The 487,587-nt window shown below is 48.0% G+C and overlaps 12 protein-coding genes, 2 long non-coding RNA genes and 1 pseudogene across 37 annotated transcripts; 7 read left to right on the plus strand and 8 right to left on the minus strand.

Annotated features, from left to right (window-relative positions):
* Positions 1-8,047: 8,047 nt before the first annotated feature.
* Positions 8,048-9,290, plus strand: LOC127045993 (zinc finger protein 551-like). The gene is made up of 3 exons (XM_050942888.1): positions 8,048-8,056; positions 8,436-8,729; positions 8,802-9,290. Exons 1-3 carry the CDS (start codon positions 8,048-8,050, stop codon positions 9,288-9,290), a joined length of 792 nt encoding a protein of 263 aa, XP_050798845.1.
* Positions 9,291-16,568: 7,278 nt separating this feature from the next.
* On the plus strand, positions 16,569-38,493 carry LOC127045906 (gastrula zinc finger protein XlCGF7.1-like). Of its 7 annotated transcripts, none has more exons than XR_007772843.1 (4): positions 32,495-33,121; positions 33,946-34,132; positions 34,724-35,888; positions 36,981-38,493. XR_007772843.1 is itself a non-coding variant. In XM_050942759.1 (3 exons), exons 2-3 carry the CDS (start codon positions 34,057-34,059, stop codon positions 35,635-35,637), a joined length of 990 nt encoding a protein of 329 aa, XP_050798716.1. In that variant the 5' UTR covers positions 32,495-33,121; positions 33,946-34,056; the 3' UTR covers positions 35,638-38,493. The 7 variants fall into 7 exon arrangements, 5 of the variants coding, with proteins under 5 accessions (XP_050798717.1, XP_050798716.1, XP_050798719.1 ...); XR_007772844.1 differs by having other exon boundaries at positions 34,724-35,840; XM_050942759.1 differs by having other exon boundaries at positions 34,724-38,493.
* LOC127045823 (oocyte zinc finger protein XlCOF6-like) lies at positions 17,493-30,171 on the minus strand. The gene is made up of 4 exons (XM_050942487.1): positions 29,828-30,171; positions 27,827-27,953; positions 23,367-23,486; positions 17,493-21,456 (listed from the first exon to the last, which is right to left on the minus strand). Exons 1-4 carry the CDS (start codon positions 29,849-29,851, stop codon positions 19,094-19,096), a joined length of 2,634 nt encoding a protein of 877 aa, XP_050798444.1. The 5' UTR covers positions 29,852-30,171; the 3' UTR covers positions 17,493-19,093.
* Positions 31,860-33,112, minus strand: LOC127045966 (uncharacterized). Its single transcript, XR_007772883.1, has 2 exons — positions 33,056-33,112; positions 31,860-32,105 (listed from the first exon to the last, which is right to left on the minus strand). It is a non-coding gene; the product is annotated as an uncharacterized LOC127045966 (long non-coding RNA).
* A 7,642-nt stretch (positions 38,494-46,135) lies between the features above and the next one.
* Positions 46,136-47,233, minus strand: LOC127045994 (zinc finger protein OZF-like). Its single transcript, XM_050942890.1, has one exon. It carries the CDS (start codon positions 47,231-47,233, stop codon positions 46,244-46,246), a length of 990 nt encoding a protein of 329 aa, XP_050798847.1. The 3' UTR covers positions 46,136-46,243.
* A 7,633-nt stretch (positions 47,234-54,866) lies between these two features.
* On the minus strand, positions 54,867-60,812 carry LOC127045924 (gastrula zinc finger protein XlCGF8.2DB-like). Its single transcript, XM_050942812.1, has 2 exons — positions 60,393-60,812; positions 54,867-58,913 (listed from the first exon to the last, which is right to left on the minus strand). The coding sequence occupies exon 2, from the start codon at positions 58,357-58,359 to the stop codon at positions 57,622-57,624; it is 738 nt and encodes a 245-aa protein (XP_050798769.1). The 5' UTR covers positions 58,360-58,913; positions 60,393-60,812; the 3' UTR covers positions 54,867-57,621.
* An 8,115-nt stretch (positions 60,813-68,927) lies between these two features.
* LOC127045995 (stonustoxin subunit alpha-like) lies at positions 68,928-90,740 on the plus strand. Its single transcript, XM_050942891.1, is given in 5 exon segments — positions 68,928-69,202; positions 70,293-70,423; positions 88,911-90,326; positions 90,328-90,661; positions 90,723-90,740. Coding segments are annotated over 5 exon segments (1,962 nt in total). The 5' UTR covers positions 68,928-69,139.
* A 28-nt stretch (positions 90,741-90,768) lies between these two features.
* On the plus strand, positions 90,769-98,673 carry LOC127045910 (interferon-inducible GTPase 5-like). Its single transcript, XM_050942772.1, has 2 exons — positions 90,769-90,956; positions 95,129-98,673. The coding sequence occupies exons 1-2, from the start codon at positions 90,779-90,781 to the stop codon at positions 95,881-95,883; spliced, it is 933 nt and encodes a 310-aa protein (XP_050798729.1). The 5' UTR covers positions 90,769-90,778; the 3' UTR covers positions 95,884-98,673.
* A 57,398-nt stretch (positions 98,674-156,071) lies between these two features.
* Positions 156,072-163,228, minus strand: LOC127045996 (stonustoxin subunit alpha-like; annotated as a pseudogene).
* A 19,025-nt stretch (positions 163,229-182,253) lies between these two features.
* LOC127045957 (uncharacterized) lies at positions 182,254-191,812 on the minus strand. Of its 2 annotated transcripts, none has more exons than XR_007772872.1 (4): positions 190,604-191,812; positions 188,344-188,432; positions 182,659-185,737; positions 182,254-182,527 (listed from the first exon to the last, which is right to left on the minus strand). It is a non-coding gene; the product is annotated as an uncharacterized LOC127045957 (long non-coding RNA). The 2 variants fall into 2 exon arrangements; XR_007772873.1 differs by having other exon boundaries at positions 186,815-188,432.
* A 10,501-nt stretch (positions 191,813-202,313) lies between these two features.
* On the plus strand, positions 202,314-445,693 carry LOC127045874 (uncharacterized). Its single transcript, XM_050942644.1, has 2 exons — positions 202,314-204,113; positions 445,576-445,693. Exon 1 carries the CDS (start codon positions 202,434-202,436, stop codon positions 203,970-203,972), a length of 1,539 nt encoding a protein of 512 aa, XP_050798601.1. The 5' UTR covers positions 202,314-202,433; the 3' UTR covers positions 203,973-204,113; positions 445,576-445,693.
* On the minus strand, positions 206,138-246,457 carry LOC127045860 (GTPase IMAP family member 8-like). 6 transcript variants are annotated; one of them, XM_050942612.1, is made up of 5 exons: positions 246,340-246,428; positions 240,053-240,154; positions 226,318-226,405; positions 220,113-220,865; positions 206,138-208,213 (listed from the first exon to the last, which is right to left on the minus strand). In XM_050942612.1, exons 3-5 carry the CDS (start codon positions 226,349-226,351, stop codon positions 207,363-207,365), a joined length of 1,638 nt encoding a protein of 545 aa, XP_050798569.1. In that variant the 5' UTR covers positions 226,352-226,405; positions 240,053-240,154; positions 246,340-246,428; the 3' UTR covers positions 206,138-207,362. The 6 variants fall into 6 exon arrangements, with proteins under 6 accessions (XP_050798569.1, XP_050798566.1, XP_050798565.1 ...); XM_050942609.1 differs by lacking the exon at positions 240,053-240,154 and adding an exon at positions 242,079-242,161; XM_050942608.1 differs by lacking the exon at positions 240,053-240,154 and adding an exon at positions 242,079-242,164.
* Positions 246,642-274,595, plus strand: LOC127045922 (GTPase IMAP family member 4-like). Of its 4 annotated transcripts, XM_050942808.1 has the most exons (4): positions 246,753-246,849; positions 254,156-254,274; positions 257,153-257,252; positions 273,749-274,595. In XM_050942808.1, the coding sequence occupies exons 3-4, from the start codon at positions 257,207-257,209 to the stop codon at positions 274,393-274,395; spliced, it is 693 nt and encodes a 230-aa protein (XP_050798765.1). In that variant the 5' UTR covers positions 246,753-246,849; positions 254,156-254,274; positions 257,153-257,206; the 3' UTR covers positions 274,396-274,595. The 4 variants fall into 4 exon arrangements, 3 of the variants coding, with proteins under 3 accessions (XP_050798764.1, XP_050798765.1, XP_050798766.1); XR_007772847.1 differs by lacking the exons at positions 257,153-257,252; positions 273,749-274,595 and adding an exon at positions 256,992-257,146; XM_050942809.1 differs by lacking the exon at positions 254,156-254,274 and having other exon boundaries at positions 246,759-246,849.
* LOC127045810 (uncharacterized) lies at positions 408,930-433,613 on the plus strand. Its single transcript, XM_050942441.1, has 3 exons — positions 408,930-409,237; positions 409,951-410,022; positions 429,195-433,613. Exons 2-3 carry the CDS (start codon positions 410,013-410,015, stop codon positions 432,932-432,934), a joined length of 3,750 nt encoding a protein of 1,249 aa, XP_050798398.1. The 5' UTR covers positions 408,930-409,237; positions 409,951-410,012; the 3' UTR covers positions 432,935-433,613.
* Positions 445,694-452,566: 6,873 nt separating the features above from the next.
* Positions 452,567-487,373, minus strand: LOC127045881 (translation initiation factor IF-2-like). Of its 9 annotated transcripts, none has more exons than XM_050942668.1 (12): positions 487,158-487,373; positions 481,160-481,246; positions 480,329-480,445; positions 479,282-479,368; positions 478,826-478,942; positions 477,792-477,878; positions 475,318-475,440; positions 465,201-465,347; positions 462,658-462,867; positions 458,840-458,947; positions 456,301-456,384; positions 452,567-455,485 (listed from the first exon to the last, which is right to left on the minus strand). In XM_050942668.1, the coding sequence occupies exons 1-12, from the start codon at positions 487,266-487,268 to the stop codon at positions 455,294-455,296; spliced, it is 1,470 nt and encodes a 489-aa protein (XP_050798625.1). In that variant the 5' UTR covers positions 487,269-487,373; the 3' UTR covers positions 452,567-455,293. The 9 variants fall into 9 exon arrangements, with proteins under 9 accessions (XP_050798625.1, XP_050798624.1, XP_050798626.1 ...); XM_050942667.1 differs by having other exon boundaries at positions 452,567-455,488; XM_050942669.1 differs by lacking the exon at positions 481,160-481,246 and having other exon boundaries at positions 452,567-455,488.
* Between the last annotated feature and the right edge of the window lie 214 nt (positions 487,374-487,587).

Consider the following 487,587-nt stretch of genomic DNA (forward strand, 5'->3'; position numbering starts at 1 on the left):
TGCCACCACCCAAAAAATTAGAGTGTTTTGGGGCACTCTGGTCCCTCTGAAAAACCTTCCCTGGGGACCCCAAGACCCAAATCCCTTGAGTCTCACAACAAAGGGAAATAATCCTTTTTCCCTTCCCCCCTCCAGATGCTCCTGGAGAGATACACAGACACAAGCTCTGTGAAACTACACAGAGAGACTCCCCCTCTCTGTTCCCAATCCTGGAAACAAAAAGTACTTTCCTATTCCCCCAGAGGGAATGCAAAATCAGGCTAGCGATCCAACACACAAATCTCCCCTTGATTTCTTCCTCCCACCAATTCCCTGGTGAGTACAGACTCAATTTCCTGAAGTAAAGAAAAACTCCAACAGGTCTTAAAAGAAAGCTTTATATAAAAAGAAAGAAAAATAAGTACAAATGTTCTCTCTGTATTAGATGATACAACACAGGGTCAATTGCTTAAAAGAATATTGAATAAACAGCCTTATTCAAAAAGAATACAAATCAAAGCACTCCAGCACTTATATTCATGCAAATACCAAAGAAAAGAAACCATATAACTTACTATTTGATCTCTTTGTCCTTACACTTGGAAACAGAAGACTAGAAAGTAGAACTACTTCTCCAAAGCTCAGAGAAAGCAGGCAGGCAGAAAACAAAAGACAAAGACACTCAATTCCCTCCACCCAAAGTTGAAAAAAATCCGGTTTCCTGATTGGTCCTCTGGTCAGGTGCTTCAGGTGAAAGAGACATTAATCCTTAGCTATCTGTTTATGACGCCCCCCAAATTGCAGACAGTGGGGAAGCTCACTGGCGGCGATTTCCTTCTAGAACTTGAAAATAAACAGATTAATACAACACATACACCTTTACATATACTCCTAAGTATATAACTAACAGACTTCTACATTTTAAGAAAACTTTTTAACTACTGAATTCTGGGAAACTCTCACGGGAGAGTGCATCAGCTACTTTGTTAGAAGCTCCTGTGATGTGTTGAATTTCAAAATCAAAATTTTGGAGAGCTAAACTCCAACGAAGAAGTTTCTTGTTGTTCCCCTTGGCAGTATGAAGCCACTTTAGTGCAGCATGGTCAGTTTGTAGTTGGAACCGCCGTCCCCAAACATATGGGCGTAGCTTTTCCAGGGCGTACACAATGGCATAGCATTCCTTTTCACTGACTGACCAGTGACTTTTCCTTTCAGACAGTTTTTTGCTGAGAAACACGACAGGATGGAAGTTGTGATCTGTTGCTTCCTGCATGAGCACTGCTCCTATACCACGCTCAGATGCATCGGTGGTTACTAGGAATGGCTTGTCAAAATTCGGGGCCCTGAGCACAGGGTCAGACATGAGCGTTGCCTTAAGTTGGGTAAAGGCCTTTTGACACTCATCAGTCCACTTAACTGCATTTGGCTGGGTCTTTTTGGTCAGGTCGGTCAGTGGGGCAGCGATTTGGCTGTAATGGGGTACAAATCGCCTGTAGTATCCGGCCAAGCCTAAGAAGGATTGGACCTGCTTCTTGGACCGTGGGACAGGCCACTTTTGGATAGCATCCACCTTGGCCTGTAGGGGGTTTATGGTTCCTCGACCCACCTGGTGCCCCAGGTAAGTTACTCTGTTTTGGCCTATTTGACACTTTTTGGCCTTAACAGTTAGTCCTGCCTGCCTGCTTTCTCTGAGCTTTGGAGAAGTAGTTCTACTTTCTAGTCTTCTGTTTCCAAGTGTAAGGACAAAGAGATCAAATAGTAAGTTATATGGTTTCTTTTTGTTGTTTTTCCATTTCTTTTTGGTGCTTTTCCATTTCTCGGCGGTGGGCCACCTCTTCTTCTTCTAGTTTTCTTTTGTGTGCTGCCTCTTGGGCCGCCTGTTCTCTTTGGAAGGCTGCCAGTTTGATGCTTTCTTCCTTTTCTTTCATCTCCATCTGTCGCCTGTGTTCAGCTTCTTTGATTTGTTCTTCGGCGTCAATTTTTGCCTTAGAAGTCATGGTTCCTGTTTTCTTGTGTTGGGGTGCCCTCCGGTGTTTATCTTCTGAACTGCAGGTTCTCTGTTGCCTCCTGAAGTCTGCCTAGCAACAGTGCTTTTTCCCTTTCTCTCTCTAGCTAATGTTCAATGAAGGGAAACCAGAAAAACCACTTTATTTGCATGCATATAAGTGCCGGTACTTGCCTCCTAATGGGAGGGCTATTGCATGACAAAAGACCCTTAACATGCAAGCCACAAACTGCGAGAGAGAGCAGATACCAAAGAAAAGAAACCATATAACTTACTATCTGATCTCTTTGTCCTTACACTTGGAAACAGAAGACTAGAAAGTAGAACTACTTCTCCAAAGCTCAGAGAAAGCAGGCAGGCAGAAAACAAAAGACAAAGACACTCAATTCCCTCCACCCAAAGTTGAAAAAATCCGGTTTCCTGATTGGTCCTCTGGTCAGGTGCTTCAGGTGAAAGAGACATTAACCCTTAGCTATCTGTTTATGACAGGCTCCCTACCTGCCCTCGCTCTGCATGGCTCCTGGAAGTGGCTGGAATGTCCCTGCGGCTGCTAAGTTCAGGGGTGGCCAGGGAGGCTCTGTGTGTTGCTCCCGCCCTGAGCGCCGGCTCCACAGCTCCCACTGGCTACTTCCCCTGCAGCTCTCTTCTGCTGCCAGCTTCCTGGCTTTATACCAGCCCTGTCTGCTCCTTCTCAGTGGGGCTCCCTCATCAATCAGCCTATCAGGTTAATTGGTCTAATTCAGTGATACTCAGACCTCAGTGGTTCAGGAGCCAAATTAGCCATCAGCATTATCCAAAAGAGCCCCAGTCATGTGAATTCATGGTTTCATATAATTCTATACAGTCCCATTTAAACAGTATGACAGAAATAATTATATTATTCCCACAGCAAAATGACTGACCAAGTTCTTTATCAACAATTGGTTAATAACACAGTAGAAGTCTCCTGACTGGTTAATAATTTAGTCACACGGTGTTTTAATATCATGTATTGCTTAGAGGAGACACGTTTAAGAGTCACTTGCAGCTCAGGACCCTCAATCTGAGCATCACTGGTCTAATTCAACCTGCTCTGCCTTGTGTGGGCGATTCCTCCATCCCACTTCCGGAAGCGGGTGGGAGCGAGACCTGGACAGCCTATAGCAGGCATGAGAGAAAGCTGAGTATCTTCCACCCCTGCTGGCTTCCCCGTCTTCTAAATGGCAAGTGGGAACCAAAATTACAGACACTGAAGTACAGGAGAAAGCAAAAGTGTCAAGTTTAATTATTATTTTCCACCACAGGCGTCTCTGTTGGCTAGGACATCTGCCCGCATGGATGCTTTCCAGGGGGTCTCCTGCAAGGAGACCATGCTGATGGTCCAAGGCCACAGGGTCAACCTAGCCTCAGGTTTAAGGACGTTTCCAAGTGGGACTGGAAAACTTTCAACATCAACACGGCAAGCTGGGAAGACCTGGCAAGACACAGGCTGCGCTGCACCTGCGAGCCAAAAGGGGCATCTACCCAGCAAGTTCCCAAGCCCAGAGCTCCGGCTATGGTGCTAAAAATAGCCCCATAGCCTTGGGGCTTGGGCTGGAGCGTGGGCTCTGCACCCACCACGTCTCCCTGGTGTTCAGAGCTCCAAGTCTACAGGACATTTTTAGTGCCACCGTGCGAGCCCTGCAAGCCTTGGACTGCAGCCCAGGCTCTGACACCCCATGGCAGGGGGTGCTGCTTGCTGTATAGATGCCCCCAAGGAGGCTGAAGAGAGAGGAAGTGCTCTGGGTGTGCCAGCTTCATCTTCCATCCCTGAGCTTTACTCCTGCATTACGGGCGCTGTCACGCGAGACCTGTTGTCTGCGGTGAAGTTGGAGCCATGTTGGCCCCAGGATCTGAGAGAGGCCCGGCGGGGGAGGTCACGTCTTACTGCACCAACGCTCTCACCATCGAAGTCGGCACACTAAACGATATGACCTCTCCCACCTTGTCGCTCGAGAACTGGACTTTTTAGCTACTCACGATGCTGCCGCACGACACACAGTCACCTAGCTGCAGATGTGCACGGTGTTGTACAATGGGTACAATGACTAGTGCCCCAGCCGTGTCTCAGTGCCGGAGCTGGTATCCTGAGCCAACACTAGCAGGGCTGGGTGCTCCTCTCCACGCCCAGCTGAGGCCTGTTTGCTCCTGGAGACGCTGGGGTTAATTCGATCACTTCCCAGTGCTGTGGCTGGCCAGGGAGCTGGGGAACCCACTGGCTATTGGGCCCTGAGATCAAAGCCCTTCCTCAGAGCTGTCAGCCACCCCCTCACCTCCCCACCACCCCCTGCAATAGGAGGGTTTGGGTCATCTGAGAAAAGGAGCCAATGGCAGCTGCCTTCCCGCTACCCTCAACTCTGCCTGCCTTTATTTCCTCCCCAGAGCAAACCTTTGATTGCTCTGGCCCTCTGGATTGTCAGGGCCCCAAGCCAACCCTTGGCCGGAGTCCAGACTTGGCACAGGCAGGACTCAATTGTAAGCCAGGAAAACAGTAACTGGGCCCAGGCCCTGAGTGTTTCCCCCTTTAGCTCCAAAGGTATTTTCTCTCTCTCTTCTGGGATGCTCTTTGGAGCCCGTCTCCAGCAATGCTAGTGGGGATGTGTGTGTATGTAGATCTGGGGGGGGGGTCTGCATCTCTCTGTAATCTCCGCCACCCGACGGGATCCCTGCACCTGCTGTTGCATGAATTCTGTATTGCACAGGGAGGACCAGAGCTTTGCCCCCATCGAGCAGGCTCCCCACATGGCCTGGCTTGCGGAGCTCAGTGATTGATGTCCTTGTGGGGTTGCCAAACCTTCCCACGAGCTCCCCTCCACTTGGAAACGTTTGTTGTAGTCTGTGCAAATAGGGGGTGGCGGGCGGGGTCGGTCCCACTCCCCTAGGAAGGGGGCGGAGGCCAGGCTGCCTCCTGAGCAACCAGATTAAACTTGAGGCAGGAGAAGAGGAAACCAGCTGCTCGGCTCCAGGGCCAAAAGGGCAGGTGACATGCTCCGGGGGCTCTCCCAGGTAGGGCCACGGTGCCGGCTGCATTTGGGTGTGGGTGGCCAGTACACTGGTGTCTGTGCATCTCTGCATGGGCAGAGCAGGATTTGGATTGAAGCAGAAGTGGAGGGAAACAGGTGTGAACAATGGAGACTATTGAAACTTTACTTCCCTTGGTAACTGTTGGCGAGCAGAGGAAGCCCCCCGCTGTGGGGGTTGGAGTAAATCATCTGCTCTGGAACCTGAGTTGAGCTGTGAAATAGATGGCCGCTCTATTATGCTGCAGACCCTTTCCCCCAGGGTCTTGCCCACTGCGTGATGAAAAGGAGCCTTTACACACACAGGGTAAGAAAAGCCACCAGGCAGGGGACAGGTTTGCTTAGATACAGAATGTGAGGAAAGCGTCATGGGCAGGAGATGGGTGTTGCATTTGCTTTTACTGTTGGTGACCGGTCAGCTTAGGGGAGTCCATGGGGAGCTGATTCCAGATGGGGGGACTGTAAGGCAGAGGGGGAATCCAGGAGAGGGAGAAAGGTTCGGGCTGGTGGGAGCCCCAGGTTTCATTGCAAAGGGGCACTGACCTCAGGATTTGAGTGATGAGAATAAATATCAAGGAGGAGAAAAAGGGGGTCATCAGAGGTGACAGAAAACATAGGGGGGTTAAGTGAGATAGCAAAAAAGAGCTGAAGCAGCTGGACTCCAAAGATGGGCAGTGAAAATGGCTAGAGGGATTGGTACGATTAGACCTGTTTCCAGGGGAGTCACATGAGAGGGAATGCGCAAAATAACAACTAGTCCAAAGAAAGTGAATCCCATTCACACTTTCGTGTGACAGGAGAACGAGGGGACCCCCCAATGAAACTGAAAGGGAATAAAAGGACATTTTTATACAGTGCACAATTAACCTGTGGAACTCACTGCCACATGATATGCTAGAGGCAGAGAGGAAGTTTGGTCTTGTGGCAGTTGAAGGTACAGGACCCCACCAGATGCACCCTCCCAATCTGGCAGCAAACCATTGATAACTCCACTTTGAGTCCGATCTTTCAACCAGTTGTGCACCCACCTTGTAGTGATTTCATCTAGATCACTTTTCCCTTTGCTTTCTGAGCAGCCAGATCCTCCACAAAGTGCCTGGAGAATTCCCCACCGGGGCCATGGGAGAGTCGTGTCAGAACAGGGGCCAGAACTCAGGACTCCCTGTCTACTATCCTGCTGGCCAATCCGGTGCTGCGGTCTCCCCTGTCACCCCCCCAGGATCCCAGCTTGGTGCCACAGGGCGAGTCATTTAGCAGAAAGCTCTCCAGGACAGGGAACCTGCTTCGACTTTTGGCTGCTACTGTAATATACAAATTGAACAGTAGTAAAGGCCGGTAGATATAAGCTGCCTCTAAAATACTTCAGCTTGGCTTTAGTTTTGGAAACAGCACTTTGCAAACAACCTCTTTCCTGCATTTAACTGTCCAGCTTGTAAAGAGCCCCACATACAGCACGTGCTCCCGGGATGCTGTCCCGCCCCAGCCGCTGGGCCAGAAGGGAGCCCCCAGACGCATGGAAAGCTCCATGGCCTATTCTACTGAGCGGTGCTGGGAGGAGGACACAGACCATTCCCAGGCCTCTGTTCTCTGTATCTCCAGAGCTGGGGACTGCCCTCTGGCTCCACGGGGATGGTTACCGACCTAAACTCAGCGAGGGGTAATTACTGCAGAGCGATACTGCCATGGCCTCAGCCATGTCTACGTTACAGAATGATGTCTCCCTAACTTACGTGGCACACAGGCCCTGCAGTTATTACATCGCTTGTGCCTGTGCACACATTGCTCCTTGTGTCGGCGGGTGTGTCCCCAGCGGGAGCGCACGTATCAATTGTATTCTCAGTGTGGGGCGTTGTGGGCTTCTCCCGGAGGCCAGCGACAGTCGGTGTAAGCAATGCCGTGTCTACATGGACACTGAATCCACATACTTATATCGAGCGTGTCTCTACGCTGCTTGGGGTGTGTGTGTGTGTGTGACTGAATCGCGTCTTCACGCCGCTCAGGGGGGTGGGGCAGGACTGAATCGTGTCTCTACACCGCTCGGGGGATGTGTGTGACTGAATCGTGTCTCTACACCCCTCGGGGGGGGAGGGAGGGGCGTGTGACTGAATCGCGACTGAATGTGGAAACCTGTCCAACCCTCAGCTCCTTTCACACAAGCTGTCAAACTGCTTCCACATAACAGCTTGCTCCAGGACCTCCTTGGGCTGCAGAGAACCAGAGACCAAGAGCTAAAATGCTCTAGATTGCCTTAAAAATCCCTCCCATCCATCCAGAAAAGTGTCTGCATTCCCCTTACCCTGGACGCCACAGTGCCCTGCGCTAGTGACGAGACAGTGTGAATAAAAGACGGGGATTTGGGACAGTTTGGGCCATTTCTCTGCCTCAGTGAATATTCAGAAGAGTAAGTGCTTCGAAGCCAGCTGACCTGGAATGATAACTCACGGGTGTGTTAAGTATATTTTTGCTGCTGGAACAAGTTATTCTGGTGGCTTGGTTGTGAATCGAATGTTTCCTAACAGTGGAGTTTTCCTTTGTTACCAGCATCTGAAGTAACGTCTGGCTCTCGCTCTCTCTCTCTCGTTAATATCGCAGAAGTTCTGCCTGTGAACAACATCAAGAAAGAGAAGAAACGTGAGGACCATGTGGAGAAGGCAGAAGCCCAGGAGATGCTCCCAGAAAAGGAGACTATTTTCCAGTGTCCTGGCAGAAGAAGGAATTGCACAAACCAGTGTAAAGTGACGGGGAAACAGAAGACGCCTGTGGGAGCCAGGCTGGTGGAGGAGGGCACTGGGGACTGAGGTGTCTGTAAGGTCACAGAGGGCACCGGGAAGGGGACAAGAGAATGGATGTTCAGTGCCCCCGCCGGGCCAGGGGAGAGCTGCCAGGATGAGGTCGCTCAGAGGTCCAGGGGCAGGATGCACCCAGCTGAGGGACACTTCGTAAGCAGTGAGTGTGGCAAGTGGTTTAGCTGGTGGTCGTCCCTCAACATCCACAAATGGACCCACACCAGTGAGAAGCCGTACAAATGCGGCAGGTGAGGGAAGAGCTTCAGCCGGAAGCCCAGCCTGGCACGGCACCAGCGGAACCACACTGGGGAGCGGCCCCACCGGTGTGCCGAGGGCGGGAAGCGCTTCCACCAGAAGCAACACCTCCTCCTGTACCAGTGCAGGCACTGGGGGACGGGGCCTGCTGGGGTCCCTGGGCGGGCAGAGCTCAAAAGCCAGGGCGCGCTGCGGCTGCACCGGCGCAGGCATGTGGGGGAAGGGCTGCCGGTGGGCGTGCGAACACAGCCAGAGCCTGGCTCGCACACCGCGTCTCCTTGTCCCTCCGCAGTGTGTGCCGGGACACAGGCCCTTCCCCCGCAGTGACGTGGGCTGGCTGTGGGCTGGCAGCCGGCTCTCCCGGCCCAACAGCGCTCGCTGGGGCAGATCGGCCTGAACGGGCCCCAGCTGGCCCAGGCTGGGGAGTGGCGCTTCGCCGTGGGCCAGTGCCCGCAGAACGTCCAGTGGGAGCCACATCCCCTGGCCTTCCAGAAGCCTCCCGCGGGGCACAGACCCTTCCCCGGGGAGCGGCAGTTCATCTGCAGCGAGTGTGGGAAGAGCTTCAGCTGGTGGTCGGCCCTCACCATCCACCAGCGCATTCACACCGGGGAGCGGCCCCACCCGTGCCCTGAGTGCGGGCAGGGCTTCAGCCAGAATCCCAACCTGGTCCGGCACCAGCAGAACCACAAGGGGGAGCGGCCCCACCGGTGTGGGGAGTGCGGGAAGGGCTTCCCCCAGAAACCCAGCCTGGTCCGGCACCAGCAGAACCACACGGGGGAGCGGCCCCACCGGTGTGGGGAGTGCGGGAAGGGCTTCGCCCAGAAACCCAACCTGGTCCGGCACCAGCAGAACCACACGGGGGAGCGGCCTCACCCGTGCCCTGAGTGCGGGAAGCGCTTCCGCCAGAATCCCAGCCTGGTCCGGCACCAACAGAACCACACAGGGGAGCGGCCCCACTGGTGTGGGGAGTGCGGGAAGGGCTTCGCCAAGAAACCCAACCTGACACAGCACCAGCAGAACCACATGGGGGAGCGGCCCCACCGGTGTGGGGAGTGCAGGAAGGGCTTCGCCCAGAAACCCAGCCTGGTCCGGCACCAGCAGAACCACACCGGGGAGCGGCCCCACCGGTGTGGGGAGTGCGGGAAAGGCTTTGCCCAAAAGCAGCACCTCCTGAAACACCAGAGTATCCACGAAGGGGACAGAGGCCCCAGAGCGTGCAGGTTGTGAAACTGAGCCCCTGTAGGCTGGAGGGGAGCTAAGCAAGGGCGTGGGAGAGAGATTGCAATGGGAGCACATCTGTCTAACACCAGTGAGCTGAACTCTGCCTCCTGCCACACCTGGGCACCCCCCGTGAATCAGTCTGTGACCCCTGAGACTTCACACGTAGGACACCATAGACTGGGGGCTGCGTTTCTGGTGTACCAGGGGGAGTTTGGGCGTGCAAGTATTGCCAGGCTGGCCATTCCACAGGCCGTACCGCACGGGGGGGAGGCACTGCTGTCAGGCCTTCCCTTGGTCACTACTTGGTAGGGACAGACAATAGACGCTACACTGTATGGGACATGGTGTACGAGACGCTCTGGAGCCGCAGGCCACAGTGCTTAGATCTCCTCCCTCATCATGTGAGCTGGGGCTCTTGCATACGCTTTGCACAAAAGGACCAAGCGGTGACACGGCAGTCGTATTTCTAAGTTCTGCCACCTCGCCCTCACCTGCCCCTCCAAAACCATGTCACTCCGAAGGCTTGAAAATATCCAGCAGACGGGATTGTGCCTTACATTCCACCACATCCTGAGCCTCTGCCCTTGGCTTCCAGGCACGACCCAGCCAAGTGACTCCCCCAGTAAATAAGTATGTGGTTGTTCTTTATACTCCCTAGTACGGACGCTGCATCAAGACACTGTTGAGGGGGCCAAAGGTTTGAGAGTAACAGTAGCCAAAACCCTGTGGGACTGTAGTGTTCCCTGTCTGACTGTCTGACCATCTTCCCTCGCACCCGCTGGCTTTAGGACAGAGCCGTGCCCACAGTCAGAGCATTAAAGTGAAACTGAACTACCGTTAGCAGCCCCACGCGCTGAGCCAGCATTAAGGCTGAAGGGTCGGCCTTACCCCGCCCCTGGACGTGGCTGCTTCTGGGGCTTGGTCTTGAGCTGTTAGACCATAAACTGGAGTCACTGACACTTTGTGTGCCTGTCTCACGCCTAATTTGTTCATCATTTGTACTATGATAGTACCTGGAGACAGGGCCTCCTTGTGCTGGGCAAACCAGTGGGTCCTGCCCTGAAGAGCTTAAATCTAAGGCCTGGTCTGCACGAGGGAATGAGGCCAGTGTAACCGCATCGCTCAGGGGGGTGAAAATCCCCCCACCCTGTACAGTGCAATTAAACAGAGCTAACGCCCAGTGCATGGCTCCTGTCACCTACTGTGGGACCCCCCAGACTGGTGTGCTATGGTGCGAGTGCATGCTGGGGGGGCAGGGGGGCTCACTGACCCATCGGCAGGGCAAATGGCATCGGACTGAGCAGGGAGTTACACTGCCTGTTTTTTGCCATCAGAATTAACCATCCCGTCTGGCCCTTCCCAGTCAATAAGGCAGCATGGTAGGATACTGCTTGCTGAGATAGTTACACTGGTGCGGAGTGGGGGGTCTCCAATCATGGGAACTGACTGCCTGGGGCAGTGGTAAATTCATCCTCCCTTGAAGTATTTAACTAGAACCTGGATGCTGGTCTACAAGAGAAATGCTTCATGCAGTCACAGCAGTGTCACTTACCTGGGAACACAGGACTTGCCAGAGTGGGTCAGACCCCAGATCCTTCCAGGCTAGTGCCTGTCTGTGGCACTGGCCAGCTCCGAACATTTCAGGGGAAGGCGTAAGAGCCCATCAGCAGTAGATGTGGAATAATCTTCCCCTCCAAACACGTCCCATCCAGATCCCTAAGAGTTGGCGATTGGCTGAAGCCCTGAAGCACGAGGGTTAATATCCACCTCCATGGCAAGGTGCTCAGGGGGACAGCCCGTGACCTGTGTGATGCCCACAGCTGGGCTAGAGACTCACAAGGATCCCTTCTGGCCTCAACATCTATGAGGTTATCAATTGGTTGCACAAGGGTTCAATCAGTAGAAAACTCTCCAGACAAGAATCCCAAACTGCCGCCCCTCGAAGCCGCCAGTCTCTGATCTCCACCATAGCATCTCCTGCTCGCAAACAGGCAGTTCACACACAGTACGAATATTTAGCAATTGTACACGATGGGCCCAGCCTGTTCTCTCAAGGGGCTCTCAGCTCCCAGTGATGTCGATGGGCAAAGGCTCTATTCCTCCAAGAGCTATTGGACTTGAAAAGGTTCAGAAAAGGGCAATAAAAATGATTCGGGCTATAGAACGGGTGCTGTATGAGGAGATATTAATAAGACTGGGACTATTCAGCTTGGAAAAGAGATGACTAAGGGAGGATATGAGAAAGTCTATAATATCATGACTGGTGTGGAGAAAGAAGCGTTGTTTACTCCTCCTCATAACACAAGTACTAGGGGTCACCAAATGAAATTAATAGGCAGCAGGTTTAAAACTTCTGCACACAACGTACAGTCAACCTGTGGAACTCTTTGCTGGGGGATGTTGTGAAGGCCAAGATTGTAACAGGGCATAAAAAAGAACCAGATAAGTTCATGGAGGACAGGTCCATCAATGGCTATTAGCCAGGATGGGCAGGGATGGTGTCCCTGGCCTCTGTTTGCCAGAAGCTGGGAATGGGCCACAGGGGATGGATCACTTGATGATTCCCTGTTCTGTTCAGTCCCTCTGGGGCACCTGGTATTGGCCACTGTCAGAAGACAGGACACTGCGCTAGATGGACCTTTGGTCTGACCCAGTGTGGCTGTTCTTCTGAATTTATGAAATTGTTACATGGTGAAACAGAAATGCAGCTTTACACCCCTCCCCTGAGAAGTCCAAAGCTTACTACAAAAGCATCATATTAATATTCTTTGCTGCACCTGGCTTTATAATGAGACAATTCTGTTTTGAGGATGAGATGTGACTCTGGGGGGGGGGGGGGGCCTTGTGTCAGCTTGGTGGTGGTGGTTTATTTTAAGTGTGTATGTTTTTGTTATTATCAATATTTTAACCTCTTGGAGCAAGTAGAAGGAAAGGAGAAAGAAACTTCAGAAAAATCCAAACCCTTACCGGAATCTGACAAGATGTGCTAGTATTTAAAGACCTGGGGGGTTTTGTTTTCTTAATGGCTGGAAGCCAGGTTGTCATAAACAGATAGTAAGAGTTAATAGAACAGGAGTACTTCATCTCTCTTTTGCCTGTAAAGGGTTAACAAGTTCCGTGAGCCTGGCTGTCACCTGACCAGAGGACCAATCAGAGGACAGGATACTTTCAAATCTCGAGGGAGGGAAGTTTGTGTCTGTGCTGTTAGTGTTTGGTTGTTGTTCTCTCCGGGGGCTCAGAGTGATCAGACGTGCAATCAGGTTTCTCTCCAATCTCTCCGATACAGGCTCTTATAGATCCAGAATAGTGAGTACTAGGTAGATAAAGCGAGTTAGGCTTATGGTTGTTTTCTTTATTTGCAAATGTGTATTTGGCTGGAAGGATTTTACTTTGTACTTGTATCCTTAGGCTGGGAGGGTATTCCCAGTGTCTATCGCTGGAAGACCCTGTACCTATTCCATCTTAAATTTACAAAGATAATTTTGACTGTTTTTTCTTTCTTTAATTAAAAGCTTTTCATGTTTAAGAACCTGATTGTTTTTTATTCTGGTGAGACCCCAGGGGACGGGGTCTGGATCCACCAGGGAATTGATGGGGAGAAAGGAGGGAAGGGGGAGAGAAAGGTTAATTTCTCTCGGTTTTAGGATTACTGTCTCTCTCAGGGAGAGTCTGGAAGGGGGAGAGAGAAGGAGGGGGGGAAGGTGCATTTTCCTCTCTGTTTTAAGATTCAAGGAGTTTGAATCACAGTGATCTTCCAGGGTAACCCAGGGAGGGGAAGCCTGGGAGAGGCAACGGTGAGGGAAAAGAGTTTACTTTCCTTGTGTAAGATCCAGGGGGTCTGGGTCTTGGGGTCCTCTGGGAAGGTTTTGGGGGGACCAGAGTGTACCAGGCACTGCAAGTCCTGGTTGGTGGCAGCACTACAAGATCTAAGCTGGTAATTAAGCTTAGAGGAATTCATGCTGGTACCCCATCTTTTGGACGCTAAGGTTCAGAGTCGGGAATTATACCATGACACAGATACAATAGTGAGAATTATGCATGTGGATGGTGGGAGAGAGACATTTTGTCTCTACGGCAATTAACATTTTCATATACTTTTACACTCTTGAGACGCTAAAGTGATCATGGTAATGACGGCTTTGCTGGTTGTCGCGCAGTGTCTAATGTACTCTGTATCATGGGCGTTAACTGGTCATTATTCTTCTCTGAGGGGGAGGTCTCCATACGTGCTCCCGTATCACCCCCCGCCCAGGTTCAAGCAAATGGTTGGAATTCTGCCCCAGGTCTATGCAGGGGTGGCAGGTTTGTAGAAATTTTGCTGGTGCCCAGAACCCACCCCGCCGCCAAACTCCGTTCCCCACCTGCCTAAGGCTCTGGGAAGGAGTTTGGGTGGGGGAGGCGGTCTGGGGTGCAGGCTCTGGGATGGAGTTTGGGGATAGGAGGGGGTGCAGGGGTCAGTGCTGTGGGGCTGATGAGGGGTTTGGGGTGGGGGAGGGGCTCAGGGCTAGGGCAGAGGGTTGGGATGTGGGGTGGGGCTGGGGATAAGGGGTTCATGATGCAGGAGGGGGCTCAGGGCTGGAGCAGAGGATTAGGTGCAGTGCAAGGTGATGAGGGCTCTGGCTGGGGCTGAGAATTAGGGTGTGGGGGGATGAAGGCTCTGGCTGTGGATGAGGGGTTCATGATGCAGGAGGCAGCTCAGGGCTGGGGCAGAGGATTAGGGTGCGGGGGGGTGAGGGCTTTGGCTGGGGATGAGGGGTTCATGATGCAGGAGGGGGCTCAGGGCTGGGGCAGAGGATTAGGGTGTGGGGGTGAGGGCTTTGGCTGGGGATGAGGGGTTCATGATGCAGGAGGAGGCTCAGGGCTGGGGCAGAGGATTAGGGTGGGGGGATGAGGGGTTCATGATGCAGGAGGGGGCTCAGGGCTGGGGCAGAGGATTAGGGTGGGGGGGCTGAGGGTTCTGGCTGGGGTTGAGGGGTTTGGGATGTTGGAGAGGCTCAGGGCTGGGGCAGAAGGGCAGAATAAGGGCAGCCTGCCCTGCCATTATTGTTTGGGGGGCACTAGGACCCTGCAGCACCAGTTGATGCTGGGAGCTGGCAGAGCAGTCAGGGTGAGCTGCAGGCTCCAGGGCCAGGGCCGTGCACGGGGCCAGCAAGGGGTGTGGGGGGGATACTCGGGGGAGGTGCATGGGGGTGGCAGGTGGGGCCGGGGGAGAGACTCAGCCCCAAACATTGGTGGAGCTGGGCCCCCTGGCCCTGAATATTGCTGGAGCCCAGGCACCACGAGTGTATATAACTCGTCACCCCTGGGTCTATGCCCGTAAGGGGAGCTGAGCATCAAAGCCCAACTCCTGACACAAGAAGGGGTTCCGGGGGAGAATCTTGCCCTGAGTTTGCCCCTTCCAACGTTAGCACCTCCACGATCTGCCGTAGCTGCTCGTCGGGGAGCTGATCCAATGCCTACTGAAGCCAGTGGAAGTCGTGGTAGCAACGGTGGGAGTGCTAGTGTAGACAAGGCGCACGCGCTGGCATCACCACATTGTCTTACCTTGCTCAGAGCAGGTCATGATGGCAGAGTGGTTCAGATCTTGGTAGAAAACTCTCCAGATAAGAATCCCAAACTGCCACCCCTCGAAGCCACCTGTCTCTGATCTCCACCATAGCATCTCCTCTCGCAAACAGGCCGTTCACAGAGTACGAATATTTAGCAATCGTACATGATGTGTCCAGGGCCTGTTCTCTCAAGGGGCTCTCAGCTCCCAGTGACGTCACCAGGCGAAAGCTCTCAGCACCTTACGGTACTCGGCCCTCAGCGCTGTGCTGACGTGTGATTCATTGTGCGGTATTTTAATCTCAGCACAGAAACACATTGGTTTGTACAGGGACTTTTACTTATAAAATGAAAACACAGATGAGACTGTAGCTCTGTATGCTGCTAGGCAGGCAGGCAGGCCGGCCGGCCGGCAGCAATTCCAGGCCCCAGGGCAGACCAGTCAATGGGCCCCCATGCACACAAGCTGGGCCTGCACGGACGTGGTCCGCCTGACATTCGGGCAGTGCTGCCCCTCCGCTGGCTGGTGTCTAGCGAGCGGCCGGCTGTGATGCTGCGTGCGCTCTTCCGGCACGGCCAGGGCTGCCACATGCCCACCTGGTAGGGTCACCAATTTCTAATTGCACAAACCCAAATACACTTGCCCCGCCCCCTCCATGAGACCACACCGCATCCCACCCCTTCTGCGAGGCGCCGCCCCACTCACTCCATCCACCCTCTGCTCACTTCCACGAGGCTGGGGGAGAGTTTGGGTGTGGGAGGGGTTGAGGGGTCGGGCTCTGGGGGAGAGTTTGGGTGTGGGGGGGTTGAGGGGTTGGGCTCTAGGCTGGGGCAGAATGTTGGGGTGCAGGAGGGGGTTTGGGGTCTGGGACGGAGTTTGGGTGCAGGGTGTGGGCTGGGGCAGGGGTGTGGGGTGCAGGGCCTGAGAGGGAGTTTGGGTGTGGAGGGGGGAGGGGTCGGGCTCTGGGAGGGAGTTTGGGTGTGGAGGGGGGAGGGGTCGGGCTCTGGGAATTTGGGTGTGGGAGGGGGTGAGGGGTCGGGCTCTGGGAGGGAGTTTGGGTGTGGAGGGGGGAGGGGTCGGGCTCTGGGAGGGAATTTGGATGCGGGAGGGGGTGAGGGGTCGGGCTCTGGGAGGGAATTTGGATGCGGGAGGGGGTGAGGGGTCGGGCTCTGGGAGGGAGTTTGGGTGTGGAGGGGGGAGGGGTCGGGCTCTGGGAATTTGGATGCGGGAGGGGGGAGGGGTCGGGCTCTGGGAGGGAGTTTGGGTGTGGAAGGGGGAGGGGTCGGGCTCTGGGAATTTGGGTGCGGGAGGGGGTGAGGGGTCGGGCTCTGGGAGGGAGTTTGGGTGTGGGAGGGGGTGAGGGGTCGGGCTCTAGGCTGGGGCAGAATGTTGGGGTGAAGGAGGGGGTGCGGGCTCTGGGAGGAAGTTCAGGTGCAGGGTATGGGCTCTAGGCTGGGGTGTAGGAGGGGGTCAGCACTTACCTTTGGCAGTTCCTGAAAGCGACCGGTACACCCCTCTTGCAGCGGCTCCTAGGCAGGGGGCCCAGGGGGTCTCCGCACGCTGCTGCCCACAGGCACTGCCCCTGCAGCTCCCACTGGTCACCATTTCTGGCCAATGGGAGTTGCAGAGTCAGCGCTCAGGGTGGGGCAGTGCGCGGCGACCCCCCCAGGGGCCGTAGGGCCATTCCTTAACCCCACTGCGTTTTAAATTGCCCAGGCCCCTGGACAATTGCCCCCTTTGCCTCCCCCCTCGTCAGTGGGCCTGCTGCTATGGGACTTTACCAGAATCTGACTGTGGCCAGATAGTTGGGCCCTGTCGAAACAGAACTGGGGGTGGGGCATTTAACACTGATTTGTCCTCAGTGGGGTCCAGATCAAACTCGCTCCATTTACAATGAGCAGCATATTCCAGCCCCTGATGCTGCAGGTTCAGCGTGGTACATGAACCACTGAGTGAAGATCTTCGGTGACTGTTACAACAGGTAGGAACAGAAGGGGATTTCCTGCCTTTTCACTCGGTGCCGCCTTTACAAACCAAGGCAGGTATTTGCTGAGCTCACGGATGCGCTACAGAGTAGCAGCCGTGTTAGTCTGTAGCTGCAAAAAGAACAGGGGCACTTCACCTTCCCAGTAACTTTCCCCATGTCTATTCCATTGCACAAAGTTAAACTCGTATTCTTTATTTACTCCAGTGTGGGTGTCCGTGTGCCCACCATACCTGCTCCTTGCCAGCAGGGATGGAAGAAAGCAATAGAATCATAGGGCTGCGAGGGACCTCGAGAGGTGGCCTAGTCCAGCCCCCTGCACTCAAGGCAGGGCTAAGTATTACCCAGACCATCCCTGACAGGGGTTTGTACAAGCTGCTCCAATGGTGGCAATAGGGGGGTTGGTTTTACTTGGAGGGATTCAGACACTACAGCGATGGGGGGAGAGATACAAGCCCTGAGGCGCTGGACAGCTCAGACTCGGGCCCCTAGATCGCCCGGGAGAGGTAAGTGCAGTAACTTCAGTCATATCATCACTGTCACGACAACGGACCTGTACTTTATGCAGGACACTGAATGCGACTTCAGAGATTCTCTGCTTCTGTGGATGAACAAGTCGTTGTGTTGTATGTTAGGCACCAAATTTAAAACGCAGTGGGGTTAGATCTTAAATTCTCATAGATTATTTCCCGGAGCTCCTAACACCCTCCCCCATCATGCTATAAAAACTCCAGGGCCCAGCAGGGTGGAGGGGAGGCTCAGAGCTCCAGACACTGGACTGGTGGGGCGAGCTCAGGGCTTCTGCCCTGTGGCGAGGTGATGGGCTCTGGGATTCAGCCGCACCAGGGGTGCGGGATGGGGGTGCACAGAGGCTCAGGGCTTCAGTTCCACATAGTGGGCAGGGGCTGCACCCCACAGGGTAGTGCTGGGGCTCGGAAATATTTCCCAGAGCTTGGCTCCAGACGAATGTAAGCCCTGTTAGTGTGTCATGGCTAGACTGTGTGAGCGTGTCTGATATTCAGCATGCTCGGTTTGGCAGCTAGATCTAACCCAGGCAGTAACAGCCCTTGGTCCCTGTGGGGAAGCAGACGGTGCCTGGATTCTCATGGTACACCCAGTTCTGAATCCCCTCGAGCGGCTCTCCCCTGCAGATATGTGAGCCGAACGAGCAAAGATCTGCATAGACATTCCCCCTGTCTGAATGGAAAGCCCCTGGCCATTGAAATACACTCCAATGTTTCCAGGAGCAGTTCAGGAAGGAGAAATGATGGTTCTGTTCAAAACTCCTTACCACCACGGCTTCCTGCCAACTCACCTTCAATGTCCTCTGCCACCCTGCGGATATGGGGTGCAGGGGGAGCGGCAGACAAAGGAGATAACAGGGTATCATGGTTATTCCTTTACTCCTCTTCTTTTGAAACCATTCCACACGCTGTATACTGTCCCCCCCCATTTCTCACATGTTCATAGGTTACTGTACAATTGAGTGCAGTCTTTGTGGTTTGTTCATTCCTGCGATAATCCCATTTGAGATTTACATATAAACATCGACAGCAGCTTTTCACACATTCATTACAGGTCTGTCTTTGCTCTCCTGGTTCAGGTCTGCAGAGTAGACTGGAGCAGGACCTAGCAGTGAAGCTTCTATTCCTCTCCGCAGATTCCCGTGAACGTCTGTGAGGACTGTCTTGTGACCTTTAAAAAGTCCAGTTGTGATGGATGTTCTTTCATCCAGGATACAAAGGGACGTGTTTCCCGGGGGACTCATTAACTGTGCTTGCAAATATTGGGAGCACGTGGTGTTTATGTGCACTCCAAACATGCTTTTGTGCATGCAGTTGCTCATCTTGCATAGGCTGATGCACTTTTGGGGGCACAGACAGATGCACTCAACTTCTGCATGTGCAACTAAGGCAACTTGCTGCAATTTTGAGCCAAAGTATGTTCTTTGTGTGAGGCCACTAATTAACCTTAGAGAGGAGACGAACCATCGGCTGGTCCCTGGGGTGCTCTAATGTTTATCTGCAGATGTCAGCCTGATAAATAGACATGAATTCTGCTCTGTGCGTGTTTGCTGGCGGAAACAGGAGCTGGATGGTTAGACTGGACCTGCTCCTGCCTACTGTGTCCAGGCACGTGGCCCTGCTGTGGAGCAGTAGTGAAGCTTCTCTCACATGCAGAACTGTCTGGATTCTGAATGGTTATTTTACAAAAAGCTGCTTCTTTGCACCTTCCTCGCTCAGCTCTGTGGGGCAGGCGTCTAGCGTTGCTCTTCTTTCACAGCTGGTAAATGTATATGGTCTCCTCCTTCAGGGGATCCCCGAGTGAAATAGGACTTCCAACCGAGACCGAAATCTGGCTCCCCATGGAGATGGCCCCTATGTTGAGCCTGCGCATGTGCGGCTTTACCGCGGTGTGCACTCTCTGGTGCCTGATGAGGTGTGTTTTCTTGCTGAAGCGCTTCCCGCAGAGGTCGCAGGGGAAGGGCCTCTCCCCGGTGTGGATCCTGTAGTGCGTGATGAGGTGCGTCCTCTGGTTGAAGCTCTTGCCGCACGCGGTGCACACGTAAGGCCTCTCTCCTGTGTGGATCCTCAGGTGTCGCTTCAGGTCCTGCTTGTGGCTGAATCTCTTGTCGCATTCTGTGCAGGCATAGGGCCTGCTGCCCAGGTGGGTCTTCTGGTGGGTGATGAGGATGGACTTCTGGCTAAAGGCCTTGCCGCACTGAGCACAGGGGAAAGGCCGCTCTCCGGTGTGGATGCGCTGGTGGGTGTTCAGGTGGGTTTTCTGGCTGAAGGTCTTCCCACACTCGGTGCAGATGAACGGCTTCTTCCCCGCGTGGATCTTCTGATGGGTGATGAGGTTCTTCTTCCAGATGAAGCTCTTCTCGCATTCAGTGCAGGCGTAGAGGGTCACGTCCCCCGAGTGGATCAGCTGGTGGGTGAGGAGGTTCTTCTTGCAGCTGAAGCCTTTGTCGCACTGGGTGCAGCTGAAGGGCCGCTCCCCTGTGTGGATTTGCTGGTGCCTCATCAGGTGGGTTTTCTTGCTGAACCCTTTCCCGCATTCGCTGCACAGGAACGGCCTCTCGCCTGTGTGGATCCTGAAGTGGGTAACAAGGTGAGTCTTCTGGCTGAAGCTCTTCCCGCATTCGCTGCAGGCAAAGGGTCTCTCTCCGGTGTGGATCCGGTGGTGCCTTATGAGGTCCTGCTTGTGGCCGAAGCTCCTCTGGCATACGGTGCAGGTGTAGGATCGCCTCTCGAGGTGAGTCTTCTGGTGCAAGTTGAGCATGGACTTCTGGCAGAAGGTCCTGTCGCAGTGAGGGCAGTGGTACAGTCTCTTCTCCTCATGGGTCTTCTGGTGCGTAATGAGGTATTTCTTCCAGCTGAAGCTCTTCCCACATTTGGCGCAGCTGAAGGGCCGCTCCCCCGTGTGGATACGCTGGTGGGTGATAAGATTCTTCTTCCAACCAAAGTTTTTCCCACACTCGGTGCACGTGAATGGCCGTTCCCCTGTGTGGATCTGCTGGTGCCTGGCAAGATCTTGCTTGTGGCCGAAGTTCTTCTGGCACACAGAGCAGGGAAACGGCCGGGTTCCCAAGTGAGTCCTCTGGTGCCGCATCAGGTGGGTTTTCTTCCTGAAGTTTTTCCCGCACTCGGTGCATGGAAACGGCCTCTCGCCCGTGTGGATTCGGAAGTGCGTTATAAGGTGCGTTTTCTGGACGAAGCTTCTCCCGCATTCGGTGCACTGATAGGGTCTCTCTCCCGTGTGGATACGGTAGTGCCGTATCAGGTCTTGTTTGTGATTGAAGCCCTTCTTGCATTCCGTGCAGATGTACGGCCTCACTCCCATGTGGGTTTTCTCATGAGTCATGAGAAGGGACATCGGCCCAAAGCCGCTGCCACAACCAGTCCACTTAAATGGAGCCTCCAGTGGGAGCTTTCCCTGGTGTGGTTCCAGGCCAACCTGATCCGCAAAGTTGTCTTTGTATTCTATGCACACGTAAGGCATTTCTCTCTTCAGGTGTTCTTGGAAAAGTGCAAAATTCTTCATGTTGCCAAAGCTGGATTGTTCAGCCTCAGCCTCTAGAGTGCTCCTCAGCTGCCTTTCTGATTTGCATGGGATCCTGCAGACATTCCCCCAATCTGAATTCATGGTCACATTCTGTTGGCGAGTTTCTGATGATTGGTCCGGTACCTCCAGTTTTATAGCGGAGGTCTCATGGGTTGCTTCAGTGGGGCTCACCGGCTGCCTTCCTGATTTGCAAGGGATCCTGAAGATGCTGTCCCAATCTGAAGGCTCAAGAACAGTGTCTTTGGACTGTTCAGGTGAGTCTAATTTCACAGTAAGGTTCTCATTCTCTGCTCCGGTGGGGCTCATCTGCTGCCTTTCTGGTTTGCACTGGATCCCGTAGATGTCTGAAGATGTGGAAAGATCTTCCTCAGACTTTTTTGATGAGGACTCACTTGGCTCTAATTTTATAGTTACCTTCTCATGCCTGGCTCCTGCATGGTACATCTGTTGCCTTTGCGGTTTGCACTGGATCTCGTAGGCGTTTCTCCAGTCTGGAGTCAAGGAGAGATTCTCTACTGATCTCTCTGGTAAGGGGTCAGGTGGTTCTGATTTTATAGTAAAGTTCTCATCATCTACAATACAGAGACAAGAGTTAAGAACATTATTGCAAGGGAAGGTAAAACTTGTAATATCAACGCTTTCTGATTTCCAGTGTAATCCCATGAAGGTATGTCTCACAGCAGCACTGGTTATAGGCCCCTTGTACCACCTCCATGTCTACAGATACAAGGTTTGGAACTTTTGTAGGAAGTCATCATGCATACAAGATGTTGCCTCCATGTTAGGATCTCAAAGCATTTTACGGGCATTATCTAGTCCCCAAAACCCATGCTGTGAGATAGGTAGGTAAGCCGTACTGGTATTATACCCATTTTACAGAGTAGCTCACTGAGGCACAGTGAGATCAAGAGGTCACACAATAGGTTAGGGACAGAAAGCTGGAAACACAACTCAGGAGACCTTTCTCCCACTGTACATGCTGCTTCCATCCTTTCCATGATTTATGAGAATTTGCTGGTTACAGATAAAATTACTCACATGATCATCTTTATTATTTTAATCCTAGGTGGCATGTATGAAATATAGATTAAAAAAATGCTGTCAGGTCATATCAGTTTGCAATGAGCCCAAGGGTCATACCACTGTTTACTTATGAAGATTAAGATGAGCGTCACATACAGCAGAACGTCAGCGTTACGCACCCCTCGAGAATGCAGGTTGTTCATAACTGAAATGTTCCTAACTCTGAACAGAACGTTAGGGTGGTTCTTTCAAAAGTTTACAACTGAACATTGACTTAATGCAGCCTTGAAACTTTACTGTGCAGAAGAAAAACGCTGCTTTTAACCATCTTAATTTAAATAAAACAAGCACAGAAACAGTTTTCTTATCTTATCAAATCTGTTCTTTTAAACTTTCTCTTTATTTTTTTAGTAGTTTACGTTTAACACATGACTGTACTACCTTTGGTGGGGTTTTATTTATGTTTCTGCTGCTGCCTGATCGTGTACTTCCAATTCCAAATGCGGCGTGTGGTTGACCGGTCAGTTCGTAACTGGTGTTGGTACCTCTGAGATTCTATTGTATTGTAAAAATTATTCTAAATTCCAAAAATTTTCACAGAAAAGATTGAGTTGGAAAATCCATACCAGAAAGTGTGATCTTAATCATGTGCTATTCATGATTTTTTATTTGCTATTCTCCCAGTCAGGATGTACACACAATATCATGTGTCTTAATTTGCCCAACCACACGCAGGGCTGGCTCCAAGCACCTGCTCAGCAAGTAGGTGCTTGGGGGGGCCAAGGGGAAGAGGTGGCACGTCCGGCTCTTTGGCGGCGGGTCCCTCTCGGAGGGAAGGACCTGCCACCGAAGTGCCACTGAAGAAGAAAGCGGCGTGGTGGAGCTGCCGCCGATTGCGATCGTGGCTTTTTTTTTAAATTTTTTATATTTTTTGGCCACTTGGGGTGGCAAAAACCTGGAGCCGGCCCTGACCACACAGCACTATAAGAAGCACTAATAATGAATAGAAATCATCAAAACAGTTTGTAAAGAGCCAACAGCCTGAAAATGACAGGCCCCCACTGCCCAGAGAATAACGAACCATTTGAAGAAACGGAGGATGGATTTGAGAGCGAGATTAACCAACGAGGTGCTAAATTTGTAGCAAAAAAATTCAACAAGCTCTAGGTGAACAAAGTCTTTGAATGGCATTTGAGAGCCCAGCCCACCAAGATGTGACAACTAAGAGGTAAAAACCTGAAGCTTGGAAGAGAAACCCTGTAACCTGAAGAGCTTATGGAATGTTGGGTTCATTCCTTTTCTGCCCCATCTGCCTCTGCCAAGACAGAACCAGAGAAGCAGCCCTCAAAGCTACATGTTTAAATGCAGCTCCTCCCTAGGAAGCTGTGAGCCCATTTCCGCTGGCCAGGGCCGGCTGGGCCTACACCTGAGTGTTTCTGGAGTAGGTCTGATCCCTCACCTGTGAGGCAGCTTTGCCGAGTCCCCTTTTCCTCTGCGTCGCGCCATTCCCTGGGACGTGGCAGCTCCTCCTCTTGCTCAGTCTGCGGCGGGAGGTGATGTTTCGTAACAGAATGACCTGCTGAGAGCACAGGGCAGACCCAGTTAGTTTCCTTTAGCATCTCCCAGGCTTCAGAGTCTTCTGTGGACCCTTGACAAGGTCCCCTCCTCCTAGTGAATGTGCCCCCTGGCAAGGGGAAAACTCCTCTCCAAGGAAGGGTCTTGCTTCTGCAAACCCCACTCTTCCTACTCCCTCCCAAGGGTAGGTTTCCCTGCTCCACTGCCCTCAGGAGGGTCCCTGCTTTGGGTGTGTCCCCCCCATCCCACTGAGGGAGCAGCTCCCCACTTGGCCTGGTTCCCTTCTCCCCCAGGGATTCTCATCTTGGCAGGGGCCTCCCTCCAGCTGGGGCTACCCTCCTGGGACACAGAGACCGGGCCTACAGAGCCTCTCCAGCCCGCACAGCTCTCCCACCACAGAGAGCCGGCCTAGCGGGCTGCCCCCCACCCCACTTGGATTGGACACAGAGATACAGCCCTCTGCGTAGCATAGGGGTATCCATCACGCTGCCCCGCATCCTTCAGGGCTGGTACCCCAGACAGCCAGTGCAATGACAACCGCTTGGGAGACAGTGCCCTAAATCGGAGGAAAACCAGGAGTCTGGGTGGGCGCTGTCTGCTGCTCCCGGGCCTCCCCACCCCTCTCAGCAGGAAGAGAAGTGGGTGAGATGGTGCCATCTCCTTCCAGGCCTCACTTGGCAATGGGACTCAACCGGGAGGGGGCGTCTCACCTGGACTGCAGCAGCCCGGGGCCTACTTGCCATCAGCCAGGCCTAGCTGGCAACGTGGTCCATAGTGTGGGAATACAGTGGCCCCACAAAGGGGGACTGGCCGTCGCTGGGCAACATGCCTGCCAGGTGACTGGTGTGGATGTGGCCTGGGACAGCGGTGCACAGATGCCGCTGTGTGGGTGGGCTTCAGGGTCTCTTTCCCGTACCTAATGGCACCCCTATTGTAAAACCCACCATCGCAGTGAATGCTCGTCAGCAACCCTCACACATCTCATGAGAGAGGCCAAGGAATGAGCGGGCGAAGGAGACGCGACTCCCCTCTCACCTTTAGGGCCCAGACTGAGAAAAAAGGGGTGAATTTAAATTGTGCTAGTCCCTCTAGGGTTAGCCCCAGCCAGGGAACCTGGCTTTTAGAGTGAGAAACTGCATCTTTGTTAGGTCCTAAGTGGGGTGTCTAAGGGGCTCACCTAACAATGACCCGCTCTAAACTGGTGCAGACGGGTAGGGGTGGTGGTGGGGATCTGGCATTGCTGCAGTCCAGGCTGTACCTGCTCTGAGGATAAACAGGGGCTTTTAAGTCCCTCGTATTGTCCCCCTCATGGTACACTGCCCTGTAGGATCTCACATCCCCACCCACCCCTCTGCCCCACTGTTACGTAGAATGTTCTACTTCTGGATTCCACTGAGAATTGTCCCAGTCGCAGCGTGTCTGGACTAAGGGACAGTCACCCCTGACGTCAGTGATCATAACACCGCTGGTGTGACAGGTGCTGGGCACAGGGCTGGCTGGGCCTACACCCTCTGTCATGCCAGCTCCCATTCAGGGGAATACATTAGAGCTGGCTGGAGATAACCTGGCCTACCTGGGGAAGCAGAGAGAACTGCCGCCTGATTAACCTGGGGCTGTATAAAAGCCTCGGGGAAGGAAGGGAAAAGTCAGGGAACGGAAGCAGGGAGGTAGGTATTCCCTCCTGCCCGCAGATGGTGAAAGGCCAACTGTACACGGTGAAACGGCAGGGAACAAGCCTGCAAATAAACGGCACCGCTGGTTGCTAACCCCAGGGTCTTCGAGTGACTCTGTGGACCAGCAGAGGCAGGCGCCAAGGGGGCCCTGCCGCCCTCTGCTACACCTGGCGTCAGTGGAGCTGCGCCTGCCTACGCAGCTCTGAAGTTAAGCACTAGGTCTGCAAGGGTTTTATCTTGCAAACAACTTACTCCAGGGAGTAGTGCTCACTGCCATGAGTCAGCCCATTGCTTTCAAGGGAGTAAGCACCATGCCTGGTCCGAAACGTCTGAAAGCTCACAGCCCTGGGTTTGATATGTGGAAAAATAACACGCAGGAAGCCCCCAGCACTCGGGCTGGGAGGGGGAGTGCAGCCCCACCCCATCCAGGCAGCAGCCCGCTGCTCTCCTCTCCCTCTCGCTCCCGGACTGCTGAGGACTCCTTGCGCACTGTCCCCGCTGCTGTCCTGCCCTGGCCTACACGCCTGACCGGCCCCAGCACCATGTATTTCATACCCTCCGGAGCCTGCAGGAGCTAGAGGCTCTGAGCAGGGGGAGGAAGCATACGGTGCCTGGTCTACTCCTGCACTGTGCTGCCGTGGGCTTCTCCGGAGACTTAGCCAGCCAGGTCCTGCCCCGACCTCGGGGGAGCCGCCGGCTCTGCTTGGTGAGTTACCTTTGCCCCAGTTTGGCAGGAGTTTGGGGGTGGGCTGTTATGTAACTCCCGTGGAGAAGGGGGTGCAGCAAAAGGGAGGGTACCTCCGCTCTACAGCAATGCAGAGGAATATTTAAGAGAATATTTGTTCGGGTGGACGGTGGTGAGTCTCTTGGCTGCCCCAAGAGAGCGAGCACTGGAATGAATGAATGCACGGAATGACTAGGCATTTCTATTGCACGTGTCACCTAGAGCGATGATGATTTGCAGAAACAAAGTTGTGAAACAAACCAACTCGGAGGGCTTTTTTCAGAAACATGTATTGAGGAGGGATAGGCCACAAGCCAGCAGTTAAGAACATAAGAATGGCCATACTGGGTCAGACCAATGGTCCCTCTAGCCCAGTGTCCTGTCTTCTGACAATGGCTCCCCAGAACTTCAAAGGACTGTAAAGAACAGGACAGCTGGAGTGATCAACCCATCTTCTGGCAAACAGGCTAGGGACACTTCAGAGCATGGTTTTGCATCCAGGCCCAACCTGGCTAATAGCCATTGATGGACCTTGACAAAGCCCTGGCTGGGATGATTTAGTTGGGGCTCGGTCCTGCTTTGAGAAGGGGGTGGGACTAGATGACCTTCTGAGGTCCCTTCCAACTGTGATATTCTGTGATTCTATGACCTGTCCTCCATTAACTTATCTAGTTCTTTTTTTAACCTAGTTATACTTTTGGCTTCACAACATCCGCTGGCAATGAGTTCCACAGGTTAATTTTGAATCATGTGAAAAAGTACTTCTTGGTTGTATTAAATGTGCTGCCTATTAATGATTTTATAGACCTCTACCATATCCCCACGAGTCATCTCTTTTCTAAGATGACAGCCCTAATCTTCTTAGTCTCTCCTCATAGGAAAGCTGTTCCATTCCTCTGATCATCTTTGCTGCCCTTCCCTGAACTTTTTTCCAGTTCCCCTGTATCCCTTCTGAGATGGGGCAACCACAGTATAGCACAGTGGTCCCCAACCTTTTTCATCTGGCAGGTGCCGGACGACGAGCCACCGAGGACAGTGCTGGCAGACAAGCATCCGCCGAGAAGGAGTGGCATTTCGGCGGCGACGCCTCTGGATGACGCTGCTTCTCGGTGGCATTTCGGCGGATGCTCGTCCACCCGCCAGTACGCGGGCGCACCGCATTGGGGACCACTGGTATAGCGGGTGTGGGCGCACCAGGGACTTACATAATGGTATGTGAAATGTTCTGCTTTATTTTCTGTTCCTTCTCGAATAGTCCCTAACAATCTGCTAGCCTTTTAGACCATTGCGGCACATTAAGCTGAACTATCTATGGTGATTCTAAGATCTAAGTGGTAACAGCTAATTGAGAACCATAATTATAAATGTGTAGTCGGGATTATCTTTTCCCAGTGTGTATTACTTTGCACCTGTCAAGGTTGAATTTCATCTGCCATGTTGTTGCCCCGTCACCCAGCTTTGTGAGGCCCCTTTGTAGCTCTTCGCAGTCTGCTTTGAACGTCACTGTCTTGACTCATTTTGTATTATCTGCAAACTTTGCCATTTCACTGTTTACCCCCATTTCCAGATGAGTGGGTCAGAGCTGAGGCATGTTACTGCCTTGTTTCCATTCACGAAGCATGATTCTGCTCTCACTTAAACCACGTTTACAGTGGTGAATCTCCGTGGACCTCACTGGAGTTACTCCAGAATTACATTAGCGTAACTGAGCTCAGAATCAGGCTCACGCCTTCACCATGATGGAGAAAGGCCAGATGTTTAAAGGTATCCAGATGCCTAAAGATGCAGGTAGGTACCTAGTGGGATTTCACAATCACCCACGAGCTTAACTCCCATTGAAATCAAACCCTTAAAAATGTGGTACAACCTGATAAACTGAAGTCACCCCAGACATGCCCAGAATCAGGCTATCTGTAAAGCAAAGGCAAAATGATTGTTGATTTTTACCCATTGAGATCAGAAGCTCATAGTTCTCCCTCATGACGTCCCGGTAAAGCTCTCTCTGCCATTCTTCCAAAATCTCCCACTCCTCCGGAGAGAAATAGACACTGACATCCTCAAACGTTACCAGCCTCTGAAACGCAAACAGCAACCCGCTCAGTGCCCTCCTGGAACAGGAAGGGCTAATGGTATTGATGTGAGGTTACAAGCTGCTCTCTGTGTGTGCGTGTGGGTGCGTGGTTAACAGCGTGTTAAGTGGGAAGCAGGTGAACAAATTCCGGGAACCTGAGGGTTTGTAATGGGATTGTGAGACTGCTCGGTTCTGGAACCCTTGTTTGGCACTTACCTTCCTGAAAACTGCAGTTTGTCCTTCAACTAGCTACAGGCATATGCCTTGTCTTGTGGGTGCAAAGACAGCGCTGGTTATCTCCAATGCATGGCATTGCCTTGCAGAGGAATAGTTTGTCTGCAGGGATCGTTACTTTGAGCTCCTCCAAAGAACAGGCCCAGCCTTTGCAGAGCAGTAACACATTTAGGTGCCCATAACCATAGGTTATTTTTCTAATTCTCTTCCCAAGTACAATAGCTATTAATGCTGCAGAACCTACAAGCCAAACCCCTTTGAAAGTGGAGGGGCTGGATACGGATTCCCAGCTGCAAAGCCCACCCTATGATTTTGATTCTAGACTGGATTCTAAACCTGGCAGGGTCTTATTTTCCTTTTCTGGCTAAGATGAAGAGGAAACCCATTCTCATGTGATTTTGGCCTCATGTGGCATAAGCTTTGTGAGAGCAGCTGTTCTGGGGATGGAATCTCACAAGAACAGCTGGGCTCTGTGCTGCTGAATAGAAACCCCTAGTCCTGGTTCAGCCTCTAACCTGCGCTCCACTCTAAGGGCAGGTCTTTACTACCTGCTGGAACGGCGGTGATCCATCTATCGGGGGCTGATTTATTGCTTCTAGTGTAGATGCGATAAAATCAATCCCCGATCACGGTCATCTTTGACTTTGGAACTCCAGCTCGCAAGAGGCAGAGGTGGAGTCCATGGGGGAGCGACAGCGGTTGACTCGCCGCCGTTCTCACGGCCTGGTAAATCGTCCTAAGATGCGCCGACTTCAGCTACGCTATTTGTTATTCATGTAGCTGAAGTTATGTATCTTAGGTCGACCCCCGCACAAGTGTAGACCTGGGCTAAGACTAATCTAGATGATCCCCTTCCATGCCCCATCTCTAAAACGAGTGCCCCATCTCTTCAGCCCGAGTGCACTTCTCAACCATCCCAGGTCACATTTTCAAATGGCACATGCACCTACCGACAGCTACAAAACCTCCCAGGCTCTATAGAGAGAGGCGGGGCTGCAGGACAGACCCCTCAGATGTGACAGCTCGGCACCGCTTTACTGTGTAGGGCAGATAGGGGCAGCTTGAAAGTGTATATTCCCTGCTCCTAGGCAGCGCTTGTCTCAAAGCTCTGCTCCAGCAATTATTTGGGGGCCGTTCTCTGGCCTGTGTTGCACAGGAGGTCAGATGAAATGATTTCAATGAACGTCCCACCTGGCATTGGAATCTATGACGTTATAGTGGAGCCCCAGCACAGAGAGACTTTTTACCCTTTCGTTAGACACTGCTCCAGTAGAACAAACTCCAAGCTTCCACCCGTGTATTTAGAAACCTGCAGGCTGCAGCTTGGGTGACCAGATGTCCCAATTTTATAGGGACAGTCCCTATATTCAGGGCTTTCCCTTCTACACCCCCCATCCCTGGCCCAATTTTTCCACTTGCTGTCTGGTCACCCTAGCTGCAGCCTAACTGGTCGGCTCAGGCTGAGTATCAAGACACAGAGACACATTCTGCTCTCGGTGTAAATCTGGAGCCACTGCACTTAATTCAGTGGAGCTGCTCTGGATTTACACCAGTCTCACTGAGATCCCAGTCTGCTTCATGACAGATTCTTCGGTGTATTTATAATTGATCTGCAGACACGATGTTCAGGGTGCATGTCCTACCTGAGCGGAGATCGCCTGGGCCATCCCCCTCTGGTGCTGGAGCGCGCCGGGTGTAGACGGGCTTTCTTGGCTGGAACTCAGCGGATAATGAGGACTCCGATTCCCCCGCTGGGTTTTCTCTCTTAATGGCCGCAGTGCAGGGGGACTCTGGTCTGAGCTGAGCCGTCACAGGGCAGGCAGGGAGAGAGCAGAGAAGAGGAACGGGGGAGATCCGCAGCCAGGGCTCTTAGGTCGGTTTAAGCAAAGCCTGACACGCTAAGGATGCTGAGGAACAGGGCAGCTCCCCACGCAGGTCACCTGTGCTGCTGCGTTAGCCCCCAGAGCGAAGGTCCCCCCCCACCGAGCTGCAGGAGGCCCCTGGGAGCTGTAGTCCTTGCCCGGAAGGTACTGGAGCTGCCTGGGATCACAGCACAGATTGGTTTGAACCTTACCCGGGAGGGAGAACTACACTTCCCATCAGCCCACGGAGCCGGCCTGCGAACCCTTTGTTTGCTGCCGGGCTGCGGTGGCAAACCTGCCCAGGCTTGCAGGGCCAGCAAACCCCGCCTCTCTGCCTGCCAAACCAGTCTCTTCACATTCCCGGATAAGTAACCAGAGAACAGGGCTCTGACCTAGGGTGACCAGACAGCAGGTGTGAAAAATCGGGACGCGGTGGGGGGTAATAGGGCGCCTATCTAAGAAAATAGCCCCGAATATCAGGACTGTCCCTATAAAATTGGGACATCTGGTCACTCTAGTCTGAACCTCCAGCCCTCAATGGAACTGCTTGAATGAGTAGAGTCCTCTGATGTCTAGCATTAGTGCAGCGGTCCCCAACGCGGTGCCCGTGGGCACCATGGCACCCACGTGGGCATCTAAATGTGCTCTTGTCCTGGCCGGTGGTCGAGCATCCGCCAAAACGCCTCTCGATGCCGCCCCTTGCCACCTACAAGCGATGTCATCGAGAGGCGTCGCTGCTGAAATGCCCAAATTCTGCGGTATTTTGAGGGATGCTCGACTGCCACCACTGTCCTTCATCTGGTGCCCGCCAGACAGAAAAGTTGGGGACCGCTGCATTAGTGAAACGTGGGCACAGCTTTTCAGGGCCACCCTCCGAAATAGGTGGGCACCTTTTAACGGTGGGCATGTACTGTACTGTAGCATTTAGAGAGTGAAGTACGTGCACCCAGATTGAAGTGTGGTGCAAACATTCTGGCAATATTTACTGCAGGTGCAAACATACTTGGGGGGAAAAGGGGATTGGTACAGGCTTCTTTACAAATCGAGTGCATTGGTTTTGCTTAGGTACTACAGTGATGGGCATGTTATAAACACGTGGATATGATTCGATCATGTAAATTGCAGGATGATTCACCGCCATTTAGTCCTGTGGATTCTCTGTAACTGGTCATTTAAAACCAAGATTGGCTGTCTTTCTAAAGAGCTCTGCTCTAGGAATTATTCTGGGGGTAATTCCCTGGCCTGTGTTATACAGGGAGTCGGACCAAATGATCACAACGGTCCCTTCTAGCCTTGGAATCTATAAATACAACATCCAGGCTGTCCTCTAACCTTGTCTACATTTCATCCTCTCCCCTCCCTGTGTCAGCTGGCAGAACTCTAAGCACCACAGCAGAGGTGAGTTTTCAGAAGGGATTTACAGGCAGAGGGTGATAGTTCGACAGATTTTGCTGGGGAACTTCTACCTGGCAGCACTGAGGAAAGCACCCTCTTGTCTGAGGCTTGACACTGAGCGGTGGACAGCGAAGGCTGGGTTATTTGGCAGTGCAAAGGGGGGGTAAAATACCAGATCAGAGAGGGTGAGGCTACGTCACAAAGTGCCTTAGAGGGCAAGACAAGAAGCGTGTGTTGGCTGCACTGGAGAAGGAGGAGCCAGTGGTGGGACAGAGCGGGGTTGGATGAAGTCAGGATGACCCAAAGCAGGAAGATGTTGTTAGCATCTTAGAAGCTCATAGTCTTCTAAGTGTTCAGAGGGGGCCAATAGGGATTGTGACTTTCCCTAACCCTTAACAGAAGGGATCAAGGCTAGGTCTGAATTTTTAACAAAGACAACTTTCTTCCAAGTGTTTCTGGGCACCTGAGTTGTGTCAACAAAAGCAAACAAAAACCAAAGTGAATAACAGTTATCTCCCCACTCAGTGAATCAAGGATCACATGTATGGTCTCTCTAGTGCCATAAGACTAGTTCTGTTTGTCCGTCTGTCTTCTTATACCATCCTCATCTTCATAGTATTCGAACATCTCCAGCCATTCAGAGTTTTCTAGTCATCCACAGAGTCTTCCAGGAAAAAAACCCAGATCAAATATAAGACTTACATTTCTAACATAAAAAGCAAGGGGGGAGGAACTGCATCTTTTTATACATCATATATATATTTTTTTAAAAAGGCACAAGCTCATTTTACCCCTTTGTGGGTCGCTTTCTGGATACATCCGCACAGGGTGACCAGATTGTCTTTGAGCCGGGGAAGTGGGATGATCTGGAGGATCCTATAAAGTATTATGGAGGTACAGCAGACAGAAGAGTGTCTGTAGTGTTGTTGTAGCCAGTGGGTCCCAGTAGATGAGAGACATGAGGTGGGGGAGCTGATATCTTATATTGGACCAACTTCTGTTGCGGGGAGAGAGCAGCTTTGGCACTACACCGAGCTCCTCTAGCCGGCCTGATCCTGGGGGTCACTTTGTCTGGCCAGAGCCCCCTCTCCATGGCGGAGGCCTGTGAGCCCCTTCCCACCCCGTGATAAAACAGGAAATTGCAGCAACGCAGGCAGCCTCCTTCCCCTTGCAGGAAGTGCTCCAGCTGCTCCCAGGGATGCATTGCAAGGGTGTGAGTCTGCAAGCCCCGCACAATGGAGCAGGCTCGGCGTGACTCGCCAAGGGCGAGCTGATTTCCCAGCATCGCCTGTCCACTAGCCCGTGCGGTGTGAACCCAGCCTGTCCTGCTCCCCTTCCTGCCCTGGCCGGGACCGGGGGAGCCCTGCTGCCGTTAGCGGAGCGGGGCTGCGGGGAGAGAGAAAGCGAAGCGAGACACGGCGAGCTCCGCATTGCAGCGGAGCAGGCGCCCGGCGCACCTCACCGGCTCGGGGAATCCGCCCGGGGAAGGCCCCGCAAACTCCACTCCGGGCGGACGCTTCCAGCCAGTTCCCGTCCGTTCGCGCCAGGGGAGTCACCCGGGACCAAGCCCCTGTCCCCTGGGGAACAGCCCGGCCTGGGTAGTTGTACACAAACCTCCCGGCGGGTCACGGACCGGGGCAGTATCCGCGCGCGGCCACACCGGAGTGAAATCGGATCAGGGTAAGGGCGTTCGCGTGGGTGTTCCGCAGAACGAAACGCGCGTGGGAGGGGAGGGGCGGCACTAAGATCCGGCACCGCGACTTGCTGCTTTGCATGGCCGGGGCCCTGCGGGATGCCGAGATATGGGGGTGGGTGTCGGGGGGCAGCACACGCCGGTGCGTTCACACGGCTTTTCCCCAGGCAGAACCCACGCTGCAGCCGCACGGGCGCAGTCCCTGCTGTCCCAGAAGCTGCAGGTACAAGGGAGCGTGGGCCGCTGCCCTGCTCCCACTGAGCGCAGACTCTGCCACCGCCTGGCTGCGCGACCTTGGGCAAGTCACTTGCCGTTGGCTCGCTGCAGTGTGGAAGGAGGTTAACCCGCCTCGCCGGCGCGCTGTGGGGCTCCGCGGATGAACGTTTGTTCCTGGCTGTCGGGGATGTCACATGCTGCCTGCCTTGTCTAAATGCGGAGCACAGCGCCGAGCACTATGCGCTGCACAGGGCCCAGTGGGCAGTACTTTCTGATCCAGGGCTGAGCCTGATTCGTTGCATGCTGCGACTGTGGCCCGTTGCATGCTGGGACTTGTAGTCTCTGTGGGCTGCAATATGAAGGGGGAGTTTGGCTGATACCAGCCTCACTTTGTGGAGAGGACATTCATCACTTGGACTCCTGGGTCTCCATGCAATCGCTTGCTGGGGAAATTTTGGGCATCCCAATTCAGCTGCTTTAGAGTATGCTCAGGGTGACCGGACAGCAGATGTGAAAACTTGGGACAGGGGCGGGGAGTAATAGGAGCCTATATTAAGAAAAAGACCCTAAAGTCGGGACATCTGCTCACCCTAAGTATACAAAGGCTCCTCATGCAAAGGGACAACGTCCCTCTGGTTGCCGTGTATTCAAACGATGAGGAACCCCCACAGGCACCAGCCAGGGCACCTCGGGCTGTGATCCCATCATGCCTTCACACTGGAGCCATCAGGCTAGAAGAGTTGGAGACCTTCCAGGAGACACAGATGTGGTAGGACCAAGTGGTGAGATTGAACAGATGTCCCTCTTCCCTCTACTCCACTACTGAATAAATACCACAGTGTAGCCGTGCACGAGTTACTGTTGCTATGGGTACCATCCTTTGGGTGAGGTCTAAAAGACAGCCAGGCCCTGATCACTGATTGTCATTACAGAGGCCAGGGCATGCTTGGGAAGAGTCAGTACCCTGTTTGACTTGATTTTGGTTACACTCTCCTTATTTAAATTCCACCTACTGCTGAAACTGGATTCTTCATTTTGGGTGCCCAGCTGTTGTGTAGCGTTGTTGTGTGATGTTTTAGGGCTCCCGTATTCCCGTATACACCCTAGGGGAGGCTGCATTTCCGCGTGATCCTGTTAATCTCTGTATCAGTTTATATTTGTAAACCGCACTGGGGATATTCCGAGTAGAAGTGGAGAAATCAATGGAACGGGGACGTGGTTAATAATAATAAAACCCAGATGTTTTCAGGCAGAGTTAATGGCTGTTGATGCTGAGAGTGGCAGTGAGGAGTCTGTTTAGTGTTAAATGGTGTGTTCACGGCACTTTTCCACCGGGGCCTGGGTTAATCTCTGCAGTGTGTTTGTTTTCCCAGGAGATGACAGTCCCATGAGTGTGGATCAGAAGCAGGATCTCATGACTCACCTGACGTCCCCCCCTGGAGAAAGGCCGTTTGCGTTTCCGGCTTGTGACGAAAGCTTTAGCGATGAGAGAAACCTCATAATCCACAGCCAGGCGGAGGAGCGGGAGTACAAGTGCATTCTGTGCGGGAAATGCTTCAACCAGCAGCCCAGCCTGACCCGGCACCAGAAGAACCACACGGGGGAGAGGGCCTACATCTGCCCCGAGTGTGGTAAGAGCTTCAGCCTCAAACACAACCTGATCATCCACCAGCGCACCCACACGGGTGAGCGGCCCTACAAGTGCAGCGTCTGTGAGAAGAGCTTCAGCCTGAAGCAGAACCTGGTCACCCATCAGCGCATCCACACGGGGGAGCGGCCCTTCGCCTGCCCCGAGTGCGGGAAGAGCTTCCGGGAGCAGCGATTCCTCCTCAACCACCAGAGGACCCACACGGAGGAGCGGCCCTACGAATGCAGCGACTGCGGCAAGTCCTTCAAGGAGAAGCAGACGCTCGCCAGCCACCAGAGGACCCATAGCGGGGACAGGCCTTACCAGTGCACCGAGTGCGGGAAGAGCTTCAGCCAGCGCACGTTCCTGGTGACGCACGAGAAGACCCACCAAGGGGGGAGCCCATTCACCTGCGGCGAGTGTGGGAAGAGCTTCAGTTGCAAGAGCGGCCTTGTCACCCACCAGCGCATCCACACCGGGGAGCGGCCCTTCGCCTGCCCCGAGTGCGGGAAGCGCTTCAGCCAGAAAGGGTCTCTGAAAATCCACCAGAGAATCCACACCGGGGAAACCCCCTTCACATGCCCCCAGTGTGGGAAAACCTTCACGCAGAAGATAAACCTGACTACGCACCAGAGAACCCACCTGGGAGACAAACCCTGACGTGAGCCTGACATCACGCTAGAAGCTTTACAGAGCGGATAGCTCTGAACTCTGCTGGGAGCTCCCGGAGGGGCCCATGACTGCACTGGATGCGAGAGGCTGAACGGCGGAGACGCCATGTGAACGTTCTGAGTGTCTGGAAGGCCTCAGTCACTCCTTATACACCCTGGAGTCCCACAAGGGATGCTGATTGTCTTCATGCAGTGAGTCTGGGTCCCCCTGTACAGCTCCTCTGTCCATTGGCCGGTCAGGTTCGTGCTGTTCTGTGCCCACCCCACATAGAAGCCCCTGAAGGAATCTTAAGTCCCAGCCCCCCGGCTCCATGGTGATGGCCTCACCCTCCAGCAAGGCACTCTCCACCCACGTCCCTCCCCCAGCTCCCTGTCCCTGTCCCAGCTCGCTTGGCTCCCTGTGCTTGGGAGCAGATGAGATAACGACGAGGGAGACTCACTGCAAAGTCCTTTACTGCTGCTGTAGGACTGATCCTGTGAAGTGCTGAGTCCTGTCAGTACCCTTCAGCCTCCATTGGAGACGCCTGACATCTTGCAGGATCAAAGCTGTCTGGCCTGCTTTTCTGAGGTGCTGAGCACCCACGCCTCCTGCTGGCTCCCATGGGAGCTGTGAATGCCCAGCACCCCTGAAAACTAGGAACAGTTCTCTTCGCTTTCTCTCCATCTTGAAGCATTGCAGCCTTGAGGACCTTAAAGCCCGTAGTTCTGGCCTGGCCAAAATTCAGCCCTGGGATCACTGCAGGCCCAGTGTTCTACAGCGTGGGCCGCAAGGGCCCTGGTCTTCCATACAGTGTTGGCCTGGCTGCTCAGAGCAGGTTGAGGCCAGGCATGCTGGGACCCGGGTTCTCCATAAACCCCTCCTCCACATTAAGGATTAGACAGCTGCACTCACTTTTTGCCCGTTAGGCATGGCCTGTGAGTGTTGGTTAAATCCCCTCAGCTGGGCAGTTCAGGTGCTTCAGCTGCAGCCCCTTGTGGGATAGTGGAAGCACGAAGGTACCAGCAGCTCTGAGTTAGGGGAATGCAGTGAGGCTGGCTGGTGCCAGTGAACAGAGCAGAGGGGGATGCGCCCAGAGAAAGCAGATGTGGCAGCACCATCCCAGCCCTTGGCTGAATTAATAGCGCCTTGTGACCATTGCATAGCCGTGTAAATTACAGCAGCTTCAGTCATGTTTGCCCGGCATCCCCGCACCCAGCTCTCGGGGCTGTTTGGCCCTGGCACTGGCCCGTAAAGCACTATTTATATGTGCTCGGTATTGTTTGCATTATCCGGGTAGTTGGAAATTTTCCACTAGCGCATGAATTAATCTCTCAATGTGTTCATTTACCCAGGGAGCGAGAAGGATGAGTGTGAAAAAGAAGCAGGATCTCATGACTCATGTGAAATATTAATACATTGTATGTGGGAAAAGCTTCAGCCCACAGCCACCTCTCCTAGAAACCACACAGGAGAGAAGGTGGCACCTGAAGCAGGATCTCATCCCACCCCCTGGAATCCACCCAGAGAAACTGTTATCCTCATAATCGATTAAAAAAAACTTCAGAGACCACAGATTTCTTCTAAATCACCAGGGACCCTGCACAGAGAGACTAAGCGACTATAATCCTTGCTGCAAACCCTTCAGGGAGAAGCAGGCTCACAAAACCCCAGAGAACCTGCACTGGGGAGAGACCATCCCAATGAACTGAATGTGGGAAAGGCTTGGTCCGAGAATGTTCCTGGTGATAGCTGAAAAAATCCACAAAGACAGGGCCCCATTTATCTGCTCTGAGCATGGGACACGCCTCAGCTATCAGATGACCTCATTATGGTCCAGAGAATCCATACCAGAGGAGACCATTTAAATGTCCCGAGGTGGGGCATGCTCCTCACAAGATAAATCTTCCCGAGTGAATCTGCATGAGTGAGATCACTTACCCAGAACTGGAGATAAGCTAAGACTAATTCTCTCCTCTGCAGGAATCACTGGGTGTAGTTCTGTGACCGGCCAGTGCAGGAGGTCGACTAGAGAAGCACAGTGATTTCTTCTGGCTTTAAATTCCGTGAACCTGTAATTCTGAATATAAGCCTGAGACTTCCTGAAGATGGGAAAATAGTCCGTTAAAACACAAGGAGAGACATCACACAAATGTCATGTATGTTGGAGAAATCTTATTCTCTCCCCTTGCTGTACAGGACAGCAAGAAACTGCTACGCGGAAGCACTGGAGTGTTTGCTCCCTGGCTGCTGTTACAGGCCAGTTCAGGGAGCGTTGCTATGCCAGTGGCATCCCTGTTTTTCCCTTTGTGGTATTTCCCACCTCCTGTTCTAGTCTCTTCTGGTCCTTTCTGTTTGGGTTTGTGATGTTTCTTTTCTATGCCTGAAGATTGTGGGCAGAAGGGGACGGATTCAATAATGTTCCAAAAGGAGGCAAGTTTCTGCTGCATGTGAGGAGGGCAAGAATTCACTCTGTTTCCCCTGGGAGAGGCCATCAGTGCAGTCAGCTTAAAACTCAAGAGATGTCGAACACAAACGGTTCCTGCCTATGTCACTCACAGCTGTTCCGATGAGCGAAACAGGAATGGTTTGAAAAATGAATTTTCCTTTCATAATTTTCTGCTGTTTTGCTCAATGTTACATGTCACTCTGCCTGGACAATGAAACCAGATTGGTCAGTTTCAGTTTCTAGCCATTTTCACTTTCTGGGTCTCCCCATGGGCATATTGTTACTGGGTTCCCAATGCCACAGGGGAATGAATATTAAACATCTGGGAGAAGGGAGATCATTTCAGTGAAGCTGTACTGGGGTAGAATTAACCATTGATTTCAAGTCATAACAGCTGATACATCCAGAGATTAACATCAGAGATCAGACTTTAGGGCCCAGTCCAACTCCTAGTGAAATAAGTGGACAGGCTCTCATTGCTGTCAGTGGGAACAGGAGCAGGAAGGCTCTGTCCTGCAAGGTGCTGAATGCTCTGGCCCTGATCCAGCAAAGCAGAGCGCTTTAGCACATGCATTGTCGTCAGCATGATCACTCACCGCCTTAAGGTTAAGCAAGGGCATAAGGGCTTTGCTGGATCAGGATCAGCATGACAAGGATCTTGCAGGATTGAGGCCTTAATGACTGAGGAGCAAATACGATAACCCTCATCCTACCAGGGGATAGGGTACCCCCCCGGATGAGAGAGCACATGTAGCTCATCGTCAGAGATTCGTGCAAACACCACCATCGGTACGAGGTTTTTGAGATACTCACCGTCCCAACACCCTTTATTTAAAAAATAAATCTAAATGTTGTCTGTAACTCCAGAGAATTGGCTGGGTAAGTTTCAGGTACCATTTCTGTGACTGGAGAGTGCCGTATTCCTGAGTAAGAGGCATGTGTTGGCTCGTATTTCTATAGAGGATCCCTGTTTGAATTCTTGTAGTGATCCCTGCCTGGGCAGAAGGAGTGGTAGAGATGGGTTGATTAAAGGAAATGAAAATAAGACAGGAGCTGGTAGGGGAGGGGCGTGTCTGGTGAGGGTTAATCCTGAGGGGAAGCAGCAATTAAATTGGGGATGGAAATGATGGGGTGTCTCTCTGGTACTGTACCTGGAATGCTAGAGATCAATAAAGGAAGGTGTGTTTTAAAAGGAAATCTGTGCTGTGTGATCATTGATTTAGGTGAAAATCTGTCCTGATCGCGGCTCACCCATGATCTTCCAGCGTCAGCCCCCGGTTAGGTGTAACAAACTGGCTGCATAGACATGGCTATCCCCACTCTCACAGCCCAGGAACTTCAACGCTTAAATCACTGGCTTCTATCAGTTCAGCTAAACAACCACCCTCCATTAGCTTGGGGCAGTATCAGACTGTGGTGGTCACTGGGGCTTGGGAGACACAATCGCATGCACTTAGCCTGTGGGAAACCTTTAGCCCCAGAGCTGTGATGGCCCTCAGAAGCAGCGTCCCATCAGCACGCGGGAGGCCCTGTGGGCACAGGGAATGTACTCAATTTTCAGAACTCAAGGCCACATGCAGCAATTCACAGAGACTTTGATCCAGTTCCTCCCCTCTGCTTCCATGAGCGTAAGGGACGTGGGGCTGGCAGAAGAGGGATGCTGGGTGGGGGAAATGCCACCCTCACATCCTCCTCCCCGTGGAAGCTTCTCCAGCGAGAACTGTGAGCTCAAGACCCCATGGGGATGCCATCCACGGGTGTGCTGGTCACCTCCTCTTCCAGAGCATTCCCTGAGAGGTTAACCAAACCAGGCCCTCTCCCCAAGACGTGGGATACTCAGGACAGCTTAGGGTTGGAGCAGGAAACAAGCCCTTGTCGCCCTCCCAGCTTTCTCTTTCATCAGTTTCCTCCTACTGCCCAACACCTCTGCTTGGTAATGATTTGAAAGCTGTATTCTTGGGGCTTGTCCCTGCATGTTCAAAGGGCCCTGGCAGGCAGTGCCAGGAGGCAAACAGGATTTATTCAGATGAAAGGAAGAGATCCACACAATAAACTGGGTTTACTCAGAGATCACATGCCTTCAGTGTGGAGTTTCAGGAGATCAGAGACCTCCCTCGTAACATGCCAAAGACTGATCTGCCGGGTTTCCCAAACAGCACCACCAAGGGGTGCTAGGTGAATGTGCATTTCCTGTACCCTCGCTGAGCCAGTGGCACTGTTAATGCGATGAGAATGCCAGTCTCAGTGACTCATTGCAGGCTCTGAATTTGTCACCTAATCTCCCATTGGAGTAGTTCTTCCACACAATCCCGTTGGACCCAAGATGAAGGGCTCCTCCGTAGCTAATGAGAATAGCATCTCCATGTGCCCCAGCTCCTCGCACAGGTCTGGTTTCATCCTTGTGAGCCCCCTGGTGCCAGCTGGGGTCTTTGAGCTGATGCTCTGGCTGGTATTTCTCTGCACGTACTGAGCTGCAGGGCCTGCCCAGAGTATCAATCAGTGAAGTGCTGGCTTCTTTCCCGGGGGTGGGAGGAAGAGTTTTTTAACCGCACGGAACGGCCCAGTCCGTATGCCTATGGCCTGAGGGGGAGAGGACAATTCTCAGCTATCAGAGGGGTAGCAGTGTTAGTCTGGATCTGTAAAAGCAGCAAAGAATCCTGTGGCACCTTATAGACTAACAGACGTTTTGGAGCATGAGCTTTTGTGGGTGAATACCCACTGCGTCAGATGCATGTAGTGGAAATTTCCAGGGGCAGGTATATATATGCAAGCAAGCTAGAGATAATGAGGTTAGTTCAATCACGGAGGATGAGGCCCTGTTCTAGCAGTTGAGGTGTGAAAACCAAGGGAGGAGAAACTGGTTCTGTAGTTGGCAAGCCATTCACAGTCTTTGTTTAATCCTGAGCTGATGGTGTCAAATTTGCTGATGAACTGAAGCTTAGCAGTTTCTCTTTGAAGTCTGGTCCTGAAGTTTTTTTTGCTGCAGGATGGCCACTTTAAGATCTGCTATTGTGGGGCAAGGGAGGTTGAAGTGTTCTCCTACAGGTTTTTGTATATTGCCATTCCTAATATCTTATTTGTGTCCATTTATCCTTGGATGCATCATCCTCTCCAACGCATCATCAGGGATCTACAACCCATCCTGGACAATGACCCCACACTTTCACAGGCCTTGGGTGGCAGGCCAGTCCTCGCCCATAGACAACCTGCCAACCTGAAACATATTCTCACTAGTAACTGCACACCGCACCATAATAACTCTAGCTCAGGAACCAATCCATGCAACAAACTTCGATGCCAACTCTGCCCACATATCTACACCAGCGACACCATCACAGGACCTAACCAGATCAGCCACACCATCACTGGTTCATTCACCTGCACATCCACCAATGTAATATACGCCATCATGTGCCAGCAATGCCCCTCTGCTATGTACATCGGCCAAACTGGACAGTCGCTACGGAAAAGGATAAATGAACACAAATCAGATATTAGGAATGGCAATATACAAAAACCTGTAGGAGAACACTTCAACCTCCCTGGCCACACAATAGCAGACCTTAAGGTGGCCATCCTGCAGCAAAAAAACTTCAGGACCAGACTTCAAAGAGAAACTGCTGAGCTTCAGTTCATCTGCAAATTTGACACCACCAGCTCAGGATTAAACAAATACTGTGAATGGCTTGCCAATTACAAAACCAGTTTCTCCTCCCTTGGTTTTCACACCTCAACTGCTAGAACAGGGCCTCATCCTCCCTGATTGAACTACCTCATTATCTCTAGCTTGCCTGTATATATATACCTGCCCCTGCAAATTTCCACTACATGCATCTGACGCAGTGGGTATTCACCCACGAAAGCTCATGCTCCAAAACATCTGTTAGTCTATAAGGTGCCACAGGATTCTTTGCTGCTTTTACAATTCTCAGCTAGTCGCATACACCTAGCGTGTGGTCCTCCGAGCCCATCCTGCAGCTCATCTCTTTTACTCCCTCCGTGGACCCTTGGAAGGCCCCACTCTGGCCAGAGCTGCCTTCGGACAGGACTGCACATCTGGGGTCAAGAGGCAAGGAGTGCTCTACCAGTGCCGGTAAGTGAACTGCCACTGCATGCCACAACCCAGCCCCTGCCGCCGGCCTGGGGGCAGGGGACCAATCCAAGACCCCAGCATCTGGCATCCACATGGCTGCTAGAACAAGGAACTACCTTAAACAAAGCAAAAAACAAAAAGAACAACAAAAAAACCCAAAGAAAATTGAGAATTTTCTTCTAACCACTTAACTATCTAGAAAGAAATTCCCCAGCCTCAGCTCACAGGTGAGAACTGCAGTATAAGGCTACAGGTCTGTGCAGCACTGCCCTCTAGTGTGTGTCTGGAGCCAGGGAGGGGGAGAAGCCTCGCTGCTGTTGTGTTCTCAGGGCCATTCCTGTGTTCCTGGGTTTGAGAGCCCCACTGCTGCAGGAATGCGGCTGAGTTGGTCGTGGTGGCGTCTATGGACATGTGGCCATGGACCGTTATGCTGTATCCCAGAACTTCAAAGCCCATTTCAAAATTGTAACAGGAACTCTTCAAGGACCAATAGGAAATGCTTCGATAACTGATGTGCTGGTCACTTTTTTGGAATTTTCTTCTCATTTGATTTTTGAAAACCAGTGCTAACACTGCATGTGGGACAAAACTTTTTGCTGCCACATCATGCGTCTAATTTGCTGACCACTGTCAGACCTGGAATCATAGAATATCAGGGTTGGAAGGGACCTCAGGAGGTATCTAGTCCAACCCCCTGCTCAAAGCAGGACCAACCCCAACTAAATCATCCCAGCCAGGGCTTTGTCAAGCCTGACCTTAAAAACCTCTAAGGAAGGAGATTCCACCACCTCCCTAGGGAACCCATTCCAGTGTTTCACCACCCTCCTAGTGAAATAGTGTTTCCTAATATCCAACCTAAACCTTCCCCACTGCAACTTGAGACCATTGCTCCTTGTTCTGTCATCTGCCACCACTGAGAACAGCTGAGCTCCATCCTCACTGGAACACCACCTAGGTCCATTCCAGCCATTTCTGCTTCCCAAGTGTTTCCTTCCCCACTGTCTACATGAGATTCTGGTTACTTTCCCTGACATGTTCTAACTGCTTTTTTCCAAGTTGATCTTAATTTAGTTATTTTCTGCCCAGGTCTCTAATGCCACTAGGACCCTCGAGATTATTTCCAGGTCTTGTCTGATGTTTGCAACTCCTTCCAATTTAGTATCATGTGCAGATTTCATTTGTGTGCTGGTCACCTCCTCTTTCAGGTCATTGACTGAGATGTTAACTAAAACAGGACCTCTCACCAGTTACTGTAAAGCCTGTGAGACACCTCCCTATAACTGGTTACATGACCATTTCTGATTACTCTTTGTGAAAACACCCCAGTGATGGGAACCATATTAAGAACATAGATAGGTTAGATTGACTGGTCTTCCAGCCAGTTTTCAATCCAAACCAATATGAATTAACTTTTCAAAGAAAATTTTGTGAGTCACATAATCAAATATTTGACTAAAATCCAAATATATTTCACATTTCTGATTTATTGCAGTCACTTTACCCACTAATTCGCCATTCTGTTAAAATGCCAGTTGTGTTTGTGCAGCAAATTTTATTCTTTTCACAGAGAATCTCCTAATACATCTCAACTTTTCTACATTTGCCTTACAATCATCAGCACCTCAAGTTAGGGTTAATTGTAGACAACTGATTTCTGTCTTGTGCAATGCCAAACACATTCTCTGTGCCTAACATATTCCTCATAATAATTAACCCATGCTCATTATTGCTCATGGTTCTGTTCCTTGTGGCTGATGAATGATTTTTTTCCCCTTAATATGTTTTACTGTTTTTACTAGGGCTATGAGTTACAGACCTTAATTGCCAGGATCACTCTCCTTACCACATTTGAAAATCAGTACCACATTTAAAGAGAATTCTGTGTTATATATTTCTACAAAATAATAGGTTGAGTAGCTTCTAGCTCAACATAATTAAATGGTAAGGAACAGACATCAACAACTCTTAGTGCTGATTTTAATGTTTGTGCATTAAGGACCATATAGTAGACAGGAACTTTAAACTGTAAAATCAATGAAGCGAAGCCTTTCCTTTACCCCTGTCCGTAAACTGCTCAGCACCTGCTGACATTATGCAAATAATAAATAATAGTAATAAATTCTAAGAAAGCCTGCATTCACAGCCTGAGTGTTAGTCATCCAAATGGCACAGTTACAGCTCATTCATCTCCCGGATCACCTTTCAAACCCTCTTCTTCTCTGGCATTGCCTTGTGTGATGTTTCTCAGCACCCAATTTCATCACCCAACGTCCCAACAGGTAAAGGACTTGTTAAGAATTACCCATGCATTGGCAGGAAACAGAATGGAAACGCTTGTGGCCTCACCCACAGGACTTCTGCTTCACAGCGTGACATTCTTTGCTTCTATTTGCTGTGGTTGTACTTAAATCTGGAAGAATGAACATCTTAGCATGTGCTTTGAGCTAATCTTTCTGCTGCCCAATGGCTGCCAGAACTTGGTCCCTTCCCTCGTGTCCAGCAGCATCATTGATAAATGTCCCACCAAGACCTGCAACTCCAGCAAGTGATGCATACACGTGGTATTTCTCTACATGCAAAGGGTGAATTTTGGTAGCTAAATTCAGCAAGTCCCCTTCAAACTCTTCCATGAAATAGGTGGGACTGGGTGCTTCTTTCCCCACTGGAATACCAGCATCCACTCATGATGAGCGAGAATCTGGAGCCCAGGCTTTTCTCTAGGAGCCAATCATACATTAACAACTTTGTGTTATTGGAGGAATCTCTGTTAGTTGTGGCTGGTGGGTTTTTGTACAGTGTATTTTGCGCATTTGGGTTTGTTGCCCGTCTCAAACTGCCTGCCCCTTGAGGGCATTAGCTTTTTAAATTTAACTCTTCAAGTATACCCAGTAGGGAGGTTAGTGATGCCTGTCATGGGTCCATCCTTGCCAGGATCCCCAGAAGTTCTTTCACCAACTGTCGTTTTCTGAAGGTGCTGGTTTTATGTTTGCTGCCAGGGGATCCAGCCTTTCCCGCTCAGCTAAACCCAGTGAAAGTTGCAGCTTAAAGATCTTCTCTGCCCCAGCTCTAGCTTTGTTTACGCCATCAGCATCAGATGTCAAGACACAAATGTTTCTTGCATGAGGTAAGTGCCTTAGAAATGGAATCACTTCCCTTTAAAGTTTGCAGTTTCTACTCTAAATGCATTGTGCGCAGACAGCAAACATAAAGGCCTCGATTGCAAATTCTCCATGGACTTCAGTGGGAGCAGGATTGGCTCTGCGAAGCATTCTCTGTGTTTTGAGCCAGTTTCTTTGGTCCTGCTTGCCCGAGAGGGACAACATTTTAGACAGAGCTCTTCTGAAACAAAATCGTCCCAGGAAGGCGTGAACACAACTTCCAAATGGATCCCCAGCCCCCTACGGGCTGTGTTACAAACTGATTGACCTACACAGCATCCTAGACTAGGATTCTGCCTGATTTAATTAACTGATGTTTACAAGTACCTGCAAGCACTGTTCCCTCTAAGCTGTGCGCGTGTGTGCCCGCACACAGATCCTAAACTCCGCGCACATGGCACAAAAATTTGCACAGATTCACAAAAATTTGCACAGAAGAATTTTTTTGCGCACACGGCCTGTCAAAAATTAGAGGGAACATTGCTTGCAAGTCTAGAGACCACGTAAATGCTGCATGATGCTTATCACTGTTACCTAGTTGGCTTGTAAAATGGTTTATGGCAAGTTCTACCCAGTTTACACAACCAAGACCCAATCCAGACTGAAGTCAACAGAAAGGTTCCCGTTGACTGGATTGGGTCCTTAGAGAGACAGGGAAACACAAGTATCAGAGGGGTAGCCGTGTTAGTCTGGATCTGTAAAAGCAGCAAAGAATCCTTAGTCTATAAGGTGCCACAGGATTCTTTGCTGCTTTTAGGGAAACACAAGGAGGTCCAAACGTTCTGACGCCTGCCTGGGAAGCATTCTGGTTCAGAATGGCTCTGGCTAATGCCCTATACCTAGCCGGAGCCCTTAACTCATGTATGGATGTGGGCTCTCATCTGGATCCTTGGCATGCTCTGAGATACGTTGCCTCTGTTACCGATATTCAGTGCACGCTGGCTGGCTCTGCCTGGTGTGGATTCTCTCATGGGCGGTGAGATGCGCCCACTGGCTGTAGCTCTCCCCACACTCGGCACATATGTAGAGGCTCCCAGCTTTGTGGCTCCGCTGGTGGCTCACCAGGTGGTTCCTTTGCTTGAAGCTCTCCCCACACTCACTGCAGGTGTGGGAAGTCTCCTCGCTGTGGGTTCGCTGGTGTACCTTCAGGCTGTACTTCTGGGTGTAGCTGTTCCCGCACTCCCCGCAAGTGTAGGGGGTCTCCCCGCTGTGCGTCCGCTGGTGCTTGTTGAGGTTCTTCCTCTCGGTGAAGCTCCTCCCGCAGAGGGGGCACTGGAAGGGCCGCTCCCCGCTGTGCAGGCGCTGGTGGATGAGGAGCCCCTGCTTGGCACTGAAGCTCTTCTGGCACTGGGCGCACTGGTAGGGCCGCTCCTGGGTGTGGGTGCGCTGGTGGTTGGCCAGGAAGCGCTGCTCCCGGAAGCACTTCCTGCTCTCGGGGCATCGGTGCGGCTTCTCCTCCAGGTGGCTCCTCTCGTGTGACACCAGGTTGCCCTTCTGCCGGAAGCTCTTCCCGCACTCGCTGCAGGTGAAGGGCTTCTCCCCTGTGTGGATGCTCTCGTGCTTCTTCAGCGCCTGCTTCTCCACAAAGCTGCGGCCGCACTGGGCGCAGGTGTGCGGCTTTTCGCCGGTGTGCACCGACTGGTGCTGCAGGAGGCTGTGCCGCCTCCGGAAGCTCTTCTCGCATGCGGTGCAGGCATGCAGCTTGCTGCCCGTGTGGATCTGCTGGTGCTTGATCAGGCTGGTGCTCCAGGTGAAGCTTTTCCCGCAGTGAGCGCATTTGTGAGGCCTCTCGCCTGTGTGGATTCGCTGGTGCTCTCGGAGGATCTTCTCCTGCCCAAAGCCTTTTCCACACTCGGTGCATTTATAGGGTTTCTCATCTCCACAGAGAATCTGGGCAGCTTGGAACATGATGTGGCTGCTCGTGTTCCCACATACAGGGAATTATCTATTAGAGCTGGCTGAATGATGGGTCATTGCAAATGGGCTGTGCTGTGAGTTCAGCCCTTTCTCCTGTGCCGCAGCATCTTTGCAAAGTGCATGTATTCACCAGAGGGGTTGTGCAAATAAATCTCAATCTACGGGTTGTCCACAAGTTATTTGCTATTCATTATTCATGGGGGTTTGACTGATCACCTAGGTCATATGGGATTGTTTCTGCTCCCTGACTGGATGGTTGAAACACTTAAAATAAAAAAATAATGCATAATAAATAATGAAAAATATATTTCCCAGGATGAAGCTTTGGACAGATAATCACTGGAGTTAAAATTCATGAAACTTTGGCGATGTGCAGACATTTTCACAAATACCTGATGGCTGTTCAAATATTGGTGAATAGCAAATAATGTGACTGCAGGAATAATGTGGAACCAAATTAATAGCTTCCAGTCTCCAAAATATGTTTTGTATCATTTCGCCAGTTCTGTAATTTCTGTGAACCCTCCATGAGTTTTTTCCCAAAACTCATATGTTTTTTTCTGTGGTGTCTAATGTGTGTGATTATTGTATGTGTACCAGATATGTGTGTACGGGCACTGGGAATCTTAAAAATGCTGCTGAGTTTGTTGAAACTTCTTTCACCAGCAGTGAATATATTTTGGCTTGTTTTCTGCTGGCTTCCTCTTCTTTCTCAGTTTCCTCCAGCTCTTTCAGCTTCCTTCATTATCATTGCTTCAGAAACCATCTCTTTGTATCGTCCTCTCTCAAACTCCCATTCCTCCAGTTGCTTTATATTTTTAGGGTGTTTCTCTTCTCTAATTTCCACTCGTGGATCTTTTACCCACTGTAATGAAAATGGAAAAAGCAAATTATTCTGTTGCTAGCAATGGCAACATTGTCAAATGCAAAATAATCCAGAAAACTTTCATTCACAGTGGGGTCTCCAAAAATGTCTATTCTTCACTGTTATTGCTACGTTGACAGTGCTGCCTCTCGGGTATATTGTTGGAGAGTCTGTGGTAATTTGGACCAATGGGTATAGAGATTTCCCTTGTGTCATATTTCAGCCACCTCTCATTGTCACCTCTTCAATTAACCGACCAAACTTCTTAAAGCAAAAGCAGTGGCTTTCTACAGTGTACAAACGTGTTTATAGCTTGGAACATGCATGCTCATGGTAAGCTCACTTTTAGCCCCATTACATGCTGTGGCATTAAAAGCCACAGCAGAGCCCAAACAGCATCACGCTACGGTTAGGTTAAAAATTTCTTGTTTAGTATTTCCCAAGACCAGGAGACCCTGACATCCCTGATCTCTCCCTCAAACGCCTGCTGCATCTTGGAGAACACAAATCCCAGGCAGTGCTGGCACCAGCAGCTAGGGTTGCCAACCCTCCCGGATTGGCTTGGAGTCTCTCGGAATCAGCCTCAATCTCCCAGCGGCTATTGAAAGCCATCAGGGAGATTTTAATAGGCCAAAAGTCCGGTTGGCGGTGCAGCAGGGCTAAGGCAGGCTCCCTACCTACCCTGGCCCTGTGCAACTCCCGGAAGTGGCCTACATGTCCAGCTCCTAGGTGCAGGAATGGCCAGGGGTCTCTGCGCGGTGTCCCCGCCTCAAGTGCTGACTCCGCAGCTCCCATTGGCCAGGAACCGCGGCCAATGGGAGCTGCGGGGGCAGTGCCTGCAGGCAGGGACAGTGCGCAGAGTCACCTGGTTGCCTCTCAGCCTAGGAGCCAGATAGGCCGGCCACTTCTGGGAGCTGCCCAAGGTAAGTGCCACCCAGCTGGAGCCTGCACCCCTAACCCCCTCCCACTCCTCAATCCCTGGCGGCCCCAGCCCTGAATCTCCTCCCACACCCAAACTCCCTCCAGAGCCCACACCTCCTCCTGCACCCATACTCCAGCCCTGAGCCCCCTCTTGACCCAAACTCCCTCCTAGAGCCCGGACCCCCGCCCCAGCCCTGAGCTCCCTCCTGACCCAGACTCCCTTCCAGATCCCGCACCCCCGTCCGGCACCCCAACTTCCTGCCTCAGCCCTGAGCCCCTCCCACACTCCAAACCCCTCAGCCCCATCCCCCATCCCCCATCCCGCACCCCAACCCCCGCCCCAGCCTGGTTAAAGTGAGTGAGGGTGTGGGAGAGTGAGCAATGGGGGGGGGAATGGAGTGAGGGGGGTGGGGCCTCGGGAAAAGGGTGAGGCAGGGGCAGACAAGAGTGTTTAGGTTTGTGCGATTAGACAGTAGGTCTCTTGTGCTATACAGAAATATTTGTCAGTGATGTTTCCATTGCCCAGAGTAGCAAACAATCTATATTGGCAGCAAAATTCTGTGTGCCCAAGTGTGTGGGATAGAAGGCAGCTGCTTATATCCACTATTGCTTGTGAAAGGCGCCCGCCTGACATCTCCAGAGACTGAAACCTGGGTTTATCCAGTGATGGGTACAGCAGCAGACTCCGCTTCCCACAGGGGCCACCCCACGTGCCTGAACTATGAGCTGCAGGGAATCTGCCTGCTGCAGGGGACTCTCCATGATCGATTCCAGTGACTCTCAACCAGGGGGACGCGTACCCCTGGGGGGCGCAGAGGTCTTCCAGAGGGTACATCAGCTCATCTAGACATATGCCTGGTTTTACAGCAGGTTACACAAAAAGCACTAGTGAAGTCAGTACAAACTAAAACTTCATACAATGACTTGTTTATACTGCTCGGTATATTCTACACTGAAATGTAAGTACAATATTATATTGCAATTGATTTATTTTATAATTGTGTGGTAAAAATGAGAAAGTCAGCAATGTTACATCAACAGTGTGGCTGTGACACGTCTGTGTTTTTATGTCTGATTTTGTGAGCAAGTCATTTTCAAGTGAGGTGAAACTTGGGGGTGCGCTAGACAAATCAGACTCCTGCAAGGGGGACAGTAGTGTGGAAAGGTTGAGAGCCACTGTTCAGTCTATAACAGCTTGTTGCAATGGGCCAGTTGTCATGGTAGGCTTGGGAAGGAGGACCCCACCCCCATCCTTTGGGACCTGCACTGAGATCCCCAGAACCCATAATGGCAGCAACCTTCAGGCACCACCACCTTGGTCTGGATTTAACTAGCAACCTAGAGCTAAAATATGTCTACAGCCCATTCCCCATCCCTGCACCTCCCGGTGCCCTGCAGAAAGCTCTCCTGGAATGCAGCTGTTTCCTTAAAGGCAGGTTACAGGTGGAAGAGATTTTAGCTCAGTTCCCTAGACAGAGCCCGTCATTCAGTCCTCTGTGTCATTCTGGTTCGGGTGCAAACACAAGAAAGTCAGTGTCCTACCTGAGCTGAAATCCCACCAGGCATTTTCCTGGCCGGTTCCCTGATGAAGCTGGAATTGTAACAGCTGTGAGTTCCCAGCTCTCTCCTCTCTGTCAGGGTTAGGAGATCCTGTTTCCACTCCTGCCTCTGGCAGTGTCTGACTGGCCCAAGGGCTACCCTGAGCGCAAGGGGGACCAAAGGGACGGAGAGGGAGGGGAAGGCTGGGAGGTAAGGGCAGGGATGACCCCAGAGTGGGCACACTCAGCCCAGCCTTCGGGCAGCGCCAGGTGCTCTGGGCTCCATCCCTCGCTCCGCATCCGGGGCTTGCTCGCACGGTGCCGCCTCCTGGCAGGAATCGCTGTCGCACGCGATTGCTGCAGTTTCCTCTTCTCTCTCTCGATCGCTGATGTAAAAAACAAACTACATTTCCCAGCAGCCCTGCGCGTGGGGACTAGGTGCGGAGATCTTGGCTGGCCACTGCAGCCTAGGTCAGCGTCTGGTCCGTGCCAGGGGCCGCCCAGGGCTGAGCAGGATGCTCAGGGGACCAGGCTGTGGCTCAGCTCAGCACACCTCACGTGAGGGGGCACAATTAGAAAGGCCTTGCAGAGATCCGAGATCAGTTTCACATAAGAGCCGAGTATCAGGAATATTTCAGAGCCGGGGCTGCCGGCTTCAGATCCAGGCTTGTTTGGGAAATGTTGAAACAACCTTGTCAAAGCACTTTGTTCCCACTGTATTCAAATATCAGATCATGATGTAACATAACAAATAATATAGTTTATCTTATTGAAACAAAGTGCTTTGACCTAATCAAAACAAAACATTTGGATAAAGTTTAACTGAAATGTTTGATGAAATCAATATGTTCATTTAGTTGAATCAACATATTCCACCTGACAGTTGTCCAGCTCGAAAATTTCAGACCAGTTCCTAGTTGATATGTTGCTTTCCCCCATTATTCTGTACGTGTTTATGGCTTTTTTTTCCCTGCGTGACTTGCCCTGTGTGTTTTGATTTCATTTCAGGTTGAAGATTTTCCCACACTCAGAGCTCTTGAATGGTTTCTCTTCCATTTGGATAATCCACGGAGTGAGGAATGTGATTGTGTCTTTAGTTCTGCAGTATATTTATGTTGTTCTTCTCTGGTCTGGTCTCTCTGCCCAGAATTATGAAGCTTTTGGCTCTTTGTCCTGGATTCTTGTGTCATGTTAGAGTTTGCTAAAATAGATTTATCTGGTTTGATATTTGGTGTGATTCCTCTTATTTTTGACTTGACATAGGCTCTCCAACTACACAGCTCTGCAAACCTCTCTCTCATATCTATTTCAGACTGTATCATCTTTCAGCTGTTCTTTCAAGTTTTATGCTGATTTTTGTTTTGTTTTCCATTCAACACAGCATCATCTGCTGTACTCAAAAGAAAAGATCATTAGTAAGAAACAACCTGTCTCTCGCCGAACAAGTAATTGGATTAATAATAGGCCCCCGAGAGTCCAGTTTGCCTGAGTTCGTTAGTATCAGCCCATGCAGTATGGTGAATAGGTCATGACTCAGCATTAATACACAACAAGGTGGATTTTATTGGTTTTTTAATACAGTACTTGGCTCAGGTACATGGAGTTTGAATGCTTGTAACCAACTGTGTTGTGCATTAACAGGCCAATACAGCAACCTTCAGGGAGTGGCAGCTACTACAAACATTGTTAATTTAAAAAAAATCTGTTTACATATGACGCTTTCTCTCTATTGTTTTTGAGCTTGTGAACTCTGGCCCTGCTGTTTTTCCAGCTTTGTTGAAACAGGAGCTTTCTGTGCTCTTGATTTTACCTTTCTAACAGAGGAACTATTCTGAAAACAACTGTCTCGGAGATTCTGCTGAAGCACAGACTCTCAAGGGTTGGTCCAAGTAGCTTTTCCCACCCCAGCCCACCACAGTGGCTTTGTCTAACCTCATAAATAATCCCAATTCAGCCACCAATATTGCTGTAATGATGCTGGTCCCTAAGCATGTACAGAGAGATACAAGAATTTACATCGTTTGAACTAATGAGGATTTTACCCCTATTTTGAAACACAGTCCAATGGGCCCACTCCCATGATTAAAGTTTCTCTGGCCTGGAGCGAAAGGGACAAGGGTTGCCCTAGGTTCAGGGGCTGGGATTCAAACACATGCCCCCTGCCCAGCAAATGAGCCAAAACTCCACTCCCAGGCACATTGGTGTAAACCTGGAGTCACTCCAGTGCCGTGAGTGGGGTTACTCTGGATTTACACTGCTATCACAGAGAGCAGAGCTGGGCCCAGTGCTCTCAGTTCCCATAGCTGCAAAATCTGGTGCAGCCCCACGTGTGACACCGGTGACCAATTGTCACTGATTCCAAGTCAGGGAACCCCTGAGCAGGGGGAGCAGGTTTGGGATAGGCAGGAACGGGAGGGGAACCAGGGGTGCTTGGAGAGCCGATGGGGGTGGTACTGAGGAGAGCCTGGGGCTCTTGAGATGGGAGGAGCGTGGAAGAGGGATTTGTGGTGATTTTGCTGAGCAGTTGTGGGCCAGCAAGGGGCAGTGTGACTGTGAGGAGTTAGACAGGGCATCTGGGGACCTCGGCAGGAGAGTGGAGTGTTGGAGCTGGTTGGCACAGGGCTGTATCAGACCCCTCCGGCCATTTGAGTTATATGAGCTCACAGCACTGGCCTGATTAGAGGTGCCCCCGGGGCACTGCCAGGCAGCCGGGCTGTGTCAGAGCAATCCCAAGGGGTGATGGTTACAGATTGTGGGTGGTGGTGGGAGGAGAAATGAGCTTAGAGATTTTCAGGCCAATGGCAGAGCCTGGCAAGGGCAGTGTGTGTTGGGAGGGAGAGGCTGGGGGGTTTTAGGGGGCAGTGGGAACCAGGTGTTTGTTGAGGGAATGGGAGACCTGGGGCAGCCTCCCTCACTCTGCCCTGCCCCATTTTCTCCCTGTTCTCCAGCCATCTTCTCTTCCCTCCCTTGATCTCCAGTCCCCCTGCTTATCGTCTTCCACTACCATTGCTACACCTCCTCCTCAAGGGCCAGAGAGCGAGGCGGCAGAGCACGCTGAGAGGCAATGAGCCCACTTGGCTGCCTCAAATCCAGTGACAGGGAGCCCCAGGAGCAGGAACTGCAGCTGTTGCCCATGGCCCGGCTGAGTGTGCGAGGGCCCCGCCAGGCTGCGGCTGACGTGATACGGTGCCCAGTGCATGAGAGTCATAGAAAGTGCCTGGCTCTTGGTAGCCCCAGGTTCCAATCTCACTCCTACCAGTATTTTGGTGTCAGCCCGTCAGAGCAGTTAATCCAAAGCAAGAGCTAGGGGCCACCAAATGAAATTAATAGGCAGCAGGTTTAAAACAAATAAAAGGAAGTTCTTCTTCACCCAGCACACAGTCAACTTGTGGAACTCCTTACCTGAGGAGGTTGTGAAGGCTGGGACTATAACAGCGTTTAAAAGAGAACTGGATAAATTCATGGAGGTTAAGTCCATAAATGGCTATTAGCCAGGCTGGGTAAGGAATGGTGTCCCTAGCCTCTGTTTGTCAGAGGATGGAGATGGATGGCAGGAGAGAGATCACTTGATCATTGCCTGTTAGGTTCACTCCCTCTGGGGCACCTGGCATTGACCACTATCAGGAGAGAGGATGCTGGGCTGGATGGACCTTTACTCTGACCCGGTATGGCCATTCTTATATTCTTATGTTCGGGCCCATCTGAGTGAAAAACTCAGGGCGGCAGTTTCCCTCCAAAACAAAGAGACATTGCTGCAGTTAGACAGGATGGGAAACCCCAAGTCTTATATTTGTATTTGAAAATTAGATAGACAACAGAGGTGATTTTATATAAATACTTAATAATTAGAGAGAAGAGGCAAAGCATAAGTGGATTTTATAACAACATTTGAGAACTGGGGAGAAAATGGGAAAAATTTGAGGCTTTTAAAATCAGTATTTGATATTTAGTGGCAAGGGGCAATATCTGAGGGCTGTTTTAAATCATTCTTCGAAAACAGAGAGAGGGAACATTTAAGGGGTTTTTATGTCAATATTTGAAAATTGGATGAAAAGTGGCATAATCTGAGATTTTAATCACTGTTCAATAATCTGATGGAAACTGGTGCAGGGTGAGGAGATTCTATATCAATATTAAATAACTAGAAAGAGCAAATGGGAAATCTAAGAGTATTCAATAAAATTGTTAAGAGAAGTAGCAACATCTGAAGTGACTTTATAGTAGTATAGAATTAAAAGGGCCAAAATCTGAGGAAATTTTCTATCTGTATTTGAGAATTAGATAATGGCAAAAAATCTAAAATACCATTGATATTGATATTTGGTAATGACAGTGAAATAGATCAAAATCTGAGGGGATTTTATGTCCATATTTGATAAATTAAAACATTTGGGGTGATTTTGTAGCAGTGTTTGATTATCAAAGAAGAAAGGGTGGAAATTTGAAGGGATTTTATATCTATATTTGATTAATACATCTTTGGTAACTACACACGTGAGGTCATAGAGCCGGGAACAGGGAATGCAGGTGCGATGGGGTTTACATGCCCCATGCTGGCTGGAGAGCGTTAATGAGCTGCTGTGGGCCCACTCAGCCCTGCAATAGGTTTTGGACTAGCACGGGGAGATTACCAGGGGGAAAGCCCAGCTCAGCTATGAACTGGCTGGGAGGAAGAGCAGATCTCCAGCTCTCAGTCTGTGAGCCAGAGAAATCTGGCTAGAGCCAGGTATTGACTAGGGAGCGTGCCTGCCAGAGCCTCCCCCAGGAAAAGTAGGCCTGATGGGATGATTGTTTGGTTTGCTACCAGTGACTTGGCTGAGTGTTGCTGAGTAGCACTGTTGCTGGTGGTGCCCTGCTGGAAAGGGGTGACAGCTAACTAACCCCTTTTGTCTTTTACACCTGACTGGGGATGTAGCAGTAGGTGGTAGTGAGCCCAGGAATGACCTGGTCACAGCAAGCCATACCAACAGACGGCAGGCTGTACCCCGGAGAGCAGTGACACTGAAAAAAATAGGGGTCAGTTGGGCAAACAACTAACTATCAGCTCCCGGTGTGATGGTGTGGCAAACAAAAGGGTTGTGTGATCCTTGGATAAACAGGGGAGCAGTGAGTAGAAGTCGAGAGGTAATTTTTACCTCTGTTCACAGCATCGGTGAGACCTGTACTGGAATACTGTGTCCAATTTTGGTACTGACATTTTAAAAAGGATTGGAGATGGTGCAGAAACGAACCATAAAAATGGTTCTCAGGAGCTGGAGAAAATGCCTTCTCACAAGAGCGTTAAGGAGCTCAGTCTGTTTAATTTATCACAAAGAAGACGGACAGCTGACATGGTTACAGCCTGGAAGTACCTTACTGGGGAGAAAATACCGGGTACTAGTGGGCTCTTTAATCCAGCAGAGAAAGTCGTCACAAGAACTAATGGCTGGAAGCAGAGGCCAGACAAATTCAAATGAGAAATGAGACACGAATTTTTAACACTAGAACAAGTTACCCAGAGAAGTGGTGGTTTCACTATTCTTTGATACTTCAAATCAGGATGGTCTGCGATCCTTGAAAACATGTGTGGGCTCAGGACAAGGGTAACTGGGTGAAATTCTCTCAGCAACAGGGGATCAGACTGGATGGTTGAATGGTCCCTATTGCCCTTAAAATTGATTAATCTTTTCTGTGATGCTGGGATTGTTCTGCAATAGCTACAGCTCAATGAGCCCTTTAATAGCCCTTGAGTTTAAATGACTCACCTCCAACTATTGTTCACCCTGTTCTTTGCTAGGACAGTTAAAAATTCACCCCTTTGTTTCTGTTCCCCTTCCCAGGCTCAAATTTGGCTTCTAGTCTCAGAAAGGAAAAAATATATTTACACATTAGGGCCCTGATCCTTCAAACACTTACACAAGTGCTTGGCTTTAAGCCGGTGAATAGTCCCACTGACTTCAAAGGGGCAGCTCATGTGCTAAAGGTTAAACATGAGCATGTTCCCGGGATCAGGGCCTAGAATGACAGGAGAAGCCACGTCATATCACAGCTGTGTCCATCATAGACCATGTCTCACCAGAAGCCCAGACTTCTGGATAACAAGAATTCCCTGATTGGATCTCGACCTGTGCAGCACTGATCCATGTTCCAGTGGGGTGAACTAGGCACACAATACGTTGGTCTCTGCAGAATCTCATGTTTGCAATTTTCACTCATTCCCCTTGTTTTTCCATAAAACAGACACCACAAGGAATTGAATTCAATATCTTTGGGGGAAAAACAGAAGGCAGAACTTTATCCATGGGGAACAGACGCTGTGATTTTAAAAGGATGGGCTGGAAAGTCATGCAAATGGAAACATTCTGGGGCAAACCAAGAAACTCCTGAATAAACAAGAAAGGAAAACAGAGGCTGTTAATTGGAAAACCGATCAACAATTGTGTGTAAACCTGATGGTTATTCTGACAATAACAAAATGACCATCATGTAACTACATACAATGCCGCATGTAGCCATCTTGTTTCATGATGCACTGTGCAGAAATACTTAACAAAACAATACTCATTCTCTCTGCCAGCAATCCTGCAGGGGCACAGAGGACTCATTAGTGACACTCTATCCAACTCCATGGATGTAGTCTAACAGCACACTTCTTGCTACTCTGATTTCCACATAATGCACGTAGCATCTCTCCTCTGGAGAGTCATCTGTCCTACTAAGATTAGATTTATTGCTGAAATTGTCTAGTAATTATCACACCTATAGAGTCCCTCTCCTGCGTGGATGATTCTCTGCCATGCACCATCCTATTGGTTTCACAGTGAAGCTTTCCTATTCACCGCTGTGTATATTATGATTTATAATTTGTGTTACCGGAGTGCCTCTGACCCTAGCTATGGACCAGAGCTCACTGTGGTGGGCATTGTACGAACTCAGAACAAAAGCATCTCATCTAAATGGGTGAAGTGTTGATTTTCCGGGTCTTTTCTTAGTCATCTGCTCCACGAAGCTGTACCACGCTCAGTCCTACTGATGGCCTCTCCTCCGTGTGTTCTGAGACTGTGTGTGCGCAGCCCTCACCGGCACTCGCTGCAGGTCAGCCGGCCCTCCCCGGCGTGGGCCCGCTCGTGAGTGGTGAGATGCGCCCACTGGCTGTAGCTCTTCCCACACTCAGTGCATATGTAGAGGCTGCCTGCGGCGTGGGTCCTCTGGTGACTCACCAGGTGGTTGTTCTGCTTGAAGGTCTTCCCGCAGTCCTTGCAGTGGTAGGGCCTGTCCCCCGCGTGGCTCTCCTGGTGCTTCAGCAGGTTGGCCTTCTTCCTGAAGAACCTGTCACACTGGGTGCACCTGTGGAGCTTCTCCTCCCGGTGGGTGCGCAGGTGGCTGATGAGGTGGTTCTGCTGCTTGAAGCCTTTCTCGCACTCGGGGCACTTGTAGGGCGTCTCGCCGGTGTGCACCCGCTGGTGAGTTTTCAGGTTATGCTTGTGGCTGAAGCACGTGCCGCACTCGGCGCAGGCATACGGCATCTCCCCCGTGTGCGTCTTCTGGTGCTTCCGCAGGCGCTGCTTCTCGCTGAAGCGCTTCCCGCACTCGGTGCACTGGTGGGGTGTCTGGCCGGTGTGGATCCACTGGTGCTTCCGGAGGTTGTTCTTCTGCCGGAAGCTCTTTCCGCATTCGGCGCACGTGTGCGGTTTCTCTCCGGTGTGGATGCTCTGGTGCGCTTTGAGGATCTTCTTCTGCCGGAAGCACTTCTCGCACTCGGTGCACTTGTACGGCCTGTCGTCCGGGTCAGGGCTCTGCGGGGTTTTGAGCATCTTCCTTCCCCTCCAGCTTATGGCCCAGGAAAGGTATTTCTAGTATTAGTATTTAACACTGATACTGTGATAGCACCTAGGGGCCTTAACCTGGTCAGGGCCCCATTGTGCTAGGAGCTGTACAGACACATAGGGTTTCTGTCTAGCAGGGGCTGCATTAGGAAGATTCTGCTCTGGGAGTCTCTCCTCACATCATATAGTCTCCATAGTCTAATATCGGCGAGGGTGCTGGGTCTTCTTTCACCAGGAGTGGATTTATCTCCTAGGTTCTTCTTTGGTTTCAGATTTCACCAGGTCCTGCAGCCTGGCCCATTATCACAGCCCTAGAAACCATCCTCATCATCCGACGAAGTGGGTATTCACCCACGAAAGCTCATGCTCCAAAACGTCTTTAGTCTATAAGGTGCCACAGGACTCTTTGCTGCTTTTACAGATCCAGACTAACACAGCTCCCCCTCTGATACCATCCTCATCATGTCTTTCTGAGGCTGTTCCCTGCAGTTCAATGTATTTTGTATGATGCTGCTTCTGTTTGTTCATGGATTCTTCAGGTACTGGAGAAGAAAGAAATTCTGGAGGTTACTGTGATGGCAATACAATTGTCCCAACATGAAGTATATATATATATTGTCCCAACATGAAGAATATATATATATATATTCATAAGCCTGAAAACATGAGACCTTCCACTGCTGAAGTGAGTGAGAATGAAATCAGAATAATCTGAGCCTAGTTTTGCAATTGTTGCTTGCCCAGAATGAAAGTCAATTGGGGGATGGGGGAGCACTGGGAATGCAAGCTTGAGCTTCTTGCATCATATATTAGCAGTTTCAAATGTAGTTTTGCCTGTAGCACTACAGGATTGGTCCCATTAGGAAAGTGTCCAGCCACCTGTGCTGTTACACACCATCGACTGAGACCCAAATGCGGATCTGACAGCACCACAAAGTAGTCTCGCTGTCAGTGGAGTGTGGGGAGATGTAGCTGCTATTCGGGTTATTTTCTTTTATACAACAAAGGGGGGGAATTAAGGCCAGAGTTTTATTCTAAATCATTTCACCATAAAGTGAACTATACACTTAATTCTCCATCTGGGCTTTTTCTTGAATAACGGCTTCCATCTCCCTGGCGGCAACTGGGGCAGAAAGTGTTGTTCCTCTTACCAGAAGAATTGAAGCTGTCATTAAATTGGTGTGTTTGCAGCCCAAGCCCCTCAGCAATACAATAAAATAGAATAATTGTCAGACAGATACCAAAGGGCAGCACCGTTAGTGTCAGCCAGCTCCCTTTGCTGGGCAGAGATGTTCAGCAGGAATGTCTCTAGCCTTTGCAAAACTTCTCGGCCCAGCTTTTCCCGTCATTTAGACCCGTTTTACAGCAGTGAGGTCAGTGGCGCTGCTCCGTATTTGTACTGTGGGAAGTGAGAGGTGAATCAGACCCTCTGATTGCTAATCCTGGGCCAAGCTCACAGGGGTGCTCAGGACCTGCACTGAATTCAGTGGTTGTTGTGGGTGCACAGTGCCTCTTCAGAGCTGAAGCCATGATAAACTCGGCTCTGAATTCCACGCTTGTAAACCTAGAGTAACTCCATGAACATCAGTCGAGTTAGTCCTGATTTACATGGGCATAAACAAGAGCAGGATCTGACTCATCACTTTGTTTTACAGCTTCTAAATTCTCTAAAACTAGCATGGGCCACAGTGTGGTCTCAGTGCCGCTGGTGCGAATTGGGTTACTTCGCTGGTGTGAATTGGGCTATTTCTTTTGAAAGCAGAGCAGGGGACTTACTCCAAGTTTGCCCGAGATAACTGAGCCCACAGTCTGATCCCGACTAGTTATTAGTCATCACATGGGCAGCAAAAGCTTAACCAAATTTCTCTTTGCTGCACTGATTTGCAATGCAGAGATTTTACTACATTTGGATGTGGTTAAGCTAGCGATGCTCAGTCCTGCTCCTAACAACGGCCACAGCAAGACTCTCATTGATTTGAATGAAAGCTGGATTAGCCCCAAGATCACTGTAAGATTCCTACCTGAGCAGAAACCTCTCCAGGTGTTTCCTTGCTTCTTCCTCTGGCCAGACTGGGTTTCTCAGCAGAGAAATGGAAAATAACGAAGGCTCCAGACCACTCTCTGACAGGGTTCAGTTCTCTTAGCATTCCCCAGGCCTGCTTGCTCTCTGCTCTCACTGCGTCTCATCATGGCTGCACACTCAGCCTCAGACCCCAGCTTGTGCTCAGCTCAGTAAAGTAACAGGGGAAGCAGCACAGCAAACAGAAACACAGCTGAGCTGGGGGAGGGGGTGATTAATCCCTGCTTGGAGAGCAAATAGGTGCTAGATTTAGAGCATAATCTAGAGGCTTTGCTGGGGGGAAGGACGGGGTTCTGGTCTCCCTTGTTGCTGTGTTTAATTCGCTCAGCCTGCTCTGTTGTGAGAGCTGGGCTCTCGTGGGGTATTCCTGGGAGTTGTAGTCCTTCCTGGAAGGATTTACTGGTGCAGAGGGTGGTTGGGGTTTCTGGTTTGTTTCCTCGACTCAGGCCGATCGGAGTGTATCGCATTGGTAGAACACAGATGTATCGTGCTGGGGCCTCGGGGACAGATCCACAGCTGGTGTCGATGGAGTCTGAAATTCCCGGCCCAATGGCAGGTCACGGCACTGTGCACTGACGAGGCTTCTTAAAATAAGGGATTAAAAATTAAAACCCAGACAGTGCGGGTGCCTGTCTCACTGAAATGGGTTCCCGCTGGTCCAGGGCTGCAGCCTCCCTGCCTCCTATAATCAGACTTGGCTGTCGACACTCTGAAATGAACAGGTCAGCTAGAGAGAGAGTGGATGGGGGGCTTGTTATTAGGCTGGTCTGGTAAAAGTGAATGTAAAGTGTTTGGCCAAAACAGGCCGGTTCCTGCAATGTGGTGAACCAGTCACTGCTCCCGTGGCCCATCGGTAAGTGAAATGGAGAGGACACTGTGCTGCCTGCTGAGATCCCAGAAAGTACAAACCCCCATGTCACAAACCCTGAGTGTTCAAAACACATGAGCCAGGTCCTCCAAAGGATGCGATTGCCTTAAAAATCCTGGAAATTCACACCCACAAATGGCTGGTTCTTTTATTTGTCACCGGGTTTATAAGTCTCTAAGGGCGCATCTACAGCGTGAGGGGCAGCCCGCGGCAGTGAATTGCAGACCCCAGGTCGACAGCTCGGACTCACAGGACTGGCGCTACAGCAGCTCTGGAGCCTAGGGTAGGGGAAGGGCTTCAGAGCCCAAGCTCCAGCTCGAATGTCTCTGCAATTGATTTCAGGGCTGTAACACAAGCCTGAGTCTGCCCAGGCGCTGAGAGTTGCTGCTGCGGGCTGTGTACACGTAGCCTCAGAGGCAGATGGATGATGTGTCCAAGCTTTCCTGCAAAGCCATGAGCACTAGCTGAAATTCGTATGTTAACATGACTCCCGGAGCTGGGGAGCATCCAATACCAGGAGACTTGCAATAAAACCATGAGAACTGGCTACACTGAAACCCACAGAGTTTATTATACAGTCCCTCCAGTCCTCAGCACTGCCCAAATCCACTGGAGTACACAATCGGCCAGATCCTCAGCTGATGCATATGAGCAAAGTTCCATTGACTTGATAGATTTACACCAACTGAGGATCTGGCCCAATGTCTCCATAGTGCAGAATTAGTATTCGTTACTACTACTACTGTCTCTGAGCAGTACCTTAGAGACTCAGTAACAGACTTAAAGGTGGCAATCTTGCAACAGAAAAGCTTCAAAAACAGACTCCAAGGAGAAACAGCTGAATTTGAATTGATATGCAAACTAGATACTATAGTAAGATGAGGCCCTGAAATATAAACTCTTGTGTCAGAGGCCTAGTCTGAGGCCTGAAGCCTGAACCAAAATACTTGCAGACTCTGCTAAGCAAAAGCTGAGCTGTGAGCCAGAGGCAGACCTCACTCACAGAAGTTGGCAAGAAGAGGGTTGTTAGATGCAAGTGCATCCACACATAAGGGCTAATAAGAGGAACTTGTGCCTAGATGGTACCTGGACAGCCCGATACAAAGACACTCCATAGACCTAACAAGGAACAGGCAGGTGCATCTTAAAGACAGGACTGCATGATGGATAGAGCTGTATGTCTAGAACAACATGATCAGAGGGGAGACAGCACCCTAATGAGCCAAGGGGCTGTACCTCAATGAGTCAGTAGGGATGAGCAGTCTGTCCTGTAACTGTATAAAAGTAGGTCCCGGAGTGCGTGTCTTTGTCCAGCCTAGGGGGCAGTGGAGTGTCCCGCCACTGACTGAGCTGTGTCTATTGCTGTGTCTATTGCTGTGTATATCCTGTAGAGTCTATAGGAAACTATTACTGTGCTTCGTTTGACAATAAACCTGGCTCGGGTTCCTTCGTACCTTACTAGAATCTGTGGTTTTGGGGGTTCTCTCGGGGTCTGCTGTGTCAGCTATCTGTGCAGGGCCGGGGCAGCACACAGAGGGGACACGCACGCAGCTGACTGTTATCATCGAACAAGAGCAGAGCTATACACTGGTAGCTACTAACAACAGATACCATCAATCTAAGCTTGAATAAAGACTTACACACATTTAATCTATTTCCCCAGGTTAAGTATCATCACACCTTCTTGTTAAACTGTCTGAAATGGGTCATCTTGATTATCACTACAAAAGATTTTTTTCTCCTGCTGACAATAGCTCATCTTAATTAATTAGCCTCTTAGAGTTGGTAGGGCTACTCCCACCTTTTCAAGTTCTCTGTATGTGTATATATATCTCCTTACAATATGTTCCATTCCAATGAAGTGGGCCGTAGCCCATGAAAGCTTATGCTCAAATAAATGTGTTAGTCTCTAAGGTGCCACAAGTACTCCTGTTCTTAGAGACTAACACATTTATTTGGGCATAAGCTTTCGTGGGCTAAAACCCACTTCATCAGATTCATGGGGTGGAAAATACAGTAGGAAGATATATAGATATAGATATATACACAGAGTACATGAAAAGATGGGGGTTGTCTTACCAATTCTAATGAGACAATTCACTTAGAGTGGGCTATTATCAGCAGGAGGAAAAATCACTACAAGAAGGATGTGGAAAAATTGGAAAGAGTTCAGCAACAAAAATGATTAGGGGGCTGGAGCACATGACTTATGAGGAAAGACTGAGGGAACTGGGATTGTTTAGTCTGCAGAAGAGAAGAATGGGGGGGGGGGATTCGATAGCTGCTTTCAACTACCTGAAAGTGGGTTCCAAAGAGAATGGATCTAGACTGTTCTCAGTGGTGGCAGGTGACAGAACAAGGAGCAATGGTCTCAAGTTGCAGTGGGGGAGGTCTAGGTTGGATATTAGGACAAACTTTTTCACTAGGAGGGTGGTGAAGCACTGGAATGGGTTCCCTAGAGAGGTGGTGGAATCTCCTTCCTTAGAGGTTTTTAAGGTCAGGCTTGACAAAGCCCTGTCTGGGATGATTTAGTTGGGGATTGGTCCTGCTTTGATCAGGGATTGGACTAGATGACCTCCTGAGGTCCCTTCCAACCTTGATAGTCTATGATTCTGTGATTCAATGTGCTGGCAACTGAAGTCTCCCATTATCACCGTTTTATCCAACTTTGTAATCTCTTGATATCCCCCAGCACTGTGCAGTGACTCTCCTTTTCCTGATCAGGGCTTGGGAGTGTGACCCTTCTAGCTTATTGGTGATCTTGTGATTTGGGCCTCTTCAAACAGAATTTTTATCTCAGGAGCTTCTACATCCCAGTGCTCAGTGGGATGGGAGTGTCTATAGTTGAGTGTATTCTGAGAAACTCAGCAACTGGGGATGATGGTTTCACTTTCAGGTTTGCTCATTTCCTTCTCTGGGGAGATTCTATGTGAAGCCCTTGGAGAAAGCACTGAAGTTTTCTGAACTCTCCTGCCTATTAGAGCCAGGGAATCTGTCCACCAGGTAGGGCCGAGGCAAATATCTTGTCAGAACTGAATTATATTGGTTTGTACAAACGTCAGAATTCTTTGTTTCGGCCTTTTCTGTCTCCAGGAATCTGTCTGAGCCTGTCAGCCCTGGGACTGGCCTGTTTTATAGGCCTCAGGGGTGGGAGCCAGCTGCTGGGGTCTGAATTGTGAACAGAAACCTGTGGGATAAGTGTTGGGTGCTGCTAAGCTGCCTTTTCTCTCAACTGTCAAAATTATATTATTTAACTGAGCCGGAGAGTGTGTATTTAGTGTCGGATGGCTGGAAGCTTCTGGGTGTGGAAGAGCCTGGATTTCTGTGGCCAGCAGTATGATTAAAAAATCCATTTCACTTGCTGCTATTTCTGTGTCTGCTGAACATTCTCATGCCCTTCGGGGTTTGGACTGAGCCAGGTTCATTAGGACTTTGTGTCCTGATTAGAGAAGCGAGTTGTGCATCTGTGTCTTCTCCTCTGCATTGAGAATATTGTTTATTCCAGCCCATTGGCTTTGCTATGTCTTCAGTTAAATGTCTGTTCAGTTTTTCCCCTAGCTGGTTTCTTTTTATGAATGAGGATGGTGCCATTTTTGCTGAGTTTTAGCTCAGAGATTCTTTCTTTGTATAAAGTCTTTTTTATTTATCCTGAATTTCATGTTCCAAAGCTATTAAAATAAGCTGCCCTCCAGCTGCAGCCACAATCCTCTTCCACCTGATCAGGGCTCACTCCCCCATTACTAGTCTGGAATCAACTTCTGTCTCCAGACTGGAACCTCATCCCAAGTCTCCATTAGATTGGAAATGCCCCATCTCCTGCTGGAAAGAATCCTCACCACCTGCACCCACTGGATTAACCCCAAACACCTTCCCTGCTGGGCAAGAACTTGCCTCCCATTCCTAAGAGACCAGAAACTCCTGATCCCCTTCAGGGCTAGAATCCCACAGCCCTCTTCTGCCAGACTGGAGATTCTTCCCCGCTGAACAGGCAACTCCGCTGCCCCACTGATACCTTTAGACTCTTGTAACTGTTAAGTCCATGTTCTGATTGGCTAAATACTATTTGAATTCCCCTCATATGACTCTCCCACATAGAATTCATGGTCTGGCTGATCTCTTGCTCTTGTCACCATGTAAATTATACTCTTTTATACTTTGTTCAGTACGTTTTTTCTATGACATGTTACTCAGGTGTTCTTTAAATAGAAAAATAAATAAATAAATCACCTTCCCACGAGGGAGATATTGTGCAGCTGCCTCAGTAGAAGTACAATTATTTGCTGAATAGGGAATAAACCTTCTGTTTCCCAGCCAGGATGAACTTTTGATCCAAGTGGTTAGCCAGATTTGGGTTCTTGTGTGTTGTTCTAGCTAAGAAGAAAGATTGATGATAGAGCCTTTGACACTCTGTACCCTATGTGTCACCCTGTATCCCTTGTTCACCACTTTCATATGATATATTTTGTACAAAGTATGCCTTATGCGGTATCTTTTGAAATCCCATAATCTGCTGAACATCATTGTCCTGTTACTATGTGTGTAACAACACTGCACTTAAAACTATGAGATTTTACAGTATGGTTATAACTGAACTATGTTGTATTTCTAGGTACTGCCAAAAAGCCAGTTTCTCAGAGACAAAGGCACACTTGCATGCCAGATAGGTGCTACAGAGCCATTACCGATATAATCGGACATTCACCAGCAGGGGGGAAGGTATTTGCCATTCAGCTGAAGGACAGCTTGCCGTGGAACTACCTGACCCCTTTACTCAGCAAGGATTTTTCCAACACAAAGGGTTGGTGTATAGGAAGGGGGTTTGTGTCCCTAGGCACTACTCCTCCTCTCCACCTCTCCTCTTTCTGCTCATGACAACAATGAATATCTAAAGACACTGAACCAAGGAGTGGTTCCAGGCTGGAAGAAGATACAACCTATGAAATGTATTACAGCTAATGGTGAGACAGCCTATTTTGCTTTTAGAACTAGCCGCCTTGGTAAGGCTTAGGAATTAGTTTCTGGTTTTATCTTTTTATTTCTTTTGTAACCAATTCTGACCTTTATGCCTCATCACTTACAGTCACTTAAGATCTATCTTTTTCTAATGAATAAATTAATTTTATTGTTTTATCTAAACCAGTGGGTGTGTTTTAAGTGTTTAGGAAACTTCTACTTGAGTTAACAGAGACTGGTGCATAAACATTACCCATAGTTGGAATGTCAGACTGTCTATGCGCTTATACTGCTCAGGAGAATTCTGAGGACACAGGACACACATTTCTGGGGGGCGAGGGTGGGGCTGGTGGTATGCAGGTGTCGCCCTGTATATAAATCATGAATGGCTGGGCACAGCATTCATGAAGTCAGCTGGGAGTGATTTTGCAGGCTAGTGGCTGTGAGTGAGCAGAGGCCTGGGGGGTTGTTGCTCAGTTGAGCACCCCAGTTGTGGTGCTAAGGGGACACAGCAGCCTAGCAGTTCAGATTGCACCTAGGGAATGTCACAGAGCCAGGTATATTCTTTGTTGCCGTCTTATTTATTTACAAAGAATGGGCGATAGGGATGGATCACTTGGTGATTCCCTGTTCTGTTCATTCCCTCTGGGGCACCTGGCACTGGCCACTGTTGGGATACTGGGCTAGATGGACCTTTGGTCTGACCTAGTATGGCTGTTCTTATGTTCTTAAGTCCTGTTTCCCTGAACACAGTAGGAATCCAACACAGGAGACAGTTTCTTGCTGTTCCAATCCCCTTTTCAGTCAGCACTCTGTGCCCAAAAATCTCTCTCTCTTCGCTTTCTCTCAGGACCACATTACCAGCACTTCTGTTTGTTATATCCTTGGGGTCAGCCAGTTCCGATATTTGATTTCATATGTGTATGCTGAAAGTAACAATGCCCAACGTTGCATACGACTAGCAGCTAATGGGGGAATGCCTGTGTAGGGTCCAAAAATTGACGTCAGAGGTCAATGGTCTGTGAGAAGAGTAAACTTTCACCCAAACGGGTACTGATGAAACTTCCGAATTCCAAAAACAATTCCTAATGCCTCACGTTCGATTTGGGAGTAGTTAGTTTCTGCTTTGCTTAGAATGCGTGAAGCAAAAGCAATAGGTCTCTCTTCTCCCGAAGGCATAATGTGTGACACGACTGCTCCCACTCCATAAGGGGAGGCATCGCAGGCCAATTGTAGGGGTAAGGATGGATCAAAGTGCGTTAGAACTTCAGAAGTTAGCAATGCATCCTTAGCTTTGTTAAATACAACATCACAGGGTTCAATCCACTTCCAGGCCTTGTTCTGCCCCAGGAGCTCATGAAGTGGTTTTAGCAGTGTGGCTAACTGTGAGATGAACTTTCTGTAATAGTTCAGTAGTCCTAGAAACGAGCACAGCTGGCTTACATTTCGAGGTGGGGGAACCTCCACAATAGCTTTAACTTTTGCAGGGGCCTTATGAAGACCTGCAAAATCAATGATGTGTCCCAAATATTCAACAGAGGGCTTGAAGAATTCACACTTGTCTTTGCGAACTCGTAGGCCATACTCTTTCAGTCTTTGTAGGGTAGCCTCTAAATTCTTTAAGTGATCCTCTTCATTCCTTCCAGTGACCAGGATATCATCCAGATAGCACTGAACTCCTGACAAGCCACACAAGATCTGGTCCATAGCCCTCTGGAACAGGGCGGGAGCAGACGTTATTCCGAAGGGTAGGTGACAGTATCGATAAAGCCCCTTATGAGTCACATTAGTCAACAGCTCTTGGGACTTTTCATCGACGTGCGTCTGTAAATATACTTGACTCAGATCAATCTTACTGAACTTTTGTCCCCCAGCCAGGCCTGCGAAAAGGTCATCGATGCGGGGAAGCGGGTATTGCTCTGCACACAACACTGGGTTGACAGTGACTTTAAAATCACCGCAAATCTAGAGAGAGCCATCTTTCTTCACTATTGGAACGATAGGAGTGGCCCATGGGCTATGGGTAACTGGTATTAGGACTCCATTGGTGACCAGGTGCTCTAGGTCTGCTTCAACTTTTGGCCTGATGGAATATGGCACAGTTCGGGCTTTCAGATATTTTGGTGGACTGTCAGGTTTCATGTTCAATGTCACAGTGATTCCCTTCATACTTTCCAAATCCTCTCCAAAAACAGCAGCATGTTTCCTTAGTATAGTGGTCAGACCCGTTTCCTCTTCAGTCATCCAGTGCACTTCTGCCCAGTTCAGCTGAATCTTCCCAAGCCAAGACCTACCCATTAAGGCTGGGTAGTTACCTCTCACCACAAACAGTGGCAATTTAGCAGCCTGTCCATTGAGCTCCACCTTAACATCAATAGTGCCCAACATGAGCACAGCTTCTCCCGTATACGTCTTCAGAACAGTTTTTGTTGCCTTAAGCAGAAGATGCTGTAGCTTTTCCTTATACACAGTCTCGGAGACCAGCGAGACGGCTGCACCGGTGTCCAGTTCCATGCGTATAGGTTTGCCATCCAACAACGGGGTTTCCCAGTATTCATGTGAGCCCACCGCCAAAGACAAAACATGCAGTGGCACTTCCGCTTGCGATGAGGTGTCATCTTGATCATCCTGGGTCTGCTCTAGGGTATGCAGGGTTCCTCTTTTTGTCAGCCAGACCACAGGCTTCTTTTTCTTTTGTTTACAGGCATACTGTGTGTGTCCCTTTTTGCCAGTGTCGACACACCAGGTCCTTACACCAGCATTCTGATGCCTGGTGACCTGGCTTATCACAGCGGTAACATTCCTGACTCTGCACAGTTTTGTGGGTAGGTTCTTGTGACACTTTTTGCACCCTAGGGGATGCACCGATGTATTGCGCCTCCCTTGTAGCCAGTTCCATGGAGACAGCGATATCAACAGCCTTCTGTAGTGTAAGCTGAGCCTCTGTCAGCAGGCGCTTCTGTATAGCTTCACTGTAGAGGCCACACACTAACCTGTCACACAGGGCATCATTTAACATCTCCTTAAATTCACAGTGTTCTGCTAGCTTTTTTACAATTGCTACAAATTGTACAACTGTTTCGTCTTCTTTTTGGTCTCTTTTGTGGAACCGATATCTTTCAGCAATTACCAGTGGTTTTGGAGAAAAATGAGACCCCAGGATTTCCACAATGTCACTGTAAGATTTAGTCTCAGGCTTAACAGGGTGTAGTAAGCTGCGTAGCAGGGAATAGGTTTTAGCCCCTACAACACTTAAGGATATTGGCACCTTCTTCGCTTCTGTAATGTCATTTGCAATAACAAAAAGCTCAAAACACTCAGTATACACAGGCCACTGCTCTATATTCTCATCAAAAGGTTCCAGTGGCCCGGTCGGAGTAGCCATGATTTTTAGTTTCACTTTCACAGTCAGTGCAAACAAGCAGGTTTTTTGTTTGTTTGTTCTTTACCTTGACTTCTACTTCCTTTTGTTATTGGGGCAGCACCAGAATCCCACCCTTGTCGCCACTTGTTATATCCTTGGGGCAGCCGGTTTAGGACGAAATCACTTGAGGCCAGACAGCAGACAGCTAACAAAACTACCATTTATTTACAGATACAGAGCTCACCTAACTGGCCGAAGCTGGCTGGGCTGGGCTGTCCCCTAATAATCTAACTCAGTTGCCATGGGAACAAAAATCATGACAACCAGATACACAACACTGTTACTGTCTGCTTGGCTTTTGGGCTGCTTCTGTCTGTCTCTGTGGTTCAGCTTGGGCCACATGGGTCAGCTTCTGCTCAAGCTTTTCCATGTGCCTGTGTTTTGGGCGCTACTGCTGTTGTTTCAGCCACCGATTACATGGCTTTTTTACGTTTACCCTGAATGCAAAGCGGTGGTTACACCTGACCCACAACAACAAGGTAGAACCCAACACATAACAGTATCAAGCAGAAACTCATAGGGGATAAAAGCCAAATAGGGCGATCATGAATCGGAGATCACATTGTCTGTGTAACTGTGCTGATGGTGTTTTTTAGGGTTGGATTGGCCTCTTGCCTACTACCATGGCTTACTCTGGAGCTTCAACAATTGAGATGCCAGCCCTGGGCCGCCCTCTCCGACTGGGGATGCTGTACGACTGCCGCAGCGACACTCTCATACCAGGTATGCTTAGACCTGCACCAAACACACTTGTATTTGTTAGTTGTAGTTTATGGACCTCTTGTCAACTTACCTACCCTGCGGGACCCTTTCAACATAACACCTGGTTCACTCTTTTCCAAAATAGGGAAAGAACGGGATAAAAAATATTTCGATAAGGTAGATGTGTCACAGAGTCACGAGGCGATGCTCTGGAACTGCTCCCCACCAAGCCAGTCAGGACTTTGGGGAGGCTCCTCCCCCTTGGAGCAGACTTATTCAGGGCAAGATGCTCACACGTCTTCACCTCCTGGGTCTCTCCTTGGAGCATTCAGCATCCTCTGCCCCTCCGTGCGCTTCCCACAGTGAGCCCGCCCCAGTGGGGTCCTGGGGAAGCCACAGGGTCCTGCACCCCCACTTTGCAGTCAGACGTGACTCTCAGCCAGCCAGTAAAACAGAGGTTTATTCGATGACAGGAACAGGGTCTAAAACAGAGCTTGTAGGTACAGCGAACAGGACCTCGGCCAGGTCCATTCTGGGGGACAGTGAGCCAGACCCCCACGTCTGCACTTCACTCCTCGTCCCCAGCCAACTCCAGACTAACTACTCCCTCCAGCCCCTCCTCTCTGGCCTTTGTCTCTTTCCCCAGGCCAGGACGTCACCTGATCTCTTTGTCCCCAACACCTTCAGTTGGCACCTTTGCAGAGGAGGGGCCCAGGCCATCAGTTGCTAGGAGACAGAGTGCCAGGCATTTAGGTGCACTGGCCCTTTGCTCTGTAGCAATCACATGCCCTTATTCCACCACCTTGATACTTAAGAACTGCAGAGGGGACACTGAGGCACCAACGCAGAATTCAGAGCAAACATTAAGAACACTCCCAGTTCCTCACAAGATGCATTGAGGTCAGCAGGGCCTGATGACATTCATCCTAGGATACTTAAGGAACTAGCCGAAGCAATCTTGGGACTGTTAGCAATCAGCAGAGAACTCATGAAGAACGAGTGAGGTACCAGAGGGCTGGAGAAGGGCAAACACAGTACTATTTTTAAAAAGGGGAACAAGGAGGACCTGGGGAATTATGGACTAACTTTGATTTTCAAAAAAGGCGGCATAGCCATCTCTTTTGGATACTTTAGACACAGCAAATCCGATATCTTGGCAGGGGTTAGACTAGATGATCCTTAGTCTCTTCTAACCCTTTAGTGTGTGTGTTTGTCCTTGAGGTGAGCTTTTTGCTTGTGGTCTGTTTGTTTGGGGACCGTGTGCTGAGCCTGGTGGCCTACTAGGCAAGGCTCAGAGCTTCTTAACGAGGTTTTGATTCCCAAGCCTTTTAGCATCCATCAACCCTTAACCAGGAGGCAGGGCTACTCGGGGAGAACCGGGGTTAAGAAATCGACTCCTACGTGACCCGAGGAGCTGGCGACCAGGAGCAGCTAACAGGGGAGTTTTGCGAGGGGGTTGAGTGAGAGAGCGGGGGACTAGATATCCTTCATTAACATTTTTTAAATTAAAAGGCAATAAACATTCCCCGATAAAAACAAAACATCAGCAAAGGAACCAGCTGCAGCAGTAAAAAGACAATGCAGGCAGAAGCCCAGCAGCAGAGTGGGGGCTACTCAGTTTATTGCACCCAATGCAGCATGAATGATTACCTGCCCTATGGGGGGTGGTGTATGTGTGCATTTGGTGCAAGAGCTCCTGGCCCTCAGAGACTGTGTATGGGCTTTGGAGACCAGAAGAGGAGCTAAGGGAGACAGAGAGGTACAGAGATGAGACTTCCCAGTAAACAGTAGAACGGTCCCAGCCTCTGTGTTGTTGAGGATGAAAGCCTCGGGGAAGGACAAAAACCCACTTGAACAGAGGGAAACAATCCCATAGTTGGGACCCTCCTACCACATGATGTTGTGGTGTCCTCTCGCACTGAAGAAGATCTCTCTCTGGGGTAGGGAATTCCAGTTATTAGTAATAGTAATGGGGATTTGATCATTAGAAACATAGATACCCGGGTTTGCAGTGGCTGGGAGAACTGTATGGTAACTTGCCTGCCTGGTGCGAAGGTTGCGGATCTCTCGAGACATCTAGATAGACTTATGTGTAGTGCTGGGGAGGAGCCGGTGGTCGTGGTACATGTAGGTACCAATGACATAGGGAAGGACAGGAGAGAGGTCCTGAAGGCCAAATTTAGGCTGCTAGGTAAGAGACTGAAGTCCAGGACCTCCACAGTAGCACATACAGGCCCACTTAGACAGGCAGAGCTGCAGGGTCTCAATATGTAGATGAGACGATGGTGTGGGGAGGAGAGGTTTAGATTTATTAGGAACTGGGGAAACTGTTGGGAAAGAGGGAGCCTATACGGGAAGGATGGGCTCCACCTAAACCAAAATGGAACAGGACTGTTGGCACTAAACATTAAAACATTAAAAAGGTCACAGAGCAGTTTCTAAACTAAAGGGTGTGGGAAGCTGACACATGGTTTGACAAGAGTCATCCCTTAGGAGAAGATCTATTGATAGAGATTCTCTATGTCCTAGTAAGGAGGGGAGGATGGAAGATGATAAAACACAGGTAGGAGATGATGAGAAACAGTCAAATGGAAAAGAGTCCTATTCAATTACTTCACATAATGGCAGACAGCTAAAAAATGACTTTTTTTAACTTGATTACATACCAATGCTAGAAGTCTAAATAATAAGATGGGTGAACTAGCGCAGTGGTCTCCAAGGTGGGGTGGGCAAGAGGACCCTTCGGGATGCGCGGCAGGAGGAGCGCTGCCGGAGCAGCGCCACTTCGGCAGTTCAGGCGGCTTTTTTATTTTTTTTTTTTGGCTTGGGGCGGCAAAAACAGTAGAGCCACAGCGGCCCGACACTATAGCATTTAATTTCAGAAATGGGATGTCAAGGTGGATTCCCCACTCTGGCACTTCGAGTGCAGAAGGTGGGGGCCCTCAAGGATTCTAAAAATTAATACTGGCCACTGCAGGCTTGTATTAAACTCCCAAGGTTACAGCTTCTCTCTGACTGTGGATGGGGAAACGCTGCCACCACCCAAGTGCAAAACCCCTTTGAGGACCCAGGAAGGTACACTTGGGAATTCCTTCCTGTGGGGTATCCTCAAACCCTTTCACCTCACCCCCTACCCCCTGGGGAAGAGCTGAGAAAAAAACCACAAAGGAAATCAGCTGTTGCCACTAGCTAATTAAACAACATGTGCACAAACCTCTTAGGACACAAAAATCCAATTCTGCTTTTAAAAAGAGTAAATTTTATTTAAAAAAAAACCCAGAAAGAAAATACATCTGGGAACTCAGGCTATTGCTAGATTTTAAAAGAAACAACTACAAGGATTAAACCCCAAGAATATCTTTCTTGAGGTCCAGCATAAAGGTTAGAAGCAAAACAAAAGCACCTGGGGTTAGCACAGAGGAGTCTACAAGCCATAAAGAAACAAAAAGGATAAACCTAATTGTGTCTTCCTAGACATTTCCTGATCTACTTACATAGCTGGGGTTTTAAATGAGCAGCTTCTAGGTATGAGCCTGATGATTTTCTCATACCCTGGCTCCAAGCTTCTTACAGCAGAGTTCTGCCCTGTTCCCTCGCTCCCAGAGAACAACCACAGACAGACAAAAGGGGAGTCTTCTTTCAATTTTAAAAAGTTCTAGCCTCCCATTGGCTCTCCTGGCCTGGTTCCCACTCATGTCTTTTAACCCTTTACAGGTAAATCATAGAATCATAGAATCATAGAGTATCAGGGTTGGAAGGGACCTCAGGAGGTATCTAGTCCAACCCCCTGCTCAAAGCAAGACCAATCCCCAACTAAATCATCCCAGCCAGGGCTTTGTCAAGCCTGACCTTAAAAACCTCTAAGGAAGGAGATTCCACCTCCTCCCTAGGTAACCCAGTCCAGTGCTTCACCACCCTCCTAGTGAAATAGTGTTTCCTAATATCCAACCTAGACCTCCCCCACTGCAACTTGAGACCATTGCTCCTTGTTCTGTCATCTGCTACCACTGAGAACAGTCTAGATCCATCCTCTTTGGAACCCCCTTTCAGGTAGTTGAAAGCAGCTATCAAATCCCCCCTCATTCTTCTCTTCTGCAGACTAAACAATCCCAATTCCCTCAGCCTCTCCTCGTAGGTCATGTGCCCCAGCCCCCTAATCATTTTTGTTGCCCTCTGCTGGACTCTTTCCAATTTTTCCACATCCTTCTTGTAGTGTGGGGCCCAAAACTGGACACAGTACTCCAGATGAGGCCTAACCACTGTTGAATAGAGGGGAATGATCACGTCCCTCGATCTGCTGGCAATACCCCTACTTATGCAGCCTAAAATGCCGTTAGCCTTCTTGGCAACAAGGGCACACTGTTGACTCATATCCAGCTTCTCATCCACTGTAACCCCTAGGTCCTTTTCTGCAGAACTGTTGCCTACCCACTTGGTCCCTAGTCTGTAGTAGTGCCTGGGATTCTTCCATCCTAAGTGCAGGACTCTGCACTTGTCCTTGTTGAACCTCATCAGGTTTCTTTTAGCCCAGTCCTCTAATTTGTCTATGTCCCTTTGTATCCTATCCCTACCTTCCAGCGTATCTACCACTCCTCCCAGTTTAGTGTCATCTGCAAACTTGCGGAGGGTGCAGTCCACGCCATCCTCCAGATCATTAATGAAGATATTGAACAAAACTGGCCCCAGGACCGACCCTTGGGGCACTCCGCTTGAAACCGGCTGCCAACTAGACAGGGAGCCATTGATCACCAGCTGTTGAGCCCGACGATCTAGCCAGCTTTCTATCCACCTTATAGTCCATTCATCCAGCCCATACTTCTTTAACTTTCCAGCAAGAATACTGTGGGAGACTGTATCAAAAGCTTTGCTAAAGTCAAGGAATAACACATCCACTGCTTTCCCCTCATCCATAGACCCAGTTATCTCATCATAGAAGGCAATTAGGTTAGTCAGGCATGACTTGCCCTTGGTGAATCCATGCTGACTGTTCCTGATCACTTTCCTCTCCTCTAAGTGCTTCAGAATTGATTCCTTGAGGACCTGCTCCATGATTTTTCCAGGGACTGAGGTGAGGCTGACTGGCCTGTAGTTCCACAGATCCTCCTCCTTCCCCTTTTTTAAAGATGGACACTACATTAGCCTTTTTCCAGTCATCCGGGACCTCCCCCGATTGCCATGAGTTTTCAAAGATAATGGCCAATGGCTCTGCAATCACATCCGCCAACTCCTTTAGCCCCTTGGATGCAGCGCATCCGGCCCCCATGGACTTGTGCTCGTCCAGTTTTTCTAAATAGTCCTGAACTCAGGGCCGGTGCAACCATTTAGGTGGACTAGGCGGTTGCCTAGAGCGCCGAGATTTGAGGGCGCCAAAAAGCACCCTCAAATTGTTTTTTTAAATGGTTGAGCAGCCGCTGCTACTGGGACAGAGAGGGAATCTGAGCTGCCGGTGGCAGCCCACAGTTCAGGGGTTCCCCTGGGTCAGGGTGCTTCCATGGCAGCCGGCAGTCCAGGGGGTCCCCTGGATCAGGGCGCCTCTGCGGCAGCCGGCAGCCCAGGGGGTCCCCTGGGTCAGGGCGCCGCCGCGGCAGCCCGCAGCCCAGGGGGTCCCCTGGGTCAGAGCACCGCCGTGGCAGCCCGCAGTCCAGGGGGTCCCCTGGATCAGGGCGCCTCCGTGGCAGCCGGCAGCCCAGGGTGTTCGGAGGGGGCACAGGCAGCTCCCGTGGAGCTGCCGCAGTCGTGCCTGGGGACGATCGGCTGCTCGCGTGGCTCTGGTGGATCTACCAGAGACACCACTGCCTACCTGCACAATCAGGGCATAGTGAGGGGTGAGGGGAGGGTTGAAGTAAGGCTGATAAGAAACCTTATCACTGTTTGGAATGTTCAGTGTCCCCCTTAGAAATGCTAACAAGCTTATTCAGCGAAGTTTTGATGTACTTGATGCATGCTATTAGATCGTCAATTAGGCATCAACGAGATAATTTAAGAGTAAATGTCTTTTTGTTTGAAGTACCACTGAACACTAATCTGTCCATTGCCCCCTCCCTCCTGTGTTACTGCTTGAAGCAGAATCCTGGGTAACGGTAATGGGGATGCTGGTAAAACCTTTTAAAATATTTCCCCTTTATAATGCCACATTTTTAATACAATTTTAAAATTAGATCCCATAATTTCAAGGCATCGATTTCCCCATTTGGACAATTAAATTGCAATTGTTGGCATGAACATCATTTTAAAGCTGGGTTTTGAAAATCTAATTTAACTTCAAAAATTAATGACCAAAAGATGGGCACGTGAAGTAAAGTAAAAGTAATTAACCGAGGGTCTAGCATTCACTCCCAACACCGCAAAAGAACTGAGGGATTTCCAAAGAACTCCGACACCACTGCAGTGTATCATTCAAACGTGAGAACATAGTTACTACAGATAATAAATAATAAGTTACCTGGGTTGGAAATAGATCTTTGTGGAAGGGAAAGCAGGAAACTTGTCTTTTTGATTACAGAATTATTTTGCTTCTGGATCCATTAAAATCATAACCGATTTTTTGGGGGAGGGGATGTGGGGAAGAAACTCTTTTCTCTACTAGGTTTGTATCATAACCTAGTCCCAGATTTGGACCTTAGCGTCCAAAATATGAGGGTTAGCATGAAAACCTCCAAGCTTAGTTACCAGCTTGGACCTGGTAAAGCTGCCACCACCCAAAAATTAGAGTGTTTTGGGGCACTCTGGTCCCCACAAAAACCTTCCCTGGGGACCCCCAAGACCCAAATCCCTTGAGTCTCACAACAAAGGGAAATAAACCTTTTCCCTTCCCCCCTCCAGGTGTTCCTGGAGAGATACACAGAAGCAACCTCCGTGAATCTAAGCAGAGGGATTCCACCCTCCCCCGTTTCCAGCCTGGAAACACAAGCACTTCCCTCTTCACCCAGAGGGAATGCAAAGTCAGGCTAGTAAATCTAACACACACAGATTTCCCCCTGACTTCTTCCTCCCACCAATTCCCTGGTGAGCTGCAGACTCAATTCCCTGGAGTTCCTCACCAAAGAAAAACTCCAACAGGTCTTAAAAGAAAGCTTTATATAAAAAGAAAGAAAAATACATAAAAATGGTCTCTCTGTATTAAGGTGACAAATACAGGGTCATTTGCTTAAAAGAATATTGAATAAACAGCCTTATTCCAAAAGAATACAATTCAAAGCACTCCAGCAACTATAGACATGTAAATACAAAAAACATATAAATCACTAGCTGATCCTTTGTACTTACAAATGGGAAACAGAAGATTAGAAAGCAAGAAATAGAAATCCCCTCGTAGCCGAGAGAGCATACAGGCAGAAGACCAAGAACAAAGGACTCACACACAAACTTTCCTCCACACAGAGTTGAAAAAATCCTGTTTCCTGATTGGTCCTCTGGTCAGGTGCTTCAGATACTTATTTCCAGGTGAAAGAGACGTTAACCCTTAGCTATCTGTTTATGACACGCCCCCCAAATTGCAGACAGTGGGGAAGCTCACTGGCGGCGATTTCCTTCTAGAACTTTAAACTAAACAGATTAATACAACATATGCACCGTTACATATACCACTAAGTATATAACTAACAGACTTGTACATTTTAAGAACACTTTTTAACTACTGGATTCTGGGAAACTCTCACGGGAGAGTGCATCAGCTACTTTGTTAGAAACTCCTGAGATGTGGTGAATTTGAAAATCAAAATCTTGGAGAGCTAAACTCCAACGAAGAAGTTTCTTGTTGTTCCCCTTGGCAGTATGAAGCCACTTTAGTGCAGCATGGTCAGTTTGTAGCTGGAACCGCCGTCCCCAAACATATGGGCGTAGCTTTTCCAGGGCATACACAATGGCGTAGCATTCCTTTTCACTGACTGACCAGTGACTTTCCCTCTCAGACAGTTTCTTGCTGAGAAACACGACAGGATGGAAGTTGTGATCCGTTGCTTCCTGCATGAGTACTGCTCCTATACCACGCTCAGATGCATCCGTGGTTACTAGGAATGGCTTGTCAAAATCTGGGGCCCTGAGCACAGGGTCAGACATGAGCGTTGCCTTAAGTTGGATAAAGGCCTTTTGACAGTGATCCGTCCAGTTAACTGCATTTGGCTGGGTCTTTTTGGTCAGGTCGGTCAGTGGGGCAGCGATTTGGCTGTAGTGTGGTACAAATCGCCTGTTGTACCCGGCCAAGCCTAAGAAGGATTGGACCTGTTTCTTTGACCTTGGGACAGGCCACTTTTGGATAGCATCCACCTTGGCCTGTAGGGGGTTTATGGTTCCTCGACCCACCTGGTGCCCCAGGTAAGTCACTCTGTTTTGGCTTATTTGACACTTTTTGGCCTTAACAGTGAGTCCGGCCTGCCTGATGCGCTCAAAGACCTTTTCCAGGTGTAGTAGGTGTTCGGGCCAGGAGTCTGAAAAAATGGCCACATCATCGAGGTAGGCAACTGCAAATTCTCCCAGTCCTGCTAGTAGACCATCTACCAGCCTCTGGAAGGTGGCGGGTGCATTTCGAAGGCCGAAAGGAAGGACATTAAATTCATACACCCCCGCATGGGTGACGAATGCTGACCTCTCCTTGGCAGGTTCATCTAGCTGTACTTGCCAGTACCCCTTGGTTAAGTCTATTGTAGAGATGAACTGGGCACGTCCCAACTTCTCCAATAGCTCATCTGTGCGTGGCATTGGATAGTTGTCCGGACGAGTTACCGCATTTAGCTTACAGTAGTCCACACAAAAGCGTATTTCCCCATCTGGTTTGGGTACCAGAACCACTGGAGATGCCCATGCACTGGTAGATGAGCGGATTATACCCATCTGTAGCATGTTCTGGATCTCCCGTTCTATAGCAGCTTGGGCATGAGGAGACACCCGGTAGGGTGGGGTTCTAATGGGGTGAGCATTACCTGTGTCAATAGAGTGGTATGCCCGTTCAGTCCGTCCTGGGGTGGCTGAGAACAATGGGGCGAAGCTAGGGCACAGCTCCTTGATTTGTCACCGCTGCAGATGTTCCAGGGTGGTTGAGAGGTTTACCTCTTCCACACCACTGTCTTTTTTCCCTTCGTAGTAAACACCTTCAGGCCACTCAGCATCATCTCCCTGGACTGTAAACTGACAAACCTGTAAGTCTCTGGAATAGAAAGCCTTGAGAGAATTAACATGGTACACTCTGGGCTTTAGTGAGGAATTGGGAAATGCTATGAGGTAGTTCACAGTTCCCAGGCACTCTTGGACCGTGAATGGCCCTTCCCATGATGCTTCCATCTTATGGGCCTGTTGCGCCTTCAAGACCATAACCTGGTCTCCTACCTTGAAGGAACGTTCTCTGGCATGTCTGTCATACCAGGCCTTTTGCTCTTCCTGAGCATCCTTTAGGTTTTCTCTGGCAAGGGCTAAAGAGTGTCGGAGGGTGCTTTGTAGGTTGCTTACAAAGTCCAGAATGTTAATTCCTGGAGAAGGCGTAAACCCCTCCCATTGCTGCTTTACCAACTGTAATGGCCCCTTAACCTCATGACCATACACAAGTTCAAACGGTGAAAACCCTAAACTGGGATGTGGTACAGCCCTGTAGGCAAACAGCAACTGCTGCAACACTAGGTCCCAGTTATTGGAGTATTCGTTGACGAATTTACGTATTATGGCCCCCAAAGTTTCATTAAACCTTTCCACCAGGCCATTGGTTTGATGGTGGTATGGGGTGGCAACCAAGTGATTCACCCCATGAGTTTCCCACAGTTTTTCCATGGTCCCTGCCAGGAAATTAGATCCTGAATCTGTAAGGATGTCGGAGGGCCAACCTACCCTGGCAAAAATGTCTGTTAGGGCCAGGCACACAGTGTTAGCCCTGGTGTTGCCTAGAGCTCCTGCTTCCGGCCATCGGGTAGCAAAGTCCACTAAAGTCAGTACGTACCGCTTTCCTCTGGGCGTCTTTTTTGGGAAAGGACCCAGAATATCCACAGCTACTCGCTGAAATGGGACCTCAATTATGGGGAGTGGCTGGAGAGGGGCCTTGACCTGGTCTTGGGGTTTTCCCACTCTTTGGCATACCTCACAAGACCGGACATACTTGGCAACGTCCTTGCCCATCCCCTCCCAGTGGAAGGACTTCCCCAACCGGTCCTTGGTTCTGTTCACCCCAGCATGGCCACTGGGATGATCATGGGCTAAGCTTAAGAGCTTCCCCCGGTACTTAGTTGGAACCACCAACTGTTTTTGCGGCTGCCATTCTTCCCGGTGTCCACCAGAAAGAATCTCCTTGTATAAAAGTCCTTGGTCTATAACAAACCGGGATCGATTAGAAGAGCTGAGAGGCGGTGGGGTGCTCCGTGCCGCCGCCCACGCTTTCTGAAGGCTGTCATCTGCTTCCTGCTCAGTCTGGGACTGTTCCCTTGAGGCTGGGGTCACCAGTTCTTCCTCAGACTGTGGACTTGGGCTTGGTCCCTCTGGAAGCGATGTAGGTGATGGGGTTGTTTCCGTTGCTGTTGAACCGCTCTCCGCTGGTGCACCTGAGGGTATTTCAGGCTCAGGCTGAGCCTTTTGGGTATGGCTGTCTATTGCTTCTGCCAGTTTTGGCTCGCTCTGGCGTTGAGTTTGAAGATGTGGTTGCACTTGCTGGTGCTAGTTGCTGTTCCAGTTCCGGGCCTGGGACTGGAGGTGCGGTGGCTGTTCAGTGGTTGGCATGGAATCCGGGTCCACTACCTCTGTCTGGGTCTCTGGTAACACAGACGGGGCCTCTGTGGACGGTTCAGGAACAGGAATGGGTCTGGAAGCTTGCCTGGTTTGGCTGCGTGTAACCATTCCCACTCTCTTGGCCCGCTTCACCTGGTTGGCCAAGTCTTCCCCCAGTAGCATGGGGATAGGATAATTGTCATAGACTGCAAAAGTCCACATTCCTGACCAGCCTTTGTACTGGACAGGCAGTTGAGCTGTAGGCAAGTCTACAGCTTGTGACATGAAGGGGTAAATTGTAACTTTGGCCTTTGGGTTGATGAATTTGGGGTCAACGAAGGATTGGTGGATAGCTGACACTTGTGCCCCCATGTCTCTCCATGCAGTAACCTTCTTTCCGCCCACTCTCAAATTTTCCCTTCGCTCCAAGGGTATTTGAGAGGCATCCGGGCCTGGGGATCTTTGGTGTGATGGTGGTGTAATGAACTGCACTCGGATGGCGTTCTTTGGACAGTTGGCCTTGATATGTCCCAGTTCATTACACTTAAAGCATCTTCCATCTGATGGGTCACTGGGCCGAGGTGAGTTACTGGAGACTGGAGAGGTGGAAGAATAGGGCGTCTGTGGCTTTACTTGGGTGGTATGTGGGGTCTTTGGCTGTCCTCGGTTGTAGGGTTTATGGTCGGTGTGCCCTCTGGGGTATTCGTTCCCCTTGACCGTAGCTTTCTTGCTTTCTGCCACTTCCATCCATCTGGCTCCAATCTCCCCCGCCTCAGCGAGATTTTTGGGTTTTCCATCTTGTATGTACCGTGTGATGTCCTCAGGAACACCATCCAAGAACTGCTCCATTTGTATGAGGAGGTGCAGTTCTTCCAAGGTTTTAACATTGTGTCCTGATATCCAGGCCTCATAATTTTTCCCAACGTAGTAGGCGTGTTTGGGAAATGACACATCTGGTTTCCACTTTTGGGTTCTGAAACGCCGACGGGCATGATCTGGGGTTATCCCCATTCTGTATCTGGCCTTGGTTTGAAAAAGTTTATAGTTGTTCATTTGCTGCTTAGGCATTTCAGCTGCCACCTCTGCTAAAGGTCCACTGAGCTGTGGCCTCAATTCTACCATGTACTGGTCTTCAGGGATGCTGTACCCAAGACAGGCTCTTTCAAAATTGTCCAAGAAGGCCTCGGTGTCATCACCTGCCTTGTAGGTGGGAAATTTCCTGTGATGTGGAACCATAATTGGTGAAGGGTTGTTAGGATTGGCTGGCGCATGCAGCCCAGCTTGCGCTAAGTCCAGTTCATGTTTTCTCTGTTTTTCCTTCTCTTCACTTTCTTTTTGTTGTTTTTCCATGTCTCGGCGGTGGGCCAACTCTTCTTCTTCTAGTTTTCTGTGGTGGGCTGCATTTTTGGCGTCTTGTTCTCTTTTATGGGCTGCCTGTTTGATCTGTTCTTCTCTTTCTTGCAGCTCCACCTCTTTTTCTCTTTTTTCCAGTTGTCGCCTGTGTTCTGCTTCTTTCCTTTGTTCTTCGGCCTCCATTTTTGCCTTAGAAGTCATGTTTCCTGTTTTCTTGTGTTGGGGTGCCCTCTGGTGTTTATCTTCTGAACTGCAGGCTCTATTGCCTCCTGGAGTCTGCCTAGCAACAGTGCCTTTTTCCCTTTCTTTCTCTAGCTAATGTTTTCAATGTAAAGTAAACCAGAAAAAACACTTTATTTACATGTATATAGTACTGGTATTTGACTCCTAATGGGAGTGCTATTGTGTGACAAAAGACCCGTAACAGCTCCTTAATGGTTTCTTGCTTAATATGCAAGCCACATCTGCCAGAGAGAGCAGAAAAAAAATTCTCTCTGGTTCCCTTTTAAACCAAACTGTTTCTCTCTGCTAAAAAGCCCCTAGCAGAGAAAAGAAAAATATAATATTCCTACTGGCTTCTGGATTCTATCTTTCCCACTACGCTGCACACCATATCATAACCTAGTCCCAGATTTGGACCTTAGCGTCCAAAATATGGGGGTTAGCATGAAAACCTCCAAGCTTAGTTACCAGCTTGGACCTGGTAAAGCTGCCACCACCCAAAAAATTAGAGTGTTTTGGGGCACTCTGGTCCCCACAAAAACCTTCCCTGGGGACCCCAAGACCCAAATCCCTTGAGTCTCACAACAAAGGGAAATAAACCTTTTCCCTTCCCCCCTCCAGGTGTTCCTGGAGAGATACACAGAAGCAACCTCCGTGAATCTAAGCAGAGGGATTCCACCCTCCCCCGTTTCCAGCCTGGAAACACAAGCACTTCCCTCTTCACCCAGAGGGAATGCAAAGTCAGGCTAGTAAATCTAACACACACAGATTTCCCCCTGACTTCTTCCTCCCACCAATTCCCTGGTGAGCACAGACTCAATTCCCTGGAGTTCCCCACTAAAGAAAAACTCCAACAGGTCTTAAAAAGAAAGCTTTATATAAAAAGAAAGAAAAATACATAAAAATGGTCTCTCTGTATCAAGGTGACAAATACAGGGTCAATTTCATAAAAGAAATATGAATAAACAGCCTTATTCCAAAAGAATACAATTCAAAGCACTCCAGCAACTATAGATATGTAAATACAAAACAACAAACCAACTTTGTACTCACAACTAGGAAACAGAAGATTAGAAAGCAGGAAATAGAAAAATCCTTCTCATAGCTGAGAGAGAGTCAGGCAGAAGACAAGAACAAAGGACTCACACACAAACTTTCCTCCACACAGAGTTGAAAAAATCCTGTTTCCTGATTGGTCCTCTGGTCAGGTGCTTCAGATACTTATTTCCAGGTGAAAGAGACATTAACCCTTAGCTATCTGTTTATGACAGTTTGTTTATAGGCAGCTGAAAAGAAAAGTTAACCGGCTTTGCACAGAACTGAAACCTAAAGGTCTCTCCTCCCTCCTTCTCTACTCTGACCCCCCTGGGCTATTCCAAGTTAATTGTCATCTAATTGCCCAGCAAAGAAAGAGATAGTGGCAGCAATTAGACATAGCCCCCACCAGTTCAAGAGTCATTAACACAGTACAAAGATATGCTGCATGCTTTCCGTGCACCCAGGCCTAATGAGGGACTGGGGGCAAGAGGAGCAGGGCTGAGCCGCAGAGAGCCAGTGCCCAGGAGGCTGAGAGGGCAAGGGGCTGCAGGGGTGTCCCCACTGCTATTTAAAATGCAGAACCCACAGTGGTACCTCTCCATGGGACAGAGCTGGTTCCTCACAGAAGCTTCTGTCCAACAGCTCTTCCTTCTGCAGCTGCTCTCTATGCTCCAGCTCCATCCATGGCAGCTGAACCCCCTGTCCTGACTGCAGCCAACCCCTCATCCCCTGCCCTGCCTCCAGCCAGCCCAACACCCCTTCCCCTGCCTCCAGCCAGCCCCTTACCCCCTGCCCTGCCTCCAGTCAGCCCCTCACCCCTTCCCCTGCCTCCAGCCAGCCACTCACCCCCTGCCCTACCCGCAGCCACCCCTGCTGAACCCCCTGCCCTGCCCACAGCCAGCCTCACACCCCCTGCCCTGTCTCTAGCCAGCCCCATACCCTTGTATCCAGCCAGCCCCTCACCCCCTGCCCGCAGCCAGCCCCGCACCCCCTTCCCTGCCTCAACCAGCCCCGCACCCCCTGCCCTACCCACAGCCAGCCCCTGCTGCACCCCCTGCCCTGCCTGCAGCCAGCCCCACACCTCCTGCCCTGCCCACAGCCAGCCCCGCACCTCCTGTCTCCAGCCACCCCACACCCCCTGCCCTGCCCACAGCCAGCCCCTCACTCCCTGCCCTGCATGCAGCCAGCCCCTGCTGTGCTCCTTGCCCTGTCCATAGCCAGCCCCACACCACCTGTCTCCATCCAGCCCCTGCTGCAGCCCCTGCCCTGCCTGCAGCCAGCCCCACACCCCCTGCCCTGCACGCAGCCAGTCCCGCACCCCCTGTCTCCAGCCAACCCCACACTCCTTCTCCAACCAGCTTCGCATCCCCTGCCCTGCCCAGAGCCAGCCAACCCCACACCCTGTCAGGTTATTCAATTATTTTCATTAAATATGTAGGCTAAATAATGAAATTAATAAATTTTCAAGCCAAATATGTATTAATTCTAATGAACAATGCCACATTATGCAGTATTCATTTTTGAAAGTTTATAATAAGCAATGCTCTGGGGGGAGGGGTGGGGGCAGAGGGCGCAAGGTGGAAGTTTCACCTAGGGCGCAAAATATCCTTGCGCCGGCCCTGCCTGAACCACTTCTTTCTCCAGAGGGCTGGTCATCTCCTCCCCATGCTGTGATGCCCAGTGCAGCAGTCTGGGAGCTGACCTTGTTTGTGAAAACAGAGGCAAAAAAATCATTGGGAACATTAGCTTCTTCCACATCCTGTGTCACTAGGTTGCCTCCCTCATTCAGCAAGGGGCCCACACTTTCCCTGACCTTCTTCTTGTTGCTAATGTAGGGCTGATCTACACTAGGGGGGGTATTGATCTAAGATACGCAACTTCAGCTACATGAATAGCGTAGCTGAAGTTGAAGTATCTTAGATCGATTTACCTCAGGTCCTCACAGCTCGGGATCAACGTCTGTGGCTCCACCTGTCGACTCCGCTACCACCGCTGGCTCCGGTGGAGTTCTGGAGTCAACGAGAGTCTCATCTAGACGTGCTATATTGATCCCCGAAAAATCGATCGCTACCCGCCGATATGGTGGGTAGTCTGGACGCCCCATACCTGAAGAAACCCTTCTTGTTACTTTTAACATCTCTTGCTAGCTGCAACTCCAAGTGTGATTTGGCCTTCCTGATTTCACTCCTGCAGCCTGAGCAATATTTTTATACTCCTCCCTGGTCATTTGTCCAATCTTCCACTTCTTGGAAGCTCCTCTTTTGTGTTTAAGATCAGCAAGGATTTCACTGTTAAGCCAAGCTGGTTGCCTGCCATATTTACTGTTCTTTCTCCACATCGGGATGGTTTGTTCCTGCAACCTCAATAAGGATTCTTTAAAATAGAGCCAGCAAGTAAATACAGTAAAGCATGTAGAGAACAGCTACTAAGAGGGATTTTATAGCTACTGGCTGGCTGGGTCCATAAAAAGGAGCTTCCCCCCACCCCTTTCATTTATCACAGGGGAACTACACAAAAATGAGGTTAGTTAAACAGAAATTAAAAGGTACAGCATCAAAAGTGAAATCCCTGCAAGCTGCGTGGAAACTTTTTAAAACGCTGTAATAGAGGCTCAATTTAAATGTATACCCCAAATTAAAAAACATAGTAAGAGAACCAAAGAAGAGCCATTGTGGCTAAACAACAAAGAAAAGAAGCGGTTAGAGGCAAAAAGGCATCCTTTAAAAAGTGGAAGATAAATCCTAGTGAGGAAAACTGAAAGGAGCATAAACTCTGGCAAGTGAAGTATAAAAATATTATTAGAAAGGCCAAAAAATAATTTGAAGATCAGCTAGCCAAAGCCTCAAAAAGTAACAGCAACTTTATTTATATATATATATCAGAAGCAGGAAGCCTGCTAAACAAGCAGTGGGGCCACTGGACGATCGAGGTGCCAAGGGAGCACTCAAGGACGATAAGGCTATTACAGAGAAACTAAATGAATTTTTTGCATTAGTCTTCATGGCTGAGGATGTGAGGGAGATTCCCAAACCTGAGCCATTCTTTTTAGGTGACAGATCTAAGGAACTGTCCCAGATTGAGGTGTCATTAGAGGACGTTTTGGAACAAATTGATAAACTAAACAGCAGTAAGTCACCAGGACCAGATGGGATTCACCCAAGAGTTCTGAAGGAACTCAAATGTGAAATTGTAGAACTACTAACAGTGGTATGCAACCTATCATTTAAATCAGCTTCTGTACCAAATGACTGGAGGGTAGCTAATGTGATGCCATTTTTAAAAAAAGACTCCAGAGGTGACCCCAGCAAATACAGGCTTGGAAGCCTGACTTCAGTACTGGGCAAATTGATTGAAACTATAGTAAAGAACAGAATTATCAGACACATAGATGAACATGATTTGTTGGGGAAGAGTCAACATGGTTTTTTTAAAGGGAAATCATGCCTCACCAATCTACTAGAATTCTTTGAGCGGGTCACCAAGCATGTCATCTAAGTGATCCAGTGTTTATAGTGCGCTTAGATTTTCAAAAAGTCTTTGACAAGGTCCCTCACCAAAGGCTCTTAAGCAAAGTAAGCTGTCATGGGATAAGAGGGAAAGTTCTCTCATGGATTGGTAACTGATTAAAAGATAGGAAACAAAGGGTGGGAATAAATGGTCAGTTTTCAGAATGGAGCGAGGTAAATAGTGGTGTCCCGCAGGGACCAGTGCTGTTCAAAATATTCATAAATGATATGGAAAAAGCAGTAAATGGTGAGGTGGAAAAATTTGCAGATGATACAAAACTATTCAAGATAGTTAAGCCCAAATCAGACTGCGAGAGTTACAAAAGGATCTCACAAAACTGGGTGACTGGGCAACAAAATGGCAGATGAAATTCAGTACTGATAATTGTAAAGTAATGCACATTGGAAAACATAATCTCAACTATACGTATAAAATGATGGGGTCTAAATTAGCTGTTACCACTCAAGAAAAAGATCGTGAAGTCATTGTGGATAGTTCTCAGAAAATATCCACTCAATGTGCAGTGGCAGTCAAAAAAGTGAACAGAATGTTGGAAATTATTAAGAAAGGGATAGATAATAAGACAGAAAATTACATATTGCCTCTATATAAATCCATTGTACACCCACATCTTGAATACTGCATGCAGATGTGGTCACCCCATCTCAAAAAGATATATTGGACTTGAAAAAGGTTCAGAAAAGGGCAACAAAAATGATTAGGGGTATGGAATTGCTTTCATATGAGGAGAGATTAATAAGACTGGGACTTTTCAGCTTGGAAAAGAGACGGCTAAGAGCGGATATGATTGAAGTCTATAAAATCATGATTTGTGGGGAGAAAGTAAATAAGGAAGTGTTATTTTCACCTTCAAGACAAAGAAAAGGAAGTATTTTTTCACACAACACACAGTCAACCTGTGGAACTCCTTGCCAGAGGATGTTGTGAAGGCCAAGACTATAACAGAGTTCAAAAAAGAACTAGATAAGTTCATGGAGGATAGGTTCATCAATGGCTATTAGCCAGGCTGGGCAGGGATGGTGTCCCTAGCCTCTGTTTGCCAGAAGCTGGGAATGAGCAACAGGGAGTGGATCACTCAATGATTCCTTGTTCTGTTTATTCCTTCTGGGGCACCTGGCACTGGCCACTGTCGGAAGCCAGGATACTGGGTTAGATGGACCTTTGGTCTGACCCAATACAGCCGTTTTTATGTTCTTATTCTGCAAACTGGTGTGGTGGCGAACCTGGCACTGCAAATCTCTTGCTAATCCTGATATGATATTATACTTGCACATGGAGACCATAGTGATCAGTGCCTTAATTATTACTGTTTGTGTGGCAGTAACCTCCGTGGGCATCAATCCAGAATCATGGTCTCATTACTAGTCAGTGTCTGTATGCACAGTACAAAATGGCAACTTCTGCCCCAAAGAGCTTAAAGTCTAGCTTGTGATGAAGTGAGATAAACGGGAATGGAGGAGGAGACAATGAGGTAACAGTGAAGCTAGCACGTTATTATACAGAGAGCCATATGGATAGATGGAGATTGAAGTGGAGGATCAGATGACAGGGCACATTGATTTGAGCCCTCAGTGCTGTGTTCTTTTGCTCATGTCTCTCTTTAATAGGAGGCAACTTTATTAAATGAAATTGCAACAATTTCTTATCCTCTGCGTTGATGACTGACTATGTGCTTGTGTGGAATTTCCAAGTATCACTTTATGGGGCATTGATGCTCTTAAGAAAGATGTGGAGACAATGCCAAAGCACAATACTGAATTCCAGATCATTGTGTCTGATTCCACTGAAGATAAGGCCTCAGCCCTCAGTCTGTCTGGATCCCTGAAGGCCAGTCTCCTGGGGGGGATGGTGGCAGTAGGTGGATCTGCAGCATTTTTAAATGATACCAAGAAATCAAAAAATCAGGCTCGAGTTGCTCTCCACTACTCAGTGACAAGCAGGTTTGAGCACCTGACTATGAGCCAGTTGGGTACCGAGAACGTCTCTTATTCTGCTGTGTTTGACCAAGGCACGGCCACCCATGTGGTCACGGCTGTGCTGTACGGGGCACAGGCTTTCTTTGTGTTTGATTGGGAAGTTTCTTCATCAGAGAGTATGCGAGAGATAGAGGGGGAAATGAAACTGATGATAGAAAAGATCCCAAAGGTTTCTGGCGGAGCAGAGGTGTCTGGGGAAAAGGGGAACAAGGCAGAAGAAAAAGCTGAAAATTTCAGTTGCAAATTTTATGGAGATTTTGCTCTGGAGAACAATCCGGTTACTTACCAAGATGCCATGGGAGTTTACTCCACTCTCCCTAAGCGGCTTGGAGTCTCTGGTGAAAACGCTGTACCAGTGCGAGTCTGGCTGTACCCACTGAGCAAGCTGGATTCCAGAGCTGCTCAGCTAGTGCATGAGATCAGCTCGGTGCTGGTTTATGATGCTCAAAGTGCCATGGAGCACCTGACCGAGTGTGACGTCTGATGCAACGACATGGTGAAGGACAGAACGGCTACAACCTTCCCTGAGATCCAGAAGAAACTCCAGCAATTCAGAGATCTGTGTAAACAACACAGACAGACCTTCCAAAAAGAGCTAGCTAGAACCCTGCCCTCTATCCGTGGAGGCGGAGCAGAGGAGGGGGCCCTGGTGGAGATTTTAATCAACAAGGAGCAATCGCCATATAGTACCCAGAGACTCAATGAATTTCTAGATAAGAAACAGGAAGAAATGGATTTTGTCAATTCCTACCTGGCTGAGCTAGAGGAGGTCGAAGTCGTATCCTCCACGAGTGAGCTACAACGTATAGTTCTCAGCGACAGGCATAATTGTGTTGTCTGTCTGGCACTCACTTCATTGCACAATGAGGAATCCTATTTATCAGAATTGAACCTTTGGCTCCGGAGACAATTTATGAAGAACATTCATGTTCCAGCATTAGCCAGTTCTGCCTGTGAGACACCAAAATCCAAACAGTGGTTTGAGGACGAAGAGATAAGAAGAAAAGCACGACAAGCCGTAAAGTCCTTCTCTGACTTTGCTCGTGTCAATAAATCTAATGGGAAAACTCGGTTCATTGTGGCCTCTGTTCCAGACAAGGACAATCCAGGAGCTTCCATTTACCTGTATGAAGTTGGTCAGTACCAACTTTGAGTTTCCATCAAAACCTTTCCCTTTACTGTGTGATGGCATCAGACATGACTGTGTGCAGCTCACGTTTAACCCAGCAGCCTATGGCAGGGCTGCGATATCCGGCTATCGTGCAGAGTACAGAATTGTAGGGCAGGAGAACTGGACGGCTGTGACTGTAAATAACACACAAGAGACATTCGCAGTAACAGGGCTACGTGCAAACACCGAGTACCAGTTCCGATACGCTGCAGTGAGCAAACCAGGGCTCAGTGAGAGCAGCGACATGAGTGATCCTGTGAAGACTCCTCCCCCGACCAGCCCTCCTGAGAAGCCTGTAACAGATACTGTAGATTCATCTGCCATTTCCCTCAGCTGGGAGAGTCCAAGTGTCACAGGAGATGGAGTCAATATAAGGGAGTATAAGATGGAATATAAAGAGAAGGCAGGAGATATGAGTCAGGAGGGGAAAGGCAAATGGCTGGAACGAAGGACAGGAGACAGAACTGAATCTTGTACTATTGATGGGCTGAGGCCTGAGACACCCTACAGATTCCGAGTGTCGGCTGTGTGTGCGGATGGGGCTGTGAGTGACCCAAGTGAGGAGACTCTGATTTCAACACTAAAGGAAGGTAAACACTTAAATATGTTTCCATATTCTTCCTTCAGGTATAGGACCTGGAGGCAGCTGGTTCAGGTAAAACTACACTTCTCATTGGAAAGAGACTGAGAGCTCAGTTGCGGAGTGTAGAAGTAACTTCAGAATCAACCTGTTTTTATGGTGGTTTATTATTTGCATTGCAGTGGTGTCTTCATGACTCAGTCAGTCTTGGGGCTCCATGGTGCTAGGCACAGTACACGGACATAGCAACAGACAGTCCATGTTCTGAAGAGTTTACAACCTACATAAACAGGACAGACATAGGGTGGGAGAGAAGGAGTATTATTATCCCCATTTTACAGATGGAGAATTGAGCCCCAGAGAAATTAAGGTTCAGATCTACAAAGACACTTAGGTGCCTAAACCCCAGATTTAGGCACCACAGCAACCCACTAAACCTCTGCTTGGCTACTGCTGAAACCTGTAGGTGTCTAAATTATCAGGGTAAATCTTTCCTACACACCTGAGTTTCTGTTCCTGGACATGTGCCCTCACTCTGCCTATGCCCCAGCATGAGCCACAAACCAGTGTATAAACTCCTGCCTTTCCTTGAAGGGCCCAACCTGCGAGGCGTGCTCTGAGCAGGACAACCAGATTGGGTCCCATTCCAATTCCAGCTGAAGGAGGAGGTGGTGATGCTCACATGTGATTTTTAGCACAGTGGCTAGAGCACTCACTCGGATTCAATTCCCCCTTCTGCTTGAGGCTGGGAGCAGGGATTCGAACTGGGGTCTCCCACACTTTACTCAGGAGAGAGCGTGAACCACTGAGCTATGGGATGTTCTGATGGGTGTGTGGGTGGGTCTCTCAAACTCTCCTGCTGAAGGGTGTGACGGAGTCACAGGCCCAATGCTCTGGAACTGCTCTGTATGAAGCCAGCCAGGACTCCGGATAACTCCCCTCAGGGTTGTCCAGTGCAAGGAGTCTGCTCGGCTTTGGCCTTCCTGGTCTGACCTCGGAGCATTCAACTTCCCTGTTCACACCGCACACTGCTCCTTTTTGGGGAGCCAGAGAGCCCCGCACCCCAACTCCACAGTCAGCAGTGCCCCTCAGCCAGCATTGCAAAGCAGAAGGGTTTACTGGTCAGCAGGAACACAGCATAGAACAGAACTTGTTAGCACAGAAGTCAGTGACTTTCAGCAGAGTCCATCTTGGGGGGATCCCGGGCCAGATGGCCTGGACTCCCCCTCTTACAGCCCTCTCCAGCAGACTGCCCTGGATCCCCCTGCCTGGCCTCCAACACGCCCGTTGCTCCTTCTCTGGTCTTTGTCCTGCTCCTTGGGCAAAAGGTGTCACATGGGCGCATCCCCCTCCTGGATCTCAGGTTACGAAGGGGGTTGGCCCTCACCTACGTGCAGACAGCTGGGCAGCCTCACCTGCCCTGAGGGCCTTGTGAAGGGTTGGATCACAGAAACCTTCTGGGATCTGCCATCTGATGTGCCCAGACTACTTCTACTCCTGCCTTGCCTGCCAGCTCAGGACTCCAGCCTCCCGTCTTGCTGAGCCAGACAAGCCCATCTGCTCCAGCACTGACCCAGGGTCTGAATTATGTGCCCCAAAGCTGCAGACTTAACTGAAAGCAGCTCACAGAAGTGTTCCTGTTTTTAACACTCAGATGCCCAAATCCCAATGGGGTCTAAACCCAAATAAATCCGGTTTACCCTGTATAAAGCTTTTACAGGGTAAACTCATAAAATGTTTGCCCTCTATAACACTGAGAGAGAGAGATTTGCACGGCAGTTCGCTCCCCCAGGTATTAATACATCCTCTGAGTTAATTAATAAGTAAAAATTGATTTTATTAAATACAGAAAGTAGGATTTAATTGGTTCCAAGTAGTAACAGACAGAACAAAGTAAGTCACCAAGCAAAATAAAATGAAAATGCGCAAATCTATATCTAATCAAACTGAATACAGATAATCTCATCCTCAGAGATGCTTCAGTACTTTTTTTCCTCAGACTGGACACCTTCCAGGCCTGGGAGCAATTCTTTCCCCTACAGCTCTTGTTCCAGCTCAGGCGGTAGCTAGGGGATTCTTCATGATGGCTCCTCTCCCTTTGTTCTGTTCCACCCCTTTTATATATCTTTTGCGTAAGGCTGGAATCCTTTGTCCTTCTGGGTTCCCACCCCCCCTTCGCAATGGAAACGCACCAGGTTAAAGATGGATTCCAGTTCAGGTGACATGATCACATGCCACTGTAAGACCCCAAGCCTTCATTCCTCCCAGCCTGACTCACAGGAAGGCTGCCTGCAAATAGAGCCATCCACAGTCAATTGTCCTGGTTGATGGGAGCCATCAAGATTCCAAACCACCATTAATGGCCCACACTTTGCATAATTACAACAGGACCTCAGAGTTATATTTCATATTCCTAGTCCCATATACAAGAGTGGTATATTTAAACAAACAGGATGATCACACTCAGTAGATTATAAGCTTTGTAATGATACCTTACAAGAGACCTTTTGCATGAAGCATATTCCAGTTACATTATATTCACCCATTAGCATATTTTTATAAAATCATATAGACTGTAATGTCACAGGCCTCAGCAAAATTTACACACCCTTATCCCCACCACGTAGGCATTGGTGCAGTACCCAGGGAAAGTGAAGTACACACAATATTAGAACAGGATAGTAAGACTCACATGCAATGTGACAAGATGAATAAAACCCGACTTTGTCACAAAGGGATTCATCTTTGGATAAATAATTAAAGAGTCATTGGAGTAGGGGGACTGGACCCTGGTTCTCTCACTGCCTCGGTGAATTCAGACTCACAAGAAACTACGTAGGTGTCTAAGTGGACTGACTCCAGGAGAGCGGTTCCCAGCTGTGAATTGTTAGTAGATATAAGTGTCTCCCTGCAGCGTAGAGTGTGGTGCCCATCTCCATGAGAGGGGCGGGGCATAGCAAAAAACCTTTTTGTTGGGATCTCCCATTGGCTAGCTCAGGTGGCTCCCTGCCTAGCATACAGGTTTTTGTGGATCTCATTCTTAGGTGCCGTTCTCTCCCCCTGCATTGTACAGGGAATCTAGATGCCTAGCTCAGGCTTTGTGGATCCAAGTGATTTTCTAGGTGTCTAAACGTTAGGCACCGCAACATTTAGTGTCACAAGGTCTAAGTCCCTTTGTGGATTCGTGCCTAAGTGACTTGCCCAGTGTCACACAGGCCGTCTGTGGCAGAGCTTGGAATTGTACCCAGAACTCTGTCACAGCCCGGTGGGTTATTCTCAAGACAATCCTTTCTTTCAGAAGAGTGAGTGAGTGTGAGATAAAACCTGCCAGGGGACACACACCTGTGGGAGGACATTTCTTCATTCTGGAAAGATGAAAGTTTAAAGTGGGACTAAAATAAGTGGTAGTTTGTTCACTGGCCATCAGAGATTTTCACCAGCTCCGAACAAAATTCTCCCTCCCCTTTTATCTCCTCTAACTCCTTTCACCTTCTCCCTCTGCCCATTTTCCCCTGGCCTTTCAGGGAAATGCCATAAATCACTGGAAGAGAATTCTGAGTGGGAGGAGGGGACACAGGAAAAGGGTTGAAGGGGAGAGGCTGTCTGGACACACACATCCAGATTCTCCCCCCGCCCCCCTCTGAAGGGCTGATTAGCTGGTTATGCTGGTGATGAGAAATGCAACGCGTCTGTGAATGTTCTGAAAATACAATGCACTACGGGAGATCTTCCGAACTGAACTTTAGCTTTGAGTTTTTTTCTCACCCTTTTCATTAACTTTGTCCAATAACTAGTGTCAAAGACCGAGATTTTCAAAAGAGCGTTAAGTACCTTCCATTTTAGGTGCCAGCTTGAAGCGACCTGATTTTCATGAAGTGCTGAGCGCTCACCCTCTGATAAATGGCCCGCCTTACTGTCTGTGAAGTTGGGGACCCACAATGACTAGGGACTTTTGAGAATCTTGGCCAAAGACCTAGTGGCTTCTGTTAATAAGGAATCATAAGGAAACTGGGTGTTCATTTTTCTAGATGTTAACTTTTATTAAACTCCATTAAAACTTTGCTCAACTTAAAGTGATGATGTTGAAAGTACCCTTTCCCCCTCAATAAGCTGCAGATTCCCATGTGAACAGGTTGTTTTCGTGTTGCATAGTCATAGATATATTTCTTTTCCTTTTCTAAGGTTTGCATGTAAGACACACTGAGCCAGTTCCAAGAGCTACCAAGGCTGCTGAAAATGCAATTTCAAACAATAGAACATTTGCTGGACTCTCCAAAAAGGAGATTAAAGAATTGCAGGACACTATTGCAGCAGGAATTTTCACAGATGTGATAGTTAAACTTCAGAACATAAAATCATTAAAAATCACCATGCTTCATGTTGCCGTCATGGGTGAGCCGGGTTCAGGAAGATTGAGCTTTGTAAATGCCTTCCGGGGGCTCAATGATTATGATGAAGGTGCTGCTGAAACTGAGGTGTGTGAAGCAGGAAGGGAGCCAACACCTTATCAACATCCTAAACACCCAAATGTAACAATATGGGACCTACCATGGTTTGCTTGGCTTCCCTTACATACATATATGAAGTTGGTAAATTTCAGCCGCTATGACTTATTCATCATCATGCTCTCAAAACGCTTCAGATCCTGCCACCAAATCCTCGCCAATGAGATTCGGAGGATGGGAAAGAAGTATTACTATGTGCGCTCCAAAGTGGATGAGGATCTGTTTCTTGCTATGTGCCGCAAATCCTACAGTGAGCAGAGAATCCTACAGGAGATCAGGGATGACTGCATAAAACGGATGAAGGGAGAAGGGGAGACTTTCCCCCAGATTTTCCTTATCAGTCACTGGGACCCAGACAAATATGATTTCCCCCTCCTACAGGAAACACTGGAGAAGGAAATAGATAAATCTAGCCCCTGTGTCATGTGCTGATGCCCTTACTCCTGCCCAGATCTCGCCTCAGCTTCTGGTCCAGCCATCTCTGTGATACAATTGCAGTGTTAGAGCCAGGACTTTGGCTTGGACAATGGCTCACTTCACTGGCTAGGAAGGCTCATAGCTCTGTTGCTGAGCTGAAGTCTGTTGTAAAAAAGTTCCCAATGGCCAATGAAAAAGCAAGACTTCGTATTGTGTCTACATGGCACACTGACAGCTGTCAGTCTTCTGGATCGTCTACCGTGTTTGGTTCCACAGCAGCTGGATGAGAGTCTGGAACCGCATCCTACATGTTGAAGAGATTTTTGAATGACATAACAGGAGTTGCCCAATGCTGTGTCTCAATCCAAAAGCTGATTAGTTCAACTAACAATAACAAAGGTTCCAATGCACCTGCACAGAAAGCAAGAGACAGGTGTCTCAAAAGCTCTCAGAGGATGAAACAAATTCCTAATGTTTGTAGCTGAAATGTCTTTTAAACTATCAGATACATTAGCAAGTTCCCAGCTCTGGTGATTAACTATACAGGCATAGTTAAGGCAAATGGCTTCTCTTTCCTGTTTCTCTTTAACCAGTGTAAGGGGTCTAGTGTAATAGAGCCAGGACACCAATCTGGTGTCTACTTCCACTTTTCCTCTCTCTCTCTCTCCAGGTTTCCTTAGCTATTAGTAGTCTGGTTAGATGCATCTTTTTTGTCTACTGTGAGCCCGGAGTCATTTTGTGACCCACTTTCTTAAAAAAAAATGCCAAAAAGAAAAAGCATTCACTTGTCAGTACCTTGCCTGGGTCACTTTTATTTTTGAAGGGAATACAACATCCCTTCTCAACATCCCACAAGGTTTTCAGGAACTTCTGGAAATACATTCCAGTTTGGATTCCTTGCTGGGTCCACCTTCCCCTTTGAAACTTATTCCTAAAAATCAGACATATTTTATCACTCGATATTTTATCGATTGAACTGAGTGCAATTATCTTGATGATATTCTTCCCACTACAAAATCTGAGATGATTTTCAAAGTTGGATACATTCCTTATAAGCTTCTCCTTGTGTCGCTATTGTAACTAATGGCAGCGTCTCTTCCTGTTTTGAATTACAGAGAGGCACCCAACAACGCTCTGTGCTGATTGGTTCTTTGCTCCAACTCTCCCCTTAGGCACTACTGTAGTAAACAGCATTAACATTTAAGTAATTAAAGCTTTTCTCTTTCTCCACATTCAATTTTACTATTGATCATTTTCCCCAAACTATTTGCATAAATGCCAGCTTCAAAGCTATTTGGACTGGGAATGCTTCCCACCTACTGTCCCTATATGAAAGTGATGGATTAGTTCCCCTGTCTGATCACACAAATACTGTTCGATAAAGGAGTGCTACGACTGAAGAATATCATCTCAAGTCAGATTTAATGGGTGAAATCCAGGGCTCCATTGCCATCAATGGCAAAACTCTGACTTCACTGGAGCCAGGATTTCACCCAGCAAATCATACAACGTGATTTTTGCAAAACCAGGCAAGGAAAAGGAATGGAAAAAGAAAGCTGTCCTTTTCCAGTTGAAATCATAGGTCTGATATAGCTCAGACGAGCTCTTACTCTGGACATGAAAGATTTACCTAAACTTGACTGTTCCCCTTTTAAATAAAATGACAATAGACTTAACAATTTGGATCAATTTATAATCCACTGGATGAGTAAATCTAAACACTCAGCCATCATCCTTCCAGCTATTGGTTGTTTGTTTGAATTCCAAAGTGCTCATACCTACTAATGAACCCTAAATAGGTAATAAGAGACATTTCCTTATAAAAATGGCATAGCCACATGGTTACAATTTTATATGTAGTTGCATTTTGGAATAAATATTTTTAGGGAGGAGAGTGTGTAGGTTTTTTTGTCTTTGAAGGTTTTCATCCATATTGAAATGTGATTTATATATAAATAAGTGGGTGCTCTATGCTATTTCATATGATTTTTCCTATTGCTGAAATAGAACTTTTTATGAGTTAATGTAATTAAACTAATAAACTAATAAAGGTTAATAATTTATTCCAGTCAATTTAAACATTTTTTATAATCCCCTCCTTCTGTATCTGTTCAGAAAAATGAGTACTGCATTATAATCTCCAAATTTATCATCTGTAACCCAAGCCATCATTTAGCTATAGTTTCTTTTCTTAAATGATAGAAATGTTTGAAAGAAAAAATAAAAATGAAATGGCTACATGTTAGTGCCAGATCCTGAGTGCTGGAATGGGCAGCTGCTTGTGATACTCACTGACTCTGAGAACTGGTTTATTTCTATTCATCTGTGTGGGAATTCTTCACAATGAGATAAATCCAGACAAAAAGAGGAAAAGACGGAGCGAGAGAAAGGGAGAAAGGGCCACTTTCAGGGCAGGATCAAGGCTATCTGGGACCCTAGGCCCAAAAAAGAATGTTATGAGCAGGTGCAAGAAAACTAGAGACTGAATGGTCCAAACAAAAAGGACTGTTGTTATGGCTCACGGACTGTGTTGAGATGGACCAAAGGATTTTCTTTCCGAGAGGAAAGCCATCGAGCCTTGCACTTGTTTAAGGACAAGTTTAACACAGTTCTTCACCTGCGAGTCCTGAAAGTCATCATATCATCATGTCATCCAATCCTCAGCCCAGCAGCGGGGATGCCTGATTGTCAGCACCACAGTGGCTCCAGAGGCACATAAGATCCTGTTCTGTCTCCCTTCCCTTTTCATGTTATTTTCCACCTAACTAATCTTCCTCCTATCCTCCCTCTCACTCCTTTGGCTTTTCACCAGATACTGAAATGAACTGTACTGCACACATCCCACAGTGAGATGAGATGGCCCATCCAGCCCTGCCCCATCTGAGAAAGGAGCCAACCAGATGACGTTCCTGACCAGAAAGTGAACCAGGGTCCAGAGCAACAGGTGCTGTGGCCAACCTGCCGGCCTAAAGCATCCACTCTGACAGACCAGCTGCCATGTGCTCCAAGAATACCAGCCTCCTGTCTCTCCTCCAGCTTGTGTCTGTCTGTGTGTTAAAAACAGGATAAATGAATGTCCTTCAAGCACCAGGACTGAGAGTAAAATTAACCCTTGCCTTTTCATCGAAGAAAGGTTGTTGGTGAAAATAAGAGACACTGATATTTTTCCTTCAAAAAGGGAGAGACTGAAGTAGGTATTGTTTGTTTGTTTTGCATAATTACTGATACTCAATTTTAGTTTTGCTTGTTTTGATTTCTTGTTCTTTCTTGTGTTCTGTTCAATAAACTTTCAACTTTAGAATGAATATTTGGGTATTTGCCAAGATACAGAGTAAATCAGGGTCTCTGTAGAAAGAACCCTGATTTTTTGTAACACTGGTTTAATGTTGGACAGCGAGAGAGTTTATAACACCTTCAGCTCCTTTGGCTCTTGAAATCAATATAACCCACCTCTCTTCTGTAACACACTGATGCAGGAGAGTCAAACACTGGCTGATTCATAGGCACTGGGTTATAACCATCTTGTCTGGACAGTGCATCTGCCACTGGATTTTCTCTACTTTTAAGATATACAATTCCCATGTCATGTTCTTGGAGAGTGATGCTCCAGTGTGGTAGTTTGGAGTTGGTCCCTTTTTGTTCGATGTAGCCATACTGATGGAGAATGGTCTGTTGGGAGCCAACATTTTCTGTTAAATAGAGAAGTCTTTAAGTGTTTGACAGCCCTGGAAATTGCATCACTTTCTTTTTCTATAACAGATCAATTCTGTTCAGAGGGTGTCAGTTTTTTACTTAAGAAAGCAAGGGGATGCTTTTTGTTACTTTGCCTTTGAGATGGGGTATTGACCCTGCACTTGCCCTGAAGGGGTCAATGGAGGCCAGGTGGCCAATTAATCTATTAGGCTGAAGGCCTAAAGCTTTCCTAAAGCCTAGGCTTTAGGAAAACTCTAATTAGACGCTCACCTGTGCAAGGACAGGTGAGGCCTATAGAAGCCAGGAAGCTGGCAATAGAAGAGGCTGCTGAGAAGGGCTGCAGTCACTCCCTGGGAGGAGTGCTTGGAGACTGCAGAGATGTGCAGGCTACAGTTGCTCCCTGGGAGGAGGGAGCGGTGAAGCTGGCAGACCCAGAGAAGGAAGGGAGAGCCAGAAGGTTAGGAAAGGGCTCAGAGAAATGCAGGAAGGTACAGGGTGTAACAGCCATTGACTGCTAACTAGAGTGTCCCTGAGCCAGAACCCAGAATACAGGGTTGGCCTGGGTTCCCCAACCAGCCACTAGGGAAGTGGCACCATCAGGGCTGTGCATAGGAAGGCTTCCTGAACCTGCCTGGGAGAAGAGCCCCCCAACAGAAGGGGAAATCACGACAGTGACCTAGCCGGAGGGCTGAGTCATGAAGAGGCCACAGAAGCTCCTGGAGTAAGAAAGGGGCTGCAGACAAAGAAACAGAGGTGGAGGGATGGTGTGAGGGATTGGGAGGGGTGTTGACCTGCTGAGCTGTTCCCCAGAACAGCCAGGAGGAGGCGCCATACCTGCGGTAAGTAGACCACCAGGTCACACCCTTGTTTGCATCAGTACCATTCCTAGACTTGTTTGATGCATCAATACACAATTCAAACATTTTGTCTAGTTCCTGCCAGAACAGGCCCTGAGTTACCATGGGGCACCCTGGCTGAAGCGGGGCAGCTGATCTCCTTCCTGGGTGAGGGCTCCACTGCTGATTCTCCACCCATTGATTCTGTGGCTGCATCACCCACCAGAGAGCATGAGCCCGGCATCATCGAGGGCCCGCTCCCCCTACCTCTGAGCCTAGCCGAGAGATGCCACCCCCCAGTGGCTCATCTGCTGGGGCCCCTGATTCTGACTGCGCCTCTCCCTGACCCTACTCCTGATCCTTGTCCCGCCATCACCCCTGATGCCGATCTCATGTCCTTCCCTTTCACCTCCCATGCTGCCGCCACCCCTGGGGTTGTCTCATTCCCCTTCCCGGTGGACGACTCCCAGGGAGCGGCCTTCGTGTTCCCCTGTTCTGACCCCCTAGGGGCTGCTGTTTTCCCTCCACTGCCCCCTTCTGAGCCAGGGTCTGAGGTGGGCTGCACGGTGCTGGAACACTTAGTGTTGTGCCAGGGGTCTTCCCCCTGCCTGCCCATCTTGATAGGCCATGGGGCTTCAACAGGGGCCCCACCAGAGGACAGCCAAAGGCCATTGACCCCACCCCTCGATAAGCTGCGAGAGGAGCTGTGAGAGTTTCTCCAGGACGCCCCTGGTTTCCGGAACAAGGTGCAGTTTGCTCTCCAGCTCTGGGGGGACTTCTATCAAATCCTCCAGGCTCTGAGGGCTGTTTTGGAGGAGAGTAAAGGGACCAGGAGGCTGTCTGCTTTGGCCTACCAGCAGGCCTGCAATTTCAGTGACTTTTGCTCATCTACGGGGTGGGTCACGGTTTGCTGCATGGCCCAATGCGGGCCGCGAGCGTCCCTGCTGGTGAGGATCTCCCCCAGCCCTCCCCATGGCACCCATCATCTTTATAATACTAAACACCCAGGGCTGTAGGATTGGTCTCCACAGATGCCAGGTGCTCTTCTTCCTTCGGGAGGGCAGGTACTCTGTGGTTTTCGTGCAGGAGACCCATACGGATCCAGACATCAAAGAAAGGTAGTTGGTGGCTGGATTGAAGGGACAGGGTTTATTTTAACCACCTCACTACCAACTCAGCTGGAGTGGCCACCCTGTTCTCCCCTGACCTATGGCCCGAGGTGCTGGGGGTTGCCGAGGCTGTGCTGAGCCATCTGCTGTACCTCCGGGTCTGCATGGAGGGGCTGGTGGTCAATCTCGTCAATGTCTATGCCCTGACATCGGGCCCAGAGCGGTTGCACTTTTTTTCAACAGGCATCTGCCTCCCTCGGCTCCTTGGACCCTCACAAGTGCCTGGTCCTGGGCGGGGACTTTAACACCACTCTTGAGAAGTGGGAACACTCGGGGACTGAGCAGTGCATGGCTGCCGCAGAAGTCCTCCAGGAGATTGTCTACCATCACTCCCTGGTGGATGTCTGGCATCTTTTGCCTCCAGGCCCTTCAGAGGCTCCTTTATGGAGCAGGTAGCCCAGCTTGGAGCACACTGGTGCACATCTTCCTATGCCAATTCCGAGGGCTCCGATACAACCGGCAGCTCCTTTATCTCCATCCGAAAGGTTTTCTGCAAGACCTTTCTGGGCTGCTGGTCTTCTATCAGGACCTCCTCCAGACCTGGAATCTGGTTCCGGCGACCAGGTCCATGGTGGCCACTGAGGGGGCGGATCTTCTCATGGAGCCCCTGCTACACAACTCCCAGTTCTGTGCAGGTGGCGGAGTTCCCCTCGGTGCACCAGAGGTTAGTCCTGGCAGAAATCACCAGAGTTGGAGACCTCCTGGACTACGACCAGCGAGACTGGCTGGATCCCCTGACGCTCGCTCAGCACATGGGGCTCTCCGGCCCTCGTACTCTCCTGCACCTACTTCAGGAAGCAAGGGCCGCTCTCGCTCACTGCTCGGGCCTACCTTAACTGGGTCCTGCATAGGGCACGCCCCGCCCATCCTCCACCCCAGGCCCTCCAGACCTTTTCATTGAGCCCCTGCCCCGCGGACCCACTTGACGATCCCACCCCTTTACCATGAGCTGGCTGCATGACTTGCAGCTGGTTTGCTTCCAGACCACGGCAAGGAAACATCTATACACGCTCGTGCTCCACATCCTCACCCTTGCATCCCGCCCCACCACAAAGTGGTGGGACCTCCTACCACCTCTGGAGGGTGAGGAGTCCCGGTGGGCCAGCCTATACTCCACTCTGGTCCCGAGGCCTGCCGGGGATGTCAGATGGCAGCTCCTTCATGGGGCTGTGAGCATGGGTGTGCTCTTGGTGCTATTCATCCCTGTCCCAGACACCTGCCCTTTCTGTGGCATGAGTATCATAACCTTAGTCCCAGATTTGGACCTTAGCGTCCAAAATATGGGGGTTAGCATGAAAACCTCCAAGCTTAGTTACCAGCTTGGACCTGGTACCTGCTGCCACTACCCAAAAAATTAGAGTGTTTTGGGGCACTCTGGTCCCCCTGAAAAACCTTCCCTGGGGACCCCAAGACCCAAATCCCTTGAGTCTCAAAACAGGGAAATAATCCTTTTTCCCTTCCCCCCTCCAGGTGCTCCTGGAGAGATACACAGACACAAGCTCTGTGAATCCAAACAGAGTGATTCCCCCTCTCTGTTCCCAATCCTGGAAACAAAAAGTACTTTCCTATTTCCCCAGAGGGAATGCAAAATCAGGCTAGCAAATCCAACACACAGATCTCCCCGATTTCTTCCTCCCACCAATTCCCTGGTGAGTACAGACTCAATTTTCCTGAAGTAAAGAAAACTTCAACAGGTCTTAAAAGAAAGCTTTATATAAAAAGAAAGAAAAATACATATAAATGGTCTCTCTGTATTAAGATGATACAATACAGGGTCAATTGCTTAAAAGAATATTGAATAAACAGCCTTATTCAAAAGAATACAAATCAAAGCACTCCAGCACTTATATTCATGCAAATACCAAAGAAAAGAAACCATAGAACTTACTATCTGATCTCTTTGTCCTTACACTTAGAAACAGAAGACTAGAAAGTAGAAACTACTTCTCCAAAGCTCAGAGAAAGCAGGCAGACAGACAAAAGACTCAGACACTCAATTCCCTCCACCCAAAGTTGAAAAAATCCGGTTTCCTGATTGGTCCTCTGGTCAGGTGCTTCAGGTGAAAGAGACATTAACCCTTAGCTATCTGTTTATGACACGCCCCCCAAATTGCAGACAGTGGGGAAGCTCACTGGCAGCGATTTCCTTCTAGAACTTGAAAATAAACAGATTAATACAACACATACACCTTTACATATACTCCTAAGTATATAACTAACAGACTTCTACATTTTAAGAACACTTTTTAACTACTGAATTCTGGGAAACTCTCACGGGAGAGTGCATCAGCTACTTTGTTAGAAGCTCCTGTGATGTGTTGAATTTTAAAATCAAAATCTTGGAGAGCTAAACTCCAACGAAGAAGTTTCTTGTTGTTCCCCTTGGCAGTATGCAGCCACTTTAGTGCAGCATGGTCAGTTTGTAGTTGGAACCGCCGTCCCCAAACGTATGGGCGTAGCTTTTCCAGGGCGTACACAATGGCATAGCATTCCTTTTCACTGACTGACCAGTGACTTTCCCTCTCAGACAGTTTCTTGCTGAGAAACACGACAGGATGGAAGTTGTGATCTGTTGCTTCCTGCATGAGCACTGCTCCTATACCACGCTCAGATGCATCCGTGGTTACTAGGAATGGCTTGTCAAAGTCCGGGGCCCTGAGCACAGGGTCAGACATGAGCATCGCCTTAAGCTGGGTAAAGGCCTTTTGACACTCATCAGTCCACCTAACGGCATTTGGCTGGGTCTTTTTGGTCAGGTCGGTCAATGGGGCAGCGATTTGGCTGTAGTGTGGTACAAATTGCCTGTAGTATCCGGCCGAGCCTAAGAAGGATTGGACCTGCTTCTTGGACCGTGGGACAGGCCACTTTTGGATAGCATCCACCTTGGCCTGTAGGGGGTTTATGGTTCCTAGACCCACCTGGTGCCCCAGGTAAGTCACTCTGTTTTGGCCTATTGACACTTTTTGGCCTTAACAGTTAGTCCTGCCTGCCTGATGCGCTTAAAGACCTTTTCCAGGTGTAGTAGGTGTTCGGGCCAGGAGTCTGAAAAAATGGCCACATCATCGAGGTAGGCAACTGCAAATTCTCCCAGTCCAGCTAGTAGACCATCTACCAGCCTCTGGAAGGTGGCGGGTGCATTTCGAAGGCCGAAAGGAAGGACATTGAATTCATACACCCCCGCATGGGTGACGAATGCTGACCTCTTCTTGGCAGGTTCATCTAGCGGTACTTGCCAGTACCCCTTGGTTAAGTCTATTGTAGAGATGAACTGGGCACGTCCCAACTTTTCCAATAGCTCATCGGTACGTGGCATTGGATAGTTGTCCGGACGAGTTACAGCATTTAGCTTACGGTAGTCCACGCAAAAGCGTATTTCCCCATCTGGTTTGGGTACCAGAACCACTGGAGATGCCCATGCACTGGTAGATGGGCGGATTATACCCATCTGTAGCATGTTCTGGATCTCCCGTTCTATAGCAGCTTGGGCATGAGGAGACACTCGGTAGGGTGGGGTTCTGATTGGGTGAGCATTACCTGTATCAATGGAGTGGTATGCCCGTTCAGTCCGTCCTGGGGTGGCTGAGAACAATGGGGCGAAGCTAGTGCACAGCTCCTTGATTTGTTGCCGCTGCAGACGTTCCAGGGTGGTTGAGAGGTTCACCTCTTCCACGCCACCGTCTTTTTTTCCGTTGTAGTAGACACCGTCAGGCCACTCAGCATCATCTCCCTGGACTGTAAACTGACAAACCTGTAAGTCTCTGGAATAGAAAGGCTTGAGAGAATTAACATGGTACACTTTAGGCTTTAGTGAGGAATTGGGAAATGCTATGAGGTAGTTTACAGCTCCCAGGCGCTCTTGGACCGTGAAGGGCCCTTCCCATGATGCTTCCATCTTATGGGCCTGTTGTGCCTTCAAGACCATAACCTGGTCTTCTACCTTGAAGGAACGTTCTCTGGCATGTCTGTCATACCAGGCCTTTTGCTCTTCTTGAGCATCCTTTAGGTTTTCTCTAGCAAGGGCTAAAGAGTGTCGGAGGGTGCTTTGTAGGTTGCTTACAAAGTCCAGAATGTTAGTTCCTGGAGAAGGCGTAAACCCCTCCCATTGCTGCTTCACCAACTGTAATGGCCCCTTAACCTCGTGACCATACACAAGTTCAAATGGTGAAAACCCTAAACTGGGATGTGGTACAGCCCTGTAGGCAAACAGCAACTGCTGCAACACTAGGTTCCAATTATTGGAGAATTCGTTGATGAATTTTCGTATCATGGCCCCCAAAGTTCCATTGAACCTTTCCACCAGGCCATTGGTTTGATGGTGGTACGGGGTGGCAACCAAGTGATTCACCCCATGAGTTTCCCACAGTTTTTCCATGGTCCCTGCCAGGAAATTAGACCCTGAATCTGTAAGGATGTCGGAGGGCCAACCTACCCTGGCAAAGATGTCTGTTAAGGCCAGGCACACAGTGTTAGCCCGGGTGTTGCCTAGAGCTACTGCTTCCGGCCATCGGGTAGCAAAGTCCACTAAAGTCAGTACGTACCGCTTTCCTCTGGGCGTCTTTTTTGGGAAAGGGCCCAGAATATCCACAGCTACTCGCTGAAATGGGACCTCAATTATGGGGAGTGGCTGGAGAGGGGCCTTGACCTGGTCTTGAGGCTTTCCCACTCTTTGGCATACCTCACAAGACCGGACATACTTGGCAATGTCCTTGCCCATCCCCTCCCAGTGGAAGGACTTCCCCAACCGGTCCTTGGTTCTGTTCACCCCAGCATGGCCACTGGGATGATCATGGGCTAAGCTTAAGAGCTTCCCCCGGTACTTAGTTGGAACCACCAACTGTTTTTGCGGCTGCCATTCTTCCCGGTGTCCACCAGAAAGAATTTCCTTGTATAAAAGTCCTTGGTCTATAACAAACCGGGATCGATTAGAAGAGCTGAGAGGCGGTGGGGTGCTCCGTGCCGCCCCCCCACGCTTTCTGAAGGCTGTCATCTGCTTCCTGCTCAGTCTGGAACTGTTCCCTTGAGGCTGGGGTCACCAGTTCTTCCTCAGACTGTGGACTTGGGCTTGGTCCCTCTGGAAGCGATGTAGGTGATGGGGTTGTTTCCGTTGCTGGTGAACCGCTCTCCCCTGGTGCGCCTGAGGGTATTTCAGGCTCTGGCTGAGCCTTTTGGGTATGGCTGTCTGTTGCTTCTGCCAGTTGTGGCTCGCTGGCGCCCTCTGGCGTTGAGTTTGAAGATGTAGTTGCACTTGCTGGTGCTGGTTACTGTTCCAGTTCCGGGCCTGGGACTGGAGATGCTGTGGCTGTTTCAGTGGTAGGCATGGAATCCGGGTCCACTACCTCTGTCTGGGTCTCTGGTAACACAGACGGGGCCTCTGTGGACGGCTCAGGAACAGGAATGGGTCTGGAAGCTTGCCTGGTTTGGCTACGTGTAACCATTCCCACTCTCTTGGCCCGCCTCACCTGGTTGGCCAAGTCTTCCCCCAGTAGCATGGGGATAGGATAATTGTCATAGACTGCAAAAGTCCACATTCCTGACCAGCCTTTGTACTGGACAGGCAGTTGAGCTGTAGGCAAGTCTACAGCTTGTGACATGAAGGGGTAAATTGTAACTTTGGCCTTTGGGTTGATGAATTTGGGGTCAACGAAGGATCGGTGGATAGCTGACACTTGTGCCCCCGTGTCTCTCCACGCAGTAACCTTCTTTCCGCCCACTCTCAAATTTTCCCTTCGCTCCAAGGGTATTTGAGAGGCATCCGGGCCTGGGGATCTTTGGGGTGATGGTGGTGTAATGAATTGCACTCGCATGGTGTTCTTGGGACAGTTGGCCTTGATATGTCCCAGTTCATTACACTTAAAGCATCTTCCATCTGATGGGTCACTGGGCCGAGGTGAGTTACTGGAGACTGGTGAGGTTGAAGGGTAGGGTATCTGTGGCTTTACTTGGGGGGTATGTGGGGTCTTTGGCTGTCCTCGGTTGTAGGGTTTATGGTCTGTGTGCCCCCTGGGGTAATCGTTCCCCTTGACAGTAGCTTTCTTGCTTTCTGCCAGTTCCATCCATTTGGCTCCAATTTCCCCCGCCTCAGCGATATCTTTGGGATTTCCATCTTGTATGTACCGTGTGATGTCTTCAGGAACACCATCCAAGAACTGCTCCATTTGTATGAGGAGGTGCAGTTCTTTCAAGGTTTGAATGTTGTTTCCTGTTATCCAGGCCTCATAGTTTTTTGCAATGTAGTAGGCGTGTTTGGGAAATGACACCTCTGGTTTCCACTTTTGGGTTCTGAAGCGCCGACGGGCATGATCTGGGGTTATCCCCATTCTGTATCTGGCCTTGGTTTGAAAAAGTTTATAGTCATTCATTTGCTGCTTAGGCATTTCAGCTGCCACCTCTGCTAAAGGTCCACTGAGCTGTGACCTCAATTCTACCATGTACTGGTCTTCGGGAATGCTGTACCCAAGACAGGCTCTTTCAAAATTTTCCAAGAAGGCCTCGGTGTCATCACCTGCCTTGTAGGTGGGAAATTTCCTGTGCTGTGGAGCAATAATTGGCGCCGGGTTGTTAGGGTTGGCTGGCACATGCAGCCCAGCTTTGGCCAACTCCAGTTCATGTTTTCTCTGTTTTTCCTTCTCTTCATTCTCTTTTTGTTGTTTTTCCATTTCTTTTTGTTGTTTTTCCATTTCTTTTTGGTGTTTTTCCATTTCTTTTTGGTGTTTTTCCATGTCTCGGCGGTGGGCCGCCTCTTCTTCTGCTTGTTTCCTTCGGTAGGCCACCTCTTCTTTTTCTAGTTTTCTTTTGTGTGCTGCCTCTTGGGCTGCCTGTTCTCTTTGGAAGGCTGCCTGTTCTCTTTGGTAGGCTGCCTCTTTGATCTGTTCTTCTCTTTCTTTCATCTCCATCTCTTTTTGTTTTATTTCCAGTTGTCGCCTGTGTTCAGCTTCTCTGAATTGTTCTTCGGCCTCAATTTTTGCCTTAGAAGTCATGGTTCCTGTTTTCTTGTGTTGGGGTGCCCTCCGGTGTTTATCTTCTGCACTGCAGGCTCTGTTGCCTCCTGAAGTCTGCCTAGCAACTGTGCCTTTAGCTAATCTTCAATGTTAAGTAAACCTGAAAAACCACTTTATTTGCATGCATATAGTGCTGGAACTTGCCTCCTAATGGGAGGGCTATTGCATGACAAAAGACCCTTAACAGTCTGGTAATGGCTTCTTGCTTAACATGCAAGCCACAAACTGCCAGAGAGAGCAGAAAAAAAAATTCTCTCTAGTTCCCTTTTAAAACCAAACTGTTTCTCTCTGCTAAAAAGCCCTTAGCAGAGAAAAGAAAAATATAATATTCCTACTGGCTTCTGGATTCTGTCTAGATCCCACCCGCTGCTACACCATATCATAACCTTAGTCCCAGATTTGGACCTTAGCGTCCAAAATATGGGGGTTAGCATGAAAACCTCCAAGCTTAGTTACCAGCTTGGACCTGGTACCTGCTGCCACCACCCAAAAAATTAGAGTGTTTTGGGGCACTCTGGTCCCCCTGAAAAACCTTCCCTGGGGACCCCAAGACCCAAATCCCTTGAGTCTCAAAACAGAGGGAAATAATCCTTTTTCCCTTCCCCCCTCCAGGTGCTCCTGGAGAGATACACAGACACAAGCTCTGTGAATCCAAACAGAGTGATTCCCCCTCTCTGTTCCCAATCCTGGAAACAAAAAGTACTTTCCTATTCCCCCAGAGGGAATGCAAAATCAGGCTAGCAAATCCAACACACAGATCTCCCCGATTTCTTCCTCCCACCAATTCCCTGGTGAGTACAGACTCAATTTTCCTGAAGTAAAGAAAAACTTCAACAGGTCTTAAAAGAAAGCTTTATATAAAAAGAAAGAAAAATACATATAAATGGTCTCTCTGTATTAAGATGATACAATACAGGGTCAATTGCTTAAAAGAATATTGAATAAACAGCCTTATTCAAAAAGAATACAAATCAAAGCACTCCAGCACTTATATTCATGCAAATACCAAAGAAAAGAAACCATAGAACTTACTATCTGATCTCTTTGTCCTTACACTTAGAAACAGAAGACTAGAAAGTAGAAACTACTTCTCCAAAGCTCAGAGAAAGCAGGCAGACAGACAAAAGACTCAGACACTCAATTCCCTCCACCCAAAGTTGAAAAAATCCGGTTTCCTGATTGGTCCTCTGGTCAGGTGCTTCAGGTGAAAGAGACATTAACCCTTAGCTATCTGTTTATGACAGTGAGGGAGACCCTGGCGTATGTGTATCTGGAGTGCACTAGGTTGCAGCCCCTATTCCGGCTCCTCTTAGATATCCTGTTATGTTTTTGGCTGCACTTTTCCCCTTGTATGGGGAGACTTTGGCAAACCAGTAAAGTGCCTAAAACTACTATGGCTTATTGTTAAAGACAGCCTAGTCAGCAAGCTGTAAATTGGCCATTCAGCAGTCTCAGCTTGACCAAGGCAGGAGGGGAGGGGGGTTTGGGTGCCTCAGAAAGGGCAGCTTGACCCCGTGTCCTTCCTGATAAAAATTGTGTTACATGCATTTGAAAAGAGCAGGATGTACCCTCAGGAATGTCTATTGGGTCTCAAGGCTGCAGGCTCTGGAAAAACCCACACTTGGTTAATCAATAATCAGGAGGAACCTCTTGCTCGATCATTAAAACTGCTTACTTAACAAGGTTTCTTTAAGGGGCATGTCATTCTATTACTAATGTATAAATAAGGGGGGAAAGCTTGAGATAGTGGGACTCATTTGGGGGACACTTCAGGACTGGTCTCTCCCTTTGGATGCATCTTGTGTTCCCCACTGGCAGACGGGCTGCTGCTGTATCCCTCCAAAGCCACACTCAGCTTTGGTAATTATCAAGGGTTGGGGGTGTTTTACTAACCTGTTGCAGACGTGTGTAAGTGCTTGAGATTAAGTAAAGTTTAACTTTAAGTGAAAGCACTCTCATGTTGTCCTGTTTGTGCCAGCCGTCTATCGGTTGGACAGCCATGGCTTCCCTGATTTATTTCCTGACACCTCCTCATATAGAGTAAGTTATCAAGAGCTTTGGCTTGAAAGAACCCCGGGTAACACCCTCACCTCCTGATCTATGCACTCCCCATCTGTGGCCCCAGAAAGTCGCGGGACCTCCTTGTCAACCTCCTCCTAGCACTGGCCATCTACAAGACCAAAGAGAGGAGTTGGCTGATGGGGTTTCCTGCAACTGTGGGGCCTATTTCTGATCCTCCGCCTGTTCATGCATCTGGGCAGAGTTCCTCTGGGTGGTGTCCGCTGGCTCCGTTGACACTTTCAAGGAGCAGTGGGTGCTCTCCAGGGTCCCTGTCAAGTTCCCTTAATTTAGCCCTGTGACCTCACTCCTGTTCCTGTTATATCTTTAGTTGTCCCCCATAATTAATTGAGATCTCAGACCTTGTGGATCCTCCCCTTAGGCTGGGGGAAGTCCTTTAGCAGTAGGCAGGCTTCCACCCACCCACTTCCAGGATCCCAACAGGACCACTCTCCGATAGCCATCTAGCCTGACCCTGTCATAAGATGCTATGAATCCTTGTAAGTTGCTGCCCGCATTAGTCTCACGTGTAATGTTGGCATTCATGCTATAAGAAAATACACAAGTTTTGCTTTATAACTTTGAAAATGTTTGCTCTGAACTTGTTAACCCAGGCATGGAAATCGTCCCTGTCCCCTGCCCATCCAGAAGAACTATCAGATCAGATGGGCCCAGGAACATCGCAATACAAAGGATTGGTTAATGACCCTATCACCTTGGAAGTGCTTTGTGAACTGAATGAAGGAAATAAAACAAAACCACAGGAAATTTTTCCATATCTCTCTTCACTGTTTGAACTCTGAGGGCATGTCTACACTTGCATCACTGCAGCGAGGCTCTGTGCCAATGGGATAGCGCTCTCCTGTCAGCGGAAAACTCCCACCCCCACAAGTGGCATAAGCTATGTTGGTGGGAGAAGTTCTTCTGCCGACACAGCACTGTGCACATAAGTTACACTGACACAAGTGCTAATGTCGCTCAGGGGGGTGGAGTATTCATACCCCTGAGTGACATATGTTTTGCAACCATAGGCTGTAGTGTGGACATAGCCTTACAGGGCCAGAGAGTCTAAAAACCACAGGCCTGGAGTAATGTGGGTCAGAGAAAAGATGTGATGGCAGGTGAGGCTCCCAGTGGTGTGTGATGGGATGTTAGATGGGATGGGATCTGAGTTACTAAAGAGGATTCTTTCCTGGGTGCTGGCTGGTGAGTCTTGCCCACATGCTCAGGGTTTAACTGATCCCCATATTTGGGGTCGGGAAGGAATTTTCCTCCAGGGCAGATTGGCAGAGGCCCTGGAGGTTTTTCACCTTCCTCGGCAGCGTGGGGCACGGGTCACTTGCTGGAGGATTGTCTGCATATTGAGGTCTTTAAACCACAATTTGAGGACTTCAGTAACTCAGACATAGGTTAGGGGTTTGTTCCAGGAGTGGGTGGGTGAGATTCTGTGGCCTGCATTGTGCAGGAGGTCAGACTAGATCAGGGGTCGGCATCCTATGGCACGCATGCCAAAGACAGCACGCGAGCCAATTTTTAATGGCATGCCGGAGCCTGCCGGGACTCCAGCATGCCATTAAAAAATCCTGCCCAGCCCGGTCTGCAGGGGCAGGGAGCAGAAGCATAGCCGTGTGCACAGGGTGGGCAAATGGCCCCAGTCTCCGGGCACGGCAAGCCGCGGGGTCTGCGCTCCCGGGCCGAGCGCAGCAAGCTGCCGGCCCCTCTCCCGGAGCCCTGCCGCCATATACAGTGTCCTGGGGGTTGGGGCTGCACACTCCCGAGGGCAGCGTTTGGCTCCGCAGGGAGGAAGAAACACTCCCCCCTCCCCTGGAGCCATGCCGCCCTGCGTGCTCCCGCGGGGCAGCGTTTGGCTCCACGGGGAGGCAGACACGCTCCCCTCTCAACCGGAGTCCTGTTGCTGTGTGTGCAGTGCTCTGAGGGGCAGGGATGTGTGCTCTAGCAGAGCAGCGTGTCTAGCTCTGTGTGGGGCCTCATGGTAAGGGGTCCGGGGTTGGATAAGGGGTGGGGGCAGTCGGGGACAAGGTGGGTTGGATGGGGAGGGTGGGTGGTTAGGGGCGGGGGTCTCTGGAGGGGGAACTCAGGGAGCAGAGGGGTTGGATGAGGCATGAGAGTCCCAGGGTCTGTCAGGGGGCAGGGGGTGGATAGGGGTCAGGGCAGTCAGGGGACTGGGAGCAAGGAGGGTCCTGGAGGGGGCAGTTAGGATGAGGGGTCTCTGGAGGGGTGGTCAGGGGACAAGGAGCTGGGGGGGTTGTATGAGTTGGGAGTTCTGGGGGTCCTGTCAGGAGGCAGGGGTGTGGAGAGGGGTTGGGGCAGGCAGGGATCGGGAGGGGGTTGGATGAATTGGGAGTTCTGGGGGTCCTGTCAGGGGGCAGAGAGCAGTTAGATGGGGAATGGGAGTCCTGGGGGTCTGGCTGGGGATGGGGGTGTGGATAAGGGTCAGGGCAGGCCGGGGATAGGTAGGAAGTAGGGTCCAGTCCGGGGACAAGGAACAGGGAGGCTTAGATAGGGGGTGGGATTCTGGGGGACAGTTGGGGGCAGGGTTCCAGGAGGGGGTAGTCAGGAAACAAGGAGCAGAGGGGTTGGGAGTTCTTAGGGGGGCAGTCACCTAGCCCTCTCCCCTGAGCCCTGACCCCCCCACACACGCATACTGCCCTCTGCCCCACACACACCCCAGGCCCCTGCCCTGAGCCCTGTACTCCCTCATACATACCCAGCCTTCTGCTTGACTCCATCTCCCCCCACCCCCCAACAACTCTAGCTCTGACACCTGCACCCCCCCACATACCCAGCCCTCTGCCCCCCAGCCCTCTGGGTCCCAGCAGCCGGCCCCGCACGGCCTGCTGCTGGTCTGGGGTTCTGGCTGCCGGACCCTTTCCAGCTGGGGTCTCGGCCGCAGGCCTCGGTCAGCCCGCTGCCAACCTAGGTGAACAGAACCCCAGACCAGCAGCGGGCTGAGCGGGCCGGCGGAGTACGATCAACATTTTAATTTCATTTTAAATGAAACTTCCTAAACATGTTGAAAACCTTGTTTATTTTACAATACAACACTATTTAGTTATATAATATATAGACTTGTAGAGAGAGACCTTTTAAAAAACATTAAAATGTATTACCGACCTCAGCCAGACTGATGCAAATTCAGACAATCGCTGCTGATTTCAGTGAAGTTATTACTGGATTAAAACAGATCAGGATCTGACCCCAAACTTTTAAATTACTTTAGGCATAAAACAGTCCCTCTTTAGATGTGAACAGCAAACACCACACGGTGGCACCAGCCAGCTGCCTTTTCTATTCCTCAGCAATATCCTCAGCAATGCACAGCACAGGAACAAGCAAAGTCCATTTAATTAGTTCCCACTGCAGTGACAGGAAGTTAAATTAAAAGCCTCTTTGACAATTGTATAGAAGGCTAGTCTGGATTTATACCAAAGTGACGTCTTACTAAAAGATTCACATAAAAATTACTCACAGAGTCCAAGGGTTTAGCTCTTTCGCAATAGAAACCCAGATCTATTAAACAGGGGCTGACAGGTTTCTAAAATCTTCCTGCAATAAATGACACTGAATTCTGAGTTTAAGGTAAACATTTGACCTGTTGGAAGCTGTGTCTATCTCTGTGCCTGTCCAATACCAAGTGCAACAAGATTCTTTGTGCTACTGCAATATAAATGATGTGAATTAATGTTCTACCTGAGCAGAAAACCCTCTCAGCAGTTTACTGTCACTTTCCCCTTCCAGATAAGCAAAAAGAATATTTCCAGCAAAAACTGCAAAATGATGAAGAATCCAGGTCTGGCTTTTTCCATGTTTCTGGGTCAGGTTATTTGGTGTCTGTCACGGAGTCCCTGGGCAATGCTCTGGAACTGCTCCTCACAAAGTCAGGCAGGACAGCTGGTGGAGCAGAGCAGCTGGCAGAGTGCAGCAGCTGTGGATCGGTTGGAGTGGCCCATGGAGCGAGTGGAGCCGAGCAGTTTGTGGGGACGGCTGGAGCAGATCACGGGACAGCTGGTGGAGCAGAGCAGCTGGCAGAGTGGAGCAGCTGTGGATCGGTTGGAGCGGCCCACGGAGCGAGTGGAGCCGAGCAGTTTGTGGAGATGGCTGGAGGAGCAGAGTGGAGTGGCTGGTAGAGTGGAGCAGTTCGTGGAGAAGACGGAAGCAGAACCTCATGGAGAGGCAGGGCAGTTGACCCTGGACCACGTAAGGTGCCCCTTTCTACCCAGGCTGGGGGGGGCGGGGCAGGAACCTCTGCAGATAGACTCTCAAATTCTGGGGCTGCACTGACCCGGGACAGAGACTTTTGGATTGCGGGACGTTTGGGACTGTGGGTGATCTTTGGGTAGCTGGACTCTAGGGACATTTGGGCTATTGGACTTTGGAGCCTTGGGGTGATTTGGGGTTGCTGGACTCAAGAGCCCAGGGAAAAGGACACAGCCCAATTTCCTGGGGTGGGTCTTTGCTCACGGTTTGGTCTATGAACTCTAGTTGAGGTGTTTTCCCAATTTAATGCTTGTTGTTGATCTCATGTAATTAAACCTTTTCTGCTATACCGAGACTCTGTGCTTGCGAGAGGGGAAGTATTGCCTCTTCGAGGCACCCAGGGGTGTGTGTAAGATTTTCCCAGGTCACTGGGTGGGGGCTCAAGCTGGTTTTGCATTACGTTGTAGGGAAGGGACCCTTATTTATTGAACCTGGCCCTTGCTGCTATCAATTCGGGCTGGCAGAAGGGTTACATAAATAAAGCCACGGGTGCTGCAGAAGGAGAAGCCTCTCTGTGCTTTATTGGGGCAGCAAAGGGCCCCAGGAAGAGGGGTGGGTAGAGGACCTTGTTACACTGACACTACTTGACAAGGCTTGGGCACATTAATCACATCCCCCCGGAGGACTAAACTTCTGGCTTAGCAAAAATAGCAATTTTTTGAGTATATTCCTTTATAACAGGGGACAAATAGTAAATGCAGGCAAATGTTAAGGCCCCAGCAATAACTATGGTAAGACAGACTAACAATCTCAGAAGAATATGTGAGCCTAGGAATGTTAGGTCCGGGATCTTGACTGAGGAATGTAGTATTATGATTGAGCCTTAGAGGTATTTTTAAATAACACTGCTCTACAGCCAAAATGCTTCTGAAATAAATGTAGTCAAACTTTACTAATTCTGGGTCACTGAGAATGAAAATGATGCTTAAAATTGTTGATTGGCTCTAGTCTAGCTGTTGGGCTCCAGACTACAGCAGTGGAATCTCCTGGCAGGTGATGTTAGGGTTTCCTTGTTCCGTGACCGTCAAAAGGATCTTGTCCCATTCTTCTTCGTGGAAGGTGATCTTGTAGCCTGCAACAACATCGATGGTGTGATGGCAGCCCTCAACATCGTTCACGATCCAGATGAGTGGAGACTGTTCACTGATTCATTGAAGACGAGTCTTAAAGCTGTTTTGCTGCATAATGGCAATGTTTTGCCATCAATTCCAGTTGGTCATGCAGTCCATATGAAGGAAACCTATGACAACATGAAACAACTTTTGAGGTGCATAAACTATGACCAACATCAGTGGCAGCTTTGTGGTGATTTGAAGGTTGTTGCTCTCTTGCTTGTGTAACCCTTCTGCCCCTCTGAGTTGGCAGTAACAAGGGCCGGGTTCAGTATCCAAGGGTTCCATTTCAATAACCCAATGCCAAACCAGCTCGAGCCCCCACCCAGTGACCTGGGAAAATCTTACACACACCCCTAGGCGCCTCAAAGAGGCAATGCTTCCCCTCTCGCAAGCACAGAGTCTCAGTGTAGCAGAAAAGGTTTAATACATGAGATAAACAACAAACACTAAATTGGGAAAAACACCTCAACTAGAGTTCATAGACCAAACCGTGAGCAAAGACCCACCCCAGGAAATTGGGCTGTGTCCTCTTTCCTGGGCTCTTGAGTCCAGCAACGCCCAAATCACCCACAGTCCCAAAAGTCCCACAATCCCAAAAGTCTCTGTCCTGGGTCAGTGCAGCCCCAAAGTTCGAGTGTCTATCTGCAGAGGCCCCCCCCCCCAGCCTGGGTAGAAAGGGGCACCTTACGTGGTCCGGGGCCAACTGCCCTGCCTCTCCGTGGGTTCTGCTCCCACCTTCTCCACGAACTGCTCCGCTTTACCAGCCGCTCCACTCTGCTCCTCCAGCCATCCTCAGAAACTGCTCCGCTCCACCAGCTGTCCTGTGGGCTGCTCCAGTTGTCCCTGCAAACTGCTCGGCTCTGCTTGCTCTGTGGGCCGCTCCACCCATCTCACAGCTACTCCGCTTTGCCAGCCGCTCTGCTCCACCAGCTGTCCCGTGATCCACTCCAGCCATCCCCACAAACTGCTCCACTCCGCCAGCGGCTCTGTTCCACAGTATAGCTTTGGGCTCCCCACTAGTTAGCACAGTACTCAGTGCTCTCAGCTCAGTAATTTCAGCTCTTTAGTGATTTTTAGCTCTTAGTGATTCCAGCTCATAGTAGGGGAGCCCCAGTGCTAGTGCACCATTAGCCCAAAATGAGTTCAGCTCAGTCACCTGTATCTAGATTCTTGAGGGAATAAAAAAAAAATCAACTCTGACATTCCACAGTGGAGAGAGGAGGGGGTGGAACTGGTGCTTCTGGCTCCACAAGGAGACTGCACCACCCAGCACAGATACCTGTCCCCAGCCTCTCTCAATTCTCTGGGTTTTGGAACCCATGTCCCTTGTCTAGCAAGTACCACCCAACTGAGGGTGAGTCATTTGTCACCAAGCAGTCCCACAGCTCGGCAGTCTGGGATAGGGTAGGCGTGCCTATGCAAATACACTCTCTGAAATTCTTTCCACCAGATGTCAGTGTAGAGCTTATCCTGACACTGCTTACACTTGGTCTGCAGACTGGATACACAAAGTACTGCTGTTTTCTCTGCGAATGGGATAGTTGTGCAAGAGATTCCCACTACATCAAGAAAGATTGGCCACTCCGACAGTCATTGGAGCCTGGAGGGGAAAAGTGTTTAGCATCCACCACTTGTTGAATCAAGGAAGATTTTGTTACCACCCTTACACATCAAGCTGGGTCTGATGAAGAACTTTGTCAAGGCCATTGACAAAACACAAGCAGCTTTCAAGTACCTCCGTGGAAAATTTCCAAGGTTAAGTGAAGCTAAGATAAAGGAAGGTGTCTTTGTTGGTCCTCAGATTCGTGAACTTCTTCGAGATGATGCATTTGACCATGCACTGCGTGGCAAGGAAAAGACAGCATGGAAAGCCTTCCAGTTAGTGGCAATAAATTTTCTCGGAAACAAAAAGGCAGACAAGTCCAGGTTGTTGGTGGAAAACCTCCTCAAGGCATACAAAAGCCTTGGTTGCAACATGTCACTAAAGATACATTTTTTGCACTCTCATCTAGATTTTTTTCCACCGAACCGCGGCGCAGTGAGCAACGAGCACGGCGAGCGATTTCACCAGGACATTGCAACAATGGAGAAACGCTATCAGGGCAAATGGAGCCCATCAATGCTTGCAGACTATTGCTGGACAGTGACAAGAGATGCTCCATTTAATGAATACAAGAGACAAGCCAAGAAGCGCTGAGTAGACACTGAATAGGACTAAACTATGTACATAATAGTTTTTTGCCTTTTGTTTCATAATAAATTTTATTTATATAACCCTTTTGCTGATTTTTAAAGTGTGACATAAACAGGACAGGTGAAATATTATCATGTAAAGCAATCATAAACACATGAAAAGACCTAGGTTTACAATTTATGATTAAAACTCTACTATCTACACAATATACATAGACATAAAATGTAAAAACTTAAATATCTTAGAAACAGTAGCCAATCAGTTGTTTTAATTGTCATATTTGAATTCAGCACATCAAAATACATAATAAATATCACATTTTATCTCTGAAGCAGACGACTTCTCAAAAATGTAGACCAGTGTAATTAGTATATATGCATAGATATTTGTATGCAATGGTAATAACCCAAATTATGACTGGTACTAACAGGGAATGTGTTTATCTAATTTGTAGTTGCTGTGTAATTTAATTTTTTACTAATTTGTTTTTTTCTTGCCTTTATGTTTGCTGCCATTTATTTGTTGATTTTTACCTGTGTGTTAGCTGAACAGTTTAGCAAGGTTATGCACATTGTAAAGTTGTACAGCAGTAATACAGTAGTACAGCAATAATACAGTTTTTACAAAATAACCAAATTGAAATTAAATGACAGTTTATTCTGGTTCAGCTAGTAGTTTTTAGCTGATTGTTATCTTAATTGTTCATATATGGTAGATAGGTGTATTTGACCAGTTTTTTATTTATAAAGCGCTTCACTTTTCTTTTTTTGATGGTTGGGGGTTTCTTCACTGTATACTGATATTATTTGGTATTTTTGTGGTGTGATTTTTTTGATGTCTTTAGTCTGTGGGATGCAACTTAAACATTCAGTTAGTTAACATAATAAAGGTTTTTTGGTTTTTACAATTTTTTGTTTTTAGTAACCCAATTTTAATACACAGAATAGGGACCAAGTTTTTTATAACCCAAGCTATAATTTTGCAATTATTGTATAGACAATTATTTTTATTTGAGGTGCATTACTAATATTTTATATTAAATGTAATGCTTAACAGCTAAAATAAATGTTTACAATCTTTCATAAGAAGGTGTATTGCTTTTCCTTGCTGAACATTTTGTTTCAGAAAAAGAGTCAGTAACATAATTTTAACAGGTTTCAGAGTAGCAGCCGTGTTAGTCTGTATCCGCAAAAAGAAAAGAGTACTTGTGGCACCTTAGAGACTAACCCATTTATTTGAGCATGAGCTTTTGTGGGCTACAGCTCACTTCTTCGGATGCATAGAATGGAACACACAGACAGAAGATATTTATACATGCAGAGAACATGAAAAGGTGGAAGTACCCATACCAACTGTAAGAGTCCAATCAATTGAGATGAGCTATCACAAGCAGGAGAAAAAAAACTTTTGAAGTGATAAACGAGATGACCCATAGAAGGTGTGAGGAGAACTTAACATGGGGAAATAGATTCAATTAGTGTAATGACCCAACCATTCCGAGTCTCTGTTTAAACCTAAGTTAATTTTATTTAATTTACAGGCATAACAAAGAAAATAACAGGACGCCACTAGCCGTCACCTTCAGGCCCCAACTAAAACCTCTCCAGCGCATCGTCAAAGATCTACAACCTATCCTTAAAGATGATCCCTCACTCTCACAGATCTTGGGAGACAGGCCTGTCCTCGCTTACAGACAGCCTCCCATCCTGAAGCAAATACTCACCAGCAACCGCACACCATACAACATAAACACTAACCCAGGAACCTATCCTTGCAACACAGCCTGATGCCAGCTCTGTCCACATATCTACTCAAGTGACACCATAATAGGACCTAACCACATCAGCCACGCCATCAGGGGCTTGTTCACCTGCACGTCTACCAATGTGATGTATGCCATCATGTGCCAGCAATGCCCCTCTGCCATGTACATTGGCCAGACTGGACAGTCTCTATGCAAAAGAATAAATGGACACAAATCTGACATCAGGAATCATAACATTCAAAAACCAGTGGGAGAACACTTCAGCCTCTCTAACCACTCAGTGACAGACTTGAAGGTGGCAATTTTGCAAAAAAACAACTTCAAAAACAGACTCCAAAGAGAGACTTCTGAACTCTAATTAATATGCAAATTAGATAAAATTAACTTAGGTTTAAACAGAGACTGGGAATGGTTGGGGCATTACACTAATTGAATCTATTGCCACATGTTAAGTTCTCCTCACACCTTCTATGGGTCATCTCAATTATCACTTCAAAAGTTTTTTTTCTCCTGCTGATGATAGCTCATCTCAATTGATTGGACTCTTACAGTTGGTATGGGTACTTCCACCTTTTCATGTTCTCTCTATGTATAAATATCTCCTGTCTGTGTGTGTTCCATTCTGTGCATACGAAGAAGTGAGCTGTAGCCCACAAAAGCTCATGCTGAAATAAATGTGTTAGTCTCTAAGCCCACGTCCAGACTAACCCGCTGTATGGGCGGGTTAAAATCGATTGCTCGGGGATCGATATAGCGCGTCTAGTCTGGACGCGATGTATCGATCCCCGAGCGCGCTTACATCGATTCCGGAACTCCATCAACCCGAACGGAGTTCCGGAATCGACACGGAGAGCCGCGGATATCGATCCCGCGCCGTCTGGACGGGTGAGTAACTCGATCTTAGAAATTCGACTTATAACGTAGCTGAAGTTGCGTATCTAAGATCGATTTTCCTCCCCTAGTCTGGACGTGGCCTAAGGTGCCACAAGTACTCCTATAATTTTAACAAGCTTTTTGGAGTTAATTTCCTTGTGATACCAACTTCACTCTCGTTAACGGTTTAGAAGCACAAACTTTAACAACCATTGCTTCCCATTAACATAACATAACAATAGAAAAACATATAAAATTAAACCAAAATAAATTTTAAATACAGATCCATCAAAATACTTTGAGGGTATTAAACTTTTATGGTGCTTTGTTATGTTTGGGAGCCAAATGTGGAAACCTATTGAAATTATTTGGTTAGCTCTATGCATAAATTGTTGTTTTAAAATATTTTGCTATCACATTCTTATAACTATATTTAAAAGTGCAAACTGGTTTATAAAAAGCCCACACAAGAAATTGACATTTTGTTAATATTATCTTTACCTTAATATTGAGGTTGCCCCTTACATTTTTTCTTTGAATAACAAATAAAAAAACTTAAAAAACAAAACAAAACTGTGATTTGATAAAAGAGAATTATTTTTGTTTGCAATTGCATCATTTGTTTTGGCAGAAATATATGTACACATATTGTAACTGAAACCTTTTTGAACTTTGCACAAAAAAATGGTGCTAATAATGCTGTGATTATACCCCAACCATGATTTTAAAATAGTGTGGTACCACATATACATATATTTTTAAAAGGGTATAAAATTGACTTTTGTTGCAACAATAATAAAAAATAGTCATGTGAAACACAAAACATACAACAAACATGACATATAGGACAAACTTACAATTAAAAACAAATGGTACCAGAATTCTATTTATAACTAAACAAAATAAGGCAAACTAAAATATAAAATAAACCAAAGGTTTAAACATTTAAATAAACAAGTTATTACCTTGTTGTTTAAAACTTTTAATAAAAATTGATAAAATGTATATAATTGCTTGCAAAATGTATTGTATTAATTTAAGGCATTTTTTATTATTTCATATTTAACATGATTTTAAAACTTTGCTATATGGAAAAAAGAAAAGCTCATGTTTCTAATATTAGTTAGTGGTTAGGATTAAAAACAGAGTGTGCCTTTTTGTTGCTTGGCAACCATATTTTTAAGAAAGTTAGGAATAATTCCAGCTGTTGCATTCCTGAAGGGTTAAAATAATTAATTTACTGGATTTATGTAAAGTAACATTTTTACCTTGTTTTTTTGTTTGTTGTTTTGTTCTGTTTTCAATGCTTTATTCTTTGGAGTTTCTGTAAAAAGTAACTTTTTAAAAACAAAGTGAGAGAGCTAAAGTGTAGCAAGGCGGGGAAAATGGGGTGGGGGTGAAGCAGCAGCAGTGAGTTTTGCAAACAGAGCTGCAATGAGGAGAGGCAGAGGAAATGAGGGGGGTGGGTGAAGAGCAACCTAGGAAAGTGGCAAAATGAAAATACAGGCAGCAGCAGCAAGTATAGCAAACTGAGAAAGCATATAAAGGACAAAACTTAACCAATATGTAAAAATAGTTAAGAAAGAAGGGTACATTTTCAGATATGAGCGTGGAATGTGGTTCCGTGGGTTAAAGCAGTTGGGAACCTGCACAGTTGGGAACTGCGCTCCTGGTTTTTATTCTGTCTCTGAGAGTGGGGGTAGTTACCTGTTCTTGTTAAACCTGAATTTGTTCCCCCAGTGTTTGTCGACATTCTTTTTTATTCACTTCCCTGCGATTGAGTCACAGCTCCTGTTTTCTAATGTGCTCTGTGAACTGTTCCATTTTTTTCTTCATTTGATTTACCTGTTTAGTGGAAGTATTGTGTGCTACTTTTTTTACTTGTGCACTTACTTGTTTCGTTCTGACAGGCACCAGTCTAGGTCTCAGTTTAAGGGCTTGTCTACATCAGAAAGTTGCAGCGCTGGTGAGGGAGTTACAGCGCTGCAACTTTGAAGGTGTACACATCTGCAGGGCACCACCAGCGCTGCAACTCCCTGTTTGCAGCGCTGGCCGTACTCCCGTTTTGTCTCGGGTGTAGAGGATCCAGCGCTGGTGATCCAGCGCTGGTAATCCAATGTAGACACTTACCAGCGCTTTTCTTGACCTCCGTGGAAGGAGGAAGCCTCTGGTAATCAAGCTGGTCTCCTTTCCCGGTTTGCTCTCTCGTTCCCGGAGCCCAGAGCAAGCAGGTCTCCTTCCCTGCGGTTTGCTGGGTGGCTCCGGGAACGCGAGAGCAAACCGGGAAAGGAGACCCGCTTCGCCGCGGTTTGCTCTCTCGTTCCCGGAGCCACCCAGCAAACCGCAGGGAAGGAGTCCTGCTTGCTCTGGGCTCCGGGAACGAGAGAGCAAACCGGGAAAGGAGACCCGCTTCGCCGCGGTTTGCTCTCTCGTTCCCGGAGCCACCCAGCAAACCGCAGGGAAGGAGACCTGCTTGCTCGGGGCTCCGGGAACGAGAGAGCAAACCGCGGCGAAGCGGGTCTCCTTTCCCGGTTTGCTCTCTCGTTCCCGGAGCCCAGAGCAAGCAGGTCTCCTTCCCTGCGGTTTGCTGGGTGGCTCCGGGAACGCGAGAGCAAACCGGGAAAGGAGACCCGCTTCGCCGCGGTTTGCTCTCTCGTTCCCGGAGCCACCCAGCAAACCGCAGGGAAGGAGTCCTGCTTGCTCTGGGCTCCGGGAACGAGAGAGCAAACCGGGAAAGGAGACCCGCTTCGCCGCGGTTTGCTCTCTCGTTCCCGGAGCCACCCAGCAAACCGCAGGGAAGGAGACCTGCTTGCTCGGGGCTCCGGGAACGAGAGAGCAAACCGCGGCGAAGCGGGTCTCCTTTCCCGGTTTGCTCTCTCGTTCCCGGAGCCCAGAGCAAGCAGGACTCCTTCCCTGCGGTTTGCTGGGTGGCTCCGGGAACGAGAGAGCAAACCGCGGCGAAGCTGGTCTCCTTTCCCGGTTTGCTCTCGCGTTCCCGGAACCCCCCTTGAAGCCGCCCAACAGCGCTGCAGTGTGGCCACATCTAACACCACTTGCAGCGCTGGTTGCTGTAAGTGTGGCCACTCTGCAGCGCTGGCCCTATACAGCTGTACTAATACAGCTGTAACAACCAGCGCTGCAAAACTTTAGATGTAGACATGGCCTAAGTTTAACCTGAACCTGGCATTTATTATAAGGTAGTGGTTTCAATACAGTGGATCCAGTTTTATCTTTTAATTTTGCTAGGGCCACCTTTTTCCATTTCTGTCCCCATTTTTCAGGCACAGGGTAGCTACCTGAAGCCTTCTGTTTATCAAAATTATTTATAACAGGGGATGGCACATGTACTTTTTGTACGTTTCTTGCAGCTGCAGAGTGGGGGCTATCCAGTTTATTGCACTGAGTGTAGCATGCATGATTACCTGCCTTGTGGGTGGGTGGCGTATGTGTGCATTTGGTGCAAGGAGCTCCTGGCCCTCAGAGACCATGTACGGACTTTGGAGGCCAGGGTGGCGGAACTGGAGGCACTAAGAGAGGCAGAGAGGTATGTTGATGAGGCTTTCTGGGACACTGTAGAATTGTCCCACCTCCGGTCAGACAGCCCCTGCGCTGTTGAGGAGGATGAAAGGCCCAGGGAAGCAGAGCAGTCAATGGGAGCAGAGGGAAACCTTCCCGTAGTAGGGATCCTCCTTCCAGATCAGGCCTGCACATGCAGCGTGGGGGCCACATGTGGCCCACGTTGACTCACTGTGCGGCCCACAGGGGATGAGTAGGTGGGCTCACTGTGTGGCCCATGGGGGGTGAGTAGGCAAGTGGTGGGTGAGGGAGGGGGGCTGGAGAGGTGGGTGGGCAGTGGCAGGAGGTGAGGAGGCAAGCCAGGGGAGGTGGGGAGCTGAGGAGGCGAGTGGGGAGGCAGTGCCGGGGGGGCAGGTGAACCGGTGGCGGGGGAGGGAGGGCTGAGGAGGCAAGTGGGCACGCAGTGGCAGGGGCTGAGTAGGCGAGCTGGGGGACTGAGAAGGCAAGCGAGGAGTCAGTGGCTGACCTGTTCTACTGATCTGGTCTGGCTCCCAGCCCCTCTCCAAGGGCTGCAGCTGTCTGGAGGTTCCGCCTTCCATGCCTTCCTCAGTCACACCTCATTCATTCACCAGGGAAACTAATTACAAAGTGGGGGAAAGATCTTATTCTGCTTCTAGCAAAAAGACATTTTTATTTTACCTTAATTATACTACTTAGGGGCAGGGCCGTCCTTAGGCATAGGCACAATAGGCAGCCGCGTAGGGCCTCACTCTGCCTGGGGGCACCACTCTGCAGGCAGCCCAGACAGTGGAGAAGCAGGGCTGCTGGGTCCTAGAGAGAGCCAAATGCAGCACAGTCTGAGGAATGGGATTGGCTGCTGGGGTCTCTGGGAAGGGGAGGGGGTGGGGGTTGGGAAAGGAGCTCACCTGTGAGTGTGACTCTTTCCCCCCGGCTGAGGTCAGGTGAGGCAGGCTCTGCGGCTCTGGAACCAGTATCCTTTGTTGTCCCCCATAACATCCATTCTTCCCCCCCCCCCGCCCCATGGAGCACCCCCTCCTTTCTCCCTCCTCCCCAGGAGCACCCCTCTCTCTCTCCTCCCTCCCCTCCGTCAGGGCTGGGTTGGGTGAGGGGCTGGAGGTAGGTGGGGGGAAGGGAAGCTGGCTGCTTGCTGAGGAATGAAAGTGAAAGTAACTCACTTCCTGGGCAGGCAGCCAGAATTGGAATGTCACACAGGGTTTGGCTGGGGTTAGCCAGATGTGTGAAAAATCAGGATAGGGGATTGGGGTACAGTGAGCAGATATCCCTATTTTATAGGGACAGTCCCAATTTTGGGGTCTTTTTCTTATATAGGCTCCTTTTACCCCCCCACCCCCACCCATCCCTGTCCTGATTTTACACACTTTCTGTCTGGTCACTCTAAGTGGGGGTAATTGGTGCCTATATAAGACAAAGCCCCAAATATCAGGACTTGCCCTATAAAGTCAGGACATCTGGATCTGGCCACCCTAGCTGGGAAGCGCCTCTCCCCCGGGCTGGCAGCTGCCAGCAATCCATCTCATCCGGGGGGAACTGCACAGGGCAAGATGAGCTGCTGTGGCTCCATGGGTGACCTGTCGGAGATCAGATGCTGTGCTAACTTCGCCATGGTCCGTAAGGCTGGTGGTGGTGCCCATTGGCGTGTGATTGCACCTGAGGGTTTGCTGCTTCTGTTGCCACTCTGCACCCCAAGAGGTGGATTTTGGGGTCTAATGCAGCTGTTGGACCAGCAGGCTGGGGGGTGAGCCAAGCATGAAAGCAGTACTGTGTTGCCATTTAGATTGTCATTTAACAACTTTGTTTGCAAAAAATTCTTGCTAACAATCCTGAATCCAATTTCAATATTTTTTTTAAAAAAAAATCAATATCTTAGCCAAAAACAGAAAATTAAGTTGTTGACAATTATTAGTGACGGGTTTGCTTAAAGGCAGGGAGTGGGCCAGTTTTCATCAGAGAAACAAAAAATGTTGACTGACTTTCCTATAGCCTGTTGCTCCTGATAAGAGCCCTCCCACAACTGTAATATGCTCATCTCCTTACTAGTGTATAAAGCAGGGGTCGGCAACCTATGGCACACGTGTCAAAGGTGGCAGGTGAGCTGATTTTTGATGGTATGCAGCAGCAGGCTGAGCGGCTCAGCCCATCTCTGCTCTGGGGTTCCGGCTGCTGCCCTATTGCCAGCTGGAATACCAGCCATCGGCCCCACTCAGCACCTGCTGCTGGCCTGGGGACCCCCAAGGAACCCCAGGCTGGCAGTGGGCTGAGCAGGCCAGTTGAACCACTCAACCTGCTGTCAGCCTGGGGTTCCATTCACTCAGCCGGCAGTGGGCTGAGTGGGCTGGTGGCGGGCTGAGCAGGGCCGGTGGAGGGTTGAGTGGCTCAGTCTGCTGCCAGTCTGGGGTGCCAGCAGCACTCAGCTTACTGCTACTCCGGGGTTCCGGCTGCTGGCCCCTTGCCAGTCAGGAGCTCAGCCGCCAGCTCCACTCTGCCTCCTGCCAGCCTGGGTGAGCAGAATCCCAGGCTGGTAGCGGGCTGAGGGGGGGTTGGCGGCCGGGATCCTGGCTGGCAGGAGTTGGTGGTCAGAACCCCAGACCAGCAGCGGGCTGAGCAGGGCCTGGGATCCTTGTCTAGGGTTCCAGCCACCAGCCCGCTGCCAGTTTGGGGTTTCATTTACTCAGCTGGCAGTGGCCTGAGCAGGACCAGTGGCCAAGACCTCAGATAATAACAATAGTTTATTTATATAATATAGACATAGAGAGAAACCTTCTTGTGACGAACTGGGAATGTTCTTGATGTTTCCTCTGAATACTGTGTTGGTGCCTCAGTGTCCCCTATGCAGTTCTTAAGTATCTAGGTGGTGGGATAAGGGCATGTGATTGCTGAAGAGCAAAGGGCCAGTGCACCTAAATGCCTGACCCTCTGTCTCCTAGCAACTGATGGCCTAGGCCCCTTCTCTGCAAAGGTGCCAGCTGAAGGTGTTGGAGACAAAGGGATCAGGTGACCTCCTGGCCCGGGGAAAGGGGCTGAGGAGAGAGGAGGGGCTGGGAGGGGTTGTTAGTCTGGAGCTGGCTGGGGTCGAGGAGTGAAGTGCAGACGTGGGGGGTCTGATTCACTGCCCCCCAGAATGGACCCGGCCGAGGGGTCTGGTTCGCTGTATCTACAAGCTCTGTTTTAGACCCTGTTCCTGTCATCGAATAAACCTCTGTGTTACTGGCTGGCTAAGAGTCACATCTGACTGCAAAGTTGGGGTGCAGGACCCGGTGGCTTCCCCAGGACCCCATTGAGGCAGGCTCGCTGTGGGAAGCGCACGGAGGGGCAGAGGATGCTGAATGCTCCAAGGAGAGACCCAGGAGGTGAGCTTCTTGCCCTGAACAAGTCTGCTCCACGGGAGAGGAGGCTCCCCAAAGTCCTGACTGGCTTTGTGGGGAGCAGTTCCAGAGCATCGCCCGGTGACTCCGTGACACTTCTACAAACATTAAAACGTATTACTGGCACGAGAAACCTTAAATTACAGTGAACTTGGCACACCACTTCTGAAAGGTTGCCAACCCCTGGTATAAAGTGACCATATGTTGTACTAAGATTCTCCTGCTTTTTTTTTTCCCTGTGAGTCAGTATAACTTTTGCCAGCCCAGAAGTTGGGCAGCCAATGTTTTACGTTTTCACAATGTTTTCTCCAACTTTCATAAAGTAAATACATAGTTAATATGAGTTAAAAAGGCCAGGGACACTTCTTTGTGAAGAATCTGTACAGTAGATCATTCCCATAGACGATCCAGAAAAGAAATTTGAGGTTGAATTTTTTAATGTGATGGATAAAGCAGTATCTGCTGTTGATGAAAGGTTTAATACCTTGCAAGTACACCATGAACAGTTTGGATTTTTGTATGACATAACTAAATTCAACGAAATAGGAAAACAAGAGCAACTAATGACAAAGTGCAAGAACCTAGAGAGCCTCCTGAAGCACGGTGATAGTTTTGATTTAAATGGACTTGAACTGTACGAAGAATTGAGTACACTGTCATCAGTGTTGCCACATGCGAAATCGGTGATGGACATTGTACAGTTTATTCATACCCTCAAACTTGTTGACATATATCCTAATGTGTATATTGCCACTTGTATTCTACTGACAATTCCTGTAACAGTAGCATCAGGAGAACGGAGTTTCTCAAAACTAAAGCTCATTAAAAACTATCTCCGCTCTACCATGAGTCAGGAACGCTTAACTGGTCTTGCTAGTCTTGCAATCGAACAAGACACAACTTTGTCTTTGTCATACGATGACATTATTACTGATTTTGCAGCCAAAAAAGCCAGAAAGATTGCTTTTAATTAAAAGCAAATCTTTGTTTCAATACCTTTTCATATAAATTTCCAATAAAATTTTGATAAATTAAAAAAAAATATTATTTGCATCATTCTGTCATATCAGAATTTTTTCTATAGTGCTGCTTCTTTAGTGCTAGTCCATCAGCATTACAGCGTGCTTAATTAAGTTAAACTGGTTTTAATAACGTGAATGTGGCAAGTTTTCCAGTACTATAAGCTTATGTTTGTGTTGCTAAGAGCAGATCAGGCACAGGGGCACCAGTTTAATAATCTCGCCTAGGGCACCATAAATCCTAAGGCCGGCCCTGCTTAGGGGCCCGCTATAACATATTACCAAGGTTCAATACCGCTGTTGCAGTGGGGCAGCGCTGGGGAAGGAAGGTTTGTTTCCCTGAGGTGGGCGGTGCTGGGGGAGCGGGAAGTATTTCGGGGGGCTGGGCAGCGCTGGGGGTGGGGAGGTCAGCGGGGCCGGGTGGGTTCGGCCCTCAGCTGTTTTCTTTGGAGTAATATGGCCCTCACCGCTTTACGAGTTGTGCAGGCCTGTTCCAGATGGTGCTGGGATTGCCTTTCGCACTGAGGTTACCTCTCCGGGGGAGGGAACTCCAGTTGCTAGGAAAAGGCAGGTGTTAGTAATGGGAGATTCGATCATTAGAAACATAGCTGGGTTTGTGATGACCCGGAGAACCATATGGTGATTTGCCTGCCTGGTGCGAAGGTTGCGGATCTCTCGAGGCATCTAGACAGACTTATGTGCAGTGCTGGGGAGGAGCCGGTGGTCACGGTACATGTAGGTACCAATGACATAGGGAAGGGTAGGAGAGACATCCTGGAGGCCAAATTTAGGCTGCTAGGGAAGAGACTGAAATCCAGGACCTCTATGGTGGCATTCTCAGAAATGTTCCCAGTTCCATGCACAGGGCCAGGTAGGCAGGCAGAGTTTCACAGTCTCAATGTGTGGATGAGATGATGGTGTAGAGAGGAGGGGTTTACATTCATTAGGAACTGGGGAAACTTTTGGGATGGGGGGAGCCTATACAGGAGAGATGGGCTCCACCTAAACCAAAGTGGAACCAGACTGCTGGCATTAAACATTAAAAAGGTTGTAGAGCAGTTTTTAAACTAGGAGATGGGGGAAAGCTGACTGCTACAGAGGAGCATGTGGATCGGACACAGCCTTCTCTTAGAAGGGCAGGAGTTGTAGGCCAAACTGGATGAGCAAACAACTCAGAGAGGGGATTAGACAAAAGCAGAAAGCTTACAGGGAGTGGAAGGAAGGCAGGATCAGTAAGGAAAGCTACCTTGCTGAGGTCAGAACATGTAAGGATAGAGTGAGGAAGGCTAAAAGCCACATTGAACTGAAACTTGCAAAGGGAATCAAAACCAATAGTAAAAGGTTCTACAGCCACATAAATAAGAAGAAGACAAAGAAAGAAGAAGTGGGGCCGCTATACACTGAGGATGGAATGGAGGTTAAGGATAACCTAGGCATGGCCCAACATCTAAACAAGTACTATGCCTCAGTTTTTAATAAGACTAGTGAGGAACCTTGCGACGATGGAGGGATGATAAACGGGAATGTGGATATGGAAGTGGATATTACCGCAACTGAGGTAGAGGCCATACTCGAACAGCTCGATGGGACGAAGTCGGAGGGCCCGGACAATCTCCATCCGAGGATATTAAAGGAACTGGCGCGTGAAATTGCGAGCCCGTTAGCGATAATTTTTAAGCAATCGATAAACTCGGGGGTTGTGCCATATGACTGGAGGATTGCTAATGTAGTTCCTATTTTTAAGAAAGGGAATAAGAGCGATCCGGGTAATTATAGGCCTGTTAGCTTGACGTCTGTAGTATGTAAGGTCTTGGAAAAAATTTTAAGGGAGAAAGTAGTTAAGGACATAGAGGTCAATGGTAATTGTGACGAATTGCAACACGGATTTACTAAAGGTAGATCGTGCCAAACCAATCTGATCTCCTTCTTTGAGAAGGTGACGGATTACTTAGATAAAGGAAATGCGGTAGATATAATTTACCTAGATTTCAGTAAGGCGTTCGACACGGTTCCGCACAGGGAGCTGTTAGTTAAATTGGAAAAGATGGGAGTGAATATGAAAGTTGTAAGGTGGATAAGGAACTAGTTAAAGGGGAGACTCCAGAGGGTCGTATTGAAAGGTGAACTGTCGGGCTGGAAGGAGGTCACCAGTGGAGTCCCTCAAGGATCGGTTTTGGGACCGATCTTATTTAGCCTTTTTATTACTGACCTTGGCACAAAGAGCGGGAATGTGCTACTAAAGTTTGCGGATGACACGAAGCTGGGGGGTATTGCTAACACGGAGAAGGACAGGGATACTATTCAGGAAGATCTGAACCACCTTGTAAACTGGAGTAATAGAAATAGGATGAAATACAACAGTGAAAAGTGCAAGGTCATGCATTTAGGAATTAATAATAAGAATTTTGGATATACGTTGGGGGCGCATCAGTTGGAAGCGACGGAGGAGGAGAAGGACCTTGGGGTACTGGTTGATAGCAGGATGACTATGAGTCGCCAATGTGATACGGCTGTTAAAAAAGCAAATGCGATTTTGGGATGCATCAGGCGGGGTATTTCCTGCAAGGACAAGGAGGTGTTAGTACCGTTATATAAGGCGTTGGTGAGACCCCATCTGGAATACTGTGTGCAGTTCTGGTGTCCCATGTTCAAGAAGGATGAATTCAAACTGGAACAGGTTCAGAGACGGGCTACGAGGATGATCCGAGGAATGGAAAAACTGCCTTATGAAAGGAGACTCAAAGAGCTTGGCTTGTTTAGCCTGGCCAAAAGAAGGCTGAGGGGGGATATGCTCGCTCTATATAAATATATCAAGGGGGCTAACGTTAGGGAGGGAGAGGAATTATTTAAGTTTAGTACTAATGTAGACACGAGGACGAATGGGTATAAACTGGATATTAGGAAGTTTAGACTTGAAATTAGACGAAGGTTTCTGACCATTAGGGGAGTGAAGTTCTGGAATAGCCTTCCGAGGGAAGTAGTAGGGGCAAAAGACTTTCCTGGCTTTAAGACAAAGCTTGATAAGTATATGGAGGGGATGTTATGATAGGATCGTTAATTTGGGCAATTGATCTTGAATTACCACCAGATAGGTCTGCTCAATGGTCTGCGGGGAGATGTTGGATGCGATGGGTACTGAGTTGCTGCAGAGAATTCCTTCTTGGGTGCTGGCTGGTGACTCTTGCCCACATGCTCAGGGTTTAGCTGATCGCCATATTTGGGGTCGGGAAGGAATTTTCCTCCAGGGCGGATTGGCAGGTGCCCTGGAGGTTTTTCGCCTTCCCCTGCAGCGTGGGGCACGGGTCGCTTGCTGGTGGTTTCCCTGCAGCTTGAGGTCTTCAAACCATTTTTGAGGATTTCAATAACTCGGTCCTGGGATAGGGGTTGTATAAAATTGGATGGGTGGGGTTTTGTGGCCTGCCTTGTGCAGGAGGTCAGACTAGATGATCAGATTGGTCCCTTCTGACCTATGAGTCTATGAGTCTATGAGGAGAGTCTGATGATAGAGAATCTCCAGGTTATAATCAGGAACAGAGGATGGAAGAGGATGATAAACAGTCACATAAAAAAGAATCTGACACATCAGAAAAGGGCAGACAAATAAACAGTGACAACTTTTTAAAGTGATTGTACACAAATGCTAGAAGTCTAAATAATAAGATGCATGAACTAGAGGGCCTTGTGATAAATGAGGATATTGATATAATAGGCATCACAGAAACCTGGTGGACTGAGAGCGATCAATGGGACGCAATCATTCTGGGGTACAAAATATATCGGAAGGACAGAACAGGTCATGCAGGGGGTAGGTGGGGAGTGACACTATACGTGAAAGAAAATGTAGAATCAAATGAAGTAAAAATCATAAGTGAATCTACATGTTCCATAGAATCTCTATGAATAGAAATTTCATGCTCTAATAAGAATATAACATTACGGATCTATTATCGACCACCCGACCAGGACAGTGATAATGATGATGAAATGCTAAGGGAAATTAGAGAGGCTATCAAAATTAAGAACTCAATAATAGTGGGGGATTTCACTTCAGGACGAAATGCAGAGATAAAATTTCTCAATACTTTAAATGACTGCTTCATGGAGCAGCTGGTACGGGAACCCACAAGGGGAGAGGCAGCTCTAGATTTAATCCTGAGTGGAGCGCAGGAGCTGGTCCAAGAGGTAACTATAACAGGACCACTTGGAAATAGTGACTATAATACAATAGCATTCAACATCCCTGTGGTGGGAAGAACAACTCAACAGCCCAACACTGTGGCATTTAATTTCAAAAGGGGGAGCTATGCAAAAATGAGGGGGTTAGTTAAACAAAAGCTAAAAGGTACAGTGACTAAAGTGAAATCTCTGCAAGCTACATGGGTGCTTTTTAAAGACACCATAATAAAGGCCCAACTTCAATATATACCCCAAATTAACAAACACAGTAAAAGAAACAAAAAAGAGCCACCATGGCTTAACAACCATGTAAAAGAAGCAGTGCGATAAAGACTTCCTTTAGAAAGTGGAAGTCAAATCCTAGTGAGGCAAATAGAAAGGAGCATAAACACTGCCAACTTAAGTGCAAGAGTATAATAAGAAAAGCCAAAGAGGCGTTTGAAGAACGGCTTACCAAAAACTCCAAAGGTAATAACAAAATGTTTTTTAAGTACATCAGAAGCAGGAAGCCTGCTAAACAACCAGTGGGGCCCCTTGATGATCGAGATACAAAAGAAGCACTTAAAGACGATAAAGTCATTGCAGAGAAACTAAATGGATTCTTTGCTTCAGTCTTCACGGCTGAAGATGTTAGGGAGATTCCCAAACCTGAGCTGGCTTTTGTAGGTGACAAATCTGAGGAACTGTCACAGATTGAAGTGTCACTAGAGGAGGTTTTGGAATTAATTGATAAACTCAACATTAACAAGTCACCGGGACCAGATGGCATTCACCCAAGAGTTCTGAAAGAACTCAAATATGAAGTTGCGGAACTATTAACTAAGGTTTGTAACCTGTCCTTTAAATCGGCTTCGGTACCCAATGACTGGAAGTTAGTTAATGTAATGCCAATATTTAAAAAGGGCTCTAGAGGTGATCCCGGCAATTACAGACCGGTAAGTCTAACATCGGTACCGGGCAAATTAATCAAAACAATAGTTAAGAATAAAATTGTCAGACACATAAAAAAACATAAATTATTGAGCAATAGTCAACATGGTTTCTGTAAAGGGAAATCGTGTCTTACTAATCTATTAGAGTTCTCTGAAGGGATCAACAAACATGTGGACAAGGGGGATCCAGTGGACATAGTGTCCTTAGATTTCCATAAAGCCTTTGACAAGGTCCCTCACCAAAGGCTCTTACGTAAATTAAGCTGTCATGGGATAAAAAGGAAGGTCCTTTCATGGACTGAGAACTGGTTAAAAGACAGGGAACAAAGGGTAGGAATTAATGGTAAATTCTCAGAATGGAGAGGGGTAACTAGTGGTGTGCCCCAAGGATCAGTTCTCGGACCAATCCTATTCAACTTATTCATAAATGATCTGGAGAAAGGAGTGAACAGTGAGATGGCAAAGTTTGCAGATGATACTAAACTACTCAAGATAGTTAAGACCAAAGCAGATTGTGAAGAACTTCAAAAAGATCTCACAAAACTAAGTGATTGGGCAACAAAATGGCAAATGAAATTTAATGTGGATAAATGTAAATTAATGCACACTGGAAAAAATAATTCCAACTATACATACAATATGATGGGGGCTAATTTAGCTACAAAGAGTCAGGAAAAAGATCTTGGAGTCACTGTGGACAGTTCTCTGAAGATGTCCACGCAGTGTGCAGAGGCGGTCAAAAAAGCAAACAGGATGTTAGAAATCATTAAAAAAGGGATAGAGAATAAGACGGAGAATATCTTATTGCCCTTATATAAATCTATGGTATGCCCACATCTTGAATATTGCGTACAGATGTGGTCTCCTCACCTCAGAAAAGATATACTGGCATTAGAAAAGGTTCAGAGAAGGGCAACTGAAATGATTAGGGGTTTGGAGAGGGTCCCATACGAGGAAAGATTAAAGAGGCTAGGACTCTTCAGCTTGGAAAAGAGGAGACTAAGGGGGGATATGATAGAGGTCTATAAAATTATGAGTGATGTGGAGAAAGTGGATAAGGAAAAGTTATTTACTTATTCCCAAAATACAAGAACTAGGGGTCACCAAATGAAATTAATGGGCAGCAGGTTTAAAACAAATAAAAGGAACAGAGGGTAGCCGTGTTAGTCTGGATCTGTAAAAGCAGCAAAGAATCCTGTGGCACCTTATAGACTAACAGACGTTTTGGAGCATGAGCTTTTGTGGGTGAATACCCACTTCCTCAGATGCATGCATCTGAGGAAGTGGGTATTCACCCACGAAAGCTCATGCTCCAAAACGTCTGTTAGTCTATAAGGTGCCACAGGATTCTTTGCTGCAAATAAAAGGAAGTTCTTCTTCACACAGCGCACAGTCAACTTGTGGAACTCCTTACCTGAGGCGGTTGTGAAGGCTGGGACTATAACAGCTTTTAAAAGGGAACTGGATAAATTCGTGGTGGCTAAGTCCATAAATGGTGAACTATTAGCCAGGATGAGTAAGGAATGGTGTCCCTAGCCTCTGTTTGTCAGATGGTGGAGACGGCTGGCAGGAGGGAGATCACTTGATCATTGCCTGTTAGGTTCACTCCCTCTGGGGCACCTGGCACTGGCCACTGTCAGTAGACGGGATACTGGGGTAGATTGGACCTTTGGTCTGACTCGGTATGGCCGTTCTTATGTTATGTTCTTATGTAGCTGTTTCCAATGTTTTATTCTGTTCCTGTGCTGGCTGTCTCTGAGCTGCTTGCCACCCTGCAAGGGGAGTGGGAGCAGTCCAGGGCTATGTAGATTCTTTTGATTTTTCTAACTTCTTCCTTGTTACTGTTACTTGCCCCACCAATTTTGTGGCATGTTGTTTTAACCAGTTAGCAGCCATGGTTAGAGTCTGCAATATTTTAATTGGACCATAAACTTATTTAGCGAATTATTAAATACCAGAGGGGAATAAAATCTTACAATTGTGGACCAGCCACAGAACTTCACAATTTTTTTTACTTATTAACACTGAGGAAAATACAAACTCACAGTGGCAGATCAGCCCCAGCATAAAACAATCTTCTTAACTTATGCTGACGCTGACACTCTTACCGCAAATCAAAGGGACAACATGATGGCTTATGACACTAAGGAAATAGGATCCTTCATAAGATTATAGCAACAAGAAGGCAAAGACACAAAAGGTTCATTAACCATGACCTGAGAATCCAAAATCTGAAATGTGATGACAAAAAAGAACACTGGCAGGTGTAAGCACATGTTTGGCAGAGTTTTTTAAGTTATTCCAAATTTTTAGCTATTTTAACTGTAGGTATACCTTTGTATTAAGTAGTGTGTATCAGATGAGTCTTTTACTTCTTTTTAAAACTATAATGCAGAGGCTTTAGAGGCTTGTGGGTCTCAGGGCAGACGGTTTAAGTGTCTGACTGCATCCCCTCATCCCAAAACTACCCAAAAATTCTTGGAATTCCTGGAATATTCCGGAAATCCTGCCAACTATGCCATGTGGAGATTAATGGAAGGAGGAGGCACTCATCAAGGCTCTAGGAGGGCTCATGTTAGGGCCCTAGTGGGGCTCTGGGTGATTGCTACTTCCCACCACCCAACACAGATGTAATAAGGTTGAGTAGTGTTCGCAAAAGAGAAACTAAACAACTGATTATTCCTTAAGAAAGGTTTTTAATGACTTACAACATGAAGGCTACACAGACAGAATGTGCCTAGTGACGTCACATGTATTGTAATCATTCCCAACCAACACAAATTTATATGCAATACTGATACATTAATTAACTATAGTTTACTAATTTTAACCTTTCTATTAACTTAACTTATAAACTTTTACTGGCTTTTATAATAAACTGAATAACAACTTATACTGAAGACAGCCACAGCGACATGCAAAGTGTCGGAGAAAAACATAGTTCTTACTTTCTGGTTGGGTGCAGCAAAGTCAGACACTTTATTCTCAAGCAATTGCATAGAGGGAGAGAGTGCGCTAGGACGCAGGGTTTCTCCCTCTTAGGCAAGTCTCTCTACAGGTAAACAATTACAGCATTTATACCTTTTGTTACATACAATAATAAGCAACAGCTGCATTTTGTTTATACACAGGCTATTTTGATATTTTATTTTTTTTACTTTTATTTACACTACAGTCTACATTCCATATCTAACACAAGGTCGCAACAACTTTTTACACAGTTCTTTTTCATTCATCTTACACAATCCTTAGTTTTGCAAATCTTGTGTTAGGGTTACAGCTAGCCTGACTCTTGCTAACAGAGAATGTCATGCATTGAAATTCCCTTTAAATTCCTGTCAGTTTTTGCTCTACTTCCACAAAAGCTATTGTTTACAAACTACTAGCGTTACCAGTGCTGTACCCATCTTTAACAAGGTACAAAAACATATACAGTTTCTATATATTGATTAACTTTTGATTACTACTATCTTTAAGCAACTTAAACAATTTACTAATATAATTAAACTATAGTATTAATACAAACTTAAGATTAATTACTCGAGCACAACTAAACCTCTTCAGCCCAAAATCTTACCCTGCGTTCTTCCAAAGATATGTTGCCTTTAGTTGACCGTTTTCCGCATTGGCCAAATACAGATGGTTGGGGAAGCGCAAGTCCCTTTGGTTCAGGGGGTGTATGTAAGCCTAACAAAGAGTGATCTCTTTTAGGTCAACACACACACAAACACTTGCATCTTTACACCTTATTTATACGGTATTTGCTAGCCGTGTTTCAAAACAGGTCAACCAATGAAGATGGCCAAATGTTTCATTGTGGTATTTGTGATTGTCTTGATTTTATGAACTGTGCACCTATGCTCAGCTCATCTTTTTTTTATGCGGCTAATTGTGATCAATTTGCTAGACTCAAAAATGCTTAAGTTAGCTTAAAGAGGTATTTGATTGCAGAGCATAGTAACCACAAATCTGTATTTATTTCTACAGAGTTTTCTCTTTAGTCTACAAAGCTGTCTAGCTAAATTATGCTTATGCTTGCAGAATTTAACTGTACTCGCTTCTTACAACTTCTGGAAGTTTTAGGCCTAACACTGCTTAGCCTGACACTACTTGACAAGGCTTGTGCACATTAATCACAATATTCAGTGCTGCAGAAGTGGGCTTTTAGGAGTAATCTCTGATGTGAATGCTCCCCTGTTCAGTACCCACAATCCCTCTCTGCCATGTACTTCAGGCCAAGCTGATGATTGGAATGTAGGAGCAAATGGGGTGGATTAGGGTGTGTATGTGTAACATCTTGTTAAAATGTAATAAAGGTTTCCAAGGAAATGGTTTTCTTTTAGCATGCATTAAAAGATCTGTGTGTCAGAGGTGAGAGTGTCTCAGAGAGGAGATTTGACAGACTAAAAAAGTGTGCATGTACTTCCCCCAGGTTGGGGGCGGGGTTGTTTGGTTTGTTTTAGTTTTGAAAAGAAATGTTTTTAGATTAAGAAGGAAATTAGATTAAGAAGGAAAAAAAGGATGGGACTTTTTTTATTAGTATAATTATATAAGAATCAAAGATAAGTTTTAGCAGTATCTAGAGAGGGAGCAACTTTATCAGAGGTCTTGTTTGCACAAACTTGCACTGAAATAACTAAATCATTTTAATTTACACCTTTTGTTATTTCAGTGCAAGTCTATGTGGACATATTTCCATTTAGTTTAAGACAGTATTTAAATAGGACACTTTATTCTGAAATAACAGAGTCCACACAGAGTTGCTGTGAAATAAGAAGAGATTTTAATTGAATCCAATTTAGTTATTTCAGAGTGAGTTTGTGTGTGGACAAGCTCAGAGCCAGAGAATGAAATACTGCTCCATTGAAATCAGTGCGAGATTCCAACCAGATAATTCATCTCTACCTGCAGTTTTCTGGGGGATGGTTCTTAGCATTGTCTCCTAGCTATTTCTTCCAGGACATCCTTCAGTGTAAAATTCTCTGCTACTGATGGGAGTCTGAGGAAGATGAAAAATAGGGGGAAGAGAAAGAGAAGAAAAAGTGGCACAAGAATAAGAGGGTGTTTGTGAAGAAGGTAGCAGAAAATCAGAAGAGATAAACCCAACTCTCCCTCTAGTCCTGTGTGATCTCCCTCCACTAACATGAAAATCTCTCTCATGTCTAACTGGAATATGGTAGCCCTGCCCTGATGATTCATATTTTAATAAATGAATAAAGCAATTCCATAGGTGCATATTTCAATTTCTGCTAAAAGAGTGATGTTTCCTTTAATACCAAAGAGTTTAAAAGAGAACTGTATTACATAGGATAAAAAAAAATCCCTTCTCCTCTTTCAGTGCAGCCATGGTAGAAGTTGCTTGATTTAACTGGACATTGTTAGTGGTTAAGTATAAAATACCTAAGTGTTGCTGTATATTTATGATTACATGTTAATGATTTTAATGTTAAAACAATGATTTTGTGTATTTCAAAATGGAGTCGGTCACCTTTGACCTCTGGGCTTCATCTTGGGTTTTGCCCTCACTCTCTGGAACATTCAAAGGCTGTTGGAGAACCGGTCTGAGCCAGGTTTTCCTGCCTTTGGTGAGGGTCCATTTGCCTGAGCATTCCACCACTTCAGGACTCACCTCAGGTTTTCCTGTCACGGAATCTTTAAAAACAACGAGGAGTCCTTGTGGCACCTTAGAGACTAACACGTTTAGTTTAAACCAGCCAAAGTTGATCAGTTTGAGCAACACAGCTCTGTCTGCTGCATACTTAGAGTAGGTGTGTTCATGTAAATACAATTTGCTCCTGAAGTCTCTCCCCCTCCCAGTTAGCTGTCAGAGGAGCACTCATTCAGACCCTGCTTACATTGACATTCTGGAAGGGCTGGAGATATCACCAGACAACCTTAATTCTGCATCAACAAAGCTCTTTGTCACTGCACAGAAAGGCTGTAATGCCGGTAACTGCCCAGAGCATCTTCATGAGGTAGGGTGAGGCTGAGGCCCTGTGGCCCTGTGGCCACAGCTGAGGCGTGTGGAGCTATCAGGGTTTTGCAGGTTCCAGCTGCAGGGGCTGGGTTAAGCAGTTTGGAGTAAAGCTGACGGAGTCTCTGTGTGTCCTTGGAGAGAAGCAGCGATTAAAAGACAGCTCTTGCTGGGAACAAGCTGAGACACCTTTTTCTGAAACTTCTGCAAAAGAGGGGCTGCCTGGGCATAGTTTGTTCAGGGAAACAGGACTGCGACGCTTCCCAGGGGCACCCAGGGTTGTGAGGCATCTCGCTACCACTGCCCTTACTGCAAAGGGATCTCACAAAACTGAGTGACCGGGCAACAAAATGGCAGATGAAATTCAATGTCAAATGCAGAGGAATGCACATGGCAAAACAGAATCCCAACTATCCATACAAAACGATGGGGCCTAAATTAGCTGTTACCCTTGAAGAAAGAGATCTTGGAGTCATCTGCAAATTTATAAGAATCCTTCTCACCCTGCCTATATCATCCTGAACATATTCTCCAGCTTCTGAAGACTTAAAAATTATCTCCAGTCATCAATGGGACAGACCCAACTGACTAGTGTAGCTGTCTTTAACATGCATTAAAACAATACCAGAGAACAAGATGAAGATAAGATTGCTGACAGTTTCATCCAGAAACTACAGTGAGACATAATGCCTTTAAACTGGAATGTTAGTGAAAACAGCTTGTAGGCGATTGAAATGATTTTAATATGCTGTAGTTTATGATATTGTAATTATATAGTTAATAACAATTTAATCGTTATTAAAATAGTGAAGAGACCAATGACCAATAACTAGCATATGGACAAAGTGCAGAAATATGCTGAAAATAGCCTCCCCCAAATCTGGTACAGCCCTCCCAAAGGCCCCCCCCCACTTCACAAGCACCCACTGGTAAAAACAAAATGCAACTCCTATGGATCTGATCATCATTCTGTTTCCACTGCTTTCCACCCTCGCCTCTTGTTTCCTGGGTTTGTTGAAATTCAGCAGGGAAGCTGGCTGTCTGGGAAGCAGGGGGCCCCCACTGAGGGACCTGTACATGCTAGCACTTATGTCAATGTAACTGATGTCGCTCAGGGGTGTGGAAACCCCCCCATTGCGCACCGTAGGTTACACCGACCTGAGCACCGGTGTGGAGAGTGCTATGTCAGCAGGAGAGCGTCTGTCATTGACACAGAGTGCCTGCACTAGCGCAGACACAGCCACACGGCTGCAGCGGTACAGTCGTGCCACAAGAGTGATTTGGGGTGACTAGCCCTGCTTGTATTCAGTGCAGCCATTCGGCCTGGGGCCCAGGTTTAAAAGGAAGTAGCTACACAGTTCCAATATATATATATTTTTCTCAAGGCCCGCTGAATATCCCCTCTAGCCACCCCCACTAAATACCCCCATTAACCACTCCCACTAAACACCCCCGCTAAATACCCCACATTGTGGAGCCCTGTGAAGTTATGAGTGTAATATAATATATCATTGAAAGATGACAGGGCCAGAAAGAATTAATTAACTCACAGAGTGACATGACTCATGGCCCAAATTCAAAGACTTGCTAGAAAGATTTGTAAATGAATAGAACTTTGAAATGCAACCTGCATTGTTAGAGTTAGAGGCGTAGATATTTGTTTGCTCAGGTCTTTGTGACTTAAGCAAACAAGTCTTGTCTATTGTTATAGCTTCAATTCAAAGATCAAAAAAGGAATATTAACATTTATGATGACACTTGATGAAATAGTATTGTTGTCTAAATGTCTCTTTGAAGGTTGTGATAAAGTGTATATAAACTGTTTAATGGATAAATTACCCTGTGCTAATTGCCAGGATGTTTGGGAGACAGACGATTAAGCTTATTCTCTAGGCCAAGAGGCTGCTGGAAAATGAATAAAAGCCCTGGGACATGATCCTTCTTCATCTCAGATCTGCTCTGGGTTTCAAGAAGGGGAAACCCTGCGCCATAAGAATCGAGATCCCCAGTCATTGACTGGAGTCACCCTGAATACGGACATTGGACTCTACCTATGGACTATTTCTAAAAGGACTTTTGGCAACTACAAACTCACCTCTGCTCTGTATCTGAACCTCAAGAGTTGAATTCAAGTCTGTCTGTATATTGATCTTTTAACCAACGCTCTCTCTCTTTTCTTTTTAAATAAATTTTAGTTTAGTTAACAAGAATTGACTATAGCGTGTATTTTGGGTAAGATCTAAGTTATAATTGGAGCTGGGTATGTGGCTGACCCTTTGGGATTGGAAGAACCTTTTCTTTTATATGATGAGATAAGATTTTCAGTAATCATCATCATATCTGACAGGTGTGTCTGGACAAAGGCCTGAGGCTGAGTACTTTAAGGTAATTGCGTTGTTTGGACTTCTGAGTAACCAGTGAAGTACTACAGAAGCTGTTCTGTGCTGGCTTGGTAAACTTAAGTATTGGAATATCCACCAGCGTTTGGGGTTTGTCTGCCCTGTTCTGTTTGCAGTTCACCCTGACTGAGTGACCTCAGCTGGCTCCCACAGGCACCATCATCACAAGCCCACAACAATTTTACATTTCTGAAAATTTAGTTCAAGCTGGAGGAGTCACAAACTCACGTTTTCATGAGTGTAACTGCTAATTCACTGAACAATGGGGGCAGAGGGAGTTCTAAGATTTTTACACCAATAAAAGCCTTAACATTAAACAAGTGTTCCAAACCTCATTTTAAAATGGTAAAAACTACAATAAACCCCTGTCTCGGCTGATCGTAATCAATTACAGTATAGGACACAATCTTTAAGGACGACAGGTCACTTCTCCAAACATTTCTTCAGTATAACAGGGCTGTTCAGTTTCCACACACCATCTCATCAATCATTTTAAGCAATTGAGAAACCTGAGCAGACTTTTCTGTTCCTTTGGCTCTATTGTTGAAAGCGAGGCGTCGGTTTCCACAAGTCTGAATCGGACTTTGAAGATCTTCATCACCCTCTGATAAGAACTTGTCCAGTGTTTTGCTCCTTAAATCTTCTTTTCGGGTGAACAGGATGATCATGTATTCCTTTGCTTTAAAGCTGAAAACCTTTTGTATCTGCTTCACCACATCCTTTTCTGAAAATCTAAATGTGCTATATCCACTGAATCCCCCTGTTCCACATGCTTGTTGACCCCCTCAAAGAATTCTAGTAGATTGGCGAGGCATAATTTCCCTTTACAAAAAACCATGTTAACGATTTCCCAACAAATTATGTTCATCTATATCTCTGAGGCCACGTCCACACTGCAGAGTAAAATCGAAATTAATAAAATCGGTTTTATAAAACAGGTTTTATAAAATCGATTTTACGCGTCCACACTAGGGCACATTACTTTGGTGGTGCGCGTCCATGGTCCCAGGCTACCATCGATTTCCGGAGCAGTGCACTCTGGGTAGCTCAGTAAAAGAATGGGACCAATAACTTCGATTTCCGTCCACACTAACCCTAAATCGATATAGTAATATCGATTTTAGGGTTACTCCTCTCGTTGAGCAGGAGTACAGAAATCGATTTTAAGACCCCTTAAAATCGATTTTAAGTGCCTTGTAGTGTGGACGGGTACAACGTTAAATCGATTTAATGCTGTTTAAATCGATTTAACGCTGTAGTGTGGACCAGGCCTGACAATATTGTTCTTTATTTTAGCCCTCGTCCAGACTAACCCGCAGCATCGGCGGGTTAAAATCGATTGCTCGGGGATCGATATATCGCGTCTAGTCTGGACGCGGTGTATCGATCCCCGAGCGCGCTTACATCGATTCCGGAACTCCATCAATCCGAACGGAGTTCCGGAATCGACACGGAGAGCCGCGGACATCGATGCAGCGCCGTCCAGACTGGTGAGTACCTCGATTTTAGAAATTCGACTTCAGCTACGTTATTCACGTAGCTGAAGTTGCGTATCTAAAATCGATTTTAATGCCTAGTCTGGACGTGGCCATAGTTTCAACCAATTTGCCTGGTACTGAAGTGAGGCTTACTGGCCTGTAATTGCTGGGGTCACCTCTGGAGCCCTTTTTAAAAATTGGCATCACATTAGCTATCCTCCAGTCATTTGGTGCAGAAGCTGATTTAACTGATAGGTTAAAGACTACAGTTAGTAGTTCTGCAATTTCACATTCAGAACTCTTGGGTGAACACCATCAGGTCCTGGAGACTTATTACTGTTTAGTTCATCAATTTGTTCTAAAATCTCCTCTAAAGAATGGTTCAGGTTTGGGAATCTCCTCACATCCTCGACAGTGAAGACCGGTGCCGTAACAAGGGCGAGGCGAGTGAGGCACTTGCCTCAGGCACATAAAGCCAAGGGGCGCAGAAAGTGGTGGAGAAAAAGGGGGGAAAAAAAAAGCTGCTGGCTGGCACAGATATTTATAACCCAGGTGATCCTCCCCCGCCCCACCTGCTGCCCCTCTGTGCCTCCCTGAGTGTCCTCCGGCCCTGACTTGCTCCCCCTGGCCCGAAGTAGAGCAGCTCCATGCTTCCACTCCCTGCATCAACTGCTATCGCAGGGTCTAGTGCCCCCTTTCTCACTGCCAGGGCAGGCTGACTCTGAGCCTGCCCTTCCCCCTCAGACCCTTTCATTTTCCAATGGGACCCTCCAGCAGCACAGGGGGTCCCCCTGCCTGCAGTCACTGCTCCTGCCCCATGCTGGGCAAGGAGGCAGCCCCATCCCTCACCCCCCAGTGAGGCTACAGTCAGGGGCAACAGCAGGGGAGGAGGCTCACGCAGCGCCCCTGGCACCCACCACGGGGGAGGCGAGGGAGATTCCTGGACCTGAGAGGGGCCCTAGGAGCACATGCAGTGATAGTGGTGGGGGTGAGTGTGCTGCTGGGGGGGGGCAGGAAAGGGGGGGGCTCCTTCTCCAGAGCTTGCTGCTGCTGGTAGGGAAAGGGCTGCGGGGAGTCCTCCTCTGTAGCCCCTGTCCCTGAGCAGCCTGCTTGTACCCCAAACTCATCCCCAGCCCTGCCCCACCCCAGAGCCCGCACCCCTAGTCAGAGCTTTCACCTCCCCACCGCACCCTCCACCCTCTGCCCGAGACCTGAGCCCCTCCAGCACCCCAAACACCTTATCCCCAGTCACAGTCAGCGCACTCATCCCCCCACACTCCTACTCTTGCCCCCAGCCCTGAGCCCCTACAACACCCCAAACCTCCCATTCCCAGCCCCAGACAGAGCCCTCACCCCTACTCTCACCCCGAGTCCCTCTCACACTCCAAACCTCTCATCTGCAGCCACAACCCACAGCCCTCACCCCTGCACCCCATCCCTCTGCACCCCTCCCATCCCCAATCTCCCTCCCAGAACCTGTACCCCCTCCCTCCGCACCCCCTCCCATCCCAAAAGTCCCTCCCAGAGCTTGCATCCCAATCCCCTGCCCCAGCCTAAGGCCTGCACCCCAGACCTCCTTTCTCACCCAAACTCCCTCCCAGAGCCTTGGGTGGGTGGGGGCGGGTTCTGGGCACCACCAAAATTTCTACAAACCTGCCACCCCTGATCCTGCCCTGCAGACCTGAACTCCCAGCATTCTCAGGACACTTGCTAGTCCCTAGTGGCCACTGCTGATATCCAGCACCTCCCTTCTCTCTTAACCTGTGAGTCCCTCTCTGGATTGGAACTGGACTGGAACCAAAGACCATCTTGGAAGCAACATTACCAGCCCAAGCAGTCAAAAATCATGAGCTGACCCCCCCAAAATCACAGGCTTCCTCACCACTACCTTTATTCATTCTTCGGCGGCAATTTGGCAGCAGGCCCTTCCCTCCAAGAGGGACTGAGGGATCCGCTGCCGAATTGCTGCCAAAGAGCTGCCCCTGGGGGAGGGTGCAATTTTACATTCTTGCCTTCGGCACAAAAATACCTAGTTACAGCTCTGGTGAAGACCGATGCAAAGAATTAATTTAGTTTCTCTGCAATGACTTTATCATCTTTGAGTGCTCCTTTAGTATGTTGATCATCCAGTGGCCCCACTGGTTGTTTAGCAGGCTTTCTGCTTCTGATGTATTTAAAAAAACTTTTTCTATTACTTTTGGAGTCTTTGGCTAGCTGTTCTTCAAATTCTTTTTTACTCTTTTTAATTATATTTTTACACTTCATTTGCCAGAGTTTATGCTCTTTTCTATTTTCCTCATTGGGGTTTATCTTCCATTTTTTAAAGGATGCCTTTTTGCCTCTCACTGCTTCTTTTACTTTGTTGTTTAACCACGGTGGCTCTTTTTTTGGTTCTCTTACTATGTTTTTAAAATTGGATTATACATTTAAGCTGAGCCTGTATTATGGTGTCTTTAAAAAGTTTCCATGCAGCTTGCAGGGATTTGACTTTTGGCACTGTACCTTTTAATTTCTGTTTCACTAATCTCCTCATTTTTGTGTAGTTCCCCTTTCTGAAATTAAATGCTGCAGTGTTGGGCTGCTATGAAGTTTTCCCTGCCACAGGGATATTAAATTTAATTATATTATGGTCACTATTACCAAGCGGTCCAGCTATATTCGCCTCTTGGACCTGATCCCGTGCTCCACTTAGGACTGAATCAAGAATTGCCTCTCCTATGGTGGGTTCCAAGACCAGCTGCTCCAAGAAGCAGTCATTCAGCAACACAAATGATCAGGCCTTATGATTCTATGGACCAGCCAATTTTCCAAGTCTCCTTACACACAGTTAGCATGTCTCCTTATACAAACCTCATGCAACCAATTCAGGGTCTCTGTCTTGGTTCTTCAAAGACGTTCATGGAATAGGTCCTAGCTACCCATGAGAGAGTCTCTTTGACCCAGGCCCACAAAGGGACTTAGACACCTAGAAAAAAAATCACCAGAATCCACAAGGCCTCAGTTAGGCCCCTAGGCTCACTATGCAATGAATGGGGAGAGAGCTAGGCAGGGAGCTGCATAAGACAGCCCAGGGGCTATACCAATCACAGGGGTATGTCTTAAGTCCTGCTGTTGTCTGGGATTCAGGCTCCTACCTCTGCTTGGGGCTCCCAGCTGTGAAACCTGGAGTCTGACACCTCAGTTGTTTTTGGCAAGTAACACTGGAAGGGGAGCTGGTGGTGCCACCTCCCTTATACCTTTTAGTACTGAGGCTAGAGCACTTACCTGGGATGTGGGAGGCCCAGGTTCAAATCCTGCTTCTGCCTGCTGGAGAGAAAGGATTTGAACAGGGATCTCTCACTTCTCAGGGGAGTGTGCTAACCACATGGGATAGTCTGATGAGAGTCTCTCTCAGTCTCTGCTATTGAAGCTGTTACACTTTGGATAAATAATGGACTAGTCACTGGAGCAAGGGGACTGGACACAGGGTCTCCTACCTCCCAGGTGAGCACCCTGACCATTATACTACAAGTTGCAAGGGAGGCAGCACCACCACCGCCTCCGGGATTTCGTATGGGGCCAGTCCAGTAGGCTGCTCAGAGGATCCCAATGGTGGTTAGGTGTGAACTAGGCCTTGTGCACATGCCCAGAGGCAGAAACCTAGCCACCTAGGGAACTTTTATGGCAAAAATTCAAATGCCTACAGGCTTAGACAGTAGCTGAGCTGGGATTTTAAGGATCTCAGTAGTGCCTACATTTTGGCCTCAGGTGCCTCAGTCCTTTTGTGGCTCGGGGTCCCTCTTTCTCTCTCTCTGTCTGACCACAGCCTCCCAGGATGGCTACATTAGGCCAGAACAATGAATCTGTTGTCCAGCAGGGGAGACTCAGAACTACAGACCTGGACTGTGGCCGAACTACTCCCAGCCCAGACAAAATAACCATGACTGTGGGAGGACACACACAGAGGGGAAATAAAGGGGGACACCATATGGGGGACAAATGGGAAGACAAAATAATGTCAGGAAAGGCAGGTTGAGAAAATAGGGGAAATGCTGTGTGAAGAGGGTGAGTTGAAACACTGACCCCACACTGTGACATGAAAGGGCTTCTGCCAGGGATGGTCAGCTGTTCTGATATCACAGGGAAAGGGGGACAGGCAAGCAGCTCCAGTGGGGAAGAAGAGTCATCTGCAGCTACAAACCTGAGCAGGGCTGCAGCTGCTGCCTGGTGGTGCTGAGGGCCTGGCTGATGTTTGTGCATTTAGTTAATGAACGGCACAAGATAGAGATGCTGCTTACCGTGGGCAAGCATAACCCATGTGCTTTACACTGCGGCACCTTATTTATTTTTCTCCAAAGATGACAAGTGGCAGTGAGGAGGAATGGATTTTGTTTGGATCCTCAGGCTCTGGGATGGAGTTTGGGTGCTGGGTGCAGGCTCTGGGATGGGGCAGGGGGTGTGGCTGCAGGAGGAAGGGGTGGGGTTGCAGGCTCTGGGAGGGAATTGGGGGGTAAGAGGGGGGTGTGGGAAGGGGAGGGGGTGCAGGTTCTGGGAGGGAGTTTGGGAGTGGGAGGGGATGTATGGGAAGGGGGAGGGGGTGCAGGCTCTTGGAGGGGGTGGGGGTGTGTGGCACTTACCTGGGGCTCCAAGGCTTGGCTGGCAGCCACCGCATGCTGCTGCCCCCAGGCACCACACCCAGGCACCACCCACATAGCTTCCCATTGGCTGCAGGGGCACTCGGGGTGGGGGCAGCAGGCGGAGGCACAGACCTGGGAAATGAGCCCAGCACATCCACCGCTCTCCCTTATCCACAAGACTCGTTATCCTATCAAAGAAAGCTATCAGATTGGTTTGACACGATTTGTTCTTTACAAATTCATGCTAGCTATTCTCTATCACCTTACACCTTCCAAGTGTTTGCAGATGATTTCTTTAATTACTGGGTCCATTATCTTCCCTGGCACAGAAGTTAAACTAACTGGTCTGTAGTTTCCTAGATTGTTTTTATTTCCCTTTTTATAGATGGGCACTATATTTGCCCTTTTCCAGTCTTCTGGAATCTGTCCCGTCTCCCATGATTTTCCAAAGATAATAGCTAGAGGCTCAGATACCTCCTCTATTAACTCCTTGAGTATTCTAGGATGCATTTCATCAGGCCCTGGTGACTTGCAGGCATCTAACTTTTCTAAGTGATTTTTAACTTGTTCTTTTTTTATTTTCTCTTCCAAACCTTCCCCCATCCCATTAGCATTTACTATGGGTATGGCTACACTTGCAGCTGTACAGCACTGGGAGTTACAGCTGTCTTCGTACAGCTGTGTAGGGAAAGCGCTGCAGTGTGGCCACACTGACAGCTACCAGCACTGCAGTGTGGCCACATTTGCAGCGCTGTTGGGAGTGGCTGAACAGGCATTCTGGGATACCTCCGAATACCTCTGGAGGCCAATTACAGCACTTTTGGTGGCCACACTGGCGGAGCAGCGCTGCATCACCAGCGCTGCAATCCTTATACCCCAGGCAAAGCAGGAGTACAGCCAGCGCTGCAGCCAGGGAGATGCAGCACTGTATGTGCCTTGCAAATGTGGATGGTGAGTAAGTTGCAGCGCTGTAAACCCACCACCAGCGCTGCAACTCTCCAGTGTAGCCAAGCCCTATGTTAGGCATTCCTTCAGACTTCTCAGTGAAGACCGAAACAAAGAAGTCATTAAGCATCTCTGCCATTTCCAAGTTTCCTGTTACTGTTTCTCCCTCCTCACTGAGCAGTGGGCCTACCCTGTCCTTGGTCTTCCTCTTGCTTCTAATGTATTGATAAAAAGTCTTCTTGTTTCCCTTTATTCCCATAGCTAGTTTGAGCTCATTTTGTGCCTTTGCCTTTCTAATCTTGCCCCTGCATCCCTGTGTTGTTTGCCTATATTCAGCCTTTGTAATCTGTCCTAGTTTCCATTTTTTATATGACTCCTTTTTATATTTTAGATCATGCAAGATCTCGTGGTTAAGCCAAGGTGGTCTTTTGCCACATTTTCTATCTTTCCTACTCAGCGGAATAGCTTGCTTTTGGCCCTTAATAGTGTCCTTTTTAAAACCTGCCAACTCTCCTCAGCTGTTTTTCCCCTAGTCTTGATTCCCATGGGACCTTACCTATCAGCTCTCTGAGCTTACCAAAATCTGCCTTCCTGAAATCCATTGTCTCTATTTTGCTGTACTCCCTTCTACCCTTCCTTAGAATTGCAAACTCTATGATTTCATGATCACTTTCATCCAAGCTGCCTTCCACTTTCAAATTCTCAACGAGTTCCTCCCTATTTGTTAAAATCAAGTCTAGAACAGCTTTCCCCCAGTAGTTTTTTCAACCTTCTGAAATAAAAAGTTGTCTGCAATGCAGTCCAAGAACTTATTGGATAGTCTGTGCCCCGCTGTGTTATTTTCCCAACATATATCTAGGTAGTCGAAGTCCCCTATCACCTCCAAATCTTGGGCTTTGGATGATTTTGTTGGTTGTTTAAAAAAAGCCTCATCCATCTCTTCCACCTGGTTAGGTGGCCTGTAATAGATTCCTAGCATGACATCACCCTTGTTTTTCACCCCTTTTAGCCTAACCTAGAGTATGTCTTGTAAGATATTATTTAAAAACTCATAATTTTCTGGGCAATATCATCCTGATAAAATATGTGTGGCATCATTTTATGTAAAGTTATAAGATTTCCCTGTTTGTAGTTATTTACCCATGTTCCAAAGTCCACAGCCCTCCCAAACAAAGATGGGCAAACAGGTCTGGCCTGGTCCACACTACGCAGTTAAATCGATTTAAACAGCGTTAAATCGATTTAATGCTGTACCCATCCACACTACAACACACTTTAAATCGATTTCTGTACTCCTCCCCAACGAGAGGAGTAACACTAAAATCGATATTACTATATCGATTTAGGGTTAGTGTGGACGGAAATCGAAGTTATTGGCCTCATCATTTTACAGTAGCTACCCAGAGTGCACCGCTCCAGAAATCGACGTTAGCCTCGGACCATGGATGCACACCACCGAATTAATGTGCCCTAGTGTGGACGCATAAAATCGATTTTATAATATCGGTTTTATAAAACCGGTTTTAGTTATTTCGATTTTATGCTGTAGTGTAGACGTAGCCTCTGTCTTAAACAAAGGACCGTGTGCTCTGCCTCATTTTCGTTTAAGCATTAAGCAGAATCATTAAGCAGGAAGGGAAACAAAGAAACCTCAAGCAGGGGAGAAGGGGTAGCTGTTTGCTCAGGTCTTGTGATGTAAGCAAACAAGTCTTGTCTATTGCTACAGCTTTGACTGAAAGACCAAAAAAGGAATATTAACATTTATGATGACAATTGAGTGAAATAGTATTATTGTCTCTGTCTCTTTGAAGGTTGTGATAAACTGTATATGAACTGTTAAATGGATAAATTACACTATGCTAATTGCCAGGATGTTTGGGAGACAGATGATTAAGCTTATTCTCTCAGGCTAAGAGGCTCCTGGAAAATGTATAAAAAACCCTGGGACACCATGTTTTACCTCAGATCTGCTTTGGGTTTCAAGAGGGGGAAACCTTAAGCCACAAGGCTTGAGATCCCCAATCACTGATCGGAGTCACCTTGAATATGGACGTTGGACTATAACCTCTGAACTATTTCTAAAAGGATTTTTGGCAACTACAAACTCATCTCTACTATGTATCTGAACCTCAAAAATTGAATTCAAGTCTGTCTATAGAATGATCTTTTAACCAACTCTCTCTCTCTTTTCTTTTTTAATAAATGTTAGCTTAGTTAATAAGAGTTGGCTATAAGCGTGTATTTTGGGTAAGATCTAAGCTATAATTGGACCTGGGTATGTGACTGACCTTTTGGGGTTGGAAGAACCTTTTCTTTTATATACTGAGATAAGATTTTCAGTAATCATCATCATATCTAATATGTGTGTCTGGATGGGGGCCTGAGGCTGGGTACTTTAAGGGAACTGCATTATTTGCACTTCTGAGTAACCAGTGAGATAATACAGAAGCTGTTTTGTGCTTGTTAGTAAATCTAAGTATAGGAATATCCACCAGCTTTTGAGGTTTAGTGCCCTGTTCTGTTTGCAGCTCACTCTAATTGAGTAACCTCAGCTGGCTGCCATGGGCATCATTGTCACAACAGTGAAATCTTCAGTGAGCTTTGGCCCCAAAAAGGAAGCTTACAAGAAGTGGAAACTCAGACAGATGACCAGGGAGGAGTATAAAAATATTGCTTGAGTATGCAGGGGTGTAATCAGGAAGGCCAAAACACCATTGGAGTTGCAGCTAGCAAGAGATGTGAAGGGTAACAAGAAGGGTTTCTACAGGTATGTTAGCAACAAGAAGGAGGTCAGGGAAAGTGTGGGACCCTTACTGAATAGGGGAAAAAGCTGAAGTACTCAATCATTTTTTTGCCTCGGTCTTCACAGACAAGGTCAGCTCCCAGACTGCTGCCCTGTACAGTATGGGGAGGTGGTGAGCAGCCCTCAGTGATGAAAGAACAGGTTAAGGACAATTGAGAAAAGTTGGACATGCACAAGCCCATGGGTCCAGATCTAATGCATCTGAGGGTGCAGAGGGAGTTGGTTGATGTGATTGCAGAGCCATTGGCCAATACGGACCCTGGATTTCAGAAAAGCAGACATTGACTCCCTCAGGGAACTGAGGGGCAGGATCCCCTGGGAGAATAACATGAGGGGGAAAGGAGTCCAGGAGAGCTGGCTCTATTTTAAAGAATTCTTATTGAGGTTGCAAGAACAACCCACCCTGATGTGTAGAAAGAATAGTAAATAGGACAGGCGACCAGCTTGGCTTAACAGTGAAATCCTTGCTGATCTTAAACACAAAAAAGAAGCTTACAAGAAGTGGAAGACTGGACAAATGACCAGGGAGGAGTATAAAAATATTGTTCAGGCTGCAGGAGTGAAATCAGGAAGGCCAAATCACACTTGGAGTTGCAGCTAGCAAGAGATGTTAAGAGTAACAAGAAGGGTTTCTTCAGGTATGTTACCAACAAGAAGAAGGTCAGGGAAAGTGTGGGCTCCTTACTGAATGAGGGAGGCAACCTAGTGACAGAAGATGTGGAAAAAGCTAATGTACTCAATGATTTTTTTGCCTCTGTCTTCATGAACAAAGTCAGCTCCCAGACAGCTGCACTGGGCAGCACAGCATGGGCAGGAGATGACCAGCCCTCTGTGGAGAAAGAAGTGGTTCATGATAATTTAGAAAAGCTGGATGAGCACAAGTCCATGGGGCTGGATGTGCTGCATCCAAGGGTGGTAAAGGAGTTGGCGGATGTGATTTCAAAGATAATGGCCAATGGTTCTGCAAACTACTGGCGATCGGAGAAGGTCCTGGATGACTGGAAAAAGGGTAATGTAGTGCCCATCTTTAAAAAGGGGAAAGAGGAGAAGCCAGGGAACTACAGTCCAGTCAGCCTCACCTCAGTCCCTGGAAAAATCATGGAGCAGGTCCTCAAGGAATCAATTTTGAAGCACTTAGAGGAGAGAAAAATGATCAGGAACAGTCAGCATGGATTCACCAAGGGCAAGTCATGCCTGACTAACCTAATTGCCTTCTATGATGAGATAACTGGGTCTGTGCATGAGAGGAAAGCAGTGGATGTGTTATTCCTTGACTTTAGCAAAGTTTTTTATACGGTCTCCCACGGTATTCTTGCCAGCAAGTTAAAGAAGTATGGGCTAGATGATTGGACTATAAAATGGATAGAAAGCTGGGCTAGATCATTGGGCTCAACAGGCAGTGATCAACGGCTCCATGTCTAGTTGGAAGCCGGTTTCAAGCAGAGTGCCCCAAGGGTCGGTCCTGTTAAGATAAGTTCCTGTCTGCCTCCTAAAAACTTGCCCATACCGGTATTGCCCTGGCCTCTTCTTTTGTCATTCAGTGTTAAACGCATTCTAAACTATATGCATTTCCTTACCTTTCGGGGGCGAAGCCAGACTTTTAGGCACCTGCTCCCCTACTTGATGTGAACTTTGCTTGTACCAATCAGAAACGAACACACACAGTTTTTGGGCCCCATCCCCTATGACACTTCTATGATGTCATAGTGGGTACTTTAGGCTGGTCTGCCATGTGCAGGCAGAAGAGGAGAAAGAAAAAGAATCCTGTATACCTTGTGCACACCCGTAACCGAGCCTGATCACCTCGAAGCCCCTCTCAGTTCAAGTGTTTTAAGCAGAGTTTCTATGTTTGCCAGTCATTATGAGTTGGTTTGTATTCGTAAGTATTGGTTATTACTAAATGCTGCACCTGTGTTTATAAATATTGTTTACTGCATCTTTGTTTATAAATATTGTTTGATAGTAAATACTTTAGCCATTGTATGTTTTAAGTTCCATTAGCCCTATTAGCTAATCATACGCTGCTCCCCTACCCCTTGTAACTATCCCCAATAAAACTTTAAATTAATTAATTTTAGTTGTGTGCGTGCCTGCAGTTTGCATCGTGACCCATACTCTCCTTGCATCCCTTACCTACACAGTCTATTGCCACATGCAGCCTGGTAAATAACAGGTCTGCATTTTTCTTTCGCCCCTAAAAGTACGTGGCAATCTACAGGTCCTGGGGCCAGTTTTGTTCAATATCTTCATTAATGATCTGGAGGATGGCGTGGACTGCACCCTCAGCAAGTTTACAGATGACACTAAACTGGGAGGAGTGGTAGATACGCTGGAGGGTAGGGATAGGATACAGAGGGACCTAGACAAATCAGAGGATTGGGCAAAAAGAAACCTGATGAGGTTCAACAGGGACAAGTGCAGAGTCCTGCACTTAGGACAGAAGAATCCATTCACTGTTACAGACTAGGGACCGAATGGCTAGGAAACAGTTCTGCAGAAAAGGACCTGGGGATTACAGTGGACGAGAAGCTGGATGTGAATCAAGAGTGTGCCCTTGTTGCCAAGAAGGCTAACAGCATTTTGGGCTGTATAAGTGAGGGCATTGCCAGCAGATTGAGGGACGTGATCATTCTCCTCTGTTCGACACTGGTGAGGCCTCATCTGGAGTACTGTCTCCAGTTTTGAGCCCCATACTACAAGAAGTATGCGGAAAAATTGGAAAGAGTCCAGCGGAGGGCAACAAAAATGATTAGGGGTCTGGAGCACATGACTTATGAGGAGAGGCAGAGGGAACTGGGGTTGCTTAGTCTGCAGAAGAGAAGAATGAGGGGGGATTTGATAGCAGCTTTCAACTACCCGAAGGGGGTTCCAAAGAGGATGGAGCTCGGCTGTTCTCAGTGGTGGCAGATGACAGAACAAGGAGTAATGGTCCCAAGTTGCAGTGGGAGAGGTTTAGGTTGGATATTAGGAAAAACGTTTTCACCTACGTAGGGAGGTGGTGGAATCTCCTTCCTTAGAGGTTTTTAAGGTGAGGCTTGACAAAGCCCTGGGTGAGATGATTTAGCTGGGGATTGGTCCTGCATTGAGCAGGGGGTTGGAGTAGATACCTCCTGAGGTCCCTTCCAACCCTGATATTCTATGATTCTGTGAACGCCTGTGGTTACAGTAACTTTAAGCATAGGACAGAAAGCTGGTTTGTGTCTCTCACCTCCCTCTCCTATTAGTCCTCACAACAGATAGCTCCCCCCTCTCCATCATTTCCAACTCACCCCTCCATTCCTGTCCATTTATCCATTAGCATTTTAGATGCCACATGTGCACAAAGTAGTTGATTGAATCAGTGAACTTTAAGAACAGCTGTGTTTTCAGGGGACTGTATCTCAGGACTCTCCTGCTCAAAGGACACAAATTGAGTTTCAGTGATATTGCAGGAAATCGTCATATCTGTGGAGACCTGTCCAGCCACAGTGAAAGCTTTCCACCTACAGATCCTCTTGGCTCCTCTGTCCACATATGCTCAGTATGATCCACTTAGTTAACAAACAATATTATTTACCTGATAATGTTCAGAATTGTGCTCCCTCAAAGAGCATGGGGCGCCATTTACTCTCTGGGGGTTACCCTCAAGTGAGTGAGACCCTTGTGCCAGGGTCGGAGCCATGGCTTGATCCCCAGGTCTGGGCAAAACCACATGGATAAAACATTCAACCTCTAGAAAATTGGGGGGACAATGAGGGGGTGTTGCATCTTGCGAATCCTTTGGTCAAATGACTCCAAATTTGGATCACTGACCCTAGCCAGTGCCCCTTGAGGCACACCAAATTTCATGGCAATCAGAGTAACCATGATGATTTTAGAGCACTTAGAGGAATGAAACTTTTCGCAGAAACCAGGTTGGAACCTTAACTTGACCAGACCCGTCAGTCCAGTGTAATTTTTACACCCGCGTACACAGCCACCAGTCAGAATCCGTAGGGCATCTCAGGTCTCAGTCCATCAATGGTACAAGATTCAGTTCTCTCTCCTGTCCTTCGTTCCAGCCATTTCTCTTTCCCCTCATGACATATAGCTCCTGCTTCCTCCTTATATTCCACCTTATACTCCCTTATATTGACTCCATCTCCAATGACAGTTGGACTCTCCCAAATGAGGGTGATGGCAAATGAATCTACAGCAGTTGCTACAAGCTTCCCAGGAGGGCAGGTAGAGGGAAGAGTTTTCACAGGATCACTCCCGTCGCTGGTCTCGCTGAGCCCTGGTTTGCTCACTGCAGCATATCGGAACTGGTACTCAGTGTTTGCATGTAGTCCTGTTACTGTGAATGTCATTTGTGTGTTATTTACATCCACACCTGCCCAGTTCTCCTGCCCTACAATTCTGTACTCTGCCCGATAGCCGGATATCGCAGCCCTGCCATAGGCTGCTGGGTTAAACGTGAGCTGCACACGGTCATGTCTGATTCCATCAATCAGGGGAGGAAGAGGCTTTGATGCAGGCTCAAAGTTGGTGCTGACCAGCTCTCCATCCTCATACAGGTAAATGACAGTGCCTGGATTGTCCTTGTCTGGAACAGACACCACAATGAACCGAGTCATCCCATTAGATTTGTTGACACTGACAAAATGTGAAAGGGACTCTGCAGTTCTTCGAGCTTTTTTCTTTATTTCATTTTCCTCAAACCATGCTTTGGATTTTGGTTTATCAGCGACAGAAATGGCTGATGCAGGATCATGAGTTTCCTTTATAAACTGGGCCTGAAGCCATTCTTTTAAATCTGACAAATACGGCTCCTCTTCATGCAGTGAGGTGAATGTAAAAGAAACGACAAAGTGAAGCCCGGGGTCAAAAACTATTTTATCTCGTTCTCTCTGGGAGGGCACCACTCCTGCCTTGCTTAGGGCTCTAAGTTGTGTCACATAATCCATCTCTTCCTCCTTTGTACCTAGAAATTCACTGAGTTTCAGGGTATTGAATGGAGAGTGATCGTTGCCAGTTAAAATGTCCACCAGGATGTTTTCCTCTTTTCCACTTCCACAGATAGATGGTAAGAGTCCTGCTAGTTGTGTCTGAAAAGTCTGTCTGTGTTGCTTACACAGATCATTGAATTGCTGGATTGTCCTCTGGATTTCAGGGAATTTTGTGGCAATCTGTTTCTTCACCGCATCATTACATCACACGTCTAATCCTGTCAGTTGGTCCAGAGCAGTTTGTACATCAAAGATGAGTTTTGTGCTGATCTCACGCACCAGCTGAGCAGCTCTGGAATTCAGCTTGATCAGTGGATACAGCCAGACTGTCACTGGTACAGCCTTCTTCTCATTCTCACCCAGTAGTTTGGGGAGGATGGAGTATGTTTTCATGGCATCTTGGTAAGTAACTGGATTGTTCTCAAGAGCAAAATCACCATAAAACTTACAACTAAGTTTCTCAGCTTGTGCTTTCTCCATGTCATCCATTGTGAGATCTCCTTCCCCTTCAATAGAAACCTGGGGTATCTTTTTTATGATAATCTGGAGTTTTCCCTGTATGTCTTGTATGTTCTCAGATGAAGAAATGTCCTGATCAAAGACAAAAACAGCCTGCGCCCCATATAGCACAGCCATGACCACGTGGGTGGCCGTGTGTTCTTCAAACACATCAGGGTAGGAGATATTATGGTGCTCTAAATGGCTCATAGTCAGCTGCTTAAACTGTGTTGTAGCTGAGTACTGGAGAGAAACACGGGCTTGATGTTTTGATGTCTTGGTATCACTTAAATATTCTGCAGCTCCATTCACTTCTACCAGACCAGACAGGAAACTGGCCTACAGCGATGCTGTGACATTGAGGGCAGAGGCCTTGTCATCAGTGGTGTCAGATGCAATAATCTGAAATTCAGTCTTGGATTGTGGTTTTGTGTCTACATGATTTTGAAGTGTCTCCAGGTTCCATAAAGTGATGCCTAGAATAGTACAGACAGACACATGGTAAATGGCAGAGAGGGTAAGAAACCTTTCTGTTCTGTAACTGCAAGACATTTTCTAACATTGAAATACGAGCTGAATGTCCCTGAACAAAGTGTCTGATCTGGTAACATGCTTCACTCACTGTGTCTGTATGAGAATAAAAATAGATTAACATACATTTAAAAGTCTAACAAATACACAATGATTGCTCTGCATGATTAAAATGACATTTTTACTGTAGCCTGCTGCACTTAGGGCAGTTTCAGCAGCTGATAATGAGATTGTTACGTGTACATGCAGTTATTATCCAAGTGGATCCCAAAGCATGTAACAGACTGTACTAGCTCCTTCTCCAGTACAATATCTATACACTTACATTAAACAAATCTTTTACATTAAGAATGTGAAGGCTGCAAAGCCAAGCAGCCAAACGTTATGAAATAACTAAGATTAAAAATCTGTTTTGCGGTAGGTTTTTGAGACTCAGCCCTCTGGCTGAATCACACACCGTCTGTATGTGAAGCAAATAAACCTCTGCTGAGGTGACACAGCCCAACAAATGGTTGGTCCTCTCTGGCGGGGTCTTCAGTCCCATCTCAGGGTCTATTCAAGGACTAGCCCCTTCTAGGGCTCCAAAGAAAACTTGTCCCCTTCTCCACCTGACTTTATATATTAGGACACCATCTTTAATTACATGATCAAACATTATCTTTTCTACAGAACTCCTCGTTCAATGCACAGTTGGAGTGGTTCTCATCTGAATGGTTATGATCCAATATTTATTTTTATACTACTGTAACCCTTCTGCCAGGTGAAGTTAGCAGCAATAAGGGCCAGGTTCATTATCTAGGGGTTCCTTTCAACAATACAATACAGAACTAGATCAAGCCCCGACCCAGTAACAATTACACACCACCCCCCAGGCACCTCTAAGAGGCAATACTTCCCTTCTCGCAAGCACAGAGTCTGAGTGTAGCAAAACCCTTTTAATAAAAGGAGGGAATTAACTCAGCATTAATTTTGGAAAACACCACAACTATGGCTCATAAATACAAACCATGAGCAAAAGACCCACCCCCAAGTAAGTTGGGCAGTGTCCTTTTCCCCTCAGGGTCTTAAGTCCAGCAACCCAAAAGTCCCTTTAACGTGCCCGTCCATTCTCTGTACTCCAGTCACAGTTGCTGTCCTTGGCCAGTGCAGCCCCAAAGTTCAGAGATTCATCCGCAGAATTCACTTCCCATCTTGTGTGGAATGTGGGGGTGGTGGGTGCATAAGGAGCCACCTTGCATGCTATACTGCCAGGCACTTGCTTGTCACCCTAATGGCCAATTGCTATACCTCTCCACCAGCTACCTGCCCACCAAGATGTCTTCAGCCCCCATCCCACCGAACACATCTCTCAGTGATTTCAGCTGTTAGTGGGGGAGCCTCACTGCTAGAGCACATTGGGCAGTCTTTTCATAATAGAGACAATATCCCAAAGTACATCTAATACTTAGACTGAGGTATCAGTGATTTTAGCTCTGCAGTATGTAACAAGACTCAATTAAGTCTAAATTAGCTCTTTTGTAATACTATGAAGAAAGGGATCAAATGGTGTCTAGAACCCTTGAAAAGTCTCCCCCCCCCCCCTACTTGTCCCCACCTTCAGTCAACTCAGCAGGCATTGAAACCCATGTCCCCTGCCTAGTGAGTGCTGTTCAGTTAAGGGTGAGTCCCTCCATTGTGGTATGCCAGGTAGTCATGCCGCCCTCAGTTCACACAACAATGATAACAACCCTTTACTACTCCTGCCCCAATAACAAGGAGACTGGGGATTCAACACCAGCCACAAGGGATCATTTGGGCAAGCAGTTCCATCATGCTGAGCACCTAGGCAGGGTGGGTGTGTCCATGCAAATTAGATCAGCTTCTGAAGTCTTTTTCCACAGCTCACCACTAGATTTCAGGGGAGAGCTCATCCAGACTCTGTTTACATTACATATTCAATATGTGGCCCCAGGGCTTATGTACGTACACTATTCAAACCCTGAATTGAATCCAGAACTGTTAATTTCCTCCTGGCTGCCCATCACAATGTGGAAGTAGAGAAAGAACTGACAGGAATTTGAAGGGGATTCCAATGCAAACAGTCCTTCTGTTAGCAAGAGTCAGGCTAGCTGTAACCCTAATAATGCGAGATTTGTAGAACTGAGGATTGTGTGAGGTGAGTGGTAAAGAATTGTGTGAGAAGTTGTTGTGACCTTGTGTAGATAAATATGGAATGTAGAGTCTAAATAGATGTGAAAAATAAGTTATCAGGATGACCTAGGTATAAACAAAATGCAGCTGTTGCTCATTATTGTCTGTAACAAAGGTATAAATGCTTGCTGTAATTGTTTACCTGTAGAAAGACATGCTTAGGTCTCTCCCTCCAGGCAATTGCTAGAAATAATAAAGTATCTGATTTGCTGCACCCAAAAGAGAGTGAGAACTCTGTTTTTTGACAGCAGTAATATCTAAGTGCTTCAACAACATTAATACACTTTTCTTCACATCACTCCTGTGAAGTAGAAAAGTGTTAATATCCCTATTTTAGAGGAGGAACTGAGGCACAGAGTAAGGACAAAATTGTCAAAAACATCCACTAATTTAGGAGCCCAACTTAAGAAGCCCAGGGCCTGATTATTTTTCAGAGCTTTTAGCAGTTTTATAGAACTTTACATGTTTGAGTGCAGTTCCCATCGACTCCGGTTGCAGCTGTGAGTGCTCAATGCTTCTGAAAATCTGACCAGTCACTGGAGGGGAAGGCAAGACACGTCTTCCACTAGGTTTTGCAGCTATTTGCGATCAGCAAAGAAATGTAGGGCCAGCAAGTTAAAGAAGTATGGGCTGGATGAATGGACTATAAGGTGGATAGAAAGCTGGCTAGATCATCAAGCTCAACAGGTAGTGATCAACGGCTCCATGTCTAGTTGGCAGCTGGTATCAAGCGGAGTGGCCCCAAGGGTCGGTCTTGGGGCCAGTTTTGTTCAATATCTTTATTAACGATCTGGAGGATGGCATGGACTGCACCCTCAGCAAGTCTGCAGATGACACTAAACTGGGAGGAGTGGTAGATACGCTGGAGGGTAGGGATAGGATACAGAGGGACCTAGACAAATTAGAGGATTGGGCCAAAAGAAACCTGATGAGATTCAACAGGGACAAGTGCAGAGTCCTGCACTTAGGACAGAAGAATCCCATGCACTGCTACAGACTAGGGACTGAATGGCTAGGAAACAGTTCTGCAGAAAAGGACCTAGGGGTTACAGTGGATGAGAAGCTGGATATGAGTCAACAGTGTGCCCTTGTTGCCAAGAAGGCTAATAGCATTTTGGGCTGTATAAGTAGGAGCATTGCCAGCAGACTGAGGGACTTGATCATTCCCCTCTATTCGACATTGGTGAGGCCTCATCTGGAGTACTGTGTCCAGTTTTGGTCCCCCCACTACAGAAGGAATGTGGACAAATTGGAAAGAGTCCAGCCGAGGGCAATGAAAATGATTAGGGGGCTGGGGCACATAACTTATGAGGAGAGGCTGAGGGAACTGGGATTGTTTAGTCTGTAAAAGAGAAGAATGAGGGGGGATTTTGATAGCTGCTTTCAACTACCTGAAAGGGGGTTCCAAAGAGGATGGATCTAGGCTGTTCTCAGTGGTGGCAGATGACAGTACAAGGAACAATGGTCTCAAATTGCAGTGGGGGAAGTTTAGGTTGGATATCAGGAAACACTATTTCACTAGGAGAGTGGTGAAGCACTGGAAATGGTTACCTAAGGAGGTGGTGGAATCTCCATCCTCCATCCCAAAATCCACTAGTTAAAATTTGTCCTTGAAATGTAGAAAGTCTTCTAGTTTACATACTTAGTAGTATATGTAAAGGTGCATGGGTTGTATTAATCTGTTTATTCTAAAGTTCTAGGAAGAAATCAAAGCCAGTGAGGTTCCCCCACTGTCTGCGATTTGGGAGGTGTGTCATAAACAGGTAGTTAAGGGTTAATGTCTCTTTTACCTGTGGTTCCAACTAAGTATCCAACTAGTGTCCCCGTGTCTCTCCACGTGGTAGCCTTCTTTCCGCCGACTCTCAAAATTTCCCTTCGCTCCAAGGGTATTTGAGAGGCATCTGGGCCTGGGGATCTTTGGTGTGATGGTGGTGTAATGAACTGCACTCGGTTGGGGTTCTTGGGGCAGCTGGCCTTTATATGTCCCAGTTCATTACATTTAAAGCATCGTCCAGCTGACTGGTCACTGGGCCGAGATGGGTTACTGGAGACTGGTGAGGTGGGAGAATAAGGTGTCTGTGGATTTCCTTGGGTTGTAGGTGGGGTCTTGGGCTGCCCTCGGTTGTAGGGTTTATTGTCGGTGTGCCCCCTGGGGTATTCGCTCCCCTTGACAGTAGCTTTTTTCTTTTCTGCCACTTCCATCCATTTGGCTCCAATCTCCCCTGCCTCGGTTACCGTTTTGAGTTTCCCATCTAGCATGTACCTTTCTATTTCCTCAGGAACACCATCTAAGAACGGCTCCATTTGTATCAGGAGGTGCAGCTCGTCCATATTGTTAACCTTTGTTCCTGATATCCAGGCCTCATAATTCTTTCCAATGTGGTAGGCGTGTCGGTGAAATGACACATCTGGTTTCCACCTTAGGGCTCTGAACCACCGACGGGCATGCTCAGGTGTTATCCCCATTCTGTATCTGGCCTTGGTTTGAAAAAGTTTATAATCGTTCATGTTCTCCTTAGGCATTTCAGCCGCCACCTCTGCTAAGGGTCCACTGAGCAGCGGCCTCAGCTCTATCATGTACTGGGTTTCAGAGACGCTGTATCCATGGCAGGTTCTTTCAAAATTTTCTAAGAAGGCTTCAGTGTCATCACCTGTCTTGTAAGTATGAAATTTTTTGGGATGTGGAACAATAACTGGCGAAGGGTTAGTAGGATTGGCTGTGTCATTCTGTTTAGTTTTTGCTAATTCCATGGCCTGCTGGTGTGCCTCCCTTTGGAACTCTATTTTTCTTCTGTGGTTTGCGTCTTTGGCTGCTTGTTCTCTTTTGTAGGCTTCCTCTTTGATTTTTTCTTCTCTTTCTCTCAGCTCCACCTCTTTTTCTCTTATTTCTATTTCTTTTTGTTTTCTTTCCATGTCTCACTTGTGGTCGGCATCTCTGAGGTGTTTCAGGTCCAATTAAACACATACAATTTAAAACCAAAAACACAATTAGGGGTAGTAACATTAGTATGCCAGTAGTTGTGGGAGACCATCCAGAAAATATGTTATACCAATGGTAGGCTGTTATGTTTTTCTGTAGCGGCAATTCTTAACATGTCCCCATTTGTGTGTATAATATGAATGGTCCAGTTTTCCACATTTTTTTTTTTTTTAGGAACTATGTTACCTTTTTACTTTTTAACAGATGATTGGTAACTATTTGCCATTCAATGCCAAGATTGATAGAGAACTGAGCTAAATCAGTGCTTACAGTAAGCTGAGACTCTGTTGTTGTTGTTGTTGTGGCAAATAGTAAATGTGATTATTGGTAAACACAGTACTTACATTACATTTACAGTTGTCTTCTGGTGGGTTGCTAACACTTTTTAAACACTTTTCCCCAAGAATTAACACATACGCATGGCCCATTATACAGTACTTTGGATTATCTGAAAGACAAAAAGAACATTTTTCTACCCCTTTTGGGGTGGCATTGATTATTACTTAAAAGATTCCTTTCTTTTACAAATACCCTTGCTGATTGCAGGCAAAACAGAGGAATTACCCCCATATTTTCTTGTGTTTTGTTGTTGTTGTTGTTGTTTGTTTTATAGGCAGGCCAGGTTTTAATGGCTTCTACTTTTTAAGGGTTATGCGGAAATTATTCCACTGTTTAGCTATTAAATTCATGAGGTGGTGTACCTCAAGTTTTTCCTCTTATATAGCATACCAAGTTTGTAATGTTTTTCCTGCTGTGTTAAGCTTTAAGTTTATTCACAGGTAATAGCTGAGAAGCATCCTTACCATATTACTTTAAAGGATTTTTCCAAAAATCATACACACTATAAGTTGTTACAGGGGTACTTACTAACATTAAATTTATTTTAATGTTTAATATTAACAATAACATTAGCATCAAATCTATTAAAGGTATCTTGTTATACCATGCCTTTTATGTAGGCAGTTTGTTTGCTGACCAGGTACGTTCTTTATTTGCAGCTTCTTTTGTGCTGGCAGTTCTTACCTTTCTTTATCAGTTAGGTAATTTGCATCAACACAGGCTTGGCTTTTGGAATCAAAGCCATCAGCAGAGCTCAGAGACTCTTAACACACAGGGATCTGAAAAAGAAAACACAGCCTATTGCGGCTTTTTTTGGAGCCCTAATAGGATTTTAATTCAACAGCACGTTTCATTTGCATTTTTTTTTACCCGTTTCTACAATATACACTGCACACGTCCTAGGGAAAATGCACATTCTTTCTATACTATAACATTTTAAAAATATTAGCCATATTTATTTTTACATAAGGTGTAACTGTTTGTTTTGTTCTTACAGAGTTTTCATGTACTCTTATAAAAGTGATAGTCTGATTACACAGAGCCATTTTAAGGCTCAGTGTTTTTAACATTGCTTCTTTTTGTTTTGTGAACTTCACCTCTGCTGTTGCTTCAGAGGGTCACTGTTAATTTCTTATTCCTTCATTACAGCTTTTATCTGCTATTGTTACAAAAAAAACCCAAACAAACAAAAAGACTTCAGAATCTCTCCCTATTCTCCTGATTTTGACTGCCCTATTGCAGCCATGACTTGGTCTTTATTTAAAAAATTTTAATTTTTTTGTAAAGCATCAAGTTACCCCTTAAGGGTTAAATGCTAAATCCCAAAGCCAAACAGCACTAATTACCTGGGTCTTGCAAAAAGGTCTGTCAGTTTTGCAACTTCGAATTAAAGAGTCAAATGAATTTTTAGTGGCATTAAAAACAAAAACAAAACCAATTTATCTCACACCTAGAAAACAGGAGTTTTACAAACCAGAAGTGTTGGTTTAGATTCTTAGAACGTTACATATTTTCACAGACAAATAGATACATACACATATTCTTTTCCTTAACATTTCTTTACACTGCTTTGTTTTTACATAGCTGTATATATAGATATAGATATATGGATTATTTACAGGCATTCTTCTGGAAAAGGGCCCATTTTCCCTTCAGAATGGTTGCAAAGAAACCAAGAATTCTTTCTCTTTAACATGGTCCTTTTTAACATTTTCCACAAAGTTTAACAGCTTAATTCTCTTCAGCCTCTGCAGAGTTAACTTTTCACTCTCTTTTCTTAAATCACTTGTTTATGTCCCAAAATGACACCTTTATCACCTCAGATTTCACCATTTTAAGTATTGTTCCAGGGGTTCATGCCTGCACTTACTGCTTTTCTTACTCCTGACACTATTACCTTAGGGCTTTCAACCTGTTTTTCAGTTTGTTTATCTGTTACTTGCCTGCTTGTCTGGGCCCGATCCTGCTTTTTTTTTTTTTCCAATGAACCGTTTGTGAGTGATACTGTGGTCATTTCACAATTTTGAAAGAAATGTTCAAGAAAAGGGACCAGGAAGGGTGGGGGCTAGTTGAGGACCCCCCCGCCCCCCCCCCCCCCCCCCCCCCTTACTGAATTGGTAGTGGAACACTAAAGAATCAGTTTTTGAGGCAGACAACAAAGGGGAACAGAACAAGGGGCTTTTTGTCCTTTTTACAATGAGATGGGAGTATGAAGGGGGTTGGATCGATCCGGGGTTTGGAGAACTGGGTAAAGGGGAGCGCTCAGTCTGGTGGTGAGAGAGGAGGCTTTTAATAAAGCTTGTAACTTATTATTTGAATATTTGAGAGAGGCGAGTTTTGATTTTGTCCACCTATGATTTGCCTCTTGCCACCACTGCATGAAACAATTAACCTCTCCTTTAGCCAATTTAGTTTTAGGTTGGCTGAGTTTGTCCTTTAAGACGTCCACTCAGTCTTTGTTCCAAGATTTTAACAGTGGCCGCTGAGTTTTGGGATCCCCCTGAGTTAGCCTAAACCATTTTTCCAGAAATTTAAGGGAGTCTGGACCCTTTTTACAGGAGTCTGGACCCATCCTAAATACATAAAATGAGCCGGCATTCATTTAGGGAACTGTCCCGACTTAGACGTCTGGTTACCAATACAGGAGGACATCACACACCAATCACACAAGAAGGAAATTCGGGTTCGTCAGAGCGATGCCCAGTGCAACACACAAAAGGAGCCCACAGGCTACTGCCTCAATTGCCCTTGCTTTCACACCAGGGGTTTTACCCAAAGTGCGGTGCGGCTGCGATTGTGCAGATTCCACTCACTCAGACCGCGGGGACAGGAACCCCTTGGTTGGCCTATCCCCGGACGGAGACGGCACCCAGGCTCAAAACACTCCACAAGAGGACAGATAGACACAGAAACAGGACAGTCCTCAGTCCGGACAAAACACAGAAATAATTACCTGACCAGATTCCTGATGTCAGATCCTGGGATCCCTACCAGAACAGAGTGGGAACCAACAGGTTCGATGGCGTAGACCTCACTGTGGCTGTGCACCTTTCCACTCTAGTGGAGGACCGCTTGGGCCAAATGCCCAGGTGCCGGCTGCCACGGTCATCCTACAAAAATGGTCAGGAATCACACAGCCCTAGTGAAGATGGTTGCCATCTCGGTGGAACCTCCAAATTGTCAAAGTTAGAATCAGGACTCACAATTTCTCAGACCACTCTATTTTATGTTTCAGGTTGGCAGGTTGCCTGTGGGCGAGGACTGGCAACCTGCCCACTTGTTTATATGTTTCAGGTTGGCAGGTTGCCTGTGAGCGAGGACTGGCCTGCCAACCTGAAACATATTCTCACCAGTAACTGCACACCGCACCATAATAACTCTAGCTCAGGAACCAATCCATGCAACAAACCTCGATGCCAACTCTGCCCACATATCTACACCAGCGACACCATCACAGGACCTAACCAGATCAGCCACACCATCACCGGTTCATTCACCTGCATGTCCACCAATGTAATATACGCCATCATATGCCAGCAATGCCCCTCTGCTATCTACATCAGCCAAACTGGACAGTCGCTACGGAAAAGGATAAACGGACACAAATCAGATATTAGGAATAGCAATATACAAAAACCTGTAGGAGAACACTTCAACCTCCCTGGCCACACTATAGCAGACCTTAAGGTGACCATCCTGCAGCAAAAAAACTTCAGGACCAGACTTCAAAGAGAAACTGCTGAGCTTCAGTTCATCTGCAAATTTGACACCATCAGCTCAGGATTAAACAAAGACTGTGAATGGCTTGCCAACTACAAAACCAGTTTCTCCTCCCTTGGTTTTCATACCTCAACTGCTAGAACAGGGCCTTATCCTCCCTGATTGAACTAACCTCGTTATCTCTAGCTTGCCTGCATATATATACCTGCCCCTGGAAATTTCCACTACATGCATCTGACGAAGTGGGTATTCACACACGAAAGCTCATGCTCCAAAATGTCTGTTAGTCTATAAGGTGCCACAGGATTCTTTTGCTGCTTTTACAGATCCTGACTAACACAGCTACCCCTCTGATACTTGACACCCTTGGGAACAGTTAGGGTAAATAGCAGCAATTTGGAAATCAGTTAATGGAAGGGAGAACCTAATAGTTCCCAAAGTGGCATTTAACATAGTCCATTTAAATCCCGTCAAGGCTGATTTTCCTGTGGATTCATACCACAGCTGCTGATCATATACTTGAATGCCATCTTTAGATACGGAGATATTGGCAGTGTGAGCAGGGGTATACCGAATTAGGGTACAGGTTATATTGTTGGTTACTGGAATAGCCTCTGGCAAGTCCTGTGGGTATATATTTGGTTGTTTACTAGTGAGGCTACTAATTGGCTACAATTTAGAAAAAAAATTATTTTCCCATCCCCACCCCAAGTTCATTAAGGAGGAGAGGTTAAGGAACATTGAAAGTTTCATTTTCAGGTAGTTTTGACTAGCCTCCGCAAGCTATTCTTCGAGATTTCGTAGTCTTAATTTACTTAGCTGTTCAGCAGTGAGGCAGCAAGGGAGAGGTTACTAGCACCATCACCTTGCTTGGTTGGAGGCTTTATGATGTCCTCAGGTGGAGTTTTTTAGCAAGGCTCAAAGGCTCAGTGGGTAGTGACAAACTTCCTTTTAGAGCACTCGTCCGGCCGCTTGCAGATGAAATGTCTCTCTGCCCACGTCCACACTACAGGGTAAAATCGATGTTATTAAAATCGATTTTATAAAGCAGGCTTTATAAAATCGATTTTGCGCGTCCACACTAGGGCTACTTACATCGATGTTGAGCGTCCATGTTCCCTGGCGTCCATCTTTTCCCTGAGCGTTGCACTCTGGGTACCTATCCCACAGTTCCTGCACGGGTCCCTGCCCTTTGGAATTATGGGTTACTAGCCCAGTGCATGATGGGATCAAAGTCCCCGTCCTGGGTGGTTCTGGGTACAGCCCCCCCCCCCTCCTGTAAATGGCACACAGTCAGTTCGCGCTGTTTTTACTGGCTGCAGTGAGGGAAACGCCATTTTGCAGCAAGCATGGATCCAGGTCTGCTCTTGTCCTTGATCGCGAATGCTGTAAATAATTCACGCATTCTCGTTCTATCACTGCTGACCCATGATGCAGAAATGCAAGAGAGAATGCTTGAATGCGGGGACGACAGCGATGACGAACTGGAGAACGAGTTTTCTGACTCCCCGGGCCCCTGCACGTTGGAGCTCCTGACGGTTATGGGTGAGGTTCTACCCGTTCCGCGCCGCTTTTGGGCACGGGAAACAAGCACTGACTGGTGGGACCGCATAGTCCTGCAGGTGTGGGACGATTCGCAGTGGCTGCGGAACTTTCGCATGCGTAAGAGCACTTTCTTTGAACTTTGTGACTCGCTTTCTCCTGTCCTGAAGCGGCATAATACCAGGATGAGACCAGCCCTCACAGTGGAAAAGCGAGTGGCAATAGCCATATGGAAGCTTGCAACGCCAGACAGCTACCGGTCAGTCGGGAATCAATTTGGAGTGGGCAAATCTACTGTGGGGGCTGCTGTGCTGGAAGTATCCAAAGCAATCATTAAGCTGCTGCTTCGAAAGGTTGTGACTCTGGGAAACGTGCAGGCCATTGTGGATGGCTTTGCTGCAATGGGATTCCCTAACTGTGGGGGGGCCATAGATGGAACCCACATCCCTATTTTGGCACCGGAACACCAGGGTGCCCAGTACATTAACCGCAAGGGGTACTTTTCGATGGTTCTGCAAGCCCTGGTGGATCACAAGGGACGTTTCACCAACATCCACGTGGGATGGCCAGGAAGGGTTCACGACGCACGTGTCTTCAGGAGCACTACACTGTTTAAACGGCTGCAGCAAGGGACCTACTTCCCTGATCAGAGAATAACAGTTGGAGATGTCCAAATGCCTATAGTTATCCTTGGGGACCCAGCCTACACCTTGATGCCCTGGCTAATGAAGCCATACACAGGCAGCCTTGACAGTGCTCAGGAGTTGTTTAATTACAGGCTGAGCAAGTGCAGAATGGTGGTAGAATGTGCATTTGGCAGGCTTAAGGCGAGATGGCGAACGCTTCTTACTCGCTCAGATCTTAGCCAAACCAATATCCCCTTTGTCATTGCTGCTTGCTGTGTGCTCCACAATCTCTGTGAGAGCAAGGGGGAGGCCTTTATAGCGGGGTGGGAGACTGAGGTAAACCACCTGGCCGCTGATTATGCGCAGCCGGACACCAGGGCAATTAGAAGATCTCACCAGGATGCTGTGCGCATCAGAGAAGCACTGAAAAGTAGCTTCCTCATGGGCCAGGGTACAGTTTGAATGCTGATTTTCCTTTCAATTGATTGCTGCCCTCCCCGTCTATGCGGTGTTGCTGCTGCAAGATACTTTGCCTGCAGCATTCCTCAATTGCTTGCTTAGGTTACTTGCGAGAGCTGTCCATTGGAAACATATAATTCTGTATTTCCCAATTATTACCTACCTCCACCATTAGCTGCTTCCGTCTGCTGCTAGGCACAGTACCTGCAACCTTCCTTAACTGCTTTTTTATTGAAAATAAAGTTACTACTATTTGTTACAAGAATTGTGTTCTTTATTTAAAATCAGACCCTTTCATCAATCAAGCATCATGCTTGTTGTTACAATACTGTGCATGAAATTTCATAACTCAGCGTTCTATGGGGGACGGAGCGAGGGAGGTTTGGAGGAAGGGGGAGGGAGGTTTGAAAGAAGAAAGTGCATCAGAGAAGACAGAACAAGAATTCTCATGGACCAGGTTACAGTATGGCTGCTTTCTTTGTTTTCCCTTTATTACCCATATCCCCAATTGTCAAATCCTGATGCTGATAACTAGCTTCCGTGCAGCTTTCCAAAGCTGCTTGCTTTAGTTCATTACCAAACTACAGTCACACTGCCTTAATAGCATGACCTGAGAGTAAAAATAGGCAAAGGTGCCATGGGAGAAGTTTGGATCATTAGAGGAGGGAAAAAACAGGACACAAAGGGCTTTTCAATCTAATGAAAGCCTTCTGGTTGGAGTGTCCGCAGCAGTGGAGGGGGCTGGTGCAGAGAGCCTTCCCCCACGCGTTCTTACACGCCTGGTTCTGGAAGGTGTGGGACAGGGTGAGTACTGAGGGAGGTTATACACGGGCTGTAGGGGCATTCTGAAACCACAGAGCTCTTGCAGCATATCGCGGAGGATGTCAGTCTGATCACGAAGAAGATCCAGAGTTGCTGCTCGCCAGCGCTGATCTTCCTGCCACCTGACATCATTTTTTGGCGTCCCTCCTGTCTTCGCGTTGGTCCCTCCTGTCTTCGCGTTGACTGGCAGCCTCCCTGTACTTTGCGACCAATTGCTTCCAGTCTCCCTGCAGAGCTCTCTCTGTACGGGTTACTGCCATAATTTCGGTGAACATGTCCTCACGCGTCCTCCTTTTCCTTAGTCTTCTTATGATACCCCCCCCACGTAGATGAGAAGCGAGAGGGAGGCTGGAGAAATGTGCAGCTGTGTGTGGGGGGGTGGGGTTTGGAAAGAGTGATAAAAGAATCATAAGAGACACATTTCACACAACCATACATACAGTCTTTCTCCTCACTGACCTGTGCCTGTTACCGAACCTTGAACATTTTACTTTACCACAAGGTCACCTTAGGATTCCTTTAATACTTATTGCTTGTGGCTGAGGACAGAGAGTTCTGCTCAGACGCAGGTCAGGGGAGCACACAGACCGTGCCCGGAGAAAATGGTAAGTTAATAATGGCTAGTAATCCCTGTAGTAGATTGTACTGGTAATCAAGCTACTCTCCTTCCCTGCTTTGCTCTCGCGTTCCCCGAACAAGCAGGTCTCCTTGCCTGCGGTTTGCTCGGTGGTTCGGGGAACGCGAGAGCAAACCGCGGCGAAGCTGGTCTCCTTCCCTGCTTTGCTCTCGCGGTCCCCGAACAAGCAGGTCTCCTTGCCTGCGGTTTGCTGGGTGGTTCGGGGAACGGGAGAGCAAACCGCGGCGAAGCTACTCTCCTTCCCCGGTTTGCTCTCGCGTTCCCCCAACAAGCAGGATGAATCCGCCCTGTTACAATGGAGACTTTTCTAAAAACCACCTCATGGGTCACTGTTTTAGGAAAGGTTTTTAATCTACTTGGTCAGTGACTCTAAGTACAGGTAGTGATTTGAAGCACCCAGTAAAAAGGCTTACATTAAACCGAAGCTTTTAGTAAAAAAAATTACACTCACCAGAGGACGGTCCCTCAGCTTCATTTTCTGGAGTACTGCCTTGAGATGGCTGGCAGGGAACCTCAGTAAGGGTGAGGAAAAGATCCTGGCTGTTTGGGGGGATAAAATGCTCTGTGCTCTCTGCTGGAGCCTCCTCCTCTTGGTCCTCATCATACTGATCATCGCCATCAAATAAATCTTCCGTAGTTGCAGGAATCACGACACCCACCTCTGAATCAACAGACAAGGGGGGGTTCGTCGTTGCGCTGTTCCCCAATATTGCGTTAAGCTCGTCGTAGAACCGGCATGTTTTGGGGGCAGAGCCTGACCTGCCCTTTGCTGCTTTGGTCTTCTGATATGCCTGTCTGAGCTCTTTCACTTTCACTAGGCACTGTAACGAGTCCCTGGTATGTCCCCTCTCCCGCATGGCATTAGAAATTTTTTCAAAGGTTTTCTCATTTCGTCTGCTCGAGCGCAGTTCTGAAAGCACTGACTCTTCTCCCCATACAGCTATCAGATCGAGTAACTCCTGTGTGCTCCATGCTGGAGCTCTTTTCCTATTTTCAGGAGACTGCATTCTTCTCTCTGCTGCTGAGAGCTCCACGCTGTGCAAGCAGGAAATGGAATTTCAAACTTCCCGGGGCTTTTCCTGTTTACCTGGCCAGCAGAAGAGTACCTTTACCTGTGTAGAGCGGCCACTAGAGCACTATGGGATACGTCCCGGAGGCCATTAACTTCGATGGCCGTCCACACTATCATAAAATCGATTTTAAAAAATCGATTTTGGGGTTACTCCTCTCGTTTTGATGGAGTTCCAAAATCGATTTTAGGGACCCTTAAAATCGATTTTATGCACTCTGTAGTGTGGACGGTTACAGCTTTAAATCGATTTAGAGCTCTTAAAATCGATTTAAAGCTCTAGTCTGGACCTGGCCTCTGAGTAGCACCTGGAGCAGCTGACCCCATATTCATCCAGGTAGACGCGCTGCCCTTCTCCTCTGACCAGAAACAGGTTGTTGAATATGGTGCCGTTGGTCCACTTGCAGGGCTGGCCCTCGCCTTGTTTCCTTTGGAGGCCAATCCAGTGGTAAGGGACCCCTTTATAGCGCAGCATGAAATCCAGCTCCGGCAGGGAATCAATGGAAGGCAGAGAGGCGTTGAGGGAAGAGCAGTGGCTCTGGCTGTTGTTCCGGTTTCCTTCAGTCTCTGAGAAGTAGCAGCATTTTCCTTGGTATCCCACCCAGCCATCCAGGCACGCAACAGTGACGTAGGGTGGGCAGCCTGGGCAGGGGGGAGGCTTTCTGGCTGCCAGTGCAATTATGGTGATGATTAAAGTTGTGACGACAACAGTAACGATAATGGGGATTCGTTTATCTGTGATGCATTTTAGGCTGAAATCAACATTTCTTCCCCTTTCTTTCACTGGTCCGTGACCCGGCAACATTACGTCAGTCACCCCTTCACTGTAGACCCAGTTCTCTGGTTTCAGCGAGTGGCAGAGCTACTGTATATAAAAAGACCTAACACATTTCATTAGTGCCTGGCAATAATTAAGCATTGTGTCATCTATTAAATGTATGTCCCCCATCTGAGTCAAAGCCAGCAGGGCACTGTCGGTGGAAGTGGTCACTGTTGCTATTCACAGGTATGCCAAAGTTTTACAACAGGTTTGGCGTCTGCCTTTTCATAGGGAAATACATTACTAAAACTAACACATACTTATAAGAGCAGCATTTTGGCATATTTATAAAATCAATTTGAATATTTACAAAGGGTCCCCATAGAGTGAGGTGAGCTGCCAGTCTAGTCCGGACTGGCTTTTTACTGTTGTGTGCCAGACAAATAGGGCAAGAATTACAATATCGTTGAGCCATGATTGAAAATTTTGGGGCATCCCTTTGGCAACATGACCATTAATTACACAGAGCCACCTTAAGGCTTAGTGTGGAGTACTTACTACAGTTTTTATTTGCTATTTGTTACCAAAATAGATTTTAAATTTTTTACCATTTCTTTGGCCTTGACTGCCCTGTTGCAGCCACAACTTTGGATTATTTTCTTGTTTAGTTTTGTGTTCTGGTAAAAGTATATAACAACACCAATTATTATAAGACAAAAATTATATGCACCAAGAGTTTGTACTTAGTTTTACTACTTAATTTTCTTTAATAACCACAGAGTTAACTTTTTTTTTCTCAACTTCCTTAAACCACGATTGCCGTTTGTTTGGGACCGATCCTTTTTTTTTTTTTGCATTATTTTTTATGGGTACAAGCATTGTTTTACTACCAGTTTGGCAAGGAGAGTGGGCTTTTTGACTAAATCCCCTTTTATTTATTTATGCACAGCTATTTACAACACACATTACATTTAGATGCATTTTGTTTAATAATTAACATTTTTTTTATCTCTGGTTTTTGAGGCAATAACAACCCCTTAGCACTGGTACATTATAAAAGAGAATAATAACAGGGCTACAAACAACAAACAAAACAGGGAGAACAACAACATAAACAGCACAATAAAATTCCTTTCTCGGTATAGTTTGAGAGAGGGTTTCACTATATTTTGGGAAATGGTCTTGCTGGGTTCAGGCAAATTTTAGCCAGCTGAGCAGACCCAATGTGCCCAACCTGGTCAGCATGATCGGCTCACAATGCCCACAGGGAGGGAGAGACCTTAACCAGCAGTTCCTGTTGCAACGAGGAAGGGCTGGAGTCAGTGTCCCCCACAGGAGCTTGCTTCTCCTGCAATAGAGCTAAAACTTCGTTCTGCACAGGATCAGGCACCTCCAGAGACACCCCGTCAGCGGAGCAGAAAATGGTACGGTTCAATTTACACAGCAAATTCTTTTCCAACAGGTTGACAGGAGAACATGGACTAAGGAGAAGCGCAAGATGAGCCGAAAGGGGACCAACAGAGACAGAAAGTGGGGATGAGACAGGGTGGGGAATAGGAATATTACCCACTTCTATCGCGGCTGCAACCTTTGAAGAGGAGTATAGACAGAAATTCCTGAGCCCTTAGGGTGGAATGTGAGGCTCTAGTATCTATTAAGCATAGGGTAGCAATGCCATTTATTAAGCATGAGACTGTAGGGCTGGTTTGATCGACTGGCAGGAGTGGGGTGATGACGCTAGCAGTCTCCTGGCTCTCCTAGCAATTAGGCGGAGGCGGGGGTGGATTAGGGAAAGACTGACAACTAAGGACAGGAGCTTGGTTTGAGACTCCTCCAGGACGCGGAAAACGCTTAGGAGAACACGTGGGACAGTTCCTTATATGGTGGCCTTCCTGTTTACAGTAGTCGCAGCTTTTCTATGAGGGCGTTCGGTTTTCCAGTGCCCTTCTTGCCCACACGAAAAGCAGGCACAGGGTTTGGGTGGGGGCTTATCCCAGGCAGGGGCTTCCCCTCTGCCGTCCCCAGTACTGGGTTTTGTTTGGGTAAACTTTTACTAGTGTCCTGCATAGTTTGAATTTGCAGGGCCATAAGCTTAGACTCTGTCTCATCCTTTTTTTTCGTTTCCAACTGCCTATGAAAATGTTGTGCCGCAGCTAAGATACCTTCTAAGTCTTTTCCTTCCCAATTCACAAGAGTAACCTTTAGTTGCTCGCTAACCTTAGGCAGAAGGCCCTGCACAAAAGCAGCCACCACAGCTTCTTTGGCGGTACCCTCTGCATCATCTATCCCCGAATACCGTTCAAACACTTGTTTTAAACGTTCCATATAATCAGCAGGGTTTTTTTCCCTTAGCTTGCTTACAGGCATTTATCTTCGTCCAGTCAGTTTTCTTGGGGCAGACTGAAAGGACTTCCCTAACCAAATCATCCCTGTGCTGTTATAGCCCGCCAGGGTCAAGACTTTCCTCGGTATTTGGCCAATTTGCCTTTTGAAAAAGGCGATTAAGTGTTTCCTTGGGCAACACTGCCCTCAGGAGCTGATCCATATCAGCCCATGAAGGGTTATAACACCGAATAAGCACGCTTAACTGTTCTTGAAATTTAACGGGGTCCTCTCTAATTTTTTGGGGGGGAATTTATCAACTAAATTATATAAGTCTCCCGGTGACTAGGGGGCGTGTACAGTTACCAATCCCTGAGGACCTGGTAACTCCCGCAAGGGAAACAACCCACCCTCTGGTTGTGCTTGCCTTGCAAGGGACTGAAGCTGGGTATGGTGGGCAGGAGGCGAATTATTACAACCCTGCCCCTTAGGTGATGATGTTACAATGCCCTTTATAATAGATAGTCTGCGGGATAGGTGTCGCAACGCTGACTCTTCCCCCCCGGGCTTTGATTTATATCGCTTCCTGATCCCTTAATTTCACATATCAGTTTGTCCATTTCTAAGGATAGGTCAGCGATTTCTCTTATTTGCTTGGGTGTCAAGTCCGAGGTTTTGGACTACTCAGAGGCTGAGGATGAATCCAGGGAGGTTTCTAGTGAGGGGGAATGGGATTGTTCCTCTGGGGACTGGGACCTAACAGAAGTTCCTGCTTGTCATCCCGGGGAGGTGTCTCGGGATCCCGGCGGGTCACTCCCTGACGGGTTATATGGGAGAGGGGTAGGCCATTGTCTGCATTCCACAAACAAGTCAATTAGGTCACTAGATGGAGCTGAAGGCACAGGTTTTGGGGCCGGAGCCATTGGGCACGGCCTCAAGGTATAAAGGGGAGTTGGGCCAGTTTTAGGTTGGCCCAACATGTTTTGAGCTAGTACTAATTTTCCCTGTATCTCCTTTAATTGAACTTTTAGTTTCTCCTGGGTGTCCTTAAGACCCCTTACTTGCGATTCTTGACGTCGCTTTCCCATTTTATTATGCCATTCAAAATATGCCTCAAATTGATCTTGCTGTACGGCGTTGACAAGAAGTGTACCCTGTAGATACACAATCCTGTCAAGGTCGAAATTTCCTTTTAGGGGAAATTGCAATATTGGATTATTTCTGGTATACCAGTTCCATAAACCCTTAAAAAAACACAAAAAGTGCTTTATAAGAAGAGGGTCCTAGGAAAAGGTTTTAAAACCCTGCCCTACGGCTTTTGAAAAATGGATGTGAAGTGGAAACACCCCTTTTCTGCAATTCTTGCGGGGCCTAGCAACTGCAGAAAAAGTTACTTTATAAAAAATGTGTTGAATAATGCCAAACAAACACTGTCTGTTATGCCTGAGAATATCGTGTGGTGTTATAGTTGTTGGCAACCTCTGTATAAAGAATGCTCTGTAAATATCCCTTTATCAATTTTATGGAGGGGTTGCCTGATGCTTTGGATGATGACAGTTTGTTTCCTACTAATAAAGTAAATATGATTATCATAGACGATCTGATGAACTCTGCTTGTGAAAGCGATGAAATCGAGAAAGCTTTTACCAAGTACGTGCATCACAGAAACCTGAGCATTATGTATATAGTTCAGAACGTATTTTGTCAGGGAAAAAAGAGTCGCACAATTAACCTAAACACAAAGTACATGGTTCTGTTCAAAAACCCTCAGGGGTAAATTACAAATCACTACGCTCGCTCAGCAAATGTACCCCGGCAAAGCTCAATTCTTTCTAGAAGCTTTTGAGGATGCTACCAAAAGACCTTATGGCTACCTGGTGGTGGATTTAAATGCTTCCACACCGGAAGCTTATAGACTAAGAACCGGTCTTTTCCCTCCCGACTGGCCGGTGGTTTATACTTTAAAAAAAACAACAGCTGGGTATAAAAAGAGATGACTTATCGGCAGGTCCCTTTTTGACAGCTGGGGCTGTTGACTGAAAACATGTCTAGCTGCGTGAAGAGAAACCTGGGCCTTTTAAAATTACTTAGCAAATCGTCCCCGCAGCAAAGGAGGGCTATACTGTGTTCGGCCTCTGACGATCTAGTAGCGGCCATCTCAGAAATAGTGCTCAATATCTTAAAAGGAAATGTAACTTTAACACAAAATCAAGTGTGTATTGAAAAAGAAACGCACGCTTATAAAAACTTTGTGTAATAAGAACGTTTCACTTAAAAGAAAAAAGCATCTGGTAAAGCAGTTTGGGGGGTTTATCGGGCTTCTGTTAAGTTTTGCTATCCCTCTGATAACAGGGCTTTTAACTAATCGATAATGGAGTATGCAGAAAAAATGTACCTGGTGCCCAGCCACCAGTTGGAGCAGTTAAGGACTCCCCCTCCAGCAGAGGAAAATATCAGAACAACAGCAACTAGCTTACTGGACGCTGAAATGAAGTCTGTTCTTCAAAGAACTGACCTGGCCGAATACGAAAAGGCTAAACTTTACAGCGCCGTGCTTCAAAGGTACCTAACGTACATGAAGCAAAGCGATGCGGATAAAGGGAAAATAAATCTGTTTCTACCGGAACAGGAACAAAGCGTAACTGCCAAACCCCCAGAAACACCAAAGAACTCAGACTGTGTTGCTCAGGAGGTGTTGGATAACGTAAATAAGCGTTATAAAAAAAATGCAATAGTATTGCTAAATAAACTGGGCCACGATAAAAATCTCTCTTCATGGAATGATAAAGGGTCTTTTGTGTACAAAGGCTCTGTGGTTAATGGTTCTAACATGCTTGACTTAGTCAGGGCCGTCACCCAAACTTGTTCTGTACCTAGCAAATGTGTACCTAAAGGATGGGATGTGTTTATGAATGCCATGGTGGAACTGAACGTACCATCTTCCGTCATGGGCAATGCAGCCAACAGAGACCTTTTGGAACACCTCAAGGCCTCGACTGCTGACACAGGGGTGGATCAAGAATCCGTGACCTCTTTTTTGCCCTATTAAAAAAAATGTAGCTAAAAGAGCCCAATGGCTCAGTGTGTAATGTTTTTCACATTCTAAAAATTTTAAAACTTGTAATGTTTTGCTTTAAATAAAACATTTCTATATTTTTCTTTTTAAAAAAATCTGTGTTATTTTTCTCAGTTGGTCATTTAAAAAAACAAACAAACATCAATTTCTTTAAACCTCTAACCTGAGGTGCTTTATTGGATAACATGGCTATAAAAATCATTACAAGATACACATGTCTGGGCTTGTTGAAACATGTTTTGAACAAGGCTAGGCATGCCCAAAAAATTAAATTTATTTTTTACAAAATTTATCACCATCCAGTCATTTTGCACTAAGTCGTTAGAATACAATTTTAAAATCCGGTCAAAAGATAAACCCTTGCTACGATAACGTAAAAAAAAAATATGTAGTGATAGCCACAGGCAACGGAGCGGGGGTCCAGGGAGCCAATCACAAGGGAACACATCTAAGAAATTCTTTTTCGTGTAAGGATCCGTTGATAAGACACGTGAGAGCTGCACGGTGTCCATGTTCACATGTAGTCAAACAGAACGTTTCTTCTCTGATTTATTTCTATGACATTGTCAAAAACTCCATACACAATCATATTGACGGTAACCGTTAAAGCCTTTCCAAACCGTATTTCTGCTCTCAGGTTCCCGGTTTTAATCAGGGAATAGTGATCTGCGCATTCCTGGTCGGAGACAGGTCAAAGGCAAACAAGGTGTAACCCTGTGCAAACTCCTCATGGTCGATTAACAGAGAACGATCTTTCATGCGTTTACCAGCTGTCTGTACCAGATTCATGTATTCTCTCATGCAGCGTCCTGCCTCGAAGTCCAGTTGCAGAGGCTTGGTCGGTACCTGTTCACCATCCACATACAAGGCCACAAAATTAATATCGTAATGTTTAAAATGAAAGGGATTTTTACTGTAACTTCCACTAAAGGCATCTTTATCCACAAATCCTAGCACAAGCATTTTGGGTAACTGTCCCAAGAACAGGTTCTTCTGGTTACTGACCCTGCTGCCCACAAAGATGCTAAACACTTTCATTCCCATACGGTCCACGGGGTATTTAGCATTAGCGGCAAGCAGGGCCTCCACGTGCCCCAAACGGACACCCGGGGCCACCCGTACTTTCTTCACAAAAAGGGACGCTGATACAATGTGCAGTTTAAAGCCTTCAGCTGCACTGCCCATTAAACAGAAGGCGTCTTTACTGCGTGTCAGTTTAATTTTCACATCCACTCCGTTTAACAAAAGTTTTTCTTGAAAAAACAGGTCACTGTGTAGATGGCCCAGCAATTCTACCATTCTGCTCTTGGCCGTCAGCTTTGCATGCTCCACGAACCCTAGATTCCCTCCATTCAAGTCTGTTTCTTCATGTTGTCCAGCAGTGTCTTTGTAAAACAGACCGGCAGAAAATTGCGTGGTGAGGGTGTCATCGCTGTAATTGAGCATTGATTCTATAAAGGCCCTGTAAGGGGAACAGTTGTTGCTTTGGCTTACAAGGCGGTCTCCCAGCGTAACATCCAACTGACTGAAAATAGAGGCCACGGGGTAATTCACCAGGCCCACTTCGGCGTCCGCGGCAAGTTCAGTTCCGTCTCCTTTTACAATCTTGCAACATAGGTAAAGCAGCGTGTTGTTTAAATCCATATTATCTATGCCATTCCCTGCTATAAAAAAGTCAATGGGGGCAGACTCCGTAATGGCTGATAGAGGTGGCACCTCGATGTAAATGCTTTTCTCGATGCTGGTCTGCGTAGGGGCTATTTGAAACAAGTCTAGTTCGGATTTGGTGCACTCTTCAGACCCGCAGTGAACAAAAGCCATATTGATTAAAATATGTCTCTCTTACCAGGCAGCGCGCATCTCCTCTTTTGCCCAGGCTGCTTCTTGGACTTTCGTTTATGGCCGGCCCTTCGTGTCAAAGTCCTTCTTTTAAAAGGTTTCGGGGGACCTGTGCGTCGCAGGTATGACGTATTTCTCTTTCTCTTCCTCCTTTTAATGTACATCAGCCCCGATCCTTCCTGTGAAGCTGTATTCCCCACCTTCTCCAGAACAGCACGGGAGACATGACCTACCACGTCTTTAGCTATGTTTTGAGCAGCGGTTTTTACGTGGGACTTAATAATCTCTAGCCCCCTCCTCAAAAGCGGTACCACCTCAGGCGGGCCTTGGTGACGAGCCACGGTGTTGTTCATATGCTCCAGTAATTCTGGTATGGTCGAGTAATAACCTCGTTGTAGGATGAAATTCCACGTCGTATCTCCAAAGGTGATTTCAAAAGGGGTGTCTTCATTGATAGTATTCCAGCTGTATGGGTATTGTATTTCCACTAACCCCACCTCCTAGGCACCTGGGAGATCCAAGGGCTTAATTAGCTGTATTGTAAAGTTCAAGATGGTGTTTTGGGGAAAAACTGCAGAGCTGGTATTGCTGGGCAAAGTGATGTAAAAGCCACCATCGCTCATTATTATTTTTTCTTCTCTGTCTTTGCAGGAGGAATTTTTCTTTTTTTCTTTTTGGTTTGTGTCTAAATGTCACAGAGTTGAGAAGCTTCCACCCAGCTGTTAAACTTATCAGGCCAACCCAACCATTTCACCAATAGCTGTTTATTTCTCCCTTTTCCTTTCTCCGCTAGAATTTTTTCTATCCTGTAAATCCTGTCTCGTTTGGGGTTTACTTTTTGTAATTCTTCAGGGTAAAAAGATCCAGTAACTGCCTCACCCTCATAATCTTTTAATCGGTATACAGGTCTTTGGCCCCTGGTTAAGGTTTCATCCACTATGAATATCTCATCGGTAAACGTCTGTTCATAACCTTTTTCAAAAGCGCCTTTGGTTTAGATAGTCTCATGTGATCACCTTTTCTAAAAGGGGGAACAACCTGTTTTATTTTAAAACCATCTCCGTAAACCGTTTTCCACACCTTCAGAGAATTTGAAGGGTTAACATCAATGGGTCTGGTACATATCGTTCTGTGAAAGCTCTGGTTATAACTCTTTATAAAGTCAGGTAAGACGTCAATGTAGCGAAAGGTGTTATGGGCTGTAAAATATCTCCACATCCTAGTTTTTAAAGTTCTGTTAAATCACTTCACAACCCCTGCTTTGACTTCATTATTAGTAACAAAATGGTGAACCCCATGCTGCTTTAACAATCCACTTAAAGGTTTGTTTAAAAATTCTTTCCCCCGATAGGTTTGTAATTTTTGAGGCACGTGACCTTCACTGAAAATAGCTTTAAAGGCCTTGGATACCTCACCACTTGTCTTGTCTTTTAGGCATAAGACCCAGGCATATTTGGATAAAATGTCTATCACTTTTAAGATGTAGTTAAAGCCGCTGTTGTATTTGGAGAATCGGTGCATATCCACCAAATCTGTCTGCCACTGTGCATCCACATTTGAAACAATAGTCTTGTTTCTTTTAAAATGTATTCGAGCTGGTTTGTGTAAAGTGTAAGCATCCTGGTCTGAAAGCCAGGCTGTTACCTGTCTTCTATTTAAAATTTTACTATGCTTTCTGGCCACTTGAAAAAGAGGGTTCACTCCGCCAAAGCTCCCAACTTCCCTGGGATTGTAATATATTTTCTTTAACAGAGCCGTCGGTGTAGACATGACTGTTACTGGTACCATCTTTTACTACCACAAATATGAATGGGGACACGCTCATATTGACACATTTAAATACTTTTTATTAATTGCCTGGTTTAACATGATTTTTTACAGCCGCCTGTAAAATGGATGCCATAACCCCTACCATAAGGGAATCTGAGCTGTTTCATTCTTCCATTTTGTCATTTTCGGCTTGAGATCTGTCTCTCGAACATGAGCAATAACAGCTGATGCGCAAGTTCTTAAAGGCCTCTAGAAAGGCATCGTCGAGCTGCTGAAAGATTTTCAGAAAAAGAAACAGTGTAAGTACCCCAGCTGCTTGTTTTTAATTTACACAACCCCCCGGTTCCTAGCCTCATTATCCACCCCCGCTCCTCTACTGCCGTTTTTTAATAATTCATTTACCTGAGAGCCATCTTTTCCATTTGCCTTGTCCACCGGTGACTCTCCCAAGCAGCGATCTGAGGGGGTGGACAAAGAGAGGCCATCAGGCTCCTCAGGGTGCCTCACGAGGGTTTCGTAGTTGGGTTCTGACATATCCATCAACTGGTGGGCCAAAGGGCTCCACTCGATCATTCCCTCCTCCTCCTCAGAACTGTCGCTGGTGTAGTGCCTGCGCCACATAAGCATGGTGCTTGGGTCTAAAACAAAGTCTGAAGTTCTGATGGAGGTGGTAAAGGAGTCCATGTTTCCTCTCAGCAGCCTTTCCACGCTTTCTAAAACATGTGTCCTTGGTAAGAAATAGCATCCTCTGTCCGGCACTGGGACTTGTGGGGTATTGGTGCTGCACTCGGGTTGGCGGAGGGCCTTGGGAGGAGTTCTTAGAGGGGTCACCCTGATTGGTCAAAATCTCCTTTCAGGGTGGTCCTTTCGGGAGGAAACCCCTCCTGATTGGTAGAGGGTGGTGGGAGGAGTTCTTAGAGGGGTCACATGACCCACTTCTAGATGGGGTCACCCCTCCCCCGGAAGTCACCCTGATTGGTCAAATCTCCTCTCAGGGTGGTCCTATCGGGAGGAAACCCCTCCTGATTGGTAGAGGGTGGTGGGAGGAGTTCTTAGAGGGGTCATATGATCCACTTTGCTTCCGGTCATGTGGCCATCTTGATCCCGGAAGTAATACCCCCATAGGGTGGGACTTCTGGTGACAGATGGGAGGGACTATAGGGGTCAAGGGGCAGGGTTAGGGTGGGGTTAGGGTTTGATTGCTGGTAGGGCCCTTATACTACTAATGGAGACTGACCTGGCATCTTGCAAATATCTCACAAAAAGTCTTGGTTTTGTAATGCTGAAAGAACCCCAGTTGTTGATGGGTGGGATTGAACCTGGGGCCTATGAGTACCTAGTGCATGAGCCTCTACTGCAGGAGCTAAAAGGCAAGTGGCTCTTAAGTAAGGCTGTAGAGCAGACTCATTTGATCTCTCTCTAAGTGGTCTCAGTGCCACTAGATGGGACAGAACACCACACCCAGGAGGTGTGTGTGTTACATTTTGCTACCACAGATTACCTTTCAGTATCACACTGGGCACCTGCCCTGTTCCAGAATGCCGTGGATCAGATTCTGAAGGGACTGTAGAGAGTTCAGTGCTATTTGGACAACATTCTTAGTACAGGAAAGGATTAAGAGGATCATCTTTGACATTTGGATACTGTTTTGTAACATTTGGAAGACCATGGACTGAGAGTGTGCCGAGACAAACGTGAGATTTTCAAACCTTCATTTGAATACCTTGGACATGTAACCAATGCAACAAGCTTGAGGAAATTGTGAGAGAACATGTCACAGTTACATTCATTTTTAGAACTGCTTAACTACTACAGTAAATTTCTGCCTAATCTGGCAACTGTATTGGCACCTTTGCATGAACTGTTACGAGCAAATAAAAACTTGAAATGGACTAAAGATTGTGAGTGTGCAATTAAGGAAGTAAAGTAACTGCTGATATCAGCCAACGCTCTTACACACTTTGGTGCTTTGTTACCATTGCAATTGGCTTGTGATGCTTCACCATTTGGAGTTGGTGCAGTTTTTCCCCACATTTTTCCTAATGGCATGGAGAAACTAATTGCCTTCCCTTCATGAACACTCACTATGCCTGAGAAGAATTACAGTATGCACAAATAGATTGAGACGCTCTCAGAATTATCTTTAGAATTTGGAAGTTCCATACCTATCTGGGTCGTAGACATTTTACCTTGCTGAAGGATCACTGCTTGTTACTTTCAATTTTTGGACCAAAATATGGAACTAGGTCATTAAGTGCTGCTCATATGTAACGATGGGCCTTGCTACTTTCAGTTCATTCCTATACTATTCAGTTCAGTAAAGGGGCTCAGCACAGCAATGCTGATGGGCAGTCACATCTGCCATGCCCAAGCTCTTGTCAACCCAAAGAAACTTCAGAAAGTTCTTTTCTCTCAATTTGATGGCTAGGTTACCTGTCACTAGCACAGACATCAACAAAGAAACCACTAAGGATGATGTGTTTTCTCTGGTGAAGGGAAAGGCGCTACAAGGTATAGCACTAGATCAAAAGAATCCCCAGTTTACATTATTTGTGTCACATCCGTGTGAATTATCTGTGAATCATGCTTGTGTTTTGGGGGGAATACGAGTGATCATTCTGAAATCACTTCAGTCTCAGAGTTTGGAAACTCTTCATGCAGGTCATTTTGGCATTGTGCGGATGAAGGACAGGCATCACGTCTTTAAATGGAATTCAGGACAGACGTTCAGCTCCACACCACCCTGCTACAAAGGGACTAATGGAACACTTTGTACAAACACTTAAACATACCTTAAGAGCTAACAAAATTTCCAGACCTCAGTCTCCAAACACACCTGAGCGCAAGGGACATCCCGCATTTACTCTGAAATTCTGGAAGCCTGTTTCTGTCAGTTGCTGACTGTAGATCTGCTGACTCCAAGACACCAGGCATCTGGACATTTTTAAATGAGAAAAGCCTGATTCCTGAATCTGAGCGTAACAGGGCTGCTCACCCGACTCTCAGCCCGGAGTGACTGCTGGTTCAGCTTCTCTCCACGTCTGGTAATTGGCTGCTTTAATGAGGTGGCAATTTGGTGCTTTGAGCTCTCTGGCCTGAAGGACATAAATCCACACCATGTAGAGGCCAAGCATAGGAGTTTATTTTACACAGCGCTGGCGGAGTGTCACCTGGCTTATTAGGCTCAGAGACACTGTCAATCAATTGATTACAATAGACTATATAGATTTTTCCATGGGCGGGGGAAGTGACTGGGTAGGCAGTTCCACACCTCGAGATAGGTTTTGCAGCAAAACAAGATAAGCACATTAGCCAATGGTTAGAAGGTTACATAATGTCTCCACCCATGGTCTCAAGTTAGCTAGTTAACATTTAATTAATACTTTGATAAAATGTTATTAGTATAAAATATATATGTTGAATTCTGATTTGGGGTCCATAGGAATGGAGCAACTCCTCTGATTGTCCACCAGGTACATTCCTAGGGGTTAAAGCAAAGAAACAGTGAAAGTATATGACAATAAAGATTGTCCCCTTTATGTCTTAAGGCAGGCACTGGTCCCTGGGAAGGGAGGTGGAAGGATGCCATATCTTATACTGACATGTGCCAACTTTTCAAACTCAAGGTTGGATCTGTGGGAAGAACGTTTCCTATGGAAGAGACTGACACAATAGGAACAGGGATCCTTTGTTCAATTTGCAACTCTGAATAAGACACAATTATTTAGTTCTTAGCTCCAACACCTGGCAATTTGCTGACCAGGCCTATTTTAGCAAAACAAGATTATTTGTTTACCCCAGCTTTCTCTTAACTAATACTGTTTGCTAGGCCTCTGGTCTCTTGACCAAACTCCGGACTTTGGGTCTGAGAAAGAGCTGGCACAATCCATATACCAGGTTGTTATATAAAATGCACCTGGATTTTAAGCCTTCAGGCCAAAGCAAGAATTCTTGACTCTCCACCTGCCCTGCCAGGATAAAACAAGAGTGTAAATAAATCAAACAACCCCCGTCACCACTTGGCTCACTGGGTCAGACCAAGGTCCCTCTAGCCCAGTATCCTGTCTGCCAACAGTGGCCACTGGCCAGTGCCAGGTGCCCCAGAGGGAATGAACAGAACAGACAGTCATCAAGTGATCCATCCTCTGTCGCCCATTCCCAGCTTCTGGCAAGCAAGGAAAGGCCCTCAGAGCTGGTTTAGAACTTTCCACAACATCCCCTGAAGCCACATAAGATTTAAGGGAAAACAGGGATGTTTTGGTGGGGCGGGAGAGTGGGGATAAATGTTCTGCAGGGGTTGGGGTGGGGGAAGAAGCTGGGGCAGAATTATGGGAGATTTTCCCCAATTGCTCCATGAGAGATGGGGATTTCACACACATTTTAACATGGAGCACAGATCAAGTGTGTTTAAGTAAATGTTCAAGTTTCATTAGATGGTGCCCTAGTAATGACACTGTTTTGTCTCGGTTTGTAGGAGTGAAGATGGTACCATCTGGCTTCAGAACAAATCAGACAGCTGCCCATTGGTAGCGAATAAATATCCTACCATGCGGATTACCTGATGCTGTCTTTTCCTCCTCTGACACAGCATTGAAAACTTAGCCTAAATGAAAGCAAAACACCTCTTTGAAATCTGGATTCAATAATCACATCACTGCACAGCTGTGCAGTAATACCTGAGGTGGATTAGCAGCTGTTGGAGTTCAGTGATGGTCCCATTGGGAAGTGCAATACACCCCCTCCAGGAAATGAAGGAGTTTTGTATTTTTGGTATTGCTGAGCCCTGCAACACTACACGATGTCCAGCAGCATTTTATTATAACATTCCCAGTTCATTTAATTATACAAGTTGCTTTAAATTGAGCTACCTGAAGCCTCATTCACGTAAACCAGTGGTTCTTAACCTTTACTGCAGCCTGCACCCCTTTGGTTCTCAAAATATGTTCTTGTACCCCTTAGTTAATATGTTAAATTTTTGTTTGTATATGACAGTAATAGTTAAAAAATGTGTAATGTTAATAAGTACAGAGGTCTGATTAAACAAAGTAGTTGTACTTACGTGCCTGTGCTTAATTTGTGTTTTCAATGATTTACCATCTAAAAAAATCTCACACCCCCCAGAAAGGGCATCTCACACCCCCACGTTAAGAACCACTGATGTAAATCCTATTGATGCTGCTTTTTTCTCTTTGCGTGACCAGACTCCATTGCAAGCAACCCTTGAAATCTTCCTAGGGTAGTAGTAGTTACTGAATAACTGTAAAAAGTACAACTAGGTAGTACAACTGGATACAGTGCTGTAGACAGAACTCACTCTATGCCAGTAAAGCTTTTTCTATGCACATGCACATCTATTGGGCTTATATAACCTTATAGCCTAAAGAGTCTGTTCACAGAAGAAGGTGGTGAGACAAACCCCAAACCTAAGGGGTCTGTTGCTGGGAACAGAAACCTTTCCTGGTCCTCCCAGTTCTCCACTCCAGATCTGAACTGGCTCCCAGCTCCTTCTCCCCTCAGCACCTCAGCTCTGATCAGCAATATAACAGAGAGGTGAACACACAGCGCAGCTCTCCTCTGTCTATCACCCCTCCAGTGCTTTGACACAAGGAGGTTCAGGACACTTCCTCTGCTAGACTCCTGGCAAGGAGGCAGCAGCTCCCACTGCAAGGAGCAAACTGCTCTACAGAGAAATACTGTCAAATAAAAAATTGCATCTGCTTCCTACAGTTCTGCTGACTACATGACACATTCTGTGGTGTGAACAGGGGAACAGCATCACCCAGACAAATCCCAGGAGACCTTCTGTGAGACACTCGTACAGCATCGCCCTCTGCAAAAAAGAGCAATAATTTCCCCTGATCAAGAAACCAAAATGCCTGGCTCCAGACCTGAGCCGGAAACCCACCCCAAACAATGCACATGTTTTCTCAGCTCGTTCAACATCAGAGAAATGCAAATAGCTGGCCTTGCGCAGGACACAGGGTCCTGTGATTGAGGTCAGGAGTTTTCAAACAAGTAAGATCTATAGATGAGATGAGGCCAGGCTGTTGTTCATTAGGAGCCCCCCATCTCCTCCTTTGCACGTACAATGCTCAGTGCAGAGACATGTCCCTGGGGTTTCAGGTTTGCAGTGTATCCCACCATATGGCAGCTGATTTGTCTGAGACCTCACAAACCTAGAGAGAGAAAAAGCAAAAGGGTCTCAACTCAAGGCTTTGCTCTGCACAGGTTACTAGTAGCTGTAAAACATACTGTAGCTATTAGTGCGGGGTTGTGTTACTAGAGGTATGTTCAGGTTTTGACAAACAGCCAATATCGATGATGCTGAAGCCAGAGAAGGGCATTCACATTGACACTGGATCAGCTTTTTCCTGCTCCACAAAGACTCTCCAGCAATGCAGCCTGTAATGGGGGTCTGGCCCTTTAAGCCAGAGGAGGTAGTTTCTCATTCCATGTGTCCAGGGAAGAGCAGATGGAGGCCTTGAAGCAGTCATTGGGAGAGAGGACGTTGGTTCTGGGGAAGGGGCTGTTCTGGGAGATCGAAGGTACAAAAAACCCAGAGCACAGTTCCTGCGAAGGCCTGGGACCAAGAGCCCTGTAGCATGAGTGGGGCAATGCGCTCCCTCTCCCAACTGCCCCAGACAGGCATTTGGAGTAATTAGACAAAGCTGGGATGGGTCAAGGAGTGGTCAAGTGCCTGGGGTCAGGTGACTCAGATGTAAGCTCCAAGTAGGGAGGCCACTCACATTCCTGGAAGACCAGACATTCTGGTGCTTCTGTGACTGGCATGATCCTGCCCCCTCTGATGTGATCCCACCCACTGGTGTGACCTCGCACATGTAAGCAGAGTCAGGATGAGCTCTGCCCTGCCATCTGGTGGTGAACTTTGGGGAGTGTGGAAAGGAATTTCAGGTATTTGCACTGGCACACCCACCCCTCCTAGCATAGCACATGGCAGCCTGGGAGGGTTATTTTGACAGCTCTGGGATCCCCAATTTCTTTGTTATTGGGGCAGGAGGAATAAAGTGTTGTCATCCTGATTATGTGAATGAAGAACTATGAGACTGCTTTATGACAGGGATGTCTCAACATGAATTAAGTAGCACTTGATAGACAAGGGACATGGCTGCCAAAACACCGTGGAATGAGAGAGGTTGGGGACTGGTGTGTCTGCCTGATGATAGGGGCTGCCTTTTGAGGGTCTGGAACACCAATTGCACATCCTTTTTTCCCCACTATTGAAAAGCAGAACTAATTTTGATCCTGTTAGGATTCTATCTAGAGGCTGTTGAACTGAATTCATTTTGGGCTAATGGTACACCAGCACTGGGGTTCCCCTACTACAAGCTGAAATCACAAAAGGATCTAAACGTATTGAGCTGAGATCACTGAGTGTTGTGTTAACTAATGGGGTAGCCTGAAGAGCTATTGCTAAGCAGCTGGCAGAGCGCAGAGATGGCTCAAGTGTGCCAAGCATGTGCTTGGGGTGGCATGCCGTGGGTAGAGCTCTGCTGGTTGCCAGGAGGGCAGCAGGCGGCTCTGGTGGACCTCCCACAGGCATGACTGCGGCAGGTCCACCGGAGCCGTGGGACCAGCTGACTGTCTGCAGAAATGCCTGCGGCAGGTCCACTGGAGCCGCGGGACCGGCAAGCAGCAGAGCACCCCCCCGTGGCGTGCCACTGTGCTTGGGGCGGCGAAATGGCTAGAGCCAGCACTAGCAGAGCGGAGCAGTTTGCAGAATGTTGGAGCAGCCCATGGAACAGTGAGCGGAGTGGAGTGGCTCACAGGTCGGCTGGATGAGCAGCACAGCTGGTGGAGTGGAGCTAGTCATGGTGAAGGCTGCAGCAGAACTCCATGGAGAGGTGGAGCAGCTGGCCCTAGCCCATGTAAGGTGCCCCTTAACACCCTGTATGTGCCTCCCCACACCATTTCCACCCAGGCTGGGGAGGTAAAATGCTGCAGATAAACTTTTAAACTCTGGGGTGGCACTGACCAGAGATTTTCAGGTTGTTGGACTTGGAGAGGGAAGGACATTGCCAAATGTACTTGGAGGTGGGGTTTTTTTTGCTTATGGTTTGTGTTATAATCCGGTTTGTGGTGTTTCTCCAATGAGATGCCACATTGTTTCCCTCCTTTATTAAAAGGATTTTGCTACACTCAGACTCCGTGCTTGTGAGTGGGGAAGTATTGCCTCCTAGAGGTGCCGGGGGGGTGGTATGTAAGTGTCCCAGGTCACTGGGTGGGGGCTCGAGCCAGTTATGCATTGTGTTATTGAAACGGAACCCCTGGATACTGAACCCGGTCCTTGTTGCTGTCAACTAGAGGGGCAGAAGGGTTACACACTCACCATCAAACTGCATGGGGGCCGCTGAAGTATTGGGGGTCATCATTCCTCAGCTGTGCAGAGTTGGGAGCTGTGCTTTTGTGACCAGGGAGCAGCTCTTTGCAAATAGCTTCTTCTGATCGATCTCCATTGCAAACCCTGCAGTCTATCTGGGGTCCTGCTTGCAGATCCATGTTCAGCAAACAATGGGTTAATGCTGACTGAGCTGCTGCCCTTCAGGGAGATGTGGTTTCCCTTTGCAAGATTGCAATAGACTGCAATGCAGGTTGTCGGCATAGAGAAGACAAAGGAAGTTGCCCCAAGGAACTCTGGGATACATCCAGAAGACTTCTGGGTCCTGTGTCAAGCTGGGCCATGTGCACATAGGACAGTAATAGGGCTCAGACCCTAGTTCCCAGCTTAACATGGGCTCAGACCCTCCAGCCCTGCAGGACCCTGGGACCCTAGGCTCGAGCCCTCGGTTAATACAATTGGTGTGTGGACGCAAGGGGGTTAGCGTTGAGCCGCACATTGCCGTGCGGACAGACCCAGAGAGATTGAAAAGAAAACGTTAAGCAATTGCTTGTGATATTTTAAGCTTGTCCATTTCATGCTAAACCATTCAAACAGCAGGGACAACATTCCTAGAGGTGCCTTACAGACAAGTGTATCCTTCCTCCAAGAGGAAATCCTGGAAATGTGATGACTGGTGATGAATCTGGTTTTGGTGGTCTGTTCTGCTTAGCAACCAGCTAGGCCTAATGAAAAAATATACTGGCTGAAATAGTCAGGCGCTTGACGAATGGTTACTGACGGATGCACGATTGATACATGCAGCCTCAGCATGATGCATATGCTGGGCATGGAACAGATATGTATGTGTTATGGAGGTAGAGAAGGTTCCAAAAGGAATGTTATAATTAAGACGATAAGAACAATTAAGGGGAGGGGGGTAGGTGTAAGTAAGAGTGGGTTTAGTTAGGAAGGTGTTAGTATAAGAGAAACTCCACATAGAACAATTAGAATAAGTACCCACCCAAGTAGGGGTTGGGGTTAAACTATTACCAACAAAAACCCAACAATGAGATGCTGGAACTCTAATACTTTCAATTAAAGGAAAGCTATGATCACTTCCACCTGAAGCATTAAGAGCTGGAAACACATAAGAATTAAATTGTGAAGAACAATTATTCCAAACACTAGAAGCAGCCCACTGCACATAGGGGGAAGAACAATTTACATTAGACAAATTAAATGGAGAAAAATTATAAACTCTTGGTACAAATTGAAAGGGTAATGGATATTTAGGTGAGAACTGAGTAGAGCAAACAAGACAATCTTCTGGATTCAGCGCTGACAGGGGCTGGTTTCCGCTGACCTCCTGCACCCAGTAGGCGGCGAACCATGTTTGTAGACCACCTTCTCCTAAGGGTTCCATGGGCAAAGATGTTGTGAGGAAGGGCAGTATAACCTGTAAAACAGAATAATAGGAGCCCTGCTCAGGGGCATTAGTTTGTTTATTAAGAACTACATTTGCTGAGCCAGTTATGATGAACTAGCTTGTTACCGGGGTACTTGTAGCTACTAAGTAGGTTTTAGGGTACTTGCCAGACCGGAGAATGGTGGTTTTTATAGGTTTTCGATGGCCAGAGGCTTGGGGTTCTGTAAGCCAAACCAGTTGGCCGGTGTTAAACATGGGGGACCAAGGCAGCTTAGGTGTAGGTGAAATGTGAGGCCAGCGAGAGTAACTCTTGTTGAGTGCGATAAGTATCTGGGGTAAAAATGAGCTCCAGTTTTTAAAATCAGGGTTGGAGTTTGCTGTTCGCAACATAGTTTTAAGGACTGCGATTTTTCGCTCTACCACATCATTGCTTTGAGGACAATATTTAGTATGGATGTGAAGGGAAGCCCCCCATCCGAAAATGAGCTGTTCAATGCTTTTGCTGGTAAAGGGTGGTCCACCATCTGCTTGGACTTCAGTGGGAGTGCCCCAGGCAGCTGCTGTTTGCTTAAGAGCCACAGCGACAAAAGCAGCATTGGTTTTATTAAGAGGAACACAAAAGGTTTGTTGAGACCCCAGATCGACAGTAACTAAGGCTTTTGGAAAACGACGAGCACCTGGCAAGGGTCCTATTAAGTCAACTTGCCAGGTACTACCTGGGGCAAAGTGTTCTGCAGCGTATGCAGAGCGCTCATATCGGGGACGATTCATAGTTTTTACCCGCACACACTGCAAGCAGGACTGAACAATGAGCTCACACTGACTGCGGCTAACGTCAGGCTGTTGGTTAGAAAAGCTAGATAACAGGCCGTACAATTTTGTGGGGGGTAAGTGTCCCCATTCTTCGTGGAGCCAGCGCAACAGCGGGTCTGCTTGTACGGCGGGATTTGCCATATGAACTTGGGAGACCTCTCTCATTCTTTGATCAAGACTGGAATGCAGGGGGTTAGAGTCTGGTCGATGGGAGGGACAGTGCGTAACGAACCAAGGGTGAGAGAATTTACGAATTAGGGCAAAAATTTGGTCCCACAATTTAACAAAAGCTGAGGGAGAGGCTTGCTCAATTAAAATGTCTAAACAAAATTGAGAATCGATACCTAAAACAACTTGCTTGTTGGCAGAGTGGGCATTAGCAACATGTTGGGCAGCTAAAAGAACGCCCTGCACCTCGCATTTTTGTGCGGAGCAGGAGGGGGGCAGCAATTGCACATTAAAGTGATTACATGTGGAACAAAGAACTCCTGCCCTAGGGGATGGTGAGGTGCCCCCATCAGACACAACCCAGGGATCATATTTTACTTCAATGCATAACAGTTGGTGAAGGGGGGTGGGGGGGCTAAGATGTTATCGCTGGGAGTTAGGGTCCATGCCTGCCAAGCTACCTAAACCTGGAAACATAGAAGCTGCCAGGTGCGAGTAGTGCCATGAAACTCGGGTGGAGGGGTACTTGTAAGCCACGGGATTAAATGAACATGTGGTCCAGGCAGGTTGCCTGGGATAGGGAGTTGGGACCAGTGATGCGCACTGGATGCAGCCAGTAGCATTTTTCCCACTAGACCATAGTTGTACTGGGGTCCAGACAGGCGATGGGCCCAATTGTAAATAGCATTACCATGTTGCAGTACAGTGAACCCTACATGGTGGTTTGTAATAAACAAATTAATGTTGAGGGGTTCTCGGGAATTAAAATGGGCGAGGTGGGGGTTAGAGGCGAACCAGCCAGCTAGTTTCTCTCAGCTTTGTTGTGCTGATGCGTTCCATACTTCTCGGGAGCGTTTAGAAGAGAGAGAGCTTTGTAGGATTTCTAGGTTAAAAATTAGCTGTGCCGGGATATATTGGCGGTGATAATTAAGGAGACCTAGTAGCTGCTGAAGCTCTCATTTATTTTGTGGAGGGGCTTCTGTCCAAGGGTCTAATACACTGGCTGGGGCTTGAGTGGGAGTGGTGGGAGTGAATTGGAGTCCCAAGAATGAGAATTGCTGGCTGGCCTGCAGGTGGCTCTTTGTTTTGTTAATTTGCCACCCATCTGCTTCTAATGCATCAATTATCATTTGGGTGGTACTTTGAACTGCTTGTGGATTGGGCCCACAAATGACAATGCCATCTACATAGGTTAGCACGTACACATCCTGTAGGGGTTTTACCTTTTGTAATGTAATATTGAGATGGGACGATGCAAGTGCAGGAGAATTACAGAACCCCTGTGGGCAAACTTTCCATTTATATTGGACGCCCTTAAAAGCAAAGTTTAAGATTCCTTGTGTGTCCTGGAGTGGGTTTTGGTAAAACATATCTTTTAAATCAAGAGTACATGCCCACTGATTACTTGCATCGCTTAGTTGCCGCTGTATTTCGGGAATGGTGGCAGAGCTGGAAAATGCGATAGGCTTTACACGGCTGTTAGCTTGTCTGTAATCAATGACAAGGCGATATTTGGAGGGATCGCCGGGCTTGGGAATACCCCAACCCGCGGACAGAAAGGTGGATGCAGTGACCCTTTCTATTTTTTTTTTCTTCTAGAAGCTGAGTGAGCAAAGCTTCAATAAGGGGAAGCCCTTCGGATTTTGTGGGAATAGGGGAAAATTTCCATGGCTGGGAGTTAACTACTTCGGGGGTATAGGGGGAATGATCGCCTACGGTTATAAGGAGGGCTTGCAGAATTTGATCATGCAGTTTAAATTTTTTAATATCTGAGACACCTAGCAGATTTTTTGATCCCAACAAGGCTTTTATTTTTCTTAGGTATTTTCCGTGGGCAATTTTAACCCAAACCACGGGTTTATCTTGTACTGCATTGAGACCTTGAACAAACATAAAGGAGCCAGTAGGACAGTGGGGAACGTTGGGCTCAATAAGGCTAACTTGAGCTCCAGTGTCTAATAAAAAGGAAGTGGGGGTGTCACCATTAACTAACAGGGTGGCGTATGGGCGTTCATCGGTGGGATCTTTAATTTGGGCGGGGCAGCATCCGGCTCCTATTCGTTTTTTATCCTAACATAGTCCTCCCAATTTTTCCAGCCTAGCTGTTCGGCTACATTTTGCTGCTCTGGGTTTGACATTTTACGCAGGCCTTCTTTGGGGATCCCTTTGTTAAGAAGGAAGCCAAATAGTGCCCGTTCAGCTTTAGTTCGCTCAGGATATTTTTGGCTATTAAACTGACTTTTTGGAGGGTTTTTTGGTGGCGAATCAACTGGGAGAACAACAGGCGGGGGTGGCAGTAACAACTTAATTTTACTAACCACTTCAAATAACGTTAAGATGGGTCTGCGAACGGCAGCATGCAAGTGCAGCATGGCACCGGTGTCAGCTCCAGGGGCAGCTTCTAATGCCAAATTAACCGCCTCTGCTGATACAGGAATTTGAGTGGGATCAGTAACGTGTATAAAGGGTGTGGCCACCAATTGCTGTTGAACAGTTAAATTAAGTGGATTTTGTAGTGGATCCCACAGGGCTATGGAAGCTCCTGCAATTGCCCATATTAGATCGTGTGGAGTAACTAAGGTTCCCGGAGGGATATATAATCCTTTAAAACTGCCTTTCATTGCTAAAATGGCAGCTGCCGGGGTGGTAAGTGGCCAAATGCGATTATTTAATAAAGCGTGACCCGGGAAGCCTCGTGCCCAATTGGCCGTTTTGGCTAAGGTGCCGGCCTCCTCGCGGTCCACCAATTCTGCTCCGTGTTCTAAGGCTAGCTGCCCGACCCAAACCATGGGGGCCTCGTCGGCTTTTCATTGCGTTTCCTTTAAAAACTCTTTAAGTTCGGCCTTAGTACGTGTTCGCAGTTCAGTAACCTGCGTGGTGTTGCCTGTTTGTGCGTCTATTTTAGTTTTAGTTATTGCAATAGGCAAAGCTTCTGCTACGGTTTCAGACTCTGCAGATTCTGGGGCTGTTGGCAGAGCTGGATACAGAGGAGTTTTAGGAGCTTCATATGGGGGTGGCAAAATTTTCCGAGAGGGACTTGGGGGGGGTAGTGATGGGCTCTACCTTTTCTGTCTTCTTCTCATTATTACCTTTGGGAGAGCCTGGGGCTGCCTGTTTAGCTGCAGACATTGTGCCTCCATGGAGGACAGAACACAGATCGAGGGCCTTGCATATCATGCTAAACGGGACGGTGGAAACATCCTCAGATTTATATTCATCGGGTCGCAATTTTTTGGTTTTCTTAATCAAATTTAATTCTTTTATCATTTGGCATAATAATTTATGTGACGGATCAGCAGGTATTACCCGAGGTGGGGGAATTAATTTGGAAACGGTGCCTCCAGATTTTCTAACAATGCGGCTACATTCTCTCCAAAGTTGAGAGGGATCTGCAGCACCGAGGTTTTCCACAGTCTCCGTGCACTGAGGCTGCAGGGAACAATCGGCTAGCTGACTCCTAAAGCTCGGGTGGCACCGAAGGAGGCATCCCATATCTGCCAGGGTTAATGGTACAGTATAACCTTTTAGAGTTTTGCCCGAGCCAAGAGAACAGATCCATTCTATTTTTGGATTAGTTGAATTTTAGCTAGTAAGAAGGTGAAACTGCAAATGTTGGAACTGTTCAGTTTCATTATCTGCGCGATCTGCAGTGTGCCATGGGCATGGCCCAACCTCCGTGCATCCTGTTCGTGACGCCATGTAGATTGCCACGTACTTTTAGGGGTGAAAGAAAAATGCAGACCTGTTATTTTACCAGGCTGCACATGGCAACAGACTGTATAGGTAAGGGATGCAAGGAGGATATGGGTCACGATGCAAACTGCAGGCACGCACACAACTAAAATTAATTAATTTAAAGTTTTATTGGGGATAGTTACAAGCGGTAGGGGAGCAGCGTATGATTAGCTAATAGGGTTAATGGAACTTAAAACATACAATGGCTAAAATATTTACTATCAAACGATATTTATAAACAAAGGTGCAGTAAACAATATTTATAAACACAGATGCAGCATTTAGTAATAACCAATACTTACGAATACAAACCAACTCATAACGACCAGCAAACGTAGAAACTCTGCTTAAAACACGTGAGCTGAGAGAGGCTTCGAGGTGATCAGGCTCGGTTACGGGTGTGCACAAGATACACAGGATTCTTTTTTCTTTCTCCTCTTCTGCCTGCTCATGGCAGACCAGCCTAAAATACCCACTATGACATCACAGAAGTGTCATAGGGGACGGGGCCCAAAAACTGTGTGTGTTCGTTTCTGATTGGTACAAGCAAAGTTTACACCAAGTAGGGGAGCAGGTGTCTGAAAGTCTGGCTTCGCCCCCAAAAGGTGAGGAAATGCATATAGTTCAGAATGCGTTTAACACTGAATGACAAAGGAAGAGGCCAGGGCAGTACTGGTATGGGCAAGTTTTAGGATGCAGACAGGAACTTATCTTAACAACTGTATGACCTTGCTAGATAAGAAAAAGCTTGCAAAGGCTGGGAAAATGCTTGCAGAAGTTTTTTGAAGCAACTTGTACTTTTTTGTACTAACCATGAAGCTTATCAAGACATAACAGTTGTTCTTTGTTCCTCCTTTCTATGGTGGGAAAATACAGTGATAATGCGACAAAGTGGCTGTGACGTGATGGAATAGCTAATAAAGGCAGTCTAAATCTGCGGGAGGGGGGGCTGGTTCTGTATGGAGTGAGATGGGCAGTTCTCTGTTGTATGGCATGCTACAATAAAGAACTTGATAGTTGGATTTTTGCTAGTCGTTACCTGCCTCTTTGTGGTCTGACAATGAAACCTGAGCCGTCCGGGATAAGAAAAATCCCTGACACTGGGTTAGGTGCTAAGAAACTGATGTTCGATGATCAGAAGTGGCTGTAATAAGAAATTTGGTGATTTGTGTGTTCCTCGGTATAACTGCTGAGCCCCACGTCACTAACCACTGCTTGCCAGACAGTATCGGTGTGTTCAGGACATTCTTAGAACCAGGGCCGGATTTCCAGTTATCCACAGTAGGCACCTGCCTGGGGCGCCAGTGTTATAGGGTCACCTAAAAGTTAAAAGTGGGTTAAAAGTTTCATTTCTTACAGAAAACACAAAGGTCGGCTGGGGGTGGGGAAGCGCTGAAGATGCTGGGCCTAGGGGCGTGTAAGGTATAAATCCAGCCCTGCCTAGAGCACTGGCTGTGTCTCTGCTTGCTTGGCGAAGTGCTGCGGCTCCTGGTTTTAGGTGTCAGCCCCTTGGGTTCAGTCCTTGCTGATGAGCCCCAGGGAGACGCTGCACAAGGAAAGAGACAACGGGAAGCCAAGTTCTGCTCTGCTGTGTGTGTGGCTGCTCTTGGAGTCACCTGGCCACTTGTGCTGGCAGAAATTCACCCTAAAGTTACCAAGCTTCTGATTTTGTCCTTGTCTCCTCCCTGTATTGCTGTTACATGAAACAGCCCAAGATCCACCAGTGGGGAAGATACAATCTGTGAATAACTCCTCTGTCTTTCCCACTGTTGGTATCGTAACAGCAGCCTGGATAAACAATGGCAATTAACTCACATCATCAATTTGGGAAGCAAAAGGCCACACGGTGGCGCCAAACCCCAGCAGTGGGCGAGCAGCCGCCCACAGCACAGACAGACCTGGTTTCTCTACCTTCCCCTCTGCAGGGAGAGATTTTCCTGTAGTCTCAGCCCTTAGAGGTGGGAAAGGCCTGTCCAGCCCCTTGCCCATCTCCAGAGCAGGCTGCTCCCTGCAGCACAGAGTGATCTGGAAACACCAGAGCCTGGCTAATGTTTTATTATCAAGCAAACCAAACCGAGTCCAGTGCTGTGGCCCTAGCAGGGAGAATGTGGAGAGAGAGCACAAGACTAAAACTTGGGCTGTGTGTTCCCCTCTGCTCCCCCATTTCACACCAGGGTTCCTCCTCCCCCATGGCTGCTGAAGGTGCATTCGCTCACTCTCTCTGGGAGCACGTTGCAGGCAGTAGCTGGGGTCGGCAGGTTTGATTGCATTTGTCTTGTGTTTCAGTGGCTGGGTGGCACCATCATCCCCTCTGGCTGCTCCTCGCTCCCCTCCATCTGTCCCGTGCCAGGAGAGGGGGTTACAGCTGGGTCATTTCCTGCCACATGCCCTGTGCTGAGGAGGGACCTGCAGAAAGGCCATGGGAGCCAGGGAGCCCCAGGTGCTCTGTTAGCCTGATGCCATCAGAGCTGCAGTGCTAGGGGCTGCTGTTAGCCGCTTTCCCCGGTAACACTCGTCCCCAAACCCCGCAGCACAGCCTGGCCATGCATAGCACTGAACACACCCTTTGGCCAGGCACCAAGTGGAGGTTCCAGCCCCACTGAGATCAAGGGACAGGCCTTTTTTTCATGGGTCCATCCTGCCTTTTACAAGTATAAGCAGGGTCTGAATGACTGCTTCCCTGACAGCTAGCTGGGAGCAGGAGAGACTTGGGTGTGTTTATGTAAATACAATTTGCTCCTGCTCTGCTTACACATTCAGCAGACACCATGGTGTCAATGTGCTCAACTTCGGCTGGTGTTGGGTACAAATCACCTTAGTGCTGAATGTCGGGTAGTGAACTATGGTTACCAATGTTGTAATTATTGTGGGAATACAGAAACGCAGGATCGTGCTTAACCTGGGCCAAATGAGGGGGCCATCCTCAGTTGAAAGAACCTCATTAAGCCACAAACATCCCACACACAGATGGAATACAAGCTGTCAGGAACACTATCCCTGATGATGCCACAGCACAACTGGCTGCTGAGCTCTGTGCCTTTATACTTACACACAACTATTTCAAATTTGATGACAATATATATCTCCAGATCAGTGGCACTGCTATGGGCACCCGCATGGCCCCACAATATGCCAATATCTTCATGGCCGACCTGGAACAACGCTTCCTCAGCTCTCGTCCACTCACACCCCTTCTCTATCTACGCTACATTGATGACATCTTCATCATCTGGACCCATGGGAAGGAGACTCTGGAAAAATTCCACCATGATTTCAACAGCTTCCACCCCACCATCAACCTCAGCCTGGATCAATCTACACGGGAGGTCCACTTTCTTGACACCACGGTGCAAATAAGTGATGGTCACATTAACACCACCCTATATCGAAAACCCACCGACCGCTATGCCTACCTTCATGCCTCCAGCTTCCATCCCGGGCACATCACACGATCCATTGTCTACAGCCAAGCACTGAGGTACAACCGCATCTGCTCTGACCCCTCAGACAGAGACCAACACCTACAAAATCTCCACCAAGCATTCTCAAAACTACAATACCCGCACGAGGAAATAAGGAAACAGATCAACAGAGCCAGACGTGTACCCAGAAGCCTCCTACTGCAAGACAAACCCAAGAGAGAAACCAACAGGACTCACTGGCCATCACATACAGCCCCCAGCTAAAACCCCTCCAACGCATCATCAAGGATCTACAACCCATCCTGGACAATGATCCCACACTTTCACAGGCCTTGGGTGGCAGGCCAATCCTTGCTCACAGACAACCTGCCAACCTGAAACATATTCTCACCAGTAACTGCACACCACACCATAATAACTCTAGCTCAGGAACCAATCCATGCAACAAACCTCGATGCCAACTCTGCCCACATATCTACACCAGCGACACCATCACAGGACCTAACCAGATCAGCCACACCATCACTGGTTCATTCACCTGCACATCCACCAATGTAATATACGCCATCATATGCCAGCAATGCCCCTCTGCTATGTACATCGGCCAAACCGGACAGTCTCTACGGAAAAGGATAAATGGACACAAATCAGACATTAGGAATGGCAATATACAAAAACCTGTAGGAGAGCACTTCAACCTCCCTGGCCACACTATAGCAGACCTTAAGGTGGCCATCCTGCAGCAAAAAAACTTCAGGACCAGACTTCAAAGAGAAACTGCTGAGCTTCAGTTCATCTGCAAATTTGACACCATCAGCTCAGGATTGAACAAAGACTGTGAATGGCTTGCCAATTACAGAACCAGTTTCTCCTCTCTTGGTTTTCACACCTCAAATGCTAGAACAGGGCCTCATCCTCCCTGATTGAACTGACCTCGTTATCTCTAGCTTGCTTGCTAGCACACATATATATACCTGCCCCTGGATATTTCCATTACATGCATCTGAGGAAGTGGGTATTCACCCACGAAAGCTCATGCTCCAAAACGTCTGTTAGTCTATAAGGTGCCACAGGATTCTTTGCTGCTTTTACAGATCCAGACTAACACGGCTACCCTCTGATACTTGACACCATGCAAGGCACTGCATTTAGCCGTATGGAATGGAAATCCATCAACCTCATGAAGAAACTTGCACAAATACAGACAGATATCATCTTCCTTTCCAAATGCAAACGGATGGACATCATACCAAATGGACTAAAGGTAAAAAATCCACTGCTATCTACATACTACACAGACCACAGTGAGAGATTATGTCAGACTCTATCAAAAAAACTGAGGAACCACCTGATCAGCATCCTATACAGCAAACAGGAAAACATCAAAAAAGAGCTCTCCAACCTGGAGACTCTCATTAATAACCAAACTTCTATACAAACGGACTTCACTAGAATAAGACAGGAGATCTACATTACTCACTTCACCTCTCTTCAAAGGAAAAAGGACTGTAAGCTGTCTAAACTCCTACCTGCCACATGGGGCCACAACAGTGGTACCCCTAACCCACCCAGCAATATCGTCAATCTATCCAACTACACACTCAGCCCAGAAGAAAAGTCTGTCCTATCTCGGGGACTCTCTTTCTGCCCTGCCACCCCCACCAACATGATACAGTTCTGTGGCGATCTGGAAGCCTACTTTCGCCGTCTCCGACTCAAAGAATACTTCCAGGACAAACACTGAACAGTGCACTGATACACGGGTGCCCTCCCACCAACAGCACAAGAAAAAGAACTCCACATGGACTCCTCCTGAGGGTCGAAATGACAGCCTGGACCTATACATTGAATGCTTCCGCCGGCGTGCACAGGCAGAAATCGTGGAACAACAACATCGCTTGCCTCACAACCTAAGTCGTGCAGAACGCAATGCCATCCACAGCCTCAGAAACCACCCTGACATTATCATCAAAGAGGCTGATAAAGGAGGTGCGTTGTCATCATGAACAGGTCTGACTATCAAAAGGAGGCAGCCAGACAACTCTCCAATACCAAATTCTACAGGCCACTTCCCTCAGATCCCACTGAGGAATACACTAAGAAACTACAGCATCTACTCAGGACACTCCCTACACTAACACCAGAAGAAATCAACATACCCCTAGAGCCCCGACCAGGGTTATTCTATCTACTACCCAAGATCCACAAACCAGGCAATCCTGGACGCCCCATCATCTCGGGCATTGGCACTCTCACTGAAGGACTGTCTGGATATATGGACTCTCTACTCAGACCCTATGCCACCAGCACTCCCAGCTATCTCCGCGACACCACTGATTTCCTGAGGAAACTACAATGCATTGGTGACCTCCCAGAAAACACCATCCTAGCCACCATGGATGTAGAGGCTCTCTACACAAACATCCCACACACAGATGGAATACAAGCTGTCAGGAACACTATCCCTGATGATGCCACAGCACAACTGGCTGCTGAGCTCTGTGCCTTTATACTTACACACAACTATTTCAAATTTGATGACAATATATATCTCCAGATCAGTGGCACTGCTATGGGCACCCGCATGGCCCCACAATATGCCAATATCTTCATGGCCGACCTGGAACAACGCTTCCTCAGCTCTCGTCCACTCACACCCCTTCTCTATCTACGCTACATTGATGACATCTTCATCATCTGGACCCATGGGAAGGAGACTCTGGAAAAATTCCACCATGATTTCAACAGCTTCCACCCCACCATCAACCTCAGCCTGGATCAATCTACACGGGAGGTCCACTTTCTTGACACCACGGTGCAAATAAGTGATGGTCACATTAACACCACCCTATATCGAAAACCCACCGACCGCTATGCCTACCTTCATGCCTCCAGCTTCCATCCCGGGCACATCACACGATCCATTGTCTACAGCCAAGCACTGAGGTACAACCGCATCTGCTCTGACCCCTCAGACAGAGACCAACACCTACAAAATCTCCACCAAGCATTCTCAAAACTACAATACCCGCACGAGGAAATAAGGAAACAGATCAACAGAGCCAGACGTGTACCCAGAAGCCTCCTACTGCAAGACAAACCCAAGAGAGAAACCAACAGGACTCCACTGGCCATCACATACAGCCCCCAGCTAAAACCCCTCCAACGCATCATCAAGGATCTACAACCCATCCTGGACAATGATCCCACACTTTCACAGGCCTTGGGTGGCAGGCCAATCCTTGCTCACAGACAACCTGCCAACCTGAAACATATTCTCACCAGTAACTGCACACCACACCATAATAACTCTAGCTCAGGAACCAATCCATGCAACAAACCTCGATGCCAACTCTGCCCACATATCTACACCAGCGACACCATCACAGGACCTAACCAGATCAGCCACACCATCACTGGTTCATTCACCTGCACATCCACCAATGTAATATACGCCATCATATGCCAGCAATGCCCCTCTGCTATGTACATCGGCCAAACCGGACAGTCTCTACGGAAAAGGATAAATGGACACAAATCAGACATTAGGAATGGCAATATACAAAAACCTGTAGGAGAGCACTTCAACCTCCCTGGCCACACTATAGCAGACCTTAAGGTGGCCATCCTGCAGCAAAAAAACTTCAGGACCAGACTTCAAAGAGAAACTGCTGAGCTTCAGTTCATCTGCAAATTTGACACCATCAGCTCAGGATTGAACAAAGACTGTGAATGGCTTGCCAATTACAGAACCAGTTTCTCCTCTCTTGGTTTTCACACCTCAAATGCTAGAACAGGGCCTCATCCTCCCTGATTGAACTGACCTCGTTATCTCTAGCTTGCTTGCTAGCACACATATATATACCTGCCCCTGGATATTTCCATTACATGCATCTGAGGAAGTGGGTATTCACCCACGAAAGCTCATGCTCCAAAACGTCTGTTAGTCTATAAGGTGCCACAGGATTCTTTGCTGCTCATTAAGCCAGGGGCTCGACTCTCAGAGCCTTTATGATACTAGTAAATAAGGAAGAAATATTGTAGTTGGTACGGCTCCTTGCTTAGCCCCCCCCTTCTCTTTCTCTGCTCCTACTACCCACGCTGAGGGGCCTTCTGTGATTGGTTCAATAGGTGTGCCTTCGGAGGGTCCGCTGGTCCCACGGCTCCAGTGGAGCATCCAAAAGCATGCCTGCGGCAGGTCCACCGGAGCCACGGGACCAGAGAGCGGCAGAGCGCCCCCCTTGGTGTGTTGCCGGGCTTGGGGTAGCAAAATGGCTAGAGCCGGCCCTGCACTTAGGGCGCCAAAAATCCTGGTGCCACTCCTGCCTGTGCTCTTTAACATATTCATAAATGATCTAGAAAAATGGGTTAAACAGAAGAAGGCAAAGTTTTCAGATGATGCAAAATTACTCAAGGTAGTTAAATCCAACATTGACTGCAAGAATTAAGAAGGGATTCAACAAAGCTGGGTGACCAGGCAGCAAAATTCTCAATGAAATTCAGTATTGATAAGTACAAAGTAATTCACGTTGGAAAACATAATCCCAACTATACATACAAAATGAGGGGGTCTAAACTGGCTGTTACTACCCAAGAAGGAGATGTTGGAGTCATGTTCTCTGAAAACATCTGCTCAATGTGCAGAGGCAGTTAAAAAAACCTAAAGAATGACAGGAACTAGTAGGAAAAGGACTGATAATGACAATATCTGCCACTATAGAAATCCATGCTGTGCAGTTCTGGGCACCCCACCTGTAAAAAGATATTAGAAATGAAAAATGCACAGAGAAGCTAACAAAAATGTATGGAACAGTTTCCACACAAGGAGAGATTGAAGAGACTAGGATTGTTCAAGTAAAAAGACGATTAAGGAGACTATGATAGAGTCTATACAGTTATGAGTGGTATTGAGAAAGGGAATAGGGCTGTGTTACTGATCCCAATCACATAAACACAAGAACTAGAGGTGATCTGATGAAATTAATAGGCAGCAGGTTTAAAAGCAAACAAAAGGAAGTTCTTCACGCAGCGCACAGTCAACATGTGGTATTCATTGCCAGAGGATGTTCTGAAGGCCAAAAATATACCAGGGTTCAAAAAAGAACTAGATAAGTTGATGGAGGATAACTCCATCATGGCTATTAGCCAAAATGATCAGAGACTCAATCCCCATGCTCTGGGTGTCCTAAAACTGACCACCAGAAGCTGGGAGTGGACAAAAAGGGAGGATCACTCAATGATTCCTGTTCTATTCATTCCCTCTTATGTACCTGCCACTGTTGGAAGACGGGATCCTGGGCCCGATGGACCATTGGTCTGACAAAGTGTGGCTGTTCTTATGGCTGGTGTTCAATTTCAGCTTATGATTTTTTACAAACACGTTTAAATATTTTAACGAGTTCTCAGATTTTTAATCAGTCTAAATTCTTTATGTAAGTGTCAATATAAACATGTTCAGAGATGGGGCCTGTAACTGAAATGTTATGGGTGAATTTCACCCCTATACAGAGGCAGTGCGCGCGCGCACACACACACACACACACACACACACACACACAAATCTACTTAAAGATCTATTTTAAGTACCATAAGTGGGTTTAAAGTGGTGCCTTGGCCTGGTGCTGACTCCCTGCACTAGGGTGATTTTCATCTCTGTTTTACATGTGGTTACAAATATGGGATTTTGTTTTGTTCTCTTAGGGTGAAAATATTTTATTGTAACTCACTGAAATACAAGTGCAAACTGTAAGAGTAGTTTTTAGAGACAAACCAGCTTAGAGTTAGAGAAAGCAGAATCCAGACCTAGTCTTGCATGTACAATTCTAATATTTGTTACCAGGAAACTATTACTTCTGTAATACTTTAGAAGAACAAGGAGAACGCCTGTTAGGGTCTCTCTCTTTAAAGGGTACGTATCTTCTGCCGGCTTTTACAAGCTTTGGCAACCAATGTATCAACAAAAAAAAAGTCTCAACCAAATTAATTGTAATTTCATTTATTTTTCACTACACCTGTCTAATATTTCATAGATCAGAAGCTTAGATTACAGGCTCAATTTCATCATCATAAATCAAAAACATGAATATAAAATAATTCAACATCTCTAAAGATTGCTGCAGAATAAACCACTCAAAATTAAACAGTCTAAGACACATTTTCACAATAAGATGTCTTTGGTACAGATTTCTCAGTTCATAATAGTAGTAAAGAACAAATCCTAATTAATGGTTTGACTTATTGATCTCTGTATAAACAAACACTCTGCACTAATATAGGGTGAGGACATATGAGCTGTAGAGATGCAGGACTTAGGAATTCGTAGAGCTATGGAACAGTGAAATTCTTTTAATGACTTTAAGAGATTGTGTGTTTCCCTCACATCCCATACATTAGACAGGAGAGTTTGTCATGTGACGTGTTAGCAGACAAAGCCAATCTGCCTTTGGGCTGCAGAGCCATCATGTCCCAGAGCAGGGAGGTGACAGGACTGGCTTGAACTCCTGGAGTGATCACTCCTGGAATGGTACTTTCAGATCTTGGCATTTCACGACCAGAAAAGATGAATTACAAGGGTGCTGGAGAAGAGCAGTAAAATGGGTTGGGCATTTGGAAGAACTGAATTGTTTAGGATGGGCTGAAAGTTTATACATAGGGATAACTGGGTGACATTGAAGAAAAGAACAAATTAGGGTAGCAGGACATTTTCTTAACAGATAATAGGGCTTTAATCAACAAAGATTATTTCCAATAGTGATTTGTTTAACACTGAATGGAACACATTGGAGTAGATACTGTCGAGAACAATCCTCCGAAGTCTCAGCCCCCCAAGACCTGGAGAAAGTAGGACACAGGCTCTGAAGTCACATGGAGTACGTCTGCACAGCATTTTGGAGCAAGCATTACCGCCTGGGCTAGCAGGACTCACACTAGTGCTCTAAAACCAGCATTAGCAACAGCTCTGGGAAGCTTCAGCTCGAGCTAAAGCTCGGGTTCTGGAGCCTAAGGGTTTGGTTGGGCTTTTATCAACCTGGGCTGAGAGACGTACTCTCGCACACTCCAAAATGTTGTGTAGATACACCATGAGACGCTTTGAAAATTTTACTTAAGAAGAAGAGATAAAAAAAGTTCTTTTCCTGCCATCTCTAATTCCTGAGCCACTACAAAGCCTGGTAAAACCACAGGAGAACCAGAAAATAGACGTAGCTCAGTTACCATCATTTCTCAACCACGAATATTCTGGCATTGAGATACTTGGTACTGAGAAAGGCCAACTCCAGGAACTAGGCTTCTTTGTTTTTTTCTCAAAGGATTTCTGCGTTTTTATCAATTCTCTCAGCTCAGCCACCCCTTTTACACACTGACGTGTTCTTTTATCTTTCTCACAAAACATGGCTTTTACCTTTGGAAGACTCTTAGCCTTTTCATACACCTCATTAGTGTAGAATGATTGGTCTTTCTTCTCTTCCACCATACGAGCAATCCTAGTCATCAACTCTTCAGCCTGGGCAGCCCGTTCATCCTTTGTAGCTTTATTGTTGAAAGCGCAGTATCGGCCCTGACACTGTTTGATCAGCTCCTGAAGCTGTTTGTTATCCGAGTGGGAGATATACTGCTCCAGGGTTCCACTCCGTAAGTCTTCTTTGCGGGTGAATAAAATGATCATGTAATTCAAGGCTTCGGGGCCAAAAATCTCTTGTACTCTCTGCACGGCGTGCCTGTCTTCCTCAGTGAAACGGCCCAGCTGGGTCACCAGCACCAGAGCGTGGGGCCCTGGGGAGGAGAGCACGACGCAGCGACAGATCTCACAGATGGTTTGTTCATCAGAGTCCTTGGTGTCAAAAATAGCAGGCGTGTCGATAACCACAGCCTTCCTTCCATTCCAGTCCCTGCTGCCTTTGCTACATGTCTGAGTAACGGGCACTGCCTCCAGTACGGACTTAAACTTCTCCTGCCCAAGGATGGTGTTTCCTGTCGCACTTTTGCCACCTCCACTCTTACCGACGAGGATGATCCTCAGGTCTGATTCCCCAGTGAGTCGGCTGCCGCTCCCCAGCCCTGTTGGGAACAAGTGTGACAGATTCAAAATGTCACTACGCAGGTACCAAAGAGGGGGCAGACAAAGATTTGTGGCTCCAAATAACTCCTTCTGAAAGTGAAGTGAGTTACGTCTCATCCTAGTGAACCTTTATATACTGGGAAAACAATCGCACAGCACAGCACTTAGCACCATCTGGTTAGGACAGACCTAGGACTGGAGAGTACTGCATTTGGGTCTGAGGCCTGTTAATGGAGCTGTGTTTGGTTCCAGACAGAAGCAGCGGATGAAGACTGGAGTTTATTGGCACAGCTGTGGGTCCAAGACTGGAGAAGAGCAGGATGCAGCAAGTTGGGGCCGATTTGAAATGAGGCTGGAACAGGGTAAACCGGGGACAGGGCCGGTGCAACCATTTATGAGGACTAGGCAGTTGCCTAGGGTGCCAAGATTTGGGGATGCCAAAAAGCGGGGAGCCCCCAAATTTTTTTAAAATGGTTGAGCAGCCACTGCTGGGACAGAGAGGGAGTCTGAGCTGCCGGCGGCAGTGGCAGCCGCCAGCCCAGGGTGGACACGGAGCAGAGGTGAGCTCTGGTGCACAGCTACTGCAGGGCTCCTCGGGCCAGGGAGTGGGGAGCTGCCATGGGGGCTGGGTGCGGGGAGCTGCTGCAGGGCTGGGGGGGGGGGTGTGCAAAACTTCCTTGCACCGGCCTTGACTGGGGATAAAGCGGTGGATGGGGAGGGAAGGCTGCAGCCCCAGGATTGGAAGGGGAGAGGTGCTGTGAAATCAGATTGAGGTTCATGGGCAGATCTTTGGGATACATGTGCATGTCACTTGACTCTGTGCCCAGTGTGGGGAGTGAAAGATCCCCAAGAGCAGGCCGAGCACTTTTGGAGAGATTGGCAGCATCCCCAAGAGGAGGTAACCCCAGCGCCCACCCTGCAGCACACCTAATCCAGCCAGGTCTCAGTAACAATGTCTATGGAAGGGGTCGGCAACCTTTGGCACCCAGTTGCTGACCCCTGAATCTATGGACTCAGCAGATTCTCCGAATTACCAGCAGGTGCAGTTTCCCGTATCTCAGTAAGATCAAGGAACTAGCAACATCCCTAAGACAAGACACAGCTGTCGACACCCAATGTGCTGGACTGAATGGGGACACATGGTCTGTCTGTGGGGCTGGAGGTCACTGAGCACAGCACAGGCTGTCTCCAGGCTCGATGCTGGTAGCTCTGTGTGCCAGTGGGGAGCGTGCTGAGCTGCTGCTTCTCACCATCACCGAGCACCTGCTGCTTGGCTACCAGGGGCAGGGCAGGGCAGGGCGAAGGCAGAGGGGAGGGTGATGGATGGGAGGGAGGGGCCTGAGCAGAAAAGCAGAGGGGCCGGGGGCTGGGCTGGTAACTGGTATGAGGGTGGGGGGACTCACAGGAATGGGCAGTAGAGGGAATAGGGAGTACAGGAGGAACATAGGGTGGAGAGGAGCTGCCGGGTCCCAGTCCCGCCACCAGGGTAGTGAGTGAGCCCTGCTGCCATTGTTCACAGGAAGGGCTGGGGTGTGGCCTGAGCTCCTGCAGGTAGGAAGGGGCCAGGGGGAAGCTGGAGGAGGAAATGGGGCCCTGTGAGCGGAGCTCCCCTCCCAAGGGTGTGGAGCACGTGCACCAGAGTTCAGCTGATACCCGAGAGCCAGGACGGGGCGGACGAGAGAATGAGAGGGAGAGGAGGTGGCAGTTAGCATGGGCCTGGAATGAGTGAGGCGGGGGGGAAGAGGCGGTGTGACTGCAGGGGTCACTGGAAGGAGGCCAGGGACACAGTAAGAAGAGAGGGAAGGGGAAGGGGAGGCTGTCGGTCTGAGATTTGAGCTCGAGCACTCATTCTGTACACAGAATAAAGCAGAGACCGCTGGCTGCTGCTCCCACTCCCCTGGGTTCCTGCCTGGGGGTCCCTGCTGACACAGCTCTGTGGGTCAGGGGTGGGGGCACGTCCTGTGTGTGATCCGCTGCCACCCCATGTCAGCTTTATGAAAGTGGTGGCGAGACCCTGCACCCAGGGTCCTGGGCTGGGACAGTGATAGGGCTGGATTTCCAATTAGGCATAGTAGGCAAATGCCTGGGGCCACTTGCATTTTAGGGGTGCCTATAAGTTAAAAGTGGGTTAAAAAAAGTTTCAATTTTTATGGAACACACCAGGATCAGTGTAGGGGGGATGGGTGCTGAAGATGCTGTGCCTAGAGGTGCATAAGGTGCAAATCTGTCCCTGAGTGGTGACGGTAGGTGCTCTGCTCAGCAGGGCGTAGGTGCAGGATCCATCCTGGGCAGGACCCAGCTGCCTGAAGGCTGGCTGCAGTGATCCAGAGAGGGAGACCTCAGTCTGCATGAAGAGGAGCAATGGCAGACCGCACCAGCCCAGCACCCAGTCCTTGTGTGGCCCCACCCTCACCACCCTATGCCTGGGCACAGCAGCAGCAGCAGCAGGGCCATGGCACTGAGGGGAAGAGGGAGATAAGCATTAAACCAAGAGAGGGGAAACTGCATAACAAAAGAATTTACCCTCATAGAAGTACTGCAGTGCAATCTCTGAATTGTGAGAGTGCAACATACAAATATAGAATTATTTTGTTACATAAACTGCACTCAAAACTAAAACCATGTAAAACTTTAGAGCCTACAAGTCCACTCAGTCCTACTTCTTGTTCAGCCAACTGCTCAGACAAACAAGTTTGTTTACATTTATGGGAGATAATGCTGCCTGCTTCTTATTTACATCACCTGAAAATGAGAACAGGTGCTCGCATGGCACCTGTGTAGCCAGCCTTGCAAGATATTTACATGCCAGAATGCTACAAATTTGTATGCCTCTTCATGCTTCAGCCACCACTGCAGAGAACATGCTTCCATGTTTATTATGCTCGTTAAAAAAAAAAAGCAAGCATTAATTACAGTTGTGACTGAACACCTCAGGGAAGAATTGTATGTCTCCTGCTCTGTTTTTACCTGCATTCTGTCATATATTTCATGTTATAGCTGTCTCAGATGATAACCCAGCACATGTTCTTAAAATGAACTCTTTCACTGCAGATCTGACAACACACAAAGTGAAGTTTCTGTATAACTACAGCACTCGACTCAAGGTTTAAGAATCTGAAGTGCCTTCCAAAATCCAAGAGGGATGAGGTGTGGAGCATGCTTTTGTAAGTCTTAAAAGAGCAGCACGCTGATGCAGAAACTGCAGAACCCAAACCAACAAAAAAAAACAAAAAAAAAACAAAAACCCAACCTTCTGTTGGTGGCATCTGACTCAGATGATGAAAATGAATGTGTGCAAGCCCAAACTGCTTTGGATTGTTATTGAGCAGAACCCACCACCAGCATGGACACATGTCCTCTATAATGGTGGTTGAAGCATGAAGGGACATATTAATCTTTAGCACATCTGGCACGTAAATATAAGACTGTTACTCACCTTTGTAACTGTTGTTCAAGATGTGTTGCTCATATCCATTCCAGTTAGGTGCGCGCACGCCGCATGCACGTTCGTCAGAAGATTTTTACCCTAGCAACACTCGGTGGGTCAGCTGGGTGCCCCCTGGAGTGGCGCCGCTATGGCACCGGCTATATACCCTTGCTGACCCAGCCACCCCTCAGTTCCTTCTTGCCGGCTACTCCAACAGAGGGGAAGGAGGGCGGGTTTGGAATGGATATGAGCAACACATCTCGAAGAACAACAGTTACAAAGGTGAGTAACCGTCTTTTCTTCTTCGAGCGCTTGCTCATATCCATTCCAGTTAGGCGATTCCCAAGCCTTACGTCGGCGGTGGGGTCGGAGTGAAATGTGGCAGAATGTAAAACTGCTGAGCCAGAGACTGCAGCACCTCTTGACTGTTGAACCAGAGCATAATGCAAAGCAAAAGGTATGGACTGAGGACCATGGAGCTGCGCGATAGATCTCGTGGGTAGGTACACGAGCCAGCAAGGCGGCAGATAAAGCCTGAGCCCTGGTAGAATGCATGGTGATGTGGCTTGGGGAAACGTGAGCCAAATCATAACAAGTGCGGATGCACGTCATCACCCAAGATGAGATCCTCCGAGAGGAAACAGGTAGGCCTTTCCTTCAGTCTGCTACTGCGACCGAGAGTTGGGGCGTTTTACTAAATGGTTTTGTCCGCTCAATATAAATGCGAGCGCTCTACAGACGTCCAGGGAATGCAATTGTCGTCCCCACTGCGTTGAGTGTGGGCAACATGAAAGGCTGAAGCCACCTTAGGGAGGAAAGCCGGGTGTGGTCATAACTGCACCTTGTCTTTGTGAACATACTGTACGGCGGAACCACCGTAAAAGCCCTGAGCTCGGAGACTCGTCTGGCCAATGTAATGGCTACGAGGAAAGCTGTCTTCCAAGACAGGTATATCAGCAAGCAGGTCGCTAACGGCTTGAATGGGGGAGACAAATCTGGTTAAAACCAGGTTGAGGTCCCAGGTTGGGGCTGGGCGGCGTACCTGAGGGTGTAAGCGCTCCAAGCCCTTGAGGAACCTCGAAACCATAGAGTGTGAGAACATGGAACGACCACCTTAGCCTGGGTGGAAGGTAGAGATGGCTGCCAAGTGTACCCTCAGCGATGACACCGCTAGGCCCTGCTGTTGTAGGCCAGAGGGTAGTCCAAAATAGAGGGGATGGAGACCTCAGCAGGAGTAAGATCAAGTGTTTTGCACCTGTAGGAGAAACGCTACCACTCTGCCAGGTACGCTGACCAGGTGGAAGGCTTCCTGCTACCCCAATTAAGTTACGCAGCAGCCACACCGTGAGGTGAAGAGACTGCAGGTCCGGGTGGTGAAGCCTGCCGTGGTCCTGAGTTATGAGGTCTGGGTGGGGTGGCAGGGTAATTGGGTTGGCTATTGACAGGTCGAGCAACATGGTGTATCAGTGCTGCCTGGACCACGCTGGAGTGATCATGATGATGTGCGCCCTGCCCCTGCGAAGTTTGAGCATGACCCAATGAGCCAGGGGGAATGGTGGGAAGGCATAAAGGTGTTGGATGCTTTCCTCATGCCGTGGAAGGGCCGAGATCGATCCTGGGGAGAGACCTTGGAAGGAGCAGGACCTCGGACATTTCCTGTTCTCGCGCTAAGCGAACAGGTCTATGTGAGGAAAAGTCCCCACTTCTGGCAACAGAATGCATCACATTGGGCAGAGCGACCACTCATGAGACAGGAAAGACCTGCTGAGTCAAAGCGGCAAGGCGTTCCGAATGCCTGGGAGAAAGGACACTACCAGATTTAATCGAGTGGGCTATGCAAAAGTCCCAGAGATGGATGGCCTCCTGACAAAAGGAGGAGGACCATGTCCCTACCTCGTTGTTTATGTAGCACATGGCCGTTGTGTTGGCTGTAAACACAGACACCACGGCCTCGCAGCTGCTGCTGGAACCCCTGGCACGCCAGGCAGACTGCTCTCATTTTTGGACATTGATGTGGAACGCCAGCTCCTGAGAAGACCAAAGGCCTTAAACTCGAAGGTGACTGAGGTGAGCACCCGAGCCAAGAGATGATGCGTCCGTCATCAGGGACAGTGAGGGCTCGGGCGGATGGAACGGCATCCCTGCCCACACCAGGGAGGGAGTTAGCCACCATTCTAGGGAGCCTAGGGTGCTCGAGGGAATGGTGACTATCGTGATCATTGGGTCCCTGTCCGGCTGGTATGCCGATTTGAGCCAAACTTGGAGAGGACAGAGGCGGAGCTTGGCGTCTTGGGTTACAAGCTTGCAGGCAGCCATGGGACCCAGGAATCAGACAAGTGCGAGCCGAGGTTGTTGGGAAAGTCTGCAGACCCTTGGATGATTGTTGCCATCACCTGAAACCACGACTGTGGTAAGCAGGCTCCGGCTAGGTCGGAGTCCAGGATAGCTCCTAGGAAGTCTAACCTCTGTGTGGGAACCAGAGTGGATGTTTCCATAGAGATCATCAGGCCTAGAGATGTGAATAGGTCCTTGACGATGCCCACATGCTGAGTGACTTGTGTCTCGGAGTCTCCTCAGATAAGCCAATCGTCCAGATACGGAAAACGCATATCTGACATCGGCGGAGGTGGGTGGCAACTATGGCTATACACTTGGTTAATGCCCATGGGGCTGTAGAAAGGCCAAACAGCAGGACCGTAAACTGGAAGTACCGACGGTTGGCTTGAAAGCGGAAGTATCTCCTGTGCGGAGGGAAGGTGGCAATGTGAAAGTACGCGTCCTTCATATTGAGGGTGGCATACCAGTCTCCAGGATCCAAAGACGGGATAATGGTTCCCAGGGATACCATACGGAACTTCAACTTTATCATAAACTGGTTGAGTCCTCGTAGGTCTAGGATAGGTCTGAGACCTCTGTACGAGTTAGGGATTAGGGAATAACGGGAGTAAAGCCCCTTGCCCCTTTTGTCCATCAGTGTCTGCACCTCTTATAAGAGGAATTGCTCTGGAGAGGAGTCCCTGAAGAGGGACAGGGTTGGAACAAATTGGAGGTGGTACCCATACTCCACCATGTGTAGGAGCCAGCAAACTGGAGTTAACTGGGACCACGCCAAGGGGAAGTAGGAGTGGGATCCCGCCTGTAACTGGTATGCCGCCCTCAGGCGCACCTTCGAAATTTCATCTCTGGTCCCAGTGGTGATTGTGAGAGACCTCTATCTTGGCCCTCTAGGGGTCCTGACGGTCGTTTGCGACCACCTCGGCCGCGCCGTCTGCCAAAGTCCTGTCTGTGGCTAGGCACAGAGTACAGTGGATGGCTGGGGACGGAAAGGCCTGAGTTAGGTCGTCTGCGTATGCACACCGAGAGAGCGCATTAGGACCGTGTTGTCCTTCAGGCTTTGCAGCCTGGGGTTGACTTCAGCGCAAAAGAGGCCTTTATCAAATGGTAAGTTGTGAATGGTATACTGCTGCTCCGGCCGGAGGTTTGAAACCTGAAGCCATGAGGCCTGGAGGGAAGCTCTGGCCACCTTTTTCCCCTCCTCCAAGAGGGCAGTGAACTCTTGGCAGGAGTCTTGATGGAGAAGCTCCATAAACTTATCCACCGTCATCCAGGTGTTAGAGGGACTAAGCAAGGCTTGTTGATTTGCCACGTAGAGCTGTAAGGCCCCTGCAGAGTACACCTTGTGGCTGAGTAGGGTCATTCGCCTAGCCTCCTTCGATTTCGGGGCTGATGCCTGCTGGCCATGCCGTTCCCTTTCCTTAACAGACTCAACGACTAGTGAGCAGGGAGGACGGACGGACATACAAGTAGTCGTACCCTCCACAGAGGGTCGGCATTCACCTGGAAGGTCCAAATAAATGGATAGGGCCCTTCTAGTGAGGCAACCGCCAACAGAATGTCCACTGCCGGGTCCCCTACCTCCGGGACCTCCTGCACCTGGAGGTCCACATTGAGTGCTACCCTCCTTAGGAGGTCCTGATGGGCTCTCAGGTTGTTGGTGGGCACATCAGAATTGCGTGGGAAGACACTGATACGTGTCCAGATGGCCATGGAGGTGCTGAAAAATCATGGGCAGAGTCTGACTCTACCAGACCTTGCCCAACTCGGCACCAGGGACTGGGACTGGAAGGCGTACCAGTACCTGGAACGAGATCTGGACCTGCGACCTGAGCAGTGCGGGGAGGTCGACCGAGATCGAGGTTGGGAGCGGCTACGTGAGTCACAGTGCCTGTAGCAGTGCCGGTGAATGGGACACTGACCGGTGTGGCAAGCGTGACCGGTACCGAGGAGAACAGCATCGGGACTGCAAGTGGCATCGGGAGTGGGAGTGCCAAAGGGACCTGGAGCGTCTGCGGGACCGTGATCATGAACGGTGCAGCTCTTCTGTGCCAGAGGATGGTTGTATCAAGGGAGGCTTGCCAAGAGAGACTGTATTACCTGCACCGGTGGTGCCGGGGGTTCAGGCAGCATCTACTCTGTCATGGCAATGAGATCCCTCGCCGTTGAGAATGTCTCCGGCGTGGAGGGAACAGTAAGCTCAACCACAGTGCGTACCGGGGAGCTGTCAGGCACTGGATTCAACGGCGCCGATGTCGTCAGTGCCTCGGCAGGTGTTGGTGCCGGGAGATCCGCCTTAGACGAGCTCTCTGGCTGTGGTGCAGTTGGCAAGGAAGCAGCAGGAGCAGGGAGCTCAAGCACGGCACGTGCCAGGGAGCTGTCAGGCACTGGCAGGAGGAATCGTGGGCTCTCTCGACCTGAGAGAGAGGGAGCGGTGCTGAATCGACTTCTGTGCTGGCGACGGCCAGTGTTGAGAGGCCTTGGCAGTGCAGGTGGGGTCCGGTGCTGGGGAGACACTTCTGCCCACCAAGTGACCAGCGCTTGGTGCCAAAGGTGGAGGGTAAGTGAAAGTCCCGCTCCATTTTGTTCTCGGCTTAAAAGCCTTGCAAATGGGGCACTTAGCTGTGAAGTGTGATTCCCCGAGGCACCTCAAACAGGAGTCATGCGGATCTCCTGTCGGCATCGGCTTGTGGCAGGCCAAGCACGGTTTAAAAACCAGTGAGCTGGGCATGGGCTCCGGCACCGGTAGCGGGGAAGGGGCTACTCCCCAAACCCCACTAACTATTACTAAACCAACTATGCTAGTAAAGAAAAAATGTATAAGTATATAAATATAAGGATTATAACTATATACACGAGAACTACGAGTAGCTAGGGAAGTGGAGGTCAGCTAAGCCGCGTTCCAATGTTCCAACGACCGACACGGGTGGTAAGAAGGAACTGAAGGGTGGCTGCGTCGGCATGGGAATATATCTGGCGCCATAGCGGCGCCACTCCAGGGGGCGCCCAGCTGACCCACCAAGTGTTGCTAGGGTAAAAATCTTCTGACGAACGTGCACGCGGAGTGTGCACACTTAACTGGAATGGATATGAGCAAGCACTTGAAGAACTTGTGATGCCGGCTACAACAGTGCCATGCAAATACCTGTTCTCACTTTGAGGTGACTCGGGAAATAAGAAGCAGGCAGCATTATCTCCTGCAAATGTAAACAAACTTATTTGTCTGAGCCATTGGCTGAACAGAAAGAACTGAGTGGACTTGTGGACTCTAAAGTTTTACATTGTTTTAGTTTTGAGTACATAATTCCACATTTGTAAGGTCAACTTTCAAGAAAAAGAGATTGCATTAAAGTGCTTGTATAAGTTGAGTTGAATTGAAATTATTTCTTGTTTCTTTTTTACAGTGCAAACATTTGTAATAAAAATATAAAGTGAGCACTGTACACTTTATATTCTATGTTGTAATTTAAATTGATATATTTGAAAAGTGTGGAAAACATCCAAAAATATTTAAATAAATGTATTCTTATTTAAAATGCGCTTAACTGTGATTAATTTTTTTAAGTCACTTGAGAGCCCTAGTTCTCATTTTTATAATTAGGCTAGAAGATGAAATGGGGAAGGAGGAGACAAGTAAGGAGGGTGTGCCTGGGTATGACAACTGGCCATGTGTGCTCTAAAACAATTTCAGTACAAGGGCCTCAGTTCACTGGGAGGTTTCAAGTAATGGAGTACAGAGTCAGGGAAATGGTAGGACCATCCAGTCTAATAGTTCTTTCTCCAGCATCTCACCTTTATATTTCATTAGAGGAGATCCTTGTCTCCTCCCCACCAAATAGAAATTAATTTATCTCTGCAGTCAGTGAAAGCAACCTCACAGGCCTGTCTACAAGTAAGTGACATCAAAGTGAAGGACACTTCAATTAAAAGCCTCTCAGGAGTGTGACAAACTGGTTGCTTAATGGAACTAGTCATTTAATATTGGTGGCATTGAATTGGATTCAGTACATTTGGGAATATTTTGGGGGTAATTTCAAGACCTGTTTGCCTGATAAATTGATCTCTTGTCAAGATTTCACCGTATGTGATGTTGATAAAGAGCAACTGCTAATTTCATTTACTGACCCTTATCAAAGGTTCTATACTGGGCTGCTCTGCACTAGAAAGTTAACTTGACCCAGCTCCATGGCTCAAGAGCATGAAAAATTCACACCCTAGAGAGAGGTAGTTAAGCTGACCTGAGCTCCAGTGTAGACAGCGCTAAGTTGAGAGAAGAATTCTTCTCTGAGAAGTGATCACTTCTCAGAGAGGTGGATTCACTGCAATGATGGAAGAACCCCTCCTGTCAGTGCAGTAAGTGCTGTGACAAAGTTCCTCCTCTACCTTGGTGGGTCCTGCGCTTATTGGCAGATTTGCTCACTTCAGTGATCTTCCCCTCTTGTGGAACCCACAGTCTGGGTCAACTCCTCCTGTGTCTGATCAGGAGTTGGGAGGTTTGGGGGGGAACCCGGGCCTGCCCTCTACTCCGGGTTCCAGCCCAGGGCCCTGTGGATTGCAGCTGTTTATAGTGCCTCCTGTAACAGCTGCATGACAGCTACACCTCCCTGGGCTACTTCCCCATGGCCTCCTCCAAACACCTTCTTTATCCTCACCACCGGACCTTCCTCCTGGTGTCTGATAACACTTGTACTCCTTAGTCCTCCAGCAGTACACCCTCTCAGTCTCAGCTCCTTGTGCCTCTTGCTCCCAGCTCCTCACATGCACTTCCTCTCCTCTAGCTCCTCCCCCCCGACTGGAGTGAGCTCCTTTTTAAACCCAGGTGCCCTGATTAGCCTGCCTTGATTGGCTGCAGGTGTTCTAATTAAAGTAGCTATCTTAATTGGCCCCAGGTGCCTTGATTAACCTGGAACAACTGCCATTTGGTTACCGTGGTACTAGGGATTTGTTTAGCCTGGGGCTAACATACCTGTTCCTCAGTACTTTACTGTAGCCATTTGGCCTTGCCCCATCATAGTGCCTTTACTGCCACTGTTGCATTTCTAGTGTAGACACAGCCTGAGATAGATGTGGGTCTCTGAGTGGCTCAGATGCAGGATTTAAGGACTAAGCATGTTTGAAAATGTTACCCTTAGTCTCCAGGTGCTACAGGAAAACAAATGCTTATGAGTCTGTCAGGTGACAGAGCAGCAAAATTCCTCATGACTTTCTAGAGTCTAGGGAAGCAATTTAGAAGTCAGTTTGCAATCTGACATGTCAGCAGAAAAAGCCAATATGACTGGGCTGCAGATGCAAAGTGTCCATGAGCAGAGAGGGGAGAGAGAGCCCCTAGGGCTCGGAAAGGGATTACAATTGGAATATTGAATTCAGATCTCAACACTTCCTCACCAGGCAGGGTAAGTTACAGGGGTTCTAGAGAACAGCAATAAAACTGATTGGTGTTTTGGGAGGATGGACTTGTTGGGTGGCTCAAGGATTTATAACCAAGAATAATGGTATTATACTGAACCAAAAGAAACTGTAAGGTAACAGGAAGCCTTCCGAACAGATGGAACCATCTCATAAGTGATAAAAGGCCCATCAAAAAAAAAAAAAAACTTGCATAAAAACTAATCTGAAGAAAAAAAAAAAAGAGAATGTAGAGTAGAGAACAATCCAACATTTCCCCAATATACACATTCAATGTGAATTAGTAGGTCTCTTCCATCCACCTCTAATTTCATTGACACTATGAAATCTGGTAAACACACACAGGAGAACTACAAAGGGATGCAACTCAATCCCGATCACTGGGATGGTGCTGAGCACCTGAAAGACTGGGCTTGTCTACACTACCCACTGGATTGTGATAATTGACTGCCAAGCACTCTCCTGTCAACTCTGGTAATCCACCAGAACGAGGAGCACAAGCGTAGTAGACAAGAGAGCATCAGCTGATGATTTATTGCAGTGAAGACACTGTGCTAAGGAGATTTAAGTACGTTGACTTCAGCTACACTATTCAAGTAGCTGGAGTTATGCATCTTAGATCGACCCCACGCGATAGCGTAGTTAAGCCCTAAGGTACCTAACATACAACAAAACCTACTTTTGTTTACTTCTGTCAGCAGTGTTGTCCCTCCACCCCAAATGGGATTTACCTGGTTCCCCGGATGAGTGCTCTTCCTCTTGAGATCCTTCCTGCATACCCATTTCCATTCCATCTTCCACTTCATCCATCTCATCTTTACTTTTATCCATCTCATCTTTTTTTTGAAGCTTCTCAGGTGCTTTACACACCTGATATTTATTCCCCTCCTCCACCATACGAGCAATCCTAGTCAGCAGCTCGTCAACCTGGGCAGCCCATTCCTCCCTTGTAGGTTTATTGTTGAAAGCGCAGTATCGGCCATCACACTGTTGGATCAGCTGCAGAAGTGGTTTGTTATCTTGGTGGAAGATATACTGCTCCAGGGCTCCACTCCTTAAGTCTTCTTTGTAGGTGAATAAGACGATCATGTACTTCATGGCCTCGGGACCAAAAATCTCTTGTACTCTCCTCACAGCATGCTGGTCTTCCTCAGTGAACTTGCCCAGCTGGGTCACCAGTACCAGAGCGTAGGGGTCTACAGAGGAGAGCTTGACACCGCGATTGATCTCACTGGTGGTTTGTTCATCAGCGTCCTTGGTGTCAAAAATAGTAGGCATGTCGATAACCACAACCTTCCTTCCATTCCAGGTCCTGCTGCCTTCACTACATGTCTGAATAATGGGTGTTGCCACCAGTACGGGGGACTTAAACTTCTCCTGCCCAAGGATGATGTTTCCTGTCGCACTTTTCCCAGCTCCACTCTTACCGACAAGGATGATCCTTAGAACTGATTCCCCAGTGAGTTGGCTGCCGCTCCCTGGCCCTGTTGGGAACAAGTGTGACAGATTCAGAACATCACTGCACAGGTACCAGAGAGGTGGCAGAGAACTAAGATTTGTGGCCCTGTGCTCACATTTGGCTTAATGCTTTGACTCTCTATGGGAGGGTAAATGGGCAGCCAGGGGCTACAGATCAAGTCAGTAAATCCTAAAGGTCTTGGATCCAAATGACTCCTGCAGAAAGTGAAATGAGCTCACGTCTCATCCTAGTGAACCTTTACACACTGGGAAAACATCGCACAGCACAGCACTTTGCACCATCTGGTTAGGACAGACCTAGGACAGGAGGACTAGGGAGGGCTGCATTCAGGACTAACATCTGTTAATGGAGCTGTGTTCGGTCCCAGGCAGATGCAGCAGATGACTAGAGTTTATTGGCACAGCCATGGGGCTAAGACTGGAGAAGCGCCGGATGCAGCAACTTGGGGCTGGTTTGTAATGAGGCTGGAACAGAGTTAATTGGGGGTAAGGAGGGAAGTATGGAGTCCCAGGATTGAAACAGGAGGGGCTGCTGAGAGTTAAGACTGAGGTTCATGAATGGATCTTTAAGACACATTTGCATGTCACATGATTCTGTGCCCATTGTAAGAAGTGAAAGATTCTCGGGATTGTATTCAGTTCCAAACATGAAACCAGCATGAATGGTCATGAATTGTGCTACTGCTTGGCAAGAGTAAAAAAAAATCCAGTATCTAGCCAGCTGTTTAGGATAAACCGATGGACAAGGGAACAGAGGGGACTGCAGTTCAAGACTGACATGCATAAGCAGAGCCCTGTAGGAAGCCCCAGAACTGAAATAGGAAGCTGGGTGGCAGGTGAGAACCTAAGTTCATAAGCCAAGCTGCAAGAAAATTTTGCTTATCACCTGAGAGCACTGGCCCATTGCTCTTGGTACAGTGGTGGATGTTTTGTTTAGCAGTGTCTTGTGTTGTTAAGAGATGATGGAAGACTGGCAGTCTGTGGGGTTGTGTTAAGGTAGATACATGTGAGCTGGAGTCATGGCGAAGCATCTATCTATGGTTGGAGGAGTAGATATTATGTACTGGCAGGTGGTTTAACTTCTCTTTTTTTTGCTTTTGTGGGTTTGTCAGTTATGTTGTGTGTAGGAAACTAACTGCTTCACTGAAAATGTTTGTGTATGAATCTCTAGGTTTGTAAAGGCTTAAGTGGGAGCGGAGTGGTGCGCAGACCTTTCAGGAGAAAGCTAGAGGTGCAGATGCCAAGGAGAAGAGGTTATATGTCAGCAGCTGCACATGACCGTTAAGAATGGCCATACTGGGTCAGACCAAAGGTCCATCTAGCCCAGTATCCTGTCTGCTGACAGTGGCCAGTGCCAGGTACCCCAGAGGGAATGAACAGAACAGGGGAATCATTGAGTGATCCATCCTGTGTCACTGTTTTCCAGCTTCTGGCAAACAGAGGCTAGGGACACCATCCCTGCCCATCCTGGCTAACAGCCATTGATGGACCTCTCCTCCATGAACTCCTTTTGAAAGCTGTTATATAGTCTTGGCCTTCCCAACATCCTCTCTGGCAAGGAGTTCCACAGGTTGACTGTGTTGTGTGAAGAAACACTTCCTTGTGTGTGTTTTAAACCTGCTGCCTATTAATTTCATTTGGTGACCCCTAGTTCTTGCGTTTGAGAAGGAATAACTAGCACTTCCTTATTTACTTTCTTCACAATCAGAGATCTCTATCATATCTCCCCTTTATTGTCTTTTTCAAGCTGAAAAGTCAGTCTTATTAATCTCTCCTCATGTGGAAGCTGTTCCATACCCCTGATCATTTTTGTTGTCCTTTTCTGTATCTTTTCCAATTAGCATTTTTAAAGATAGGGTGACCAGATATACCCACATGTTGAATACTGTGTGCAGATCATATATTTATATAGCAGTAACATGATTTGTCCTATAATCTATCCCTTTCTTAATTCTTCCCAGCATTTTGTTTGCTTCATTGACTGCTGCTGCACAGAGTGCATGTTTTCCAAGAACTATCCACAATTACTATAAGATCTTTCTTGAGTGGTAAGAGCTAATTTAGACTCCATCATTTTGTATGTATAGTTGGGATTATATTTTCCGGAGTGCATTACTTTGTATTTATCAACTTTGAATTTCATCTGCCATTTTGTTGCCTAGGACCTGGTTTTGAGAGATCTCTTTGTAACTCTTTGCAGTTTGCTTTGGCTTTAACTGTCTTGAGTACATTTGTATCATCTGCAAGTTGTACCACCTGCAAGTTGTACCACCTCACTATTTACTCCTTTTTCCAGATCATTTATGAATATGTTGAATAGGATTGGGCCTAGTACAGATCCCTGGGGAACATCACTATTTACCTCGCTCCATTCTGAAAACTCACCATTTATACCTACCCTTTGTTTCCTATCTTTTCACCAATAATTGATCCATGAGAGAACCTTCCCTCTTATCCCATGATTGCTTACTTTGCTTAAGAGCCTTTAGTGAGGGTCCTTGTCAAAGTCCTTCTGAAAATCTAAGTACACTATATCCACTGGATCCCCTCTTTGTCCACATGCTTGTTAACCCCCTCAAAAAATTTTAGTAGATTGGCGAGGCAATCTACTTTAAAAAAAAAAAAAAAAGGATTTAAAGGAAGTCTCCTTTAAAAAAACAACAAACAAAACCAATCATGTTGACTCTTCCCCAACAAATTATATTCAACTATGTGTCTAATAATTCTGTTCTTTACAACAGTTTCTACCAATTTGCCTGGTACTGAAGTTAGGCTTACCAGCATCGCCTGTGGAGCCTTAAAAAACCCACAACAAAAAAAAAACAAAACCCAGCATCACATTAGCTATCCTCCAGTCATCTGGTCCAGAAGCTGATTTAAATGATAAGCTACAGATGACAGTTAGTAGTTCTGCAATTTCACATTTGAGTTCCTTCAGAACTCTTGGGTGATACCATCTGGTCCTGGTGACTTATTGCTGTTTAGTTTATCGATTTGTTCCCAAACCTCCTCTAATGACACCTCAGTCTGGAACAGTTCCAGATTTGTCACTTTCCTCTGTCATGCACAGCTGAACAAATTTTATGCATCAACAGTTTATTGTTGTGAGCTGGGTTAAACTTTGCTGTGGTTCAAGTTAAAGCCTTGCTCTTAAGGTTGTTGTAAGAAATATCTACGGGTCCACACCTATAACAAGGCCTAATAGAATCTGCTCAGAAATTAGCACCATGTGGATTCCACTGGCTTTTGTGACCAGATGTGTGTGTGTGTGTGTGTGTGTGTGTGTGTGTGTGTGTGTGTGTGTGTGCGCGCGCACACGCATGAGCAAGCACACAGAAATTGGAACAGACAAAAACCTCAGAGAGAGAGGGGTATGAAAGCCAAGCAGTAATGTGTAAGCATAGTGTGACCGAGGGGACAGTTAGAGAGAGAAGTTGTGGGTATGTTGGCTAAAGAGGCTTTGAGTTTTAAGCTAAGAAACTGCTCCTGTTCTTGGTTCCTCCTGCATTCAGGGAAGCAGGACTTTGAACAGTCCTTGTTGTAGTAAGATGAGGCCTGAACTGAAGTAATGGTCAAGATGTTGCTAAGCAAAGTTAAGCTGTGAGCCAGAGGCAGGCCTTGCTCACAGAAGTTGGCAAGAGGAAGGCTGCTAAAAGCCTGTATACATGTATAAGCACTAGTAAGACGAACGTGTGCCAGGACAGCACCAGAACAGCTGGGTATGAACACAACCCACACAGGTAACAAGGAACAGGCAGACCCAGCCTGAAGACAGTATAAAAGGACAATATGATGCATAGACAATATGAAAGGACAATATGGTGGATAGAAGCTGTACCTTACTCATCACTCCTGATGCAGTGATCTGTTTGCACCTCTGTATAAGAATGTATCCTTGAGTGGGCATCTTTGTCTGGCCTAGGGGGTAGTGGCAACTCACAATGGACTGGCTCAGTCAGTGGCGGAAGGGGCTCATAGTCATAGCATGTCCTGTAGAGTCTGCGGGGAAACTATTACTGTGCTTAGTTTGACAATAAAACTGGCCGGGTGCCTTCGTACCTTATCGGAGTCTGTGGTCTTTGGGGGGTTCTCTCAGGGTCTGCTGTGCCAGTGATCTGCAGAGCTGGGGCAGTTCACAGAGGGAACACACATGCAGCCAACTGTTATCAGCACTGAACAGAGCAGAGCACCACATCGGTAGAATCTGACAACACTTGTAAACAAATAAGACTGTACAAAAGAGAACACTACACCCCACCAATTTCTACTTCCAACTGGAACATCCCCAGAGCCCTGAAATTTGACGAGCTGCTAGGGTCAAAAAGGGGCAACACTGAAGTTAGCAGTGGGATCCAGTTTCCAAGGAGAGGGATTGTGAGGGATATTCCCATTGAATCAAGATGGAGGCGATTGAAGTAATCAAAACTGGCCATAATAAACCCCAACCTGAAACATGAGCTGGAGACATCACAGAAGGTATTAACGCAGCATCTGTGGGTCAGTCTGAAAGGGCTCAGAGGTGATTTGCAGTCAGAAGTGAGATCGCTGTTGCAACAGCAACTACAAAGTGGACAGATTGTGAAACCATGTACAACATCCCCAGGCTGGAATGGTGACACTGATTGCTCACAGAATTATAAACATGTAATATTGGAAGGGGCCACAATAAGGCTTCTACTCCACTTTCCTGCACTCAAGTCAGGCCTAAGTAATGGTAGACCATTCCTGACAGATGTTTATCTAACCCGTTATTAAAAATTAATTAAGGGAACAGAAGGAAAGAAAGGGAGGAGACAGATGGAGGCTGAGAAGGGGAAAGAGACAGAATGGGTCAGAATTCAAGTGGTATAAAACAAAGAACAGTGGAAGAGGACAGCAAGGGGAGAAATCTTGGGAGAGGAGATAGAGTGATGAGATTACCTTTGAAGCCATCAGAGTGGGCAGCAGGCCACCAGCCCTCCTCCTTGGGCTGTATGCTACTAGGAGAGGCACATGGCTAGCTCAGTTTTCTTTATTTCTTTTCATGGGGGGAGGCCACGGGAGATTCTTTCCCCCTTCCCCTCTGAGTCTGTCTGAGAAGGAATTGCTGACCAAGAGTGACCCTCCTCCTCTGTCCAGAGACAGCAGACTGGAGGAAGGGGAGGGGGTGGGGGGAGTTATGTACTGGCTCTCCAGGCTGATCCTGATCAGTTTTCATCTCTCTCTGCTCAAGCAGAATCTAGTCCAGGCAGAGTGAACCAGTGTCTGAATTCTAGTCATCACTGAATCTCTGCTGTGAGAGCTGCAGTGACCATGTCTCCCATTTTAGATATAAACCCAGTACTTGGGCCAAATGGAAAGACTCCCCTTGATTGATTTCAGTGGCCAATGGATCAAGCCCGTATTGAGCAAGTGCCCAGTTGTCGAGCAATTCAATGTTGTATTCAGGGAAAGTTATTACAACGGATAAAACCTTACCTTTAGGGTGCCCATATGTGATGGGGAAAGACATTTTAACAGGCAAGATGTTCAATCTCACTGTAATACTCAGTATGTCACTGGATTTCTGAATAAAAGAAAGAGGAGAACATTGTTATTTACTAGCTCATGTTAAAGGATTTAGTCATAACAGTTTGAATTTAGCACTGCCCTAAAATATATGTATATGCAGAATGCATCTGTCATGCAATAAAAGCATTCCTCTATTTTTCACATGACTACTTTATAGACTCAGACTCATAGGTCAGAAGGGACCAATCTGATCATCTAGTCTGACCTCCTGCACAAGGCAGGCCACAGAACCCCACCCATCCAATTTTATAACAACCCCTATCCCAGGACTGAGTTATTGAAATCCTCAAAAATGGTTTGAAGACCTCAAGCTGCAGAGAAACCACCAGCAAGCGACCCGTGCCTCACGCTGCAGGGGAAGGCGAAAAACCTCCAGGGCACCTGCCAATCCGCCCTGGAGGAAAATTCCTTCCCGACCCCAAATATGGCGATCAGCTAAACCCTGAGCATGTGGGCAAGAGTCACCAGCTAGCACCCAAGAGGGAATTCTCAGCAGTAACTCAGTACCCATCGCATCCAACATCTCCCCGCAGACCATTGAGCAGACGTGTCTGGTGGTAATTCAAGATCAATTGCCCAAATTAACAATCCTATCATAACATCCCCTCCATATACTTATCAAGCTTTGTCTTAAAGCCAGGAAAGTCTTTTGCCCCTACTACTTCCCTCGGAAGGCTATTCCAGAACTTTACTCCCCTAATGGTCAGAAACCTTTGTCTAATTTCAAGTCTAAACTTCCTAATATCCAGTTTATACCCATTCGTCCTCGTGTCTACATTAGCACTAAACTTAAAATAATTCCTCTCCCTCCCTAACGTTAACCCCCTTGATATATTTATATAGAGCGAGCATATCCCCCCTCAGCCTTTTTGGCCAGGCTAAACAAGCCAAGCTCTTTGAGTCTCCTTTCATAAGGCAGTTTTTCCATTCCTCGGATCATCCTTGTGGCCCGTCTCTGAACCTGTTCCAGTTTGAATTCATCCTTCTTGAACATGGGACACCAGAACTGCACACAGTATACTTTAATACACAGTGAGATGATGTGTTGCAGGATGAAGCTGGTCCTTTAAGAGGAAAGAGGCCCATGCACCTGTGATTCCTCAGCTGATTTCCAACGGGGCTTAAGAGGATACCTGGGCTGTAGCAGGAAGAGATCAGCAGGAAAATCAGATAGGAAGCAGCAAGAGAAAGCTGCAGGAGACCCACTAGGGAAATCAGAGCTCTGAGGAGAACTGGAACAGGGCTGCTGGTGTGAACTGAGCACAGCAGGGGACCCCTGATGAGTAGAAGGCTCAGGCTATGTCTACACTACAGCATAAAATCGAAATTACTAAAACCAGTTTTATAAAACCAATATTATAAAATCGATTTTATGCATCCACACTAGGGCACATTAATTCGGTGGTGTGCGTCCATGGTCCTAGGCTACCATCGATTTCCAGAGCAGTGCACTCTGGGTAGCTACAGTAAAAGAATGAGACCAATAACTTCGATTTCCATCCACACTAACCCTATATCGATATAGTAATATCGATTTTAGGGTTACTCCTCATTGGGGAGGAGTACAGAAATTGATTTTAAGAGCCTTGTAGTGTGGACGGGTACAGCGTTAAATCAATTTAATGCTGTTTAAATCGATTTAACTGTGTAGTGTGGACCAGGCCTCTGGCAGTGGCCTTTTGTGAAAAAGGGAAGCAGAGTGTGGAAGCAGGATGGTCAATGCTGGAGGGATATGTGCTGAGCAGGGGTAGGAGGCCCAGGCAGGGGACCTGAGCAGTGGAACACTGAGGAACCCTCAGGGTCATAGGTGCCAACTTCCCCTCTGCCCGGTGAGTGCTCCACCCCCACCTGCCCCTGGCCCCACCCCTGCCCTGCCTCCTCCCCATAGTGCACTGCATCCCCACTCCTCCCTCTCCCTTCTGGAAAGTGCTAAGTGCTGCCAAATAGTTAGACAGCTGGGGCCAGAAAGCTCTGGGAGGGAGGGGGGCAGAAGTGAGCTTGGCTGCCAGTGGGTGCAGAGCACCCACTAAATTTTTCCCCATGGGTGCTCCAGCCCTGGAACACCAATGGAGTCGGTGTGATGGGTTGGATCACAGAAACCGCCTCGGGAACTTCCAACTGATGTGTTGAGACTACTTCTGCCCCTGCTTTCCCTGCCAGCTTGGGACTCGGACTCCAGCACCCTGCCTTGCTGAGCCAGACATGCCAGTCTGCTCCAACACAGACCCAGGGTCTGAACCACGTGCCCCAAAGCTGCAGACTTAGCTGAAAGTAGCTTAGGAAGTGTTCCTGTCTCTAACACTCAGATGCCCAGCTCCCAATGGGATCCAAACCCCCAAATAAATCCATTTTACTCTGTATAAAGCTTATACAGAGAGTAAACTCAAATTATTTGCCCTCTATAACACTGAGAGAAAGATGCGCAGCTGTTTGCGCCCCCCCCCCAATGTATTATTACATACTCCAGGTTAAGTAAAAAGTGATTGCATTAAATACAGAAAGTAGGATTTAAGTGGTTCCAAGTGAATTACCAAGCAAAATAAAATATGCAAGTCTAAGTCTAGTACAGTAATAAAACTGAATACAGAAAGTCTCACCCTCAGAGATGTTTCAATAAGTTTCTTTCACAGACTGGATGCCTTCCTAGTCTGGGTCCAATCCTTTCCCCTGGTACAGCCTTGTTCCAGCTCAGGTGGTAGCTAGGGGATTCCTCATGATGGCTCCCCCTTTGTTCTGTTCCACCCACTTATATATTTTTTGCATAAGGCAGGAATCTTGTCTCTCTGGACTCCCACCCCTCCTTTTCAATGGAAAAACACCAGGTTTATGATGGATTCCAGTTCAGGTGAAATGATCACATGGCACTGTAAGACTTAAATACCCACTTGCCAGCACACACATATACAGGAAGACTTACAGGTAAAACACAGCCATCTGCAGACAATTGTCCTGGTCAATGGGAGACATCAAGATTTCAAACCACCATTAATGGCCAACACTTTGCATAATTACAATAGGCCCTCAGAATTATACTTCATACTCCTAGCTTCAGATACAAATAGGATGATCACACTCAGTAGATAAGGTTTGTAATGATACCTTACAAGAGACATTTTGCATGAAGCATATTCCACTTTCATAAAATCATATAATGAGTGTGAATATAATGTAAGTATGCTAGAGTGCAACATCCCAGTTGGCACCTATGGCTCAGGGTGAAGATATAAGAAGAGAGCCAAAGACAGAAGTCCTTGTATCAGAAGCCTGGTATAATGCGGGACCTGTTCACAGACTAAGTGCCAGTCACAGAGCACTCATGCAAACATCCTGAAATTAAGTGGTACAAAGCTTTCTGATATCAAGGATGGTACAAAAACATCCCCCAAGGATAACAGGGACACACTGACCCCTCCTAAAAGATAAGGTCAGGATGACAGGATGCAATACAAATTTTTTGATCAAAACAACAACATGTTCAAGGTCACATCAGGGAGCAATGCTAACTTCTTTGTATCAGGGTATAAAGATCTGTCTCAGAGGAGTATCTCTGGCCGGCCTAGGAGGCAGTGGAAAGTCCCACCACTGACTGAGCTGCGTCCACTGTCAAGGGCAGACATGTCTTAGTATCCTTATAAAGGATGCCAGGTGCTATTGTGCTTCATCAGCAATAAACCTGACGCCTTTGTCCCTTAATGGATCTTGTGGTCATTGGGTAGTTTAGTCAAGGTCTGATGTGCCAGTTGTTTGTGCAGGGCTGGGGAAGCAGACGGATCTAAAATGCTTAATTCAGACCAACTTTAGAAGACTAGTAGTGATCCTTTGTCAGCTAGTTCTATTGATGAAGTAGGAAAATCCTAACATGAGCCCAAGCTCAGAGAGAGATATGAAAATCTGTAAGCTAGCGTTAGTTGAATACTGCAGGACAGTTTGGAAAAAATTCCTTCAAATTCTGCTTGATTCAAACATGTTCATAGATTCCTAGACTCTAGGACTAGAAGGGACCTCGAGAGGTCATCGAGTCCCGTCCCCTGCCCTCATGGCAGGACCAAATACTGTCTAGACCATCCCTAATAGACATTTATCTAACCTACTCTTAAATATCTCCAGAGATGGAGATTCCGCAACCTCCCTAGGCCATTTATTCCAGTGTTTAACCACCCTGACAGTTAGGAACTTTTTCCTAATGTCCAACCTAAATCTCCCTTGCTGCAGTTTAAGCCCATTGCTTCTTGTTCTGTCATTGGAGGCTAAGGTGAACAAGTTTTCTCCCTCCTCCTGATGACACCCTTTTAGATACCTGAAAACTGCTATCATGTCCCCTCTCAGTCTTCTCTTTTCCAAACTAAACAAACCCAATTCCTTCAGCCTTCCTTCATAGGTCATGTTCTCAAGACCTTTAATCATTCTTGTTGCTCTTCTCTGGACCCTCTCCAATTTCTCCACATCTTTCTTGAAATGTGGTGCCCAGAACTGGACACAATACTCCAGTTGAGGCCTAACCAGCGCAGAGTAGAGCGGAAGAATGACTTCTTGTCTTGTTTACAAGATACCTGTTAATGCATCCCAGAATCACGTTCGCTTTTTTTGCAACAGTATCCCACTGTTGACTCATATTTAGCTTGTGGTCTACTATGACCCCTAGATCTCTTTCTGCCATACTCCTTCCTAGACAGTCTCTTCCCATTCTGTATGTGTGAAACTGATTGTTCCTTCCTAAGTGGAGCACTTTGGATTTGTCTTTATTGACCTTCATCTGGTTTACCTCAGACCATTTCTCCAACTTGTCCAGATCATTTTGAATTTTGACCCTGTCCTCCAAAGCAGTTGCAATCCCTCCCAGTTTGGTATCGTCCGCAAACTTAATAAGCGTACTTTCTATGCCAACATCTAAATCGTTGATGAAGATATTGAACAGAGCCGGTCCCAAAACAGACCCCTGTGGAACCCCACTCATTATACCTTTCCAGCAGGATTGGGAGCCATTAACAACTACTCTCTGAGTACGGTTATCCAGTCAGTTATGCACCCACCTTATAGTAGCCTGTAGTGGTGCGGAACTGGGGCTCAACCCTCCTTGAGAGCGGAGGGGAGCCACACCGGCTCACCACACTCTGTCAGCCCGGGGCCCGCCCCTTGCTTCTGGGCTGGGCGGTGGCCCACTGTCACTTAGGGCTCCGACGCTCTGCTACAGGGCTGAGCAAGCAAACAACAGTCTAGAAGCCCCGGCCCTGGCTCAGGGCGGGGCAGCAAGCGACTCAGGGCTCATGCCCTTCAGGAGGAGCTGAGCAAACAACCACCATGAATAGCCTCCTCACGCCAAGGGAGGGGGAGTCTGCCACCCTTGAAGGGACGGCAGGGGGAACGCAGGCCCTCCCACTCCACTGCGTTCCAGCCCGGGGCCCTAGCAGCAGTTAACACCGCTGACGGTCAGTGGGGAATCCTGACCGAAACACACTGACATCGGCTCAGGTGAGTCAGCAGCCTGACTGGAACTGGCTGCCCCCGGGCCACTTCCAACCTCCCCCTCACTGGGTACCTACCATCCGCCGGCGTCGTCTGGTGGGTCCCAGACCATGGGTTCCTCTGGATACCGGGTGTCGGGGGGTCCGGTCCACTTCTCTGGGTACAGGGCGTTGGGAGGCTCAGACAGCTCCTCTGGGTACTGGGCACGGGGCAGGTCGGGCCAACACTCCTCTGGGTACCGAGCATGGGGCAGGCTGGGCCCAGCAGGACCTTGGGCCCCAGCAACTGCCTTCTCCAGTAGCCTCCTCTCAACTGAGTGCTGAGGCCGGGCTTTTATACTTCCTGTCCCACCGCTTGACTTCCGGGGGGGGGCAGGGACAGGCGGCAGTGGCTCCGCCTGTTCTGGCCTGTTCCGCTCAGGCGCAGTGGGGAATGAGGCCCCCTCGCTACATAGCCCCATCTAAATTGTATTTGCCTAGTTTATCTATAAGAATATCATGCGAGACCGTATCAAATGCCTTACTAAAGTCTAGGTATACCACATCCACTGCTTCTCCCTTATCCACAAGGCTCGTTATCCTATCAAAGAAAGCTAATCAGATTGGTCTGACACAATTTGTTCTTTACAAATCCATGCTGGCTATTCCCTATCACCTTCCAAGTGTTTGCAGATGATTTCCTTAATTACTTGCTCCATTATCTTCCCTGGCACAGAAGTTAAACTAACTGGTCTGTAGTTTCCTGGGTTGTTTATTTCCCTTTATAGATGGGCACTAGATTTGCCCTTTTCCAGTCTTCTGCAATCCCTCCTGTCTCCCATGACTTTCCAAAGATAATAGCTAGAGGCTCAGATACCTCCTCTATTAACTCCTTGAGTATTCTAGGATGCATTTCATCAGGCCCTAGTGACTTGCAGGCATCTAACCTTTCTAAGTGATTTTTAGCTTGCTCTTTTATTTTATCTTCTAAACCCACTCCCTTCCCACAAGCATTCACTTTGATATTTGTGATATTTGATATTTGTGAACATAAATGTGAACAGATTTTGGTTGCCAAAGTGTATGAACAACAGCCATTGGCCAAACCAACAAACAAATTCACATGTAAACCAAGGTATTTTTGGATGAACAGGAGTAGTCCTCATTTGCTGTATATTCTTCTTTCAGAAAAAGAAGTCATTCTGTCAAGGAGCAGAAACACTATCATGTGACAGGTGACAAATACCACACCAGCAGTAACAAATAATTACTAACAAACAGAACAATTTGCAAAGAACTCAACGCTAAAAATTGTTTATCCAAGATTGGCATTTTGTACCCCAAAGTAACACCCTGGCACCCGATGTTCACCAGTGTTCTATAATTGCAACAAATGTTGTCCAAACTATGTCATGCAAGGTGTCAATGGAAAAGTTATGGTTTGCTGAATGTGATTATCCTATTTGTATGTATGTTTCATTTTTGTATCTGAAGTTAGGAATACTGACTATGTACTAATATTTCAAATGTGTCTGCTCCTGGGTAACACCCACACAGTAGTTTACATCCAGCCTAGCCAGCACATTGAATGGACTATTCAAGTTAAATGATCCATCCACGGAAGAATTTTATCCTCACCTGATGGATTTTCCTGTAGATGCTTCAGTACATGAATAATGGCAGCTATAACTCATTGAAACGTGGAAGGGCATGTGACTAGATCATGTGATACTGGAGTCCATCTTGTGTCTTTACTTTTCCACAAACTCTGCTGGGGACTTTGTCTGAAACAGTGAAGTTCCCCCCACATGGAAGAAGTTATAGAAGGGGGAAGTGAAACCACTTGGCCTCACTCCCACCACAGCTCAACACCTTAGGAACTAAGGCTGAACTGGGGATGTGGTCTCAGGCTGAAGGGATTACTAGCCAGTGTATGGAAGCTTGGAGGACTGATTGTACCATCAGGGTGAGACACTGCTTGATTCAAATCCTGTCTAGTGACTAGAACTTAGATTTCAATTTTATTTTATTTCTTAGGTAAACAACTATGATCTGTATGCTATTACAATCACTTAAATTCTATCTTTCGATAGGTAAAGCAGCTTTATTTTTTTAAAACCTAAAACAGTGTTTTGTTTGAAGTGCAAAGGGAAATCTGCTCAGGAACAGGGGCTGGTGCATCGTCCTCTCCACACTGAAGGAGGGGCGCACTGGGTATTAAACATACACTGGTCAGGCTTTTGACCAGGTCAGGATGGTATAGCTCTGGGGTCCTAGGTTGGGGAGCTGGTGGAGGGGGTATGACAGGCTGGAGCCTCTGCATAATAGTCAAATGACAAGAAAACCTTTAGGGATCGCGTCTCACTTGCATTAAGGGCCCTTTTATACTGCTCTGGCTGTGTGAAGTGGGCCTTTACAGTGGGAATAAACATCATTCACTCCTAAATCAAGGCCCCTTTATGCTGATTGAGTTGTGTAAAGAGGATTTCATGTAAATGAGAATCAGGCTACATATTTTAAAAACACCAAAACACAACACTTGCTTTTTATATAAAAATACAGAAATCAGTTCTTTTCATTTTGCATTTACAAAACTCTGAAAACCGATCAAGACTCTTTTCGAAAGTTGTACTAAAAATATCATTTGTGCTAAGATTCTTTAATCCAAAAATGCAGCCTGAGCAAATATTTATACCTAAAAGATAAGCTCCTAATGGCTAAGATATATAAAATAGAACAGTTACAGAGCCTTTAATCGTAGCACCACTGTTATGCAATGGAGCTGAAATACCTAGTTCCTTAAACTTACTCTTTCAAAATACGAGAAGTGAGATATATAAAAAAATAGTTATTGTGCTTGTTTTAATTATAAAACAAATTACAGATTTTCAAGTTCTTGCAACCCATCACAGTAACAACCTGAGAATTTAAACTTCTTAAATATTTAAAGTTCAAGTCACAAGGGCCTGATGACATACATCCTAGAATACTCAAGGAGCTGACTGGGGAGATATGAGCCATTAGTGATTATCTTCAAAGAGTCATGGAAGACTGAAGACTTTCCAGAAAACTGGAAAAGGGCAAATCTAGTGCCTATCTATAAAAAGGGAAATAAGGACAACCCAGGGAATTAGACTAGTCATCTTAACTTCAGCACCAGGAAAGATCAATTGGCATACACCTAGAAGATAAGGTAATAAGTAATATAATTAGCATGGATTTGTCAAGAACAAATCGTGTCAAACCAACCTGATAGCTTTCTTTGACAGGGTAACAAGCCTTGTGGATGGGGCGGGGGGAAGCAGTAGATGTGGTATAGCTTGACTTTAGTAAGGCTTTTGATACTGTCTGACATGACCTTCTCATAAAGAAACTAGGGAAATACAACCTAGATGGAGCTACTATAAGATGGGTCTATAACTGGTTGGATAACCATTCCCAGAGTGGAGTTATCAGTGGTTCAGTCAAACCACAAGGGCATATCAAGTGGAGTCCTGCTGGGATCAGTTCTGGATCTGGTTCTGTTCAATATCTTCATCAATGATTTAGTTCATGGCATACAGAGTGCACTTATAAGGTCTGCGGATGATATCAAGCTGGGAGGGGTTGCAAGTGCTTTGGAGGCTAGGATAAACATTCAAAAATGATCTGGACAATCTAGAGAATGGTCTGAAGTAAAGAGGATGAAATTAAATAAGGACAAATGAAAAATGCTCCACTTAGGAAGGAACAATCAGTTGCACACATACAAAATAGGAAAGGACTGCCTAGGAAGGAGTACTGCGGAAAGGGATCTGGGGGTCATACTGGATCACAAGCTAAAGAGGAGTCAGTGTAACATTATTGCAACCAACAAAACCAAAACCCACAAACATTATTCTGGGATATATTAGCAAGAGTATTGTAAGCACGACACGAGAAGAGGAGATTCTTTCGCTACACTCCATGCTGATGAGGCCTCAACTGGAGTATTGTGTCCAATTCCGGGTGCCACATTTCAGGAAAGACGTGGACAAATTGTAGAAAGTCTAAAGAACAGCAACAAAAATGATTAAAGATCTAGAAAATTTGATCTATGACAAAAGATTGAGAAATTTGGGTGTGTTTAGTGTGGAAAAGAGAACTGAGAAAGGGACATAATAGTTTTCAAGTATGTAAAAGCTTTAACGAGGAAGAGAAAGAAAAAAATTGTTCTTCTGAACCTCTGAGGATGGGAGAAGCAATGGGCTTAAACTGCAGCAAGGGAAGTTTAGGTTGGACATTAGGAAAAACTCCCTAACTGTGAAGGTGGTTAAGCACTGGAATAAATTTCCTAGGGAGGTTGTGGAATCTCCATCATTGGAGATTAAGAGCAGGTTGGATAAACACCTTTCAGGGATGGTCTAGATAATACTTAGTCCTGTCTTAAGTGCAGAGGACTGGACTAGAAGACTTTAAGGTCCCTTCCAGTCCTATGATTCTATTGTTCTAAAAGACGCTTTTTAAAATGTGTCAGATGTTTACATAATACAATGTAATGGTTCAGCAGATAACATACTATTTTATCAACTCTTTATGTGGATTTCCCCCCAAGACATTGTGAAACTCACAACAAGGCTTAACTCTTGGTTTGGCAGAGGTTTCAGGCCAGGATATGACAATACATGCCACATGTACTGCAGTAGTAAGTGATAATAGGACAAATTTAAGAAAAAGTTTAGGGAGATGTTAAGAATGGTGAATGTTGATTTTAAATTGCTATTACCATCAACATCTAGAAAGGAAATTCACAATGCTATATTGAAAAAGAATAGCACATCTTTCATTGAAATACCCCTTCCAGTAATGTTATATACAGTAATTATCAGACTTGAAAGCAGATATAAATTTAAATGGAAACAAAGGAGAAGGGGGGACTTTGCTGACTGGACTCTGATTTGGAGTGCATGGCTCCTGCTGGAGATTGGTAAAACAGTTTTTTTACCAAAGGGTCTGATTCGAAGCCCATTGAAATTAATTGGAGGCTTCACAGTGAAGACAATTGGCATTGGATCAGGCATTTCATGTATATCTGCTTGAACAGACTATGGCTAAGGGGTCAATTAGGCACTATGGTCATCTGAAAATCTACTTGATATAAACAGAATGTTCCCCAGTCATCTTGGTCAGCTTTATTGTAACAGCCAGTTATGTTGCCACGATGAAAGAAGGCTAATGTCCATCACATTTCAGTTATTTAATAATACCCTTTAAGTAAAAGGAACACTTGGCTATTCCTCAGAAATAGGCTCCTGTTTAGGACAATGCACAGAACTAAAATAATTTGGGTGAATTAACTTTGGTGCTTCTGGCTGAATTGAGTCATGTGAACGTGAAGACAAAGTTACATCCCACTAAACATACCACATCAATGTCACCAAAGCCCAGGTATGACCCCAATATCTGAAGCCACTGCAGTGGAGAAGGGGAGAGGACACTTCTCATTAGACAAGCTCACTTGGCTCTAGCAGAGCCGTTCATTCCCCAGCATTGGAGACATAACACCTCCTCCCCAACAAAGAACAGGAGCAAGAACTTGCCACCCCTGAGCCTGCTGAACAAAGTAGAAGCTGATTGTTCCTGGCAAAGCCTGGCTTTCAGAGAAAATTGGCAGAAATCGGGGGTGGGGGGTGTTAAAACTTCTAGATAAAGTATTGAGTAAAGGGAGGGGAAAACAGCTAATGGTACAAGAAGGGACATGAGAAAACTGGGGAAGCAGCGGCGGTGAGGGTTTCCCACCTGAGTGGCACATGGCTGGGGCCTCCAGGATGGTGGTGCCCCGTTCCTGTTTTCAGATGGTCCCAGTCTGTCTAGGCTTTTGGATTTTCTGCTCCAGGGATTGCTCCAAGGCTGCTCCACCCCCCCCCCCCCCATACCACCCTGCCCCTCCGGGAGGCCTCCGCTGATCCCAGTGCCCCCTCCCCAGCAGCACCACTCCAAGCCAGAGAGGCATGCTCTCAGCACTGGGAGATGTGTTACCCAGAGAGCACTGTTGTGTATTTGGTTGTCATGGTTTTTGTTTCTATGGCAACTGCTTGTTTGCACTGATTGTGAAAGTGAAACTAAAAATCGTGGCTACTCTGTCCAGGCCACCGGAACCTTTTGATGAGAATATAGAGCAGTGGCCTGTGTATACTGAGCGTTTGGAGCTTTTTGTTATTGCAAGTGACATTACAGAAGAGAAGAAGGTGCCAATATTCTTAAGTGTTGTAGGGGCTAAAACCTACTCCCTGCTACGCAGCTTACTACACCCTGGTAAGCCAGAGACCAAGTCTTACAGTGACATTGTGGAAATCCTGGGGTCCCATTTTTCCTCCAAAACCACTGGTAATTGCTGAAAGATATTGGTTCCACAAAAGAGACCAAAAAGAAGATGAAACAGTTGTACAATTTGTAGCAATTGTAAAAAAGCTAGCAGAACACTGTGAATTTACAGAGATGTTAAATGATGCCCCGCCTGACAGGTTAGTGTGTGGCCTGCACAGTGAAGCTATACAGAAGCGCCTGCTGACAGAGGCTCAGCTTACTCATAGACTCATAGGTCAGAAGGGACCAATCTGATCATCTAGTCTGACCTCCTGCACAAGGCAGGCCACAGAACCCCACCCATCCAATTTTATAACAACCCCTATCCCAGGACCGAGTTATTGAAATCCTCAAAAATGGTTTGAAGACCTCAAGCTGCAGAGACACCACCAGCAAGCGACCCGTGCCCCACGCTGCAGGGGAAGGCGAAAAACCTCCAGGGCACCTGCCAATCCGCCCTGGAGGAAAATTCCTTCCCGACCCCAAATATGGCGATCAGCTAAACCCTGAGCATGTGGGCAAGAGTCACCAGCTAGCACCCAAGAAGGAATTCTCCGCAGCAACTCAGTACCCATCGCATGCAACATCTCCCCGCAGACCATTGAGCAGACCTGTCTGGTGGTAATTCAAGATCAATTGCCCAAATTAACGATCCTATCATAACATCCCCTCCATATACTTATCAAGCTTTGTCTTAAAGCCAGGAAAGTCTTTTGCTTACGTTACAGAAGGCTGTGGATATTGCTGTCTGCATGGACCTGGCTACAAGGGAGGTGCAATACATCGGTGCATCCCCTAGGGTGCAAAAAGTGTCACAAGAACCTACCCAGAAAACTGTGCAGAGTCAGGAATGTTACCGCTGTGGTAAGCTGGGTCACCAGGCATCAGAATGCTGGTGTAAGGACCTGGTGTGTCAACACTGTGGCAAAAAGGGACACATTTGGCATGCCTGTAAACAAAAGAAAGAGGCCTGTGGTCTGGCCGACAAACAGGGGAACCCTGCATACCCTAGAGCAGACTCTGGAGGAACAAGGCGACAACTCATCGCAAGAGGAAGTGCCACTGCATGTTTTGTCTTTGGCAGTGGGCTCACATGAATACTGGGTAACGCCCTTGTTGGATGGCAAACCTATATGCATGGAACTGGACACTGGTACAGCTGTCTCGCTGATCTCCGAGACTGTGTATAAGGAAAAGCTACAGCATCTTCTGCTTAAGGCAACAAAAACTGTTCTGAAGACGTATACGGGAGAAGCTGTGCCCATGTTGGGTTGAGCTCAATGGACTGGCTACTATATTGCCACTGTTTGTGGTGAGAGGTAATTGCCCAGCCTTCATGGGTAGGTCTTGGCTTGGGAAGATTCAGCTCAACTGGGCAGAAGTGCACTGGATGACTAAAGAAGAAACCAGTCTAACCCCTATACTAAGGAAACATGCTGCTGTTTTTGGAGATGATTTGGGAAGTATGAGGGAATCACTGACATTGAACATTAAACCTGACAGTCCACCAAAATATCTGAAAGCCTGAACTGTGCCATATGCCATCAGGCCAAAAGTTGAAGCAGACCTGGAGCGCCTGGTCATCAATGGAGTCCTAATACCAGTTACCCATAGGCCACTCCTATCTTTCCAATAGTGAAGAAAGATAGTTCTCTAGATTTGCGGTGATTTTAAAGTCACTGTCAACCCAGTGTTGTGTGCAGAGCAATACCTGCTTCCCCGCATTGATGACCTCTTCGCAGGCCTGGGGGGGTGGGGACAAAAGTTCAGTAAGATTGATCTGAGTCAAGCATATTTACAGATGCACATCGATGAAAAGTCCCAAGAACTGTTGACTATCGTGACTCATAAGGGGCTTTATTGATACTGTCGCCTACCCTTCAGAATAACGTCTGCTCTCGCCCTTTTCCAGAGGCCTATGGACCAGATCTTGTGTGGCTTGTCAGGAGCTCAGTGCTATCTGGATGACATCCTGGTCACTGGAAGGAATGAAGAGGATCACTTAAAGAATTTAGAGGCTACCCTACAAAGGTTGGAAGAGTATGGCCTACAAGTTTGCAAAGACAAGTGTGAATTCTTCAAGCCCTCTGTTGAATATTAGGGACACATCATTGATGCTGTGAGTCTTCATAAGGCCTCTGCAAAAGTTAAGGCTATTGTGGAGGCTCCCCCTCCTTGAAATGTAAGCCAGCTGTGCTCGTTTCTAGGACTACTGAACTATTATGGAAAGTTCATCTCACAGTTAGCCACACTGCTAAAACCACTTCATGAGCGCCTTGGGCATAACAAGGCCTGGAATTGGACTGAAGCCTGTGATGTTGCATTTAACAAAGCTAAGGGTGCATTGCTAAATTCTGAAGTTCTAATGCACTTTGATCCATCCTTATCCCTACAATTGGCCTGTGATGCCTCCCCTTATGGGGTGGGAGCAGTCGTGTCACACATTATGCCTTTGGGAGAAGAGAGACCTATTGCTTTTGCTTCACGCACTCTAAGCAAAGCAGAAACTAAACTAACTACGCCCAAATCAAACATGAGGCGTTAGGAATTGTTTTTGGAATTCAGAAGTTTCATCAGTACCTGTTTGGGCGGAAGTTTAATCTTCTCACAGACCATAGATGTCAATTTTTGGACCCTACACAGGCATTCCCCCCCATTAGCTGCTAGTCATATGCAACATTGGGCATTGCTACTTTCAGCACACACATATGAAATCAAATATCAGAAATCCACTCTGCATGGCAATGCAGATGGCCTCTCAAGGTTGCCTTTGCCGGTCAATCAAGAGTGTGCCCAAAAGGAAATCTTCTACTTTGAACAGGTAGAGAATACACTCATCACTGCTACTCAGATAAAGAAGGCAACTCGCATTGACCCAGTATTGTCCCAAGTTATGGACCTAGTGATGCATGGAAAATCTCGACAAACCCTCTCCGGTCTCACCTGACCTTGTTACCTACATGTCCAGGAGGATGGAGTTATCGGTCCAAGCCTGTTTGTTGTGGGGGAGATGTGTCATTATTCCACCACCACCGAGATCACAGATGTTAGAACAGCTACATTCTGGTCACTGTGAAATAGTGCGCATGAAGGAAATTGCACAGAGCTGTTTTTGGTGGCCTGGATTGGACAATGCTATTGAAGAGAAGGCAAAAGCTTGTATGTCATGTCAAGGTGTGAGGAATGCACCCCAGTGGGTGCCCCTACACCCATGGGACTGGCCTGAAAACCCGTGGCAACGTATTCACGTTGACTTTGCTGGCCCCCTTGAAGGAAGCATGTTCTTGTTGGTGGTAGATGCCCATTCTAAATGGCCAGAAGTCTCTACAACGCGTTCCACTACTGCAGAGAGTACTAGCCAAAAACTGCAGGGACTCTTTAGTTGTTTCGGTCTGCCAGAACAACTTGTGAGTGACAACGGACCGCAGTTCGTCTCTCAGGAGTTTCAAAATTTTATGAAGGCAAATGGGATACACCACATCACTTCAGCACCATATCATCCATCCACCAACGGATTAGCTGAAAGATTTGTGCAGACAATGAAACACGCTTTGAAATCAGCAAGGGGACAACATTTCATTCAAAAGCCTCTCGATACCTTCTTACTTTCCTACAGAAACACACCTCATGCTACGAACCAGGCATCCCCGGCCTTTCTAATGATGGGACGACAGCTGCGCACTTGCTTTGATCTGCTGAAACCTTCTGAACCCCGACAAATTGTGCAACGTCAGCAGCAATATCAAGTCATCAGATGGGCACCCAGAGCAAAAGACCGAACCTTTAGCTCAGGACAGACAGTTTTGGCTCGGAATTATACTTCCAGAGCTAAATGGGTCCCTGCCACAATCATCACTCACACAGGACCTGTTTCCTACACAGTCCGGCTGCAGAGAATCTTACCTGGCGGCGACATGTAGATCAGCTGTTGCCAGGTCATGCCAGTCCTCAGGACACATCTGCAGTTGAGTGGTCTGACTTCACTTCTTCTGGTGAGACACCGAATCATGAATCACCTGTTTCTGACTGTTCTCCTCCATTACTGCCAGCGGCTGAGATACCTCTTTGCCCAGCATGAACTGATACCACCTCCTCACCTGTTCGTGCTGCGGACCCTGAGCCCATGGTACTTTCAGGTGCAACACCAGAAGTTCCCCATAATCCACCTAGAGACAGAAGGCCTCCTCAATGGCTGGATCTTTAGCTAGGGCAAACCCACAGTTATGGGGCAAAATAATCCCCAGGCTTTAGCCGGCAATGGAGGCAGTCTACCCTCCTTCTCTAGTCTAGTGTGTGTTTTAGTTAGAGGACCTTCTTATTGCGGGGGGGGGGGGGGAGAGAAGGAGGTATGTTGTGTATTTGGTTGTCATGGTTTTTCTTCCTATGGCAACTGAGTTAGATTATTAGGAGATAGCCCAGCCAGCTTCAGCCAGTTAGGTGAGCTCTGTGTCTGTAAATAAATGGTAGTTTTGTTAGCTGTCTGCTCTCTGGCCTCAAGTGACTTCTTCCTAAACTGGCTGCCTCCAAGGATATAACAGACACCTGCTCCCAGAATGGGGGCGGGGAGGAAGGAGAGTTGAGTGCTTCCTCCCTTCAGTCCTGATGACTCCCCCACAGCCTCCTGCCACACCAGTCAGTGTCAGCAAGCATCCTGACACCGCTTTAACTCTGTGCTGGCACCTTGTGGGGCCAGAGCTGCTAGCACCAAGGTGCCCCCACAAGGCAAAGGCACCGGCGAGCCACAACCACCACCGCTACTGCTGTTCCTAGTCGCAAGTCCCAGGATGGCCTCCTGCACCCCCAGAATGGATCCCAGCAAGCAGAGCAGCAGCGCCCAGAGCTTGTGCTAAGTAGAGTGGGGAGGGGAGCGCAGACAGGGAGCTGAGGCAGGTGCTCTGGGGTGCACTTTCCAGGTGCCCAGCTCTGATCTTTGCATTGGGGAGGAGAGACGGGGGGCCTAAAGCGCATTTTGAGGTGGCTATAGTCCCTGCAAGCTCCCCTCCCTCCCCCGGTACCAAACACCTTACAGAAATCTATTACACCAACACTATTGTCTTTATCATCCAAACTTGTAATCTCATCCTAAACAGTATTCAGTTAGTGTGACAAGATCTGTTTTCCATAAACCAATGTTGATTTGCCATAATTATATTGCCCTCCTTTAATTCTTTATTAATCAAGTGCTGAATGATTAATAAAGAATTAAAGGAAGGCAACAGAATTTATGGCACTCAACTGCTCCATGATCTTTCCCAGGATCGATGTCAGACTGACAGGCCTAGAATTACCCATGTTGTCCCATTTACCTTTTCAAAAGCCCTGGCACAACAGGAGCTTTCTGCTAGTCTCCTGGAACTGCCCCAGTGCTGCCAGAGTGATCAGTGTCCACCCCCTTCCCCCATTGAAATGAACCGTTATTGAATCCAGCCCAGCTCAGAGATGATTAAGAGCTGTTCCCAGATAACGGGTGTTTGGCGAGTCTCAGTCCCAGTTCCCACATCACAAACTCACCAGCAGGCTTTGCACTGGTTGGCAAACTCAGCTAGGCCAAGAATTGCCATGGAGAGTGACCACCAGGGCCAGCTCCAGCTTTTTTGCCGCCCCAAGCGGCTAAATGGAAAAAATAAATAAAGCCAATTGATGGCACTTTGGCAGCAGCTAAATTGCACCGCTTCATTCTTCCACAGCAATTCAGTGGTGGGTCCTTCACTCCCTCTCTTCCTCTTCAGCAGCACTTCAGTGGAAGCTCAAAGAGGAGGAGAGGGACTGAAGGACCTGCTGCTGAAGACCCGGACATGCCACCCGCTTCCGCCGCTGGGCCTGGAGCTGGCCCTGGTGACCACTGCTCTCACAGGATGGCCCTGCCCGGCTGAGGCAGCCGCCAGGGCCCAGTCTGTGTAGATAAACAGAGGGCCTCGCTTGCCAGGGCCAATGAGCCAGCACTTAAACTGTCTGACTTTGTTGCAAGATAAAGTTTAGTTCATTAAATCACCACATTAGTGTATTAAATAAGTTGCATAAAATGTCACATCTGTCTGGGGTATTTATCCAGCACCTATTACTGTAGTATTTGAGGCCAAGATCCATAAAGGGATTTATGAATCGAGACACTGCGCATCACAACTCTGAACTTTCAGACATCCAGACAGTCACTGGAACAGCCATGGGAACTGCACAGCCTGAGCCAGATGCCTTGGCTCACATTCCAAAGTTATTTTAGGCTTCTAACTTCCATTGATTCAAATGGACACTAGGACCCTCACTATCTTTGGGGATCTGGGCCCCAGGCTGCCTGTCCAATGGTGCGGAGAGATCAGCCCTTTAGAATGGGATCCCCAAAGACCAACAAAGTAGGTGGTGAGCTGCCTAAACTAGTCAATGAGACATGCCAAAGTCAAGGGAGGTTTCCAAAGCCCCACCCCCTCACAGATTCAGCACCCAAGTCCAGGCAGCAGGGAGGTGCCAGCTCTGCTTGGGATCCACAGCCAGGAGCCTGCCTCTGGAGTCAGCTTAGCTTAGATACCTATGTCCTTTCTTGCAAGAACGAGTTAGGTGTCTGCCTGACTCCTCACCAAATTGGGGGGTGGGGGAAGAGGAGGAGGAAGTTCCCATGTTACAGCCTTTAGCTCAGTGATTAGAGAACTGATCTGGGATGTGGGAGACCAAGATTCCATTCTGCTCTCAGATAGACAGGGAGAAAGAGCCCCCTGTTCAAATCCTACTTCTCAGGAGGGTGCTCTAGCCACTGAGCTCTGGACATTCGGATGTGGAACTGTTCCAATAACGAGAGACTCATTAAAGCAGAGGGACTAAACCAGGAGTTTCCCCACCTCCTGGCCAATGCCCAGCCCACTGGGCTACAGAGTTAGTCACTGTCTGGCCCAATGACTAAGTGAAAATTCAGGCACCAAGTGCGTTTAGGTGCCTACAGGGATGAGTGGTAGCTGAGTGGGTGGCTGTGTAGGGATCAGAGTGGCAACTAAGTACCTTTGTGGATCTGGGCCTGAATGCCTCACAATGTTCTTTTGTTTGCTTTTACTCTTACTATTCCCATGCACTAGGGCAGTTCCATTATCCCCATTTAACAGCTGGAGAACTGAGGCACAGGAAACTAAGAACCCCCTCGCCCTAAAAACAAAACAAAATATAAAGCCTCTAGGAGCACTTCTCTTCTTAGCATGTTGTAATTCAGGAACCTATTGATGACTCACTTCAAATTCAGTAGAGATGTTTTGCCTTGGTCCCAGACTTAGCCGACCCATTGTGGATTATGGGGCTGACCCAAGAGTTTACAATGCAATCGGGTTTACAATCAAAACTCCATTGCAACCATCTCTATGAAATGATCCTGCTACCCCCATGGTCTTATTAGCCACCAGTCAGGCTTCCCAGCAGATTGTACCTGACTGCTAGTCACAGCAGTTATGATGCTGGTCTCTGGGATCACCGGCTCCCTGGAAATTCTGGGCTTTGAATAAAAACACCGAGTCCGACCTGCTACCAGTCATGGGGGCCTAGTTCACAAGAACACAAGGGACTGAGCTATTCAGTAAACGCCGTGTGAATCCCAAAAGCTAAATTAATTTTTACACAAATGAACATTCACCTGAAAACCTGTGACATGACTGACAAGTATGCCAAAGACAGTCTAGTTTGTGACTAGACAAAATGTAGAAACTGTTCTGAGCCTCCTTTCAAATAAGAGCTACGTTTGCAGCTGACAGAATTGGTTTGTGAGGGACCCATTAACTAGAAAAAGAGTTTGGTTCCCAACTCGCTTGATCCTTAATGAGGAGTTTCACCAGCTGCAGGTTAAACCAGGGGGAGAACTGGAAGCCCGAACATCTTGTCCTAGAAATCCGAGTGTTGTGTTCATCTCCCCACTGGGATTCTGAAGACATGAAATTAATAGACTAGCTTGGAAATTAGCAGGTGCTACTGAAATCTCCCTGACCAAATTCTACTAAAGCTCTTAATAATCAGCCCCTCCTGCTTTCATCTCTCAGAAACTGCTACTCCTGGCTCTACACGTGTACACAGAGAGAGAGAAATCAGCCTGTTTCTTCTATCTACAAACCGGAGCGCTGTCAGTGATTAATTTCCACTGACAAAATTCTCTGTCCAAACACTGGAGCAAAGTTTTAATCACATAAGCCAACAATACCTCTGTGCTGCCGCCTCGGTTTGCAGAACAAGCGGATGCTTTTCCCGTAGCCTCCGAGCTCCCTCCAGCCTCTGCAGCGTCCTCCCAGGCTACTGGGGTTTGAGCAGGACGAGTACACACATATATAGCGCAGTCTCGGTTACGTAATGCGCTGCAGTTTTAAAACTCCGAATCAGGCGCGGCGCTCGCAGGAAGACAGCGCGAGTTCAGTTCATTCTGTGGTTCTGCTGCTGGTCTGGGTGAGGGGCCGGGGGGGCGCTGGCGAGCCAGCCAGTTCTCTAAAAGTGAGAGATGTGCCCGGCCAGCAGCATCTGCCGTCTAGCTGCGAGTGCTGCGTCTGATCCGGAGTAAAACGGAACCACATTACGAAATAGACACAGCCCTATATAAGGATGTTCCTTTCCTGTTTAAACCCCAGTAGCCTGGGAGGACGCTGCAGAGGCTGGAGGGAGCTCGGAGGCTACGGGAAAAGCACCCGCTTGTTCTGCAAACCGAGGCGGCAGCACAGAGGTATTGTTGGCTTATGTGATTAAAACTTTGCTCCAGTGTTTGGACAGAGAATTTTGTCAGTGGAAATTAATCACTGACAGCGCTCCGGTTTGTAGGTAGAAGAAACACATCACAGGCTGATTTCTTTCTCCCTTTGCTCTCTCTCTCTCTCTCTGTCTCTCTCTGTGTAGGTAGGTGGGTGTGTGTACACATGTACAATTTCTGAGAGATGAAAGCAGGAGGAGCTGATTATTAAGAGCTTTAGTAGAATTTGGTCAGGGAGATTTTAAATGCATCTGCTAATTTCCAGGCTAGTCCAATAATTTAGTGTCTTCAGAATCCCAGTGGGGAGATGTCCTAAAAATCCCGAGCACTGTGTTCAAGGTGTTTGGGCTTCCAGTTCTCTCCTTGGTTTAACCTGCAGCTGGTGAAACTCCTCATTAAGGATCAAAAGAGTTGGGAACTGAGCTCCTTTTCTGGCTAATGGGTCCCTCCCAAACCAATTCTGTCCGCTGCAAATGCAGCTGTTATTTGCAAGGAGGCGCAAAATAGTTTCTATGTGTTGAGTCACAAACTAGACTGTCTTTGGCATACTTGTCAGTCATGTGATAGGTTTTCAGGTGAATGTTCATTTGTGTAAAAATTAATTTAGCTTTTGGGATTCACACGGCGTTTACTGAATAGCTCAGTCCCTTGTGTTCTTGTGAACTAGGCCCCCATGACTGGTAGCAGGTCGGACTCGGTGTTTTTATTCAAAGCCCAGAATTTCCAGGGAGCCGGTGATCCCAGAGACCAGCATCGTAACTGCTGTGACTAGCAGTCAGGTACAGTCTGCTGGGAAGCCTGACTGGTGGCTAATAAGACCATGGGGGTCGCAGGATCATTTCAAAGAGATGGTTGCAATGGAGTCTTGATTACAATGCAATCAGGTTTACAAACTCTTGGGTCAGCCCCATAATCCACAATGGGTCGGCTAAGTCTGGGACCAAGGCAAAACATCTCTACTGAATTTGAAGTGAGTCATCAATAGGTTCCTGAATTACAACATGCTAAGAAGAGAAGTGCTCCTAGAGGCTTTATATTTTGTTTTGTTTTTAGGGCGAGGGGGTTCTTAGTTTCCTGTGCCTCAGTTCTCCAGCTGTTAAATGGGGATAATGGAACTGCCCTAGTGCATGGGAATAGTAAGAGTAAAAGCAAACAAAAGAACATTGTGAGGCATTCAGGCCCAGATCCACAAAGGTACTTAGTTGCCACTCTGATCCCTACACAGCCACCCACTCAGCTACCACTCATCCCTGTAGGCACCTAAACGCACTTGGTGCCTGAATTTTCACTTAGTCATTGGGCCAGACAGTGACTAACTCTGTAGCCCAGTGGGCTGGGCATTGGCCAGGAGGTGGGAAACTCCTGGTTTAGTCCCTCTGCTTTAATGAGTCTCTCGTTATTGGAACAGTTCCACATCCGAATGTCCAGAGCTCAGTGGCTAGAGCACCCTCCTGAGAAGTAGGATTTGAACAGGGGGCTCTTTCTGCCTGTCTATCTGAGAGCAGAATGGAATCTTGGTCTCCCACATCCCAGATCAGTTCTCTAATCACTGAGCTAAAGGCTGTAACATGGGAACTTCCTCCTCCTCTTCCCTTACCCCTCAATTTGGTGAGGAGTCAGGCAGACACCTAACTCGTTCTTGCAAGAAAGGACGTAGGTATCTAAGCTAAGCTGACTCCAAGGGTGGGCTCCTGGCTGTGGATCCCAAGCAGAGCTGGCACCTCCCTGCTGCCTGGACTTGGGTGCTGAATCTGTGAGGGGGTGGGGCTTTGGAAACCTCCCTTGACTTTGGCATGTTTCATTGACTAGTTTAGGCAGCTCACCACCTACTTTGCTGGTCTTTGGGGATCCCATTCTAAAGGGCTGATCTCTCCGCACCATTGGACAGGCAGCCTGGGACCCAGGTCCCCAGAGATATTGAGGGTCCGAACCTGAGAATGTGTTCCTGAATTACAGCATGCTAAGAATAGAAATGTTCTAAGTGTAACTTTTTTTTTAATTTTGTAGCAGAAAAAAACAGAAGGCTTAAACTCTGTTTACTGAGTCACCTGAGATCAAGTGCATGAAATCAGTTGTTAGGTGACTACACTAAATACATAGGAAGCTAGTACTAGGGTTACCTTTTAGCAACTGTGAAAAAACGGAATGGGGATAGGGGGTAATAGGCGCCTATATAAGAAAAAGTCCCAAAAAATGGGACTGTCACTTTAAAAAAGGGACATCTGGTCACCCTAGCTATTACTCGTTCCATTGGAAACTGTGCTCTAGGCCAAATAGATGTTTAATAACTGCTGTAGCTCTAATCAGAGGGGTAGCTGTGTTAGTCTGTATCCCCCAAAACAACACGGAGTCCGGTGGCACTTTAAAGACTAACAGATTTATTTGGGCATAAGCTTTCGTGGATAAACCCCCCACTTCTTCAGATGCATGGAGTGGAGATTACAGATACAGGCATAAATATAATTGGCCCATGAAGAGAAGGGAGTTACTTACAAGTGGAGAACCAGTGTTGACAAGGCCAGTTCAGTCAGGGTGGTTGTGGTCCACTCCCAATAATTCATGAGGAGGAGTCAATACCAAGAGAGAGGAAGTTGCTTTTCTAGCGAGCCAGCCACTCCCAGTCCCTATTCAAGCTCAAATTAATGTGTTAAGTTTGCAAATGAATTGCAGCTCTGCAGTTTCTCTTTGAAGTCTGTTTTGGACGTTTTTTTGTTGAAGGATGGCTACTTTTAAATCTGTTATAGAATGTCCGGGGAGATTGAAGTGTTCTCCTACTGGCTTTCGTAGGTTACCATTCCTGATTTGTGTCCATTTATTCTTTTACGTGGAGACTGTCCGGTTTGGCCAATGTTCATGGCAGAGGGGCATTACTGGCACATGACGGCATATATCACATTAGTAGATATGCAGGAGAATGAGGCTCTGATGGTGTGGCTGATGTGGTTGGGTCCTATGATGGTGTCGCTAGAGTAGATATGGAGACAGAGTTGGCAAGGGAGTTTGTTGCAGGGATTGCTTTCTGGATTAGTGTTTCTCTTGTGTGGTGTGTAGTTCCTGGTGAATATTTGCTTCAGGTTGGGAAGCTGTCTGTAAGCAAGGACTGGTCTGTCTCCCAAGGTCTGTGAGAGTGAGGGATCATTTTCCAGGATAGGTTGTAGATCCTTGATGATGCATTGGAGAGGTTTTAGTTGGGGAATGTAGGTGATGGTCCGTGTTGGGCCTTTCCTTGTTGGGCCTGTCCTGTAGTAGGTGACTTCCGGGTACCCGTCTGGCTCTGTCAATCTGTTTCCTCACTTCCCCAGGTGGGTATTGTAGTTTTAAGAAAGCTTGATAGAGATCCTGTAGGTGTTTGTCTCTGTCTGAGGGATTGGAGCAAATGTGGTTGTATATTCGGGCTTGGTTGTAGACAATGGATCGTGTAATGTGTCTTGGATGGAAGCTGGAGGCATGTAGGTAAGTATAGCGGTCAGTAGCTTTCCTGTATAGGGTGGTATTTATGTGACTATTGCTTATTAGAACTATAGTGTCCAGGAAGTGGATCTCTTGTGTGGACTGGTCCAGGCTGAGGTTGATGGTAGGGTGGAAATTGTTGAAATCCTGGTGGAATTCTTCAAGGCCCTGGTTCTCATGGGGGACTTCAATCACTCAGATATCTGCTATGAGAGCAATACAGCATTGCACAGATAATCCTGGAAGCTTTTGGAAAGTGTAGGGGACAATTTCCTGGTGCAAGTGCTGAAGGAACTAACTAGGGGCAGCAGAGCTCTTCTTGACCTGCTGCTCACAAACAGAGAAGAATTAGTAGGGGAAGCAAAAGTGGATGGGAACCTGGGAGGCAGTAACCATGAGATGGTCGAGTTCAGGATCCTGACACAAGGAAGAAAGGAGAGCAGCAGAATATGGACCCTGGACTTCAGAAAAGCAGACTTTGACTCACTCAGGGAGCTGATGGGCAGGATCCCCTGGGAGAATAACATGAGGGGGAAAGGAGTCCAGGAGAGCTGGCTGTATTTTAAAGAATCTTTATTGAGGTTGCAGGAACAAACCATCCTGACGTGTAGAAAGAATTATAAATATGGCAGGCAACCAGCTTGGCTTAACAGTGAACTCCTTGCTGTTCTTAAACACAAAAAAGAAACTTGCAAGAAGTGGAAGATTGGACAAATGACCAGGGAAGAGTATAAAAATATTGCTCAGGCTGCAGGAGTGAAATCAGGAAGGCCAAATCACACTTCAAGTTGCATCTCTCAAAGGATGTTAAGAGTAACAAGAACGGTTTCTACAGGTATGTTAACAACAAGAAGGTCAGGGAAAGTGTGGGACCCTTGCTGAATGGGGAAGGCAGCCCAGTGACAGAGGTTGTGGAAAAAGCTAATGTACTCAATGCTTTCTTTGCCTCTGGCTTCATGAACAAGGTCAACTCCCAGACTACTCCACTGGGCAGCACAGTATGGGGAGGAGGTGACCAGCTCTCTGTGGAGAAAGAAGTGGTTCAGGACTATTTATAAAAGCTGGATAAGCACAAGTCCATGGGGCTGGATGTGCTGCATCTGAGGGTGCTAAAGGAGTTGGCGGATGTGATTGCAGAGCCATTGGCCATTATCTTTGAAAACTCATGGCGATCGGGGAAGATCCCAGGTGACTGGAAAAAGGCTAATGTAGTGCCCATCTTTAAAAAAGGGAAGGAGGAGGATCCAGGGAACTACAGGCCAGTCAGCGTCACCTCAGTCCTTGGAAAAATCATGGAGCAGGTCCTCAAGGAATCAATTCTGAAGCACTTAGAGGAGAGGAAAGTGATCAGGAACAGTCAGCATGGATTCACCAAGGGCAAGTCATGCCTGACTAACCTAATTGCCTTCTATGAGGAGATAACTGGCTCTGTGGATGAGAGGAAAGCAGTGGATGTGTTATTCCTTGACTTTAGCAAAGCTTTTGATATGGTTTCCCACAGTATTCTTGCCAGCAAGTTAAAGAAGTATGGGCTGGATGAATGGACTCTAAGGTGGATAGAAAGCTGGCTAGATTGTCGGGCTCAACAGGTAGTGATCAATGGCTCAATGTCTAGTTGGCAGCCAGTATCAAGCAAGTGCCCCAAGGGTTGGTCCTGGATCCGGTTTTATTCAATATCTTCAGTAATGATCTGGAGGATGGTGTTGACTGCACTCTCAGCAAGTTTGCAGATGACACTAAAGTGGGAGGAGTGGTAGATATGCTGGAGGGTAGGGATAGGATACAGAGGGACCTAGACAAATTAAAGGATTGGGCCAGAAGAAATGTGATGAGGTTCAAAAAGGACAAGTGCAGAGTCCTGCACTTAGAACAGAAGAATCCTTTGCACTACTACAGACGAGGGACCGAATGGCTAGGAAGCAGTTCTGCAGAAAAGGACCTAGGGGTTACAATGGACACGAAGCTGGATATGAGTCAACAGTGTGTCCTCGTTGCCAAAAAGGCTAATGGCATTGTGGGCTGTATAAGTAGGGGCATTACCAGATCAAGGGATGTGATCATTGCCCTCTATTTGACATTGGTGAAGCCTCATCTGGAGTACTGTGTCCAGTTTTGGGCCCCACGCTACAAGAAGGATGTGGAAAAATTGGAAAGAGTCCAGCGGAGGGCAACAAAAATGATTAGGGGGCTGGAGCACATGATGCATGAGGAGAGGCTGAGGGAACAGGAATTATTTAGTCTGCAAAAGAGAAGAATGAGGGGGGATTTAATAGCTGCTTTCAACTACCTGAAAGGGGATTCCAAAGAGGATGGATCTAGACTGTTCTCAGTGGTACCAGGTGACAGAACAAGGAGTAATGGTCTCAAGTTGCAGTCGGGGAGGTTTAGGTTGGATATTAGGAAAAACTTTTCCACCAGGAGAGTGGTGAAGCACTGGAATGGGTTACCTAGGGAGGTGGTGGAATCTCCTTCCTTAGAGGTTTTTAAGGTCAGGCTTGACAAAGCCCTGACTGGGATGATTTAGCTGGGGATTGGTCCTGCTTTGAGCAGGGGGTTGGACTAGATATCTCCTGAGGTCCCTTCCAACCCTGATATTCTAGTAGATTCTCAGGGCCTCCTTCCCATCGGTCCAGATGATGAAGATGTCATCGATGTAGTGCAAGTAGAGAAAGGGCGCTAGGGGATGAGAGCTGAAGAAGCTTTGTTCTAAGTCAACCATAACACATTTGGCATACTGTGAGGCCATATGGCTACGCATAGCAGTGCTGCTGACTTGAAGGTATAAATTGTTTGCAAATCTGAAACATTTGTGAGTGAGGACAAAGTCACAAAGCTCAGCCATCACATGTGGCATCGCCTCCTCAGGGATACTGTTCCTGACAGCTTGTAGTCCATCTTCATGTGGAATATTGGTGTAAAGAGCTTCAACATCAGGGTGGCCAGGATGGTGTTTTCTGGAAGATCACCAATGCATTGTAATTTCCTCAGGAAGTCAGTTGTGTCTCGAAGATAGCTAGGAATGCTGGTAGTGTAGGGCCTGAGGAGAGAGTCCACATAGCCAGACAATCCTGCTGTAAGAGTGGCAATGCCTGAGATGATGGGGCGTCTAGGATTTCCAGGTTTATGGATCTTGGGAAGAGGATAGAATACCCCTGGTCAGGGGGCTCTGGGGGTGTGTCTGGGTAGATTTGTTCCTGTGCTATAGCATGGGGTTTCTTGAGCAGATGGTGTAGTTTCTTTTGGTAACCCTCAGTGGGATCGGAAGATAGTGGCCTGTAGAATGTGGTGTTGGAGAGTTGTTGTTGACTGGCTCACTACAAAAGCAATTTTCCTTCTCTTGGTATTGACACCTCCTCATCAGCTATTGGGAGTGGGCCACATCCACCCTGATTGAATTGGCCCTGTCAACACTGGTTCTCCACTTGTAAAGTAACTACCTTCTCTTCATGTGTCCGTATATTTATGCCTGTATCTGTAATCTCCACTCCATGCATCTGAAGAAGTGAGGTTTTTCCCACGAAAGCTTATGCCCAAATAAATCTGTTAGTCTTTAAAGTGCCACTGGACTTCTAGTTGTTTTTGTGGAAATATAATGGTTCTCTTCTATCAAAGCAAGTCGCTAGCCCACTTTCTTGGAGAGAGACTTCAGATTGAGAAATTAGTCTGTACTGGAGCTAGTGAGATAAGCTGTTACATTTAAAAAGCTGAATAAACACCTTTGTGACTCCCTGACTATGTAGGTCCCTAAACCCCATTGAGATAAATGGCAGCTCTTTATGAATCCCATCCATAGTTGTCAGCACAGTTAAACTTCTACTTTTTCTTTCCCCAGACCGTAGCTGGAGAATCGAGAGCTGAAAGCAACTACAATTAAGCTGAGCTGAGCCGTGGGAGACACAGTGTTCCAGCACTGCCAGAGATTGCTGTTTACACTTGGGCCTGTCACTGAGGGTACGTCTACACAGCAATGAAACGTGCAGTTGGTCAGCTGGTTTGGGCTCAGGCTTGGGCTCTTGGGCTGTAAACCTGCTGCATATACATTCAGGCCGGAGCTGGAGCCCGAGCTCTGGTACCCTACAAGTGCGGATGGTCCCAGAGCCCGAATATCTACAGTGCAATTTTTTCACTACAGCCCAAGCCTGAGCCCGAACCACCTGATCTGGGCCCTCCAAGGTTGTGCTGTGGGTCTGTTATTCCAGCACAGACACACCCTTAGGGTGAGATCCACAAAGATACTTAGGCAGCTAAGCCCCAGAGGTTGATGCCTACATCCATACATCCAACTTTGCATTCATCCAATCCATACTTCTTTAACTTGCTGGCAAGAATACTGTGACCATAACAAAAGCTTTGCTTAAGTCAAGATATATCACATCCACTGCTTTCCCCATATCCACAGAGCCAGTTTTCTCATAATAGAAGGCAATCAGGTTGGTCAGGCATTACTTGCCCTTGGTGAATCCACACTTGCCTTGGTGAATCCTGATCACCTTCCTCTCCTCCAAGTGCTTCAAAATGGATTCCTTGAGGACCTGCTCCATGATTTTTCCATGGACTAAAGTGAGACTGACTGGTCTGTAGTTCTCTGGGTTCTCTTTCTTCCCTTTTTTACAGATGGGCACTATACCCCGATCACCACGAGTTTTCAAAGATAATGGCCAATGGTTCTGCAATCACATCAGCCAACAACCTCAGCACCCTAGGATGCATTAGATCTGGACCCATGGACTTGTGCATGTCCAGCTTTTTTAAATAGTCCTTAACTGGTTCTTTCACTACTGAGGGTTGCTCGCCTCCTTGCCATACTGTGCTGCCCAGTGCAGCAGTCTGGGAGCTGACCTTGTCTGTGAAGACAGAGACAAAAAAAGCATCAAGTACGTTAGCTTTCTCCACATCCTCTGTCACTATGTTGCCTCCCCATTCAGTAAGGGTCCCACACTTTCCCTGACTTTCTTCTTGTTGCTAACATACCTGTAGAAACCCTTCTTGTTACCCTTCACATCCCTGGCTAGCTGTAACTCTGTGTTTTGGCCTTTCTGATTACACCCCTGCATGCTTGAGCAATATTTTTATACTCCTCCCTAGTCATCTGGCCAAGTTTCCACTTCTTGTAAGCTTCCTTTTTGAGTTTAAGGTCATCGAAGATTTCACTGTTGAGCCAAGCTGGTCACCTGCCATTTTTATTTTATTTTATTTTGCTGCTCATCAGGATGGTTTGGTTTTGCGCCCTCAGTAAGACTTATTTAAAATACGGCCAGCTCTCCTAATTTGACAAACTATATCAGAGTCAAGCAAAGTGTCTCACTAGATTGCTTTCCGCATTCTGACTGACCAAACTTTTCTCTTCAGGCATAGTGAATGCAGTGGGTAGAGGGAGACAGTTGTCTGTCCCTCCTTTTTATAGTTCAAGTGCTTTCCTGAAGCACATTTCCAGCTGGGCAATAGAAGACAAAGAATCTAGGTGGAAGGATTTTCCCTGCTGTTTTTTCTCACCTGCTTGAGCTTTCTTTGTTTCCCTTCCTGCTTAATGACTCTGTTCAATGCTTAAATGCAAATGAAGCAGAGCACACATTCCTTTGTTTAGGACAGACCTGTTTGCCCACCTCTGTTTGGGAGAGCTGTGGACTTTGGAACATGTTAATAACATCATACAGGGAAATCTTATAACTTTACATAAAATGATGCCACACATATTTTATCAGGATGATACTGACCAGCAGGTTATGAGTTTTGAAATATCTTACAAGACATACTCTAGACAAAAATAATTACAGTAGCGTGTAGGGTGTGAACACAGGGATATATTCTCTCACACAAGCCAACCTTTCATTTCTCAAAACACACACCTAGATATCACATGTTGACCTGAGCACATATATAGTGATTCAAAGCTACTTCAGATGTCTCTGGAAATTGACCAGTGGGTATAACACAAGTATTCTGTGACCCTCATCTTAATTCACAATAAACTCGTATGTTGCCTTCACCCTGTGTTAATAACTATGTGTTAATTTATGATCCATAACTCATTAATTCATGCTTCTGTTTGAAAAGGTATCAAATCTATATGACCTCACAAATCATCTACTTAGAGAACACCTTCCTCCAGACAGAATGGGTGGGGGGATGGGAGGGCAGGAAAGAGAAGGACTCTGTTATAATCTAAACTTGTGGGTAGGGAACTCACCCAGGATGTGGGAGACCCAGGCTCAAGTCACCGCCTTTGCTGGATGAGAAGAGATTTGAACTGGGGTCTCCCACGAGTCTCCAAACCACTGGACTATTGAGTCATTCTCAGTTGCTGTCTGGCCCAATTCATACGTAATTATTGATACAAAGGCTTCAACAAACAAGACTGAGAGAGACTCACATCAGCAGACCCAATAGTCCAGGGTTAAGGCACTCACCGCCTTCACACCCCTCCATCTGTACTTGGTGAGAAATAGCTGAGGCACCTGACTCCAGGACAGAGTTCCTGGCTGTGCATCCCAAACAGAGACAGTCACCTCCTCGCAGCCCAGACTTAGGCGCCTAAATCCCAGAGTGGTGTATGGCTTAGGACACGCTGCCCCCTTTAGCATTTCCCATTGGCTGCCTTAGGGGAATCTCCACCTAGCGTGTTGGCTTTTGTGGATCGCATTCTGAGGTGCCTGTCTCTCCCCATTCAGTGTGTAGGGAGCTTGGGAAGACAACTCAGGCCCTGTGGATCCCAGTGATTTTTCTAGATGCCTGCAAGTTAGGTGTTGCAGTGCTCAGCATCACAATGCCTCAGTCCCTTTATGGAGCCAGGCCCAAGTAACGACCACTTTCTACTCTTTCTTTAATTGAGAAATTCCGTGAGCTACTGAGCACTGAAGTGGGGATAGACTCCTTAGCAGAGAAAATGTCTGACCAGGCAACTCCCCCTGCTGCATCTGGATCACATAAAGGTAAGAGTTTTACCAGTTGTATTTGGAGAAAGTTGTGACAATTGTGTGATCAAGTCATTGCATCATGGGCCCAGATTGTGCTGTCAGGCAGTTGTTCATTGGCTCAATATAGGCCTGACCCAATACCCACTGACACCAGTCAAGGGGAGTCTTTCCAGTGATTTCAATGGACTTTGGGTCAGGTGTTATGTTCATATCTGGAACAGGCCAGATGGTCACTGCAGCTCTCCCACCAGAGAATCATCAATGACCAGATGTTCAGAGTCCAGCCCACTCCACCTGGTCTAGAGTTGAATAGAGCAGGCAGGGCCGCCCAGAGAGGGGAGAAAGTGGGGAGAATCCCTTCCCTGGCACAGGGGGGCTAGAGGCTTTTGGAGATGTGGGTGGCTGCCACACGGAGCTGCGGTATATACTGCCAGCTGCAGCACAGCCCTTTTCTAGGGGCTCAATTGGCTGAGCTGCCCACAGAGCAGGACCCAGGGCAGAGGTAAGCCGGAGGGAGGCGCTGGCGTGGGGCAGGCTGGTTCTGTCCCGTGCGATGCTCAGCCACGCCCCAGGCCCTACAGGGAGGTGAGGATGGGCACAGGGATGCCTGGGCTCTATGCCAGCCCTGCCATGGACTCCCCGCTGGCAAGTGGCACCACCTGGCTGCGCCCCACACGAGTGCTGCTGCTCGGTGCGCCGGGCACGGCACAGGGGCTGGGACGAGGCAGCTCTGTGCCCACAGGAGAGCTAGGGGGCTCCCCGCACTCTTGCAGCACCGCTAACGGGCAGCTGCTGGGGATAGGGTGGAAGGGGGCAGGCGCTCTGGCTGCGCTCACAGTGCATCTCCCAGGCAGCAGCAGATCTGGCTGGAAGGAGAGAGCGCACAGAATGCATCTGGTGGCTGTGGATGACTGGCTGCAGGGAGTGCGCAGAGCTGAGGTGGTTGGAAAGAGCGTGCAGAGCGCATCTGGTGGGAGTGCACAGAGCTGGGAGTGGAAGTTGGAGCAGTGATGGGGGCATTTAGGAGTATTCTGGTGGCTGTGGGTGACTCTGGCTGCAGGGGTGCACAGAGGTAGGGGTGGCTGGAGAGAGTGCGCAGAGTGCGACCAGTGGGTATGGGTGACTCTGGCTGCAGGGGGTGCATGGAGCTGGGGTGGCTAGAGAGGGCGCACAGAGCACATTCAGTGGTTATGGATGAGTGACTGGCTGCAGGGAGTGCACAGAGCTAGGAGTGGAAGTTGGAGCAGTGATGGGGGCATTTAGGAGTATTCTCTGCAATGAGTTTGTCACGCCTCAGCAAGGAAGGGCAAGCCAGTCATTTGGAAATAGTTCCCGCTGTGTCTGGACAATGCTGTGTCCTGATCAATATTTGTCTGGAAAACTTGGCTTGTAAGCACAGCGTTGACTTTTGGAAGCAGAAATTCTCCCCCTCAAGAGGAAACAATCCCTTTGCATTTCTACAGTCCAAAACTCAGTCCATTTTTTTTCTTCAAATAGCCCTTAAAAATGTGCTGTGGGGGGGTGAGAGCTTCCCTCTGACAACCTTCAGCTTGTGTATCCCAGCGATGTAACGACTGGAAACCAGGCTGATTTTAATGGAATCCAGAATAGTCTGCAGCCTGACAGACAGGAGACTTCACTGGCCTCCGCACCATGCTAATGGTCACACAGCACATTGTGTGGTAACCTACCACCATGTCTGTGTACGTAGCTCTATGGTGAAAACCCAGTTGTGCTGTTAACTTGAGGGCAATAATTTTCTGCCATAAACCTTAACTCCAGTCAATAATACACCCTTTGGCATGTCTTTGCACTCTGGTTATATGTACTCAGCTGATTTACAGTAGTAAATACCATGTCCCCCCAATTGACACAGGATCAATAGTTCACATCAGGCAGTAACCATCCACTTATCCTCATCCTGCAAATTAGGAGCCCTTGGTCATGGACAAAGGCCCATTGCGTTAGGTGCTGTGCAAACACAGAACAAAAAGACAGTCCCTCACGTCCCCACACAGTGATTCTCAAGTTCACAACCAGCTCTAATGCAAACGCAGAGTGTGAATAACATGAACTAGCTAGCTGGTTTCAAGAGATGTGGGGCAAGACAGACTGATTGGAGTTTGAGATGTTGTTTAGTTTTTCATTTGCTTTCTTCCTGGCAAACATTACAGTAACTTGACTGCTGTGTCTACCCAGGTGCGTCTGCTTTTAAGTGCTGTGGAGAAGTGGAGGGATAGCTCAGTGGTTTGAGTATTGGCCTGCTAAACCCACGGTTGTGAGCTCAGTCCTTGAGAGGGCCTGTTATAAACAGATGGTTAAGGGTTAATGTCTCTTTTACCTGTAAAGGGTTAAGAAGCCCAATAAACCTGGCTGACACCTGACCAGAGGACCAATAGGGGGACAAGATACTTTCAGATCTCGGTGGAGGGAAGTCTTTGTGCTGTTTGCGTTGTTCGTTGTTCGCTCTCGGGACTGAAAGGGACAAGACGTACACCCAGGCTTCCCAATCTTTCTGAATCAGTCTTTTGTGTTTCAGAATAGTAAGTAATAGCCAGGCAAGGCAGATTAGTCTTATGTTTGTTTTCTTAACTTGTAAATGTGTCTTTTTGCTGGAAGGATTTTTACCTCTGTTTGCTGTAACTTTGAATCTCAGGCTAGGGGATCGGGGGAGTCCCTCTAGTCTATATGAATCTGAGTACCCTGTAAGCCATTTTCCATCCTGATTTTACAGAGATAATTTTTACTTTTTCTTTCTTTAATAAAAAGCTTTTTTTTTAAGAACCTGATTGATTTTTCCTTGTTTTAGAATCCAAGGGATTGAGTCTAAACTCACCAGGGATTGGTGGGGGAAAAGGAGAGGGGATGGTTAATTCCTCTTTGTTTTAAGATCCAAGGCGTTTGGATCGGTGTGAAGCTTCCCAAGGCAACCCAGGGAGGGGAAAGTCTGGGGGGAAAAGAGGGGGGATGGTTAATTTCTCCTTGTTTTAAGACCCCAGGGGTTTGGGTCTTGGGTTCCCCAGGGAAGGTTTTGGGGGAACAGAAGGTGTGCCAGATACAGACTTCTGGCTGGTGGCAGCGTACCAGATTTAAGCTAGTAATTAAGCTTAAAAGTGATCATGCAGGTCCCCACTTCTTGAACCCTAAAGTTCAAAGTGGGGGAAAAAACCTTGACAGGGCCATTTGAGGAACTGGGGTAAAAATCTGTCTGGGGGTTGGTCCTGCTTTGAGCAGGGGGTTGGACTAGATGACCTTCTGAGGTCCTAATCTTCTATCAAAGGGCCCTTTATAAATGCAGAACATAATAATCAGATCTATTACAATTACTACCAGGTGGCAGAGTGGTAAGGGGGGCAATTTGCCTCAGGAGCCCGCACAAGAATATAGTATTGCAACTTTTTTTATGGAAGGGGCCCCCAAAATTGCTTTGCCCCAAGCCCCCTGAATCCTCTGGGTGGCCTTGAGAGCAGGGGGCAGATGGAGCATGCTCAGGATTCCCACTCTCCCTGGAGAGCCAGTGGCAGTTAAATCTCTGCATGATAAACCTTCTCAGGCCGTCCTTTCTGAGGTGAGAGAAGAAGAGTTTTGACTCAGTAATTCCATCCCAGGCAGGCTGATGAGGGGAAAGGGGAATAGAATTCCCCAGTGGCCTCCTCGCCACGAAAAGACGTGTAGGACACTAAGCTAATCTTGTGTTCCCCACTATAGACACATAGACTTTAAGGTCAGAAGGACCATTGTGATCATCTAGTCTGATCTTCTGCACATTGCAGGTCACAGAACCTCACCCACCCACTGCTGTAATAGACCCATAACCTCTGGCTGAGCTACTGAAGTCCTCAAATCATGAGACTTGAAGTTATAGAGAATCCACCATTTCCACAGCTTTAAACCTGCCAGTGACTTGTGCCCACTGCTGCAAAGGAAGCAACCTCCCACCCCCACCAATTTGACCAGGAGAAAATATCTTCCTGATCCCAAATAGAACGGTCAGTTGGACCCTGAGCATTTTGACAAGACCCAGCAGCCAGGAACCTGGCAAAGAATTGTCTGTAGTAACTCAGAACCTTGCCTATTTAGTGTCTGATCACCATTTGTTGGAGATATTTGCTACCAGCAGTCACAGATCAGCTACATGCCGTTGTTGGCAGTTCCATCATCCCCTCCATAAACTTATCAAGCTCAGTCTTGAAGCCAGTTTCTTTTTTGCCAACACTGCTCCCTTTGGAAAGCTGTTCCAGAACTTCACTCCTCCAATGATTAGACACTGTCACCTAATTTCAACCCTAAACTTGTTGATGACCAATTTATATCCATTTGTTCTTGTGTCAGTGTTGGGTCATAACTTAAATAGCTCCTCTCTCTCCTTGGTGTTTATCCTTCTGATGTGTTTATAGTGAGCAATCATATCCCCCTCAGCCTTCTTTTGGTTAGGCTAAACAAGCCAAGCTGTTTGAGTCTCCTTTCATAAGACAGGTTTTCCATTCCTCACATCATCCTAGTAGCCCTTCTCTGTCCCTGCACCAGTTTGAATTAATCTCTTACTCATGGGAGATCGGAATTGCACACAATCCAAATTCTGACCCAGCCCCCAGAACAGACATGTTTCTTGGCCAATCATAGAATTATAGGACTGGAAGAGACCTCGAGAGGCCATCAAGTCCAGTCCCCTGCAATCATGGCAGGACCAAGCACCATGTATCACATCCCTGACAGATGTTTGTCTAAATTGCACTTAAAAATCTCCGATGATGGAGATTCCACAACCTCCCCAGGCAATTTATTCCAGTGCCTAACCACCCTGACAGTTGGGAAGTTTTTCCTAATGTCCAACCTGAACCTCCCTTGCTGCAATTTAAGCCCATTGCTTCTTCTCCCATCCTAAGAGGTTCAGAAGAACAATTTTTTCTTTCTCTTCCTCGTAAAACCTTTTACATACTTGAAAACTATTATCATGTCTCTTTCTCAGTCTTCTCTTTTCCAGACTAAACACACCCAAATTTTTCAATCTTTCGTCATAGATCAAATTTTCTAGATTTTTAATAATTTTTGTTGCTCTTCTTTGGACTTTCTACAATTTGTCCACATCTTTCCTGAAATGCGGTGCCCAGAACTGGACACAATACTTCAGTTGTGGCCTAATCAGCGCAGAGCAGAGCAGAAGAATGACTTCTCGTGTCTTGCTTACAACACTTCTGCTAATACAGCCCAGAATTATGTTTGCTTTTTTTGCATCAGTGTTACACTGTTGACTCATATTTAGCTTGTGGTCCACTATGACCTCTAGATCCCTTGATCCATCATTAATCTGCAGAGTTCACAGTGCAGTCTCTTTAACACCTATATTTCAGTCTTTTCCCCTTGAGCTCAGATGGGCTCAGCTGCCTGGCTGAGGGTGTCAGATTTGCCTATAATAGAGGATTTCTGTCCAGCTTCAAAACTACTCAGTGTGCCCACTACATAACAACAGCACCCTTTTGTATGTTTCTGGCCCTGTCTAGCTGAGTTTCCCTGCTCTGCTCTCTGAGGAGCCAAACAAAATCTATTCCTCCTCCTCACTTCCACTTGTTTTCTTTGGAGAAAAATAAATAAGATGCTGCAGTGTAAAGCACATGGATTATGCTTGCCCATGATAAGCAGCATCTCTACCTTGTGCCGTTCATTACCTTGTGCACAATGCACAAACATCAGCCAGGCCCTCATCACCACCAGGCAGCAGCTGCCGCCCTCCCAAAGTCAGTCACTGCAGACCACCCTTTTTCCCCACTGGAGCTGCTTGCCTGTCCCCCTTTTCCCTCTGACATGAGAGCAGCTGACCATCCCTGGCAGAAGCCCATTCATGTCTCAGTATGGGGTCAGTGTTTCAACTCATCCCCTTCACACAGCATTTCCCCTCTTTTCTCAACCTGCCTTTCCTGACATTATTTTGTCTTCCCATTTGCCCCCCATATGGTATCCCCCTTTATTTCCCCTCTGTGTATGTCCTCCCACAGTCATGGTTATTTTGTCTGGGCTGGGAGTAGGTCGGCCACGGCCCAGGTCTGTAGTTCTGAGTCTCCCCTGTTGGTCAACAGATTGATTGTTCTGGCCTAATGTAGCCATCCTGGGAGGCTGTGGTCAGACAGAGAGAGAGAAAGAGGGACCCCGAGCCACAAAAGGACTGAGGCACCTAATTCCCACTTTAGGTACCAGAGGCCAAAGTGTAGGCACTACTGAGATCCTTAAAATCCCAGTTCAGCTGCTGTCTAAGCCTGTAGGCATTTAAATTTTTGCCATAAAAGTTCTTAGTTACCTAGGTTTCTGCCTCTGGGCATGTGCAGAAGGCCTAGCTCACACCTAACCTACCTTGTGATCCTCTGAGCAGCCTACTGGATTGGCCCCATACAAAATCCCAGAGGTGGTGGTGGTACCTCCCTTGCAACTTGTAGTCTAATGGTCAGGGTGCTTATCTGGGAGGTAGGAGACTGTGTCCAGTCCTAGAATATCAGGGTTGGAGGGGACCTCAGGAGGTATCTAGTCCAACCCCCTGCTCAAAGCAGGACCAACCCCCAGAAAGCTTTTTGCCCCAGTTCCCCAAATGGCCCCCTCAAGGACTAACCTCACAACCCTGGGTTTAGCAGGCCAATGCTCAAACCACTGAGCTATCCCTGCTCCTTGCTCCAGTGATTAGTCCATTATTTATCCAAAGTGCAACAGCTTCAATAGCAGAGATTGAGAGAGACTCTCATCAGACTATCCCATGTGGTTAGCACACTCCCCTGAGAAGTGGGAGATCCCTGTTCGAATCCTTTCTCTCCAGCAGGCAGAAGAGGGATTTGAACCTGGGCCTCCCATAACCCAGGTAAGCGCTCTAGCCTCAGTGCTAAAAGTTATAAGGGAGGTGGCACCACCAGCTCCCCTTCCAGTGTTACTTGCCAACAAAAAATTGAGGTGCCTGACTCCAGGTTTCACAGCTAGGGGCCCCAAACAGAGGTAGGAGACTGAATCTCAGAGAACAGCAGGACTTAGGACATATCTCTGTCATTGGCATATCCCATGGGCTGCCTTACGCAGCTCCCTGCCTAGCTCTCTCCCCATTCATTGCCTAGGGGCCTAACTCAGGCTTTGTGGATTCTGGTGATTTTTTTCTTAGGTGTCTAAGTCCCTTTGTGGGCCTGGGTCAAAGAGACTCTCTCATGGGTAGCTAGGACCTATTCCATGAATGTCTTTGAAGAACCAAGACAGAGACCCTGAACTAACTAAAGGACTAACTTTAAAGAATTAAGGAAATTAGTTAGGGAAGTGGATTGTACTGAAGAACTTGTGGATCTAAATGCGGAAGAGGCCTGGAATTACTTTAAGTCGCAGCTGCAGAAACTATTGGAAGCCTGCATCCCAAGAAAGGGGGAAAAAAACCATAGGCAGGAGTTGTAGACCAAGCTGGCTGAGCAAGCATCTCAGAGAGGTGATTAAGAAAAAGCAGAAAGCCTACAAGGAGTGGAAGAAGGGTGGGATTAGCAAGGAAAGCTATCTTGGTGAGGTCAGAACATGTAGAGATAAAGTGAGAAAGGCTAAAAGCCAAGTAGAGTTGAACCTTGCAAAGGGAATTAAAACCAATAGTAAAAGGTTCTATAGCCATATAAATAAGAAGAAAACGAAGAAAGAAGTGGGACCGCTACACACTGAGGATGGAAAGGAGGTTAAGGATAACCTAGGCATGGCCCAATATCTAAATAAGTACTTTGCTTCAGTCTTTAATAAGGCTAATGGGGAGCTTAGGGGTAATGGAAGGATGACAAATGGGAATGAGGATATGGAGGTGGATATTACCACATCTGAGGTAGAAGCCATACTTGAACAGCTTAGTGGGACAAAATCGGAGGGCCCGGACAATCTTCATCCGAGAATATTAAAGGAACTGGCTCATGAAATTGCAAGCCCGTTAGCAAGAATTTTTAATGAATCGGTAAACTCAGGGGTTGTACCGTATGACTGGAGAATTGCTAATGTAGTTCCTATCTTTAAGAAAGGGAGAAAGAGTGATCTGAGTAACTATAGGCCTGTTAGTTTGACATCTGTAGTATGTAAGGTCTTGGAAAAAATTTTGAAGGAGAAAGTAGTTAAGGACATTGAGGTCAATGGTAATTGGGATAAATTACAACATGGTTTTACTAAAGGTAGATGGTGCCAAACCAACCTGATCTCCTTCTTTGAGAAGGTGACAGACTATTTAGACAAAGGAAATGCGGTAGACCTAATTTACCTCGATTTCAGTAAGGCATTTGACACGGTTCCACATGTGGAATTATTAGTCAAATTGGAAAAGACGGGGATCAATATGAGAATTGAAAGGTGGATAAGGAACTGGTTAAAGGGGAGACTACAACGGGTCGTACTGAAGGGTGAACTGTCAGGCTGGAAGGAGGTTACTAGTGGAGTTCCTCAAGGATCGGTTCTGGGACCAATCTTATTTAACCTTTTTACTACTGACCTTGGCACAAAGAGCGGGAATGTGCTAATAAAGTTTGCGGATGACACAAAGCTGGGGGGTATTGCTAACCCGGAGAAGGACTGGGATATCATACAGGAAGATCTGGACGACTTTGTAAACTGGAGTAATAGTAATAGGATGAAATTTAATAGTGAACAGTGCAAGGTCATGCACTTATGGATTAATAATAAGAACTTTAGATATAGATTGGGGACGCATCAGTTGGAAGCAACAGAGGAGGAGAAGGACCTTGGGGTATTGGTTGATCACAGGATGATTATGAGCCGCCAATGTGATATGGCCATTAAAAAAGCTAATGCTGTTTTAGGATGCATCAGGCGAGGTATTTCCAGCAAAGATAAGGAGGTGTTAGTACCGTTATATAAGGCGCTGGTGAGACCCCACCTGGAATACTGTGTGCAGTTCTGGTCTCCCATGTTTAAGAAGGATGAATTCAAACTGGAACAGGTTCAGAGAGGGCTACTAGGATGATCCGAGGAATGGAAAACCTGTCATATGAAAGGAGACTCAAAGAGCTTGGCTGGTTTAGCCTAGCCAAAAGAAGGCTGAGGGGGGATATGCTTGCTCTTTATAAATATATCAGAGGGATTAATATTAGGGAGGGAGAGGAATTATTTAAGCTTAGTACCAATGTAGATACAAGAACGAATGGGTATAAACTGGACACTAGGAAGTTTAGACTTGAAATTAGACGAAGGTTTCTAACCATTAGAGGAGTGAAGTTCTGGAACAGCCTTCCAAGGGGAGTAGTGGGGGCAAAAGACATATCTGGCTTTAAGATTAAGCTTGATAAGTTTATGGAAGGGATGGTATGATGGGAGAGCTTAATTTTGGCAATTGATCTTTGATTATCGCCAGATAAGTATGCCCAGTGGTTGGTGATGGGATGTTGGATGGGATGGGATCTGAGATACTGCAGATAATTCTTTTCTGAGTGCTGGCTGGTGAGTCTTGCCCACATGCTCAGGGTTTAGCTGATTGCCATATTTGTGGTAGGGAGGGAATTTTCCTCCAGGGCAGATTGGCAGAGGCCCTGGAGGTTTTTCGCCTTCCCCTGCAGCGTGGGGCATGGGTCACTTGCTGGTGGATTCTCTGCAGCTTGAGGTCTTCAAACCACAATTTGAAGACTTCAGTAACTCAGGCATAGGTTAGGGGTTTGTTATAGAAGTGGATGGGTAGGGTTCTGTGGCCTGCTTTGTGCAGGAGGTCGGACTAAATGATCACATTGGTCCCTTCTGACCCTAGAATCTATGAAAAAAAACTAGTTGCATGAGGTTTGTATAAGGATAGATGCTAACTGTGTCGAAGGAGACTTGGAAATGGGCTGGTCCATAGAATCATAAGGCCTGATTATTTGTGATGCTGAATGACTGCTTCTTGGAGTGGCTGGTCCTGGAACCCACAAGAGGAGAGGCAATTCTTGATTCAGTCTTCAGTGGAGTACAGGATCAGGTCCAAGAGGTGAATGTAGCTGGACCGCTTGGTAATCAGGGCCAGCTCTAGGTTTTTTGCCATCCCAAGCAAAAAAAGATTTTGGCTGCCCCTCGTCCCAGCCCTGGGCTCCCCCCGCCGCACTCCCCTGCTGCCCCAACCCTGGGGTCCCCTCTTCCCCCCCACCAGTGCCCCCCACGTCTTTCCCCCCCCACACCTGCACCCTCCTTCCGTCGCAGCCCTGGGTCACTGGTAACTCGCTCCCAGGGCGGGTCATTCAGCAGGAATTTTGGATGTGCACAGAACACAGACAGGATTGGTTCCCATATGGTTACAGAGCTGCAGTAAAGTGGAACAATTTTCAGCTTGTGTGATTGGAGGATATCTGGATGCATATTATAAGACTGTTCTCCATAAATGAGGAAAAGTTGAGGTGCCTTTGTTATTCTTTTGTTCCACTCTTTGTTTCTATGGGGCAGTAAGGGGCAGGGGTCCCGGGAGGGGGCAATCAGGGGACAAGGACCAGCAGCGCTTAGATAGGGGGTGGGGTCCTGGGGGGCAGTTAGTGGTAGGGGTCTCAAGAGGGGGCAATGAGGGGACAAGAAAGCGGGTTGAGGGGTTGCATCCAGGGGTGGCACTTAGATAGGGGGTGGGGTCCTGGGGAGCAATTAGGGGCAGGGGTCCCAGGAGGGGGTGATCGGGGAGGGATTGGATGGGTTGGGGTTTCTGTGGGGGGCAGTTGGAGGGAGTGGATGGTGGCAGGCTGGGGCTCCCTCCCTGTGGAGTGTCCTGTTTTTTGAATGTTAAAATATTGTCTCCCTACCACTCTCCACTCACAGCTGCTGCATGAGGTCCCCCCGCTTCCTTTCCAGTTGGTAGTGGCCAAGGGAATGCTGGGAAATGTAGTTCTTTCCCTGCTCCAGGTCTGGCTCTATAGGCAGGGAGCTAACCAAGAAACTACAGCTCCCAGAGCCCCCTGTTGGTTCTCAGCTCCCATGCTAGATCCCTGCTAGCTGCCGCCTCTGCAAATGGGCTGCCCCAAGCATGTGTTTGCTTTGCTGGTTCCTAGAGCTGCCCCTGTTGGTAAAAGTGACCATAATATAATCAAATTTAACATCCCTTGGCGAGGAAAACTCCACAGTGGCCCAACACTGTGGCACTTAATTTCAGAAAGGGCAACGACACAAAAATGAGGAGGTTTGTGAAACAGAAATTAAAAGATACAGTGCCAAAAATAAAATGCCTGCAAGCTGCATGGAAACTTTTTAAAGATACCATAATAGAGGCTCACCTTAAATATATACCTCAATTTAAAAAACATAATAAGAGAACCAAAAAAGCACCACCATGGTTAAACAACAAAGTAAAAGAACAGTGAGAGGCAAAAAGGCATCCTTTAAAAAGTGGAAGATAAATCCTAGTGAGGAAAATAGAAAAGAGCATAAACTCTGGCAAATGAAGTGTAAAAATATAATTAGAAAGACCAAAAAAGAATGTGAAGAACAGATAACCAAAGACTCCAAAAGTAATAGCAAAAGTTTTTTTAAATACAACAGAAGCAGAAAGCCTGGTAAACAACCAGTGGGGCCACTGGACGATCGAGGTGCTAAAGGAGCACTCAAAGATGTTGAGGATGTGAGGGAGATTCCCAAACCTGAGCCATTCTTTTTGGGTTACATATCGGAGGAATTGTCCCAGATTGAGGTGTCATCAGAGGACGTTTTGGAACAAATTGATAAATTAAACAGCAATAAGTCACCAGGACCAGATGGGATTCACCCAAGAGTTCTGAAGGAAATCAAATGTGAAATTGCAGAACTACTAACTGTAGTCTGTAACCTATCATTTAAAACATCTTCTGTACCAGATGACTGGAGGATAGCTAATGTGACACCAATGTTTAAAAAGGTCTCCAGAGCTGACCCTGGCAATTACAGGCCAATAAGCCTTACTTCAGTACCAGGCAAATTGGTTGAAACTATCATAAAGAACAAAATTGCACGATCCATCTTCATGGGTGGGGGTAGGGAAACAACCAAGTCTTTTGTCCTCTTTAATATTCCACCAATGTCCATCTGGCAAAAAAGATATACTGGCACTAGAAAAGGTTCAGAAAATGGCAACTAAAATGGAAAGATTAAAGAGGCTAGGACTCTTCAGCTTGGAAAAGAGGAGACTAAGGAGGGATATGATAGAGGTCTATAAAATCATGAGTGATGTGGAGAAAGTGGATAAGGAAAAGTTATTTACTTATTCCCATAATACAAGACCTAGGGGTCACCAAATGAAATTAATAGGCAACAGGTTTAAAACAAATAAAAGGAAGTTCTTCACACAGTGCACAGTCAACTTGTGGAACTCCTTACCTGAGGAGGTTGTGAAGGCTAGGACTATAACAGCGTTTAAAAGGGAACTGGATACACTCACGATGGCTAAGTCCATAGATAGCTATTAGCCAGGATGGGTAAGAAATGGTGTCCCTAGCCTCTGTCTGTCAGAGGATGGAGATGGATGGCAAGAGAGAGATCACTTGATCTTTGCCTGTTAGGTTCACTCCCTCTGGGGCACCTGGCATTGGCCACTGTCAGTAGACAGATACTGAGCTAGATGGACCTTTGGTCTGACCCAATACGGCCGTTCTTATGTTATGTTCTTATGTGTCGATGGACCTCCCCTATGGTGCAGGGTTTGACACCTTCTGTTGGAGACCCGTGTTTCACACTAGTTAATGTCTTTCTTCTGTCTGGTATTTACAGAGTCAGAGAGGCTCACAGCACAAACTTTCAATGGGATACAGATGTTCTGAGAGAGATTACTGCTGGCAGCAACTCATGAGCGTTCAATGAAGTCTGAACACTAGACCCATTCTTATCATTCTAATACCTGTTTGAGCAATACTCACACACAGGGGAGTCAGACTGATTCCAGCTCTGTGTTGGCAGCATTCAGCTGAGACACGGGAACCTTGGCATGGGCTGGCTGGTACCAGCTATGCCAGCATCACCAGCTGATATTTCAAAGTGCTCTAAAATCCACATGCACAGGCAGATTTTACTGAAAACTGGTCTGGCACAACAGGGCTGGGGTATAAAATGAGGCCAGTGCGAGAGTCCTGGCCTGGATAAATCCCTCATGTGCCTGGAGAGGCAGGCTGACCTCCTGCCAGGCAGCACCAGGTGCACTGGGTCGGGTCTGGCCTGGGAACAGGTACACTCAGTACTTGTCTCACACACATTGTTCTGAGACCGATGTGGGACACTGAAGACATTGGTATACGCTTGGGGCTCACCCCTCGCACACAGTACCTGGATTGGGAGAGAAAGGAGGAGAACAGCTGCTGAGATGAATGGACCAGTTCACACCTCTGTGATTCTCTCCTGCTGCAGATGGGTGAGCAGGTCCCCTCCACTGCTGTGCTAACCCTCAAAATACAATAGGGCTCTGAAGCGACCCTCTGGATGCTAGACATGCTCCCTTTGTCCTATCAGTTCTCACTTTCCCATCTTCTGGTGGTCCCTCTGGCCATACTGAGGGCACTGGGGGATCAGAAGGAGGGCAGGGCTGGGTGCAGAGTGGCTGTGAAGTGTGCCCAGGGAGCTGTCTTGTGGTCCCCACAGGAACCCCTCAGTCATGGCCCCCAGAACCACCACTTATCACAATACAAGGGCAATTCATTGCCAACAAACGTGTTAACACAACACTAAGGGCATGTCCCCCACATTGCACCCCACACAGGGCTGTCCCTAGTGGGGTGGGGGGCCTGGGACAACCCTCCCACTCCACCCCAAGCACTGCTCCCATTCCACCCCTTCCCCCAAGCCCCAGCCACTTCCTGCCCCTGCTCTGCCCCCACCCTGCCCCCATTCCACCCCTCCTCCCGAGTCCCCAGCCCCTGTCCTCCCCTGAGCAATGCTGGGAGCCAGCAGGTCAGAGCACAGAAAGGTCGGTAGCACTGCTGCTGGCTTCCGGCCCCGTGCTGGCCCCAACATGTCCCCCTGAAGCAGGGGTAGGGCAGAGGAGTGGAGCCAAGCTGGGCTGGCAGCAGGCCTGGCTTGGGGCCCCCGAAAGCACAGGGCTCAGGGTGACTGCTCCAACCTGTCCTGTGGATGGGACGTCTCTGACCCCACAGAGCCCTAGCTCGGCTCCCTTTGAGGGATGCTCCAGTTCAATCCCTATCAGACACCACACAGGACTGTTTCCACGACTTTAAACAGGGGGTCAAACACTAACTGAAGTAAAATCCACTTAGACAAGCTCCATTTGGTGCAGATCAGGCCCAGCACCTTCAGATGTACAAAGCAGAAGTCAAACGGTGCCAGACATCCCTGTGCTGGGCTCATTTCTCAGGTCTCACACTCAGCTGTCGTAATTCCACGTCAGCCATTACTGTGCTACGCAATGGGGGTCGGCCTCTCTGTGTCTCACCCTGGGCACCACAGAAACAGTTGTGTCAGCAGCTTGTTGTCGGGCACTGGGGTGTTTCGCTGGTGAACTCCCCCTGCCCAGCCCAGGCATGCGAGGGGTGACATTGAGTGCTGCCCCCTTCCCCACATGTGTCGGGTGAGGTGAGTGTGGCCCCTGCTACAGGAGCTCTCACCCCACAGCTGCCCAGCTCTGCCCAGCAATTATTTCAGCTCCAGTCCCCGTCTGTTCAGCCACCCCTAGCCTCACCTCTGCTCCTCCTGGGCTTCCTCACCCTCTCCCAGGCCTGGGGTGGCTGCAGCAGGTTCCCTTTTCCGTTCCAGGCAGGGAGGGCAGCTCCAGGGGCTTGTCACCCCTCTGCCCTGCCTAGGCTGGATGCTGCCCAGGGAGGGCAGAGGAGCAGAATCATAGAATCACAGAATATCAGGGTTGGAAGGGACCTCAGGAGGTATCTAGTCCAACCCCCTGCTCAAAGCAGGACCAACCCCAACTAAATCATCCCAGCCAGGACTTTGTCAAGCCTGGCCTTAAAAACCTCTAAGGAAGGAGATTCCACCACCTCCCTAGGGAACCCATTCCAGTGCTTCACCACCCTCCTAGTGAAATAGTGTTTCCTAATATCCAGCCTAGACCTCCCCCACTGCAACTAGAGACCATTGCTCCTTGTTCTGTCATCTGCTACCACTGAGAACAGTCTAGACCAGTGGTTCCCAAACTGGGGTTTGTGAAATGTTACAGGGGGTCTCAGGAAAAAAATCCCTAATGGCGGACAGTGCTGTCCCTAGGGATCCTGGGCAGCACGGGGCCAGCAGCCCAGAGCCCCTAGACTTCCAAGAGCTAAGCAGATCAAAGCAAGCATATCTACCACACTGAGGAGATTTAAACTTCAAGACTCCTTATAAGCAATGGAAAGGGAGGTGGATATTTTTTGCTGTTTTTTAAATGAAACAGGCAGCTAGTATTGTTTTTTAAATTATGAAGAACAAGTTTAAGCTTCGTTGTAACGTGCGCTGTTTGCCTGGACTGCTCAAGACCTGAATGTTTGTGTAGGAGGAACTCTTCTGAGTTGGCTTCCTGCTGTTTCACATCTGATACTCCTTGATGAAACATGGGAGCCTGGTCTTATAACAGACTTATTCAAAGTGATACAAGCTACGAAGTGAGATCTTGGAAGACTGTTGCCATTTTCATAATGTAATAAAAATATTGTAATGTTAAATAATAATAATAAATAGCGTGTAATAAATAGTGGGTCATAAAACAAATTTTATATTCCCAAGATCACTGCCTTTATAATTTATACTCAGGTAAAGGAAAAAATCTCTGGAAATATTCATTTTTACAAGGGGGTTCGTGAGACGACATTTTAGTGAAAGGGGTTCATGGGTTGTTAAAGTTTGGGAACCACTGGTCTAGATCCATTCTCTTTGGAACCCTCTTTCAGGTAATTGAAAGCAGCTATCAAATCCCCCCTCATTCTTCTCTTCTGCAGACTAAACAATCCCAATTCCCTCAGCCTCTCCTCATCAGTCACTCTAGCCCCACTTTATCCCTGTTGCACACAGCAGGGGAGAGGCAGAAGGGAGGGGCAGTGCCCTGAGCACTGGGCTCTGTTCCCCCATGTGAGAGCAGCCAGTGGAGGAGAGACTCACCGGCTTCTGGCAGGGCTGCACTTCCCAAGGGCTGGCACTTTCACAGCATTGTCAGACAGGCTGCAGCCCTTCTGCGATCCCGTCACTCATGGAGAATCACGAGCGCTGGCAATGCTGAGTAGCAGGTGGCCCTTGTCACGAGGAGCTTATAGTGTAAGTAGACAGGACAGACAGTGTGTGGGGGATGGGGTAGAACACACCAGCAGGTGTGAACAATGTGATGGCAGCAAACAGCATGTTAGTGCATTTTTTGGGTGGGGTGTTATTTGAAAATGAAAGCTAAGTGAAAATCAATGTGAAGGGAAGGGGGCAGGGGAGACGAGCGGAGGAGGAGCAGGTGTGGAGTGAAGTTTCTTTATGGTTAGTAAACTTTTGAAATAATTAATCACCACAAACAAGGGAAACTGAGCTAAGATTTCTCATTCAACAAACTATTCATGAACAATTTTTTCCATGATTGAAGTAAGCTGCACTGACTGGCTGGCGTTCTCTCTCTCTCTCTCTCTCGTTCCCAGCGCAATCTGACCTGAGAATTGTCCTTGTTGGTAAAACTGGATGTGGGAAAAGTGCAACAGGAAACACGATTCTTGGTGCTGAAAAATTTCATTCGGATATCTCACCCTCTTCAGTTACGCAGGATTGTGAAAAACAGGAAGCGTTTGTTAATGGGAGGAAAATTACAGTGGTCGATACTCCTGGCCTATTTGACACTAAGAAAGGTAATGAAGAAACTTGTCAGAAAATAGGTAAGTCTGTTAACCACCTCTCCCCAGGCATCCATGCCATTATTCAAGTCATGCAGCTGGGTCGTTTCACCCAAGAAGAAAAGGAGGTGGCCAAGGAGATACAAAAGATTTTCAAGCTTGAAGCAAAAGCATACATGATCATCCTGTTCACCCGAAAAGAAGATCTGGGGAAGAAAACACTGGATGAGTTCTTAGCAAAGGGTGATGAAGATCTTCGGAGTCTGATTCAGACTTGTAGAAACCGACGCCTTGCTTTCAACAACAGAGCCGAAGGAACAGAAAGATCTGCTCAGGTTTCTGAATTGCTTAAAATGATTGATGCCATGGTGCATGGAAATTATGAAAAGCCCTGTTATACTGAAAAAATGTTTCACAAGGACGTGTCATTTTTTGAAAAATACTGTTCTATACTCTAATTGATTACACTCATCTGAGATGGGTTTATTGTAGTTTTTACCATTTTAAAATGGATTTTGGAACACTTGTTTAATGTTAAGGCTTTTATTGGTATAAAAATCTTAGAATGGAGATTAAAATAATGTATTTACAACATTTCCCTTAAATGTATCACTAATTTCACCTTGGATAATAAAACCTGGAAGAATTTTAAATCAAATTTAATTTTCATCATTTTATTGTTTTACTTTTTATATTTCTCTCTGATTCAGCAGTGAAACCAGACCAGTCAGCTTCCCTTTGTTTGTTCATGTTGTTCTCATTCACGACCACATTGGGGTCTGTCTAGATTTCCAGCTCTACTGTGGAATGAAATCCCTCTGCCCCCATTTTTCAGTGAATTAACAGTTACACTCATGGAAATATGAGTTTGTGACTCCTCCAGCTTGAACTAGATTTTCAAAAATGTAAAATTACTGCGGGCTCCACACTGCGAGGGTGTTTAGTGGGGGTATTTAGTGGGGTGGTTAGTGGGGGTATTTAGTGGGGGTGATTAGTGTGTGTATTTAGTGTGCCTTCTAAGAAAAAAAAATCAGAACTTTTAAACCTGGGCCCCAGGCCCAATGGCTGCACTGAATACAAGCAGGGCTAGTCTCCCCAGAATCACTCTCGTGGCACGGCTGTGCCGCTGCAGCTGTGCAGTTGTGGCTGGGCTATTGCAGATACTCTGTGCCAATGAGAGACGCTCTCCTGCTGACATAGCGCTCTCCACACTGGCGCTTAGGTTGGTGTAACTCACGTCGCTCGATGGGAGGGATTTTTCACACCCCTGAGTGACATCAGTTACATTGACATAAGTGCTAGTGTGTACAGATCCCTCAGTGGGGGCCCCCTGTTTCCTAGACAGCCAGCTTCCCTGCTGAATTTCAACAAACCCAGGAACAAGGGGCGAGGGTCGGAAGCAGTGGAAACAGAATGATGATCAGATCCATAGGCGCTGAGTTTTGTTTTTACCAGTGGATGCTTGTGAAGAGGGATGGGGGTGGGGGGGCTCTGCCAATTTCAGAGGGAAACTATTTTCAGCATATTTCTGCACTTCATCCGTACGCTAGTTATTGAATGTGTCGATCGTTGGTCCCTTCACTATTTTAATAATGATTAAATTGTTATGAGCTATATAATTACCATATAATAAATTAAAGCATATTGAAATCATTGCAATCGCCTACAAACTGTTTTCACTAACATCCCAGTTGAAAGACATTATGTCTCACTGTAGCTTCCGGATGAAACTGTCAGAAATCTTATTTGCATCAAGTTCCTTGGGATTGTTTTAATGTACGTTAAGGACAGCTACACTATTCAGTTGTGCCTGTCCCATTGGTGACTGGAGATTATGTTTAAGTCTTTTGAAGCTGGAGAATGTGCTCATGATTTTATAGGCAGGATGAGATACTGATTCAGTAAGATTGGAAATTGCTCTGCTTTATTCTGCCTTGATAGAATTGTTCTGTCCTGTTAGAAGTTTGCTTTTAAAAATTATTGTAGTGTTCTGTGTGTAAATGAGTATATGTGGAATATAAATAAATAAGAGAAAAAAACGCCAGTAAATTACAAAAAGGGGGAAGTAAAAAAACAGGATGGCAGCATCATCATCCTGAGACCCTGAGATCCTGATGGCTGGACGAGAGTGCAGAGTGACAACTCTAAAGTGCAAAGGCATCCGCCCTAAATCGAGAACAAGATATGAGATAAGGAAATGGAGAATAGCTGTGAAAACAACATGCTGATGATGAAAGAGAAACTGTGAAAACAATTAGTTTGTAATTAATGATTCAAGCATGACACAGCAGAGTCCATAGGCTTACATGAGGATTTGTTGCTATAAACGTTAGACTAGAGCCAAAGGGCTTTGGTTTCATCCTGCCAAGACTTCCCCCGGAGTATCGTGTCGCGACTGACAAAACTCGGCTCCTCCCTGCCCGTGATCAATCTGCTGATTGATTTGATTTGATTGATTATTTGAGCATATGCTAGCTGCTTTGCTATTGTATTCTTAATAAACATGGTATATTGCTTTATCCCCTGAAAAAGATCCTGTGTACTTCTTATAAACATAACATTTTTGGTGGAGAATTGTGAAAGGGGATAGCATGCACTGTTGTTTTTAAGAACCAATGGAAAAGTGGTAAAAGAAGAATATACTGCAGTGATAAGTGTTTTATACTGCAGAAGTGTTATTGGATATTGAAGGGATCAATTATTAAGGTGTGCACATCCCTGGTTGTAGAAATCTGGGTAAAGAGAGAAGGAGAATTAGACTCCTCCCACCCTCACTTGGCAGGGGAAAGAGGAATTGTCTTAAAGGTATACACACCATTGGTCGTAGCAAAGTCGAATAAGGAGAGGGGTTTCTGTCATAACCTAGTCCCAGATTTGAACCTTAGCGTCCAAAATATGGGGGTTAGCATGAAAACCTCCAAGCTTAGTTACCTGCTTGGACCTGGTAAAGCTGCCACCACCCAAAAAATTAGAGTGTTTTGGGGCACTCTGGTCCCCCCAAACCTTCCCTGGGGACCCCAAGACCCAAATCCCTTGAGTCTCACAACAAAGGGAAATAAACCTTTTCCCTTCCCCCCTCCAGGTGTTCCTGGAGAGATACACAGAAGCAAGCTCCGTGAATCTAAACAGAGGGATTCCACCCTCCCCGTTTCCAGCCTTGGAAAACAGAAGTACTGAGAGCTAATCTCTCTTTCCCCCTCACCCAGAGGGTATGCAAAGTCAGGCTAGTAAATCTAACACACACAGATTTCCCCCTGACTTCTTCCTCCCACCAATTCCCTGGTGAGCACAGACTCAATTCCCTGGAGTTCCCCACTAAAGAAAAACTCCAACAGGTCTTAAAAAGAAAGCTTTATGTAAAAAGAAAGAAAAATACATAAAAATGGTCTCTCTGTATCAAGGTGACAAATACAGGGTCAATTGCTTAAAACAAATATGAATAAACAGCCTTATTCAAAAAGAATACAATTCAAAACACTCCAGCAACTACACACATGTAAATACAAAAAAACATAAATCACTATCTGATCTTTTGTACTTACAACTGGGAAACAGAAGATTAGAAAGCAAGAGACAGAAATCCTCCCATAGCCGAGAGAGAGACAGGCACAAGACAAAGAACTCAGACACAAACTTCCCTCCACCCAGACCTGAAAAAGTCTGGTTTCCTGATTGGTCCTCTGGTCAGGTGCTTCAGGTTACCTCTTTCCAGGTGTAAGAGACATTAACCCTTAGCTATCTGTTTATGACAGTTTCGTATTCCACTTTCTGACCCAGTCGCTGGGGAATAATCTAAAGGTGGTATACCCTCGGTCGTAGTAGGGTCAAGCCCAAAAGAACAAAGCTTAGCACCTCCATTCTACCTCACATAGGCTCCTAGGGGTACAAGAAAAATAAGAGGAAGGATTGCTATTGAGTCCTGACAGAAAATCAGGTACACTAGGTAAGTGTAAGTAAGCTCTTAAGAAGGCTCCCAGAGAAGAGACTGAGAAATTAGTATTTGTGAAAGAAGTTACTCCTTTTGAGCAAATTTTTCAAAAGTTTGGGCACAGCCCTAGGTCTGATAACGCTCTGGCTGATATCCACACAATTTTAGATCTGGAAGATATATTGGCCCAATATTTATTGATATATAAGCCATCGATACCAATGAAAAGAAAGACAGCCGCAGTTTGGCTCTTATGGAAAATCTGTAATGAGGTGTTCCTCAAATTGGCTAAATGCAAAATAAAAAGAGAAAATTGCACCAAGATTTGCAAAATAGCTCAGTGGTTTGAGCATTGGCCTGCTAAACCCAGGGTTGTGAGTTCAATCCTTGAGTGGGTCACTTAGGGATCTGGGGGGAAAAAATCAGTACTTGGTTCTGCTAGTGAAGACAGGGGCTGGACTTGGTGCCTTCCAATTCTATGAGATAGGATATCTCCATATATTAGACAATTCATTTTAGGCTGAAACACTCCCAAACATTGGGCAAAAAAGCCTAGGGAAGGCAAGACTACAAATAAGGATACCAGGAGGGGCATGGGAGGCCCTTTTGCCTTGCACTTGGGACCCCCCGGGTCCTCAAGAAATTTGTAACAGGAATGAAAGGACGATTTAATAACAGGAGGGTTATATGGTGTTTTGGTAAAATGGTCAAAAGGTATAGATGTGTGAATTTTGGAACCACTTGTAATTGATTTGATTGAAGCATTTGTGTTTCAAACCAATGTGAATAAGCATGTAGAAATGAAGGTAAAGAGTAAGTTAAATTATGGTCAGTATGTTAATGTACGGTAAAGGCCCAATGAAAGTATAGCTGCCCCAGCGTTATTTCAGTGAAAACTACTGAAAGTTATTGTATTTGCTTGGCAGCCAGGAGGGATGGGCAGCCTTTAATTAAAATTAAATTAGAAGCTGGGGGTACTAGATGCTACTAACACAAAAATAATGGCAAACAAACAATATTTTAAAGGTTTGTCCCCCCCATGAACACCAGTCCTGAATACTGTAATTTATCCCATAATCGTTTTTTGTATTAATATAGTTTATTATAATGTGTTTTATGTGCTGTTAAATGAAAAGAATGTTCTTGAAATTGAAGCCTGAAGCCCATATTGTTACACAGAACATTGCTTTAAAACAGCTATGTTGAATGTGATCCATTCAAGAATTGTTCTTGAAGGATCAAAAGGGGCACAATGTATGGTAACATTGATTTGGGTGATGTGGAAAAAAATCGATCCACGCGTTGTGTTTTCAATCAGATCAGCCTGAGGCCCTTTATTGATTACAAGCACACAGGAGGGTGGCAGCTAAAGGAGCTGTCCTCCCGATTCCAGGATCACACAAGCTTTTTAAAGCTTAAAACCACAGACAAATTAAACATACTTCCATTTCAATTATCTTATTTGGAATACATTGCAAAATTAATACAGGCCAGAAGCAAAAAACAAGCGCCTCCCCCACTAGGCTCCTCCTGTTATTCACTGTCTGTTCTTTTGCGGTCAGCGACCTTTCTAACATAACTGTTGCCGTTATATATTTCATAAGCTTGACTACTGCAAATTGTTCTGCTTGAGGACTTTTCCACTCTGACTCCTGCTGCCCCTTGTACACAGAAACAAGCAGGATCTTAGTTCAAGGCCTGTAAGCAAGCTTGACCAAACTCAGGGCCTTGACTAAAGATTAAGGCCTGCTAAATTTTCCCTCACAGGGGACAAAATTGTTTTATCCTTTATGATAAGGTTACTTGATGAAATTCTTTTAATGCAAGTTTGTACATTAATGTTCCATACAGATTTAGTAAGATTGGAGATTGCTCTGTTTTATTCTGCCTTGATAGAATTGTTCTGTCCTGTCAGAAGTTTGCTTTTAAAAATTATTGTAGTGTTCTGTGTGTAAATGAGGAGGAAGTAAAAATACAATATGCCAGCATCATTACACTGATATCCTGATGGCTGGACAAGAGTGCAGAGTGACGACCCTAAAGTGCAAAGGCATCCGCCCTAAATCAAGAACAAGATATGAGATAAGGAAATGGAGAATAGGTGTGAAAAGAACATGCAGATGATGAAAGAGAAACTGTGAAAACAATTAGTTTGTAATTAATGATTCAAGCATGACACAGCAGAGTTCATAGGCTTATATGAGGATTTGTTGCTATAAAAGATAGGCCAGAGCTAAGGGGCTTTGGGTTCATCCTGCCAAGACTTCTCCCAAAGCATCATGCTGCAACCGACAGAACCTGGCTCCTCCCTACCTGTGATAACTGAGCTGGCCACTAGATTGATCCAGACCCTGGACTGGTAACTATAACATCTACTGGCGGTACAATGTGTGTATGTGTGTTTATGTGAGCATATGTTAGCTGCTTTGCTACTGTATTCTTAATAAACACCGCATATTAGCTTGTCCCCTGAGAAAGATCCAGTGTGCTTCTGAGGGTGACACTGCAGGGTCACCCTCAGATGAAAGGACCTTGTTAAGTCACGGGGTCAAATGTCAGAGTCCTGGTCTGGTTTAACCTGTTCCTCCCCACTGTTGAAAGACAGAGCTAAATAGGTTTTGTTAGGAGCCTTTTGTTATTCTAAAGTACTCAAATGTCAGCTAAGGGTCACTTCTGGTGGGAAAGTGTTTCTACCCAGCCTGCAAAAAGCTATAAATCACTAAGCAACTGACCTGCAGTGGTCACAGCAGAGAGGCAGGTGGCTGGCAGAAGTGGCAAGCAGGCAGCCAGAGCGGAAAGCCAGCGGGAGAGTAACCAGTGACTGGCAGGGCAGCCAGCCAGAACCCAATATGATAGGTTTCAATTGCTTGGGGGGGTTCTGTGTTGAGGACAGCAGAACTAACATGAGCTATTGTTTGCCTGCATCCTCCTAGCAAAGGGCATTTATTCCTCAGGCAATCAGTGGAATTACACTGATAGCATCTTTTGGACTCTTCTACTTTTACAGGAGATTTGGGATAGGAGTTACCAATAGAGGAATGTTTTTGGGTAAGAGACTGTTTAGTCTCCCAGCCCCCTTCTCTCTTCCTAGGGCCAAATGGGATCCTCCCTTCCCACCAGTTTTAAACCCTCTTTATGTGGCCTGGCCTCAATAGACGCCTGATTCTGTTTAAAGGCATCAGACTGTACATCTTTGTCCCATAGACACTGCTTTACATCAGCTTTACGTATGCTTAGGAAATGCTCTTGAGCAACAAGATCCAACATTCCCTAAAAACTTGCCACCTCTTTACCCCTCACCCATTATACCAACAAATCTTTCATTTTGTTTACATATTCCCCATTACTCATCTCAATATCCCTCTGAAGATTCCTAAATTTAACTCTCTATGTTTCAGGGGTAATCTGAAAACTTCACAAAACAGTATCTTTAAATTTACAATACTCTAAAGCATCTTCATTAGGCATTCCACTGAATACATTTCAAGCTTTACCAGTTACTTTTACAATCAGTGTAAGAACTCTTACCATCAGGGATTTCATGTATTACACACAGCCTTTCGAAGATAATCAGATATTCAGCAATATAATCGGTCTCACTGTATGCAGGACATAAGTGTTCCCATTTGTGGATTTTTGGACTGATGGGAGTTGTTGGGGTCCTGGGGTTCTGGTTCTGCTTCTCCAGCAGGTCCAGTTGGTGTTCTCTCTCTCTTTTTCTTCCATAGCCCTACTGTGTGCAGCTTCTTATCTGACTGCCTCTGCCTCCGCGTCCATAGTTTCCCTGGCTGCAGCTGCTTCTTTTAAGCTCATTTCTGCCTGCCACATTTGAAACTCGTGGTCCTTTACCTTCTCTTCCACTTCCATTCTGGCCAGCTCCAGTTTTGTAGCTGCCTCACTGGGCATTTTTCTGTTTTCTTGTGCTTATTTCCCACACCCAAAATAAACAAACAGAAAATAACAAAACTGTGACCTCCTCCTGACTTTTCTTAACCACTGCACTTAAGACTCACTTAAAATCACAAATATCAGTGCTTAAAGTGTGAAAAACACTTGAGCCTGGTCTACACTATGCTTTTAAACCAAATTTAGCAGTGTTAAACCGATTTAACCCTGCACCCGTCCACACAACAAGGCCCTTAATATCGATATAAAGGGCTCTTTAAACTGATTTCTGTACTCCTTCCCAACAAGAGGGGTAGCGCTGAAATCGGTATTGCCATGTCGGATTAGGGTTACTGTGGATGCAAGTCGACGGTATTGGCCTCCGGGCTGTATCCCACAGTGCACCATTGTGACCGCTCTGGAAAGCAATCTGAACTCGGACGCACTGTCCAAGTAGACAGGAAAAGCCCCACGAACTTTTGAATTTCATTTCCTGTTTGCCCAGCATGGACCTCTGATCAGCACGAGTGGCGATGCAGTCCCAAATCCAAAAAGAGCTCCAGCATGGACCATACGGGACATACTGGGTCTGATCACTATATTGAGAGAAAAATCTGTTCTATCAGAGCTCCGTTACAGAAGACGAAATGCCAAAGTATTTGAATAACATCTCCAGGCTATGATACAGAGTCCACAGCATAGTGCTGCGTGAGAAGCGTAATGGAAAGCCAAAGAATCAAGTGGACGCTCTGGAGGGAGGGAGGGGGTACTGAGGACTCCAGCTATCCCACAGTGTCTGCAGTCTCCGAAAAGCATTTGCATTCTTGACTGAGCTCCCAATGCCTGTAGGGTCAAACACGTTGTCTGGGGTAGTTCAGGTATATCTTGTCAATTTACCCCCCTCCTCCCTGTGAAAGAAAAGGGAAAAAAATGTTTCTTGACTTTTTTCAATGTCACCCTATGTCTAATGCATGCTGCTGGTAGACTGAGTGCTGCAGTGATAAACTGCAGTATCCTCTCCCTGATGGCAGATGGTACAGTGCAAAAGGGCTGATATCTCTTCTCCTTCTCATGTGAGTGCTCCTGGCTGGCCTTGGTGAGGTCGGCTGGGGGTGCCTGGGTGAAAATAGGAATGACTTCTGGTCATTCCCAGCAGATGGAACAGAACAACTGGTAACCCTCATCATCATAGCCATTGGGGGCTGAGCTCTATCAGCCCCCTGCCTTTTGTGTCTAAAGAAAAGATTCTGGACTATCAGAGCAGCTGGAGGCTGCCGCCTCCTTATTTTATCTCGCTAAAAAGTCAATGTTTCTTATTCCTGTGTTCTTTATTACTTCATCACACAAATGAGGGGACACTGCAACGGTGGCCCAGGAGGGTTGGGGGAGAAAGGAAGCAACGGGTGGGGTTGTTGCAGGGGCATCCCCTAGAATGGCATGCAGCTCATCATTTCTGCAGGATCTGACAAGGAGCAGCTATGCTCTCTGGTTCTCTGGTACACTGGTTCTCTAGTACACTTGCCCCATATTCTAGGCAGGACTGACTCTATTTTTAGATAAAACATAAAGAATGGAATGACCCAGGGAGGCATTCCCATTTTTGTCTTTGTGCCCCTGGCCGACCTCAGCGAGGCCAGCTAGGAGCACCCATGACAGCAGCAGACGGTACAGAACAACTGAAAACCATCGTCTCATTGCCAATTTACAATGACACAGCAGACAGTACAAAACAGCTGGTAATCATCTCTGCTACCTTGCAAAGGCAAATGTTGCTGTGTAGCACTGCAGTACTGCGTCTGTCAGCGGCATCCAGTAAACATACAGTGACAAAAGACAAAACAGGCTCCATGGTTGCCATGCTATGGCATCTGCCAGGGCAATCCAGGGAAAAAGGGCGTGAAATGATTGTCTGCCATTGCTTTCACAGAGGAAGGAATGAGTGACGACATTTACCCAGAATCACCTGCAACACTGTTTTTGCACTATCATGCATTGGGATCTCAACCCAGAATTCCAATAGGCAGGGGAGACTGCAGGAACTATGGGATAGCTATGGGATAGCTACCCACAGTACAACGCTCCAGAAATCGACGCTAGCCTCGGAACATGGATGCCCACTGCTGAATTATTGTGCTTAGTGTGTCCGCATGCACTCGACTTTATACAATCTCTTTTACAAAACTGGTTTATGTAAAATCGGAATAATCCTGTAGTGTAGATGTACCCTTGGAGTAACAAGCCGTACATATACCTTTGCTCACTGCACGACTGTGATGTTCCCCTTTGGTGTTATCCAGACTAGTGATCTGCTAGGTCACTCCAATCCTTGACTCTGGGAGTCAGCCTTGCCCTGATCTGCTGTGAGAATCCCCGCTCCTGGTCTGTTCACGCACAGCCTCTGGCATGTGAGCTGCTCCCAGCACTTGCAAGCGAATGTCACTAGCCAATATCTCTGGTCCGAGACACAACCCTAGGAATCTCCGTCTTGCAGTGCCTAGTTATGCCCGCTGGATGCTCCAAGCTTATATGAGTTCATCAATTTAACAATGAAATTGATATGTACCAGGCTTGTTATCCCAAGGGGAGTCTCTGACAAACTTCAAACCAAACGCACTGCTTTGGGTAGAATAAACAAACAGATTTATTTACTATAAAGGTAGATTTAAGTGATTATAAGTCAAAGCATAACAAGTCAGATTTGGTCAAATGAAATAAAAGCAAAATGCATTCTAAGCTGATCTTAACACTTTCAGTGCCCTTACAACTTAAGAGTATGTCTACACTACGGGATTATTCCGATTTTACAGAAACTGGTTTTGTAAAACAGATTGTATAAAGTCGAGTGCACGCGGCCACACTAAGCACATTAATTCGGCAGTGTGCATCCATGTACCGAGGCTAGCGTCGATTTCCAGAGCTTTGCACTGTGGGTAGCTATCCCATAGTTCCCGCAGTCTCCCCCGTCCATTGGAATTCTGGGTTGAGATCACAATGCCTGATGGGGCAAAAAACAGTGTTGCGGGTGATTCTGGGTAAATGTCGTCATTCATTCCTTCCTCCGTGACAGCAACGGCAGACAATCATTTCACGCCCTTTTTCCCTGGATTGCCCTGGCAGATGCCATAGCATGGTAACCATGGAGCCCATTTTGCCTTTTGTCACTGTCACTGTATGTCTACTGGATGCTGCTGACAGACACGGTACTGCAGTGCTACACAGCAGCATCCCCTTGCCTTTGCAAGGTAGCAGAGATGGTTATCAGCCCTATTGCACTGTCTGCTGCTTTGGAAATTGGCAATGATGGTTATCAATCATATTGTACCATCTGCTGCTGTCATGAGTGCCCCTGGCTGGCCAGGCTGAAGTCGGCTGGGGGTGCATGGACAAAAATAGGAAAGATTTCCCAGGTCATTCCATTCTTTATGTTCTATCTAAAAATAGAGTCAGTCCTGCCTAGAATATGGGGCAAGTCTACTAGAGAGCACAACTGCTCTGGGTCAGAGCCCCAGATATCCTGCCAAAATGATGAGCTGCATGCCATTCTAGGAGGTGCCTCTGCAACAACCCCACCCTTTGCTTCCCTCCTCCCGCAACCCTTCTGGGCTACCGTGGCAGTGTCCCCTTGTTTGTGTGATGAAGTAATAAAGAATGCAGGAATAAGAAACACTGACTTTTTAGTGAGATAAAATGAGGAGGCGGCAGCCTCCAGCTGCTATGATAGTCCAGGCAGGACATCTCCATTAGACATGAAAATGGTGAGTGGGGAGAGGAGCTCAGCCTCCCGCTGCTATGATGAGGATGGTTACCAGCCCTATTCCACCATCTGCCAGGACTGAATCTCCAGGACATAAAGCTTAAAGAAGGGAATGACTGGGAGTAATTCCCATTTTTGCCCAGGTGTCCCCGGCTGACCTCACCGAAGCCAGCCAGGAGCACTCACAGGATGACAACGAGGACAGCTATCAGTAATTTTGTACCGTACCGTCTGCCACCGGGGAGAGGAGAGGATGCTGCAGTTTAGCGCTGCAGCACCCTGTTTACCAACAGCATCCAGTAGATATACGGTGACATTGAAAAGAGGCGAGAAACTATTTTTTTCCATTTTCTTTGAGGCGGGGAGGGGGGCTAAATTGACGACATATTCCCTGAACTACTGGCAACAATGTTTTTGACCCTTCAGGCATTGGGAGCTCAGCCAAGAATGCAAATCCTTTTCGGAGACTGCAGGCACTGTGGGATAGCTGGAGTCCTCAGTCCCCACTCCCTCCCTCCATGAGCGTCCATTAGATTCTTTGGCTCTCCGTTTCGGTTGTCACACAGCACTGTGTTGAGTCCTTGCTGTGGCCTCTGTCTATCATAGCCTGGAGATGTTATTCAAATGCTTTGGCATTTCGTCTTCTGTAAGGGAGCTCTGATAGAACAGATTTGTCTCCCCATACAGCGATAAAATCCAGTATCTCCCGTACGGTCCATGCTGGAGCTCTTGTTGGATTTGGGACTGCATCACCACCCGTGCTGATCAGCGCTTCACGCTGGGCAAACAGGAAATGAAATTCAAAAGTTCGTGAGGCTTTTCCTGTCTACCTGGATAGCGCATCCGAGTTCAGATTGCTGTCCAGAGTGGTCACAATGGTGCACTGTGGGATACCGCCCAGAGGCCAATACCGTCGAATTGTGGCCACAGTAACCCTAATCCAACATGGCAATACCGATTTCAGCGCTACTCCCCTCATCAAGGAGGAGTACAGAAACCAGTTTAAAGAGCCCTTTATATCGATATAAAGGGCTTCGTTGTGTGGGCGGGTGCAGGGTTAAATCGGTTTAACGCTGTTAAATTCAGTATAAACACGTAGTGTAGACCAGGCCTTAGATACTTCTCACCACAGGCTGACTGGTTACCCTTCAGCCAGGCTTTCTCCTTTGATCAGTGTTTCCATCACTTGGTGCTGGTGTCTGTAGATGTAGGTGGAAGAGAGAGAGCCTGGCAAAATGTCTCTCCCTTTTATCATGTCCTTTCTTTCCTCTTGCCTTTGCCCTCCCCCCTTCAGAGTCAGGTGAGCATTACCTCATCACAGTCCCAAACTGCCCAAAGGAAAGGAAGGGGGGTGACTCCCTCAAGGGTCCAACAGATTCTTTTGTTGCTGCCGAGGCCAGTGTCCATTGTTCCTGTGAGGCTTGGCTGGGTTTGTCCCATACCTGCCCTGACAAGGTGTGAACTGCCCCTCTGCTCTTGGAGCAGCACAAGCAGGTTGGAGAAAGGATCTGGGAAAAGTGCCAGGCAGCAGATATAAGTTTCTCTGTTTGATTTATGTTGGACTCTTTTGGTTTTAAAAAATAAACCTGTCCCTGAAGAGAGGAACAGATTATGCCCCTGTTGGCAGCTTCATGTGATGCCCTGCTTGACGATTTGGTGCATCAGCTTACATGTGGTGGTGATGCAGGTACAGTAAATCCTCACTTTAAGTCGTCCTGGTTAACAATGTTTCGTTGCTGATCAACTAGGGAGCATACTCATTTAAAGTTGTGCAATCCTCCACCCTTACGTTGTTTGGCTGCCTGCTTTCTCCACAGCTGGCAGCCTCCCTATGCCCCCCCCTCTCCCCACAGCACCTCCTGCCCACCGGCAGACCCCATGGATCAGCACCTTCCCCCTCTTCCCCCGCCTTCTGCCTGCGGCAATCAGCTGGCTTGCGGCGTTTTGGGGGTGGGGGAGGGAGGAGTGAGGACTCATTGTGCAGGATTCCCCTTCCCTTCCCTACCTCCTGCCCCAGGCAATCAGCTGGCTTTTGGTGTTTAGAAGGGAGGGGAGGGCGGGGGAGGAGCGAGCACCCAGCATGCAAAATAAAGGGGGAGGTGGTGGGGGGAGAAGAGGCCGGTCAGGGATGGAGGTTTGGGGGAAGGGGGGAAGTGGGTGGGCTGAGAGTTGAGCCCCCCCCAGGCCCTGGTGCTTGCAGAGTAGGGGAAGCTGCTGCTGCTGCTGCTCAATGTGCTTCTCCTAGCCTACAACACCTTCAGCCTCCTTGCCTGCCTCATCTCCAGTGTCAGTGGGCTGTGCCTGTGTGGGGTAAGGCAGGGGCACCTCTCACTATTGTACTGTACTGTATGTCCAGTATGTTTGTAACACACAGCACATGCACACTACTCCACACCCAGCGTAGTATTAAATTGTTTGTTTAAAATTGTTTAAAATGTATATGATGCCTTTTGTCTGGCAAAAAAGAAAAATTTCCCTGGAACCTAACCCCCCCTATTTACATTAATTCTTATGGGGAAATTGGATTCGCTTAACATCGTTTCACTTAAAGTTGCATTTTTCAGGAACAAAACTACAATGTTAAGTGAGGAGTTACTGTATCATGTTCAGCCTGAGGCCATGGCTACACTCACACTTTACAGCGCTGCAACTTTCGCGCTCAGGGGTGTGAAAAAACACCCCCCCCGAGCGCTGCAAGATACAGCGCTGTAAAGTGTCAGTGTAATCAGGGCGGCAGCGCTGGGAGCGCGGCTCCCAGCGCTGCACGCTACACCAGTAAAGGATGTGGTTTACATGCAGCACTGGGAGCTCTCCCAGCGCTGCCGCTCCGACTACACTCACACTTCAAAACGCTGCCGCGGCAGCGCTTTAAAATTCCAAATGTAGCCATACCCTGAAGGATGAATGTGATCAACAATAGCAGCAACAGGTCCTGAAATAAGGGGAGAAAAGAATGGAGGACGTTGTGCTCCCATTATTCAGCAGCTGAAGTAGGTGGCAGAACAACAGAAACTCAAACAACTCTCGTTCAGCTATGGGCAGCAACAGTGGGCAGAAAAAGCTGGCACTGTAGTAGGCAAGGGGCCTCTGCCAATACCCAACTGTGATGTTATTGATATAAACTGGGACTATATAGAACATCGTTTGCAACCAAGGTCCTGTAGTGGCACCGAATCTTAAGTAAAGCAGGTCATATAAGGTGTCTTGGACCAGGTTATGGGTTGCTGGTTATGATTATGCTGTCTGTATGTCTGTATCATGTTGTAGTTGAAGTTATAAGTATTGGCTCTATACTGTCTGTATTTCAAATTGGTGCTGTAGTTCTGGGTGACACCCCAGACAAGTGGGTGTTAGCTCTGCTTAGCCTGCTTGATGGCCCATTAAGGACCATCAGCTACACAACTGACCCATTGAGAGGAGGCAGATACGCCTTGTGACTCAGCAGGGTGTGCAGGAACTTGCCCATGTGACTGCAGACTCCAATTTGCTGTAATTTTCCACAGTAAGAACAAAGAAGTGTTCTTACACCTGGAAAAGCCTATGTAAGGCTGATGCCTCACCTCCATCTTGTCTTCAGTTCTGCTTCTTACCTCTGGAGGGACTTTGCTACAAACTGAAGCTCTGCACAAAGGACTGATGACCCATCCCAGAGGGGGATGTACTCCAAAGACTTGATTTGAACCTGCAGTTTATTCCATCACTGCTACAAGCCTGAACTAAGAACTTTGCCATCACTGTATGTAATTGATTCCATTTAACCAATTCTAGCTCTTATCTTTACCTTTTTCCCTTTATGAATAAACCTTTAGATTTTAGATTCTACAGGATTGGCAACAGCGTGATTTGTGGGTAAGATCTGATGTGTATGTTGACCTGGGTCTGGGGCTTGATTCTTTGGGATCAAGAGAACCTTTTTCTTATACTGAGGTGTTGGTTTTATGATGGGTTGGGTCACAGAAACCTCCTTGGGACTGTCATCTGATGTGCTGAGACTACCTCTGAGTCCGTTTTCTCTACCAGCTTGGGACTCCAGAACCCTGTCTTGTTGAGCCAGTTATGCCAATCTGCTGCAACACAGACCCAGGATCTGATGTAAGCCCCTGAAACTGTAGACTTAACTGAAAATGTCTTAGCAAGTGTTCCTGTCTCTAGCACCCAGACACCCCTCTCCCAATGGGACCCAAACTCCAAATAAATCCGTTTTACTATGTATAAAGCTTATACAGAGTAAACTCGTAAAACGTCTGCCCCCCATAACACTGATAGAGATATGCACAGCTGTTTGCTCCCCGAGGTATTTATTACTTACTCTGGGTTAATTAATAAGCAAAAGTGATTGTATTAAGTATAAAAAGTAGGATTTAAGTGGTTCCAAGTAATAACAGACAGAACAAAGTAAGTTACCAAGTAAAATAAAACAAAACACACAAGTCTAAATCTAATACATTAAGAAACTGAATACAGATGAAATCTTACCCCCAGAGATGTTCCAATAAGCTTCTTTCACAGACTGGACTCCTTCCTAGTCTGAGTCCAGCAGTCATTCACAGTTACTGTCCTTTCTTCCAGTTTCTTTCAGGAATCTCTTTGGGGTGGAGAGGCCATCTCTTAAGCCAGCTGAAGACAAAATGGAGGGGCTTCCAGGGCCTTTTATATTCTCTCTCTTGTGGGTGGAAACCTCTTTGTTCTTCTGTGCAGAGTCAGAGCAACAAGATGGAGTTTGTAGCCACCTGAGCAAGTCACATGTCCATGAATGATTCAGCTTTTTGCAGGCCGACGCCATTGTTTACATGTTAGTTTGAATGTTCCTAGGAAAGCTCAGATGGGGATGGGCGTCTCTCGAAGTCCACTGTCAGTTAAGTGTTTCTTGATTCAGCACTTATTGAGAATAGTCCTTTCTCAAGAAGCTAACCAAATGCTTCACCGAGGCTACTTAGAATCAAAACACATTGAGATACAAATACATAGCCAATATTCATAACTTCAAATACAAGAATGATACACACGTACAGACAGTATAGTCATAACCAGCAAACTACAACCTTTCCATAGACACCCCACTTGACCTTCTCTGTACAAAACTTGGTGCAACCATAGGACCCTGGTTGCAACAATGATCTATATGGGTGCATCTGACGAAGTGGGTATTCACCCACGAAAGCTCATGCCCCAAAACATCTGTTAGTCTATAAGTTGCCACAGGACTCTTTGCTGCTTATATGGGCACAGTTCATGTCAATAACATCACACTGAGGCATGCCTCAAACAGTCTCATCAGGCTTCAGGAAGACTGGCAAACCAGAGAATGGAAGCTGGATGCCTATCACAGCACTATGATCAGGGCTGGCAGGAATCTCATGAGACTGGGGAACAGAGACAACCCATGCCTGATGATAGTGTGGGGGCACAACCTCAGAACAGCTTCAGTCATGCCTCCCACAGCAGTCTCCCCCTGAGAAAGCAGCGCCCCCTCATAGAATCATAGATTAGGGTTGGAAGAGACCTCGGGAGGTATCTAGTCCAACCCCCTGCTCAAAGCAGGACCAACCCCAACTAAATCATCCCAGCCAGGGCTTTGTCAAGCCAGACCTTAAAAACCTCTAAGGAAGGAGATTCCGCCACTTCCCTAGGGAACCCATTCCAGTGCTTCACCACCCTCCTAGTGAAATAGTGTTTCCTAATATCCAACCTAAGCCTCCCCCACTGCAACTTGAGACCATTGCTCCTTGTTCTGTCATCTGGTACCACTGAGAACAGTCTAGATCCATCCTCTTTGGAAACCTGCTTCAGGTAGTTGATGGCTGCTATCAAATCCCCCCTAATTCTTCTCTTCCGCAGACTAAATAAGCCCATTTCCTTCAGCCTCTCCTCGCAAGTCATGTGCCCCAAGCCTCTAATAATTTTCATTGCCCACCGCTGGACTCTCTTCCAATTTTTCCACACCCCTTTTGAAGGAAATCAGATTGGTCAGGCATGACTTGCCCTTGGTGAATCCATGCTGACTGTTCCTGATCACCTTCCTCTCCTCCAAGTGCTTCAGAATGGATTCCTTGAGGACCTGGTCCATGATTTTGCCGAGGACTGATGTGAGGCTGACTGGTCTGTAGTTCTCCAGGTTCTCTTTCTTCCCTTTTTAAATATGGGCACTATAGTTGTCTTTTTCCAATCATCTGAAACCTCCCCAAAGTGCCACAAATTTTCAGAGAAATGGCCAATGGCTCTGCAATCACATCAGCCAACTCCCTCAGTACTCTTGGATGCATTAGATCTGGACCCAAGGACTTCTGTATGTCCAGCTCTTCTAAATAGTCAACCTGTTCTTTCTCCACAGAGGGCTGGTCACCTCCTCCCCATACCGTGCTGCCCAGTGCAGCAGTCTGGGAGCTGACCTTGTTCGTGAAGAGAGAGGCAAAAAAATCATTGAGTAAATTAGCTTTTTCCACATCCTCTGTCACTAGGTTACCTCCCTCATTCAGTTAGGGGCCCACACTTTCCCTGACCTTTCCCCTCCCTGCAGCTTCCAGCTGTTCTTTCTGCCTCTGTCTCTTCCTGCCTGGTGCAGCTCACCAAGTCATCAGCTCCTAAGAGAGGGAGCCCAGTTGCACTATGTGACCGAGCAATCTGAGGGGGGCACGTGACCCTGAATGCCCCCTCACTATTCTCCCCTGCAGGGGATCCTGGATATTAAGGGGCTTGATGCCTGGGCTGAAGTGTGTTCTCCTTGTGGTGTTCCAGGACAGGGCAAGGAAACCTGTTCCTTTAAGAACCATGGGAACTGTGGAGTCATTCTATAGGAAGGCCCATGGGGCTGTGGAACAATTCCCTGAACAGAGAGTTTGCAGCAAGAAAAATTCAGCTGGGCTTGACACGTGGTTATTCTAGACAGGGACCAGGGGCAGGATTTGGGATCAGAATCTGTGTCTCAGGCAGGGTCTACAAACTGTCTACAGACCCTTGGTGGAGCCCAATGCCCATAGTTCAGACATGGGGATTAAAACCACAGGCCCCACCCAGTGCTTCACAACTGGCTGCTGAAGCCCAGGCTATTCTGTGCAGAGTGGTAGAGGCACCACAAGTGGCTGGAGAAGCCTACATGGCAGCAGAACCCAAACAAGACCATATAGGTCAAAGCAGGGTCTGAATGAATTCTTCCCTGACAGCTAGCTGGGAGGGGGAGAGACTGTGGGTGTGTTTATGTAAATACAGTTTGCTCCTGCTCTGTTTAGATATCCAGCAAGTAGAGCAGAGTTTTGCTGAAAGTAATCAACTTTGGCTGGTATTGGGTCACAAATCACTTTAGTACTGAATCCAAGGTGAAATGCTGTTACCAGTGTTGTAACTATTGTAGGAATACAGGCAAGTTGGACTGTGCTTAACCGGTCCCAAATGAGGGGGTCACCATCAGGGGCGGGTCTAGCCATTTCACGGCCCCAAGCACGGTGGCACACCGCAGGGGGTGCTCTGCCGGTCCCACAGCTCCGGTGGACCTCCCACAGACGTGCCTGCGGATGCTCCACCGAAGCCCCGGGACCAGCGGACCTTCCGCAGGCACGCCTGCGGGAGGTCCACCGGAGCCACCTGCCTCCCTCTCGGTGACCAGCAGAGTGCCCCCCGCTGCATGCCGCCCCAAGCACGCGCTTGGTGTGCTGGGGCCTTAAGCCCTCCCGGTCACCCTTGGCGGAAAGAACCTAATTAAGCCATGGGCTCGAACGCCAAAGCCATATGAAAATAAGAGAAGGAAGAACAGATATCCTAGTCTGAAGATGTGGATTCTTCCCCCCAGGGTCCTTCCTGGACTAGTTTAACCTATTCTCTTTTCCCTTCAAAGAATGGACTAAATGCATTTCATTGAGAGTTTCTTTGTTATGTTAAATCAGAGCTGAAATTAGTTGTGGCAGACTGTGTTTCTGTTCTGCCTCCTAAGACCTAAAAATCACTGAGAGATTGATGTTGCAATGTGAGAAGAAGGTGGCAGCAGAAGGTGACTGACTGACAGCTGGCGAGCAAGTGGCTGCTGAGGCAGACAGGTGCAGTGAGTAGCCAGCAAGGGTGCTGGGGAGAGGTGCAGTGAGAGTGGTGAGCAGGGGATCAGTGGGTCTGGGCCTCAGGAGTGGCTGGCAGAGAATAAGCAGTGGAGTGAGTAAGGTGCCTCTTAACACCCATCTCCACCCAGGGTGGGATGTGAACTCTGAAGACACACCTCTGAACTCTGGCTCCGCACTGACCAAGGACAGCAACTGTGAGTGGGGTGCAGAGAAGGGTCGGGCACATGAAAAGGACTTTTCGGTTGCTGGACTTAAGAACCTGAGAGGAAAAGATGCTGCCCAACCTACTTAGGGGTGGGTCTTTTACGCATGGTTTATGAACCCTGGTTGCAGTGTTTTCCCAAATTAATGCAGTTACTTCCCCCCTTTTATTAAAAGTTTCTTTTCTACACTCAGACTCTGTGCTTGTGAGAGGGAAAGTATTGCTGCTCACAGGCACCCAGAGGTGGTGTATAAATTTCCCAGGTTACTGGATGGGTGCTTGATGGTAGAAGGTTTGGTAGAGGTGAAGCTACTTTTCCCTGAGGGTGTGAAGGTTGCTGCAACAGCAGCAGCGAGCAGTCATGGCCCCTTCAGTTGCCAGGAGCATTTGGAGGTGCTTGGGTTCAAGCTCCTGTTATGTCTGAGAGTGACTCCAAATTCAAATGATTGCAGAACCATTTTGGAGCCACTAAAGAGACAGCTCCTGAACTGTATGGAGAACAAACCACATGTTCAAGGTGTGTTTACATGCCCCCAGGTGAGAGACAGCAAGAGAAAGAAACTCCATCTCACTGTGGGTCACACACACACCCCTGATAGGGAAACCCCCCCCCCCCGACCCCACCTTACCCAAGGCCCCAGGCTTTTTTCTGAGAATAAAGTAAGAGTAGGCCCTTAGCTAGAAGCAAGAGTTTTAACTCCTGCTAAACTTGTTTTTCTGTACAAAGGGCACGCTGAGGCAAAAAAATGTGGTCAGGGCCCCAAAAAGAGGAACTAGAATTGGATAAAGGGGAACCAGAAAATCTGTTAAGTTATAACAGCTTTTAGTTTATTATGGTTTATTAAGTTGCTTGTGTGGGCATAAAATATAACTCATGATCATTTGACCAAAGGTACACCCATAGGTATTTTTGGACCCAAGTTCCTCAAAATTTGCTTCAGAACACAGCTGCTGAAACCGCAAGTAGGTGGAAACCAGGTGTCAAAGTCCTGACAATTACAAAAACCCGTAAAAAGGGGAAGTAACAAAGAGCAGGCTTGCAAATTAGCTCATAACCGGTATATTAATAGTAGTTGTTTTTTAACAGATGGTTAAAAGATGTCATTGTATTAACCAAATATGGTATCCTCAGATGTATAAGTTCATATGGTAATGTGCGGTTTTTGGCTTTATAAACCCAGGTATCACTGCTGTAGGGCAGAGCGACTTACCTCTTGCTAGAGGACCTGTCGTCTCTCCATGCATATGCATGTATTCTCTGATTAATCAATAAAGGAGCCTCAGGCTGTCTGATCAACTCAACTGGGTGGTGGTCCTTTTCCACGACAATTTTGGTGCATTGGCCGGGAACCCACGAGAGGGCTTCTCCTGGATCGGAGGACTGCAGGCAGTTTCCTTCCAACCCCAGGGCCCAATTAAAAGGTAAGAGACCTTTTGAAATCTCTACCGGGGCTTGGCAGAGGACTGGTCTGTAGGCTCCAGTTTGGGGTAAGTCACAAGCTGGGTTCGAACTTTTAGCCATCAGACAGACCTGACGCCCTTTCTCTGAGGTTTCCAGGTTGCATAAGTCTCAAAGGTATAAAGTCTTTCCAAAGACTCCTAAGGTTTCAAAGGTATCGCCGGCAGCCCACGGACCACGCTCCCTTCGGTCCGGAGAGTCCTGATCCGTTCCTGGGCTAGTACGCCCTGGGAATTGATCGGGGATCCCCTTCCTACTAGGTTTGGTGGGGATCCGGGGTTCTGAGGTTTTTTCACCTTGACGCCTGTGTCAAGAAAGTGCCTGTGTCTGTGTGTGTGAGGGCCAAGCGGCCAGTGTGAATGCAGCTGTGGGAAGACGCCCCGAGCCTCCTGCGAAGCGAAAGCTCGTGACTGGGAGTGCCTCGAAAGCAAGCCCCACAGCTGAGCTTCTGTGTGTGGAGTGATTGTGAAACTTCCCAGCTGGCAGGCCTTGGTAAGTGGCTAGCCTGTTGGGTGCTTGTGTGTTTCCCCGTCTTTTTCCCTTCCCTTCCATGACCTATGACCCTGTGACCGCTCCTCGAGCACTGTCCTCTAAGGACCGCAGTGTCCCTTTTCTGCCCACTGGAGCCATAAGCTCCCTTCCCTTCTCGGAGAGGAGGGAAGCCCCCAGGAAAACCGTACCGCTGGGTCCGTAGCTTCAGAAGCATCGTTGGCTTAAAGCTGGTGCTCTGGGCTGACGACAGGCGTGCGGGGACCGCGGGTTCTCCGGAAGGAAGCCCGTCCCATCCTTTACCTCCCTCCTTGTAGGTACCTGCTGTTTGGCGGGTCAGCGAAAGCCTACTCCCATTTCCCCTGCCCAGGGCAGGCAAAGATTCCATTGGTGTTAGAACCGTGGTAATCCTGATCAGCGTTCCCCTGTGTGAGTGGTTTGGGTGAGAGAAGGCTGAAGTAAGAATGGAGTCTGGTCCAAAAGGCACTCCTGCTGCTTATATGTATGTGCACCGTGGCCCGTCGACATGTAAATATTTGCAAAAGTGGAACTGGTATACCAGAGATGACCCAAAACTGCAATTTCCTGTAGAGGGCAGTTTTGATCTTGATAGAATTGTGCACCTCCGGGGTGCCCTTGTTGCTAACTCTGTAGGACAGGGACAGTTTGATGCTTATTTCGAATGGCATGATGAAATGGGTAAAAGACGTCAGGAATCCCAAGTTAGGGGTTTAAAAGATACCCAAGAAAAGTTAAAAACCCAACTTAAAGAGGCACAGGAAAAATTAGATAGTGCTCAAAATATGTCCAGTTCCCCCCTTAGACGTGGTTCCCCTTTGCCCGTCCCAAACGCGCCCAAAACCGACTGCCCCGAAAAGGATCTACCCGTCACCACCCTTCGATGAGCTAATTGATTTGTTCCTGGAATATCGGCAGTGGCCTGATAATCCTGCTCCTGTCCCTACTAGCCCTCCCCCATATGGTCAGGATGATAAAGCAGGGGGTGGGGCAGGATCTGGAGACAGTGAGACAGAGGAAAACCGGGGTGGCCATCAGGGCGCCTCCTCACCCTCCTCGAGTTCAAGTAGACCAATGTCTCCCACGACCCCTTCGAGTGAGTCCTCGTCTCAGTCTGCTATGTCAGCAGACATGATAGAAGCCCTTGCCCTAATAACAACTGGGGAGACGCTTATGAACCAATGGAAACATCCTTCCCTTGCTCCCCCCACGGCCTCCCCTTTAGTTGAGCCTCCCGTAGTAACTCCATCCCTCAATATCTCAGAAAATCATATCCGTCCCGAGCCCCAATCAGACCCATATTTACCCAAGACCTCGACCATTATACAATGGCCCAGACCCTCTTCCTCTGGTGATTTGTTTTCCTATTAAGTATCCAAGTTAATCTTCTCATTGCATGGCCATGTATGGTGGTCCTTTTCCACGACACCCCCTACAGTTGAAAAAGTTGACTATAGCAAGAAGGGGTCGGGGGAAAGAAGTTAATCTGAGTGGGAGGGATAGCTCAGTGGTTTAAGCACTGGTCTGCTAAACCCAAGGTTGTGAGTTCAGCCCTTGAGGGGGCCATTTGGGGATCTGGGGCAAAAATTGGTCCTGCTAGTGAAGGCAGGGGGCTGGACTCAATGACCTTTCAAGATCCCTTCCAGTTTTAGGAGATAGGTATATCTCTTATTATTATTATTATAGGAATACCTGCAGAAAGGAGGTTACGGATAACCTAGGCATGGCCCAATATCTAAATAAGTACTTTGCCTCAGGTTTTAATAAGGCTAATGAGGAGCTTAGGGATAATGGCAGGATGACAAATGGGAATGAGGATATGGAGGTGGATATTACCACATCTGAGGTAGAAGCCAAACTTGAACAGCTTAATGGGACAAAATCAGAGGGCCCAGATAATCTTCATCCGAGAATATTAAAGGAACTGGCGCATGAAATTGCAAGTCCATTAGCAAGAATTTTTAATGAATCGGTAAACTCAGGGGTGGTACCGTACGACTGGAGAATTGCTAACGTAGTTCCTATCTTTAAGAAAGGGAAAAAAGGTGATCCGAGTAACTATAGGCCTGTTAGTTTGACATCTGTAGTATGTAAGGTCTTGGGAAAATATTTGAAGGAGAAAGTAGTTAAGGACATTGAGGTCAATGGTAATTGGGACAAATTACAACATGGTTTTACTAAAGGTAGATGGTGCCAAACCAACCTGATCTCCTTCTTTGAGAAGGTGACAGATTATTTAGACAAAGGAAATGCAGTAGACCTAATTTACCTCGATTTCAGTAAGGCATTTGACACGGTTCCACATGCGGAATTATTAGTTAAATTGGAAAAGATGGGGATCAATATGAAAATTGAAAGGTGGATAAGGAACTGGTTAAAGGGGAGACTCCAATGGGTCGTACTGAAGGGTGAACTGTCAGGCTGGAAGGAGGTTACTAGTGGAGTTCCTCAAGGATCGGTTTTGGGACCGATCTTATTTAACCTTTTTATTACTGACCTTGGCACAAAAAGCGGGAATGTGCTAATAAAGTTTGCGGATGACACAAAGCTGGGGGGTATTGCTAACACAGAGAAGGACTGGGATATCATACAGGAAGATCTGGATGACTTTGTAAACTGGAGTAATAGTAATAGGATGAAATTTAATAATGAAAAGTGCAAGGTCATGCACTTAGGGATTAATAATAAGAATTTTAGATATACATTGGGGACACATCAGTTGGAAGCAACAGAGGAGGAGAAGGACCTTGGAGTATTGGTTAATCACAGGATGACTATGAGCTGCCAAAGTGATATGGCCGTTAAAAAAGCTAATGCTGTTTTAAGATGCATCAGGCGAGGTATTTCCAGCAAAGATAAGGAGGTGTTAGTACCGTTATATAAGGCACTGGTGAGACCTCATCTGGAATACTGTGTGCAGTTCTGGTCTCCCATGTTTAAGAAGGATTAATTCAAACTGGAACAGGTTCAGAGAGGGCTACTAGGATGATCCGAGGAATGGAAAACCTGTCATATGAAAGGAGACTCAAAGAGCTTGGCTTGTTTAGCCTAGCCAAAAGAAGGCTGAGGGGGGATATGCTTGCTCTTTATAAATATATCAGAGGGATTAATATTAGGGAGGGAGAGGAATTATTTAAGCTTAGTACCAATGTAGACACAAGAACAAATGGGTATAAACTGGACACTAGGAAGTTTAGACTTGAAATTAGACGAAGGTTTCTAACCATTAGAGGAGTGAAGTTCTGGAACAGCCTTCCAAGGGGAGTAGTGGGGGCAAAAGACATATCTGGCTTTAAGACTAAGCTTGATAAGTTTATGGAAGGGATAGTGTGATGGGATAGCTCCATTTTGGCAATTGATCTTTGATTATCGCCAGATAAGTATGCCCAATGGTCTGTGATGGGATGTTGGATGGGATGGGATCTGAGTTACTGCAGAGAATTCTTTCCTGAGTGCTGGCTGGTGATTCTTGCCCACATGCTCAAGGTTTAGCTGATCGCCATATTTGGGGTCAGGAAGGAATTTTCCTCCGGGGCAGATTGGCAGAGGCCCTGGAGGTTTTTCACCTTCCTCTGCAGCGTGGGGCACGGGTCACTTGCTGGTGGATTCTCTGCAGCTTGAGGTCTTCAAACCACAATTTGAAGACTTCAATAACTCGGACATAGGTTAGGGGTTTGTTATAGAAGTGGATGGGTAGGGTTCTGTGGCCTGCTTTGTGCTGGAGGTCAGACTAGATGATCATATTGGTCCCTTCTGACCTTAAAGTGTATGAGTCTATGAGCTACAGCTGATTCGGGCCTGGGAACAGAAACCTCAACAGTGTTGTTTGTCCAACAACTATTCAGAGATGTTTCCATGCACAGTTTACAGATACAAAACCAGGAAACTAGTACAGTGTTGGTAACCACCCTACCCCAGTTATCACACTACAGATAGAGACTGAAAAGAAAGCCTCATCCATGAATGTACTTAACTATATTTCAACAGAAACAAAATGACTTTTTCCTCTCAGCCTGCCCTTTTCGCCATCCTCAGACATGAGATTATATGAAATAAATTTCAGATAGGTTCAAATATGTTCCATATTCACCACTTTTATATGGTTATGATATATTTTGTGTAAAGTATGCCTTGTGAGGTATCATTTGAAAAGTCATAGAATCATAGAAGATTAGTGTTGGAAGAGACCTTAGAAGTTATCTAGTCCAACCCCCTACTCAAAGCAGGACGATAATCATAATTTGCTGAAAATTGTTGTCCTGTAAAAATTTGTGCAACAGTGTATGTGGGGCTATGAAATTTTACTGTTTGTTATTGAAATACTTTGTAATTTTGGGGAATGCCCGCACACTAGCTCCTTAGAGATCACAAAGGACTGTCAACAAAGACCTTGCATGTGATCCCCAAAGATGCCTCAACCATGACATGCACCAAAGGTGCAAGCAAAAAATTTGCAATTCAGCTGAGAGGCTTTGAATCTCATGTACACAGGAGACAGCTTTGCTACACCTGGACAGGCAGGAGTGGCAGTGGGGTGTGATATTCATCAAAGGGTGGGGGGGTTAGGGCATAAAATAAGAGACCGTGACCTCTACAAGACCACCTCTCCTCCCCACTACTCACAGCCACAAGAACATTTGAAAGGTAATGAACCATCACTGAACTGCAAGGAAGGGAGTCCCAGGCAGGGAGGGGTATCCAAGGTCAGAAGGGACCATTGGGATTAAGTCTGACCTCCTGTAGAACACAGGCCAGAGAACATCCCCAAAATAATTCCAAGAGCGAGCTTTTAGAAAAACACCCAATCTTGATTTTAAAATGGTCAGTGATGGAGAATCCATCACAACCCTTAATATTAAAGGCACAACTGACAACTATCCTGATGCAAAGGAAAGATAGGAAGAACAGTGATAGATCAAAGTGGCTCCTTCAGGAGCTCTTTAATTAAGGGGAAAAAATTAAAAAGGACTAGACAATGGCTAAAGAAGAATATAAAATAATAGTAGAAGCATTTAAGGAAAAATCAGAAGGACTAAGGAACAAAATAAGTTACATCTAGCAAAAGACATAAAAGGCAGTAGGAAGATTTGCTTCTAATGTATTTATAGAACAAGACAAAGGCCTGGTCTACACTACAAGTTTATTTCGAATTTAGCAGCGTTAAACCAAATTAACCCTGCACCCATCCACACAACAAAGCCCTTTATTTCAATATGAAGGGCTCTTAATATCGATATCTGTACGCCACCCTGATGAGGGGAATAGCGCTGAAATTGGTATTGCCATTTCAAATTAGGGTTAGTGTGGCTGCAATTCGACGGTATTGGCCTCCAGGAGCTATCCCACAGTGCACCATTGTGACTGCTCTGGACAGCAATCTGAACTCGGATGCACTGGCCAGGTAGACAGCAAAAGCCCCGCAAACTTTTGAATTTCATTTCCTGTTTGCCCAGTGTGGAGCGCTGATCAGCACAGGTGACCATGCAGTCCCAGAATCAAATAAGAGCTCCAGCATGCACCATACGGGAGATACTGAATCTGATCTCTGTATGGGGAGATGAATCTGTTCTATCAGAACTCCGTTCTAATAGACGAAATGCCAAAACATTTGAAAAAATCTCCAAGGCTATGATGGACAGAGGCCACAACAGGGACTCGACACAGTGCTGAGACAAGCGTAACGGCAAGCCAAAGAATGAAATGGATGCTCACGGAGGGAGGGAGGGGCGACTGACAACTGTAGCTATCCCGCAGTTCTGGCACGCTCCAAACCACCATTTGCATTTTTGGCTGAGTTCCCAAACCCTGAAGGGTCAAACACATTGTCGCGGGTGGTTCAGGGTATTTGTCGTCACTCCTCACCACCACCCCCCCATGAAAGCAAAGGGAAAAAAATCCTTTCTTGCCTTTTTTCAATGTCACCGTGTCTACTGCGTGCTGCTGGCATATGCAGTGCTGCAGTGCTACACAGCAACATCCCCTTCCCTTCCTGACAGCAGATGGTACCATATGACTGATATCTGTCATTGTCATCCCATGAGTGCTCCTGGCTGGTGTCGGTGAGGTTGGCTGGGGGCACCTGGGCAAAAATGGGAATGACTCCCAGGTCATTCTCTTCTTTAAACTTTGTCTAATGGAGATTCAGTCCTGCCTGGAATATCATAGCAGCCGGAGGCTGCACTCCCCTCCCCCCTTTGAGCTCTGCTTGCAGAGGCAATAAAGTCAGTGTTGTTTCAAATTCCTGCATTCTTTATTAATTCATCACACAAATGGGGGGACACTGCCACGGTAGCCCAGGAGGGGTGTGGGAGGAGGGAAGCAACGGGTGGGGTTGTTGCAGGGGCACCCCCTAGAATGGCATGCAGCTCATCATTTCTGTGGGATGTCTGGGGCTCTGACCCGGAGCGGCCATTTGCCTCTCTGGTTCTTTAGTAGACTTGCCTGATATTCTAGGCAGGACTGACTCTACCTTTAGACAAAACTTAAAGAAGAGAATGATCTGGGGAGTCATTCACATTTTTGTCCATGCGCCCCTGGCCGACCTCACCGAGGCCAGCCAGGAGCACCCATGACAGCTGCAGACAATACAGTATAACTGGTAAATGTCATTGTCAACTTGCAAAGCAACAGATGATATAGTAGAACTAGTAACCATCTTTGCTAACTTGCAAAAGGCAAGGGGATGTTGCTGTGTAGCACCGCAGTACCGCGTCCGTCAGCACCATCCAGTAGACATACGGTGACAGTGAAAAAAGGCTAAATGGTCTCCATGGTTGCCATGCTATGGCGTCTGCCAAGACAATCCAGGGAAAAGGGCACGAAATGATTGTCTGCCGTTGCTTTCATGGAGGAAGGATTGAGTGACGACATTTACCCAGACTCACCCGTGACACTGTTTTTGCCCCATCAGGCACTGGGATCTCAGCCCAGAATTTCAATGGGCGGGGGAGACTGCAGGAACTATGGGATAGCTATGGGATAGCTACCCACAGTGCAACGCTCCAGAAATTGAAGCTAGTCTCGGTACATGGACGCACACCGCCGAATTAATGTGCTTAGTTTGGCCACATGCATTCGACTTTATACAATCTGTTTCCAGAAACCGGTTTCTGTAAAATCGGAATAATCCCATAGTGTAGACATACCCAAAGGAAAGTAGAGGCCCTCTACTTAGTAACGAAGAAGAGCTAATTGAGGACATCAAGAATGCTGAGATGTTTAACGCCTATTTTGCTTCAGTCTTTACTAAAAAGGTTACGAATGACCTAATACTCAACACAATATTAACAATGGGGCGTGGGGGAAAGAGGGGCTAAAGCAACCTCAGAACCATTAGCAATTATCTTTGAGAACTCATGGAGAACGAGTCAGGTCCTAGAGGACTGGAGAAGAGCAAATAGTAACAATGTTTAAAAAATGGAACAAAGAGGAATGTCAATGCTGATTCCCCACTCTGGCACTTCAAGTACAGAAGGTGGGGGCCTGCAAGGATTCTAAAAATTAATACTGGCTACTCCAGGCTTGTCTTTAACTCCCAAGGTTACAGCTTCTCTCTGACCTTGGGTCGTGGCAGTGTTTGCCAAGCCAAATGCAAAAACCCCTTGGACCCAGGAAGGAGCACTTGGGAATTCCGCCCTGTGGGGTACCCTCAAGCCCTTTCACCCCTACTCTGGGGAAGAACTGAGAAGAAAACAAAGGAAATTAGCTGTTGCTACCAGCTAATCAAACAACATGCACAAACCTCTTCGGACACCAAAAATCCAATCCTGTTCTTTAAAAAGGTAAATTTTATTAAAAACAAAAAAAGAAGAAAATACATCTGGAACTTAGGCTTTTGCTAGATTTTAAAAGAGAAATTTCAAAAAATTAAGCACCCAAAATAGCTTTCCTGAGGGTTCAGCTTAAGGGTTACAAGCAAAACAAAAGCATCTGGGGGGTAGCACAGAGGAGTCCACGAGCCAAAATAAATAAATAAATCTTATCGCAGCTACCTAACCATTTCCTGTCCCAATGACTCCTGCTAGGTATGGAAAATAGTTTTTCATACCTGATTCAAACCTTACACAGCATTCCTGCTTATAGCATTGCTGCTCTGGGTCCCTGCAGCCCAGAGAGAACACTAACAAAGGGAAAGTTTCTTTCCAATTTTAAAAAATTCTAGCCTTCCAATTGGCTCTTTTGGTCAGGCGCCCACTTCCCCCCCCCCGAGAACTTTTTAACCCTTTATAGGTAAAGCAAGTAGAGAACAGCTACCAAGAAGGATTTTACAGCTAGCTGGCTGGCTGGGCGTCAGAGGCGGCTCTAGGAACCAGCAAAGCAAGCACCTGCTTGGGGCAGACCATTTGCAGAGGCAGCAGCTGGCAGGGATCTAGCATGGGAGCTGAGAACCAACAGGGGGCCCTGGGAGCTGTAGTTCCTTGGTTAGCTCCCTGCCTATAGACTCAACACTGGAGCAGGGAAAGAACTACATTTCCCAGCATTCCCTTGGCCACTACCAACTGGAAAGGAAGGAGGGGGACCTTATGCTGCAGCTGTGAGTGGAGAGTTGCACTGTGAAGGGTAGAGGTACCATATTTTAACATTCAAAAAACAGGACACTCCACGAGGAGGGAGGGTAGCCCAGCCTGCCACCATCCACTCCCTCCGACTGCCCCCCACAGAAACCCCAACCCATCCAACCCCCCCCCCGCTCCCTGTCCCCTGATCACCCCCTCCTGGGACCCCTGCCCCTAACTGCCCCCCAGGACCCACCCCCTATCTAAGCACCGCTGGTCATTGTCCCTTGATTGCCCCCTCCTGGGACCAGTGCCCCTAACTGCCCCTTGGGACTCCACCCCTATCTAAGCCTCCCTTCTCCTTGTCCCCAACTGCCCCCTCCTGAGAACCCCCCAACTTCCCCCCAGGACCCCACCCCCTACCTGTCCCCTGACCAACCCCTGGGACTCTCATGCCTATCCAACCGCTGCCTGTCCCCTGACTGCCCCCCTGAACCTCTGACTCATCTAAGCCCTCCTCCCTGCCCCTGACTGCCCCCCCAAACCTCCGCCCCATCCAACCCCCCGGCTCCCTGTCCCTTGACTGCCCCCCCCCCGGAACTCCCTACCCCTTCTCCAACCCCCCAGCTCCCTTGCCGTGCCACTCAGACCAGCATGTCTGGCTCCGCGCAGTGCCAGACATGCTGCTGCATACATGCTGCCGTGCTCCCCCACGGAGCCCACAGCCCCCTCCACACACCCAGCATCTGCCTTCCAGATTTGAACACCTCAAAATTCAGGAGTGCTCAAGCTCAGATTGGGCAGCTGTTACTTCATTTCTCCCAAATCAAATATACTGATCCACTGTAACTTGCTGTAGAAAAAGTAGGATAAAATTGAGCAAGAAATGCTTCCCAGTGGTTATTAGGACTGGAATTGCTATATTCAACAGCCATTGCCTTTTGTTTGTTCGTTTGTTTGTTTAAAAGGAAGACAGTGATACTGCATTGGCAAATTCCCCATAGAAACAAAGAGTGGAACAAAAGAATAATAAAGGCACCTCAACTTTTCCTCATTTATGGAGGACAGTCTTATAATATGCATCCAGATATCCTCCAATCAAACAAGCTGAAAATTGTTCCACTTTACTGCAGCTCTGTAACCATATGGGAACCAATCCTGTCTGTGTTCTGTGCACATCCAAAATTCCTGCTGAATGACCCGCCCTGGGAGTGAGTTACCAGTGACCCAGGGCTGCAGTGGAAGGAGGGTGCAGGTGTGTGTATGGGGGGAGAGAGCCCAGGGCTGGGGAGGCAGGAGGTGTCTGTGTGGGGCACTGGTGGGAGGTAGAGGGGAGCCCAGGACTGGGGCAGCAGCGGGCGGGGGGAAGGCACTGGTAGAGAGGGAAAGGGGGAAGCCCAGCGCTGGGGTGGGGAGGGGGGAGAGCCCAGGGCTGGGGCAGCAGGGGGGTGTGGGGGGAAGCCCAGGGTTGGGACAGAGGGCAGCCAAAATTGTTTTTGCTTGGGGCAGCAAAAAACCTAGAGCCAGCCCTGTCTAGGTGTGCAGGTATACTTGGTACTGCCTCAGTACAGGACTAGACTTGATGACCTCTCGAGGTCCCTTCCAGCCCGACATGTCTATTTTACTATGATTCTGTTAAATTTGTTCCAAGGGTGAATTACTCTCACCATTAATAATTTGTCTTATTTCCTGTTTGAATTTGTCTTGCTTCAATTTGAAGCTGTTGGCTTGTATTATACCTTTCTCTGCTAGATCAAAGAGCCGATAACTAAATCTATGTTCCCAATTTAAGTAGTTGTAGATGGGGAATTCTTAAATGATGGAGAAATAACACAATATTCACAGGTTGTTCACAGTATAAATTGCAAATTTTGTGGATTTTACACACCTCTGAAATGTACTATTTATGCTATGACCAACCCATGAAAAGTTTGTGATTTCTCCACAGTGTTTCTCAAACTAGGGGCCCCAACCAAAAAGAGTGTCACACGCCTATTTCTACCCTTACTTCTGTGCTGCTGCTGCTGGTGGCAGCGCTGCCTGAAGCTGGGCAGTGGGAGAGTGATGGCTGCTGTCCAGGCATCCAGATCTGAAGGCAGCATTGTTGCCAGCAGCAGCACTGAAGAAAGGGTGTGTTATAAAGGGAAGGGTAACAACCTTTATGTAGGCAGTAAAATAAAATCCCTCCTGGCCAGAGGTACAGAATTACTTTACCAGTAAGGGTTTAATAACCTGGTTGGCTCCTAACCAAAAAGACCAATAAGGAAAGAAGATACTTTCAAATCTGGGGGGGGGTGCAGCAGCACGGGGAGAGGTTTTTGTGCTCTCTTTATTTGTTCCGTCTATGGACAGAGAGAGAAACCAAGCAGGTAAACTATCTCCTGAAAAGGTACCTGAAATGATACATCTAAAGTTACAGAAATTGTAAATAAAGACAAGGAAATGCATTAGACTATCTTTTGTTTTAACTTGTAAATTTTCCCTATGCTAAGAGAGAGGTTTATTCCTTTTTTTTGTAACTTTGATGCTGAGTCTAGAGGGGAATCCTCTGTGTTTAAAACCCTTTTATTTTTCCTGTAAAGTTACCTTCCATCCTGTTTTTGCAGGTGTGATTCTTTTACTTTTTTTTTTAATACAATTCTTCTTTTAAGAACCTGATTGATTTTCAGTGTCCTAAAAACCCAGGGGTTTGGTCTGTACTCACTTTGTAACCAATTGGTTAGTATATTATTCTCAAGCCTCCCCAGTGAAGGGGCTTGGGAGAATATTTTATGAAAATGCACTCCAAGTGGCCCTTTTTTCCTGGATTTTTGTCAAAAGCAGTTGGTGGTAGCAGCAATACTGTCCAAGGACAAGGAAAGGAATTTGTGCCTTGGGGAATTTTTAAGCTAAGCTGGTAGAAATAAGCTTAGGGGGTCTTTCATGCAGGTCCCCACATGTATCTCAGAGTTCAGATTGGAGAAGGAACCCTGACATGGCGGCAGCATAGCGGGGATCATTTTGAACCAGAAGCACAGACCTGAGGATTTTAAAAGGACACATTTTTTTCTTTTGGCTGTTTGAAAACCAAGAAGGTGGTTTTTTTAAAGGGCACCTTTTTTAACTGAGAGCAGCTGGAGTTTTGTTCTTTGCCTGAGGACAGAGTAGTTAAGTTCCTGCAAGGGAATTCACGAGCTGGTTTTTTTTTTCTCTAGCTCTCAGGTTAGGCTAGGCTGAGCACAGGAAGGCTAGGATGATGGAAAGTAAGGTCCAAAAGAAACTAGAATTAACTATATTGGAAGCTGAAGAGAGATTGAAAGAACATGAAAGGCAAATGGCCTTAAAGCGTTTGGAGTTGGAAGCGGAGGAGAGGAAACAGGCAAAACGCTTGGAGGCAGAGGTGAAATGCTTGGATGCGGAGTTAGAGCTGAAGTGCTTAGATCTGAAAAGTGCTAAGTTGGGTCTACCAGGTAACCCTAACAATCCTTCTCCAGGTACCGCTCCCCATTCCAAAAAATTCCCCACCTACAAGGTAGGCGATGATACAGAGGCCTTCTTAGGCCCTTTTGAAATTTTCTGCCTTGGGTACAGCATCTCTACAGACCAGTATATGGTGGAGGTGAGGCCACAGCTCAGTGGACCCTTAGCAGAGGTGCCAGTTGAAATGCCTAAGGAACACATGAACAGCTACAAACTTTTTTTTTAAAAAGGCCAGAAAGAGAATGGGGCTAACACCCAAGCATGCTCGTCAGCGGTTCAGAGCCCTAAGGTGGAAACCAAATGTGGCATTTTCCTGACATGCCTACCACATTGGAAAGAATTGGGATGCCTGGATATCAGGAGCGAGTGTTAAATCTCTGGGAGATCTGTCTTTCCTAATGCAAATGGAACAGTTCTTAGACAGTGTTCCTGAGGAAATAGAAAGGTACATCCTAGATGGGAAGCCCAAAACTGTAATTGAGACGGGGGAGATCGGAACCAAATGGATGGAGGTGACGGAAAAGCAAAAAACTAGTAGCAGTTGGAGCAGATACCAGAAGGGGCCACCTGAAACAAAACCCTACCACCGGAGGCAGCCCAAGGCCCCACCTACATCCCAAGGAAAACCCCAAACCCCTTATCATCCCAGCACACCAGTCTCCAGCAACCCACCTTGCCCCAGTGACCAGTCAGCTGGGCGATGTTTTAAATGTAATGAGCCGGGGCTTGTGAAGTCCAACTGCCCCAAGAACCCCAACAGATTGTAGTTCATTACACTGGAATCACACCAAAGATTCCCAGGCCCAGATGCCTCCCAGATACCCTCAGAGCAAAGGGAAACTGAGAGTGGGTGGAAGAAGGTTATCACATGGCAGGAAACTGGAGCACAAGTGTCAGCTATCCACCAATCCTTAGTGGACCCCAAATTCATCAACCCAGAGGCCCAAGTAACAATTCAACCCTTCATGTCAAACTCTTTAAACTTGCCTACAGCCAAGTTGCCTGTCCAGTACAAGGGTTGGTCAGGAATGTGGACTTTTGCAGTCTGTGATGATTATTCCATTCCCATGCTGCTGGGAGAAGACTTGGCCAACCTTGTGAAGCTAGCCAAGAGGGTGGGAATGGTCACCTGCAGCCAGGCTAAGCAAGCCTTCACATCTATCCCTGTGTCTGAGCCTTCTACCATGGCCTCGTCTGTGTTACCAGAGACCTATACTGAGGTGATAGAACCGGATCCCCTGCCAATGACTGCAACAGCTGTAGTGGATCCAGTCCCAGAGACCCAACCAGAACCAGTCCCAGAACCAGAATGGGCAGAGCAACCAGCACCAGAACCATTGCCAACACTGAATTCAGCACTTGCAACCCTGTCTACAACTCCAACGCTAGAGGGCACTACCAAACCTGCACTGGCAGCAGCGACTTAACCTGCACAAGAAGCTCAGCCGGAGCCTGAAATACAACACAGTGCACCAGCGGAGAGTGGTTCACAGTCCACAGAAACAGCCCCATCACCTGCATCGCTTCCAGAGGCTCCAAGCCCAAGTCCACAATCGAAGGAGGAACTGATGTCTCCAACATCAAGGGAACAGTTCCAGGCCAAGCAGGATAAATGCCTCCAGGGAGCTTGAATGGTGGCACAGAGCAACCCACTGCTTCTCAGCTCTTCTAATCAATCCCGGTTTGTTGTAGAAAGAGGACTTTTATACAAGAAAACCAGGAAGACTGGCATCCTCAAAGACAGTTGGTAGTTCCAACTAAATACCGGGTAAAGCTCTTAAGCTTAGCCCATGATCATCCTAGTGGCCTTGCTGGGGTGAACACGACCAGTGACTGTTTGGAGAGGTCATTCCACTGAGAGGAAATGGGCAAGAACGTTTCTTCCTATGTCCAGTCTCGTGAGGTGTGCCAACGAGTGGGAAAACCCAAAAAACCAGGTCAAAGCCCCCTCCAGCCATTCCCCATAATTGAGGTTCAATTTCAGCAAGTAGCTGTGGATATTCTGGGTCCTTTCCTGAAAAAGACACCCAGGGGAAAGTAGTACATGCTGACTGTCATGGATTTTGCCACTTGCTGGCTGGAAGCAGTAGCTCGAAACAACACCAGGGCTAAAACTATATGCCAGCATTAGCAGACATTTTTGCCAGGGTAGGTTGGCCCTCCAACATCCTTATGGATTCAGGAACTAATTTCGTGGCAGGGACCATGAAAAGCCTTTGGAAAGGTCGTGGGGTGAATCACTTGGTTGCCATCTCTTACCACCATCAAACAAATGGCCTGGTGGAGAGGTTTAATGGAACTTTGTGGGCCATGATACGTAAATTCATAAATGAGCACTCCAATGATTGGGACCTAGTGTTGCAGCAGTTGCTCTTTGCCTACAGGGCTGTACCACATCCCAGTTTAGGGTTTTCACCATTTAAACTTGTATATGGCGTGAGTTTAAGGGGCCATTACAGTTGGTGAAACAGCAATGGGAGGGGTTTATGCCTTCTCCAGAAGCTGACATTCTGGACTTTGTAGGCGACCTACAAAACACCCTCCTAGACTCATTAGCCCTTGCTAAAGAAAACCTAAAATATGCTCAGGAAATGTCAAATAGGCCTAAGCAGAGTGACTTACCCTGAACACCAAGTGGGTCAAGGAACTATCAACCCCCTACAGGCCAAAGTGGATGCTATCCAAAAGTGGCCTGGCCAAAGTCAAAGAAACAGGTCTAATCCTTCTTAGTCTTGGCCGGATATTGTAGGTGATTTGTACCACACTACAGCCAAATCGCCGCCCCACTGACAGATCTAACAAAAAAAAAAAATTAGCCAAATGCAGTTCAGTGAACTAAAGTATCAAAAGGCCTTTAACCAATTTAAAGCAACACTCATGTGTTTACGGTTCATGTCTTCCAGACATAAGTGTAATGCCTTTTCAGTCTTCACTAAAGTCTTGTCACGCACTTGGCTCCTCACCTTAGCAGTTACTTGATGCCTCGGCTTGACAAATTTCTGTCACTCGAATCTTAATGGCATGGATGCTAGATTCGTTGCGGCCGTATTTACGCGCCACGTTGGCGATGGACATACCATCTCTCAATAAGTCCAACACAGCCAGTTTTTCCTCCAGCATTGGAACACATTGCTGTTTCTTCAGTTGAGCACCAGATGAAGTAGGTGCCTTGCCTTTAGGGGCCATGTTATACAGTACAAAAAACATGTACTGTCTCTTTAAACAGTACAGGCACAGTAGAGTCTCACTCAGCGCGGCAAATGTGCACAGTAGGAGAGGCACAGGGGGACTGAGTACCGTAGTGGGAACAGCAGATTCGCTTCTCCCATCTCACACTCACGCCAGGGCAGACAGACTACTTAAACTTTTTTTGCCAACCCTCAAGGGTTATTATAGGGGAGAACTTTATCACAGGCCTAAAGACGTGCTGTTGCTGTCAAGTTCCCCCCCAAAAAATATTTTAGTGGGAACAGCAGATTTGCATCTCACGCTGGTGGAATCGCCCGTTTTTTTTGGGGGGGGGTGTTCTTTCTCCCGACCACACAAAGCTGAAATCGTGCATGTTAAATGCACGTAACATGTGACAGACCTGTACACAGAGCTCTTCCTCAGGCCTGGGGAAGGAAGCACATTGTTTGAGATAAAAAATGTGATCCTGGGGGGCAAAATGTCCTCAAGTTTGTACCCCAAACATTACCCTTGGCTTTCAGCTGACATCCATTTTCCATACTCACCCCAAACAAGGAAGAAGAGGTGGATGAGGCTTTTTTTTCTTTTAACAACTAACAAAAACATCCAAAGCACAGGGCTTGGTGGTAATGGAGGATTTCAACTATCCAGACATCTGTTGGGAAAATAACACAGCAGGGCACAGATTATCCAACAAGTTCTTGGAATGTACTGGAGACATTTTTTGTTCCAGAAGGTGGAGAAAGCAACGAGCTAAGAGGGAAAACAGCAAAATAAAGACAATGGAGTTAGTAGGTAAGATCCCATGGAAAGCAAGAGAAAACAACTGAAGATGGCAGTTTTTCAAAGAGATATTATTAAGGGCACAAGAGCAAATTATCCTACTGCATAGGAAAGACAGGAAGTCTGGCAAGAGACCACCCTGGGCTAACCAGGAGATCTTCAGTGATCTGAACCTCAAACAGGAGTCTTACAAAAAGAGGAAACTAGGTCAAATTACAAAGGATGAATATAAACAAACAACACAAGTGTGTAGGGACAAAATTAGAAAGGTTAAGGCACAAAATGAGATCAAACTAGCTACAGACATAAAGGGGAACAAGAAAAAAAATACATTAGAAGCACACTGACAACCAAGGACAGGTTAGGCTCGTTAGTGAGGCGGGAAAAACAATAAACAGAAAATATGGAAATGGCAGAAGTACTTAACGACTTCTTTGTTTTGGTTTTCACCCAGAAGGTTGGTGGCATTTGGATGCCAAACAGTGAATGCCAGTGAAAATGGGGTAAGTTCAAATGCTGAAATGGTGAAAGAACAAGTTAAAATTACTTGGAGAAGTTAGATGTCTTCTAGTGGTTTGAGCATTGGCCTGCTAAACCCAGGGTTGTGAGTTCGATCCTTGAGGGGGCCACGTAGGGACCTGGGAGGAAAAAAAGTTGGGGATTGGTCCTGCTTTGAGCAGGGGGTTGGACTAGATACCTCCTGAGGTCCCTTCCAACCCTGATATTCTCTGATTCTAGTCACCAGGGCCTGATGAAATGAATCATAGAATACACAGGAAACTGACTGAGGAGATATGAGACATTAGCTATTATCTTTGAAAAGTCGTGGAAAAAGGGAAATAAGGGCAACCCAGGCAATTACAGACCAGTCATCTTAACTTCTGTACCAGATAAGATAATGGAGCAAATAATCAAGCAATCAGTTTGCAAACACCTAGAAGATAATAAGGTGATAAATAACAGCACGGATTTGTCAAGAACAAATCATGTAAAGACGACCTGATAGCTTTCTGTGACAGGGTAACAAGCCTTGTGGATGGGGGAAGCAATAGATGTGGTATATCTAGATTTTAGTAAGGCTTTTGATACAGTCTTGCATGACCTTCTCATTAGGAAATTAGGAAAATACAACCTATATGGAACAACTATAAGGTGGGTGCATAACTGGTTGGATAACCATTCCCAGAGAGTAGTTAATGGTTCACAGTCAGGCTGGAAGGGCATAATGAGTGGAGTCCCTCAGGGATCAGTACTGAGTCTGGTTCTTTCCAATGTCTTCATCAAGGATTTAGATCATGGCATAGACAGCACACTTATAAAGTTTGCAGATCATACCAAGCTGGGAGGGGTTGCAAGTACTTTGGAGGATAGGATGAAAAATTCAAAATGATCTGGACAAACTGGAGAAATAGTCTGAGGTAGATACAATGAAATTCAATAAAGACAAATGCAAAGTTCTCCAGTTAGGAAGGAACAATCAGATGCACACATACAAAATGGGAAATCACTGCCTAGGAAGGAGCACTGCGGAAAGGGATCTGGGGGTCATAGTGGATCACAAGCTAAATATGAGTCAACAGTGTAACGCTGTTGCAAAAAAAGCAAACATTCTGGGATGTATTAGCAGGAGTGTTGTAAGAAAGACACGAGAAGTAATTCTTCTGCTCTACTCTGCGCTGATAAGGCCTCAGTTGGAGTATTGTGTCCAGTTGTGGGTGTCACATTTCATTAAAGATATGGACAAATAGGAGAAAGTCCAGAGAAGAGCAACAAAAATGATTAAAAGGTCTAGAAAACATGAGCTATGAGGGAAGATTGAAAGAAGTGAGTTTGTTTAATCTGGAAAAGAGAAAACTGAGAAAGGACATAACACTTTTCAAATACCTAAAAGGTTGTTACAAGTAGGAGGGAGAAAATTTATTCTCTTTAACCTCTGAGGATAGGACAAGAAGCAACGGGCTTAAATTGCAGCAAGAGAGGTTTAGGTTAAACATTAGGAAAAATTATCTGACTCTCAAGGTGGTTAAGGACTAGAATAAATTGCATAGGGAGGTTGGAGATTTTTAAGACTGGGTTAGACAAATACCTGTCAGGGATATTCTAGATAAGGAGTGACCAACCAGTGACTCCAGAGACGCAGGCAGCTCTTCAGAGGTTAATATGCAGCTCCTTGCCTAGGCACCGACTCCAGGGTTGGAGCTACAGGTACCAACTTTTCAAAGTGCGGGAGGGGGGGAGGGGGGCAAAACTCACTGCTCAACCCCTGGTTCTGCCCCAGGGCCTGCCCCCACTCCACCCCTTCCCCCAAGATCTCCACCTGGAGGATAGCTATATTGGATCAAACCAAAGGTCCATCTAGCCAGTGTCCTGTCTTCTGACAGTGGTCAATGCCAGGTGCCCCTGAGGCAATGAACAGAACAGGGAATCATCAAGTGATCCATCCCCTGTCGCCCATTCCCAGCTTCTGGCAAACAGAGGCTAGAGACAACATCGCTGCCCAGCCTAGCTAATAGCCATTAATGGACCTATCCTCCATGAATTTTTCTAGTTCTTTTTTGAACCCTGTTATAGTCTTAGCCTTCACAACATCCTCTGGCAAAGAGTTCCACAGATTGACTGTCAGATATGTGAAGAAGAACTTCCTTTTGTTTGTTTTAAACCTGCTGCCTATTAATTTCATTTGGTGACCCCTTGTTATTGTGTTATGAGAGGGAGTAATAACACTTCCTTATTTACTTTCTACATATCAGTTATGATTTTATAGACCTCAGTCATTTCTCCCACTCTGTTGTCTCTTTTCCAAGCTGAAAAGTCCCAGTCTTATTACTCTCTCTTCATACGGAAGCCGTTCCATACCCCTAATAATTTTTGTTACCTTTTTCTGAACCTTTTCCAGTTCCATGCAGTACTTAAGATGTGGGCCTATCATGGATTTATATAGAGGCAATATGATATTTTCTGTCTTATTATCTATCCCTTTCTTAATGACTTCCAACATCCTGTTAGCTTTTTTGATTGCCGCTGCACATTGAGTGGATATTTTCAGAGAACTATTCACGACTCCAAGATCTCTTTCTTGAGTGGTAACAGCTAATTTAGACCCCATCATTTTATATGTATACTTGAGATTATATTTTCCAATGTTCATTACTTTGCATTTATCAACATTGAATGTCATCTTCCATTTTGTTGCCCAGTCACCCAGTTTTGTGAGGTCCCTTTGTAGTTCTTCACAGTCTACTTTAAGTATCTTGAGTAGTTTTGCATCATCTGCAAATTTTGCCACCTCACTGTTTACTCCTTTTTCCAGATCATTTATGAATATGTTAAATAGGACTGGGCCCAGTACAGACCCCTTGGGGACACCACTATTTACTTCTCTCCATTCTGAAAATTGACCATTTATTCCTACCCTTTGTTTCCTATCTTTTAACCAGTTACTGATCCATGGTAGGACCTTCCCTTTAATCCCATGACAGCTTATTTTGCTTAAGAGCCTTTGGTGAAGGACCTTGTGAAGGAATTTCTGAAAATCTAAGTACACTATATCTACTGGATCCCCCTTGTCCACATGCTTGTTGACCTCCTCAAATAATTCTAGTAGATTGGTGAGGCATGATTACCCTTTACAAAAACAATATTGACTCTTCCCCAATGATTTATGTTCATCTATATCTCTGACAAATCTATTCTTTACTATAGTTTCAACCAGTTTGCCCTGGTACTGAAGTCAGGCTTACTGCCCATAACACTGCTCTACAGCCAAAATGCTTCTGAAATAAATGTAGTCCAACTTTACTAATTCTGGGTCACTGAGAACGAAAATGATGCTTAAAATTGTTGATTGGCTCTAGTTTTCAAGATATGCTATTGGGTCAGTATATACGACCCTTGACTTGGGAATGACGGAGGATAAGTGAGTTATAAAGGGAAGGGATCTCAATTTAAACCAGAAATGACTAAAATACATCTTTGACTGGATATATGAATAAATCTATGACTGGGTTTGGACAGTACTTGCTTTTTAGGCAAAACAATGAATGATGCAATCTGAAGCTGGTATTGTGTCATACATGATATGAATTGCATCATGTTATTCCTAGAAGTCATGGATGATGCAATCATAACGAAGCTTACGTCACTCTGCTGAACAGATTGCCCTATATCAGCTCTAGAAATCATACAGTGATGTGCTCTCTTATTTGTCAGTGTTTGATTTTGCAAAGGGACACATTTCTGTTTAGCCAAAGTGAGCAGAGATGCCTCGTACTTGTGTGAACAGTGCAGATAACTTCTGCTATGTTTGTGGTGAAGTGACTTTTGCATCACAAAAGTGCAGTATAACCACTATGGTTAAGGAAGCCTATCACCTTTATTTTGGCTGCAAAATTGGAGATCAGGACAAGAGGTGGGCCCCACACATATGCTGCAACACTTGTGCAACAAATCTTCGCCAGTGGTTGAACAGGAAAAGGAAATCTATGCCTTTTGCAGTGCCAATGATTTGGAGAGAGCCAACAGATCATACCAGCAATTGTTACTTCTGCATGGTCCTCCAGTTGGGAAAGGTGTGTCAAAGAAGAAAAAGTGGACTGTGCATTATCCAAACATTCCATCAGCTATATGCCCAGTACCCCACGGAGAAGGACTGCCGGTTCCTGATGCACCAGAATCATTCTCACTTGAGTCAGACGAGGAAGAGGAAGAGGATGAAACTTCTGGTCCTGAACCGTCAATGTCACAGGACCCACATTTTCTCCCATCCTCCTCCTCTGAACCACACCTCATAACACAAGGTGAACTGAATGACCTTGTCAGGGATTTGGAACTCCCGAAGAGTAAGGCAGAGCTGTTGGGCTCCAGACTACAGCAGTGGAATCTCCTGGCAGGCTATCAGGGCAAATGGAGCCCATCAATGCTTGCAGACTATTGCTGGACAGTGACAAGAGATGCTCCATTTAATGAATACAAGAGACAAGCCAAGAAGCTCCAAGTAGACACTGAATAGGACTAAACTATGTACATAATAGTTTTGTGCCTTTTGTTTCATAATAAATTTCATTTATATAACCCTTTTGCTTATTTTTAAAGTGTTACATAAACAGGACAGGGGAAATATTATCATGTAAAGCAACCATAAACACATGAAAAGACCTAGGTTTACAATTTATGATTAAAACTCTACTATCTACACAATATACATAGACATAAAATGTAAAAACTTAAATATCTTAGAAACAGTAGCCAATCAGTTGTTTTAATTGTCATATTTGAATTCAGCACATCAAAATACATAATAAATCGCACATTTTATCTCTGAAGCAGATGACTTCTCAAAAATTGTAAACCAGTGTAATTGCTGGGATCACCTCTGGAGCCCTTTTTAAAAATTGGCATCACATTAGCTATCCTCCAGTCATCTGGTACAGACGCTGATTTAAATGATAGGTTACAAACCACAGTTAGTAGTTCTGCAGTTTCATATTTGAGTTCTTTCAGAACTCTTGGGTGATACCATCTGGTCCTGGTGACTTATTACTGTTTAGTTTATCAATTTGTTCCAAAACCTCCTCTAATGATACTTCAATCTGGGACAGTTCCTCCGATATGTAACCCAAAGAGAATGGCTCAGGTTTGGGAATCTCCCTCACATCCTCAAGCATGAAGACCGATGCAAAGAATTCATTTATTTTCTATGCAATGGTCTTATCGTCCCTGAGTGCTTCCTTTAGCATCTCGATCGTCCAGTGGCCCCACTGGTTCTTTAGCAGGCTTCCTGGTTCTGATGCACTTTAAATTTTTTTTGCTATTACTATTTGAGTCTTTGGTTAGTAGTACTTCAAATACTTTTTTGGCCTTCCTAATTATATTTTTAGATTTCACTTTCCAGAGTTAATGCTGCTTTCTCTTTTCCTCACTAGGATTTAACTTCCACTTTTTAAAGAATGTGTTTTTGCCTCTCACTGTTCTTTTACTTTGTTATTTAACCACGGTGGCACTTTTTAGGTTCTCTTACTTTGGTTCTTTTACTATCTTTTTATTCTGATTCTTGCTCTGCTGCTTGGGGTCGCTGAGCCCTGGGAAGATGATAAATAGGAGAGTGGATCATGTTTTCATGTGGGTTTAGTTTTCATCCTCTAGTGCTGTGCAGGGGGCAGAGTGCTCACTGCTTTGGGTGTGGTTACACCAGAAGTCAAATATTTGTTCTCTGTCTCATGTTCTGACGTACAGTTGCTGCTGCAGGTCCTGTGCCTTGTTGGGCCTCCGGGCCCTTGGTTTGCAGTCTGATGCAACATTGGCTTGCAGGATCTTGCGTAACATGTCCTCCCTATTCCTTTTCTTTCTCCTCCTCGTCAGGGTCAGGCGTTCTGCATGTGTGAAAGGGGCCTTAGGATAAGTGAGGGGTTGGAGAGGGGAGAAGGAGGATGGGGAAGTGGGGAGTGAGCCCAGGGCAGAATGAGGAGGAAGAGAAGACAAAGAGATAAGAGAAAAGGAAAAGCTAGAAAAATAATAAGCAGCAGCCTGGGGGAGGTGGATTGAGAAGAAGTGGGAGAGCAAGAGTGTAGGATATGTAATGTGCAGAATGTATATTTTAGGGGTTGGGTCATGTGAAAAGGTGCCTGCTTGTCTGGCAAGGAAAGAGAACAGCCAGGTGAAAAGCTGAGTCAGCAACTGATCAGATGAACAACTTGGTCACCCATCCAATCAGGTAAACAACTGAGTTAGCAAATTAATCTCAGTGTTAGGCACAAAAGTGTTCATACAATAGATAATGAATCACTTTGTAACAGTGTATTTAAGATGAGCATATGAATGTGGGGGTGTGCTTGCATTTAACCCCGCGCTCTGCCCTGTTTCGGTGGGCTGATCAGTCACTGAAGTTGCAAATAAATAACATACTTCTTCAGCTCCAGCTGTGAACCTGAGCATTTTGGGTAATGGGGAAAAGAACTGGTCAACAAAGCGGTAGTATGGGATTCTGAGCCTGGCACCGTGTCCCCTCCTCGAGCTCTCAAACTTTCATCACTAACATTTATTAATTGTTGGGGGCCTATTGTCCTCGGCCCTACACAGAGACAGCAAGAGACAGTGCCTGCCTGTAGCAGGGTGGTTACCCTGCTCCTGCCCTGAAGTGCTTAAAACAGCCCTGGGGGGAGGTTGTGGCTGGGAGCTACTAAGCTGGGCTGATTGGGAAGTGGTTGCAGCTGGGCCATGCCCCAATCAGGCCACAGCTGGCCTGTATAAAGAAGCTGGGAGGCAGAAGCCCAGGAGTCTCTCTCTAGCTATAGAGGGAGATGGGCCTGGCTGCAGGGAGCTGGACACAAGGTACCTGAGTGGAGCAGGGCTGGGGAAAGGCAGAGGAGCCGAGGAGTTCCAGCCTGGAAAGCTCCAGGCTGTGGCCTAGCATAAGGCCAACAGGTACTGGGGGTTGCAGAGGGCAGCCCAGGAGTAGGCCAAGGCAGCAGATCCAAACCCTCCTTGCCAGGGATGAGTGGCTGATACTGCAGTCGGCCCCAGAATGGGGCTAGACAATGACTGGCAGTAGCCATATACTGAGGCAAGGGGGGAATAGTGGGTGGGGGATTCCCAGGGAGGGGAGACCCAAAGAGAAAGAGGTTACTGCCAGGGGGCAGAACCCCACGTCAAAGGGCACCGGCTCCAGAGAGGGACACGGTGGCCAGAGGACAGGCGAATCACTGGCCTGCAGAGGGTGCTCCAGAGCTGGAAACAGCTAATTCCCTGAGAGACCAGCAGAAGGTGAAGCAAGGGTGAGTCCACTTGCCTACACTGCCTCACAGAGTTTACAACTTAAATGCACAATATAACCTCCACCATGATCTTCCCTGACCCCTGTACCAGCCCCCCTTCCCAGCCCTCTCCTCTTCTCCTGTCCCACCATCAGCATGGAAGGAGGTGGTCTCTAGCAATGCAGTTAGTGAGGTTCCTTTGTAATTATTTGCTTCCTCTGGACCAGAGAACGACAAAGGTGAGAGGTAGCAAATTGTGAGAGGCACAACACACCCATCAGGATTGATACCCCTAAGCTAATGAGAAAGGAGAGAGGTAGCAAATGGTGACAACGCAGCAAAAAAGAACATCCACAGGTATCTGTAACTGCTCCTGGTAGCAAAACCTGCTGGTAGTGGTTTCTGACATTACACCTGGTGCCCAGCTCCAGCTGCAGTGAAGAAGTAAGTCTGTGCAGGGGCCAGAGTGCCCAAGAGCAGCTCCTAGATGGTGCCCTGCTGAGGTGTGTCACCCACGAGGCCGGCTACAGCTTTTTTGCCACCCCAAGCAGCGAAGAAAAAAAATGTGATTGAGCTGCCGCCGAAGTGCTGCCGAAGACCAAGAGAGGGAGTGAGGGACCCGCCGCCAAAGACCCGGACCGTGCCGCCCCAATAGCAGACGGAATGCCACCCCTTTCTATTGGCTGCCCCAGGCACCTGCTTCCTTCGCTGGTGCCTGGAGCCGGCCCTGGTCACCCAGGGCAGGTGGAGGGTCCGGGGCTCCCCAACAGTGGACTGGATTCACCTGCTTTAGCTTGTGCCCTTGGGCTCTTCCCCCCACGGCTTCCCAAGGGCTCTGCCAGCTCAAGAGCTGTGTCCCCCAACCCAGGCAGCTTTTACCAGCTGCAATCAGCTGTGGCCCCAGGAACCAGCAGCAGCAGAGGAGATGGGGGAGCTTCACAGCTGCTCCCACCATGGCAACAGCCAGCACAGCATGAAGAGGAGACGGGGCAGCGCTGTGGCGACTTGCACCATGGCACCAGCCAGTGAAGCAGCTGCCCCACACAGCCCAGCTCCAGCTTCTGCCCTCCCATCAGGCCAGTGGGCAGGACCTCAGGGAAGGGGGGAGGAGGAGGCAGGATGGCACTTACCTGAGGAAGAACAGGGGCAGGGCCAAGGAGTAGTGGAAACTCATGGCGAGAGGAAGTGCAGTCCCCCTAATTTTCTGACTAGCCCACCTCAGCCCCTCCACTGGGAAGAGGCTGGTGCTGACCCTGAGCAAATCAGACCAATTTGTGAACGGCTAGTATATTTTTATGCAGACATATAAACTGATAAGAGATTCTTTTAAATACTCAAACTGTGTGACAGTTTTTAGGGGATGTTTGTAAAATATTTTACTGAATCTAGTTTCCTTTAACACCTCAGTACATTATATCACAGAGAGAATGTTCTGCATTTTCAGTTCTTACAAATTTTCAATGATAAATTACCAGTTTTTTTAATTAAAGGAGTTTGGTTTTTACTGATTTACACCGATTTATCAATCCCCTCAATATATTTGGGTACTTATTTTTGTTAAACACTAACACTTTACACAATTATTGTGTCCTGCAGCTCTGAGATTGAAGCAGTTCTGAAGTGTAAGACAAAGAGCACACACACAGTGCACGTTGGAAAATCAAACAACGTTAAATATCATGCTATGATTGGCTCACAAGGAGATGCTGCCCGCCTATTTCTTTGCATCCATTTAGTTCATCGCTGAGTTTAAACAATCAATCCTCCACAGATAAAGATAGATAAGGTAAGAAGGTAAAAATGGGCTGAAAACGCTAATCTCTGCTTGAATACCGACAAGAAAACCAGTGCTGAGAAATTTTCAAGAAAAGTAAAGACAGGAGCGAAGGATCTAGAGGAGAAAGATGTGAACAACACGTGTGAGATTCCTCGTGATAAAATATTGAGAAGCAAACCTGAAAGTAAAACTAAAGATAAAAGCTACAATAACATCTTTCAAGGCCAGTAACTCTGCACATTGTCTGCTATTTACAGCTGCCAGCAGGGCAACGTCTCTCCCCTCCCCTCCAGGAAATCTGTTATTTAGAGTTCAAACTCCTGACTTAATGAGATACAATTATTTAAATACTCTCATGAAATCATTTACTATTCATCTAGCTCAAAGGTAAGAAATCTCTTGTGGAATAGGTCCTGTCCTTGGTCTAGTCCCTAGTCTCTTCCAGTCCTTTCTGTCATTGCCTTCTGCTTCCATCAGTTCTAAGGATTTGAAATCAACTGTTCTGCCCTCCCAGCTAAGGGTGATTCTTCTCTTGGCAGCCTTGCTTTCCACTTGACAGCTTCGTGTGGGAGTCTGCGGTTTTGCATCTGGAGTATATGCACCAGATATATGCAGTGCTTCTTTCTAATTCTTGCGGAAACCAGCCGCTGGTTTGTGATTTCTCAGATCTCTTCATTGGTGATGAAATCCTTTCAGCCAATGCCCAGAATCGTTTGTAGGCTCCTATTTTAGAAGGCATCTAGTTTTCTTCTGACATTTTGGTAGATCGCCTGCTTTCACAGCCATATATTAGCAGTTTGATTACGTTTGCACTAAATAGTCTCAATTTGGTCTAGTGTTGTATGTCTTTGATTTACATACATTGTTGAGTTTGGTAAATACTGTGGATGCCTTTCCTACCCTGGATATCACTTCCTTGGTTTCATCTTGCTAAACTGTTGGCCTCAATAATAGTTTGGGATAGTGAGAGACACAGATTAATTGTGGGTTTTATAAAGCATTTGAATGTATTGCTTTGTATTTCATTGTTCTACCATAGGAGAAACGTAAACTAAAGAGTCTAATTTACCTTTTCTAAACTGTTGATTTTTTTATACAGATCCAATATGTCATCTATTATTCATCTTTTTTCTTAATTATGTAATCTTAATCTTTTTATTATCTCCTCATAGGAAGTAATTTCCAGGACCTTAAACTTTTTTATTGCCTTTTTATGCTCCTTTCCCATCTGTGCTATATCCTTTTTGAGATAAAGTCACCATCAGTGACTCCTAATTTCAAGAGACAAGGTGTCTCTCATATCCGGAGTGACTTGGGCTACAACTACACTGCATACAACAATCCAGATTTCAATGGCAGAGTGTACCATTCATTTGTATAACATTGTTACTACTAATTTCCTTTACTACAACAATGCTTATGGGACTCAGTCGGTGTCTCTTGTGATCGTTGTACCTACAAATTTACCTTATTGTGAGCTCAGCTGTAAGAAGTGAGTGTAAATTCACAAATATTGATGGGAAAAAGAAGGAAAGAGAGACAAACTGAAATAGTCCAAACAAAAGATTGTGTTGAAATCATGCCTGATACACAAGAAGAGTGTGGGGCCAGAAATCAATGAACCCAAACTGGAGTGCTGGAAACTAGGCCTACTTGTTTTTTAAAAAACAAAAAACTAGTAATGAGGGGATGGGCTATTCCACACACCACTCCCTTTCTGGGTCCTTAACGAAAGAGATTTTGTAGAGAAAGATTGGATACCGGAGTGAATTTCGCCATCATGGCTGCCATGCCCATTGTCTTTTGGAAACCAGATTGGGTTTATATGGGGAAGGGAAATGGGAGTGAGCTCTGCCTCTTGCAACTCCAATTGGTTACACCACACAACCAACCCTGCAGAGTGGAGATGAACCCATAATTGACCAGCGCTAAAGGGACACCTGAGTCCACAAAGAAAATACAGGCTCCTTACTGGCCCCAAAATGTCCACATGAACTGGTGCTGGAAGCGAGGACATCTGCTTCTTTGGAGAGGAGGGATGTGTGATGGTGGGTCTTAGCAACAGGGAATTATATTCCTCATCAGCCCCATCCACATTGCACTTGACTTACCCCTGGCAACCAAAGTCTTATCCAGCTTCTGGCATGCCAAGCGAGTCCAATGGTCAAGTTCTCAAAGCTTCCATGGTGGTTTGGCCTGTTATAGAGCCTTGTGACTGCCATGAGTATTCATATAAATGGGTAGCCTCCTTTGTCCCTAACTAACTTCCTCACACTCGTGATGTTGGGATGCCTTCTCCTCTAGGACAATATAGTCATGATCTCAACTTATGATCATCTATGTCACTTTGTTTCCAAGAGAAGTTTGTGATTATGCATCTCTGGATGTTCCTATCCCATACAATCCAAAAGCTGGTATCGGTACATATTCCTGGAGTTACCTATTACAATTTTATACAAAACTCCCCTAAACATAATATTCCCAGTTCCCCAATAACTCAGGGTCACTGTTGGGTAGCTCACTTCAGCTACCCAAAGCCTTGTATATCTGCTCAGGCTAAATATCTTACATGATGTAGGTGTGTAGGTTACTTGTGTTGCGGCTACATAAAAGACCTGAAAACTAGGTCTATGGGCTACAGCGTCTAGAAAGAAAGGAAAGGACTCGATAAAGGACCTTTTTTGCTCTTCACTCTCTGAGGTAAGAGCCATGACTTGGGACTGATTTTCAGGACTCTGAGGTTTTACTTTTGAGTTATTGTCTGAAAAAGTCAGACCCCTATAAAGATGGCGATTGGACAAACAAGTGTATAGCATCTCTGCAACAGGGACTGGAAGAGAAACCATAAATGGCAGACCAGGGCAGATTGCCACAGCCTAAGAGGGTGCACAGGGCCAGACAAACTGTCTACAAAGGGTTCACTGGACACAGTGTCAATTCCATCGCCAGCACTCACAATCTCACAGACAATGTTTCTGGTAAATCAATAAGCACTTCTGGGAATATGTCAGTGAAATCGAAATCAAGTGAATCATTAAGCAACAGTTCTACAGCTCATCTAAGAGAGAAAGCTGGGAACCACATCTGTGAGACTCCTCATGATAAAATATTGAGAAGCAAACCTGAAAGTAAAACTAAAGATAAAAGCTATAATAACATCTTTCAAGGCCAGTAACTCTGCACATTATCTGTTGTTTATAGCTGCCAGCAGGGCAACGTCTCTCCCCTCCCTTCCAGGAACTCTGTTATTTAGAATTCAGACTCCTGACTTAATGAGATACAATTATTTTAAAACTCTCATGACATCATTTACTAATCATCTAGCCCAAAGGTAAGAAATCTGTTGTGCAATAGGTCCTGTCCTGGGGCCAGGGCTCCAGCTCGGTGTGAGATCTAGAGTTACCTGTTCCCTAACAATTCTTCAGCTGCCCTGTCATCTCTGGCTCTGGTGGAGAGAGACATGGCTGGAGGATACAGAGGGGTCCTGCTATATGTGGGATGATATGTGGTGTGAGGGATACAGAGAGACCCTGTTAAGGGGGTAGGATATTGATGTAGTTAGGATGTAAATAACCCAGGTATGTAAGTGGATTCAGACAGTCCTTGCCTTGTGAGAGTAGGGGACACAGTGTCATGTTCACCACACACAGAACTCACCTGGCACAAAACACAAAAATCAAGGAAATTACAATTTAACACACCGAGGTGGACACACCCTCTACTCTTCCACCAAAGGCACAGACGGCAAAAGCTTCTCTCATAAGTGTCACACCAGTTCCAGCTCTAGCCAACAGCATTTCAAAATACAGATGTGGCCTTAGCAAAGGGAACAAAGTCTTATGATGAGGTGGGGTCACAACACCACACAACCAACCCTGCAGAGTGGAGATGAACCCATAATTGACCAGCGCTAAGGGGACACCTGAGGCCACAAAGAAAATACAGGCTCCCTGCTGGCCCCAAAATGTCCACATGAACTGGTGCTGGAAGCGAGGACATATGCTTTTTTGGAGAGGAGGGATGTGTGATGGTGGGTCTTAGCAACAGGGAATTATATTCCTCATCAGCCCCATCCACATTGCACTTGACTTTCCCCTGGCAACCAAAGTCTTATCCAACTTCTGGCATGCCAAGCGAGTCCAATGGTCAAGTTCTCAAAGCTTCCATGATGGTTTGGCCTATTATAGAGCCTTGTGACTGCCATGAGTATTCATATAAATGTGCAGCCTCCTTTGTCCATAACAAATTTCCTCACGCTCGTGATGTTGGGATGCCTTCTCCTCTAGGACAATATATTCATGATCTCAATTTATGATCATCTATGTCACTTTGTTTCCAAGAGAAGTTTGTGATTATGCATCTCTGGATGTTTCTATTCCATACAATCCAAATCTGGTATCGGTACATATTCCTGGAGTTACCTATTACAATTTTATACAAAACTCCCCTAAACATAATATTCCCAGTTCTCCAATAACTCAGGGTCACTGTTGGGTAGCTCACTTCAGCTACCCAAAGCCTTGTATACCTGCTCAAGCTAAATATTGTACATGATTTAGGTGTGTAGGTTACTTGTGTTGCAGCTACATAAAAGACCTAAAAACTAGGTCTATGGGCTACAGCATCTAGAAAGAAAGAAAGAAAGAAAGAAAGAAAGAAAGAAAGAAAGAAAGAAAGAAAGAAAAGGATTTGATAAAGGAAGCCTTTCGCTCATCACTCTCTGAGGTAAGAGCCGTGATTTGGGACTGATTTTTAGGACTTTGAGGTTTTACGTTTGAGTTATTGTCTGAAAAAGTCAGACCCCTATAAAGATGGCGATTGGACAAACAAGTGTACAGCATCTCTGCAACAGGGCCTGGAAGAGAAACAATAAATGGTAGACCAGGGCAGATTACCACAGCCTAGGAAGGTGCATAGGGCCAGACAAACTGTCTACAAAGGGTTCACTGGACACAGTGTCAATTCCATCGCCAGCACTCACAATCTCACAAGCAATGTTCCTGGTAAATCAATAAGCACTTCTGGGAATATGTCAGTGAAATCGAAATCAAGTGAATCATTAAGCAACAGTTCTACAGCTCATCTAAGAGAGAAAGCTGGGAACCACATCTGTGAGACTCCTCACGATAAAATATTGAGAAGCAAACCTGAAAGTAAAACTAAAGATAAAAACTACAATAACATCTTTCAAGGCCAGTAACTCTGCACATTATCTGTTGTTTACAGCTGCCAGCAGGGCAACGTCTCTCCCCTCCCTTCCAGGAACTCTGTTATTTAGAATTCAGACTCCTGACTTAATGAGATACAATTATTTTAAAACTCTCATGACATCATTTACTATTCATCTAGCCCAAAGGTAAGAAATCTGTTGTGCAATAGGTCCTGTCCTGGGGCCAGGGCTCCAGCTCAGTGTGAGATCTAGAGTTACCTGTTCCTTAACAATTCTTCAGCTGCCCTGTCACCTCTGGCTTTGGTGGAGAGAGACATGGCTGGAGGATACAGAGGGGTCCTGCTATTGGTGGGATGATATGTGGTGTGGGGGATACAGAGAGACCCTGATAAGGGGATAGGATATTGAGAGGGATGTAAATAACCCAGGTATGTAAGTGGATTCAGACAGTCCTTGCCTTGTGAGGGTAGGGAACATGAACCCATAATTTACCAGTGCTAAGGGGACCCCTGAGGCCACAAAGAAAATACAGGCTCCCTGCTGGCCCCAAAATGTCCACATAAACTGGTGCTGGAAGCGAGGACATCTGCTTCTTTGGAGAGGAGGGATGTGTGATGGTGGGTCTTAGCAACAGGGAATTATATTCCTCATCAGCCCCATCCACATTGCACTTGACTTTCCCTTGGTAACCAAAGTCTTATCCAGCTTCTGGCATGCCAAGCGAGTCCAATGGTCAAGTTCTCAAAGCTTCCATGGTGGTTTGGACTATTATAGAGCCTTATGACTGCCATGAGTATTCATATAAATGTGCAGCCTCCTTTGTCCATAACTAATGTCCTCACGCTCGTGATGTTGGGATGCCTTCTCCTCTAGGACAATATATTCATGATCTCAATTTATGATCATCTATGTCACTTTGTTTCCAAGAGAAGTTTGTGATTATGCATCTCTGGATGTTCCTATCCCATACAATCCAAAAGCTGGTATCGGTATATATTCCTGGAGTTATCTATTACAATTTTATACAAAACTCCCCTAAACATAATATTCTCAATTCCCCAATAACTCAGGGTCACTGTTGGGTAGCTCACTTCAGCTACCCAAAGCCTTGTATATCTGCTCAAGCTGAATATCTTCCATGATGTAGGTGTGTAGGTTACTCATGTTGCAGCTACAAAATAGACCTGAAAACTAGGTCTATGGGCTACAGAATCTAGAAAGAAAGAAAGAAAGAAAGAAAAGGATCCAATAAAGGAAGCCTTTCGCTCATCACTCTCTGAGGTAAGAGCCCTGAGTTGGGACTGATTTTCAGGACTCTGAGGTTTTACTTTTGAGTTATTGTCTGAAAAAGTCAGACCCCTATAAAGATAGCGATTGGACAAACAAGTGTACAGCATCTCTGCAACAGGGCCTAGAAGAGAAACAATAAATGGTAGACCAGGGCAGATTGCCACAGCCTAAGAAGGTGCACAGGGCCAGACAAACTGTCTACAAAGGGTTCACTGGACACAGTGTCAATTCCATCGCCAGCACTCACAATCTCACAGGCAATGTTCCTGGTAAATCAATAAGCACTTCTGGGAATATGTCAGTGAAATCGAAATCAAGTGAATCATTAAGCAACAGTTCTACAGCTCATCTAAGAGAGAAAGCTGGGAACCACATCTGTGAGACTCATCATGATAAAATATTGAGAAGCAAACCTGAAAGTAAAACTAAAGATAAAAGCTACAATAACATCTTTCAAGGCCAGTAACTCTGCACATTATCTGTTGTTTATAGCTGCCAGCAGGGCAACGTCTCTCCCCTCCCTTCCAGGAACTCTGTTATTTAGAATTCAGACTCCTGACTTAATGAGATACAATTATTTTAAAACTCTCATGACATCATTTACTATTCATCTAACCCAAAGGTAAGAAATCTGTTGTGCAATAGGTCCTGTCCTGGGGCCAGGGCTCCAGCTCTGTGTCAGATCTAGGGTTACCTGTTCCCTAACAATTCTTCAGCTGCCCTGTCATCTCTGGCTCTGGTGGAGAGAGACATGGCTGGAGGATACAGAGGGAACCTGCTATTGGTGGGATGATATGTGGTGTGGGGGATACAGAGAGACCCTGGTAAGGGGGTAGGATATTGGGAGGGATGTAAATAACCCAGGTATGTAAGTGGATTCAGACAGTCCTTGCCTTGTGAGGGGATGGGGACACAGTGTCAGGTTCTCCACACACAGAACTCACCTGGCGCAAAACACAAAAATCAAGGAAATTACAATTTAACACACCGAGGTGGACATACCCTCTACTCTTCCACCAAAGGCACAGAGGGCAAAAGCTTCTCTCATAAGTGTCACACCAGTTCCAGCTCTAGCCAACAGCATTTCAAAATACAGATGTGGCCTTAGCAAAGGGAACAAAGTCTTATGATGAGGTGGGGTCACCACACCACACAACCAACCCTGCAGAGTGGAGATGAACCCATAACTGACCAGCGCTAAGGGGACACCTGAGGACACAAAGAAAATACAGGCTCTCTGCTGGCCCCAAAACGTCCATATGAACTGGTGCTGGAAGCGAGGACACATGCTTTTTTGGAGAGGAGGGATGTGTGATGGTGAGTCTGAACAACAGGAGATTAAATTCCCCATCAGCCCCATCCACATTGCACTTGACTTTCCCCTGGCAACCAAAGTCTTATCCAGCTTCTGGCATGCCAAGCGAGTTCAATGGTCAAGTTCTCAAAGCTTCCATGGTGGTTTGGCCTATTATAGAGCCTTATGACTGCCATGAGTATTCATATAAATGTGCAGTCTCCTTTGTCCATAACTAACTTCCTCACGCTCATGATGTTGGGGTGTCTTCTCCTCTAGGACAATATATTCATGATCTCAACTTATGATCATCTATGTCACTTTGTTTCCAAGAGAAGTTTGTGATTATGCATCTCTGGATGTTTTTATCCCATACAATCCAAAAGCTGGTATCGGTACATATTCCTGGAGTTACCTATTACAATTTTATACAAAACTCCCCTAAACATAATATTCCAGTTCCCCAATAACTCAGGGTCACTGTTGGGTAGCTCACTTCAGCTACCCAAAGCCTTGTATATCTGCTCAAGCGAAATATCTTTCATGATGTAGGTGTGTAGGTTACTTGTGTTGCGGCTACATAAAAGACCTGAGAGCTAGGTCTGTGGGCTACAGCATCTAGACAGAAAGAAAGAAAGGAAGAAAGGAAGAAAGAAAGAAAGAAAGAAAGAAAAGGACTCGATAAAGGACCCTTTTCGCTCATCACTCTCTGAGGTAAGAGCCCTGAGTTGGGACTGATTTTCAGGGCTCTGAGGTTTTACTTTTGAGTTATTACACCGAAGTGGACACACCGTCTACTCTTTCACCAAAGGCACAGACTTTACTACTGCAGTAATGACTGTACATCCCTGAGCACACACCACATTCCTAATTCTGTTCTCCACTCCCTTTTAGTCTGCACACAAACCTTTGCCAAACTGCACTCTGCCAACACTGTTAGCCAGGAATGATTTGCTGTAGCTGTCTGCGGTTGGTTGTTTTTTAAAGGAGAAGGAAGGCTGGGTTTCTAGGGGGTCAGAACTAAGGTTATGGTTTGTAATCTGTGACATATAGTATCTGAAGTGGGGAGAGAGGTTTCTCTGTGGATGCAGGAACAGCAACTATAAAGGGAAATGGCTTAACTTTACATTTTTTTGCTTTTACATATTTGAGCAGTTATTTTAAGCAGCAGCCACCTTAACTGTTTCTGGAGAATATTGTTTGTATATTAATTTGCTAGGTTTTAATAAGTGGTTAACCTGGGTGGTTTGGGCTGGAGTTGTATCACAGGGGTACACTTGCTGACAAAAGATATTTTCCATCAGCAACTATACATGAACTCTTCTCTGTGGAAGGATCAAATATGCAGAAAATTGAAGTTGCTGACAAAGAGGTTCAGTTCCAGCCCCTCTCCTCAAGGCTGCCTTTATTAACATAAAGAGAATTTAGAACAAGAACAAAGAGTCAGAATGCTTCGTAAGTAATGTGTCCAGCTTTCTGCAGGCTGGGAGGAGAAGGGCACGCTTTCCTCTAGGGAGCCACAGCTGCAGTTGATTCTCCTTTGTTTTTGTAGCCCCACAAGAGATTATGCATGTGAAAAGCAGGGAATCCAGTTCTACTTGTAACTCCTTACATGCTACAACGTCAGGGGCATATTTATACCTGCGTTAACTACCTACACGTTTTTTTTTAAACTTGCTACAAAATTTGAAGAAAGTAACTAACAACAGTCACTTAAAGTGTTCCCTAGTAGTCACAGGAAAAAATACAGAGAACAAGCAGATTCCTCTTTCTGGCTTTTGGTAAACTAGGTTTTCCCTGCAAACAATTCCAAAAAATATGCAAATGCTCAAACAGCACCTTCTGCTTTTCTGGATCCTGTTCCCTTATCCTTGGTCACTCCTGCAGCTACTGCTTGGCCCTTCAATCTTCCCTCTCTGCTTTCTCCCTCTCCGTGCCCCACTCCTGCTTCCCTGTCTGGTAGCCCTGGTGCTCCTCTAAGTCACTCTGTATTTCATGCAGGAGGTCATCTCTGAGCCTTTTCCTTTCTCCCCATTGGTTTGGGGTTCCTCCCCAAGAGGTCTGGATGTTACCCTTGGAACAACAGAGGTGGAAGGTCTGGCAAGGAAAGGAAAGACCATACTGGTTTTTGGCCATGGAAAAAACTTTATAATCTCCCATTGTACATTCATAGACTCATAGACTCATAGACTCTAGGACTGGAAGGGACCTCGAGAGGTCATCGATTCCAGTCCCCTGCCCTCATGGCAGGACCAAATACTGCCTAGACCATCCCTAATAGACATTTATCTAATCTACTCTTAAATATCTCCAGAGATGGAGATTCCACAACCTCCCTAGGCAATTTATTCCAGTGTTTAACTACCCTGACAGTTAGGAACTTTTTCCTAATGTCCAACCTAAATCTCCCTTGCTGCAGTTTAAGCCCATTGCTTCTTGTTCTATCATTGGAGGCTAAGGTGAACAAGTTTTCTCCCTCCTCCTGATGACACCCTTTTAGATACCTGAAAACTGCTATCAGGTCCCCTCTCAGTCTTCTCTTTTCCAAACTAAACAAACCCAATTCCTTCAGCCTTCCTTCATAGGTCATGTTCTCAAGACCTTTAATCATTCTTGTTGCTCTTCTCTGGACCCTCTCCAATTTCTCCACATCTTTCTTGAAATGCGGTGCCCAGAACTGGACACAATACTCCAGTTGAGGCCTAACCAGCGCAGAGTAAAGCGGAAGAATGACTTCTCGTGTCTTGTTTACAACACACCTGTTAATGCATCCCAGAATCATGTTTGCTTTTTTTGCAACAGTATCACACTGTTGACTCATATTAAGCTTGTGGTCTACTATGACCCCTAGATCTCTTTCTGCCATACTCCTTCCTAGACAGTCTCTTCCCATTCTGTATGTGTGAAACTGATTGTTCCTTCCTAGGTGGAGCACTTTGCATTTATCTTTATTGAACTTCATCCTGTTTACCTCAGACCATTTCTCCAATTTGTCCAGATCATTTTGAATTTTGACCCTGTCCTCCAAAGCAGTTGCAATCTCTCCCAGTTTGGTATCGTCCGCAAACTTAATAAGCGTACTTTCTATGCCAACATCTAAATCGTTGATGAAGATATTGAACAGAACCGGTCCCAAAACAGACCCCTGCGGAACCCCACTTGTTATACCTTTCCAGGAGGATTGGGAGCCATTAACAACTACTCTCTGAGTACGGTTATCCAGCCAGTTATGCACCCACCTTATAGTAGCCCCATCTAAATTGTACTTTCCTAGTTTATCTATAAGAATATCATGCGAGACTGTATCAAATGCCTTACTAAAGTCTAGGTATATCACATCCACCGCTTCTCCCTTATCCACAAGGCTCTTTATCCTATCAAAGAACGCTATCAGATTAGTTTGACATGATTTGTTCTTTACAAATCCATGCTGGCTATTCCCTATCACCTTACCACCTTCCAAGTGTTTGCAGATGATTTCTTTGATTACCTGCTCCATTATCTTCCCTGGCACAGAAGTTAAACTAACTGGTCTGTAGTTTCCTGGGTTGTTTTTATTTCCCTTTTTATAGATGGGCACTATATTTGCCCCCTTCCAGTCTTCTGGAATCTCCCCCGTCTCCCATGATTTCCCAAAGATAATAGCTAGAGGCTCAGATACCTCTTCTATTAACTCCTTGAGTATTCTAGGATGCATTTCATCAGGCCCTGGTGACTTGCAGGCATCTAACTTTTCCAAGTGATTTTTTACTTGCTCTTTCCTTATTTTCTCTTCTAAACCTACCCTCTTCCCGTAAGCATTCACTATACTAGACATTCCTTCAGACTTCTCAGTGAAGACTGAAACAAAGAAGTCATTAAGCATCTCTGCCATTTCCAAGTCTTCCGTTACTGTTTCCCCCTCCTCACTGAGCAGTGGGCCTACCCTGTCCTTAGTCTTCCTCTTGCTTCTAATGTATTGATAAAAAGTCTTCTTGTTTCCCTTTATTCCCATAGCTAGTTTGAGTTCATTTTGTGCCTTTGCTTTTCTAATCTTGCCTCTGCATTCCTGTGTTATTTGCCTATATTCATCCTTCGTGATCTGACCTAGTTTCCATTTTTTATATGACGCCTTTTTATTTTGTAAGTCACGCAAGATCTCAAGGGTAAGCCAAGGTGGTCTTTTGCCACATTTTCTGTCTTTCCTAACCATCGGAATAACTTGCTTTTGGGCCCTTAATAGCATCCCTTTGAAAAACTGCCAACTTTCCTCAGTTGTTTTTCCCTTCAGTCTTAATTCCCATGGGACCTTACCTATCAGCTCTCTGAGCTTATCAAAATCCGCCTTCCTGAAATCCATTGTCTCTATTCTGCTGTACTCCCTTCTACCCTTCCTTAGAATTGCAAATTCTATGATTTCATGATCACTTTCACCCAAGCTTCCTTCTACTTTCAAATTCTCAACAAGTTCCTCCCTATTTGTTAAAATCAAGTCTAGAACAGCTTCCCCCCTAGTAGCTTTTTCAACTTTCTGAAATAAAAAGTTGTCTGCAATGCAGTCCAGGAACTTATTGGATAGTCTGTGCCCCGCGGTGTTATTTTCCCAACATATATCTGGATAGTTGAAGTCCCCCATCACCACCAAATTTTGGGCTTTGGATGATTTTGTTAGTTGTTTGAAAAAAGCCTCATCCACCTCTTCCACCTGATTAGGTGGCCTGTAGTAGTCTCCCAGCACGACATCACCTGTGTTTTTTACCCCTTTTAGCCTAACCCAGAGACTCTCCACACTTCCATCTCTTATGTCCATCTCCACCTCAGTCCAAGTGTGTACATTTTTAATATATAAGGCAACACCTCCTCCCTTTTTCCCCTGTCTATCCTTCCTGAGCAAACTATACCCATCCACACCAACATTCCAGTCGTGTGTATTATCCCACCAAGTTTCAGTAATGCCAGTAATGTCATAGTTGTATTTATTTATTAGCACTTCCAGTTCCAAATTCCAGTTCCAAATTCGTGACAAGGCTAGAGGTGGTTGCTTTTATTAAGTTATTATTACGTAATTCTCATGCCAGTGCTGCCGCTCAGGGCTGAAACTAGTCTTTTCTAGTTCTTTCTGTCATTGCCTGCTGCTTCCATCCGTTCTAAGGATTTGAAATCAATTGTTCTGCCCTCCCAGCTAAGGGTGATTCTTCTCTTGGCAGCCTTGCTTTCCACTTGACAGCTTCGTGTGGGAGTCTGCTGTTTTGCATCTGGAGTATATGCACCAGATATATGCAGTGCTTCTTTCTAATTCTTGCGGAAACCAGCCGCTGGTTTGTAATTTCTCAGATCTCTTCATTGGTGATGACATCCTTCCAGCCAATGCCCAGAATCTTTTGTAGGCTCCTATTTTAGAAGGCATCTAGTTTTCTTCTGATGTTTTGGTAGATCTCCTGCTCTCACAGTCATATATTTATAGCCCTGCAAATCTGCGGATTACCGCCTCATATCTGTGGACCATTTTTGTGGATAGTGAAGTGGATGCAGATACCAGAGCAGGGCTCTCCATCCCTCTGGCCACAAGGCTAAAGGAGAGGGGAGGTGCCGGGCAGGCTCCTGACTCCACCCTCCACCCTTTCCCTCACCCAGCCTGTGTGGCTTCAGCTGGAACTCAGGGCTTCCCTGATCCCCCTCCCCCCACACAGCTTCTGCCAGGGCTCGGGGCTTCCCTCCACCTCCCACCCCTTCTCAAGACCCTGCCGCCATACTACCCCTTACTTCCCCAGTCCCTTCCTGCTCTTTGCTGCCTCTTCCCTGCAAGACCCCATCGCCCCCTCTCACACATCTGTGCTCCTTCCCCCCTGCAAACATCTTCCTACTGTGGGTGCGGATGCTGATAAAGGTAATATCCGGCTAGTGGATCACAGATTGGATGAAGGGTTGAGCCTGGCAGATGTGGATCGGAGGCGGATCCACATCTTTGAATCTGTGCTGGGCTCTACATATATTAACAGTTTGATTATGTTTGTACTAAAAATTCTCGGTTTGGTCTGGTGTAGTGTCTTTGATTTCCATGTGTTATTGAGTGTGATAAATGCTGTGGATGCCTTTCCTATTTTATCTCTGATGTCACTTCCTTAGTTTAATCTCACTAAACTGTTGGCCTCAATAATAAATTGACAACAATTCCAGGCCCCAGGGCAGAAGAGTCAAGGGGTGCCCACATACACACAAGCCACGCTCAGGATGACGTGGTCCACCTGACATATGAGCAGTGTTACGCCTGCACTGTTTAGTGCCCAGCGAGCTGCTGACTGCACTGCTGGGCATGCTCTTCTGGCACAGCCAGGGCTTTCACATTCCCACTCAGTAGGGTTGCCAACTTTCTAATCAGGCAAACCCAAAGACCCTTGCCCCTCCCCTTCCCTGAGGCCATGCCCCCATCCCTCCCCTTCTCCAAGGCCCCGCCGCCTGCTCACTCTGTCCCCACTCCATCACTCACTCTCCTGCACCCTCACTCACTTTCACTAGGCTGGGGCAGGGGGTTAGGGTGCAGGAAGGGGATGTGGGTGTAGGCTCTGGTGGGAGTTTGGGTGCAGGGTGATGGTTCTTGGCTGAGGCAGGGGGTTGGGGTGAAAGAGGGGGTAAAGTGGGTGGCACTTACCTCGAGTGGCTCTCGAAAGTGACTGGCACACACCACAGGCAGTGGCTCCTAGGCAGGGGAACCAGAGGGTCTCTGCTCGCCACTGCCCACAGGCACTGCCCCTGCAACTCCCATTGGCTGCAGTTCCTGGCCAATGGGAGCTATGGAGTCAGTGCTCAGGGTGGGGGAAACATGTGGAGACCTCTTCTCCCCTCCATCAGGGCTGCATGGACAGTGCCTGCCACTTCCTGGAGCAGCACAGAGTGAGGGTGGGCAGGAAGCCTGCCTTAGCCCCACTGCACTGCTGGCAGCAGTGGCTGGGGGACCCTGGGCCATTTTAAATCACTTGGGCCCCTGTGCAATTGGCCCCTTTAATCCCCCACCTCCCGTAGGTGGGCCTGAACTTGGGACAGTGAGATCCACAGATTAATTATGAGTAGTATGCAGAAAGAATTTTTTATCATTTTAATCTGTTGCTTTGTATTACATTGGGTGTTCCTTTGTTCTACCATAATGACTATTGGGACATTCATCTGTTAGACTGTCACACTGCAAGGTGGGAATCTGAGTCAAAGGCTACTGCCTAACACACTCTCAGACGGTCTTTACTTATGTTTTCATGCTTTTGAATTCTTATGATATTTTCCCATATTGATGCTGGTGGTTCCCCCTCCTTGTAATAAAAGTTTTCTTTTCTTATACACAGATGCAGTGGTTGCGAGTGGGGAAGTATTATCTCCTAAAGGCATCCAGAGTTTTCCCAGATTAGTGGGTTGGGGGGTCGAGCAGGTTCTGTTTTGCAATATTAAGAGCAACCCCTAAATATTGTACAGTGGCCTTATTGCTGCTGACACCACATAGCAGAAGATGTCAGCAGTTACATATGTGCTATCAGTATAAGCAACTGAAGGAAAAAGAAAAACTAAGGGAATAGAATAGTTTGGTTTAAGGACTGGATGAGTTTGGCTTGCTACATACATCATAGACTGTTCCCCAGTAAACTCCTGGAAGAACTCTACAATCTAGCACTAGGGCATGAAGAGGAAAACACGAACTCCACAATTTACCATGATAAAAAATGGCTAATGTAGTATGTCAGTTGAACCTATCTGAAACTAAGGCTCTTGCATGTGGAACATCTCGAATAAACAGAAAAATTTATTCCCCCAAAAATATCCCCCAAAGCTGTTTTTCTCATGAGCATCTTTTTCCTCATCTCATTTCTCCTCATGTTGATGTCCTCACTGGTTATATTATGTGCTCCCTGGGGCAGGGCTTTTATCTTACGTCTGTAAGGCATCTTGACCACTGATTATACTGTAACATCTGGGATATCTGGAGGAATAAGGCAAGACCATCTTGTATAAAAATCCAAAAGACGGTTACTCACCTTTGTAACTGTTGTTCTTTGAGATGTGTTGCTCACATCCATTCCAGTTAGGTGTGCGCGCCGCGCGTGCACGTTCGTCGGAAACTTTTTACCCTAGCAACTCCAGTGGGCCGGCAGGTCGCCCCCTAGAGTGGCGCCGCCATGGCGCCCGATATATACCCCTGCCGGCCCACCCGCTCCTCAGTTCCTTCTTGCCGGCTACTCCGAGAGTGGGGATGGAGGGCGGGTGTGGAATGGATGTGAGCAACACATCTCGAAGAACAACAGTTACAAAGGTGAGTAACCGTCTTTTCTTCTTCGAGTGATTGCTCACATCCATTCCAGTTAGGTGAATCCCAAGCCATACCTAGGCGGTGGGGTCGGAGTGAGAAGTCGCGGCATGGAGCACTGCAGATCCGAAGGCCGCGTCCTCTCTTGACTGCTGGACCAGGGCGTAGTGGGAAGCAAAGGTGTGGACCGATGACCAGGTCACTGCCCGACAGATTTCCTGGATGGGCACACGGGCGAGGAAAGCCAGCGACGACGCCTGCGCCCTGGTAGAATGCGCAGTCACACGGCCCGTAGGAACGTGGGCCAGCTCATAGCAGGTCCTAATACAGGACGTTACCCATGAGGATAACCTCTGCGAGGAAATGGGAAGCCCCTTCATGCGGTCCGCTACTGCCACGAAAAGCTGGGGGGATTTGCGGAACGGTTTGGTCCTCTCCACATAGAACGCGAGAGTCCTACGGACATCAAGCGAGTGGAGCTGCTGCTCCCTGCCTGAAGAGTGAGGTTTCGGGAAAAAAACCGGGAGGAATATCTCTTGGTTGATGTGGAAGGCTGAGACCACCTTGGGGAGAAAGGCAGGGTGTGGCCTCAGCTGCACCTTATCTTTATGGAAGACTGTATACGGGGGGTCTACCGTGAGGGCCCGGAGTTCCGACACCCGTCTAGCTGAGGTAATAGCTACTAGAAAGGCAGTCTTCCAAGAAAGATAGAGTAGGGAGCAAGTAGCTAATGGCTCGAAGGGGGGCCCCATGAGCCGAGACAACACCAGGTTAAGATCCCAGGTCGGGGCAGGGAGTCGGACGTTAGGGTATAGACGTTCCAGCCCCTTCAGGAATCTAGTCACCGTCGGGTGAGAAAAAACGGAGCGGCCATCCCCACCCGGGTGAAAGGTGGAGATAGCCGCCAGGTGGACCCGCAGGGACGATATCGCCAGGCCCTGTTGTTTGAAGGACCAAATATAGTCCAAAATATTGGCCACCGAAACTTCCATCTGGCGGAGACCTTTCTCCACGCACCAACAGGAGAAACGCTTCCACTTGGCCGAGTATGTCACTCTAGTGGAAGGCTTCCTGCTGCCCAAGAGTACCTCCCGTACCGGGGTGGAGCAGCGCAACTCAGAACTGGTCAGCCACGCAGGAGCCACGCTGCTAGGTGCAGCGACTGGAGGTCCGTGTGACAGAGAGTCCCGTGGTCCTGGGTGATCAGGTCCGGGTGAAGGGGCAGGGGAACTGGGTCGGCTATGGCCAGGTCCAGCAACATGGGGTACCAATGCTGTCTGGGCCACGCCGGGGCTACCATGATCACGCGGGCCCTGTCCCTGCGCACCTTCAGAAGGACCCTGTGGACCAGCGGGAACGGGGGGAACGCGTAGAACAAGTGGGTCGTCCACGGAATAAGGAAGGCGTCCGCTATAGACCCGGGTTCCCGGCCCTGAAAAGAGCAGAACACCTGGCATTTCCTGTTCCCCCCGGACGCGAAGAGGTCCACACGGGGGCAACCCCACCTCTGGAAGATCGAGAGGGCGACGTCCGGGAGAAGGGACCACTCATGTGAGAGGAAGGATCTGCTCAGGCGGTCCGCCAGCGTGTTCCGTACTCCGGGGAGGAAGGAAGCCGTGAGGTGAATGGAGTGGGCTATACAAAAGTCCCAGAGTCACATCGCCTCGTGACATAGGGGAGAGGATCTGGTGCCGCCCTGCTTGTTGATATAGTACATGGTCGTCGTGTTGTCGGTAAATACCGCGACACAACGACCCTGAAGCTGGTGATAGAACGTTTGACAAGCAAGGCGGACCGCTCTCAACTCCCGCAAGTTGATGTGCAGCTTCACCTCCTGCGGGGACCACAGGCCCTGTGTTCTCAGGGTTCCCAGGTGGGCCCCCCAGCCGAGATCTGAGGCATCCGTCGTTAGGGACACCGAGGGCTGGGGCGGGTGGAATGGGAGCCCCGCACACACTACGGACTGGTCTAGCCACCAGCTGAGAGAGTCCAACACCCCCTGGGGGATTGTGATCAGCATGTCTAGTGGTTGCCTTGCCGGCCGGTAATGTACGATGAGCCACGACTGGAGGGGCCTCATGCGGAGCCGAGCGTAACCAGTCACAAAAGTGCATGCTGCCATATGGCCTAACAGGGTTAGACATGACCGTATCGATGTCAAGGGGGCTGCCCGCAAGCGCTGAACGATCGCCGACAACGCCTGGAACCTTGGCAACAGCAGAAGGGCCCTGGCCACGGTGGAGTCCAGGACGGCCCCAATGAACTCCACCCTCTGCGCGGGGAGCAGGGTGGACTTGTCCACGTTGATCATGAGGCCCAAGGTAGCAAACAGGCCGGTGATCCTGCGGACGTGGCTGCAAACCTGTAGCTCCGACGTGCCCCGAATTAACCAATCGTCTAGGTAAGGGAACACGTGGATACGACTGCGCCGAAGATGTGCCACAACGACGGCCATGCATTTTGTGAATACCCTCGGAGCCGTAGAAAGGCCAAATGGGAGGACTGCAAATTGGTAGTGAAGGCAGCCCACCGCGAATCGAAGGAAACGTCTGTGGTGTGGCCATATGGCAATATGAAAATAAGCGTCCTGCATGTCGAGGGTGGCATACCAGTCTCCCGGATCCAGGGATGGGATAATGGTCCCCAGGGATACCATGCGGAACTTCAACTTCACTAGGTACTTGTTGAGCTCTCGCAGGTCGAGGATAGGCCTGAGGCCTCCCTTGGCCTTGGGGATCAGAAAGTAGTGGGAATAAAACCCCTTGCCTTTCTCGTTTTCCGGAACCGCCTCTATAGCTCCTTTGTTGAGGAGCGTCTGTACCTCCTGTCGAAGGAATTGCTCGTGAGAGGGGTCCCTGAAGAGGGACGAGGAAGGGGGGCGGGAGGGAGGAAATGATACAAACTGCAGGCGGTATCCCGTCTGCACCGTGCGTAAGACCCAGCGGTCCGATGTTATTTGGGTCCACGCCTGGAGGAAAAACGAAAGGCGGTTGGAAAACGGGGGGGAAGGATCCGTGGGGGAAACTGGTATTGCGCCCTCGGGCGCACCTTCAAAACGAAGGTTTGGGCCCAGGCGGGGGCTTGGAGGAGCTTTGATTCTGCCCCCCTTGGTTCCCCGACTGTCTGCGCCTTCCATTCCTGCCGCGGCGCCTATTAAGGTCCTGCCGCTGGCGGAACTGGGGGTATGGCCGACGCTGCTGCTGTTGTTGCGGCCGGAAGGGTCTGCGCTGCGTCCCAGGCGTGTGCATCCCGAGGGAGCGCATAATGACCCGATTGTCTTTAAGACTTTTCAGTCTCGGGTCGGTCTTTTCTGAGAACAGGCCCTGGCCTTCGAACGGGAGGTCCTGGATGGTGTATTGGAGCTCCGGTGGAAGGCCAGAAACCTGAAGCCAGGAGATGCGGCGCATCGTTACCCCCGAGGCGAGGGTACGGGCAGCCGAGTCTGCAGCATCCAAAGAGGCCTGTAACGAGGTTCGTGCAACCTTCTTGCCCTCGTCAAGAATCGCCGCGAATTCTTGACGAGCCTCTTGTGGCAGCAGCTCTTTAAACTTGTCCGCTGCCATCCACGAGTTAAAAGCGTAGCGGCTAAGAAGGGCTTGCTGATTGGAAACCCTGAGCTGAAGGGCCCCAGCAGAATAGACCTCGCGGCCGAGGAGGTCCATACGCCTGGCCTCCTTGGATTTGGGGGCTGGGGCTTCCTGTCCGTGACGCTCCCTCTCGTTCACCGACTGCACCACCAGGGAACATGGTGTCGGGTGAACGTGGAGGTACTCATAGCCCTTGGAGGGGGCCATGTACTTCCTTTCGACGCCCCTCGCCGTAGGGGGGATGGATGCCGGTGACTGCCAGATTGTATTGGCGTTGGCCTGGATCGTCCTAATGATGGGGAGGGCGACCCTGGTGGGAGCATCGGAGGAGAGGATGCTGACGACGGGGTCCTCGATCTCAGAGACCTCCTCGGCTTGCAGGCTCAGATTCTGTGCTACTCGCCTGAGGAGGTCCTGATGTGCCCTGAGATCTAGCGGAGGAGGGCTATTGGAGGAAGTGCCAGCCACCGCTTCATCAGGAGAGGAGGATGAGGAGACCCCTGGCAAGAAAGTGTCCAGCGGGGGGTCCGCCTCAGCCCTCACCTCTGGCTCAGGAGCAAGACCAGGGTCTTGTTGCTTCGATCCTTCCTCCCCCTCCGGGGAGGGAGGGGGGCGGGACAACGACACCTCCGGCACCCTGTGCTCTGCCGTTGCAGGCCTAGGAGGAAGCTGTTGGGGGCCCTGGGCTTGATGGTACGCCCAGGGTGTCCAAAACCCCCACTGCTGCGGGCCCTGGTCCTGTTGCGGAGGGTCCTGGAAGAGGGCCGCTTGTCTGTCGGTGCCCAGCGCATATACGCTGTCCGCCTGTGATGACACCGACGGCTGTCTGGAAGGCCATGGCGGGGCCGACCGCGGCTGGTAAGAGTCTCCGCGGTCCGGCACCGAAGATGTTCTCGGTGCCGGGGATCGGTACCAGGAGTCATACCGGCGCCGGGATCGGGACCGGGTTCTGTCTCGGTGCCGGGATCTGGACCGGTACCGGCCGCTGCTTCGGTGCCGGGATCGGGACCGGGACCTGCCACCGACGCGGTGCCGGGAGGTCGACTGGGACCGGGACCTGCCACCAGCTCGGTGCCGGGAGGTCGACCAGTGCGCTGAATGACGGCGAGACTGGCTCCTAGAGTCCCGGTGTCGGTATCGGCGGCTGGAACCAGACCGTGACCGTCTGGAGGCCGATCGGTGCCGCGAGTACGACCGGTACCGCCGAGGGGAGCGGTGCCGGGACTGCGAGCGGCGGCGGGATCTCGAGCGACCGTGGCGTCGGGACCTCGATCGCGAGCGTGAGTCCCAAGACGGCGCCGTCATCATCGGCTTGCCCCTGGACGCTACCCGCACCGGAGGTACCGGGGGTGGCGGCTGAGTTGACTCAGTCAGGGCAATGAGGTCCCGTGCCGAGGCGAAGGTCTCTGGAGTGGATGGGACCAATAGCTCAACCCCAGATCTTATGGGGGAGCTCGGCGGTACCGGACTCGACGGACCCACCGGGCCCGGAGTCGACGGTGCCAGTAGCGCCGCGGCAGATGTCGATGCCGGGTGCTCCATTCGAGTCTGCCTGGCTGGAGTTGCAGACTTCGATGGTCTTGTTTCTGCACCCGGTGCCGGGGAAGGTCGGTGCTGGGGAGTCTTTCCGGTGCCGGTGCGATCCGGTGCCGGTGTAGAGATCACGGCCTGCGAAGCTGCTGGGTCAAGTGCCGCTTCCATTAGGAGAGTCCTAAGTCTCTGGTCTCTCTCCTTCTTTGTTCTGGGCTTGAAAGCCTTGCAAATGCGGCACTTGTCCGACCTGTGCGATTCCCCCAGGCACTTTAGACACGCGTCGTGAGGGTCGCTGGTCGGCATAGGCTTCTTACAGGCCGCACATTGCTTAAAGCCCGGTGAACCAGGCATGAGCCCTGTGCCGGGTGCCGGGAAGGGCTACAGCCCAGACCGGCTAACAACTATGTACAATATTATTTACACTACAAACTAATTAACTAACTATACTTAACACTAACTAACAACGGTAGTAACAACGGTAGTAACAAGGAGAGCTAGGGACGTGGAGGACAGCAATGCCGCGCTCCACAATTCCAACGACCGACACGGCGGTAAGAAGGAACTGAGGAGCGGGTGGGCCGGCAGGGGTATATATCAAGCGCCATGGCGGCGCCACTCTAGGGGGCGACCTGCCGGCCCACTGGAGTTGCTAGGGTAAAAAGTTTCCGACGAACGTGCACGCGCGGCGCGCACACCTAACTGGAATGGATGTGAGCAATCACTCGAAGAAGAACCAAATTTACTTCAGCCACAGCTCTAGCATCCCAGCACCTCACTGGCAGGCAGCCCTGCCCCTGAAAAATTTTGTTTCACTCCTAGACCCTCAGACCCAATCTCAATCCACACCCACCTGCAATCTCTCTCATGGGGGGAGGGGAGGAGAATCCCATTACACTGTTTCCTCTCAGAGATGTTCTGTTCTCCTACAACAAAGGCAGTCACCTCATGTCTGTGGCAGGCAGGCCCCATAGGACCCACACAAACCTTGGGAACTGATTGAGGAAACTGGCATCACACTGTGAATGACACTGGATTCCTCAAAGGCCTGATGATTTAGGCTGGCCTCAGTCCTGTCTTCCAATCCATGGCAGATCTCATGCCAGGCCCCCTGTTAGATTGATATGATGTTAACTGGTCCTAGCCTAAGATAATTTTTTTTCTCTATCAGTTCAGCTCCACCAATACGCTAAGTCTGACAGTTTCTCTAGCACAGTGCAGGGACCTTCCCAGGCACTGAGCTTTGGGCAACTTTCCTCTGTCTCTTGGGTGAACATACCTGCACTGTGTCACCCAGAATAAAGGGCATCACCATGGCCTGTATGTTGTATTGCTGTTTCTGGTGCTTTGACTCCTTCTGGGTGTGCTGTTGTGGACACCAGTGGATCAGACCCATTCGCTCCTACAGCTGGTGAACATACTCGAGCCCGGGATCCCTCTCATCTGCCCCAGGAGGTGTGCCTGGCAGTAGCTTACCCAGGGTAATGAACACCCTCTCAAACTTGACAGCAGCAGGGGTTTTCAGGGCCAGGCCTGGGTGGAGTGGCCTAGGGGTTAGTGTTGGGCATGGACTGAGGGTACAGGAACCAGTTACTGGGAATCAGTCCAAATCAGGAGGTCAGAATCAGAAGGCAGGAACAGACAAACACCAGGCGGGGTCCATGGCAGTATATTGCCCAATTATACATATTCCTGTTTCTTGCTCTGGATTAATAGGGACTGTGACCCCCTCAGGAGCCTTGGAACTCTCCTAATCAGAGCACAGGGGGCAGGACACATGCCCCAGATGGACTTTATGGGGCTCGGTCCCAGCTGCTATCTGTAAGCTGTTTGGTGGAGGACTGAAATGTGATGACATTCATGGACTATGGCAAGGGGTACACACAATGGCCTGATGGCAATCGGGTAGACCATCCGTAACAAAGGCAGGTGAATCCCAGTCCCATTACTACTGCTCTACTAACAGAACACCTATACAGTGCAATTACACCACTCCATCCTGTCATTGCTTTGGAGATGTGTAGACAGGTGCCATCCCAGGATGCTCCCTCATGGTCTGAGACAGGCATGTGTGATGTATTGAAAACTGTTTAAATTGTGATCATGTGAAATTCTCATTCCAGTTACTGGTTCTGCTTGCAGGCATTCCTGAAGAGCCTCCTCGCCTGCAAGTCAGGTCCCCAGGAACTCTAGGGCCAGCCACCAAATGTAATGCCTAAGGAGCTGGGGAAGTCAGGTCTTCCATGGTCTGTGGTTCTAAGCCAACTGAGTCATTCAGACTGCCCTGGAGTGGGGCACACCACGGGTCCCAAGGTCTGTAATTGGGGCATGGCAGGCTTTCCCAAGAGCTGTGGATCCTGGAAACTCTGGCATCCCTGGTTCTGAGACAGTCTAAAGGGCTGGCTGATCCCAGAGCCACAAATCCTGGAAGCTCATCTGTAACAGGGTTCACTCACTGCAAGAGTACCTCCTCCAGGGCTGGCATAGCATAGCAGCTTTCTTCCCATATGGCAGTGTCAGAGGGCTTATTCCTTCACACTCCCATTTCCCTGGTGCTTCTCACGTGAACAGAAAGCAACAATACTCGAAGTCCGAAGGTGCAAACAATTTGATGTTTATTGGGGGTGAACTTCCAGCAAGCTGAAAAGACGGTTACTCACCTTTGTAACTGTTGTTCTTCGAGATGTGTTGCTCATATCCATTCCAATTAGGTGTGCGCACGCCGCGTGCACGTTCGTCGGAGACTTTTTACCCTAGCAACACTCGGTGGGCCAGCAGGTCGCCCCCTGGAGTGGCGCCGGTATGGCGCCTGATATATACCCCTGCTGGCCCGCCCGCTCCTCAGTTCCTTCTTGCCAGCTACGCTGACAGTGGGGAAGGAGGGCGGGTGTGGAATGGATATGAGCAACACATCTCGAAGAACAACAGTTACAAAGGTGAGTAACCGTCTTTTCTTCTTCAAGTGCTTGCTCATATCCATTCCAATTAGGTGATTCCCAAGCCTTACCTAGGCGGTGGGGTCGGAGAGAGACGTTGCGGACTGTAAAACCGCTGCGCCAAAAGCGGCATCGTCTCTAGGTTGCTGGACCAGCGCATAGTGTGATGCGAAGGTGTGCACAGAAGACCATGTGGCTGCACGGCAGATTTTCTGTATGGGGACATGAGCCAAAAACGCGGCCGACGAAGCCTGAGCCCTGGTAGAATGGGCAGTAAGGGGTCCCGTTGGCACACAGGCCAAGTCGTAACATGCCCTGATGCAGGACGTGACCCAGGATGCGATACGCTGGGAGGAGATTGCCATGCCTCTCATGCGTTCCGCCACTGCCACAAACAATTGTGGTGAACGTCGGAAGGGTTTAGTTCTCTCAATGTAGAACGCGAGAGCCCTTCGGACATCCAAGGAGTGGAGCTGTTGCTCTCTTCAGGATGAATGCGGCTTTGGGTAAAAGACTGGCAGGAAGACATCTTGGTTAATATGGAAGGCGGAGACGACCTTAGGGAGGAACGCCAGGTGCGGTCGCAGCTGTACCTTGTCCTTATGGAACACCGTATATGGAAGGTCCACTGTCTGAGCCCGAAGCTCCATGACTCGCCGGGCCGACGTAATAGCGACTAGGAAGGCCACCTTCCAGGACAGGTACAGCAGCGAGCATGTGGCTAAGGGTTCGAAGGGGGGCTCCATGAGCCTGGTGAGGACCAGGTTCAGGTCCCAAGTAGGAGTAGGCCGTTTGACCTGTGGGTAGAGTCGCTCCAGGCCCTTGATAAATCTTTACACCATTGGGTGAGAAAACACAGACTTGCCAGCCTCGCCTGGATGGAAGATGGATATAGCCGCGAGGTGGACGCGCAGAGAGGAGATCGCCAAGCCCTGCTGCTTGAGAGACCACACGTAGTGCAAAATGGTGGGGACTAGCACGGCGAGTGGGTCATGGCCGTGCTGACTGCACCAGCAGCAGAAGCGTTTCCATTTCGCTAGGTAGGTTGAACGCGTGGAAGGCTTCCTGCTGCCCAACAACACTTGTTGTACTGCATCGGATCAGTGCAACTCGGGCTGGCTTAATCAGCCAGGAGCCATGCAGACAGATGGAGGGACTGTAGATCCGGATGGCGCATCCTGCCGAAGTCCTGCGTGATCAGGTCCGGCCAAAGAGGTAGGGCAATCAGATTCGCCAGGCACAGGTTGAGCAGCATGGTGTACCAAGGCTGCCGCGGCCACGCCGGAGCGATCAGGATAAGGCGGGCCTTGTCTCTCCGGACCTTGATCAGTACTTGATGGACGAGAGGGAAGGGTGGAAAGGCATAGAAAAGACGACCCGTCCACAGTATGAGGAACACGTCCGACAGGAGCCCGGGGAGCGACCCTGTAGAGAGCAGAACACCTGGCATTTCCTGTTCGATCTGGAGGCGAACAGATCTATCTGGGGAAACCCCCACCTCTGGAAAACGACATAGAGGACGTCTGGACGAATGGACCATTCGTGGGACAGAAAGGATCTGCTCAGGTGATCCGCAAGGGTGTTCCGCACTCCCGGGAGAAAGGAGGCCACTAGATGAATAGAGTGGGCTATGCAAAAGTCCCACAGACGTATTGCTTCCTGACACAGCGGGGAGGACCGGGTCCTGCCCTACTTGTTGATGTAATACATGGCCGTTGTGTTGTCCGTGAATACCGCAACACAACGACCGTGCAAATGGTGTTGGAATGTCTGGCATGCTAGGCGAACTGCCCGTATCTCCCGCGCATTGATGTGAAGTGTCAACTCTCTCTGTGACCATAGACCCTGTGTACGCAGGGTCCCCAGGTGTGCACCCCAGCCCAGCGATGACGCGTCCGTTGTCAGGGACACTGAGGGCTGTGGGGCGTGAAACGGTAGGCCAGCACACACTTGGGATGGCGTTGTCCACCAGCCTAGGGAGCCTAGAACATTTGGTGGAATCGTTACAATTGTGTCTATGGCATCCCTGCCTGGTCGATAGACCGACGCGAGCCAGGTCTGCAGCGGGCGCATGCGGAGCCTTGCATGTCTGGTGACGAAGGTGCATGCGGCCATGTGCCCCAGGAGAGTGAGGCACGTTCGAGCAGACGTGGTCGGGAAGGCCCGCAGGCTTGTGACCATGGACACTATGGCTTGGAATCGGTGCCGGGGGAGGCTGGCCATCGCGAGGTTGGAGTCCAGCACTGCCCCGATGAATTCTATGCTCCGCGTAGGCACCAGAGTGGACTTGTCCGGGTTGATGGTCAGACCTAGGCTCGCAAACAGCTCCCTGATGATGGTGATGTGCCCGGTCACCTGCGCTTCCGACGTGCCTCGAATGAGCCAGTCGTCGAGGTAAGGGAAGACATGGATACGACGATGGCATAGGGCAGCGGCGACGGCCGCCATACACTTGGTGAATACCCGGGGGGCCGAGGAGAGCCCAAAGGGGAGGACCGTGAATTGGTAGTGGTCCTGATTCACCACAAAGCGAAGATACCTTCTGTGCGGGGGGAAGATCGCAATGTGGAAGTACGCATCCTTCATGTTGAGAGCGGCGTACCAATCTCCGGGATCCAGGGAAGGAATGATGGTTCCTAAGGTTACCATGCGGAACTTGAACTTTTTGATGAATTTGTTCAGGCCTCGCAGGTCCAGGATGGGTCGTAGGCCCCCTTTTGACTTGGGGATTAAGAAGTACTGGGAATAAAACCCCTTGCCCCTTAGCTCCCTTGGCAGCTCCTCTATAACCCCAATGGACAGGAGCTTGCGAACCTCCTGGACGATAAGTTGCTCGTGAGAGGGGTCCCTGAAGAGGGACGAAGAGGGAGGATGGGAGGGGGTGGAGAAACAAACTGAAGATGGTAACCAAACTGCACCGTGCTCAGGACCCAATGATCCGAAGTCAGCTGGGACCATGACGGTAGGAAGTGGCGGAGGCGGTTGAGGAAATGAAGTGGATCCAGAGAGGGGATTGGTAAGCTGCTCTCGGGCTCACCTTCAAAAGTTCCCCTTGGGTCCCTGCGGTGGCTTTTCGGACCCGGAAGTGTTACCCCTTTGAGGACCTGACTGACATCTACGGTTTGGCCTGCCTCGCCTCCGGTTGAAATCTTGTCTGGGGCGAGGCGGGGGGTAAGTGCGCTGATGGTAGGGGCGGAATGGCCTTCTCTGAGTCTGGGGCGTGTGCATTCCCAGTGAACGCATGATGACCCGGTTATCCTTCAGGCTCTGTAGCCTGGGATCTGTCTTTTCAGAGAAGAGGCCCTGCCCGTCGAATGGTAGGTCCTGGATCGTGTATTGTAGCTCCGGCGGTAGTCCGGAAGACTGCAGCCACGATATACGGCGCATTGTGACGCCCGACGCCAGTGTCCTCGCTGCTGAATCTGCGGCATCTAAGGACGCCTGTAGCGAGGTCCTGGCAACCCTCCTGCCCTCTTCCAGGAGAGATGAAAATTCCTGGCGTGAGTCCTGGGGGAGCAGCTCTGTAAATTTGCCGACAGCCTCCCAGGTATTGTGGCTGTAACGGCTCAGGAGGGCCTGCTGGTTCGCCACACGGAGCTGAAGGCCTCCAGCAGAGTAAATCTTACGGCCCAGCAAGTCCATGCGCCTGGCTTCCCTGGATTTTGGTGCAGGAGCCTGTTGACTGTGGCGTTCCCGCTCATTGACTGATTGCACCACCAAGGAGCAGGGAGCGGGGTGTACATAGAGGTACTCATACCCCTTGGATGGTACCATATACTTCCTTTCCACGCTGCGGGCAGTGGGTGGAATGGAGGCCGGAGACTGCCAGATGGTGTCCGCCTTCACCTCGATCGACTTGATGAAGGGGAGGGCTACCCTGGTCGGTGCCTCCGCCGAGAGGATGCTTACCACCGGGTCCTCTACTTCCGGGACTTCCTCTACAGGAAGGTTTATGTTCTGGGCAACTCGCCTCAGAAGGTCCTGATGTGCCCGGAGATCAATCGGCGGGGGCCCTGATGAAGATGTGCCTGCTACTGCCTCATCTGGGGACGAGGATGAAGACACCCCAGGGAGGAGTGGTTCTTGAACTGAAGCCTCGTCCAGAGGGACCTCCGCTTCCCGGGCATCCTGCTGCGCCAGGGGATCCGTGGGGTCTTCCTCCATACCTGAGGGAGGGAGCGACTGACTGTGGCCTCTGGTGCACGATGCTCCAATTGGCTGGAGCGAGCTGGGCCCGAAGGTTTGCCCTGGGCTTGGTGGTATGCCCAGGGCATCCAAAAGGACCATTGAGGTGGACCCTGGTCCGTGCGGGCGTGAACATCTGAACCCCCGTAAGAGGCACTGTCCATATGGGAAGAAGCGGACGAGTGCCTTGAAGGCCATGGAGGAGCCGTCGATGACTGTGTCAGGCCTCTGCGCATCCTGACGTCGCTGCACGGTGCCGGCGAACGGTACCGGGAGTCATGGCGGTACCTCGATCTGGACCGGGACCTGCTACCAGCTCGGTGCCGGGAGGTCGACCGGTGCCGTACACTGCCGTGCCGGGATCGGCTGCGGTAGGAACGTCGGTGCCGCGATCTAGACCGGTGCCGAGAGTAGTACGACGGCGACCGGGATCTTGAACGGTGCCGCGAGTACGACCGGTGCCGCAGGTAGCGGTCCCGGGATTGCGAGCGGCGTCTAGATCTCGAGCGGTGACACTGGGAGTGGTCCCTCGATTTGGAACGGGACCGATGCCCAGTAGTGCCTGGCGAATGCGGCTGTACCATGGTGGGCTTGCCCATCGATTGGAGAACCCCCACCGGCGGTGCCGGGGGTTGGGGCAGCTCGGGCTCTGTCAGTGCGATGAGGTCGCGTGCAACGGAGAAGGTCTCCGGCGTGGAGGGCGCGACAAGCTCGATCCCTGTCCTCACTGGGGAGCTGAGAGGCACCGGACTCAACGGTCTCTGAGGGGCCGGAGTCGATGGTGCGACGACGCTCGGTGCCGTGGCGGATGACAGTGCCGGGCGGTCAGGTTTAGAGGCATGCTCTGACTGTGGCGCAGTTGCAGGCATCGCAGGAGCCCTGTGCTTCTTGCTCCTCGGGGAGAGGGAGCGGGGCCGGCTAGGGTGCCGGGCCGGTGCCGAGCGGGAAGTTGAAGCCTTCGCTGGCGCCGGGCGATCTGGGGCGGAGGCGACACTTGGTCCCGGTGCCGGAGTCGGTGCCGACGGTGGGGGAGTCAGCGCTGCCTCCATTAGGATCTGCTTCAGGCGACTGTCCCGCTCCTTCTTCGTTCGGGGCTTGAACGCTTTGCAGATCCGGCACTTGTCCACAAGGTGGGACTCACCTAGGTACCTCAGGCAGGAGTCGTGCGGATCTCCTGTTGGCATCGGCCGATGACAGGCCACACAAGGCTTAAAGCCAGGTGAACCGGGCATGGGCCCCGGCACCGCGGGGAGGAAAAAGGGGCGAACCCCCGATCCTCCATATAACTATTTACAACTACACTTAACTAACTTTATAACTACAACTATTACTATAATAACAGAACTATATACACTAACTGCAGAAGAGTGAAACGCTAGGGAGGTGGAGAACGGCTAGCCGTGCTCCACAGTTCCAACGACCGACACGGGCGGTAAGAAGGAACTGAGGAGCAGGCGGGCCAGCAGGGGTATATATCAGGTGCCATACCGGCGCCACTCCAAGGGGCGACCTGCTGGCCCACCGAGTGTTGCTAGGGTAAAAAGTCTCCAACGAACGTGCACGCGGTGCGCGCACACCTAATTGGAATGGATATGAGCAAGCACTCGAAGAAGAAATCCAAGTTCCTTTTTCCTTATTTTTGAATCCCAACTTACTTCCTGTTTGCCCCTAATTTATATAGTAATATTCTCAGCTATATCTTAACCCATCATTCTACTAAAATTTACCTAACCAATCCGAACATATTGTAACATGATTAGCTAACTGTTACCGAAATGTCAGGTCCGCCTAGCTGAGAGCAAATGACAGCCAGACAGGAATAAGGAAAGATTGCTTTATTCTGCAGAAGAAAGAAGAGTTTTGTACCTTGGTACAAAGACTCTACTCCATACAAAAACCAAGAATCTTTTATACACGCTCACACGCAGGCTTCGGTTGTGTTAGCATTTGATTAGTGGTTAGCAAGCCCTGCACTTCTGCAATCTGCTCAGCAAAAACCAGTTCAGGACCAGCTTCAACTGCCTCTAGACCGATAAGGGAAGATAGTTCAAAAGTTCAGGCTACTGTGTCCCTGAGGTGTCCAATTTCCCCTAATGGTTGCCAGCTATTATAAGCTGCCTAAATAGCTGTTAGGGGGAAACTCTACTGACTGTCACAGTCCCCCCTTCGGGTCTGATAACCCAAATTGTCTGGCCCGTTACGCATTTTGCGATCAAGCTGGAGGGAGAGATATTGTGTTCTCCTACGGACAGTAAAGCCCTTAGTAACAGCACTGCACAAACATAGTCACAAAATCTCAGGATTTTGTTCATCGGAACAAAAGCTTTAGTCCCTCGAGAGGTTCAGCTTTCCAGGTACCATCTGCTTCTGACTCTTCTGGGTCACGATGGGAAGAGCTGGCAGTGCTCCCTCGAAGTCCGATGTCGTCTGCTTCTGGCCTCGGCCTAGGGCTAGCTTGATTTGGGTGTGGTGGATCCAGGTATCTCGTTCCCTTACTCGAATTGCAGTGTGGGAGGTAAGAAGGACTTGAAAAGGGCCAGCCCACCGGGGTTGGAGAGTCTCAATTTTCAACTCTTTTACATAGACCCAATCCCCTGGCTGGATCCGGTGAGCAGGTACATCAGCGGGTAAGGACTGAAATTGGGCTGCATACCTGTGAAGAGACATGAGAGTATTTTGGAGGGAAACAACGTATCTGGTCAACTCCTCATCCCCCCAAGTGGCTAAATCAGTCACAGGTCCTGGGTCAGCAAATCCAGTGTATGGCCTGCCAAACAAAAGTTCAAAAGGTGAGAGACCAAGCCAACCCCTAGGGGCAGTTCAAACTGCCAAGAGGGCCAAAGGCAGAGCCTGAAGCCATTTTAACCCAGTCTGTGCACATATTTTGGAGAACTTAAGCTTTAAAGTTTGGTTCATTCTTTCCACTTGCCCAGAAGATGGTGGTCTCCAAAGAGTATGTAGAAGCCAGGTGATACCTAGGGCCTTTGCAATGTATTGAATAACCTGGGCAGTGAAATGAGTCCCTTGATCAGAGTCAATAGACCTAGGAGGAACAAACCTAGTCATAACATGATTCAATAAGGTTTTCCCCACTTCCAAGGCAGTTGCTCGTCTAGTCGGGAATGCTTCAGTCCAGCCAGTCAGTTGGCACACAATTACAAGAAGATACTTGTAGCCTTGGCACTTGGGCATCTCTGAGTAGTCAATCTGGAGCCCTTCAAAGGGTGTGTATGCCCATAATCTTGCTCCAGGGGGGCCTTTTGGTTCCCCCTTTGGATTGAATTTTGCATAAATGTCACAGGTGGAAAGGACTTTTTTGGCTTCCTGGAATACTCCAGGAGCATACCAAAGTCTGTTCACAATAGCTGCCATGGCCTCTGCTCCGTGGTGTGTTTCTTGGTGTAGTTTAAATAGAGCAGGCCGCAGAGCAGCCTAGGGCAAGGCTTTTCTCCCATCAGGTAGCTGCCACTCTCCACTTGGTGTCTTAGTGGCCCCTACGTCCTCCCAGCGACTAACCTCTGATGGTTCATGGACAAATGGGACCGGTGTTGATGGGGGAGAGGGTGTGAGCACCATTTGGTTGGTAATATAAGGTTGTAGGGAGGCCACTTTTGAAGCTGCATCAGCCAATCGGTTCTCACGGATGGTGGGATCATTTCCCTTCTGGTGGGCATGAACATGAATAATGGCAATCTCGGATGGCAGTCGCACGGCCTTTAATAGTTCCAGAATTAAGGGCCCATGTGCTACTTTAGTGCCACCGGAAGTAATAAAACCCCACTCTGCCCACAGTTGGCCCGTGGCATGGCAAATGCCAAAAGCATATTTTGAATCAGTGTAGATGTTTACAGACTGACCTGCTACCAGCTCACATGCTCGGGTGAGGGCTACCAATTCTGCCGCCTGGGCTGAGGTGGAGGGTCCCATCTGGGGTGCCAGAAACTGTTACCGAAATGTCGGGTCCACCTAGCTGAGAGCCAATGACAGCCAGATAGGGATAAGGAAAGGTTGCTTTATTCTGCAGAAGAAAGGAGAGCTTTGTACCAAGATACAAAAACTCTACTTCATACAAAAAACAAGAATCTACTAAATTCTACTAAAATTTACCTAACCAATCTGTACATTTTTTAATCCTAACTTACTTCCTGTTTGCCCCTAATTTATATAGTAATATTCATAGCTATACCTTAACCCATCATTCTACTAAAATTTACCTAACCAATCCGAACATATTGTAACATGATTAGCTAACCAATTATATCCCACCACCTTAATTAGTTTACACCCAGAAAAATTAATTATACAGCAGACAGAAGCAATCACAGAACCAGAAAGAGACCATGCAAATAAACAACAGCAAAGTGGGAACTATAAAGACAAAACAATACAGAAGTGAGGATTTCACAACTACATCTATAAAGACATAAGGATTTCCCATCTATGTCTATTGATAAGTGAGTTCTTACCAAACAGAAAACTATCAAACTAAGTTTTCTTTAAATCTTCTAGGCTCTTCCCTTTCTCTGGAGGTGATAGATCGAATCACCTTCCTAATAGCCCCAGATTGCCTTATTTCACTGTGACTGGTGAGGATGTGACCGTTCGCTTCCCAGCTTATGGCTGCCACTGCTACTTAGCCAAAGGCCTTATCTTAAGAACCAGGCCTCAGACTGTCACAGTAAGAGAAGGCCCTTACACAGGCAGACAGTGATTTTTAATTCTTTCTTTTATACCTCTATAACTAGCTAACTGATAAAAATACACCTAAATTCTTAAAGTATAGGCCTTTGAAGACAGGCCTGAATATCTATATTCTAACAGGCACCACCATCCATCGATGGTCATTCCATCACTAAGCTGGTCTTTCCCAGAATTCACAGCGCTCTCACTTAGCAACTCAGCCCTCCAGTTAGGTTGCTATATAGTCCCGCCTCTTGGGGTATCAAAGACTTGGCAGACCAGCTGTACACCTCTAACAATCCTGGGCCGCTTTCCAGTGGCTGGCAGGGGAACACAGGCCCTCCCTCTATTCTGGGTTCTACCGAAGTGCCAATGTAGACACGATGCTTGATTTTAGCACTGTTATTGGCCTCTGGAAGGTGTCCCACAATGCCCATCCTGACCACTCTGGTAAGCAGTTTCAACTCTGCTGTCCTGCCACCAGGTAACCAGCCTTCTGCCCCTCCTGCTTTAAAGCCCAGGAATTTTGAAATTCCATTTCCTATTTGCTCGATGGGGAGAGTTCACATCACACCTTCCCAGCTGATCATGGTGGCGCTACACAGCAAACAAACTCCCACTTGGACCACTGTGGAACTACTGGATCTGATCAGACTATGGGGAGAAAAGGCTGTCCAGTCCCAGCTGTGCTCTAGCCATAGGAATTTTGATACCTATGGTCAGATTGCGCACAGCTTGCAAGAAAAGGGATATGGCTAGGACATGCTGCAGTGCAGAGCAAAGGTGAATCATCTGAGGAATGCATACCACAAGGCAAGGGAGACAAATTGTCACTCCAGTGCTGCATCCCAGACCTGCCATTTGTAGAAGGAGTTGGACACTATCCTAGGTAGCAATCCCACCTCCACTTCCAAGAGCACCACAGATACTTCAGCAGGTCTTGAGCCAGTGGAATGTGGATGTAAGCCAGAGCAGGGAGTCATTGATGAAGAGGTGGAGGCTGAAGAAGATGTGGAGCCTGGTGGTGCATCCAGTCAGGAGCTGTCACCACTCAGGAGGTGTGTAGCCAGTGTTAGCCGCTGCTTTCTGGTGAGCCAGAAGCAAGAGAGGAAACCCCTGGTAAGTGGTTTTGCTTTGTGAAGTTCTAAAGTGGATTGAGAGCAGAGAAATTTAGAAGGCTGGCTTTGTTTCTGTGTGCTGGGCATTTCCCCTCACAGCTAGGCAGTATGGTGGAACAGGGATTTGATGCACTCTGAGATTTCACGGGCATCCTCTAGAGAGATCTCTAGGAAACTTTCCTGGAGGTAGTCAGCAAACATCTGCTGGCAGTTCCTTGGCAGAGATGCTTTGTTGCTTCCCCCAGTAAGAGACACTTGCCCGTGCCACTCTGCAATTACTTGGGCAGGAACCAAAGCTGCACACAGGTGAACAGAATAGGGACCAGGGTGGAAGTCTCAAGCATGTAGCAGATGCACCGTTCTTCCCTGCTTACCCTCAGGAGTGAGATATCTTCCACAGTGCCCACTGCCTGTGGAAAACAGCAGTAAAGTTTAGAGCATTGACCCATGACCTTTTCACATTGCTTTTCTGGAATAAACAAGATCCCAACCTCTGGATTCACTCACCATTCTTGGGGTCTTTTGCCTCATGTGTGCTTGTCTTGGGTCACCAAGAAAGTGATAGGTATGTTAGCAGCAGTGTATTTATGTTACTGTTTCAATGCTCTGTGTTTAGTTTATAATAGTGTTTCTGTTTAGTATTAATTATACCTCTCCAGACTTGACCTTGAGAATGAACATCACAACAGCAGCAGAGTGCCTGTGCAAGATAAGAAAATGGCCAAAATGGAGCACGGAAGATATGTTCCGAGAGGTGCTGCAGCACTCAGAGGCAGAAAAGGCTGAACACTAGAAGTGGAGGGAAAGCGACAAGCAGAAAAGACAAGAGGATTCTTACAATAGGGAGGCCACAGAGAGGCTGATTAAAGTTCTGGAGTGTCAAACTGGCATGCTCCAGTCTCTCATAACACTCCAGACTGAGCAGATGTGTGCCCACCTTCCCATTCAGAATTCTTTCCCATGCACTCCCCAAACTCCCCCTGCACATTCCTTTCTGCTTTCTGGCACTTCACAGTTTCCTCTACACTCCACTCCCACAGACAGTATTTCAAATGAAAGCTGAACTTCTACTCAGCTATGAAAATCAGCCCTTCCTCCCTCCCCCCAGTACCTTCTCTCCCACCAATAGTGTGCATGTGTCGTTGTGGTTTATTTGGCAATAAAAGCAAAGATTTTTTAATTATAAGTGCTCTTTATTTGTTTACATGCAAGTTAAGATATCTCATGGCACCTGCAAATCAACAGGCACTTTTATTAGTTCCTTACATTGAATCCTAGGCCCTAACAATCTCAACTGCTTCCTAGCATACCAAATGTAATTAAGCATTGCAGTCCCAAGCACAGCAACAAACATTACTCATTTTCATTTTTGAAGTATTGCCTCAAGGCATCCCTGATTCTTATTGTTCCACGTTGTGCCTCTCTAATAGCCCTGCTATCTGGCTGCTCAAAATGACCAGCTAGGCATTTTGCCTGTCCACCCCTGAGTAAACTATTTGCTCTTTGCTTTTAAATGTTATGCAGGGTACAACTGTGGCTATAATCATGGGAATATATTCCTCATTCAGGTCTAACCTACCATATAGGCAACACCAGCACACCTTTAATCGGCCAAATGCACATTCAACAGTTATTCTGCACCTACTCAGCCCGTTGTTGAACTTCTCCTTACTTCTATCTAGATTTCCTGTGTGTGGCTTCATGAGCTATGGCATTAAGGGGTACACAGGACTCTCAGAATCCCTATAGGCATTTCGACTTCCCCTACAGTGATCTTCTGGTCTGGAAAGAAAGTCCTTGCTTGCAGCTTTCTGTACAGACAAGTGTTTCTAAAGATACGTGCGTCATGCACCTTTCAGGACCACCCTGTGTTGTTGTCAGTGAATTGCCCACAGTGATCTACAAGCACCTACAAAATCATGGAGAAGTACCCCTTCTGATTGACGTACTCAGTAGCAAAGTGGTATGGTGCCAGAATTGGAATATGTGTGCCACCTATCACCCCTCCACCATTAGGGAAAACCATTTCTGCAAAGCCATTCACAATTTCATGAACATTGCCTAGAGTCATTGTCTTTCACAACAGAATACAACAACCTACAACACAGCCCCAACAGTCAACTTCCCCACTCCAAGCTGGTTTGTTACCAACTTGCAGCAGTTCAAAGTCACCAGCTTCCACACTGCAATCACCAAGCACTTCTCCACTGAGAGGGCAACTTTCATTTGGGTGTTCTTGCACTGCAGATCTGGGGCACGCTCAGCACACAGTTCCAGTTGTCACGGAGTGTGGGGGAGTCCGGCCCTGCACCCCTCTTCCTGGGACCCACAGTGACTCTTAGCCAGCCAGTAAAACAGAAGGTTTATTGGACAACAGGAACACAGGTTACAGCAGAGCTTGCAGCCACAGTCAGGACCCCTCCACCGAGTCCTTCTGGGTTTTCAGGGTGCTTGGATCCTAGCTAGGATCCCCTGAATTCCGCCCATCCAACCCCAAGCCCAAACTCAAACTGCTTCCCTCCTGCCACTCCCTTCCTTTTCCCCTTCCCGGGCAAAGGTGTTGACCTTTCCCCTCCCTTACCTAGCTCAGGTTACAGGCCCTGGCATCGTCCATCCCCTAAAGTCCTCCCCTGCTCTCCCACTCCCCACACAGACAGTCCCTACTCCATCACATCTCTCCCCCCTTCGAGACTGAACTGAGCGGGGTCACTCTGCCCAGTGACCTGGGGAAGTTCAGGGCCCCCTCTCCGGGACAACGCATCCGCTGTCAGGTTGGCACTTCCCTTCACATGGACCACGTCCATGTCATAGTCCTGCAGGAGCAGGCTCCACCTCAGGAGCTTGGCGTTGGCTCCTTTCATCTGGTGCAGCCAGGTCAGGGGAGAGTGGTCGGTGTACACGGTGAAGTGTCGCCCAAAGAGATATGGCTCTAGCTTCTTAAGGGCCCACACCATGGCCAGGCATTCCTTCTCGATGGCCGCGTAGCTTTGTTCCCGGGGTAGCAGTTTCTTACTCAGGTACACGATGGGGTGTCTCTCCCCTTTTCATCCTCCTGCATTAACACCGCCCCCAGTCCCGTGTCTGAGGCATCGGTGAACACCATAAAGGGTTTGTCAAAATCTGGGTTTGCCAGAACTGGGTCGCTAACCAGAGCCTCCTTCAGCGCCCGGAAAGCCTCCTGGCACTGCTCAGTCCAGATCACCTTGTCTGGCTTCCCCTTTTTGCACAGTTCAGTGATGGGGCCGGCTATGGCACTGAAGTGGGGCACGAACCTTCGATAGTACCCCGCCATCCCAATAAAGGCCTGGATCTGCTTTTTGGTTTGGGGAGCAGTCCAGTCTCTGATCACCTCCACCTTGGCTGGTTCCGGCTTCAGGCAGCCGCTCCCCACCCGATGGCCCAGGTAAGATACTTCAGCCATCCCCACCTTGCACTTCTCAGCCTTTACTGTTAACCCAGCCTTTCGGAGTCGGTCTAGGACTTGTTTAACCTGGGACACGTGGACCTCCCAGGTCTGGCTGAAGACGCAGATGTCGTCAATATACGCCACGGCAAAACTCTCCATCCCCCTCAGTAGCTGATCCACCAGGCGCTGGAAGGTGGCCGGCGCTCCCTTGAGGACGAAGGGCAGGGTCAGAAACTCATAGAGCCCCAGAGGGGTGATAAAGGCCGATTTCAGCCTGGCATCTGTGTCCAGTGGCACTTGCCAGTAGCCTTTGGTAAGATCCATAGTGGTGAGGTACCGAGCACCTCCCAGCTTGTCTAGGAGCTCGTCAGGCCTGGGCATAGGGTAGGCATCAGATACGGTGATGGCATTGAGCTTTCGATAGTCCACACAGAACCGGATTGACCCATCCTTCTTGGGAACCAGCACTACTGGCGAGGCCCAAGGGCTGGAAGACGGCTGGATCACCCCCAAAGCCAGCATGTCCCTGACCTCTCTTTCAAGATCCTGGGCAGTTTTACCAGTGACCCGAAAAGGGGAGCATCTTATAGGGGGATGTGACCCGGTCTCCACCCAGTGGACAGTCAAATTAGTGCGTCCAGGCTGGTTGGAAAACAGCTGTCGGTATAGATGCAGTAACCCTCTGATCTCAGCATGCTGGCCCGGGGTCAGCTGATCAGAGAGGGGAATCACCTCCAGGGGGGAACCAGCTTTTGTCCCAGGGAATAGATCTACTAAGGGGTCATCTCCCTGCCCCTCCCAATGTCCACACACGGCCAACACCACATTCCCCCTGTCATAGTATGGTTTCATCATGTTCACATGGTACACCCGACGGTGATGTGCCCGGTTTGACAGCTCCACCACATAGTTTACCTCATTCAGTTGCTTGATAACCTTGAAGGGGCCTTCCCAGGCGGCCTGGAGTTTGTTTCTCCTCACGGGGATGAGGACCATCACCTGATCTCCGGTGGCGAAGGCACGGGCCCGTGCCGTGCGGTCATACCAGACCTTCTGCCTCCTCTGGGCTCGGGCCAGATTCTCCCTGGCCAGGCCCATGAGCTCGGCCAGTCTTTCCCGGAAGGTCAGGACATACTCCACCACTGACTCCCCCTCGGGAGAGGCCTTCCCCTCCCATTCGTCCCTCATCAGGTCTAGGGGCCCCCTCACCCGCCTTCCATACAACAGTTCGAAAGGTGAAAACTCGGTAGATTCCTGGGGCACCTCCCTGTACGCGAACAGTAGGTGAGGTAAGTACTTGTCCCAGTCCTGCGGGTGCTGGTTCATAAATGTTTTTAGCATCATCTTCAGCGTCCCGTTGAACCTTTCTACCAGCCCGTTGGACTGGGGGTGATACGCTGAGGCCCAGTTGTGCTGGACCCCACATTTCTGCCATAAGGACCGGAGCAGGGCCGACATGAAGTTGGACCCCTGGTCCGTTAAGACCTCCTTGGGGAACCCCACCCGGCTGAAAATTGTCAGCAGCGCATCTGCCACTGTGTCGGCTTCGATAGAGGACAAGGCCACCGCCTCGGGGTAGTGAGTGGCAAAATCCACCACCACCAGGATGTATTTCTTCCCTGACCGGGTCATCTTGCTGAGGGGTCCCACTATGTCCATGGCCACTTTCTGGAAAGGTTCTTCTATGATGGGTAAAGGCCTCAAAGCCGCTTTCCCCTTGTCCCGGGCCTTCCCCACCCTCTGGCAGGGGTCACAGGATTGGCAGTACTGTCGGACATGGGTAAAGACCCCAGGCCAGTAAACGTTCTGTAGCAGCCTCTGCCTGGTGCGCCGGATTCCCTGGTGCCCTGCGAGAGGGATGTCATGGGCCAGGTACAACAGCTTGTGACAGAACTTCTGGGGAACCACCAGCTGCCTCCTGATCCCCATGACTCTACTTCCCCTGGGGGAGCCCATTCTCGGTACAGGAACCCCTTCTCCCACAGGAACCTCTCCTTGCAACCTCTCCTCATGGTCTGTACAGCACTAAGGTCAGCCCGGTCCCGGTGCTTCCGCAAGGAGGGATCTTTCTGCAACTCAGCCTGGAACTCAGCAGCTGGGACAGGGATGGGGACCGGCTCTCTCTTGCTGGCTGGGTCTGAGGCCGCAGCCTCTCTGCACCGTGCCCCTGGGCGTTCCCCGCTCCCTGAGTTAGGGTCCTGCACCTTGGGTCGAGTACCTTCCCCGTTGTCGGGGTGCAGTGCCCTTTGCCGACTCTGACTACGAGTCACGACCAGGGCACTTTGGGTGTTACTAGGCCAGTCCTCGAGGTCCCCTCCCATTAACATGTCAGTGGGCAAATATCGGTGTATCCCCACATCCTTGGGGCCCTGCTTGGCCCCCCATTTCAGGTGTACCCTTGCCACGGGCACCTTGAATGGGGTCCCGCCCATGCCCATCAGGGTCAGGTAGGTGTCGGGCACCATCCGATCTGAGGCCACCACCTCGGGCCGGGCCAGCGTCACCTCTGCGCCCGTGTCCCAGTACCCAGTGACCTTCCTCCCATCTACCTCCAGGGGAACAATGCACTCCTTCCGGAGGGGCAGCCCCGCACCCACCCGGTAAACCACAAACCCGGAGCCTGGCGCATCCACAGGTGGTATGTTGCCAGCCCCCCTTCCTGGGAATGTAGCCCCTCCTCCGATTGGGTTTTTACCCAGTCCACCCTCTGCGGGTTGGGTCTGCTTGGTCTGTCCCTGAGCTTGGGGCACTGGGCCAGTATGTGACCTCGTTGGCCACAGCAATAGCAGCCCATGTCTCGTGGGTCCCTTTGAGTGGGTCGGAGGGACCTGCCGCTGGATGTTCCCCTTTTGGGGGGGTTCTCCATAGGACCCCACTGGGAGGTCCCATGATGACTCTCTCTCTGCGTTGAGGCAGGCCTGCTCCTTCGAGACTCCTCCCTGCCATCCCCTGCCCGACTGTCCACAAATTGGTCGGCCAGCTGGCCTGCGTGCTGTGGGTTCTCCGGCTTCTGGTCCATGAACCACAGCCTCAAGTCGGACGGGCACTGCTCGTACAGGTGCTCCAGTATGAATAGGTCAAGCAGGTCCTCTTTAGTTTGGGCCCCAGCTGTCCACTTGCGGGCATACCCCTGCGCCCGGTTGACCAGTTGTAGGTATGTGACCTCACGGGTTTTACGCTGGCTCCGGAACTTTTTCCAGTACATCTCAGGAGTCAGCCCAAACTCGCGGAGCAGGGCCTGTTTGAACAGTTCGTAGTCCCCTGCCTCCGCCCCTTTCAGTCGGCTGTACACCTCCACGGCTGTGGAGTCCAGTAAGGGGGTGAGAACTGCGATCCTGTCTGCAGGGTCAACCCTGTGCAGCTCGCAGGCATTCTCAAAGGCCGTCAGGAAGGTATCTATGTCCTCCCCCTCCTTACGCCGGGGCAGCAAGTGCTTATCAAAGCTCTTTGTAGGCTTGGGTCCCCCCCTCACTCACCGCAGCCGGGGCTCCACTGCTCGCCAGCCGGGCCAGCTCCAGCTCATGTTTACGCTGTTTCTCCTTTTCCTCCCGCTCATGTTTACGCTGATTCTCCTCATGTTCACGCTGTTTCGCCTTCTCCTCCAGCTTTTGCCTCTTTAACTCGAGCTTCTCCCTTTCATATTCCAGCCGCGTCCACTCCACGGATGCCGAGCGTTGCCGGGAGGGTCCCCTGCTGGAGGGTGGGCTTCGCCGGGCGGATCCCCTGCTGGCCGGGGGTGTCACGGTGCCCTCGGTATACACTGGGCTCCTCCCCGCCCTTCCCCTAGGCCTAGGAAGGGGGGGTCTCGGGAAGCCCTTGTCCGCCGGCTGACCACTCCCAGTGGGGAGAGACATTGGTGCCTGCGCTGCATCCGCCCGGCTGCTTCCCTCAGAGACAGGGCTACGTTCATTCATGCGGTCTCCCTGCTCCAGCTGGGCAATCAGCTGGTCCTTGCTGAGCCTCCCTGGGTGCAGCCCCCCTCTGCTTACACAGCTCCACCAGGTCACACTTGCGCCGCTTGGCATACATTTTCCTGCTGACCACTCACAGGCCGGGGTGCTCGCCGCTCCCTATGGTTTCCAGGGGGACCCCTAGTGCACCAGCCCTTCTTGAGGTCACCACCTCTCTGCCAGGGTCGAGCTGCAGACTCCTCCGCCCCTGGGACCGCTCGCTGCAATCCCCCGGGGGACCCTGTTACTGCAAAGTCCTTCTCACTGGGCACACACTCCCAGGGGTTAACCACCCCTTCGTTTTACTGCTCCCCAGTCACTTACTGCAGGAAGCGCCGTCCACGGGGTGCAGTATCTCCCACTGCTGCCACCAGTTGTCACGGAGTGTGGGGGAGTCCGGCCCTGCACCCCTCTTCCTGGGACCCACAGTGACTCTTAGCCAGCCAGTAAAACAGAAGGTTTATTGGACAACAGGAACACAGGTTACAGCAGGGCTCGCAGGCACAGTCAGGACCCCTCCACCGAGTCCTTCTGGGTTTTCAGGGTGCTTGGATCCTAGCTAGGATCCCCTGAATTCCGCCCATCCAGCCCCAAGCCCAAACTCAAACTGCTTCCCTCCTGCCACTCCCTTCCTTTGTCCCCTTCCCGGGCAAAGGTGTTGACCTTTCCCCTCCCTTACCTAGCTCAGGTTACAGGCCCTGGCATCGTCCATCCCCTAAAGTCCTCCCCTGCTCTCCCACTCCCCACACAGACAGTCCCTACTGCATCACAGTGTTCTTGCACTGCAGATCTGGGGCACGCTCAGCACACAGTTCCAAGAAGTGGCTTTCTGCATCCAAAAGTTCTGCAGCCACTGCTCATCATCCCAGACCTGCATAACGATGTGATCCGACCACTCTGTGCTGGTTTCATGAGCCCAAAAGCAATGCAGTACTGTGTTCAACTCCTCCATGAATGCCAAAAGCAATCTAATATTGCTGCTTTCCATGTCGGACGCCATGTCAGGCAACTGTGACTGCTGTTGCCTTGTAACTTTCAGATTAATTCCACTGCCATTCGCAATGTGAGAGTGAGAGCCATTAGAGCAGTGGAGATCAGCGCGGGATCCATTCCTGCAGATAGATGTGATGGGGCAAGCAGAAAACAAAGGATGTTGAAAAATGCCACAAACAGAAGATGGAAGCACATGGAATGCTAGGACAAAAATCAGTGCCTCTTGGAGCACTGAGCCCGGACCCATGATATGCCACAATCCCCTCCACCTTCCCACAAGACCTAGCAGCAGAAGTGGGAGATCTGCACACTGTGGGGGAGCTACCAATAGAGTACTGTTCTCATTGCCAATGAGAGTGCCCCAAGTTTGAACATGCTATGCCGCCAGTGGAGGACAATGTGAACACACAGCAGCAGTTTTCTTTTGTGCTCTTTTATCAGTGACAAAACACTCAGCAAAAGAACTCTGCAAGTATAGACGTATCCTCAGAGTAACTACAGACTCTCTCCCCACAGCCCGTTGCTAATACAAACTTCCCCTCTTCATAATCCTTTCCCACTTTCTCCCTCATTTGGGCTTCAACAGCAATTAATATTTATAAATCCCTGGGCCTCCTGTCAGGTGCAACTGTGAAAGTTTATTAGCTTATTCTGGGTCACTTTATCCCTTTCAGGGCTGGTGTGGCATGAACATCCTAGCACACCAACCCAGGACTTCCAGGCTCTCAGTTCTGCAGCAGGGATCCTAGAAGGCCTGCGACCCTGCCTCAATCCCAGTAACACGTGTGTTCCAGGGCAGCCATTTGTCTGGGTGAGCCCAGAGCTGCAGACTCTGGAAGTCTGTTGCAGAACTTCCAGGTTCCTGGTACCATACCCTGTAGATTGCCTCTATTTCCAGAGCTGCTAACAAGGCTTCTTTCAGAGATTTGGGTCCCTCAGCTTCACCTCTGCTCATGGACTAGAAGCCTTCAGACCATCCACAAACTGCTTCAGCACTTACTACTTGATCATTGCCAGAGTAGCCATTTGATAAACACCCACTCCAGCCCAGGGCCGGTTCTAGCATTTTTGCTGCCCCAAGCGGTGGGAAAAAAAAAAGCCGCAATTTCGACAGCAATTCGGCGCAGGTCCTTCCCTCCAAAAGGAACTGAGGGACCCGCCGCCAAAGATCTGGACATGCTGCCCCTTTCAGTTGGCCGCCCCAAGCACCTGCTTGTTGCGCTGGTGCCTGGAGCTGGCCTGCTCCAGCCACTGCACATCCCTAGCACAACCTGTGAACTTTTCAGCCATCTCTTTCCCACATGCCTGGAAGTGAACGTGGCCACTTCTGTCTGCTTCTGCACCACAATCTGACAGCAAGGGCCTTGCACTGGGCTTTGTAACTGCAATGCTCATCCATGCTGACAGAGAGGAGACCTGGCAAGGCTTATCCAGTCAGGCTTGTGGTCAAATACACACCCCTTCTCCTCCTCTGGACAGCAACTCAGTTCACTTGCTATTTCAAACTGTGCCAGCAAGTTACCCATCAACCCTTGCCATCATGTTTGGGTCCTTTCTGCTTTATCATCAATCTCTGCTGTTCCCACTGTCTCCTCTGGTGCTGGAGAAGGAGACATTGCTGTCCAGTTCCTCCCTGGGTTCGCTAGCCCTCTCAGTTGGTGAGTGACTCCTGCAATTTCTTTGCTCACCTTTTAAAGCAGGGCCTCCAGCTGTCTGTACCTCCTGCCCTGTGACCCAGCCTGCTCCATCTTGGCTCTTCCTGGTCACAGTGGTGGCAGTAGTTTGGCATACCCTGCTACTGCTTGCCAGCTGTCCCAGTTCTTGAGCTAACTGCACCTCAGACCCCTTGGGCCTCTAGCTGTCACCATTTTCAGGGCAGAGTCCTGCAGCTCTGTCCTTCTAGACATGGGCCTGAGGGTGAAGACCCAGCCCTCTGAAATTTACCATGATCACCTAAGAAGAACTAATTTAGTTCAGCACCTGCAGTTCCATATTCTCTGAGGCAAGGACAGGCTTCACCAATGAGCAATCAGCTCTCAGAAAGCCAAGTGCTATTTACAGTATGACAGGGAAAATATATAATAAAAGCAGCTTATACACGTCTGTCTCACCAGGCCATCCTCTGTCTTCCACCTGGTGGCCCTGAAGAGCATTTTCATTCTCTGAATAGTCTGTGAATGGTATATGAAAAGACTCAGTTCAATATTTTGATATAAGAACTAAAATGTATCTTGTTTCTTTCACCTGCTTCTTGTAGTAAGAGGAGGCCCTAAGATATAAACCTTGGTATCAGAGGCCCGGTATGAGGCCTGAGGCCTGAACTAAAGTAATGGTCAAGACTTTGCTAACATAAAGCAAAGTGAAGCTGTGAGCCAGAGGCAGGCCCTGCTCACAGAAGCTGGCAAGGAAAGGGCTGATGCTGCAAGAAGATACATACCTAACAGGTACTGAACACTAGATATCAGAACATTCACATACTTGCACACTCCACACAGATAACAAGGAACAGACTGACCCATCCCAACAACAGGCCAAAAGAGTAATATGATGGATAGAGTTGTTTCATTCGAACCAACATGTACAAGGTGAGAGGCGGCACCTTGCTAAGTAGAGGGGTTGCACCTCAATACGTCAGGAGTGATGTGTAACTTGTTTGTACCTGTGTATAAAAATGCATCTCTGGAGCGGTGTCTTTGTCCGGCCGAGGGGGCAGTGGAAAGTCCCGCCACTGACTGTGCTGAGTCCATTGACCGTGGGCACATTTTTGTAGTATGCCCTGTAGAGTAACAATCTGGAGGGAACTACTACTGTATCCAATACGGCAATAAACCTGGCCGATGTGCCTTCGTACCTTACTAGACTTTGTGATCATTGGGGGTTCTCCTCGGGTCTGCTGTGTCAGCTATCTGCAGAGCTGGGGCAGCGCACAGAGGGAACACACGCATGCAGCCAAGTGATACCAGCAAAGAGAGAACAGAGCACCACACCGGTAGCATCTGACAACACCTCTGACAACACTTCCTATCATGCACCAAAGTCTTTGATGGAAAAAGTAGAGAATCAAATTTTTAAATTTTTCTGTGATCAGACTACTGCAAGTGTAATGAGTATGATACATGACTCACCATTAATGAAATGATGTTTACTCAGCTGATTGATCCATTGCACTTGGTCAGTTTGATTCTGAAATTTTAAAATAAGACAAGAAGCTTCTATTTATTAAAACAAAAATATTTTAATTAATTAAGCAATTGTTGCTATTTGTGCAGGTTATTGGTGATGCCTGTGTTTCAGCATTCCTAAGTATTTGTATAAGACCCTGTTTTGCACAGAAGGGAAGTTTCTTCATTAATTCCTGCATAATTTGGTCCTGGCTTCCATAAGGGACATTTTATGGTCTGTAAATTGGACACAATCAACTCAAACACCAAACCTCCATAGGGAGGGGAAATCTTTGATTGAAGTGTTTATGTAGAAGGGACAGTAAAAGAGTTTTGTAGATTTTAAGACCAGAAGGGACCATTAAATTATCTAGTCCAGGGGTAGGCAACCTATGGCACACGTGCTGAAGGCGGCACACAAGCTGATTTTCAGTGGCACTCACACTGCCCAGGTCCTGGCCACCGATCCGGGGGCTCTGCATTTTAATTTAATTTTAAATGAAGCTTCTTAAACATTTTAAAAACCTTATTTACTTTACATACAACAATAGTTTAGTTATATCTTATAGACTTATATAAAGAGATCTAATAAAAATGTTAAAATGTCTGACTGGCACACGAAACCTGAAGTTAGAGTGAATAAATGAAGACTCGGCACAGCACTTCTGAAAGGTTGCCGATCCATGGTCTAGTCTGTGCTCCTAAATATCACAGGGCATACAATTTCATCCAGTTATCCCTATTTTGATCCCAGCAACAGCTTGTGTTTGACTAAAAAGATCTTTGCAAAAGGTTTCTGGCCTTGATATGAATATATCAAGAAATGGAGAGTCCACCACTTTCCTTGGTAGTTTGTTCCAGTGTTTGACCATTGTTGCATGCCTGGATGCTCTGCAGGGACGAGGCCCACACACACAGGTGAGTTAATTGGCTTTAATAAAGGTTAAGTGACACACCTGCAACGGGGACTCCACACGTTGCTGCCACTGGCTTGGGGAGTCCAAAGTCCGAACAGCTCGGTCAGGTGCGAAGTCCAAAGCGCAAGCTCCAGCCCATAGCAATTATAGCATCATGCTAATATTATGCAAAGCAGTCTTTACATATGCAATGGGGGACTTTCCAGCAGCAATGGCCGCCTCCCCTGGCCTCGGGCCAGGGACTTTCTGCAGTTCCCCAAAACACCAGGGCTTCCCACACAAGGCAGTTCTAACCGGTTAGAAGCAGCAGCTGCTAGCAACTTCTATCCGCTAATAACCTCTCCTTGAGAAAGCGCAAGCCCTAGCTAAACCGTAACAATATCTTCCAGGGTCCCCTACAACTATCTTCTGTCAAAAATGTATGCCTGGGGCCCTAATCACCCCTCTATTCACATCCTGCACCCTACTTCCTTTGGTAGTTTTCTTCAGAGGTTGGTCACCTTTTTTCAAACATATGTGCCTAATCCCTAATTTAAATTTCTTTGGTTTCAGCTTCCAGCCACTGGTTCTTGTTATGCCTTTCTCCACTAGACTAAAGAACCCTTTAGTTCCTAATATTTTCTCCTACATGAAGTTCCTTAGACTTTGCAATCAAGTCACCTCTCAATCTTCTTGTGGATAAACTAAGCAGTTTGAGCTCTGTAAGTCTCTCCCTGCCAGGCCTTTTCTCCAACTCTTAAATAATTTTTGTGGCTCTTTCCTACGTCCTCTCCAATTTTTCAACGTTTTTAAAAATATGAACACCAGTACTGTATCCATTATTCCAGTATCAGTCTCACTAGTGCTGTATTCAGAGGTAAAAGCTTTTATTCACTACTCCCCTCTTTATACACCCAAGGATTATATTAGTCATCTTCCCACAGCATTGCATTGGGAGCTCATGTTGAGTTGCTTGTCCACCAGGATCCCTAGGTCCTTTCAGAGGCTCTGCTTTCCCCCCATTCCGAATGCCTTGTTCCTAGATTTGACTGTAATAAAGAACACATTTTATTTGGATCCAGATTGCTCTGTAGGACTGCCCTGTTTGCATCATTATCATTACTGCATCATTATCATTATTGCACCACTCTGCCAATCTTTGTGTCACCTGCAAATTGTATCAGCAGCAATTTTATATCTACTTCTCCATCACTGGTGAAAATGTCCAGTAGCATTGGGTCTAGTACTGATTCCTGAGGAACTCCATTTGAAACACCTCCATTCAGTGGTGATTCCCCATTGGCAACTAGTTTTTGTTAATTTACCAGTTCTTAATCTATTTGTTACTCTACACCCCATATTCTTCATTGAGATTTTGTTATGATATGAATATGGCATAACTAAGGTATGTTTTATGCAAGGTGAGTCATGTAAGATATCATTGGAAAGGTTATGATATACTGACTATGATTGTGCTGTTTGTATGCATGTATCATTTCTGTATCTGAATTTAGGAATTTTGACTATGTAACAATTACAACTGCGTTTGCACCTGGGGAATGCCCACCAAACAAAATGCAATCAGTCTGGCTGGCTGACTGAGGACAAGTCAGTGGGCCATTGGGAAGGACAATAAGACTTTGAGTATACTAATCTACCTCCTTCCTGTGAAGTTTCCTGGGATGCTGCTTTGACACTGCAAGGTGAGGTGATAGTGTCACCTGGTACTAGACCCCATCTTGAGTCTGGTATTTTTCCACTAGAAGGAGGGATCAGAGTAGGGAACAAAGTGACAGGTTTCAGAGTAGCAGCTGTGTTAGTCTGTATCCGCAGAAAGAACAGGAGTACTTGTGGCACCTTAGAGACTAACACATTTATTTGAGCATCTGATGAAGTGGGCTGTAGCCCACGAAAGCTTATGCACAAATAAATTTGTTAGTCTCTAAGGTGCCACAAGTACTCCTGTTCTTTCTAGGGAACAAAATTTTCTTGCCATATGCAAATCCTATTTAAGGTTGGGGAGTGAGTTGATCTTGATTCTCTCCTCCGCTTCCCTGCCCAAAGGGACACTTGGAAACACCTGGAAACAAGGACTTAACTAGGTGGGGGGGGGGAGAATAGCTGATCCCAGGCAGAAAAGGTGTCCAGCCTGTGAGTAAAAATACCTGAAGTTTCAAGCCGCAGGCCAGTGCAGTTGGCTTTTAAGAATCTCTTTTATCTGCTTTGAACTACATTTAAGGTGAGAATTTCTTTAGTGTATTAAGCTTAGTTTGTGTGTTCTATTTTATTTGCTCAGTAATCTGCTTTGTTCTGTTTCTATCTCTTATAATCACTTGAAATCTACCATTTGTAGTTAATAAATGTATTTCTTGTTTATATCATAAGCCCATTTTTGCAATTCCTAACTGGGGGTGGGCAGAGGGCAAAGAGCTGTGCATGTCTCTCTCTACATCAAGGGAGGGGGTGAATTTCATAAGCTTGCACTTTATATATACCTATACAGCATAAGACATTATACCTTTGGGTCTGCATTCCAAGGGAGGCAGGCATCTGAGTGCTGGGGCTAAAGGGCCCTGTTGACCATGTGCCCCCTCAGTTCCTTCTTACCGTGCATGTCAGTCACTGGAACTGCTGTCTTTCCCTTGGCAAACTTTTCCAGTGTTTTTTTTCTTTTTTGTCTTCTTTTTATAGTATATATAGTTAAATTACTTGTATATAGTTAGTCAGGTTTGGTCTATAAGTGTTGGACCTTTTCTCCATCAGTTGGCAAAGTCCATCCATTTCCCAGTTTTAGGGCATGCCTTGCCACTGCGCTTCAAGCCCTGTGCCTCCTGCGACTAGTCAGTGACCCTGAGCAACCCGCACTCAAGTTGTCTCAAGCAACTTGAGAGAGACTTACATAAGGATCTTGAAGGACCTCAGGCCTCTCACAAAAAGGGACCATGAGGCAAGATGGAAGGTCCTTCTTATGGAGGCAGCTCTGAGAACTTTTGTAACATACTGTACCCCATTTAGCTGGGGGCTGTAGGTGATGGCCAGTGGTGTTCTTTTATTTTCCTTGTTGGGCCTGTTCTGTAGTAGGTGACTTCTGGATACCCATCTGGTTCTGTCAATCTGTTTCCTCACTTCCCCAGGTGGGTATTGTAGTTTTAAGAATGCTTGATAGAGATCTTGTAGTTAAAATCTCTACAGCACATAATCAACGATGTGCAACCTATCCTGTAAAACAATGCCTCACTCTCACAGAACTTGGGAGACAGGCTGTCCTCGCTTACAGACAGCCCCCCAACCTGAAGCAAATACTCACCAGGAACTACACACCACACCACAGAAACACTAACCCAGGAACACTATCCCTGCAATCCCTGCAACAAACCCCATTGCCAATTCTGTCCTCTTATCTACTCTAGCAACACTATCATGGGACCCAACCAAATCAGTCACACCATTGTTATGCTTATAAGAAGCATTCAGGATCTTTTTCAGGGGATAAGGCAATTCACCACGTTTATTTAGAATACAATAGTAAAGCAGCTAACATATGCTTACATAAACACACATACACACACACACACACACACTGTCCCACCAGCCGATGTTATAGTTATCAGTCCAGGGTCCAGATCAATCTAGTGACCAGATAGGTTTATCATGGGCAGGGAGGAGCTGGGTTCTGTCGGTCGCGACACGATGCTCCAGGGAAGTCTTGTCAGGATGAACCCAAAGTTTCATGGCAAGGCATCCTGTTTATATAGTAATTTTCCTTCATTTGGACCAATGAGTTTTGCACCATCATGCTGTAATTAATCACTGTTTGATGAGTGCTTGTTTTCATAAATTGTTCTTTTCATCCTTTATCTTATTCTTTCATCAGTCTTTCAGGGAGTTACCCCAGGCTGGTTTTGATCACAGCTGTCTTGTCTCAATTGTTAGGTGCCTGCCTCATCTTTTCAAGTCATTAATCTGCTCTCCTCTGACATCTCAATAGGGGCATGTTGCAATCTCCTAGTGCCTTTATGTCTGTCTTCGGTTCCTCCCTAGAACATCTGGTTCAGTGATGGCCTTCACACTTATCGTCTAACCCACACATCCCTCATTCACACACAAAACAAGATTGATTTACACAGAACATTTGAACAGAAACATCAAGTTACAATTTAAAGAAACCAATTATCACACTATTCTACTTATTGCACAATGCTAACTTTAAATCTATAAGAAAGTGGTGACCATAAGAGTCTATTCCTGCCTTGAAATCAGCTTCAGACACAAGATTCTGGATGATGCATCTTTACCAATGGCACACTAAGCCATTTCTTCCTGCTTTCAGAAAGAGTGGCTGGCAGAATACAATCAAATCATTTCATACATCAATACCTGATGCATCTTTTATCCTTCATTCTAAATTATACAAAATAGAAACATAAAAGCCTACTACTACACCATAAGGAGCTCATTCACCTGCACATCTACCAATATGATATATGCCATCATGTGCCAGCAATGCCCCTCTGCCATGTACATTGGCCAGACCGGACAGTCTCTATGCAAAAGAATAAATGGACACAAATCAGACATCAAGAATGGTAACACACAGAAACCAGTAGGAGACCACTTCAATCTCCCTGGACACTCAGTAACAGATTTAAATTTTAAAAAAAAAAATCCTTCAGCAAAAAAACATCAAAAACAGACTTCAAAGAGAAACTGCAGAGCTGCAATCCATTTGCAAACTTAACACCATTAATTTGGGCTTGAATAGAGACTGGGAGTGGCTGGCTCATGACAAAAGCAATTTTCCTTCCCTTGGTATTGACACTTCCTCATCAGCTATTGGGAGTAGGCCACATCCACCCTGACTGAATTGGCCTTGCCTACACTGGTTCTCCACTTCTAAGGTAACTCCCTTCTCTTAATGTGCCAGTATATTTATGCCTACATCTGTAATTTCCATTCCATGCATCTGATGAAGGGGGCTTTTTGTCCACAAAAGCTTGTGCCCAAATAAATCTGTTAGTCTTTAAGGTGCCACCGGACTCCTCATTGTTTTTGTGGCTACAGACTAACACTGCTACCCCTCTGATACTTTTCACTGTGAGATCTCTGTCTTCTTCCTCAACACTACATCTACCAGTACTGGCAACTCTGGGCCTACCCATGCCTCACTGACTCTTGCACTAGAGGTGCTGTCTTCAAACAGGCAGTGAGGCATCAGGACCAGGACCAGGACCAGCAGTACCTTCCTGCAGGAAACCCTCTCAGCTAACCTTGGCACAGTCTTCACCACCTCACTACCAATCTCCAGCCCCAATGGGGTCCACACCTCCCTGGTCACCTTACCAGGACCCTTAGTCTTCGGAGTTGGTGTTATCTGGATTTTTTTTTAACTCAAAACTCTGGTAACTAGTCTCTGTTTTTCAGTCCACATTAGGACATAAATCAATGGGGACACAGTTCCTCCATCTCATGTAATTTGTACACACAAAAGTGCCTTTACCCCCAAATTCCTGTTTTTATTAGGTCTACAGCACACGTTTAAAACAGCAATAGTCTAGAGCACCACACAGTTACCCAAAGTCTGAGATGGTATCAAGTGGTCAGCTGCTGAGGAGTTAGATTTCAGTCCTCTAGACTTGCAAAATCCTTTTTAAACTACTCCCAAAGTGCACATTTTAACAGTTGTTATAGGTTGCTCAAAACAAAGTGCATAATTTATAGTAACTAGGGCTGTCAAGTGATTTTAAAAATTAATTGTGATTAATCACATGATTTAAAAAAATCGTGATTAACCTTGTGATTAATCGCACTGTTAAACAATAACAGAATACCATTTATTTAAATATTTTGGATATTTTCTACATTTTCAAATATATTGATTTCAATTACAACACAGAATACAAAGTATAGTGTGCTCTCTTTATATTTAATTTTATTTTTGAATACAAATATTTGCACTGTAAAAACAAAATAGTATTTTTCAATTCACCTAATACAAGTACTGTAGTGCAATCTCTTCATCATGAAATTTGAACTTGCAAATGTAGAATTATGTACAAAAAATAACTGCATTCAAAAATAAAACAGTGTAAAACTTTAGAGCCTACAAGTCTACTCAGTCCTACTTCTTGTTCAGCCAATCACTCAGACAAACACATTTGTTTAAATTTGCAGGAGATGATGCTGCCCACTTCCTGTTTACAGTGTCACCTGGAAGTGAGGACAGGTGCTTGCATGTCATGGTTGCAGGCGGCATCACAAGATAGTTATGTGCTAGATGCGCTAAAGAATCACATGTCCCTTCATGCTTCAACCACCATTCCAGAAGCCATGCATTTACGTTGATGAGGGATTCTGCTCAATAACAATCCCAAGCAGTACGGACTGATGCATGTTCATTTTCATCATCTGAGTCAGATGCAGCCAGCAGAAGATTGATTTTATTTTTTTGGTGGTGAATTCTGTAGTTTCTGCATTGGAGTGTTGCTCTTTTAAGACTTCTGAAAGCATGCCACACACCTTTTCCATTTCAGTTTTTGGAAGGCACTTCAGACTCTTAAACCTTGGGTCAAGTGCTGTAGCAATCTTTAGAAATCTCACATTGGTACCTTCTTTGTATTTTGTCAAATCTGCAGTGAAAGTGTTCTTAAATCAAACAACATGTGCTGGGTCATCTTCTGAGACTGACATAACAGGAAATATATGGCAGAACATGGGTAAAAGAGAGCAAGAGATATAGAATTCTCATCCAAGGAGTTCAGTCACAAATTTAATTGACACATTTTTTTAACAAGCGTCATCAGCATGGAAGCATGTCCTCTTGAATGGTGGCCGAAGCATGCAAATGTTTAGCATATCTGGCATGTAAATAGCTTGCAACTCCAGCTACAAAAGTGCCATGCGAACACCTGCTCTCACTTTCAGGTAACATTGTAAATAAGATACAGGCAGCATTATCTCCTGTAAATGTGAACAAACTTGTTTGTCTTAGTGATTGGCTGAACAAAAAGTAGGACTGAGTGGACTTGTAGGCTCTAAAAGCACCAAAGAGTCCTGTGGCACCTTACAGACTAACAGACATATTGGAGCACGAGCTTTCGTGGGTGAATATGCGTCTGACGAAGTGGGTATTCACCCACGAAAGCTCATGCTCCAATACGTCTGTTAGTCTATAAGGTGCCACAGGACTCTTTGCTGCTTTTACAGATCCAGACTAACACGGCTACCTCTCTGATACTTGTAGGCTCTATAGTCTTACACTGTTTTGTTTTTTAGTGCAGTTATGTAATCAAAAAAATTACATTTGTAAGTTGCACTTTCACGATAAAGAGATTGCACTATAGTATTTGCATGAGGTGAATTGAAAAATACTATTCCTTTTGTTTAACATTTGTACAGTGCAAATAGTTATAATAAAAAGAATAAAGTGAATACTGTAAACTTTGTATTTTGTGTTGTAACTGAAATCAATAGGTTTGAAAATGTAGAAAAGCCTTCTGTCATAACTTAGTCCCAGATTTGGACCTTAGTGTCCAAAATATGGGCGTTAGCATGAAAACCTCCAAGCTTAGTTACCAGCTTGGACCTGGTACTTGCTGCCACCACCCAAAAAATTAGAGTGTTTTGGGGCACTCTGGTCCCCCTGAAAAACCTTCCCTGGGGACCCCAAGACCCAAATCCCTTGAGTCTCACAACAAAGGGAAATAATCCTTTTTCCCTTCCCCCCTCCAGGTGCTCCTGGAGAGATACACAGACACAAGCTCTGTGAATCCAAACAGAGTGACTCCCCATCTCCGTTCCCAGTCCTGGAAACAAAAGCACTTTCCTCTTCACCCAGAGGGAATGCAAAATCAGGCTAGCAAATCCAACACAGACAGATCTCCCCCTGATTTCTTCCTCCCACCAATTCCCTGGTGAGTACAGACTCAATTTCCCTGAAGTAAAGAAAAACTCCAACAGGTCTTAAAAGAAAGCTTTATATAAAAAGAAAGAAAAAATACATACAAATGGTCTCTCTGTATTAAGGTGACAAAATACAGGGTCAATTGCTTAAAAAGAATATTGAATAAACAGCCTTATTTAAAAAGAATACAAATTAAAGCACTCCAGCACTTATATTCATGCAAATACCAAAGAAAAGAAACCATATAACTTACTATCTGATTTTTTTGTCCTTACACTTAGAAACAGAAGATTAGAAAGCAGAAACTACTTCTCCAAAGCTCAGAGAAAGCAGGCAGACAGAAAACAAAGACCTCAGACACAAACTTCCCTCCACCCAGAGTTGAAAAAATCCGGTTTCCTGATTGGTCCTCTGGTCAGGTGCTTCAGGTGAAAGAGACATTAACCCTTAGCTATCTGTTTATGACACGCCCCCCAAATTGCAGACAGTGGGGAAGCTCACTGGCGGCGATTTCCTTCTAGAACTTGAAAATAAACAGATTAATACAACACATGCACCTTTACATATACCCCTAAGTATATAACTAACAGACTTCTACATTTTAAGAACACTTTTTAACTACTGAATTCTGGGAAACTGTCACGGGAGAAAGCATCAGCAACTTTGTTAGAAGCTCCTGTGATGTGTTGAATTTCAAAATCAAAATCTTGGAGAGCTAAACTCCAACGAAGAAGTTTCTTGTTGTTTCCCTTGGCAGTATGAAGCCACTTTAGTGCAGCATGGTCAGTTTGTAGTTGGAACCACCGTCCCCAAACATATGGGCGTAGCTTTTCCAGGGCGTACACAATGGCATAGCATTCCTTTTCACTGACTGACCAGTGACTTTCCCTCTCAGACAGTTTCTTGCTGAGAAACACGACAGGATGGAAGTTGTGATCTGTTGCTTCCTGCATGAGCACTGCTCCTATACCACGCTCAGATGCATCTGTGGTTACTAGGAATGGCTTGTCAAAGTCCGGGGCCCTGAGCACAGGGTCAGACATGAGCATCGCCTTAAGCTGGGTACAGGCCTTTTGACACTCATCAGTCCACTTAACGGCATTTGGCTGGGTCTTTTTGGTCAGGTCGGTCAATGGGGCAGCGATTTGGCTGTAGTGTGGTACAAATCGCCTGTAGTATCCGGCCAAGCCTAAGAAGGATTGGACCTGCTTCTTGGACAGTGGGACAGGCCACTTTTGGATAGCATCCACCTTGGCCTGTAGGGGGTTTATGGTTCCTCGACCACCTGGTGCCCCAGGTAAGTCACTCTGTTTTGGCCTATTTGACACTTTTTGCCTTAACAGTTAGTCCAGCCTGCCTGATGCGCTCAAAGACCGTTTCCAGGTGTAGTAGGTGTTCGGGCCAGGAGTCTGAAAAAATGGCCACATCATCGAGGTAGGCAACTGCAAATTCTCCCAGTCCAGCTAGTAGACCATCTACCAGCCTCTGGAAGGTGGCGGGTGCATTTCAAAGGCCAAAAGGAAGGACATTGAATTCATACACCCCCGCATGGGTGACGAATGCTGACCTCTCCTTGGCAGGTTCATCTAGCGGTACTTGCCAGTACCCCTTGGTTAAGTCTATGGTAGAGATGAACTGGGCACGTCCCAACTTCTCCAATAGCTCATCGGTACGTGGCATTGGATAGTTGTCCGGACGAGTTACCGCATTTAGCTTACGGTAGTCCACGCAAAAGCGTATTTCCCCATCTGGTTTGGGTACCAGAACCACTGGAGATGCCCATGCACTGGTAGATGAGCGGATTATACCCATCTGTAGCATGTTCTGGATCTCCCGTTCTATAGCAGCTTGAGCATGAGGAGACACCCGGTAGGTTGGGGTTCTGATTGGGTGAGCATTACCTGTGTCAATGGAGTGGTATGCCCGTTTAGTCCGTCCTGGGGTGGCTGAGAACAAGGGGGCAAAGCTAGTGCACAGCTCCTTGATTTGTCGCTGCTGCAGACGTTCTAGGGTGGTTGAGAGGTTCACCTCTTCCACACCACCATCTTTTTTTCCGTCGTAGTAGACACCGTCAGGCCACTCAGCATCATCTCCCTGGACGGTAAACTGACAAACCTGTAAGTCTCTGGAATAGAAAGGCTTGAGAGAATTAACATGGTACACTTTAGGCTTTAGTGAGGAATTGGGAAATGCTATGAGGTAGTTTACAGTTCCCAGGTGCTCTTGGACCGTGAATGGCCCTTCCCATGATGCTTCCATCTTATGGGCCTGTTGCGCCTTCAAGACCATCACCTGGTCTCCTACCTTGAAGGAATGTTCTCTGGCATGTCTGTCATACCAGGCCTTTTGCTCTTCCTGAGCATTCTTTAGGTTCTCTCTAGCAAGGGCTAAAGAGTGTCGGAGGGTGCTTTGTAGGTTGCTTACAAAGTCCAGAATGTTAGTTCCTGGAGAAGGCGTAAAACCCCTCCCATTGCTGCTTCACCAACTGTAATGGCCCCTTAACCTCGTGACCATACACAAGTTCAAACGGTGAAAACCCTAAACTGGGATGTGGTACAGCCCTGTAGGCAAACAGCAACTGCTGCAACACTAGGTCTCAATTATTGGAGAATTCGTTGATGAATTTTCGTGTCATGGCCCCCAAAGTTCCATTGAACCTTTCCACCAGGCCATTGGTTTGATGGTGGTACGGGGTGGCAACCAAGTGATTCACCCCATGAGTTTCCCACAGTTTTTTCATGGTCCCTGCCAGGAAATTAGACCCTGAATCTGTAAGGATGTCGGAGGGCCACCTACCCTGGCAAAGATGTCTGTTAGGGCCAGGCACACAGTGTTAGCCCTGGTATTGCCTAGAGCTACTGCTTCCGGCCATCGGGTAGCAAAGTCCACTAAAGTCAGTACGTACTGCTTTCCTCTGGGTGTCTTTTTTGGGAAAGGACCCAGAATATCCACAGCTACTCGCTGAAATGGGACCTCAATTATGGGGAGTAGCTGGAGAGGGGCCTTGACCTGGTCTTGAGGCTTTCCCACTCTTTGGCACACCTCACAAGACCGGACATACTTGGCAACGTCCTTGCCCATCCCCTCCCAGTGGAAGGACTTCTCCAACCTGTCTTTGGTTCTGTTCACCCCAGCATGGCCACTGGGATGATCATGGGCTAAGCTTAAGAGCTTCCCCCGGTACTTAGTTGGAACCACCAACTGTTTTTGCGGCTGCCATTCTTCCCGGTGTCCACCAGAAAGAATCTCCTTGTATAAAAGTCCTTGGTCTATAACAAACCGGGATTGATTAGAAGAGCTGAGAGGCGGTGGGGTGCTCCGTGCCGCCGCCCAAGCTTTCTGAAGGCTGTCATCTGCTTCCTGCTCAGTCTGGAACTGTTCCTTGAGGCTGGGGTCACCAGTTCTTCCTCAGACTGTGGACTTGGGCTTGGTCCCCCTGGAAGCGATGTAGATGAGGGGTTTGTTTCCGTTGCTGTTGAACCGCTCTCCGCTGGTGCACCTGAGGGTATTTCAGGCTCTGGCTGAGCCTTTTGGGTATGGCTGTCTGCTGCTTCTGCCAGTTCTGGCTCGCTGGCGCCCTCTGGCGTTGAGTTTGAAGATGTGGTTGCACTTGCTGGTGCTGGTTGCTGTTCCAGTTCCGGGCCTGGGACTGGAGATGCTGTGGCTGTTTCAGTGGTAGGCATGGAATCCGGGTCCACTACCTCTGTCTGGGTCTCTGGTAACACAGATGGGGCCTCTGTGGATGGCTCAGGAACAGGAATGGGTCTGGAAGCTTGCCTGGTTTGGCTACGTGTAACCATTCCCACTCTCTTGGCCCGCCTCACCTGGTTGGCCAAGTCTTCCCCCAGTAGCATGGGGATAGGATAATTGTCATAGACTGCAAAAGTCCACATTTCTGACCAGCCTTTGTACTGGACAGGCAGTTGAGCTGTAGGCAAGTCTACAGCTTGTGACATGAAGGGGTAAATTGTAACTTTGGCCTTTGGTTGATGAATTTGGGGTCTACGAAGGATTGGTAGATAGCTGACACTTGTGCCCCCGTGTCTCTCCACGCAGTTACCTTCTTTCCGCCCACTCTCAAAATTTCCCTTTGCTCCAAGGGTATTTGAGAGGCATCTGGGCCTGGGGATCTTTGGTGTGATGGTGATGTAATGAACTGCGCTCGGTTGGCGTTTTTTGGGCAGTTGGCCTTGATATGTCCCAGTTCATTACACTTAAAGCATCTTCCATCTGACTGGTCACTGGATCGAGGTGGGTTACTGGATATTGGTGAGGTGGAAGAATAGGGTGTCTGTGGCTTTCCTTGAGTTGTAGGTGGGGTCTTTGGCTGCCCTCGGTTGTAAGGTTTATTGTCGGTGTGCCCTCTGGGGTATTCGTTCCCCTTGACAGTAGCTTTCTTGCTTTCTGCCACTTCCATCCATCTGGCTCCAATCTCCCCTGCCTCGGTGAGATTTTTGGGTTTTCCATCTTGTATGTACCGTGTTATGTCCTCAGGAACACCATCCAAGAACTGCTCCATTTGAATGAGGAGGTGCGTTCGTCTATGGATTTAACATTGTTTCCTGATATCGAGGCCTCATAATTTTTCCCAACGTAGTAGGAGTGTTTGGGAAATGACACATCTGGTTTCCACTTTTGGGTTCTGAAACGCCGACAGACATGATCCGGGGTTATCCCCATTCTGTATCTGGCCTTGGTTTGAAAAAGTTTATAGTCATTCATTTGCTCCTTAGGCATTTCAGCTGCCACCTCTGCTAAAGGTCCACTGAGCTGTGGCCTCAATTCTACCATGTACTGGTCTTCAGGGATGCTGTACCCAAGACAGGCTCTTTCAAAATTTTCCAAGAAGGCCTCGGTGTCATCACTTGCCTTGTAGGTGGGAAATTTCCTGTGCTGTGGAGCAAGTATTGGCGAAGGGTTGTTAGGATTGGCTGTGTTTTGTTGCTTAGCCTTTTCTAATTCCAGGGCCTGCCGGTGGGTTTCCCTCAGGAGTTAGAACTCTCTCCTGTGGGTAGCCTCTTTTTCTCTTTCCCTCAGCTCCATTTCTTGTAGTTTTTTTTCCATATCTCGCCTGTGCTCGGTGTCTTTGATTTGTTCTTCGGCCACCATTTTTGCCTTAGAAGGCATGGTTCTTGTTTTCTTGTGTTGGGGTGCCCTCCGGTGTTTTTTGTCTGACCTGCAGGTTCTCTGTTGCCTCCTGGGGTCTGCCTAGCAGACTTTACATTTTATAATATTATAAAATATTATAATTTAATATTATATTTTATATAAATATTATATTTTAATTTAAATAAAAATATTATATTTTTCTTTTCTCTGCTAGGGGCTTTTAAGCAGAGAGGATTTGGTTTTAAAAGGAACCAGAGTTGGCATCGAGGTTTGTTGCATGGATTGGTTCCTGAGCTAGAGTTATTATGGTGCCGTGTGCAGTTACTGGTGAGAATATGTTTCAGGTTGGCAGGTTGTCTGTGGGCAAGGACTGGCCTTGGGTGGCAGGCCAGTCCTTGCCCACAGACAACCTGCCAACCTGAAACATTCTCACCAGTAACTGCACACGGCACCATAATAACTCTAGCTCAGGAACCAATCCATGCAACAAACCTCGATGCCAACTCTGCCCACATATCTACACCAGCGACACCATCACAGGACCTAACCAGATCAGCCACACCATCACTGGTTCATTCACCTGCACATCCACCAATGTAATATACGCCATCATATGCCAGCAATGCCCTTCTGCTATGTACATCGGCCAAACTGGACAGTCTCTACGGAAAAGGATGAATGGACACAAATCAGACATTAGGAATGGCAATATACAAAAACCTGTAGAAGACCACTTCAACCTCCCTGGCCACACTATAGCAGACCTTAAGGTGGCCATCCTGCAGCAAAAAAACTTCAGAACCAAACTTCAAAGAGAAACTGCTGAGCTTCAGTTCATCTGCAAATTTGACACCATCAGCTCAGGACTGAACAAAGACTGTGAATGGCTTGCCAACAACAGAACCAGTTTCTCCTCTCTTGGTTTTCACACCTCAGCTACTAGAACAGGGCCTCATCCTCCCTGATTGAACTGACCTCGTTATCTCTAGCTTGCTTGCTAGCATATATATACCTGCCCCTGGATATTTCCACCACATGCATCTGAAGAAGTGGGTATTCACCCACGAAAGCTCATGCTCCAAAACGTCTGTTAGTCTATAAGGTGCCACAGGATTCTTTGCTGTCTTATGAAAGGAGACTCAAAGAGCTTGGCTTGTTTAGCCTAACCAAAAGAAGGCTGAGGGGGGATATGATTGTTCTTTGTAAATATATCAGAGGGATAAATATCAGGGAGGGAGAGGAATTGTTTAAGCTTGGCACCAATGTGGACACAAGAACAAATGGGTATAAACTGGACACTGGGAACTTTAGACTTGAAGTTAGACGAAGGTTTCTAACCATTAGAGGAGTGAAGTTCTGGAACAGCCTTCCAAGGGGAGTAGTGGGGGCAAAAGACATATCTGGTTTCAAGACTAAGTTTGATACATTTATGGAGGGGATGGTATAATGGGATAGCCTAATTTTGGTGATTAATTGTTCTTTGATTATTAGCAGGTAATTATGCCCAATGGTTTATGATAGGATGTTAGACAGGGTGGGATCTGAGTTGCTACAGAGAATTCTTTCCTGGGTGCTGGCTGGTGAGTCTTGCCCACATGCTCAGGGTTTACCTGATCGTCATATTTGGGGTCGGGAAGGAATTTCCCTCCAGGGCAGATTGGCAGAGGCCCTGGAGGTTTTTTGCCTTCCTCTGCAGCATGGGGCACGGGTCACTTGCTGGAGGATTCTCTGCAGCTTGATGTCTTTAAACCATAATTTGAGGACTTCAATAACTCAGAGACAGGTTAGAGGTTTGTTATAGAAGTGGATGGGTAGGATTCTGTGGTCTGCGTTGTGTAGGAGGTCAGACTAGATGATCATAATGGTCCCTTCTGACCTTAAGACTATGAATCATCCAGGTCAGTTTCCTCACATGGGCGCAGGAGAAGGGCAGAGATTAGGAGTGCAGAAGCAGAGTGCAGGGGTTGGGGTGCAGGAAGGGGGCATGGGTTAGTGGTAAAGGGGGCACAGTGCAGGGGTTCGGGTACAGGGTTAGGAGTGAAGGGGCATAGGGATTAGGGGCGCAGGCAGGGAGTACTGGTGTTATACCAATTACACTGGTCTACAATTTTTGAGAAGTCGTCTGCTTCAGAGATAAAATGTGATATTTATTATGTATTTTGATGTGCTGAATTCAAATATGACAATTAAAACAACTGATTGGCTACTGTTTCTAAGATATTTAAGTTTTTACATTTTATGTCTATGTATATTGTGTAGATAGAGTTTTAATCATAAATTGTGAACCTAAGTCTTTTCATGTGTTTATGGTTGCTTTACATGATAATATTTCACCTGTCCTGTTTATGTAACACTTTAAAATCAGCAAAAGGGTTATATAAATAAAATTTATTATGAAACAAAAGGCAAAAAACAATTATGTACATAGTTTAGTCCTATTCAGTATCTACTCGGCGCTTCTTGGCTTGTCTCATAAATGGAGCATCTCTCGTCACTGTCCAGCAATAGTCTGCAAGCATGGTTGGGCTCCATTTGCCCTGATTGCCTGCCAGGAGATTCCACTGCTGTAGTCTGGAGCCCAACAGCTCTGCCTTACTCTTGAGTAGTTCCAAATCCCTGACAAGGTCATTCAGTTCACCTTGTGTTATGAGGTGTGGTTCAGAGGAGGAGGATGGGAGAAAATGTGGGTCCTGTGACATTGATGGTTCAGGACCAGAAGTTTCATCCTCTTCCTCTTCCTCGTCTGACTCAAGTGAGAATGATTCTGGTGCATCAGGAACCAGCAGTCCTTCTCCGTGGGGTACTGGGCGTATAGCTCATGGAATGTTTGGATAATGCACAGTCCACTTTTTCTTCTTTGACACACCTTTCCCAACTGGAGGCACCATGCAGAAGTAACAATTGCTGGTATGATCTGTTGGCTCTCTCCAAATCATTGGCACTGCAAAAGGCATAGATTTCCTTTTCCTGTTCAGCCACTGGCGAAGATTTCTTGCACAAGTGTTGCAGCATATGTGTGGGGCGCACTTCTTGTCCTGATCTCCAATTTTGCAGCCAAAATAAAGGTGATAGGCTTTCTTAACCATAGTGGTTAGACTGCACTTTTGTGATGCAAAAGTCACTTCACCACAAACATAGCAGAAGTTATCTGCACTGTTCACACAAGTACGAGGCATCTCTGCTCACTTTGCCTAAACAGAAATGTGTCCCTTTGCAAAATCAAACACTGACAAAGAAGAGAGCACGACACTATATGATTTCTAGAGCCGATATAGGGCAATTTGTTCAGCAGAGTGATGTACGCTTCGTTATGATTGCATCATCCATGACTTCTAGGAATAACATGATGCAATTCATATCATGTGTGACGCAATACCAGCTTCAGATTGCATCATTCATTGTTTTGCCTAAAAAGCAAGTACTGTCCATATCCAGTCATAGATTTATTCATAGATCCAGTCAAAGATGTATTTTAGTCATTTCTGGTTTAAACTGAGATCCCTTCCCTTTATAACTCACTTATTCTCCGCCATTCCCAAGTCAAGGGTCGTATATACTGACCCAATAGCATATCTTGAAAACTAGAGCCAATCAACAATTTTAAGCATCATTTTCGTTCTCAGTGACCCAGAATTAGTAAAGTTGGACTACATTTATTTCAGAAGCATTTTGGCTATAGAGCAGTGTTATATTAGACCAATAAAAACTAGCAGGATCTTATTAAAGGGGACAAGGCAAAGATGCCACATTTATTATGATAACAATTTGATTTATGACTAATAACTAATATCTTAATTCTTATACACACACGTTATACCTAATACCTATACACACACACACACATTATACCTAATACCTATACACACACACACACACACACACACACACATCCATCAGATGTTCTGCAGCTGCTGCATAGTTACCAGTCCTGAAGATAGCTTAAGTTCATGGCTTGATTTTGCAGCTTGGGTTCGTAGCTTGTGGCGGCTGACTGGCCAGGAAAGCCGGACATAAGGACGAGTGGGTCTCTGTTGGGCCTGCACCGATGCCCTCCCATGTTGGCAGCAGAACGTTACCCTCCAAAGTCTTCCATCTCACCCATCCTTTTTGTAGGCTTTAGTTTGAATCTAGAGTCTATAGGCCTTAACTGTGTCAGGCTGCCTCTGGGTTTGGTGATTGATCACCCGTCAATTGCAGGCGTGACTTTCAGCCTGGGACCTGGCTTTGATCTTCCTTCTATTATACCTTTCCTTTTTAGGGTGAACTCTTCTTACTTTGTTAGGGCTCTTGTCTGCATCTTCAGCCAGTGGGGTTTGAACTTTATTTCATCAGGACAGGCTGGGGCTGGAGGTTGATTCCATCATCCATACATGCCTCATTCACACATCTAAACTAAACAAATAAGATTACAGCAGGGTTTGCAAAAATGAAGGTTGGAGGAAGCTTTTACAAAATGGAGTGAATGTTTTAAAATGGGGTTTGAATTACAATGTGGAACAGAAGTTACAGTATAGGCAAGTGTAGTGAATGGTGAACAGAAGTTACATTAATAAAGTGAACAATTATAAACAATTTCATTTATCAGTTCTACACTGGGATTAGGGGCACAGCAGGGGGCAGGTGTTAGGAATGAAGGGGGCACGCAGGGGTTAGGGGTGAAGAGAATGGGGAGCCTGGGGATCCCATGGGGGCCAGGGACAATGTGGGGGGGTGCCATGCCCATGGCGGCCAGGGGCAGCAAAATGCAAGTTTGCCCAGGATGCCATTTTCCCTAAGGCCGGTCCTGCTCTTATTTTTAAAAAAGAAATTAAATAATAATCAGTGTTGATCACTGACTCCTTGTGGAACTCCTGGAAGGAAGCGTGAGGGGTGGGCAAGGACGCGGTGAGCTAGCTGGACAGGGCATTCCCAGAGTGGAGGGTATCACGGGAGCAGGCACGGAGCTGGTTTGGCAGGAGCAGATGAATGGGCACTGAGACTGGCAGTGCTGGTGCTGCAGAGGGGCTGGCGGGTGACGTGATGAGCCCCAAGTCAGGGATGCAGACAGGGCTGGCATTAAGCAGGGCTGTGACGGTCAGGACAAGAAGTTTGAACCAATGCAGTGAAGCAGGGTAGAGCCAGTGGAGAGATCGAAAGAGGGAATCATCTGGTCCAAATGACAGGCTGAGCAGCTTATTTCAGCAGCAGCATTTGTTTTGAAGAGCAGTCATAGGTGCTGTCTTTCCTAGTTCCCAGAGGGGGCTCGACCCCTCACTCGGCCCCAGGCTCCACCCCCACTCCAACCCTTCCCCAAACCCCCACCCCCACCTACTTCCTCCGCTTCCCACCCCTGCTCCTCCTCCCTCCAGCACCTCCTGCATGCCAGGGACCAGCTGATTGCAGAAGGCGCTGGGAGTGAGTGGAAAGAGCCAATCACTGGGGCTGCTGGCAGGCAAGAGGTGCTGAGGGGGGAAGGGAGAGGTGCTGACCCACGGGGCTGCCTTTGGGTGCTGAGCACCGACTACTTTTTCCCTGTGGGTGCTCCAACCCCGGAGCACCTACGGAGTCAGCGGCTATGAAAGCAGTGATGGGTGGGGGTTAAGCACCCACAGGAAAGAGGGGAAGTCGGCGCCTATGGTCCCCACAGTAGGCTGGGGCTGACATTGTTGCTTGCTTGAGCCCTGCCTTCTCCCCCCCCCCCCCGAGCCCTGCCTCCCTCCTGTGTGGGGCTGGCATTGCTGCTTCCCCACCCCTTGGCATGTTCCTCCACACCCCATTTTTTTAAAAAAAGTGGGCATTTGTCACATCTGCTCCTGCCAACTGTTCAAGTTGAGATGAGAAAACAAGCCAAGTGCCCACTTCTGCCAAAAACCATTAGGATGGCCAGGACAGGGCTTAAAAAAGGGACTGTCCCAGCCACATGGGATGTATGGTCACCCTAGTCCCAGTTCTGTGCAAAAAGGAGTTATAACAACTGTAAAAAAAATTGATATCATGGCAGTTTAAGGCAATTGAGTGTCCAGGGGGATTTTAGAGCACTTAGAACAATTAGTTGTTAAGCAGTAAGAGAGTCGCAATCTTAAACACAGTGCAGCTACTGCCTCACTGAAATCTGGGTTCATACGCTGCCCCCTTTACCATGTGTCACAGGGCCCAGAAACCCCAAGGGCAGAGCGGGGGAGTCCGAATCTCAAAGAATAACCAATGGAATCCTCTGATTGTGCACAATGCTATTGGGTATAGTGAAGTTGAGTGAGGTCTTTCCTGAAAGCTTGTGATGTTCTCAACTTACTAATCCCAGTGAGAGATGGATCCAGGCTGTGGTTAGGGATTTGTGTATTGTAATTGCAGAGAGCTGGTTCCTAAAGCTTCACCTCCCCGTCCCAGCAGGGTGGTGGCCAGCCAGGCAGGGAGGAGCTGCCTCCTCAGCCAGACAAGACTGACTCCCAGCCCCTCGCATTGTGCAACCCTGCCCCCATTCCAACTTCTTCCCAAATTCTGGCCCCGGCCCTGGCTCCTCCCCTGAGCTCGCCACATTCCCGCTCCTCCCCCACCCCCCGGAGTGTGCTAATGCCACCAAACATCTGTTTGGCGGCAGCCAGGCGGGAAGCACTGGGAGGTAGACGGAGGAGCGGGGACGCGGTGTGCTCGGGGGGAGGAGGATAAGGTGGGGTGGGGGGTGAGGGGAACCTGGCTGCTCAGCACCCACCAATTTTTCCCTGTGGGTGCTCCAGACCCAAAGCACCCATGGAGTTGGCGCCTATGGTGGGGACAGGCAGGGTTTGGGCAAGGAGCAGTGCCAGCCCCACTCAGGGAGCAGGGGCAGGGCTCGGGTGAGCGGCTTGTGCCCACCATACAAGTTTCCTGGTGCCCTATTCAGCTGCATGCTGCTCCAGCCCCTTCTCTGCCTCTTCCCCATGGACCGCGACCCTGCTCCACCCCAGCTCCCCCACTTCACCCCTTCCCCAAAGCCCCCACTCCTGCTCTGCCCCCACCCCACCTCTTTCCACCCCTGCTCTGCCCCAGCCCCGTCCCCACCCCCCTGAGCACTGCAGCAGGGGTTGGGCGCACCCTGCACTCAGCAGGTGGCGATAAGTGGAACAACCCGGCCCCAGCCCACTTCGCTCTGCTGGCTCTGAGCTACGTCGCCAGTGAGTGCTGGGGAGCTGTTCCCCCCAAGCCCCAAGGCTGGGAGCCAGGGGAGCAGAGTGGAGCAGGCTGGGGCCAGGTCACTCCACTTCCCACTGCCCCGTGTCTGTGGGGTCGGGCCCAACCTGCAATCACCGGGCAGCAGGAAGTGGACAGACCTGGGCCCAGCCTGCTCTACTCCACTCGCTCGTTCTGGAGGGCGGCTTCTCCTTTGCCCCCCAAGCCTGCTCCTGCCCCCCCCCAGAGAGGGCAAGTGGCTCAGGCCAGCCCCACGTGGGTGGTGGGGGAAGCTTGGGCTAGTCCCATTCAGTGTCCTTGTCATAAACAGATAGCTAAGGGTTAATGTCTCTTTCACCTGGAAAGGAGTGACCTAAAACACCTGACCAGAGGACCAATCAGGAAACAAAACTTTTTCAAATCTGGGTGGAGGGAAGTTTGTGTCTGAGTTCTTTGTTCTTTTGTCTTCTGCCCGTACTCTCTCTCGGCTATGAGAGGATTTTTCTGCCTCCTGCTTTTCTAATCTTCTGTTTCCAAATTGTAAGTACAAAGATAGGAAGACCATAGGTTTGTTTTTTTGTATTTACATGTGTGTAGTTGCTGAAATGTGTTAAATTGTATTCTTTGTGAATAAGGCTGTTTATTCAAATTTCTTTTAAGCAATTGACCCTGTATTTGTCACCTTAATACAGAGAGACCATTTTTATGTATTTTTTCTTTCTTTTTACATAAAGCTTTCTTTTTAAGACCTGTTGAAGTTTTTCTTTAGTGGAAAACTCCAGGGAATTAAGTCTGTAGCTCACCAGGAAATTGGTGGGAGGAAAAAGTCAGGCGGCTCTCTCTCTCAGTACCTATTTCCAGGACTGGAAATAGGGAGGGTAAAATCCCTCTGTTTAGATTCACGGAGCTTGCTTCTGTATATCTCTCCAGGAACCCAGGGAGGGAACACCTGGAGGGGGGAAGGGAAATGGTTTATTCCCCTTTGTTGTGAGACTCAAGAAATTTGGGTCTTGGGGTCCCCAGGGAAGATTTTTGGGGGGACCAGAGTGCCCCAAAACACTCTAATTTTTTGGGTGGTGGCAGCTTTACAAGGTCCAAGCTGGTAACTAAGCTTGGAGGTTTTCATGCTAACACCCATATTTTGGACGCTAAGGTCCAAATCTGGGAATATGTTATGACAGTCCTGTTTTCTCTTTGGGAAATATGGTCACCCTAGCTGGGACTCAAGCTATTGCACTAATGCAGTGCTTCTCAACCAGGGGTCCATGTACAGCTGGGGTTGCGCAGAGAACTTCCAGGGGGTCCATCCACTCATCTAAATCCATGTTTCTCAACCTGGGGGTTGAGACCCCCAAGTGGAGGGTCACAGGATGGGTTTAGAGGGGTCACAAGTGCAAGGATGGCATTAGGGCGTGGCAAGCAGGGCAATTTTCCTGAGTCCCCACCCTGCAAAGCTAAGTTACATGCTTCAGCCCCGGATGGCAAAACCTGGACTTGAGACTCCCGACAGGAGTACAGCAGTCTGGAAAGGTTGAGAACAACTGCACCATGCACCCCAGCCGATAGCCTCCCGTCAGATTTCACCTCCGCTAGTGCCTGGCCCCCACTTCCCCTTGGGGAACCAGGGTTCTGAAAGTTCAAACTCCAGGATGGCTGGAGCCTGGCTGATGAGCTAGAGTGATTTGAGAAGTGCTGCAGACAGGATGGCTGTGCTGTGCCAGGCACCTGGCTGAGAAAAGCATGTGTCCATCAGCGTTCTAGAGTAGTTCAGGGGAATGTGCTACAACCGTTTAGCCAGCCCCTCTCCATCAATTATACGCTGCAGTCTGACTCTCAGCACATTTCAGGGCATGTCGGTTGTTGCTGTTCTCTGTCTGCTTTGTGTGATGGCTGCAGGGCAGCTTCTCTTCAAACTTTTGCCCTGGGAGCAGATCTTTTTCACTGAGAACAGATAGTTCAAAATGCTCTAAAATCCACGTGGACACTCCGATTGTTTTGAAAACTACAGTGGCTCATCAGGACCAGAGGTGGGCTCAGTAGTGCGAATCTGGGGTTGCTTGCTCAAGGGCTTCCTCAGATATAGACCCCCCAATAAGTAGCTGATTTTAATATTCAAATTGCTATAAAATCCACGTGCAGAGGGAAATTGTCCTGAGAATGGGTGTGCCACAACTGAACCTGGGGGAGCGTTAGTGAGACAAAGTTGGGATTGTTTGATCAAGGGTCTCACGAGATATAGTTTGTTCCCTCTTCAAAATGAGCTGCTAATAACAATTTCAGATTCTTGAATCTTTTTAGAGGAAATGCTACAGAAAAAATACGGCTTCTACCTCCCTAATGGTTTATATCACTGGATTGCCCCTGAGCTCAGCTACTCAATTGTGCAAAGGACCAGCTTAGAAATATTTACAGTGTTACTGCCCTATAAAGCTTTAGCACCTCTGCAAGCAGAGAATTGGCACTGCTGCAAGCTTTTTGTTCCTCAGCCCCTCCTTTCTCAGCACAACAGGTGGCTCAGGGGAACAACTGCTGCTTTTTGAGTTCAAAACTTTTCCTTGTGAATTTTCTGCTGTGTACTCCAGGTCTTTGAGTGCTGGGGCCAAGGGGTTTCCCTTTGGTAGTGTGAGTGTTGTGTGTTCTTTTCAGGAAGTTCAGCACTCTACAAGTGCACCCTTGCCATCTACCCAGGGATGGACATAAGAATGGCCACACTGGGTCAGACCAATGGGCCATCAGCCTCGTTTCCTGTCTTCTGACAGTGGCCAATGCCAGGTGCTTCACTGGGAATAAATAGAACAGGTAATCATCAAATGATCCATCTCCTGTAATCCAGTCCCAACATTTGGCAGGCAGAGGCATAGGGACACCCACAGCATGGGGTTCCATCCCTGACCATCTTGGTTTAGAGCCATTGAAGGATCTCTCCTGCAGGAACTTACCTAATTCTTTTTTTAAACTCAGTTATACTTCGCACTTTCACAACATCCCCTGGAAATGCTGACTGTGTGCTGTGTGAAGAAATACATCTTTTTTTTTGTTTTAAACCTGCTGCCTATTAACGTCCTTTGCTGAACCCTGGTTCTTGTGTTGTGTGAAGGAGTAAATAACACTTCCTTAGTCACTTTCTCCACACCCTTCATTTCAGCTCAGAGTATTTATAGGATGATTTTACAAGTTACAAAACTCTTTACATGTCACTAAAATTCAACTCTCCTGTTTGTGCCAGTTCCCTGACTCATGATTCTGTACTACTTTATCTTCCTTATCTGTGTGCTGGGTACCAGCAGTCCAGGTCCTGGTCTGTGAAGATACCACCCTAGCTTGTACTGAGATATAGAACATATCTTAATATTGACAAGTTATCTGTCTGCTTATGCATAACATTGAGATGTGCTATTGCTGGGTGTTGTGGGTGTAGCTTATCATGAGTGACCAGAACACTAGACAAAACAGAGGCCAACTCAGCTCTTAGAACTGCCAAGCATTCGTGTAATGTGGTATATGCTGACCCAGCATATATGTGTGGCTAACACCGGGATGGGCTGGTATGAGAGGCACTAATTGCCACAGTGAAAGTGACACCAGAGAGGCCAGTGCAAGGCACAAGTCAGTGGTTTTCTGGCATAGGTTTGCTGAACTCCTGGGCAGCACTAGCCAGGATGGACCGGGTCTGTGCTGGGCATTGAGAACAGGTGTGCTCAGTGTGGCCTCCAGGCGCACAGCACTATGCCTGGGGTGAGGAGAGGAGAACAGGCATGTTCAGGGTCTGACACAGGCCCCCAGGCACTGAGATGGAGAAGCAGGATGAGAACATTCTTTGAGATGAAGGAGCAGCTCACTCCTCTCAGAGCAATTGTTTCAGGCTGTATTCATCCCCATGGGATGTTCTCATTCATCTGAGAATATCCCATTGAGATAAATGGGACACTTCACACCTCTCCGAGCCTCCTATGCTGTAGAGGGCAGGCAGGCCCCTTTCCCCAAGCACTAGGCCCAGAAGGGGTAGGGACACTGTCCCCAGGCTCATGCTTACTCCTGCCTCCAGCTGTTGAAGAGACTGAGGGCTTGGCTACACTAGAGAGTTGCAGCGCTGGTGAGGGGGTTACAGCGCTGCAACTTAGGATGTGGCCACACTTGCAAAGCACGGCCAGCGCTGCAACTCCCTGGTTGCAGCGCTGGCTGTACACCTGGTCGAGCCTCGGGTGTAGGGATTCCAGGGCTGGTGATCCAGCGCTGGTCAGCAAGTGTGGACACCCACCAGCACTTTTATTGACCTCCGGGGTATAAGGAGGTATCCCAGAATTCCTGTCCACAACAAACTGGAAGAAAGGGAGAGCTCGGAGTTCAGCCCAACTGCTTATTTAAAAAACAAACACAGCTCCTGTTCGCTGAGCGAGCGGAGGCAGGCAGGGGAATTACTTTGGAATGTTCACAGCTGTTTGCTTGAAGAGAGAAACAGCACACTCACACCGCAGAGGGGGAGGGGGAAGTCTGTGTTCAGCAGTTGCTGATCTGGTCTGACGGGTATTTAGCTGTGCATAATTTGCAATTAGTGAATGAGAGAGGAGTGGGGGAAGGGAGTTAGAACTTTTAAAATGATTGAAGCTAGGCACAAGTCCTTAGAACTTGCAAGGCAGGGAGCTGAGAACAGTGTCAACTCCAAAAATCCATTCTGTCTGTCTCCTCCACGCTCCCTGTCACATTCCACCCCACCCCCGTCTTTTGAAAAGCACGTTGCAGCCACTTGAATGCTGGGATAGCTGCCCACAATGCACCACTCCCAACAGCTCTGCAAGTGCTGCAAATGTGGCCACACTGCAGCGCTGGTAGCTGTCAGTGTGGCCACACTGCAGCGCTGGCCCTACACAGCTGTACGAACACAGCTGTAACTACCAGCGCTGCAGAACTCTAAGTGTAGCCATACCCTGAGTGGGAGAAGTGATGTCTTTTATTGGACCAACTTCTGTTGGTGTGAGATACAAGCTTTCCAGCTTACACAGCCCTCTTTGTCACCAACAAAAGTTGGTCCAGTAAAAGACATCACCTCCCCCACCTTGTCTCAGAGATTTCAAGGGACCATTCAAGCAGACGGGGCCCATTAACACCTCTCCAATCATAAGAGGGAAAGGAAGGTAGAGGGGAAAAAGGCATGGGGGGGGGGACGGGTTACAGATTGTTGTATTAAGCCATAAATCCAGTGTCTCTATTCAGACCATGATTTTTAGTGTTTGCTAAAGTTATGGATTGAAGCTCACAGGATCATCTTTTGAAGGTGTTTGTGATGGGCTGGCACACAGAAACCCCCTTGGGAACTGCCACCTGATATGCTGAGACTACCTCTGAGCCCGTTTCCCCCGGCAGCTTGGGACTTCAGTACCCTGCCCTGTTGTGCCAGGCACACTAGCTTGCTACAAACACAGCCCCAGGTCTGAACAATGTCCCCCAAAAGCTGCAGGCTTAACTGAAAACAGCAAACACTTTAAATACAAGCACAGAGCCAACACTCATAACTTCAGATGTAAAAATGATACATGCATACAAATAAGAACATAAGAACATAAGAATGGCTGTACTGAGTCAGACCAAAGGTCCATCAAGTCCAGTATCCTGTCTGCTGACAGTGACCAATGCCAGGTGCCCCAGAGGGAGTGAACCTAACAGGTAATGATCAAGTGATCTCTCTCCTGCCATCCATCTCCATCCTCTGACAAACAGAGGCTAGGGACACCATTCCTTACCCCTCCTGGCTAATAGCCATTTATGGACTTAACCTCCATGAATTTATCTAGTTCTCTTTTAAACACTGTTATAGTCCTAGCCTTCATAACCTCCTCAGGCAAGGAGTTCCACAGGTTGACTGTGCACTGTGTGAAGAATAACTTTCTATTATTTGTTTTAAACCTGCTGCCCATTAATTTCATTTGGTGACCCCTAGTTCTTATATTATGGGAATAAGTAAATAACTTTTCCTTATCCACTTTCTCAACATCACTCATGATTTTATATCCTCTATCATATCCCCCCTTAGTCTCCTCTTTTCCAAGCTGAAGAGGCCTAGCCTCTTTAATCTTTCCTCATATGGGACCCTCTCCAAACCCCTAATCATTTTAGTTGCCCTTCTCTGAACCTTTTCTAGTGCTAGAATATCTTTTTTGAGGTGAGGAGACCACATTTGTACACAGTATTAGAGATGTGGATGTACCATGGATTTGTATAAGGGCAATAAGATATTCTCAGTCTTATTCTCTATCCCCTTTTTAATGATTCCTAACATCCTGTTTGCTTTTTTGACTGCCTCTGCACACTGTGTGGACATCTTCAGAGAACTATCCATGATAATTCCAAGATCTTTTTCCTGACTCATTGTAGCTAAATTAGCCCCCATCATATTGTATGTATAGTTGGGGTTATTTTTTCCAATGTGCATTACTTTACATTTATCCACATTAAATTTCATTTGCCATTTTGTTGCCCAATCACTTAGTTTTGTGAGATCTTTTTGAAGTTCTTCACAGTCTGCTTTGGTCTTAACTATCTTGAGCAGTTTAGTATCATCTGCAAACTTTGCCACCTCATTGTTTACTCCTTCCTCCAAATCATTTATGAATAAATTGAATAGGATTGGTCCCAGGACTGACCCTTGGGGAAGACCGCTAGTTACCCCTCTCCATTCTGAGAATTTACCATTAATTCCTACCCTTTGTTCCCTGTCTTTTAACCAATTCTCAGTCAAAATAGGATGGATACATTCAGTAGAACAGAACCTTTGCAAAGATATGTAACATGGTATATCTAGCATAAAACATATTCTAGTTATGTCATATTTACATTCATAAGCATATTTCTATAAAGCATTATGGGGTGCAACATCACAGTGTTGTGCAGGTTTCCTTTGAGGATGAGGACAGAGAGGTCAGATACAGAGTGATCATGAAAAGTGCCCAGCCACAGGTGACGGCATGTTTTTGTCTTTTGTCAATTTCCTGGGTGAGTTCGTTTGAGAACATAGTGTGGTTTCACCCACATCCTAGCTTGTACTGAGACATAGAACAAACATATCATAATTTTGACAAGTTTTCTGTCTGCTTATGCCAAACGTTGAGGCCCACAGCACCCGGTTACAAAGGGACTAGTGGAACGCTCTGTACAAACACTTAAATATGCCTGAAGAACTAACAAAACTTTCCAGACCTCAGTCTCTGAATACACCTCAGTGCAAGGGACGTCCTGCCTTTAGACTGAAATTCTGGAACCCTGTTATGTCTGTTGCTGACCTAAGATCTGGTGACGGACTGTCACGGAGTGTGGGGGGAGACAAGGCCCGGCACCCCCGGCTTCCTGTGATTCACCAGGACTCTCAGCCAGCCAGTAACACAGAAGGTTTATTTGGACGACAGGAACACAGTCCAACACAGGTCTTGCTGGTACAGACAACAGGACCCCCTTTAGTTAGGTCCATCTGCGGTCCCCAGGGAGGCCACAGCCCCGTTGGGAAGCCCAAGCCCCACTGGGGCACCCCTCTCCATTTCCCTGCCAGCTCCAAACTGAAACTCCCCCCAGCCTCTCACTCAGCCTCCCCCCGGCTCCTCCTCCAGCCTTTGTCCAGTGTCCCGGACAGAGGTGTTACCTGGCCTACAATCCCCCTCCTGGGTTCTCAGGTGACATGCTCAGGTATCCTCCCTTCCCCAATGCCGGCAGTCCCAGCACAACTCCCCTGCCACCTTCCCAGGTCAACACTCCCCACGCAGCATTCACAGAACACAGCCAGAACAGCCCCACTTGGTCACACAGACCCAGACAGACGTTCTGCTAGACACTAGTACAGCATCGCCCTCTGTAAAAAAAAGCAAAGATCGTTTTCCCTGACCCCTGATCAAGAAACCAAAATGCCTGGCTCCAGACCTGAGCCAGAAACCCACATCAAACAATGCCCATTTTCTCAGCTCTTTCCACATCAGAGACAAGCAAACAGCTGGCCTTCAGTGTGACTCAGGGTCCTGTGACTGAGGTCAGGAGCTTTCAAGCAAGTAAGATCTATAGATGGGATGAGGCCAGGCTGTTGTCCATTAGCAGCACCATCTCCTCTTTTGCAAGTGCAATGCTCAGTGTAGAGACATGCTCCTGGGGTTTCAGGTTTTGATGTATCCCACAGCATGGCAGCTGGTTTGTCTGACACCTCACAAAGCTAGAGAGATGAAAAGCAAATGGGTCTCAACTCAAGACTTTGCTCTGCACAGGTCACTAGCAGCTGTAAAACATACCATAGCTACTAGTGGGGGGTTGTGTTACTAGAAGTATGTTCAGATTTTGACAAACAGAGGCAAGCAACACAGACAATCACAAGAACAAGCTCCTTTTTGCTGTTGGAAGGGGGAGCGAACTGAACAACATACTAACCCACAGAATCCTTCCTACTAATGCTATAATAAAAAGGATTCTGCGTGGACTCCTCCTGAGGGTCGAAACAACAGACTTGACTTCTATACAGATTGCTTCCGTCAATGTGCACGGGCTGAAATTGTGGAAAAGCAGCATCACTTGCCCCATAACCTAAGCCGTACTGCACACAATGCCATCAACAGCCTCAGGAACAACTCTGACATTGTAATCAAACAGGCTGACAAAGGAGCTGCTGTCGTCATCATGACTAGGTCGGAATATGAACAAGAGGCTGCTAGGCAGCTCTCTAACTCCACATTCTACAGGCCATTACCCTCTGATCCCACTGAGGGTTACCAAAAGAAACTACACCATCTGCTCAAGAAACTCCCCAAGAAAGCACAGGAACAGATCTGTGCAAACACATGGCTAGAACTCTGACCAGGTGTATTCTATTTGCTACCCAAGATCCATAAACCTGGAAATCCTGGACACCCCATCATCTCAAGCCTTGGTACCTTAACAGCAGGATTGTCTGGCTATGTGGACTCTTTCCTCAGGCCCTATGCTACCAGCACTCCCAGCTATCTTCGAGACACCACTGACTTCCTGAGGAAACTACAATCCATCGGTGATCTTCCAGAAAAAACCATCCTGGCCACTATGGATGTGGAAGCCCTCTACACCAACATTCTATACAAAGATGGATTACAAGCCATCAAGAATAGTATCCCCGATAACATCACAGCTAACCTGGTGGCTGAACTTTGTGACTTTGTCCTCACCCACAACTATTTCACATTTGGGGACAATATATACCTTCAAGTCAGCGACACTGCTATGGGTACCCGCATGGCCCCACAGAATGTCAACATCTTTATGGCTGATTTAGAATAACGCTTCCTTAGCTCTCGTTCCCTGATGCCCCTACTCTACTTGCGCTACACTGATGACGTCTTCATCATCTGGACTCATGGAAAAGAAGCCCTCGAGGAATTCCACCATGATTTTAACAATTCCCATCCCACCATCAACCTCAGCCTAGACCCATCCACACAAGCGGTCCATTTCCTAGACACTACTGTGCTAATAAGCGATGGTCACATAAACACCACCCTATACCGGAAACCCACTGACCGCTATACTTACCTACATGCCTCCAGCTTCCATCCAGGACACACCATACGATCCATTGTCTACAGCCAAGCTCTAAGATACAACCGCATTTGTTCCAATCCCTCAGACAGAGATAAACACCTACAAGATCTCTATCAAGCATTCTTAAAACTACAATACCCACCTGCTGAAGTGAAAAAACAGGTTGACAGAGCCAGAAGAGTACCCAGAGGCCACCTACTACTGGACAGGCCCAACAAAGAAAATAACAGAACGCCACTAGCCATCACCTACAGCCCCCAACTAAAACCTCTCCAGCACATCATCAAAGATCTACAACCTATCCTGAAAGATGATCCCTCACTCTCACAGATCTTGAGAGACAGGCCAGCCCTCGCTTATAGACAGTCTCCCAACCAGAAGCAAATACTCACCAGCAACCACACACCACAGAATAAAAACACTAACCCAGGACCCTATCCTTGCAATAAAGCCCGATGCGACCTCTGTCCACGTATCTATTCAAGGGACACCATCATAGGACTAATCACATCAACCACACCATCAGGGGCTCGTTCACCTGCACATCTGTCAACGTGATATATGCCATTGTGTGCCAGCAATGCCCCTCTGCCATGTACATTGGCCAAACTAGACAGTCTCTAGGCCAAACCAGAGTCTCTACGCAAAAAAAAAATGGACACAAATCTGACATCAGGAATCATAACATACAAAAACCAGTGGGAGAACACTTCAGCCTCTCTAACCACTCAGTGACAGACTTGAAGGTGGCAGTTTTGCAGCAAAAAAACTTCAAAAACAGACTCCAAAGAGAGACTGCAGAACTCGAATTAATATGCAAATTAGACACAATTAATTCAGGCCTTAACAGAGACTGGGAATGGCTGGGTCATTACACTAATTGAATCTATTTCCCTATGTTAAGTTCTCCTCACACTTTCTATGGGTCATCTTAATTATCACTTCAAAAGTTTTTTTCTTCCTGCTTACGATAGCTCCTCTCAATAGATCAGACTCTTCCTCTGTTGGTATGCATACTTCTACCTTTTCATGTTCTCTGTATGTATCAATATCTCCTGTCTGTGTGTTCCATTCTGTGCATCCAAAGAAGTGAGCTGTAGCTCATGCTGAAATAAATTTGTTAGTCTCTAAGGTGCCACAAGTACTCCTGTTCTTTCTGCGGATACAGACTAACACGACTGATACTCTAAAACCATGGTTACACTTATAGGGCCACTGGAGCCTTTTGAGGAGAATATAGAGCAGTGGCCTGTGTATACTGAGCGTTTTGAGCTCTTTGTTATTGCAAATGACATTACAGAAGAGAAGAAGGTGCCAATATTCTTAAGTGTTGTAGGGGCTAAAACCTGCTCCCTGCTACGCAGCTTACTACATACACCCTGTTAAGCCTGAGACTAAATCTTACAGTGACATTGTGGAAATCCTGGGGTCTCATTTTTCTCCAAAACCACTGGTAATTGCTGAAAGATATCGGTTCCACAAAAGAGACCAGAAAGAAGATGAAACAGTTGTACAATTTGTAGCAACTTTTAGAAAGCTAGCAGAACACTGTGAATTTAAGGAGGTGTTAAATGATGCCCTGCGTGTCAGGTTAGAGTGTGGCCTGCACAGTGAAGCTATACGGAAGCGCCTATTGACAGAGGCTCAGCTTACCTTACAGAAGGCCATTGATATTGCTGTCTCCATGGAACTGGCTACAAAGGAGGCACAATCCATCAGTGCATCCCCTAGGGCGCATAAGATGTCACGAGAACCTACCCATAAATCTGTGGGGAGTCAGGAATGTTACCGCTGTGGTAAGCCGGGTCACCATGCAGCAGAATGCTGGTGTAAGGACCTGGTGTGTTGACACTCATAGACTCAGACTCTAGGACTGGAAGGGACCTCGAGAGGTCATCGAGTCCAGTCCCCTGCCCTCATGGCAGGACCAAATACTGTCTAGACCTTCCCTGATAGACATTTATCTAACCTACTCTTAAATATCTTCAGAGATGGAGATTCCACAACTTCCCTAGGCAATCTATTCCAGTGTTTAACTACCCTGACAGTTAGGAACTTTTTCCTAATGTCCAACCTAAATCTCCCTTGCTGCAGTTTAAGCCCATTGCTTCTTGTTCTATCATTGGAGGCTAAGATGAACAAGTTTTCTCCCTCCTCCTGATGACACCCTTTTAGATATCTGAAAACGGCTATCATGTCCCCTCTCAGTCTTCTCTTTTCCAAACTAAACAAACCCAATTCCTTCAGCCTTCCTTCATAGGTCATGTTCTCAAGACCTTTAATCATTCTTGTTGCTCTTCTCTGGACCCTCTGCAGTTTCTCCACATCTTTCTTGAAATGCGATGCCCAGAACTGGACACAATACTCCAGTTGAGGCCTAACCAGCGCAGAGTAAAGCGGAAGAATGACTTCTCGTGTCTTGTTTACAACACACCTGTTAATGCATCCCAGAATCATGTTTGCTTTTTTTGCAACAGTATCACACTGTTGACTCATATTAAGCTTGTGGTCCACTATGACCCCTAGATCTCTTTCTGCCATACTCCTTCCTAGACAGTCTCTTCCCATTCTATATGTGTGAAACTGATTGTTCCTTCCTAAGTGGAGCACTTTGCATTTATCTTTATTGAACTTCATCCTGTTTACCTCAGACCATTTCTCCAACTTGTCCAGATCATTTTGAATTTTGACCCTGTCCTCCAAAGCAGTTGCAATCCCTCCCAGTTTGGTATCATCCGCAAACTTAATAAGCGTACTTTCTATGCCAACATCTAAATCGTTGATGAAGATATTGAACAGAACCGGTCCCAAAACAGACCCCTGCGGAACCCCACTTGTTATACCTTTCCAGCAGGATTGGGAGCCATTAACAACTACTCTCTGAGTACGGTTATCCAGCCAGTTATGCACCCACCTTATAGTAGCCCCATCTAAATTGTACTTTCCTAGTTTATCTATAAGAATATCATGCGAGACTGTATCAAATGCCTTACTAAAGTCTAGGTATATCACATCCACCGCTTCTCCCTTATCCACAAGGCTCGTTATCCTATCAAAGAACGCTATCAGATTAGTTTGACACGATTTGTTCTTTACAAATCCATGCTGGCTATTCCCTATCACCTTACCACCTTCCAAGTGTTTGTAGATGATTTCTTTGATTACCTGCTCCATTATCTTCCCTGGCACAGAAGTTAAACTAACTGGTCTGTAGTTTCCTGGGTTGTTTTTATTTCCCTTTTTATAGACGGGCACTATATTTGCCCCTTTCCAGTCTTCCGGAATCTCCCCTGTCTCCCATGATTTCCCAAAGATAATAGCTAGAGGCTCAGATACCTCTTCCATTAACTCCTTGAGTATTCTAGGATGCATTTCATCAGGCCCTGGTGACTTGCAGGCATCTAACTTTTCTAAGTGATTTTTTACTTGCTCTTTTCTTATTTTCTCTTCTAAACCTACCCTCTTCCCATAAGCATTCACTATACTAGACATTCCTTCAGACTTCTCAGTGAAGACCGACACAAAGAAGTCATTAAGTATCTCTGCCATTTCCAAGTCTCCCGTTACTGTTACCCCCTCCTCATTGAGCAGTGGGCCTACCCTGTCCTTAGTCTTCCTCTTGCTTCTAATGTATTGATAAAAAGTCTTCTTGTTTCCCTTTATTCCCATAGCTAGTTTGAGTTCATTTTGTGCCTTTGCTTTTCTAATCTTGCCTCTGCACTCCTGTGTTATTTGCCTATATTCATCCTTCGTGATCTGACCTAGTTTCCATTTTTTATATGACGCCTTTTTATTTTGTAGGTCACGCAAGATCTCAAGGGTAAGCCAAGGTGGTCTTTTGCCACATCTTCTATCTTTCCTAACCATCGGAATAACTTGCTTTTGGGCCCTTAATAGCGTCCCTTTGAAAAACTGCCAACTTTCCTCAGTTGTTTTTCCCCTCAGTCTTAATTCCCATGGGACCTTGCCTATCAGCTCTCTGAGCTTACCAAAATCCGCCTTCCTGAAATCCATTGTCTCTATTCTGCTGTACTCCCTTCTACCCTTCCTTAGAATTGCAAATTCTATGATTTCATGATCACTTTCAGCCAAGCTTCCTTCTACTTTCAAATTCTCAACAAGTTCCTCCCTATTGGTTAAAATCAAGTCTAGAACAGCTTCCCCCCTAGTAGCTTTTTCAACTTTCTAAAATAAAAAGTTGTCCGCAATACAGTCCAGGAACTTATTGGATAGTCTGTGCCCCGCAGTGTTATTTTCCCAACATATATCTGGATAGTTGAAGTCCCCCATCACCACCAAATCTTGGGCTTTGGATGATTTTGTTAGTTGTTTGAAAAAAGCCTCATCCACCTCTTCCGCCTGATTAGGTGGCCTGTAGTAGACTCCCAGCACGACATCACCTGTGTTTTTAACCCCTTTTAGCCTAACCCAGAGACTCTCCACCCTTCCGTCTCCTATGTCCATCTCCACCTCAGTCCAAGTGTGTACATTTTTAATATATAAGGCAACACCTCCTCCCTTTTTCCCCTGTCTATCCTTCCTGAGCAAACTATACCCATCCACACCAACATTCCAGTCATGTGTATTATCCCACCAAGTTTCAGTAATGCCAATAATGTCATAGTTGTATTTATTTATTAGCACTTCCAGCTCTTCCTGCTTATTACCCATACTTCTTGCATTTGTATAAAGGCATCTAAGATACTGGTTTGATCTTGCCTCCCAGCTTTGCCCTGACCCTCCTTCCTCTCTGCCATTATAGCCCGTGCTCCCTCCTGTTTCCAACCCATCTCCCAGGTCTTGTTCCCCACTTACCTGTGGGCTTTGCTCACCTGTCCCCGTCGAACCTAGTTTAAAGCCCTCCTTACTAGGTTAGCCAGTCTGTGCGCAAATAAGGCCTTTCCCCTCTTCGAAAGGTGAACACCATCTGTTCCTAGCAGTCCTTCCTCAAATAGCATCCCGTGGTCGAGGAAGCCAAAGCCCTCCTGGCGACACCATCTTCGCAGCCAGGCATTCACCTCCACGATGCATCTGTCTCTGCCCGGACCCCTACCTTCAACAGGAAGAATTGAAGAGAATACCACCTGTGCTCCAAACTCCTTAACCCGTACTCCCAGAGCCCTGTAGTCACTCTTGATCTGCTCAGCGTCACACCTTGCAGTATCATTTGTGCCCACATGGATGAGTAGCATGGGATAGTAGTCAGAAGGCCGGATAATCCTCGACAAAGCCTCTGTAACATCTCTGATACGGGCCCCTGGCAGGCAGCACACCTCCCGGGATGAACGGTCAGGGTGACAGATGGGTGTCTCCATCCCCCTCAGCAGAGAGTCTCCAACCACCACTACCCTACGTTTCTTATCAGTGGTGGCAGCAGACCTCCCAGCCTTAGGGGTACGAGACTTCACCCCCTTAACTGCTGGGGGTGATTTCTTCTCTCCTGTATCAAGAAGAGCATAATGGTTATCTTTTACCACAACAGGAGGGTTTGCAGCAGCAGTGGAGCACTGCCTGCTGCTAGAAGTAACCAGCTGGCTGTGTCCACCCTGAGCCTCCTCCCCCACTGGTGTGTCAGATACACCCTGAGGCATCTCTTCCTCCACTGCAGTATCGGTAGTCCTGTCAACTGGGACAGGACCGTCAGCTGTCTCCACATGGATACTGTCCAGGAATTGCTCATGGACATGGATGTTCCTCAGCCTGGCCACCTCCTCCTGTAGCTCTCCCACCTGCTGCCTGAGAGATTCCACCAGTAGGCACCTTTCACATTGGATGCCACCCCCAGCCTGGATGTCAGTAAGTGGAAATTGCAAATTACAGTCTCTGCAAGCCCAGACCAGAATCTGGGTAAAAGCATCCATGCTTTGGTGCTCTGTCTGGCTACAGGCGCAGGTGGAGGAGACAGAAGCAGTGCTGGCACAGGTGTTGCGGGTTCTCCTCACCATTGTAGGCCTCCCTCTGTCAAACTGTCTCAAATTGCAGTCTACAGCTCCCTGTACGCTCCTCTCTGCTGTAAACAGAAAGGTTTTCAGTGTGGCTCGGGTTATGGGTTCAGGGGACCAATGGGTCACAGATCAGACCAACAAGGGACCCCCCCTCCCTTCCTACTTCCCTTCCAAACTCCCTTGCAAAATTCCCTGTTAGCAGCTCCTGTTCGCTAAGCTCCTTGGTCGCTTGTGCGCAGCTTTATAAAGCCCTGGCCTGAGTGAATGCCCCGCCCACTGGTTAAGGCTCAGCCAATTACCAGAGGCTTCTAGCTTTCAAACCTTCCTAGTAGCTCCACCTCCAACTGCCAGCTACAGCACACGGTCCTTCAAACAAACAAACCAAACAGACTGACAAACACAAGCTCAGCACACAGCAGGTAACCCCCAAACACACGCACAAACCCAAACACTGCAGACAGTCACTTACCCCACAGATGCTGTCTGTGCTCCTCCTTCACCTGGAGAACTCCCTTGCAAAACTCCCTGTTAGCACTGTGGCAAAAAGGGACACATTGAGTGTGTCTGTAAACAAAAGAAAAGAGGCCTGTGGGCTGGCGGACCAAAAAGGAAAATCTGCATACCCTAGAGCAGACCCAGGATAATCCAGGTGACATCTCATCAGAAGAAGAGTGACTCCATGTTTTGTCTTTGGCAGTGGGCTCACATGAATACTGGGTAACCCCCTTGTTGGACAGCAAAGCTGTATGCATGGAGCTGGACACTGGTGCAGCCGTTTCGCTGGTTTCCAAGACTGTGTATAAAGAAAAGCTACAGCATCTTCCGCTTAAGGCAACGAAAACTGTTCTGAAGATGTGCATGGGAGAAGCTGTGCACTATTGATGTTAAGGTGGAGCTCAATGGCCAGGCTGCTAAATTGCCACTGTTTGTGGTGAGAGGTAATTACCCAGACTTAATGGGTAGGTCTTGGCTTGGGAAGATTCAGCTGAACTGGGCAGAAGTGCACCGAGTTACTAAAGAAGAAACCGGTCTGACCACTATGCTAAGGAAACGTGCTGCTGTTTTTGGAGAGGATCTGGGAAGTATGAAGGGAATCACTGTGACATTGAACATTAAACCTGACAGTCAGCCAATATATTTGAAAGCCCGAACTGTGCCATATGCCATCAGGCTGAAAGTTGAAGCAGACCTGGAGCGCCTGGTCACAAATAAAGTCCTAATACCAATTACTCATAGCCCATGGGCCACTCCTATTGTTCCAATAGTGAAGAAAGATAGCTCCCTCCAGATTTGCAGTGATTTTAAAGTCACTATCAACAAGACTTTAAAAATTAAAAATATTTTAAAAGGAGGCCTGTGAATGTTTCAATTTCAGCCACATGATGGTGCCGCCCCCTCCCAGCTGACATCTAGCCGCACAGCAGTCATAAGAGAGGGGACTAAATAGGTCCCAGTTTGGGCAGCACTCAGACAGAAGGTCTGTGAGCATCAGTCCCTGTAAATGCAGCATGTGACTGACAGGATACAGCATCAGCCCAGGGATAAGGCAGGTGCAGGGCACATTCAGCCCCTATCCCTGGCTCGGAGCAGAGCAGAGCCGCTTCTCATCCAGCTGAAGCCGACCACTCCATGTTGCTGCTCTGTGGGGCATGGCAGCTGCCTGAGAGAGCCTGGCTGGAGTAGCTGTGATGGCAGCCCACTCCATTCCCAGGCTTGACTGCCAGGGACAGGTCCTGAGCATGCCAGGGCGAGTCCAGCTCACTCGGCCCCTGTCCCAGGCAGCCAGACCCGGTGGGGTGGCCTACTGCCGCAACTTCCCTGCCCAGGTTCTCTCAGGTACCTGCCGCACTGCGCAGAGCAGCAATCTGGAGCATCCCACGTGAGCAGGGTGACCAGATGTCCCGATTTTATAGGGACAGTCCCAGTATTTGAGGCTCTCTATATGGGCGCCTATTACCCCTCACCCCCATCCCGATTTTTCACACTTGCTGTCTGGTCACCCTAGGTGTGAGAAGTGGCTGGACCCACCCCTTCTGCTCCCTTCCCTGGCCGGCTGCTAGGGACAGGGGCCGAGTGTGCTGGGGGGCAGGAACAGCAGGAGGACAGAGGCCCTCTCCCTCCCCCCCGACAGGCCAAGCAGTAATTTGGGGGAGAGGGGCACTTGAACCCACATGTCCCATGTATGTGTCACCTCTGGGTGGTCAGTCAGATATCAGGGCCTAGGGTCAGGACTGGGATACAGGCAGTGAAGGGAGGCAGGCTACGTCTGGGAAGAAGCAGGAACTATCACAGCCATGGGCAAAGGCTTTGAACAGCTCCCACACTGCTGCTGGGCTGAAGAGTCGGTCTGCTGCCTCTTCCAGCCAATCAGGTGGCGTCACCCATCAGGCAGCCTGCTACAGCCCAGCTGTGCTCCTTAAGTTGCCAGAAGACTGGCTCCCCTGCAGGCCCTGATTCCTGCCAGTGTGAACACCTCTGCAGCGGGGGTAGCAATGCTGTGAGGATGGGAGTGGGGGGAAAAGGGGTTGTTATGAATTGCTAGGTATGTGATAGTGGTAGCAAAGCCTAAACTCTTGAATGCAGATAAAGCAAAGGAGAAGAGGAGTGAGGGGCTGGGGAATCTATTCATTTGTTTTCATACTTAAACAATAATCGTCTCTCCCCACTGTAACCAAAGACACAGGCTGCACTCTCAACAAAGAATTCTGTTAAGCTGCACGTTTGCTGGAGATATTTATAGATTGTTCTGGAAACACATGCTGATCATGTTGCTGGCATAGCCCAGAGTTCAAATGCAGCTCTGTGAAATGAGGAGCAGGGGACGAGAGCATCGTAGGGGAGTGTAGCGAAGTGACGACTCACTGGTGAGGCGCCTCCTGCTGGGCATCCTGGAAATTAGCTCTTTCTAGCATATGGATTGCCGCTGGCTCCGTGTCCCTCCTGCACCCCAGTGCCTCTTTACCTTGGGGTTCTGTCCCCAGCAGTACCCCCTCACTCTGGGTCTCCCTTCCCAGGGGAACCCCCAACCCTCTATCCTCACTTTGCCTCAGTGGCTCCTGCCAGTCACCAACTAGTCCCTGCTCCCTGGGGCAGTCGCAGCCTGTATTGGCCACTCATCATTGGCAGGGGTGGGGGTTGGACCAGCTGCCTCTGCCTAAACCTGGGCTACACCTTTGCAACCCCAGTACCTGCTTTAGGCCCTGCAGCCTGGGGGTTTACCAGGCTGGAGCTCCCCAGCACCTCTTGCCTTCCCCCAGCCCTGCTCTACTGTAGGTACCTTGGTCTCAGGCAGCTGGGCCCTCTCTCTCTACAGCTAGAGAGAAACTCCTCCTAGCTCCTGGCTGACAGCCCTTTTATAGGGCCAGATGTGGCCCGACTGGGGTATGGTCTCAGCTGTGGCTGCTTCCCCAATCAGCCTTTCCCAGCCACAGCACTCTCCAGGGCTGCTTTTAACCCCTTCAGGGCCGGAGTGGGGTGATCACCCTGCTACAGGGAGACTGGCGATATCTTCCCCTAGGAAGTGGCATGAAAATATCTGTTAGCTGGAGCAAATGATCCATTCCAAAAGGCCAAAAAAGAGTGGGGGGCTCTTTACAAGCATCTTATGAGCCCTAGTGACAACTCAAATGCGGGAGAGAGGGTTTAGTAAGAGAGGAGATGGTTCAATCTGAGCCAGGGAAATAATTCCCGCACACGCACCCTTCAATGTGGTGCCCCCACAAGAGACACTTCAAGCCTAAAGGAACAGAGAGAAGATGGGAAAAAGGAACAGTAGGTGGGTGGATGAAAAAGGAGTTCCTTGCCTGGTGCTGTGGTAAATGAGCAAGTGTTAATTATTGTCAGATTCAGGTTAGAATTATGGCTCTTTCCTCCAGCAGGTAGTTCTTGATCTATCTGAGATCTGGCTAGAAAAATGGATCATAGACAGAGTCCAGCTGTCAGGTGAAGTTTCCTCTTCTCTTCAGCAGAAACAGTGTCCCTCATACGGCCTATGATACTTTGTTAAATTTTAAGGAACACCATGGCTTGAGGTTCTTCAGACTTAGATAGGATAGAGATTAAGAAAAGCAAAGAAAAGAGAATGGACAACAAAGCACAGGTGACAAAAATCCCACCTCCCTCCCTCTGGATTTTATATATGTACAGTTCATAGAAATTAACGAGCCTTCCAGAGTTTGCTAGTTTTACCTTGTAACCCAAATAACCCTCATTTATAAACTAACCAACCTTGAGCAACACTTTCTACTTTCAGTGGTCTCGGAACATAACAAGAGTTAATTTCTTAAAACAAAGTTCAGATAAGTTGTGACAGGTGCCTAGAATGGATCACCACTAACCATGCCACCTCTGCACAGACTGCAAGAAATAGCACAGATACCCACTCAAAACTGTTGGTTTACTACAATTAGATTCACCAAACCAGTAACAAAAGAGCTTATGTGGTACCACACTGGTTAACAGGAAGCCAGACACAGTCCCCTTTAAGCATTCCAGCCCTTGGTTCCCATCCAGACAAATTGGTCTTCTACAGTGAGAATTTACTGAACAGTGATGGAAGGTAGCAAATAAACAAAAAACACACACTACGCTTAATATACTAAATAGACAGGATATGAATTAGCAGATTCTCACTCTAGAGATGATATGAGGAGGCTGCAGATCCTTAAGGGGCAAACTGCACTTGCTTTACAGCTTGGAGTGCCCTGGTGTTTAATTCAGAGGCTAGAAATCCCTTTAGTCTGAGTCTAGCACTTCCCCCAGTTCAGTCTTTGTTCCTCAGGTCTTTCCAGGAGTCCTCTTGTGTGGGGAGTGAAGAACACCCGATGAGATCACTCCCTACCTTATATAGCTTGGGCATATAGCAGGAACCCTTTGTTTCAAAGCTTGGTTCCCAGACCCGTCTGTGGAAAAGCACTGACATCCCAAGATGGAGTCCAGCAGCATGTGGCCTGGTCACATGTCCTTGTAGAGTCATAGCAGCCTGTCTGGCGTGTTCCCAGTGTTCTCCCCAGGTGGGAGATCAGCTTCCCCTAAGGCCTGTTGTCTTTCCTAATGGCCATTGCCCTGAATAGGCCCTTCCCAACCAGCTGTCTGGACTGGAAGCATCTTGTCTAGTGGGCATTACCCAGGTGTAACTACATGTGAAATACAGATACACAGTCAATATTCATAACTTCAGATACAGAAATGATCCATGCATACAAATAGGATAGTCATAGTCAGCAAATCATAACTTCTCTCATGTGACTGATCTTGTACAAAATGCATCTTAATTGTGCCATAATCCTGTCATCATGACATCACGGTGAAGAATATGGGTGCAGTGTCAGAGTCGTGACACCACTTTCCTGGCCCTACCCATCTATCTCAAATGTCCACTCAACAGGCCCAGTCACTGTACTTGCTTCATACACAGGAAAAGAGAACAAAGGAGGCAGGAATGTGGTGCATAAGGAAGAGAATAAGCTTCAAATGCAACATCGCTGTGGGTCTTTATAGCCTCAGATACTGTCACATCACTGTGTGCCGAGCACACCTCTCCACCATGTACAGCAGATGTAAGAGTCACGCTATGACAAGGTAATGCCCTGAGCTCAACGTTCCTCCCAGAGGGTCACCTTGAGGGACAGGGGACCTGGGTACCAGAGAGCCCCTAGTACTTCAGGTCACCCCACACACCCAGGCAGGGAGTAAACATGAATAGAGCTGCACTCATGGGTTCTTATCTTTTGAGAACTGCTATTTTGAGAAAACAACCAAGCAAGTTCTAAAGTCCACAGGCTTGGCCTCATATAGAAAGTGCAATGGAAAACAGTTTAACTGTGTAAGATCGAATCCGAAACTGGATTATAAATAGAGGAAACCATGTAAAAGTTCAACTTTTCTGTGAAAACCCCACAGCTCTGGTGGACGGCGTCCAGGTTGCAGAGACCAGTAGACTCTGAAGGAAGAATACACGTTGGGTCTCTAAGCTGAATTAGCAGCCCCAAGGTACAGTGTTCTCTGTGTGTTTGAAACTTGGCTACATTTGACAGAAGGATTTGTAATAGCAGCGACTGCATTGAAAATTCTCATCGGTTGTTTGTTAAGAGCAATTGGTGTTTCTACAGCCCCAGAGTTCTGGGCACATCACACTGTGGCCAAGATAGTCAAAAGTGACTCGTGGTGCTGGGGGCCCAGCTTGACCCAGCTCAGAGGAGCCCGACTCTTAGAATATGCTGAGCACCCACCCCTGGAAATCAGGCCCCTTTAAGAGTCTCCAGTTGAGCAACTGAAAACTGAGGCACCCACAGTCACTAGCCACTTTTGAAAATCTTGGGCTACAAATAGAACTACATGATCCCACCTCAAACAGATCCAGTCCGAGTTTAGTATGATGTGACAAATACGGGTACCCAACCGTAGGGAAGGATGGGGCAGGGAAGGAGGTTACAGTCAAAGGGTCAGTTGGTGATTCAGCTGAACATCTTGGGGACTGAATCTGAATTTTTTATTAGTTATTGTTTATCAGAAGTGAGGCCTCCCTGTGTTTATGTGTGCACAGACACACTGGAAGCACATATGTGAGCACACACACACACGTACATAATGCTCAGTCCCTGCTCCAAACAGCTTAGTCTTATTCAGGGCTGGCCTTGGAGCTGGGCGGATGGGGCAGCAGCCCATGGTGGCTCCTGACATCGCTCTTCGTTCCCTCCCACCAGGGGAGCACAGGGTGGAGGAGCAGCAGTGCAGGGGGTGAGTGAGCAGCAATGCCAGCTGCTCCATGTATCCAGGTGAGTTTCCCCACATAGGCACAGGTAGGGGCAGCTCCAGGCCTCAGCATGCCAAGTGCATGCCTGGGGCAGCAAGCCACAGGGGGCTCTCTGCCGGTCGCCGTGAGGGTGGCAGGCAGGCAGCCTTTGGCAGCATGCCTGTGGAGGGTCCGCTGGTCCCGCGGCTCCAGTGGACCTCCCGCAGGCGTGCCTGAGGAGGGTCCGCTGCGCTGGTCTCATGGCTTGGGTGGAGGTCCACTGGAGCCACAGGACTGGCGACCGGCAGAGCGCCCCCGTGGCATGCCACCGTGCATGGGGCGGCAAAATGTCTAAAGCTTCCCCCGGGCACAGGAGGGGGATGCAGAGGTTAGGGATGCACAAGGAGGGCAGAGGTTAGAAGTGCAGGAGGGGACGTCAGGGGTTGGGGTGAAAGGAGCACAGTGCAGGGGCTGGGCCTCAGAAGGGGGGCAGGGGTTAGAGGTGCAGGAGGGGGCAGGGATTAGGGGTGAAGGGGGCACAGTGCAGGGGTTTGGGCACAGGAGAAGACAGGGGTTAGGAGTGAAGGAGGTGCAGGGATTATGGGCACAGGAGGGGAATGCTAGGATTAGGGGCACAGGAGGGGGCAGGCATTAGGGATGAAGGGGGCACAGTGCAGGGTTGAGGTGAAGGGAGGGAGAGCCTGGGGATCCCATGGGGGCTAGGGGCAATGGGGGGTGCCACACCCACAGGGGCCAGGGGCAGCAAAATGCAAGTTTGCCCCGGATGCCATTTTCCCTAAGGCTGGTCCTGCTCTTATTTTGAAGAAATTAAATAATAATCAGGGTTGTTCACTGGCTCCTTATGAGACTCCTGGAAGGAAGCGTGAGGGGCGGGCGAGGAAGCGGTGAGCTAGCTGGACAGGGCATTCCCAGAGCGGAGGGTATCACGGGAGCAGGCACGGAGCTGGTTTGGCAGGAGCAGATGAAAGGGCACTGAGACTGGCAGTGCTGGTGCTGCAGAGGGGCTGGCGGGTGACGTGATGAGCCCCAAGTCAGGGATGCAGACAGGGCTGGCATTAAGCAGGGCTGTGACGGTGAGGACAAGAAGTTTGAACCAATGCAGTGAAGCAGGGAAGAGCCAGGGGAGAGATCGAAAGAGGGAGTCGTCTGGTCAGAATGGCAGGCTGGGAAGGTTATTTTAGCAGCAGCGTTTGTATTGAGGAGCAGTCACAGGCACTGTGGCCAAAAAGGCTAATGCCCTCCTGGGATGTGTAAACATGGGAATATCAAGTAGAAGTAAGAAGGTGGCTTTACATCTGTATTTGGCACTGGTGTGACCACTGCTGGAATAGCGACCAGTTCTAGTGTCCACAGTTCAAGAAGGTTGTTGAGAAATTGGAGAGGGTTCAGAGAAGAATCATGAGAACAATTAAAGCAGTGTTTGATAATGTTTCTTTATTCTAACACAGATATAACCTGCTGCAATGGCTGGAGGTTGAAGCTAGACAGACTCAGATTGGAAATGAGGCATGTGTTTAACAATGAGGGCAGTTAACCAGTGGAACAATTTACCCAGGGTCGTGGTGGATTGTCCATCGCTGTCAGTTTTAAATCAAGATGGGATGTTTTTCTACAAGCTCTGCTCTAGTTCAAACCGGAATTAATTCAGGGAAGTTCTCTGGCTTGTGTTATAGAGGAGGTCAGGCTAGGGGATAACCGTGGTCTCCTCTGGTTTTAGAATCTAGGAATGTAAGTGGCCCTCATCCACTAATTTGGGTGCAGATATTTAGAGCTCTGCGGATGCATTGGTGACCTGCTGGTCAGTGTGTGTTACGCCTCTGAGTCTGATCCCCTGGCCGTGATGCAGAATTCCCCCAGAAATAACAGCTCGCAGTTCTAAGTAACAAGTTCTAGTTTGCCATAATAGAAAGGACTTTAGATTTCTGCAGTACTGACAGAGGTAAGTTTTCTGGTTCTTTGGCCTTATTCATAGTGTACCTCTCAGTTATTTGGAACAGCACAGGTTGGCAATATTCCTATGGAAGTTAAGTTAGGCCTGGTCTACACTACGCGTTTAAATTGATTTTAGCAGCGTTAAACCGATTTGACACTGTACCTGTCCACACAATCAGGCCCTTTATATCGCTATAAAAGGCTCTTTAAATCGGTTTCTGTACTCCTCCCTGATGAGAGGAGCAGCGCTAAAATCGGTATTACCATATCGAATTAGGATTAGTGTGGCCGCAAATCGACGGTATTGGCCTCTGGGCAGTATCCCACAGTGCACCACTGTGACAGCTCTGGACAGCAATCTGAACTCGGATGCACTGGCCAGGTAGACAGGAAAAGCCCTGCAAACTTTTGAATTTCATTTCCTGTTTGCCCAGCTTGGAGCTCTGGTGGCAATGCAGTCCCAAATCCAAAAAGAGCTCCAGCATGGACCGTACGGGAGATACTGGATCTGATCGCTGTATGGGGAGACAAATCTGTTCTATCAGAGCTCCGTTACAGAAGACGAAATGCCAAAGCATTTGAAAAAAATCTCCAGAGTCCACAGCACAGTGCTGCGTGACAAGCGTAATGGAAAGCCAAAGAATCAAATGGACGCTCATGGAGGGAGGGAGGGGGTACCGAGGACTCCACAGTCCCCAGCAGTCTCCCACAGTCTCCGAAAAGCATTTGCATTCTTGGCTGAGCTCCCAATGCCTGTAGGGTCAAACACATTGTCCGGGGTGGTTCAGGGTATAGCTTGTCAATGTACCCCCTCCCCCCCCCCCGTGAAAGAAAAGGGAAAAAAATTGTTTCTTGACTTTTTTCAATGTCACCCTATGTCTACTGAATGCTCCTGGTAGACACGGTGCTGCGGCAGTGAAGAGCAGTATCCGCTCTTCTTCCTTCCCTGGTGGCAGACAGTACAATATGCTTGAGAGCTGCTGAGTGCTCCTGGCTGGCCTCAGGTGAGGCCGGCCGGGGGCGCCTGGGTAAAAATAGGAATAACTCCCAGTCATTCCCAGTAGATGGTACAGAATGGCTGGTAACCGTCCTTATCATAGCAACTGGGGGCTGAGCTCCATCAGCCCCCTCCCTTTCCTGTGTAAAGAAAAGATTCTGTACTGCCTGGACTATCACAGCAGTGGGATGCTGGGCTCCTCTCCCCCACACAGCTTAATGTCCTGCCTGGACAGTCATAGCAGCTGGAGGCCTCCTCCCCCTCATTTTATCTCACTAAAAACTCAGTGTTTCTTATTCCTGCATTCTTTATTACTTCGTCACACAAATGGGGGGACACTGCCACGGTAGCCCAGGAGGGTTGGGGAGGAGGGAAGCAACAGGTGGGATTGTTGCAGGGGCACCCCCGTGAATGACATGCTGCTAATAATTTCTGCGTGATCTGACAAGGAGCGGCTGTACTCTCTGATACACTGGTTCTCTAGTACACTTGTCCCATATTCTAGGCAGCACTGACTCTATTTTTAGATAAACCATAAAGGAGGGATTGACTCAGGGAGTCATTCCCATTTTTGCCTTTGCACCCCCGGCCGATCTCAGCCAGGGGCACCCATGACAGCAGCAGACGGTACAGAACAACAGATAATCATCATCTCATTGCCAATTTACACCAGCAGCAGACAGTACAGAACAACTGGTAACCATCTCTGCTATCATGCAAAAGCAAATGAATGCTGCTGTGTAGCGCTGGAGTACCGCCTCTGTCAGCGTCATCCAGTACACATACAGTGACAGTGACAAAAGAGAAAAGAGGCTCCATGGCTGCCATGCTATGGCGTCTAGGGCAATCCAGGGAAAAAGGGTGTGAAATGATTGTCTGCCGTTGCTTTCCTGGAGGAAGGAAGGAATGACAACATTTACCGAGAACCACCCGCGACAATGATTTTTGCCCCATCAGGCACTGGGATCTCAACCCAGAATTCCAAGGGGCAGGGGAGACTGCGGGAACTATGGGATAGCTACGGAATAGCTACCCACAGTGCAACGCTCCGGAAATCGACGCTAGCCTCGGTACATGGACGCACACCGCCGAATTAATGTGTTTAGTGTGGCCGCGTGCACTCGACTTTATACAATCTGTTTTACAAAACCTGTTTATGTAAAATCGGAATAATCCCGTAATGTAGACCTACCCTTAGACTTCTGTTTGCCTCGAAAGGGTTCCATCAGGACTAGAGCCTGGAATGACAGAACACAGGGATTTGGTCCAAGTGGTTAATTACATAGCAAATCGTAGTTCTCTCCTCACAGAACTTCTGGTCTCCCTTCAGAGCCCAGAACTTGGCTAGGGGTTTGTTGAGAGGAACAAGTACTGATTATCCCACTATCTCTATTGAAGCAGGATAGTTCTCTCTCCCATTCAGTTTGGAGTCAATGATAGTTTGAGAATAATGGATTTCTCAAGGTCTTTGTTTCTTCAGGAAAGCAACCTCGTTCTCAGGGCTAGGAATGTGTTATGTAAAGCCTCAGCTCAAATGCAATTGTAAGATCTGTAACTTGCATCATTAAGTTCTGCAACCTTTTTGCAGACTTTGTAACTTCAGTTATTGTTAGCATAGCCTTTTAAGTTTTGTAACCTTTGCAAGCTCTGTGGCCTTATCAGGCTGCCACTTGTATGAGCTTCCAAGATTTGTAACATCCCATCCTTTACAGAGAGTGTGAACGAGGGAGTGTGAACAAGGGAGTGTATGTGGGACTGGGCTGAGAGGAACTGCCAGGAGCCAGATGTGTCTGATAAAATCTGCCCTGAGAAGGCAGTCATGAAGTGCTGTAAAGAAAAAAAGAACCTGGTATGCATGTGTGATGTTATTGATATAATCTGGGACCATATAGAACATGGTTGCAACCAAGGTCCTGTAGTGGTACCAAATCTTATGTAAAGGGGGGTCATATAAGGTGTCTAAGACCAGGTAATGGGTTGCTGGTTATGATTATGCTGTCTGTCTGTATGTATAATTTTTCAGTTGAAGTTATGAATATTGGCCTTATCCTGTCTGTATTTCAAACTTGTGCTATGCTTCGGGGTGGCACCCCAGACAAATTGGTGTCAGCTCTGCCTAGTCTGCTTGATGGCCCATTAAGGACCATCAGCTACACAACTGACCCATTGAGAGAAGGCAGATATGCCTTGTGCTCAGCAAAGTGCAGGGACTTGCCCATGTGACTCCAGACTCCATTTTGCTGTAATTTTCCACAATAAAGACAAAGAGGTTCTTACACCTGGAAAAGCCTATAAAAGGCTGATGCCTCATCTCCATCTTTTCTTCAATCCTGCTTCTTACCTCTGGAGGGACTTTGCTACAAACTGAAGCTCTACACAAAGGACTGAGGACCCATCCCAGCGGGGGATGTTCTCCAGAGACTTGATTTGAACCTGCAGTTTACTCCATCACTGCTACAAGCCTGAACTAAGAACTTTGCCATTACTGTATGTAATTGATTCCATGTAAACAATTCTAGCTCTCACCTCTACCTTTTTCCCTTTATGAATAAACCTTTAGCTTTTAGATTCTAAAGGATTGGCAACAGAGTGATTTGTGGGTAAGATTTGATGTGTATATTGACCTGGGTCTGGGGCTTGGTCCTTTGGGATCAAGGGAACCGTTTTCTTTTATTGAGGTGTTGGTTTTCGTAACCATTCATCCCAGGACAAGTGGCACTGGTGGTGATACAGGGATACTGGAGTGTCTAAGGAAATTGCTTGTGTGACTTGTGGTTAGCCAGTGGGGTAAAACCAAAGTCCTTTTTGTCTGGCTGGTTTGGTTTGCCTTAGAAGTGGAAAAACCCCAGCCTAGGGCAGTAACTGCCCTGTTTAAGCAATTGGTCCTGAATTGGCACTCTCAGTTGGGTCCCGCCAGAACCGCATAGTCACAGTGGCGTAGTCGTGCTTGGATCCACAGAACCAGGTCAATTAAGCTTTGGGTCAGAACCCCACGCTATCCAAATTTGAAATTTGGAATTGAGAGTTTGGTTGGTTAAAGATCAGTGACCATGAGACAGAAAGCAACAGCAAAAGCAATGAAACTGCAAGCCCTGATGGACAGCTTGCAGTTTGAACATGAGCAAAAACTGGCAGAAATTCGAATGAAAGAGAAGCTAGCATTGGCCCAGCTGGAGGAAGAGGCTGATGAGAGAAAGAAAGAAGCTGCTAAGAGAGAAGAAAAAGCATGTAAGGAGCTGATGGCTGCTGAGGAGAAAACTCGACAGATGCAACAAGAAAATGCTAGACTCCAGCTCCAAGTCAAAAAGCGAGGGAAGAACAACAGAAATTGTATCCTCTTGAAAGTCCAGTTTCTAACAATGTTGGTATGTTGTATAACTCTAAGCAGTTGTCTGGTGTAACCAAATGTACCCCAACACTGCCACCTTTTATGTCAATGTTGTTACTGTGCGTTCAGTAGAGGGTGGTCCCATAAATTGTGCCAGTGCTATGTATGGGAGTGGTAATGAAAAATTCATAGAGAGTGTAAAAGTCAATGGTAAAAACTGTTTAGGGCAAATTATGGCTTCTAATATCACTCTTGTTAAAGCAGATCTGGTCAAAGAGGAAGATTATTTACCAAATCAGAGTGTGGATGTTGTGATCCTCTATGAGTTTACCGTACGTGTGACTTTAGCCAGAATCCACCTTGAATGGAATGGGGCTAAGCATGAAGTTATAGCTGGGGTCAGGAAGTTATTACCTAAGGATCTTTTAATTGGAAAAAATGTTAAAGCTTTGTTCAGTTCAGGTAGCCAGTCACAGGAAAGGAATGATCTTAAACCTGTGTCTAGTGTGGGCAATGGTTTGCCTGAGGAGGGTTGCTCTAAAGGTTTGTCTGTGCCAGAAAGCAGAGTGTCTGTGAATGGAGTGTCTGAATGTCTGTCTAATGTCTCTGAAGTGAATCTGGAGTTAGATGAAGAGCAGAAAGATCTCACTGGGGAGGAAAATGTTTCTCAAGAGCAGATTAAAGTAGATGGTCAGGTGGAAGCCCTAACTGAGGAAGGAAAGGGTAGATCTGTAATGGGTAATGGATTGTTGGCTAGTGCAGCTTGTAAAAGTGAACCTGAAATTTGCTGGAAGTAGCTCAGTGTAGTGAAAAAAGCAGCAGCTTATCTATGGGGAGTAGCCATGTGCCTGGTAGGGAAAGTTTGGAGGAGCCTAGGCAGCCTTGTGAGCTGATGGCTTTGTCTAGTCAGCAATGTGGGAAGACAAGGATAGTGGAAGATGAGTGTCCCTATCCAGGGCCGTCCTTAGGCATATGCAACATAGGCAGCTGCGTAGGGCACCTGAAAATTTGGGGCACCACTGCGTCTTAGTGTCCAACCTCTTGTTTTCCTATCCCTGTTCTGACCCTTCCTGCAGGCTCCCACAGATGGCTGCTCTAGCCTGGTGAGTCTTCCTTGGGAGGGAATCTAGTAGTTAAAAGTGAAAAAACCTCCAGCCTGCCAGACCTATTAGCACAACATTGAAACTGTTAATAAGGGGTAATAAAGCCATTTAACAGGCATTTGCCAACCCCAAGGTATATACTGACAGGTTTCAGAGTGGTAGTCCTGTTAGTCTGTATCAGCAAAAACAAGGAGTCCTTGTGTCACCTCAAAGACTAACAAATTATTTGAGCATAAGCTTTTGTGGACTAGAACCCATTTCATCAGATGTCCACGAAAGCTTATGCCCAAATAAATTTTTATACTGTCAGTTTCTGACTTCACTGACAAAAACAGTTGTGCATTAATGTAATATTTACACAGAACATGTCAGTCTACAGGACCTTAGTTTAAAATTTGCTTTAAAAATATTTCATTAGTGAGCTGGTGAAGATTATAAAATCACATTTCTAAAAAATGCTTGCATAGAGTTTTAGATGCACAATCATCTTTAGCCTTAAATGTGTGAATCTTCAGACATAGTTTTTTAAATAAATCCTTCAAAAGACCTCCCTTATCTAAAATACACATTTTAATTACTATAGTTAAAAAAAAAGTGCTTCCAAGTCTTCCTGTCCTTTCTGTCCATCCCTTCACCACCTCTCCCCCCACTCCCCACTGAAGAGAGCCCTTAAAGGGACAACAGTCCTTCCCTTCCAGATAGCTGGACAAAGAGTTTCCCTTTCTTTACTTCTGACTATCCGACAAACTAGTTTTAAAAGAACCCTCCAGCAAAATCAGTACCTTAGTAAGACAAAATCCTTGTTAAGCCTAAAATCTTTGGAAACATATTTTTTTAAAGTTGGTGAAATTTCATAACCATGTCTCTTGTTATGGAGATCACACAAAGTAAATTACTGTTCCCTTTTTCTAAAAGCAATGAACATTGTTATGAACACACTAAATCTCTGTGATTAATTTAAAAGAATGTCTTTGTTTCAATGAGTTAAATATGTAGTAATCTGGAATGCTGGCTTAAGATTTGAGTACATTTAAAATATAAATTCAACTTAGAAATACTGATGAAGAAAATGTAAAACAGAGAAGAGCTGCATCATGTATTCCATTATATGTAATGTTGTATTCAGCAGGACAGCTGACTCACCCTTACTATGAAGTTTTTGCAAATAAATCTCTGACAAACTTCAGGGCATATCAAAAAACCTGTGACTGACATTTTTTATTCCCAAATTTTAGTGCTTTTAATTAGGTACTTTCTTCATGTCCATTCTGCATGAGGGAGAGTGCATGGAAGTCTCTGCGGTGAACTGTGACTCTCCGCCACCATGAGGCAGGCTGGGCATCTCATTATCCTTTGCTGTCAAGTCCCTCCTCCCCCTCCCCCACCAGGCTGTGAGCTTGGGCTGCCATCCGGCATAGGGGCACCAGTTTAATAATACTGCGTAGGGCCCCATAAATCCTAAGGACGGCCCTGTCCCTATCCCTTATCTGTTTCCTGTGTGGAGAATTGTGACAGTGAAGGGAACGTGCCTATATCTGTCAGGGGTATTGACTTGCCTATGGAGGAAGCTACCTCAGGGTATGGCTACATTTGGAATTTCAAAGCACTGCCGCGGCAGCGCTGCGAAGTGTGAGTGTGGTCAGAGCGGCAGCGCTGGGAGAGAGCTCTCCCAGCGCTGCACGTAAACCACACCCTCTACGGGTGTAGCTTGCAGTGCTGGGAGCCGCACTCCCAGCGCTGCGGCACTGATTACACCGAGGCTTTACAGCGCTGTATCTTGCAGTGCTCAGGGGGGTGCTTTTTCACACCCCTGAGCGCGAAAGTTGCAGTGCTGTAAAGTGCCAGTGTAGCCAAGGCCTTAGTGTTTTAGCAAAATCCCAGAAACCGGACAATTCTGGTGCTTGTAGTTTGCCAGTTGCTAATGTGTGGCTGGAAAAGGGTGTAGCAGCTCTGTCTGATCAGGGTGATACCCTAGCCAGGACACAAGGAGAGCATGAAGGTAATTTAAGTGTGTTACCTAGTGACAGTTTTAGTAAGAAGGAAAAGATTCCTAAACTTGTTCCAGGCCAGGGAAAGGAGATTGTTTCTAACCTGTTATCTAGAAAGTCTATAAGTTTGCCTGGAAGGGGATTGTGTAAAAATCTGCCTGATGGGCCAGAGGTGATTCTGAATGTAAATGAGACCCAGAAAGAATCTGTAGTGGCTCAGGAAAGTGTTCCTTTAGAGCAAGCCCTAGGTAAAACGGGTAAGGGCAGAAGTTCTGAGAGGGGTGAATTGTTGCTTAGAAAAGCTCCTGTGGAAAGAAATCCTCATGGTAGCCTGTGCAAGCAGTTTACTGCAACTGAAGGGTGTGAAAGGATTTAATCAAGGAAGTTTCAGTTCCTAACAGCCAGAAATTTACTATTGTGAATGGATCCACTGACTTTCCTTTTGAAAGATCCAGTGTGGGTAGCTCTGAGAAGGTCTCAGATGGAGTAAAAGCTGTTAAGAAAGTTGAGCAGCCCTATAACCAAGTGGCTGTGTGTGGCCAGCTTGTTGGGAAGACAATGGTGTTGGGACAGGACTGTCTCCATGCTAATTCTGTGAGTGAGCAGTCTAAGGGTCTAAGGACAGGTTTGGTTACTGGTGTGTCAGAGCTAAATGGTTTTATGTCTGAACAATTAAGGAGGCAGGGAAGAGCAAACAAACTCTCACCCTCAAGCCCTTTGGATTTGTGTGGTATCACTGTAGGACAGAGTCCAACATTGGAATTGGTAGCAGCTAAGAAGTTAAAAGCTGGTGTTTGTGTTGATGCAAATTACCTGGCTGGCAGAGAGAAGAAAGACTTGCTAATAGCTGTTAGCACAGAGAGCCCACCCCATCAGCCAGTGAATTCTGTTAAGCAAGAGAAATCAGGGTTCGATCCTTCAGGACAAGAAGGAAAGACTGACCTTAATTTTGCAAAGGGAAGCCGCAGGTTAACCCTAAAATGCCAAACCCCAATGGTATTGAGCCAAAGGTACGGCATGACAAACATGATTGTAAACGGACACTTGCAATGAATTTGTTGTTATTGCTACTTGTAATTTTTGTAACTAATGTGTGGCGATTACCAAGAACTGTAAGAATGTACAATGTGCCTAATCTTTTGGAAAATCCCTTGAACATATTAAAAGGAATACATGAGAACATACTTTATGTTAAAAGGCCTTGCTACACTGATGTTTCACATTTGATGCCTATAAACAGTACTGGAACTTTTCACAGGGGAAAAGACATTCCAGAAGGATAGACAGGGGAAAAAGGGAGGAGGTGTTGCCTTGTATATTAAAAATGTACACACTTGGACTGAGGTGGAGATGGACATAGGAGATGGAAGTGTTCAGAGTCTCTGGGTTAGGCTAAAAGGGGTAAAAAGCACGGGTGATGTCGTGCTGGGAGTCTACTACAGGCCACCTAATCAGGTGGAAGAGGTGGATGAGACTTTTTTCAAACAACTAACAAAATCATCCAAAGCCCAAGATTTGGTGGTGATGGGGGACTTCAGCTATCCAGATATATGTTGGGAACATAACACCGTGGGGCACAGACTATCCAATAACTTCCTGGACTGCATTGCAGACAACTTTTTATTTCAGAAAGTTGAAAAAGCTACTGGGGGGAAGCTGTTCTAGACTTGATTTTAACAAATAGGGAGGACCTCATTGAGAATTTGAAAGTAGAAGGAAGCTTGGGTGAAAGTGATCATGAAATCATAGAGTTTGCAATTCTAAGGAAGGGTAGAAGGGAGTACAGCAAAATAGAGGCAATGGATTTCAGGAAGGCGGATTTTGGTAAGCTCAAAGAGCTGATAAGTAAGGTTCCATGGGAATCAAGACAGAGGGGAAAAACAACTGAGGAGAGTTGGCAGTTTTTCAAAGGGACGCTATTAAGGGCCCAAAAGCAAGCTATTCTGATGGTTAGGAAAGATAGAAAATGTGGCAAAAGACCACCTTGGCTTAACCACGAGATCTTGCGTGACCTACAAAATAAAAAGGCGTCATATAAAAAATGGAAATTAGGTCAGATTACAAAGGACGAATATAGGCAAATAACACAGGAATGCAGAGGCAAGATTAGAAAGGCAAAGGCACAAAATGAGCTCAAACTAGCTATGGGAATAAAGGGAAACAAGAAGACTTTTTATCAATGCATTAGAAGCAAGAGGAAGACCAAGGACAGGGTAGGCCCACTGCTCAGTGAGGAGGGGGAAACAGTAACGGGAGACTTGGAAATGGTAGAGATGCTTATTGACTTCTTTGTTTCGGTCTTTACTGAGAAGTCTGAAGGAATGCGTAACATAGTGAATGCTTATGGGAAGGGGCTAGGTTTAGAAGATAAAATAAAAAAAGAGCAAATAAAAAATCACTTAGAAAATTTAGATGCCTGCAAGTCACCAGGGCCTGATGAAATGCATCCTAGAATACTCAAGGAGTTAATAGAGGAGGTATCTGAGCCTCTAGCTATTATCTTTGGGAAATCATGGGAGACGGGGGAGATTCCAGAAGACTGGAAGGGGGCAAATATAGTGCCCATCTATAAAAAGGGAAATAAAAACAACCCAGGAAACTACAGACAAGTTAGTTTAACTTCTGTGCCAGGGAAGATAATGGAGCAGATAATTAAAGAAATCATCTGCAAACACTTGGAAGGTGGTAAGGTGATAGGGAATAGCCAGCATGGATTTGTAAAGAACAAATCGTGTCAAACCAATCTGATAGCTTTCTTTGATAGGATAACGAGTCTTGTGGATAAGGGAGAAGCGGTGGATGTGATATACCTAGACTTTAGTAAGGCATTTGATACGATCTCGCATGATATGCTTATCTATAAACTAGGCAAATACAATTTAGATGGGCTACTATAAGGTGGGTGCATAACTGGCTGGGTAACCGTACTCAGAGAGTAGTTTTAATGGCTCCCAATCCTGCTGGAAAGGTATAACTAGTGGGGTTCCGCAGGGGTCTGTTTTGGGACCGGCTCTGTTCAATATCTTCATCAACGATTTAGATGTTGGCATAGAAAGTACGCTTATTAAGTTTGCGGACGATACCAAACTGAGAGGGATTGCAACTGCTTTGGAGGACAGGGTCAAAATTCAAAATGATCTGGACAAATTGGAGAAATGGTGTGAGGTAAACAGGATGAAGTTCAATAAAGACAAATGCAGAGTGCTCCACTTAGGAAGGAACAATCAGTTTCACACATACAGAATGGGAAGAGACTGTCTAGGAAGGAGTATGGCAGAAAGAGATCTAGGGGTCATAGTGGACCACAAGCTTAATATGAGTCAACAGTGTGATACTGTGCAAAAAAAGCAAACGTGATTCTGGATGCATTAACAGGTGTGTTGTAAACAAGACACGAGAAGTCATTCTTCCGCTTTACTCTGCGCTGGTTAGGCCTCAACTGGAGTATTGTGTCCAGTTCTGGGCACCGCATTTCAAGAAAGATGTGGAGAAATTGGAGCGGGTCCAGAGAAGAGCAACAAGAATGATTAAAGGTCTTGAGAACATGACCTGTGAAGGAAGGCTGAAGGAATTGGGTTTGTTTAGTTTGGAAAAGAGAAGACTGAGAGGGGACATGATAGCAGTTTTCAGGTATCTAAAAGGGTGTCATCAGGAGGAGGGAGAAAACGTGTTCACCTTAGCCTCCAATGATAGAACAAGAAGCAATGGGCTTAAACTGCAGCAAGGGAGATTTAGGTTGGACATTAGGAAAAAGTTCCTAACTGTCAGGGTAATTAAACACTGGAATAGATTGCCTAGGGAGATTGTGGAATCTCCATCTCTGGAGACATTTAAGAGTAGGTTAGATAAATGTCTATTAGGGATGGTCTAGACAGTATTTGGTCCTGCCATGAGAGCAGAGGGACTGGACTCGATGACCTCTTGAGGTCCCTTCCAGTCCTAGAGTCTATGAGTCTATGAGTCCCCTCCTGGTGGGTGTGGTGGCCATGAGCTTCCCAGCCTTGGGAACAGGTGGCTCCTCTTCCTCAGCCATTGGGGTCTGCTTCTCTCCTCCTGTGGCCAGTACAGTGTGCCAGTTCTTGACCTCGATGGATGGAGGACCAGGGTGGGGAGTGGAGCACAGCCTACTGTCTAAGGTGGCGAGCAGCCAGTCTCCTTTCTGCAGAGCAGCCGGGTCTCCTTCCTCTTCTGGTGCCTCTATAGTCATCTCAAGTCAGCTAGCATCCTCCATCCCAGATGTCTCCATGTGCATCTTGTTTATGAAGTCCTCATGCTCCTGGATGCTACATAGATGAGCCACCTCCTCCTGCAGCTCTCTTACCTGCTACCCGAGGGACTCCCCAAACAGACATCTCTCACACCAGCTGGTTCACCCTGCCTGGCTGTTTTCAGCATAAGAAGATAAGAACATAAGAACGGCCATACCAGGTCAGAGCAAAGGTCCATCTAGCCCTGTATCCTGGCTACTGACAGTGGCCAATGCCAGGTGCCTCAGAGGGAGTGAATCTAACAGGCAATGATCAAGTGATCTCTCTTCTGCCATCCATCTCCACCCTCTGACAAACAGAGGCTAGGGACACCATTCCTTACCCATCCTGGCTAATAGCCATTTATGGACTTAACCACTATGAATTTATCCAGTTCTCTTTTAAACGCTGTTATAGTCCCAGCCTTCACAACCTCCTCAGGTAAGGAGTTCCACAAGTTGACTGTGTGCTGTGTGAAGAAGAACTTCCTTTTACTTGTTTTAAACCTGCTGCCCATTAATTTCATTTGGTGACCCCTAGTTCTTGTATTATGGGAATAACTAAATAACTTTTCCTTATCCACTTTCTCCACATCACTCATGATTTTATAGACCTCTATCATATCCCCCCTTAGTCTCCTCTTTTCCAAGCTGAAGAGTCCTAGCCTCTTTAATCTCTCCTCATACGGGACCCTCTCCAAACCCCTAATCACTTTAGTTGCCCTTTTCTGAACCTTTTCTAGTGCTAGAATATCTTTTTTGAGGTGAGGAGACCACATCTGTACACAGTATTCGAGATGTGGGCATACCATGGATTTATATAAGGGCAATAAGATATTCTCAGTCTTATTCTCTATCCCCTTTTTAATGATTCCTAACATCCTGTTTGCTTTTTTGACCGCCTCTGCACACTGCGTGGACATCTTCAGAGAACTATCCTCGATGACGCCAAGATCTTTTTCCTGACTCGTTGTAGCTAAATTAGCCCTCAACAAATTGTTTGTATAGTTGGGGTTATTTTTTCCAATGTGCATTACTTTACATTTATCCACATTAAATTTCATTTGCCATTTTGTTGCCCAATCACTTAGTTTTGTGAGATCTTTTTGAAGTTCTTCACAGTCTGCTTTTGTCTTAACTATCTTGAGCAGTTTAGTATCGTCTACAAACTTTGCCACCTCACTGTTAATCCCTTTCTCCAGATCATTTATGAATAAGTTGAATAGGATTGGTCCTAGGACTGACCCTCGGGGAACACCACTAGTTACTCCTCTCCATTCTGAGAACTTACCATTAATTCCTACCCTTTGTTCCCTGTCTTTTAACCAGTTCTCAGTCCATGAGAGGACCTTTCCTTTTATCACATGACAGCTTAATTTACGTAAGAGCCTTTGGTGAGGGACTTTGTCAAAGGCTTTCTGGAAATCTAAATACACTACGTCGACTGGATCCCCCTTGTCCACATGTTTGTTGACCCCTTCAAAGAACTCTAATAGATTAGTAAGACACGATTTCCCTTTACAGAAACCATTTTGACTATTGTTCAACAGTTTATGTTTTTCTATTTGTCTGACAATTTTATTCTTAACTATTGTTTCAGCTAACTTGCCCAGTACCGATGTTAGACTTACCGGTCTGTAATTTTTAAATATTAACATTACATTAGCTATCTTCCAGTCATTGGGTACTGAAGCCGATTTAAAGGACAGGTTACAAACCTTAATTAATAGTTCCACAACTTCACATTTGAGTTTTTTCAGAACTCTTGGGTGAATGCCTAGTCCTGGTGACTTGTTAATGTTGAGTTTATCAATTAATTCCAAAATCTCCTCTGGTGACACTTCAATCTGTGACAGTTCCTCAGATTTGTCACCTACAAAAGCCGGCTCAGGTTTGGAAATCTCCCTAACATCCTCAGCCGTGAAGACTGAAGCAAAGAATCCATTTAGTTTCTCCGCAATGACTTTATTGTCTTTAAGCGCTCCTTTCGTATCTCGATCATCAAGGGGCCCCACTGGTTTTTTAGCAGGCTTCCTGCTTCTGATGTACTTAAAAAACATTTTGTTATTACCTTTGGAGTTTTTGGCTAGCCGTTCTTCAAACTCCTCTTTGGCTTTTCTTATTACACTCTTGCACTTAATTTGGCAGTATTTATGCTCCTTTCTATTTGCCTCACTAGGATTTGACTTCCATTTTTTAAAGGAAGTCTTTTTATCTCTCACTGCTTCTTTTACATGGTTGTTAAGCCGCGGTGGCTCTTTTTTAGTTCTTTTACATACATTGAAGTTGGGCCTCTATTATGGTGTCTTTAAAAAGCGCCCATGCAGCTTGCAGGGATTTCACTTTAGTCACTGTACCTTTTAACTTCTGTTTAACTAACCCTCTCATTTTTGCATAGTTCCCCCTTTTGAAATTAAATGCCACAGTGTTGGGCTGTTGAGATGTTCTTCCCATCACAGGGATGTTGAATGCTATTGTATTATGGTCACTATTTCCAAACGGTCCTGCTATAGTTACCTCTTGGACCAGCTCCTGTGCTCCACTCAGGATTAAATCTAGAGCTGCCTCTCCCCTTGTGGGTTCCTGTACCATCTGCTGCATGAAGCAGTCATTTAAAGTATAGAGAAATTTTATCTCTGGATTTCGTCCTGAAGCGAAATGTTCCCAGTCAATATGGGGATAATTGAAATCCCCCACTATTATTGGGTTCTTAATTTTGATAGCCTCTCTAATCTCCCTTAGCATTTCATCATCACTATTACTGTCCTGGTCAGGTGGTCGATAATAGATCCCTAATGTTATATTTTATTAGAGCTTGAAATTTCTATCCATAGCGATTCTATGGAACATGTGATTCTCTTAAGATTTTTACTTCATTTGAATCTACATTTTCTTTCACATATAGTGCCACTCCCCCCTCCCCCACCACCACGACCTGTTCTGTCCTTCCGATATATTTTGTACCCCAGAATGATTGTGTCCCATTGATTGCTCTCAGTCCACCAGGTTTCTGTGATGCCTATTATATCAATATCCTCCTTTATCACAAGGCACTCTAGTTTACCCAGCTTATTATTTAAACTTCTAGCATTTGTGTACAAGCACTTTAAAAACTTGTCCCTGTTTATTTGTCTGCCATTTTCTGATGTGTCAGATTCTTTTTTGTGTGACTGTTTATCATCTGATCCAACCCTTACATTATCCACTTCCATCCTCTGCTCCTGACTATAACCTGGAGATTCTCTATCATTAGACTGTCCCCTAAGAGAAGTCTCTGTCCGATCCACATGCTCCTCTGCAGCAGTCGGCTTTCCCCCATCTCCTAGTTTAAAAACTTCTCTACAACCTTTTTAATGTTTAGTGCCAGCAGTCTGGTTCCACTTTGGTTTAGGTGGAGCCCATCTCTTCTTTATAGGCTCCCCCCATCCCAAAAGTTTCCCCAGTTCCTAATGAACGTAAACCCCTCCTCTCTACACCATCGTCTTATCCACGCATTGAGACTCTGAAGCTCTGTCTGCCTACCTGGCCCTGCGCATGGAACTGGGAGCATTTCTGAGAATGCCACCATAGACATCCTGGATTTCAGTCTCTTCCCTAGCAGCCTAAATTTGGCCTCCAGGACATCTCTTCTACCCTTCCCTATGTCATTGGTACCTACATGTACCACGACTTCTCCCCAGCACTACACATAAGTCTGTCTAGATGCCTTGAGAGATCCGCAACCTTCGCACCAAGCAGGCAAATCATCATATGATTCTCTCACAGACTGCATTCCCAGCAAGTGAAGATGAGGATCTGCGTAGAAGCCTCCAGTCAGGATGGCTGTCTGGCCAGGGCCCCCACAACTGCAGGCAGATTAAGAGCTAGCAGAGGTGTTGGCAATGCACCATTGCAGGTTCTTCCTTGTGCAGTGCCTTCCAGTTAAAGAAAAACCCTACCTCCCTGCCTTCCTACACTGGCAAACTCAGCTGGCTGACTGCCTTAGTCTCCCAGCCACCTTCATCTCACCAGCAATGTGTCCTGAGGCCAGGCTTAGACATTTAGAGGGACTGGAAGTTTATATGGGTAACAAGAATATGGGGATTATAACAATGGGAAAAAAAGGTGTAGGAAGGGATATAAAACCTCATGCTTAAAATTTAAGCCAATCTCCAACTATTAGAGATCAATGCGACCTTCATGAGGGCAGATTTTCCAACAATATAGTGGGGTTTCCTGCGCCTTCCTGTGAAGGATCTGGTGCTGGCTACTCTCAGAGACAGAATACTTGGCTAGATGATCAGGTATAGTAGTAAGATTCTATGTTTGTATTTTGTATAATTTAGAATAAAAAATAAAGAATAATAATGTAGCATGTATTAAATGTATTGGTGTGTGATTTGATCATTTCCTGCCAGCCACCCTTTTGGAATAGCAGAAAGGAATGGCCTAATGGGCCATTTGGTAAAGATACATCAGTTGGAATCTGTGTCTGGGCTGATTTCAAGGCAGTAACAGATGTTTTAAGGTAACCACTTTGTTGTAGGTTTAGCATTTTAAAATAAGGGACAGAATGCCATGATTGTGTTCTTGTGCATTGCAACTTGATGTTCCTGTTCAAAATGTTCTGTGTAAATTAATTCAGGTTTGTCTGTGAATGAGGAATGTGTGTGTAAAGAGATAAGTGTGAAGCCCATTGCTGAGCCAGATGTACAAGAGAGGAACCAGAGACAAACGCAAGAGCGCCAGGATGCTGCAACATGCCCCTATTGAAATGTCAAGAAAGGGCAAATTGATGAGTCTAAAAATGAGCCAGGCACCTATCAATGGGGACAAGACAGCTGTGATAAAGAACGAGAAGGACAATTTAAAAAAACAAGCACTCGTCAAACAACAATTGATTACAGCATGGCGGTGCAAAACTCATTGGTCCCAATGAAGGAAAATCACTATATAAACTTTGGGTTCATCCTGCCAAGCCTTCCCCTGAGCATCGTGTCACGACCGACAGAACCTGGCTCCTACACTCCTGTGATCAACCTAGCTGGCCACTACATTGATCCAGATTCTGGATGGTAACTATTACATTGACTGGCAGGACAGTGTGTGTGTGTGTGTGTGTTGTAATTGAATGCATATGCTAATTGTATCTTCAATAAACATGATGTATTGCCTTTTCCACTAAAAACGTCCCATGTGCTTCTTATAAGCATAACGCATGTATCAGGTCAAGCATGGCAAGTCCTAGCTTCTTAAATCAAATAAACCAGATGTTTCTAATGAAGTGATATTTCAATCATAACTAGAGCACTTGCTACCTGGAGCAGTGTACTCCTGAAGGGGAGTGAACTCAGTCATTCTGGAGAGGAATCTATTAAAAAATATATCAGAAAAGTTCATGTCTTCCAAAGTTGTGTAAGAAGCTGGGGGAAAGGGAAGGTTGTTTGGGGTGTAGTTCAGCCTTGACTTGGCACGTTTGTACATTAACAGGTCAGTTTACTTAATGTCCTTCACTCGTTATTTTTCAATCTCAGAAATGAGACACAAATAAACCATGGACAGACTCTGTGTCCTGTGCATTTACCAGTTACGTTACCATATGTTTGTCTCTACTATTCCAGGGATCACGCTGTGGAGCCTGGCACAGCTTCTCAAGGATGTAAACACAAAACCACAACCCTGGGTGAACTGTGAGATCATCGCATCTGATACGATTGAAGACAAGGCCAATGCCCTCAATGTCACAGCGTCGCTGAAGGCCAGTTTCCTGGGGGGGTTGGTTGAAGTAAGTGGATCTGCCAAATACTTAAATGACACCAAAAAATCCAAACAACAGGCCAGAGTTACTCTCCAGTACTCTGCCACAACAAAGTTTGAGCAACTAACTATGAACCATTTAGGAGCAGAGAATGTCTCTTACCCTGCTGTGTTTGACCAAGGCACGGCCACCCACGTGGTCACGGCTCTGCTGTACGGGGCTCAGGCTTTCTTCGTGTTTGATCGGGAAGTTTCTTCTTCTGAGAATGTACGTGAGATAGAGGGAAAGCTCCAGATTGTGATGAAAAAGATATCCATGGAAGGGGAAGGAGCTGTCAAAATGGATGAAAAGGAAAAATTAAATGCTGAAAATTTTAACTGCAAGTTCCATGGTGATTTTGCCCTTGAGAAAAATCCAACTAATTTCCAAGATGCCATGAAAATTTATTCCACCCTCCCCAAGCTTCTGGGTGACAGCGGGGAGAAGGCCGTACCAGTGAGAGTCTGGCTGTATCTGCTGACCAAGCTGGATTCCAGAGCGGCTCAGCTGGTGCGTGAGATCAGTTTATCACTGATTTCTGATGCTCAGACTGCTATGGAGGAACTGGCAGAAATAAACATGCGATGCAATGACATGATGAAGAATCCAATCGCCACAAGCTTCCCCGAAATCAAGCTGAAAATTGAGCAATTCAGAGATCTGTGTAAGAAACACAGACAGACTTTCCAGCAACAACTAGCAGGACTCTTACCGTTAATCCGTGGAGGTGGAAAAGAGGAAGGGGCTCTGGCGGATATTTTATTGTGTAAAAACCAGTCACCGTTCAATACCCAGCGACTCAGTGAATTTCTGGATACAAAAGAGAAGGAGATGAATTATGTGAATTCCTACCTTAGGATCCTAAGCAATGTAGATGTGGTCTCCTCCCAGAGTGAACTACATAAAATAGTACTCGACCCTGAGCTTGATTTCATCGTCTCCTTTACATTCACCTCACTGCATGAAGAGGAGCCGTATTTATCAGATTTAAAACAATGGCTTCAGAACCAGTTTATAAAGGAAACTCATGATCCCGCATCAGCCAGTTCTGTTGCTGAGAAACCAAAATCCAAAGTTTGGTTTGAGGAAAAAGAAATATATCAAAAAGCTCGAAAATCTTCCAAGTCCCTTTCACATTTTGTCAGTGTCAACAAACCTAACAGGAAGACTCGGTTCATTGTGGTGTCTGTTCCAGACAAGGACAATCCAGGCACTGCCATTTACCTGTATGGAGATGGAGAGCAGATCTGCACCAACTTTGAGCCTCCATCAAAGCCTCTTCCTCCCCTGATTGATGGAATCAGACATGACTGTGTGCAGCTCACGTTTAACCCAGCAGCCTATGGTGGGGCTGCGATATCCGGCTATCGGGCAGAGTACAGAATTGTAGGGCAGGAGAACTGGACAGGTGTGGAAGTGAATAACACACAAGAGACATTCGCAGTAACAGGGCTATGTGCAAACACCAAGTACCAGTTCCGATACGCTGCAGTGAGCAAACCAGGGCTCAGCGAGACCAGCGACGGGAGTGATCCTGTGAAGACTCTTCCTACTTGTCCTCCTGGGAAGCTGGAAAAAGCTACTGTGGAATCATCAGCCATCGCTCTCACCTGGGAGAGTCCCAATGTCATTGGAGATGGAGTCAGTATAAGGGCATATAAGGTGGAATATAAAAAGGAAGCTGGAGGTGAGCAGAAAGAAAAATGGCTGGAACGAAGGACAGACAAGAGAACAGAGTCCTGTAAGATTGATGGACTGAGGCCTGAGACGCCCTACAGATTCCGGGTGTCAGCTGTGTTTGCGGATGGGGCTGTGAGTTACCCAAGTGAGGAAGTTATTGTTTCAACACAAAGAAAAGAAGAATCAAATAAATTAGCAAGCTCTTTCCGCAAAAACAGCATGCTCATAAAACAAGGGCAGCCGTCAGTCTATGCCCTTCCATTAGAGAAGGTAGCATTGGATCCTATGTCATCTTATGTGAAGTACAGACTTGGAGAAAAGACACATCAGGTCCATAATAAAGTCATTATGGTGATGGGAGCAACTGGGTCAGGGAAAACCACACTCATCAATGGGATGATCAACTATGTCCTGGGTATGCAATGGGAAGATGAATTCAGATTCAAACTAATCCATGAGACTACAAACAGAAGCCAAGCCCAGAGCCAGACATCTGAAGTGACAGCCTACGAGGTCAATTGCAAGGAGGGCTTGAAAGTCACTTATACCCTGACTATAATAGACACTCCGGGATTTGGTGATACCAGAGGAATTGAACATGACAAAATGTTAACTGAGCAGATCCGAGCATTTTTTTCCACTCCAGGAGCCATTGATCAGATAGACGCTGTCTGCTTTGTAGTTCAGGCCTCACTAGCTCGCTTAACACATGCCCAGAAGTACGTGTTTGACTCAGCGCTCTCTATCTTTGGGAAGGATATAAAAGACAATATACAAATCCTGATCACCTTCGCAGATGGACAGACACCCCCTGTCCTAGAGGCCATTAACGAGTCTGAGGTGCCTTGTTCTAAAGATGCTCAGGGTGTCCCTGTTCATTTCAAATTCAACAACTCCACACTGTTTGCCAACAATGTTGGAGCTGGCAAGGGCCGTTGGAATTTTGATGCAATGTTCTGGGAAATGGGAGCAATCAGCATGGAGACTTTTTTTAAGTCCTTAATATCTTTAAAGACTAAAAGTTTAACATTAACCCAGGAAGTTCTCTGGGAACGAAAGAAGCTCGAGGTTGCTGTGGAAGGGCTGCAGCCACAAATCAAAGCTGGCCTGACAAAGCTAGAGGAACTAAGACAGACTGAGCGAGCTCTGGAACAGCACAGGGGTGATATGGAGGCCAATAAAGACTTTGAGTACGAGGTAGAACGAACAGAGGCTGTGAAAGAAGACATCAGTGGCACAGGTGTGTTTATAACAAACTGCCAGGTGTGTCACTTCACATGTCACGGTAACTGTGCATTTGCTAATGATAAAGATAAGTACTATTGTTCGGCTATGAATGGTTCTGGAAATTGCAGGATTTGCCCTGGTAAATGTGTGTGGAACATTCACTTCAATCAAAAGTACAAGTGGAGATATGAAGTCAAAAAAGAGAAAAAAACCTATGCAGAGCTGCAGGAAAAGTACAAAAAGGCCTCTGATGAGGTGATGACTACAGAGAAGGTTATTGAGAGGCTGTGTGAGGAATACACAGAAATAGAAGAGATAGTCCTAGAGCTCATTAAGAGATCATCTCGCAGCCTCCAACGCCTGCAAGAAATTGCCTTAAAACCAAACCCACTGTCCACTCCAGAATACATTGACCTGATGATCATGTCAGAAGAGCAGGAAGCGAAGTCTGGGTACCAGGAACGCATAAAATCGCTGAAGGAGGTGAGAGAACAGGCTGTGATAATAACCAAGATCGCCAATAATGAGGACTTGCTGCCAGCAGAGATGAAAAAGTACAGGAAGCATAAAATGCTAGAGGAGGGAATCATGAATCTTGGCAAGAAATTCAGAGAAGGGTATGATAGGGTAAGAGATTGGTGGTCTGACGGAAAATAGGCTGCAGAGAATCCCCTCACACCTGAAACATGAAACCCTGTAAAACAAGCACATTTTTCAGCTTTTATTTAGGAATGGGGACTTCTGCTATTTTTACATTCCAGCTGTATAGGTATTTGGAAAATGGATCTTTATGTCATAGATTTTAAAGCCAGAAGTGCCCATTAGATCAGGAGTTCTCAAACTTTCTTTTTTTAAACTCGGCCACCCCTTGAAAATATTCTAGGCTGTGATGACTCCTCCCCCCCACCCCACCCCCTCTGTCATAAACAGATAGCTAAGGGTTAATGTCTCTTTCACCTGGAAAGAAGTAACCTGAAACACCTGACCAGAGGACCAATCAGGAAACAAGACTTTTTCAAATCTGGGTGGAGGGAAGTTGTGTGTGAGTCCTTTGTTCTGGTCTTCTGCTTGTATCTGTCCCTCTCGGCTATGGGAAGGATTTCTCTATTTCCTGCTTTGTAACCTTCTGTTTCCCAGTTGTAAGTACAAAAAGATAGGTTTGTTTTTTTGTAGTTACATGTGTGTAGTTGCTGGAGTGCTTTGAATTGTATTCTTTTTGAATAAGGCTGTTTATTCATATTTCTTTTAAGAAATTGACCCTGTATTTGTCACCTTAATACAGAGAGACCATTTTTTATGTATTTTTCTTTCTTTTTACATAAAGCTTTCTTTTTGAGACCTGTTGGAGTTTTTCTTTAGTGGGGAACTCCAGGGAATTGAGTCTGTGCTCACCAGGGAATTGGTGGGAGGAAGAAGTCAGGGGGAAATCTGTGTGTGTTAGATTTACTAGCCTGACTTTGCATTCCCTCTGGGTGAGGGGGGAAGAGAGATTAGCTCTCGGTACTTCTGTTTTCCAAGGCTGGAAACGGGGAGGGTGGAATCCCTCTGTTTAGATTCACAGAGGTTGCTTCTGTGTGTCTCTCCAGGAACACCTGGAGGGGGGAAGGGAAAAGGTTTATTTCCCTTTGTTGTGAGACTCAAGGGATTTGGGTCTTGGGGTCCCCAGGGAAGGTTTGGGGGGACCAGAGTGCCCCAAAACACTCTAATTTTTTGAGTGGTGGCAGCTTTACCAGGTCCAAGCTGGTAACTAAGCTTGGAGGTTTTCATGCTAACCCCCATATTTTGGACGCTAAGGTCCAAATCTGGGACTAGGTTATGACACCATCCCACCCCAAAAAAAGTGGTACTCATCACTGAAACTAGCCGCCACTGCTCACTGGCCACTCAGCTCCGAAAGCAGCACTGCCTCCTACAACAGCACAAAAGTAAGAGTGGCATGGCATGGCACAACCTTCAGAGCAAGGTGCCCAGCCAGCAGCCATCGCTCTCACAACCTCCCCTACAATAACCTTCAACCCCCTTTTGGATTGGGACCCCCAGTCTGAGAAACACTGCATTAGATCATCTATTCTGATTTCTGTATAATATAGGGAAGAGAATCCCCTGCCCAGTTACTCTTGTACTGAGCCCAATAATTCACATTTGACTAAAGCATCTTCCAGAAAGGCCACCAGTCTGGACTTGGAGATGTCAAGAGATGGAGACTCCACCACTTCCCCAGGCAGCCTGTTCCAATCACCCTCCCTGTTAAACATTTGTGCCTTAATTCTAATTTGAATTGGTCTCACTTTAACTTCCACCCACTGATTCTTTTTCTGCCTTTCTCTCTTAGATTAAAGAACCCTTTAGCATGCCTTATTTCTTTCCTGTGAAGGTTCTTATATGCTATAAACATCTCCCAATTTTCTTTTTAGTAAACTAAACAGGTCAATCTCTTTAAGTGTCTCACTGTAATAAGGCATTTTCAAATGGCTTGGTCTACACTTAAAAGATATGTCACCATACCTATGTCAATCAGTGAGTGTGAAAAAAATCACACCCCTGACTAATATAGCTATGGTGACAAAACCCCCAGTGCAGACAGAGCTATGTTGACAGCAGAGCACTTCTCTCAATCTAGCTAATGTTGATTGGAGAGGTGATGTTCCTACACTGACAAAAAGCTCCTTCTGCTGGTGTAAGCTGTGTCTACACTAGAGGGCTATGCCAGAAGAGGCTCTGTAGTGCAGACATAGCCTGTGTCTGTTTGCTTCAATTATCACATCTCCCTGAAGGGGTACCTGTAAACCAGAGAACTCACAAGGCTGGAGCTCTGGGAAAGAGTGTGCTTAAGCCACTGGTGTCTGGGGGAGCCAGTACAGTACTAGTCTAAGGGCCTATGTAGTTGGATTTGCAGAGTCTCAGCTCTCAGAAGGGGGCATTAGACAGAAACCCACAGCTAGAATTAGTGCTTTGACCCTGTTCAGATTGAGGAAGCTTAAAAACCCAGGGGTCCAGTGTGCGGGATCCAAATGAAGAACCTGGTAAGCGTCCAGCAGGGGCAGCTTGACCAGGGCTGTTACAACACCCAAATCCTTTTCGGGGTCACAGCTTTCCAGGATACAGTCCCCCGTTCTGTAGGTAGGCACTGCATTCTCTGCGCCTGGTAGCACAGCTTTGCATTTGGCCCTATGAAAACACATTTTGTTTGATTGGGACCAGCTCTCCAACAATTCAGATCTCTCTGTACATCTTCCCTGGCCTCATCATTATGTACCACTTTGCCAGTGTTTGTCATCTGCAGATTTTATCAGCAGTGATTTTATATTTACTTCCAGATCATTGCTAAAAATATTAAATAGTGTCAGTCCTAGAAACAATCCCCTCTGGAACCTCACTAGAAACACCCCTCTTCAATGACGATTCCACACTGACAACTTGCTTTTGTGGAGCTTGGAGTCTCCCACATCCTGAGTGGGTCCCCTAACCAGTGGGCTAAAGGATATAAGGAAGTCTTCCCTCTCACCTCCCCCCAGCAGTTTTGTGCAAAATGTGGCACATACCTAACTCATTCTCACAAAACGTGGCTTAGGCGCCAAGCCGCCTTACTCTAGGAGAGGAACGCCCAGGTTTGAATTGCTGGCCGAGATAGGAGTCTCCATGCAGCCTGGCCATGCACTCCAAGCACTTCACTCCAGACTTACAGGTTTAGATAAAGCATAAAACAAGTTTATTAACTACAAGAAGATAGATTTTAAGTGATTATAAGTTATAGCAAACAGCTCAAAGCAGATTACTTAGCAAATAAACAAAAACACAAATTAAGCTTAACATACTAGAAGGATAGGATTTGAATTAGCAATTCCTCGCCCTGGCTGATGATACAAGCAGGCCGGCAGATTCTTCAGGTACAAGCTGCACTTGTTTTGCAGCTTGGGATCCACACCCCCATTCCAAGGCCTTTTCCTCTGGAGTTTTTCGCAAATGTTTAGTTGTGGGGGAGTGAAGAAAAACAGATGATGTCACTTCCTATTTTATAGAGCTTTAACGTATAGCGGGAACCTTTTGTTCTCTAAAAGTTCCCAGCTCAGTCTGTGGAAAAATACAGGCATTCAAGATGGAGTTTCGTGTCATGTGGCCTGGTCACATGCCCTTGCAGACCTTACTGAGTCATAGCAGACATTACCCACAGGTGTCTGGAGTGTCCTCAGGAAGGCTCACCGGCTGGGGGATAAGCTTCTCCTAAGGCCTATTGTTTTCCCTAATGGGTCATTACTCTGCACGGGCCCTTCACCACCAGCTATTTAAACTGGAAGCATCTTGCCTAGTGGGTGTCACCCAGGTGTGACTACATGTGAAATACAGATACAGAGCCAATATTCATAACTTCAGATACAAACATGATATATGCATACAAAGAGTATACTTATATTCAGCAAACCATAACTTTTCCAGTGACACCCTACATGACCCATCTTATACAGATTGCATCATAATTAAGTCATAATCATATTACTATGACAAATATGGGGTGTAGTGTCACAGACCCTATGCCACAAGACTACTGGAAAGATGTGCCTACAGGTGATGTTGCGAAAAATTGACCAAAACGTACTGTTTGAGATCACGAGATACCTTGTTGTAACATCTTTTCCAACACATGTCCTCACTGCAGGGTACACGTTGTGTGTAGATGCGAATGAAAATAAGAACTACAAACAACCTATGAAAACAGGGCACTTCAATATTCATGGGGTGCAGAAATACAGAAAAGGAAAAAGAGGTTGACACCTTTTTCGTAGTCCAAATTACAATATAAAAGAGGGCTCCCATAGGTAAAACTCCAGCAGGAACCATTCCTCTACTGATGTTCAATGGGCGAGGAATCTATCAAGTGCTAAGACTATCTTTAAGGATGTGAGTATGACTGTATTTATAACTTGTGGATGGGTACGCTTGGGATTTCGATATGCTTGGGGAACTGTAACCTTGCTTGTGACTCTAATAAAACTTGTAATACAGACTAGACATGGTACTTGTGAATGTGTGTGTCACCCTCCATGGTCTTCATGGGTTCCCAGAGGCTCTAAATCTGAAGCAGGTAGCAGAGGTGATTGCCACTCTGTTGAGCTTGACGCTGTGGCAATCAGAGCTGAACCCAGGGTGATGTAATAGCCCATTACTAAATTCACTTCAAATCAAATAAAAGGCTACATCAGCATCTCCCATCGGTTAGCTCAGGGGGCTCCCTGCCAAGCATACTGGCTTTTGTGGCTCCCACTCTTAGGTAGCACGCGCTCTCTCTCTCTCCCCACCCATTATACGGTGCAATACTTTTTGCATTAGAAAATGCAACAGAAACTGATGATGTTTTACGATGGCTGAATGAAGCCTCTCAGGCAGTTCCTCTTTGGACAGGACTAGTTCAATAGAGCTCTGGAAAAACTTCCTCTCCTGGAGACTCAGGAGGCTGCTGCTGTTTGTGTCCTGACACACTGGGCCCATGTGCTCTTAAGCATCCCACAGTCTGGGTAGGCTGCAGCTCTCTCTTTCTTTGCCTCTCTAACACACTGTCTGTTACCCCTAGACAGAAATGGGACCACATGGCCCAGCTGTCCAGGCACCCAGCACCGGTGCTGCCCCACCCCACCCCTCATATTCCCAGTAACTTCAGTGCACCCTTCCCAGAGCTCCAGCCTTGTGGGTGCTCAGTGTTTACAGGTCACCTCTCCAAGAACACGATAGTCGACAGCAAAGCGACACAGGCTTTGTAAGGGTTCCCAAAACCCCATCTCTCTTTACTGTATCTAGCACAAGAACTACACAGATGTAGACAAAGTAATAAACACATCTATACACACTTCCCTGCCTCAGCTTCCTCAGAACTCTGGAGAAATTTTGGGCTTAGACCAGAGTCCTCTAAGGAGTCCAGGATCCTTCCTCTCCTCCTGCACGTGGCTTCTCCTCTGGACCAGGAAGTCTCTCAAGTCTCTTCTCTTTCAAATGGCCATTGAGAGAGACTTTCTTTCACAACCTTCAGCCCCCTTGCCAAGTGACTCTCTGATCAGCATAATTAGGTGATCAAAGCCACACACACACACACACACAAACACACACACTAAGTGATCTGTAAAAGCAGCAAAGAGTCCTGTGACACCTTATAGACTAACAGACGTTTTGAAGCATGAGCTTTAATGGGTAAATACCCACTTCGTCGGATGCATGTAGTGATCTGTTGCTTAGTTACCACCCTCCCCCATCACACAGATAACTACCACCCGGAGCAAGCCAGTCTAAGTCTGAAGTTCACGCTTGAAAGACTGGCGTGCCCTGGGTGGTAGCTACCTGTGTGATGGATCCAGACCCCTGGGATTTCATCGGAGGTGTTTAGACACCACTGAGCTTCCCTTCTCTGCCAGCTTGGGCCCCTATTACCTGGCCTTGCTGAACCAGGCCCTCCAGCCCCCTCCAGCAAAGTACCCAGGCAGGGCTGCTCCCAGCTGCAGAAGTACAGACACTGAGAACAGATCTGGGGTTTACTCCAGCACCCAAATTTCACCCCCCCCGGGGTACAAACTCAAATTTAAATGACTCTCGCCTCCTTCCTCAATGTGAAAGAAGATATACATGGCCTCTTTGCCCCCCCATTAGAAATTACATAAACTGGATTATATTATAAACCAAAAATAATTTTATTAACTAAGAAAAGGTATTTTAAGTGCTCAAAGAGGAAGCAAACAGAACAAAGCAGGTTACTAAGACAATAACATAAAGCTTGAGATCTAAGCTAGATGCACTAAAGACACTAGATACATGTAAGATCTTACCCTAAAGGTTTCAGAGAGGTAGCCGTGTTAATCTGTATCAGCAAAAACAATGAAGAGTCCTTGTGATACCTTAGAGACTAACAATTTATTTGAGCATAAGCTTTTGTAGGCTAAAACTCAGTTCTAGCCCACGAAAGCTTATGCCCAAATAAATGTGTTAATCTCTAAGGTGCCATAAGGACTCCCTGTTGTTTTTATAATAAATGTGGTTCTAATAATCTTCACAGGCCAGACGCCCTTCCAGCCTGGACCCAGTCCCTTCCCCCAGTTCAGTCTTAGAGCTTGTCAACACTGGCAAGCCACAGCACAGTAACTTGCTCACTCAGGGGTGTGAAAAAACACCCTCGCCCCCAAGTGCAGCAAGTTTGAGCACTGTAAAGTACCAGTGTGGATAGGCTCCGAGCCCGGGGAGCCACACTTCCAGCACAGGTAGCTATTTCCCTCATGGGGATGGATTACAGGAGCACTGGGAGAGCTCTCTCCCAAGTGCTCGGGGGTGACCACACAAGAAGATCAATGCTCTGCCACGGGAGCGCTTTGATCTTTGTAGTGGAGCCTGAGTTGTTTCCAGCACTCATCTTGGATGGGGTAGCCAGGAAGAACTGACCACCTGGATTACCTCACTCCCCACCCTTCAGTAGGATTTGCATAAGGCGGGAGTCCTTTGTTTCATGGTTTGACACACACATCCAGCTTCTCATGGAAAAATAGAGAATTCAGGATGGGTTCCAATATCAGGTGACATGGTCACATGTCTCTGTAGGGCTTCTGTAGCCATTTTTCACAGGCTGACCCACACGTTCACAGAAAGGTTAAGCTCTTTCACCGTTCATTGTCTCTTGCTGATGGGCCATCAACACTGCTGGCTTTTCCATTATAGTCCCTGAAGTGCCAGCAATGGGAGTGACCCAAAGCAGTGGAATATGCAATACAGATACACGGGTCAATATACCTAACTTCATCTACAAACATGATACATGCATACAAACAGGATAACCATATTGAGTAAATCACAAGCTTTCCTACTGTATCTGCCTACTGTATTTTCCACTCCATGCATCTGACGAAGTGTGTTTTAGCCCACGAAAGCTTATGCCCAGATTAATTTGTTGGTCTCTAAGGTGCCACAAGGATTCCTTATTGTTTTTGCTGATACAGACTAACATAGCTACCACTCTGAAACCTTTCCAATGATCTGTTACATAAGCCATCTTGCATAAAGCATCTCTCAGTTATGACATATTCATATCATAAGCATATTTTCATAAAGCGTATGGAGCTCCCCATCACAATCTGTTTGTCCAAGGATGTGCCATTGAAATGGACAATCATCAATATTTAATAACCTTCCACTGATAGCCCTGTGCCACTCCCAGGAATTTTTAGTCCAAGATGGTGGTAAAAAGACAGCAGGAAGGCAGACCAGCCTGACAATAGAAATGTAGTTTGCAGTCTGACATAGATAATCCCCAATATCAAACACAGTTCATAAATTGTACGTAGCCAAATTCCCCAAATCGTAACAAGGGGCTGAATTCCCTAACAGACATTACAGGCTGCTCGCTGTTCCTCAATACACAGACTGAACTGAACTCCCTTCCAGCCTGGGACCAATCTTACCCCGTTCAAAAACTTTGTCTTCTAGAAGATCTCCGAGGTGTTGAGATGAGGGCGGGGGACGGAGGTGGAGGGGAACAGGCTTAGTGATGATGTCACTGTTTCTCTTTTTAGACCTTTTTCCAGCTGCTAGAAATATCATTTTTGCGATGTGGGGGCCAGGCAGTCCCCATTGGTCAGGCAGTCTCCATTGCGTATGTGCAGTCTTTGAGAAGTCTCTGGGATACTGGATTCTTCTTGATGAGACATTAGCATCTGTCTGACCAGTGATGGCTGCTCCTTTGTCCCTATGGAAAGGCTGGCTGTGGGCATCTTCCAACCTTATAACATATTTCAGTAGCACATATCGCAATACTTCATAACGTCACATATGATGATAGAACATACAATCCAACAGGATAATGTTCAACATGTCAAGATTTCACGAGACCTCACAAAGGCATCCATTGTACCAAACATATAGTTATATCACAGTGGTGAATATGGAGGCTCCACAGTGCTACTTTGAGGGACAGAGTGTCACAAAGGTATCATTTCAAAACTCATAATTTGCTGGTTGGTATTGTCCTGAAAAAATGTGTGGCAACATTGTGAAGTTATAAGATTTCCTTGTATGATGCTATTAACGGACAGTCAGCCCTGCCCAGGCAGAAGTCTGCAAACAGGTCTGTCCTAAACAAAGGAATATATACTTGCATTGATTTGCATTTAATGCAGTAACCAAAGTCATCAAGCAGGAAGGGAAAACAAAGGAAGCTCAAACAGGTAAAATAACATCAGTCTTAAGCTCAGAATAACTTTTAACATGGCCATGAAAGATTTACATAAAGCCAACTGTATTCCTCTGTTAAATAAAATGGCTATAGATGTAATAAGTTGGCGTCAACTTTTAATCAGTTGGCTGGGCAGGCTAAATTCTAACTCATCACATTTAAAGGGGCGTGCTGTTCATCTGAATTGGAAGTGCTGATCTTTGCTAATGACCTACCCTGTCTATAAGAGAGAATATTTCTATATAAAATATAGAAAAGAGAAACTGCTGAGCTTCTGTTCATCTGCAAATTTGACACCATCAGCTCAGGATTAAACAAAGACTGTGAATGGCTTGCCAACTACAGAACCAGTTTCTCCTCCCTTGGTTTTCACACCTGAACTGCTAGAACAGGGCCTCATCCTCTCTGATTGAACTAACCTCGTTATCTCTAGCTTGCCTGCATATACCTGCCCCTGGAAATTTCCACTACATGCATCTGAGGAAGTGGGTATTCACCCACGAAAGCTCATGCTCCAAAACCTCTGTTAGTCTATAAGGTGCCACAGGATTCTTTGCTGCTTATATAAAATATAGTTTCTACACAGTTAGACTTTTATACATAAGCAGCAAACAATCCTGTGGCACCTTATAAACTAACAGACGTTTTGGAGCATGAGCTTTCGTGGGTGAATATCCACGTCGTCAGATGCATGTAGTGGAAATTTCCAGGGGCAGGTATATGCAGGCAAGCTAGAGATAACGAGGTTAGTTCAATCAGAGAGGATGAGGCCCTGTTCTAGCAGTTCAGGTGTGAAAACCAAGGGAGGAGAAACTGATTCTGTAGTTGGCAAGCCATTCACAGTCTTTGTTTAATCCTGAGCTGATGGTGTCAAATTTGCAGATGAACAGAAGCTCAGCAGTTTCTCTTTGAAGTCTGGTCCTGAAGTTGTTTTGCTGCAGGATGGACACCTTAAGGTCTGCGATAGCATGGCCAGGGAGGTTAAAGTGTTCTCCTACAGGTTTCTGTATATTGCCATTCCTAATATCTGATTTGTGTCCATTTATCCTTTTCCGTAGAGACTGTCCAGTTTGGCCGATGTACATAGCAGAGGGGCATTGCTGGCATATGATGGCGTATATTACATTGGTGGATGTGCAGGTGAATGAACCAGTGATGGTGTGGCTGATCTGGTTAGGTCCTGTGATGGTGTCGCTGGTGTAGATATGTGGGCAGAGCTGGCATCGAGGTTTGTTGCATGGATTGGTTCCTGAGCTAGAGTTACTATGGTGCGGTGTGCAGTTACTGGTGAGAATATGTTTCAGGTTGGCAGGTTGTCTGTGGTTGAGGACTGGCCTGCCACCCAAGGCCTTTGAAAGTGTGGGGTCGTTGTCCAGGATGGGTTGTAAATCCCTGATGATGCATTGGAGGGGTTTTAGCTGGGGGCTGTATGTGATGGCCAGTGGAGTCCTGTTTGGTTTCTTTCTTGGGTTTGTCTTGCAGTAGGAGGCTTCTGGGTACACGTCTGGCTCTGTTGATCTGTTTCCTTATTTCCTCGTGCAGGTATTGTAGTTTTGAGAATGCTTGGTGGAGATTTTGTAGGTGTTGGTCTCTGTCTGAGGGGTTAGAGCAGATGCGGTTGTACCTCAGTGCTTGGCTGTAGACAATGGATCGTGTGAAGTGCCCGGAATGGAAGCTGGAGGCATGAAGGTAGGCATAGCGGTCTGTAGGTTTTCGGTATAGGGTGGTGTTAATGTAACCATGACTTATTTGCACCGTGGTGTCAAGAAAGTGGACCTCCTGTGTAGATTGGTCCAGGCTGAGGTTGATAGTGGGGTGGAAGCTATTGAAATCGTGGTGGAATTTTTCCAGTCTCCTTCCCATGGGCCCAGATGATGAAGATGTCATCAATGTAGCGTAGGTAGAGAAGGGGCATGAGTGGACGAGAGCTGAGGAAGCATTGTTCCAGGTCGGCCATAAAAATATTGGCATATTGTGGGGCCATGTGGGTGCCCATAGCGGTGCCACTGATCTGGAGATATATATTGTCATCAAATTCAAAATAGGTGTGTGTGAGGATAAAGGCACAGAGCTCAGCAGCCAGTAGTGCTGTCGCATCATCAGGGATACTGTTCCTGACAGCTTGTATTCCATCTGTGTGTGGGATGTTTGTGTGGAAAGCCTGTATATCCATGGTGGCTAGGATGGTGTTTTCTGGAAGGTCACCAATGCATGGTAGTTTCCTCAGGAAATCAGTGGTGTCACGGAGATAGCTGGGAGTGCTGGTGGCATAGGGTCTAAGTAGAGAGTCCACATATCCAGACAGTCCTTCAGTGAGAGTGCCAATGCCCGAGATAATGGGGCGTCCAGGATTTCCAGGTTTGTGGATCTTGGGTAGTAGATAGAATAACCCTGGTTGGGGCTCTGAGGGTATGTTGATTTGTTCCAGAGTTAGTGTAGGGAGTGTCCTGAGTAGATGGTGCAGTTTGTTAGTGTATTCCTCAGTGGGATCTGAGGGAAGTGGCCTGTAGAATTTGGTATTGGACAGCTGTCTGGCAGCCTCCTTTTGGTAGTCTGACCTGTTCATGACGACAACAGCACCTCCTTTATCAGCCTCTTTGATGATAATGTCAGGGTGGTTTCTGAGGCTGTGGATGACATTGCGTTCTGCACGATTTAGGTTATGAGGCAAGCGATGTTGTTTTTCCACAATTTCTGCCTGTGCACGTCAGCGGAAGCATTCAATGTATAGGTCCAGACTGTCATTTCGACCTTCAGGAGGAGTCCATGTGGAGTTCTTCTTCTTGTGCTGTTGGTGGGAGGGCACCCGTGTATCAGTGCGCTGTTCAGTGTTGTCCTGAAAGTATTCTTTGAGTCAGAGATGGTGAAAGTAGGCTTCCAGATCGCCGCAGAACTGTATCGTGGAGGTGGCAGGGCAGAAAGAGAGTCCCCGAGATAGGACAGACTTTTCTTCTGGGCTGAGTGTATAGTTGGATAGATTGACGATATTGCTGGGTGGGTTGGGGGTACCACGGTTGTGGCCCCATGTGGCAGGTAGGAGTTTAGACAGCTTACAGTCCTTTTTCCTTTGTAGAGAGGTGAAGTGAGTAATGTAGATCTCCTGTCTTATTTTAGTGAAGTCCGTTTGTATGGAAGTTTGGTTATTAATGAGAGTCTCCAAACTCATTCTCAAAACTACAATACCTGCACGAGAAAATAAGGAAACAGATCAACAGAGCCAGACGTGTACTCAGAAGCCTCCTACTGCAAGACAAACCCAAGAAAGAAACCAGCAGGACTCCATTGGCCATCACATACAGTCCCCAGCTAAAACCCCTCCAACGCATCATCAGGGATCTACAACCCATCCTGGACAACGAGCTCACACTTTCAAAGGCCTTGGGTGGCAGGCCAGTCCTCAACCACAGACAACCTGCCAACCTGAAACATATCCTCACCAGTAACTGCACACCACACCATAGTAACTCTAGCTCAGGAACCAATCCATGCAACAAACCTCGATGCCAGCTCTGCCCACATATCTACACCAGCGACACCATCACAGGACCTAACCAGATCAGCCACACCATCACTGGTTCATTCACCTGCACATCCACCAATGTAATATACGCCATCATATGCCAGCAATGCCCCTCTGCTATGTACATCAGCCAAACTGGACAGTCTCTACGGAAAAGGATAAATGGACACAAATCAGATATTAGGAATGGCAATATACAGAAACCTGTAGGAGAACACTTCAACCTCCCTGGCCACGCTATCGCAGACCTTAAGGTGTCCATCCTGCAGCAAAAAAACTTCAGGACCAGACTTCAAAGAGAAACTGCTGAGCTTCAGTTCATCTGCAAATTTGACACCATCAGCTCAGGATTAAACAAAGACTGTGAATGGCTTACCAACTACAGAACCAGTTTCTCCTCCCTTGGTTTTCACACCTCAACTGCTAGAACAGGGCCTCATCCTCCCTGATTGAACTAACCTCATTATCTCTAGCTTGCTTGCATATATATACCTGCCCCTGGAAATTTCCACTACATGCATCTGACGAAGTGGGTATTCACCCACGAAAGCTCATGCTCCAAAACGTCTGTTAGTCTATAAGGTGCCACGGGATTCTTTGCTGCTTTTACAGATCCAGACTAACACGGCTACCCTTCTGATACTTTTATACATAGCTGTCTTGTGGACTACAGACTTTCTAGAGAGAGGGCGGATGCTGTTTTTTTCTTTCTTTGAAAGTGTCATCCGTACTGAAATGTGATAGACACAGAAAGGTGGGGCCCTCGGTGCTAGATGTTATTTTTCTCTATTGCTGAAATTAAACTTTTTAATGGGTTAATGTAACAAATGTAGCATGAATGGGCCTGCCTAGATCTGAGGAACAATAGCTTGAGACTTCCAGGAGATATCCTATTAATTATCATTTCTTCTGAGCATTGCCCATCCCACCAGATCAACCCTGCCTGAGCAGTTCAGAAGATAGGGAAGAAATTTTACTTTCTCTGCTCTGAAGCAGGTTCATTTTTCTACATTACTTAAAATAATCAACCCAGAGCCTCCAGCGTGGACAGAATTTTCAAAGGCTGTGTGGTTTCTCTACAGATTTGCCTTCTCTCCACCCAGATATTGAGTAAATATGGCTTCCATCTCTTGGAGGGACCATTAGAAGAGGAATTGTATGTTCATTAGAGAAGCTTATATTTACTGACCCTGCCAAACACCTCCATAGCGATGAAGAAAAAGGGTTTCTTGAAGAAGCAGATATGGAAAGTGGCGATTGTATCAACGTGTACTTGCTGCCAGTCCTTGTACAGGGCTCCCTTTTGCTTGTGATGTACCATCTTGGTGGCATCAATGCAGCATTGCTGCAAGGATTTTAGCTTGGATGACGATTGGCAAGCCTGGTGCTGAGCTCAAATCTGTTATATAAAAAGTCTCCAGTAGCCAGTGATATCACAGAAGAGTTTGTACTGGATCTACTAACCAAGGCACAGCTCCTTCAACGATATTTAGACACCTAACGCCCATTGAAGTCAATGGGAGTTGGGCGCCTAAGTGCCTCTGAAAATCTGGGCCCAAGTTTATATATTGTTGTGAAGTGCTGGGGCATGTCACTGCTGCTGCAACGTGGCTTCTGTTCTTGGAGCTCTGATGGCAGCGGCACTAGCAGACTGTGTGGCATGTTCATTCCGCAGACCTCCATGTTACTCAGACAGAAAGACCACAGGCTGGGTTCAGTGGCGAAGGTGATCCAGGGTCTGAATTACTTGCTCCAAAGCTGCAGATTTACCTGAAAGCAGCTAACAGAACTGTTCCTGTTTTTTAACACGCAGATGTTTTAGTAATTAGATGGCAACCTAGAAGCTGTATCCAACTACCTGGCCATGGGCGGTGGGTAATGAAGGCAATGCCTTCCCAAAGAGATGGGGGTGGCCACTGACGTCTAGGTCTAAAGCAGGGGTGGACAAGCTATGGTCCTCAAGCTCCTGCTGCGGAGCAGGGTCCAGGACATACATGCTCGGGGCCGTGACTCTACGTGGCTCCTGGAAGCAGTGGTATGTCCCCCCTGTGGCCAACGGGAGCTGCAGGGCTGGCACCCGTGGATGGGGCAGCGTGTGGAGCCCCCTGGCTGCCCCTCTGCGTAGGAGCCGGAGGGGGGACATGCTGCTGCTTCCTGGAGCTGCTTAAGGTAAGCGCCACCTGGAGCCTGCACCCCTGACCCCCTCCTGCACCCTGGCCACCTGCCCTAGCCCTGATCCTCTCCCTGTCCTCTGAACCCCTCGGTCCCAACCCAGAGCACCCTTCTGCACTTCCAACCTCTCATTCCCAGCCCCACCCAAGAGCCCTCACCCCCCCCAACCCCAACTCCCTGCCCCAGTCTGGAGCCCCTTCCCACACCCTGAGCTCCTAATTTCTGGCCCCACCCCAGAGCCTACACCCCAACCCCCAATTTCACGAGCATTCATGGCCAGGCTATACAATTTCCATACCCAGATGTGGCCCTTCGGCCAAAAAGTTTGCCCACTCTTGGTCTAAATAGTAGACCTGCTTTGGGACAGTATCTCTGATGCAAGAGACTTCCCAGTGTGCATCAGCAGTGAGGCTCCCGCACTAAGAGCTGAAATCACTGAGAGCTGTGATAAGTGCGGGGCTCTGAAAACATGGTGTGGACAGCTGGTGGAGAGGCATAGCCAGCGGGTGTCGTCACAGCGAGTGAGTACCTGGGGAGTGGAGTGCGTAAGGTGTCTTCTTATCCCCCCATTCAGTCCAGGTCTGCAGATGCACCTTGGAACTCTAAGTCTGATTGATCCAAGGACAGCAGCTGTGAGTGAGGTGCAGGGAAAGGACGGGCACATTAATGGGACTTTTGGGTTGCTGGACGTCTTTCTTTGCTCATGAGTTACATTTATGAATCCCGTTTGTGGTATTTCCCCAACAAGTAATGCTGCATTGTTTCCCTCCTTTATTAAAGGGCTTTTGCTGCACTCAAACTCTGTTCTTGTGAGAGGGGAAGTGTGGCCTCTTAGAGGCACCCAGGGGGTGGTGTGTAATTGTCCCAGGTCACTGGATGGGGGCTCAAGCCGGTTGCATTGTTATTGAAAAGGAACCCCTAGATGCACAGAGGGTTACACATAAACACACCCAAGTCTCTCCCCTCCCAGCTAGCTGTCAGGGAAGCATTCATTCAGACCCTGCTTACATCTCTATTGCCCAGCGAATTGAGCCCAGCACTGGGGCCCTTGCAGGGGAGAACATGGAGAGAAATCAGTGTATTCTCCTCTGCTTCCCCATTTCATCCCGGCGTTCCTCCTCCCCCTGCGGCTGCTCGCTCTCTGGGAGCACGTTGCAGGCAGTAGCTGGGGTCGGCGGGTTTGATTGCACCTGTCTTGTGTTTCAGTGGCTGGGTGGCACCATCATCCCCTCTCTGGCTGCTCCTCGCTCCCCTCCATCTGTCCCATGCCAGGAGAGGGGGTTACAGCTGGGTCATTGCCTGCCACACGCCCTGTGCTGAGGAGGGACCTGCAGAAAGGCCATGGGAGCCAGGGAGCCCCAGGTGCACTGTTAGCCTGATGCCATCAGAGCTGCAGTGCTAGGGGCTGCTGTTACCCGCTCTCCCCGGTAACACCCATCCCCAGCCCCCGCAGCACAGCCTGGCCAGGCAGAGCACTGAACACACCTCTTGGCCAGGCGTTGAGTGAGGGTTCCAGCCCCACTGAGATCAGCGGATGGGCCTGGTTCTTATGGGTCTATCCAGTCTCTTGCAAGCATATGCAGGTTCAGGAATTTTTCCCCAGGTCAGACTGTCAGTGACCTTGGGCATTTTCACCTTCCTCTGCAGCATGTGGGTGCGGGTCACTTGCCTGCATTATCTGGGTATATCTCACCTCATCATTTCGCCGTGGCAGGACCTCGGGCACTGGTGCACCTCGGCCCCTCCTATTCTCTGCCTGTGGCACGTAACAGTCTAGTCTCCTGAGGCTGCAATGCCTTGGACTCAGCATGCAGGTGCTGGTGGGTGAGGGTGGCCTGTGGTATGCAGGAGATCAGATTGGATGATCTAGGGGTCCCCGCTGGCTTTAAACACTTTGACTCTGTGATGGGATTTCTGGGCCAGGTCACCAGAGCAACCAGCAGAAGCTGGCTTGAGAAGAGACTCCATGACATACTGATGGGTCCCTGGGGACTATCAAAAGACAGGGGCAGGGAACCATGAGGGCAAATCCTGGTGGGCTGCATTCTTTCCCAGGCCAAACTGCCATTGTGTCAACATCCTATTCCTGAGAACAAGCTGAGCCCCGGCTCTGACACTGGAGCCCGTAGCAGGGCAGTGCTTTCCCTCCAGGTCTGGAGAGCCATGGAATTTCCTCCTGCCCCTCTGACCTTCTCTGGCTCTGATCGGCCCATAGCTCCCAGCCGGGAGTGTGTTTTTCCTCTCTCCCATGGTACCGATCTCCCTCTCGGGTTTGCATTATTGTTGTTACAGAACATTGTGTACTCTGATTGCAGCTCTGGGGTTCTTGTCTGGCTTCCCCCGTCACCCCCGCTAGGAAATTCACAGCTACAGCGCAGGCTGGCAGTGTTCACGCTGGCACGTCCTTGTTAAGGGGAGACTGATTCACAGCATCACAGAAACAGCGGGAGGGAAGAGCCCTCGAGGGGTCATCAGTCCTGCCTCTGCTCTCAGGGCCAGCTTTAGGCCGATTCGCCCTATTCCTGGGAATCGGGCCCCGCGCCTTAGAGGGCCCCGTGCTTTAGGTGCCTTTTAAATTTTTTTACTTACCCCGGCTGCGGTCTGCTCCAGGGTCTTCCATAGCCCCGTTCCCCTGACCAAAGCGCCGGCGGGAGCATGGCTGCCCCACAGCCCCAGCTCTCTCAGCTGGAGCTCTGGCCCGAGCGCCGCAAACCCCGCTGTTCGCTCTCCTGGCTGGAGCTCTGGCCGGAGCGCTGCAAGCCCCGCGGCCCTGCTCTCCCGGCTGGAGCTCTGGCCGGAGCGCGACAAGCCCCGCGGCCCCGCTCTCCTGGCTGGAGCTCTGACCGGAGCGTGACGAGCCCCACAGCCCTGCTCTCCTGGCTGGAGCTCTGGCTGGAGCATGACGAGCCCCACGGCCCTGTTCTCCTGGCTGGAGCTCTGGCCGGAGCGCGACGAGCCCCGCGGCCCCGCTCTCCTGGCTGGAGCTCTGGCCGGAGCGCGACAAGCCCCGTGACCCCAGGTGGAGCTCCAGGCCCTTTAGATAGCCCTCAGAGCCCTGGGGTAGCAGGGGGCTCTGGGGCCTATTTAAAGGGCCAGGGCTCCAGCTGCCTCTGCCACCCTGGTCCTTTAAATAGCCGCCAGAGCCCCTCCGCCCTCATGCATTCCCCATGGCTCCCACGGCTATTTAAAAGGTCCGGGGCGGGGTAGAAGCAGGGGAGTCCCGGGCCCTTTAAATAGCCCCCAAAGCCCTGGGATAGCGGGGGGCTTGGGGGCTTTCTAAAGGGCCGGGGCTCCATCTGCCTCTGCTGCACCCCCTGCCCTGCCCGCACCAGCCCCGCCCCCCACTGCCTGCAGCCAGCTCTGCACCCACTGCCCACAGCCAGTCCCTGCCAAACCCCCTGCCCTGTCTCCAGCCAACCCCTGACACACACCCCTGCCCGCACCAGCCCTGCTCTGCCCACCCTGCCCTGTCTCCAGCCAATCCCTGCTGCACCCCCCTATCTGAAGCCAGCCAGTCCCATACTCCTGTCTCCAGCCCTGCCAACCCCTGCTGCACCCCCCTGTGGCCCTGCCTGAAGCCAGCCTGCCCCACACTCCCCTGTCTCCAGCCAGCCCCTCACCCCTTGCCCTGCCTGCAGCCAGACCCTACCTCCAGTCAGCCCCTGCCCTGCCTCGAACCAGCCCCATGTCCACTGCTGCCCTGCAGTTCCCAGGGCAGTAACCTGCACACCTGCTTCAATGAGGGGGGCAGGGAGCAGCTGGGACCCACACATGTGCACACCCCCAGGGAGTGGCATGGACCTATGCATGTGAAACAGCAGTCATTAATAACCAATCAGCAGCATATGTGATGCAATGTACATAATATACAATTTTATTATTTGTATAGTTATGGAAAGTAAATAATACATGGAAGAAATGGAAGGCTTTTTTTTACACTTTTTTCTTTTTAAGTCATCCCTGCCAGGGCCCCGCCGAAAGTGTTCGAATTGGGCCCCGCACTTCCTAAAGCCGGCCCTGTCTGCGCTGAGGCAGAGCCAAGGTAACCTGGTCGTAGACCATCCCTGTCTGGGGTTTGTCTGACCTGTTCTTACACACCTCCAGTGACAGGGAGATGCTCTGGGGTTCACCCAGTCCAATGAGGGTTGTGTCACCCCTGCCCTGTAACCCTGGGTGCGTCCATGCTGCTCACAGCCCAGTGCCCTCACCCTGGCGTAGGCCAGCCCAGTTACTCCTCGCAGAGCGACACCAACAGTTCTTCCGCTCCAAGTCTCGTCCCCCCAGAACTGTCCAGTCCCCATCCCTGGATGTCTCAGCAGTTATCAAGTTGACTATGTCAGAGAGCCAGTGGCCACACAGCCTGCGAGTGAGCTGAGGGGGGTTTACCCGGTAGCTTAGCATGCAGCACTCAGAGGGTTTTGCAATGAAACGAGGGCACATGTATTAACGAACAGATCCGTGAGCGATTTCAGGTAAGAGTGAAAGAGAGAGGAAAGGCTACAGTAAAACAAACCAGACACACTCTCTAGTGGCTAAAACAGGAGGGGATGGGAACATCTATCAATAGGAATGGAGCAGCTCACACCTCTGTGAGCCTCCTGTATCGGTGCTGGAGTGCCTGCGCCATGCATCGAGCATGCCTGTTCTCAGCTCCTCACTCCCATCTCATGGCTCTGTGCCATGGGGATACATCAGCCATGGTCCATCATGCCGTCTGATGCCGGGCAGGAACTCAGCGAGTCTCTCCCAGCAGAGAACTGATTCATCAGCACTGGGACACTGGTGCGGGGCTCTCTGGTGTCATTTTCAGTTTAGTAGCCATCAACCCAGCACTGCACCATACCCCAGACAGAGCACTGCCCAGGAGAGGATGCCAGGATAGGATGGTGGGGTGGGGCTGCTGAATGGCTTTGGGGTACACTTGTGGGGTGTTGAACTTCCTCGATATTGCACACACGACTCCACCTTTTATTTTCAGCCTAAATCCGGTTAAAAGAGTTGAACTATCAAAACTTTCACTGAATGAAAAGTTCAGCATTTTTGATCAAAATGAAAGATAACAGTCATCAGCTATGTTAAGGGCTGCTACAAAGAGCAGAGTGATCAATTTTTCTCTTTCTACACTAAAGGTAGGAGAAGCAGCAAAGGGCTTAATCTCCAGCAGTGGAGATTTAGATTCGATATTAGGAAAAACTTTCTGACTATAAGGGTAGTTAAACTCTGGAACAGGCTTCCAAGGGAGGTTGTGAAATACTAATCACTGGAGAACAGGTCAGATAAATACCTGTTGGGGCTGGTTTTACTCCCCCCCCCCCAAATATCTTTGTTATTCTTTTACTACGATCATTTGTAAGTAATTTTTATTTTGATTTTTAACTTTTATGGTCACAGTCGCTGGAGTGCCATGCCAGAGCAGTGCAGAACAGTGCAAGGAGGGTGCCAGCTTACTTGTTTTACATCACTGGAGCAATGCAAAGCAACCAGAGTTACCTCTACCTCCTCTCCTCCACATTCCCCCTCTGCCTCTTCCACCTCTCTGCAGCCCCTGCGCACACTCCCAAAATCCCCTCTCCCTTCTGTGCTTCGCTTTCTTCTGCATCCATCCCCAACACCAGTGCGAGCCCCCACCTGGAAATCTAGGAAACTACAGCCCCCACCCTGGGTGCCCTGGGTGGCCAATACTTCCCCATTTGCAGGTACTGAGTCCGGGGGTTTAAACAAAGAGAATATGATTGGGGAGGGGAATGAGGAGGGGGAGAATAGAAACTTGGGAAAACCAGCAAGTAATGAATTTATAATGTTAGGTAAGATGTCAACCTCCTGGGGCACTTCAGCAATAGTTCCAGCCTCCGGTTTCCTCTGGCAGTTGTGAGCAGCTGGTGCATCCTGGCCCCTTCCGCTCCCCCAGCTCCCCCACTCACAGCTTCTTGTCCTGCAGTGAGGAAGCCCCAGGGCTCTGGCAGGTCCCTGTTGCCTGGGCAGCTCCAGGGGCTTTACCACCAGACCCAGCTGGGGCAGTTTCAGCTTTAATGACTGGGTAGAGGGGCCTGCACTGGAGTCTCCTGGGGAGGCTGCTGCTCTGTGCAGCTTCAGCCCAAGCTGCCTCTGCACCAGGGCGTGTGTTCACGCCACCTCTGTGCTGTCTGGCACCTCAAAGTCACCACCTCAGCTCTGCACCATCCACTGTTCGTCATCCTCAGCTCAGCTCTTTTGAGAGGAACCAGTAGGATACAGGGCCTTTAACAGAGTTCTCATCGCCACACAGGCCCTGCCAGCAGAAGGTGAGAACCAAGACCTCCACATCTACTGCTTCCCCGCAGCTCGGCCAGTAAACTGTCACAGAAGGAAATTCGGTTGGTCAGGCATGATTTGTTCTTGACAAACCCCTGCTGGCTATTCCCTGTAACCTCGTTATCCTCCAGGTGCTCACAAGCTGATTGGTTAATCATTTGTTCCAGTATCTTTCCAGATATTGACGTTTTAGGCTGCCTGGTCTATAATCCCCCGGGGCCAATTTGTTCCCTTTTTAATGAGAGATACCATGTTTGTTCTCCAGTTCTCTGGGCTCTCACCCATCCTCCATGAGTTGTCAAAGATAATCGCTAATGGTTCCAAGACGGTTTCAGCTAGTTCCTGAAATAACCTGGGGTAAATTTCATCAGGCCCTGCTGACTTGAATACATCCAATTTATCTAAATAGTCTTTCACTTGTGCTTTCCCTGTTTTGGTTTTCATTCCTTCCCTCTTGTTAATATTAATTGTGTTAAGTATCTGGCTACAATTTACCTTTTTAGTGACAACAGAAACAAAAGAGGCATTAAACACCTCAGTCTTCTTGGTGTCATCCATTACCAGCTCTCCCTCCCCACTAAGCAGTGGGTCTAAACTTTCCTTTCTCTTCCTCTTGCTGCGCATGTACTTATAGAACCACTTCAAGTTCCTTTCATCTCCCTTGCTAGTGTAACTCGCATTTTGTGCCTTTGCTTTTCTGATTCTGTCCCTATGTGCTTGCGCTGTTCTTTTGTACTCCTCCTTTGCAATTTGTCCATGTTTCCACTTTTCACAGGAGGCCTTTCGGATTTTCAGCTCATTAAAGAGCTAATTAAATTCCTCTCTTTATGCAAAGAATAGGTGCTGCACAGGCAGCGACACTGCAAATCACCCCCCTCTGCACCAGATAACAGCATGCGTCAGCCCTGGCTACAGAGCCACCGTCAGAGCAGAGGGTCCCCATGGCACAGCCAGGCCCTAGAGCCAGCTGTCATGGTGGGTCTGTAATACGGCACCACGAGCTGAGACCAAATCTCCCACTGTGTATGGGGCTGTGGGGCCACCAGAACGGCGGTGCTGAGTGCGAGGGTGTTCAGCTAGGCCATGCAGCTCGAGGAGGAGCATTGCATGCTGGGAGCTGTGGTCTCCACAGCATGTATCTGTAAATTAAAGCGGCTATGTGACCCCTCCTCCATTGGCTCATGCAGCACGGAGCTCTCTGGCCCCCTCTCCTCAGCAGAGGACACCAGGAGTAAATGAGCTGAAGAAAAGGGGCCGGCGAAGCCCTGGGCAGTCGTGCAGTACTTACTCAAGGCCCAGCCCTGCCAACAGGAGCAGGTCACACAGAGCGAGTGTATTTGTGTTTATTTGCACTCTTAGCTCACGTTCCCCGCAGGTATAAACGGGCGCAGTTCCACTCAGCGCAGCAGAGCTGGACCCACGTACACCCTTGGGAGTTCAGCCCTTTCTACGGAGCTTTCATTTCATTGCTATCTATCTGCCTCTGCACAGCGGCTTGCGAGGCCAGAGGGCACCATGGGACAGGCCGTTCTGGTCCCCTGGCGGCCACGCTCCCCTTGTCTGTGCTGTTACAGGGAACGAGGCAGGGGCGGGTGGGGTTGTGGGTTTGCAGGATGCAGAGAAAGGGGCCTTGGATCCATCCCAGCCCTACAGCAGGAGAAGCAGGGGGTGTTTGTACTGGCTGGAGGGTGAAGGGGGGGTTGGGATCCAGATTCCGTGTAACTGATCTCAGGGGCATGGAGGGGATGGGTGGCTACCAGACTCCAGCCTGGGCTGCTGCCTAGCTACACAAGGGAGGTGAGGCCTGGAAGGACTCCGCCTCAGGTGGGTGCAGTAGCTAATCTCTGCTTGATCCTCCATCCGCCGCCTCTCTCAAGGGGGGCGTCTGGCTCCGCAGCGTGAGGCCGGAATAGCAGCCAGCACAGTACAGTCCGTCTCTTGCTCTCTGCTTGGCTTTGCGCTTCGCCACCGTGGGCCTTTCGTCTTCTCTCCTGGTCCTGGGGCTCAGGATCCCCTCAGCAGAGCGCCCCTCCTGCACGAGACAGAGAGGGGTCACCTACAGCGTCCTCTCCGCCTGCTGCTCCTTGCCGCCATAGGACAGGGTGGCAAGGGATCCCAGAGGAGCTAGCCAGGCCTGGCACACACGACCACCACCCTTCAGGCAGAGGAGCAGAGTGCGGGCAGGGTGCTCTGACAATCAGCCGATGGCTGAGGAACCAGGCACTCCTGACTGCTAATCTTGGCTCCATCATGGACTCACCAGGTGCCCGTTAAGCTCTCTGTGCCTCAGTTTCCCCATCTGTCTAAGGCGATAGTTCTGACCCGCTTCCTGCAAGGGGGCTTGGAGGATTCAGTCGTTATTGTCCCTAGTGTGCATTGAGCCCAGACAGCACTAGCGAAGGAGCAATACAGCCCCAGCAGCTCTTCTCTTCACCCTGACAGCCGGGCAGGGCTGAGCAAACGCCTCCTTGCCAGCCGGGACTCCGTCGCTGTCTCTCTGCAGCAGGCGGGTCAGTGATAGGTGGCAGGGAGAGCAGAGCAATCGCAGCTCTGCAGCGCGTTTCCCCAGAGCTCTCACCCCAGGGCATCTCCCCGCATGTCCCAGCTGGAGGTGGGGGCTGTGACGGGACTTTCCGAGCCTCTGTGGACAGTGGCAACAGCAGGTACCGTCCCCCCTTCGCTCTGCCCTCCCTCTCCTGTCCTGCATTCCCTGACCAACTGCATCAAGTTAGTTGTGTTTGAAGGAAGAGGAACAGAGCAGGAAGGCGTCCCCGGCTCAGAGTCCTGCCCTCCCTGGGGCCCCTGGGTTGCATCGTGCTGTTCCCCGCTGAGGCTACCTCTCACCTGGCCAGTGGTTACAGATCCATGGCAGCCGGGACAGGGGAGCTTGGGGGCGGGGAGCTTGTTTTTGACTTCCTCATGGGGACGCTGCAGGAGGAGAGGAGAGGGTTAGGGGCGAGTCACTGGGAGGCCAGGGCTTACAGGGCAGCATGGGGTGAGGCCGGGGGGATGCGTGCAAGCGGTTAGCGCCCTGCTGCCTCTGCAGCAATGGTGAGCCACCGTCCCTGGGCTGCACTGGTCCAGCACGCGAGGGCCCTGGCGGATTCGCTGGGGATCTAAGGCTCTGTCCAGGCTGCAGCTGGGGAGACAGACTCGCACTAGCTCCGCTCAGGCAAGTGCTCTAAAAATAGCCACGCGGTCGTGGCAGCGAGGGTGGAAGCTCAGGCCCAGGGGGTGGACGGGCTTGGATGCAGGGGGCTAGCCCGAGCCGCCACCCGCACCGCACTGTCCACACTACTATTCTTAGCATGTTACTTGGAGCAGAGCCAGCGTGAGTCTGCCTGCCCAGGTTGGGGGCCATGTTCCCAGCTCTAGTGTAGACAGACCTCTCGAGGGAGGCTTCTCCCCTGCTGTCACAGTCGTGTGGGGGTCTCAGCACTGTGCTCACCTCCCCACCAGCTCCTAGGGCTTCCCTTCCTCCAGAAGGGGGCTGGTTTGCTCCATGGCTGTGGAGCATGGTGCTCTCCCTGGTCCCGTACTTTCTGCACCAGCATGTCCCCTCATTCACTCCCCTCCCATCTCCTGGAGCATGTGCTCTGGCTGCATCCTGGCCGACACTGTCTCCTAAGAGCAACCAGAAAGTTGAGCCCCCAGGGCCGTCCTTAGGCATAGGCAACATAGGCAGCTGCGTAGGGCACCTGAAAATTTGGGGCACCACTGGGTCTTAGTGTCCACCCTCTTGTTTTCCTATCCCTGTTCTGACCCTTCCTGCAGGCTCCCACAGATGGCTGCTCTAGCCTGGTGAGTCTTCCTTGGGAGGGAATCTAGTAGTTAAAAGTGAAAAAACCTCCAGCCTGCCAGACCTATTAGCACAACATTGAAACTGTTAAAGAGACATTCAAGGGGTAATAAAGCCATTTAACAGGCATTTGCCAACCCCAAGGTATATACTGACAGGTTTCAGAGTGGTAGTCCTGTTAGTCTGTATCAGCAAAAACAAGGAGAGTCCTTGTGTCACCTCAAAGACTAACAAATTATTTGGGCATAAGCTTTTGTGGACTAGAACCCATTTCATCAGATGTCCACGAAAGCTTATGCCCAAATAAATTTTTATACTGTCAGTTTCTGACTTTACTGACAAAAACAGTTGTGCATTAATGTAATATTTACACAGAACATGTCAGTCTACAGGACCTTAGTTTAAAATTTGCTTTAAAAATATTTCATTAGTGAGCTGGTGAAGATTATAAAATCACATTTCTAAAAAATGCTTGCATAGAGTTTTAGATGCACAATCATCTTTAGCCTTAGATGGGTGGATCTTCACACATAGTTTTTTAAATAAATCCTTCAAAAGACCTCCCTTATCTAAAATACACATTTTAATTACTATAGTTAAAAAAAAAGTGCTTCCAAGTCTTCCTGTCCTTTCTGTCCATCCCTTCACCACCTCTCTCCCCACTCCTCACTGAAGAGAGCCCTTAAAGGGACAACAGTCCTTCCCTTCCAGATAGCTGGACAAAGAGTTCCCTTTCTTTACTTCTGACTAGCCGACAAACTAGTTTTAAAAGAACCCTCCAGCAAAATCAGTACCTTAGTAAGACAAAATCCTTGTTATACCTAAAATCTTTGGAAACATATTTTTTTAAAGTTGGTGAAATTTCATAACCATGTCTCTTGTTATGGAGATCACACAAAGTAAATTACTGTTCCCTTTTTCTAAAAGCAATGAACATTGTTCTGAACACACTAAACCTCTCTGATTAATTTAAAATAATGTCTTTGTTTCAGTGAGTTAAATATGTAGTAATCTGGAATGCTGGCTTAAGATTTGAGTACATTTAAAATATAAATTCAACTTAGAAATACTGATGAAGAAAATGTAAAACAGAGAAGAGCTGCATCATGTATTCCATTATATGTAATGTTGTATTCAGCAGGACAGCTGACTCACCCTTACTATGAAGTTTTTGCAAATAAATCTCTGACAAACTTCAGGGCATATCAAAAAACCTGTGACTGACATTTTTTATTCCCAAATTTTAGTGCTTTTAATTAGGTACTTTCTTCATGTCCATTCTGCATGAGGGAGAGTGCATGGAAGTCTCTGCGGTGAACTGTGACTCTCCGCCACCATGAGGCAGGCTGGGCATCTCATTATCCTTTGCTGTCAAGTCCCTCCTCCCCCTCCCCCACCAGGCTGTGAGCTTGGGCTGCCATCCGGCATAGGGGCACCAGTTTAATAATACTGCGTAGGGCCCCATAAATCCTAAGGACGGCCCTGTGAGCCCCCCTTGTGCCCCATTGATTACGGAACAGGCTTTTGTTGCCTGTTAGTTAGTCTGGAGCTCAGGGCTTCCACCCTCTTCCCCTCTTACTGTACCAAGCCTAGGATGGACCCAGAGCCGGGTCTCCAAGTGGGCTTCCTTGTGGGTCTGTCTTGCTGTGGTTTCTGGCCTTCCCTCTTAACTCTCTCTTGCTGGTGGTTGTCCTGCAGGAGAGAGCTGTGCATCAGGGACATGCTGCAAGGCAGGAATTGGGGTGGGGGGGCGGAGGTGAATGTCACCGTCTGCTGGCTGGGCACAGCCTACAGAGGGGATAAAGCTCCTACTATTGCTGATAGCCACTGGAGATCTCCTTTAGCGCAAGTGGGAGCGGCTTCCCAAAGATAGACACGGGGAAAGAAGCTAAAGGGGAGGGCGGGAGAGAGGAGTGAAGAAACAGCAGCTGGTGAGAAAGAGGAAAAATAAGAAATCGGACAGGCTTACACTGCCCCTCCCCCCTCAGCAGCACTTTGAGGGCTTCCAGGGTGTCCAAACCCACGAGTGGCACCTCGGGAACTGGGCCCCAGGCTAGTTTTTATACGAGCAAGAATTGAAACTGTCAGGTCATAACCTGCTGCCAACAGAGCCGGGGGGGGGCGCGGGTGGAGGAGAAGGAACTGTGAACTCTGAGCAGAATCTGAGAGAGGAAAAGTTAGGAATAAAAATCTGTTCCAAACAGAAAAGTGTTTGCAACCTTTCCCTACTACCTGTGTGAGCAGGGTCTGAATGAGCTAGTGAGGGGCTAGGGGGAGCAGCCTCTGTGTGCATAGACATGGTCACCCTGCCTAGGTGTGCAGCATGATGGAGCGGCTTTCCCAGAGTGATCCCTGTGGGCTGGCACTGGGTTACAAAACACACGGAGTGTAACCTTTTATGAGTTATGTGCCTGAATATTTGGACACTAATATCTAAACTGTATTATTAAATTTATTAACTTACATTTGGGATAGTGCTGATTATGTATTTTATGTATCTTATGACTTTTAACCCAGACTTTGTATTTCTGTATGATTCAAGCATTGTACCCAGATGTATAGACATCCTTCCCTTAGCCCCGGGTACTAGATCATTTTCACATTAGCCTGAATGCAGGGCTGATGAAATGTGGTTATCCTTATTGTACGAGTAATGGGCAGCAGAACAGTACTTAGCCTGCCTGCCTGAGGGGTTCCCTTAAACTGAACCTCATTTGCTCAGCAGAGGGTAGAGATGCCAAATCCTACCTACTATCTGACCTTCTCCTCTCTTCTGTTTGAAGCCAGAGCTATTAGACTCCCCTGAGAGTCCTTGTTTTGTCCAATGACGGCTAGAGCTAAAACCACCCATAACCAGGTGCTGAGCCTAAGACCTGGTGTGGGCCAGTGTTGTCCTGAAAGACCCTGCCCAGCCTTCACTAGCAGAGACGTTTCCTGCTACCCACTGAGGCCTGGGTTAAGTGGTGGGGCCTCAGAGCATGACACTGCTGCAGAGAGACCGTGGGGCCAGAGCCCTTGGCTGCAGCAGAATGAACAGCCCTGGCAGTGGGCAGTGCCAGGCCGAGGGAACAACAGCAACTGCGAGCTAGTTGCAGCCGCAGTGCAGCAGCTCAGGCATGGCTTGATGTCCCCTCCCTGGGATGTGAGGTGAACTCACGTGCTGGCACCACTGCTGACCAAGCACTGTAACTGCGGGTGGGGTGCGGTGGAGGGAGAGGGGAGCGATGTGTTAAATGAACATTTGTTGTCAGACTTTCACAGCGCAAGGTGATAAACTGAGGCAAAGGGCACTGCCCAACATACTCTGGGGTGGGTGTTTACTCGGGGTCACGTGCTTTCGGATTGTGGTCATAGTGTTTCCCCAAATTAATTCCGGGTTCTTTTCCTCTTTTATTAAAAGTTTTCTTGGCTAGCCACAGACTCAGTGCTTGCGAGGGGAGACAAGAGGGTTAAATTTTCCCAGGTTACTGGGTGGGGGCTTGAGGCGGTTCTGTTTAGTTTTGTTAAGAAGAACCCCAAGATACTGAACCCAACCCTTGTTACTGCCGGCTCCACCTGGCAGAAGGGTTACACTTGCGTTTATCTTTCCACTGTGGACTACTTTTGGTAGTGGAAGTATACACACAAAACAACCATGTCTCCACAGAATTTCTTCAAATGCCTGAGCTGTTCCCTGAGAGCAGTGGGCACCGTCAGGGTGCGCGTTAGTTGGCTGCTGGGCCACTTATCAGGTGGCCTTTCCAGTACGTATGTCATCACCGCCTGACCCTTCGCTCTCACTTAACTAAGAGATGCCTATTTAACCCCTTTTCTCTCCCCTCCTGATGTCCCAGGTTCAGGGACACTAACCCACCACAGTCGAGTGCCTTCCCCACCCCGGCGTTGCTGCTTGTAAGCGGCAGAGACAGAGTACGAAAGGTGAAAAAACTTTGTCATCATCACATTCTTCTGGCCTGACCAAGTGTCTGTCCCTGGAGCCTGCTCCTGTGATCTCAGGGACATCAGGGTAGCAGATGCTGTTAGGATTGGGTTTGCTTTTGGAGCTGCCTTTCCTAGGGTCTTGTACAGCACCGCTCGCCTCGTTGGCACGTAACAGCTAGCACCAGAGTCTGGTCCCCTCACTCTCACTGACCAAAAACTCTCACCACCAACGGTTCCAGTGGTCCCGTAGGGCCACTCCTGGAACAAGGTGCTACCCCACAGAACCCAGCCCATAATGAATAGTGATAGTCCTGCGGGGCTCAGACACCAACCATGGTGTTCCCAACGCTCATGTTGTAGCCTACCTGCTCAGATATGCAAATCTTTGCCTCCCGATTGGCTCACAAGAGACAAAGACTAGCTTTTCTTGGACCTCTAACTCTGCCCACATTTCTCATCTCGACTGTCAATGTTTATTGGGGTGGGGTGGGGGGGGGATGATTTGGCTCTCATAGTCCTGAGTCCCTGCACATACCCAGATACCTGTGTTGGAGACATTAAGGACAATGTAACTGTTTACAAGGACTCCATGATTCAGCAAACAGCAAGACTTGTGCCTGGAGGTAATTATTAACACTGACTTCATGCTGGTCAATATTTACCGTAGGTCTCAGGTCAATAATGTTGATGTTCACCTGGGAAGCCAGTGGGCCAGCTTCAGAGCTTCGGGTCATGGGGTGGTGTGGGGGAGGGTTTGCACTAACTTTTTTTTTAGTTAAATTCCCTGCGCTACAAAGCTGTAAAGCTGCAAATCCAGAGTAACTCCATTTAATCCAATGGTTATTCGAGATTTACCCTGGGGTAACGAAAGTCACTCATGCTAATGGGGTTACTCCAGATTGACACTGGTATAACTGGGATTATAGTCTGACCCCCTATGAGTTTACTATCTATCAAAATGAAGACTACTGGGATATCTTCCCCTCTGCGGCCCCACAGCCCTGCCCCAGAGGGAACTGGGGTTTATTTGTTTAGTTAGCTAGCTCTTTATTTATTCCCTTCTTTAGAAGGGAAGAAGGCAGGTTCTTGCAGCTCCGTCCAGGGAACTCACTGCACCTGGAACTGGGCCTGAAGCCAGTGGGGTCTGAAAGAAGCAGCATTTCTTAGCACGGCACCTAAAGGAGACTCTCCACCTAGGTCGTGCTTACGTGCCCCGAATCAGCCCTCCAGCCCCTGGTCCATCTGTCTCGCTGGCAGAGGGGAGCACAGTGCAGCTTGTGCTCTCAGTAGGGATGGCCAGCCGGAAGCCCCCTGGTAAAATGCAGCCTATGGCCAATGGAGGCTATGGGTCCCAGCATGCAATGCTCCAGTGTGATCTGTATAGCTTAGCTTAGCTCCACAGGCTGAGTCCTGCAGCTCCTGGGGAGTTCCCAGCCCTCGGTCTGAGTCCGGGAATCCCTCGGCTGGTCTCTGCCTCTTACCTTGGGGGACACTAAAGGGCTGTAGCAGCCCGAGCAGGGCAGCCTGGGTCGCTTGGGTTTTAGTGTGCGTGGCTCAGTTCCTTCAGCCGCCCTCCTGCCTCGCCCTTGTGGTGCAGGCCCCTGTGCAAGGAGAGAGCTGGTACTGGGCTTCATTTGCACTGCGTCGGGCTCTGCTGCCAGTGAGCAGCATGGACGGAGCACATCTTGCTCCTGTGTAAGGAGAGAGCAGGTATTGGGCTTCATTCGCGCTGCGTCGGGCTCTGCTGCCAGTGAGCAGCACGGACGGAGCACATCTCGCCCCTGGGCAAGGAGAGAGCTGGCACTGGGCTTCATTCACACTGGGCCAGGCTCTGCTGCCAGTGAGCAACATGGACCGGGCACATCTCGCCCCTGGGCAAGGAGAGAGCTGGCACTGGGCTTCATTCACACTGGGCCAGGTTCTGCTGCCAGTGAACAACATGGACCGGGCACATCTCACCCCTGGGCAAGGAGAGAGCTGGCACTGGGCTTCATTCACACTGGGCCAGGTTCTGCTGCCAGTGAACAACATGGACCGGGCACATCTCACCCCTGGCCAAGGAGAGAGCTGGCACTGGGCTTCATTCACACTGGGCCAGGCTCTGCTGCCAGTGAGCAACATGGACCGGGCACATCTCACTCCTGGGCAAGGAGAGAGCTGGCACTGGGCTTCATTCGCGCTGGGCCGGGCTCTGCTGCCAGTGAGCAACATGGACAGGGCACGTCTCGCCCCTGGGCAAGGAGAGAGCTGGCACTGGGCTTCATTCGTGCTGGGCCAGACTCTGCTGCCAGTGAGCAGCATGGATGAGGCACATCTCGCCCCTGGGCACACCGAGCTCTCCTGGCCAGCTCCCGGCTTCCCAGGAGGGCAGCATGCGCTGCCATGGGAGACTCACTAACACCAGTGGTGCGCGCAGTGCTGAGAGAGCAGAGCAGCAGGGAGCCGTGGGGCGGGAGTGCTGCAGGACAGGCTAAGGGCTGGAACACACCATGGGCGGCCGGTATCCATGGCCAGGGAGGCTAAGCCTCCCCTAACCCAGGCCATGGCCTCGCCCATCTTCTGCCCCAAGGACCCGCCTCCCTCCCTCTTTCCCCTGAAGCTGGTGGGGGCTCAGCTCCAGCCAGCAGCAGCCAGGGCCTGGGGCTGCCCTGGGAAGCTGGGGCCAGGCAGGAGATCGGGCCAGCGGCTCTGGGGCAGCACGTGGGTTGGTTGGAGGTCAGGCCAGCGGCTTGGCCCAGTGGTCAGGCCAGCAGCTCAGCTGGGGCGGGATGGCCGGCAGCTCAGGGCAGGCAGGGCTTGGGTCTCCTCTGGCGGAGGTGGGGGGGCTCTGGGGCTCCTCCGGCCACAGGGAGGGTGCAGGTGGAAGGGGTGGGGCCAGCGGGTTAGCCTCCCCGAAATGGGGGTTCACCCACCCATGTAATGCACTAAAGAAAACCCACAGCAGGCAGGAGCACAGGGACCTTGCAAGCCCCGGTTAGTGCGGATGCAGAGGCACTGGCTGGCTGGTGATCAGCAATGGAGCCTCTGGCATCCAAGGGCGTGTCTGCACAGCAGCTAAACACCCGCGGCTGGCCCGTGCCAGCCAACTCGAGCGCGTAGGACTCAGGCCACGGGGCTGTGTCACTGCTGTGTAGACGTCTGGGCAGGTCCCCGAGCTTGGGCTGCAGCCTGAGCCCAGATGTCTACACAGCAATGAAACATCCCAAGCCCCATGAGCCCAAGTCAGCTGGCATGGGCCAGCCGCAGGTGTTTCTTCGCTGTGTAGACATACCCTAAGCTGAGCATGCCTTGGCAGTGTGCTGTGCCCTTCCTTCCGAGCCTCCCTTTCCCCTCAGCAACGCCCGTCCCCTCTCCCTGCCCCAGCCTCCCAAGGACACATCAGCTTCCCTTGGGCCCTGGCGCTTAGGCTGTGGAGTTTCATTGCGTGTTAGCCGGGCTGTGGGTAAATCACAATTCTTTTACAAAATGCATGACAGCGTCAATGGCAAAATATTGATTTCCCCCGAGTTTGCACACAATGAATTTCACAACTAAATGCAGAGAGACAAGGTGGGGGAGGTGATACCTTTTCCTGGAATTTCTGTTGGTGAGAGAGATGAGTTTTCCACCTTAAACAGAGCTCTTAGCGCTTGTCTCTTGTTTACACAGAGTTTGCGCAACAGAAGTTGGTCCGAAAGAGATACTACTTCACTCACCTTGTCTCGCAAATACCCTGGGTCTAGCCCAGCTACAACAACACTGCAAACCACAACTGAACTAAGCCAGTTTCAAGGCTGGAACGAATTTCACAAGTAAGGATGGTCAGTTTTGAGTAGCCCTGCTGTGAAACTGACTAGCTAAGGGAATTGTTTGTAGTAAGGACTCTGTTGCAGACATTTTCTTTAAAAAAAAAATATTGGAAAGATCATGATTTGGGGGCACAGCCCGATTTCTGGGCCCTCTGTGACATGGTGATTTGCACAGGGCCCAGCTCATTAGTTAACATGAAACTCACAGCTGCCGCCCTCCTCTCGTTTTACTCTACCTGGAGGCTCATGTTGGAAGAGGAAGAAAGAAGAGTCATATAGCCAAAGTTGTAAAGTGAGTGCCCTGGAGAATTTGATCTGGGTCTAGGTCGCTGCTGCGGATATCTCTCAACTTCCCTCCTGGTTCTCACTTCTGAATCCTGGACCTGCAGAAGGACAATGTTAACGCCACACTGCAGTGTGATCTCCAGGTAACGGGAGGCCTATGAGACAGCCTGGGTCTGAGCTGAGGGAGCTCTGCTTCGGGCAGCAGGCCCCTCGCTGAGTTCATTTCAGGCTGCAGAACTGTCCCACGGGCAGGAACTCAGTTGGTAACATGGAGCCCTAGCCCCATCGTGGGACGACTAAGGGCTGAGTTTGCCATTAAATCTCCACTGGCACCTGAATGGGTTTTTCCCTTCCCTGTGCTGACACTGCAGTGTGCCAGGAGCTGAAGGCAGCGATGGAGACACCTCTCCCCTCTGCTCTGGGAGCTCCCCTGGCACATAAACATCAGCTCCGAGCTTCCCAGTGTCCTGCAATGGTCCTTTCCATGGTGCGCTGGGTGCACTCGGGCAGCCAGGTTAGCTTTGCTCATGCTAACGCTGCCAGTGGTGCAGAGAACAAACCGGAGGAGATTGGGATGCTGTCGAACAGGTGGCCAGCAGACCAAGGCAGCAGGCTAATTCACTCGCCTGTTAAGTTAGTTTCAAAGGTTTTTGTAGTTTGTGGATTGTATTGTGTAATTTGTATGTGTGGAGGCTGCTAGGGGCAGTGTGCTGGGACAGCAGCGGAGCCCTGATTAGGGGGCGGGGCTTACCCGATTAGGGGTCCTATAAAAGTAGCCAGCCAGTCAGGCAGCGGCACAGCAGCCAGCAAACAGAGCTGGAAACAGGGGAGTTTCAGAGGGAGTTCTCTTGGAGGAGGTTGCGGGGGAGACTAAGACAGAGGAACTGACAGGCTAGTTAAGGGAGAGGGCGGTGGTCTGCCAGTGTTCTGGTGCCTGTTGGGGGTTTGTGTTGTGTTGTGTTTCGTGTACTACGAGGCTGTAGGTGGGAAGGCCATGACTGATACAGAGGTAGCAGTGGAGGACACAATGAGGATGACTGGATGTGGAAGCTGCGGCATGTACATGACCCTGGAGGGGGCACCTGAAAAGAGTTTTTGTCTGCATGAAGTGCCGCCTGATAGAGCTGATGGAAGAGAAGATCCGAGGACTGGAGATGCAGGTGCAAACTCTGGTCGAGTTTAGAAGGGGGTTTGAGCAGACGATGGAGCACAGACACGAGGGGGCTGAAGGGATAAGCTCAGACGTGCAGATGGAAGCAGGACCAAAGAGCTCAGAGGAGAGACTGCTGGGTGAGGAAAGTGGACAGTGGAAGCATGTGACTAGGAGAACCAGGCGGAGGAAAAGACGGGCCAGTGAAGGAGAAACAGAACTCAGGAACAGGTTTGCAGAGTTGGAAAATGAAGAAGGGGCACAGCAGGTGATCGCTGAAGGAGAGAGGGCAAGGAAAAAGAGAAGAGCTGATAGTCCTACAGGAGGAGGGGAGGAGTCAATGGAGGCAACACCAAATATAAGCCCCAGGAGGATTGCAAGGGTGAACAGGAATCGAGAGGACTTGCAGCCAGTGGGTGCAGGGGATAGACCGGAGAATCACACTGTCACCAGGAAAAGGCAGGTCTATGTGACTGGGGGACTCCTTACTGAGAAGAATAGACAGGCCTGTAACTAGAGCTGATCGGGAGAACAGAAGAGTGTGCTGTCTGCCGGGTGCTAAGATACAGGATGTGGACCTGAGGCTGAAAAGGATCCTAGCGGGAGCGGGGCAGGAAAGAATCCGTTGATTGTCCTTCATGTGGGAACGAATGATACGGCTCGATTCTCGCTGGAATGTATCAAGGGAGACTATGCCAGACTGGGGAAGATGCTTAAGGAAATCGAGGCTCAGGTGATCTTCAGTGGGATTCTGCCGGTTCCTAGAGAAGGACATCAAAGGTGTGACAAGATTATGGTGATCAACAGATGTCTCAGGCTGTGGTGCTATAAGGAGGGCTTTGGGATGTACAGCCATTGGGAAGCACTCATGGACAGAGAACTGTTCTCTTAGGATGGACTTCACCTGAGTAAGGAGGGAAATAGACTTCTAGGATGGAGGCTCACCCAACTGATCAAGAGAGCTTTAAACTAGGAATTCGGGGGAAATGGTTGGGAGATGTCCAGGAGATCTCCACACCGGAATTTAACCTTGAGAGGGAAGTAAACAAAGTAAGAGGGGTTACAGCCGTGGACAGAAGAATTGGCATAAGGAGGAAGGGTAGTGTAGATAGCAGACTATCAGGTGATGCTGGTGGTAGAATGTCTGTGCCTAACAGGGTAAAGAATGTCAGTGAAGCCAAACGGCAAAAATTAAGATGTCTGTACACTAATGCGAGGAGCCTAGGGAACAAAATGGAGAAACTAGAGCTACTGGTGCAGGAAGTGAAACCGGATATTATAGGGATAACAGAAACATGGTGGAATAGTAGTCAAGACTGGAGTACAGATATTGAAGGCTATGTGCTGTTTAGGAAAGAAGAAATAAAGGCAAAGGTGGTGGAGTAGCATTGTACATCAATGAGGAGGTTAACTGTAAAGAAATAAGAAGTGATGGAATGGACAAGACCGAGTCTGTCTGGGCAAAAATCACACTGGGAAAGAAAGCTACTAGAGCCTCCCCTGAGATAGTGCTTGGGGTGTGCTACAGACCGCCGGGATCTGATTTGGATATGGATAGAGACCTCTTTAATGTTTTTAATGAAGCAAACACTAATAGGAAATGTGTGATAATGGGAGACTTTAACTTCCCAGATATAGACTGGAGGACAAGTGCTAGCAAGAATAATAGGGCTCAGATTTTTCTGGATGTGATAGCAGATGGATTCCTTCACCAAGTAGTTGAAAAACCAACAAGAGGAGATGCCATTTTAGATTTGGTTCTGGTGAGTTGTGAGGACCTCATAGAAGAAATGGTTGTAGGGGACAACCTTGGTTCAAGTGATCATGAGCTAATTCAGTTCAAACTAGATGGACGGATAAACAAAAATAGATCTGGGACTAGGGTTTTTTACTTCAAAAGGGCTAACTCTAAAGAATTAAGGAAATTAGTTAAGGAAGTGGATTGGACTGAAGAACTTGTGGATCTAAATGCAGAGGAGGCCTGGAATTACTTTAAGTTGCAGCTGCAGAAACTGTCGGAAGCCTGCATCCCAAGAAAGGGGGGAAAAACCATAGGTAGAAGTTGCAGACCAAGCTGGATGAGCAAGCATCTCAGAGAGGTGATTAAGAAAAAGCAGAAAGCCTACAAGGAGTGGAAGAAGGGTGGGATTAGCAAGGAAAGCTACCTTAGTGAGGTCAGAACATGTAGGGATAAAGTGAGAAAGGCTAAAAGCCATGTAGAGTTGGACCTTGCAAAGGGAATGAAAACCAATAGTAAAAGGTTCTATAGCCATATAAATAAGAAGAAAACAAAGAAAGAAGAAGTGGGACCGCTAAACACTGAGGATGGAATGGAGGTTAAGGATAACCTAGGCATGGCCAATATCTAAATAAGTACTTTGCCTCAGTCTTTAATGAGGCTAATGAGGAGCTTAGGGATAATGGAAGGATGACAAACGGGAATGAGGATATGGAGATGGATATTACCACATCTGAGGTAGAAGCCAAACTTGAACAGCTTAATGGGACAAAATCGGAGGGCCCAGACAATCTTCATCCAAGAATATTAAAGGAACTGGCGCATGAAATTGCAAGCCCCTTAGCAAGAATTTTTAATGAATCAGTAAACTCAGGGGTTGTACCGTATGACTGGAGAATTGCTAACGTAGTTCCTATCTTTAAGAAAGGGAAAAAATGTGATCCGAGTAACTATAGGCCTGTTAGTTTGACATCTGTAGTATGTAAGGTCTTGGAAAAAATTTTGAAGGAGAAAGTAGTTAAGGACATTGAGGTCAGTGGTAATTGGGACAAATTACAACATGGTTTTACTAACAGTAGATCGTGCCAAACCAACCTAATCTCCTTCTTTGAGAAGGTGACAGATTATTTAGACAAAGAAAATGCAGTAGACCTAATTTACCTCGATTTCAGTAAGGCATTTGACACGGTTCCACATGGGGAATTATTAGTTAAATTGGAAAAGATGGGGATCAATATGAAAATTGAAAGGTGGATAAGGAACTGGTTAAAGGGGAGACTCCAATGGGTCGTACTGAAGGGTGAACTGTCAGGCTGGAAGGAGGTTACTAGTGGAGTTCCTCAAGGATCAGTTTTGGGACCAATCTTATTTAACCTTTTTATTACTGACCTTGGCACAAAAAGCCGGAATGCGCTAATAAAGTTTGCAGATGACATAAAGCTGGGGGGTATTGCTAACACAGAGAAGGACCGGGATATCATACAGGAAGATCTGGATGACCTTGTAAACTGGAGTAATAGTAATAGGATGAAATTTAATAGTGGAAAGTGTAAGGTCATGCACTTAGGGATTAATAATAAGAATTTTAGATATACATTGGGGACACATCAGTTGGAAGCAACAGAGGAGGAGAAGGACCTTGGAGTATTGGTTGATCACAGGATGACTATGAGCCGCCAATGTGATATGGCCGTTAAAAAAGCTAATGCGGTTTTAGGATGCATCAGGCGAGGTATTTCCAGCAAAGATAAGGAGGTGTTAGTACCGTTATGTAAGGCACTGGTGAGACCTCATCTGGAATTCTATGTGCAGTTCTGGTCTCCCATTTTTAAGAAGTATGAATTCAAACTGGAACAGGTTCAAAGACAGGCTATTAGGATGATCAGAGGAATGGAAAACCTGCCTTATGAAAGGAGACTCAAAGAGTTTGGCTTGTTTAGCCTAACCAAAAGAAGGCTGAGGGGAGACATGCTTGCTCTTTATAAATATATCAGAAGGATTAATATTAGCGAGGGAGAGGAATTATTTAAGCTTAGTACCAATGTAAACACAAGAACAAATGGGTATAAATTGGACACTAGGAAGTTTAGACTTGAAATTAGACGAAGGTTTCTAACCATTAGAGGAATGAAGTTCTGGAACAGCCTTCCAAGGGGAGTAGTGGGGACAAAAGACATATCTGGCTTTAAGACTAAGCTTGATAAGTTTATGGAAGGGATGGTATGATGGTATAGCTTAACTTTGGCAATTGATCTTTGATTATCAGCAGATAAGTATGCCCAGTGGTCTGTGATGGGATGTTGGATGGGATGGGATCTGAGTTACTGCAGAGAATTCTTTCCTGAGTGCTGGCTGGTGAGTCTTGCCCACATGCTCAGGGTTTAGCTGATCGCCATATTTGGGGTCGGGAAGGAATTTTCCTCCAGGGCAGATTGGCAGAGGCCCTGGAGGTTTTTCGCCTTCCTCTGCAGCGTGGGGCTTGGGTCGCTTGCTGGTGGATTCTCTGCAGCTTGAGGTCTTCAAACCACAATTTGAAGACTTCAATAACTCGGACATAGGTTAGGGGTTTGTTATAGAAATGGATGGGTAGGGTTCTGTGGCCTGCTTTGTGCAGGAGGTCAGACTAGATGATCATATTGGTCCCTTCTGACCTTAAAGTCTATGAGTCTATGAGTCACGGAAATGATATTGTCTTCACTTATCTGTAACCTGTCGAATGCTATCAGGTCACATTACGTTTGACCCTAGATCAAAGGTTGTATTAGCATTTAGATGAGCATGCACTTGGAGTGTAAACTTCCTGAAAAACCAGTGACTGTTACCTCTTACCTGTTTTTATTATAACGTGACAATTGCCTTATGTATATCACTAACCAAATTACTCCTCAAAGAAATCTTTTGAACGCTGACGAAGGGTTTAAGGACTTTAACAAGCAAATGCTAATGTCAAGGCAAGTGGTTACTGATGCAGTGACCTGAGGTCCTGGACTCCATCTGTGTTCTCCATCAAAGGAAGCACCCATATGGGTGAAAAGCCAGCATGTCATCTGTGAGCCGGATCTACAAATCCTGATTCAAGAGCATGATCCAGCATCTCTGGACTAATTGGGAAAATTAGTTATTGGGAAAATAACACCGCGGGGCACAGACTATCCAATAAGTTCCTGGACTGCATTGCAGACAACTTTTTATTTCAGAAAGTTGAAAAAGCTACTGAGGGGAAGCTGTTCTAGACTTGATTTTAACAAATAGGGAGGAACTTATTGAGAATCTGAAAGTAGAAGGAAGCTTGGGTGAAAGTGATCATGAAATCATAGAATTTGCAATTCTAAGGAAGGGTAGAAGGGAGTACAGCAAAATAGAGACAATGGATTTCAGGAAGGCGGATTTTGGTAAGCTCAGAGAGCTGATAGGTAAGGTCCCATGGGAATTAAGACTGAGGGGAAAAACAACTGAGGAAAGTTGGCAGTTTTTCAAAGGGACGCTATTAAGGGCCCAAAAGCAAGTTATTCCGATGGTTAGGAAGGATAGAAAATGTGGCAAAAGACCACCTTGGCTTACCCTTGAGATCTTGCATGACTTACAAAATAAAAAGGCGTCATATAAAAAATGGAAACTACGTCAGATCACGAAGGATGAATATAGGCAAATAACACAGGAATGCAGAGGCAAGATTAGAAAAGCAAAGGCACAAAATGAACTCACACTAGCTATGGGAATAAAGGGAAACAAGAAGACTTTTTATCAATACATTAGAAGCAAGAGGAAGACTAAGGACAGGGTAGGCCCACTGCTCAATGAGGAGGGGGAAACAGTAACGGGAGACTTGGAAATGGCAGAGATGCTTAATGACTTCTTTGTTTGAAGTCTGAAGGAATGTCTCGTATAGTGAATGCTTACGGGAAGAGGGTAGGTTTAGAAGAGAAAATAAGAAAAGAGCAAGTAAAAAATCACTTAGAAAAGTTAGATGCCTGCAAGTCACCAGGGCCTGATGAAATGCATCCTAGAATACTCAAGGAGTTAATAGAAGAGGTATCTGAGCCTCTAGCTATTATCTTTGGGAAATCATGGGAGACGGGGGAGATTCCAGAAGACTGGAAGGGGGCAAATATAGTGCCCATCTATAAAAAGGGAAATAAAAACAACCCAGGAAACTACAGACCAGTTAGTTTAACTTCTGTGCCAGGGAAGATAATGGAGCAGGTAATCAAAGAAATCATCTGCAAACACTTGGAAGGTGGTAAGGTGATAGGGAATAGCCAGCATGGATTTGTAAAGAACAAATCATGTCAAACTAATCTGATAGCGTTCTTTGATAGGATAACGAGCCTTGTGGATAAGGGAGAAGCGGTGGATGTGATATACCTAGACTTTAGTAAGGCATTTGATACAGTCTCGCATGATATTCTTATAGATAAACTAGGAAAGTACAATTTAGATGGGGCTACTATAAGGTGGGTGCATAACTGGCTGGATAACCGTACTCAGAGAGTAGTTGTTAATGGCTCCCAATCCTGCTGGAAAGGTATAACAAGTGGGGTTCCGCAGGGGTCTGTTTTGGGACCAGTTCTGTTCAATATCTTCATCAACGATTTAGATGTTGGCATAGAAAGTACGCTTATTAAGTTTGCGGACGATACCAAACTGGGAGGGATTGCAACTGCTTTGGAGGACAGGGTCAAAATTCAAAATGATCTGGACAAATTGGAGAAATGGTCTGAGGTAAACAGGATGAAGTTCAATAAAGATAAATGCAAAGTGCTCCACTTAGGAAGGAACAATCAGTTTCACACGTACAGAATGGGAAGAGACTGTCTAGGAAGGAGTATGGCAGAAAGAGATCTAGGGGTCATAGTGGACCACAAGCTTAATATGAGTCAACAGTGTGATACTGTGCAAAAAAAGCAAACGTGATTCTGGGATGCATTAACAGGTGTGTTGTAAACAAGACACGAGAAGTCATTCTTCCGCTTTACTCTGCGCTGGTTAGGCCTCAACTGGAGTATTGTGTCCAGTTCTGGGCACCGCATTTCAAGAAAGATGTGGAGAAATTGGAGAGGGTCCAGAGAAGAGCAACAAGAATGATTAAAGGTCTTGAGTACATGACCTATGAAGGAAGGCTGAAGGAATTGGGTTTGTTTAGTTTGGAAAAGAGAAGACTGAGAGGGGACCTGATAGCAATTTTCAGGTATCTAAAAGGGTTTCATCAGGAGGAGGGAGAAAACTTGTTCACCTTAGCCTCCAATGATAGAACAAGAAGCAATGGGCTTAAACTGCAGCAAGGGAGATTTAGGTTGGACATTAGGAAAAAGTTCCTAACTGTCAGGGTAGTTAAACACTGGAATAAATTGCCTAGGGAGGTTGTGGAATCTCCATCTCTGGAGATATTTAAGAGTAGGTTAGATAAATGTCTATTAGGGATGGTCTAGACAGTATTTGGTCCTGCCATGAGGGCAGGGGACTGGACTCGATGACCTCTCGAGTTCCCTTCCAGTCCTAGAGTCTATGAGTCTATAATGGATTCTGACAGGGGGAATCCTGAGCGATTGGACAGAGGTCCCCAAAAACCAATTTGAGTAATCTTGAGAGACTTAAGGTGAACTGGCAGAGATCTCTGCTATCGTTTGGACTTACAAACTCTGACTCAGCTGTTATGTATTTTACCTGCTTTAACCTTTCAATAACTCTTGTTCCTTTTCTTAGCTAATACGTATTTAATTTACTAGAGAAATTAGTTCTTTGGTGTGAGATCCTGAGCATCCACTGACCTGGGGTGAGTGACTGGCCTTTGGGGTCGGGGCGGGAGTGACCTGATGCATGGTGATTTCTGGTTTATGTGACCTTTATCACGAAGTCCAGTTTGTCTGGGTGGTAAGGTTAGCTGGAGAGCCTAAAGGGGCCTGTCTGTGGCTCCATGGGAAGATTAATAGAGTGATCCAGGAGCCCATGTCTGTTACTGGTTTGGTGACATCTAATTATAGAACACGCCACCAGTTTGGGGTGTCTGCCCTGGCTTCTGACAGTCTGCCCTGAGACTGGCACTCACAGCCCTGAGCCCCTCCAGACAGCATGACGGAAGTGACAGGGTCAGGGTCTGTGGAAGGACAGGATGGGGGCTGTCATGCACTACAGGAACATCACAGCAGGCAGGGGAACTAGGAGCTTGCAAGGCCTGGTGGAGCTGGAGCTCGCTGGTGATCAGCTACTGAGCCTCCTGGCGCCTGCCTCTGCATCCTGGCCTGGCCTTGGTCGGGCTGCGCCACTAGCTAGAGTCCATTTCCCTGCCATACACCACGAAATATCAGGATCGTGCTTGGTTTGCTCCATGGTGATGAAGCTGTGCCCTGTGCCCTTCCTGCTGAGCCACCATTTCCCCCATCCCTCTCCCGGAGCATGGGCTGGACCACCGGGGTCCATCACCCCTTGGCTAATCTGGGGCTCACGGGATACAGATTCTCCCCCACCGAGGGTTGCCAGGTGTCCGGTTTTCAACCGGAACGTCTGGTTGCAAAGGGAAACTGGCAGCATCCAGTCAGCACAGCTGAGCAGACGCTAAAGGTCTGGTTAGCTGCAGTAACTGGCTGCTCCCCAGCCTGGAGGAGCGGCTCTGCTTAGCCCTGCCCTGCCCCGCCCGCCTGATGGAGAGAACTGATGGCTCCGGGAACGGGATCCAAAGTAGGTACCAGCACTGTCCAGGGGGCAGGAGGGTAACCTGCCTGCCTCCCATCCCGCTGTGCCCCAACCCCCACTCTAGGGACCGACCCACTCACCCCACTGTGCTCCAATTTCCCCAGCCCCTCACTCCAGGGACCCCTCCGCCCTGCTGTGCCCCGATTTCCCCAGACCCTCACTCCAGGGACTGACCCCACCCACCCCACTGTGCCCCTATTTCCCCAGCCCCTCACTCCAGGGACCGACCCACCCACCCCACTGTGCCCCGATTTCCCCAGCCCCTCACTCCAGGGACTGACCCCTGCCATGCCCCAATTGGGCAGGTTCCACGTCAGCTCCTCCCATCCCAGCTCTGCGGGCAGCAGGTGAGTCCCAGGGCAGCAACCAGCAGGGGTGGAGAGCGAGCGATGAGGTGGGGGGAGGACATGTGAGGCAGGAGCGGGGCCTCAGGGGAAGAGGCGGGGCAGGGATGTTCGGATTTCAGGGATCAGAAAGTTGTCAAACCTACCTCCACCTTGGCAGGTCTTAGAAGACTCAGGGAGCCTGGTCTCCAGGTAGGTTTAGGCCTGGGTCTGCGTCTGGGTTGCTGCTGTTTCTCCACTTGTCTCTTGGCTCTCGCTGGTTCACCAGGCTGCAGAGAGAGGATGAGAGCTGAGAGCCGGCTCAGGGCTCGGTGCAGTGTGCACGGCCTCAGCACCAGCGTCAGGACCTGCCCCGGGCAGGGCTGGGCCAGGCGGCTGGGGGCTGCGGCCTGTGGAGGGCAGAGAGGTCCCTGTGCAGTTCAGAGTTGTAGGACAGTGAGGCTGGGCCAGCTAAGCTGGAAACATGCAGTTCAGTCTCCTCGGGGGGCAGCTGGGCTCTCTGCAGCCTGACGGGGAAGGCCCCTCCCCGTGGTCCTGCTGGGAGTGGGCAGGGCTGGATTAACACAGGGGCTTTAGGGGCTGCAGCCGAGGGCTAAGGGGGGCCCTGCAAAAATAAATCCATGATTATCTACAAGTCAGTGGTCACCAATCGACCGATCCTGGAGCCTCTGCCAGTCGATCGCAATCTCCAGGCTGCTAAAAGTCCAGTGGCGCAGCAGGGCTCAGGCAGGCTGCCTGCATGCCGTGGCCCCGCGCCACTCCCGGAAGCGGCCGGATGCTAGGGCGTCTCTAGGGCCCCTGGCAGTGGGGGAGGCTCTGTGTGCTGTCCCCGCCCCCAGCACCAAGAACCAGCCAATGGGAGCTCCAGGGGCGGCACTTGCGGGCACGGGCAGCGCACGGAGACACACTGTTCCCCTCCCACTGGGGCGCGCAGAGACATGCCAGAAGCCAGCCACTTCCCGGAGCGACATGGGGCCACGGCATGCAGTCAGCCTGCCTGAGTCCTGCTGCGCCGCCAGCCAGGAGCTGCCTATGGTAAGTGCCTCCTGGCCCGAGCCTGCATCTCTCACCCCCTCCTGCACCACAACCCCCTGCCCCAGGTCAGAACCCTCTCCTGCACCCAAACTCCCTCCCAGACCTCGCACCCCCTCCTCCACCCCAGGTCAGAACCCCCTGCTGCACCCAAACTCCCTCCCAGACCTCGCACTCCCTCCTCCACCCCAGGTCAGAACCCCCTCCTGCACCCAAACTCCCTCCCAGACCTCGCACCCCCTCCTCCACACCAGATCAGAACCCCCTCCTGCACCCAAACTCCCTCCCAGACCTCGCACCCCCTCCTCCACCCCAGATCAGAACCCCCTCCTGCACCCAAACTCCCTCCCAGACCTCGCACCCCCTCCTCCACCCCAGGTCAGAACCCCCTCCTGCACCCAAACTCCCTCCCAGACCTTGCACCCCCTCCTCCACCCCAGATCAGAAACCCATCCTGCACTCAAACTCCCTCCCAGACCCCGCACTCCCTCCTCCACCCCAGGTCAGAACCACCTCCTGCACCCAAACTCCCTCCCAGACCTCACACCTCCTCCTCCACCCCACGTCAGAACCCCCTCCTGCACCCAAACTCCTTCCCAGACCTCACACCCCCTCCTCCACCCCAGATCAGAACCCCCTCCTGCACCCAAACTCCCTCCCAGACCTTGCACCCCCTCCTCCACCCCAGATCAGAACCCCCTCCTGCACCCCAACCCCCTGCCCCAGGTCAGAACCCCCTCCTGCACCCAAACTCCCTCTCAGATCCCAGACCCCTCAACCTCTCCTGCACCCCAACCCTCTGCCCCAGCCTAGAGCTCACTCCTGCATCCAAACTCCCTCCCAGAAAGAAACTAATATAACAGCTGTTCTAAGGTAAGAATTAGGCTATTTTGAATTTACTTAACTATATTCTACATGTTTTAAGACTGAAATGTAACCACAGAATGGCTTTATGTTAATTAAAAGGCAAGTTTAGTACAGCATTAATAGCCTCGATGCCAGAATTATGATCATTTTGTTTTAAATTAGGAAAACGACTTGTATGCAGAGGTCCCACAAAGTCTAGTAGTTCCTGTTCCACAGGAGAGTTAATCCAGCCCTGAGAATGGGGGATTACAGTAAAGCCTTTCCACCTTAACTCTGACCTTGGGACACAGAACACTGCAGCCCCCTTGTTCTCCATGTAAATTGTGTTTTGTATAGAAATGCTGTAAGTACAACAACAATCCCAGCCCACAAACACCCAACGTCTGTTAGGCCCTTCCTAGGGATGGTTTGGGAAGGGCTGGTTGGAGGGCAGGGCTGGAGAGTGGAGACAGGCCATCGCTGGCTGATTCTTCTGTCTTGCACCCCTGATTCAGGCAGATTCCCCGGCTCAGACTCCTGCTCTGAGGCGGAGGGGGCAGGATGCCGTCTGGGCCGTTCCCAGGTTGATCCCTGTGTTTTATTCCACAATTGTTAATCTGCAGCTGTGGCTTCCCCTGCCCTGCTCTCCTTCCCCTGGCTCAGCTGCTGTCCCTGCTAACCCATCTCTGGTGCAGAACCTCAGGCCCCCATCTCTCTGGTGACTCCGTTGTTCCTAACTCACCTTGCTCAGAGGAGAATAGCAGCCAGGACAGGCTTGGGAAGGTGGTGAACTGAGTTTTTTGTCCTCCCTCCTGGTTTGCAGCCAAACCTGGGGGTGGAGAAAATTCAGCACTTAGGGCCACGTCTCGTTGCCAGAGTCTGTGTTTTGCGCCGGCTCACTGCCCACTCTCGGGGAACGCACAGAGCAGGATCAGCTCCGTGGGGGCAGGGCTGGGGTGCGTTCGCTGGCTGGCTGGGCGCCCGAGGCTGGCATTGGCACAGCAGGGCGGTGGCAGAGCACAGGGTAACAGACGGTAGAACTGGAGAGCGCGTCGTCCGGCCCCGGCCCCAAGGCAGGGTTATTCTCCACCGTCCCTGGAGCCTGTCTGAGTTATGGCAGCATGTCTGGACTGCACCATGGGCACACGCCACCTGCATACTGAGCTCTGCCTCTGCGCGTCTCCTAGGCCAGGCCTGGCAAGGGTGTCCTCAGAAGGCAGCAGTATGGCTGTCTCCCACAGGGCCTGCCTGGGCGCACAGGGGCTAGGAGGGCCCCTTTATAGCACTGCCCGGTGAGGCTCTCACCTCTGCTCTGTACGCTGGGGGGCCTGTTGATCTTGGCCAGGTCACGCATCCGTGTCACTAGCTTTGGGGATTTTAATTTTATTTTCCATTGTTGAGTTTAGTTTTCTGCTTTTCGGAAGAAATCCTCCCCAGCAGGGATAAAGAACGGGAGAAGGGGAGTGGAGTTCTCAGCCCTCTGGCCACCCACCCGGACCAGGATATTTGTAGAGGGAAGTCTGGGGAGGAGACCCTGCTCTAGCTCCCTGCTAGGGGGCAGGAGGTCTCTCTACCGACACCGCGGTGCTCGCAGGCCTGCCGCACACCGAGAGAGGTCAGATAGTGGTGGTTGGCTGGGTGGTTATGGAGCTTGGAGCTCTCTGGCTCCCCTTCCTTCTGAGCCACCATTTCCCCTCCGTAGCACCCCTCTCCTCTGCCTGAGCACGGGCTGGGGTGCTGTGCATGTGACAAGGCGCTCGTGCCTTGCAGCCTTACCGTTTCCTCGCTTAGAGGAATCAGGGAGCCTGGTCTCCAGGTAGGTTCAGGCCTGGGTCTGCGTCTGGGTTGCTGCTGTTTCTCCACTTGTCTCCTGGCTCTCGCTGGTTCACCAGGCTGCAGAGAGAGGATGAGAGCTGAGAGCTGGCTCAGGGCTCGGTGCAGTGTGCACGGCCTCAGCACCAGCGTCAGGACCTGCCCCGGGCAGGGCTGGGCCAGGCGGCTGGGGGCTGCGGCCTGTGGAGGGCAGAGAGGTCCCTGTGCAGTTCAGCGTTGTAGGACAGTGAGGCTGGGCCAGCTAAGCTGGAAACATGCAGTTCAGTCCCCTTGGGGAGCAGCTGGGCTCTCTGCAGCCTGACGGGGAAGGCCCCTCCCTGTGCTCCTGCTGACACTGGCTGGGAAGGGGCAGGCAGATTGAAACACATCTCTCTGGTGACTCTGTTGTTCCCAGCTCACCTTGCTCAGAGGAGAATAGCAGCCAGGACAGGGTTGGGAAGGGGGTGACCTGGGTTTTTTGTCCTCCCTCCTGACTCTCAGCCGATCCTGGGGGTGGAGAAAATTCAGCACTTAGGGCCACGTCTCGTTGCCAGAGTCTGTGTTTTGCGCCGGCTCACTGCCCACTCTCGGGGAACGCACAGAGCAGGATCAGCTCCGTGGGGGCAGGGCTGGGGTGCGTTCGCTGGCTGGCTGGGCGCCCGAGGCTGGCATTGGCACAGCAGGGCGCTGGCAGAGCACAGGGTAACAGACGGTAGAAATGGAGAGCGCGTCGTCCGGCCCCGGCCCCAAGGCAGGGTTATTCTCCACCGTCCCTGGAGCCTGTCTGAGTTATGGCAGCATGTCTGGGCTGCACCATGGGCCACACACCACCTGCATACTGAGCTCTGCCTCTGCGCGTCTCCTAGGCCAGGCCTGGCAAGGGTGTCCTCAGAAGGCAGCAGTATGGCTGTCTCCCACAGGGCCTGCCTGGGCGCACAGGGGCTAGGAGGGCCCCTTTATAGCACTGCCCAATGAGGCTCTCACCTCTGCTCTGTACGCTGGGGGGGCCTGTTGATCTTGGCCAGGTCACGCATCCGTGTCACTAGCTTTGGGGATTTTAATTTTATTTTCCATTGTTGAGTTTAGTTTTCTGCTTTTCGGAAGAAGTCCTCCCCAGCAGGGATAAAGAACAGGAGAAGGGGAGTGGAGTTCTCAGCCCTCTGGCCACCCACCCGGACCAGGATATTTGTAGAGGGAAGTCTGGGGAGGAGACCCTGCTCTAGCTCCCTGCTAGGGGGCAGGAGGTCTCTCTACCGACACCGCGGTGCTCGCAGGCCTGCCGCACACCGAGAGAGGTCAGATAGTGGTGGTTGGCTGGGTGGTTATGGAGCTTGGAGCTCTCTGGCTCCCCTTCCTTCTGAGCCACCATTTCCCCTCCGTAGCACCCCTCCCCTCAGCCTGAGCACGGGCTGGGGTGCTGTGCATGTGACATCGCCTCTCTCTTGCACTCGTGCCTTGCAGCCTCACCGTTTCCTTGCTTAGAGAAATCAGGACGCCTGGTCTCCAGGTAGGTTCAGGCCTGGGTCTGCGTCTGGGTTGCTGCTGTTTCTCCACTTGTCTCCTGGCTCTCGCTGGTTCACCAGGCTGCAGAGAGAGGATGAGAGCTGAGGCCTGGTCCACACTACAGCGTTAAATCGATTTAACGCTGTACCCGTCCACACTACAAGGCACTTTAAATCGATTTTAAGGGCTCTTAAAATCGATTTCTGTACTCCTGCCCAACGAGAGGAGTAACCCTAAAATCGATATTACTATATCAATTTAGGGTTAGTGTGGACGGAAATCGAAGTTATTGGTCTCATTCTTTTACTGAGCTACCCAGAGTGCACCGCTCCGGAAATCGATGGTAGCCTAGAACCATGGACGCACACCACCGAATTAATGTGCCCTAGTGTGGAGGCGTAAAATCGATTTTATAAAACCAGTTTTATAAAACCGGTTTTAATAATTTCGATTTTATGCTGTAGTGTAGACGTGGCCTGAGAGCCGGCTCAGGGCTCGGTGCAGTGTGCAAGGCCTCAGCACCAGCGTCAGGACCTGCCCCGGGCAGGGCTGGGCCAGGCGGCTGGGGGCTGCGGCCTGTGGAGGGCAGAGAGGTCCCTGTGCAGTTCAGCGTTGTAGGACAGTGAAGCTGGGCCAGCTAAGCTGGAAACATGCAATTCAGTCCCCTCGGGTGGCAGCTGGGCTCTCTGCAGCCTGACGGGGAAGGCCCCTCCCTGTGCTCCTGCTGACACTGGCTGGGAAGGGGCAGGCGGATTGAAGCACATCTCTCTGGTGACTCTGTTGTTCCCAGCTCACCTTGCTCAGAGGAGAATAGCAGCCAGGACAGGGTTGGGAAGGGGGTGACCTGGGTCTTTTGTCCTCCCTCCTGACTCTCTGCCGATCCTGGGAGTGGAGAGAATTCAGCACTTAGGGCCACGTCTCGTTGCCAGAGTCTGTGTTTTGCGCCGGCTCACTGCCCACTCTCGGGGAACGCACAGAGCAGGATCAGCTCCGTGGGGGCAGGGCTGGGGTGCGTTCGCTGGCTGGCGGGGCGCCTGAGGCTGGCATTGGCACAGCAGGGCGGTGGCAGAGCACAGGGTAACAGATGGCAGAAATGGAGAGCACGTCGTCCGGCCCCGGCCCCAAGGCAGGGTTAGTCTGTGCTGTGTTTTGTCCGGCCCCTTCAGGGGCCAAGTGCGCAGTCTGCCAGCCCTCTCTGCTCGGAGACCTTCCTCCTGCTCTGCCGCCATCTACCTTTGCCCACTTTTCTCTCTTTACTCCAGGCTAGGCCCCTTGGCCCACTCCATGGTTCCTGTCCCTGCCTGACGTTCTCCCCTCGAAGTGGCCACACGCCATTAGTCCCTTTGTGATGTCACCGCCACAAGCTAGCGCCGTATGACACTTAACACTCCCTCTGGCCAGGGCCGCCCAGAGGGGGGGGCAAGTGGGGCAATTTGCCCCAGGCCCCGGGCTCCGCAAGGGCCCCCACGAGAGTCTTTCGGGGCCCCTGGAGCGGGGTCCTTCACCCACTCGGGGGCCCCAGAAAACTCTTGCAGGGCCGGGCCCCGGAGCTTCTTCCGCTCCCGGTCTTCGCTGGCGGGGGAGTCCTTCTGCTCCGGGGCGGAAGGACCCCCCGCCATCGCATTACCGCCGAAGCAGGACCTTCCGCTGAAGTGCAACCCAGTTTTCGGCGGTAATTCAGCGGCGGGGGGCCCTTCCATTCAGGGACCCGCCGCCACAGTGCCCCGAAGACCCGCAGCGGGGGTCCACCGCCACCGAATTACCGCCGAAGAGCGGGCTCCACTTCGGCGGCGGGTCCCGCTTCGGCGGTAATTTGCCGGCGGGGGGCCCCCGCCGCGGGTCTTCGGGGCACTTCGGCGGTGGGTTCCAGAACGGAAGGGCCCCCCGCCGCCGAACAAGGCCGACTCTAGACATTTCGCCGTGCGGGGGGCCCCCTGCCGCTTGCCGGTCCCATGGCTCCGGTGGACCTCCAGCAGGCATGGCTGCGGAGAGTCCACTGGTCCCGCGGCTCCGGTGGACCGCCCGCAAGCGTGCCTGCGGATGCTGGACCGGAACCGCGGGACCAGCGGACCCTCCGCAGGCACGCCTGCGGGAGGTCCACCGGAGTCGCCTGCCGCCGATGGCCCCAGGCCCCCGGAATCCTCTGGGCGGCCCTGCCTCCGGCTGGGGGAACGGGAAGGGCTCCGTGGCCTCCTGGGGGCCCATCTAGTCCTGCAGTTCTATGGGTCTGTGACACTTTAGTCATTTTCATCGTTCCCATAACCCTGTCCCCGCAGCCCCTCCAGCGCTTCTCTGGCTTTTCGCTGAATTCCTCCCAATTTGGTGAGGGCCTGAGGGACCCAGAACTGGGCTCAGTGCCCCTGGGACACTCTCACCCACGCCGCACTGACATCGCCTCATAGCTGTATGACACAATGCATCGGTGGGCGCAGCTCCGAGCCCACATCCTCTCTCGTGGCCACTTGACAAGGCAGCCCCATAGCCCAGCTGCTCGGCGCTAGTCTCCCCCTACGTCTCTTTGGCCACGGCTGTTTCTCTGGTCTCAGTCTCCCCCACGTCTCTTTGGCCACGGCTGTTTCTCCTTTCTCAGTCTCCCCCCACGTCTCTTTGGCCACGGCTGTTTCTCCTTTCTCAGTCTCCCCCCAGGGCTCTTTGGCCACGGCTGTTTCTCTGGTCTCAGTCTCCCTCACGTCTCTTTGGCCACGGCTGTTTCTCTGGTCTCAGTCTCCCCCACGTCTCTTTGGCCACGGCTGTTTCTCTGGTCTCAGTCTCCCTCACGTCTCTTTGGCCACGGCTGTTTCTCCGGTCTCAGTCTCCCCCTACGTCTCTTTGGCCACGGCTGTTTCTCTGGTCTCAGTCTCCCCCACGTCTCTTTGGCCACGGCTGTTTCTCCTTTCTCAGTCTCCCCCCAGGGCTCTTTGGCCACGGCTGTTTCTCAGGTCTCAGTCTCCCCCCAGGGCTCTTTGACCACGGCTCTTTCTCCGGTCTCAGTCTCCCCCCACATCTCTTTGGACACGGCTGTTTCTCCGGTCTGTCCCACTATGTTTTGGGTTGTTACACCCCCCATGTCTTCACTTCTACTTTTCCTGGCTGAATTCCATTGTGGTATTTCTCACCCTGGCTCCATTGTGACTGTTTCTCACCATTGTGGTATTTCGAATCTCTCTCAGCAACTTTCTGTCATTTCCTCTTTCCTCGTTAGTGTTTGTGACTCCTTCCAGTTTAGTGTCCCGTGGAGATGTTGTGAACAGACTGGTCACACACCTCTCCAGGGCACCCCACTGGCTCTTCAGTCAGACCGGACCTAACCCCAAACCCTGCAATGCCCACTGGACGCCTCTCCAGCCCTTCGCACCCCGCCATATTTCATTACCCTCGATTTATGGGCCTGCTCAGCTGATTTTCTGTCTACCAGATGTGTTTATAAAGCTCTGAGAGAATTCATTCAATGCATTCCCTTCGCTCACCAGCGATGCATTTGACCTAGCGCAGCAATCATCAGCCTACGTTGCTATGACATCTTCAGAAACCCTTCTGGCTCCGCTGCCCCCTAGATACCTGCTATAAGGTTTTGCAAGGTCTGGGCTGTGCCCCAGCCATTAAACCGTCCCCAGCAGTACCCCTGCTTCGTGTGCCAGGCTCCCCAGGGTCACACTTTCCCACCAGGGCAAGGCCACGCTGCCTCAGCACCTCCTGGAGGGGCCTTCGGGCTCCAGCAGCTCCTGTTTATCCCCATGGCTCTCCACCGCCAGTCCAACCAGCTGCAGAGCCCTGAGCGAGGCTGTTCCTCAGTGGGGAGCAGTGCACCCCTTTTCCCCGTAGGGAGCCAGGGAGATGTAACTCACTCTAGGAGTTAACGTGGGTCATTGAGGCTTCCACTGTCCCTGAAGGGGTTTCTATTCCCCTCAGCTGAGTCCAAGCCAGCCAGCCCTAGAGGCCCTGTGTCTCAGACCCCTAACCCTGATCTCCCATGGCCCAGAGAGAGCAGCAACTCCTTCCTCCCAGGATATGACCATGCCAAGCAACTAGTCCAGAGTCACACCGATAGTTCATAAAAACATTACAGCAAATTCCCACTCTGAGCTCCCTGCCTCGCTTCCCTCTCATTGGCTCTGCAGTGTGGAGACCCAGACAGCAACTGAGGCCAGATATGCATTTGCAAAGCTGGGTGGGGAGATGGGGGGGTCACTTGCCAGCTGGCGTGTGGGCCCCAGCCTGGACTAGCAGGGGGGCTGCAGGTGAGCGCTGAGGTATGTGAGCCGTGGGTAAAACCTGGAAGGGCAAAAAGTCATTTGGGGCATGGGAAAGGGGCTCCCTCAATCTCATTCCCCCCTCCCGCTCGCACCACTATCCGCCCTTCGCCAAGTGCCTGATGAAATGTTTGCCCATTGCACAAGCCCTGACCTGAGCAAGGGGAAACCCCAGTCACACAAACATGTTTTCAGCAGGGCCCTCCCCAGCTCGGCCAAGAGGGAGTGGGGAGGGGAAGGGGGCTGTCAGCCAAGCAGCGGGTGAAGCACGTGGCTAACCCTTGATCGGGGTGTTCTGCTGTCAGCTCCATCCCTCCCCCCGGCACACCAGCCCTGCTCCATCCCTCGAAGGCCTGATTTGGTGGGACAGGCCCAGCCAGGGACCAGTCTGCCCCACTGCTGTGCCCAATGTCTGTTCCCTCCCCATCGGCCGCAGTGTCACTGCCTGCTCTGACTCCCAGCGGCCCTGCGAGCAGCCTGCCCCCGCCCGTCTGCGTCTGCACTAGACACACCACAGCAGCACAGTTGTAGACAGCGACGGGAGGTGTCCTTCTGTCACTGCTCTGAGAGGCGGGAGCTGGGTCAAGGCACCAATAGTGCTTCCTACCCAGGGGCTGTCCCCTTAACTCTGTCCCACAGGGCAGGACATATTTCACCACCCTGAGCAATACCGTTAGGTCAGCCTAACTTTGTAGTGAAGACTAGCCCTAAAACTTGCTTCCAAGTCATGGGCAGGGAGTCTCTCCCCCCATAGGGCCGCCTGGAGCAATAGGGACCATGTGGGTCTCTCCCAAGGCCCGTGGGCATTACAGGGGTTATTCGCTTAATTTGTGGTGCCTACGGCTGTGCCAGGCACTGCACAGAAGACTCCTAAGAAGGCCCCAAGGAGTGTCCCATCTATGCCAAGGGCTCCCAAACGAAGCCAGAACCCGTACAGCTTTCCCACTTTCAGTGGAGCTGGGCCGGTTTACACCAGCAGAGGATTTGGCCCATCTCATGGCCATCCCTTGTCAGCTGTGCACTTTCTCAGCTGGAATAGGCAGCAGTCTGTGACCCACACAAAGCTATCCTCCATCAACCGACCAGGGATCTGCAAACCACTGCCCGAGAACCACTGGGCCGAGCGGGGGGACAGTGGCCAAGTGAGGGTGTAACAGTGTGAGGAGGGGCAGGGGGCAGGGCCGGGGGTACTCGGGTGATGCAGACAGGGCTCCTGCTGGGTCCCATGTTGCTCTTACAGTGCAAGGGAGCATGTTTCCGCCTTGTAAGGGCTGCTCGGGGGGCATGACTCCAGCGAGGAGAAGGGCTTTGCGGCCAGGCTGTGGGAGGACACTGGAAGGCCGGGGCGGGGGGGTGAGGGGTGAAGGAAAGCTCTGGAGGGCAGTGGCACTTGCTGATCGGACAGGATGGGGCAATTCCAGCCGAGACGAGGCCAGAGACACAGGCAGGGCTGGGTGGTGAGTGCCCAGAAAAGCAGGACAAGGAGTTTGAGCTGCAGGGCGATGGGGGGACCAGGGGAGAGACTCTCGGCCAGGGGCAGTGGGGAAGCTGCAGGAGAGTGAGGCTTTGGGAGAGCGGGAGGGGGCAGTGTCTGCAGGTCTCCAAGAGGAGGTGCCTTATTCTTTTCTTTTGTAATTTAGGCAGCTGAGCTGCTCCAACCAAAGGCCTCCCAATGTCACCCCCTTCGTCCCTGCTTCTCCTCCCCAAGCTGACGTCAGCTGCCCCATTCCTACTTTTACAATCAGCATTTTGCAGTGTGCTTCCTCGCCATCCCAGATCCCAGCTTCCACTCAGAGCGGGAGCGCAGCAGGAAAGCGATGGACACAACCAACAGACCCCAGAGGATGTCGTCTGCAGCGCTGGGGTAGCCGTGTGGGTCCCAGGCTCCGAGACAGACAAGATGGGGGAGAGAATAGCTTTTACTGGGCCAGTTTCTGTTGGTGAGAAAGAAGCTTTTAAGCCACCCAGAACTGTTCTGCAGATCCGCACCCAGAGCTCGGAGCGACTCAAAGGCTTCTCTCTCACCGACACAAGCTGGTCCAATAAGAGACATCACCTCCCCCACCCTGTCTCTCTGAAACCCTACAGTAGAGAAGCAAATCACACTGTTAGTGACCAGGAAGGAGAAAAACAAACACACACACACACACACACACACTCTCTCTCTCTCTCTGATGCCTCCAAGTATTGCCCGTTGCCACAGGCAGGACACTGGAGCAGCTGGATTAATTGTCTGAGCTGGTACAGCCAACACTGTGTTCCTGGGTGGGGCGGGGGGGGGGCGTAAAGTCCTTTGGTTCAGGAAGGTCCCAGTGCGGGTGAGAAGCTAGCGCCTGCGGGCTCCGGCCTGGGAGCACGGCTGCCCCTCGCTGGCTCCACGATCCACGCCGTGTCTCGCTGCACACCCGCACCCAGAACCTCCACAGCTTTTGAATAATGTCGAACCCGGATCCTCTGCGGGTCGATGGGTGGGGTCCCTGGTCCCCCTCTCCCACTGTCCCCCCGTCTCATTGCTCATGCCTGCCCCTCCCCCACATACAAACCTCTTTCTCTCCTACCACATCTTCCACCTCCGTTGAGTCCCCCAGGTCGGCCCCGGCCACCGCCACAAGGGTGAGCGCAGCCGCTAAACCCGCCAGCAGCCAGAGCCTCATCCTGCACCAGGCTCGGTCCACCTGCAGGTGCAGCTTCTCCGACAGCCTCACAGACTGTCCTGCTGGAGGGCGATGCAATGTCGCAACCCCCGCACGGACCTTGACTGTTGGATCCCAGCTCCCAGGCAACCTGCCTAACAGCTTGGGCTCCTGCCTGTCCTTACACGTTTACCTTCCTGCTCCTGATAGGCCGCTGACTCATCCAGCCGGCTCCCCGATAAGGGAGAGCCAGACCTGTAGCGAGCCAGGGCAGAGCCGACTGAACAGACCGTTCCGGGAGAGATGGAAACAGAGTCAGCAGCTCCCCCGGCAGGGTGCA

The sequence above is a fragment of the Gopherus flavomarginatus genome, chromosome 2 (assembly GCF_025201925.1).
Source record: "Gopherus flavomarginatus isolate rGopFla2 chromosome 2, rGopFla2.mat.asm, whole genome shotgun sequence".
NCBI classification, from domain to species: domain Eukaryota; kingdom Metazoa; phylum Chordata; order Testudines; family Testudinidae; genus Gopherus; species Gopherus flavomarginatus.

Coding starts and splice junctions, on each gene's coding strand:
- LOC127045994 (XM_050942890.1), bottom strand. CDS start 47,233: ATGTTCCAAGCTGCCCAGATTCTCTGTGGAGATGAGAAACCCTATAAA.
- LOC127045924 (XM_050942812.1), bottom strand. CDS start 58,359: ATGCTCAAAACCCCGCAGAGCCCTGACCCGGACGACAGGCCGTACAAG.
- LOC127045860 (XM_050942606.1), bottom strand. CDS start 237,743: ATGGGGGGGGGGGGGGTGGAGCAGCCTTGGAGCAATCCCTGGAGCAGA. Junction 226,406..237,608: donor CCCAGCCATGTGCCACTCAG/GTGGGAAACCCT, acceptor TCTTTTATTCAG/AAATCCAGTGACATACTGAG. Junction 220,866..226,317: donor CACATATGGGCACCCTAAAG/GTAAGGTTTTAT, acceptor TGTTCCCAACAG/GGCCAGGGAGCGGCAGCCAA.
- LOC127045874 (XM_050942644.1), top strand. CDS start 202,434: ATGGACTCTCTACTCAGACCCTATGCCACCAGCACTCCCAGCTATCTC.
- LOC127045993 (XM_050942888.1), top strand. Junction 8,730..8,801: donor TCAGCCAGAATCCCAACCTG/GTCCGGCACCAG, acceptor GGCTTCCCCCAG/AAACCCAGCCTGGTCCGGCA.
- LOC127045823 (XM_050942487.1), bottom strand. CDS start 29,851: ATGGCCCAGGCGATCTCCGCTCAG. Junction 27,954..29,827: donor CCCAGGCGATCTCCGCTCAG/GTAGGACATGCA, acceptor TTTGCGTTTCAG/AGGCTGGTAACGTTTGAGGA. Junction 21,457..23,366: donor TCGGCAAAGCTGCCTCACAG/GTGAGGGATCAG, acceptor TCTGTATTGTAG/ATGATGAGAACTTTACTATA.
- LOC127045881 (XM_050942667.1), bottom strand. CDS start 487,268: ATGAGGCTCTGGCTGCTGGCGGGTTTAGCGGCTGCGCTCACCCTTGTG. Junction 480,446..481,159: donor GCTATTCTCCTCTGAGCAAG/GTGAGCTGGGAA, acceptor CTCTCTCTGCAG/CCTGGTGAACCAGCGAGAGC. Junction 456,385..458,839: donor CTGGGTCCATCCTAGGCTTG/GTACAGTAAGAG, acceptor CTCCTCCTGCAG/CGTCCCCATGAGGAAGTCAA.
- LOC127045922 (XM_050942807.1), top strand. CDS start 246,732: ATGTTCCTTTCCTGTTTAAACCCCAGTAGCCTGGGAGGACGCTGCAGA. Junction 246,850..273,748: donor ACCGAGGCGGCAGCACAGAG/GTATTGTTGGCT, acceptor TCTCGTTCCCAG/CGCAATCTGACCTGAGAATT.
- LOC127045906 (XM_050942759.1), top strand. CDS start 34,057: ATGCCTTCACACTGGAGCCATCAGGCTAGAAGAGTTGGAGACCTTCCA. Junction 34,133..34,723: donor AGATGTGGTAGGACCAAGTG/GTGAGATTGAAC, acceptor TTGTTTTCCCAG/GAGATGACAGTCCCATGAGT.
- LOC127045910 (XM_050942772.1), top strand. CDS start 90,779: ATGAGTCAGGAGGGGAAAGGCAAATGGCTGGAACGAAGGACAGGAGAC. Junction 90,957..95,128: donor GATTTCAACACTAAAGGAAG/GTAAACACTTAA, acceptor TCCTTTTCTAAG/GTTTGCATGTAAGACACACT.